Source organism: Pezoporus occidentalis, unplaced genomic scaffold (genome assembly GCF_034315485.1).
Source record: "Pezoporus occidentalis ecotype Australia unplaced genomic scaffold, CSIRO_AGI_Poc_V1 ctg13, whole genome shotgun sequence".
Lineage (NCBI taxonomy): Eukaryota > Metazoa > Chordata > Aves > Psittaciformes > Psittacidae > Pezoporus > Pezoporus occidentalis.
The window spans coordinates 4,810,271-5,386,986 of record NW_026913103.1 but is presented as its reverse complement, the minus strand read 5'-3'; the positions used below and the strand labels follow the sequence as shown (position 1 = coordinate 5,386,986).

Genomic DNA, 576,716 nt, shown 5'->3' with positions numbered 1-576,716 from the left:
GGGGGGGCGAGTTATCGGTCGGCTGGTGGTGAGATGATGTATTCTCTTCCCTTGTTATTTCCTTTATCATTATTATCATTGGTGGTAGCAGTAGTGATTTGTGTTATACCTTAGTTACTAAACTGTTCTTATCTCAACCCGTGGGAGTTGCATTCTTTTCGATTCTCCTCTCCATCCCTCCGAGAGCAGGGGGAGGGCAAGAAAGGGGGGGAAGTGAGCGAACGAATTACCTGACTGGGTTTAAACCGCGACAACTTCTGAAGGTTAGTGTGACATTTAGCTGACCACAGTAGGCACATGGGAGCCAAAGATGCTACGCCAAGATAAGTATATGAAGGAATCCAGAAAAATACCCCACTAAAATAAATGTTTTCTCACTAATAATATCACATAAAAGTAGCAAACTTAACAAAAAGGTCTGTGGTTGGCACAGTGCAGTGAGCTACTTCAGAAAATCCTACTCTGATTATGTTCACTCCTGAAGCATGGCAGAGCAATCCTTTCTCCCATAGCAGTGTGTCCTCCTTCCTAATGCTTCAGGTATTTTTCTTCATCCTCAGAGTCCCAGAATGAAGGGAGGGGAGCAAAGGATTTCTTTGTTTGCAACCATGATAATTTGTTCTCAGACTCCAGCGTTTCCTTGGAAAGGTTAACAGTTTCACAGAGATGATGACTCTGTTCACAAAATTAAATTACAAAAAAGGTTAAAATAAAGGTGAGTCAACACCATATGTTACTTAAGACTAATTCCACTGGCCGCTATTGTATTAAAAGACAGAGCTCTCATTTCTTTCAGTTGCTCTGATATGTTACATCATTCCCAGGACCTGATCACTCTGTTACATTGTGAAATGTGTCTGAGAAGAGCATGAAGATCCGAAACTCCATTATATATTCAGAATGCGTAACTCCAGCAACATCAAAACTATGCTAAACCACAGCACGTAGCTCTAGGGGTACCATTCAGTCTCGGAAACACAGACCATAACTCTCTTCTGCTGCTTCTCTGCAACCCTTGCTTTCTGAAAGTGGTCATAATGATTCTATTGTTGTGATTTTGAGCTCTATCTGAATAAAGATTAAGATCATATTTCATCCCTGTTCATGAATGACTTTTACAGTGGAATAAAACATATCTCTACATCCACCGAACAACGCATGCAAGGCAATAAATCTCCTGGTTATAAAAGAAGCAGGGACAGCCCTACACACATTCAGGAGCAAGCCAGCAGAAGGTACTGATGGAACTGATCAAACACTGTGCAATGGAAAGTGACGTTCTGGGCAGAGAACCTAGGGATTATGTTGGGGTGCTTCAAAAGGCTCTCTCCTGCAGGCAGCCCAAATAAGCACACAGGAGCTATGCTCCAAATGGGCCACAAGTTAGAGAGCATCTCCAACATGCAGTGTTGCAGCATGTAGCTGAAGCAACAGCTACATCCTTAGATAAGGTGAGTAGATATGATATTAGGGTAAAAAGTGAACGTAAGTTTCATTTTTCAAAATTACACAGAAAAGTGTAACCAAATTCTGTTGGTTGATGAGAAGCTCAATATGACATGGCAATGTGCACTTGAAGCCCCAAAACCCAAACATATCCTGGGCTGCATCAAAAGAAGTGTGACCAGCAGGTCAAAGCCATGTTGGACAGGGCTTTGGGCAACCTGGCAGCATGGTCCAGTGGAAGGTGTCCTGCCTATCCTAAGGAGGTTGAAACTAGGTGATACTTAAGGTTCCTTCTAACCAAAACCATGCAATGATTCTGTATGCTTGTTGCCCAGAAATGTTTCTTCAAATCCAGTGATACCAAAACCAAAATCTGGACAGTCACAAAAAACCTCTGCCAGGTGTGCCATGTTCAACTCCCATACACTGGGAGACACGGAGTACAAAAGGATACCAATAGAGTCATTAACACAAAATTGTCTTTTTCCACCTCCCTTCCCTGTACAGGCTGTCCTGTGGACTATCACACCACAAACAAATAGTCCAAAACCTAAATGTTCAGCCTAGACTAAACATTTGTCCTTTTCCTAGCCAAAGGCTGTTGATATTACATGTTTCTCTGCAACCACTACCTTGAAAGTAAACTCATAAAGCTTTCACATATACCTGTAGAAGTGAGTCCCACTCTAAAATGCCAGCATAAAACACTTCAGTGTTAACAGTAGCTTCACTTACCTATGCTTCAGATCGTGCTGGTTAAAAAAAGCCTATAAATAACACCTGTTTAGGAGTACCAGATCAGGCCTCAGATTTGTTACAAGCTATTGCAGGCAACATACCAAATAACTAACTTCATAAAAAAAGAAAGAAGTTTTATCTTTAGGGACTTAAAATCTTGTTTTGCACTACTGAGTGCTTTAATGCTTCAATTGCCTCACTTCTCAAGGTCATACATTTCCTCCAGAATGCTAGCCCAGTTTTCTTCTGAAATGGCAATGCTTCTTAAGTTTGTGGCATCAGTAGCTGGTACGAGCTCATCTGGTATTCTGTATGAAAACCTTAGTCTGCAATTATTCTGTGAACCTCCAACTTCTCTTTCTAAAGAAAACCTGATATTTTTTTCTTACAGCAATTGGATCAAGCATTCTACTGAGACTGAAGCAAATTAAAAATAACTAATTTTTTTTTTACTAGAAAATTGATTTTTTCTAATGTCTTAACTATGACAGACGATGCTCTGGAGAGAAAAGAGGAAAATGTTCAGATACCCAAAATATTTTGGCATTTTCTTATGAAGTTATTTTAAAAAATTGTTTTATTTTGTATTGAATACTGTAACATAACACTTTGTCAAAAATCACAGTATATTTGTTAAAATAAAATATTTTTATCAACTAATTTTTTTGGACATTATGAAATTTGGAAATCTATTTCAGGCTCTCTTTTCAATATAGCAAGTGAACCAGTGCCTCTCTGCTCAACAGTGCTGAGCATACCCCCCTCTTCACAGGACAAGGTCAAGGAAGCAGTAAGCAAAGACAGCTGTAAGATCCATGTGATTCCTAGCCATCAGTTACAGTTGTGAGGAGTTGCATCTGACTGCTTATACACATTTTAAGAGAGAACAATCTGTCAAAATAGTGCGAGAACAACAAAGGGTGCAGAGATCAACAGAGAAGCTGATGCAGGTGAAAAGCAGCACAAAAGTGGTATAATTATTCGTGTAGAGAGATTTGGTCTGACATTGTGATATATCTGTGAAAACCTTATGCCACTGTTATTCATGCCAGAAGAGTTATGTAGCTTCCAGAACACAATAATTAAAGCAAGACAGGATTCCATAAAAATCAAACCAAAAAACTGTATAGTGGTATAGGGAAGATTATGCCCCCAACCGCCATTTCCCCTGCTTGCTTGCATGCATTTTAAAACTAGTCTTTTTTTCTATATGTCTCCATCTGAACCATGCTGTGCTAAGCTTAAATGCCGTGACATGATAATTACCCTGAGAAGATAAAATATATGTGTATAAAAATACTCAATAATTTCATACAGAATAGAAACAAGATTTCTGCGTCTGCACTCAGCAACTACAATCCCTTTAAGGATGAATGCAGAAATACCACTGGTGTCATGATTTTTTATAGACTTAAAGACATATGCATGTGTACTTGTTAGATGTTTCTAAAGGCTTTTTTCAGACTATGGCTGTCTGTCTTCCTGGCATTAGCAGTCTTAGCTGCCAGCTTTTTCCCACTGAGCAGTAATAAGAACGTCCTGCAGCCAAGGCCCACAGATTGCTGCCAAAAGACAAATGGCTATATTCTAAGCAATTCTTCAGGATTACACTTCATTCATTACACTATAACTCATTAATAATTTAAAAAAATCCTTTTATAGCAGTTTCTCTGCAAATTCAACGAAACATAAAATACACATTTATATAGTGAGCCAAATGAATTATTTGGGCCAGGATTCATCCCAACTTACTTCAACTAGAAGCCAAGTCACTCTGGTCTCCCTTTATATTAAAATAATAGAAAACACTGGAATAGAAAATAGCTGGGCCTCAGGTGGGCCCAAGAGAGTTCTAAGTCAGGACCGGGTGGTGTACCTTTCTCCATTAGCTGCATTTCAAACGGAAAGTGACTGTGCCTAAGACACAGTGTGAATCCAGCCTTCAGTGTCAATTCTGCAGTCTGTTTAGAAGCAAAATTTCTCTGAAATTATTTAGGTGTCTTATCGGACTTATAACCAGTCATAAACTTCAGAAATACTCTTTGAATACTGGAAGTTAAACACATTTGTAAGTGGTTTGGTTAAGTAGCAAGCTCCTCTGGAAGTGGCTACTCTAAGCTATCAGGCTCCACAAACCCTGACTGCTTGGTTTGGTTCATTGTTGCCTGCCTCAACTTACCATGCTAGGACCTCAGTTTAATTCTGGGGTGCAGAACTGAGTAACACTACCTGCTAATGATGACATTTTGCTTTTGCTCCCCTTCATTAGGGACTGTAGCAATAGGACAAGGGGTAATGAATTCAAACTAAAGTAGGGGAAGTTCGGGTTAGATATAAGGAAGTTCTTTACTGTGAGGGTGGCAAGGCACTGGAATGGGTTGCCCAAGGAAGTTGTGAATGCTCCATCCTTGGCAGTGTTTAAGGCCAGGTTGGACGCAGCCTTGTGTGACATGGTCTAGTGTGAGGTGTCCCTGCTCATGGCAGGGGTTTTGGAACTTGATGATCTTAAGGTCCTTTTCCAACCCTAGCTATTCTATGATTCTATGATTCTAGAACACTTACAAGAAAGTTAAGTAACGGAACATTCTTAATCCATGTAAAAGCCAGGATGTATAGGGCAGTTTAGCTTTCTGACCTATGGATTTCCCCTCTCTGCCTCTTCTGCTCTTCAGGTTTGCACTTAGCTTCGGTTGCTTCCCAGATAGTATCACAGTCTGAAAAGGGACACTCATTAGTACCTGACTTCTTTCACTTCTACTCTCGAGACGAGGCACAAACTGTTCTAAATTGCTCTCTCCTTCAAGTAGCAAAACCAGAGGCAAATAACTTCAAAAAAATCATAACACAGCATATAAATTTTCTGTGTTAATGGGTAACAAACAAAAAGGACTTTCAATAGGTAATGAATACTCAGTATTATTTAATCAAAAGCAATGCATTTTTAATTACGATAGTTATGTGATTCTTTAAAAGCAGAAAATTATTGTAGAAATAGGGCAAAAATGACGTGTGAAGTCCAAAATAAAACCCTTTTCTACTCTTGTATGGATCTTTAAAACAACCTATATAGACCTTCTGCAGCATTTATGAGTGGGCTTTCACTGGGCTGAATATAAATCTACTACAGTATTGCTGCTTATATTTGTTTTGAATTTCAGCAAGATGCACAATTCTTCTGCTGTGCCTGAATTTATTCCTTCTTGGATCCTTGGCAATAAATGTCTCTTTGCACACCCTCAAAGCAGGAAAAAAAAAAAAAATCATTAATGGCAAAAGACAATCAGCTTCATTTTTGAAGGCTGCCATTTATGACACATCTCTAGATTTGGGGAACTATTAAAAAAAATCTGAAAGATAGAATAAAAGACACTTCTCTCAAAATGAGAAGTTGGATGAATGACAAGTAACAAACTGAGTGTCAGGTATTCATATAATTTCAAGTAATGACATGTCCCAGGTTGTTTGGATTTATGCACCTGATTGCAAGGAAGTAAATTTTCAGGTGCTAGTTATGTAAGACATTTCATATTTAAATATACAGACAACTTTCACATGTAAAGAAATTCCATGAAAAGCTGAAATTCCATGAAAGTGAGGTTTTCATAGCCAAAATCCACTAGATTCAACTAGTGAACTCAACTACTTAGAGCTCTAAACATAAGAAAAAACAGCTAAGTATTGCATAATAGTAGTTAGACATGAGACTCATCTGATGAAATATCTACCATATTTATGTCTGCAATGCCTGATGCTTCCTTTGCAAACAGGCTCTTCCAAAGAATGATTGATTTTATTTCACCTAAAATACATCAGGTGAAATGGGTTTTAAAGCACATTTCTCTCTGCTGACTATAAACAGGCTTTATAACAACTAGCACAAATGAAGATGTCTACAGTAGTGGGTAGGATGAATGCCATGGTAGGCTACTACAGCAACCAATTCTCTACCAACAGCAGGGAATAATGACAGATTATCCTTCTAGAAGCATTCGGGGATTATATGAACAAAGGTGTGGTTCACTGCTTTATTGAATTTCTTTTATAAGGCACATGATCTTTTTGTCTTACCAGGCTCAAAAAAAAAGAGGTTAAAGTTTTTTTTGCACAGGTTAAAGATTTTTTTTGTATGCTTCTGACATACAATATCTTACCTCTCAGGAATTTTCTACTCAGGAATTTTTCTACTGAGGGTACTTAATATTAAATATTAATAATGATTTTTTCTTTCATTTTTGTCTGAACTGCAGTGTAGATATGTAAAGCTATATAGAAATACTTTAAAACTCTAAATATAAAAAGGATGCTGCAGATTTTTGGTAATACAATGAAAAAAATATGAAACTGTTATCTATGTCTTCATGGGCCTAGCCATAAGCCTGGATAAAAAAAACGCACTCTGTCCTGAATACTTCATCACTATGAAAGATGTAGCATTGATGTTGCAAGGAAAAAGCTTCTGATGCAAAACCAGTGACCTGACAAAATTGTTAACAGAAAGTATACCTTAATGATTCAATAGCAATAAGTATCCTTCATAAACAATTTAAAAAGAAGCCTATAACAGCATTAAAACCCAAATGAGATTTCCATTCATGAGACCTTCCTTCTAAGGGCTCAGAAGATGCAAGAAAAACTTGCTGAATCTCTAGGTTGGATAAAATTTGTTGCCTACCCTGCCACAATGCAAGAAAAAACACCCACCAGATTTCTGAATGGCTTGATTTTATAGAATTAGTTTCCATAATACAAATGTTAGCATGAGCTACCTGTTCTGGCACAAAGAGGGACACCCCAAAATACTGGATGTTTTGGGCTTTTCTGCTCATTTTTCCCCAAGTAAAATTACTGGTCAGATCCCTTCCATCCCTGCATAGTCATCCTTTGAAACTATTGAAAAAAACATTGAGTCCTAAACTCAAGACTGTTGTATTAAGGGTAGGTGAAAGACTGAGGACAATTACAATAAAGAAGAAATAGCAAGTTTAGCTAAAAGGTCAGTGTAAAATTTAGAAAAACATCATTTCAATTAAACAAATTGTCTGAATGCCAAGATGAACAGAAAGAGTCAGTGGAGATTTATTCAACAGCAGGAAAGTCAAAATAATTCAGTAAGCAAGAAAAGGGAACAGGTGAGCGCTGAGGAAATTTTCCACATTAGCATGATAAAGATACTTTAAGAAGTGGTTATGTCTACAGTGTAAACTTAACTCGGGCATGACATTGGGTCTGTCTTTATCTCATCACCATTAACAGAACTGTACTTTCAGCAAGTTTTCAGTCAATGCCAAGTTTGGAGGAGTTGTCTGGAGGCCAGGGCTGCTGTTCAGGGTACACCTCATGGGCTGTGGGCTGATGGGAACTTCTTGAAAGTCAAGAAAGGTAAATACAAAGCCCTGTGCCTGTCATGTCCTAACTCCATGCAACAGTACAGGTTGGGGGCCAAGTAACTAAAAAAGCAAATGGGCAGTAAAAGGCCCTGGTAGTGTTGAGGGTAAGTTCAACATAAACCAGCAATATGCGCATACAGGAAACATCAAGAGCTGCCTGGGCTGCATTAGCAAAAGCGCAGCCAGCCGCTGAGAGAGAAGAGTCTGCTTTTCTCTCTGCTCTGGTAAAGCATGCTAAGATGCTGAGTCCAGCTGTGGATTCCCCAGTGCTAGAGAGAAAGTGAGACACCAGACCTATGGAAGTGCCTGAGGAGAGGGGACTATAGTACAGGACATAAGAGGAGAGGCTGAGCAATCTGGGTTTTTTTTTCAGCTGGGAGAAGAGAAGGCTCAGAAAGTTCTTACAACTGTCTGCAAGTACCTAAACAGAGGGTGTAGTGTGGCCAGAGCCAGACTCTTCTCAGAGGTGTGCAGTGGAGGTACAAAAGGCAATAAACACAAGCAGGAACATGGGAAATTCCAATTTGATACGCAGGGGGGAAAACATTTCCATGAGAGTGACCAAATAGGGGTGCTGGTTGCTCAGAAAGGCTGTGGAGGTGCTCAGAGCTTGACTGGGCATAGCCCTGAGCACCTGCTCTAACTGAAACTCCTTTGAGCAGGGGGTTGGATCAGAAGATCTCTGGAGGCCCCTTCCAATCTAAATGATCTTCAAACCCTTAAGTATGGTTACAGCAATTTCTACTAGTGTCTCCAAATCCCTGGTATCCTTTGGATAAAGGTAAGGCTAGTGTGGGAGATCACGTTGGAGGTTAAATGAGGTTAAGCACAACATAAGACTTTGTCTTATAAGACCAGGGCCTTTCTTCTTCTATTCCTGCACAAAATCAAACACTTTATTTAAAGAATTTGTGTCTTTTTTTCTTTTTTTTTTTTTTTAACAAAGTGGAATAGATGTTTTATATGGCACTGACATTGGTTCTGATGCACCAGTTTCAACCTGAAAAATAAATCTAGATCCATATCAGAAAATTTACTGTGCCAGAGCATAAGGTTTACCACCTATCTCACATGTGTGGGTAGCCCAAAGCTACTGGTAAAACATGAAAGTGCTAAAATTAATAAAGCTGAACTGGAAGGAGACAAATTTAGAGCAGAAATACATAAGAAGTAGGAAAATCTCACTACGTGGTTGCACAAATCAATACAAGGCACATGGTGCCAAATAATAACCACTGAAAATGTTCTGTAATGCAATGCTGGTCTGCGTAATTCATCACTGTGTATAAATCTGAGATAAAAATCTTAACAAGATGAAATCTTAAAAAAAAAGAAATCCTGGAATCCTGGATAACAATATCCAGAGTTTTGGTAAATATACAACAAATTTTGTACAATGTATGAATCCTCACACTGAGACTTCCAGCTAATAAACTTGCAATATGTAAAATGCAATGCCTATTGGAAAGTTTCTTCCACTTTCAGATGTAGCTGACGTTTAGCTATACCCTGATCCTGTCTCCGTGACAGTTCCCATTTACCAAAGAAGACAAAACTGAGAGCAGAGCACACTGGGAAGCAGATGATTCCTATCATTTGGTTGCATATTTACATCCAAAATGAACCAACTAATTCTTGGGAAGGAAAAAATACCATGCAGCATGGTAGCTGTGGGAGAGATTTTTGGATGGAATTAGAAAGCTCACAGACACATAGCAGAAGCTGAAGCTTTGGGCATTGATGGTAAAGGAAAAACTTAGCAATATCTGTCTGCCTAAACCAGTGGAAATGTATAACCATTTACTAGATCTTCCTCTAGGCTGTGAGCATTGTCATCCAATACTACAGTGACCCCCAGATTCTTTTAGGAATTCTTGGTAGAGTGAGGAATGGTCACAGATTTGAAGTTATAATTAGAGCTTTATTGTCACATAAAAAATGAGATATCAGCATGGCTTGTTGTTATCTCTGATTTCTAGCAGCTAACATAGTTTATTGTTACACAGAATTTTTAGCAATTATCATAGCTTTCAGTTAAGCAAAATTTCTAGTAATCATCATAGCCTTTGTACTATCTAGAATCTTCAATTACCTAGTCACTGCAGATTGGATCAAATTCTTAATAATCAGTTTACGATGCAAGAAAAAAATACTTCTTACTTGGAGCCCATTAAAATGCTGACACATGGAAGAAAAGCTTGTAAAGGTATCTCTTGAAGACATAAAAATGTCTAATGTAAAAAGATTCTCTCAGTTTATCTAAGGGTATCTACAATTTGTAGGTAAAGTGGCATACTTTTCTAAATCCGTTATCAGTGCTACATTTAGCATTAGTAAAAATGAACACCCCAAAGATATTGTTTAAAGTGTTTTGAAGCAAACAAAACTATGCTTTCCTCTACACCCTAATTTTACTTCCATTTCTGACAGCAGCAAACCACACATGGTGACGCAGTAATCTACTTGAACAAAATATTGCAAATCCATATCATGGGTAATGTTCTGCACACCTGTTAAGCCCTGAAGTTTGGTCACCATACACTCTTGATAAATACTGTATTTGAAATGTCTGGATAAGATTCATTCCATCTCTATTTGTTCACAGAACTGGAATAAACCAGGGGTTTATAAGGTTAGGAAGAGAAGGAAAGAAAGTAATTTTTATGTTATTTAATTGGTGAGTTACATAAAAGTGGGAGATTGACAGTTCTAAATACATTCTGAGTGAGTTCACAATGATGCACGCAACGTATCTAATCATTTCAACAAATGCTGTTGATGCCACATCAGTACCTCCTAAGAAAAATTATTTTTAATCCTCTGAATATTCATATAGATCACATATAGGTAAGCCAACACAATCATAGGAAATCCATGCATCTGTTGTTTGTTAAAAGCAGGCAACTGTTTACAATATCAAAAGTCATTGCAAGCCTAATTCAAGGTATTGATAATACAGATGTGAAATATGATGTCCTGCAACTATAGAATGCCAGTCTGCCTTTTTTCTGCCAGGAAAGAAATAACTTACCATCTGCTATCTTATATCTGAATTTAATTTGCATTGTGATTTGTATTATTGCGTTATTAATCAAATGCCTATCCAGCATGTGATTTTCAGAAGGTGAAGGTTGCTATAAATACCCACAAATCAAAGATTTCACTAGGTGAATATTTCCATTTTTTCTGGGGAAAAAAAAAAAAAAGCCCTAAATTAAACCCAGGAGGTTTTCTAAGTATTTTCAGGTATATTCTTGTCCCATGTATTTTACCATTCCATAATTTTTTATTATGAATTCGTGTTTTTATTCTGAAACAATGCAAGATTTAAACACAGCAGATTATCTTTAAAAAATAACGCTCCCCTAATAATTCCGGATGGTTTATTTAGAGAGACAAATTCTCTATGACACACAGAATATCAAAGAAGATTACACACTCCTGACTGCATTTAAGTTCTCCTATTGCTGTATAATGGTGATTAAATATATATTGAATTGTAGTCATCTGCTTCAAAAGCCTGATAAAAGCACATTGCTTCAATACCAAAGTCATTAAGTTGAGAATATTTAACTTTCCCCACTTTTCATTTAAACACTATAAAAAAAGTCAAAGAAAATAAAGTTATATTGGTCTTTAATTAACCTAAGGAGCCTAAATATTAGGAAAAAAAAACTCAAATAAATTCTGAATTAATTTCTATATCTAACCTTTCAGATTGGATATAAGGAAGAAGTTCTTTACTGTGAGGGTGGTGAGGCACTAGAATGGGTTGCCCAAAGACATTTTAAATGCTGCATCCCTGGCAGTGTTCAAGGCCAGATTAGACAGAGCCTTGGGCAACATGGTCTAGTGTGAGGCACCCCTGCCCATGGCAGGGGGTTGGAACTAAATGATCTTAAAGTCTTTTCCAGTCCTAACTATTCTATAATTCTATAAATTTATGATTCTATGAAGTAGAAGCAATTAGACTTACAATATGAGATTTACATATCTGTATGAAAACATTCAAGACTGTTCTCGGTTTTGGGCCCTTACTACTAGAAAGACACTCAGGTGCAGGAGCACATCCAAAGAAGGACAGCAAAGCTGGCAAAAGGTCTAGAGCGCAGGTCTTATGAGGAACAGCTGAGGCAACTGGGGTTGTTTAGTCTGAAAAAAAGGAGGTTCAGGTGAGGACGTATCACTCTTTACAACTATCTGAAAGGAGCTTATGGCAAGGTGGGTCTTGGTCTCTCCTCGCAAGTAGCAAGCAATAGAACGAGAGAAAACGGCCTCAAGTTGCACCAGGGGAGATTTAGCTTGGATATTAGGAACAATTTCTTCACCAAAAGGGCTGTCAAACATTAGAACAAGCTACCAAGGGAAGTGGTGGAGTCACCATCCCTGGAGGTATTTAAAAGTCATGTAGATGTGATGCTTAGGGACATGGTTTAGTGGTGGACTTGGCAGTGCTAGGTTCATGGCTGGACTTGATCTTAAAGGTCTTTTCTAACCTAACCAATTCTATGATACTATCTCTTCCTAATGCAGCTGTGCAACTCTGCCACAATGAGTTCTGGGCGCAGAGATCCAGCATGGGATAGCAAGACAGATGGTGGCATCTCTCACTATGCAATCAGGGCACTCTGGAGCACAGGGGAGCCTTATCTTCACAGTTCTACTCATCCATTTTATATTCAGCAATAAGCTGATAAAATACAGCAGAAGTAGAAATGAAGGTTCTAAGCAAGGGTTGATGCCATAGAACCATATTATAAGAGGGGGTGACCCCATCATTTCCTCCCTAACACACATACAGCCTCTAAGTACTCCAGAATCTTTACAATTAAAAGGTAAGCACCAAGGGTGCAGCTTCTGAGTTAAGCAATAACACGCATTTCATACCACAACTTTCGACTTGAATTCAAGCACATAAACCCTTTCTTGTGTTTAGTCCCTTTCTTTCTCCTCTGTATCCCCAGGGGTGAGAACACAGCCAGCTGTGGCAGTGTATACCCTATCTTGAAGAAAGAAGATCAAGAAGAGTTCCTCTCTGCAGTAAAGTCGTACTCCTGGAAGTACTGCCCCATACCTCAGCTGTATTCAGTCATATGCTGGCAAAATTACATTCAGCACTATTCATATTCTCAGTAGCTGAGAAGCTACATGGGACACAAATATTTATAATGCAAGTTTTATAAGGCCTCTATCTTTTGCCTTAAAAGCTCCCCTCTTTCTGACATAACAACAACAGAATGAACACAAACACATCATTAGAGTAATGGTTGCTGACCTGATTTCAGGTGGGATAGAGCTAATTTTCTTCTTACCAGCTGGTGCAGTGCTGTGTTTCTGCTTTAGTCTGAGAACAACGCTTATAACACACCAATGTTTTAGTTGTTGCTAAGTAGCTCTTACTCTGATCGAGGTCTTTTCAGTCTCTCATGCTCTGCCACTGAGGAAAGGCACAAGAAGCCTGGAGGAAGCAGAGACAAGACACCTGACCCAAACTAGCTAGAGGTGTCTTCCATACCATAGAATGTTTATGCTCAGTATATAAACTGGGGTGACCGCTGCTTGGGGATGAGCTGGGTATTGGTCAGCAGGTGGTGAACAATTGTACTGTGCATCACTTGGTTTCAGGTTGGTAGCTTTTTTCTATATACCTTGGACTTATTCCTCTATCTATATATCTCCTTTTCATGATGATGATTATTATATTTTACTTCATTTCAAATATTAAACTGTTCTTACCTCAATCCATGGGTTTTACCTTTTTCCTATTCTTCTCCCCATCTCTCCTGGAGAGGGGGATGGAGTGAGCAAACAGCTGCATGGTACTTACCTGCTCACTGGGGTTAAACCACAACACTGCTGAGAGTAAAAAATGTTAGTTGGTTAGTTGCTCAGAAAATAAGGCTATTAATAATCCCTTGCTAGAACTTATTCTGTCAAAGAGGAGATCACAGTCATGGTGAATGGAAGCAGATGGTCAGGATTACAAACCTGTGGGAAGGAAAGGGAAGTAATCTATTTGTAAGTTAAGTGAAGGACAGAGAGAGAGAGGAAAAGATTTAGTTGTATGCACAAAGAATTCAGTGACAGGTGTGTAACTCAAGTTCATCCCTGTAGGGGATTTCTGACACAAACCGAGAGAGGAATTGCATTGATGGTGTCACTTTACAGTGTTTATCACTTGGTTAATTTCTATAACTGCATGATATGTTTTGTTAGTAGTGCAGTACATTTGCTGTAAGCATTCTTTGTTTCAGGGTTACAGGTGTAGAAAATACCAAGTTAAGTAAGTGTAACTTCTTATTTATACTGGTATATGTGAGAGTTAAATACAGCCTAAGGAAAACATACTATTATTCAAATCAGAAGACAGTCATTGGCTGCATTTCAAGCACTGAAGCATTGAGGATCACAGTAAGTCAGCAGCAGCAATCAAGTTATATTTTCCAATTAACTACTTCAGTAAACATGGTGTAAGTTAGTGACTGGAGACGTAAGGGTTCAGTGAACAAGTTTCTATAAAAAAAATTAAGTTATTAAAATTAAATAGAATGGTCTTAGCTGGGAATGAGCCTTGAGGCGGCATTAAGGCTAAGATAAACAGTTCTTAAAGTCTTAAGGAGATATTTTAAATTTAGCTGTAGTGCAATCAGGACTGTAAAAATCACTTAAATAAACCATCACTTCATAACTTATGTAGGACATGAAAAGCCTGATTTAAACAGGACTACGAGGCTCTGGCTGTACCAGTATTTCAGCCACAGCTGAGACTGAGTCCTGGACCCTGCAATGTGATCCCTTCTGCTATTCAAATTAATAGAATAGTCTCTGGTCATTTTGAGGCCAAACCAAATTATTTTCTATTGCAAACAATCCCTATGCTTAGTTGAAAGGTTAACACAGGCTGGGGACCACTCAAAACATTGTCTTTTCTGAGAGGCTTCTAATGGTTGCTGACTTAGACACCAGCTATTCTGTTCCAGCTGGACTTGGTGCTGTAGGACAGGTCTTGCCACAGCTCAGTGTGAATACAGATGCAGCCTTTATGCACTGGCAATCACGTATTTCAGTGCCTCACATGAAAACAGTCTTGATGACTCACTGGTTCATCAGTTTTTAAGACAGTTTTTATAATCTGCATAGTTCACTGGCTGGAAGGATTAAAACCAAACAAACAGAAACCTCCTCAGATAAAATATTAATACCTGAAAAACTAACAGGCCACACAGAGTGCCTTAGGATTTGCTCTATCAATGGCATTCTCCTTTCAATGGTTTTGCAGAAGATTTTTCAATACATCTTAGTACCTACAGTGAGTGCAGAGGAAAAAAAAATTTCAACAGAGAGAAGCCATAACATTTCAAGAATAGTCAATTTTCCAATTCTTTTCCACAGTCAAAAATAATGTGCTGATTTATTTTTTTATACACTGTGGCTTTATTTTTCTTTCACTCATGTGAGAACACAATCAAAACTTACATTCAGAATGAGCATGTCAAGTATGCAAATAAAATATTACACCAGTTTCTGACATCTGCTTACTGCAACACCATTAAATTGGTGTTCATTTATTAAAGACACAGTAAGATTTTACTGTGTGCTTAAATTATACTAACTATAATGTTAAAGGATAGGAGTTTATATATGATAGACACTTTAAGTCTCATTCCCTATTATAGCATGCATCATATGTACAGTATGTATTGTATGATCACACACAAATATATATATATATAAAATAAACATAATAATTTCCAGAATCTTATGCAGCACTGTTGTTGGTTATTTTGCTTCTACCTTTTTAAATTTTGGAAAAAAGTTCTCAAGCCACATTTTTCACATAATTTGAAATATTGGTATAAACTTTAGTCTAAAATTGGGTGAAATGGTTTAGTGTGAAGTGTCCCTGCCCATGGCAGGGGGGTTGGAACTAGATGATCTTAAGGTCCTTTCCAACCCTAACTATTCTATGATTCTATGACTCTAATTATGTATAGTTTATATCAGGTGTTTTGCTGGTAACAATGCTTTCAGTTTAAACAGTTTTCTTTTTTTGTGTGTGTGTTTATGTTGCACTGTATTCACAAAGAGTAGTATGATAACTACTGTATTCACAAAGATCAACGATACAAACTTTTGGACAGCTTTTTGCAAAGTGAAACAGGAGAAGGCTTTTTTAAACTCCTCATGCTAGATAGGATCTTTGTTCCTTGCTCTCTTGTAGCCATTTTCTTTATCCAGACTTTCTCTTGTTTATAGCATTATACATGAGATCTTACAAAGCTGAGTGAAGTGATTGATACTCTTATTGTTCAGAAATTTTGTCTTACAATTGCTTTGGCTTTTCTATAGTTTTGTTTTATATCTTAACCAGTCATCAGTATCCAATAACACTATTGTACTTTTCATTAGTTCCTTAATTTTAACACAAATTTTTATTAAGCCCTGTCATGATCATCATGCAACTTTTTTTCCCTTCTATTCCTACAACTAATATGCCTATGATGATTGAGTTCCCTACTGTAAAAACAGTAATCATCAACATATTATTATTTTTTGCACCTGGATGTTAAGAAAAACTTTTGATGTGTAGAAAGATGAGTCCTTGAAAAATGCCAAGCAATAAGCTCTGCCCTAGTCAGTAATCTCTTTATTCAATAAGGAGTATTCTTGCAATTGCCATTTCCCATATGAAAAATTCCTCAATGTCTTAAACTTCTTTCCCGAGTTGGGATAAAAAGAAAATATGTATAGGACTGCATAAAATTTGCCACTGAAGTACCAAGAAATTAGACCTATTGAATTCTCTTTGCCTAGCAATCAGCTTTCCGGGAAATTTTTAAAAACTGCATAACAAGGACAAAATATTATTGACCAGTAAATAGGCCAGAAAACTTGAGAAACAACTTCTACACAAAATTTCTATAGCAGCTAATTCTGACTGCAACAATAGCACCTTGGGGACATAGAGGCTAGCAAGGTTTCATATGGCCCTGGAGCACCTAAAATGAGTTCTATTTATATACATGATGCCTTACTGCCCAGATTTAGTAGTATTAAGCTGGAAAGAAGAACACTCCTTGCTAACAGTGCAATTATACCACACAAAAAAAGAATTTCGCTTTTAAATGAAATAATTTTAAATAAAAAGAGAGGAAAGAAGGAAGGAAGGAAGGAAGGGACAAAACATATATCTGAGCAAGCCAGTCTTTCATTCTAATGGATCATTTCAGTTTCTGTGCAAATGGTAATAATACTTCATGGTGATTTGGCCTTGAGAAATCTTCATTGCAATCATCATCAGCTTCATTACAATCATACTAAATCATAAAAAGACTTATTTGAAAACTGTCAAGGTTGATCTCAAAAGCTTTTCTGGTCATCAAGAAAGATAATAAGATATTGCATGCCAACACTTTTCATCACAGTACTCAAAGTACTTTACAAAGCAGATCATGAGCTCGCTGCCTTTATATTGTTCAAGAAATGTGAATAGGAAGTGACTAAGTGGATGTCTGTGGCAGTCAAAGTTCTAGAGTGCAGCCTGAAAGACAAGACTGCAAGTCTTTCCTTCATCCACTGTTCTTCAGTTAACTACTGTAGGCATTCATCTGCTGCATTCATAAGCCTACTAACCTGAATCATGTGATTTACTGGAAATGAGAAACCCATTTTCAACTGAAAGATACATATAGTCTGTATGTAAAAACTCTCAGAAATAGAGTAACAGGCTTCTCCCCCTTTCATAATAGAAAATATTAAAATGGACAGTTTCTAGAACTGAAACTCAAACATATTTCTGGGTTTCAGCAATTCATTTTCCTTACAATCATCACCTCAGCTGTTGCAGGTCTCAGTAAGGAGTTCACTAATTGAATTTTCTTGGATATACTAGGTAACTCATGGCTGAATGAGTTTTGCAAGAAGGGCCTTTCATTGCATCACCACAAAGCTGAATTTGGAGACAAGTACCGACCCAGTATGGTGGCTTCTTCAGTGGTTTTGAGTTCAGAGGTTTACATTAAGGCTATGTTCCAAGAGCAATCCCTTACACTGGCCTCACTTATAAAGTGACACATAATGATCCCTGGCACAGTCAAATTCATTGAGGTAGATGTAGGTTGACTCCTTCCATGTTTGACTGCTCTTCAGTTTCCCAAACCATAGGCACAGAAGCCAGGACTGTGACTGTGAAAACCAAGGCAGAAGCAGCTCTGAATACTTTGACCTTTTCCATACCATACTTCATTATGTTGTCTCTCCTTTCAAAAGGCACATATTCTCTCTAAAACTCCTTTTGCATTAGGAAACTTGTAAAATCCCTTCTTTTTACCCATTATACCTAGGTAGCTTTACCTCCAGGTGGGCTTTGGTCTTTCTCCTTTGTCCCATAATGTTTGAAAAATGCTTTTAGACACTTCTTTTGTTGTCTACTCTTGTTTCAACTTTTTATGTCCTCTTCTTACATTTCATCCTCTGATATGATCTTTTTCATATTGATGCATGATAATACTTTGATTGTATGCTAAATGCATCAACGGAAATAAGCAGAAGAATGACATACTAGACGATAAAAAACTTCAGACTTGACCAGCACTCATTTTAATGAGACTAGAATTCATATTATTATTATTTATAGCAACTCTTTAAACATCAGGTGAAATCAAAATGCCCAAGTGACAAATGTCTACCTCAGTCACTGTCTGTTAGATGTAAGGCAAGTGGTTGGAATAAGAATGAGCCAGTAGACCTGAGGAGCTTTGATGGATTTTTAAAGTATAACAAAGAGTACACAAATTCAGTTGAATCGACCTACAAGATCATTCTTCAACAAAGGCTGAAGCAGTAACAAATGCAAATATTAACATACAAGCATGTTTGCACAATTTCCCAATATGCAGACAGTTACGGTGCCAGATTTTTTATCTGACTACATTTATAAGCTGAATCATAGGGCTCAAGATTGTAGTAGTCATAGGATTTAGCAGTATTCTCTGTGCTCATAATCTTTCTGATGTTTATTTATAGTGTTGTTATCAAATAATAAGGTAACACACTCCAAGTCAGATGTGGTCATTCAGATAATGTCTCACTAGATGGCTCCCCTTGTCAGCTGGAAAAAACAGACTTCCTGGGGTGTTCACATTTAGATGAAAAAGTGAAGAGTTGGTCCTCTGTCCTAGACTGGTCTGAAGGAAACATTCATAACAAATTATGTCCACAAGAATCATCATTGCAATAGACTGCTTTTGGATGTGATGGCTCAGCACTGCAAATATTAGCTATGTTGGGCAAAACGGTCATTGGCAAACAGCAGGAAAACACTGAGATCCGATGAAAAGATTTTTGAAAATCAACAGTGTATCATCTGCCTTTTATTTCAAAGATATTGAATAATGCTAGTGCATGTTTCAAGAGGTACTGGAGAAGCAATCTTCTCACAAAAAGTAACACTGAAACTGACTTGAATAGATGTCACTGCACCTGTGCTAAAGATGGGGAGTTTTGCACACTTCCACAATTATTTAATTTTAGTTTGTTTCAGCTATGGTTTTGATTGAATTGAGTTGCATTTCTCTCCCACAAATATAAAACCAGACATCTTTTACTCAGTATGTTTACTTAGGTACACCACTTCCTTGGTTTGCCTTGGATGTAGTGGCACTTCAGTACTTCTTGTATGCCAGATCTCCAGATCCAGGAATAAGTTTATGTACTGAGATGCTCACATAACTTGTGATTCATGTGATCCTGTGAGATGGTGCATGGCAAGCATGTTGGAAGTGGTCCTATACTGTCCATTGGGCAGATCAGGAAGCCAGCACCAGTAGACAGGAGATGAAAACCTGCCTGGTCCAGACCACAAGAGGAATTTGCAGTGTGCCATGGTAGCCTCTATCCTCTGGATCTGGGACTCCAAGTCAGTTATAGGATATAATGAATTTGTGTTCACTCAACCAGGCAATGCTTCAGCCTTGAACGGAAGCAATAAAGGCTGAATTCCTAGTAATCTTCTTGTTTCTTTCTGTGTGTCAGCTGTTATCCACTTCTGTAGCTGTTAGCCCCACTCTCTACATTCCCTGTCTTCCTATTCATGTCTAAACCCCTGGCATGGTGCTCATACAGGCCAGCTACATATGACAGCTGTTTCCTAAACCTGACTATCAGATGGGGCCTTTGGATAGGATAAGTTGTGGAAAAAACACTTTTAAATTTTTTTATTTTTTATATTAATGTAATCATTTTTAATTACTTTAAATTTATTTCAAACTAAATTAATTTTAAATAATTAAATCATTAAAATTAATTTAAACATTTAAGTTAATATTTAAAAAATATTAATTTGGTCCCTGGTAGGACAGCCTGTATGCAAGCACAGAAACACTATTTGGATGAGTAACAGTTCCAAATTATTAGTCTATTCTTTTCCTAGGCTGACTAGAGTGCTGTCAGATCCTTTCATGAGAAGAAAAATATGTTTCTTTACTTAATACAGCATTTACTGTTTAGAGTGGCAGCTTCATGCACCAGTAGTTTCCCGAGTGAAGCAGCAAATCTTTCATTTAAAAAGTCTTGCCTGCAGAAAGGTCAGAAGTTTGTCACTTGTCTTTAAACTGGTTTTTGTTGGTTTTTCTTTTTTGTGCGTTTTTGTTTTTTTTTTTAATTTTTAAACATTTAATTCAGTTTAATTTTATTTCAGAAAGGAATGTAACTTCTATGGGAAGCAACTGTAAAAGCTCAGATATTAGAAAACCTCACACAGAACTGCAGCACACCCACAGTCCTTATCAGCATCAACTTGTGTCATGCTGAGCAATTGTAACGTGTAATTACTTAAGACTTTGAAAAATAAATCAAAATTGGCATAAATCTATGTAAAAGAGTCAAGAAATGATGACTGAAAAATGTGTCCTGAAATGGTTTTAGCCTGGATCCTTTATATGACTCAGCAGGCCTTGCTAAAGGAAAGAAAAGAGGTAGCAGGTGGATGTGAGCAAAATGGATAGCTCATCAAAACTGGAAACGGAGCAGGTTTCACTCCAGGATGCATCAGCAGTCTGCTTAATTGCACTCAGGTTGTGTCTTTCTTTTAGAAAATTTTAGAAATATCAGACCTCATTGGTGGCAGCACTGGGCTTCTTCACAGTAGTAAGAAATGGGCAAATATAACAACCTGAAGTGATTTCAGCTCATGCTGGCGCAACACATTACACAGTTAGGAAAATTGGTCTGGACATCAGACAAGTAATACCACATCAACATGGCTAGAAATTGACTCTCACAGCACTAACAACATGGCATTTGGTTCCTGCCTATTGTTTTTAGTGCAGATTGTCATCACTTCTTTGTCATTGTTCCAAAACTTAGCATAGTCCCCTCATTTTTACAGTTAGAAAACGAAGCTATTTGACTAGTGAAATATAGAACAGGTTTAAGAGAATGTGAGAAAAACTGGTGTCATTAAAGGGACGTTAATAAGTCACCTTACTACCCTGCTAATTACTTGCTTAAATCCAGTCATCACCCATCTCTCTACTCTTTCACATGAAATAAAGGTAACCCTTTTCTACCTTTGTTGCCATACATCAAATGGTGGTCCACCAGGATACAATCAGAAGTCCTCACCACCCCGAAGAAACAACCACTCAACACTTAATAAAATGGTGTCGTCTTTGGCTGTACATTTATTAGACAACCATTTGGAGTTTATAAACTGCAAGATATGAGCCTTTCAAAGCTTTAAGTGAGGCAGTAATGGAAAAGAAAATAGCAAAGGGAATAAACATAATCTAGGTTTTTTGCATACCTTCTGACACAGCTTCTGCTGCCTGGGAGGAAGTCAAGCATGGAAGTCAAGCATGCTTTATGTTTCAAATCACTTGTTATAGTATTTTTCTCTATGGGCCATATCAGCTTTGTCCTTAAAATCTTGGTGAAAACTTCTCTTAGCTTCTGTCGGTTCTCCTTCCTGGATGTAATGCACTCTACTTTCAGCAACGTTTAACTAGAAAGAATCCAGTTTTGACTTTAAAGGGTTCCTACATCCTAGATTGCTCTTCATTCCAGAACTAGTATCAGCAGATGAGCTCAAATAATGTATTTTACTTTAAGATTTTTTTCGTGGTTTTCCCCTGATTCACCATCCTTACCTGATGACTTCTCCCAGTGCTGTTTAACAGAGGAATTTCTGGCAGCTCTCTGGTGCGGTGGAAATATGAAAAGGACTGCCTTTTCACCATTCAGCTGCCATGCTGCTGAAGTGCTAAAGCTTATATTCCATCTCTCACTAGTTGAAGGGTACTTTTCATGGCAGAATGTACTTTATGCGACCACTCCAAAGCTTTTCCTTGTGTGGTAAATGTAAGATTCTTTACATTTGACTCCTACAACATCTTTGCACCACTACTGGAGAAGCTTTACCATAGCAGCTGGTAAAAGGACCCAGGTCCTCTCTGATATGATTCAGCTTTCTCAGAATATCTGAGAGACCCTGGCAAGGAGGTCCACTTGAGTGTCTGCTGTAGGTAGCCTCCTTTTCTAAAGAAAGAGCTGCTCGCTTTTGAGACAATCACCAGCAAAGCAGGATTTCCTCTTCACTTGAAGACCTGGTATGATTTCCATATGTAGGACTGCTTGAATCTTAACTAGGCTTCCTGCCTTTCTGGGATATGTACTTCCATAGGGAATTCAAAGGGATTTCTTGTAGCGATACTATTTACATAGGTCAGTACAATCCTATGCAATAAATTCTTCTGCTTTTTACTGCCCCAAGTGATAATGCTGCTGTATTTTCAGGCAGTTTACAAGCCATAGGAACGATTTACAACAAATACCATTTAGTTTTGAAGAATACATAACCTGGAGGAGGTGTAGCAAGAGAAAAGCCTCAGGGCCAGGAAAATGCTTAGTAGTTTTATTTAGCATTCCATTATTATCAAACCTACAACACAACAGAGTGCCATATTAAAAAAAAAATATATCTAAAAGCTTTCACTAGGCTTCAGCTGAACCATTTCCCAGTTGCACTCCAGGAGCAAATATGCTGTCAAGGTCAATTAGTCTCATTTAAAAAAGTTATGAGAACTAATCAGAAAGTTCTAAAACACGTTATAGGAAACATACACATAAGATAGGGATGAAGACTGGAACTGCATTCATTAAAAAGCCATAAAAGCAAAAACCATACTCACTTCTAAGTGAATTCAATCAAAATGAGCATCAGTAAAGAAGAAAAATCAAATCCCCATAATGCTTATAAAATGGATCTTGTGAAGATACAAAGGAAAGTGATAATGCAATATTTAGGGCAATTCACCTAGATCCTTTTACAAAGAAACAGAGGCTGAGATCATGCTATAGAAAAATCAAATTAGCAGTGTAGAAAATATTTAAGTTGCCCAGTGTAGAGGTGTATTCATATGCATGTCTATTTTAGTTTGCAGTGTTACTCTTTTACAATTTATTTTCCCTCATTTTTTTCTAGTCTTTCTTTAATCAGTTCTATTTTGAATTTTAAAATTTTTGTAAACAAAAAGATGTTTAGTATTTGTGTCAGTCTGTTAGCACTCATGCCAGCATATGAGATTATGAATTTACCCTTATTGCCTTCAATAATTTTTACATCATTCAGTACAAAAAAAGAATATAAAGACAAGATTAACAGAAATTGCAATCACATACATACGCCCCCAAAGAAAACCAGGAATTTTACTTATGAACTTCTCAGGTTTATGGGCCATAGAAATTATTTGTTAGGGATTTATATAAGATTTAGATTGTAGCAATACTTTTCTATCAAACATGAGAGAGGCAGAAGATAATATGTATGTCATGTAACAATATTCCCCACATTGAGGAAAAAAACAGTGCTGCTAAGAACTGCAGGTTCTCTCTTTTCCCGTACTGGCAATCTTAGTATGCACTTTCCAATGAGGAAAAGCACAAGGCTTATCTTTTTATGTCTTTATTACTCAAAGTCTTCTCCGAAATATACATTTTGGAAGTGTTCGTATCTTGAACCTCTTTGTGTCTTCTCAGCTTTCTCTGTACTGTTTGTTATATTTCAGATACAGATAACATTTCTAACTATATATGCATACACAAGAATGTATTTAGTAATTCAATCATTTTCTTTCTCTGCTGAATATCTTCTGAACTTATTTTTTTATTAATTGTTCCCTCTTCTTCAGGGTTGAGTAATGTTCCCTTTGTCTACTCTACTGATGTTCTTTCCTTCAAAACAGAAAGTGAATTTCCTGAGAATATAAAAATCCTACTACTTTTAAGCTTAAAGAGTAAAACACTGGCCCAAATGAAATCAACTGAACTTGACTCTTGCTGGCTTCGCTAGTACTGGGAGCATGAGAAGTTAGCTATCACATACTTAGTGCCAGAAACATCTGAAATCAGACAAAACCAATTTGACTAACTTGGTGTTTCTTTTCTTATATAGCATAAATGCAGCTGCAATTCTTATTCATGTCTTCGATGAATATACTTCTAGTATAAATATTTTATCAGATCCAAAATTATACTTGTAAGAAGGTTTGGATATGCACTGATATACAAGGTCTATAAACAAATTTATTTTTTAAATATGCATTTATAAACAAATCAAAACAACTCATTTATTACAGTACCTACATTATCTTTTGCTGATATATAAAAATCTTCATCAGATAGGTTTTTTCCTTTCCTGACATACTAATTGTACTGCCAAGTAGCCCTGGACTCTAGTTAAAACAGAGAGGGAGGCCCAAAACATCACCAATGTGCTGCCAGTTCCTCAGTGTCACTAAATTCTTGAAAGCATTTTCTGTTCTGGAAGACCTTGACAGCTGATTTACAGAAGTGGACTAGAAAGGCTAAGTAGTCTTGAGGAAAAAAAAAAACAAAACAAAAAAAAATTCATCAGTCAATGACTTAGTAGGAATTGCTAGTGAAATCAGAGGATTTGACATTATTTTCATTCCACCATTTAAACTTTAAGATGATGTGTCTTTACCTTCTGTACCAGTTTTAGTGTTCTTTAATATAAGCGTTAAGTGATTTAAAATGTGACAAGGGAGAATATCAAGGCAGCTGAGTTTGTGATGAGATAAAATAGTTCAGTTTGAATCAGGAAACAAAGTGAAAAGCCTTCAAAAAACCTGAACAGGTGAAGTGAATCATAATGACAAATGACTGTCCATACCAATGAAAAGCAAATGCTAGGGGTGAAATAAAGAAATATTTTAACCACATTTTGGGTTTTAAAGTAATGATTGCAGGTCAGAAAGTAGTCATTGAACATTAGTTAATTAAGATTTCCATCCAGTGTGTAGCAGAAATCAGACAAAAAGGAAATATTTAATAATGTAAATAGAAGAATGGGGTAAAAAAATAATTCCAAAATTGTTATAATACAATAATAGCAAAGCGTGGCTCACCCTCAATTGGATTGTCATCACCTAGCCTCAAAGTTAATGGAGCAGAACAGAGTTTTTTGCACACAGGGCAAAAACAAAAAGGGTTACATGACTGAATATTTAAATGAAAATTCTGACTCTTTTCACTAATGAGAGAAAATACAAAATTGCAAAACCATGATTCCTACACAGAAGATCTATCAAAAATTTCTATTTTCCCTGTTTAGAATGCAAGAACAACAGCTACTGATAGGAATGAAAAGGTGGCTAGGAAATATAAAATCAATACAAAAATCATTTTCTATACAATGTGCAATCATGCTCTGAAATTCATTGTCAGTTGATATTACTGAAAACATAAATTTAGCAAGGCTAAAATAGTATTGGAAAGTTGTATGAATAACACCAATATCAGATGTGTAGTAGTAAATCCATCTTTACAAGAAATGTTTTAGAGGGAGCATAAACTCTATACCTCCATGATTTAAGGCATAAAAATTACTTCCTACTAGTATTTAATAGGAAACACTGATTGATGGTAGGTTCTTGCAGAATCCCTTTTTCTATTGAAAAAGCTCTTCAAAGTAGAACATTGGGCTAGAAAGACCTCTGCTTTAAGCAATTTTTAAGTTAACATCACACTTCTTACTATAGGTAAAGGGTTTTCTTCCGGTAGACTAGAAATGGCAAACATAGCCTGTACAATGAGGTAGGCTATTTTCCTGCAACGACAGTAAATATGCATTTGAGGGGCCTGCTATTATCTCATGTCATCCTACTGTTTGATGACATAGATGAAGAGCTGATTGAAGTCCCCATAATCCAGGAAGAAATAGTTAGTGACCTCCTGTTCCACTTAGACATACATGGGGCCAGATGAGTTCCACCCAAGAGTGCTAAGGACCTGACAGATGAGCTCACCAAGCCATTTTCCATCATTTATCAATAGTCCTGTTCTAGTAGGCAGGTCCCAGAGGACTGTTGGTTGGCCATTGTGACACCTATCTGCAAAAAAGGCAGGAAGGAAGATGAAGACCCTGGAAACTATAGGCCTGTCAGCCTTGGGAAGGTGACAGAGCAGATCATCCTGATGTGATCACACAACAGGTGAAGGAAAACAGAGGGATCAGGCCCAGTCAGTGTGGGTTCATGAAGAGTACGTCCTGCTTGACCAACCTTATCTCCTTCTATGACAAGGTGACCCACCTGTTTATGAGGAAAAGCCTGTGGACACTGTCTATTTGGACTTTAGTATTGAACACTGTCTCCCATAGAATTCTTCTGGAAAAATGACTGTTCATGGCCTGGATAGGTGTATTCTTCGCTCCTTTAGAAACTGGCTGGATGGTAGAGCCTGAAGAGCAATGGTAAATGGTTCCACTAATGCTGTTCCCCAGGGCTCAGTAGCGGGGCCAGTCTTGTTTAATATCTTCCAACCTAGCTGATTCCATGGTTCTATGGTGCAAATACGTAATCCCAGTCACTTTCGTTTGCAGCCTCCCTCAGTGCTGCATACCATACCTCTTGTAAAAGAAGAAAGTCTGTTGATATCAGAATAAGTATAGTTCTGCAAATTCTGTGACTTCTACTAGCCTAGCAAGAAAAGTAACAACTAAAAATAGTGCTGGCCAGCTGGTCACCTAGGAAATTTTTATTTATGCTTTGCATACTAAAGGTAACAAATAGTAAATAGTTGAGTTTTATGAATCTCCTGGTCTGTCCTAGAGGTGAAGTAGCTGGAAAGACACTGGTGTGTCATCAAGGCAGGCATATTCCCTCAACTGCATTTTCAGGCAGAAGCACTCCCTCAGAGAAGAGTTGAGTGAAGCTGGGATCCAGAGCTAAAGTTACCACTATGTGTAAGTCAACATTGTATCTTTAGAGTTTTAAAGGCACTACAGAAACGTTATTCTGCCAGAATTAACATTTCTAAGGGGAAAGATGAAGATCAACCATTGACCAAAAAGAGTTAGAAAATAATTTCTGTGCCTAAGCATATGTCACTTCTAAGCAGTGTGCATCTGTGCACATATATATTATTTACACTGTAAAATACAATGTAATTCTTAAAAAAGGTCCAAGAAAATTAATTTTCTCCTATCTGTTTTATATTTGTATAAACATGTGTATATCCGCTCTTAGGCAATAAAGTTTTTGACATGCTATACTGTTGCTACTACCATGAGTTGGTTCTTTTGTCTGTCTAAATCTGCAAATTTTTTGTTCTAGTTCCACTGTAAATAATATACAGCACAAAGTTTCAACTCAAGAGGAGCAGTAGGCCATCTTCTCATTACTTGTCATATAGGATTCATAAATCTAGAAAAGAAATAATCTCCACTGTCAGTCTGCCATTCAATGCTGGTTTCATGAGGAAAAAAGTGAAAAAAAAATTATGCTTGTTTTGAATAAAACCTAAATTCTAAAAATAAATTCCTATTACACTTGTATTCTGCAGCAAACAAGATGATAGAAAAGAAGCAATCCAGAAAAGCAAACAAGAAAAGCATTGTCAACTTTTCTGATTTTAGTTCCATATACTTAATGATTTTGTATTAAACTGATTAAATAAGCAATTTCAATAGAAACTCAGCTTTCACTTTCAATATCCTTTTTAAGTGCCTTTCTCACGCTTTTGGCCATGGTGAAAAGCTAAAAGACTAAGTCAAAAGATACATAAACAAACATCCTCTTCAAATTAACTACTACTGTTTAGAAACATCTTTAAAGATAATCTGCTATTTTTTTTTAATCAGTTACATAGGTTTTGTACGCTCAAAGGAGATACCCTTTGAAAAAGTGTGCAGTCCTTAACTTCAAAGTACAAGTAGGTAGTTCATAAAAACAAAACAGACTAATTTTTTCATAAATTTCATAGGACAAAAATTTTCATAAAGTAATTCTATTACTCCTACTCTCAGAAGGCAAAGCAAGCTGAATTGGAGCTGTCCCTCGGCTTTCCCCCTAATGTATTACAAAGCTTTGGACTATACCTAAGATGTGCAGAGTTAGCCTTCAAATCTCTATGGCTAGACTATAAACATGAAAAGCATAATGAGAGCTTGCGAGGATGAAGAGGTTATTTCAAGGTATGGTACTGCAGCAAGAAGTGCCATCTGCTGTCCTAAGGATACAAATTCCTTCTCCCCTGTCCTCTACAGCAGTCAGTGCAGCACACCCAACTGCAAACCCATGGCAGCACATTGACCATGGACACTCTCAGCATCAACAAGGCAGCTGCCCTCCTAGGTAACATGCTTAGTCAAAAGGCTGATTCCCAGTCAAGTCTGCAAGCAGTTAAAAAGCACATCTAATTGTAAACCTGTAAAGTTTTTATTTAAACTTAGAAGTTTGCAAGCAACTCATCTGAATGAACTCACTTCCATAAAAAGGTTAAAAACTAATCTGGCAAGTGGAACAAGTCAGAAGTTTATGCTTTGAACAATAATGAAAGCAATCACACAGATAGAATTGAGCATCCATTATGTATTTACAGGAACACAACAGAGTTCTTTTGCCAGTGAAATAATGTGAGCATGAAGCCTCCTTAGGAAAAACAAGTTTTGTACTGTCAAAAAACCTAAGCAGGCAGTAAGAATTTCAGCTTGTCTGCATCGTTTACCCTTCCCGTACAGCAGATAACACCAAGAACATTAAAACTTCAGACCTAAAGAATAATTCACCAACAGGCTTATGCTGTACTCTAATTTTCTGAGTATACAATACATCTGCCTTGATCAAAACCAGCTCCACGAAGCTCACCAGCAAAAACAAGACAAGGAGGAATAGCTATCTTCATTAATTGCCACATTGTGGTACTTCAAGTAAGAAGGAAGAAAAACTAATAATTCAGAAAATTATTCAAAGTTACGTTACATTCAAAGTACAGTCCAAATATGCACAATTAATGATGTTTTTCCCATGGTACATTATAAGTTTATGTTGTAGATGAATCCTTTCCTACTCCTAGATGACTTTCTAGCGTGGCCTTAAATCACATACCCTCTCTGCCACACCATTTACTTAAACAATCAGCAGCATGTTTAGATGTGATTTATCTGGCAAAGAAATAGTGTTTGCTTTACATAAACATTATGAAAACATAAGCAGTTTTCAATGATCCAGCCCCATATCATCAATGCACACCACTGGCCACTGCGGCACAGCCTGAAAAGTGCAGAACAGCCAAGTTTAATTCATTGTGATTATTAAATGCCTTAAAGCAATTCTTAGAGAAAGGAACCATTTCTAATATGAAGATATATTCAGTTGGAAGTGTTATACACATGAAAGGAACTAATCTGTACTGTATGAATATATAGACTGTTTTCAAAAATTTGCTTCTAAATATTCTCTTAGAATTACTTTTTCTAAATTTATTAATTCCTAGATCTAGTTTTAGAAATCAATGTATCAGATGCACTTTGACACTAAGATGGTCATCTTCACTCAATGGGCTGTCTTTTACTATACACCACAGATCTGTATTTTGCATTTTATTTGTGACTTTTCATAAGAGCAATGAAACCTCAAATGCATATAGATGGCAGAATACAAATTGGTCTAAAACCAAAGTTTATAAAATAATTACATTAAGATTTAAATCTGGATTATTTAGTTTGCCATATGTATTAAAGACTGAAGAAATCATGTCAAATTCAAATGCCTAATAGACAATTGGTGCTACCAGAAGAAACAGAAACATCATTCTCTCTTTTGAACAAGTCAAACAGTGTCTAAAACATAGGAAGTTTTCTGCATTGACCTTTACATACTGATCACAATATTTTTTAAGGTAACTTAGATTAATGCCTGCTGATTTTTTCACTGTAACCTATTTGCTTTACCAGTTACTACACACTTAGGAAGAGAGAACACAGTTTAAAATACTTGCACCAGAAAACAAAAATAAAAAACATGGTATGAACCTAAGTACGTCAATTCTAGGAAAATACTATTATTAAAATTATATTAATTCTGTTCCTTCCCTTCCTCTCGACTGTTTCCTAAAGGAATTTTTCAGACGCATTTAAGCAAACAATAACAGTAGTAAGTCTAAAACTGTTGATAAAATTCAACAAGACTTTTGAAGAAAAATGGTTGAGGGATGCGTAGCTCCCATTCTATGTTACTTGACAATTTCCAGTAAAGTTCTTTGGAAAGAAAAAAATATCACAAAGATCTAACAGATTCCTATGAAAAGTATATAGCAATAAACAAGGTTCACACATAATATACATAATGTTCTCAATATTCATAATACAAACAACATTGCTTTACATTCCATAATATGTAGAACTCGCAGAGACAACCTCAGAGGCTGTCCTAAAGAAATACCAACTTCTGACATCCACCTGTGGCATTCATTTTATGCTATTCTTTCTCCCACAGAAATAAATCAGTTTGCTCTGATTTGGTCACAAATGGCATCAGGGACTGCACAATACCATGACAAACAGATCCCACACACAAGTAAGCAGGGAAGTTGGCTTATTGCCTCTTGTCCCTTCATGTGGTCCCACAGAGACTGGCTCTGGCTTCTTTGCTGTCTCTCAACAGGAATTTATTCACAATGATAACAGTACCCCTCCACACACTCCTCAAACCTTCTTTACAGTATATTGCTGGATCATGGTCAACTTGCTGTCCACCAGGACTCCCAGGGACTTTTCTATGAAGCTACTTTCCAGCTGGGTGGTCCCCAGGATACATTGGTGTTCCCACCCAAGTGCAGGACTTTGCATTTTCCTTTGTTGAACTACATGAGGCTCTTTCTAGTCAGTTTCTCCAGCCTTTTGAGGTCCCTCTGAACTCACTCTGCTAATCCTCCCAGTATTGTACCATCTGCAAACTTGCTGAGGATTTCATCATCCAGGTAATTAAGATGTTAATTTGGTGGCCAATTTGGTGGCCTTCTATGATGGGGCTACAGAACTGATGGACAGGGGTAGAGCAGTTGATGTCATCTACCTGGACTTGTGTAAAGCTTTCGACACTGTCCCACACAACATCTTTGTTTCTAAATTGAAGAGACATCAATTTGATAGGTGGATCATTTGGTGAATAAAGAACTGGCTGGATGGCCACACGCAGAGAGTTGCGGTCAATGGCTCAATGTCCGGTGGAGACCAGTAACGAGGGGTGTCCCTCAGGGATCGGTGTTGGGACCGGTCTTGTTTAACATCTTTGTCACTGACATGGACAGTGGGATTGAGTGCACCCTCAGCAAGTTTGCCAATGACACCAAGCTGTGTGGTTCAGTTCATACCCTGGAGGAAAGGAATGACATCCAGAGGGACCCTGACATGCTTGTGAGGTGGGCTGATGCCAGCCTCATGAAGTTTAACCATGACAAGTGCAAGGTCCTACACTTGGGTCGGAGCAATCCCAGGCACAGCTGCAGGTTGGGCAGAGAAGAGATTCAGAGTAGTCCTGCGGAAAAGGACGTGGGGGTGTTAGTCGATGAGAAAATGAACATGAGCCGGCTTCAGTGTGCGCTCACAGCCCCAAAAGCTGACAGTATCCTGGGCTGCATCAAAATCCTGACCAGCAGGTCAAAGGAGGTGATCCTGCCCCTCTACTCAGCTCTTGTGAGACCTCACCTGGAGTATTGTGTACAGTTCTGGTGTCCTCAGCATAAAAAGGACATGGAACTGTTGGAACAAGAATAGAGGAGGCCATGAGGATGATCACGGACTGGAGCACCTCCCGTATGAAGATAGGCTGAGAAAGTTGGGGCTGTTCAGCCTGGAGAAGAGAAGGCTGTGTGGAGACCTCATGGCATCCTTCCAATATTTGAAGGGGGCCTATAGGGGTGCTGGGGATGGACTCTTCATTAGGGACTGTAGTGACAGGACAAGGGGTAATGGGTTGAAACTTAAACAGGGGAAGTTTAGATTGAAGGAATTTCTTTACTGTAAGGGTGGTGAGGCACTGGAATGGGTTGCCCAAGGAAGTTGTGAATGCTCCACCCCTCGCGGTGTTCAAGGCCAGGTTGGACAAAGCCTTGGGTGGCATGGTTTCATGTAAGGTGTCCCTGTCCATGGCAGGGGGGTTGGAACTAGATGATCTTAAGGTCCTTTCCAACCCTAACTATTCGATGATTCTGTTCTATGTTAAAGAGTACTGGTGCAAGTTTCAAACCCGGTGGTTTGAAACCCAGCCACTAGTGGTTGGCCTTCATCTGGATTTCATGCTGCTGATCACAATACTCTGAGCCTGGCAGTTAAATCAACTTTCAGTCTACCTTTCAGTCCATTTATCTTATCCGTACTTCTGATGTGCATGTCCTCTCACAGTTCTCCAGATGTACCACCTGAACATTTTTGATGACCACAGAAGCTTGATTATCCAACAGTGCTTACAACTAACACTTCAATTTGTTATTTCACTTACCTTGCTACAGTTACTAGGAGCTTTTCATCAGCATTATATGTGTTTTGTCCACATAAATTTGATTACCATTATGAAGTTAAATATACCATTTTTCAGGACACAAATACTGATTGCTTTATGCTGTCAATTAAGTCACTGTTGGACTAGAAGGGTTTTTTGATAGCATTTTGTTAAAAGCTATGCATCTGTGACTGTCACTGGTGTGCAAACGATAGAAGAGAACCTACTTTAGTATTTTCATTATTTTCTGTGCTGATAACCAACCTCATTGCTACCTCATCATTTTTTTCTATCACTATGGATTTTTTGCCATCTATTCAAAACATTTTAACACTGAGGATCCTCTTTAATACCGACTACTAATTTTCCTCTCACTTACTTTACTTACCCATGAATATACATTCATTTAAATGAACTAATTCATGTATTGCTCTATTGTAAGAGTGAAACTGATTCCTTTTATACAGGTTCATACCTAATGGTCAATACTTTGATTCTATTTTTATTGCTTATTAGAGACATCATGTTAAAGATCACCTTTCGGGCTGTAGCTTATAAATATTCATTAGGATATTACTAATCACATGGTATTTTTTAACAGTTATTTTAAAACAATGTCATTCCTCTGAAGATCTAGATTTTAAATTCAAAGTAGTTTATGAATTATTGGCTACATAAAGGAACACAAATTTCCACATGCTAACAGTATTTAAGGCAGTGCTTGATACACTACAGTAATTCAATGAAAGTTAACAATAAATTCCACTGTATTCACAGATAATTAACTATTTTATTACAGAAGAAATATTGACAAAGCCTAGTACTATTGGTTTCCACAAAAAATATTCAATATTTTTAGACACAAATACATTTTTTTCTCCTGAGTTACCAAAGTTATCTTGAACTAACATTAATTATTGTTCTCACTTTCAGTCAGAAAGAATGTAAATTTTCCACTCCTTTTCCAAGTTGTGGTGATTTTCTGGATAACAGCCAGGATCTAAAATAAGTTATATTGCAGTGGAAGAGTATTTCGCATTGCTGCATTCTCAGTTACTCAATCTCTTTCACCATATTAGTTTCACTGCCAGAGGTATACTAGTTTCACAACATAAGGTAGATAAAGGAAAAATATGTCTAAACACATAAGCCAAGTGGCCACAGCCTATAGGGCTTCTTATAAAAAAAAAAAAAAATATATTTTTTTTTAAATTGCCCACGTCTTAAATCCCTCCTTTTCATGTTTTATAGTTCAATACCAAACTAGAATTGTGTCAATGTTACCGGTCAAACAATTTCTTCTCTGAACAACAGTTCCAAGTGTTGTAAGTCACATGGAATCAGTTCTGTTTATAAATGCTTTTCTCAGGGAGAATCACAAGGATGGGGAAATATGTGTGAGAGCAAGAGGATGGGGCAGGGTGTAGGTGTGTGTGACAAGGAGTTTCATAGGGTTTCTTTCATTTTTTTAGCAGTGGCCTTCAGTTCATATTTCACAGTTCCTGTCAGACAATTGTCTATTTCAGAAATGGGGAAAAGGTGACAATGTTTCTGTTTTCCAATTCAGTGGGTCTTGAGGTTCAGAGGAAGCAGTCAGGAAAGAATAAGGTTGCAGGTCTAGAGCTTAGCTGTAAAGCTGCACTTTTACCATCACTTCCCATTCCAAATTCCATTTGTTTTTTGTTAACAGTCAGTAGAACTAATGCCAGGGCTCTGAATTGTTTTTTACTGATCTGCAAGCATAAAAAGCCCTGCAGTTTTCACTGTTGTCCATTCAGTTGCAAGAAATGGGAAGCGGTAGCTGTGCCAGAGTGTTTTATTAAGAAATCTACATAAAACAATTTAAAGGCTTACCTCAAGTCCTCAAGGCAGCAAACACAGGGGAGTTACATTTAAATTTCTGTTTTATTTGGCAAAGAAATCAGCCACTGTGCAGTGTATTCTATAAAATTAGTCAAGCTTAATATGTACTGGTTAGCAATCTGCTCCCAACTCAGTACAAAGATACACTGAGCCTTAATGCATAAGTGCAACATGTTCTCTGTGAACATTTTTCTATTCACATAGGGACCAACAGTTTTCATCTGATTTCCTGCATAAAACTCACATTTTATATTTGGGATGAAAACACAATTATCACATCCACCTTGCTCATCTTGCATGCTTTATCTGTATCCATTGCACCCAGAATCTTACTGGCTATGGAATTTTACTGCCAGCTGCAAGCATCATAGATGGTAGATTTACATTAAGGAGGCACTATTAAAAAAGAAAAAAAAAAAGAGAGAAAGGAAAAGAAAATGTAATTTGACTTGAAGCAACCTCAAGCCAGAGCTATAGAAAACAACAGATCAGAATCAGAAAGAGAAGGCAAATCATCTTGCAGTGTCTGGATTTGAATGACTGTGCATTACCATAGAAAGTCTGTGCAAATGTTAGTGTGATATATGAATAGTTACTATGCCCAGAATAAATGAAATAGGCAGAGTATGACACACATAAGTAAAGCAGTAAAGCAGTGCCTAATGTGACAGACAAGAAATGGTGCATTTGGACTGAGATAATTGTTTTGGAGTGTAGCCTTTTCACAGCAAGATCATACTCTTAGTGTCTATGGCTTGGGTAGATTTCACCCAATTTATGGTGTTGAACATTTGGGTGGCAGTTCTAAACTAAGCATCTAGGACAAAATTCAGATTAAGATTAACATCTCAACATTTAAGCATCCACATGTAGGTGTCTACAGGTGCTCTAGGAATTTATATGTACCTTGTGTAGGACTTGATTCATTTGCCACTAGCCTGGCATCTGGCCTTCTGCTTCTACTCCAGAGGGTGCAGTTCCTCATAGGATGGTTGTTATGTGTGACCACCTTTTGTGGACATGCTGGGTCAACTCGGTGTTTACTTCCTCCTACCTATTTCTTCAGCTGTCTGCCTACCTGCTCCTCGGATCTAATTTGAACACAGCCTCACAGAATAAGATCAGCTCAGATTTCTGAATATATTGCTAAATTGTAAGTAAAAACTGTGAGAGTGTGCATAGACCACAACTGAAGACAAGAACACAAACAGGAAAATATAAAGAAGCTTTAGTGAAACAGCTGGAAGTCAGAAGATGACGACTCAGAACCAACCAGGATCAGCCCATTCAGAGAACAAGAGAAGCTTATTCTTCCCTTCTTGACTTATGATTCCTGGTCAGCAAAGACTCTTTGTTATCTTAATAGGGATGAAGAGCATAGTAATACTTACCTTAGGAATTAATCAGTCTCAACTATCTGTTTCACAAATTCAACAATAAAAAACCTGCTTTACATTTTCAAGTGGTGATACCTAACATGCATTAAACTTACTTGAAGAAGTTGACACACTGTGGGAGATATACAAAGCATACAAAACAGCTCTAGAACCCTGTGTGTTCAGGCTAATGTATGGACATACAGGGAAACCTCAGTGCAGCCAATGAAGATACTCTGCAGCTGATATTCTGCTGAATGTTGGGTGGATCTCCACTGACTACAGAAGGAGCTTAGACACACAGCAGCATGTAGATGCTTAATTTCAAGTGTCTTTGTCTCACGTGGCTATCATGTCCCAGGCAGATTTAGAGAGTCAGGGCCTTTATTTACCTCTCCTTTTTCAACTCTAACTTCTGGTCTCTAGTTGTATTCCCGGCGCTATCCTGTTAGTGCAAGTGCTACAAGGCAAAGGGAAAGGAAGTGAAGCCCATTGCATGGGCTAAAGCTACAAACTTTGGCTACAGCAAAGTGGGGCAACATCATTGTCTTTACACTGGTTCATGTTTGGGGGCAGTCCACCCCCACCACATGGCTTCAGACTACTCTAGCCAGGGCCTTTGCCACACCTTCACCCATTCCAGGCTCAACCCCATCCTCATCTCTGTCCAGAAGACTTACTGACTTTTCATGTGTATCTGCTTGCAGGTATTGTAAAAAAAAAAAAAAAAAAGAAGAAACAAAAAAAAACCACCAAAAAATGCCACTAAATTCTGGTAATTTAAGGCATCTTGACAGAAATAAAAGAAAAATTATAATCCTTAGCTTTGTGGATGACTAATATATTTTGGCTTTTTTACTTTGCAGTAGGATTTTCCATAAGTCTTCATGCAAGCTCTTTGTTATCTAGCCATTATTTAATTCTTACCCCAGAAAATCTGATAATTTTCTTAAGAGATGGGTTTTATTCCCTGCAGGCAATAAAAATAGTGACTTTTTAAAAAGTGTTTTTCTATATACTATTGTGGTTTTCTTACTGAATAATTTTCTCTTACCTGCTATCTCATCTGAGCATATTGGCAATTATCTTCCTATATTACTGCTTTCTATAATTTATTTTTCAATTTGATTTCTGGACAAAAGCCACTCTTTATGCCTGAGAAATGCATTTTTTTATGATCAGTATTACCCATCTTTTTAACAGCCTCTATCTGCAAACCTTTTTTTTTATCAACTAAAGCCTATACTGAGAGAGAAACTAACATCTAATAATAATAGTTTCCTTCTTTTTTTTTTTTTACTTTAACTTGTCTCTAAATCTCCTCCACTTTCTCTGTCAGAAATGTTCCAGTTTCTTCAGAGATCTAATATCATAACTCTCTTTTTCTTTTCCATCTTCCCTCCTTCCCACTTATAACTTGTAATTTGATCTGTAATAGTTTTGAAAAAACCCTCAACAGTCTGATTTTAGCAATTTTCTGTCATCCGGTGTTTCACTAAGTAGTTATGCAGAAGTGAGATCCAAATACTAACAAACTTGTAAAAAATCAGATTCAGATAGTTCTGCATTATGTTATAGAGAAATCTCCAAAAATCCACTGCAACATAGAACTCAAGTCAACACACCTTCAGGAAGAGCAGCATTCTTTCCTAAACTGAAAAAAAGTAGTTACAGGAAGAATTAACATTTCTGGGCACAGAAAATACTTATCAGAAACAAAGCCAGGTTTCATAATCATTGTCAAATCTACAGCTGACACCAATGTTATCATCTGCTTTGTATATATTATTCACTCTGCAGTTCTGCTGAGAACCAAGATACTCTCTCAACACCATCAGCTTATCTGGCCCTTGCTGCCAGCCCTGTGAGGCTTAGAGGACTTCTTGCTGAAAATGTTCAAATGATTCTGTATAGGAGATGACTCCAGCCCTTACTTGGAGTCATTTTAACCTGCGTTCTGAATGTCTTTTTCCTGAATATAATTCCCTGCTAGGCTTATTATCTACTTGGTTGCTGACTTGTTCTTCAGGGACACTTTTGTTCTCTGTGTTGGCACAGCACACCCAGTGGCAGGGGTGAGACTCACTGGGATTGTGGTGTTAACATCTCAGAGTCAGAGGCATCTCATCATTTGCACTAAGCAAAGCTAAGGTGCTTGTTTCGAGATTTTGACCCTAAAGTCAACAAATGCACTGGGTGCAGACCTCCCCCAACACACTGCGGCTGAGATGATCAGCTAACAGAGTAAGTCCATTGCAAGGCACTGAGCTTTTAAAATAAAAAGGGTATTTGGTTTGTCTAGGAAAGGGTATCTCTCAACACAAATATCAGTGAAATATCAAAGAAATATCAATGCTTGATAGGCATTAAGATGGAACAAAAGGATGACAGGACAAAACTCTTCTGTGTTGTTCAAAGACAGCAGCTTGAGGGCATGAACACTGCAAGACACATTGTTACTGAAAGGGACATGCATCTACAGTGGGCTCAGCATCAGCTCCTACTTGAAGGCCTACTACATGTCTCACATATCTCTTCACTACATGAATTCCAGACTATCTGAAAAGACAGCACAGGGTAATCATATACCTTTTCAATTGCTATGACATTTACAGTAAATTTGATGGGAATCTGTCTTCTGCTATGATCAACCATTCTTCCTTCTTTGAGATTATTAGAGACTTTTATTGGTGCAACTATTACAATTTTCCTGAGAAGATCCCCAAGGTTCCTAAACTGGTAATTTAAAAAATATTCTTAAAGATACACTTTATGATCAGTCATCTGAATGACACTTCAAGGACCATAAACTATCCCTTTTTAGAGATGAAAAAAGCATACAGCATATGCTAGGAATTTTTGCAAAAAAAAAAGAAAATTGTCATTATTTTTTTATGAATTATCTATTTCCACAACATAATTTCTATAGTGTGAATATATTTCCCATATAAGAAGCATTTTCAAATATTTGTCTTTGTTGATGGAGAAGTCTTGACAAGAGGAGATATTTTTTCCCCTCTGTGTATTAAAAAAGGAAAATATCAGCGCTGACTTGTAAGTCCTTGTTTGCTATTCAGACTGCAAAAACAATAAGAAAGGCACACCATTATGAAAATCAAGTTACAATAGTGAAAAAATAAATTCAATATAGACTAAAAGAACAAATACAATGCCTTTGACAGAGCCTTTGACTTTTGGGAAACAGAAAGTTTGTATTCAGAAGAAAACCACAAGACGACTGTGCTTAATTCCTGAAACAGAGATGAATTGAGCACAAATTATAATGTCAAAGAAAGAGAGAATAAAGAGACCATTAGTCAACTTGAAGAAACAAAGGTTCTGTCCAACTAAATGTGCAGATGCAAATATGAGTTGAGTGGCATGAGAATCCAGTAGTGGGGATTTTTGTTATAATGGTGCAATATAAATGACCAAGTAGAGAGGATCTGGAAATATAGCAAGGAAATTGCTGTATTTTCATGTATTAAAGATATTATTTTTATGTGTTCAGGAAATTTTTATGGAGTGAAGAAATAATTTCAGACATGATGCTGCAGACATATGTCGTGGTTTAAACCCAGTCAGGTAACTTGTTCACTCACTCCCAGTGAGTGGTGCCGAGCTGACAACAATCGAGGTCCGTCCCTCCCCCCCCCACCGGGGCTCTCCCCTTCCCCGCTCCGGGAGGAATGGGGAGGAGGATCGAAAGAGTGCAACTCCTACGGGTTGAGACAAGAACAGTCCAGCAACCAGTGTACAACACAAATCACCACCGCTACTATCAACGACAACAATGATAAGGGAAAATAACAAGGGAAGAGAATACGATACCACCGGCCAAGAAACGAATCCCACCCGGAAGCCCGTGTCCTTCCGGGTAACTCCCAGTTACCCCCCACCCCGGCCATGACGTGCTGTGGTATGGAATACCTCCCCGGCTAGCCCGGGTCAGGCGCCCCGTCTCTGCTTCCTCACAGCTTCCCCTCCTCCCTGGCAGAGCATGAGCCTCACAGAGTCCTTGGTCAGGGTAAACATCACTTAGCAACAACTGAAAACATCGGCTTCACCAACACTGTTCTCAGGCTGGAAGTCAAAACACAGCACTGCACCAGCTACCACAAAGGAAAAAAAAAACATGACTGCTACTGCTGAACCCAGGACAACATATTACTAGATTAATCCAGAAAAAGACTACTAGTTTTCTTTTTAATATTTCTTTTGCCAACAGGGATAATTAAAAAAAAATGTACTTACAGGAAAATAATCTTGGCCAGACCCTGAACTGGTATCGAAGAGTAAATCTGGAGTAAGCTGGTTGCCCTTGAGAATATAACTCCAGATTTATGCTGCTATGCCTAACAGTTCAATATGGCCCCCTGCTTTAGTAACTAGTAAACCCCTTCTGTTCTGTTTTTTTTTCCATTTGCCCTTATAATCTGGTGTATGACGTCCAGAAACTTGCTAGTTATTTTAATGGTTTAGATGATGATCTATGTTATAACTGAATGCATTGAAAAAGGGACACTTTTCATACAAAGAAAACAAAAACTTTTCTAAGTCAAAGATTTAATTGTTACACTTTTCTGCAAAATGAACTCTCCAAGAAAAGTGCAACAAAAGCTAGTGAAAACTGGTAATAATTTTTTCTCAAGGTTCACATTTGTGAAATATTTTTATCACCTTCTGTTTCAAAGAACACTTTGCTAGCTTGATATTTTAAATCAAAACCTTGACTTCAAAACGACTCTCCAAATACTTGAAATTCTCTATACTGGAGAGGTATGGGTTTAATTGTGAGCTCTGCAGCTTTACAGGCAGCCTCATCCTGAATGTGTAGCCAGCATCCAGCTTGTTGTACCTGCCACCAGAATACAAATAACAAATAAACATAGCAGAAAGTGTATAGGAATTGATTCTTTATTACTGAGTAATTCCTCCAAAACTCAATATTTTAATACTGAACACAGCCCATCCATGACATCAAGAAGAGTGAATTTTTATGCTAACGTATTCATTAGTTCTGGAACTACTCTAGCCCTAAAAATCAAATTAATAATATCCATCAAGAGACATGATATAATTGCACATATCAATAAAAAGGGAGGAGGTGATTTCTCCTTACTATCTGAGAGGGTTAAAAATATAGGTTATGGTTGACAATGTCCTCCTAAAAGCAAGAACAACACCATAGCAACAGTTGCTGTTGTTTAGTTATAATGTTTAATTTTCAGTACAAAAAATACTGAAAAATTAGGAAAAATAATACTATGAACGCTTTAAAAAATAGCAGTATTACATATCTAACTGGTTCATCATTGATTAAGCTCTACAAATCTGCGGAAAGAGATGCTAAAACATTACATTTATATTTCTAAAGATACACCAACTGCAAAACCTACAAATCCTAATAGATACATTGTAGTGAATCACATTAACTATGTAAGGTTATAAAGGAAGTCTGACTCTTTTATAGGCTTCCCTGCAGGACCTACCCCTTAAGGAAGACAAAGTCTGAATGACTCCACTATGCTGAATAGGGATGTGAAAAGCAAACTTGCTTTTTGCCAGCTTATTCCAGAGTTTTGGAGTATGTATTTCCATGTTTTTTTAATAAGAGGCACTCAGGTAGGACTGCAGCACTTAAAATACCCTGTCTTATAGCTAGGAACAGATAATAATATCTATTTTTAGCTAGACCTGTGATTTATACAAACACAACAATAGTTATGACACAAACAGTGGGATGCTCTACCTTTTTGGAAACCTTCACAGAGGGATGCACAGGGGAAACAGGTAGCTGTGTCCCTTCCTCACTGTGCAAGTCTACCAGTATCAACTATCCATTCATAGCATCCATTCATTTCTCAAAAAGGACTTTTTCTTTTATCCTTCTGCTTCTAGTTTCTGTCTGACAAAAGCCAGTCTAAGACAGGAAATCTGCCAAATCCTCTAGGAGTTATGCAACTTTGGAGTGGACAAGACTGGTAAACCAACATGGAACTAGCTCAGAGAAAAGAGAAAATTAAAAAAACCCACCTGTTTTTCTCTCAGACTAGTGAGTCAGTCATATTCAAACTACTTTTGTGGGATGACTAATGTCAGAGTAAGTAGCCCGTACTAGAAGAGAATGAGATTGTTCAGCCTCTGTGCAGACTTCTGTCAATTTAATCTGCCCAGGAAACCTAAATGTCTTCATCCTTGCAGACCTTTGGGGAAAAATGAGCTCAACTGCCATGTCCAAGTGTTATAAAAAAGTAACCTTTCTGTAATCAAAGTAATCTAATACTTCATGAACTGACATGTCTCCGTAGGAAACTACATCAGCCATTGCCCTGCTCGTTCTTGTCCTTCAGGTGGATGAAGGTGTCCTTTGGAACAGTGGCAAGAGAACACACATTGTATTTTTCTGTGAGATCTGAGCAGCTTTTTTGGTGAGAGAACATAATTTTCTTCAAAGCAGGTTATTATACAGATTATTATATCTATATATAGATATAAAAGCAAAGCAAAAATCCAACATCTTCAGAATACCTAAACTGTTTGCAAATTTGGGTTGAATTTCACATTAGATTTTTTAAATGTCCAAATAATTAACTTTACTATAACTAAAGTTACTTGTTTCTCTGTATTCAAAATATTTTCTTTAGTAACATAGAAGAAAAAAAAAAAAAAAAAGCAAAAACCCACTAAGGAATCAGAAATGTATTAACCCAAATTATAGGAGGCAGATGCATTATTTTTCTTTTTCCTGAGAGCACCTGAAGCCATATCTCCTCAAAAAATGACCTAGCTACAACATTGTAAGGTATTCTAGAAAGATTTGCTCATAGTCTCTCCCACTGATTCCGTTTCATTTTGCATGGACTACTTAAATATTCATTAAGCCAGTGAGAAGGAAAATGACTCAATATTAAAGCACTTTCCTGGAAGGTGACAAATCTTGGCTCTAATCCATGTTTTGCTTCAGAGCAGAAGTTGGAATTAAGGTCTCTTTTTTTCAGAAATCTATCATAAGAAATTTATATCTATTCTTTTTTTTTAGTTGTCTTAGAGAACATTTAGCCTCTCTTCTGAGAGTCAGTGGAAGGTATTGCACACACAATACAGAATAAAGTGGTATTTATCCTGGAAAGTTAAAACTTAAATCTCCGCAGGAAGGGCCTGGTGTGAACATGAGATGAAGTGGACAAATTCATCAGCTAGAGGGCATGCTACCACAGTGCAGCCGTGTGTTTTTGCCTGTCCCATTTCCAACTTCACAATTATACCTATATACTCTGCCTTGAGCCTTATGTCAGAGTTCAGCCCTACAGAAGAAAACAATAAGCATTGTTCTGGTGGCAGGTAGGAGAAAAAGAGGACAGATTTTAACACTGTAGCTTCAATCTCCAGTGCCACCAAAAAAAAAAAAAAATTAAAAAAAAAAAAAATCCCAGACTTAAATTTTATCTCACAGAGTCTGGATTTCTGGGGAATCGAGTGGTAGAAGCAGACCACAGGAAAAAAGCCCCCTGTAGGTCCAAGCCCTATCAAGTGGTGAAATTGTTAATAATCTATGTTTACGTTGATCTGTGGTAAATGTTAATATAGTAGTGCTGTTAAAAACCGTCTGCTTGCCTCAGCAACTGTGATGGCAAAACCAAGACACCACTCTGGTACGCATATGTTAGTCAGAGGCTACTGAAGAATAAAGAGGAGATTACTTGCCATGGCTACCATGCCCCTGAAAGCAAAATAAACACTTCAGAAAAAGAGATACCAGTATTTCTGCACACATAGAAAATGAGATCTTCTGCTTTTCCTTCAAGATCTTCTTTCAGGAGAAGGATAAAACTACAGTATCTTACACAGGAATGCATTATCATAGATGTTAATATTCTAAAATATCACCTATTTCATTTGTTTAAGCTGCAAATAGTACACTTGGGTTACTATTTTAAATGTCCCACATACTCCTGGCTGAAAATTAAAGATCCCTTAGAAACTTTTAAAACAAGCAAACAAACAAACAAACAGACAGACAAACCCCAGGGCATTATTCTTTGAAACACTATTATTTATCTGGAGCAACAGTGAGCATGTAAGAGCATTCAGCCTGAAATACCAAGTTACAGCATGAGACCTGGGAGTAGGAAGTCTCATGTTCTCTCCCTTGCCTCGGTGCAGAAATGAGAAAGGCAAGAAGTCACCCAATGTCGCCAGAGGGCGCTCTGCAAGCCTGGCCTCCCCGCAGAGAAGATGGGAAAGTGAGGTCAGTCGTGCAGAAAACAGGGAACACCATCAGACCCACAGCGCCCGGAGGGAACTGCCCTGCACAAACTCAGAAGCACCCATCCCAGCCAGGCGGTACAGTCTTCCTGATGGCTTGTCATTCCCAACTCTCAACCTCCATCCTCCAGCACCATAACATTTTCTGCCCTTTAAAAACGTGTACGAGATCTCCAGCTTGAGATCTCTGCCTGTGTGCTGAGTACTATAGAGTCCTTACAATGAGAACCAGCAGGAGAAAGGACAACGATTAGACTGTTTTCTGAATCTGTGTATATGTAGAAGAAAATGTTTGCCTTTCACTAGTATAGAATTTTTTCCTTTCTTTGTTAACATTTTCCACTTGCTGTTTGTAACCTGGCAGTAGTTTTTATTTCTTTGGTTTGTTTTTTGAAGGGAAAAAAAAAGGAAGGATTTTTGTATTATGCATTTTGACATCTTTTTTTATATGCTCAAGAATAGCCCCTCTGGAATGTAAGACTTGAATTCCTCCTCTCATGTTTCTTTTGAAGTATACTCAGACTTCTCTGTAAATTGGCATTTTAATTACCATATTATTGACATATGATAAAAGGATTCCTTATAAAAAGTAACTGCTGACTCAGTTGTAAGTTCAGAAACAGCAGATCTCATGAAATTTTCCTTCTATCTGTTTACTGCATGTGAGCAACATGGACAGATTGATTCTATGTTGTCTGTGCAATAAGCCCAAAGACCCTGGAATGCAGATCTAAATAAGCACAAAGCCCCTGGAATGCAATTGCACAGCAGAGCGCCTCTTCCTACATTAAGTGTAAAATGTATGCCTTAAATGGCTATGCTCATCCTCATGGGTTACTTAGAGTTTATTATTTTTTTAAGCTTAAAAAGATAATTTTGTCCTCAGCCAACAGATCCCGTGGAAAAGGAGTGTTACAGCAATTTCAGACTTTCTGGTGCTAACAGGAACTCTCAGCTGAAACCTTCTGACCTCTATTAATGAGTTGGAAAAGGATGAGTTGCATTTCCACTGCTCTGATATTATACCACTGAGGTTCCATTGACGCTGAATCTTGCTGAGGGTTCAAAAGTGTCCAGCTGCCAGTTGGAACTCTCCTAAGTGTATATCATAAGAGCAAAGTTGCACAAAAGTTGCCTTAGAACCTGAATGTGTTGCAGTGAGTTCCAAATATAAATTAAATTCAAGGAAATTTTAAATAATTTATCTAAATAGGAAAATAACATCTGGTTTTACAATTCATCTTTAGAAAAAAGGTTGAGGGGAAAAGGACATGCCAAATTATAATTACAGCTACAGAAATTGATATCAATTAAATATAATCCCAGTATCCTCCTGGTACTACATAAAACAAACTTTAGGTATTCATAAAGTTCATAAAGTGTTCACAAAGTAAGCTGAAGATTGGTGAATTAATATAGGCAGAGTATTAGTTCAAAAAACAGGACCGTTGACAACCATGTGTACAGTGGCAGAAGACCCGCTGCCTATCATACTTATGGGTCTTTTCCAACCTGGTTGATTTTATGATTCTATGATTCTATATTCAAAAGCAGACTGCTGTTTCTGAGTTATAAGCCACCTGAGAAGCTAGCCACCAGACAGAAAACTCATAAAAAATAATAATTTTGTCAAAGAGCAGTGAAACATAACAATTTATTTTGTTCTCTAGCTTGTGCAGTTCACAGTTCTGAAGTTATCTACAAGGTTTTGAAGTCCATCACCTACACAAAATAGACGTCTGCAATCATTTGAATATTTTTCTCACCATTTATATGTCCAAATATAAACATAATATCATACATTAATCTATATGTATCCACACAAATAAAAAGAGATTTGGGCTTTGTTTTGTCAAAGCCAGTAATTCACTGCTGACTAAACAGCATGTGGATATGCAGAGATGAATAGGGTTTTATTTATTTATTTGTTGCTTGCTTATAATACGGAGGGTAGTAAACAAAGCACGTAACTATTTGTTAAAAACACTCTCCAAATATTGACTTCTCAATTTTATTTTCTGTTGGGGTGCGCAAACAACAGAGGGAAGGTGTCTTGGCCAGCTCCATTAGCCAATGAGAATGCCACATGCTATTAAGTCTACCATCCTGAGATTAGGAAGAAGCAGCAACTCTAACAGCAGCAGCTTCAAACAGCAGTGCCCATGGCATTCTTAAGCACAACCTCAGCTGCAGCATCTCCAACCAGGATGTCTGTGGGGAGACCTGGTCTGGGTAACACCTGAAGGTGTGATTGGAGCTGGTAAAAGGGAGGCTCTGTGACTTCCTTTATCCTTCAAAGGTCAAAAATACTATCAACAAAGCAGAGACAGCTGCAAGGTTCAGAAGAATAGCATCTGTATTAATACTTTTTTAATATTAACCACTTACAAGGTTTAGAAGTAAACACTTCATCACATTTTGACTCAGTTTTTTTACTGTCGCTGTAACTGAGATACTAAAGCTAAGGTTGCCTGGTTGCTAACGTCAGTAGTAGTCATGGTAGCAGTGAGTTTCCATTCAGGAAGTGAGCCCACGTCAGAGTTCAAGTTCCTAAACAGAACAGTGCAGAGATGCTTGAATTACTAATGCTTCATTATCAAGTAATTACAACCAATGAATAGATATTCAACTGTGCCTAAACCCTAAATTTGTTTCTGAAATGGCAATTCCAAGGTTATATTTTTATTTTTTTTTTATATCTAGTTACTAAGATCTGTCCTAGCTTCTAGGTAGCTCCTGATACTACAAAAATGAGACCACTTTTTTGCATGCTTCAGTTTCATCAGCATTATAGTCTTCAAATTTTCAACATTTATATACAGGCTTATGGCATTAAACTGGAATATATAAAGTAAATTCAGTGTGCAAAACATTTGAAGTGACTCATTCTCCCTGATTAACACTAATAAGGATTCATCTCTCTCTAAGTTTCAGGCATTGTCCTTCATAAAGATGTGGACCAACTAAGCAGAATCCTTAGGAGAGCATGAAGAAGTCAGGAAATCATGATATATAAAGGTTGAAGGATCATTTAAATTAAAGTGTACTGAAGAGGCATACAGCATTGTTCAAATATATAGAAGGCTGCTGAAAGGAGAAATAAAGTAACTGACTGTGCCAGTGGTGTATAATGCAAGAAATAACTGGTTTGAATTATCAGGAAGATTTAGATTAGATAAGTTTTTCTGATGTTAAGTGTAGTGTAGCACTGGAATATATCAGCCTGGGGAAGATGTTGAGATTCTGGCACAGAAGATGCTTGGGAACTGCTTAGGCAAACATCTGACAAGAATGATCAAGACCTAGTTACCCTTGCTATAGAGCAAGAGAATGCTTGTTCTCTTGAAGAAGAGAACACTGGGGTTCTCTTGAAGTCCTTGCTGATCCTATGCTGTGGCGTCCATACAGATTAAAGTATTCCTCTGCACAGCAAGTCTGGGAGGAAACTCAGCCTTAGCTGCCATGATTAAATTCAGTTGTGATTATTATATGTAATTTATGGGTTACTGGCTCTGCTCAAAGACATAGCTTGAAAACAAATGTGCAGCTTTTCTGTATTGATCAAGTTGTGTGATCATGATCAATAGGAAAAAAGCGTAGTATTCATCTGCCAATCTATTTTGTATTTTAGAGTTTGTGTTTCATATCATCTCATTTTTGACATCTGAAAGTTAGATATCTGGCGTAAGGCTCCTCCTTTAAGGTGCAAGACATCTCTTCAGGCAAATTCACCCTATTCTTACTGCCTCAATTAAACGTGGTTTCTTTACGATGTGTGTGTCTCTCACCAATACAGGAAGCCTCAACAACTAGACAACAGTTTCTGTAGATTGCCAAGATAAGCCCTGAAGTAACTGAATTTTGAAAGGAATAATCCTGGTGTGGAAAGGGCAATCTGCATTTCAGTTCTTATTGCAGTACTGATTAAATAGCACCAGTGTAAATGCTCAAATCTATTTCAGAGGTCATGTTGAGAAGGTACTGCTTCTTCTATATATCTAGGTATATTTACAATATTTTGCAATTTGACATGGGCTGTTTGAAATGAGTGATGAAGTGATGAGCCAGTACGTTCATATCAGCCAGACTGATGAAACAGGGGCTTTGAGAAGGCAGACATGCAAACCAGTTTCTCCCCAAAACAAATATTCAAATCCTTCTTCTACTGTGGGGCTGGATTAGAAAGACTGACCATTCTGCCATGACACTCCATTGCCTGCTGCAGTATGTAATACTTCAGTGTGCTTTCTACTAAAGCACAAACATCTGATTTCAGCAAGGTTTACAAAGTTCTTTTAAATTGCTGCCAGTATTTCATAACAACATTTTTTAATCCAACTATTTGTTTAAAAAAAAAAAAAAAAGAAAAACTCCATATGGTAGCCCTTATGAATTATCTGGGATATTTTGAGCTCAATACCACTAAGGCGGTTTCTAATTAATCTGTACGAATAAGGAAGACATATCCTTATATTTGTTAGGTTTTTATTACAGAGCTATAATATTTTTAACCTTACTTTATTAGTAATCTTACTTTGAAGCAGAACGCATAATTTTTAAAATTAAATTGGTACAAGCTATGTTTTGTGGTGTGGTTATTATGTAAATCAAATTTCATTGTGTGAGAATGAGCACACACACATGCACAAATCATTCTTTCCTAAGTTATAACTGATATACATGCAATATGCAATTAACATAATTGCTTTCCCTAGTGCATGGATAAATAAGATGCATTTCTTAATTTTTCATGCAGCTTTGGAAAGTTATCATAAATGTTGTTAAATAAAATTTAGGTTTGGCTTGCATGCTCTAATATCCTTCATGACATAAGCTCTAACACAACACAGCAGGAAGCTGCAGCTGATAGGCAAAGATTTGCCCAGTGCCTGATGTATTAATTAACAACATTTTAAGTGTGCCCTTGTCATTAAATACAATGTTAAATGAAGGTCCTGCCCAACATAAAGTTAGCATGGAGGAAAACAGATAATTTTACTGTGCCAAAAGGGTCAGTTGGAACAGTTTGTTCTCAACTCAGATGGCATTCCAGTAATGCATGTATCTCTGAATAAAGTATTTATTTTCTTCATAGAGACTGAAGATATTCAAAACCTGACTGGACAAGTGCTAAGCAACCTGCTCTTTTTAACCCTGCTTTGAGCTGGAGGGACAGCCATCTCCAGAGGTGATTTCCTACCCCAGGCATACTGTGGTTCTGCCATTCTGTGAATGGGCAGGTGAACCAAGAAAACACAGAAAGTGACTTCAATGTAGTAATGTGTGTAAACCTGGAAAGTTGTTTCCTTTGGAACAAGTTCATTAGTTTGGTTAAACACTCAGCAGTATCACCCCAAATCACATTTTTGCAGATAGACTAGCTGTTCCAGAAGGGACTAAATCACAGATTAAAAAACCCAACAGCCCTGAGACAATGCTGCATAACTCAATAAAATGAATACATATAACTGAGCAAAATGGAAGTAGCATTCTTTTCTAGTTTTACTATCTGAAAATTTGGCATCTATTATAGCCCAGCCCTTCAAGCTACCTTTAGAGGATGATATCTTTACTGATTTAAAAAGGACCTTAGGACACTGATGATTTACTTAAAATGGGCACTTAACATTTAGATACCAAAGATTATGGAAAAGGAACCTCATAATAAAAAAATAAGTGAGACATTGAGTGAACAAGAATCTCAAGTGAATGCTAGGATTGTGGTGTTAGTTGCAGAGAAGCTGATAAAACATATATCTTAAAATATATTTTATATTATTACTATAATAATAGCCATTTTACTATATAATATCATCATATAATAATATCACATAATAATTATGTAATTATACTTATAATTATATATTATATATATAATTTTTTATATTAAAATATATTTTCATGTGTTCAAATCCACACAGATTTATCACATCTTTATATATACTTGTCTAAATTTGAATAATCCTACTTCACCAGGCATTATTTTAAACTCAGACCAAGGCCCTGCTTTGAGAATACATGGTAATAGTTGCCCAGGATAGTATTTCTGCAGTGTTGGATATGAGTTTTCACCATCTTGTTTTTGTACATTTCTATTTATGTTCACATTTGTTCAGAACAGCAACACAGTCTGCATGCTCTCAGGCAGAAAAAAGCAGACATAGATGAGCATGTGCCAGTTGCTGGGAAGGCTTTGGAGTTATCAGCTAGAATTTGCTGTGAGAGCATCCTTCCAGCACACACCACTCTATAACATTTCTCAAGACACAGCAAAGTGTATCCTGCCTTGTGTGTTCAGCCATTTCTGTTGAACAGAAGAAATGCATCACACTCCTTATCCCTTTCCTCCCTCATCTACCATTTCTTTTAAATGATGGTGCCTTTTCTCCCTCCTGTCATTCTTTCCAACTGGCAGGTCCTTCGTCTATTGCCAGCCTTGAGAACATTACCCTATGAAACCCAAAAACCTTTTCTGAGGAGAGACAGCAACACTGGTAGGCCTGAATCATTCAGAACCTGGGGAACAGGGAAGAATTTACATGCATTTGGATATGCTGTTTCAAAAAATTACTACCTTGTTAGTAAGCAGAGCATAAGTAGCAAAATCAAAAATGTATTTTGTTTCCTTCATTTCCATGCGCTGTTCACAGCAACAGTGACTTCTAGCTCCAGAGGAAGCAATGCCATGCAGTTTGAGAAGAGTACTTGTAAAAAGGGATGTAACACCTGTGGCCATGGTGCACAGAGGACCTCAGGGAGAGCATGCTAAAAAACCTTGAATCAGTTTTAACACTGAAAAAGACACAGAGACATCAGAGCTTCCATAACTCCCCTGGGTAAGGCTTGAGAAGTTTTAAGAGCAGTGGTTAGAAGCAATTATTTGGACCTCCAGTTCCTACCTCTACTTCCCTTGAGCATTACATTGATTGTAAGGAGAGTCCTCAGGGATCAAGTTCTGTGTGTCAAGAGTACAACATAACCCTGCTGCACTGCAGCAGCCAGCAAGTAGAGAACACAACATAATCGATGGACAAACAAACAAAATGTAAAAGAAAGTTTTGTTTGGGTGATAAAATACAACATTTGGGTAATTCTCCAGGGAGCTCTGTGGGTCACAGTCTAACAAAAGGGGGAAAGTCAGTCTCACTTTTTTTATTTTTTTCCCTAATGCTCTGTAGTAGCCTCACAGCAGGAACAGAAAGCAGACTCCAGTTCTTCTAGAAACCAGTCCTAAAAACAGTCCTTTAGCTGGCACCCAGTAGTTACTGGGCTGCAGAATGTCAGCTGCAGCAGCTGGGCACTAACTGGAGAATAAGATAATAAAGGATTTGTGGTGGTTTGCCATCATTCACCACTATAAGAGACACAACATTTTTTTTTTTGTTGGAAGCCATCAAAACTTAACAAAATCTTCCTCAAACCGCAGACTTTTCCCATAGGGTGTGCAGGCAAAGAATCTAGTCGTACACCCAGTTTGACACCTAATACACTAGAAGCGAATTTCATGCACAGTAAGTTTCGATCATGGTTTCAGAAGACATGCACAGAGTACTACCATTTAGAATGCAAAGTTAGTGCTGATTTTTCTCCTGTCTCCAGGATGCAGTCTGTGCACAGGTTGTCACAAACAGAAACCCCTCAAGGGAGATTGTGAGCTTACACTATCTATGCAAACATGGATGCTTTCAGTGGTGGGAGAGAGAGTAGAGAAGGGACAGAATCAAACTAGTAATATGCTGTAGATTCCTTCATTCACTGTGACACAGTAAAAATTGTTCCAGGGAAAAAAATGGTGAGGACATAAAAATGAAAGTCATTCTGTGCAGGATTTCTGAGCTTGTAAATCTCCTAACATTAATTCTACTTCATTCTCAAAGTAAAATGAATCACCATGGCAAAAAAGGAATTAAATCTTACTAGAGTATTATCCTGCCATGTACAGTGAATCAATGTCCATTACATGTGGCATTCCTTCCCTCTGGTAGGGAATGGCTGCAATAGTACTGACTGTCTCACAGAATGGCAGAGCTTCCCACCACCTGGTAAACTCACCACTATATCACTGCAGCCACAGTGTGCTCACCAGAGATTTGAACTACTCCTCATTGCTGCATGGAAACATAGTTAACTGCTCATGCCATTGATAACTTCCCCCCGCTACTTCCAGCTCAGGCTTTCCACTTTCTTAGAAATGGCCATGTTTTCCTTCAGTGAAAAAAATGTATTTCAATTTCTTAACAAATGCATCTACAAAAATCAGGACAAGTGGGAGAATGTTTTCAAGTGGAAGATGCTATTAAAGTGAATGTGCTGATGAAAAACCTTTTTTTTTGTAAAATTAACCTGTTCAAGACAAAACATCCCAGTTAGTTTTCCCTCTAGCCTGACCGCTGTTCCAGGGCTCAGCAAATTCACCTGCCCTGGGGCTTTTCTCTTGCAATGTTGCTGGACTGCACAATATTGACATCTACAATTTCTAATAGGTCAGCAGTTGTGGGGTTTTTTAATTCATTTACATAAAGTTTTTGCCACCACTTTTTCTTTTTTTGCATGCAAACAAACAGAGCAAATCCACTAATGAGCTCCAGTTCTGGACTACATGCTTAAAATATAATAAGCCCCATTCACAATTTTTCCATCCTGCATTTTCTTTATATAAATATTCAAATTATGAGCACACAGTTCACAATTACTTAATTGCTTGTAACAAAATTTAAGTGTATATTTTGCAATTAGTGCTACATAGTAAGAATATAATCAAAGGCATAGTTGATTATCATTTGAAATTTCAAGTGAGGGAAAAAACGATAGTGTGGTGTTTGTATTGCAATTTGATTCCATTTCAGAAAGAAACAGTGTAAAGTGTTATTTCTAAACAATAGGGTACATATTGAAACTATCTTTGAATGTAAGCTGTGTGCATTTACCATTGGCCACTCTTCTATCCAAAACTGACACATTTTGAGGATAGCTTTTGTTTTCCTCAAGTAACAAAACTGTTGTATGTTGCGTCAACCTTTAATTTTTTAAATGTATAAAAACTGATTTTAGAATATTATGCACTTTGCATTTGCACAACCTTCCTCTCTACTTCATATTTGCTGTATTTGTTTGTTAGCTTTGCAAAATACCTGGGTATATTTAAGTGGTTTGAAGTGTTTGGTGATTTGGAGGTCATTGTAATTTTCAGCATCTACCTGGAGGCATTTGAAAAAGGCTGACTTTTAGGAGTTCCGAAACTCAATCATCTGAAGCATACTTATGGTTATAAATACAAAGTCACAAGTCACTTAGCAAATTTAGAAAAAATTACCATATCTGGCTATTTCGTGTTCATACAAAACACAATTTGGTGAACAACATAGACTGAAAATAAAAATAATTTGGAAGGCAAAGGGTTGGACCTATGTTACAATGGAAATCTAAGGTATATCACTAGGATTTCAGCTTGGTGTCCGTCCACTATTTAGTGTTTTATTCTATTTATGTAACGATGATTTGGCTTCAGATGGGAAGGGTTGTTACTCTCACTCGAGCTTTTAAGCAGATTGAAACTCAGATCTCAAAAGTGAGTCTCAAAACAGCCAGATTCCATCTGCTTTAGCACAGAAGTCCTTTGTGGACTTCTGGCTCGAACATTTATAATGCAAAATCTGCATTATCTGTTCATTCCAACTGTAGACCAGCTTACACGGGAACAGTAAACTCACACAACATGTTTCAATCTGAAAGACAGTATGACAAGAAGCCGATTCCATATGGTGTTGAGCCAAATTGCAGATGTTCCCCAAATGCTATGTGGAATGAGTGAAAATGGCAGGTTATTATAAAAACACTGAAGCCAAGTTGGAGAGGGGGAGAAAAAAACAGGTCTTTGTGACATTTGTAACTTATGGCCAAAATTGAAGTGTGTGCTGGGTAATGCACGATGTGATCACATTAATTTTTAATTTTATGTTAATTTTCTGAAGATCTTAACCTTTATACATCTCAATGATTTTTTAGGCAGATGAGCTAGTATGACTAGTTCTCAGAAAATGATAATATTTCATTTAAAGTTCTATGGGTAGGCATATTAGTCTGTTAGTTAAGAAAAGTGAAATAATAATCCTACCTTTTTTGTAAAGTACAAACTTCAAAGAAGGTTTAAGCATGGGAAAAACAACACCAGATTTCAAGTAAGAAAAAACAGATGCCTAATAAGTTGATAAGTATTTTAAAGCAATTAATTAGTTCTGAGCAATGAATATTTTTAAAGTGTTGAAATCCATTCAAAATCTATTTGCAAACATGAATAAGCAAAACTCTAATATGCTCTTCAATAGAAACAGTTCAGAGTTCTCACAGAAACCATTTCAATATATAATAGGCAATCAGTTTTTCTCATAAAGTGTGTTGCTAATCATGTTTCTATCCTGCTGAGCTTATGGTGAGCATAAGTTTATAATGCTCTTTTCATGTGTCCTGCAAATGGGACCTTGCCTGATTTTCATGACTGAGGTAAAGCCTATACATTCTCAGAAAAGCAAAAGGATTTTGCCTCCCTCATTCAAAAACAATCTTAAGAAAGAGGTTCTTTAGGTCTATACACAAAGTAAGGTAAAATCCAGGACAGTTAAATATACTATAATCCACTTTCAAATTCAAATTATTATTTTAGAAAAATATAAGTAAAGTTACATTTTCACAACTTCTGCTGTTGAATTGCAATGACTAAAGGGTTTTAGATATGAATATAAATTCAATTTTATCCAATGATAATATAATGATTGTGACAATGGAGAATGTGCTAGACAATTCATTAATAAATTTGGAAATATGGCTTAAATTAATATTGAAAAATTGTTGTTAAGTTCAAACTTATTTCAGCCTCCTCTGTTCAAATTTTCTGAAAGCTCATGTATTTCACCAGAACAAACTTTCCTCTCTACAGAGAAATTTCTAAAACAGCTACCAGTAACACGGATCCTCAGGGTTCATCTTGCCTTTAGTCCATGTTTGTGTCTTTGGTGTTCATATAAGGAAAATATCAAAAAGATTCTGAGATCTTACATTTAATAAAAGATAGAAGTCTTTTTCTTCAGTTTTTAAAGTCTCTCAACATAAAACATAGCCAAGCTATTTCACTAAATTGTTCTAATAGTTGTTGGATTTTACATATGTCAGTAAATGTTCATTAAACATGGTGAAGTGCATTTGTTTAGAGGGTTGGAGAGATAATTGCACACTTTAAACACAAACTGCAAACACAGTGGTAACTATTTACCTTCATGGGTTTCCAGTCAGTGATGGTGAGAGTATGTATTTTGCTGGTAATTGTATGTTACCTGGAGTTTTCTTTGGTTAATGTAAGGCTTGGGGACATTGCTGGGAGCTTTTTTGTCCCCAGTTCATATCCTGAGATTCTTAATAATAATCTATGGCAATCCTTTCCAAATATGTATATGCTTTTTTTCAGACTGGGGGAGGATGGTAGATGCCAAAGGACAAAGGATTCTCCATGGCATTTGTGTTAAAAATAAGATTTGCAGTTTCTTCTAATTATACAGTTTATAAAAAGCTCTAGTTGCAGTACTTAATGTTTGGCTTCATTTGCACATAGATGTCCCTCATCCCTGCTGCTGAATACAGAGTATTCATACTTTCTTCTTTCACAAATGTAAATTCCAAATTAGGGTGTATGTTATTATCTGCACATAGGAAATTAATATTCAGCACGGTTTTCCAGATTTTGGGGAGCTAGCAAGATCCCTACTGAGTTGTGTGGGCTGAAGTGGCATATTTAGCCAATTGGAGGGAAATATAAAAGGCCGAACACACCAACGCACTCTGATTCTTTCCGGCACAAGAGACTATTATATGCAATACGTATTTGTGAATGCCCAAAGCATATTTAAAAGAAAAAGGTTTTCCTCTTCTATTTTAAAAGATGAGCTGAATTTTGTGTCCTTAAAAGCATACCAAGTCTGAATTTGTTCAGTGAGTTTCTGAGAGTACAGAATTTTACACTTGAGTAAGTGGGGTGAAGAACAAGGTTCGGTTGTGCAAATCTTATCTAGAGACATTTTATTTACAATACCATGAAGCTTCTGACACAACCCAAGGACTTAAGGACTTTTCTATGTGTCTGAAATTGTAGCTGTGAAAGTCCATACAGTTATATTCAGGCAACGGACTTCAGCCCAAGGTGTCCCAGGAGCTTAAAGTACAGTGTATGAAAAGACTGATTTTGAAGACAAGAGTTGATAAACTCTTATGTAAAAAAAGCCACATTAAATATCTTTGGTCATGTATTTATTGTCATGTTAGCCTTGATCCATGTTTACAATGTCCACCTGTTGCTTCTCATTCAGGATCGCCTCTGTCACAAACCAATACTTTCTGTGTATATCTGAATATTTCCTATTTGTTCCAGCTTCGTGTTTGCCCAAAATGATCCTCCTTGGACATAAAGTCTACAACTACTAAAACTGGTTGTTTCCCCCAAACTATTCTTCACCAGGAAAGCTAAGGAACAATCAGGTTCCTAAAGCCAGGTGGCCTAGCATTAAAACCAGCTAAATTACTGTGTTCTCAAATTAAAAACTGAATTATCTTATTAACTCTTCTGTCACTTATTAACTCAGTGATCACTGGGTTGCTCACAAAAGAGTTAAGTCCCAATTTCTTTATGTGAGAATTTTAGACCATTTTAGAAAAACAACTCACTGAATGTGTAAGAAGAGTGACACTGGCAGTCACATAAGTCTACAGAAAATTGGAAGTCCATAGGAAGAGAAAGTGCTAAAACAAAACCAAATTCTCAGTAATTCATGAGGTCAAATTCCTTGACATGGTTAGGTTTGGTATTTAATAACTTCTAGATCAGTGAAAAAGAAATCCTGATGTTTTCAGAAACTAGCACCAACTATTTTTAAGTAAGTATTCAGCTGTAATGCCTCCATCTGAAACAAGTACAGAAAAGTGACATTCTCTAGGAAAAAAAGGCACAATATGCTGCAACTGGAAACATCCCCAAAAAGCTGAATGTTCCAAATAAAAGAGGAAATATTCTGTGACAACCTTTCAGAAGTGCCATTACATCAATTCAATCTGCCTGAAGGCAACTGCAAGCAATGATGTTTCTATCTGTATGCTTTGTTTCCCTGCTTTAATGCAGTTAAACACAGGAGGTTCCTACAGCAGCTGGCAAGGCAGCCTTGATACACAGACCAACCTTTAATAAAAATAGGTATATCTAAGTACAGCAGTGTCGTGGTTTAAACCCAGTCAGGTAACTCGTTCGCTCACTTCACCCCCTTTCTTGCCCTCCCCCTGCTCTCGGAGGGACGGAGAGGAGAATCAAAAAGAATGCAACTCCCACAGGTTGAGATAAGAACAGTTTAGTAACTAAGGTATAACACAAATCACTACTGCTACCACCAATGATAATAATGATAAAGGAAATAACAAGGGAAGAGAATACATCATCTCACCACCAGCCGACCGATAACTAGCCCCCCCAGCCCGACCAAGCTCCGACCGATACCTCCTCCAACCCTGCCGTCTCCCAGCCCTTCCGGCTAACTCCCAGTCACATCCTGGGCATGACGTGCTGTGGTATGGAATACCTCTTTGGTCAGTTTGGGTCAGGTGTCCTGTCTCTGCTTCCTCCTGGCTCCCCCTCCTCCCTGGCAGAGCATGAGGCTCACAAAGTCCTTGGCCAAACCAAAACATCGCTTGTTATCAGCTCTGTTCCCGAGCTGAAAGTCAAAACACTGCACTGCACCAGCTACCAAGAAGGGGAAAAATGACTGCTACTGCTGAACCCAGGACATTATCCACCCCTTATTCCATACCATTCACGTCATGCTCAGATCCCACATTTTCAATATACCATCACTCTTATCTCAGTGCACTCTTATCTTAGTGCATGGACCAGTCCCTATAAAGCTGCTGAGTCCATCTGGTCCATGATGTCAGGCTCCATCTCTTGTAACAGTCTTCCAGAGCAGGAGAGACTGTGTGCAGTGTTCACAGTCGTGAATAACCTGGGCAATAATGTCCATTGCTAAGTCCACCCCTCGATCATGAGTCCATCTCTGTGTTGCATCTCTGCTCTGATGGCCTGAAGTGCATTGGGCCCACCAGGCTCAAAATAATTCACTGTCCCCTTCAGCAGTTTCTGCAGCTTGTTGCTGGGGACTCCATACAGCTGCCTTCCATCTCCGATGCTTCCAAAGCACTGGAGGGGCCCAGTGGACTAGATACTTGCCCATACTGTCCCACACACCCTGCCACTCATGACTGTCCAGCCTTGGAGAAAACCTTTTGGTCCCCCTACATCGTCGTCTAACCCCAGACAAGACCCAAACCTGACTCTGCTTAACTTTTGAGATCAGACAAAATGGTTGTGGGTAGAACACAGTCTGTGTGTGTGCCAACATGCTGATCCCCATCACAATCAGCAGGCAGGTCCCAAGGATGCCCAAAGGCCATTCAAAACCTTCAGAACTCTCAGTTGATGCTGCTGTACTTGTCACTGGGGCTGGTGTAGCTGCTGTGCTTGCCGGCTCTCCCACCGCCAGCTTCTCTTTTCCTGAGTCCAGCTCTTCCTCCTCGGCCTTGCTAGGAAATGCTGCCTGGTCTCCTGCATCCTCCTGGGGCTCGGCGGGCGGCTGCCGGGAAATGCTCTCGGCCGTCGCGGGGCTGGGCTCGGCCGCGGGGCTGGGCTCCTCCGCGGGGCTCGGCTCCTCCGCCGCCTTCTCCCTCTGCTCGGCAGCCCCTTCCTTCCTCTCCTCGACCGCCCCGACCTCCTCCACCGGCAGCCGTCCCCTCGCGGCCTCCGGCCCCGCTCCCGCCGCCGCTTGGTCCCCGGGGCCGCTCTCCCGGGCCGGTTCGGCTGCCGCCGGCTCCCGGGGCCGCTCCCCCTCGGCTCCCCGCATCCTCGCGAAGATGGAGAGTAGGGTGAGGGCCAGGACGGTGAAGAGCAGCCGGACGGCCAGGTACAAGTCCACGGCCACGTCCGTCCCGCCCTGCTGCTGGAGCCCGCCCGTATTACAAGCCATTGCCATAAAGCACAGTGAGACAAGAACCTTAGCCCAAGCCCCATACTTGACAAACACTATCACAGCAAATACCGGCTCTACGTAAGTTACAACATTCTGAAGCTGTGAGATCAACAAGAACAACTCTGAGAGCCAATAAATCAGCATTGTGACGAGTGACTATTAATCCAGTCAAATCTGTCGTTATCTCAACCCCTCGATGCCCCACGTTGGGCGCCAAAAAGAACTGCCGTGGTTTAAACCCAGTCAGGTAACTCGTTCGCTCACTTCACCCCCTTTCTTGCCCTCCCCCTGCTCTCGGAGGGACGGAGAGGAGAATCAAAAAGAATGCAACTCCCACAGGTTGAGATAAGAACAGTTTAGTAACTAAGGTATAACACAAATCACTACTGCTACCACCAATGATAATAATGATAAAGGAAATAACAAGGGAAGAGAATACATCATCTCACCACCAGCCGACCGATAACTAGCCCCCCCCCAGCCCGACCAAGCTCCGACCGATACCTCCTCCAACCCTGCCGTCTCCCAGCCCTCCCGGCTAACTCCCAGTCACATCCTGGGCATGACGTGCTGTGGTATGGAATACCTCTTTGGCTAACTTGGGTCAGGTGTCCTGTCTCTGCTTCCTCCTGGCTCCCCCTCCTCCCTGGCAGAGCATGAGGCTCACAAAGTCCTTGGCCAAACCAAAACATCGCTTGTTATCAGCTCTGTTCCCGAGCTGAAAGTCAAAACACTGCACTGCACCAGCTACCAAGAAGGGGAAAAATGACTGCTACTGCTGAACCCAGGACAAGCAGGAACTTTTAGAGTTCCTAGAATGATTTGGTGATAGGAAATTTCTCTTTCCCTTGAAGATAGTTGGATGATATTAGAAGATATGCATCAACTGGAACTGGGATTAAAGTAAATTTAATAGATGAGGAATGGGTCCTATTATATTTCCTGTTAATTTTTAAGGAAGGGAAATTTAACTAAATTACTACGTTTTATTTTTCATTACAGCCCTCAAACTGAGGAAAATAAATATTTTCCTCAAACTGCAGAAAGACTCTTATGTAATAGGAGGGGGAAATATTAACATAGAGATAAAAAACCTAAAGGACATACTTGTTTGGGTTTTGTTTTGTTTAATTATTGTGTGCTATTTATTCAGCCATTTCTAGCACTATTTTGTTGGGAAAATGTAGTGATGTTTTAGAATCGTAAAATTATAGAATTTTTTAGGTTGTAAAAGACCTTTAAGATCATCAGGTTCAACCATGAACCTAAGGCTGGCAAATCCACCACTAAACCAGGTTCTAAAGCATCACATCGACATGTCTTTTAAATTCCTCCAGGGATAGTGACTCTACCACTTGGCTGGGCAGACTGTTCTAATGCCTGGCAACCCTTTTGGTGAAGAAATTTTTCCTTATACTCAAGCTAAACCTCCCTTGGTGAAACTTAAGACCATTTCCTCTTGTCCTATCACTTGTTACTTGGAAGAAGAGACCGACACTTACTTGGCTACAACCTCCTTACAGGCAGTTGCAGATGACTACAACTGTCTGTAGTATATCTTTTTTCCCTTTTCTCCCTCAGCCTTTTCTTCAGGCTAAACAACCCCAGTTCCATCAGCCTTTCACTGAACTAGCACAAGCAAGTGCTTAAGGAAATCTTCTTGAGGTTCCTTGTGCTAGCCTAACAAACAGGTGATGGGCAGACAGGAAAAAGAAAAGTGGAATATGAGATCTCTCTGTATCCATGACTTCTGTAATTTTCAATCAGGTGTTCTTCTCTATCAGAAACACAGACACAAGAGACTCATTCTCCCTTTCCAATTGATCTGAAATAATGGTAAACATTGAATAGTGACTGTTCCTGGCTGAAGTCTTACTGATAAATTCAAGCATATGGTAGAAGAATGAGGTTGGTAGCCGTGGTCTTGCTTGAAAAATATCAGGACAGGCTTTTCTCTGCATGATATTTTTGTGTTGTGAAACACTCCTTACTAAGACCCAGTCAAAACACTTCACTAGATGAAAAATCTAGTGCCTGAAACCGGTCTATTTCCAAACACCTAGTAGAAGCAGTGAGTGAAAGGTGGCGTAAAGTACACAAATTTGCAACTGCACATTACTCACAGAATTCATCCCAAGCTAAAAGAGGGAAACTCATAATTAGCAGACACAATGCTTGGACTTTTACGTAGAAATAATGAAACAATATATAAAATGGTAGGAACATAAAATAAAGGCCAAAAACATGTAATATACTTCTTCTAGAAGTTAGAACACAAGGAATGAGAAAAAGGGTAAACACAAGGCTGGACAGCTACTGGAAATAACCATGTCTAAGCAAACAGCGATGCTAAAGGTCATTCTGAGTATGACATTTGGCTAAACTCAAAACAAAGAGCTAATGGAGTAGCAATAGTTGTCACAGACCTTTTAGTCTATAAAAGGCTTTTCAAAAATTATTGCTATTGTTTAAATGGGTTCTTGTGTCAGCTTTAAGGTTTCTAATGTACCAATCATGCTTTGAAGTCAGTTGTTAGACAGCACCAAGGCCCTACAAAGACCTTTTCTATAACTGACTTTACACATAAAGCATATTAGGCAAGCCAATCCAGTACCTTGAAGCAAAATCTGGATGCCATCTACTACACAGACAGATATGGGAAGAAAGATATGGATCTCCTGTAGGGTAATAGCATCTATCGGTTTCATACAGGCCTCTCAGGTACCCTACAACTGCTAAAATGACACTGCATACAAATTTTTAAGCACTTATATTTCTTGATCACACTCAGGTCTTTTCGCATTCGTTCTCCACTGTAAAACCCATTTCAAAGCAAAACTTTTGTTTTAGTTCCAGGATTTTCTCTACATTAATAAGGTTTTCCTTTACACTGTAGAACAAAAGACACATAAAGCAAAGCAAAAATGAAAGTTACTACAATCCAAGAAACTGGGCTCTCACTGATAATGCTCTAGCAATGCTCAGCTTAGACTACATGACTCTGATCTAAGGAAGCAGTGAGATCAGTTGGACAAATACAGTGCTGCATGTATTTTTAAAAATTAAACTAAAAATAAACCAGGAAACTTTAGCAATAAAGAAAAATTCCAAAACAGGATAGAGACACAGAATTTACTTACTTATTTCTGGTGGTGACACAGAAAACCTATGACTGATTCCTTCTGTGATAAGGGCAAGACACAGTGTAGACAGTCGACAATAAAAAAATTATATCACCCATTTGAGAAGTGTCAACTCAATGTCCTTGTTCAAAGAAGCCCTTAATCACCTAATTAATTAATGTCCCATTGATTTCAAGATCCTTTATGTTAAGGTGGTGGGTTATTGCTTTGCTGATTCATTAGATGTTAAAGTAGCTTCAGTCAATACTTGGGTACCCTTCACCACAGACATACAATAAATAGCCAAGGCTTTTATCATGGGCACCTAATTATCACAGGCAGCTCATCTGCAACACAGATCCATGACATTCCTGCCATGAACAGCATGACACATGGAGTGACTCTCTACAGACTCTTTTGCTCAAGCAAGTACACCAGCAGCACTCCAGTTTCCCATGAGGTGCATTTACTTGAGCACAATGCCAAGCTTATGGTGGCTCCTCATGTTTGTCTGAAGCATGATGCAGAGATGCCTGAGTGACTTTTCAGGGGCAGCTTGCAGGGCAGTGCAATAACACAGCCCATGTAGAGGCTCTGCAGTGCAGCCTGCAGAGCTGACTACTGCAGGAACGTGTTTTAATAAATGTTTTGCAGCTGAACTATCTAACTTCTGTTTGTTATTTATATCATAGAATCATGCAGGCTGGGAAGAATCTCTAGATAGAGCAAGTCCAACCCTTAAACTGAACCCTGGGCAAGCTGATCTGTGTAGCTGGATGTGCTTTCAAGTCACTCAGTGCACATCTATTTCAGTTATCTTACATTAAATATGTAGTAATAGATTACTTATTAGTTCAGGATCCAGTCTTATTTGTGATTCAAAGACATCCTATTCTATATAAATCTAAACCGAAATTTCTTACCCTAAACACACTGAGTCATCGTTGTACTGCCAGAGAACTCTGTTAGAATCCTTCATGTGAAATTTATTTATGGAGCAATACACACTCATCATAAGAACAAGACTTCAAACCATTGCAGAGCCACATAGGTTGCTATAGCCTCCATATGTAGGCAGACCCTGGCTTACACAGTTCCGCATGCAAAGCTATACACAAGAGTCAAGTACAATGTACAGACATTACAATGTACATAGAGTATCCATGAGATAATACAAATACGTTTAGAGGAAAATGAGATAAGAAATCTGGTAGCACTTAAACACAGCATAGAAAGCAGTTAATCTGCACAAAACCAGCAACACGAAACAAAACCTTAGATTCAGTTAACAGTGGGTTTTTTTTGATTTTTTTTTAATTCAGTTAATGCAAGAGCTTTTAAAATGGATGTGGTCCTGAGTTTCTGGATGATACCAGTACATATACAAATAAAATATCTAATAGAATCTGATTTGCATGAAACTGTATTCTTTTAGTTATTTATGCTAACCCCAACATGTTCTGGAAATCAAAATGAGTTTTAGAAAAAACATTCTAGCCACAAATTTAGAAGACCAAACACTATTTGGATGAGCTTGAGAAGGCTATGACAATCTGAGAAACTTATCAATCAATACAAGGAATCAGTTTATCGATTGATTGCAGGTTGACACTCTTCAGCCTACAGAGAGAAGCATACTACCTCTTCCTCCAGATACTAAATGTCTGTGAACAAGCAAAGAATGACACTACTTTCACCCAGATATCTTTGTAATAGAGTTGTCATTTCAGTTCACTTGTTCATTTTTCCCATTAAAATAGCTGCCAATGTTTCTGAAAATCATATGGTGTCAGCTGACACCAAAAGCACTGAAAACTCTGAAACGATCCCTTAGATTCATCCTGTCAGCTGAATAAGTAATTTCATTTCAAGCCAAAATGGTCCAAAGAAATTAAGAATCATTTTCTCAGCTGTCCAATGTCTTTCAAGCATCATTATTTTCTCACAACAGAAACACTACCGCAGACTGAAAGTATTGCTGGGGCCTCATTTTGTTTTATGCAGTTGCTTCCATAAATGAACATTTTTCAGGGAATAGGAGGGAATATCACTGGCCCCAGTGACACTCAAGAACAAGTTGATCAACCATGTGATAGCACCAATGGTAACACTGGTTCTGACGTGGCCTGAGGCTTCCTGTGGGCTCACTGGTGTTGTTACCTGCCTCAGCAGGCTGCATGAAGCAACCTTGTAAGCTGTCTGCAGGCACTTCTCTTGGGAGCACTTTTTAATAACAGTGTAGGCACATCCATCAAGACCTTTGAAAAATTTGTATGTTAATCTCCTGCCTTCATAATGTGCTTGTAAGATAGGCGTATTTAACCCTCTTTCACATTCCTATGTTCTGGGTAGTCTACGCATAGAAGAGCATCTTATTCTAACTACCATCTGGCATAGTTTCTAGCTTAGCTTAAGTAACAGAGCTTCATGTGTGGGCTTAAAGGTTCCCAGGTTCAGCGCTGAAATGCTTTTATCAGAGAGGTTGTTTTAGTTCTATTTTAGTTTGGGTCTGTCCAAAAGCATAGTAGAGACATTACTTTCAATAAGATATGAATCACACCCATGCCTAAAATACAGTGATTTTTAGTGGCAAACATGAAGTTCTGTTTCTTGAGCACTCCAGCAGAAGACTGAGATTAAAGCACTACACTACTGTTCTACCTGGACTAACTACACAGGGATGGTTCTTACTTACTGCACACTGCAACCCTCATTGAATGGAAAAGGGAGATGTGCAGTGCAGCTGAAAAATAGATGCTATAATATTTCATACTGCCAGGCTATAATTGATTCAGGGCAATGGGGAGAAACAAAACCTCAGGACTCCATTTTTCCCCACCAGTAAATCAGCAGCTGATTTTGCCAGTAAATTACCCAAGTATATGCATAATACAGTAGTGTTCAAAAAGAATATGTTAAAGACAATATAGCTACAGCTTAAGGTAGGAAAAGCAATATAAAGTGCAGATATAAGCCAAAAGGAAAAAATGGACATTCTTTGTATTAATTAGCTAAAGCTAAGTAAAGTGATGTTTAATCAGTAAACAAGCATTCCAACTTGATCTTTTTCCAGTAGGTCATTAATATTAAAGATGAGAGGATTTTAATCCTGCAGTTTTGTACAATATCAAAAACATGACAGGCTTTTTAACTGCCTTGAGAAATATTACACTCATCATGGTGAATAAAACCAAAACTTTGAACAAGAAAATTTACTCTTATTCTGAAATTGGTTCAGTGACTTTATCAATTATATTTTCCCAATTGGGCCAGACTCCAAATGCATCTCATTCTTTACCCTTCAGGATAGAAACTTATACACACAGGCCTACCTAAGGATCGTGTTCAGGCAGAGACACACGAGTTAGATCTAGTTCCTTTCATGTTCTCTGTCACTGGTGCCTTTCTCAAACATAATTTTTGAGACTTGCCATGCTTGTTTCCTCATCTTTCTTAGCATAATCTTTCTTTTTTAACAGAGATCTCTCTGTTAAAAAACACTCTATTTTTATCGTGAGGGTGTATAGGGACCCTGACCCTGAATACAGCTCCAGCATGCTGGGCTAAAGACATAGCATAAAACAATCCAGGTCATAAAAACTTGGAACCTAAACAAAAAGGTGGGGCCGGGAAGAGGCAATGCTATAAGTGCAGTTGTGGGCAAGGAACTAAAACACAGAGAGATTAAGGCCATTGTTCAGCAAAACCCTTAAGCATGAGTAATCCCACACCTGCTCCGGATGGCATTATTGGCAAAAGGAATGTCTACAGCCCTTTGTTTCTTGTGCTGAACAAATTTGGGAAGCTTCTTTCAGGGAAGAGAATGTCAGTGTAACATATCTTGCAAATACAGCTCTAATCAGAGAATCATTAGGAGCTATAGGCCTGTTTTACAGGAAACAAAACTATCTTACACTGAGAAGCAGACCAAATTATGAAATGGACTTTGTTGCTAAGAGGTGACAGATTAAGTTTTCATGTTGAGTAGAAAAAATACTAGAGTTTAAACTGGACCTAATGAATTTAAGTTACTTTTACCTACATTTGTTGGTTTTCCTATGGAGATACATATTGCAATGCCTTCGTATTGGTTACTTGAGGTCATTTTCCACTAACAAGCCCCACAAATTTACAAAAAGTCTATTGTGCATTCAGCATTTCTGAACAGTTTCTAAGACAGAAGCATAAAAAATAACCATTACCCCAAGTAATGGGATCCCATGCACTGTCCCAAGACCATTTAATCACAACAGCTACTGGACAAGTAACATTTAAGTTCACTGAAGTCATGTAGGGGGCTTATTTTTTCTTTGCTTATCTCACCTTTTTTTTTTTTCAGACAAGATAAGCTGTCCAGGAGGCTACATTACCCCTCATCTTTTGTCACAGCTGTTGAAGCAAAGCTTAGATTCAATGAACTGATAAAATAGATGGTAGATAGAGATTTTGTTACTAAGTGAAACTTGTTCAACTTCACTGCCAGGGTGACAACGAAGGAGAAAAAACTGAGAAAGAACTGGAGAAATAAGAACAAGTTACACAGACTGTGCTACCAAAGAAAACCAAGAACCATGCCAAGAGCAGGTTTCAGTAAGTTGCCATAGCTTTATGTACTATCCCTTTAAGTCTGCAAGGGAAGTAACGCAGTCAGAAATCCTCCTGTAGGATATGAAGCCTGTCATCTTCTTAACAACAGTGAATGAGCCATTTAAAGAGGCTTTCATGCACAGTGCACTTTGCAGAGAATCTCCTCACCAGCAAACATTGCACATAGTGGTAAAAGCTCACTTTGACTAACTCAAAGAGCAAAGTTTCCCATTAGGCTTGCCCAATAATGCCTGTAAATCATGTGATTAATCCATTTGGGAGTCCGCCTCTGAGCTTCATTTGTGTATGCATGCATTACATTATTATTATTGACCCTTGTGCATATTGTTTAGCATCATCCATTAGCGATGTTGTCAGACACTTCCCACTGTAACACCTTGTTTACTATTTTTTTTAAGCTTGCAAAGCTAAATGGGCAGAAATTTTCCAGGCCAGATATCTGCCTGAAATCACACTTTAATTGTGAAATTCCAGACAAATAGTTCAGCTAGGAACCCATCCAGAAGAAAATATGGTTTTGTTCAAATATTAAAAGCATTTATCCTTTCTTACAGAAGTTCTACTGGCCCCTGGCTCTGCAAAAGTACCATGACATCTGGCAGGGCTGAGCTTTTCCATCAAGAATATGCCTTTTGACACCATGGTCAAAATCACCCCATATGGCTTCTTTCAAAGCCTTTGCAAAGTCAGGGTTTGCATGGGGAAGTCCAACCGAAACTTTCCAACATTTCTGAGATTTGAAAGCTAAAGTCTCTGAAGACTTGTCTTTATAAAGAGTGCTTGAGCCCCGTGCTACTCCAGCTGCACCTGCTGCTGACCAGAGTGACAAGGTAGTCCTTTCCCTTTCCACTCTGCTCCTGAGAGAAATGGCAGAAGCTAGAACAAAGGTTTCCAGGCAGGAGCAAAGCACATGGAAGGGAAAAGGAAGAAAAACAAAGAGAAACAAAGATTTTGCTGGAAAGCCATCTGAAAGATCCCTGGAGTTGCAAGAAAAATAGATCCTCAGTGTTCAGGCAAAGGAGACCTTTTACTTATGTTGCAAATAAATCCAAACAGAAACAATTCCTGAATTTTTGCTAAACAGGAGTGAAAATAGGAAGCAACTTTTGCTTCAGCACTAGTTCCTTCCTTCTTGGAAGTTCTATTTTCTACAGAATATCTACTCTAAACTTTCAATTTAGTTGGAAGGACAAAGGTTGCTATTGCTTACCAGCTTAATCAGTTCATAAGATCTGAAAATCAGTTTGAAATACTGTCAGATTTTTGTGAAGCTTTATGAAATTAATAATACAATTATTTAGAAAATATGAATATTACATATATTACAGAAGCAGCCATCACTTCCTGTAGCTTTTCTTCTTGACATCCTCTTTTTGCTCTTCCACATGAAACTGCTTTTGTTACAGAGGTAATTTTCTAGCATATCATAAATAACCATATTTAAATCCTACACTCATCCAAGCAGCAGCTCCTCCTAAAAAGGCAGGGGCTCTGGGATTCGAGTGCAAATCCAATTTACTTCAGTCTTCAGTGGCCACTGCTTATAAAACTGAACACAATTTGTCACAACTGGCAACTTCTGCTGAAAAGAAACTTGCAAGTTCCCCAGTACAATAAAGTATACAGCTGCTGTCAAACTCTGCTTTCTGCAGGGGTGGGGGATGGAGAGAACAGTCATATTTTTCTAATTTCTTTTCCAGGACCTAGGCATACATATATTATCCTTCTTAAAGTTTACTGTGAAACATGGCCAATTAGAAAACCCCACTAGTTTTAATGCTGTTAGACACCATGCTATTCAGGGTTTGCTTGAGAGTCTTGGAAGCTTTAAGATAGATACTCAATTCTTGTGTTACTGAATAAATTAGGATGGATGAATATACCAGAAAAAGTATTTGATGAACATTTTTTTTTTCCACAAAATAATTTACAAAACTGTCTTACTCCAAAGATGACTGTAAACTAACTCAGGTATATGTGATGCTAGAACACTTGCACAAAATCAGCTTACATACTAGTAAATAAAATGGGCTGGTGACCATCCTCTGGTGCTGAGACTGGTTGGTACAACATTACTGGTACCTTGCAACTAAATTTTCCCCAACCCAACATATTGTGGTTTCATCTACATAAATAATTAGCAGCACTACACTGCTCCAGAAGAGCCTGGATAGTCTTTGTGAAGAGAGTGGACAAAAGCCAAGCCCATACCAAGGAGCATGCTAACAACTTATTTATAAGGACACTAATGGTATAACATAAATATCTACCTCCTCTTTGTATAAACACAAGCAAAGGTCCCCATCCATGTTCTGGTTTGCTGAATAATCTATACTGTTAATACTGTGATCTCTTTTCTAATGCAAGAGCCAGCCTTCTTCCATTAGGCACCACCAGAGGTGATGTTCTCACTAGTTACTCCCCAGAAAGACATGTACTTTAAATGACGAGGGTGACTTGGGTTATCAACACTGGTCCTGATGTTTCAAGACATGGCACATAAGCCACCACTGGTTTTAGAAACACAATATTAACGTTAGGAAGCCTTTCAAAATACATTTGTTTTTATTATTTATTGATAATTATATTATATATTATTATATAAGGAGTTCTCAAGAATTATTTCCAAGGGAATAAACCAGCAAGAAAATTCCCAATTCTCTGCCATGGCTTCTTCACAAAAAGTGTAATAAAACTAACTATAACAGCGTACATAGGTTAGGATATTCCCCATGGTTTTATTCCTACATGCTTTGGATTGGTCATGTTATTCCAGCCTCTATTCACCTGCTGCTTTACATGTTTGGCAGTGTCTTGGCATGAATTGAACTTACTACTTCTTTTCCTTTTTTTTCCTTTCCTATTTAACTTTCACTAGAATTAAAATGTGCCCTGACACAGACTTACCTCGCCTCTCTAAAGCCTTTAGGTAACCATATTCAAATCACTTTTTGTTTCCCTTAAGCTTGGTTTGCCTTTTATTTCTTGATCAGGCAGAAAATTATATGAGAATCTTTTCTTCTGCTAAGAAACATGGTATATTCTCATTTAATACATTTATTGTTGACATATGTCGACAGCATATTCAAAATCTAAAAATAATTTTGAAGTACTCTTCCTTTTTTTCTATTTTTATGTCTATAATGAACTTCTTGTGATTATTTCTAGACATTTCTCTCTAACCTTAAGAGAGGGAATGCTACAGAAAACAGACAACAATTGTGTCCTTTAAATACATATTGATGCATTGAAGACAAAAATCACTGTTATTTATTTCAGATATTTGCTTTTCATTATTTCATTTTCTGCCACTTTCCCCACTTATCAGAGAATCATCTATAAAACAGCACTTTGGAGTTCCCCAAAGGAATTCATACATATTTCATCTCTGCAGAAGTTGTCTAACATACCCCTCATATATGAAAATTCCTAACTAGAAGTCCAGCAAGAGAATGGAATAAAACTGTTAAAGACTGTTAAGAAATCAAATATATGTGAAATTCATTCCAAAATTTGAGCAACGGTACTAGGACTTGAAAAATCTGAATACCCACTTGAGTATTGTACTATTAGACATTCCCAGGAAGAAAAAAATGCCACCGCTTTATTGTTCTTCTAGCCTGCTCACTATCTCCTGTCACATCCAGGAGATTCCCTCCTCAGAAGTTCACAGTAAACTAAAAGAACAAATCTCTTCTCAGAGGGAGAAATATGTTTGTAGTTTATCTAAGGGTGCTTGACAATGGCATATTCACACTTTATTAGGATGTGGGTTTAGGTAAGTTTATTGTCTTTGGTAGATCATAAAATTACAAGCTTTCTAATTTATATGTAATCTAAGGTATCTTAATAGCTAAATTAAAGTGGGTAGGACAAATAAAGCCACATATCTCTACATGTGTTGATGAGCCTGCAGCTTTAACAGCAATCGATGATGCTTATTCTTGCTTTTTTATATGACTTATGAACAGCTGGGGCCCATACAAAGACTTTAGGAAGGTAAAATTCATACCAGCATTCAAGAGGGAATGAAGAGAAAGCATCATATAATACACATATCTTTTTCTCTTAGTGGAATAATGGAGAAGTTATGGAGATCAATTACCAGTAAACAAGCAAAAAACTGAACCATGTTTCTTAAAATGGGCAAAGTGATGATGAATAAATCTCACCAGCAAATATGTTTAGTTCTCATGATAAAATTAAGTGGCCACTTACTTCTACGTGTAGTATTTGTCTGCTGATCAAAGTAAGGCCAGGGTATTAGGGAGCAAATATTGATAAGTAGATTGAAAGGATTTGATTGTTACGTAAAGTATTGATACTGGATCAAAGCACTTTTTACACCATACTACTTCATTTTAGCTGAAATTTTTATTTGCTTTAATAGCAATAGATAGCAGATTTTAAACTTGCAAAAGGCAAAAGGTTATTGGAAAGTAACTGTGGATCTGAATGTTCACAATGTACATAGAAATGTCTCATAATCAGTGCTGAATCCAGCCTACTGCAGATTTTTTAGTAACAATATAGCAGGTGATGAAATCATGCCTTTATTGTTTTGTAGACTAATTTGCCAGGACACACAGATGGTACATGGAGGTGAAAGTACTTTGGTAAAAATTTTTCTCTTTACATACTTTTCATAAAAGATTTGACATGTTGTTTTCTGCTCTGTGAATTTCAACCTTTAAAACTCTGAACATGAATACTGCTTGCTTGTAATTTCTTCTTTTTTAAAAAATGTAATCAAGTCTTGATCATTTACACTTAAGTAATCATTTATTATTAGTACTGTGAAGAAATAATTTTCATCTGAATAATAATTGGGAACAAAGTTCTTGCCTGAAGAACTTGCCTTTTTTACTTTCTAGAAAATCCCTAATGCTGACAGCATAAGCCCTCCTGAATATGTTGGCCAGATTAATGTCCTCCCTCATAACAAGTATTTTTTCCTGCTTCTTGTTTAAATGATTGATCTTTCTGTTTTCCAGTCTGTGCTTTACCTATTAACACATTGATCTATGTACTTCTGAGATTATTTGCTTTAGAGTTGTCTGCAATTCTGAAACAGACAACGCTGTTTTGACATTAAATGCTTCTACCCTTTTCTGTCTTGCCTATTTGTTTATAAAGTCCTTCCCAGAAAAGGTTTATATACTCTATGCAATATTTCAGAGGATTTAGTGATAGCAAAGAGTATCCATTTTATGCTAACAAAATAGGAATTCCCAGCTTTTTTGATTATTAAATATTTCTAATATTTATGAGCAAGCAAATAAAATTTTTCTTCCCTTCAGGTCCACCAAAACCTTGACTTACCTGTGACATCTTGACTTTGTTCCCCTTCTCTCATAGGACATAGATGACAGCTCCATGAAGTCCTTTATGTCATGTACCATTAAGTTATTTGCTTTCAGAGTCTTCTTTCTTCCATACACTTGAACCTAACCTAATGTAAGTAGGTTTCTAACTGCTTATCTATAGGTCTAATTTTTTCTCTTCACAAATTTTATTTCAGTGGATGCACTACTATCAAACAAGGGACTGAGAACATTAAAGCCATTTGTTTGCTTCTAAATGGACAGAGGTTTGTATTCATATCCTAGACACAGACAGAACCAGAGGTGAGCTAAATTTAGTCAGAAAAAAAAATTATTTTGCACCTTGGTCTGCCGTGGTGAGTCTAAACAGTTATCATTTTCAAAACAAGCGTATAATGAAAGTATTTGTATTCCTTCTCTGCAACAGTGTCACTGGGTTTGGTTTCCAGATGCATTGTGAAGCTATGGTCTCTGATGTGAACCACAGTGCAGCTGCAAAATCATCTTTCAGACAGTTTAGAATGCAGCAGCATTAATTGCTGGTGTGTTAAATGGGCCGTTGCTTTACAGTACAGGAAGGGGCTCAAAGTAAAATAAATTAGATGGTATAGAGAGGAATTAAGATACTTAAAAGGGATCCTCTGAACACTGAACAATTATGGCCATCTGATAAATTGTAAAGCACAAATAGACTTGCAACAGCAAGATAGAAGCTGGTGTTTGGTGGTAGAACACTGAACAGCAGAAAAGAAAATACTATCATTGCTGCAACACACTTCCTAACACTGCATTATATATTAATTAAAGTTAACATTGCTTGACTTCAACTCACAACTAAGGAAATGTTTCCTGGCAAAAAATCCCTCTTGTTTTCAGAGAGGCGTGTTCATATCTTTCCTGACACTGTGCAATGAACATAGGCTGGAGCTGACGATATTTGTTGTGGATTTTTTACCATCATACAGTTTACCCTTCTGCAAGGCATAATTACCATCTGCATTTCCATATGCAGAGGTCTAACGATTGAGGCTCTGTTGTTCAAATAATGCACAAACACACAAGAATGGCTTCCAACTCCAGGTGCTTACAATGTAAATAGCTTGAAAGCTCTGGGTTTCCCCTGCCTTGTCAGCAGTGCTGCAATACAGGCTCACACTTAGGACACACCTTGGCTTCAGGTGGTTGTACCTTCTATACCCTCAAAGTAGGACGAGGCTAAATTTCAAGTCAGTACAACTCTCTTGACCATTCCCACTCTTTTTCTTCTTGCCTGACTCACATTTCTCTACCTGTAAGCCTTCTGTTTTGGTCCAGTTTCAAATCAACGTGTAAACCAACACATAGACGGGAGGGCCAGAGAGTCACTCACATGTGACCATGAGCAGCAAACTAAAATAACAAAAGGATACACCTATAGAGGCAGAAAATAGCTGCCCCTATTGTCTTTTACTGTGCACTATTAAAGTGGGTGTGGTGTTGGGATGAGACAAGGACCCTGCTGATGTATATCCCTAAAAAGTGAGAAAAGCACTGAAGTCTCTTGCCAAAGAAGCCTGTTCCAGGTTATTCAAGGTGGCCTTAAAAACAGAACTGAGGCACAGCCACCCTTCCTGCCCCACTGACTGCAGCCCAGAAGACCCAGAGAGCCTGGCTCAATTGGTAAACTTCTGGCTTTTCAGGAGAGGCTATATTTTGTGGTTTAGCTGTACCATTCTATAAACAGGGCAGTCATTAATAAGATTAATAGGCTTCTTAAGGAAGACAAACTCTGACACCCAGGGGAATAAAAGAAATTAAGACATATGATAAAAATAGACAGGTAATAGGGAGGAATTCTCCCAGGGATGTAAAGTTGCAAGCAGCATTGAAAATAAGAGACATCTACCTATTTTTGTTTGTTTGTTTTTCATGTTGGCATATAGTAGATAATGCACAACTAGCAGGGACTGAGAAAATAGGATAGGTAGTTATAGTAAACCTCACTATTTTAAAAGAATATGAGCTGAAGGACAAAACAAGAGAAAAAGAAATATTCTTTACAAGTAAATCTGCTTGCTTGACTAAGGATTTTATGTCAGAAGAGGAATGAATCATTCATCAGATTCATTGCTTTTCAAATATGACATCTTTTTGATAACCATGAACATTTGAAAACTTTATCACCTTTCTCTGACAATTTTTGCTGCTCCTGAATACTCCTGGATGTGTCTTTGCCTCTCAGATAATTTTTCTGTTCTTAATGATATTTAGGTGTCCGTCTTTCTTCCTGTCCTGACATAGCCTTTTTCTTCCACAATTCACCAGATATTTAATATTTCACATACTGATATTTAATATACTGATTTGTTTTTATTTCTGTGATAAAGAATATTTGAAAAAGAGCAGTAAGAAAGAAATTGTGCTTCTAGCTCACCCATTCATGTTTTCATTTAATAATGCATCTGCTTGCTTTATGTAACAAAGAAATTGAAGAAGGAAGGCTCTTGTAGCATCTAGGATTATCTGCTAATTGGTTTGCCTCCCAGTATCCTACTGTTAATCAGAACATTTGCACTCACTCTACCCATCCTATGTGTGTTTTGGTTTGTTTTTTTAAATAAAATTTTTACTATACAGGGAGAAGACCAAAATCCTCTCTCTTTGAAAAGATATTGCTACTATTCTAGAAGGACTGGATTTAATTCTGTGCTGCAAGGTCAAAACTACAGTAGAAAGAATCATCTTCATTATTAAGTAGTATCTTTGGGCAAGAAAATAATTAAATCCAGAAGTTAAATGTCAAGATGATATTTAGTTAGGGAAATGTCTTTCACAGTTTTAAGAGAAACATACTATATTTTTAAGTTGCATGCAGTAAACTATGTTGGAAAAAAATAGGATACAAATTTACAATAAGCACAGAAAGTAGGATTGAAATATATGCATGTGCAAAGCACCCAAACTCATGAAAAAATATATATTAAGAAAGACACCAAAAAACAGTACAAATTTTTTTGTTTGTGTTTATTTGATTTTGCAATCTGAAAAGTATGTTGCATGGTAACATGAATCTTATTTACTAGGTTTGATGAACAACTGAAGTAATGGCATGAGATAACTGTAAGAGGCACCCAAGATGTAACATGACAAACATAGAAGTATTTACATATGCAGTCAACAAAAACTCAGCTTACCTCCAGCTAATGTTATTTTATTAGCACAGAAGTATCTGAAAACATGACTTGGTCATTCTAAGAGAAAAGAAAAATTGTATGTGAATTTTGAAGGATAATGATAGCAGTTAACCTATTGGATAATCATTTAAGAAAACATTGCTGGGTCATTTTTGTCAGTGCAGCTGCTCTGTTCCTACAACTCCTGCAATTAGCCTGCCCCTGATCCCTTTCCATTGGTTAGTTTCTTGACACCGCAAGATACCATAGTCCAGCATATACGTCTTTTAGTTATGAGTAGATTAAACAGTCATCTAAAACCCCAAATATATAAGCTTACATCACAACCTTTGCTGCCATTTGGAATGCAGAATTGCTGTGCATAGTTACTAGTAATTATTTCAGATACGTCAATTTGTGAAAAATTAATATAATTTTCTCTGTGGCTCTGCTATTTCTCATTTTGCCTCTTGCAAGACTGTTTTTATGTATAAAGACAGTTTATTTCTGTGTCTGAGGGACTTCATAAACTGTTGTCACAGACAATTTTAATTACTTTAACAACATAAAAACAAGATTAATACAGCGCAGCAGGCAGAAATGTTATCTTAACCTTTGAGCTAGTCTTGACAACAGTTAATGTCAGCATGCAGCTGGAGAAGGACCAAGCTTTGGTGCTTTTATTCACTCTTAGAAAATACTGGGAGAGTCTTAATGAAGGTGAATGGTGTGTGCCATCTAATACACAGGGCTGAATGCACTCCGTATTGCTTCACTTTCATAAGCAAACTTGATGGCTGTATTTCCTAGAAAATCACAAGTCAAATAATCATAGTCATCAGCAATGACAGCACACCAGACCACAGACATCACCTTGCTGGAAAGAACAGGCCTTGTACTTATGGCAATACTTGCTTTTGTGACTACAAAAGTCACTTCAAAGCCCTCCAACACAGGTGTATGTGCCACCATTGAGGTATGTCAGGGTCTCAATCCCTTCCTGGAAAGGAAAAGGCACACTCTCCATGAGAAGACTAGGTACCACAGTCAAAGACCACTGAAAAGTTTCTGATCTCCTAGTCTTACAGGTAAGGTGAGAGTTTGGAAGGGGAAAAGGATAAATGTAGTATCTTAGTATCAAGGAAATATGATAGGACAAGGAAGAATGTCTTTAAACTGAAAAAGGGAGGATTTAGATTAGATGTAAGGAAGAATTACTTCACTATGAGGGTGGTGAGGCACTGGAACAGGTTGCCCAGAGAAGCTGTGGCTGCCCCATCCCTGGAAGTGTTCAAGGCCAGGTTGGATGAGTCTTTGAGCAGGCTGGTCTAGTGGAAGGTGTCCTTGCCAGTGGCAAGGGGATTGGAACTGGATGACCTCTAAGGTCTCCCAACCCAAATCATTTCATGATTCTGTGATATAGGAATGGGCAGCACTTTCACATAAAAAGGCTTAGCTATCCAAACTGAGAGAAGGTTCAGAGAAAACATAGTACAACTCCTTCTTTAGGATCCAAGAGGCTGCAACATTTAATAAAGATTGGACCTTAAACCCACCAATCTCTCACCCCTGGATTACACATTACCACACCTTTTAGGGGAATACCCAATTCCCATATCCATTTCCAATGCTTACTGTAAAAACAGTGCAGCTTCTACTTGTAAATTAATATTTGCTTAAGTATTAAAAAAAAATGCACAAACCCCAGAACAAATATGGCAACGTTAAGCTCCATGAGGTTTACTTTGTCCCTTTAATAAAGTTAACTTGTAGCTCCTGTTGCTCTGCTGTCGTGGTTTAAGCCCAGCCTGTCAATTCAGCCACACAGCCCTCACTCACACCCCCAGCTTCCTCCTCCCACCCCCAGAGGGATGGGGAGGAGAATCAAAAGAATGTAACTCCCATGGGCTGAGATAAGAACAGTCCAGTAACTCAGGTATAACACAAACCACTGCTCCTACCACCAATGATAATAATGATAACAGAAAATAACAAGGGAAGAGAATACAACCAACCGCTTGCTCACCACCCACTGACTGATACCCAGCCAGACCCAAGCAGTGATCTAGCCCTTCCAGGGGTAACTGCCCCCAGTTTATATAGTGGGCATGACATGCTGTGGTATGGAATACCTCTTAGGCTAGTTTGGGTCAGGTGTCCTGTCTCTGCTTCCTCCCGGCTTCCCCTCATCCCTGGCAGAGCATGAGACTCAGAAAGTCCTTGGTCAGAGTAAACATTACTGAGCAGCAACTAAAAACATCGGTGTTATCAGCTCTGTTCCCAGGCTGAAAGTCAAAAACACAGCACTGAACCAGGTACTAAGAAGGAGAAAAATGACTGCTACTGATGAACCCAGGACATCTACACGCCTGTTTGAAGTAATTTCATCATTGCTGGAGTAATTTCCTAAATGAAAACTACGCCATGCATTCTTACAAGTGTGAACATGTCAACATATTTCTGTGAAATTTACATTTCTAATGCAAATCACCGTAGTATCTAGAAATTTTATGAAAAGCAAAAAGACTCACACTGACTCATCTTAAATATGTACAATATTCCCAAAACAAAAATAAATTTTACATATAAAATTTTCTTAAAATCAATATAAAAATACAAAGATATAGATGTCTTTATACAGATATCTTCTATAGAATAGAAGATACAGAAATATGTATACACTTCCTACCTGAAAGCAAGAGGATTTTCATCAGTTTCTAGGATTTCCTGATTTTGCAGAGGATCCTTGCTAACTTGCAATCCATTATGGGGAAGCCCCATATGTGTGCTAACATGCTGCTGTGCCTACTCTCAACTACCTCCCAAATGAGAGGAAGTTCTGTGTTTTCTTGTGGATATTTAACTGGAGAATTTGCCTCTGTCATTAACCATGGTTAATTTGAATGACAGACGTGTCTAAAAGGACTTTTATTTCCTTAATACTTTTTTCTTAGTAATTTGTTTTTCACTTCATGTCACCTGTAACCAAAGACACAGTTTAGTTTCAGAAGGGAAAAAAAAAGAAAAAAGCACTGGTCAGGTAATTTAAAATAATAACCTTCAGCTTTTATGCACTTTTTTATTCATAAATCTTAACACATCATCTTTATTAGATGATCGTTTTCACTGGCAGACACAGTTCTTTTGTGGCATTACAGCAAGTTGTGCTGTGTTAGGCTTTTGTTTAGTAGGGTCACCTCCTAGATGAGAAATGCTGAATTCCCTATCCCTGGCAGTGATCAAGACCAGGCTGGACTGGGGTTTTGAGCAAGCTGATCTAATGAAAGGTGTCTCTGGCCGTGGCAGGGGTGTTGGACTAGATGAACTTTTAGGTCCCTTCCAATCCAAACCATTCTATGTTTCTATACTTCAGACAAAATTTATTCACTGTCTGCTCTCAAGGATTCCAGGTTTTAGAGTACATTTTACTAGTATCATGCCTGTAGTACTCTGAGAAAGTCAAATATGATTAGCTTCTCCTTAAACCAAGAGGGTGGAGACTTCAGTTAAATAATTCAAAATCCATTCAAAGAGGCATTCAGGTTTGCTGTCTCATCTTAAACCAGCATTTACATTCTTTTTTGATTGGACTTTCAGTACAGAATTTGGCAGCTTCATCCCCACTGACAATGTCTGGCTGTACAAGGTCTAGGTTAATCATTAAATACCCATTGTAAATGAAAAGAAGCATGTGCCCAATGGCTTCATGACAGCAACTGGGACAGACATAAACTACTTAAAATACTCCCACAAGAATAAGAGCCATTTGTTTTCGGGTTTTCATCAACTTTTTTTCTTTCAGGCAATTTTTTAAAAGATGCTGTAAGCTCAAGTCACCTATTGAAAAGTTCTAAATTGCCTTAAGCAGGAAGATTTATCAGGCTCATGATTGACAGGTGGTAACAAGTCTCAAAGGATTTATTGACCATGAGAGCCTTTGGTCTCGAAGAGCTTATTATAGTTATATCTAACATGCCAAGGGTACAGACTGCAAAGCATGTAAATCTTTGAAGATTTTAATAAAAGAAAAAAGAAGGTCCTGAATTTGACCACTGAATGAATTAGACTGGACAACACTGCAAAGCAATGGGGAAAGAAGGACATAACGCACATTGTGCAGTGTTCATTGTTCCAGTGTTCAGCTTGGAACATTTTGCCTTTGCAGATGAATCTACAGATGGGTTTTAAGTGATGAAGAGCACTCAAAAATTTATCACAGGAGAGGAGCCACAGAGACATATAAGGAGGTGTCCCTCTAATCCTGGCTCTTCCAGGCAGTAGATTCTTGATGTTTCTCAGACCTGAACTCCCTCCTGAAAAAAGACATCTAAATAATTTCTTCAAAAAGTGAGCCAGTTCTTTCATTCAAAGCTGTGTTTCCTTTTACCAGGTTGATTTTGTTCAGCTTCAGTTCTCTACTGATCTCAAGCAGATTTGGTCAAGTATTTCCAGTCTTTGAGGAGGGTGCAGTAATTTCAGAATGTGGGGGTCGTAATTTAAGCCAAGCCGGCAACCCAGAACCACACAGCTGCTCGCTCACTTCCCAAAACCTTCCTCCCCCCATCTCCCAGAGAGATGGGGAGGAAAATCAAAAGAATGTAACTCCCACGGGTTGAGATAAGAACAGTCCAGTAACTAAGGTATAGGACAAAACCACTGCTGCTACCACCAATAATAATAGTGATAAGGGAAATAACAAGTGGAGAGAATACAACCACTCACCACCCGCTGACTGATACCCAGCCTGACCCAAGCAGTGATCTAGCCCTTTGTCCTGGACACCCTTCCAGGTAATTGCCCCCAGTTTATATAGTGGACATGATGTGCTGTGGTATGGAATACCTCTTAGGCTAGCCTGGGTCAGGTGTCCTGTCTCTGCTTCCTCTCGGCTTCCCCTCCTCCCTGGCAGAGCATGAGACTCAGAAAGTCCTTGGTCGTAAACATTACTGAGCAACAACTAAAAACATCGGTGTTATCAGCTCTGTTCCCAGGCCAAAAGTCAAAAACACAGCACTGCCCCAGCTACTAGGAGGAGAATGACTGCTACTGCTGAACCCAGAACAGTGGGGAATATCTGGTTGTTGACACTTGAAAACTCTTTCCTCCCTCACAGTAAGGAAATGATTAAATGCTACTACCCCAACGATTCACACAGAAGGCTCCCATCATGAGACTGATCAATGAAAGGAGATGTAAGTAATTCTGGGAAAAATCAAATACATTGCTTTGTAGGTGGACATCTCACCTAACTTCAGCTTTGTGAAAGTCATACTGTTATTTGAAAAGTAAAGATTACTAATATGACACAGTACAATTTACCAGCAGTACAGTGTTCTTTAAACCTCACTAAATCCTTTGAATGTGAAAGACAATTTGCTTTGGTCTTCTGTAAGCAATTGGAAATACCAGACAGTGGACATATGAAAGTGAATCATCTTTCCTTTTTCTTCCCCCACCTTATCAAAGACACATCTTTATGATTTTAATGCACTCCCACACTGTAATTTCCTATAGGCCACAAACAAGAGATAGGAGGTAGTCATCAACTCTTTGCATCTGCAGCAGTGAATCCTAGTCAATATCCCAGTACAAAACCCATTAATTCTTAGCAAAGAGTAAATTCAAAGTTGGCTAGAGAAGTAAAAAGGGGTGTTAGTACTACTATATTTTCTACAAGTATTACACTGATTTCTTTTTTTTGCTAGTTCTCCCCAACCAAGTAGCATAGAAACTGTCCATGACTGATGAAAAGACATAAACTGAAAATAAAACATTTTTTTTTTTTTTTAACTGAAAGAAGCAAAATCCCTGCAGATTTTTTTTTTTCCTCTGTGTGCTGGTATCTAAGCAGAAATATACAGGCAGAAAATCTTAATTATGTATGACTGTTTCAATCCTGCTAAAGGTCTTTGCTGCTTCCAAGGCAGTGATTTCTGTTAAAAGCCAGTGACTGAATTAGAAGCCACAGGCCATGTAAATTGCTTATCTATTGATTAGTCAGTGGAAAGTGCAGAATTGCAAAGAGTGAATCAGTTTTGCATGGAGGCACCTTGAGTTTAACAATAAATGTCGTATGTAATTTGGGACTAAAAGTGAGTGGTTGCCTTTAGATACAATCTGACAGCTCAAATACGTTTGTCAAACCAGAGGGAACCTAATAATAACAACTTATTCAGGCAAATGTGACATTATCCAGCACGGAAATATGCTGGAAGTGGTTCCCTTTCTATCTACAGAGAAATATTTTCAGTACTTCCCTGATAGTCACTGGCAACAATGTGGCAAACCTCTTCTTTCTTCAGATTTCTGTTTCATTCTGGGTTTGGTTTTTTATGTGTAAAATTATATTCCATGCATGATATGATGAAATAGTTCTTATTTTTCAGTTGAAATATGCAGAATATTACGGTACTTCTTACTATGTAGATAGGTATTGTGTGACTCTAAAGCAGTCAAAGTTAAGGCCTTGATGAGTATTCTTGTCACCTTTTCTCTTACACAGGCTTCTCTTATAAATGTTTCCAGTTTAATGGCTGATCAAAGTAATAATGTTATTAATTAATTTTAATTTATTACAAATTAAAAACTCCTGCCACTCAGTGTTGATTCCTGGGCCTTTCCTGTCACCTCTGTCAAAAAATATAAATGTTGCATTTTACTGATGAACATTAAGGTACCATTCGTGCTATCCCTACAGTGCCCCTGTTCCACAAATCATGTTGAGCTGTACAATGTGTCTTATCCACCCTTGGAAATCTAAGTTAAAACACAGTTAATTTGTGTCTAGCTTCAGCGGCAGTTGTGACAACTAAAAGGCTGAGAAATACCACATATAACTCAATACGGTAGATAGTGTTGCACATTTTGGTAATTCACTGGGCACTATTCTTTAAAAAAAAAAAATCATTGAAAATCTAGATGAGCATTTTCTGCATGACCTCAGGCACATCTCAAATATATATGCCTTGATTTCCTCCAGTAGAAGAACACTGCTTATGGCAGTGAAAATTATGGCTGTTGCATGGTTGCCCTAATTCAGGTTTCTAAAGTGAGCAACAAATGGCCAGGTTGTGGAAAATACTTTACAAATAAAAATAATCACTGTTGATACCTAGAAATCTTCATGACACTATTGCATGCTTTAGTAACAGGTTTTTAATTTCAGCGTTGTTCAAGCTTGATTTATCTCCCTCCATTTTAAACTGAGGGATAACCAATTGAAAATGCCTATTTATCAGCCTGGTGCTGCTTGCTGCTTGCTGGTTGCTCTCAGCAAGAGAACTTCCACAACAGAGACTCATGCAACAAGTTACTTTCAGGTCTTTGCTATTTGCCCTGGTGACCCTTCACTTTCCCATCTGTCCTACCAGGTGCTGCTGGAACCACCCATAATCCTTCTGCAAAGACTGTCCTTGCCCCTCTGGTGGAGATGGTAAAAGGAAGATACAGGGCGAGGGGAAACAAAGTCACTGTGATATGGCTTGTGCAGGTCAGAGACAAAGTGACTGAGTTTCCTAAAATGTGCAACCAAAACAGCACATGTAGAACTTGTGTCTTTTCAAAGCCTCAAATTTGACAGGGAGAAACTGGAATTATGGCTTAGTCCTGCTACATATCCAGGACTACAGTGCCTTACAGCACCAGGTATTTTCCTCTTGTGCTCAGAGGCCTCTAATTCCAGCATCTGTGAACTTGGTTTGGAGGACATCAGTCCTACAACCTGCAGTCGGTAAGAGCTGTGGCCACTACTCTGCCACTCCTCAGATTGGTTTTGTTACTACAAAAGGGCAAAATAAAGTTTGCCTTAAGAGCAGGATTAAGAGTTCTCTCTCTGATCTTCGGCCAAAGGCAGAGATTTCAGTAGCAGCAGTGGAAGAAAATGAACTCATGGAGGAGTCCAGTGGCTAGATTTGTGCAGGCTCAAATCACTGACCATCAGCAGCCAGCTGACAAATAAGAAGCTACCTGGATCCATCTCAAGTGGAAAGGCAATTCAGCAGCAAGGACAGGTATAATAAAAGAATTTCTTTAGGCTGATGTAGATCACCACCATCATTCTTTCTTGCTTTTGTTTCCATCCAAATGAATTCTAGCCATTTCAAGCATACTGATTTGATTTCTCTCTGGATTTTATTTTATCTCCTTGCATTCCGATGGGTTCATAATGCAATAACTCTGAAATGAGTGCTAGGTGGGAAATAATTATTCATCTAATTATTTGTTTGCCTTTGATATAATAGCATTCTAGAATTTGCTTTGGAACACCACATTTCTCAGGAGTTATTAGCAGTTATTTTAAGATTGTAATCTAGCAGCCACCCAGATGGGCTGGGCTAATAAAACCTGAACAAGTTTTGAAATAATGAATAACCATTTCCATTTGTCCTGGGTTCAGCAGTACCAGTCATTTTTTCTCCTTCTTAGCAGCTGGTGCAGCACTGTGTTTTGACTTTCGGCCTGGGAATAGAGCTGATAACACCGATGTTTTTAGTTGTTGCTAAGTCATGTTTACTCTGACCAAGGACTTTGTGAGCCTCATGCTCTGCCAGGGAGGAGGGGAGGCTGGGAGGAAGCAGAGACAGGACACCTGAGCCAAACTGACCAAAGAGGTATTCCATACCACAGCACGTCATGTCCAGGGAGGTAACTGGGAGTTACCCGGAAGGTCATGGGCTCTCTTTTGGAGTCAGGCTCATTTTGGCAGGTGGTATCGTATTCTCTTCCCTTGTTATTTTCTGTTATCATTATTATCATTGGTGGTAGCAGTAGTGATTTGTGTCATACTAAACTGTTCTTATCTCAACCTGTGGGAGTTGCATTCTTTTGATTCTCCTTCCCATCCTTCCGGGAGCAGGGGGAGGGCAAAAAGGGGGGGGGGGGGGAGGAGTGAGAGGGCGACTGCATGATTTATGACTGACTTTGTTTAAACCACGACATCATTGAATAAATGTGAAACAAAATGGGCAGCTCTTGCTGTCCTTTCCTCCCTAGTAAATAAGTAAATAAGACCATTCTTTATCTAAATAAAAAGGAAAAATGCTCCCAAATACCTGTCACTACAGAAGCTACAGAAACTTTTACTTTACCTACAACCTTTCAGTTGCAGTCTTCCCAAAACAGCTACAGAGGAACATCATGCCATTCCTATGCAATCCCAAAGAGCAACTTCCAGCAGCTTCACAGCAAAGCTAGGAGAAAGGTGATAACGCCTACTGTTTTGGAGTCATGACCAAAATGAAAAGCAGGGTCCATCTTACATGGTTTTCTAATTCTTCCAGCAAGAAACAGAAAATCACTTAAAATCCAAAATGATGACACTGCATTGAATTGTTGCAGGGATAAGCCATCATTACTGTACTTGCTGGGGTGTGAGGAAACCCACATTGGACCCTACTTCTCATTGCCTGCTTTGGCAAGGAGATCTCAGTCCCATTGTGTCATATCAGACATGAATGTCCTAATATTGAGATGAACAGGTGTGCAGTACAGAGATTCTTACCAGAAATATTGGCATGGTTGGGTTTTTTTTAGCTGGTAATTATTTTGCTGTGACAGGAGAGTATTGCTCTAAAGATGCCCCTCTTAAACCATTTCACTTTTTTTTCCATGGTGCTTAACACTTTGTTTGCTCCAGAAGAGAGGGAAGGCGCCCAGATCTCCTCAGAAGATCCTCACACACTCTGCTCAAGACAGAAAACAGACTGTGACCGTATACAGTAAGCAGTACTCAAAATCTAATTGATAAGAAAGATCCACATCTGGTTTTAAACCCAAAGAACACAGTTCTTTCTTTATACAATAACATGGATAATGGAAACTGTAACAATTTAAAAGTGGATAAAAACATTCAATAAACTTGTAAAACTTTGTGCAAGAAAATAGGTAGCAAAAATGGTAATTTTGTTTGGCAAAACCTGAGTATACATTTTTGGCCAGGTGCTAAAGTTTCAGACATAAGTTTAAAATAACTTAAAACAGCTATTTAACTTGGACTAAGTCAGAAATATATTCATTTCATTTTCTTCAGTACAAGAGATCATTGTTTTAAAATGACTGCAATTGCTTTTCATTACGCAGATAATAATCTTCAGTAAGTGGAAAAGCTTTTGTGGACCACTGGTAAAAATCATGTAAGAAAATGTTGCATACAAAACCTTTATAATTGGTATATAAAAGTAATAAAATAAGAGGGTAAAACTGTAAGAAGGTAAAATTGTTCTGCTCTCATCTGAGAAAGATAAATGTGTATGGGAGAAACACATGCAGTACCTTTGGGGATATTCTACTGTATCAGTCTAGGAGTCAATTCTGGCAAGACCTTGTTATTCACAGTTTAGTATTTTTGTTAACATGAACATTTTTATTGCTGTTCCTCCTAGAAAATCATTGTGGACCTTAACTGCTTAAAGGACACTTCATGACGTGCTGGAAACAGAGGATCATATTCTCCCTGTTGTAATGAGGAAGTCGGTTTAATATCTGCCTTCAGTATGAGCAAAGATCTTTACACTTTTCTTAATTATTATTTTTCTTTATTTACTATTATTTGTTTTGTATGCAAACATATTCTGTTTGGAGGTGGAAGTAATTTCTTCTACAACACAAACTGGTATATTTGCAAAAAAAATAAGAGTATTTCGGGCTCACAAGCCCCCCTTAAAGTGTTCATCGCAATAAAATTGAGGGTTGCACATGCAGTTATGTTGACATAAAAAACAAAATATAAAAGTAGTAAAATAAAAGTATAATAAAAAATAACTATAGTAATAAAAAGTAAATTATAAAAGTTGAAAAAGCAAAACTATCAATATATTGCTTTTTAAAATGCTTCTTACTCCAAAGGATTATCCACTAATATTTAAATAAAAATAAAAAAAGAAAAACAACTAAATTCAAACTTCATGGCCCTTCTATAGCATAAACTGACTGGACCTTTCCACAACTCTAAGAACACAAAAGAACTCCAAAAGGAAAGCTGAAGTAGTTGGTTCTCTTTGCAGTGACAAATGTGTTTAAGAAGGGTCTCACATGGACTTGTAAACCTTTTTTAAAAAAAAAAAAAAAAAAGTATTTAATTTTATTTTTAAAACATCCTATAAACTATTATCATCTTAAAGAGAAATTGTTTTATTTAAGGATTTTCTTCAGAGAAAAAAAATGTTTTCACACAAGCAACAAGAAAGAAATGTACACTTAGTATTTTAACAATGATAAAATACTTTCACAATGAAACAAGTTACAAATTCTTGTCTGCACCCATTCATTTAAATCAATGTCAGCTAGCAAAAAATCCAATCGGTACTATGGCTCATACAAAGGCAATAACAGTGCCAGATGAGACCTATAGCCTTCACATGAATAAAACAGATAATATTTGAAGACAAACAGCTGTTGTTTTGCCTAAAGCTATTTACAAATTCTTTTAGAACTCTTTTTAATATTAAAAGCCCTGTCTCCAGATATACTGGCATCACAGTCCATGCACAACTACTGCAGAGAGAGCAAAAGGTCACTGAAGGTCTTGCCTGTGTCAGGGCAGAAGCCAAGACTACTTCACAGAGACTAGAATAACAGATATCACTAAAACCTACCAAGGATCTTCTTGCTTTAGAACTGCATTGAATGCTGCAATCTGCATGACTGTATCTTGAGATGTTACCTAAATCAAGCTTCCCTTTTAGGCATGAACATTAATCAGTACTGTAGTTCTGAGCAGCAGCTCTGCAAAACATGCCACATTTCATCATGGATCTAAAAAAACACCCCACTTAAGTACATGCTTGGGTGTCATGATTTTAGGAAGATATTCTAGCAAATATTTAAGTACATGCACAAAATGTAAACAGACAGCTAAAGGTTTCAGTATTTTCAGTAGAACAGAGAAAACGTGGACCTCTAGTCAACAAGGTCTAATCTGAAGAATTTAAAGGTTCTTCTAGGGACTACTGGGTAAATGACATGAGAATAATCTGACTTGAACAGTGAAGACAATTTGTCTTTGTTCATTAGATAGAGGAGTAATGAGCCTGTTATGTGTCATTTCGTTAGGACTGAAAGGTGTTTTGACTAGTAGTATAAAGTAAATTAATTTGATACTTTAAAATTATATTTATGAGACAAGATGTTTTGACTTTGAAAGAATTCAGTTGTAAGAATAAAGTTAACTTTTTTTTCCATAAATACAAAACTGTCTATGATAAATCAACAGAATATCATGCCCTGCTTTATCACTGAGTCATAATAGCCATGTGTCATAATTTAACAAGTATATAGGCATGCTGGTATGAAAACAAAAAGGGTTTAAGAATCAACATTTGGAGGTGTTCCCCAAAGTGACAACATGATGAACTTCATTCAACCTTTCTTTCTGAGATTTTTAACAAGCTCAATCTTATAACTGACTTTGGTTTAGCAATGGAAGGAATATGTTTTATTTAGTGTGGTTTAGACTGGATTTTTTTGTTGTTGTTTTTGCTGTGCAAACACACAGGTCCCTAAAAGGGATCTCAGGTAAGGTGTAGATCTACAATTATTCCAAGCTGGAGAATTGCTGAGTTACTTTGGCTTGCTTGCTGCTAGCCTAGGAAGGATAGACAACAGTCTCTAAGATGCAGAACCAGGGGAGTTTCTCTTCAAAGCCAAAAGGCAGGATTGCTTGGAAGAGAAGACCTGCAGAGAATGCCTGTATCAAGATATCAATATCTGATGCAGCTGTCATGAGAGGACTCTCAGAGCTGTGGCTGACATGGGGTGAGGCACTCTGCTACGCACTCAAGAGCATCTAGTGCAAGTTTTCTTTGGTCTAAATGAAGGAACTTGAAAGGCAAGTGTCAGAAAATGGTGTCTCCAGTGCTTATCTTGTTAGCCCTTTTTTTTGACACTATCAAAATCCAGCTGCCAGATTTTCACTCTCCCACTGACCAGAAAGGAAAACTTCCTCCTATGAAACAATTAACAACAAGCACTAACTTTGCTTGAAGTTACCCACTTTGGCTACCATTCACCTCTCTGTAACAGAAATATTCTTCTGGGATAGTGCTGAAGTTTCTTTGATATGAATCAAATTATGAGAAAAAAGACTCATACAAAGATTTAAACAAGGACACCAATAGTTATATTTTTTTGCACCATCCACTACTTTTGAAAGGACTCATTATTCTTCCACTAACTTATTCTGATTCAATGACATACTGCAATTAATTTACAGTAGGCTTTGTTATGCTTATTATTCTCAGAGAAATATTTAAATTATATTCTTTTCTTTATAGGTTCCAAGAGCAGGCTAATAAGGTGCATACCTCTATTGGGAAATCGGAGAGTCATTAAAGATCCACTGATTAAAAGAATATTAAAATAAAAAATCTTCTTACTGTTGAATCAATAACTTAGATTCTTTTTAAAGGTAGCTTTCTGGTTTTGGTATAGTGAGAGGATTCAGAATTCTGATACACAATTTTCCAAATACAGGATGATTTTATCAGCTTGGCATGCTGCTAGGGAAGTAACACATACTGTGCTGCACATTAACAGAAGGAAAGAATGCAACAGAATGCAAGAAGAACTTCTTTAGATAGATAAAAATACAACTTAAGAACCTATAGAAAATCACGTTTGAGTAATCAGATAACATTTTGCCAAAATGCAAACTCCACTGAAGAACATTTTACCTTTAGAAAGAGTGTCCCCCTTCCCCGTCTGTAGCAGTGAACTGCTTTTCCTAAAAATAAAAACAACAAAAAACAAACAAAACAAACAAAAAATAAACAACAACAACAACAACAAAAAGGAATTTTACTAAATTTTCCTTTCAGCATTATATAAAAATTGAAACAGCTGTTCAACCAGGAGAAAAAAAATGCTTATTTTCTCTGCTGGCCAACCCAAATGCATAAGATCAAAATCCAAGGAAAAAATACAAAAACTGTAAGGAGCTCCTGATTTTGGAACTGAATTTGAATCTCAAAGGACAAAACAACTCTTTTATGTCATAGACAGCAAAGGAGGGTTGTGATTTAGGATAGCATCTTCTATAAAGTCTTAAAATTGGACATCTCTTAACCTTTTTTAAAAGGGTCAAGACTAATGTGAAAATGGGAAATTATGTATTTCTGTGATGAAGAAGAGAATATACACTCCACATTTTCAACCACACCTCCGATAAACAGTGGTGAGAAATTCTTGTGACCATCTGACTCAGAGGTAAAAATGATGGGGGTAAACTATCCTATCCATCACCTGTCTTTCCTCAGTGACAATAGGAGTTATAATGCCAAGATGGTAGACAAAAATCTTAGCTTTCAGAGAGCTAAGCTAGGTGAAACTAATTTTTCCTAAACAATGTGAAGCATGTGCTTCCTATTTCTAGGTTTATCTGTTAAACTGTGAGAAATCACAGCAACCAATCAAAAATCAGAGATAATTCATTATAAGCTGTAATTATGTAGCACTGGGGGAGTAAGTGTACAAAAGGTTTTAAATCTCTAATTAAAAAGGAAATAGGAAATAAAAAATGAAAAGTGACTGAATGTGCATAGTAATAAATGCAAGCTAAATTATGCTGCAGTGACAGCTCAGACAAAAGACTCCTTTTTCAGTTAAAAAAAAAAAGATTTCATATTTAAAATGAATTCTTGAATACTAAGAATAACTGAAACTTGAATACTAAGTTTGTAGAGGAAAACTAATATAAGATATCTAAGATAATAGTGAAATGCCCACAGCTGTTACATTATTTTCTCCAGTCCAACACCTTCAAAATATTGTGACTCCTCCATCTGACAGAAGTTTACTCACCTTGCAAATTCATGAGGGGAAAGATCCTTAGAAGAATTTCAAGGATTTTCAGTTGCAAAAGCTCAACTTATTTCTATTTTTAATGTAGCATTCCTGCTTCATGTACATAATGAACAGCATTCAGGGGAAGGAGCAACATAATCTACTGTGTTGTCATAGAATAACAGAACCATAGAACAGTTTGGTTTGGAAGGGACCTCCAAAGGTCAACTAGTCCAATCCCCCTGCATTGAGCAAAGACATCTTCAATTAGATCTGGTTGCCCAGAACCAAATCCAGCATGGGCTTGAATGTCTTCAGGGATAGCACATCTACCACCTCTCTGGGCAACCTGTTGCAGGATTTCAGAAATGTTTATGACTTATGATTTCCAGCAGCACCTGAAATTGATGTTAAGAAATTTAACCTAAACCAACAAATTTCAAGTCCTAGGAGCTACAACAGGGAGACTAATTTAATAGAATGTACTCTTTTGGATGAAGTCACTTGTAAAACAGATATGTTCCGTTTAAGGAGTGCTGCCAATATGATTTTTTTTGAAGCACTCAAATTTTATGTGATGAACCATAAAGCTACTGAGAAAATATATATTTTGTATTTTATGGGAGTTTGATTAGTGTGCAAGTAAATAATATATATGCATACATTATCAAAAAAGCAAAGTCAAGCATATGAAAATGTGTTTCCAGTCTTAATTTCAGCTGTTTTTTATATATATATATAGCTATATATATATATATCTCTGTGTGTCTATGTATATGTATATATAAATAATATCTTTTAAAGATACTTGAATATAACAGAGCCCTGGACAGAGCCTTCACTAACATGGTTTAGTGTGAGGTATCCCTGCCCATGGCAGGAGGTTTAGAATTAGATGATCTTAAGGTCCTTTCCAACCCTAACTATTCTATGATTCTATAAATATATTGCAATACACACATACATGTACTAAAGGAAAAAAAAAATGTTTTTGTTGATCAAATGTCTCATCACCATAATTTTTTGAGAGAAGCATTACCTACTTGGGAATTATGCAGACAGTCACAGAAAGAATTAAAAATACATTTAATACAGTATTTTACATATTTCGGGAGGGGGGGGAAGCTATTCTGAGATGTTGGAACATTTGGAGAGAAAATGGTGTATGAAAATCATGAAGCTTTTCAAAATGAAAAAGGTTTGAGGAAGAGAAAGAGAAGATACATTTAAGATGGTCCTTTAAAATAAAAAACAACAAACCAAAACGCAACTCAAACAACTGATGTTTTCCTATCACAAACAACCCTGCTTTAGTGTTCTATCTTTCAGACTTTTACAGAACCAGAAGCTGAGTTGCATGGCTCTACTAGACATCCAGGAATTTCTACTCTCAGGAGATATGAACTCCACATTTATTTTTTTTTGCTTTGAAGGTCTAATAAATATAAGATTCTCAGTCATCATTTGTGCATAATTGAACAACAGCCTCCTGTACTCAGACCAGCTTGTTTTGGAAGTAAAACCCCTCAGCTGAGAAACAATATGATTTTTAAAAGATAGAATGTCTATTTAAAGCTGCTTAAAGACTTGAAGCATTAAAATTTTCCTAGCCAAGGTAGGTTCATAGAAAGAAGAATGATGAAGTAGATAAAATATTAGTGGCATAACTATTGCAGTTAATGATCTGACCCTGCAATTTATGATACATTTATTACTCTTGCCAGCAGTCACTGTCTCTGTAATAGAAATAAGTAAGTGACCAGGCCAAAATCATAACAAGCCATTAATCTGTGTTCAGGGATTAATTGAATGAACAGACAGTTTTAAGATAAGGACCAAAAAAAAAAAAAAAGTGGATGAACTGCAATGTAAAAAAGATAGTTCTGACAAGACTAAAAAGAGAACAGATCAACTGAACCTGCTAGCACAGGAAAAGTCAGTCTGAACAGCTGATCTTTCTTTCATACTTAAAAGAAATACCTGGATCTCAAGGACACACTGTGGTGGGTTGATGCTGACTGAGCACCAAATGCCTACCAAAGCTACTCTATCATTCCTGCTCCTCACCTGGACAGGGGAGAGAAAATATAAAGAAAGACTCCTGGGTGGAAAGAAGGGCAGGGAGAGATCATTCACAATTAATGTCATGGGCAAAACAGACTTCACTTAGGGAAAAGTATTCTAATTTATTATAGATCAAAATTAGAGTAGGATAATAAAAAATAAAACCAAACCTTAAACCACCTTCCCTCATCCCTCCTTTCTTCCTGGGCTTAATTTCACTCCCTATTTCTCTACTTCTGCCTTCAAATACTCCTCCAACTTCTTTTATATTATTTGTTTAGAATACAGTAAGTTTAATCCTATCTTTCTGGAGTACTCCAGAATTTTCCCATACATCTATGCCCATTTTTTTCTCATAGGAGGCCAGTGAACATGAAAACAATAGGAGCTTTGGAAAAAGAGGCAGCTTGGGAAGAGACGTCACATACAACACTGCTACAAAGCTGCTAGGACTCTTAAGAAATGAGGTAATAGAGTGGACAGGAGTCAGCTGGGGGAAAGAAAGGCTCAATATAACCTGTAAGAGCAGAAAATATATATTCAGCATAGCTGCCATCATGGAAAGTAAGCACTTTCTTGGCAAGAAATGAGCCTGAATTTCAGCTTCTCTCTTAAAACTCCATTTGCTTTTCCTGCTCCCTGTTGTAGGACCTCAGGAACTCTAAAAAATGCAGTGTCTTTTGAGTAATACGACAAAATTCAACGTTAAGTTTGTTCAAGTTATTTTAATTCTCTTGCTGTGATTTCTGTCCATATGCACAATTCCTGCTGCTGCAGAATATAAATTGATATTTACCATTCATATCTGTAAGCAGATTTATATTTAACATTTTGTATTTAGCAGAAAGAAATACAGACACTAACACAGTTCACTTGGAATATGTTCCTGCTACAGAAATGACATTATTCATTGACCAACGACTTTTGCTCGGAATTTGTTTCCTCACAAAGCAACTATCACTGTCTCATGCCATGCAAGAGTGCTTCAGCCTGAAACATTAGCTGCTAGCATCCTGACAGCAAAACACACAATGCTGTCATGCCATTTTAAAAAACACTTATCTGGTTAAGCAACAATCTCCAGAGAGGCCTTCTTAAAGCTAAGTATTCTATAAGGAAACACAACTTTTAAGAACAAAATAAAAACAGGAGAATATGCAGTCTATATGCAGTATTTAGTTCCTTAAGGTTTACCAGTTCCTGCAACATCATGCTCAACTGCATCAAGTTGCTGTAAAGGTGTGTGAAAAACTCCCCATTTCCTTCCTCTGCAGAGTTTTCAACTATTTAGATTTCCTAACCTTCAAACTCACTTCAGATTACAGCTTGGAAGTAAGCCACTGTTTATTATATGCTCTTTCACATATTGCTGTTTTTCTTCTTCTCTTTCCAATATACTGTTATTAAGACAGACTAACACATTTCATAAAAGAAAATGCAATAACTATGTTCAATAACTTTACTTCAGAGCCTATGCCATAAACCCATTAAAAAGCAGCTTTACATTGTATAGCACATCATACATTCACTTTCTGTTTCACTCCTTTTACAAAGAATAATTTTTACATGTAAGGAGGATGGTGGATCAAAGCCTTATACCCCTTCAGTATGAAAACTTGTATTTGTCACCATTGTCCCTTTTTAAGCTTTCCAAACTGCTGTGCTTCTAAACAAAAGGTGCCACAAGATGAGCATATTCTCCAGAGGGCAAACTTTAGGCTCAGCTATTTCCACTACTCAGCCACTGAAAGGCTTATACGTGTATGCAATCACCAGCATGAGAATATCTGACAAATGGAATTGTAGATAGGAGAATAAAATGGGAAATAATAAATGAGAAAGCACAAGATAAATTTATTCTTGAAAACTCAAGTGTGCTAGTACAGGAAGAGTATTGTGTTCAGTTTAGTCCAAGATAGGCCATTTACAGATTGAATGAGTTTCAAAACTGCATTCCCAAAGGAAGTTTTTTTAGTATTGGGAAGACTGTGCATATGTCAGGATTCTATCTGATCCTTTTAATACTCAGGGGAAGAAATGCATCAGTGGATAAGGCAAGTAGATTATATAGCAGATAACAATTTGGTGAAGACAGATTTTTTCATGACAGTTAATGTAACACATCTGCAAGAGATATTACCCATGAAAGTCCATACACTGATAGAATGTCTCATAAAAGGGGGGCGGGAAGAGTGGGGAAAGATATTTCTCTAGCTTTTTTTTAGCATGTTATTTTATTTATCATCTTATTATTACATTTAGTTTTCATAAATAACTCATCTGCCTCACTTTTATTACTGAAGGCCAAATGGAATTGAAAAGAAAGCCTTATTAAATACAAAAACTAAAAGGAATCCATTGAAGAAACTGTCCAACCTGCCTTCCCAGTGCTACATCAGACAGATATTGTGGCTTGCAAATTTATATGATGTTAGGCATTAGGATGTTGTTTTAATGATATCTTTATTATGTCACGAAATCATAAGGTAGGTGGTTATATGAATAATGAAATCTGAATCCATTGAAGATGTCCAGTTTTATATGGCATATTTATTCTAAATGTATATGTTTATATGTATATTTGCAACCAATTACACCACTTGCTTCAGCTAGTCCTGCCATTTGTCACCAGGGTTCTAATTTGGCCTTTATCTATCTGCACATTTCCAAAATATTAGCTGCCAGATGAAAATCTCAATTTTCTTATTGTAAAATTCACTATTTAATATTGCAAATGCTGGTACACAGAAGATGGAAAAGAAGTACCTACAGATCATGTGGACTGTGAGAAACATTTGTATGCAGACACATGCAAACACGTAGCTTTTCTGTCCATCCTTCTGAAGTCATGATTTTCTTATGCACCTTCGTGTTACATCCTAGCAATTAAACAGACTTTAATGAACAAAATCTAGAGGCCCTCTCCATTAGCACTTGAATGAGAACACATCAAAACAGCAAAATCCTATCTTTGCACCTGGTAGATAATGTGTTCTTTTTCAGGCACACACAGTCTTTGCCTCAAATGAAACAGTCTTTTTGTATGCAGAGAGCATTCAAAGCCAGGTGCATTGACAAGAACACATTATTTTCAATCACAGAGCCCAAGCACAATCCCACGCCCTTAGCTCATATTCTATCACAGTACAGCAGCTATCTCTTCACAAGAACAGTTCTCATCCTGCATCACAACTTAACAGCAATTCCAGAACAAAAGCATATGAAGTGTTATTACAGACCTGAAAGCTTTCTGGATAGAAGGAGCATGTACAGCAAAGGATGCTCCTTACATTGTTATTCCTAAAATACAGCAGCTACATATTTTGCAGTTTTGACTTGTGAACGCTGGTGGATTTAACTTAGTGGCTAAAGATGTTCCTGCCACAAGATATCCACCCATATATGTTCCTTGATTGCTGTTGCTATTCAGGAAGTTGGAATAGCCCCAAACCCACTGCAGCATAGTCATGTAAACTAACATTTTCAGTTACCTTAGTACGCTTGACTGCAAATGATTCAGCCCAGGAATCGGTTCATGTATGCTTCAGCTAGTCCTGCCATTTGTAGCAGCAAGATTTGTTACAGAGCAAATAATAGAAAGCACCAGCTGCCTCAGACACACAACTTTAATCCATTTTCTCTGCATTTCATTAATATCTCAATAATAGATATAAATTCTCCCTTACTGCTGTAAACAACAGTGAAGATGTGTAAGAGATGAACAAATGCTGAGTTCTGTATATATGCAGTCTGAAAATAACACGAAAAGCGTCAGAGTGCCAACTAACAGTGTATACAGCTGCTATGCACAGTAATCTGTTCCACAAGTTGTATTTTTTTGAAAACCATACAATTTGTAAAGACAACAGCAAGATCGAAGAACAAAATGGGAGACCATGTGCTGAAACTCATTTACACTGAGAAAGATTCTGAATTCATAGCAAATGAGCTAATTCAGCATCAACATTCAGCACAGATAAGAAAATAAGTGTGATTCCTGGATGTTTAGGACAGCAAATACTAAGCTTACTGAAGAGCTGCTATTTGTCTCTGTAAAGAGTATTAGTGAGACCATTAGTGGAATATTATGTCGTGCTGTGCAGTGCATACTTTAAAATTACTTGGTAAGAAGTTAAAAGGGATTCAAAAGGACTTTGAAATAACTTGTAATATGGAAAGTCCATCTGTGAAAGCATTAATAAGCTCTAATTAGTTTATCAATAAGATGTTACTTGAACAGCATCTACAAATACATGTATCTGAAAGATACCTGGTTTATAGGTCCTTAAAACAACAATTTTACAAACATCCATTAACCAGAAAACAATGTAAGATAAATTCAGGCTAAGATTTCTTTTGCCACTCTGAGCCTAAAGGGTATTAGGAGGGAGGTGGGTTCTCAGACATTTTGTCTTTTTTAAATCTTTTTTTTTCTTTGTTTCTTTTTTCAACTTACGCAGTATTCATGCCATATCTGCTGTATCTTATGCAGAAATTATATGCAGCCTGGGGACTGTCACTAAATTAACATAATGGTCCCTTTTGCTCTTAAAATTCAGGAAGTTCTGGGTATTCCTCAAATTGTATGGTTGAAATAATATATTTTTTTTAAGCAAGAGAGTCCCCAGGAAAAATATGTTTACTTTCCTATATGTTTCTCAAGTGGATGTCATCTAGAACAGTACCTAACTGTATTTCAAACTCTATTCATAACCTATTTGTCATATTCAGTACTCAAAGATTAGTTCCTAAAGACTTTCAAGAGACACGTAAACTGAGCATCAGGAATACCAAAGACAATCACAGACAACAGCAAGACCTGAAGCACATGGTGTAGACTGACTTCCAGCAGACTGTTTCTAATTAATCTCTTGCTTATAATACTCTAAACAATGCCTCTGCTTTGACCATCCTAGAATAAAATCTTCCACTATTCTGTATAGCTTGATTTTCAAAGTTTTGCACTTGCTCTTGTGAAGTCTCCCCTGTACACAGTAACAGCTGTCAACAGCTGGACAGCCATCCCTTCATGTCTGGGATGCTTACAAAAGTTTGAGAACATTTAGGCTGCCAACTCTAAAGTAAAAAAAAATTCCTTTCTAGGTGAGCAGTTTTAACCTAATGTAATATATTCCCCATTTTTGATACCTCCATTTTACCCTATGGTTAAATCATATACAAGGACTGCAGTTTTGCCTTTACTCTGCACAGGCTTGGGCCAATAGAGTCCTAGGACATACATAGGTCCAGCTACCAATAAATAAAAAAAAATAAATACATTTAACTGACAAAAGCCTTGAAGTTTACAATATTTTTGTATCTTTGAAAACACTGAACTGTGGATAGAAAGTGTAATTCACTAGCTTATGTTTACTGTTGCTGCTGTCCCCATCTGGAAGGTGTCCTTATGGTGCAGACATGAGTCTTTTAGGACTGAAGTCTCACTTCAGTTCTTGAAAGTGAGTTCAGCTAAGTGCATCCTGTCATGGTTTAAACCCAGCCAGTAATTCAGCACCATGCAGCCACTTGCTCATGTCCTCCTTCCCCCCACACCAGGCAGAATGGAGGGGAGAATCGAAAGTAAAACCCACAGGTTGAGGTAAGAACAGTTTGATAACTAAAATCAAGTACAATATGTTATTACTACTACTGATAGAATGGAAATAACAAGAGAGATAGCAAACTAAAGGGGAAAAAAAATAAAAAAGAAAAGCAAACAACAAAACACAAGCGATGCAAAATACAATTACTTGACACCTGCTGACTGACCAGCCCAACCCAAGCAGCAATCAATCCCTTCCTAGTAGCTCCCCCCAGTTTATATACTGGGCATAACGTGCTGTCATATGGAATACCCCTTTGGCTAGTTTGGGTCAGGTGTCCTGTGTCTGCTTCCTCCCAGCTTCCCCTCCTCCCTGGCAGAGCATGAGGCTGAGAAAGTCCTTAGCCAGAGTAAACATTACTGAGCAACAACTAAAAACGTTGGTGTTATCACCACTGTTTTCAGACTAAAGCCAAAATACAGCACTGAATCAACTGCTAGGAAGAAAATTAACTCTATCCAGCCAACACCAGGACAGATATACAAAATCAGACTGCTTCAGAAATGAATATGAAGTTATTGCACAGTGTTTTTAAGCAAGTTCATTGAGTGCAAGCATCGATTTGTTTACTTCACAGTCACTTCTTTCACAAATACTTTTCTTATCCTGGCAGCATCATCTGCATCTGCTTCATATTAATTTGTTTGATTTTTCAACACTGTATAGCTATATTGCTGCTCATACAGTCTTAAGTCAGCTGCTACCCTTCTTTACAAGTCTCATGCTCCCCTCTGCCAGTGGCCATTCACATTCCTTCTGTTGACCTCTCTCAAAATCTCTCTTCCATTGTTTGTCACCTGATTCCTATATGCAGAAACACCTTTTTAAATATGTATATACATAAAACTTCCGCTACCCTCTATAATCTCTCCTCTTTACCTGGTATTTTTCCTACAGTCTCCCCAGAAATAGTTTTCTGATTTACTACAAACTGAGGAGTGCTGCCTTGCTCTTCCCTGATTCATCGCACATAGCTGAACAAATCTTGTAGTAATCACTTTTTAACATCTGTAAGATCATGTCCAATTCACTGATGTTTCTAAAGTTAATTTGTCAAGACGTGTACCATATGTAAATAACCATATGATATTGTTTCCATTACTTTCTTTTATTCTTACCTTGCATCTCATATGATTTGTTATTCTTGTTGCAGGGTGTCACAATTACACAGTAAGTCTCTGTAGATATCTCTGCTTACTCCACAATACATCGTGCCCACTTTTGACTGCTACAGAGATGATTTAAGCAATGAAAGTTTTGTATGAATAACATGAAAAGAATTTTGTTAATTATAAGGTGCACTTTAAGAAAGCAGAAATCCCAGAGGAAAAAAAGAAACTAGAATAGTTCACTGCAGTGGGAGAGCACTATGAAGCAGTAACAAAAAGATAGGTGGTTAATATCAAAAAAAATATTAGCCATTGATGATATAAAATATTATTTGGTAATGTTCTCATATACAAGTGCATCTTCATTTTAAACAAGTGAGCTATCACAAATTATACACAGCTGTGCTGTCAAGAAAAGGTAGCTCAACAACCAGGACAAAGTTGAAGTGGAATCTGACACAGAATGTGCAAAAATGAACAAACCAAAGCTCTTAAATATATATATATTGCAATTAGCCCTGCCTGTTGAAGTACAAGAGATACTGCATTGAGTCTTCTAGTTTCAGAAAGCATTAAGAAAACTAATGTGTGACAGAACATGTTAAACTATTTCCTATGTAAGGGGACATACTTTGACACCCAAAATTTACCACTGACCTTTTCAAAAAGTGCTTATGCACATAAAATTACATTTTCATTTACATGAAAAGCTAATGTGGAAAGTTTACATCTAGTGGTCCTTGTTGATTAGACACCTTCTTTTTACCCCTTGCATTAAATTTGTTAATCATGACATGTATTACCAATGCCATTCCCTTTTCATGGTTACAAGCCTTCAGAACTCTTCTTCAGGTTACACAGTGCTGTAGCTTTGATAGATAATTGAGGTGAGCATGTCCCTCTTCTTCTGTCTTCTGACCATGCCCCCACTCTCATAGAAACTTAGTTACAAATGCTAAAACAAACATCAACACACTTGTGCTTTGTTCTAACATTTTGTTTAACCAGACTTGATCTTGATAAGCACACTTTTAAGACTGCAGGCTGCATAAGAGAGGTGCATTAATCAAGCCTGATAACAAAAGAGATTTAATATCAGTCTTGCTTTGCAAAAACAGGAGGCTCTTTAGACTTCCTGTTTACATGCCATGTGGAGCATTCAGCAAAATGGGGCTGATTCGATGAAGGAAGGTTCTTTTAAGATGAACTGAAAGGAATAAGATGCTTTAGAGGGAAAACAACAGTCTTCATTCTGTTGCAGATGTCTGTGCAAATCTGGCTTTACTAACCTGCTAGTGCTACAAAAGTGCATGCATAAGAAAAGAGAAATTTACATGTGGCTGTCTTGGGGAGGAGGCAAAAGCAATCTTTCTGAGTTCAGTTAAAATAAACAAAGGCAAAATTATTATATATTAGTGATATATATATATATACTGAATTTATAAATAACATTATATCTCATGAGGTCTTCATCTTATTAATTAATTTCTGGTAAAAGATTTAGAGCCAAATTTTGAGAACCAACACCCTCCAGATCTTAAGTTTATGTTCAGAAGGATAATTTCTGACATTAAATGTGTCTGGCATCATATGTGTCTTTTTCTATCTTATCCTAGTATATTGAAAGTCAAAATCCTGTTGTTTGTGCACACATCAATTATGTTAATCTGTGGATGGTGGCACAAAGTCAAAACCTGATTTTAAAACTTGTTCTGGAAATACTTTACCTAAGCTTTTCTGTAAAAAGAGAAAAAAAAACAAAAAACAAAAAACAAACCAAAGGGTAAACAAACAAAAAGCAAAATACGTTCCTGCTACTTAGCACAGCCTAGATGAAATTACATTCATATATAATTCATTTAAGCTCCAATATTAAACAGGTTAAAACATTTTCATTTAATGGGTTTCAGTCCTATGAATCCTTCAGTATAATAGTTAAAAATTGAATAATCTTGCATTATTTGTAACTATGGTGGAGATATGTGTTTTGGTTAGTGCAATTATAATGGAACTTCCCTGACCTGCAAATGTACTTTATGAAATTACCAAGTATTGTTATAGATGGATGTGCTGGGAAATGCTTGTTTTGCCCAGGACAGCACAAATTAGAATGAATGAAGCAGCACTGTTCTTCTCAAGCTGCATCTCCATATTTCTCTTCCTGCTAATTCTGAAATCGAGAGTATTCTAGACTACCTGCTGTACTATCTACTCGTTCTATAGAGTATACTACCTGCTGTACTATCTACTCGTTCTATAGATAAATTCATTTCCCATACATATTTTAAATCTATGATTCTCTCTCTTCAAATGATTTTCCATTTTAATGACAATTAAAAAAAAATGTGGAAAAAATATGTATTTGGATTCAAAATGTAAACCTTTGTTTTCTTCAACAGAGCAAAAAAGAGCAGGATTTTTTTTTGTTTGTTTTTATTTCAAGATGAATTAAGATTCTCTTTTCCCCCATTTTTTAATAACTAACAGTTAATGGGAAACACTGAGAAGATATTCACAGAAATGATGGGGAAGATCTGGTTGGTTTTTTTTTTTCAAGCAAGCCAAAACAGGGCCTTTCAGTCAGATGTGAGACTCATGTTCAAGCACATACCTGTTCTTTCTGACAGAACTTGGACCTTTATATACCAGGAGAGTATCTTTATCAACAGATTCCAGTATATTTCTCTGTAAATTGTTCTCAATCCCTCTTCTTGACACCAACACTTCTTATAGAAAACTGCCATATATAATGCATTAGAAAGGGAATAAGAAGTGTTCTACAGATGACAAATATCTTACTTGCAAAACCCAGTTTTCAGTCAATGCCTCAACTAAGATGCATTTTCTGCAAGTGGAATAGCAGGAGAGACCACTAGAGAAAGCATGCTTGCAATTTGCTGTGGAAAATTTAGACTAAAAGAGGCTACAAAACAATCTTTGGTTAAAAAGTGCTGCCTCCTTCTTATAGTTCTGAAATATTAATTCTTAGAAACAAACAGAAAAATCCAGTTCAAAAATCACAAACAGTTTTCCACTAAAGTAATTTTTAGTATCTTAAGTGAATAAAATCACCTTAAATTATCTATATCATTGATCCAAAGGCCACCTAGATATTTCTGAGAAAACATTGTTATTTTGACAGTTGAAGCAAAACACTTGCAAATATGGATTTTAAGACACATCTATTTCACTGTTTCAGATAGCAAGTTGGCTCATACCTAAAAATATTACTGTTGTTAGTTGAAGTTTGCACTTGAAAAACTTGTAAGGGTTTGCAGATGCCTGTCTTATGTTCAGCTATAATTTTTCCTCTTCTTGATTGTTTTTCGTAGCAGACTTGTATTAAACCAAATGAAAACAAACAAGAAACACTCCCACGGCTTGGTAATTCACCACACTCAAAATATTACAGTGTGTCTCCATATCAACTGGATAACCAACAGAGACTATAGAATAAGATAAATAATAATAATAATAAAAATAATAATAAAGATAATCACTTCTATTTTCCTGTTGAAGTATGGAAGGAGCTGATATATTGACTAGAATGAAAATATATATATATATATATATATATATATATATCAGAAAATATTTTAAGTATCAAACTGAACCCCTAGTTAGATCACACAATAAACTTCAGATGATAAAATATTTCAACTGACAAAAGGGGCTGTGAATACAGAATAACCCAAAGCAGTGCATTCCATGAAAGAGCCCAAGCCTCTCTGTATGGCAAAACAACACAGGCAGACACAGTGAAATGATTTTAGCTACTGGTCCCAAAAGAGAACAGGGGTATCCCAGTAACACTTGGTTAAACAAATGAACTGTGCTTCATAAGCAAATAATGATGCTTAGCATAAGTACTCCACTGCTGAGAGATGGCTGCATTGCCTCCAACTCTAGTTTGTTGGGAAGGAGTCTAGTGAGTACTAATTCAGGGTTGTCTCTATTGGGCTCTACTGCATGACATGAGCATGCTCCGAAGAGCTGAGGGACACAGCTCCCAGTGACTTTCAGTGGAACTGCCATAGCCCACCCTTGTTTTGTAAGTGGCTGTGACTTAAAAGTGAATATTTTTGCATTGGTGCTGTTAGGTGGAGCACCTGAGATATACACACTCATTTTAATAAAGAATGCTTCCCAAAGAGCTGGAGCAAGTATCAAGAAAGGAAAACATAAGCAGTACCTGTTGAAATTATCTTAGGAATCATTCCAGAGTGCCCAAAAAGCAAGGCAACTCATCGAGATGTTAGCAAGACAGGCAGCTGGCAAGCCCACAGCATTTCCACAGCAACAGCCAGAGCAGATCAGCTGCCAACTGATCAAATGTTGTAGCTGATGAGACACATTTTTCCTTGTATTTAGCTCCACTACTAAAACATACTTTTTTGCTCACAAAAATAGAGTATGCAATGAAAAACTGATGTGAAAAAGAAATTTAGAGGCAAAATCATATATTCAATGTTAAAATGGCAAAGCTACATGGCATATTCTAAGAATGCACAGAGATCTGAACTGTAGCTCGTGACCTCTGCCTTAAAAGGGACATAGTATATGAATAAACTCAAATCTTCAAAAATCCCTTTATTCTACAGAAAGGCTTTACATATTATCCACACATTGCTCTGCAGAAGTATTTTCAGGCAGAGGCCATGGGAGCTCACCTGTGCAGATCAGATTATAAATCCAAAAGGAAACTCTGACAGGATCATCTCTTGGGCTTCAAACCACCTTATAAGACATCTCTTCATCCATAAGAGAGTGTATGCTTTAAGGTATAAAGTCCGAACTCCTGTGATAAAAGCAGCTTGTACCCTACCTACCAAGCCAAAGTCCAAACTACTGGTTCTTCTGGCAAAGCCACCACCACTGCTTGAAGGCAAGGGCTTAACTGAAAGGTGACAACTCATGGTCTAAGTATGTTGTTCTAAAACCAGGTCCCTGAACTCTACACTGGCTCCTGGCCACTGAGTTGCATAAACCTTTCACAAGGCATAAAAATGGAATATTTGCACACTGTTAATTATAAATACTAAACTATTTATACCAGCTGTTGGTGTTTGCAATAATTTAAACACTTCAGTGGCTCACTAGGCATTTATTTCTAAGCCTCTAGGACATGTAGTAAGGGAAAGAAAACAGAAATACTATAAAACACTAAACTGGTCTCTCGAAGCGATGAAATTCAAATGGCCGCTCAAGCATTTTAATGCTGATTCGGTTTTGTGGGCTATGATCAGGTACTAAGTAAGGAAGTTAGCTAGAACTATGATGTCTTCATAAAAGCATTATATGACAGTTTGACTAGAACATTAGTTGAGAATATCTCTTTCCCAAACCTTTTATTAAAAATCTCAGTGTTCAGAGGCCACAAATTGAAAGTCTTATTCAAAGTTTGTTTAAAGACAATTCAGGAGAGAGGGACTTAACCTCACAAGCACTTGAATGTGCAGCATAAGGCAAGATACAAGACTCTTCAGCATAGCATCTGAAGAGGTAAAGAATATGAAATAAAAACTCTGTTTGATTGAAATAAAAGATAATTAGAATTTCCTTGAATAGCAGGCTTCCCTGACAATACTGGCTTAATTAGGCTGTAAGCTAGCTCTGTCACTGACCACTACTAAGACACTTCCCTCCCATTCCCTGTAACACTGGTCCTTCCCTCCCCAGTGCAACCTGCAGGCTGTAAATCACACCAGCTACTGTGTTAGTGGTTTCATGATGTAAACAAACAGGGAATAGATGTTCAAGCTCTTCTTTTTGTAGACAGGAGACAGCCTCCTGCTTAAATTGCATTAAGGTTATGTTAGTGATCTTAATTCAAACCCCATTTAAATCACAGAGATCCCTAATCCGAAAGCCTGGGGTTTGCTGGTTTGGTTTCTTTTTTCTATTGTACCTAAGAGAATTTCTTCTCTTGCTCCGTCTACAATTTTCACATCAGAACTTCTTCTCTGAAGTTCTCAAAGTTCATATCTTTGGAAAATACAGCCTTCTGGAATGGTCCAATCTGTCACCTTATTGCTTAATCATATTTTTAATGGTATTTTCAGCTCTTCAAGATTTCGATGTCTACAGAATCTAAAAAGGCAGTTCTCAATTCAAGAGGCTTTTCTTTTTTTCAAGGTCAAGTACAACCTGATCCCCTTATTTCTTTCCTTTCAACACTCAAGAGATGCCATCTTAAGGAAAAGAGCAAGTTACATAAGGAAGGACAAAGGAGCCTGAGGTAGTCTGACCTGGGTTCAGCAGTAGCAGTCATTTTTCCCCTTCTTGGTAGCTGGTGCAGTGCAGTGTTTTGACTTTCAGCTCGAGAGCAGAGCTGATAACAAGGATATTTTGGTTTGGCCAAGGACTTTGTGAGCCTCATGCTCTGCCAGGGAGGAGGGGAAGCCAGGAGGAAGCAGAGACAGGACACCTGACCCAAACTGACCAAAGAGGTATTCCATACCACAGCACGTCATGCCCAGGATGTAACTGGGAGTTAGCCGGAAGGGCTGGGAGACTGCAGGGTTGTAGGTGTTATCGGTCAGAGCTTGGTCGGTCTGGGGTGGGGCGAGTTATCGGTCGGCTGGTGGTGAGATGATGTATTCTCTTCCCTTGTTATTTCCTTTATCATTATTATCATTGGTGGTAGCAGTAGTGATTTGTGTTATACCTTAGTTACTAAACTGTTCTTATCTCAACCCGTGGGAGTTGCATTCTTTTCGAAGATAGCCATTGTTTGTGTTGCTTGTAAAATATACAGAATAACCATTGTTTAAATCTTTGGCTATCTGGGTTGTCAAAGCCTGATCTGGAAGACAGCGGGTGTGTGTGAAAGGAATAGCTTCTGCAAGGCTGATTCTCAAATCACAAATATCTGGAAAGATAGTGATATGTTGGAACAAATTCAAAAAGAGAAACAAAGAGTTGGGGCAAATATTATCCTCGTCACAGAACAAAGATGACAAAGTCACCTGATTAATCACAAGCAGGTTCCTATCTTCTTGATGCAAACTAAACAAATGTTGTCTTGAGTTACAAAAACTACAAAAATAGCAAAATTACAAAATAATGGCGCACAAAATAATCTGTTAAAAGAACATTATTAAAGTTGCCATGATGGAATTCAGACTTAGGAAGTGACAGAACTGTCTACAGGCATCATCATTCACCTCTCATCTTCCCCAGGAATATATTATCTGCTGCAACATTTTGTTGCATAATCATATTCTAATCAACATTTAGACTCGTAAAATGGGCTCACATCTCTTTCTTTCTCACTACAAGCTCTATACCTTCCAGCACAACACTGGACTTTCCTCTTGTCCTGTAACTTTGCATTAGGCTTCCCCAGGTGCATGGATCTGAGGCAGTCTGTATGCAGCCCATGGATGAAGCACAGGGAGAGGACTTGTGCCTGGTGAGTAATGTGCCACCCAGTGCTTTACCACTGTGGTCCACTTTGTGTCATGGTGTCCAGATGTATTGGATTGAGTACACTGAGAGGGGGAAAAAAGTGAGATGTACATCATCTCTTCAGGTGCAGAACCTGTCTGACTTGATTTACAGAATGGACTGTGCTCAGCTAATGGCTTGCCTATTTTCTGCACACTCTTCAAACCTGTTTATATAATATAGGCAGTATGATTAACTTATTCACTACTCTTCCTACAGAGGTCCTCAGTAGAATTTTGGAGAACTCTGTGGGCATTCAACCATCTTCCCAAAGCACATCTGTGAAAGAGACTAGTGGCATTAACATTGTATGGCTGAACTTGAAGCGGATGATAAAGTCGTAGTTTTTCTCATACCGTTTCCAGGCCTGCCTCACTCAGAAGATCCTGAAGTAATTACCCTGTTGTATGAATTGGTTTCTGATGTACTTGGCAAGCCTGGTTCATCCTCTGACTCTTCCACTCTAATTCCTGTTCTCATCATTATGCTTTTGAACAGCTGACTCCCAGTTTCCCATTTATTTCCCCTTCTCCTATCCTAACAGCAGGATCTCCATCATTCTTCATCCAGCTACCACAGCAAATTCCAGTATTCTGTTTTCTTCTTTTCTTCTTCCAATTCCTTTTTTCTTTGTTTTCCTTTTTTCTCCCAACTGCTTTTTTTGTTTGTTTTCTTTTCTTCTACCAACTGCTTTCTCCAGTTCTGGGCAGGTGAATAAGAGATGATTCTTAACATTTTAAAGAATTGCCAGGAACTGCTGCCTTAGCTGGATAAGCTAGGTAACTTGTGAATTTGTGACTACCATCTTAGCTGAACTCTTCAGATATACTGCAGCAAGAGAAAACCTACTTTGCTTTTTGTTGGGGTTGTGCAGGGCTAGATGCAGAGAATCTGGGAGGACTCTGTGAAATGAAGGATTTACAAACTACTGTAGGGTAGCCAGAAGCTACCAATTTCTAGATTCCCAGAAGTCCCTATTATAACCGAATTCTAAAAATTTAAGAGGAAGCTTTGATGTAAACATATGTATTGTGCTAGTTATAATGCTTGCAGTACAAGTAACTCTTACCCAAATAAGGCATTTAAATTAATTCTTCTGATGAGCAAGGGGGATCCTCTGCTTATTTGTCTAGTGTGGGTGAAGCGACCTGTGTGTGTGTGTGGAAGGGTTTGGGGAGCTGTTTGTTTGGTTTAATGAGTATAATTTCTGTATTGAATTTTCAAGCATGCCTGAAATTTCAAGCAGACCATTATTTCTGTACTGAGCCTCATGGAAATATGCCCTTACAGATCTTAAAGAGAAGCTCATTATGTAGTTTGAGATATTTCTCCCTTCTACTTTTCCATAGAATGAAATAATAGTAATAATAATAATAATAATAATAAAAAATCCCACAGCAAAACTTGTAACTTTAAAAAATAGTATTCATCAAATATGTAAAAATAGTATGATGAAGACTCAAGTCCCTGATCAGCTTTCTAACCTTCCCAATTCGCCCAGCTACGGCCAGTCCAGTAAAAAGAAATAAATCCTTGATCCATATCTTAGGCCAGATATTATTTCTTTGACATATTTCTGTCTCTGCCACAAAGGCTTGAAAGATTTTTAAATCTTTTTGTTTTACCAGGGCCAGAAGATTCAAATGCAAAAAAAAAGAAATTTTACTCCAATAGTTAATTAATGATAAAAAGCACCATATTCGTACTGTGTATTCGAATAATAATAATTAGAAAAACTTCTGTTCTTTGTCTGTTAGGTTTGAAAGTTCCCTACTGCCCAATATCTGCTCCCTTTTTTCCTGTAGACTGTAGTCAAATAAATTCTTAACTTTTCCTTCAGACAGAAATAATTTCCTTAAATGTATGAGTGTAATCCCTTTTTCCAGATACAAAATAATTTCTCTGTTTCTTTCCTAAATATATACCAATTTTTCAACTCATTTTCAAGTGTGAATTCCAGTGCTAGACTTTAAAGCCAGAACTTTGCCAAATATGGGCAAAATGTTATGTGAAGGCCAATCTTCTATATTGCCAAACTAGAAAAGAAAATCTGCCACCACTGAAGTGTTTATGAAAGTCAGCCAAAGCCCAAGTGAAACAGAATGGTACAAACTGCATGGTTTAAAACCTTTCTGAGAAAGGGGTCTTAAAAGTGCCTGATATGATTCTAGATGAGCATGATTCTGGACTGAATGATTCTGCCAGCAAAGGGAGACTACAAGCAAAACTGAGGTCACTTATAGATACCTTTTGTGTACATTGATATTGGGTTGAGCCTGCTTCTCCCTCTTGAAAATGGTTATAAGCCAATCCGTGGAAACACAGGAGGTGACTGGGATTTACTGTGAGCTTTGTCATCATAGTAACCATACCCAAACCCTGAAATCCTTTAGCCCAGTTCATGATTTCATAGACCTTGCCTTTCAGAGGCATTGACTCTAGATCAGGTCAGACTGGACTAAGTTATGAATGGTGTGCAGACTTGTAGCTGTGCTATTAATATCACCTGCCTATGTTTTTTCTTTTCACTTTTCTAACCCTTTTTTTTCTTTGGCATATTTCTGTCTTAATTCAAGAATCTATTGTCTTAGCAGACCAGGAATATCTCTTTTGAAATATCTTTTGAGTCCATGGTTAGTGAAGGACTAGAAGTAATACTCAGCAAAACGTGACCAGCACAAATTTGTTCAGCTTTGGAGTGTGCTATTGTAGCAGTCTTCCAGCAATGAAGTTAAGAGTCATTATCATCCTCAAAACTACCAAAACCAAGTCAGCCAGGTGGGTTTGTCTTCTAGAAGTACTCACTAGATGAAGGAATAAAGAGGTTTATATAAATAAAGCTTGTATTTCACAGCTGTTGCTGAAGTTGACATACATTTCAAGTGCTATAACATCCATCCTAGATGTATTAACATTGAATACTGGTCATCTACCATAAACCCTAAAAAAAGTTTTTAAAAGAGAAACCTCCTACCCCTTATGTGCATTTACCACTTTACTGGCAGACTAGCCACTTTTTGACTCTCCAGCTTGAAATGAGAAAGGGGAAACTGGCTTCATATCCCAGTGAACAGAGAAGTGTGCAGACTTGTCCTCATTCCCCCACAAGGGGGTCATCAAGAAGGGATGTGATGTAAATTCACCTATATACACATCAGAAGACCCCAATAAAACTCTACTGGATCTCACACAAGGCCTATACTTTCTAGGATTACAATAAAAAAGTTAGAGTTTGTTTACCATTTATAATTCAAATTGTTTATAATTCAGATGTGTTACTAATAACATATTTCACATAAAAATGGCAGGAAACTACAGTCAGAAAAGACTATGTTGAGGCTTTTTGATAATTACCCATGAAACTTTCCAATTTCTCTTCTGTTTTTTTCCCTTTTAACAGGAGGTACTTGATAAATGCCTAAAAGCCAAAACTGTAACAATCAGCAGACATAGTCTTTCTCTTCACAGTCTTATCATTTTACTCAAATGTGTTTTCTTTTGTCTTTGGAACAACCTTTCAGTCAAAAGCTGCACAAAATCAATGGGATTATTTTCTTTTAAAGCACCATTTCTTGTTTCACGTTGAAACCTTAATAACTTCAAAGCAACTCATCCTTCCCAGGGGAGGAGAACTTGTCAGCATCTGAAATCTACTACATGAGCTCTATGCTGTATGAACTAGATCAGACAACCACTATACAACATAATGCAGTATAAATCTGTATTACATTAACTTGGTTTAAGTGAAATTCTGCCAGGTTACCCTGAGATAATCAGAAAGTCAGGGAAACCTCACCCAATACAGGAAAAATAAGATGAACGAATGGATAGCAGTATTGTCCAGCTGGAGGGTTCTACCTGAGAACTAACGCAATAAGCACAAAAGTGTTAATAAGTCTTGTTAAATTAGTCAGCCGGATCTCAGCCCTATCCTAAGAACAGATCCCATGACTCCACTTTTGCTGTAACCTCCATATCCCCCACCTCATTCCAAAACCAGTATTCTCCTAACCTTCTTAGCTGACCGAGAGCCAACCTCCACTCCCTCTCTGTTCCATACCCCTAATTGTTCAGGCTCAGCTCATATGCTTTCAAATAGGTGCCTATGATGACTGCACAATCATTACAGCCCTTACATAACTGCTTCTGCTTCATCTGCAGGAGAAGTCACTCACATCCTTCAAGCCCTCAGCAGGACCCTGAACCACTGAATCAGCTGTTTCCAGTCAGCAGAGAGTATGCTGGAGTACTTCTAGAAGTATCAGTGATTGGTAACAGCCTGCACTATACAGGATGCAAGGGAGGAAAAAACATCTTTTTTGGAAGACTTCTTTAGCTCAGACCATTACCACATAGCTGCACTGGCAAAGCAATTGGTGCTGAGAGTTATGGCACAAGAACTGGTTTGAAGGACAAAAAGCAAGACCAAAGCTTCATCAGCCGGTTTTGCTGCCATAGACAAATGGAAACACCCACCTAGTGTGCTCAGATGTTGTCCTGGAGAGCAAGGCAGGCTCGTCAAGGACGAAGCAAGGGCAGGAGAGGTTCACAGCCTGGGCAATTCTATGTCCCCCCCACACCCAGGCTTGTCCTCTCATTTTTGGAAGGGGGCATTCACAGCAAAGACATTTGGCTCTCAGTGTGCTATGTCCTTTCCATTCCAAGGAAAGTGCCTTGCAGAGACAGAAGCATTTTGAAATGGAAAAGCCTGTCCTGAGGCTGGCCAGTTTCTAAAACTATGCAGCCATGCCTTTTTATATACCCAAAAAGAAAATCCTGACAGAAAGATTTGTTCTAGCAGAAGCTGTTTTGTGAGGAAGAACAGGGAAGCTCCATTTCATGCACTCTTCCTTCTTTTGTTTTTTTTCCCAGGTACACTGACAAGAAATTAATCTCATCTCAAAGTTTAAAGGACTTAATTCCATATTCTTTTGTCTCTGTTAAAAGAAGCAGGAGGCAAATTTGAATACAATGTGAATTTCAATTATTTCAATTACCACCCCCTGCCTAAATGAAGTCTGTTCTTTCAAAGTCATGTGCAATTTTACACTCATTTGCTCTTAAAATAACATTAATTATAATAGTTTCACTGGATTATAAAAAAAAATACATGAATAAATTAAGCAATTACTTAAAGATGCTAAAATGTTGCATACATGTTTAATTTATAAATTAATTATTTACCTTACATAATTAGTCATGCAACCAAGTCTAAACAAGTACCTCACGAATGTAACATGAGATTTTGATCCCTGTTTTGCACATATTGCAAGAATTATATTAATAAGGGATCCCATTCTGGAGGCCATTTCACAGAACAGAATAGATGAATCTTAGGTTGTTGATACTTACAAAAAGCAGAGTAAAGTGGTATAATTTACAAGGGAAACTATCATGCTATCATTTTGGTGCTTTTTCTGGGATGGGGATGATAGGTGTTGATGGGACTTCTTCTCTGTGTGCTAGAGCGTGGATCAATGAAACGAAAGAATAAAGAGGGAAAAAAAGAAATAAAAACAAAGCAAAGGAGAAGGTAAAAGAATGAAATACTGTTGCACAGTCAGAAAAAGAGTGAAGTGACAATGAAGCTGGCAATGGTGCTTAACCCAGAGACTCAGGCCATCTACTGCAAAAACCCTGCAACAAAAGAAATAGATAAAGGCCCACAAAGGAAGGAAGGCAAGTCTTTGTGACATTTGCTGTGGGAAAAAAAAAGTATTTGTCAGTCTGTCAGGATTTTATTTCAGTTGTTTGAAATAGTAGCGAATAACAGCCTTACAATGGACAAAATACATTGGTGTTGTAAGTATTCAGAAGTGAAGTGAGTTTTAGTTACAGACTACCCTGTTCTGTGGTGGTTGCTACCAAATTTAGTCAGAACAGAAAATGAACTGACACAAAGGGGTACATTTCTGAAAGATCCAATTTAAATCATAATCATATTTTGTGTCTAACCCTAGAAAAATGTTTCTGCATCCAGAAAAGGAGGCAGGTGTTGTATTTTTTGGTTAAATAAGCAGGAAGTAATTTAATTTCTCCTTAGACTGCCAGATTCCATTCAACCTTACCTGTGGAAATCACCCTTGATGTATCCAGAGAGAAATGGAACAAAACATGTAAAATCCCAGCATGAACAATCTGCATATCAAAACTTTTTTTCCTCAGACTTCAGCCAGAGAAACTACTGTGGGCATTGACAACAAAACAATGCAAATAACTTTAAATTTCTCTGCCCTTTCTACTGTGCTCCACAGCACAAACTGACATCACTGCATTCCTGGGTTCAGTGTCAAAGACACCCCCACTTACTTTCAGAGTTCTTCTGTGAAACATACATATTGGCTTCCCAAGACATATATGTACTTAAGGTGCATACTGATTCTGCATTATTAGCCTGTAAGACTGAGTCAGAAAAACAGAAAAGACTATGATTCATTTATTTTCTTTTGTTTTACAAAACCATATTATTTGTCCTATTTAGATCTAAGGATGGAGTTTGTAATGAGTCTGCAGGGGGTGCTGTATATTAAAAATATAATTTTTTTGTTCATTGTTCATTTCCCTCTGCTTAATCAGATATTAGCAGAAATAGACATGATTCCCCGAAACAAGGAAAGGTCACTTTGTGAAAAAATCTTTCATGTTTTTCCATGATTTTTCTTTTTTACACAGATAAGATTCATTCTTCATAGTGATACAGTTTCCCTTAAAGTCATAGAATATAGTTTAAGTAGCTTTAATGTTTAAAAGGATTTTTCACAAATGGTAAAAAATTATAGAAACTGATAAGAGCTTTATTCACTTTTTTTTAATGATTCTAGTCCATGATAAGTCACAGCTCTGAAACTGTAGACTGTGGACCCAATTCTGTTGATGCTTTTCAAGATTTATCAGTTCTGCTGTCACTGGAAACACTCGTGGAATTTGCTGGTGAGTGAAGGATGGACAGGAGTCTTCCTTCTGCTACATTGTCACCATCTAAGTAACAGTGAATACAACAATTAACAGGATAAAGGAGGCTCAGATCTGAAATAGTTCCCCTGGAAAATGGTCTTGTTGCCTCTTTCAGAGGACAGAACACATAGAATCTCGGGCCAGAGAAAGGAAAGAGCTAGATAAGCTATCTGAAGAGCCCAACATTCATAGAGGTATATCCTTTGTCCTTTTTAACCCATCATCCAGTGGCGAATTCCCTGATATACTAATTTCAAAATCATCTCCTTGGCTACCTACATGAACAGCAGCACAAAAGCTACATAGGTAACTCTAATTCTCACTTGAATGCATGTACTTCCAAGGATACCCACTATTTGTCCCTCCCCAGAATTACATGACAGGAATGGTGACAAAATAAAGCTGACTGTTATCATCATATTTCAATAGGGTATTTCTCCAGGGGAACATAGGTTGGCCTAACCTCTAACGCTCACTAGCAGACATGGAGCAGAAGGAGACATTTCCCAACAAGTATTCTTGGAGAATACCACTAACAAAAGGAATGGCAGACAAACTGTCCAGTCCTCCCTGAGAAGAAAACGGCACGGTCTGAGGCTAAAACTGGAGCCCAACCTAAGAGAAACTGAATGCCCATTTAGTGTGTACACAGAATGTGATGGACTTTAAAAGAGAGAATGGAGCATTGGTCAGGGAGCTCCTGACCTGCTGGATGGGACATCTGAGGTACATATCTAGCAGATGCCTACAGATCATATAAGAAGACACTTGACCCAAGATTAGGGCATAACTGAAGGCAGAGAGAGTGCAAGCAATGTTTTGTGCTTCTTCTCCACTATGTCAACCACAATACCTCATAATATCCTCAATAGTAAAAAAGCTGGACAGTCTTGACACAGGTCCCATGATCACCTGTGGAGGGCCTGTGTTGCTGACATAATCACTGCTGTCTGAATAATTGTACAATTTGGAGATAAAGCAACTAATAACTGGTCTAATGTGTAGAGCACATTATGAACATTCAGAACAGAAGTCAATACGGATGTCATTCAGCACAACCCAGATCAGCAGCAGATAATTTAAAACAAAATTGAAACTGATCACTGTTGAAGATGGACCAACTATGTTCTGCATACTAAATCTATTGTTTGAAGTTTTCATGCAGAAAATTGAGTACAAAGTCTCATTTCCAGGTCTCTGGAGAAGTCTAACCAATAGGCAGTTCTGTAAAATGGTAGGCACCACGTTTGTGTTGTTAGAGAGCACTGACATAGAGCACAGTGATAATATTCATTCAAGAAGCACTGTGGTAGCATTGGCTGCCACTGCTGCCACTCACTTCTTAAGTTTTGAAGAAGATGAGCCATGAGGTTCAGAGAGAAGGAAATCAGAGCCATATATTTAAGTTGTATCTGCATACATCTAGCTCAATGTGTGGCTTTCTGAGACTGCCCTAAAAGAACCCCAATTTCTTTACTGCTTAAATAGGGAACCTAGCCACCTGTTGATGCTGCTGGGCTAAAACCCTAGCACTGAAATATTTAGAAGTAACTTCAGCAGGCATAAGGGTTTTCATGCATAGCAGTATTTTCCTCAATACTTATCAAAATATAAGCACTTCTTTTCATTCCAGAGGTGATCATCAGCTGAGGAATAACCAAATACTAGGAAAATGAGACAAAGAAAAGAAATACATACTATTTTTATGACTCTTCCTGTAACCTAGCAGATGCTTTGAGAATGGCCCATTATGGCATGTTGCAGGAAAGAGCACTACTTTAAGGATGAGATATTTTAGTTGCCTTGCTACTTAGAATTTTTTAGTAGACAACAAAAGCTTTCTTAAGAAGGAAAAAAAAAACCCAGCATAAATAATATACATACATGTGTATTATATATGTGTATTATTATGTAAATGAAAATAATGCACATATATTAGCTGTCGTTTGAAAAGCCTTCATACTTCTTAACCTAGCCCAGAACAGGATCTAAGAAAGAAAAGTTATACAGTCAGAAACATCTTACAGAAGCATTACAGAAAAGAAGACTCTACATATGTCTGTCTATTGCAATACAAAGCAGTTAAGAGTGCAAGCTTAGCAACAGCTTCCTGGCAATTGTACTCACTGGTACAATCAACTTTCTTTGGGTAGGAAAAAAAAAAAAACAAACTGTAATGTTTGTCACTGACTCCTTTTACATAAGCATCTAGTTTCACATGTTTCTTCCAGTTTCTTTCTGTCTTTGCTATTGCAGTTTTCAGCATCCCCTCCAAGGCAAAGGAAAATCAGACTAAACTATAATTAAAGGACAATACTGAACTACTGTTGGTTGGCAGATTGGAAAAAATAAGAAGAAACCAAGAATATGTTAAAAATATTCTGCAGATGTTTTCTGTTTCCACAGCTAAATGATTCTCAGCTAAATGAAATTGTAAATACAGTTCTGCAGAGTACATGAAAACAATGTAAATATTCCTCACTATAACTATTTATAGATATTATGTCTTTCTACCAATATTTTACTTCAGCCATCCTTTGTGTTTACAGCAGTGAAGTCTTTGAAAGAAGCAGCTGTATGGATAGATGTATGCTAAAGAGATCTTGCCATCAAAGCCTCATGGGTTGTGAATTAGGCAAAAATCACGTTTGAGCACAGAATTAAGTAAAATGCTGCTTAGCCAAACACACTCTCTCTGCCCATAAGCAAGTGATTATGCTTAGAGAAAAAATACAAGAAAGAAGGTGACTAAAGATTGATCATTTCCCCAGTGGATTCCCCAGCTTCCTAAAAAAAAAAAAAAAAGCATTTTGAAGGATTTCTTCAATCAGAAGTTGTAGACAGACTTATCATGTTTAACAGCTGCTTCATAAATTCATCCATTATTAAAACCCGAATAGTCTTTTGGACTCTACAGTATCCCAAATGCAATAAATAACAAAGCTTAATTAAGTTTAATCAGCAGCTCTTCTTTTTATTTGTTTTAAACATGATGCCTGATCATTTCACCGAATATTCCTTCCTGGTATTTGAAATAAAGAACTACTCCTAGGTATTATTTTTACAAGCCGTGAGACCTCCAACCATTTTGTTATCCTGTATTACTCCTTTTCTTCTATTTCTAGGATGAGCAGAGCTTCATTCAGCACATGCAGATGGAGTATACCCTGTTACAACAAGCCCAAGTTGGCAAAAATTTAGTTTCAGCCGTGCTACTAAGCAGCAATTTTCAATTCTAGCCTTCAGTACAACTGAGCTGAAGTATGCATTTCACATATAAATTGCTTAAGTAACAGATTTTAAGACAATGAACTGTACAATGAAATAATAGACTGTCATGGTTTAAACCCAGCCACACACCTCGTTCACTCACTCCCCCCCTTCCTCCCTCCCCCTACTCCTGGAGGGACGGAGAGGAGAATCAAAAAAAATGCAACTTCCACAGGCTGAGATAAGAACAGTTTAGTAACTAAGGTATAACACAAATCACTACTGCTACCACCAATGATAATAATGATAAAGGAAATAACAAGGGAAGAGAATACAACAACTGGCCACCAGCCGACCAATAACTCACCCCCCCCAACCCCCCCCAGCCTGACCAAGCACCAACCAATACATCCTCCAACCCGCAGTCCCAGCCCTTCTGGATAAATCCCAGTTACATCCTGGGCATGACGTGCTGTGGTATGGAATACCTCTTTGGTCAGTTTGGGTCAGGTGTCCTGTCTCTGCTTCCTCCCGGCTTCCCCTCCTCCCTGGCAGAGCATGAGGCTCAAAAAGTCCTTGGTCAGTCTAAACATTTGAGCAGTAACTAAAAACATCGGTGTTATCAGCACTGTCCCCAGGCCGAAAGTCAAAAACACAGCACTGCCCCAGCTACTAAGAAGGAGAAGCTACTGCTGAAAGAGAAGCTACTGCTGAACCCAGGACATAGACACTGAATTTCAGTTCTCCTCCTATCTTCAAGTTATAGAATCATACTTTTGATTTTTAGGGTTCTTATATTATCTATTAATTTCAGAATAAGGTTTTTGTGTTTGCTTATTTTCCAGTAATTATCTTTTTCTGGTTAATCCTGCAATGCCCTTAATCAATCCAAGTTGAGAAATTACAGTCTCTCATAGTAATAGATTGAAATATTATAAAAAAGAATTTGCCTTTCAAGCAGTAGCAAAAGAAGTTCTGTTAAGTTATATCTAGGAAGAAAGATTTCTAATTCAAATACACATTTTTTGAATAAAAACAAGTGGAACACAGCAAAAAAAATTGTTTTTTCTGTCAATTTTTATTTCTTGCAATGAAATTATTTTTCTACTGCATAAAATTAATCAGAATTTTTTTTAAATTCTAAATAGTATGTTAAACACTTGACCTTTAATACAAATGTGTCAATTAGCTGTTTATGTCTGTACCATACTAAATAATAGCTTCACTGATTAAGAAATTTAATAAAACTTCAATAGCAAGCCACTGATCTAAACAAACTAGAAGCTGATCTTTTATGAAATGATATTGGTATGTGCCTCTGTATTTTCTGAACAAAGTTAAACATATTCAAACAGTGCTTTCAAACGATGTTGTATTAAATACCATGTTGAACTCCTATTATTTTCTGGCAGGTCCATTTAAGTTCAGAATGCATTTGTATCTATCAGATAATAATATCACTGTTTGTACTGTGAACCCTGACAAAAAGCAGTTTGCACATGAAAAGCAGAAAGCCCTCCAGATTGATCCTTTTTATCTGGAGTTACAATTTGCAAGCTATTCTGAGTGCAAGGACTTGAAAAAATAAATACAAGAAAGTGCCAGCTTAAGAAAGCACTGAGAACCTCCTCCCTTCTTAACATCTTTTTTATATCTCTGGATATAAATAACAGCTGTAGAGAAATAAAACTATGCTTTTACAGTCTTGAGATGATAAAATGTGATTCTGTCAATTCCTATGGTGTAATTAGGTGACTGAGATCAATACATTTATTTTTCTTTTTCAAGTAGCTTACATGATTATACAAATGCCTGATGTATGGCTTCAGTCACTTTACCACACAAAATTTCAATATGAATGCCTTCTAGAATGTCCATGATTATTACAAAATCAAATATACTTTGTAGTTGTGTCATTTATTAAACATTTGAAAATAATTCCTTCACATCTAATACAGATTAAGTATTACCAAGTTAAAAAATCATGTCCTAATGAAAAAAGAAATTCTATAAAATTTTCCTTTAACTAACAGATTATCCTTTAACTAACAGCCTATCCTTTTTATTTCAGAAGTAGCTATATCCCAGAAAGAGTACCTCAGGGAAGAGGTGGCTTCACAAAGATGGCCACAGAAAGGCTCAATCAAAAGGCATACAATGACAAATTCAATATTACTAAGAGAAATAGGAGGTAGTCTGAACTGGAAGATGGCAGCCAACAGTGCTAAGTAAATATGAAACAAAACCTAAAGCTTATTCTACAAAGAGAAAGCTGTAAAACTATTTTTCCTATAAAAATACAACCATTAATAGTCAAAACAGTTACTCTGAATTTCAAATATAAAATTAAGCTGGGTTTGCAGAGTTTTCACCAATTTATTTGTCTCCCTTAGGCAGTGGTAAGCCCAAGGCCATAGCAGAGCAGAGAACACATTGTCACTATTACTGTGTGATACTGACTTCAGAAAAGGACCTTAACTAGATAGTGACTTGGGTTCTTTTTGTGCTAGCAAAGGGAAAAATTATTATTATAGTTAAGACTATTTTCCCAAAGATCTAGGGATTGATGTAGTTATCTACCTTGGTTGAATGCCTAGGCTTTCAGCTTCGTGTGATGAAAAGTGTGACATGCAGGATCTGTTCCCCTCTAGGCTTATGTACTCACCTTTATAGGCAAAGGTAAGCCTCATCTGCTACTAAACGAACCAGTTCCGTTTGTGTTCAGTACTTGTGTAACCACATGCAGCGTACTCTGACCAGTTTGGTGCTCTCAGGGTACAAGAAAAACATTAACACACTGGAGTGAGTCCAGTGAGAGCCACTCCGGGGCCAGAGCACAAGATGTACGAAAAACTGGCTGAAAGAAATGGGCTTGAACAGCCTTAGGAACAGAAGACACAGGGGAGATTTCATAGCTGTCATCAGCTATGTAATAGGCAGGTATACAGAGGACAGATAGCTAAATTCTTCTCAGAGGTTAACAGTTTTTACTGAGCCACTCTGATAACAAAGGCAGAGTTTACTGAAGGCTGATAAAAAGTTAGGAGGGTGAATTTACCCAGTGTGCTATGTTCTTTCATTGTGGTGACATCTATATATTGTGGCTACATGTCTAAATGTGGCTTACACCTCTCTCTGCACTGGCAAGATAGCATGGGTCTGCATAGAGTCACATGGTGATGACTCTTGAAATTAAATGACACTAATACAAAATAAATTGGCATTATAAGTGGTGAGGGAAATAAAACACAACTTGGAGTCGTTGTACAGATTTTTCCTACATACTATTAGTAAAAACACAGAGGGCTTACTTTCAACTTTACTGTTCTACTTTCCAGACGAAATACTTCCAGGTGCAAAACTGTTCAGTCCTTTAGTTGCAGCTTATATCAGCCTGTCAAATCTTTATGCATTCAGCAGGATGAATAATTCCAGTATTATGATTCCAGCATGCTAGCACAGTTTTCTGAGCGCTGGTCATATATTTGAACTGCAATATGAAGTCTTTCTCATATCAGTCAAAGGAATTTGCTTATAAAATATCGAAATTTTTCCTTCTTTTATAAAGAAATCTTTAATTGATTTGTAGTAGCCATATCAATTTAAAATGTCAGCTAACAGGCCTACAAAACTGTTGTAGCTTGCTGCTGTTATTTTGGTTTAGCTAAGTGGACGGAGCAAGCAGTTATTAGCACTTCAAGAAACTTCAGTCTCTCCCTGGTACTTGAATTTGTGGCAGATGCCAATGCAGGTGAAATTCTGCCGGTCTTGAAGTATCTTTTAGTTTGCCTGATGGAGCTCTTCCACTGATGATTTGATGCAGTCAGCTCTTCCTCTAGTTTAGTCAGACACTCTGGTTTACATTTGCTATTTGATAGGAAGTGTAAGGGAAGTTAAGTAACACCAAAAAGGTTTGTGCTTTGCCTTCAAAAACACTTATCAGTAACAATACAACATTCAGTAATTCTCCAGCAGCTCCTTCAATATTAATAGACTTATGCTTGGCTCAGAAAAGCAAGGAAGTGTAACTCTCCTGATTGACAGCTCCATTTATACCCAAATTTTGCCACTAATCACAGTGCTGCAGATATCAATTTATCAGATTTTAAGAACACATTGGTTGTTTCCTCACAGCATCTAAGAAGTATATTTAAAATCATACTTTGAAAATTTTCCTAGAGGTACTTTAGTAAATATGGAAAACATTTGACTCTTCTCATTCTGTATTAGTTCATGTTCATACTGGAGTATGCAATAGATCAGGCAAGTTCTCTAAACATTCAAGAACTCTGAAGATCTAATGGGTATATAAATGTGAACAGGTCACTGTGTGCATTTAAAATCATATTCTTAGACTTGATACGTTCATATCCAAACTAAGGTAAAAGGGCTATATACATGATTAAATTTGACATCTTTAAAATAAAGTACGAAATGGTATCATCTGCTAAAGACAAGTTATTATATCCCCCTTCTGAAAATACTGCGATGTGCACTGTGCATTCTTCAAACTAGTTTGCACTGTTTATGTGGGAGAGCACAATTAAATCTGTATTTCACATTCAGAAATCTTAAAAACTTTTTACTTTGAAAAGCATAAGAATGACTTCAGCATTTATTTAAATTCTGTTCAAGCTCCATAGCCATAACAAAGAACTTTTCCTCTTCTGTCATTTGAGAATATGATCTAGTTCCACAGTTCAGCTGCTGAAGCTTTTAATACGTATTAATCATGAAAAAAAAGTATACATCTCTTCACCAACCTGTAAGGGAAATAATGATCCTGATTTGTCTCTCACTTGCGTAAGTACTAATAGCTACCAAGTGACTGAAGTTTAATAATTTATTTATCCAACATATCTAAGAACAAAGGTCTGATGAAAGGAAGCACACATTATGTATATTGATCTGCAGCAATATAAAAAAAAATTGTCTAATATAAATTCTTAGAAAAGCAGAATTACTACATAGGTTCTGCAGGCATTCTTCAGAGCACATCCTAGCATTGTAACAGAATGGCTCCGGGTGAATGAGTGAGTGCCATAAGAAGTGTCTACTAAGTCAGTCTCAAACTAAAAATCATTTTAGTGTAAAAATATTCAAATTAGAAATCCAATGAGTATCATTTTTCTCTTGAGGGAAAAGGCCTCATGATTTGGCTTTTTGGCAGTATGTTATGACTTTTGTACTGCCTGTGAGTCACAATTGCATTCCTATGCAAGATTAAGTACATTGTCAAAACTCCATAATTAACATTTATAGTAGAAAAAACTTATCAAAACAGTAACTCAAATAATCAATAAAGTCACCGAAAAAGAATGATGGGAAAGACACTATTTTGCATATCTTTTAACATTGACTCCATACAGCTGCCTTCCATCTCCGATGCTTCCAAAGCACTGGAGGGGCCCAGTGGGCTAGATACTTGCCCATACTGTCCCACACACCCTGCCACTCATGACTGTCCAGCCTTGGAGAAAACCTCTTGGTCCTCCCATATCGTCTTCTAACCCCAGAGAAGACCCAAACCCTACTCTGCTTAAATTTCGGGATCAGACAAAATGGTTGTGGGTAGAACACAGTCTGTGTGTGTGCCAACATGCTGATCCCCATCACAATCAGCAAGCAGGTCCCAAGGATACCCAAAGGCCATTCAAAACCTTCAGAACTCTCAGTTGATGCTGCTGTACTTGTCACTGGGGCTGGTGTAGCTGCTGTGCTTGCCGGCGCTCCCACCACCAGCTTCTCTTTTCCTGAGTCCAGCTCTTCCTCCTCTGCCTTGCTGGGAAATGCTGCGTGGTCTCCTGCATCCTCCTGGGGCTCGGCGGGCGGCTTCCAGGGGATGCTCTCGGCCGTCGCAGGGCTGGGCTGCTCCTCGGGGCTCGGCTCCTCCACGGGGCTCGGCTCCTCCGCCGCCTTCTCCCTCTGCTCTGCAGCCGCCTCCTTCCTCTCCTCGACCGCCCCGACCTCCTCCACCGGCAGCCGTCCCCTCGCGGCCTCCGGCCCCGCTCCCGCCGCCGCTTGGTCCCCGGGGCCGCTCTCTCGGGCCGGTTCGGCTGCCGCCGGCTGCCGGGGCCGCTCCCCCTCGGCTCCCCGCGGCCTCACGAAGACGGAGGCGAGGGCCAGGACGGTGAAGAGCAGCCGGACGGCCAGGTACAAGTGCACGGCCACGTCCGTCCCGCCCTGCTGCTGAAGCCCGCCCGTATTACAAGTCATTGCCATAAAGCACAGTGAGACAAGAACCTTAGCCCAAGCCCCACACTTGATAAACACTTCCCTTGAGGAAGTGCTTGGTTAAGACTATAAAGTTCTCCAGCTCAATCAGGCTCCAGGAGATTCGTTTTAAAATAGCAACAACAACATGAATAAAATCTAGCAAACATATTTTACTTCAGCAAAGTTTCACACAATTACTTGTACCTATCAATTCAACAGAAAAAGTAAAAAAGGCTGAAGGGGTATTGTATTGCTGTTTACAACTACCCACTGCAAGGGTATAGAAGGGACAAAAGCAGACCCTTCTCAGAAGTTAACAGTAAGGAATGAAAGACAACAGGCAAAAGCTCCAGTGAGGGACACTCCAATAAGATACTCGGAAAAAAAAAAACACCATGAAGGTGATCAAGTACAAGAAAAGATTGCTTAGAGATTGAGGAGCCTCCATCCTTGGCGATATCCAAACTCAACTGGTCCAAGTCTAGTGCAACCGCCTCAGATTGGATCTGTTTTGATGGGAGAGCTGGATCAAATTACCTTCGGAGACCTCTTAACACCCACATCGTTCCATGACTCTGTTCATATATGTGTCAGAGTTACAGTACTAAAGATTTTCAAATACCACAATAGAGAATCTAATATTAAAAGTGATACACTTCCATACAGCAGTAATCACTGCACATACGTAAAGGTTTGTAAAAGCAGAACAGATAGTGCTTATTCATTAAAACTTTCATTGCAGTGAGAAAAAAAAAAACACAATTTACTTAACCATTGTGCTAAGTAATTCATATTTATAGCTATAGATACAGCTATGTCCTGAAAGAAGTGTATTTATTATATTTATACTAATTGGTATATTTTAAGAACATACTCTATCCCTAAAGTGCTACAAACATTCAAAACAGATTTATATTTTTCATGATAAGTGACTTACAAAGAAAAGAGTTAAACAGAGCTCATGCGGTATCTTACAGCTCTTTCACCGCAGTCATGTGTATAATTTATGAGGTTTAGAAAGTTTGTGGAGACTTACTACTACTTACTCTATTTTTATATTTTGATGCTAAATATTTGCCACTGTAAAATGGTGAGAGATAGACAAATCAAAAAAAAAAATATCTGGCTTGATCCATTTTGCCTGTTTATAACTTTACTGTGGTTTTATGAAGATGTTAGAATCATAGAATCATAGAATGGTTTGGGTTGGAAAGGACTTTACAATCATCCAGTTCCAAGCCCCTTGTCATGGGCAAAGACGTCTGTTAAAAAAAAATAATATATATTTATATATATACTCTGTTTGTGCTTTTTTATTTTGAACACAATAGTTTTATAATGTAATCAAATTTCTTCTTTTAATACAAATCTTGGATGTAAGTTTTCAGAGGGGAGATTCAGGCTAGATATATGGAAGAATTTTTTATTACAGTGAGGGTGGTAAAATGCTGGAACAGTTTGCCCAGAAGGTAGTAGATGCCCCATCCCTGGAAACATTCAAGTCAGTTTAGACAGGGCTCTGAGCAACCTGATCTAGTTGAAGATGTCTCAGCTCCCTGCAGGGTGGTTGGGCTAGATGACCTTTGAAGGTCCCTTCCAAAGACAAAACAGACTCCTCCACCTAAGCAGTGCAGTGTCCCTTATATGACACACAGTAATAAACATTATTTATGAGTGGTACTAGAACAATTAGCTGTATTAAAAAAAAAAAAGAAAGAAAAAAGAGAGAGAGATCTGAAACTCTCAAAGTAATTCTCAGTAAGATTGTTCAGGAGAGATAATAATTTCAGAATTCTTCCAAATTTTTTCATAGTCATGGTGTTTAATGCTCTACTAGCTCATAGAAATGGTAGAGGTTAATCAGTCACATAAACAGTCTTAAAGTTTAATTTGTATACACAGAGAAAAGTACTTTCTTGAATTTTATTTTCAGCAGGTGCCTTGTTACAGATACTAGGATTTTATGAATGATTTATATCATTTGGGAGCTACAATAGGTGCAGGATGAGCAGAAAACTTGTTTCGCAGGAATTTCAGACAGTGGATTAACATTTTGAATTCATCAATATTCATGGTGTATCTGTAAGCATTAAAAAATTTTGCTGCCTTAAATGCTAATGTGATGTAATAATAATGCTTTGCACCTATTATATCAGCTCCCAACTAGAGGTCTCCAGATAGTTATCAGGCATCCATAAATTAAACCTCAAAAAAATTATTGTTACATCAGATTATTTTGCTGCAGAGGAAACGGGAAAAGAATGGTTCCATGTCTTGCTAAAGGTTATTCAAGAAATATTGTGGCAGAAGGATGATAGAACCAAACAGTATTTTCAGCAAGTTATATGAAAACTTTACATAAATTCAGGGTAATTTCTCTTCTGTTGGTGGTATTCTCCAATCCTGTCTTTGTTTTAACTGAGGTGTCAACAGGAATAGTTAGGTCTATATATCTGGGCGGCTCTGTATTCAGACCCCAGTGAGGAGTTCCTGTTATTTCTTCTAATACTGACTACATTGTATACATCAGCCATGAATTATGTTTACCATCTTACTGCTCCTAATTTCCTCGGGGGTTACCCTAAAGGTTATCTATAGAGTCACAGACAAACATGACAAATCTGAATAGTGATATTTTCTTGTGGCCAATATATCTTCATGTATTTTTATATAAATACATTGAGACAAACTGTATTCTAATGTAAAATGGCATGTCTCCTTTGATGTCAAAGAAACAACACATTTACTACTGTGTAGAATTAAACCTTTTAAAATTTTAGTCAGGGAAAGAGTACATTGCTGCCATCAATTCAACCCTTCTCAGCAGAAAAGTATTATTAATATATTGGATAGTTTCCTTTTTTTTAATAACATTCATTTTTGTCTTTTAATTATCAACCACATAGACAAACTGATAATTCTGAACCACAGCATAAATATACTTCCGTAATATTTCTGCTCTCTGTGTCTATAGCTCAGTGTTTGCAAAGCTTCTAGTAATTGTAAGGGACAAGCTTGAAAAAAGTGCACAAATTGGATCAGTGCAGGTAAAATCAAACAATCTCTCTGAATCTATATGTAAGGTTCCTATTCTAGTCTTACATAAACAAACTGAAAACAGCCCTTACCTTTTCTACAAATAAGCTATCATTCGTGCTCTAAGAACACTGAAAAGATTATACAGATTATTCCTGAAAATCCATTTTGTAAGAGAAAGACACATACAGAGAGAACGTACAAAGGCAGGAATTTGCTTTCCTTCTTGAGGAGAGAATTTTTTAATGAAAAAAAATTGTATGGAGAAACAACAACGATGATTTAAAAGCAACAGGAGGCCTGTAAAGTATGAGAAGACACCCCAGAGTCCACTGAAATTTCCAACCCAGAGAAAATCTGTCAGAGATTTTTTTTTTTCTTGGTGGCCAATGAGAGTTATATAAATCTTAGAAAGATATTAAAGTTAAGTAGGCAATGACAGGCAAACTTAATAATATCAGAGTTACATGAAATCTTTCATAACAGTTCCCACTAACTGAAGAGTCATCTCTTGATGAAAACAGACCTGACCAGACAGAAATTTCTTTGCTAGAGCTTTTATTTAGATCATTAACCTTGACTTGAAGTTGTCTTGTCTGGTATTTAAAGTCCTCAAGAAAATTTCTTCTCCTGCACAAGAGAGGAAATCTATACTGAGTCAGCTAAGTGTCTGCATTTACCTTTTGAAGTTATAGGTAAGGTTAGCAACTATGCTCAAGTTAGTCCCCCAGTTTGGAAATATCTGTGAATAAGTACTTCTCTTACTATCATAAAAGCTCACTTTTTAAACATGTTTACCCTCCCAATACTGCCTTGAGACAGAAAAGTTTTGTGTAAATGAGTTAGACAGATCAACAAAGCTCCAGATCACCAAAGGCTATTAAGCCTCTAACTCCCCTTGAGTACAGCCTTGGGGATCTGACTCAAGGACTTTGCTGAAGGTCACAAAGATGCCTGTAGATGAGCACAGAATTCAATCCAACTTTCTAAATTCCAAGAATAATGTTCAAATAACACTTCCTTGAATCCCTATGCCTTAAGTAGATTACTGAAATAATTTTCCTATGAGAAATTTATGTTTTTTTACATACAGATACATCCTGTCATTTTAAAGCTACACACTGTTTGGTGGCAATAACATGGAGGATGGAGGCTGTTGGTTTCAAATTGTTTCAGTTAGCTTTATTTAATACTGCGTCGGTCACGATTATCTCAGTTACAGACTCATTCAGGGTTTTCATTCAGAAAACATTCAGGGGTTTTTGGATTATATAATGCAAGATTTGCATATATGTGTTGTAATTTTCTGAACACTAGCTTTATCTGCACCCGCCCCAGCCTTTCCTGTATAAGCTTATTTCTTGTGTGCTCAGTTAACTTTAGTATGTGCAGTTGCAGTCTCTGATTCAGTCAGTAGATGGCCCTGTGCACTGTGAAGGATTCTGTGTCAGGTGTAGTCCCTGGTAAACTGTAGAACTGAACTGGATCAGTTCTGGGAAGTCAGCTTGTAGTATTTATGCTTGTTACTATACTGTCAACAGACCTTCTCTCTAAGAAGGCTTGCTGTTTACCATTTTGAAGATGTAATCCAAGTGATTACATATCCAGAAACATCAATTGGCTAATCCTAGTTAATTAGCAGAGTTCCTTTTATTCAGTAGGACCAGATGCTGTCAACTGCCCTTTAAGTCAGCCCCTTCAGTTTGTCCAGTTTAGATGAATAGCTTTGCCAATGAGAACTAAAGGCCTGTTTAACTTGCTCATGTACCATGAGTGTCTTTGCATCTTTCTTTCTTTCTTCACTTAAGCTTGTGCTTTTGTACAGCTTTCTGGCTTTTGCTCTCTACCCATCCTCCTCGTGCAATGTACAGTCTCCTGAATAAGTCCGTGGGTCCTGATGAGATCCATCCTCTGGTCCTGAAGGAGCTGGCAAATGAAGTTGCAAAGCCACTGGCCATCATATTTGAGAAGTCATCACAGTCAGGTGAAGTTCCCAATGACTGGAAAAAGGGAAATATAACCCCCATTTTCAAGAAGGGGAAAATGGATGACCCAGGGAATTACAGACCAGTCAGTCTCATCTCTGTGCCTGGCAAAATCTTGGAGCAGATTCTCCTGGAAGGCATGCTAAGGCACGTGGAAATCAACAAGGTGCTTGGTGACAGCCAGCATGGCTTCACTAAGGGGAAATCCTGCCTGACCAATTTGGTGGCCTTCTATGATGGGGCTACAGAACTGATGGACAGGGGTAGAGCAGTTGATGTCATCTACCTGGACTTGTGTAAAGCGTTCGACACTGTCCCACACGACATCCTTGTCTCTAAATTGAAGAGACATCAATTTGATAGATGCACCACTCGGTGGATAAAGAACTGGCTGGATGGCCGCATGCAAAGAGTTGTGGTCAATGGCTCAGTGTCCAGCTGGAGACCAGTAATGAGTGGTGTCCCTCAGGGATCGGTGTTGGGACTGGTCTTGTTCAACATCTTTGTTGCTGACATGGACAGTGGGATTGAGTGCGCCCTCAGCAAGTTTGCCGATGACACCAAGCTGTGTGGTTCAGTTGATACGCTGGAGGGAAGGAATGACATCCAGAGGGACCTCAACAAGCTTGTGAGGTGGGCTGATGCCAACCTCATGAAGTTTAACCATGCCAAGTGCAAGGTCCTACCCCTGGGTCGGAGCAATCCCAGGCACAGCTACAGGTCGGGCAGAAAAGAGATTCAGAGCAGCCCTGTGGAGAAGGACTTGGGGGTGTTGGTTGATGAGAAAATGAACATGAGCTGGCTTCAGTGTGCGCTCGCAGTCCAGAAAGCCAACCGTATCCTGGGCTGCAGCAAAAGGAGCGTGACCAGCAGGTTGAAGGAGGTGATCCTGCCCCTCTACTCTGCTCTTGTGAGACCTCACCTGGAGTATTGTGTGCAGTTCTGGTGTCCTCAGCATAAAAAGGACATGGAACTGTTGGAACAAGTCCAGAGGAGGGCCACGAGGATGATCAGGGGACTGGAGCACCTCCCATATGAAGACAGGCTGAGGAAGTTGGGGCTGTTCAGCCTGGAGAAGAGAAGGCTGCGTGGAGACCTCATAGCAGCCTTCCAGTATCTGAAGGGGGTCTATAGGGATGCTGGAGAGGGACTGTTCATTAGGAACTGTAGTGATAGGACAAGGGGTAATGGGTTGAAACTTAAACAAGGGAAGTTTAGATTGGATATGAGGAGGAAGTTCTTTATTGTGAGGGTGGTGAGGCACTGGAATGGGTTGCCCAGGGAGGTTGTGAATGCTCCATCCCTGGCAGTGTTCAAGACCAAGTTGGACAAGGCCTTGGGTGATATGATTTAGCGTAAGGTGTCCCTGCCCACGGCAGGGGGGTTGGAAAGAGATGATCTTAAGGTCCTTTCCAACCCTAACTATTCTATGATTCTATGATTCCATGATTCTATGATTCTAATGGAGTAGATTCTGTGGGGACAAACCCTGCTGATTTTCTCATAAGTTTGCAGTTCCTTATTAGATTGGAATCCTGGACTCAGCAATTTAATAAGCAGTTCCCCTCATATTCACCACAAATTAGTTAAGAAGCCTTAAAAAATAAACAATAAATTGTAAAACACAAACATGGTTATGAAATACTACACACTGATTCCCTTGAGACCGTAACAATTTCAACAGGAACACTGACTGCACAATTAAAGCAGAACAGGCCAGTTTGTATCATATCAAAAGAATGAATATTATCTGCCATATCAACAGGAGGAATGCATTTTTGCCGCGCACTCAAACAACAGTGGAATTTTCAGCACTTAATGTCAGTATCAAAGTATCAATTCTGCATTTATGGACATGAAATAAGCCTTGCAAGAAAAAGGGAGAAAAGATGCTTTTCTACCCTATCACTTAGCAAACTGAACGGGTGTTACACAATATTTTCATATTCCCTAATGTTTCAGTAGCTGTCATGTAAATTTCACAAAGCCCTTTTATATTACAAAGTGGAAAATATATTCAGAAGCATCAGAATTTCCTGATATTAAATATTTCTGTAATGAAGTCTCTGTAAATGTAACAAAAGCAACAACTGTAGCAATTACTCTAATTATTTTTCTATAGCACTGAAATAAATGATTGCATTTTGATGGAAATTTTATCTCTGCGATTTATCAAAGATGTGTATTCTTCCTATTTCCATTATATTGCTTTCTGTATTATGAACGTGTAGGACTGTGCAGGTTTCTCTACCCTCAACAAGAGTCTCAGCAAAAAGATTTTTAGTGAACTTTTTACTTGCTGATCTTTTCACTATTTTTATATTCAGTATAAAATGACATAAATGAGGTATATATTTTTAAAGATGTTCTGACAAAGTGTGTGTCATGATACATTCCCATCCTAAATTTGTACCAACCTTTTTAAAAGCCAGATGCATTTAAATTCTTATGTAAAAAAAAAAATTAAGCTGTCTATGAAACTACAACGTACTTTTAGAATACAGTCACAACCCAAAACAAATCCAAATCCAAAATTCAAAACAAATCGCCAGTTTGGCTTGGTATATTATTTATAGCATGTCTTTGCCACTCATTTAGGATTTTAACATTTGTGCCCCTATAAATTGTGGCTGACAATTTAAGGAGATTAATACATTTATTACGTTGAAATAGGAATCTATCAACATAAGAAAAGTATATATTGAGGGCTTCAGTCATACAAACACATGCATGTGTGCTACACTGCTTACAGTGAAATTGTGTACTTTAAGTCAGTTATATAATATTTTGTAGAGCTGAAGCCAAAAAGATGATGGAATAAGCCCTTTATTAAGAATACACTTCGGACATTTAGTTACAGGACCCTTCAGGATATAGATCTCCATCTGTTGTTTGTTAATGGGAATTAGAATAAAGCTAATTTAAGAGCTTAAAGGCTATGGACTTTCACTAAAAGAGCACAAATCCAGTCTAATAAGATGGTTACGAGAAGAATCAGTAATGAAAATGTAAGATACTTATCTGATGTTGCTGGCTCTGTGCAATTTTCTGGAAGCAGAAGCTCTCTTCCTGTTCAGCAGAAACCCTACCTTTAGTCTCTGCAAGTTTTCAGTAGAACTCTGCATTCATATTTGAATTCTATAGAAGAAAATTATTAAATCCCATATGGGACTTTACAGTTACTCTTGCAAAACACTTAAGCTGATAACTATTCTACAGCACACAATTCCTTGTGGAAAGTAATGTAATTTAACCAATGCGATACATTTAAGCATCTAGCTTAATATAAAACAATTTAAATGTCTGTGACATTAACCACTTTTCTGCAATAAAGCAAAATATAATTTGAAAACGTTTCTCCTCCATTGTAAATAAAGACCCAATTTTGAAGTAATGATGATCTATTACAGAGACCTTTCTGTACATTTTGGTAGGCTTGATAACATTGAATGAAGGGCTATGCATCTCTGTTTTATGCTTCTCAGCCAGCCTAGCAGTGGTAGCCAAAAGGCTGTGTTACAAACAAGTGTTAGTTCTGCCAGATAAATCACTTACACCCCTAGATCTAGGTATATGAAATTAACATTTTCCTCACAGTGAATTTCATTTTTATCCAGTCTGTTCCTGTGAAATGTGCAGCACACACGGCTTCAATACAGCTTGAACAAATTAGATAGTGAGATGTTTTATTCACCGATTTTGCTCATTTATTTACTTCACTGTGAAATTTGCTGGGTAAGCAGTGATTCCAAGATACAACACGAAATCAATGTCAAAAATCTTGCTGAGGGAATTCTGATGTACTTGAAATTCTTTTACCATGTTAGTTAGTCTATGTTACCTTTCTTATCAAGAGTATTTTTGTCACTTGTGATAAGGCTTTTGTTACGACATTAGAAAAAATAATACTGATAAGAGGCTATTACAGATGATGAAAATTTGTTCAGAGTGCCGTATTATAGTAGAACAGAAGCCCATTTCTTAAGTCAAAAAAATACATTATAAAAGAACATGGAGTACACTAGCTGCCTTACACAGCTGATGCAATGATAGTGGTCCTATTCATAGATTTCTAACATATTTGAAAGGTTGGATCTCAGTCCATGTCTCCCGTCTTGCCTGGTTTAGCAAAGTTATAGAATATTTAGAAAAAAATTCTCTCTCTTTCCTGGGTGTTTATCTGTAGCACTATATTCCATTCTTTTAAACATTGCTATTTCTCACATTATTATTGTTTGCTACTAATGTTTCTCCTCTACTTTTCCCTTATGATCCATTTTGTTTCATTGTGATATCTACATTCCATCCTTTCTTTACAGTTTTGGTTTGTTGGGGATTTTACACTTACTTTCACATTATGCTTCTGGATGAAATCCTGGTCACCATGAGGGATTTTTCCTAATCATAGTGGGATTTTTTCTAATCACTTCCATAACACTAAGAACTCAGTCTTTTAATCTATGCAAATTAAATTCTCTTTTCTGACCTTCATGTGTCTTCTTGCCTAACTTGTTTGGAGATTTTACTAACTTAGGCAAGATGCATTTTATAGTACAGAGTTTAAAAGATGTAATGTTTCTCAGAAGTGGCCATTAATCTCTCCATATCCTAATATGGTGATAGACTTTCTGGGAAAGGGAATAATTCACACAAATCCATTTAATGGTATAAACTGTGTCTCACCTCTGTGCTGCAGGAGTAAATTGGGCAGATGTCCGACCCCAAATCCAGACAGCATCAATCTCAGTACTACAGTCCTGAAGATATCAGTATGGGAAACTGCCCTACTTGACACTAGAAAGCCTGAGTGTCAACAGTTTTTACTGCATGCTACCCTTATATCTCTGACCTGAAACCCTAACCTGATACTCAGATCAACCACAGACATCCCAATGAGATCATTCAAAAGACAAACAAGCAAAAACATTGCTTCTTACTGTCTATTGTTCCATTTTAAAATCAGCTGTCTAGATTATCTTACTACTCCTAAGACACAATGATAATTCAGGAATTTCAGCTTGGCGAAGAATTCTCTTGCACTGTTCTTGAAAAATTGTTAGGTTTCCCAATAGTTAAATCTCTCCAGCTAAGAACAGAGAGCCAATTTCAACATTAAGATATGTAGACATGTTTGCTTTGGATGAAAATGAGAATCAGGTAAAAATATATGAAAAGAAAAATTGGGATAAATAGGAATTCAACATTATATTACGTGAAAGCAGAACAGAATGTTGTGTTCACTTTGTTACTGTAGTCTAGATAAGCATACACTTATCACTTTCCCAGGGTAAATCAAATGCACTATAGAAAGGATTCCTGCAAAGTAGGGCTATTTGACTGATGAATTCCTCAAAGGTATTTGAGCAAATGACCCATATGGACAGCCCACAGATTATCTTCAGAGAATACTTAAGTCCCAAGAATGCAAGAGATTCTTCATGTATGATAAGTGCACTTACCCACGTGGAAAATGAAGGACAAGACATCTGCTAAAACCCTGCATGGGCTCCCCATAAGAGATGCTGACATCTGAACGTTCCACATGTTCAATGTTTCAAATAGGGACTAGCATGCTTGTTTTAAACTAGACAATTCAGTCACTGCCAAATAAAAAGTAATATGGAGCTTTGCACTGCCTGACAGCTTAATTTTTTCTTGCCCTGGTTTTACAGGCAATAGTGAGTGTGTTCTGTTGTGCCTGTTGTGCCTCCACTGCTAGCTACACATAAGCACAGATGAACTTCAGGTATTGCTACACAAGTTTAAAAAAGTTCTTAAAACTGCTCATTCAGTCTGAAACCAGAGGCTTCTGTGGTAAATGGAAGAAATACAGGGCAGTGGCCTCCCTCCAAATACACTACCTTTCATCCCAAGCTATTCAAGACACTTGAGAGAGTAAGTTGGAGCTGCCAACCAGTGCAGCATGACCCCGTGTCCTCACGTGTGACAACAGGTCAATGAGACCTGTTTTAAAGTGCTGGTTTATAAAATGCTCCTGGAACCTTTTCATGGGAGCTGTCACCCAGGAAAACATCTGAGCCTTAAAAAAGCTTCCAGCCTGATGGAAGGTGGTCTGTTTCACAAGCAGGACCTGTTTGCAGAAGCAGGATCCCAAACACACAGCAATAAAATGGCTGTTACTAGCACCCTGAAGGTAGGGCAACAGCAGCCCCTGATGACCTTCAAATTTAGTGTGATAGTAGCACTTATTATGTATTACCACAGTGCTTATGAAAGCAAGGCTTGTACCATACACACACAGCATCCCTACTCCACAACAGCTTCTTATCTAAACAGACAAGAAGATAAAAGCTAGAGAGAAGGATTAAATATACAAACAGAGCAAAAGGAGTAGTAGCCTGCAAATTTCATGTCAATTCAGCTACTTTTATTTATTTGTCCTTTGGGCAAACTTTAATTAGTAAGGGATTAGTTGACAGAAAGACAAAGGACAGGGGATGTTAAAGATAAGCATGAAAGAGATAACGCAATGGCCAGAGGGAATGAGGAGAGGCACACAGAACGTTGGAGTGAGACTGAGTCCGTTACAAAGGAAACTCAGTGTTGCAAAAGGTGGCTGCACAGCGCAGAGGAGAGGTATTTATAATCAGGACTGTAAAAACAGTCTGACATCCCTGGTGTTAAATGTATAGGATAGAGGTACTCTCTTGTCTTGCCTCTAACAAATTCATAGTAAAGAGGTAGCTCTGAATGGGTAATAAGTATACTCAGCCAGACTACAGGGTGTCTTGCATAGATGTTATACAGAAAGTTTTGGGGGGTTAACTTCTTCTGTGCCAAAATCAGCTTTGAGCTGGCTCTTCCAAAACCATTTGTTTGTCTGATAATCTCTGTGGCACAAAAAGCTGATGCATCTCAGACAGCTGAGGAGTCGCAGGGACCTCCAGTCCACTGCCCAGTTGTCTCAGGGCTGATGGGAGGAATCCACATAACACATCCTCTTCCATCAGCATTAAGCAGAGCACAAAGCCCAGTTGACAACAGGGCCAGGTTTCTGGAGCCTACTTTGGCTCCAGGAAAGGTTTCATTTTACTGTGGCATGGAGAATCTGGGGGCCACTGTAAGAAACTGAACGTAGCAGTGAAGAAAGAGGAGTTAGAATGAGAAAGATGGATGAGAAGAAGCTAAATAAACCCTTATGTTAACCTTCAGGTTAACACAATCCAATGTAGGGGATGGAAAGAAGGCACAGCGCTGTTGTTTATTTTTTCCTAGGAAAAAAGGTAAGCTATTTAACCTTTTAAAATGATAATTCTATTGTGACTTTTGAGGGCAGGAGCTAACTATACACTGAGATACCCATCACTGAAATGCAGAGGGAAGGAAGGAGGAACTGCCAGTGGAGGGTGGTATTGTATAAGATAAAATAAGCAGCTTTTCCCTTCTTTGGAGTTACCAACCAGGGGTAGCTAATAAACACCACAACAATCCTCCACTCCACACTTAACTTTCAAAATAACACACAGTAATGGGCTGGAAAGCAACTTCAGTTCAAGGACCTTGGAGAAGATGAGAAAACTGTGGAAAGAAGCAGAATGAAATGCGGAGATGGGATGCAATTGGGAGATTGGAAAGAAGACAAAGCAGAAATGGAGAGGATGGAAAATCTGGTGAAAGAGATGAGACAAGAACCCACATGGTCACCATAGCAGAGGATCAAAAAATGGTGCTTGGGTAAATAACAACATGTTTGAGAATGTGATTTTTAAAAATGGAGCAGAAGATGAGAGGAAGATTAAGTATTTAGGGTTCACTCTGTACTGAAGGGGAAGGAACAGCAGGATTTGCATCTGATACAGCTTCTCCCTTCCTGTCATCCATATACATCATCAGTGCTGTGCAGAGGATAACTGTACCCTAACTGAAGGATGCAGATTATAAAGGATGCAGGTTATAAATTAGAAGAAACTTAACCACAATTGATCCTATTTATACTGTGAAAATATTTCTGAAATCCTACCCTTATATTTTAATCAATCCTGTGTATTCTTTTTCTGGAAATAGAACATCTTTAACCGAGCATTTGCACAGTGTGACTTGAATTGTTGGAGCCTAGTTTAGGAATCACAGTAAGAATGATAATTAGAAAATAAAACCCTGAACAAGATATTAAGGTCATTTCTAACAATACACACAAAGAAACTTTTTCCACATCACAGAATTCTGTTCCAGAAATTCTAGAACAAATTCTAGAGGGGTTTTTTTCCTCACTCAGTCTTAAGATTTCTGTCTTTAAAATCTTATTTCAGCTTTCTAGACTTGATAAACTCCTAACTGTACATGGAATAATTCTACTTGTTCTGTGTGGGTTATGCTCTACAATCTTTGTGTGTAAATATATTTGTTACATCAAAGAATCCCACTGAAAACTCTGTTTGGAGTTGAATGTGGCTTATACAGGCCCTACAAAAGGCAGAAATGGTGTTCAAATAAATCCGAAAAATAGTTACTTGCCCTTTTATGGGGATTTGTTTCTGTTCAGTCACTATGAGAGTATTGTAGAAACACAGAACGGCTGAAGCAGGAAGGGTCTCTGGACATCACCTACTGCAATCTTAGAGCAAGTCCAGGACCAGCTAGATCTGGTCTTACTGTGGTCTGAGCTGGTCTTGAGATTGCTCAGGGCTGTGTCCAGTTGAGTTTTGAGTATTTCCAAGAACCATATCACTTTTCTGGAGAGCACTGTCCCAGTGTTGAATCACCCTTATCTATAAAAAAAATAAAAAATAAAAAATCTGTTCACATGGAATTTCTTGTAATCCAGTTTGTGCCCATTACCCCCCTAATCCTTTCACTGGGCAACACCAAGAAGTCTGATTCTGCCTCTTTACTCCCTCACATCAAATATTTAAAAATATTAAGATTCGTCCCTGACTCTTCTCTTTTGAAAGCTAAATGATCTCAGCCCTATTCAGCATGCAGAGTAACACATGTATAATACATTTGGTCTTGTAGAATAGTACAGTGAAACTGCAAACAATTCCAGAAATACAAATCTGCAAAAAGGCAAAATAAATGGGAGAGGCAATTGGAATCTTTATAGAAAGGCAAGGTCTCAACCTTACTAAATAATACATGACAACATCTCAGGCTGCTTAATGAAAGTGAAAAAGCAATTTTTAAACATAGGAACTTTACAATTACCACTTTTGGAAACAACAACATGTCTGTCTTCACAGGAAATAGTCAAAACATATTCAAATATTTTCTGGCTAAGAACTCATCTAAATTTTATTTCCCTTAAAGTTTATCAACACCAAAATATAAAGATCAGAAAGGGCAACTGAGCAATACAAACAAGACCTATAAGATGCTTTGAAAGAACTGGAGCAAATATTTCTAAACCCTTAGAATGCATCAGGTGTATTTCCAAAACTATAGCTATAAGATGTGGAAGATGCCCCAACTGGCATAGAGGCCTTTGGAAAGAATGTAAAATAATAACAATAAAACTTTATTTAACAGTCTAAAACAATGTGGCTAGCAATACAAGGAACAAAACGTGATCTGAATAGTGGCAATGGTACACTGCTAATGTTATACTGAATAAACCATGAACAAGTTTGATGGTGGTAACTACAGCAGTTAACTTTCTGAGATTCCATGGAGGGATCCAGAAGCAACAGTACTGGGAAAACAAGCTTCTACACATACACAGAATCCATTATGTAAAAATGACAAGTATGATATTGTCAGCTGGATAGAGTAGAGATGGGAATTTATCAAAAGCACAAATCAAGCTTGTTAGATGAGAGGCCAAGTTGACATATAACCTGCTTCTTAAAGCATCTTTGAAAGAAGACGTTTTTCAAAGCGTTTCTCAGAGTTCAAACACAGTAGGCTCATTACTGAAAGTAACTGAAGCAGAGACCAATAATAAGGATAACAGCAGTCTTCACATCACTTAAAAAATTCTCTGAGCCTTCACAGGTCTAGTTAAATGCAACCTCCACACTAATTCTTCCAATTTTCCTACATTTTGTTAAGAAAATATTGGAATTTAGATTTTACTCTTGCTGAAACTACATTATCACAGCCATTAACTTTGTTAATGACAGTTATTGTCACACACACAGATCAGGAAGTTCCAGGGTATGGTCAGGTCCATAAGAGTCCTGCTGACGCTCACCTGTCCCACACCAAAAAAAAAAAGCAACACACACTCCTCCTGAAAAAATGAGTCAGAAGCAGTAAAGTATAAAAAAATTACGTAGTTTCCACCATAATTTCCATACACTTACACATATTTTTATCTTTCCAAGTAGGTTCTTAATTTCTCTCTTTTCAACAGCTTCAGCACCACATAACACTGGAGCACAAATTAGGGCTTTTTGCAAGACTTTTCCTTGAGCCAAAAACTCTTGCCTACCGGGTCAGCCGTCTGCACAGGAAATATGGTCATTTCATACTTCATTTTCCTGTGGTAAACCTAGAAAGTAAAACACTGATACAGAAATGTAGTCACTGTGCATGACAAGGAATAACTGAAAGAAAAACTGTGAAAGAAAAAACTGAACAGCATTAGGCTAAGCAATAAAGAGTAACTATTTGCTTGTGCCAACTCTCTCAAAGAAGGAAAATCTAAACTTCTGTAGAGATACAAGCACACCGAATACTTTATATATCTCCCTTCTTGCCTTCTCACTCACTACTAAACATGTTCTCCCATTACTATAAGAAGAAACTGACCTACCAGCTTCTTCTATGTTCATGCTTCTGACTGGAAAACACGTATTGTAAAAGACCACACTCTGCAGGCTTGCTTCCATTAGATAACTCTATCAGTTAAATCTAGAAAGATCCTTTCTGAGCATCAAGAGAAAAACAATTTGTCGAGCATAGGAAGGAACATGTCTCAGCTTATTACATGGCTCCCCATGATGTAAGCTTAAGCACCTAAAATAATAGAAAGTTGTGTTTTGGGACATAAGCAAGTGCATGAGGTCAGGTGGGGCATTTTCCTCATAATTATGTTGAATTACTCTGTTAATACCACTCTTTTTTCCACACCCTTATCTCTCTTATCACACTAAACAGCATCTAAATACATTAATTAACAGTGTACAGTATCAAAAGTTTTAGAAGAAAACACAGATGATTGGGTCAAGCAGTCATTAGAGATGCATCTGTGACTCATCATGTAAATGCATGCACCTAATTTTTTTCCCATTCTAAATTATAAGGGTTTTAGGACTTCATAACTGCAAAATAACAGCAAAAGAGCAAAGCTTTTTAAAGGCCCTAGAGAATCTTGAAAATACCTTTCAACTGAAGAAGAGGTCTAGGTTTATGTTCATGAAAAGGGACAACTGCATTATCACCTGCTTCAATTCTGTGTTCAGACCAGAATTCCACAATGTTTGCTGCAACTGTAGAACAGAGCATCAGGCTCCTTGTTTTGGAGAAGACAGATAACTATGCAGCACCATTCAGTCTGAGCAGGAGTTGTTAAAACTACTGGGTAGACTTGACTTTAATGGCAGGTTAGTCTGTACCGCAGCTCAGTGCTTAACAGTAGTCATGTGGGGTCAGATTAAAGACCCAGTTAATCTAGTAATTTATCTATATTTATGGCAAATAAATAGGTAGGGAAATAATACAAGGAATAGGTAAGGAAAAGTGATCCAGTTCTTAGCTTGCCTTCACAGTGTTTGACTATTGGTGATTAACAGACTGTGTGCAACAGGATCAGCATGTATATCCCATTCCTCGATGATCTAGTGCTCCTGACTTTGTCAGATTCCTTCTGATTCTTATATAAAGGAAATAAATTTTCATAAAATGCAGAATTAAATTGTGAAATTTATTGTCCCAGCAAGCTGCAGATAAAAATATAAAAGACACCCAAATAGAAATGTAGTGCATTATCCCAGTGCTGTCACTATGGCCACCAGCAAAATGAGTTATATGGCAGCCTTCCAGGATATACTGGCTGAGTTTTGTTTTGAAGGTAAAATGTAAGAATTTCCAGAAGACATGGGTTAGACAAAATTTGGTTTGAAACACAAGAGAACATTTGCAAGCACAACATGTGGACACTGATCAGTTCCTTCAGGGAGAAAATTTTTTGCTTAGTTTCAAACTGGCTTTCCCTGATGTGATCATATTTGTTCCCTGCTACTAAAAAGAGACACCAGAAAGAGGAATTGTCTACAAAATATAAATAAAAATGGAAGAAAAAAAGGGTTTATTTTACTGTCTTGAGAGCTATGTGTCTGGGTTTTTTTATTTAATTGACTGAGTAAATATAAACCTTGCATTAGTTCAGTGGTGGCTGCACAGCAATAGAGGGCAAAATACAAATACTGCCCAACTGGAAAAGGGCAAAGAGCAAAAAGACATGCTCTTCATGACAAGCTATTTAAATCCACTACAGGATGCCTATATTTGATATGTACACCAGAACATCAAAAATAATATACTGTTCTTAAAATTTAAAATAATAATTTGTGAAGTATTTTGTTTATATTTTAATGCATGAGAAAGGCAAGGAAAAAAACCCATTCTTCCTTACATGTATTACCTTGTTTGCTCCTACAGAAATTTTTCTCTCTCTCCCAGGGTCATCCCCTCCATTTGCAGATATGGAGGCTGAGATACAGGGCTTGGTTTGTCCAGGCTCAGCAGCAAAGAAGGGAGCAGAAAAACCCGGGTTTCCTCACTTTTAATCAGAAGTCTAAAGCTATGCCGGCTGCATGCTGCCTGCCAGGTGCTAATCTGGCTCCTACGGAAATAAAGAGTGCCGGAGAAAGACTTGTATTGTACCTTGTAATTATATATCTTCCTTTCCTCAGGGCTGGACAGGCCTCTTAGGTAAACACAACATGGAAAGTACAAGGAAAACAGTTGGCTAGACCAGTAGGAGAAATTACTTGAGACAGCTAAAACCAGAAGTCAAACAGGTGTTACAGACTGACTCTGATGGTATAGAATCTGACTCACTTGTATGGGTAAAATGAGTTGGCTGGTTTTTATACACATATAGGGTACCTAAAATTGAGCACTATGCATAGCAACTTTTAGATCATAGTTATGAGATGAAAGCCCCAGCCCTACCAACAATTTACATCAAAATTCTTCTAAGCAGAGTCCTTGACAGCCTAAACTGTGATTTTTCTTCAAGCAAAGGAAACAGCTTTAGTTGTATTTAAATGGCACATTGGTTTATTGTTCTAGGTATGTGCAGCAATTCACTGAGGTGACCATTAACAGCTCTGATTTAATCCATTTACAAGCACTTATCCTGGATGAATGTATATTTTAGCATACAGTTTCATCCTTTCCATGTCTTGGTAGTGTATTTATAATGCACTATTGAATTTCAGTAGAATTTTTTTAATCGTCTCTTTAAGAATATATATTATTGATGACAGCACATGAACTAGAAGAAATACTTTTAGATTAATTAACAGTGACCTGTAATTAAGCACTACAGTACTTGGAGATGGAGTGGTCCCTAGAGAATATTGCTTTAGCTTTAATGAGTGTTTATCATTCTTGTTTGCTTCCCTTGTGGCAGTTATCAAGGTTATTTACAGAGTTTCTTAAATGCATATACCTAGAAGGCATTGCCTTAACAGAAAAGAGCTTAAAATAGTCATGACTTAAGCGTCATCTCAAAGTGTGCAGACTCCTGCCCTACAAATTTTTAGTCACAGTTTACCTATGGAGCTCAGTATTTTCCTTAAGCCATACCTGACACTAAACACTGTGGTGTGTTCGGGATTGCTCATGTTCCTTTGTCTTTGAAAGGTACGAGTATGTTTTATTAAATGTTTGTCTCTTCCGGTACATGAAAGACTCAAAAACATGTTTTTAAATGAAAGGTTGGTGAAGGATTTTTGATTCCTGGCTCTTGCGTCACTGACAAGTCTCTGCAGAGTAATTAAGTAAATATTGCACATTTTCAAAATGCAGTCTGATGCTTTTATTTTTTTTTTATTTTTAAATTTATAATAGAATTAAAGGATCACATTCCTATCAAATTTCATGGGAAATTTGGAACCTAAGGTGATCTGAGGAAATAATCTGATTTATGCCAATCCTGCACTTTCAGATGTCACCTGAAACAGCATATCCCACCTGAGAAAAATTCCCCACATTTCCAGCTGTTGCAGGTTGAGAGCTGAAACAACTAAAATTAGATAACAGGGGAAACTTCACCTTTCGACAGTAACATGCTTACGAAAGCTTACACGGTTTGTAGAGGTACTTATATGATTACAGTATACAGCATATGATTATGATACATAAAATATAAAAAACAAATATTGCTACTGCTAAAGAATAATCCTTAGGTATTATTTGAATTATCTCCAGTGGAAATCCTGATTATCTCCGCCATTACTTTGCATTGTGTTGCTGGCAAGGTATTGTTAATTAGTTTTATTTGAACAATAAAACAAGATGCATGAAGCAATAAACATAAAGCATTAATATAAGCACTGATCATGAGAAGATTGTGAAAATAAAATTTGGAAAAAAAAAAGCAGATCTTATTTGGTCCCAGACCTATCTCTGAACTATCTGGTCTTAGCAGTTAAAATTAGGCAATCTTGGGAAGGGAGGAAGGTTACAATTGTTTAAATCCTAAGTAAAAATAGAATACTGACTGGGTTCAAATGAAGGTTGTTCTGAAAGTAACTTGCACTTACAGATTCTTGCTGCCAGTCTAGATACTTCCTATGTTAAAGCACAGTTCACAAAAATCTCAAAGGGGTACAGACCATTACAAGTGCCCACATGGTAACTTTTCTAGATGCAATACAGCAAAAAAATGTCCTGGAAAATAAAAAGTAAGTCTGGAATTCTTACACGTGCCAAATATTTAACCAGAATAGTTATTTGGGAGACTGGAACAAAGCTGTTTGAAAAGTGTATTCACTCGCTGCCAGTTCTTGTCCTGATTATAGCTGTGCGGTTGAAACAGCATTTCCTACCACCGTTTCTTATTCTTCCTCCCTGAAACATCTTCCCTCCCCCATTTCCAGTGTGGCATCAGATTGTGCCAGCCCTGAATATTGCTGCAATTTACTGCTGAATCATCATTGCCCTGCTGTCATAGATCATCATCATCACTGCCCCAACAGGAACATTGCAACGGCAACCTTTTGGTATGAGAAAGGAGAGCAGCTTCCAAGACACATGCAGTAGAAAAAGCTGAGTATAGTATGTTCTTTCAGAAAAGGCTGTCTTCCTCTTCAAAGGAAGTTCCCTGGGGTCTATGATCACTCTTTTGGAAACTGTACAATTATTTCCTGCCATGATTTCGCCTCTGCTCACATGCAGTACCTCCAGAATGCCCAAAGGATCAATGCTCAAAGGCAATGAGCAGTAGAAGAGACTTCCGTTGTTTATCATGGTGCCACTGAAGTCTTCTGGGGTTGACAGATGCTGCTCCAGAAGGTTAATAAGATGAAGAAAGCTCTTCTAGCCGGACCGTAAGAGGGATTATGTCTGAGGAGCAGATAAACAGATTATTCCAGAAACAGACACTGCTTTTTTTTAAGACTTCGTCACTCTTGTCTTACCCCTCCAGCTCCCCAGGCTAAGTGTGCGTGTTGCAGGGGTTTGCCCAGCTCCAGCATTCTGGCACCTGTTGCACTCTTTGCTTAGTTGCAAGTCAATGCAGTACGAGGCTGGGATACCTGAAAAAAAAAAAAAAGGGAAGATTTGTGGGAACTTTATTTAGTTCTTTAAGGAAAAGAAAATTATTTTAATTGACTTAAATATTTTGATTTCCTGCATTATTGATCTTGAAAACTGTGAATGATCAGTAGACAGCATGCATTTGAAAATTGGATTAATATTTTTGATCATTTGCCTTGCTCTTCAAGTTCAGGGAAGCAGAGGTAAGTTCATCTATTAAATGCTTATATGAATTTACATTGTTTCTGTTGAAAAAAAAAGTAAGTTGAAATATCAGGTTATTTTCATATTACAAAATTGTTTGTTTGGAATTTGGTATTTCAACAATTCAGCTAGAGAAAACACAGTTACTGACACTGCTATAAAGTTGGAAAAGAAACACTAGCAAGGGTTCTTATGTGTGTTTCCCAGGCTTTACAATCTCTGTATGAGATGCCATTTAGTTTTCATTTATCTGCACATGTTCTGTTATGAAAAAATATAATTTCAGAAACAATTGTAGGGAAGAGGTATAATAGCTAAAAAATGTCTCAGTGCTGAAATTGTTAAAGATGGTCTGTTATCCTTGAAACAAAGTATATCTTTGTATTTACTAGCCATTGTCAGAAACATCTGAAACTTTTATATATATACAAATTCTGGAGGAATCAAACATACTGGCAAATATAGAAAAAATGCAATACCATTAAGGATTACTGTAGCTATAATTGTAAAATTATTTGTAAGAAAACAAATATAGACAACTCCTGTACTTAGCACAACAGCTAACTGCTGCTCCTTTTAAAAACAGTAAAAAGTTCACAGTAATTTTAAGCCTTCTTTAACAACAAAAAAAGTATGATGGTGTGAGTTTTCCCTGTTCAGTTCCATATTCAATACATTTAGAGCCTTGGGGAACATATTTAATTTTGGGAGAGGTTTCTTACTAACTTTTCCATCTATGCTTTGATATTTACATAATTGAATTAAAAGTCAACATTACAGCTGCTTTATGCTTGCCCAAGTCAATGACCTCCTATTTATGTCAATCTCACTCATTAATTAAATGCAAAGAATGTGAAGTGATAAAAGGGAAGTCTCCTCAATGGCATTTAAATATTTGTTAAAGAGATGGTGTGAAACAAAACAGGATCTGCTGTCAATAATACATGGAAATTTTTATTTACACTTTTTTTTTTTTTGATCCTGTTTTTCTTTGCACCGATTTTCTTTAAAGAAAAAATAAAGAACGCAGTTCTTTTATCTCCCTGAAATGATGTAAATCTTCCCTAGTGGTCAATTACAGTGCTGAAAAACTCCTTGGGAAAAAGTCCTGTGTTAATTAACGCTAGGTTTATATTCTGTTGCTCTTTGAGTTTACTTTTTAATTCCATTTAAATAGTGTCGTTTAACAATTAATGGTATTTTGGAAATGTGACAAAAAGTGAGAGAATGAGTGACAGTTCATATGTGACAAGAAGAAAAGTTATATCAAAGTGCACTACTTTTGCATTTAAGTTGCGTATTCTATGATGGAAAGAGCTAGAATGAATTCCAGGTAATTTGTGCATGCTTCATGGCATCATTACAGTCCGCATTTATAATTACGATCTGAGAATGCGACAATGTAAAAAGTGGGGTCACACAGTTTCAACCATTGTACAGTGTGACTCTATGTTACAACTTATTTCCCATAAGAGACTTCAGCAAAATCCTGGGAGGCTATACAGAACTGTGTGTTATCTTCCTAAGAGTTGTAGTAGAAGATTTGGTGCATAGAATGTTTTCAACTCTAAGGAAACAATGACCAATAATAAGCGTCATGTAACATCTTGCTTACATAGCAGTGTTGTGATTTGCTCATTTTTCATAGCTTTGAGAGTAAAAAGATTTTTTTTTTCATACATGCATGTAAATGATATACATAAATGTGAAATAATTACCTTTTATTGTCACATAGTCATAACATATATAAAATTTTAAAATTATGTTTTCCCAAGTATATGCACACACATCTCAAAAGACTTAATGCTTATATTTAACTTCTTTACTAGAGCAAGGATGCTGCCATTTGGAGGCTGTCCAGAAGCACCTCCAATTCCACAGTAAACAAACAGGAAACTGCAGGAAACAAAGTCTTTAAAGAGAGAGTGTTTACCCTTGGCCATGACTAGTGCCAGAATCCAGGATATTACTTCAGGACTTGAACTCACGTCTTTGCTACTGTCCTGACACAAATCGTCTCTAAAATGGGAAAGAAAAGTGAGGGGATAAGACCTTTGCAATAGCAAAAACTCTATGCACAAAATAAGACACTAGAGCAATTTTTAACTGTTGAATTCTAAACCACTGAAAACCCAGACCAACTAGCAAAGTACAGGGAAACTCTGAACTCCCCAAAACATACACTGTTGCTGAGTAGATCTTAGCAATTTATACTGAAAATTTAAGGGAGCCAGAGACTGTCCAAGGCTGTTTAGTGTTATTTTTTATTCAGCAAGCAAATATCTGCTATTTACTCAGCCATCCTTGAGGACACAAAGGCTTTGTGTGTGCTCTATGAAATCATTTTAATGCATTCTGACTTGCTCAGCTGTTCCAGTTCAACACTAAGTGCTGAAGATGTTCATTACTATAATTGCACTTGAAAAAAAGGTTAAGCAAATTTTTGCCAAAGGGAAAGGGAAGTCAAAGAATATAAGGCTTCAAAAATTAAAGAAAAAAAAAAAGAAGACATCTGCTTTTTGAACTAAGATAATTTTCTACTTTCATCCATAAAATAAGAACTACTAAGTTAAAGTTATCTTTCCTGGTTGTGAAAATTAAACTGTGAAAAGTAAACTTTTATTCCTTTTCTAAAAATGTAGCACTGCATTATATGTGGGATTTAATCTTATCTATTTTCTGGCTAAAAGCCAAACTTGAATAAAAATACTAGAATATTGTTGCTGAACCTTAAAGATTAATTCCAGCTATAATCACATCCATACCATAGTGATTAGTGAACTGTGTGTGAATGAACAGTTAGATATGTGGGATTTTTTCTCTGAAAACAGCTGTGGTCAAAATGATCACTATTAATAGTAACAGGGTTTTCCCCTTTACAGGGAATTAATTTACAAGCTGCAATAAAGTAACTTTGCCTAGAGTCTTAACCTGCTAGAAATGCAGACTACTGTTTATTGCATTCTTAATTTCTCAACTAATTGTCCTAGTGGCTTCAGCAGTGCACTAAATGATATGGCAAAGAATCATCAGATGCAGCACACACACTGTCATATTCCCAGAAGGAAAACTGTATGCATTTTGGTGCTTTTAAATATTTTAAATAAATTTTTTCCTCTATGCTTTTCTACCTCTGTCCTATTCTGAATCCCTCTGTGATTAAAATGAGTCTTCTGTTCACAATAAAATCACAAAATCCTTCCACCTTTATCAGAAATTAAGTGCACTATCCTGCACATTCCATGTGCTTTGCACTTTGGGATTCCAGCTGCATTGCAAACAATTGCTTCCCCTCAGAAATGAGTGATATTGAACAACACTTCCTAAAAAGAAATATCTATTGACCTGTCTGCTTGTCTATACGTATATACTGGCATACAGTCACTATCAGCTGCTATTTACTGGACAGACACTTCAGAATAGTAGCACATCTTGAAACATAAGATTAACAATCACTTGGGAGTACGCTGACACCTGATAGAGTGTAGGTATGTTTATATACCCTTACATAATTGCAGCACACCTTATCATTTTCTGCAAGCATGCCAGCAGTATAAACCTTATAATATATCTGACAGAGTAACACTGTCATCCTCATTTCACGAAAGAAAGAAGACCTCAGGTGTAACACAGAAACTGAAGCCCTGACCTGTAGGAAGCATTGCAGTCATAGAAGACAACAGCAGTTGGTTCCTATGCTAAGACAGTTGGTTTTAGAAGCAGCAGGCTGATTCTCAAAGCAGCTGCCTAGTCACATAGATGTCTGCAAAGCAGAAAGACCCAGACTCATCTCTACAAAGCTAATTGTACTTAGACCGCCATGTTTATCTTTTCAGTGATGAGGTTCTATTGGCTTATGAATTTCTACTTCTGTGCAGACCCAAAATTACCTTCTTATGGGTTCCTCTGAATCTTTCAGTACTCTCTCAGACTTCACCTAATTGAATATTAAGTCTTGGTGACCCTGCTACCTGAAATACCAGCTTTAGTGGGTATGCTCCAGGTACATATTTCATACATATGATTCAACAGAGACCATAGAAGCCCCAGCAGTTTCAGGTAAGAAGCAATAAGGCACTCAGCTTTCATTTTGTGATTTTATGGTTACAGCACAAAATGAAGACAGTTCTAATCAAGTTCTTTTTCCTTTCCTCTTCCTCAAAAATTGATCAATCTCATCTAGCCCAGAAACTGGCCATGCTTGGAGCAAGAAATTGGACAAGGTGACCTCCAGGTGTCCTCCCAACCTAACTTGGTCTATGCAACTTGACACATAACTAAGTAAGGTTAAGTCCAAGGCATTCTCTGTCAAAATGAGATGAAGAAAATTAGCCAGAGAGTGCAGACTGTATTGCAGGATGAGTGCTCCAAACTATGAGTAAATTTGAACAGTTCCAACCACACAAGTTAATGCAAAGAGATGGCACTATGGGTTCTCACTCCTAAAGATTTCTCATATGCCAATCATCCTAATTGTCATCATATTTGAATGCAGTTACCTCAATAAGCCTATTCTATACTGCAGCATTTTGACTCACACCATCAAAATTGTTGAAATGTTCATATATACAGCAAAATCTCACTGGAACTTGAACTTGTGTTGTCTCACTGACTTTCTCAAAGTATCAAGATTCCAGATCTTCATTAAGACGGATTAAAAAATGGCCAGCAGAGGTGCACAAGTGCTTCATCATGGCAGATTGGACACATCCCTCAAAAAACTATGCTAAAAGAATAAAGCATTTTTTTGTATCCTTTGATGTAAACCATATCAGATAATAGAACGGCATTTCAGGTCAAATGTTTCTAAGATGGCCAAGGAAATATGAATAGATACATTTCATATGTCGACATTAAAACCAGTCATTCTTCAATGCTGTTTCTAGCCTGGGTCATGGACCTTCAGAGACTGTTACAGGATTTAGATGTTGGCATGAAACCATAGATGGCCCTTGGTATTCTTTATGAATTCCAGTAGCAGAAGTTAGTAGAGCTGATGAATAACAAGGAAGATTCTTGACCAGAATTTGCACTTATCTGTCTGAAAGAGATACTAAGTTAAGAGCAACTAAATTCTTCATCTTCCAATAATTCTTTAAACATAAATGTTTAAAGGAGTATTATCACGCATTCCCACCAAGAAGCAGGATTTATGAAAACCAGCCACTTACTCAAAATCTCAAGAAAAACCCCTTGGTATAGGTCTAATTCAAAACAGGAACACAGTCCTTAAAAGGCTGACGATTACAGAACTTACCTTTTAACCAGGAGCCAGGAGCTCTTCTCTTGTATCATAGAGAGCTTGACCATGGCTTGTGAACAAGTGCAGGTGACGTTTTGTCATGCTAAATCCAAGCAAGAGAAACAAGGATCAGATGTATTTTGTCTTCAGTACAAGTTCCCACTGTACAGGCAGTGCCTAGCACCTCCCTGACATGTAAGACAATGCCATGTCTTGCACAACACAATATATTAGTAGGTACATGAAAGGTTCTGTAGTGTGTAGACACCATCTTTGTGGTATTCATGCAGGAAGTCTTCTAGTGAACATTGGTCAGCTGAACATGGTCTTCCCAGCTGTGTCCTGGAGCTGGCCCCCATAGCTTTTTCTTTGGCACAGTCAGATACCCAGGCTTCATTCCATGGGTAATGTTGCTATTTAGTGACATTTAAGAATGTCATTCACACAAGCCAACATACCAAACAGGACTACAAACCTTATCATTGTCAATATTCATTTGAGGAATTAAAATTAATTACTTTTAATATAAATGCCTTAGGCTTCTTCCTCTCTTTTAGGAACATGGGCATTCTTCCCTGGCCGCTGTTCATCTTCTTCTGAAGCTAGGTATCAATGTCAGCTCCTTATCTGTCAGCAAAACATCCCCACAGTAGTGGATACTTTTTTTCCCCAGCAGTTCACTGGCTATGTACACTAAACATGGAGAAGTGAGATCCGAACATAGTTCTCTGCTGTGCCTCAGCTACCACACTTAGTTCACAAGTAAGACCTATTACCCACCAGAATGCAATAACTGCTGGGGCAGAGTCCCCTCAATAATTCCTCTCAAAGTTCTTCCAATGTGTATATCAAGTAGTTAAAGGGTATATTGGACCCCAATATAAGTACAGGCAAGACATGTAACCTTGTGTTTAAGAGCACTGATCTCTCAGAGACAAGACATGAGCGGATTAATTATTAGTATTAATTTTTCTAATATGGGATTCCATACTTTCCAGTTCTTTAAGTTGTGAGACTTCATGGTTGTGAAAACAAACTTGGAAATGCAAACACAGTCAGATCTATAGTGTCTGGCAAAGCAGCCCTTGACATCAGCAAGAGTATAAGGGCTGGGCCTTTAGTTCCGCATCTGCATGGGAGGATAAAACTTGTTGCATGTTTCTCTAGGAGAAGATGGGTGCTGCTCCTAGTACTCATGGAGGATTTAGGCTGCATTTGGTGATAAAGTCATGCCATATTTTAATCTGTCCCTGTTCATCTAAGCGCCTTCAACATCAGTTTTGTTCTGATGTCACTTTGAATTTTGCCGCTGAAACCTCTAATTATCATATTTTAAATTCTTCTCTTTGTATACAACGACATCTTAACTTCCTAAGGTCAAATGAAACCAAATGTGTACTTCCAAGTTAATGCTGTAGGTAAATGTTGCTACACTGAGATTGCGGAAAAAAAAAAACCCAAAACCCAGAATAAAATTGGAGGCTGCTCAAAACTGATACTATCAACAGCTACTAATGAATAAAGCTGTGTAGAAAAGCATCTTCTACAGTTATACAAAAAAATAGTATGAATACAATTTTCTTGCTCCTGTGTTTATAAAAGGAAAATAAACCCAACAACGAAACACTGGCCAATTATTTGAATGGCTTTAAAGTCTTTTTTTCTAGAATGCAGGTAAATATTGATGTAATTTCCCTTTTCACAATGCAGATTATTGAAACCACATAGGAACTGTCTCTTTTTAAATCTGTTTCTCCTGACTTGGTTTTATTTTTTTTTTAGTGAGGATATAAATGTAATAATTTAATGATTAATTTAATGAGGGTATAAATTTAATAAAACCACAGGGGTGAGGCCTGGCCTAATTCTAATGATTTTAGATTTTTAATTTGAGAGATCAATACCATTTACCTGTCTGAAAACAAAACCCGAGAAACGATACCCTGTGCTTGAGAGACCTGTATGAACATCAAAGCACTTTGATTAGGCCCTGTATGAATAAGAATGCTTGGGAAATTTTGGGAATATTTGGGAAATTACTTTGCCATATTTTGAAAATCTTTTGCTGTATTTGTCTAAGTTCAGGCCCAGAAGTCAGGAACTCCAAATTTTAATAATGGCTGACAGTGACCCTGTAGATCACCTTGGTAAAACAATAGCAACTTTTTTCCTCAAGTATGCCACCTAGAAAATGGGGTGAATGATGAAAATTCTTTCATGTGAGAATAAAGTACAGTTACAGCTTTGTTTAGGACACCTTAGAGACTAAGATAAATTGCAGTAAATTGTTATAGGACTCTTACAGTTATCTGCCCTTCTGCCCTAGAACTGTCAAAGCAAACTAAAAATCTCAGACATACTTTTGAAAGGTAAAGCTGAGACAGTCACCTTTGTGAAACAACAGAATTAAAAAGTCAAATTGGACAGGGTAAACACTAAATATATTAATGGCATACTGTTCTCTTGATAAAAGAGAACAAGAACAAAATCACGAAAATTACTTAAGTAAAACAGCCCAGTATTATTGGATTTTTCTTTTTTTTTTACATGATCTGTAAAATTTGCACCACTCCAGTTTACTCAGTTACTGTGTTGCATGGTAAAAAGGGATCAGCTAATATTAATAGGTTCAATTTCATAATAGCACAAGTCTTTTTCGATATTTTTTCCCCAACCCATGACACTGAAAACAAAGCATCTGAAAAGTTGCAGATGGATGCATACTACAGGAAATGATGTGGCTGAGCCCTCTGGCAGTCTTAAGTAAAGAATTCTCAGTTCAGAATTTACACAGGTGCAAGGGAAAGCACAGGACTGAAGAATTATGAACAAATATTGTTCATACCAGAAGACAGGTTTTATATTCACATTCAGCAAATATTACAAAGTTTTGGACATTCATGTAGAGAGAGGGGCTGATTTCTCCAGTTCAAATTTTGCTTAAGTTAGTAAAAAGGTGATTTCAAGAATCAGTGTTACCAAAAGTTTACTCTAGCAAGTGAAATTTATTAACCACAAGATATAAATTAAATTAAACCTATTACAATAAGTATCCGTAACCAACAGATCCCTCACACACACACACACACACACACAAATTAAAAAAAAAATATGGAAATTGAAATGAAAGAATGAAAAGAGAAAGAAATTATACCTACCCTGAACGGGCTAGCAGAACAGTGACAGCTGGAAGCAGAGAATGCATGGTTACCTTCTCAGATTAAAAAGCCCAACAGTAAACCTGTCATATCAGAGTTTGGAATCATTGCTACAATCATTTGAGAAGAATCTCCTTTGTCAGTGTTATGAATAGTGCAATTCTTAATTCAAGTTAAAAACTTAGGGGTAAGTCCTGGGGAAGAAGCAAATCCTTCAAGAAAGGCCTCTACACACAAATGCTGGCAAAGTGCTTAGTGACAAAATCCTCTGCCCCAGTTGGTCAGACTGCCTGGGCAGCTGATCCTTTACAGTTAATATATCTTGTAAAAGGTAACAGACTCACAGCTGCCTACTTTCCATAGAAATTTTTGGCATTTTCTCCTAGAGGATTTCAGAAATCTGCTTTGAGTTTTCAATGGCATTTGGATCTTTCTCTCGCACCCCATGTATCATTCAAATAATTAATGTCTAACTGATCCGATGTTTGGCCACTTGTGGTTTCTGATGAACCCAGAGCCCTGTTTTCACAGGGGAAATTCCTTTTATGCAATCTGTATTTATGGTTCATGATCTGACATTACTGTGGAAAAATTACTTCCAGTTCATTTAACAGCAAACACTATATGACTGCATTATTTGAAATTACCTTGCAACAACTAAACAGTTGGTGCAGAGGTTGCTGCCTCCAACATGCTTTACAAAGCATTAACAACCACCTGTTGCTTTCATTGTATAACCCCATCTTCATATAATATTTATCATAATCAAGCAGTCAACTTTTTTCCATACTAGAGTACCAACTATCTCATAATAAATATATGATTTCTACACAGTAAGGATTAAGTGTTCATTTTGAAGTTAAATAAGAACTGAAACATATATATATATACATACACATATGAACACCGACATATGGTAGAGCTTTTCTCATTCTTTACTCCAAGAGCTATCCTTTTTCTAACAGTGTGCCTTTCATGCCTTTCAATTATTTTTCTCGTCATCTGCCCACTTTTCTTTAAACATTTAACACAGTTCCAGATTACCAAGATAATGTGTTTTCACATTCTTTATTTTCTCTTGATTTGCCTAAGAACATGATTAGTGTGTTATATGCAGCATTACATTCCTTCTTTTCCAGCAAACTAATAATTTATTTTTATAGTATTACAGCCACAGTAAGCCCTGTTATTTCCCTTTATTCTTCTTTAACAAGTTTTTAAACCATTCTTCAAAGCAATTTTTTCAATTCATCATTCAGATACACATATTCAGTGTCTTTCTTTCATTTTCTCCCTTAAAGTTTTCCAATTATCTGCAAATTTTACACTTTCCTTTCAAAACAGATCTTTCAAAATATCTTTTATTCTGTTTATGTTATTTCTTTATTTTTATTCTGTAATAACTGCATCGAATGTATGAAAATGCAACCCAACAAAAGAATTTCCAAATTAACTTTAACGTTTTTATTAATATGTATGCAAAATTTTGGAAGACAATTTCAGATACTAATTGCTTGTTACATGATCCTGCAAAATGCCATATTCCAGCTCATTTAAATGTGTACCTGAGATGCTACTTTTATCATCAAAATTTTTACATTAAATTTAGCTGCTATGTCACGTAATACCACATCACAAGCACTTTGGAAGTGAACAAACTAAGTCCTGAATTTTTATGTGCCTTTTAAGATGGGGGTTCCTATGCTTGAGGCCATTTTGACACCCTAGAAACTTTTGTAACTGAATAGCTCCATCAGTAAAACTTAAGCCTAGATCTCCAATTCCCCCTCACTGTTTTCACTTTTTTCTACTGTAGCTGTTCCACTTTACCAAAAATAGTTAGAGATTTATTGAGATACACCACCAATCATTAAGTGGCAAAGAAATATAATTGCAGTCTGCTCTGATTAATATTCTAGTCTATGTGGGGGAAGGAGAGAGAAGCACACTGTGGAGCAAAAAAAGGGAGACTGGAAACAGCATTTTCTTTCAATAAAACTTCTGTTCAGCTCTTGGAAATAAAAGTGTTTCAGGGTCCAGTTCTTGGGATGGGTTCAAGTCCATGAACCTGATGTGAAGGGAGATGTGCTTTGAAGCCCAAAGGAAAGATATCTTAAAAGGGTGCAGATTTAAGGTACAACTATTTCTCATTTTACTTACCTGCTAGCATAGACACCTTTTTATACTGTAAGCTGACACAGATATGTTTCACTGTCCCCAAGCTCCAGACTGTTAGTTATCACTGTACTGTAAATTTCCCTACAAGGTGACATGCTCACAGATGAGATGCTGCAGCATTAAGTTCAAGCACTTAACTATACTTTGTGGATCTAACCCAAAGTCACTTCAGAAAACAAAATTTAGGGCTTTTGAAAAATTTTACCCTGTGTGTCCTGGAATCATGTATTGAGATATAAGGAAATCAGATACCAGGTCTCTTGAGTTCCAGTTCCCCCGTGTGATCACAGGGCATTTCTCTTCAGCGTAGTAATTCAGTCAAGTCACTGACACCAATGAAACGTAACAAAAAGAACTCTCAGGTTCTTGCCAGTTTCCAGACATGGTCTTGCATTGGATACCTACTGCCTATGCAATGTATGTTTATGTACATGCTCGCTTTTCTTCTTTTCCAGAAATCCCTAATAAACTAAACCGTGGTGAAGCCAAACATCTTGCAGAGGCCTCAGGGTCAGAAAAAACAGAAAGAACAACAAAGAGATCCAGAATATCAACCATAAGGCGGATATTTGACATGGCAAAGCACCGAACAAAGAGGTCATCCTTTTTCTCAACTGGTGTGAAAGTTTGCCCACAAGAATCAGTGAAGCAGATTTTGGCAAGTCACCAAGCTTACTATAGATTAAGAGGTAAGATCATGATTGCAGTATATACTTCTTTCGTGAAAATATTTCTTTTTAATTGAAGAAACAATTTTCCAGAATCTTGTTCTCTTGCTCCAGGCAAGGTACGTGCTATTTGCTTTATGCTTTATTTTTACACAGACAATCAAATGTTTCCTGTACATCAGCATCATTCAAGGCAGACAGTTACCAGAACAGAACAAACAATGCACTCAAAAGACTAATGAACTTAGTGTAACTGCATAGTGTTCTAGCATGGCACAACATGAAGACCAAATTGTACTTGCATTACTGTGTAAAGATGTACCAGCTTTCTCAAAAGTGCAGCAGGTATCATCATTGCTACTCAGAATTAACCCCACGAGCTCAAGACAAGTGATGAAACTATTCATCAGTCACTGCATAAAAAAGTTGGTGGATATGTAGTTAATATTAAGTCTGTGGCAGTGTTGGTATGATACAAACACTGAGATAATTGCCAGGAGTTCAAAGACCTCAGTCTTCATTTTAAAATGCCTAGAATGTTTTTCTGCACTTTCTCAATTAATTCACTCCCTCTCTAGCCCTTTCTTTACCTCTCTTGATTGTAGAAAGCCTATAGAACTACCAGTCCAATTCAGCCTCTAGAGAGCACAGTGAAAATAGGTCCATGTTTTTCATGATTCCCCTCTTCCTCCCTCTACCTCTCCCAGTCTTTCATTCTGTGGTGGTTCAAATTTGTATTAGAAAAATGCATATTTCTGTGCTTTAGATAGATGGTCCAATGCTAATTCTAAAATCCAGTCAGCACTTCTAGGATGCAAGTATCTAAGGTAACATCTCTCTAAATCAACTAGCATATTCCTTAAATCAACTTTGCTTACCTATTTGATCTCTATGTTGGACTTCAACCAATGCAAGTTACATGTATCTAACTTGCCTGCTCCTCAGTTCTCTTTCAGGGAACCAGCTAGTTCCCGCTGATATAAAACCCAGATGCAGAACTTCAAAAATTTTTATCCATGATCCACTTGCTATAGGCAGAATAGACAAACTACACCAATGTCTTTATCAATTCCTATAGATACAAACACATTTGGTGTCCATTGTGGGAATGAATTCCAACTCAATTAGACGGAATTCTGAAATGTGTTAAAGAGACTGATCCAAGAAGCCTTTCTTAAATAGTAATCAATCTTCAAAGTTTCTAAAACTCACTGGTCACATCCCCGAAAGTAAGTTATCCTGGGAAAGGCTGGTATCATTGACCTTAACTCAAAGAACTGCAACTAGGACATTTTCATTTAAAAACTGATGATGACAATACTACCACCTTTCTGGAGAGCAACCCATCAGATGGAATATTGGGATCTCTGAGTCTTGTAGTGCAAGCAGGTTTAAACTTATGCCTCTTCTTTCTCAGCAGTGTCTTACACTCACAAAATTCTCTGCATAGGCATCATCCAGTTCTGAAGCTGAAGCTGGAGTACTTCCCCAAAAGTATAAAAGAGAACAGATGACTGCAGCTGAATAATTTTTCTGCTCATTCAGAAAAAGGTGTTTCTGCTCCCCTGACTATCTGCACATTTTCAATTACAATGTCTTTTGTTAAAAACTCAAAAACAAAAAAAATCATTCCTTCAAGAAAAGATCCAAACCCAAGCCTTCTGTCCTCCCAGCTGAGCATGTCAATTTACCTGGTGAAAGTGGTAAATGAAAAAAGGTAAAAGTGACAATGTGGTGGTGCAAGCATTATCCTTGAAACTGTAATGACAGTACAAGCCTTCATGAAAAGATAATCTGGTAGACACAATGGGGTCTCATAGCATATACCTATCCATGGAACAATAATTTTGTACCTTTAGGTCCGTTCTTTTCTGTATCTAAAGTCTAGGAGACCACTTCCACCCCTCCATTTAGAATTGTAATGGCAGTATAGATCATACCTGCCCTCATTTCATTGCTTCCTAAGAAAAAGTACAAGTTTTTTTCCTAACTTTTTTTACATATACATATTCCATGCTTTCAGGAATGAGCACACAACACAAAGCGGCACAGACACTTGCTACTTGATACCCTGAGCCTAATGTGACCCTATACCAATAAGACACCGTAGCTTAAGTCACCATGAAGACAGTCCCTCATGCATGGAATCGTCTGTGACACCTCCTCAGCTCTCCAGGTGTCATGTTTACTAAACTCTGGTAACTGGATTACTTTTCATCAAATAGTATATATTTATTCACCAGTTCGTGCTCAGAAGAACAGATAACAGAGTTGTAAGAAAAAGATGATAGAACACAGCTTAGGTGCTTGCTGATAATGAGCAAGTCTCTTCAAAAGACAGCGTATTCCTTTTTAATAGTCTAACCACATCTGCTCCACATGCAGCTGCTCTACTGGGAGGGCAGGTTGTTTCTGAGGTATTATTGAGGTGCCCTGACACAGCTAGGTGAGTTCACCCCTACAGCAAGCTTAGAAAATACCTAGAAAAACTGATTATACTAATTTCAGACACACCAATATGAAATACAGATAATTATCTCACTCTAAGGCAAAGCAGGTATCAAGTACTGAAAATAAATGTCCCTTCTCACAGTAATGAGCTTTGCAAAGTGCTAAAGGCAACAGCTTTTAAATTGCTAGCAAGCTTTTTTTAAAATTTTACTTCTAATGCTTGAAAATAGCATTCTACAAAAGTATTTAACTTTAAACAACATTTTGGATAAATGTTCCTTCATCTTGAATGTAAATTATATTTTCACAAAGCCAAAAGTATAGCTGGCTTTGTTGACTCTAATACCAGAGCAATCAGCAAGCAGTGACAGAGGCAGTCATCACCCATGAATGGGAAGGTATAGCAACAGCTGAGATAAACTGAACTGGTTCTGTTCAAAAGACATTGGTTCTAGCAGGCACAGAGCCATGTTGGTTATCCTACACAACTGAGTTCAGACACTGTACAGTATCTGTGAATCCACCACACACAGATTGCAGAGGACAGCCTGTGTGTGGTATGTTAACCTACCAAAGCCACTCTATCATTCTCCTCCTCAATTGGACAGGGGACAAAACACATAATGAAAGACTCATGGGTCAAGATAAAGACAAGGAGAGATCATTCACTGATTACTGTCACAGGCAAAACACACTCAGCTTGAGGAAAACTTGATCAAATCAGAATAGGATAAAGAGAAATAAAAACCAAATCTTAAAAACACATCCCCACCCCCACCCCTCCCTTCTTCCTAGGCTTAACTTCACTCCTGATTTCTCAACCTCCTTCCCCCCAGCACAGAGGGACAGGAAATGCTGGTTACTGAAAGGGAATCTGAGCTCCAGCACCTGCAGCATCTCCTCTCCTCCTCCTTCTTGGTGTCTGCAGAGCTGTTGCTCTCATCTAGTCTCACTCTCCAGTCTTCTCCAGCTGTAACTGCTGAAGCCCAAATATTTTGTGTGTGGAGTGGTATCTAACTATAACCCAATATATATTAGCATAGTTAGTCAGGTAGGCAGTGGCTGTCTAGAGGAGGAAACAGTTCATCCTCTGGGATCTTTTCAACTTACAAAGAAGAGGAAACTTCAGCAAGATGTTTTCAAAAGTTTATTCAGAAGCATAGGCCCACATGACCATCCACCTTTGTGACTCTCAAAACCTCACTTCTGCAAACATATGCAAGACCTGCATTTCCAGAATCATCAATGGAAAGTAAACCTTTATGAACTAGCTGCTGCTGCTGCTTTCTCCTCTCCCTCACATATTCATGCATGTCTCAGTGCTAGAGAGCAAGGTCTTTGCAGCAGGAACTTATCTTTTGCAATTTTTCCCTTAAATGCCTGACAGAGTTCCGACTGCTAGAAAAATAGATCAAAAAACTAGACGCCAAGCCAAAATAGGTATTCTCATGTATTTTGGAACATACTGCATCTGAACTTCACAGCTTTCTTGCAGAAGGAGTGAGCCAATTGAATATGTAAAAATCTCCATTATTATATTATGTGTTTCACATAATCAGTTTGCATCCAATAAATTAAGTTCCCTTAAACCCATTCCTGAATATCATCTTTTTAAAGTCTTCCCCTCTGTCTTACTCTCTATATTCATTCTCATTCCCCAAATGATACAGAACACTACTGTTCACTCTGCAACCGAAGTACATGTTAATCTTGTGTGATGTAGCCTGGCATTTTACCAAGTGATTCATCACCATGGAGGAAATATCTAACATTGAACAAATAACTGTGTATAGTAGTGTAAAGAGGAAGAAAAACATGTTCTTTCTTTTCAAAGGAATTTTACTTTTAATAATGGATATTAAGTAATTCAATTTTTCCACAGGTGTTTAAAGAAACATAAAATTATGTACCTGCTGTAGAACACACTTAAGATTTTGAAACACTGAATTACTTTGAAAATCTAGAATATAATGAAATCATTTTAGCCTGTAGCATTTTTCCATTAAGAAATTTTTTATCTGTGTAGGAAATACAAAAATTTTAAATATGTTCTGCTTATCTTTTCTAACATAGTTAACATAATAACGCACAAATTTTTTTAATACAATTAAAACTGTGATTATTCAAGTATAATGACTGCTAGATTACTAGAATATCCAGTATGCATCCTTGGATATATGTACTTTTGAGATGAAGAAGGTGTGCTCTGTGTTTGCCCCTTCTTCAACATGATGATGATTCTATGATTCTATGATGATATCAAGCCAAATTAATCTTTCAAAATGAGAGAAATCAGCAATTGTTAATTTAAAGATAGCTACTCCTTCAGCGTAAAGCCAAGAGCAAGGTCATACACTTGGGTCGGGGCAATCTCAGGCACAGCTACAGGTTGGGCAGAGAAGAGATTCAGAGCAGCCCTGTGGAGAAGGACTTGGGGGTGTTGGTCGATGAAAAAATGAACATGAGCCGGCTTCAGTGTGCGCTCGCAGCCCAGAAAGCCAACCGTATCCTGGGCTGCATCAAAAGGAGCGTGACCAGCAGGTCAAGGAGGTGATCCTGCCCCTCTACTCTGCTCTTGTGAGACCTCACCTGGAGTATTGTGTGCAGTTCTGGTGTCCTCAACATAAAAAGGACACGGAACTGTTGGAACAAGTCCAGAGAAGGGCCACGAGGATGATCAGGGGACTGGAGCACCTCCCGTATGAAGACAGGCTGAAGAAGTTGGGGCTGTTCAGCCTGGAGAAGAGAAGGCTGCGTGGAGACCTCATAGCAGCCTTCCAGTATCTGAAGGGGGCCTATAGGGATGCTGGAGAGGGACTCTTCATTAGGAACTGTAGTTATAGGACAAGGGGTAACGGGTTCAAACTTAAACAGGGGAAGTTTAGATTAGATGTAAGGAAGAAATTCGTTACTGTAAGGGTGGTGAGGCACTGGAATGGGCTGCCCAGGGAGGTTGTGAATGCTCCATCCCTGGCAGTGTTCAAGGCCAGGTTGGACAGAGCCTTGGGTGATATGATTTAGTGGTAGGTGGCTAGGTGTCCCTGCCCATGGCAGGGGGGTTGGAACTTGATGATCTTAAGGTCCTTTCGAACCCTAACTATTCTATGATTCTATGACTGCCAACTCAGAAATGTTTAAAAGACCTAGAAGTCTAAAAATACCTAGAAGCTAGACTTTTTTACTAACTGCAATAAAATGTGTAAATCCCAAATCACTTTAAAAAGGCTTTCAAGTTTACTTTTTGTTACAAAGCATCCATCTCCAGCCTCTTTCTTCTTACTCAGTCTGCCAGGAAGCTGTGTGGGAAGCCTTTCGTATTTTTTTTGACCGGATTCCTGATACTTCTGAATATCAGAACTGGGTTACTGCCTGCCAGAGGGAAACTTTCTGCATATTTGACATTGGCAAAAACTTCAGCAACTCCCAAGAGCACCTGGAAATAATCCAACGGGTAAGGATTACTGACATTTGTTTAGAAACTGTGGGAAACTCCCAAGTCCCTCCCCATCTGCTTATATAAAAGCAAAGTAATGTTCAGGAAGAGGAGGGGGCATGTATTAAAAGGAAAACTTAAAAGTACAATAACCAAAAGAGCTAACGGGATTCTGCTCAATGGTTGGATACACCAACTAGTAAAATGTTGTTTTTCTTAATCTTTTTGCAGCGAGTAAAACATAGAACCTTCCAGGAAAGGTAAGTAGCACAAGCAGAACCTTGCTACTTCATGTTACTGCCTTTTGTGAAAAAGATACGTGTAGATGTGCGTGGATGTGAACAGATACACAGATAGCACTGTGATGTATTTGGTGTGTGCTGTGAGAGCTGTGTTGTATACTGTAGGTATCATGGTATACAGTGACTGAATAACAAATAATGAAGGTGGACAAATGTCTGAGTTGCCTGTTCACCTTGAGACCCTACAGAATGTCGTCTTTGACTAACGTGAGCATGAAACAGCGATAGCGCAAGGGCTATGCATTCGACTAGTGTTGGTTGGGAGCGTGACAAAAGATTACCCAGAACATCTATCATTTTGAAAAGGAAATTCAGCCTTTAATCAAAGTTTATCTGGAGGTTACATTGAGCAGTAATATAAAAACACTATGCCTTCACTTTATCTTTGCCCTACATTTTTATGTATCAGCATAGTGTTAAATAAGGTGATGCTTTATTCCATAAATTCTTGTAAAAAGAAAAAAGTGCTCCTGGCAATGCTCAGAAATCTGAGAATGGCAGGATTAAAGTTGCAATACTGAATTCTGTCACTTTGCATATAAATACTACGGTACAGCCAGACAAATCATTGTCCACAGGTTCTCTGATTTATATATTTTTTTTCCTTTGACTTTTCTTAGATTTTAGGGTGCAGCAAATAATCATTCCTGCTCCTTAATTACACTGTCTCATGATCACAGAAGATTTTTGTATGTTTGTTCATCATGACATGGGAGCTTTGAGCATTATTCTTTCTCAGAAATATATTTTTAATAATGTAGGGCCTAATTAAACTTCCCAGAACTCCAAAGGGAGGTCTTTTCATTCAGTCTAGTGCAAACACCAGCAGCAAAGCAGTAACCAAAGTGACTGATCTCAATTCTTGTGCTCTTTGTGTACAGTACGGTTTTCCCTAGACACAGTTCAGAAAGTGAAGTAAATTCTATGAAATTACTGATATTCTAATTGGAAATACATGCAAACATGATTAAGCACTGTTGAACTTCATCTTTAGTACTCTGTGATTTGGGAAACATTTTGTATCTTCTGTAGATGCCATGTAAAGAAATCAGTCTTCAGTTAAAGACATAACACATAATTAGTTAACATTGTGAAAACTCAACAAATATTTTAGTTCTCACCACACAAGGTATCCAGAGGATGTGGTAAATACAGTTTTTTCATGTTCTTTATGTTATTAAACAGCCAGCTTGGTCCTGTATAGAAATGCAGCCCAGCTATCTTTTCTGTCTATGCTACAAGCTTCACATTGTCTCAGTTAACACAATATATTATCTGCAGTACCCTTAGTTCCTTCACTCCTATTAGTTTTCACAAACCCACCACTAGTGCACTGCCTTAATAATAGCTATTTCTATAGAAATCATAATTCTGTCCTCATGTATTTACACGATTGGGCTTTTTTTTTCATGCTGTGGGGTTTTTATCACACTACTTAGAACCTGAAACAGCCGAAATCCTTCACCCACCAATTTCACAAAAAAAAAATAGCAAAACATGAAAAGATTCTTATCTAAGACTCCAAAAGCTAAAAAATGAATGACATAATGAATGATTCCAAAAGTTAAAAATGAATGACATTTTGGTTTTAGAGCAGAAATTATTCTATAGACTTACCTCCACTAAAATTTAACACATTTATTATAAAATGTATTTATGTATACATACCACCTCTGCTTTTCAGGCAAATGAACAGTTTCAGTTACACAATTTATTCATCAGCGCATGACTATAAAGCTTGCAACAGAAAATTATATCAACAATACAAAACCAAAGCCTGTGATGTGAGGCAGAAAATCTGTACATAACACCCACTATATTCTTGAGTTTTCAGCTGCCTACCATGGAGACCATGGCAGGCACTAATCCATGAATATTACATCTAGATCCAATCATAAACATTCCTAAAATTCAAAATAATCTTCATCCAGGAATCTGATTTGAAATTATCATTAGTTGGAAGCATTCTTATGATAGTATAATGCAGGCTGACAATAGAAAATGGGAAGTTTAGATTAGATGTAAGGAAGAAATTCTTTACTGTAAGGGTGGTGAGGCACTGGAATGGGCTGCCCAGGGAGGTTGTGAATGCTCCATCCCTGGCAGTGTTCAAGGCCAGGTTGGACAGAGCCTTGGGTAACATCGTTTAGTGTGAGGTGTCCCTGCCCATGGCAGGAGGGTTGGAACTAGATGATCTTAAGGTCCTTTCCAACCCTAGCTATTCTATGACTCTATGAAAAATGGGTCACACATCCTCTCCTCACACCAAACCATATGAGACACGCTTGAAACCATGAGATGTCCATTAGTTCTAAAACTAGAGCCCTCATTAAACTATCTTAATAGGAAGAGATACAGCAAAGGAAACAGTCGTTGGTTTAGATAATGTATAAGAAGTCCTGATTCCATTTTAGTCAGCTGTCAATCTTTCATAAACTTCAAAGGGAGAAAAAGTAGACCCTGTGCAATGATTTAATCTTTGTGACACCATCCCTCTAACTGCTGGCAAAAATCAGTCATGAAAACTTATAAGCACACTTCTGACAGGACTGGTAATCCTTGGTAGAGGAATATATCAAATCAGTATTTTTATTTACTGTAAAATCAAATATCATATTGAAAAAAAGGAAAGGAAATATATAAAATGTTAAACATAAAATATGATCTGCTGTTCCATTGCCTGTTTAATGAGCTTATCAAATATTCCATCAGAAATAAATTCTCTCATTTAAAGTACACTTAATATAGGGGTTATTTCCTTTTTGTTTTTTTAAACCTTTGCAATTGCTAGTACAGCATGCTGATCTTTAAATCATTCCTTTCTATTTGATTGATAGGAAAGATGAAATATCCACAGAGAAAACAGGTGGCAAAAAGCTAGAAGACATTCCTTCCATTCCTACAGGTAAAATCAATTCTGCTTGCTGTGTGCCTGCCCATTAAATAGACTTGCTAAAACCGGTGATTCACAGATCTTAGAAGGCTGTAATTTAACAAATGCAGTAGAAGCATGACAAGTACAGTAAAGTACAATGACATGCTTTAGCAAAATAAGCTATAAGAAGCAATTTTTTATTTGTTTACACCATGTCTGCTGATCAGATGCAGCATTCCAAGTTTGTTTCAGTCTTTAAATGCATCCATTTTCCTAGTTTCACCTGTAGAGAATAGAACTAATTTTGCTTCAGTTATGAAATAACATTTAAAGTGTCAGCTGCCACACTGTTAGCCAAAACAAACAAGTCAAAAAGCCACAATGATATCAAGACATTCATTTGAGCAGATTATTCCAAATAGACCTACCAAAACTGTTGTGTGCTATAGTTCTTTAAAATAATATTAGAAATTTATGCAATGGTAAAATTCTGCAAATATAAGTGGTTTGGTTCAAGGACAAAACATCCTGCATGCATATTTTTGAGGGGAAAATATGACAGAATCTTATTAAAAATGACAGCATAGTAATTTTGTCCCTAGATGGAAAATTCTGTCAAAGATTCTTGTTGCTTTAAATTGAGCCTTTAAGAAAGGTGGCTATCACAGAGACGAAGATCTCAATTGGCAAAATTGAGCTTAGACATTTGGTGATTTCGTGGTTTAAACCAAACCAGACAACTCGTTCACTCACTTCCCCTCCCTTCTTTCCCTCCCCCTACTCCTGGAGCGACTGAGAGGGGAATCGAAAAGAATGCAACTCCCACAGGTTGAGATAAGAACAGTTTAGTAACTAAGGTATAACACAAATCGCTACTGCTACCACCAATAATAACAACGATAAAGGAAATAACAAGGGAAGAGAATACATCACCTCACCACCAGCCAACCGATAACTCACCCCCCCCAGCCCAACCAAGCTCTGACCGATACCTCCTCCAACCCTGCAGTCTCCCAGCCCTTCCGGCTAACTCCCAGTTAACCCCCAGGCATGACGTGCTGTGGTATGGAATACCTCTTTGGTCAGTTTGGGTCAGGTGTCCTGTCTCTGCTTCCTCCTGGCTTCCCCTCCTCCCTGGCAGAGCATGAGGCTCACAAAGTCCTTGGCCAAACCAAAACATCCTTGTTATCAGCTCTGTTCCCAGGCTGAAAGTCAAAACACTGCACTGCACCAGCTACCAAGGAGAAAAATGACTGCTACTGCTGAACACAGGACAGGTGACATACAACACAATATGACAGTAAATTATCAAACTTAATTCACACTATTTCATTGATGTCCATGCCATTTTTGCCTTTAGTCACACACATACAATGCTATTGATGTTTTGACCTGGAAAGAAAGGCTATTTACTGTATAAAAAGCAGCAGTTTTACCCATGCCATAAGTCATGAGCACCTTCCACTAGTAGAGTCTTCTGCTCAAACACGTCCTCCTTAAGGAAAGCTTCTTAGTGAGTTGACACCTGACCAACAGAGAAAGATAATAATTTTTGCTGTGCAAACCCGTTCTTGCCTGATTTCATTTTTAATCCCCCCAGGCTTCCCTGGCACATCCATGACTCCATATGTAACTGCACCTAATGGCACGCTGCTCAACGAAATTGTTAATGACACGAAGATTCCTATGAAGGTGAGAGTAGCCCATTTTGCTATTCCACTTCTCACTTACCTCTTGGTTTTGAGCTCAGCTAGAAGAAAAGAGGAGGAAATCTTATAAACACTTAGCACTTATAAATCCTGACTGCTCCCCTCTATTACTGCTAATGGGACTAGAGGTTTTTATTAGCATCCATTCTGTACTGGAACAGCGTGTTATGTTTCTTGTATACACGGTAGAAAGCATAAAAGTACTGCAACAGCTTTTATGCAAGGCCTTCATTCTTTTAATAAAAGGCCCATTGCCTATTTTGCACCATTTTATGACCTTGATGCTCATTAAATAATGTAAACACTAATGGCTTCTGAGCTTTTTATAACACAGAAGATGGTACAGGACCTACTTGCCAGGCACCCAGCTGCCAAACAGTAGACATCCACAGAAATCTCCTCACAAGAGCCGTGCAGCAAATATCTTTTCATCTAAATGTTTGTAGAAGCAAACACAGGTTGTGTCTGAGGCAGAGAAAGGGATGATAGGAAGGGCTGTTATTTTCCCTCTCCTAATTGCTGCACCTGGTGGTGACAAAGAGGTGGCCCTGGTCTCAGCACAGCTGTGTTGCTTCAGGGAACCTTCTAGAACCTTCCCCTAGAGAAAGACCAAGGTCTTGCCAGGACATGAGGGTGGACGTTCTTGCTGAGGAGCCACAGGAGGAAGTTTGCCCCTTGTGTTTACCCTGGGCTTTGCTCTGAGCCTTTTTTCAATTTCTAGATATTTTATCTGCTAAAGCAGCTCCTTGAAGAGTTGCTCCAGGGTTGGTTTTTTTCTTTTGTACATACTGGCTGAAGGAAGAGGCTCATGTCACCTCTTCCCGCTTGGATGATCTCAAAGTCTTGGTGCTGCTTCTGCCACGAATTTGAGGGCAGAAATGCTGCTCAAAGCCTCATCCATTGCACCCCTGGCAAATCTCCACTGTTCTCCATCCTGCCTCTGCAAGCTTCTCAGCTCTGGCACAGGAACTGCACTGGAGTCATCCCATATAAATGCTATTTTTACTGTTCAAAATGATTACAACCTCAGAATTTAAAACAGCAATATAAAGCTAATATTCTCAACTGTGTGTTACCCACCTGTATTATAGTTGTTGGAGCAAAAGAACAGGTAGAATATAAGGGAAAAAATGGTTTTAAAATTACTTATTTATGATATTTCAGATGTACTGGGAGATTGGGATTAACCAGTTCCCCCATGTTGTTGGTCTCCTCGTTCTTCCTTGGCCAAGTCCTTTGTGATCAGCTCCCTAAAAGCTGGCTCCTCAAAAGCTATAGGGGTGCTATATAATTAATATAGATATATAATCTTCTGTTTATATGATAGAACATTACAGAATTCTCTTTCTGTAACTGATGAGCTGTATTTTTATGTATGAAGTTATTTTGTGGATATGTTCAAAAGGTAACCCTTCCACTTATTAAATACTGGGGAAAAAATACACCTAGTTTCATTTCTTTCTTTTAATTCCTCTCCACTCTTCTTCCAGGAGCTGGGAACAAATACAGTCCCAGAACTGCCTGTGGAGCAAATGGTAGAATTCAGTGTCACTCTCACTGACCAGGAGTACACAGCTGAACTTAATGATCCCAACTCCCCACAGTACAGACAACTAGCTGCAAAATTTCAGCTACAGGTAAGGAGGCTGGGTGAATGCCAATATGTTGGCTTTCTACCTTGGCTGAGATTCATATTCTGAAAATACCTTCACCATGAAACAGAATCTACTGCCCTCACTTGAAATAGATAATTACTGTTGTCTTAAGACCTTCACTTTTCCTTCATGTTTAGTCAACTTCTCCTCCCATTTAGGCCATCTGTTCAGCCACAAAGCTATCAAGTCTTTGTCAGCAGTAGGGACTCAGATAACTGATGAACAGAATAACTTTAGGAATATCATTTGGGTTTAATCAGAAATTCATGGACAGTACTTTGTTATAATTTAATTTCTACAATAAACCTACTGAGAAATGTAATATAAATGTTAAAAGTAATTAGCTACTGTTGTCTGAACTGTTCTTCAAAGGACTTCCAGTCATTTTGTTCTTCATTACCAGAGTTTCTGTAAGAACTGGAACATCTGTGGTGTTTTCATATAATTAATAATATTGACTGCTCAGCTATCAATTTAATAGATAGCAGTTAATGACTTGAGGTTTCTAAAAGATTGTCTTAGTAAAATTAACTACATCTTCTTATTTGTTTCATGAGCATTCCTTAGTGTAAGCTATTTAAATATCCTGCTTCAGTTTCAGATATGCATAGAAAAATGTTGAAGAACGTTTTGGCAGAGCTGATAAAAAGTTCCTTCTCTGGAGATTTCCAGATTATCCTTCCACAGAACTGCCTGCCGATTTTGTTTACTACACATATAATGATGTAATTTCATAATCGGGCTTTTAAGTTACCTCATTAAATGGAGGGGGAGAAATGCAAAGTTTCTTGACTGTTCAATTATTTTCCACTGTCATCGGATTTTGTCTGCCACTTTAAAGGATCCAAAGCAGTTCTTGACATTCAATGTGGAATAGAAAATTATTTGTGTTCCAGTAACATGAAATACACCCGATGTGCTTTCCTCCAAAGATAGGCCATGGAGGAGGCAGAGGGCAATCTTGATACAAGACAGTTTTATGAATGCAATCAAAAGGTGAGAAAGAGGAGATCAGATTCACAATTAAAACCTTTCCAGCTACATGAGCTACTGTACAAATTCCAGAGAAGGCTTTGTGAAGGTTGATGCTGTTGAGTTCCAAGCTCAGTTTATAATTAATTCCAGGATGCAGCAAGAAGAGTTACAGCAGACATTAGAGTGCAAATATTCAGAAGTACATCTGTATACTGCAATACACATTTAAAATAACCTAGAGAATGGAATGCAGATTCAGATGTATTACACTACTCAGTAAATTGAGATTAATTTGGGAAAAGCAGGAAATAGGAAGCCACATATATGCATACAGTTTTTAAAAAGGCATCAAATTCATTGTGATATTAAGAGAAGCAAGAAGAGACTGTCAGCTAGCAGAATATGCCTAAAAAGATATTCATTTACCTAAACATGGATATCTGGTGCCATTTAAGATGCTTCAGGTTGTCCAATACATCTGCAAGGGCCTCTCATATATGACAGAGCTGGACTCTTTAGAACAGCAACTGAGCAGAAGACATCATTAAGGCATCTAAAATGACAGTGCTTGTCTAAATTTAGGGAAATTGATTGCATTCTAGTGATTGAGGCCCTTAATCTCTGTTATTTTAAGAGAGCATTAGTCACATGAACATTATAAATCTTCCCACAGTCTAATTGCTACTTCTGCACCACTTTTACTAAGTCAGACCAAGCTCAGAATGAGCTATTTACCTCTATTCCTTTCCTGCTGTCCTCTTCCAAGAGATGGACAAGGGGAGGGTAGATGGCAGACCTATATTCTGTGCTAGCCACCGTAGTCTCTTCTGTTGGCTGTGATAAAAAAGACATCTAGGTTTATATGGTGTGGTTCATACCTGTTATTGTGTTAACACACTGATCTTCTGCTACTTCTTCACTTAACCTAAGTAAGAGATGCAAAGAAATGTGTGGGTTTGACCAGCCATTCCCCACCTGCTCTGACAAATGCTCATGCATGAATGGGTGAGTTTTAAATGTATGCTGGGTTTGTACAGAATAATACAGTCAAGGAAGAGGAAAGATCACCACATTAGCTCATGCACTTTTTAAGTGATATGCTGAATTAAAAGGACCTGATTCCTCAAAAGGCTTTTCACTTCTTTTCAAGTGCTGAATTCCCCTAAACCCACAGGCTTTGCTTGCAGATGAAAGGCTTAGGTGATGTGTTTGTTGCCTGGTACTTAACAGGACCAGAAAGTGAAACAGAAAGGAGCTGTGGAACTATGTTTAAAAAAAAATCCTGTTCCTTTCACATAGTAGATCAACATAAAATGTTTCATTAGACTTAGCTGCATAAATGTTGCTGCAGTTAGAAAAGAGACAAGACTAGACCAACCTGCTGGGTCTCAAAACATTGTTAATTTTGAGGTGCTGATAAAAACATTTATTACCTTAAACTCTAAAAAATGTATACTCAACATTTTCTGCTCATTGTTTATTCTTCACACCGTCTTTTCTATTCAAATCATGTAACTGCACATTTTTTGCATCATAATTAAAAATATACAAAGTTATTCTATTTATACAAGACAGTTATAACTGCTTAATTTAGGAATGATCTGACAAATAATCTAAATCCACCTGCATTTGGTTACTATTTCTAAATAATTAACTATTTACAGTTAAGGTGACTTGAAACACAAAATTATTCATAGACCAAAACTGCTGAAAATGAGAAAAATATTTGATTCATTTTATTTGACTTGCTTTATTATGGACTAGATTATCACTTATTTACATAACTACATTACTAAAAAAGATGTATTTCATACTTAATTTTGCCTATTAACAGGTAATACAGGAAGTATATACAAATGAAATACTGTGTTTGCGTTCAGCAATGATGATACCACAGAGGGCAATAGTTGAGACTGTTTCCCAAAGCTCTTTCTGAAATATGGAAAATATTGTCCAGATAGTCCACCTTTGCTTGCTTTTTACCAGTAGAACTTACAATGTATTAATGATTTTATTATTTTCTATAGATGCAAAAAATATTTGAGAAACTTCCAGGATTCAAAGAAATCCACGTGTTAGGATTTAAGTAAGTAAGAAAATGTGACTCATTTTTCTATTGGCTATGAGGATTCTCCTCCTCCTTCTATCCTTCCAACGTGGATAGACATAGAATAGTGGTGGGTGTATTGCTATAGACGAAAAATAGTTTTCTAGAAACAACACAGAGACAATGTGGAGAGAAATGCAAACATATTCCAAGTGAGACTATGAGGTTTTGAATTACTAAGTAGAGCTAGTTTTAATTCCCTGACAGGTAAAGTAATCAATAAATCCTTTGAAATTATTTGCTAAAAATATTGTATTAAGGACTTTCTTAAATGGCAAAACAAAAAGAGCTAGGAGTATGATTATTAAGGTGGCTATTTTTTTTTTGTATGCATATCCTGTGCCCTTCATAGATCTCAGTGAAGGTGCCTTGGCAAGAGAAGGTTGCAGGAGGATCCATGCTTACACACATAAAAACTTTTTCTATAGGTGTTTCCCAGGTGTCTCAAACAATTAAAATGGTTTCATATTTTAATAACTTTGTGTTCTATCTTTTCATTTTTTTTACTTTTAGCTTCCTTGTATATTTACTGAGAATACAAGCTACTGTGCATTTTTTTCAGTAGAGAATCTACAGGGAAAGTGAGAGGAATCAAAACCTAGGTATTTTATATGAGCATGCTTCTAAACATATAGAAGCATAACCATAGATAAGAGCACATTATGTAAACAATCAAGGGAAAAATGAATTACTAACAGTAAGAGATAACAAAAATTAAAAGCAGGAAAAAAAGACATAAATTCACATGGGCTTCTGGCACAGCATCAGGAACATTCAGTGCTTCTAGTACTATTTAACGTATGTTGAAGAACTTTCATATTGCAATCCAATTTTAGGCAAGGGCATACATCTTCCTAACTTTTCTCTCTTCAAAATTGCTGGAGGAAAGGACAGAGTAAAGCAAAATAAAGTAAAAATTAGTTGCCTACATTTTTATTATGAGGTAACAAAACAAAAAACTTGCTACTGCAGAACAAGCAGAGAAAATATCTAGTAATAACTTATAGTTACATATTGCAATAAATAACCTCCTGGAATCATAGAATCATAGAATAGTTAGGGTTGAAAAGGACCTTAAGATCCTTTAGTTCTAACCCCCCTGTTATGAGCAGGCACACCTCATACTAGACCATGTTGCCCAAAGGCTCTGTCCAACCTATCCTTGAACACTGCCAGGGATGGAGCATTTACCGCTTCTTTGGGCAACCTATTCCAGTGTCTCGCCACTTCAAGTTGTGACTTCAGGAGATCAGAGATCCATTTCTGTTTAGTATCTTGGATTAGGAGCTGATATGAATGTACATTCATCAGTGTGGAAGACCAGGATTGTTTCCCATCATCTAGTAATTTAGTTAGCTTCTGAGAGTTTCAGATCAGCAAAGACAGGTGATGGTGTCCATTCTCCCTTAGCCATATTACTATATATATTTTAGCAGTATTTCCCCCAAGACAATGCAGAAGGGCAACATGAGAGATAGGCTAGAGAATTCATCATGGAAAATAATGGCATTATATAATGGAAAGTCATCATAGACATGCATTCTGGAGGTTATTAGGTCAAGTTACCCCTGTGACTAGGATCTGAGTAGGCATCATAGCAACAGTAGTAGTTGCTACTATTGTCACAGGTATTCATTGCCACCATAGAGATACAGATTAACAATGGCAGTGCTCAAATTGCACCATTTATAGTGGGAAATATGAAAGTAGATATTTCAAACTATCAAGGTAAATCAAAAATCCTGTTTCCCCATTCAGAGCATGGAGATCCCTGTTGTTTGGAAGATAAACAAGGAAATGATGGAGAATAGGCTGTCATTTTCACAGAGATAAAAATTATAGACGACACATAGAAGATAAATTGTCAAAAGAAGTTTTTTGATATACAACTGATTGATTTCCTAGTATACGTGAATTTATCTTTTTTCTTTCTTTTGCAATCCTTTATTATGCCCTTCGTTATGTGTTGAAATGAAGACAGAAGAAGGAGAAAGATGGGTAATTTGTAATTCATAATTAAGATTAATCATTTTATAGACTATTAAATGTCAATAGATACATCAATAAATGTTTTTTATCTTGATGTAACAAACTGAATTGACTGTGTTCTGCTTACATACACAGTCTGTGATATAAAGCAGCAGGGATAACTTTTACCTTAATCTGAAATGTTCATGTAATCAAATTTTGCCAGGATCCCTCTGAAAGAAAGAAAAGTGTTTTACCTAAGAAAATTAACATACAGATGATTAAAGATCTCTATCAGTAATATACTGAAAGTGAAAAGAATAAATAGGGAAACTTGATATTTACATTTTCATTTTTGATCTGCTGCTTCCTAGTATTCCCAGATACGCATTATCTTCAGTAAGTATGTAAAATTTGATTTGTTATCTGCATTAGCAGTGCAGATAGAATGGCAAAGAGACCAGTTACTAGCTTGATAAAATGCAGGGAGTTCTTGACTGGTAATACAAACAGCTACAGAGCCTGTTGTTGCTTAAAAGTGCTGCTGGGGAATAATTTGTCTAGCAGTTCCCAGAATTTTTAACTTGCAGTTTAAAAGGAAGAATTGTCTAATGCTTTTCCTGAATTCTTGCAATGTAGTACAAATGTAAATACATAGCACATACTACATAATGTGAGATTCCTCTCTCTATAGTATTTGATATTATAAAAGGCAACATAGTGGAGTACAAATGTTTTGCAATGTACTCTTTTTTTCATTTTAATTAGGTGAGTTTAGCATTTATGTAAATTGATTTATTAATAATGGTGAAAGTTTGAGACTTCTGTTAAACAAGGACCTCTAGAGAGAAGCTGTATCCATTAATTTGGACTTGGAAAACAAACTGCCATTGTGAAAAAGTGATTTGCTTGCCATATTAACTAACTTTCTTGTCCTTCAAAAAAAGAGTAAAAAAAAAAGCCCCAGATGTGATAAGGTTTTTGCTTATCTGTAGTTTTATGAACTGCCTAATCCCTTTCCTGCATAATTAATAGGTGATTATGGCTTCTAGTGAAACCAGTATGCATTTATGATTGTTTGAACCAATAATCTGTAACTTCAAGTTACCTTAGTATTTCTGCAGGTCCCTGAGTGATCAGGTTAAACTGGATTATGTTAGAACACTTTTATAATTTTCTTCACTATTGGAATTTTAATTAAAAATTATGCATAGAAAAAATAAAGATTTAGGCATTACAAAAGTAATTTGAAGATGACAGTCTCATTAGGAAGAAATATATCTGCATTATTTGTGCAGAGTGTAATATGTTCTGGTTATATATATTTTTGTTGGTTTGTTTGTAAAATCAATTCTCAGCCAGTAACTGATTTTGCTGCACTGGGCATTTTGCATCTTCCTCTTGCAGGTCAAGCAGCACTATAGCACGATATGTGGTAAACTTTGAGAGAGATGGCTCAGAAATCAGAAGCACAGTAGGTGACATCTCAACTATTGGATCTAATAAGGTTGAAAATGAAAACATTCCACTTTCTCCAAAGGAAGAGAGGGAGATATCAGCAACTAAACTCACAGTAACAGACCTCCAGCAACTGGTTGCCATAGCACTCCACGAAGACCAGTCCCTGCCAGTGGACCTTGGAACACTTCAGTTTACTGATGGTCAGTAGGCAGGCAGTGCCAGCCACAAGTTTCACCTTTTCAAACTGATGCAATTTCAATAAGGTCTCCTTTGCTCTCTAACAGGTAGTTTTCATTTGCTGTATCTCATTCTCCTAAGTGTTGCAGTGTCCCAAGAATGCACAGATCTAAGTTAAACTTGATAGCAAAATGTCTTTATAATTATACAGCCTAACTTCCAATCATATTGGAGAATCCACTTTTCTTGCTTGTTTGTTTAGAAAAGCTGGATATTTTGCATACTAAGAAAAATAAGGGAGGGGTGGAGAGTGCAAAATACTATGTATATTCACAGTATCATTTTAATTTCCCGGTCTCCTTGATGAGGTAAGAAGTGAGGGCTTCCTCTAATATAAATTTAGCTTTCTGAAAGGTAAGTCTTGACTGTAAGGAAGCCATCTAGCCTCCTAGTGAAATCAGAGCGACAGACACCTTAAGGAGTATTTGATCTCAAGCAAAAATCGGTGGTGTGAAACATACTATAAACTGCATTTTGCTCTCTGAAACACAGAAGAAGTGTAGCTGGCTGTGAAGACCTCCAGCAGAAAATTTAAAGGTTTCATCCTGTTCAGTAATCCACCTAATAAATATCCCCATTTAGTGCATCAGTGATCTTTCTCAAAGCTAGCATAGCCCTAGTTTTGGGGAGGTGGGTTAAAAATGGGGAAAATAATTTAAAATATTTTTACATATGTGAATTTACCAAATCTTAAACCACACACCAAATTGCAAAGTGTTCCATTTACAAACAACATTTTCTTGCAAAAAAATATATATATTTTAATGAACTAATACTTTCAGTAAGAACAAAATCTCATCGTTTAATGTAGATTAAAAGGCACAAGGAGAGGGGGAAAAAAGAGTGGCTATAGAACACTTTAATAACAACGATATTAATCAACTTTCCTGCACTAGTTATTTTTAATAACCAGTTTTAGAAAACAGCTTGCATGTAACTATGTTTAAAGAGCTTCTCTGAGAGGGTGAATGGAACCACCAGGCACTAAAGGCAAAACTTTGAGTGCAGCAATGGTGTGGACTTTGGGTAAAACTGAAAAGAATTTATGCTTAATGAACAACACAATATAATGAGTCATCCTAGTCCAAATGGATTTAACCAAGTGCTTCACACTTCAGCTGATTTTGAGTATCCATCCATGGTTCAGCTACCTGCAGACCTATCCCGTTTATTCTAAATAAAGGAGTACAAAGAATGATGTATATGAAGTTCTTGGTTTCCTCATAATTTCCTCATAAATTCCTCAAAATTCATAATTTTTCCTCATAATTAAATGGAAATTTATGCCTTTTTCTTCTTAGCATGGATTTTTAAAAGTATTTTTTTTTATGGAGGACAGTTTTAATACTGTTTTTTACTGAGTTCATTTTGATCAGTTTTCAGGGTGCCACCTCTGAGATATTGCGCACTATTTAATTTAGTGCCTTTTTTTTTTTCCCCCAGAATCTATTGGACCATCTAGTGATTTTGATAATGATATCCAGGCCATGGTCACTATTCCTCTGGCAGGCCCTGATTTGGTAAGTTAATACTGGTTGGTATGTTTATTTATTTATTTCTCCATGAATTGAGGAAAAGCATTACATTCATAGACCCATAGAATAGTTAGGGTTGGAAAGGACCTTAAGATCATCTGGTTCCAACCCCCCTGCCATGGGCAGGGACGCCTCACACTAAACCATGTCACCCAAGGCTCTGTCCAACCTGGTCTTGAACACGAACACCACCAGGGATGGAGCATTCACAACTTCCCTGGGCAACCCATTCCAGGGCCTCACCACCCTAACAGTAAAGTACTTCTTCCTTATATCCAACCTGAACTTCCCCTGTTTTAGTTTGAAACCGTTACCCCTTGTCCTATCACTACGGTCCCTAATGAAGAGTCCATCCCCAGCATCCCTATAGCCCCCCCTTCAGGTACTCGAAGGCTGCTAATTAAACAGTGTTAAAATATGCATAAATATATAGAAAAAGGATCTTTTGCTAAAATACATACCTGCCTTTTATAATGCTGTAAAGATGAATGTTGTCTTGCTATACTTCAATGGAGGTATTGTTTAGAGCATTTGCAGGTGAAAATTACTGCTTGATTATCTTTTGCTGTTGTAATTACTAAATTTACACTATCTCACCAGTTCAGTAGTACATTTCAGTGACAGAAAGAGAGCAATTGATAGGGACAGTGAAAGCCATCTTTCTTTGACCATTTTTTAAATTACAGGAAATGTGATTAGGATCACATGCCAAACATTTTCATACATCCCATGACTTCATGCTGAGTTAGCTGTTTGCAAGTTCCTGTGGCTAAAGATTATTGGTGGTTTTAGCAGTGAAAGTTAAACATAATAATGAAAGCTGCTTTTTATAAACATTTTCAGGAGGACTCCATGAGCGTGGAACTCCCACTGGGCTACCCTAGCCCAGCAACAGTGGGCCAAACTGGAGACATCCTGTTCAATGAATTTACAACTGGAATCCCGGTGCGAAGTGGAGACATCAGTGATCCTGAATACTTCAACAATTTTGTTTCATCTGAACCTGTGTTCCCTACCAAACCTTCCAGAGAGCCATTTCGGGAGAAATCTACTCCAGACACAGAAGATATCTCTGCTGACCACCAAAGTTTCACAGTGCCTTTCAGTGCTCTGGGTAGCACTGGTAGTCCTTCAAAACCAGAGGATTCCTATTTGCCTCCTCCAGCAGATGATTCTGCTAGCAGTGACTTAATCACTGATGGCTATGAGTCTCCAGTGGAGCAGGCCACCACACTGGCAGTTTATACCACAAGTAGCTTTATCCCACCTAGTCTTCTGCAAGAAAGAGCTGAAGCTGCAGATACAACAGGATCACCTTTCAAGGAAGCTGACCAAGACAGTCTGTCTGGACAAGGTAAGACACAAAAGATTTTTCTATAAAAGAGAGTAGAAGAGATCCAGTTGTTAATACACAAAAAGTTCTCAAATAAGTACAGTAATCATTCCTTTCAGCTGTGACAGAATTTTTTTCTGGACCGTCAAAAGTAAAAAATTTACATTTCTGATGCTTACTTGAAAAAAAATCCTAAGGTACCTGACTTCAGGCTTGTCAAAGAAAAAAACAAACAAGCAAACAAAAACCCCAACAGCAATTCAGCAACAAATGCCTAAAGATGAGGCATGCCTTGTACAGGATATTATGGCAAAAATTCTTGTAGTCCTACTGATAAAAGCATATCATACCTTCAAAAAACAGCATAGCATACCTATAAATAACATTCATTATAACCATGGAAAAGTCTTACATTTGCAGGAGGAAAAAAGTTATAGGCATTTTTCATTGTGTTTACTCATTGGGTTAAGGATTTGATGTCATAAAACCCACATAAAGTTGTATATTTATTTTGCAATTTGCTAAATAGCTGAAAAACCTTGTATCCTAACAGCTCCAAATGACTGAAGAGAAGCAGAGTCTCACCAAAAATGAGAGCAATTTTTGGTGAAGATACTAGTTTTATTCATTGTCTTCAGATCTAAAATTGTAAAGAATTTCCTTATTGTAATTTATTACAGTTACTGCCTTACTGTTTTTCACTGGATGGGAGGAAGGATATTGGAGATGGACCTCTCCCTGGTCCCACGGTTCAAGCTTGCTTGAGTGTTTCCGAGTGAGAGTGTAGGCCCACAGTCCATTTGAGGCTTGCATAGGCTCTGATACATCAGTTCAAAATGAAGGTTACATTCTGTGTTATTAAATGATCCTCAGAGTTAATACATTAAATAGTTTAGTGAGTTTCAATGTCATCAGGCAAATATCAGACCAAAGGAAATTTAAGCGAGTATACAAATGGAAAGTTCACCACTTACCTACTAATACAAATTTCTTCAATCTTTCTCATATAATTTGAAATGCAGTAAAAAAACTACATCAAGGGTTTTCTTTTTCCTAAAGCCATTATTGCCTGTGCCCACACAGCATGGAATTGTTTGTTTAAAGATGTGTGGATCTTCTATAACTGCATATTTGCTCCTGTAAACACCTGGTACTGACCCTTTAAACACTATTTTAAGAAATTATTTGTTGCATATTTGGGGGGAACCTGTCAATCTGAGAAACAGAACAAACTGACTAGAACTGTAAAAAATAACTTCCCTAAAATAAGGCCCACTGCCTTGTTCCTCCTCGCTGAACACAAGTTATGTCTAAAACAAGCACTACAACACAAGAATTCCTTCATTATCTCTGCAGCTGAGTAGCAGGAAAAAAATAATTGTTCCCTGTCTAAAAGGAAGGGACACCTTATTAGCAGTGACACAAAGCTGGAGTTATTATATGCATTTAAAGCCTTGCAGTACACAGAACATACTGCAAGCTTAACAGAAGAGAGAGGTTAAAAATCTACTTACTAAGTTTAGAGAAGAGTAAATAATGTATACTTTTAAAAATTCCTTTATAGTTTTTTTGTTGTTGTTGTTGTTTTTGTTTTTTATTTGGCAGTTCTGAGTACAGCATTCCCTGTGTTGTTATTTTTTTCTTTCCCTAAATGTTGCATATTTCATAGGAGCTGATAGAATGTGACCTGGAAATTCAGGACTTGACAACATTTATGAAAAAGGTCTTATTAATGTCAACGGTGTTGGTGATATTAATTTTAACATGGCAAGCAAAATTCCTCACTATTAGGCACAGAATATTTCGCACATTGTGCCTGGCTGCATTTCATAGCTGTGTTTCTTAGCATTTTTGAAACACAAACAAACAAACAAAAAACAAGAAACCCAAACTTTTAACTGTTGCAGGAACTACTTAGCTCTGTATGAGCTTGGACAGAGGATTAAGGTCTGAACAGCTGCCTTCACTTCTACTACATTAATTCCCAGCCATTTTCTCACCTTTCAGTCCAGAAAGTGGAGCAAATTTTCTTCATCACATGTTTAGAACTTTAAATTCACTCTACCATGAAAGGAAGACATGGCTACAAGAAATAACATGATCTGATATTCTTTTAGGTCTCCCCATCAGCTATGTTTCACAGATGGACTTTATTGCATCGGTTATCATGTGTGCAACTGTAGGCTGAACATTACTACAGACTCATGGACGCTGAATGTCTGTAACCTACACCAACTACTTTAATTATGCCTATGTGAGGTCACTGATCAAAGCAATAAAAAAAATTCTTTCACAGCTCCTTAAAAGATAATCAGACTCAGCTTTACACAAACAAATAGATGCAAAGTTCAGCGTACAACATGCAGGAAAAGGAAAGTGAAAAAACAGGTGAGGGATGAAGAGTCAAACTAACAAGAAGTATCCTTCTAAGACATGCAGGATGGGATTTGTCAGGCTTGGGAAACCAGTGGGAGGAATGAGCCAGAAGCAGCTGTGAAGCTTCTTTCATGTGGGTCTGTGCTTGTTCAGGACAGTCATGCTGTCTGTGGTGCAGGCAAAGAGCAGGCCAGTGAGGATTAAACAGCCATGATGGCCAAATAGTGATGGCATTTACTCTGCTCCTCAAAGTAGCCCAAAACTACTAGGAAGATGCTTTAAAGTAAGCCTAACCTTTGAATATCAAATTCTGTCTGAGATTTTACAATAGAATTCAGAGACAAACCCTCTTACTGAAAAATTCTGGAATGCGTGGATCGGATGTCATGGTTTAAACATTTGACTACTCAGAAGGTTTGCTATAGCTCCTGCAAAATCTCATCTCTTTCCATTTTTCATTTAAAATCACTGCAAAACCTCTGCTTTTTTCTACTCTCTGAGAGGATACCTCTTCAGTGTTCTCTAGCATTCATCTTTCTTCATACTTTTCCCCCTCTGGAGTTATCAGTATGTCTTCAGTATGGTTAAATTTCTTTTATGCCTCTGTGGTCTTCTTGTGACTCTACCTAAAACAGTATGACCATTCAGAAAGGAAGACACTTGTGTAATGTATTAGACAGATTGTTATTTCAAAAAGCAGTAACATTTCATCAGTAAAACAAATGCAAACAAATATATAAAGTGATAAAAGAGTTCATGAAGTCTGCAACAACAATAAATGATATAGTTCTATTTCCTAAACAGTAAAGAGAATTTGAATTTGAATTTGTTTTAACTGTAGTTACTAACAAATATACAACACAGGTAAATCTCCTGACCATCATGGAGGACACATTATTTCTGGAGCAGTTATTCCAGAAGCATAGGACAAAATAAAGGTAGAGGTAATACACTTCAGCTACTCTGTTTTACTAAATCTCAGTCTCACAAGCCTGGATCATTCTCAAGCTTTCCAGAAAGACTCTAAGAGAAGACTCTGCAGGATGTGTCACAGAGGTGTTTTTTTTACTGTGAGAAACTGACTGATAAGGAGTAGACAGGGATCACATTTCTGTATGTGCAACTGATAAAAGCCTCATTAATTTTGGTAATTACCCTCATATATTCACACAGCCTTGTGTCATGTCTTCCTACTGCCAGCACTTAATTCAGTTGTGCTCTCCTCACTCACTACTGTTTCTAAGCAATCTAGAAAAACTGTTTTCTGGATGTCTGGGAATTCTTTCTGCATCTGGTTCATCTCCAGCTGCCAAAGCACCATCTGTACATAGCATAGTTTTCTGTTTGGCATAACCAGCATTGTGATGGAAAAGAAAGTCCCATTACTTCTTTCAAGAGCCACTCCAGATGTTCCCAGGATTGGAATTCACCCATCCTTTGTGACAGGAAGACTCAGCAGTTTTTCCACGTCTATGGTTATACAAGGTAAAGAACTCCTCTGTCTCCTTGCATGTTTTTCTGCTTTTCTTATGTTTTCTTTGATCTTAAACTAACAAGATTTTCTTAACATTCTCCCTCAACAGCTTTTCTCTGTGCCCTTTCACTTGTTGCTTGCCGCTTCAGATGCGCAAAGAATGCTTTTCACAAAGGTGCTGCTTCAGTTCGATGACTGGAGAAGTAAACAGGTAGGTGTAGCTATGTCATTTTCTCAAGCATTATGTATGATATTAGCCTAAAAGTTGTCTGTGAATTGAAGATGAGGCTGAATGCAAAAGTTTCAGTAGGCCCATATTAAGATATGTCAGATTTAAGAAAATGTGCATAGTGTCTTCCTTGTTGTGATAAAGCTGGAATAGCACACTCAGAATACTACAGGTATCCTGAAGAGTCCTAAACATATTGGAGTAAGTGATTAGTGTACGGAAAAGATGTAATGACAGCCTACTGCTCAACTATCACCACGCTGGGTACAGCAGGAACAATATGAGTAGAACAAAACCTTCATCACATCTTCAAAACACAAACATGCTAAAATGAAATGTCTAATCCAAGCAAAAATATACAACAGAAACAGCGCTAAATACTTTCCCAATTTAACACATCACTTGTTTAAATTATTAAGCTATCCAATCACTTCAGTTTTAATTTGAAGTTAAGCTCTGCTTCCTTCAAATATGATTTCTTATACATCTCCAAATACAAGATATAAATGTGTAAACATTAACCAAAACAAATGAAATGAAACTTTATATGCAATTGGTAATTCCAATGAGTCATTGAAATTACTGTGTGAAGTACAGAAAACAATTTATATTTCTGGCAAGAAAATCTGTTGATCCAGAGGCAAATTTGAGCTACCTGTATAATGAAAAAATGTAACACCTCACACCTCATTCTCCACCTAAGTGTTCTGGCACTTGTTCACTTCTACTTTTTATTTTTAAGTCCCTTCCGCAGACACAGACACACATTGCTATCCCATTGTTTCCACAAGGCCCAGAGTCTCATATTCTACACACACACCTGGGGCTTTTCTCATACAGTCATCACTGCATATTGCTAGTCAACGCTACTGTTTCTGCAGTTAGGTTCTCATGAACCTCATGTGTCATTTTAGACTCCCAATGCTAATGATCCTTCAGTACTTGTTTCCTGAATGCTTTCACTTCTATAATTAGCATTTCCCTGAGGATTGTTCCCTTCTGGGTTCATGTTTTTTCTCTCCAAACTAATCATCTCCCTCCCTCCTATTTCACCGTAATACTGGTGACTTAAAACCTATTCATTTAAGTAAGCTTTACATTGGTTGTAGGTAGCCCTCCACCATGAGTGAGATGTAACATATGTAATACAAGCTTTCATATATTTCAGTTTCAGATCCCATCTTGTGTTAAAACCAACCTTTCTGACAGTGTTCAGAGATTAGATCTAAAGTGGAAAAACAGGAAAGTTCTCTTGCCTGTTTCCTATGAAAACAGGAGCAACCACAAAGGCTCAAGACTCAGAGGAGAGGAGGGAAGGTGTGCTTGCCATGTGATAACGTTGAAAACCTGACAAGCCTACAAACCACCCATAATTCTTCTTCATCTTTGTCATTGTGCATGAAGAAGCTCTCCCTCCAGGAGCAGCACGTAGCTGTTGCTGCATGTGATCTATTTGCACTTTGTTCCAGAAAACTAATTTTCTTTAGAACTTCAGGGCTAGAAACTTCTTTGAGGAAGTTTACTGTCTTCAGACATGATTACAGTAATTCTAATCCTCCAATAAAAATTGAATATAAAAAGGCCAGAAATAAGTTCAGAATTTGAAAATCCAGTATCACAAATAAATTTAATATATTAATGCCTCGAATAAAATTACATAAAAACCTGTGACCAATAGAGTAGTAAAATAATAAAAAATACTTTAAAACAAATAATACAGACTTTTGAGCTGGGGGAGGAAGATTACCCTTTGCCAGGTCATAAATGAATGAAACTAATTAAGTTTACATGCAATGTAGTCCTGTTGGAACAAACATCAGAGTGGCACTGCTGAGAGTAACATGCCTTAAATAATACATTTCCCTCACTCATTAATAATCCTTAGTCTTCCTAGAAAAGCTGGATTTGAGAAATAACGTATTATGATCAAACGGTATTAAATATTTTATTTTCTATAATTATTACAGTTCTCATTTTGGGGGATTCCATTTCCTTCCAGATTAAGAAACTCTACCTGAGCTCAGCTTGGAATCTTTACTAGTCAGTTCCTTGTTAGCAGATAACTCATGCCACCTGTATTAGACTAGCATAGGCAAGTTGTAACTTAGGTGCTCTGAATCACGTCTCTAGATGGAGTGATGTATCTCTATCTGGAGAGAGGGCTTGGCCTTGCTTTTCTCAACCGTACCTGAGATGACTCACATAATTGGCACTGATGCCAATATCTATTTAAGGTGTTTGTTCTGCAGTTTGAAAGATGTTACAGTATTTAAAACCAACAAACAAAAATACATAAAAACCTTAAAAGGAGACAGATTTGTAATAATGTTTATACTAAATATAATAGAGTTTGCATTTGTGAAAATCTAGAATGTGCAAAACTCTTGCCAGGATAGATCTCATATATTTTCATATTGCAATTAAAAAAAAAAGGGGGGGGGGGAAGTGGGAAAATAAGTTCTGACTTCTGCTTTACGATAAAATGCATTCTTTCCAACAAGTTCTTAATGTTGTTTTGTCAGTGCAACTTTACAGAAAGGTATGTAGAGGACAGGACTAAAGACAATTTAAAGCAGTGATATCCAAGTGTAAATTAGAATGATGTAGAAATTTCACTTTCATTTTGTAGAATGGTAAGATCATTGTCTGCATTAGTAAGAACATGATTAAACGAACCCTGAATGCAAAAGATTCCTTTCTTGTTCATTTTATGTTTAGGTTTCCTTTCCAGTCTTCCCCATTTGGTGGATTTCTTTTTCTTTCTAAGTTGAAGTGTTGTAGAATATAATACTTGTGGAATTGTGGTGCCGATAACAGATAACTGAGTTTACAGTCAAAATTTTATTTATGGCCAAACATTCCTCTAATAACCATTTTTAATGCCATGTAATTTGGAATGATGGGCTTTCAAGCAGCGTAGCCTATATGATACTGCAAAGCTCCAATAATAAATTAAAAAAAAAGTAGTGTGGCTTGAGGAGAATGAATGCCTGGAAGCATCAGCACAGATCTTAAAGTGCTTATCTGATTACAAGATTTCAAGAGAGTCACATTTTTTAACTTTCTAATGTCATGTTTGTCTTTTCTGTTTTTAGGTCCTTGGGTCAACAAATCACTTGAATTTATATCATGTGACTTCTATTTTGTTTTTACTGGTTTGCAAACTAATAAATTTCAGTATCACAAAACCGTCTTATGGTCCCATCACCTACAGAACTGTGCTCTTTATTTTTTCCTGTCACACAGTGGAGAAAAATAAAAAAGAGGGCAGGGATTTGGAGGGTACTTTCACGTCTGAAGGATAGGTATTGTAACCTGTCACATTTTGTTTCTAATTATTCTAAAGTCAAATGAATCAAAAATAATATTCCAGGTTCTCCATTTATGGTGCTCCAAAATCACTACAGTAGCATGGCAAGACTATTTACAATGTTTAGATGGTTACTTCTTTATGTTTCTAGGTTTAGGTTATTTTCAGGCAGATTTCATTAGTTTAAACTCATGAAATAAATTTCTCAAATTTAACTGTAGAATAATCAACAATAGGAATAAAAGCTGTTAATCCTTATGAAGCTATTGTCTTAAGTGAGATACTTCTTATTCAGCTTTGATTCCACTGCTATGTAGATGTGTATTAATATTTGCAAATTCAATGCTTCTCAATTTTCTTCTCTAATTCACTAATGTGAACAACAATGAAGTCCAGACTTCTCAGTTTAGCTTCATGTCTTAGTTGTTTAAGATATATTTTAATAGAAATTTAGTATGGTAGCAAACTGCGCAGAATTTCAATGCAGAATAGCCTATAATACTAAATAACAGTCCCAGCGGTCTCTGGCATATTTACATGTTTAAACTGTAAATGTACTTATTAATTTCCTTCCTTCACAAGAGTATAATACACCAGTTGAATCATTTCTTTAGCAGGGACTTTAATTAGAAAACTGACTTTTAGGGCACTTGAGCACTAGTATGTCATTTTGTCTAACAATCTCAGCAGATGAGGTAAAAGTTCTTACATGGTAAAAGTGATTTGTCATGTTATGGAAATAAACTACCACTGACCTACTGTCCATACAAGGTATCTTATTATACACCTGTCTGTACAGTTTTCTTGTAAAAAGCAGGAATACAACCTTATAATCTCACTATAATTACAAGGGTGAATACTGTTAACTACCTAAAGCAGTCAATATGGAATTACTGACTTTTCTTCTGCTATAGTCAGAGAAGTGCTGAGGCAAATGAATGTTTCTGAGTCTTAACTGAGAGGCAGAACCGTCACCACAATCAGGTGCAGCAGCTGTTGAATTCAGGGAAGAAATTGTGGTGGGATGGTGGTTGAGACCCAGGTTTAACAGATTATTGTTGATTGTTTTCCAATTTTCTGCAGATACTTCCATCGCATAGTTTCAGTGCAAAATGAAATCAAACACTGCTACTCATAGTCCTGGGGATGCTTTAAGCACCTGCTATTCCTATCTTGTTTAAAGTATTTGCGTGTTTTTGAAATGCTGAATCCTCTAGAACTGCTGAAACAGGAGAATGCCAAGGACAGTTGTTAAAGCTTAATAGTCAAGTCTCTCAGTACATGAATTTGACACAGGTCTAAAATAAGCTTTCCCTACTAATTGCATATGTATTGTATTTCCACCTGTTGTGCTTAAGTGACTGCTTTGAACCTGAAAAATCTAAAAAACTCATATATTAACTATTTAGTTCATTATTTCAAAGCTTTAAAGAAATAGGCTTACTCAAAAAACATGCAAACAATGAGAAAACTGTTAGCAGATAGATAATTGACGTAAAGAAAGGCCTTAACAGAACAGATAATGACAAGGTGAATTATTATTTTTCAGCCATGCATTGGCCAGTGCATGTGAAAGTTAGAGAGAAAAATAATTTGTAATTGCACAGAAAACTGATATTTCAGAGGGCTTTTACAGGTACAGTGTCTAAGCATGAAACTGCTAAAGGCAGATGTGTTACTGACTGACTTCCATGAAAGTGAAGGGAGCTTGCATTTCCCAAGGAGACATGGACCAACAAAAATATTAACCCTAATTTCATAAAGGGAATTCTTCCTTTGCACGGAAAACTTTGTGTGAGTTGAGTAAGACCAGCTAATTTACACCAGTGAAAAGCTTATGGGCAGTCAGACTGTTGTGAGACGCATCATTCTGCTTCTCTCAGGAAGAATTAGCTGCACTGAGAGAAAAGTTGCAGGAGATTAGAAGCAGTCAGGGCTTGGCTTTGTCCTTAACGATTTACTCTAAATCTTTATGAATCTTTGAGGGACAAGTGAAAAATTCTTTGCTTTTCATTTCTTCAGTCATTGCAGGAGTGTATAACATTACTGACCTGCAAAAAAAAAAAAAAAAAAGGAATTGATAAGGATGCTGATGCGAGATGAGGGCCATATCATAACTCTGTGTTATTTGGAGCAAACACTCCAAATCAAACACACAGTCTGGTGCTCCTGCCAAATTACTCAGCTAAGCATGAGTCAGTTAAAGAGGCTACCCAGTTTCACCAAACAGAAGGTGATCCTTGATGCCAGTGTGCAAAGCCCAGCTAAAGCACCCTTGGAAGATCCTAAGAGAATAGCAAGCTGTAGTTGCTCAACACCCTGAATTCACAGTATTTTATCTTTTCAGGTATTCATTTTGCAAATTTTATGTTATCCTCTTAGTTTTCACAGTGTCAGGTAGAACTGAAATGTTCTGAGAATAATGAGAGAAGATTATTATTACTAAGTAGTATTTTATCCTCTTGTGACAGCATGTCAGAATGACATTCATTGCACCTTTGGTGGTGAGAACATGATGGTGAAGCACAGCTGCAAGATAAGAAAGTTTTCAGAATAAACTGAGGTGTTCTTATTTAAGTTACACAGAGCACTACACAGAAGTACAGCTAGAGCTGCAGCTATCAGGCTGTCCTGCGAAAAAGCAGGCTCCTCAAAAAGTGTCAGCAAGGATGCTAAGGAAGAAAGGTTGAAAAATATAAGAAATTTTAGGACTGGAGATGGAGAAGAGATGGAATTCACTCCCAGTGCAGTGAGATTCACTGGAGTCAGTGGAGAAAGGGGTCTGTTGGTTTCACTGGACACTGAACCTGGCTTATGGGGAGCTCATATTGACAGACAGAATGACAGCCGTAGATCAGTCTGGCTCTTCTGCCTTGGTTTTACAGTTAAAAAGACAGAGTTAATAACGATGTGCTGCAAGACATTTGTTGTGACATGCTGGCTTTATGAGATTCTTAATTCTCTTAATCTTCATTGTGTCCTAGTTAAAAATGAAAGACCTCAAACACAAATTCAGCACTTCATCTATTTATTTGTACACAACAGTCCCGCATTCAGGGATTTGTGGCATTTCAGGCACCAACAAAATATGTAGATTTGAATACAGCTGCTTGATGTACCAGTCCATCTGGTATTTATATCAGCATAGCTGCCCATAAGGAGATTCTCACCCTGCATTATGGACCAGTCTCTTCATTGCACACTTTTTCCCTTGTTAGTTATTTCCTTCAGCCAGCATATATTCAAATATACATATGCACATTGCACTACTGTAACCTTCATATACAGAACAATATTTGTCAGTGGACTGGAAAATTTTCTATTGCCAATAGGAAATGTCAATGCTTATTAGGCTCATGAGTGAAATGAAATACCAGGACCTCTCAATACATAATCTTCTGGGTCTGCTTATTAACACAAACCCATTAGAAAAATGTTTCATGACAATTTGACCTTTCCCCAACAATAACTCCTTATTCATGGTCAATTATAAAAGGTTTCCTCACTTTAAAAAAATGTAAGAGGACCAACTAATTAGATACCTGAAATGAAATAAAGCTGTTGAAATAGCAGATGATTCTTTCTGGTAAGTCAAACCTATGTATTTTACTCCCTCATCTGGGAATAAATGCCTGCATGCAGCACTCTTTTTAGAAAGATTTAATATAGCAATGCACCCAGGAAATTGCCTCTTAATTCAGTGTTTATACGTCTTTGCCAACAGCAGTTTAACTTCAGATATTAAACTCTCTTCAGTACAATATTGTCCATGTAATATGAAAAAGACATCTGGAGAGTTCAGTGAACATCTCTTTCGGAGGGTCAGTGGTGGCTAAGAGTTCAAATTGAGTTTTTCATTGCTGACAGCCGTTTTTAATTCCATTCTATTGTTTAACCTTAATGTAACATGGTTACTTTTGAGGTATATTTGAATTCAGTAAGTTGCAAGTCTTGCAACAGTAACACGATACACATTAGAAAACGTGTAACCAACAGAAGGGGACAATAACCCCTGCGCTCAAGGCTGGTGCTGTGCTTCACTAAGCACTCAGAAGCCTTTTAGGGGAGCCCATTTACTTTCACATTGCAAGAGTCTAACACCACCTCTGTGGTCGGTCACTGTCTTATATATCTCAGCTGGAGAAACAGTGACTGATAAGAAATGGCAGCATGTGAACACAAGTGATACATGCACTGAGATCATCTTGGTATACTCCCAAGGTGTTTTAAGTTACTTTGCTTATAATAAGAGGATGCCAGAAGACCTTTATAATCTATGCATAGACTATCTCTCTATATGTATAGATATACACACACACACACACATATACACAGCTATTTGCCAAATGCGTAATATATATGTTTATTCTGCTTTAAACTTGCTGCAATTTCAAAGCCATTCCAGTACTTTTTTCTCCTGTAGTTACCTTTTTCTAAAATACAATATGCCTGACAAATACTATCAGTCATGACCATGTGTATGCTGTCATGCTGAGAGAAGGTTGCTCTAGAGCTGCAGGCTCATCCCATCAGTAGATCGTCCTGCATTAATACCTCAAGCACTAATGCTAAGAAATCTGTCCTGAGTTCCCTTAACTAACAAGTGACTCTCACTCCCTATCATCAGCATAACAAGTAACAGCAAGAGCTTTGTAAACAGAGAACATCGCTAGGCTTTTCTTCTCTAATCTGTCCATATCCTTGATTACACAAGAAACACGAGGACATGACAAGAGAAAAGCACCTCAAGTTCTTGAAGAAGCATTAGGGCATCAAGCTCTGGTGCAGCATTTGGTGTTTTATGCAGCATGAACAACAACACAGCAATTTGCTATTCTTTTCTGGGTGCTTTCTAGGGCTGGAGGGACTAGGACTGTAGGCCTTGTATTACACTGTCAGCACTGCAAATTACGTATTGCAACAAATAAAAGGAGAACGCACAACTGTGCTACTTTAAATGGGAATTTGCCATACACACATTGTGATCCTGTTCCAGATCAGCACAGTCTGGCCCTGCAGTAGGGGAGAATGCACCACTTGGTCTTTTTCTGCATCTCATCCCACAGATGCTTCATATTAGCAGTGTACTTCAGCATCTTCTCCAGAATCACCAGTGCTCTAGGCTCTTTATTTTGTACATAAGCATACAAAATTTAACACATTTTGTGTCATGAACAGCCACTGGGGATGTGGTAAGGGGATGGGAGGGGCTCATAATGTGGAAGGTAAGAAGTTCACTGCTGATAAATATGAATTAGAGCTCAGCCCTACATATCAAACTCAAAATAGGTGAAATATAGTCTCTTATCAAGTGGGAATTTTTATCAGCTAAATCATTCTGGTTTCCAAATATTCTGCCAGTTAAAGTGAGTCTCCTGGGGGAAGACGTTTTCATGCAAGCAACTGACTATAAAAATTTGCCTTGTCCCATATGGGAAAGAGGTACTCAATATTGACAGAGACGAGTGATCTTCAATAACTTGCCATCAGCCAGCTAGTGTTAAAGGCAAAATAGGTACCCCCTGTGGGATTCCATTGCTTTGCAGGTGTCTCCCCTAAAACCTGGTCTCTGGAGAGTCTTGGCTGCACTCAGTGCCTACTGATTTGTTCTGATGAGCCAAATCATAACAAAATGTTTGTCCATCAGCAGCAGCTGCCCAGGACAGTTTGGGAACTCTCTTTGATGACTACCCTACTTTGAGCTGCAAGATAACAGGGGAATCCTGCAAGAACATGAAACAGGAGCTAATAACCTGGTCTTCAAAAGAGAGGCAACATCTTGCAAGGCAGTTGCAATATTTTATGCATCCAGAAAGCAGTGAAGTGGAAGTTGTCCTTTCCCTGATTACCCCTGTCAGAGTAGTGCATATCGTGTTTCTAGAATGCTTTTTTATGTGTAGCTATGAGAACATGCACTGCTGCTAAGATTAAAATTTGCTCTAGCAAGAATTTACCTTATACTCCTCAGCAGCTTGGCATCTATTACTCAATACCTATCAAAAACAGGTATTAATATACAAATAAACTCATCTGAAAGAACAACATAACAGAATAACATTTGCACTAGTTACTGATGTGTGACTGCATAAATAGAAGCAGCTGTAGTAACTTCCAGCCTGCTTTACCTGAGGAGTTCTGCTTCAGAATATTGTTTCTAGAAGTTCACTTCCCCACAGAACAGACAAAAAAAGTCTAGTTCTTCCATTAGCTGGGGCAAAACACTTGTAAGGAAGAGAAAACCTTAGAACTAAGAGTAGGAGGAGCAACTCTCCAGTAACACCTTGTCAGTGGTATTCCAGAGTAAAATGCTCTGAGCTTTCTCCAGGGCCTGAACCATGCTGCCCTGCTCAGAGTTTCGAACTACCACACAATGGAAAGTGTTTCCCATTTTCAAAAAACTTCAATAGTCCTTGTTATACATCAGAGAACATCAGAGAAATCACCTTACAGTAGTGCCACAAGGGAGCTGAAGAGATTGATTTACATAACAGACTATGTAAGCAGAAAAGCAGGCATCACACATAAATTTGCTGTGTATGTTCTGAAGTCAACACAAATATACAGGCACTTCAAAAGATGCAGAATATTTGGATGGTTTTCTTCAAGTGAGATAAATATCTCACTATTGACTAAAAAGGGAAAAAGGGAACAAAAATATTGGCTTAGAGGATGCATCTCATTCTTAGATACGTTCTAGAAGAGAGTTCAATACCACCTGAAGGTGTATCCTTAAGACTCCTGAGCAGGAATTCGAAGTAGAACCAAAAAGTAAATCTAGCTCTCTCACAATCTACTCTAATAGTATAACCACTGGTCAGTCTATTATGTGTTTTACTTAATATATTACTATTGATACTATTATTTATAAAGATTTATTTTATATTTATATTTATATTATACTGTTTATTGTTTTCATATTAACTTATTTTATTAGCATGTGTTTTATTTCTTTATACTTCTGTCACTGAATCACCATATATATATACACACACTATAACACACATAATGAAACAAACAATAAAGAGGATAAAAATATATATAACATCTCTTAACATAGGCTTATGCAAAGTGGAAACTAGATGGGAGAAAATTCTTTTCAAGCATTTAATTCTAGTAAAACCACATACCAAGCCTTAGAAGGATTCCTTGATGTTTCAAGAAGTGTGGTCAGCTTAGCAGAATGGGGCTATATAGAAAATAATCCACATTAGACCAAGGTATTGTACCTTCAGGGAGAAAGGAAAGAGTTTGTGTGTGCTGTTAAATTGACACAGTTCTGCTCTCTTCAGTTTGCATCTGAAGAGACTGCACTGTTTTTCATAACAGAGATTACTGTTTATGACTGCTGGCAAGTAATAGCTTCAACCTCTTGCAGAAGGGAACAAAATGACTCCAGCATACAAGTGATCTGAGCAGACAGCTCAAAGATACGATCTACTCTTTCAGACAATATAAACTGACAGTGTGAGTAGGTACCTTCAAAACAAGAATGTGCTTTGGAGAGGTTCAGGAAATACTTACCAAGTGTGATTATTATTATTTAAACAGAGCACCCACAGAAATCTCATTACTCAATCCACCTCATGTGGATGAGTTGTTTTATTCCAGTAATCTTTCCTTGGTGATGGAAATACCATTTTCATGTTTAGGTAGTGTTAATACTTGTTTTTTTAAAATGCTTCAGTAGAATACAATAAACATGTTGTTTCCATGCTTGATGTTTGTTATGCTTGCTTTTCAAGTAGGTATTTCTTTTCCCCATTTTTCTGCAGCAGTTAAGATCATGGATGAACCAGAATCATCAGGTGATGACATTTTAGTGCCAGCCAGCACTTACGAAACTTTGCCTTTCCTTATTGGTTCAAGTGATCCCTCTACCACGCAGCCTGAAGACGTTATTACAGCTGTGCTACCATCAGATCAAACAGCACTGCTGCCTTCAGCAACCAGCCCATCCTACAGCCTCTCAGAGATCATCGAACAGTCCCTTGAGGTACCGGACTCCACAGTGCCCGGGACAGGAGTGCAGGATATTGCTGCAGAGTTAGATCACATTGGTGTGATGAGCACAGCCACACTGGATGAAGTGGAGCATGGCAGCGGTTATATCCCAGTGCTGACAACTGAGCCTGCAGAAGCCACCCCAGCTCCTACGCTGAAATATGTAACTACCAGCTCCATGACAACCGCAGCCAAAGGCAAAGAGCTAGTGGTTTTCTTCAGCCTGAGGGTAACCAACATGCACTTTTCTGATGACCTCTTCGATAGGAGCTCGACAGAATACAAAGCGCTCGAACAACAGTTCATGCAATTGGTGGGTGAAAATCAACTTGAACAACATATTGCAATAGTCAGGCACAGTTTAAAGAAATATACTGAAGAGCAGAGTACTTTGATAATACCAGACCCTGCTACAGTTCAGCCTGATAAAGCTGTATTTTGAAAGGCTCCATAAGCCTAGGATGACCTCAGGGTATGAAGAAAGTTCATGAAGTCAGTCATGAAATTTTCTACTTGTTCAAGAGACTCCAGATATATGGGTGGCATGTAATTTATTTGTCTTTTCCTTAGCTTCACATTAACAGTATAGCCTTGCTGATTACATCTAAGGGTTGTGTCTACATGCTGCGTTTAAAAACAGGCCTTTTAAAACATATCATAGCTTAGCAGGGGGAATGGGATTAGACCTGGATTTTCTCTATGGGTACAATAGGGCAGCAGGTCAGCTCAGTAATGCACCTACTATGTTATACACTAACCTGCCTGGATTGAATGTTTGAAAATAATTAAAGTTGGCTTTTGAGTGAGGTGATTTTTTTCTCTTCCAGATGAATAAACTCCCTAGATGCTATGCATTTTATTACAGGGAAAATTGCTGTCCATCCACCCCAATATATTATTGAAAAAGACACAAAAGTCAGAAGACAGTGCTAAAAGAAAAGTGGATTTGGTGGTACAGTTTAACAATTGCATTAAATTCAGACAAATAAACGCATGATGTGTTCACTCAATAATGAAAAGTTACTATAAGATAAATAACTAGTGGGTAGACATTAACATGAAGTTAAAATAAAAGGCGATTTTCTGTTTTGCAGCTACTTCCATACCTTCAGTCCAACCTGACAGGTTTTAAGCAACTGGAAATACTTAACTTCAGGAATGGAAGTGTGATTGTGAATAGCAAAATGAAATTTGCCAGGACAGTGCCATACAATATCACAGAAGCAGTACATTGCGTTTTGGAAGATTTCTGTGATGCTGCAGCCCAGCGCCTCAATTTGGAGATTGACAGCTATTCCCTGGATATTGAGCCAGGTAAGACTGTGGTAATAATGTATGTGCAAAATCGAAACCAAGCAGATAATCTTTTTCAGATTGTTACAGCTTCAGAAGCATCACTGTTTTGGAAATAACAGTATTAACAACAGCATCCCAGTGATCAGGAGTAATAAGAAAAAAAAAACAAATTATCTACAGGCATATTTTCATACTATAATGAAATGCCTAGGTGGAGGTGTTGGTCTGTCCATATACATCAACTGCTTTTCAGAGCCAAACATAGTGAACTAAAAATTCTCTAGAATAAGAGCTGGGCAAAGGCAGGTATGAAGAACAGTCATGTGCAGCTTACAGAAGTGACTTATGGAAATGTTGCACTTGAGTATTTAAACATAATTTCTGATGATTTTTGCAATGTTGTAAGCAAACCATACTTTAGAGAGTCATTAAATCTGCTTTTGAAGACTACAAGACAGAAGGAGATAATTTCTAGGAGTAACTGGATTGTACAAATGGTCACTGTCCAGAGCATGACTATTATTTGTAGCACTCCATAGAGTTGTAATTCCTGGTTTAGTACCTTTCAAATAAGTCTGTAGTCTTTCTTAGACACTAGGAAGCCTGAAACACATCTGGACACTTGTAATGTCAGAAACTTAGAGTTTCACAAACTATATTGTTTTATAAATTTGAAGTCTGGATCTATTTTCAGAGTCTGGTAATAATTTCAAGGGCTGAATTTAATTTTATGGGCATAGAGAAGAACTATACCAATACCTTAGCATGCGGATGCCTCTAGCAGTTTTGGTTAATCTGTCTTTTTATGTACAGATCTCTGACTACTCCAGAGCAAAAATCCATTTACAGTTCATGTGGGCAGTTTCTAATTATTTTCATTTTACCTATCTCCTTGTGGCCACAAAGAGCATAGGTAGTGTGTGGTAAAGAAAGTTAACAAGGCACAGTATTCAAACTTTCTAATATGCCCATGATAAATGGATGTTTTGCTGAATAAAGTATTAAATGAGTTCACTAGAAAGAGTGAACTTCGGGGTTCCACGTGTTCTCTGCTTTGGTAGTGAATATTCAATAAATAAATGTTAGAATTAGAAAGCTTCTAAAATGCAAACACAGAAAAAAAATTCTGTCACCTTCATCCACATCAACTGCTTTACTGAAACGATATTTCAACATTAAATCCAGAATATGATCTCACACTGAGTTTGCTGGGAGTACTGTTATTTCAAGGTTTACGAGCAGTAGTAAAATATCAAAATAGAATAAATTAGGTTTAGAAAGCCAGTATATTCCCATACAGGTGTTTCAAAGACCTACTGCCTTTTACTTTAGAAAACAAAGAAATAAACCAAAGAACAAACAAACAAACCAACCCCAACCTGCTGAGTAAATTAAGGTAATTTAAGCAAATTACTAGTTCTTGTGAAAGTAAGAGCCATCTAGTGGTAATAACGTTATACTAAATGGAAACACTGATGGGAACTGACAGTTCAAAACATGTATCAAGACTCTGCATCTGCAAAGGGCTGACAGCACTGGTCATAAGTAATGCCATAAAGAATAATATAGCGGGCTTTTAAAAATACCTGCATGCACTATTTTTGTAATCTAAACAAAGTGAAAACACAGAAGAGATGACAAGGTATGCCAGGTAAGTAGCCCAATGCTTTGTTAAGGAAAACAAAACATTAGCATGAAAAAATGACCCTGTAACCCAGTGCAATAATCACACCAAGGTCTACTTGTCAAATGGAAATGAACTGAGACCTTTCAGCTTCTGAAAACTGCAGGACTGTAGCATGCAACCCTGGGTAATGCTTTGACAGAGCCCATGTCTCCGTATTAGCAGTATCAACCTTTATTTCCAATACTATAAAGGTAAACTGACCATTGACACTGGGGAGAGACTTACAAGAAACCTGCAATTAATACAGCTGTCACTGTTTTAATTAAGTCCTTAATCATACAAACTCTTTTATTAACCATTTTTCCTTTGTAAGAGTTCTGGTTTTGGTTGAAGTGTAATTCTGTGTGGGGTAAGAAAAGCATCTGTAAGAGTTAATATCCCCTTTTCTGTTTCATTAGAAACTAAATTATGTAATATCCAAAATCCAGTACAAAACCAAAACAAAATACTTGAAATTTTTCTTCCCCCCTAATATAAACAAGGGAATAAATTTATTTTGTAAGTTATTGTGTTACTTTGATGCCCATTTGTTAGAGTTCACATGTACATACTTTTACAGCATGCACTTTCTCTAGACAGTGTTTCTAGGTTGCAGTCCTCACAGTATTGTGCAATATTAAATAATCAAGTTCCTTTCCCTTGTCATGTCCTAAATTATGTGTTTAAGATCATAAGAGCTGAAAGTATTTCTAACACATAGGCAAAGCTGTAGCATAGTATCCATGAGCATAAAACTAGCACTTACAGTAAACTAATAATAAAAATATCTTAATGTGAAAATTCTTGTCAGTGAGATGAAAATAAAATCACAGCTTAATATTGATGGAGTAAACAAATTGTAAGTAAACATAAGCTTGGATGCCCGCTGTGTCACCTACAGAAAGAACAGTGTGTGTCCTTTTATGCTAGGCTACATTCGATTACCATGCACAAGTAGGAGGCCAGTAAACGTGAATGAATAGTCTTCTCTAGCTGCCTCAAAGCCTGCCAAGTTTCTTTGGGGTAATGCATTAACGATTCATCCACCCGTTACAGCTGATCAGGCAGACCCGTGCAAATTCATGGCATGTGACAAGTTTTCCGAATGCATAATGAATGAGTGGACCAAAGAGGCCGACTGCCTCTGTAAACCTGGTTACGCAAGTCAAGACGGATTACCCTGCCGGAGCCTGTGTGAGCTAGAACCGCAACTTTGCATCAACGGGGGGAAATGTGAGTTAGTTCCGGGAAGAGGAGCTGTCTGCAGGTAAATAAATAGTACTTAACTTGAATTCTGTTAACAGACCTGGTATATCTGTTGCATGAACAAGTAGGGCTGAATATACACTTTTCAACAGCAAATCAAAATAAGCCAAGGGTAATAAGCCAAGATCTCAACATTCAGACACTTTGAGCTACATTGCACTTCCCTTCTTCAGTATAAATAGCCCAGCTCTGGACAAATCCTTTTATTCCTATTAGTATGCACAGCACATCACAATCTAGGTTTTTTTTAGAGATGTTTTAGAAATTCATTAGGAATTCAGCAACACTGGCAGAGATGACACATACGAAGCCGTGCATTCTTTTCTGATTTTGAAATACGTCTTGGAAAAATGAAATAACACATTCACATTGCTATTGATTACACAGCAGTATTTCAAGAAACTACATTTTTCTAAGACATATTAAAAAGGAAATCAATATTCTTACAAGCACACCTATAAACCCTGTTCTGATTTCAGACCATCCAATAAAGCATGTGAAGGCTGAGGCAGCTTTCAGGGCTTTCTGGGAAAGACTTGAAGATTAGCAGCTCCTCCTAACTGCAAATATACCCTAGGATTACACGTTCCATAATGATTTTTACATGAAATGATGTTAAGCCAATATTGAGAGCTACCACAGTACTTGAAAATATTAATTCTCTTTTCAAAGCATCAGGTTTCATCTCATTGTAAAGATAGGACTCCCCAGAGCAAGCTGTGAAACTGTTTAACTCGACTACACAGTGGTAGACAAGTACTGTATGACACATGTATAAGCAAGAGAGAAGTTAAAATTCTTGCACTTGTTTATTCTCTCCTAATATTGGCACTACCAGGTTAATGATACATGTTTAAGTAAGTGTGCTTGGGGTTAACATCAAAACTACTGAGCAAATTATTCATATATTTTCACTGCAGCAACATAACTGCCACAATTCATTTTATGCAGTGGGCATCACAGAAACTATAATAGATTACACTGAACTCACCACAGTTATTGCTAAATTCCTGACTTGCAGAGTCACATTAATGCAGCTGCAGTATTTGGTATTAGAATCAGCCTTTGAGCTAACAAGGTCCTATGCAAAACTTTACTGAAGTAGCAAGGTCTATAAAGCCTACTCCTCCAAGACCCATACACTAAGGAAAGTAATACCCTTCCCTTTCAGAAAAACCCTGACTTGATGTACAGTAATAACCAAACCCTCATTTAGAAGGATAAAAGTATTAAATATATATATATAATATATTAAATATAATAAATAAAACATTTTGTGAATTAGAGCAAGTTACAACTTCCCACCAGTCACAGACTGACAGCTTGTGCAAATTTGTACAGTCTGCAAAGAGAAAATTACAGCCTATTATTTGCTTTAGTCAAGCACTTGTACTTCTTTTGAATTTATTCAGAACCACAGTAGTTTTTCCACTAACTGGAAGCCCTGTGCTCTCATGTAAAATACGGGTATCTTCTCCTTTACTTTAAAGGGACTTATTTGTAGTAGAACTCTTATTTCAGATTAAGATCACCAATAAACAGAATATAAGCCTCAAAAATGTGTTTAGACATTCCCCCAAAACACACTTAACTTCTACAGTTCTAAACTGCAAATGTTATTTCAACTTCACCTGTGGGGATAGACATTTGTCAGAGATGTTTCAAATGCAGAATTTCCTTAAAAATTGTAGGCTGCCAAAGAGTGTATCAGTGTCTTTTTATTTAGCACTCACTCTCATGGATCTAAGAATATTATCTTTCCTTTGTTAACACATTATTTGATACAGAAACATAATCATATTGGGAATACTGTGATTATATTTAATTGCAGATTTTCCTTTGTTTTCATTTGAGGTACTCTGTATGTTATGCCTTCAAGTTCTGCACATTTTTCTCTTCCTCTCCCTATTTTAGATGCCCTGTACGTAGACATGAGCTTTACCAAGGACAGCGCTGTGCAAAATTTGCTCCAGAACCCACACAACCCTTCATTTTTAAACCTCTCCTTGGCTTACTAAGCCTCGTTTTTCTTGTCATCATTTTAATTATTAAGTTAAGAAGAAAAAGCAAACGAAACTCTAATTTGCAGTAAGATGCTCACAATCTTTTTCTTCACATTTCAAAATATTCATTTTTTTTTTTCTTTTGCAATTTAAACTCTTGCCTAAACAAAACTGTTCTGCATTGTAGAAGTCCTACTCTCAACAGCTGCAGTTCAGAAAATGCTATAAGGATTAATCCTGCTTTTGAGCACAATGAACCCATAACTACCTTTTGTCACACGGCTTGCAGTGTAAGTGCTTGTCTCAGTTCCTCAGAGATTATTGATCATGAAGCATTACACGAACTCGAAAACACAATACAGCCTGGAGGTAAAATGCATGAAAGTGCTTTTTTCACCCCGCAGCAAACAGCCCCACCTCAAATAACAGGTCCATTTTCATGTATTAACTCTACAACTGACTCAAATCCAATTCTAATCTCTTGCTTGGTAATTTCAGGACTAAAAATACTTATTAATTTACTTGCTTTCCACTTTTACTGCTGCATAGGTTTTGTAACAGGACTGTAGAACTGCTTTCCTTACAGCTCTCTTGCATGGCTTTGGTGGCCCAGCTTATTGGAGTGCTGTTTGAGATTTAGTGAAATAATTAATCTCGTGTTTCTGTTTGTTTTGTTTTGTTTTGTTTTAAACTGCTGTAGGTCACCAGATGAGGTTACAAAGCCAAGACTGACAAGTTAGTCTCTGAAATTCTTCATTTCCAGCATCAGCCAGATAAAACCAAGGTTTGTGACCATTTTCAAGAGCTTTCAAAATCTGTTCAGCTTCCTGTTTATCAATGTTACCAGGAAGCCTCATTATACTAATTCCATACAGCGGTTTTGGATGCTTGATATGACCACAACAATCCCTTCTTATGTGCTTTTATGCAACAAAGTTCCTTTCCATAAACCCACTTGATGATGTGGCATTCACTGATCCACATAAAGGAAGAATGAGTATCTAAAATAACAAACCAAGACAAAATGCAATTCAAAGGGGAGGTTTCAAATAGCAATAACTTATCATCTGAAGGTAACTTTTGCCTGTTTAAGCTACACAGAGTTTTAAAAAGAGGGAATTCTAATTTGAGCATAATACTGCTCATATCTCAAACATTCATTTTGCAGCATGAAACCTCTTGTATCTTTGAGGTCAGGGAGGAGAGATGGGGGAAGCTGGGTCAAGAAATTCTCTAAAACTTGCCAGCCTGTCTCTTAAACCTGCTGTATCTGAGTATGCTCTCTCAAAGACAGAAAGGTTTGACTTCACCATTTTCATTTATGAATCACAGCCCAGTTACAGCAAAACGGTTTCACGACAGCTGTTAGTACCCCTCATTACTGAGAGGAGTATCAGTACAGGATTACGCTGGCACTAGCTATAGGCTATGGGAGACCCCATACACAGGTAATGTGAACTCTTGGCTTGAGCCAGTTGATATGGAAATGAAGGAACAAGTAGTGATACCATGTGGAAAGATTCAGTTTCACTGATCTTCATCATACCCAGGTCTGGTCTCTCAGGTTCTTCAGGTCACGGTTACAGACTGAGCTGATGAGGTGGGGACTGGAACACAGAGATAGAGATGGACAAGTCAGCAGGAAGCAGCAGTTTGGCTAATGAATTGACTTCACTGCTGACAAAAAAAGCACGGACGATTGCAATTTGTACTTTATATTCCTCTTAAAAGAAATGTGACTGTGGGTAATTGTAAAGCAACTTTCACACCAGCTGAACTACTTAAAATTACTACTTACAAAAGCATTAAATATTTTATGAAAGGAATAAAATGGCTCATCTGTGGGAGAAAACCAGGCCTGTGTCATCTAGACTCTATTTGAAATGTCTGAAGTATATTGACAAAGCTCTTTGCAAGATCTAGTAAGGAAATTAATGAGAAGTGAGGCAATCACAAAATAGAAATGGGTATTTTAAAAAATTGGTGGTTTTGGCCATTTTTCATCGTTACTTAAGTTAAAAACAGGTGTTTACATCAGAGTCCTTATGTTGAACATAATTCTGATGATGTGAAAAAATTCAGTAGAGGAAGAAAAACATATGTGCAACACAGCTTTCATTAACTGAAACAAAGAGCACCACTGCCATATCACAATAGAGACAACTCCTTAAAACCAGAACAGAGCTCTTGAATTCAGTTTTCAGGAGGATGTGGATATCTACAACTCTTAAGCTAAACTGAAAATTCCAGTCTTTAATTCTGGTTTGCAATGTGTACTGACAGCAGTGACAGCTTTTTAGGACATATCTACGATAAATGCAGCTCTGTATTTATAAAGGCATATGGGAAAATAAGCATAACATTCCAGCAGAAGCCAAAATAACCTTCAGTTTCTTCCTAAGCATGAAAAATGTTTCCAGTTTAATTACAGGGTCACTACGTGGAAAACTACTGAAAAACTTGGTTATTGGAGGGAGTTTATTTGGTTGGATTTTTACCTAATTGGTCATCCAGGGACTAACAGGCATGTTTCATGTCCAGGTGAAGAACTTGCTCTTCCTTTTCTCTAAGATCAGTAGAAAACACAAGTTAAACAGCTGAAAACCACAGCTGTCTCTACACATGGAGAGGTGTCTGGGAATTTGGTGCATTTAATTCCACCAACAGAATAATATGAGGTATAAAACGACCGCGAGTCATCTTTCTTTGGGCCAAAGAAGAACATGACAATGAGCTACTCAAGTGAATCAGTTCACTGAGACTGAGACATAAGGCCAAGAAGTCCACATCCAGTTGGCCTGATATATTTGGAAGTCAAAGATGCTAAAGCTCTCAAAAATCCTGCCGACCTGACTTTCTGCTGACTACCTCACCTCACATGTGCTCTCTACTTCTTTGAAGTGAAAGCCAAAGACACAACCTCATTCAAAATACAGCTTTTCTCTTGCAGTATCCGATGTCCCTGTTAGTGACTGTGCTGGACCTTCTCTGTTCAGTGACAAAGGTGCTGAAAAATAGAGCACCTTGCTTTACAGCTGTAAGGGTCTTAGGTCCAACTCTCTGTAAAGTCTATTACTGTTCAGTTGGTCTAACAGATGCTTTTGTATAAACATTTACTTGTGCTTGTACACAGCACGGGCAAGTAGGCTTCCTTCTCACGGCATTATCTGGCAAAATTCAGTAACAGATCTACCACTTGAAAGGAAAAAGCACCTCATCTAAAGAGTTTTCACAAACTTTTCTAGGCTTGTGACAGAACTGTGCTCCAACAGATACCACAGAAAAATCAGGTTTAACAACCTTAGATAAAATCTCAGAGGACCAAGAAGTATTTGACATGATATAGCCCAGCAGCTTTGGAAATAAAGCACCGGCAGAATAGTTTGTTTCATAATGCTGAATCTAATTGGCATGGACAAAGACCACTTCATTGATTTAATTCAGATGAAGTTTAAAAGTCATTATAGATTCTGCCCAAGAAATACATAAAATACCTCATTCTTTGCTTATCAAAACCAGTAACTGACACATAGCACGGTCCTCTGGAAAACTGACAGCCACCAAGAAAGATGACTGAAATGACATTTGAGGTGAAGCCAATGACTGCCATTTGTTTCACCCTCATGTCAGTCACTCGGATCATCGAACAAATTGGAATTTTGGATTACAGTAATACCACAACACAAGTTAGCCTGTTAGATCTCCCCCACCAGTATCGGAGACCTAGTGTTTCATTACCAGAATACACGGTAAAGATGACCTCAAGTGCAGTACAGAGCTGGAAGTGCTAAGCTCTTTGTTTGAGAACACCAGGTGTTAGGTTCTACCAGTTTCCAGTCTGCATGGCACAGTTGCCACCTTGACATTTAAAAAGACACACAGAAACCAAAAATCCTAAAGCTTATTTTCCCCCAGGTCTGCTGTAACTGTGACTCTTGCAGGTACTTCAGATAGAGCTTCCTTTGCAGCACGCTGCATTCTCGTTACTTTACAGTCAAAAATATGTTCTTCAGATTCAGGTATCAGTGGCACTTGTTTGTTTTTTCATAAAAAAACACAGCATGGTTCCATCAGGGAGGAAAACCAGTAATTTTATTCTGAGCTCAGTGGTACGTAGTGGTATGTTTTAGTATGTAAAAAGTAACTTCAGGATTAATTCAATTCTCCTGACCACGAACTAGAGATTATCTCAACTGACTTTAGTGAGACCCTGCCTACTACTTGCAAATAAATAATACATCTTCAAATCAAAAAATGCTTTTCAAATGTCTTATAAGAGTTTCTCTTACAGGTATTAAAGAAAAGAAGGTCTGCATGATTCAAGCCTGGACTTCAGGTTGACTATGCATATGAAAATAATTCAAGGATTCCTAAAGACGCAACATTTTAGCTCTAAAATCAGTACACATTTTTTAAAAAGTTTTATTAAAGATGACCCAATTGACCAGCTATTTGATCACGTCTCAGCTTTGCCTAGTCAGAAGTCACCAGTGTTAAGACACCAACATTCAGCCTCCACTGCTTGCACATCTTATTGGTGTTTTTATGTAAGAGCCAAGTGCTAGAAACAGGTTTTGCAGAGAAGTTGTTTCTTTCAGTACTGTATGTCACAACCATTCTGGCAAAACTGGATGAAACTTTACATGTCTATGCCCTTTTCTTATCCTCCCTTACATACACCAACGTAAAAGGCAAACACAGAACCAAGAGCTGGGTGAACCAAACACCAACCCAAGGCCACATGAAAAGTGCTTGGGAACTACTTCACTCTGTCTCTCTACAGCACTCACACCGCAAATCACACAGAAGTTGGGATTAATTTTTTAATGGCTTCTAGGAACATCAGGTTCCTGTTTTTCTGTAAAAACGAATTATTTATCCATACATAGATACATACACACTTCACTGTTTAATTTCTGGTGACAGTTAAACTGCCAGCTTATCCTAATACGTCAAACTTTTTGCTGAGGCATGACACCAGCAGTTTCACCTTTTCAGAACATGAGATTCCTATTCAAAAGTACCCTCCCAGGAGCACGTAGGTTACAGAACCGTACATGAGCATGCATGCTTTGAACTTGGTATACATAGGAATGATTTTGAAAGGTTACTCTTAGTTTTTTTAGAAGGAATCTAAGCAGACAATGTGTGGCCATTAAGTATTTTATAGGCTTAGTAATTTATGCTCTATGGATGCGCAATCCTGATTCACGTACAAGTATTATTTTACCTAGAATATCTTTTTCTTGAGTATATCTGTATTTATGTCATACCAGTGTTGTACAATACCCAGCCAATACTTGCTGCTTGGTGCATACCAGAAGTTGTACTTACAGCTCAAACTGAGCTTCTACAAAGTTCATGATTAAGCTGAATGCTAGCTCCTCATTCAGATGGGAAACTTTCATGCATCCAGAACAGCAGCTGATTTTAGTGACAATTCTTTCTGCTTCATACCACACAGATACCACAGCCGAGACTGATCTTTGGTTTACCGTATTATCTATGCTCAAAAGAACTGTGCGATTCCAAACAATTAACTGCAAAGATCTGCCTGCAAAACCACCACAGCTGGTGACTGTGTATAAATGAAGGCAATGCATCAAGAATACAAGGTTGAGTTTTTGAAACCCAAGATGTGGTTTTACACAGTTATGCTAGAATAAAATTCTACAAATACTTCTGGCAGCGCACTGGATGTCATCCCTGCCAACAAACACTAGCTTTTCACTCTTGCTCACCTAAGTTAAGAATGCATTAAGAATGCTGAAAGCATTCGATTTTTTTTCACCACAAATGTATTTTTGTATGTGTTTAGTGTATTTCAATTTGTACTAGTTATCACCAGTCAGATTAAAAAATTAGTCATTTTAAAAGGTGTATTTTAATAATGATTATTCATGACCGTATTTATCACTCTCAACTATTAATTACCAAATATATTTGCTGGATGTATGCCTTTTGTATTTCAATAAAATATAATAAAACTATTTACTTGAACATTTCACAGGGAATTGAACTGGTATCTAATCTCACACTGAAACACATCACATTACCTTAAAACTACATGTATGTAAAGCTACAGCTGAAAGCTGTAGAGAAAGGGAAACAAAATTATATCTTCCCAGGTATCAAAGTCTGAATAAAAGATAAAGCTCTTCCTGCCACACACAATCTCAACGTATAAGTGGTTTCACGCAGCATGGCAAGTGATAAATACATTGGAAGTGATAGCAACAAAGGTTACAAAAACAGTAATGAAAGCTAGAAGACACTTGTTTCAACAAATACTGAGAAATGAGGGAGCAAAACCATAGTTTTTTTAATACCAGAGTGTTATTTTAGAGGAACACTTACCTTCGAAGGTACACACAAAATCTCTACTGCAGTAGCTTTAAGTACCGCAAATTTCCGATAGAAAGGCAGCATGCAGCTCCAGCCCAGAAATCCTATTATCCTATTCGTAAATTAATTTACCATTAACTTATTAGGCTTTAAATCTTTAAAGACAAAACGGCAAGAGAGATACAACTGATATTTCAACATGGAATGAATTTATTTATTTTATTTTTTTTTTAATTTTCAGTACAGGATTAGGAGGTCATTTAAATACTTTAAATAAAGATTTTGGAGAAAACCCCGAAGAATTCAACTAGGTGAAGAAAAACAATCTCATCAGTGGATGAAAGACAAGTATTTAATGACCTGGTGACCTTGAAGACACATTCTCTAGGAAATTCCTATTCCTGAGTCACCTAATCAGGGAGGAGTCTCACATGCTAACTTTCTACCTTTCCTGTGTTTTGGGGAGTGTTTCATGCAGAAGATCTCAGCTATGGTGGGCAACTTCACTGAGGCAGGATGAATTATTATTTTTCCTTTTAATCAAACACACACAGAACCAAGCCAACATGTTTACCTCATCCCTGCACTTTAAAATGACAAATTAAATGTTTTGGTACAACCACAGATCAGAAGGGCATTAGGAACACTATAATTCTACAGATCAGCCCTCTCCCCACACCTTTTATTTCCTCTCCAAATCAACCAGCAGCATAATTATCTGACACTGTAGACAGGACTATAGAAACTACCTGTAAGCAGCTCAATATTGCCTGATGTGTAAAAAAAAAAAAAAACAATAAAAATCTGAAATGAATTGAAAATTAATTCTGCTGCACAAAAAGATCAGTAAAACTTGAGGCAGATCCTGCTTTTAGTGCAGAGAAAAAAAAGAAATAAAACAAAACCCAACAAATAAACTGGACTACCCTGATTTTTGGAATGCATCTTCTGCCTGTCTAAGGCATACTGCAGGAGCAATGCAGAGAGGTGGGAACATCTCATCTGGGAACATCTCATTTGAGGTCACCCAGCCACCAGTTCCTCTTCCACTATTTCAAAGTCAATTTAATTTCCCTGATAGCTGATATTTGTTTGCCGTTTAGTTAACAGAATTTCTTGCATACCCCATTCTGAAAAACAGATTTTCTTTCTGATGCCAGTCAAGGAAATCCTGGCATAATCAAAGGAACAGACTGGGAAAAATCAGTTAACAGTCTTATTTATTTGAAGTTCCCCACGAGTGTGTTTACACATATATATACACTAAAATATTTAAGCATATATATGTGCATGTACATACACACATACTTACCATGTTCAGTCTCATATGATCTGTTTCATATATATATAAACTGAGACTGAATATGTTAAGTCAAGAAGCTAAATCCAGATAGAAATAATTACAGGGCAGGGCACCTCCACCCTATCAGTTCAGTGATTTTTCTTCCTTGTACCTCATTAACAATCATAGCTTCTTGCAGTGCCAAGTTTCTGGATACTGGCAGTCCTGAAACCAAGTTCCAATTCAGTAACACATTAAAGCAGTAATCTTAATTTCATAAGCAGCACCTTTAGACTCATGCAACATTGTACAGGTTTGTACACAACTTGCTAGCCAGCAGTCTGATGCGCTTCTCCTTTCATCTTCCAGGCAAAATCACTGCTTCAGTTAAGAATTTGGGTAAAACGAAAACATTTTCTTGTTTGAAACCACATGACTGATGAGTGAAGCGGGTAGGTAGGGGAAGCTGAGATTCCCTGACATGGTGGACCCATAAACATTGCTCAAGTATCTCCACACGTATGACAGTAAGGGGTGCATTTATAACAGAAAGCAGACTGTGGCATGCAACCACGATCTGAGTTTGGAAAAGATATATGCATTGGGAGCCTTCTCTGTGCTTCAGAGAAATTTATTAATTTAGTTTTTAAATGCATAAATATACTTAAGTTTCCAAGAGGTTTCAAACTGAACAAACAGCGAGGAAATTATTCTACAGTGCAAGCAAACTTTGTCAATTCATAGAAAAACAGCTCATTTTGACATCAGGTTGAATAGTAATTGGACATCAAGCTACTTATGTTTTGAGTTCCTATCAGAGAGATAATAAATAATCAAGTTTAATTTGTTGAAATAATGGCCAGCATGGTGACATAATGTTTGCATAAGTGAACAAGATGCATTTTAAAACTGTATGAAATTAATAATTCCCACCCAAAAAACCTCCCATAACAAACTGCTTAATAAGGGAACTGTTGCAAGCTATGAAACCTGACAAAGGAGATTAAGATAAAGCTCAGTGTCTGAATCAATACAATATTGCAGTATACTAAAAATTGTAGCTATTTCATCAGCACATAGTATTAAGATGATGCATTATGTTATTGGAACAAAGTTTTATACAACCTATAGAAGATACAGACCTTGAGCATCTCATTACAACTAAAATAAACAGGATCTCTGAGGCTCAGGCCTCTTTATTCAGGTAAGTTATACTGCCACCAAAAAAGCTGAACATATTTCCCTTATGTTATCCTGAATCTTATATGCCTTCAGATACAAGTCTTGGACAGTTTTGCATAATATATTGAAATTACACTACCTGGATAAACAAACCGTCCAAGAATTCCTAATCAAAATTTGGTCAGGAAAAGAAAAGTACAAGGAAATTTGTACTGAAACAGAAAAAAAGAAAAAGAAACTAAGAGAGAAGTGGTATAAACCCTAATGAGCAGTACATTCTTTGAGTACCTCCAATATTACACAATATTGACATATATGAATGCTCTTCTCAGAATGTACAGAAACCCATTTCTCTTAAACCAAGACAGAGAACACATTAAATAGGAATTTATGGGTCTCAAATTTAGGAGGATTTCCTGTCATTTTCTGGAAAAAGTCAGTAAAACAGACACTAACCAGTTTTCAAATCAGGACATAAAATGTCTCAGACTATATAAAAGTATACTCCAACTTCTCCAGAACAGAAGTCAAAGCTAAGGCCTCACGATTCCAGTTATTAGAAACAGCATATCCTCTTTACTAGGCCACCACTTGAAGCTGATGACTCAGTGTTTTAAAGAGGGATTTTACAAAAAGGTGGTAGCAATATGTACCCAAGTGTTAAGAGTTATAACAGAAACTGTTAAAGAAAATGCAACATATAACAAACCACAACAAGCTACACTGACTGAAGTTTCTTCAAGGTCCTCAAACGTAGTAAAAGTCACTACAGAAATTAAAACGTCATAAAGTACAAATTAACAAACCTCATGATTAATAAAATCTGTTCACTTTATATTAAACATCTCTAATATGATTATAGAATGTGTTTATGTCCTCTGTCGTGCAGAGGAACTCTTCCCTTTGAATCACAGGCAAGGGTTCTCCTCTCAAACGCTACTGGGCAAAATGATCATTTATTTCAACAGGTTCTGCAGCATAGCTGTAGCATATGTAGGACGAGCTTGTCGGCTTTCAATGGCATTCTGAAGATACTGGATACCTCCACAGCGCTCCCAAATCTCTTCAAATTGTCTCGGCAAAATTTCAGCACCTCGCTTTCGAGTTAAGCCAGTCTCTTCAAGATTAAGCTCACACATATCCATATCATCCTTACCTGAAATGATGAAGGGAAAAGAAAAAGGTTTTACATCATTCTAACAACCCATTAACAAAGACTGATTAGATCTTTCTTAATTAGATTTCCTCTCTCAAGTTCTGCATTGTTAACAGACTGCAGAGCTTATGAGGAAATCAGTTCGCAGAGAGAGATTTTCTTGGTTTCATTTTGTTGTGACACACAGAGCAGAAAAGCACATCAGAAAAAAACTAGTATCATATGCTGCAACTGACAAAATTGTGCTTAAAAAGCGAGCAAAAAGGAACAAAGGAAAGAAGCAGAGATCAGCATGTTTATATATATTCTCCCGAAATCCACTGCAGGATGACAACTGCATTTGTTTCACACTTTTGAGTTTTACACAGTTTTAAAGTAAATTTCTGTTCTTATTTTGTTTAAAAGAGGCAAAGGAACTAAAAACTTGAGACTTTTGATCAAGTGGACAGTATTTTTATTCTGTCAGCCTCCCAGGCTAAACAAACAGTATTTACCAAATGGGACTGACACAAGGAATTCAATGAAATAAGGAATGTAGCTCACTCACTATATTTTAATCTTATTTTTAATAGGCGATCCATTGCATGTGATATTCACGACAGCAGAGCTACTTTTAGGTAGGGGCTTTGACACTGAACAGGCACAGTTGCTATATGGAATTCTATTAAAAATAATTAGCAGAAAACAAAGGAAGTTTTGTTGCTAGCAAAGCATCACTTTGAAGCTAAACAAATTGGTTATGGCCTTTTCCTCAGTTTCTAAGTTAAATACAAAACCTCAAAACACAGAACAATAAACATCATTTCTCCAGTGTTTTCTCCCCTTCTATTATCCTCCAGAACAGGAAGATGCATTTCATTACCAGATTAATCTCTACCTATCCATTGCTGCATTTAGTTTCTATTTTAGATGTTTAAGATTAACAAGTTAGATCCCCATCTAGGCAGCATAAATGTGGCAAAAGCTTCAATTTGCTATCAGCACCATACTAAACAAACTGGAAAGGCAATATATCACACCCACAACTTGTTTTGATACAAACTGCTGTAATTTTCCAAAGCTGACTAAAAAACCAATGCAATGATAGGGAGAACTTTCACAGATGAATTGTGATGTTTATCTTCACACGGTCTCCTGTGAATAATCTGAGGACACCTAAGAAAAAAGCGATTCACATTTGGATTCCCAGATAAAGTACATGTACAAGTAAAACACATGATCAGTTACATCTCCAAGGGATATTTTGTAACATTAGCCACTAGTAACAGCAGTCCCTAATCCTCACATTCTGCCTATACTAGAACTGCTGATGTAAAAATGAGGATACAATGTGAAAAACCTGTATCATCAGCCTCTTCTTCTAAAGTTGCCAGCTCTGAACCTTTCCAACCTCTGAATTTTGCTTTCAATACCAACCTGCTACAAGAAGAATGGGTGCCTTGTCAGGATGGAGTTCCATTTGTCGAGCAATCCACGGCCCATCAAAATGTGCGTACCACCAACCCTTCTTCTTGTTCTGGGGATCTTTGTATTGGTCTGCGGGACGGATGAAGGGAATACGGAAGTAACGCTGCTGCCTGTTCATTTCAATCTCCTGTTGTCTGCCTGGTAGCTGGGTGGTTGGATTCTGTTGAGCTATTGTACAAAAAAAAAAAAAACAAAACAAAAACCAAAAAACAAGCAAACAAAAAAAATAATTAGAAAACAAGAAAACTGAATTACGACTTGCCTGGTTAATCTGCAAAGCAAGAAAAAAAAACAAACCTCCAAAACCAAACCAAACCCTTCAAAACCTGAGAGATTCTCTGAATACAAGGTCATATGAAGTGTCACTGAGTCAAAAGACTACTCCCATCTCATATAATGTGCATTCTTCTAATCACTTTAACTACCATACCGGTAAGGAAAGGCTCCCGTTAACTACTGTGTCTATTATGTTGCTCTGTAGGTTGCTCAGTGGCATTGCGTATGTTTAGACAAAACAAAGTGAGTAAAATAACACATTCTGCTTTAAATCAATATTTAAACTTAAATTTCACATATAAAATTTCTTACTAACCAGAAACATTCAGTCCATCTCTTTGCAAAACAAGGTCACAGAGCAAGGAAGCATTTTCAGTTACAAAAACACAAAGCACCACTTGAAGGCTTTTGACAGTCAACATAGAAGGGTGTTATAATACTGTTAAAAATCACTGATTTATTAGTAGAAATGCTGACAACAAATACTGCTTATTATAAAGCTGCCTCCCAACATACCTTTCTTCCTAGATTTCTGTGTCCTACACTCCAGCATTCAAATTACTCCCTGATCACTTCCTTTTTTAAAGAAATTTGTGATCAACAGACCAAACTTCTAGAGACAGTTATACAGAAGCTTCTTACATATTTTTGGTAAATGTTTCCCATGTGCATTTTTGCACTCCCTCAGAGTCCCACACATTTCAAACTTAGAAACTTTCTTTTGGACAAAAGCAAATACTTTATGTTAACCCATCAATTGATCAATCATCTTAACGTTATATATATACTACCATAAACAGGTTTAAATAGTAAATGCTTTTACAAGCAAGATCCTTTCCTTTAATAACTGCCTCCTTCAAAAATTTATTACTGATCTTGTTTTAGAAATACCCTGTTCAAGAAATTCTGAGTATGAATCTCTGCCTCCTCTACAAAGAAAAAAAAACAGTATTAACAGTTCCATATTTCAGCTTAAAGGCATAACTGAAAGTTAATTCCTTTTTTCATCCATTGCCTATTAAACAGCCAAGCTAATTTTTGAGCTAAAATCTAATAAACTAAAAATGACTATCACTTCTAATAATGCATTTTTTACAGTTATGAACAAGACTAACAGACAGGGAGACATACCTTACAGTTTATTAGAAATTAATTCTACTTTCTGCAAATTGTCTGAACTTTCACTTTTTGCACTGCAATGGTTATTGCTAAGGCCTGTTTCTACACCTATGGATACCTAAATCCAAGAAGAAATCTAGAGGATAGGAATGCTAAGCAGCCAATATGGCTTCTACTTTTAAGTACTATGGAACTGCAGTGCTTTATTCAAAAGAAACCACCACCTGCATGTTAGTCTCTGTGCTAGAAAAATAGCTGTTATTTTGATTCCAGAGTTTTGCTACAACAAAGTCATGTGCAGACAGTAAAAAAATGCCAGAACAAGCAAAGTATTTCCTGGAAAGGGGGGTGGGGGGCCAGGAGGGAAGGAAGAAAGAAAGAAAAAACTAGGAGGGCATACCTTAAAGCAACGTACATAAACAGGTTATTTCTTCTTCCTTCCCATGGCTACTCAGACAGGTAGGATCTCATGAAGATGAGTACATTCAGAAATTACTAGAGTAACATGCAATTGCCAACAGTTGAATAACATCACCAAATTGCTAAAGAGACTGGGTTTTGGTTTTGTTTTTTTAACGATTAAATTTTATGCATATGTGTAGCAAAACACTGGATTAATTAATGTTAGTATAAAGCTCTCAAGTCTTCCTATTCTTCAAAGTTAGCTTAAATAACCATCTTCCCACTTACGTGAATTGGTCAAAAATGGTGCAAAATCTGTGAACAAATATTACATGTTGAACAAAACTTTAAAGTGCTGATCCTTTATAAGTTATTGGTTCATTACCTCAATATTTTTTACCAATGTTGGTGATAGACAAATGGAAATCCTACTTACAAAATGACAGATGTTGAGCTAAGTATTTTATTCATTTTTTGCTCACAGACATATATAAAATGTCTCCTTTTCTCAAGTTTCAGAGATATCCAACTGATTCTATTTCCATCAGGATTTAATTTTGGAATTGATTACTTCAATGATTTGCAATGCCTGTTATGAAACCTCAGTTGTATAGATGCTAAACACAGGTTGCTGTGACAAATCTGCTAGTTAATTAACGTACTCCTTTTAATTTTTGACATTTCCGCTAGGAAAAAATTTCCAGACCTCCATTAATACCAAATCTGCCTATTCCAGTTATAAAACACAAACCAATGTTTAGCTTCTATAATGAATGTATGAACTTAATTAAGGAATACCTGTAAAATCGTATTACATCAGTGAAAAGACAGTAGGAAAAAACTGTATCACTTGAAGCACATATTCACTGACACCGGAAAGACTTTTAGCTTAAACAGCTAAGAAATCAGAGTTCCTTTCTACTCCCTTCTTACTTTCCACTCCCTTAGATCACTGTAATGCATAGATGTGAAAAGTACATGTAGTATAATTATTTGCAATAGGAAGAATTACTTCGGACATTAATGGGAATCTCTTCTAAGGTCACTCTCACTGACTTTCTTCTGAACTGCAATGTTTCTTTAGGAATACAAAGCTGTATTTCAAGAAAAGCAATGCAATGAAAAGCACTGAAAATCATGCTGTAAATGTCTGTGATAAGAACATGAATATTCCAAGCTTTGTTTACACAAATCCAAAGATTAGGTGCTCTTTAATACTCCCCATTGGCAATACTGTGCACGAGTATTTATTTTACCCATTTAACTCCAGACAGAACTTACAAACTCAAATTCAGAGCAACTTACCACTTTGCACAAGTGCTTCAAATGCCCTTTCCTGCTGTTTCAGTCATAAATTTTCTTTAAAACAATGTTATTAGGCACAGCCACAAGGACCTGAGCATGTAACTCAGTAAATTAATCAAGCGGAAAGAGACACCTCTGTGTAAGGACTAACACTGAGAGTAACTAGGGCACCTGTGCCCCTTGGGGTCTGTACCCCTCATGTCCTGGGACAATGCTCTAATCCTAGGCTAACGGGACTTTGGGCAGAGCATCTTCTGCCCTTTTTTCCCTTTTCTGAGCCTCTCCCGTTAACTGTGTGGCCATGAACAAAAGAATCGTAAAAAGAAGAGAGCAGGAAAGAATCAACTAAATTATTATATCCATTTGCTATGATTCCATTAATTCCTCAGATTCCTTTTATAACAGACAATCACTGGACTTTAAGGGTGGGTGGCAGGAAGAGAGTAACAATTCACTCTGCAAATATTGCTCCAGAAACCAACCACCTAATTTTCAGGTCTGCAAGCGTTAAATATGGTAACTCCAACACCACCTTGTTGAATTTGAAAGGCACTCAAATTAGTACATGAAATCAGGCTTACAGATATTGCAATTTTTGTTTCTGGGATGACAACACACATAAAATTTTAAAAAAGAGAACGGAACCTAAAGTACGTGAGGCTTACAGTACTGTAAATGAGGAAATTATTAGCACCTTTTAAAAGTATCTGCATCTATGTCTATATACCTATACCTTGTGAAAGAATAAAGTAATGAGAAAAAAATGTTATCCCCAACACTTCTGCTTGTGTCAGGACCCTAAATATAACAGCGTACTACATAACAGAACAATTCCTTCCAATCTTACTTTTCAGAGCATAAAAAAAAAAAAAAAAAAGAAAAAAGAAAACCAAACAACAACAACAAAAAAAACCAACCCATGCAGTTCTGTTAAACGGACTATTTGAAAACAGTCACAAGTGGTGTTCCCCAGGGCTCAGTACTGGAGCCATTTCTGCTTAGTATCTTTTTTTAGTGATCTAGATGAGGGGATCAAGTGCACCCTCAGTAAATTTGCAGAGAACAGCAAGCTGGGCAGGAGTGTTGATCTGCTTCAGGGTAGGAAGGGTCTACAAGGGAATCTGGACAGGCTGGATGGATGGGTGCAAGGCAGGTGTCAGTCTCTTCTCCCAAGTAACAAGTGATAGGACAAGAGGAAATGGACTCAAGTTGTGCCAGGGGAGATTTAGATTGGATATTAGGAAAAATGCCTTCAGTGAAAGGGTTGTCAGGCAATGAAATAGGGTGCCCAGGGAAGTATGGAGTCACCAGGCCTGGAGATATTTAAATGACATGGAGATGTAGCACTTATGGACATGGTTTAGGGCTGTACTTGGTAGTGCTAGGTTTGCAAGTTGGATTCAATGATCTTAAAGGTCTATTCGAACCTAAACAATTCTAAGATTGTAACTATTTTTAGAACCTCTATTCTACCCTTCATTATAATTCTGTGTACTAAACTCTAACTACTCTCAGAAAGCAGCATTTTTAATTACAGAGTTCAGAACAACCTTAAAAACAAGTCTCAAAAGTCTCAAAATGCAAACCACAGTTTCATAAATGGAAAATTATCATTTAGGAAAAATTCCAGGAACGTCAATAACAAATCAAGAATTATTTTTAACAGACATGAGATGGTATGAGAAAAGGTTTTAGGGAGAGCTATTCAGTACCTCTGGGTCTCCTGAAAGTACTCTACTTTCTGCAAAGTATTTGTCAGTTCCCATCTTTTCAAATATTTACCTTAAATCAATATAAAAATACTCTTTAAAGAAACCCAAGAATTTCCTTCAACTTAGCAAACCCAAAAGTCATTCTAGAAATATTTTCTTTGGAGTATTGTCACCAAAATTATTAGAAACACAAAATTGTTTTCCCTTACCATAGTCTGTAACTGATTTGGGAGCACGCTGTTCTGCTTCTGCATTACGTTTCCTATTCTTGGATTTCCAAGCATGATACACCTTTAGCCTTCTGTGAAACTCTTCTCTGCAAGCTGCCAGCAGTTCAATATCTGTCTCAAAAATAAGAAGTGAACAGAAAAGTGAGAAAAATTGGAAAAATAATTTATGAAATGATTTTCTATATTGAGGTGAAGAACTTTAGAGCACGTTTTAATACTAGTATGTTGTATAATAAATCCTTATTCTCTGCAGCAACAGGACCTGTATTTTATGGCCCAGAAAGTCCCTTTAGTGCTATATATCATTTTCACCTTTAGAGCAATGGCAGTCCCCAAAGTAGCTGTTCTACTGTGAGATATGGAGCAGTGAAATATTACAAATAAAATTTTCACTTCATTAAATTTTCCTGTTGACTTTATCACAAGTCAAACAGTTCAGAACCAGATAAAATTTCACTGCTGAACTTTATGTCTGTAACTGAGAAAAAGAAAAAAAAAATGGCAATGTGACTGCTCAGATCTAGGTTCTTCTTCCACTTTTTTAGACATATTTTAGTTTTTCTGAATTTCATGAAACTAAGAGACTGAACAATTGGAAAGCTTTTTCATTAATATCTGAAGAGTATCCAAACTGGCTTCACTAGGGGTGAAAACAAATTAGCATTAGTATTACTGTACCACCTATTCAGCTAAAAACATTGCTCCAGTCTTTCAGATGTAAAAAACATAGATGCAGAGTCAGAATTTGGAGCTAACTTCAGGTTTTAAATAAAAATAAAGAGAATGGCTTTGTTTCCATTTTCTACATCCATGGAGAAATTCTCAATTATCTTAAATCGGAAATTAACCAACTGCTTTCTATCAGAGGAGGGAATATTTAATAAAGTAATAATTACTGTGTTTCTATCTTCTTAACATTGGGGGAAAAGTAATAAATGTCCCAACTGTTAACTTCCCAAATTAAGTTACACATTCTGAAAATTATATAATGATGTGAACATCTAAGACAGAAAATATCCTGTGCTTTACATGTCATTCGCTTCTTTGTGATTTGGTGACAGCAAGAAGTGATAGCAAAATATTTCTTAGAACACACATATTCTTGCTAAAGCACAATAACATTCACTTTGTGGAAATACATAAAACTGAGACAATTTAATTAAAAAATTAGAATGCGTATCTCATGGCCCAAGCAGTTTAACATCACAAATATGCAATCACTAAAAGAGGTAACAAAGGAAATTCTGTTTCCTCAATATGGAAATACGTTAGTTTGCTGTTCCCTTTAGGGTAACAGAACTTTGTAAAATTAATTTAACATTCATTCAAACCTGAATAAATTCCCAAGCAAGATTTTATCTCTGTCATAGGAAGAAAGTAACAATTTTCATATTAACTACAACTTGACTTCTCAAATCAGGTAAAAAAACCCAAACCAAACAAAACCAAACTTACCACAGGATGTGTTGATTGTATCACGAAGCTCTGCATACTTCCACTTACTGAGATCATGCTTCTTAGTACCAGCAGCAGCTTTCGTAGCTTGAACTGAAGGACCCCTGCAATTTTTTTTAAAAATATAAATGCATTTTTTAAAGTATGAAACAGGAACTTTTACAACAGGATGAACAGATCCCACAATCAACACTGCAACGTGCTTATTACAATGAAAACCAGCAGTAGAGAGACCGAATTAAAAAGCAAAGTACCATATTATTTTCAAGATGTCCAAATGATTAAGTGAAAGCACCTTTTACATCCAAAATCATATAATAACCTGATTTGTTGCCTAGACATTAAAAGGAGTTCTCATAAATAATTACCCCTTATGTGTGAAAAGATACATATTCTATTTATGTGTACATCACCCCATGCTGGTGTACATTTTTCTTAGCACTAGTCAAAATGCAGAATACAGGCAACAAAGAGTAGCCATATATATATTTTTAGTTCCACTCATAAAAATAGATGAGGGAAAGTATTTCTAGAGTAGACAAGAAGTAAGAAAAGGTGTTTCTTCTGCTGTTTAAAACTGGACTAGGACAAAATCCTTGTTACAAGACCATAAAAAATATTCCATGTCTTTGACTCAAGTCTAAGTTGAGAGAAGAAATCAAATTAATTCTGTATTAATTATAAATTAGCTGCCTGACAAAGGCAGTATTTATTCACAGGAGGAGGGGGGAGAAGGAAAGAGGAAATCATCAAGAGGTACCAAGGCAAAAAAAAAGACCAAAAGAACTCTCAGAACTCAGAAACTCTCAGAAGAAAGGCCGACCAGTACAAAAAGAATCATCCAGAAACAGTGATTTTCAAAGACAAAAAGTATTCATCTTGCAGGTAGTATGCAAAGTCAACAGCAAATGGAAATGAGAAATCATTACTAAAATCTCCGTCATCTTAATATGTATAAGGTTATCCATATAATAAACAAACAAACAAACAAACATTACCTGTATGCATATAAAGATAAACCAGATTTTTTTTCTTATAACTTTCTTTTTTTCTTTAAAAATTGTAAGGATGAGAAGTAAAAGAACTCTCCCTTAGAAGGGGCAAACTTCCCATGATTGTTTGGATATAAACAAAGTTCAAAACACCTCAACATTCAGTTCAGAAGGAATTCAAGAACAGCCACATGATTTTACCAATCTCTGCATAATGCCCATGACTAAGAACATGAGGCAAACTGAATTATCTTTCAGGATCTCAGAAGATTTGTTCAGAATAAACCAGATATTTAACAGGGTAGCAAAATACTTGATGCAGTATGTCACATTAAAAATTCACAGGAGAGAAAACCAGGAGAAACTGGGCCTTTTCATTTAAAGTCTGTGCACAGCACAGTATTTTCATGGGACTATTACCATATTACAGTATTTAAAATCCAGTTAATATAATTTTGAAGTTTATTTTTCCATAAATGTCTTATGAAGTTTGATGTTGTTTATTTTCCCTATTTAGTTAACAGCTCCATGTAAATGTAGCAGTTTTGAAAGCAGTTAGCAAATGCAATTAAAGTTTCATAGAATAAAACAATCTGTTTAACCAAATGTTCTTTTTAATAGTAACTGAACCATCTCTTCAAATGTAATTAAAAATACACAATCTTAATGTTTATTGCAGCATCAGCTTAATTATGACTACTCATACTACTAATCTGACTCAACACACAGCTTCCAGTTATGGTGTCTGAGAAGTCTGACACAAAATTACCTCTTTGACTTTTAATCAGTACATAGATGAGGGACACGAACTTTTCCTCACCCTAAGCACTACTTGTAAGTGTTAAACAAATCATTACAGTCTCCTTCAAAACACATATTTTAATATTTTGTTAGCATTGGCATACCTGAACGACATTAAAAGATTGCTGATAAATATAACTTCCATTGCCTGGTCTCTAACCTTCTTGAACCTAATTTGACAAATCCTATGGATTTTCCTTATTTAGCAACACTACCCACCACTCTAAGAGTTTGCTACATAATTTAGAGCAGCAGAACTAGGCTGTAAAATCTCTGGTTAAACTTGTAATCTTTAAGAATGCTAATCCAATTGAACAGCTTAGTCTTTCCATTCCAGTGTTACTGTGCACTCTGCAGATTATTCTTCTGTTTTCTACATGACTTTAAGCATAACATTCTGGCAGTAAGAGCAGCATCATACTTGACAACCAGTCTTCACTGTTCAGTCTTTCACCACTCAATCTGACAAAAGTTATGTATCATAAACAGTATTTTCAGACTTAAAAAAAAATTGTCAGTCTCAAGTCAAGAGTTCCAAGTGTATGAAAAGTGATAATGAATATGAAAAAAAAAAAAAGTTCAACAAGCATGCAGTAAGAAGTATTGTATTTAGAATTCAACCCAAACACAGAGCCTCTGTGTTTTGGCCCAAAGTTCTGTGATACTTTGCACACTAAGAATTGACCATTGTTATTGGAACTATATAAATATATGCAATATAAACTAGCCATCTAAATTCACATGCAAATTTAATTACACACAACATTGTTTATTCCTATTCTTAAAATACCACTGCAAGAAATAAATTGGTTAACAGCTGCATTCCCAATTTTCAATGCAACAACTAGAAAATCCATCAATCACGCGAGACTGATCACTTTCAGACTACATATACACAGCATAGTACCTTGCTTAATAACAGATTCACTTTTTAAAACTAAACAATTTTACTTCTTATGTAAGCTTCAGAAAATGAATGTCAAAAGGTTATTTCTGTCCTCAAGCTGTACAAAATCATTTCTAATTACTCACTGATATGGAGGATATTATAACAATTTATTTTAACAGAGAATTAGTATTCTAACAGAAACTAGCATGAGACTGTTCCAGAAGAATTTATTCAGCTCAAAATCTCCATTCTCCCTTCCTCCCGCATTGTGTGTAAAATGTTGCATTAGCATTCAAGAAATCTCAGAAGGGGATTTTGTTTAGATGTCTTAAGAGGGGTTTTAATATGCTTTTGACATGCTAATTTTCAAAACTGCTTTTATTTGAAGGAAATTGTAACTTGAAGATCACCTTATTAACAGCACTAACAGTTACATTATCATTAAATAACCTCATTAACTCAGTGGTGAATCTGTAGAAACACTCCTTTGAAAGATGTGGAGCCTAGTTTGCTATTATAATTATATGAAAGGTGAAAAGAGAACAGAGCACAAAATACCAGGGTATGTGAACTATTCTTATTCTTTTTTCTATATATTATCAATTAAAATAGCAGAAAAATAATTGCTGAAAAAGGTGTTGATAGAGGAGATTTATCTGAAAGAAATAATTGTTAATCTGCTTAGCACTTAAAACGCCCCAGATTCCAGTAATTTTCATTCCATAATAATTCAACCCATTTCATGTGTGTGATTTCTTTTTATAAATGATTGATTCATTTGCTGTTGTCTTCTCACCTACCTAGACAATATTTCTGACATTTCTGTGGCCATTTGTTCCCTATAAGAAAATTGATAAATAAGCATAAACCAAGCATACTGATATAAAAACAGCCTTTTTAACTTTGAAAGTCTCTTGCCAACTAAACTGAAGCTAATTCAAGGGTATAAAACAAAAGGCTATGTATTTTAAATCCCTTTCCATTCTAATATGCATGCATACATACAGTCCTGATCCTGCATAGAGAAATAAATCACACAGGGCAGGGAAAAACGGACGGAATGGGAAAATGTTTACACTAATTACATAATAGTCTTTAAATTGATATTATTAGGTATATTAGATTATTAAGTTGTTTATTAGACATCAGCAAAGTAGTGGATATAAGGTATTAAAAATCAATCTGACGATTATTATGGGGTATTAGTAAATAAGAGGACAATATCAATTTTATTTGAATTAATTAGTATTGCTTTTTTTCCTATTAAGGAATTCAAATAGAAAAAAATGCCATACGCAGTCATTTGCAGTTTTGTTCCATCAGCTCTGTAAATAAAAGATATTTGTGTTAGATAGACTACTTCATAGTTACCTTTCTAATAATGTGAAAAAGTAAAAGGTGGGTCATAGCATTTCTTGCTCTCTCTCATCAAAGATTTTTAGACATGCTACTGTTGTACGTTATGCCTGGATAAGCACATTATAAGAAAAAACAGCAATTCTCTTGTAGGTACTCTGGTAACAGGACAAATGGTTTCTTCACGCAAGCTGTGAAAAGAGAGTGAGTTCGACTGCCTTACTGAAGACCAACATGCACACACATGCAGCACTGAATATGGTACAAACTAGAATTTATTTGGATTGCTCCATGCAAGGCACGGAACAGATATACTGACACCACCTTCACTGAGGCTACCTTATTTTGGTGCTGTATGCTATACTATATGCTTCAATAAGACACATAATTAAAAAATATTGTAGTTGAAAACAGATGGTTATTATTTAACTAATTTTTTATTTAAGTGCTAAGCACTTCTGTTATTTCACCCCTATGTATGGTAACATGCTTTCAAATTACGGATAAGTAATACAATTGGATGAAGTTAGGAGAAGTCCAGTGTATCCAGAACAGAATAAGCACAAATAAAAAATAGTCTATCCACTGCCACAACAAACAACTCTTCTTCTTTGACAGCCAATGAGTATATTTTTCAGAGAAACTACTCATGAATCCTTAAATATCTATGAAAACTAATGGTGAATGGAGCAAGGTATTAAGGAGAAAAGAAATGAAGCAGGGGCTACTCATTTTTAAATATGACAACAAGCAAGTATGACATTGTTCCCTAAAAATGAGCAAAATACAAGAGTTCCTTCAAAGTGGCACATCAAATTCACCTTGTTCTTACTATTTGCACTACACAGGTAGTTCAGCACAATGGAAAAATACCCCTTTATTCATGCCAACATAAATATAAGCAGGAAGTTATAATTTGCAAAATTGTGTGAAAACACTGCAGAACCAGTTACACTGCATTAATTCAATATGGAGTGATACCTGCTTTATCTAACAAAAGCAAAATTTAACAGAAAAGACAAATATACATACATAAAACTCACAGTGATTTCAGTGTATCATATGGTAACACACCTGTTTTGAATACAGAAGATGGCAGAATATAACATTTTTAGACTCTAATGAAATTTTAATTTACATCAGTTAAAATAAGTCCTGAAAATTTATATAAATTATGATGTGTTTTTTTCAAACCAATAAATAGTTTTAATTTCAGAGAATTCCCCCAGTTTCTATCTTTTAGCCAATTCCTACAGTTAAGTGGAAATCTACCCCTGGATTTCCATAAAAGGCATTGGAGTCTGGAGAATGTTTTCATTTGTTTTTAAACAAACCAAAACAAAAATCAAATCAAAGCAGAAATTAAAAGCACTTTCTTCAATTTTTGGACATGCTTAAACCTCTTTGAAGTAGACTGCAGAAACCGAAGTGAAAAAATTTGCTAATGGCTAAAAAACCCCTCATAATAAGCTGAAAAATCTCTCTCTTGCTTTTTCTAGATTTATATATTATCTTGTTCAAGAAAGTATTTACATCACTATGTTAACATATTTATACCATTCTGCACTTTCCAATCATTCAGAAAAGTATCTTCATGCTCCTACTGCTACCTACACAGTGAAGAGAAACTGGCAATCATAAATATCAGGATGGCGAGTTCATTACCATTCTGGGACTATACAAGAAAAACAAATACCAGAATCATCCATGAGCAGTTGGAAACACTGTGGAGATCAGAGCTGATTGAAAAGTTACTGAATTGTCCAAGTACTTCCTTCCTATTGCCTCCCTTCTTTTGTATTTAAGAGAATTCTGCCAGGTTGGTGCACTAGAGTGACTTTGAGTTTACCTTTAAAGTATTGTACCACTATCCAAACAGGTGAAGTATGAAAAATCTCCAGAACGCTTCTGTGAAGCAATTGGACATCTAACTGAGTATATCTAAATCTTATCTGAGACAATATGACAGCTATTTTATAAATGAGGACAAAAGCACAGCAATTTTAGTGTGTCTAAAAACCAATATTATACATAACAAAAAAATTACCCAGCTATCTCACAAAGACACACAGTTATTTAAAAAGTATGTATCTAGATAAAATTTGAGTAACAAAGACAACAAAGGTGGGAGCTTGAAATTTCATGGACTCACTTGGGATTTTCTTACACCCCTTCTTTCAACAAGAACAAACTGGGCAGACTAGCACTAATGAAGTCACCAATTATGTGATCATGTTTATAGGTCTCCTGACACAATTTGACCAATAAGTACCATTTTTATTGAAACTTCTAAGTTGTTTCTAAAGCATCATCCTTTACATGTGAAGAGCTCTTGCTCTTCAGGCAACATGGATCCATATACCAAAAGCCAAGCACTTCTTATGACAAAAATTCACACAAAAGTGTAAAAATTTAATTTTCAAACCCATCTATGTTAAATATATTAATTATACCTTAAAAACCAATACAACTACTACTATAACAGAAAGGGTATAATTTATACTTACCACTGAAGAAATTCCATTCAGTAGTTTAAATGAGTCATAGAAATCATAATTTAAATTGGCTATCATCCTTGCCAGAGCTCAAAAAGAGAACTGCGGTCATATTCACAAGCACCTACTAAATTACTGATGTAGCAAGATGCAAAATGGAGACAGTTTTTGAGCAAAAGCAAATTTTACAAGAGACAGAAACACTTAATTCCATACCTGCGCAATCCTAAATCAAGCTGAGCCTCATCATTGATGAGTTCTGCCTCACTCTGGGCAATTCTCATTGCAAGTTCATGATCACGACGTTCCTGTTCAAGCACTGCCTGGTGCTGCGTTTCCTCTTCTCGTTCTCTAGCTAGCTGAGCTTCAATTTCAGCCTGTTTCATAAAAAATACACCTTTAAACTTATCCAATCAAAATAATTAGATGATTTTAAGATCCCTTCCAACCCAAACAATTCTATGAAAATGCTATGTAAGCAAATTATTAGAAAAATATGCCAAGTGGTATATTTATAACTTCCAAAACATGCAAATTTATGGAACTGAAAAAGTATCAGCATTCTGAAGTAGCAGCAGTCCCAAGAAAAACAAAACAGCTACAGCCTGCATCTTGGTTTTTCTATAGTTTATCAAATAATTATTGTCCACCACTCATATTTTGTTTTTAAATTATAGTGCCAATCAGTTATTCCTTATTTAAAAACATGAAACTATTATGAATATCAGAGTTAAAAAGTTTTTAGGTTGATTCAAACTCATGATACACAGCAATACGGTTATTCCTCCATAATACTAACACAATACTCCCTTAATATTCTGCACTTGGCTTTATAGGACTTTGCAATAGGCATTGCTTTGCATATTGATCCGCGGTTCCTTTTGAAAAGGGATCAAGTAAAACACTGGAAAACTCTGTTTGAGGTTTTGAATTTAAGCAAATGGTCAAAGTCCAACCCATGGCAATGCAGAAGCAATACAGATACACTGCTTCTGCAGAGTAAAACTGTAATTGCAGTTTATCAAAGGGTCCTGCACACACAGTAAGTGAAATGCAGCCATCCAAATCATATTTCTGAAAGTCAGACACCTCAAGGCTTAGCAGTACCTTTCTTGGTGCCCAAAAGCCAACAAAGAAGACAAAGTTATTTCCCACTCATCACTGAGAATTTGCACCACTAACGCAATGTAGTAATATAAGTGACTTTATCCCATGAATCCCATTTTAGATTAGCTGACAGTAACAACCACCAGAATGACAGATAATGAGTAAATAACTGAATGTAAAAGAAAGGTAATCTAGTAGGGTATTTCTATCTGCTTTGTATTCAAACAGCATTTCTAAGTAAAAGTGTAAATTACATTCTGCATTGCAGATATTCACATCTCAGAAACAAAGAAACATAAAGATGGTCCCTAGAATGCCGGCAGACCAAGTTTTAAAACCTCCTGGCCATAGGCCATCTTACTTTCTCAGTGGACAAAGTTTAATTGATTTAAATTGCCCCTGAATGCAAACTTATCTTATGAATTTCTCAGAAGACACTAGGCACATGCGCAATGGTCTCTAAGCAATGATTTAAAGACTAAGCAAATAGAAGCTTACTCTTTTTTACGTTTAACTTCTGCAAGCTGGTAGCACTGTTAAAGCACAGAGCTAATAAGGCAGGAAAGAGTAATTTTTCATCAGTCAAGCTATAATTTCTCTGCTAGTTCTAGTGAACTGCTTATCCAGAATGAGGGGATAGAAAAAGAGTATGCAGATGCAAGGAGGATAAGCAGTGCTAGGCTAACTCCAGGGTTAACAAGATAACAGCAGAAAAGTTCTGCTTCTGATTAATCACGGTCAAGGCTTAAAAGAGTCTGAAAATATCAGTGACCACAGCTCTGTGCTTGCTACAACTGCCTCTACAGGAAAGATTTTTTTCTCTCTACAACTGCTCTCCTAGCTGACCCAGGCAATCTCAAACACAACAGAAACACAAGTGTAAAGGGGACAAACAGCCTCAGAGTGAGAGTTCATGATGTGATCAGTAAGAAGTGTCAGGAATCAAGGGGTAGGCTGTGAAGGAGCAGGGGTTAAACTGCATGTATTTATTCTACATGAAAGTAGCCACAGGGGCTACTAGAGACAGTCCTGTATCCTCTCACTATTACTAATATTCTGAAAGTGGTTATGGTTAAGCTGGTACATGACACAGCCCGAGGTCCAAGCACGATTTCTACTAAGGGAGTCCCAGACTTGCCTGACATAGAACATTGGCAAAAATTTCGAAGGCTAAGCTAGGGTTCTCCATTGTAGCGTATTTTTAACTTTAAAATAACTTTAAAAACCCTTTAAAAGCAAATGCACCTCTAGTCAGAAGACCAGAACTTGCGTGTGAATTAGAAATAGGTGATCTGTGATGCCCTAATCATAATTTGTTCTTTACATTTATTACTAAAGCAATGCTGCTAAACGATTCTCAGACACATATTTAGAAACTGAAGCTGTTAAGACTCAGTGGAGGTCCTAAGCTGTGAAAAAGATTTTTCTGAAAAATTAATTAGAAAACAAACAAACAAAACCCCACAAAAACAAAACAGCACAACCGCCACACAGCTAAAACATTAACCTGAATACGCTTTTCTTCCTCTTCCCTCTTTTTCCTCTCTTCCTCGTCCTGCTTTCTCTTTGCCTCAATCTCAGATTTCCTATTACAAAAGAGAAGGAGGAAATGAAAATATGTTATTATGATGCAAGTGAACAAGACATAGGAAAGGATCTCCCAGAAAACTGAAGGGTAATCCAGAAGTCAGTACAGTCCTGATGACAGGACACTATACTGAAAGTCAAGAAACTAAGTTTATCTGTATTTGCAGCTGCATCGTATCATTTCTTCCATACTCTATTATGACTACACTTATAAATCACTGGGAAAGGAAATGTTTTGACATTGCATAGCACACCAGGAGTACAATGCCAGCAACTCTTTTAAGCATAGGACTGTGAAAAATGACCTCATTAAAATGCCTTTCCTATTTTCTTCTTATTCCATAACCAGCAACTTATTCAACACTCACAGGCGTCTTTCTTCTTCCTCCTTCCTTCGTTGTTTTTCTTCCTCTTCACGTCTCTTTCTTTCTTTTTCCATTTCTTCCTGGATGCGTCGTAGCCTCTCTGCTTCCTCCTCTTGCTGCTTCTTCTTTTGCAGTGCACTCAGAAGCTGCTCTGAGCTTCTCACTAGAGCATCATATTCTTTCTGTATCTGTTCCCTAGTCATTATAGTGGTCTGCAAAATTAAAATAAGAAGAGGGGATTATATTCTTTTACATTTCCACTTCACTTTTAAAACATGCATATTGAAAAAAAAATAAGTGAGAGCATTGAGCAGTACAATTAAATTACATATGCTCTTTAGGCTGGGGGAGCTTGAGCACTAGCTTTCCCTTTCTTCCTGAAATCCTGGAGATCCATTACTCCCCTTATTCTCCTCTCTCATATAAAACCATACAAATTAATCTCCATTTTACCTCTGAAATTAAGCATGAATTCTCTTTAAAAAATGCCTTTTTTTTTTTTTTTTGAACCATGCAGTTTTAAGTAACAGAAATTAATTATCACCATTATCATCATTAAGGGCTTCCTACGTGCATTGTGTTTCATGTTGTTAGCTGCTAGAGTGGCTATTTACAGCTCTGCCTTTTATGTCATAGCACAGAATAGTCTTTCTTACTATGTGTGCTTGCATGCAGAAAAAGTATTGGACTGTGCTGTGAATAACTTCTTAAAAAAAGTTATTAATAGCAAATAACAGGTTGAAAATACAACAATAACCTTTGCTACATGTGTAGCAAACCTCATTCATAGCTACAATTTAATTTTACGATTCACATTAAGGTATACTAATAAAACTACAATATGGGATGTTTGCTGACCTTTCGTGATGGTACGTCATGCAGATGATCATATTATCTTGTCTTAATTATTATCTTAAGAGATCTCTAAGTTGACAGGTTAACTCTATCATCTTTTCAACTGCGATTTTAAATAGGTGTCGTGGTTTAAACCCAGTCAAGTAACTTGTTCACTCACTTCCCCCCCTTTCTTGCCCTCCCCCTGCTCTCGGAGGGACGGAGAGGAAAATCGAAAAGAATGCAGCTCCCACGGGTTGAGATAAGAACAGTTTAGTAACTAAGGTATAACACAGATCACTACTGCTACCACCAGTAATAACAATGATAAAGGAAATAACAAGGGAAGAGAATACATCATCTCACCACCAGCCGACCGATAACTCGCCCCCCCAGCCCGACCAAGCTCTGACCAATACCTCCTCCAACCCCGCAGTCTCCCAGCCCTTCTGGCTCACTCCCAGTTACATCCTGGGCATGACGTGCTGTGGTATGGAATACCTCTTTGGTCAGTTTGGGTCAGGTGTCCTGTCTCTGCTTCCTCCCAGCTTCCCCTCCTCCCTGGCAGAGCATGAGGCTCACAAAGTCCTTGGCCAAACCAAAACATCGCTTGTTATCAGCTCTGTTCCCGAGCTGAAAGTCAAAACATTGCACTGCACCAGCTACCAAGAAGGGGAAAAATGACTGCTACTGCTGAACCCAGGACATTATCCACCCCTTATTCCATACCATTCACGTCATGCTCAGATCCCACATTTTCAATATACCATCACTCTTATCTCGGTGCACTCTTAACTTAGTGCATGGACCAGTCCCTATAAAGCTGCTGCGTCCATCTGGTCCATGATGTCAGGCTCCATCTCTTGTAACAGTCTTCCAGAGCAGGAGAGACTGTGTTGCAGTGTTCACACTCGTGAATAACCTGGGCAATAGTGTCCATTGCTAAGTCCACCCCTCGATCATGAGTCCATCTCTATGTTGCATCTCTGCTCTGATGGCCTGAAGTGCCATAGGCTGACCAGGCTCAAAATAATTCACTGTCCCCTTAAGCAGTTTCTGCAGCTTGTTGCTGGGGACTCCATGCAGCTGCCTTCCATCTCCGACGCTTCCAAAGCACTGGAGGGGCCCAGTGGACTAGATACTTGCCCATACTGTCCCACACACCCTGCCACTCCTGGCTGTCCAGCCTTGGGGAAAACCTCTTGGTCCCCCCATATCCTTGTCTAACCCCAGACAAGACCCAAACCTGACTCTGCTTAACTTTTGAGATCAGACAAAATGGTCGTGGGTAGAACACAGCCTGTGTGTGTGCCAACATGCTGATCCCCATCACAATCAGCAGGCAGGTACCAAGGACACCCAAAGGCCATTCAAAACCTTCAGAACTCTCAACTGATGCTGCTGTACTTGTCACTGGGGCTGGTGTAGCTGCTGTACTTGTCACTGGGGCTGGTGTAGCTGCTGTGCTTGCCGGCTCTCCCACCGCCAGCTTCTCTTTTCCTGAGTCCAGCTCTTCCTCCTCTGCCTTGCTGGGAAATGCTGCGTGGTCTCCTGCATCCTCCTGGGGCTCGGCGGGCGGCTTCCGGGAAACGCTCTCGGCCGTCGCAGGGCTGGGCTCTTCCGCGGGGCTCGGCTCCTCCGCGGGGCTGGGCTCGGCCGCGGGGCTCGGCTCTTCCGCGGGGCTCGGCTCCTCCACCGCCGTCTCCCGCTGCTCGGCAGCCGCTTCCTTCTGCTCCTCGACCGCCCCGACCTCCTCCACCGGCAGCCGTCCCCTCGCGGCCTCCGGCCCCGCTCCCGCCGCCGCTTGGTGCCCGGGGCCGCTCTCCCGGGCCGCTTCAGCAGCCGCCGGCTCCCGGGGCCGCTCCCCCTCGGCTCCCCGCAGCCTCACGAAGATGGAGAGTAGGGTGAGGGCCAGGACGGTGAAGAGCAGCCGGACGGCCAGGTACAAGTCCACGGCCACGTCCGTCCCGCCCTGCTGCTGGAGCCCGCCCGTATTACAAGCCATTGCCATAAAGCACAGTGAGACAAGAACCTTAGCCCAAGCCCCATACTTGATAAACACTATCACAGCAAATACCGGCTCTACGTAAGTTACAACATTCTGAAGCTGTGAGATCAAGCAAAACAACTCTGAGACCCAATAAATCAGCATTGTGATGAGGACTATTAATCCGGTCAGATCTGTCGTTATCTCAACCCTTCGTGCCCCACGTTGGGCGCCAAAAACGAACTGTCGTGGTTTAAACCCAGTCAAGTAACTTGTTCACTCACTTCCCCCCCCTTTCTTGCCCTCCCCCTGCTCTCGGAGGGACGGAGAGGAAAATCGAAAAGAATGCAGCTCCCACGGGTTGAGATAAGAACAGTTTAGTAACTAAGGTATAACACAGATCACTACTGCTACCACCAGTAATAACAATGATAAAGGAAATAACAAGGGAAGAGAATACATCATCTCACCACCAGCCGACCGATAACTCGCCCCCCCAGCCCGACCAAGCTCTGACCAATACCTCCTCCAACCCCGCAGTCTCCCAGCCCTTCTGGCTCACTCCCAGTTACATCCTGGGCATGACGTGCTGTGGTATGGAATACCTCTTTGGTCAGTTTGGGTCAGGTGTCCTGTCTCTGCTTCCTCCCAGCTTCCCCTCCTCCCTGGCAGAGCATGAGGCTCACAAAGTCCTTGGCCAAACCAAAACATCGCTTGTTATCAGCTCTGTTCCCGAGCTGAAAGTCAAAACATTGCACTGCACCAGCTACCAAGAAGGGGAAAAATGACTGCTACTGCTGAACCCAGGACAATAGGAAAGTCTTAATATGGTACACTAGGAAAGCTATAATTTTGCATGAAACAGAAATTCAACACATCAGTTTTTTTCTAACATTTGCAAACCCCAGCATGCTCTCATTTTGTCTGTGTGCTTCTGTGGTAAGAAATAGAGAACTATAGATCCTGAAGCATAATCAGCAAGCTGAATTCTCTTTACTATCAAGTCTGAAGAAAACTCATAAGTGGAATATAAACCTCTTCACTCTGTGATAAATGCTTGCATGTTTCAGTCCTGATTAATTTAAACCATTGCTAATATGAATTATTCCAATAATAAAAGCAACAAGCAAATTATTAACAACACTTTTCTCACAATAACAACATGCATTTTTGCTTTACATTTCCTAGTGCCAATTTTGAAAGACAGACAATAATATCAAAGTCTAAATGTATGCACCCAGATTCAGGACTCACTTCAGTTACACTCACAAGTAATTTTAAAGAGGATTTACCAACTGCCTCAAAAAATTAAGACCTCTATATTAAAATGTCTTTTCTATTAAGAAAAATACATTGGTCTTTAACTTAATCTAAAGTTTTTAAAAGATTCCAGTAATAAGAAACTATTTCTCTGTTTATTATCATACCTTAATTTTGGTCATTGATGCATCAATAGAATACTCCAGCTCCTTGATCTGCTTGCTCGTCTCTGCCTTGCCCTCCTTCAGAGCACTTACTACTTCATTAAATTTATCAAGTCTTTTCTTCAGTGTACGCACTTTTATAAGGCCATCAATGCTGTGAAGGTAAGACAGTTTATTTCTATCTTGAGATGTTTTTACAAAGTAATATTTTTAAAGTTCCAGTAATCACTCACATTAAAGAGGTAGATAGGGGATACAAGTTATGCCTTCTGATAAAACCCACTTTTTTTGAAATTCAAAAGTTATCACATGAAGTCACCAAGCGACGGAGATTTTTGCAAACAATATTTAAAACTGATTAGCAGACAGCAACTCAAAATGTAAAAAGGCAGGTTTTTTGAGACTTCATGAGGGGTTGGGTTTTTTTGGTTGTTGTTTTGGGATGCTTTTTCAATAACAAATCACTAGTATCCATTAGAGGATTTTGACTGGAGTGGATAAAGGTTGAGTTGTTCCACTTATGCAAATAATGGGACTGCATCACATAAAACTTAACTACATGAACCTAGTCATTAGTCCCACAGGTGCGGGTGCTAGACGGAGAAGTCTGGGGACGAGTCCAAGAAAACATGGAGCTTTTTTTAAGAACCAATGCTGAAGGCCACACATACAAGTTACAACACTGCAGAGACATCTTCTTAGAAAGAAATCACTGAACTGTAATTCAGGAAAACAAGGCACGAAAAGTAGAAACTAAATCAAATCATTAAAGATGAGTACAGAACAGCTTAAAAATACAGGGCCATGGTCAGAAATGACAAGGTACAAAATGAAATACACTTATCAAAGTTTGCAAAAGAAAACATTTTATAAGACTAGAGAGTTGGATCTCTATCAAAGAAGAAAAAGATGTCAGCAGAATATAATGACTGAAGTGCTTTTTCTGCCAGTATTCCATGCAGTCACATTTAAGCTAATGGAAATATTTAATTTCAAGAGAAGAGAAGACAGACGGAACACATAATTATTTTTAAGATGAAAAAGAAAGGGTGCCTATAAAGGAAGGTGTGAATGGGAAAAGGACAAGAAATAATGAGCTTAAGTTTCATTTAGGGAGGCTTAACTAAGGATTTCTAATAACTAGGCTATCACTGAAGGTCTTTATGAACAAAGAGCTAAACAAATATCTCTTAGGAGGTTCAGATTTAATCTATACACCTTTTGAAAGAGAAGAGGAACACAGAACCTCCTAAAGTCTCTCAGTCATACTTAGCATCATTCTATGAATTCAGATATATTTAGTTAAGCATAGTAGATCTCCTCTTTACATTCACAACAAAATATTATTAAGAATCCATTTTCTTCAACCAAGGAACATTCTCTTACCGTGGTTTATGCTTTCTCTTGCACAGCCACATACGAATAGTCTTTTGTATCTTAATGCAGGCACCGGCTCGATACTTTATCTTATTTTTTACTGCAAACAGAAAAAAAACATACTGAGACTCAACGGCTTCTACAATTTAACACAACTCCTTATTACTCACACACTCGATGGCTCAAAACTATGCAGACAACATGTGCTTGAGAGCTAGGTCTATACCACAATACTTAGGACACAGCAGACAACAGAATTCACAATCCTTAGCCAAGGCATGGGGACTCTCACCCAAAACAAACAGGAAGAATTCAGCATGTGCACACTAGCACACATGCACGCACACACACACACACCCCCTTCTAGATTCACAGACATCAGAAACCTCAGTGAAAAGTCACTGGACCTACTGAGCAGGAAGTGCTCAACATAAAGTCTAAGTACTGTGCTAAAGGGTAATCAAGTAGCCAGTATCTGCTAGAGATAATAAAGTGCCTGCAACTTTGCTGAGGATTTCTCTGCAATACTGAAATTAAAGAATACAAAACAAAACCTCCAGCTGTTTCTCCAATAGTGTCTTCATCTTAAAACTCAAATGGCTGAGACCAGGAGAGCGGTTAAACAGAATAATGTCAAGGTACAGGTACTAGCATGTGTGCCAAGTAGCTCAGAATTGCAACAATAAATTTTTTACATGTCTACTAGATGAAGCATAGATGCCTAAAGATCAATGGTGCCTTCTGTTATCAGCTGAGCATGTTTTGTGAACACAGTGGTTTTTAACTACTGGACTTAGATGATCACAAAGATGCACTCTACTTTTTGTGTACCTATTTCAACTTTATTCTGGATATAAAATTAGCTTCTAATTTCCTATAAAACACTAAAAAAAAAAAAAGCAAGGGACATCATAACAATATATTATTTTCCTGGGTTGCTACTATTTGGACACAATGACAGACTTTCTGTCCTATCTTTCTGACTAAATGGCATAAATTTCTAGGTCAAAAAATTATTTTAGTGTTACAATTTCTGATGTCTGAAACCTATATGAAAAGAACTTATAATTTCTATTTGCCCTAGTATAAAGAGCAACAAATAGTATCCAATCAGTGATGGATACAGATGTCACAACTGTGCTGGTCCAAACACACAGCCAAAAGGCATGAGGCCTTTATGCTTTTCTTTCCCATATTAATGTATACTTTCCACCCTCCATGTTATTATATAGATCCCTGACATCCTGCATCAGACCTTACCCCACCTCCCAGATAACTTTATTGAAGCACCCCACAAGCACCAGTCTCTATTCCACACCGCCTTATTCCTACTCTGCACAGTAAACTGGGAAGGCCAAGCACTTAGGAACTGTGTATCAATAGTGATAGGCACTTATTTGCTCATCACCAGTAATTGCTGGAGCAGAGAATGTTTGCCCCATAATTCAGGTCAGTGCTTTCAAACATGCAGTTTCTGTCTGAAGATGACAACCTCTGTGCAGGCACTTCCCAGAACTACGTGACTCCATGTTAGCTGAGAGTCGAACTACTGTTCTTTCCTGCTGATGCAGCAGTCTCTCCCCTGCAAGACCTGTGGCAGATAGTTATTTCTGTGCAATTGCCCAGACTTCATCAAGCACTGAAGCAGACTGGACTCAGGAGATTGCTGGTGGGCTGGATGTCCCACTTTGAAAAACCCCTGCTCTAAGTCCCACTGTATGTCCCTAACATAAAGCATTTAAAAAATAACAATAAAACCAAATCTCACTAAACTTGAAGTCAATTGCTCAGACTTTAGTATGTAACCATCTGCTTACCCATCCTTGGTCATATTTCAAGGTGATAATAATTTCTTAGCTAGATTTTTTTACATTTTGATTTAATAAAACATGAAATACGCACATTTAATCACTGATAGAGAACACCACTGAACTTTCTTCCAACGACTGCAAATGAGCCAGCGATTTACTCGCTTCACGAGCTCTGCTAAGTGATCTGGATCAGACTTCATTATCTGATCAAACTCTGCAAACTAAAGAATAAAAAAAAAAAAGTTTTACAGAGCAGGAGAACAGAGAGAATTAGACATTATTAAAGAGCATGTTGAGTGTATGCAATCATTATATCAGTTTCAATTACTTCAAGTAAGCAGGTACATCTAGCATTGGTTTATTCTTTGATGATAACAGAAATTACTACAGGGTTTTTTTGTTTAATTGATGTGCAACACTTTGCATTTTGAATAATCCAACAATTTATTAACCACTAAAAGTATTTCTTGCCACAATTCTCTCTATATCCTGAATACCTATTCTGGCCTTCCACAACTTTGAGACATGTATCTGAGAAAAAATAAAGCCCTGAAAACACTTCTTAATTTTCAACCTTTGTATATGAATCCAACTACAGGCAACCTTTTCTGAAAATCTTGCGCTATTACTTTTCTGTTATTATGGCAGGAAGAACATTCTTCTGGGACTACAATAATTCTCCTTTCCAGTCACAACAGCTCCCTACTTCATCTTTCTCTGCATAGCAACAGCAATGCTCAAAATCACAGCAAGAGTTTTCAGCTATGAATAGATTTTACTGGAAAATACTTTTTCTTTGCTCTGACTAGCTCTTTTTAATAGTCAACATAAGTCTTAAGTGACTGGTAGCACATCTGGGAATACAAATATTGCATTAGGAATTGAGCAGCATTAGCAACAAGACTATGAAACAAACTAAATCAGTATTAATACTGGCTTTTTTCATAGAAAATGAACACTATTTACAAAAAACCTTGGGCAACCTTATTTAAGTTGGCCACACTTTTAGCAATGCTCTGAGCAATGTCACCTTCAGAGGTCCCTTCCAACTGAAATTATACTAAGACTTATATTCATGAAGTCCAAGAGAAACATTACCTTGCCAGGTCTAAAAAACACCTTGGTTAGCCCAAATTTGTAATCATTTTCATTCAGTCCCAAGGCTTTAAATAGTGCCTGAAACACCAAAAACAGTCAGGATTATATTTTGCCACCACTCCTCACCCTCCCCCGATACATTTTCTGTCCTGGATATTATAGGTGAAGAATTTGTTTCTTACCTTGCAAAACAGCCTAGGATCCAGTCGAGCCAATTTTTCAGGCAAGTATTTCTTGTACATATTATATAGTTCATGAAATGAAGCTCGTGAAGGGAAACCACCTTGCATCAAATCCAGAACTGACACCATTCCTAAATTCATAGAAACACATGCGCAAAAGCTGGTATCAGTAAAATGCAAAGGAAGCAGTGACTTTTATTATAACCAATAGTTTATGATGTAAGCCTTAAATATTGTTCAGAGATTAAATCACAAAGCTCAGATGGGACTTGATCTAGACTCTAATGATCATGTGATCATTCACAAAAGGTTAATACTGAACAGATAAGAAAAGCCCATATGATCTTCTTTCTATTGGAGAGGTAACACCCAATCTAATATTTCTCCTAAATATTTTTTCTTTTTAGCAGAATTGACATTTTTATTTTTAAAATAAAATGAAAAACAAGCAAATAATGCCCAACCGGGCTTTTCTTTCCATCATGTCAATGATATTTGTGAGATGTGGTGCAAATGCAATATCAAATACATATGCAGTGCTTGCTTTAGTGTGTTTGCACTGCTAGGTATCAGCTGCTAAGATGTAATTTTAATGGTGTTAACCCGCAGAAACCTACTACTAGGGATGTTAATGCAATTTTAATTGCTGAAAAATTGTTAAGCTTTTGTGACGATAACGTGACACGTTAAACACACGGGTTGGTCAAACCATCAGCTGCAGAACCTGGAAGTATCTTGACTTCAAAAAGAAAAAACATTAAGCGCAAAAATTAAGCATAAAAATACAGAAAAGCAGAAAAATAGTACTATTCAACTCTATCATAATATTTAATAGATCAAAGAAAACAGGTATGTTTCAATTATTAGGTATTTCAGCTATAACTGACTGCCCCTAAATGCACACGTTTCTAACACTTCACTTGCCACAGTGATTTAAAGGGATTCTATTGTTCTGGACTGTACTGCTGCCCTACTGACTTTGTGGGCAACATGAAGAGAAGGGGTTCAACTCCGCCTTGGGAAATCTAAATTTATGCACCAATATATGGCTATATGGCTTCTTACACAGGCACTTTGTGGCTAAACTCTCATTATAATCAATGGAAAAGCAACCAATGGAAATTACACCAACTCTTCTTGTGAAGAAGAGACATTATGGCTGTTCAGATGAATTATTTCTAGGGCTCTACTGACCGAGAGCTAACTTACTAAGAACTAAAGTTACCAAGAATCTAAATAACTGTTCATAAGACATAAATAAGCTACCTTCAAGAAATCAACTGTTCAAACTAGGAAATTATTGCTTCCATCTCACATATTTCAAACTTAGGTCAATCTATAATACCCAAAGTAATAAACAGAAGAAAAACATTACCTGAACACTGAAGCTGAGAAAGAATCTGTCCTCCTTCAAAATGGTGATTTGTCATCTTTAAATTAGGTTTGATACAGCGAATAAAGCTAGACCCCTATTACCAAAACAAGAATTTAGAAGAATCTACACATTTTAAACCTTCTGAAATAGCAATTCATCATTTAAGAACTGGGGGGGAGAATGAGATACAAAATAATAGTATTTTAATAGAGAATTGCTGACGTTCTTTTTCTCTCATATATCAGTTTTGCACCCTAGCACTGGTCTTGATGTAACTGATCTCAGTGTTCAAGCTATTAATTGGACCCTCAACTTTAGAGTTTTCACTCAACTGTTCTCCTTAACACTAGCACAATCTAATTACAATTTAGCAGTCTAGATTCCACTACCCTCATTCCCTTCTACAGGCACAAAACCTAAATGCCTCAGTCTTCCCAAGTTCACGTTAGTGAACATCCTGCCAGCTCCCTGACACTGGGATCACACCAGACGAACCTGACCTTCCTTTCTCCTAATTTTTACTTTTTATAATTTCTTTTGGCACAGCTTCTCTCTCCCTTCATGTTGTTCTAGTCTGCTCCTCTTTTAGCACCATGTGTGCTACCTCTACAATTTTGACCATTGCTTTGTCTGATCATTTCACATTCATTAAGGATGATATTTTTGCAAAACACCACCCAATTATTCAGATTTTCTTGCAATAGGTGGCTGTTAAAGGTAACTTATATACTAAAACTAAATTGGCACTTAGAAAACTGGTTTGCAGTGCCTTCTCTCTTTTTCCATCTTTCAGCTGAAAGACAGCACGTGCCAAGGGAGCTTGTCTTAAAAATACACCCTCAGTCACAGGTTAGCTAAATTCAGAGTACAGCAAGCCTGGCCACATACTTTTTTTCCTAGATTGGGTCTCAGTTACAGAGTGTTCTGTGTTAAAGAGATCATCTTTCTTTCAGACCAGCCTTACGAATACAGTAAAATCTTAGTTTCCACTACACTCCAGCACCTGTACCATTTGTTTCCCATGTTTCCCCCCCACACTTTCTTTTTTTTTGACAGGGCATAACCTTTTATCTAAATTTATTAGAATATGCAATCAAGAACAAGAAGAATGTGTTCCTACAACTCCAAATTCTGAAAAAAAAATGGGCATGTTGAACTACATTCCACAAACTCTCAAATTACATCTGCTAAATTAGCAAATATTCATTATGGGAATCTGGGTTTTTTTGACCATATGTGCATTTACAACCTAACACAAAAGTGAAATGAAACACTTTATTTTTAATGGCTTTACTGAATCTGAAAACAGTTAATAGTAAATTATCATCATGTTACTTCTACATAACATCTCTAAACCTTCTGCAAATTAGTTAGTCATCAGTGATAAGCAGTGAATGGAAGGAAGTAAAAGTGACAAAAAAGGAGACTGCAGCCCACACAGATTTCATATTGTTTACCCAAATTGTGTAAATTTCATTCTACAACTTTTTTAAAGGGGGAGAGGGAGAATGGGTGAAGAGGGGGGAAGGGGAAGGGAAGAGGGATAAGTAACTCAATAAACATCACCAGCACAGGAAGATGTTTCAGAAGCGTCATATAACATCAAACGCTAAAGCAATTACTTATCACATTTATTGTAAGCCATGTTGTTTAGATAATCTATTATGACATTATTTCAGAAAATTATTAGCCTGTATCTGCATATATACTTACAGTACTGTGAAGCTTCTCAAGAAGCAAATTTAATTGTGTCTGCAAAAGAAAATAGGTATTTCAAGAGGCTTACTACAACAATTACAGAAACATGCACACAGAACAGTGGTACAGCATTACTGCATGCATGTTCATTGTTAATATATCAGACAGAACTGATAAACGTTCACAAATTTTAACAGACAAAATCATGCAACAGTTCATGAATGGTCTTGCGGGAATTGACTGTGTTTTAACAGTGCAACAATACTGTATGGACTAGTTACTTACCACGAAATAGTTATAAAAAAAGTGCAAGCCCATGTGTGAAATTAAAGGAAATAATTCCTATACAATACAATTATAAAGAAACTGAGACTGATCAGCAATAATTAAAAGAAAAACAGACTTAAAATTTATTGAAGCCCAAATTTAATCTATAACAAGCACATATTTGTATGTTAAGTAATTAACATAAAAAGCAGGTATGTTCAGAGTTTTCTTGGGTTTTTCTGAAGCTAAGACAACATTTATGTGAATGAACCTGCATAATATATTTTTATTCCAAACTTCCAAATTTTTAATACTGTTGATGACAATAGATTATAATTTTAAAATCACATTTACCAAAGTTTCATTTAAACATACAATCATGATAAAAGACCACAGTCATATAATTATCTGGGGGCAAGTCTACAGGATTTCCAGGGACTTAATACTACCAGAGAAAACAAGTTTCAGTTGCTATTGAATGTAACTGTTAGGGACTTAAAATATTCCAGAACCACATCAGGAAAACGTCTATACTTTTACTTTACAGATGTGTCTGCTTCACCCCATTGATTACTGCTGTGCCAGCCTTTCTAGTTACCAGCAAGCTTTAAATATATATAGACTGAAGTAAGACAAAATTCTGTATGTCCTAACATATTCCTCATTTTCCATACTGGAACCAAAATTGAAAGAATCTGACTTTTGACTGACATTTTTAACCAGATCTTTCAATTACTTTGAATCCAAGAAACCAGATTTGTATGGGCCATATGCATCACCTACAGCTGCCAGACATCCTTCCAGTGGATAAAATCGGTTTATTTAAAGTATCATGGTTAGAAAAAGAGGAGTGCCACAAGAGGCATGACAAACACTAATAACCTCCTGCTCAGTTCTCACTTACACGTACTGTTTATATTTTTACTTGAATATAATCTTCATGTTTTCTTGAATTAAAAATACTTAATTTTGAAAGGGACAGCCTGATTTCCATCAAAAAAAAAAAACAACAAACCACATTTCTGCTAGAGGCAAAATACCCCTTCCTTATACTCTGTGATTTGACAAGAAATAAGCCAGTCATTCTTAGGTAAATTTCACTAATTAAATGATCATATGAATAAAACATTCTGCTAAAACTACTGCTCTTTGAATTATCAAGATTTAGTCCATCATTACCATAGTAAGATAAAATCATCCCAAAGATTCTTGAGTAGATCTGATTAACTACTTAATCATTATTCCCTCAAATCATTCATGAGAATTTTAATTAGTTATAAGGAAGGGATGTGTGAAGGATTTCATAAAGAGAAGTCTCTGCAACATCATCTAATAATTTATGCAATTAGAAGAATTTGAGACAGACTGATATAGTGGTAAACAAAAATTCTTATTCTTAAAGGGATGAAATTTCTAATAAGATAACAGAACTCATTTTGATTTCATCTGAAGTGAAACAGTGAAATTTTCAAGGCTATTAGTGTTCATCAGCAGCACGTGTTGTGTCTGGGAAGGTAATACTAAATGCATTACTGGAAGTAACACATACATTCAAAATGCCATGAAGCTTGAAAACATTGAAAGAATTAGATTGATGGGCCAGATCCAAAGAGGACTTCAGTCATGCTCGAAGTGAAGAGGTGAACATCCAAAGTCCAAAAGGCAATCCAAAACATTCCCCACTCAATTGCTGCTTAACTTAAAAAAAGTCTCCCTTTTCATTTCAGCCCTCCTTGGACTATGGTATCATTCACATGTCTACATCTACTGTACGTGGGGTGCTAAATATAAGAGGAACCCAGATGTAAGAAAGTAGAAACTATACCACAGAAACCACAATTGGTTTCATTTTGAAAATTCAATAATAAAAAACAACGGATCCTAGCTTCACCCACAAAAGACTCATGGTGCACGGTTTGCTCAGGAGATGGCTTATTTTTATGTAACTCCATTGTTCAGTCTGCATTCTGATCACATATTTTATATTAAACCAATTGCTACAGTCTAATTCTACAACTGCTATATAATAAAAAGGAGGATGAAATAATCATCAGAGCAAAACTCAAGAGAGCAGGCTGTCCAATTCCCAGTTAAATACCAAAACCCACTACAAGCAGGCTCTGCCTCTGGCTCCTAGTATTCCTGGCCCCATGAAAATTTTACTTCTGGCTACACAGCAACCCATCTGCAGAAAGGTCTAAAGAGAATTCTCTTTGGCAGAGTGAGCAATAACTTGGTGCTACAGGAAATACAACAGACATAAAACACTGAATAAAGTACAGACCTTAAGCAGAATCCTGTTTCTACACAAAAAGCAAGTGCTGCTATCATATACTTCCCATTCTTCAACCCCTGCGTTATTAGAAAAGAGTTCTAAACAGTAGCCACAAGATACAATTATGCAAGTAGGAATTTATCTTGCCATCCTGATTCAGCAGTTAACCTTGACATGGAGCAGAAATGCTTCTCCGCATAGAGTAAGCAGCGCCCCACTTCAGAGGAAATTCTGGACTGTCTAAGATCTGCTCTCCACACAGTCTGCGAAAGAAGTCTAGCTAGGAACATAATGCGGGGTTTTGGGTGCCCTAGGTAAGGTAGCATACCAAAAATGGTGCAGCACTTGACTTGAAAGGATACAAATCCTTCATTGGATCTGGCCCAGATGTGTTGAGAAGAGCTCTTGCTGGAATTGCAGCAGCTCTACCAACAGTAAATCCATGAGATTGAAAAATTTACCTGCAGCCCATGCTTGTGCCTGCTTTTCATCTCTTAATTCCCCTATAGTTCTCTTTCTAGCCATCCTGAGCTGGAATAGTCCAGCTAAAATAAAGCTGATGAATGAGAAAATGATGCAGAAAACATTTGGAGAAGACAAGGTTTGAAGGTCAGCTTTACAACAAGCAGAAGAAAGGAAAAAATGAGGAGAAGCATCAGATTCAGGTATTGAGAAAGGAAACATTCAGCACAATGAACATCCTTCTGTGAAAGCCATGACTACCTTTATGCTTACAAGAGGAAAAACAGTAGTTAGGTTAGGTACTGAATTTTGAGAAGGCAAACTGTAGCCAATCAATATATCTTCTAGAATGCACAATTAAGGAGGAAGAAAGAATAACTTTTCTCACATTTAGAACTGCTTAAAGTCCACAAAATCTAAATTTAGATCTCAAGATTTGAGATCTTCCTTGTGGATTCGCAAAATTCCCACTGAAAAACTACTGTATAATCTCTGTAAGGACTATTATGAAACATCTTTCTAACAGAAAGACATAGCATGTAGCTCAAATATACTGGTTTCTTATAATTCAATAGAAAAAAACATCCATTTAACGGAATTTTCTTTATTTGAATCTCAAGTTACCACTAGTTCTCCCAGCCTTAGGTTCTGATTATGTCAGTTAACTTAAAACTAGCAAATACTACAAGAAGATTAAGATCATTTGCTATAACTGTTACCTTGAATTTGTTTCCTACACTGATGAAACTAAGTTTCCCAGCTTTTTGTCTGGGATCCTTGTTGTTGTTGGTGTTAGATTCAAACAGCTGTCGAACAAACTTGTCCTTGGATTCACATATAAGAGATTCAAGGGACATGTGCAAAGCATCGTTGTTTTTTTCCACAAATTGCATCTGAAAAGACAACCCAAGAAATAACAGCACGTTTGCTTCACTGCCCCAGTTACTTAAGTTTTAAAGAAAACTAAAAGAAACTAGCTAAATATGAGATTAAAAAATCGGCAAGAATATGTGGGGTAAATATTCATACATTAGTTCAAACAACTTTTCAACTGGGCACACAAGACACTTTGGCAGAGAGAGAATATATATTCTTAAATTTGAAGGATGTTGGAATCATGAAACCCAAGGTAAGGTTTAGTGCCTTTTAAGAGATGAGTTGTGTTTTTGTCAATGATTATCCTCCTTGTTTCCATTTCCAGCACTCAGCATATCATCGCTTGGGAGTTGTGAGAAGCTTAATTCTTCACTGCTTGTAATATCACTTAAGATCTGTTGTGAAATGAGGATTAACATGCACACTTTAATTGGTGCATTTACACAATTTGGAAAGTGAAATGAAAAATGGATAGTACTATGATTATTTTAGAACAGTTGATTTCATAAAAGATATTGTCCTTTCCTACAAACCTTACCTCTCATGTTTATTTTGAATTGGCTTACCTAATTTTAGAAGTTAAAAAAATGTTACACAGACATTCTGAGATCAAGACACTACTATGCAATTCCACACTAACAGAATTCTCAATAGCTTTTGAAGCAACTTTAATAGTTACTTTGGTAATTATGAACAGAAGAGGACAAGGCTAATTTGAAGAAAATACGAATTTGTCAGGTATCACATGAAAGGATTTAACAGGGATGAGAATCAAAAAACACAGGCCTCTAAAATTTCCTTGGACTATGAAAACACCAGATCGGACTCTGAATGCAGCCAGCTGAATGTCCTCACCACAAATCAAATTGTGAGAATTGCCTCAAATGCATTGAGAAAGAGAAACAACAGGTGAGGTACAAGGTAGCTATAGTCGAAAAGTTTTAAGATCCAGGCTAAGAAAGTTCCTCTGCGGAAAGGAATAAATTAAGTCAAGCATATTAGCATAGCTTCTGGACCAAAGCTACCTCATATCTGATTCACTCTGACAGCACAGCTTATGTGCTCGTATCTGGCTTCTCTGTTCCTGAAGACACTCCAAGGTAGTATTAACATATCATGATGAGATACACAGTTAAATATAGAGCACCAGGAAAAACGTGTTCCAATTTTATTGATTATTTTGACACTGACTCACTCAGTGACCTCAGAAAAATGAGGTAGGTTACACAAAGACTTCAATTTTCTTATCTGTAAAATGACCCTACAGGATGTGCCTACTTCTAACAGCACAGCAATCATTATAATTCTTGGAGTGCTTTGAAGCACATATGAAGAAGTATGCATTTTTAAATGACAAAAAAGCCATCTCTGGAAGTAGCTTTGCTCTTACACACTGGAGTAACAGACCAGAACAACAAAATAATTATGGATCTTCTGTTTATCCTAAAACCTGGTATTTTTAAAGTAAGAGTTCAGATATTGGCTTCAGGTGTTTCAATGTTTTTGAATATATCTGTATTTTGAGGATGGCAACTTCAGGTATTTTGTCAGACTGTTAATTTGAAAGTTAAAAGAAACAGTCAATTCTGTCACATACAAAATTAGTTTCAAATCTAAGACATCAACTTTGGAATTTCTCTTCTGTGAAATTAAATTTTATTATTTAACTGAAAAATACAAAAATACTACAAAGCATAACAGAAATAGTTTTGCGAAAGTAAACTTACAGTCTCGTAGCATACTGCTCCTGCAAAATGCCGGATAATAAAGCCTTCATCATCTCTGATATTTCTGTGAACAGCCAATTTAGACTTTCTAGGAATCTGCAATTTAAAAATTGAATTACAAAGAAGAATTACACTGGAGAATGAGAAAAAGTTGATTCTTAAAACATCACCACAACTTTGTCAGGAGCACTAGGTTTTAAAAATGCCACTTCCTGCAGTACAATTATGTTGACCACTGACCTTCCCATTCAACACAAGATACTCAAAAACCTGCTTTCATTTTCATTCTCATTCACACCCTTAAGATACCTCACATTCAAAACAAAGGTCACCAGGATTGTTAACATTAGGTTTTGATTTTCTTTCTGCCTTTAACCAACGATTTCAACACCATTCATTTCACAGCTGATGAACAGCCTTGTCATATGAACAGGATTAGACGGAAATTGAAATTATATGTTTAGATGCTATATTTTAAAAGACAACCACCTACCTGATCATACACATAGAGACAAAAATGTTTCATTGCACAGCAATCTAGTTAAGCAAGATTAAGTGGGAATTTAACGAAAGATAAATGGAAGACAATTTTATATAGCTCCTTTTGCTTGCATTTTTCAGCAGGGAACAGAGTTTTGTTTTGTTTGGGTTTTTTTATTTTGCATTTCAACAGAAGTAATGTAAATTGCAATAATTTGTATGACTACTCCACAAGGCGCTGTATGTTGAAGAATTAACAACAAAAGGTTTTGCTTGTTTTCCTTATTTTCATCTGTGAAGTGCTAGCTAGACACTCCATGTGAGTCACATATTCTCTAAAGCAAGCAATTTTTGAAAGGAACAACAAAACAGTTCATAGTAGATATGAAATAATCTAAATTAAAATGTGGCTTTATTTCCTTTTCATGCATTACATGTTAATAAGCTCCAAGTATCAGTGAAGAATATGGCTTTAGCTTCAGCAGGAAATAAGAATTGCTACTTAAGCAAGACTTAAGCCTTCAGTGAACTTTTTAACAAACTAATAACTAAACTTGGCTTTAACAAAAGGATATGGATTGTGCAAACTGGTCTGGTATGAGATTTCTTAGGAAAGGTTTTCATTAACTTGGAAGTGTTACTTTCAACTGTTCCAAGAACTATTTTATTAAAACAAGACAGCAAAAATAAACCTACAGAGAGCCTGAAATGGTCCTTGTGTTTTTGGTGCACAACTGAAGTAAAATGCTGGTCGCTTGGTTGGGGAAGACGATTTTCTTCATCCAGAATATCCAGTACACCTATTAATTTTGCTTCAATCAAATCTATCAATAAAACAAAATATATTTACAAAATTTGTATATATAAATTCATATCAGAACTGAACATTACAAATTTAAAATACTACTTATTCAATTCTGTATAAAGGTATCTAGAGAGAGCTGTGAACACAAAACACAGAAAGTAATTTCAAATTAATTCTACATATCCGAATTGTTGATTTAATCTATGTCCTATACATACCAAGTTCTAAGTCTAACACAAGCAATGTTGGGGAAAAAAAAGGCATGGATTGTTTTGTTTTTACTCTTGGTCTCAAGTTTAATTTAGTCATCTAACTCCCAAAAGGTGCCAAAATATTTCTAATGGTTGTGTGGTATAACTATAGGTCTTTATGTGGTAATTGGTTATCCCACATCCTAAAACAATAAGCATTACAAGGCAAATACTTCCATTCACAACAAGACCCAGGAAGAAGAATTAAATGCATTTAAGAAAAGCAGATCAGACTTTAGCATACAGTAGTGGCTTCACAACTTTTTACAAGTAACTTTTCACATACATATACAAAAGCCCTTGAAAGCTCACATAAAAATTCATGCCCTTGAAAATATTAGACACAAGAATTTTGCAGCTTTTAAAACTTTTTTGTATTATCTATGAAACTGTTATTGTAAGAGGAATTTTTACTACCCAGTTTTCTTCTGTGGGAAGGAAGAAATAATACTTGTACTGCAGCAAGGCCTGCGAACTCTCACCACAGACTTTAAACAGTATGAGGCTATATATAAAGCACAGAGACAGCTTCAAAGCAAAGAATTTATACTCATAAAATCTGAATAAGCTAATTTAGCTACAGACAATATTTTTCGCCAGACACCCTTACATGCTTCTTTATTTACCCTATTTAGGGGTTCCACTTAGTTTTCTAGGAAAATGCACAGGAAATTCAGAAGTCCTAGCTGCAGTTAACACACACTGTAGGACAACATGGCTCTATTACTAACCAGAACTAGAATGTTATACAAAGCTGGAAGAATTCACAAGGTTGCAAGTCATTATAAGCATCAAGTTACTAGTACTATGTATATCTTGCTTTTTCTCCTTGAAGCTTTTTCCTCCATGACACTAATGAATAGCTCAACATTTCAAGAAGTACATACCTATACAGTCCTGATTATCTACATAGCGCACTTCATTAACCCCCAGGCCTTCCTTTTGGTAAAGTTCTTGCTCCTAAGAAAGGAAAAAAAAAAGTAATTGAAAAGATAAAGCACCATTCAACATATGGATGCTTCATTTTAATGGATGGTAAAAAAGAAGAGGAAAAAAGACTGTTGCTTTTTAAAGAGCTGTATTATTTTCTGACACAACTAGATGTCACACAGTAGGAAAGCTGTCAGCTGATTTTTTTTTAATCTAAGCATAATGTGCAGTCATACTGAAAGCAGTGCTACTTTAGGTATCTCCCTACTTAAAAAAATAAAGCCTCAAATATAAAATTAAACTTACCTCTTTCAGAATCCTTTCATTAAAAAACTGCTGCAGTTTTTCATTACAGTAGTTAATACAGAATTGCTCAAAACTGTTGTGTTCAAAGTATTCTGAAAAACAGAAAATAAACTTCTATGATAAACCAGTGTTCCAAGAACTTACAGTAAAGAATAAATAAGAGAAGCTTCACAGTACTAGTACTTGAAGATGTATTCAGATCCACATCACTTTTCTTTCAGTAAAACACAAGCTTTCACAGATTTTCAAGTTGTGAATAAAACAGATATAAAAATACTGCAACAGATCATATTTCCAAGACAAATAACAGCTTTATCTGGCAGCAAACCAAAGCAAGATGCTATCATACAGTAAAACTGTACAAATACATCCTCACCCATCCATGCTACAACAGGCTTGCATAGCATACCATAGCTCTAGAGACCCGAAAACCAAAATTTCCTTGGTTCATTCTTTATGGACCACCTTAGCAGGGTGAGAGCACACCATAAAACATGCCCTAATCTGAAAACATACCCCTAAAACTGGACAAAAGCTTTCCAGGAATGACCAATGCCCACCACTTTCTTGGAGCAACCAGAAGCCCAAAGTCCAAATCTGTAACAGCACTATCCACCCTCCGGGAAACAGTATCTTAATTTGGAGACTTCATTTGGCTGTTAGTATCCAGTGATCTTCTCAGGACGGAACGGGGAAAGAGCACGCACATACAATATGTTTCCTAATTCTACTAGCTAGCCACAGTTCCAAATTATTAGTCCTTCAAAATCTGCGTGTATGTAGACATTACAGGAATCTGAAACCATTACAAAGATGCTTAGTTTCACACTAACGCTTGTTAGTGTTATTAGGTCACCAGGAGAAGCTCTAGACCTCCTCTACTTTCTTGGGTCTCTGGAAAGCGAAACTTTAACTGCTCTCTTGATCTTTTCTTAAGTCCCTGTAACTTATCCCCCCCACAACCACCAAAAAAAACCACTCCCACTCTCCATTGCAAAATTTATCACTGAATCTTTGGTGGCATTAAAAGACAACAAGAAATTAATTTGTATTTTTTATACTTACCAAAACCAGCTATATCTAGAACTCCAATGAAGAAAGAAGAAGTCTCAAATGGAAAACACTGGTTTACCCTATTCACTACATGGTCAAACAGATGACTATACACCGTTTTAGCCAAGGCATCACGAGCGTTGTTTGCTTGTTCCACTTTCAAGGGTACCCTAAAAGCCAAAAATACAGATCTTATTTTTCAGAATTCCTTACTCTGTGTCGTGGTTTAAACCCAGTCAGGTAACTTGTTCACTCACTCCCCCCTTCTTTCCCTCCCCCTACTCCCAGAGGGACGGAAAGGGGAATCAAAAAGAATGCAACTCCCACGGGTTGAGATAAGAACAGTTTAGTAACTAAGGTATGACACAAATCACTACTGCTACCACCAATAATAACAATGATAAAGGAAATAACAAGGGAAGAGAATACATCACCTCACCACCAGCCAACCGATAACTCACCCCCCCCCCAGCCTGACCAAGCACCAACCCATACCTCCTCCAACCCTGCAGTCTCCCAGCCCTTCTGGCTAACTCCCAGTTACATCCTGGGCATGATGTGCTGTGGTATGGAATACCTCTTTGGTCAGCTTGGATCAGGTGTCCTGTCTCTGCTACCTCCCAGCTTCCCCTCCTCCCTGGCAGAGCATGAGGCTCACAAAGTCCTTGGTCAGGGTAAACATCATTGTTATCAGCTCTGTTCCCGAGCTGAAAGTCAAAACACTGCACTGCACCAGCTACCAAGAAGGAGAAAAATGACTGCTACTGCTGAACCCAGGACACTCTGAAATACTGAGCTTGAACCCTAAACTTAAAAAGTCTAATTTTTGTATATATATAAAAAAAAAAAAAATAAAAAATAACACCACCACCACCCCCCCCCCCACCAAAAACAAAAAGGAAAAATAAAACCTGAGCTGTAGGCCTAGGTAGGAAACAATCTTGCCAAGTTAACCTAACTATCCTACTTATACACATAAAAAAGAATTTTTCACTATCCTCAGCAGAGGCAGAATGCAGATGTTTTCATACTTGTTTATTAGATAATTAGAAACTATATTGACAATTATCAGAGAAAGATACTTAAAAGTATATACAGCTCCATCTACAAAAAACACTTCAGCTATTTATTTCTGAGGTGCCTCGTTACAATAAAACCTATAGTTCAATTTTGCTCTGACATCTTTGTCCCTGTGCTTTCATAAGGGCTGTAACTAAGGTTATAAGGCTGTAAGTTAATCACCAATATGTTAAAAAACATAGATAAGGGAGTGTGAAAGTTAGATGCAATTCCAAAATAAGGACTCTTTTAAAAGACTGGAAAGAGAGGCCTTTTAAGAGATGATAATTTATTCTCTCTCTCTTACTCATAAACCTTTACTCTGCATTGTGATTATTTATTACAAGTCTATATCCCAGTTTAGCAGTCAAAAAAAAAAAAAAAAAACAAACACCCCCTCCATCAAAAAAACACACACACACACACACACACAAAAAAACAACAAGAATAAAAAAAACAAACCCACACACCAAACAACAAAAAACCCCACCACCCAACCCCTACAAGTTTTCTCATTTTTACCCTTCCAATTCTCTCCCCCATCCCGCTGGGGAGAAATGAGAGTGCAGCTGAGTGAGGCTTAGCTGCCAGCTGGGGTTAAACCATGACAACAGCTTACTGATACTGCATCATTTCCTTCACTTCCCAGAATTCACAAGCACTAAACTAAGTCATATTTATTATTTCTTTATTTTTCAAGGATGGTACTTCTGATAGAGAAACATGAGACTGATGGATTTCTATTGTGACTTGTGTTAAGTCAGGGAATCAGACTCCGTTCACTAAGGACGCCTGCAGCTACATTACATTTGATAGTAATTAGCTTTAACACACAATCTTGTCTTCCGATAAGTATCTCCTGACTTATCTTAAGGTAACAAGTACTGACAGAAATCTTATCTTATAAATAGAAAGAAGGTACCTTTACATTCCATTCTGATACGTTTAAGAGATCAGAATACTAATTCCCACACGTCAGCTGCAGGCCTATTACATAATACAATACACTAAAATCATTCATGCTTTCCATTTACTTTTTTTTTTCCTAACAACGCAGCAAACAGTCATACTTCTAGAGAACGTATTTATCAAACAGCCCTGTTCTTCAAAAATATCATATTCTGCCATTATTAAGGAGGACTCCAGAGGCTGCACAAAACCTTATTGTTAAATTTCATAGTATGCAGCAGAAATCTACAGAAAGTAAATGTATCCCTGCAATGCATTTTGCACAGCTGAAAGTACAGAATCACAAAATAATGCTGAAATCGCATTGGGCCAGGAAATACAAAATAGTCCTGTTACAGGAGTGACATTCAGAACAAGTAACTTCCTTCTCATGAACTTGCTCCCAACTCAGCTCCTCCTTTCCTGTGGTCTGCACACTAACAAAGGAATCTCTTTTGTCTTCCTGACTGACCAGGAAAAAAATACATTTTCCTATCTCCGTTTCACCTTCTCCCTTCATCAGCTACATGTAAGGAATAGGGAAGAAATTTTACTAAATTCTGAGCCATTTGGTAAGGTTGCAATAAAAACAAAACAACAAAAAAAACCCTCAACTTGTTTGGTTTTCATACTAACTTATTCATCGTGTTTTCCAGCAATCCAAGGAATCTGAGGCCTAAGGGAAAGCATTCTCGTGGGCTAGATTTATCCTGTGGACAATTCTGCGCAGTACCCAAACATTTTCTAGAACACATAAACTGCAATTAAAATAGGCACAATTTGCCCATGGTTGACAACAATTAAGGGAGAGAAAGCAGCTGAAGTGACACCCATCAATTACTGTCATCCAGTAGTTACTGCTTCACAAATAAAATGGCCTGGATGAATTAACCGTACCTAGTGAAAGGCCTACATAACTAAAGAATATAAGCAGCACATTTGTAATTTGAGAAAAGTTCCGAAATCTGTAGAAAAACCTCTTCTTTTTAACACAGTACTTTTCCAACAGAGGCTTTGGTACCACTATCCAAAAAAATTGCATTTTGGTAGAAAATGTACTCCAAAAGGAGCTGGAAGATCAGGAGTGATGTAAGTTAAATTTTGCACACTGTAAAATAATTTATGATGACGGAAACCTTTTTGAAAGTCTTCTTGGAAATGGAGAAACTGAGCAAAAGAGGAGTACAGCGCATTTACAGTCTAAGAGGTGTACTGGATTTTGAATACTAACACATAATTTCTGTATGTAAACATACTTCACATGGATGGCAAAAACATCAGCCAACATTATGCTCTTTCTGGGAGACTAACAGGGACAGATAAACACAGTGCAGCTGTCAAGTGTCCCTGGTAGTCCACTGCACATTAGTATCTAATAAAAGTCAAAGAGACAGTATTTAACATCACCCTCCTACTGTTCCTTGTTGGCTCCATTGTGCCCAGCAGAACAAAACCTTTGTTATACTCTAAGCAGTGATTTCAGCTGAGCTATTCATTCACTGTGACCTGCTAGGACTCACATGATCTACTTGCACACAAAAGGTCCCTAAGAAAGAGAGCAAAATGAGTAGCTCTTTGGGTTGATGGAACAAAATAAAACAATGTACTTGTCAAAACCCTAATATTGATGGCAATCAAATAATTTAGAAACTATTGCTACTGTGGAAAACCTGGTGGCTCTTTAATAAACATCTAAAACATTATAATCCACTTTCCTTGCACATGCAGTAAGGCACACGAGAAAAAGATATTTGTGTACTTGTTAGCATATGTTTGCATTTAGCTGCACAAGTTTAGAAAAGGCTAGATAAAGAGGCTTAATGCATTAATCCTTTGAGATAGTGGAAGGAGTCCTCTGAATTAATTTTTGCTATTCACAAAATAAAACATTGGGGAAAAATGAAGTAGTTCCACAGGAACATAGCTTCTTGTGCTTGCAGACTTTTGAAACAGTACACTGCTAGCAATGCCCCAGGCTTTTCAGGATAAATATGCTGAACAGAAAAATCTTTACAGTCTTAACCCAAACTGAATTTGAAGCTGTATCAAAAAATGAATTTGTTCTTAAGAAACCTTCCTTGACAGGGTTACTTGAGATGTGGTGAAAGGGAAGCCATATATTATGAAAAACCTTTGCTTTAGTGCTTGCTGTGTGCCATCAAACATTCTCAAAGGGAAACTATACAGAAACACTTTGTATGTTATGTGTACAACAGACAAAACTAATCTGCTCTCAGAGGATGAGTCAACAGTTCACTGAAAGCATTTCCAGTGGGGTGCCATCTGAATCTGACATGGATATGATTTGTTCAACCCCCTTCTTCTTCCCATTAACACTTTCACTTAAAAGGAATACGAAAGTAAGGGTATTTGCAAAAAATGGTCTGGTAATACCGAACTAAGAAAGCAGAAAATCTTGGTAACAACATCAGCATACAAAATTATTTTCACAAATTGAAAACACAATCTAAAAATCCACAAGATAAATTTTGGTAAAGGTGTGTGATGGTATACGTAGGAGAATTCAAAAATGCAAATACAAGATGAAGATTAACCAGGTAAGCAGTGAGCTGTCAGAGAAAATGGATCACAAGTTGAATTAGGTAAAAAACGTCACTAACTTTCAAAACCTTCAATTGTCATACTGCCCTGTGTTAATATGAGCACCATCTGTACTGTATTATATATCATTTTCTACTCTTAATGTTGCCCATAATACTGCTAAAATTTATCCTGGATGAATACATTAATGATTTTGTGGTCAATTTAGACACGGTCTGGAAGACAGCAAACAGTAAAATCTGGAAAATACTGGCCACTGGAGGCACTATGACCTGCAAGACCCATGTCCTCCTACACATTAAAAATTGTTATAAGGCAAAAATTACTTGTAACTTTCTGTATCAGTTAATAAAGCAGCAAGAAGATAGTGACCAAGAGTCCTCAATTTCTAATAACTGAGGGGGAGAAGAGGAATTTATAACCACTTCCCAGTAATACATTATTGGATATTCTGAAGAGATCTAAATCTTGAGCTTTTAACTGAAAGCAGAATAACCGCTCCCCAGTCATTACTTACTATTTGTCCCGGCATTATAACTCTTTCCATGGTAGTCACTATGAAGTTCTAACTCTTGAACATCCCTTCTTTCAAAGTACAGAAATAAATAGACCACCAAAAAGCTACTTGTTTTCTCTACTAGAAATACACCCCAAAGATCAGCTATTTGGTAATAATGTCTTACTGGAACAACTACCTATACCCATGCTAAACTTAAGACTCCTGAATATGAATTAATTCAGAAGAGCTTCTGTGTTTCCTAAAAAAAAAAAAAAAAAACCATGATGGTAAAACAGCACAGACTGTCACTGATGGCTTACTGTGCTCCAGTTTTGGCCAGGAAGATCAGTTTCACCCTGCAGATTAGGAAGCAAACACTGAACAGTATTCCCATTAAAGCTATTGTATTTTAATTTATCTTTATTGGTTAGAATTAGGTAGAGTTCAAGATTACTTTTCCTTCACAGAATGAGTTCTTGACCACTGGAAACCTTCATTACTCAAATCCATTACATCACTTGAGAACTAAAAATGCTGATGCTCTCAAGTTCTCAAAGGTCCACTTTTCACCTCAGAAGTCCGACATAACTTAAGCATGCATTAACTAACACCTGACACCTTACTGGCCACAGTGACATAAAAAGGTTAAATCAATCATCTATTACTTTGTTTCAGTCCACAAGTTTATGATGTATTATCAAATACTTCATACTACAAGACATAAATTATAGTAATACATTTCAAAAGACATAAAATATGGGAAGAATTTATATATTCCACATTAATGCAGATAATTTTAACTTTCAAATATTAAACTTCTGGTATAATATGCATAAAGCTGTATTTCTGATTCACTAAAACAATCTGGTTGTTTCCACAAGTCAATAGGAAGTGCCTGTGCATTCTTCCAATGACTGACGTGAATGCCAATCGGCTTCTTTATTAAAAGACTAATGCATTCAGCTAAACATTGACAATTACTTTCAACATCCTTCAAACTGTTTAGCCCAAGTTCAGTTTTTGATGCGGTGTTTTCTTTACCTCCAGAAAATACACAACATAGAAACCTAAATGTTAAAAGACACAATTCAGTTGCATGCAGCTTAGCTGGTATCCCTGACAGCTTGCATGCTAGTGGGAGAAATCTCAAGAAGAAAAAATTGTGGTGGAAGTTAGAGGTTTCTCACTAGAACATAGGAAACATCTCCACATACAGAAAGAAAACACTACCCTAATTCTGTGCCTAGGCAGTTACCCTGATAATAGCTTCTTGACAAAATGAAAGGAATAATCACAATTTTTTAAGGTCATATTTACTTCAATAGTGATGCACTCATAAAAGCTACAGAAAAAAACAAACAAAAAAACCCAAACAAAACAAACAAAAAAACCCTTTCCCTTAAATTCATCCTGTTCACTACTCTTATTACAAGAAAGATTCATCCAAGTATCTTCTGAAATACTTCAGGCACAGCACTAACAATCCTTGACCTAGTGTACCTGTTAGATCTTCTAGCATATCTAATTTTCAATGTGAGCTACGGATTTAACAGGCTGATTGCTATGTTGGCCACACAGTGCACTCACTGGAACGTGAGGGACTTCATAAAATGTGATAGCGACTTATTCAAAGCTGTTTTTTTCTTGAAAATGAAACACACTTTAGTCAGTCATTGTACACCTGCCACTCTTCCCAACGAAAATGAAGATAATACTCCAATAAACTAAAACCAAGCAAGCCCAGGCATCTAAAAACATGCATTTGGACCAACTGCTTTGGGAAAATAAAAACAAATAATTAAGAAAAACCCAAAAAAGCTGTGTTAATAATTAGCCACCTCTAAATTATCGTTTGCGTGACGGAAAAGGATAGCACGTTGTTGCCGTTTTGAAGGGACGAAGGACGTGAGTCTGCTGCAGACTCGGATTTTTGTAGCACCATGGGGTTTGTATTTTTGTAAACCACTAAGTAAGCGACATGAACAGCTGCACTTGCGCTGACTGCAACTCGGTTAGTACTCGTCAAGAGGGAGTCTGAGCGCGTTTTTCCCGCTGGTACGGGAGGGGACGAGCCCCGTCGCAGGGGGCAGACCAGATCGCGGTGCGCTGTGGCGCGAAGCGAAGTCTAACAGATGGGAGAGGAGCTGGGCCGGTTGCACGGCCCCCGGCCCCGAACCGCACTTGCTGCAGACGCCCCTGTGAGCACTCCAAGGCAAACCCCCGCGTACGCGCGTCTCCCCCCGCCATCCCGGGGCCGCAGGGAAGGAAGAGAGGGGCGGCGCGCAGCACTCACTTGATGACCGTTCCTTTGGCGCCCCCTGCCGTGGTGAGCATGACGCGCGTGGTTAGGCTGCCGCGCAGGTCCTCCCGGTCGAGCCCCAGCAGCGCAGCGCAGCACTCCAGCGCCGGCTCGCTCCGCGGCCCCACCGTGCAGCCCCCTGCGAGCAACAAGCACAACCCAGCTCCGCTACGCCGCCGGCACACCAGCACCGCCAGGCGCTGACCGAGGCGGGCAGGCCCTGGCGCGCTCGTCTGCTGTAAAGCCTACTCGCTAGGGTCAGTTCAACAGCTGCCATTTGGGCCGTTTTATAGGAAATTCTAGGGAAAAAACACTGAACTGGTGATGATCTTGTCATGGCGACTAGAAGTAACATCAATTTTAAAGGAATTAAAGATTGCCTCTGGAAATTAATTCCTGTATTAAATGTGAAGAGCCAGTTCTCAAAACCAAGAACCCCCAAAGCCAAAATAACAACCCAAACAACAACAAAGTAAAAAAAAAAAAAGTCAAAAAAAAAGCCAAATGAAAAAAAAAACCACCCCAAAACTATGTTCTAAGCATGAGCTGTTCAAAAGCTAAACTGCTTGTAAATGAAAGAACTACCCCAAATGCTAAAATGCTAATAAATACCTAGCAACTAACTGCAGCAATGTAACCGTCTGCATCTAGGTGTTCCTGCAATCCCCCAGACTTCCTTGCACTGCAACAGAAGCGCCTGGCGCAGCAGACTCCCAACACTTAACATTTTCAGATACTGGTATGTCCATTTTCCCAGGTAAACAGCAGGGAGGTGTGCTATCTTCTGCCTGGCACCACGGCCTCAGTGCCAGAGCTTGTCCAGCTACTACAGGTTTGTAACTCTCCAACTGAAGCACTCAAAACACTTCAGCAAAATCTAACACTTAATTACATGTGCCATGATTACGTTTCCTGTTGTTCTCAGTAAAATTTATTTCTACAGGTAAGTAAAGAGACCAAAAGGGATAGACAAAAAACTTAAACACTATGTGAAATCCTTAGCTCTACAATGACACTAAGAAAAAAAAAATAAAAAGAAAAGGTAAAAGGAGTCCTTAAAAGATTGAGGCTTTTGTGGCTTGATTTTGGAAGCTCTGAAACACCATTTGTCCTGTAGTAACCAGCTTTTGTTTGGTGTTTCCCAGGTTTTTGAAGCAGCAACAGGACTTCAGAGGGTCTCTGCTAAGAGACACACTGCCTGGAGCTGTGCACCCTGTGTGTACACATACAGTGTGAGAGCAGAATACAGCCTGTATTTGCAATGAACATTTCAGAAGTTCAGTAACTTATTCCAGGGGGAAAAGGTTTGAAATTCCAAATTCAGAGAAAATAAGTTTTCTGGTATCCTCTTTCTCTTCTCTAAACCCTGACTTTCCTCACTCTCTGTGGTTCTTCCTCGTTTGTTTGCTTCCTGAAACTGTCTCTGCACTCACATTTGCACCCTCCTCACTCTGTCCCACCCTGTCAATCCCAAAATCCCAAATCACAGCTCAAAACAGGGAGCTCCCTGTCAGCTTACTGCTGAGCCCTGTGAAGCCACTGCTCTTCTCTACTCCGATGTTTTCCCAGGTTCAGTCACATTAATCATGTTCATACAAAGAAGATGGAGACATCATGAACTGATACTGGGAAGGTTCTGATTTGACCAAAGTGGGGAAAAAAACCCAAACCAGCAAACAAAAAAAAACCCCAAACAAACAATAAAACAACCCTCACCTCTGTGACAACCCTTCTCTGTGAACTAACCAGTCTGAATTCTGTATCGGCACTACTTTGTTGAGGACAAATTGGACTAGAGAGCTCCTACAATCTCTTCTGAGCAGAGTGTCTGTACAGTTCTGTGGTGACTGTGCTTGGGGGTAGGAGCCTGTGAATCAGGCTCGATTTACCATTCAAAAACCAGCTATACATACTTGAAGCAGGAGTAAGAAGAACCAATTTCACTGTATCTGTGTATCTTGAAGATAAATATCTACATACATATCTTTTCTACTATAGTTAGATTTGTAGTATATTCAGAACGCGAGTTTTTTCAGTCTTTCAGGAACCTGTGGACAGCAGTTCTTAACTTAGAGATGCTGATTTCAGTACTGAGGTAAAAACAACTGTTTCAAAAGTACTCATTCCCCCTCTCAGCTTTCCTGCACATTCTACTATTAAGTCTCAGTTACGCTTATACCAACATATCTTTATATCAAATTCCGCACTGAAAAATTTCTTGAACAATTTCAGTGAGAGCCTGTTTACTTTCAAAGCATGTAAAGAATTACAATTTTAAAATAAACAGGTAAACCTGACTTCAAAATGGAGTGAATTAAGACTAAATTACCCTTGAACACAAGGCAATTTTCTAAAGCAGTAATTCACGTGGAAGGGAATCATCGATAAACAAGAGACATTTTCAGTATTTTTACAGAAAACCGATTTGTTTTTTCTAACCTGAAGTGCTCCCAGCTTCCTCAAAATCAATATTTCCAAGGTGAAGGACACCAGCCACTACTCTAAAAAGATCAAGTTTTTCTGCATCATCCAGTCCAATCTTTTTCATTGCTGTGCACATTCTGTTGAAATCTCCATGATCATCTAAGAGTGGATCCTTCAAGGAACCCGCTTTGAGATACTATAAAATAACAAGATAAGCAAAAATTTCAGTAAGTGATTTTAAAGTAAATGCAATTATTACCAGTCAAGAAAAAAAAAACATAACAAAAGGCAGGGAAAAGCATGCTAAACTACGTAGAAAAATATTAGAGCTCTTCATTGCAAGAACCCTAATTTGTTTTAATTTGCTGACACTTTGAAGCATGATCTTCAAACTTCAAAGAAAGCTTCAGCCTATCTTCAGAAAGCAAAAGTTGGAGAATGTTACAGCTAAGGATGGGAATACAGGACTGTACAGGAATACAGCAGTGGAAAGGAAGATTCCAGCTAGGGAGCTATCTAAACATTTATACAAAGGAGTGCTTCTAGCCTCTAGCAGTTGAAAGAAGACTGACGTCCTTGTGATAGTATGACAGAACATCTAAAAGGCCATGGGAAAGGAGTATAGGACAAACCAGAACTGGAAGAATTATCCCTATCCTAAACAGACTTATTTAGAGAAATATACTTGCAAATGTTTGCTGGTGATTAAGAAACAGAAAAGTTGTTTGCAGTGCTCTATGGGTTAGAAGAATACCAGCTACTTTTAAAACACCAATTTAACATTTTGTTGATTTTCCCAATTTAAATACATCAAAAGCCATTTTAACTATTAATGGGTTTAAATAGTAGCTAGTAACACATCTGCATGCAATCAAGAGTAACTGAACATGCACAGACTGAGCTACATTTTTAGTTACTTTAAAATGTTTTCAACTAAAAAGGATCATTAACTAAATAGAAGCCTCCTAATGTCAAATAAGCTAACACAATTTTCATCAAAACACCACATGCATCTGAAAAATTCACTTCACACAATACTTAGACACATCAGTAAAATTAAACTACATCTCAATTATGTAAAATGATCACCTCATCTTCCTGATAAGGAAAACACAAAAATAATTTTGAGTATTAATTTACTATTCCTTTTATTAAAATAAACAATTATTTTTCATAAAATGACAGAGAAAACACTAAGTTTCTGATTTAAAAACCTGAACAATGCAATATATTTCCTGTTTAAGTGGCTAGAATAAGTTTAAATATCACTGGAATTTAATCCTTTATTGAGCCTTCAAATTCACGTGGCTGTGAATTTGAAGGGATTATGTAGTATGGCCTCATATAGTAGTTCCACTACTTAATGTCTAAAACATATTTTCAGAATTACTCTGTCAGTATGTTTTAGTTTAGACAATTATTTCAAATCAAGTCCTTTACAGAGCACACTTTATGACAAAACACCCGCCTATAAATCATATCAGTAACAGAAGATTGCACAGTTCATCTTCCAGGAGCAAGAATAAGTGAATATTGATATTTTATGCCTACACAAATGATCAACTTTACAACAGATCTTCATTTAAGGCAAATTAGGTAAACTGAGGCAAAAAGGAAAAAGAGTAGGAAAAAAAGAATAGGGAAAAAAGATAGGAAAAGCCTCACGCTTGCAGGCCCTTGTTCTCATGGGTGACCACCCTGACATCTGTTGGAAGGACGGTACGGCCCGGCACAAGCAATCCAGGAGGTTCATCAATTGTGTAGAAGACAACTTCCTTCTGTAAGTAATAGAGGAGCCGACAAGGAGAGGTGCCGTGCTTGACCTCGCGCTCACCAACAGGGAAGGGCTTATTGGAAATGTGACGCTCCAGGGCAGCCTTGGATGCAGCGATCATGAGATGCTCAAATTTGAGATCCTCAGGACAGTGAGAAGAGCGTGCAGCAAGCTCACTGCCCTGGACTTCAAAAGAGCAGACTTTGGCCTCTTCAGGAACCTGCTTCGGAAGGTTCCATGGGATACAGCCCTAGAGGGCAGGGGGCCCAAGATGTTGGTTGATATTCAAGGATCACCTGCTACAAGCTCAGGAGTGTTGCATCACAACTAGAAGGAAGTGCAGCAGGAGGGCCAGGAGGCTTATAATAAGTGGAAGAAAGGACAGGTGGCCTGGGAAGAGTACAGGGATGTTGTCCGGGAAGCTAGGGACCAGGTTAGGAAAGCTAAGGCCCAGTTAGAATTAAACTTAGCTAGAGGTATTAAAGATAACAGGAAGGGATTCTACAAGTACATAGCAAATAAAAAACACTAGGGAGAATATAGGCCCCCTCAGGAAGCTGTCAGGAGAAGGCTGAGGTTCTGAATGACTTCTTTGCCTCTGTCTTCACTGGCAAAGGCTCTGACCAAACCACCCAAGATTTGGAAGGCAGATGCAGGGACTGTGAGAATGAAGACCTTGGGCCCACTGTAGGAGAGGAACTGGTTTGAGACCATCTTAAAACTCTGAATGTGCACAAGTCCGTGGGTCCTGATGAGATCCATCCGTGGGTCCTAAAGCAGCTGGTGAATGAAGTTGCTAAGCCACTGGCTATCATATTTGAGAAATCATCACAGTCAGGTGAAGTTCCCGATGACTGGAAAAAGGGAAATATAACCCCCATTTTCAAGAAGGGGAAAATGGATGACCCAGGGAATTACAGACCAGTCAGTCTCACCTCTGTGCCTGGCAAAATCTTGGAGCAGATTCTCCTGGAAGGCATGCTAAGGCACATGAAAAACAACAATGTGCTTGGTGACAGCCAACATGGCTTCACTAAGGGAAAATTCTGCCTGACCAATTTGGTGGCCTTCTATGATGGGGCTACAGAACTGATGGACAGGGGTAGAGCAGCTGATGTCATCTACCTGGACTTGTGTAAAGCGTTCAACACTGTCCCACACGACATCCTTGTCTCTAAATTGGAGAGACATCAATTTGATGGATGGAACACTTGGTGGATAAAGAACTGGCTGGATGGCAGCACACAAAGAGTTGTGGTCAATGGCTCAGTGTCCGGCTGGAGACCAGTAACGAGTGGTGCCCCTCAGCGATCACTGTTGGCACCGGTGTTGTTTAACATCTTTGTCGCTGACATGGACAGTGGGATTGAGTGCGCCCTCAGCAAGTTTGCCGATGACACCAAGCTGTGTGGTTCAGTTGATACGCTGGAGGGAAGGAATGCCATCCAGAGGGACCTCAACATGCTTGTGAGGTGGGCTGATGCCAACCTCATGAAGTTTAACCATGACAAGTGCAAGGTCCTACACCTGGGTCAGAGCAATCCCAGGCACAGCTACAGGTTGGGCAGAAAAGAGATTCAGAGCAGCCCTGCGGAGAAGGACTTGGGAGTGCTCGTTGATGAGAAAATGAACATGAGCTGGCTTCAATGTGCGCTCGCAGCCCAGAAAGCCAACCGTATCCTGGGCTGCATCAAAAGGAGTGTGACCAGCAGGTCGAAGGAGGTGATCCTGCCCCTCTACTCTGCTCTTGTGAGAACTCACTTGGAGTATTGTGTGCAGTTCTGGTGTCCTCAACATAAAAAGGACATGGAACTGTTGGAACAAGTCCAGAGGAGGGCCATGAAGATGATCAGGGGACTGGAGCACCTCCCGTATGAAGACAGGCTGAGGAAGTTGGGGCTGTTCAGCCTGGAGAAGAGAAGGCTGCGTGGAGACCTCATAGCAGCCTTCCAGTATCTGAAGGGGGCCTATAGGGATGCTAGAGAGGGACTCTTCATTAAAGACTGTAGTGATAGGACAAGGGGTAATGGGTTAAAACTTAAACAGGGGAAGTTTAGATTGGATATAAGAAGGAAATTCTTTCCTGTTAGGGTGGTGAGGCACTGGAGTGGGCTGCCCAGGGAGGTTGTGAATGCTCCATCCCTGGCAGTGTTCAAGACCACGTTGGGCGAGGCCTTGGGTGATATGGTTTAGCATAAGGTGTCCCTGCCCACAGCAGGGGGGCTGGAACTAGATGATCTTAAGGTCCTTTCCAACCCTAACGATTCTATGATTCTAAAAATCTCCCAGCCAATGGGAAGAAATGACAAGAAATAAATATCTACCAGCTTTGTGCCTCATGGTAATACCAAATCAGCATTTCTGTTAAGTCACTCTCCACCATCCCTGATTATAGAAATAAGCCTACATTCAGGCAAAAGAAACTGGCATTAAATGCTCAGCATTACAACATACACACACTATAAATCCAGAAGTAGACATTACAACATTGACTTGAGCTATACTGTGTCTCATAGCTAGGCGTGAACTACATACAAGCTCAACTCCAATTTCTCAAAGGTAAAAGAGATGGCATGGTTGTTTTGGGAGAGAAGCTCTTGAGTAAAGCTATCTTTGTATTTTTCTACATGTATATGCAGCTTGCCCTGCTAATGAATCAGAAGTAAAGATCTGATTCAGATCTGAAGTATATTCCAGCTATACAAGTCAGAAATTCATACTTTAGGTATGAAGAGATGAAAATTACATTAGAGAACAGAGCAGAAGTTTAATGAAGTGTTTGAACAACTTCCAATTCACGCATACTATTAATTCAGATCAAATTCTTTAGTGTTGTCATGTGAACGCTCAAAGGATTAAATTATACAAATTCTGGTAATTACAAATGATACGAATTCTGGTAATTACAGTTTTTCAAAATGTAAAGAGAGATGGAGCAAGAGGGAAGAAATGTTTTAATGTTTCACAGTTTCTTTCAGGAAATGCCATGCTCTGCTGTAAGTAACAATTCATAGCCAAGGGACAACAAAAAACAATAAAGAATGCAGTGTACTGCAAAGGGGTATAGACTTATGCTGGAAGTGAGGCTACATTGTTTTATAAAACAGTTTGGAGCATCACTTAAAAAATCCAGACAGTAAAAATAGCTCTGCAAAAAAAACTACTACTTATAGAATCATAGAATAGTTATGGTTGGAAAGGACCGAAGGATCATCTAGTTCCAACACCCCTGCCATGGGTAGGGACACCTCTTACTAAACCTTGTTGCCCAAGGCTCTGTCCAACCTGGCCTTCTTAGCAGTAGCAAGATTTAAAAGGAAAATTACAAAGTCATGGATAGGTTTTTGTTTTGCACAGAAGACAAGCTGCATCATTAAGTGTTATCATAATATAACAATAAAAATGAAACAATTTTATAATCTGTTCCATTTGGGATTTTAAATTGTTAAAATATATTGCTAGGACTGAACTCCAAAACCAGAGTTCTGAATATACCAGCATTGACAATACCCATTTAGACTTATAAGGATGTGTAAAATGAACATTTCTTTCCACACTGTAAAACCGTAATCATTATTTTCAACTCTATCTGCATTACATAATAATATAACTAACTGAAAATACAAACGTACCTCAGGACTCTTGCGATTTTGCAAAATCTGCTTGTCTGTTTCTTTGTTAGCAAAGTATCTGGTACAGCCTCGATTTAAATACTGTAACAACAAAAAAAGTGGAAATGTATACTTAGGAGTAAGGAAAACATGCTTTTACTTAAGGCTTGATCTACGTAGCTTGATTTAATCATATGATACCAACAACACAGTAGGTATTCAGAATCCATTCCTTTAAAATGAATTTATTTACGTCTACAAAATTACCAAAGTGCAACAGTAACAACATTCTATTGAAAGCTTTTTAATTTTGGCAACTAAAATACTTTTTGATACAGTGGGATATTCAATGTTTTACTCAACTAAACCTGTGAATGGAAAAGACAGCCAAAATTAAAAACAAGAAAATAAATTTTCTGACCTATGTGTAGTATCAAACTTCACTCAATTTTTTCCTCACCAGTAAAATATTTCTCTAGGTAGTAAGACACATAGTGTATTAAAAAGCTTGAATAGTATTAAAAGCTTATAACATGGTACAAGCTGAAGCCTCATTCAGAAGCTGGCTTCTGATATCCATCTCATGTTGTATAGTAAAGGGAATAGACCAGGCATTCAGATAATGACTAACTCTTCCAACCAAATGGGACTGCCAGCTTTTTCCTTCTGATTCGTTCAGCTCAAAGTAAGAGCTCTGTCTAAAAGCTTGACAGAGTTCTTTGTCTAAAGGAAGTGAACTGATTCTTTGCTCTAGCCCCTGAACAAAGAAAATGTTTTCAACTAGGTGAACACAGATAATTCTACACTTTGATTAAAATTTCTATACAAAATTCTAAAAAAGTAATACAGCAATTCTAACAGCCAAAGAAAACTAGGTGACACATTTTATATTAAAGTGACAAGAAACACTGTTCAAAGTTAGCATTGTGCTTAATAAAATATTGAAACGTTTTCTTTATCAACCAATAAGAATGCAAAGCACAGCATATTTTAAACACAGTGTATCCCTGTATTACAGTACTAGAAACACTACTGCAGAAACTGGAGATGGAAAATGAACTTTTCAATAGGAGTGTGTGGAAACATACCTGACAGGCTGACAATGTGAACTACTACAGTATTCAGTAATAGCCAGTGTAGGAGACATTTAATCACCAGATAATGGCTTTCATTTGAAAGCTAAAAACTCAAGTATATTTACATACTAAATGTAGGAGAAATTGTATTTTTGAAGCACACGAATGCACAGCTTGAGATTACCATATACTACACCTAACAAACCATTATTCTTTTTTTCCCTTTTTTTTTACTGTGAAGTACAACACCCCCATATAACATCAGTGATCCAAATATAAGACACACTGATTTCTCTCAGATTAATGAGAATTACCTTAAATTTGAGATGGTCCTATTTTCAAGTGAGTTTAGTGAAGATAAACAGGGCATGAAGTAAAACATGCTTGAATCTTGATAAGTGAAAAGGCACAAGACAGGTGGCACAAAACGGCCAATGCAAAACTGCAACTTTAGGGATGGGGTTTTTAAATAACCAATTTAAGAGTATGTTTTTTTTTCTCAACGAAGTTCTTGTCCAAAAAAAAAAAAAATCAGCATCACTATCAAAATCCTGAACAATCATCAAATCTTTCCTAGTCTAATATCTCCATGTATTATTAGAAGCTTAAAAGAAGGCATTTATGTGAAATTTGAGAGACATGCAGTCAATAGAAAAATGTGGTAAAAAAGTGGCACAGGTTGATCATTCAGACCCATTTCATGATAGATCCTGGAGCAACAAATAAGAATGAAGAAGACGGAAAAAAAATTATCTTGACAAAAGTAATACAAATTTAGGAAGAAAATTAAACCTTTTACAGGTCTTTTTTCCAAAATTCTTCTATAAAGCACTACTTTGCAAAAATTTAGTGCAATATAACTAATACATTTTAAGTATACTTACACTCATTTATATACCTACAACGATGAAAATGATCCTAAGGGTATTTTAATTGAAGATAATGTAGTTTAACTTGGGTAGGGGGAGGGAAGAAGTGTCAAAATTTTTAAATGTAACATGCAGGATGGCCCTTTCACATGAGCTCAGGATTGAAATACTAACTGATAGTATAGCAATAAACATTCTTAATGGAAATGAAAGTACCTGCTGCAAAACTTAGACGCAAACAAAGTATGTCACAGTGTGGTAAGGCTGATATGACTGTAAATTATAAATGAAAAAGGCAAGCAAGTGCCTACTGTAAAGGCACTCAGGCTGTCCAGTACTATAACTGCACCAGCCTGATTTTCCGCAGGTTGCAATTCTGACCGTGACATCTACAACCTTGTGTGCTCACATGAGTGGAACTTTTGATTAAAAATGTCCCCAAGAGTGGGAACATGGCATAGTCAGTTCCAGAATTAAAAACCTATTAACTACAAGAAAGAAGTCTTAATAGAAAAATGGCTGCACAATAAAAAATATAATTTGAAAATTTGTTCAAGATTTTAGCTTTAAATCATAGATGCAGATATTGTACAGAATAACTGCACAGTAAAGAAGAAAGTTTTGAAAATTAGTTCCATATTACATTAAAATAAAATAAAAAAATTCCCAACCCTTTAAGTATTGTGTTGTGTGTTTCAAAAGTAAAGCCTTCCTCCTAGAGAAGAGAAGCATTTCTTAATAAGCATCAGATCAACTCACAACTGAGTACAAAGAGATGAACTATAAGAAGATACAAACTAAATATTTAAAGAAGTAATATGAGATTTATGAAGACCCCTAGGAACACCACTGAGGAAGTAAGGAAACTTACCCAAAAACATTGCCAGTGTCTTTTACAGAGCAAGATCATCCAGACATAACAGTACAGATGTATGATGTGCACAATATGCAGTTCTGTGCCTGCTTCCTGGTTTATTAGTAATCAGAGATTGACTTGGCCAAGCCAAGAGGTAGCAGCAACCTGTTTTGTGACCACTGTACACCCACCTTCCCCACAAAGAATGCACTGATTCAGGTCTTTCCTATGCAACCCCTGCTTTGCACAAAACTAGTAAGAACTTTGTATCTTTAAGGCTTCCAGCCCTCTGCTGAATTCTGATGAAACTAATTACAAAAGATCTTAGGGAAAGTAACAGAAAAGTACAGTCCAAGTTTTATTTAGAAAATCAAGCAGGAGAATACACCAACAAAGAAAACAACCAAGGTATTCTTTGTTAGCCGTGCTCCTCACCTCATTTAAGATAAAAGAAGTGTAAAAAGGTGACAGTTGATTAAAAGAAGTCCTTGTAATTCCACATTGTTGTGTTACAAAACAATTCCAAACCCACAGCAGGGATTTGGTCTATTTTAGAAATACACAAAATTCTCTTCTGTGAGATTCCAAGCCAAGCAGAAGCCAAGAAAGCAGTGAGAAATGGAGACAAATGACAGAACACAAGCAAACTGACCAGCATTTATCAGTAGGATTTGATCTGCCAATGTTTTTTCTTTTTAATACAAGTCAACAAAGCCCATTGCAGTATCTGTAGATACTTACAATTCAAGTGTGATTGTCAAAAGGAAAAGAAAACAAAAACCTAACAATAGGTTAGCAGGAAGGAATGATTGAAGGCTAGTCTTCACCTTACAAGAAACATCGGTGATGACAGTGTAAAGTGTGAAAAAGCTTAGAAGGACTCTGAAAGAGAAGGGACAATCAGGAAAACAATGAGAAACAGCTGTATCAGTAAAGCTGCACTGGTTGTATAGGGGTTCAATAATATTCTTTCCTCAAGATTAAAAAAAAAATAAAAAAGCAATTATTGAGATATAACATGCTAAGAAATTAAAAGAGAATTTAAAAATAAGGGAAATGGGGTTGGAGCCGCTCAGGGAAACAGTCAACGAAACAGAGAACACAAAAAAACACTGCCAAGAAGGAAAAGAAAGCAAAAGGAAACATCACATTATTTGATCATTTTAGAAAACAATTCTGTGAAATCTGAACATAGAGTAGGGGAGGGGAAAGAAGGAAAGCTGGAACAAGTTAAACTGAAGTAGTAAAAAAGGTGGAAAAATGGTAGGAAAGGAATGCAAGAACTGAACTTAATGGTAGGAGGGAAAGCCAGCCTTTCTGTGGGATTGGGATATCTACTAGAAACCTAACACAGGGTCAGGGTTTATCAGGAAAAACCTCATGGCCTCAGAAAAGGGCAGAAACCCCTAAAAATAAAGCATAGGGAGAAGAAGGGAAGGAAGTAAACAAATCAGTAGTAGTAAGAACAGGCTAACTGGATTGAATTTAAAAAGTCCATACTATCCAAGAGCTTGTCTTCAACCATGACCTCTGCTTCACCCAAGGTTTTCACCGTTTCTTTCCGAGTTGGGATGACAAAACTCTGTATGCTATTTGCAAACACGGATATACATTGCAGCATAACTATTTCATTCTCCCTTCATTTCCTAACTAAAATTCTACTCTGCTTTTCCCTGGCATTGAACATTAACTTAACATTTTTTTAAAAAACTATGCACAATGATTCAAGTCTTATTTTCCTACTGTTTAAGTTCTCTTTCATTTAGGTATATTTAGGAGTATTACATTCAGCACAGATTTTATTTGCATCTTATTAGCTCGTATGCAATATGAGCAGCTTTACAAACACTGACTCCTCATACTCACCCTAAAGTTGTCAGGAGAGCTTAGATACAGTTTTTCCCTAATGTCTTCTGGAGCACCAGCACAAAGCCTGTAAAAGATATGATAATTCCTCTCCTCTTTGCCTTGCACACAGATCCTAGATTTTTCCAGAAGGTAATGCGATACAAATCCACCAACCACCGAATTCTAGGAGGAAAAAAAATATTTTTCTGATTATCTGAATATTTTTTTCAATTATTTGAGATTCAGAAGTTTTAAATTTACATTTGTCTGATCATAGGTTACTAAAACACTGCTCCAAAGAAGATTAAAATATATCTACACCTAATACATATTAAGCTTAATAAAGGAAACCATTGCCTCCAGCATAATTTCTCCTCCAGCTCATATATTGTTACTCATACATTCCTCTTAAAAGAAGGGTCTGCTTCACCCAAACAAGCAGAAATCCTTGGCAGAATTCCAGTAGCTCCTGCAGAGCATTGCTACAGCCACCCTTGTTCTGGCCAGCAATAAGCACCATTACCAATTAGAACCTTCTCTAGTTGCATTTCACCAACACTGTTGCAAAGGAGAATGAAGGGTTAAAATTGAAGATGACATATTTGGACAGCATCTTAGGCAGACTAATTATGAGCAAACATTTTATTTCAAACACTTGCTCTTCTTTTCCGAGATGGAAGTCTGACACAGATTTTGAAATCCATTTATCTGGCCTGTGATAAAATTCCCTGCACCTAGACAAATCTTAATAGCAAGGATATTCCTGAGCTTATGGCCATTACAGCAACTAAGAAGGACTTTTCATTGATGAGAAAATGAACATGAGCTGGCTTCAGTGGAGACCTCATAGCAGCCTTCCAGTGTCTGAAGGGGGGGGCTGTAAGAATGCTGGGGAGAGACTCTTCATTAGGGACTGTAGTGATAGGACAGTAACGGGTCAAAACTTAAACAGGGGAAGTTTAGATTAGATATAAGGAAGAAGTTCTTTACTGTAAGGGTGGTGAGGCACTGGAATGGGTTGCCCAGGGAAGTTGTGAATCCTCCATCCCTGGCGGTGCTCAAGGCCAGGTTGTACAGAGCCTTGGGTGACATGGTTTAGTGTGAGGTGTCCCTGCAGTGGGGTTGGAACTAGATGATCTTAAGGTCCTTTCCAACCCTAACTATTTTATGATTCTATGACTTACTGACTGACAAATTTGATGCCCCAGTCTGTACTCATATTGCTTTGAGAAATCAGACCTAATAAGGTCACCACAAAGTGAAGTCTTGTGAAGCATGAAGTCTAGTAAAAAAGGGTCTCAAGTAAACAGGCTGATCTTACACTGGAAAGCTGAAACAAGCTTTTAAACAGTTTCTGAAGATACTGGGAATGCTATTTACTTCAGCTGAAGTAACATAAGCTTATTAACATGAACTGGATGAACAGATAGTCCCTCTACCCTTAAAAGGATTATCTAAACTTCCAAAGATTGGAAGTTTGGTTACAAAACCACGTGATGACAACTTAGGAAAAGACCAGATAATGAGCTCAGAGTCTGCAGCAAGGGAATGCAATAATTTGTTCATGTCATCAATCAGAAAGGTTAGGAGGCTTGTACATAATCTATACAAAGATTGTCAACAAAAGTCTTCAACTTGGACATGCTGGAGAGCCATACACTCATACTTAGTTGTGGAATGTGTGTATACATACACTATCCAAACAAAACTACTCCCAAACAAAGAAAATTTTTCATAAGCTACACAGTGAATAGCACTTCTGACAAAAAACTGTTCCATTACTTCTGTCACATATATAATACTAATGTGAGGTCCCAGAATTTCATACAAATACATAAAAACATCAAGAATTTATTCAGCATATTAAAACATTATAATATTACTATATTTGCTTATATTTAATATGCAGTTTACACTTATTTGTGCATTAAAGGAACGCATAAATACGTAACAGCAATTAAGTTTTTCTTTAGATACACCTTTTTGCAAATGAAGGGAACAATTTTATTCTCTTGTGGATGAAGTAATTTTGCTGCTGACTTGACCCACTGTTTTCCAGTAGTGACACAGTACTATGTGGCTTTGGTTTTCCTTTCAACATGATAGAGTGCAAAATAAATCTATTAAGTAGGACAGCTATTTGCTGCAAGATTAATATCTGTTCAGCCTCCTCAGTCTAATGTTTCCATTTTATGGCAAAAAGTCATCCCTGGTTATCTGTAACAAAATTCCAGTACCTTTTCATTGAAGTGAATTTCAACAAATTTCCCAAAACGACTGCTGTTGTTGTTGCGAACAGTCTTTGCATTTCCAAAGGCTTCTAATAGGGGATTTGCTGTTTAAAAAAAATGAAAATTCAGAGTTTTGAAATGTTAACATTTGATCAATAAACTACCAAAAAGAAAGAGAGAACAAATATATACTAATTATTCAGTGAACTTACTGAGGAAAAGGTTTGAAAATTAAAGGAAAAATACCACCTACTAGGAATGATCAATTTCATAAACTGTACTGGGTATACTGTGGTGGAACTTACCATGAAGTACTTAAATATCACATAACACTGCAAAATATTTGAATCGATACTGTAAGAAATTCAGAGACAAACACTAAATATAATTCAGTGATATTCTTCTACAGCAAGTAGGTAAATAATTGATACATAAACTGTATGAGACAACACACAATTTGACACTTCCCAATGAGTTGTTAGTCATAAAATCTTAACTACCCACTTATCCTGCAGACAAAAATGCCACTTAAATGTCATGCATCCGACATGTCAGATTGATTGGGGAATTAAAAAGAAAAAAAAAACAAACCAAAACGTATTAGAAGAGTGCACTGATTTCACAAAACTTTAAAATGCCCTTTTAAATTAGGTCAGTTAAGTGACTGACTGATTATATTTTTTACTGGCTGCTTTTTTCAAGTGCCTTAAAGCCCATATAGAAGGAGTGTCAGCAATCTCATGCATTATATATACATATATATACACACACACGTATAAACATCATTTGCAGTTTAAGCAGTTTGAAAATGCTTAGTAGTTATGAAACACAAGGCCTCTGAAAGACTGCATTCTGATAGCTCTGAAGATCAGGGAAAACTGATTTAATGAATCATGCTAAAGATAAACCGTTGAAAATATCTGCAAGATTTTTTATGGCTTCTAACTAAAAGATATGCATTGGAAACTAAGCGAGCAAGAAACTCAGATTTAAAACTCCAACATCACCATCTAAAAATCTGCCCCTACAAAACCCAAAGAATGAAAGAATAGCTACAGTGGTTGGATAAAGCATAGATGATAATCAAATATTTAGTACGACAACATCAGCATTAACCTTTTCTTTTTGGCTACATTTTGGTTTTTTTTTAATATTTAAACTTATGAAAATGCAAATCTGACTTTCAAAACCGAATTCTTAATATATCTTTCATAACTATTCACATATTTTACGTAATATTAACAGTTTTAAAGGAAAGATTATGAATAAAAACAAACTGCAAGAGGTCTTTCAGAAAGGTTAAAGGTTTCTCTAGTAACACATACTCCGTAAGCATGCTCATTAAAATTGTGCCTAAAAAACTTCAAAATTCATGCAGCAGATGCTGTTTCAGATTAAAAAACCCAAACTCTTCTAAGAATACCTACAATTACCAGTTAATTTTATGGCATACTGCATCTGGCATTATCCATCTCTTGGCCGCTTTATGAGTTCCTTTAGTACACAGTAGATTCCACTAAGGAATTGGTTTAAGCAAACCTACAGTAACAAGATATTAAAGCCCAAAGTACTTCTCTTGAATAATCCAGTGGCTCAAATTTGAAAAGAGAAAAATTTAAAGAAAAAGTAAATATTTTTGGTTTAATAAAAAGACACAGAGTAATGAAATTGCAAAATAAATCTATCATATGCTATAGAAGACTAAATCTGACATATGAAGCATTATTAGTTTGGCTGAGGGTTGTTTGATTTTGAGAGATACATTTTTTCTCCAAAAGTTATTTTCTGTGCAATTAAGTAGTGCCTGCAACATTAAAGAGGCTCAACTGGATTGTCCACACAGTATCTTTGGACCTTGTTTGGGAGTCTACTATAAAGATAGTCACAATGAAAGAGTTAATCCACATTATGTGCTTTCTGAAAAAAAAAAAAAAATGTAACATAAAAACCACCCAGAACCATAACTGAAAGGAACTTCCATGTTTATTTGATTTTGGTAAGTTTATGGTGAGGAGGAGGAATTACTGGTACTAACAGATAGTAGTGAGACTCCTGGTATTAACAGATAGTAATGAGAATAGTCTTTTCCTTGCAGATTTCATACAGCTTAAAATCCAATCTTGGGTACATGTGTGTGAAGTTCAACTCAAACACACACTTAAAACATTTTCTAGACCGAGGACTGTATGACACTGTACTAAATAAAAATAAAGTGAATCATAAATAAAAATGTTTTCAGAATTTAGGATCAAGGTAAAGTACACAGTATTAAATTATGCCCTATGAAGTCTGACTGCATTCCTGTCCTAGCTTTTATTTAGTTAAGCTGATCTTGAAAATTTCAAATTTGGAAAAAAAAAAAGAACACATTGGAACCTTTAATTCAATGATGGAAAATTCAATACCTTCTACAATTCTGTCATCAATATCTTGGCCAGTACCATAGGATTCTGTCAAATACCTGTAAAGCAAGATAAAAATATTATCATTCATGTGTCATGTTACTGCAATTCAACAGTTCAGCACGGCTGTGTACCATACTTACTAAAGGGAAAACATACAGCCTGTAAGTTCCAAATACCTGTATCTTTGACAATAAATGCAGCCTGACTTTTCTTTTTTGTTAAAACAGAAATATTCTTGCAGACTTCAGATTTTTTTTTTAATACTTCAAGGCACCTTAGGAAGTTCTTTTAGACATGTATATGGAAATTACACTCTTATTCAAATATAATGAAACTGTTACTGTACTATTTGTATTAATTAAAAATCTTAGTAAACACATAAGGTTTCATGTGTATTTCCTGAATTAAAGACTGTTTTCATGCATACAGTTTCTGCATTTGTCACTATTAGTGTTATTAAAAATCCCACATAGAGACAGTGAGATAGGAAACTGCAAGTGCATAATTAAGGCAAGATTTGATTTAGCAATTGAAAAAAAAGAATTTGAAAATAAATCCACAACGTTCTTGCTCCAGAGTTGCAGCCTTTTTTTATTTTTTATTGTTTTCCGTGCACACAGGGCATGCTTCTGGAAATTTGGGACAAGTTAAAAACAGTTCTTGAAAATGGGGCCTTCAAAAAAACCCCAGCATTTCAGGAGAACTAACAGAGCTGTATTAGTAGCTTTTGCTTTCTGATTATACAAGGGAAACACCTTTCTGCTTTTAAAACTCACTGTTTTGTACCTGGACTCTATGGGAGCAGCTGGTGGGGAAAAGCAACAGCAATGATGTTTGCTGCTCTGAACTTCCTTTGCTGAAAAGCAGAATAACCTCCTTTGAGAGCATTCATCAAGAGATATTCTCCCAATGCCTGCCATCATTTCTTACTCTTAGCAGGACCAAAGTTAGGATGTCCCCTGTAAAAATCATTACCAGCACCTTGCAGTAGTTGTTACAGCTATCTATTAAAGGTTGCACAGGGGCAGAAAAGAGCAGTATAAAGAACAGACAGTCATGACAACTCTTGATGGGATCTGGAAGATAATACTGCTACTGTACATAAATACTAGAGAACACATGATGTCAGGGAAAAGGGAATTAAAGATTTATGCAGGGAAACAAGGACAAGCAGGGGAAGAGAGTATATCTGCACTGCCTGCACTGTGCTTCCCTGGATAATCAGGCCACCTATGATATACATCAATTTAATGGAGAAGTGCTCTTCAGCTGCAGTGTTCCAATGTGACTTAAAGCATTTAAACTATAATGTAAATATGGTCAAAAACGTTAAGAATCATGTAAGAGGAAGCAAGGCTGATACGTATCAGCAATATGGCCTCTATGTAGCTTGATATGCTTGATTTAGTATCAGTCATACATGAACATCAATAAATAAATAAACCCCATTATTCGGTCTTATTTGAGCAAAGTATATTAAAGAATCCCTGCAGTCATCTCAAAATCAAGAGTTAAAAGCCCTGGATACTCAAGCAAACTAAAAAAAACTAAAGCAGTGAAAACAGAGAAATGCACATTTATGGCAAAACCAACAGTGTCTTTCAAGATACAGTCAAAATGCCTAGTTACGTTTTTATCTACCACAGTACCAGATGTGCAATACCAAAATGACTGCATCATAAACCATAATAACTGCGTGGTGTCACTACAACTGAGCTAGGGTTTCTGTGAGTATGCAGTCATTTCCATATATTATCCTGTCAGCATTTAAATTTAACCAAATTAATTTCTTGTATTAAAGTGCACACAGAAGTATATATTTACCTTACTGACTTGTGTCTGAAGCCTACTGATTACCTTACAATTCACCCTGTGTGTCAACCAAATGCATCAACACAAGAGATTCACAGAGTAACTTTTGTCCAAAAGCACGAACCTCAAAACAAATTTTGTATTTTCTGTCTTGCCAGCTCCTGATTCCCCAGAGACTATGATGGACTGACTCATCTTCAGCACTTTCATGTCACGGAATGCTTTATCAGCTTAAAAAGAAGGGCATGTTAAACGTGACAAAAAAATACTTTGTAGAATTGCAAGCATAAAGTTAGGCTACAATGCAAAAGTGAAAATGTAACATTTTCAGGAATAGAAAGTAAACCTTTAAAATTTATTAGAATCTGCTTCCCCTTATATTATAGTTGCTCACCCTCCAACACCGTAACAGATGTAAGAGCTTAAAAGTCTTTCAAAACAAAGACGTACTGAACTATGTCCAGGAGAAAATAAAACAAAAATATCCACCGAGAACAAAATCTCTTGAATTACATGTATTTACAGAACAGTAACCAGTCTTACTTTAATATGCTTTTTAAAGGGAAACTTTCAGTTGTACTTCATAATAAGTAACATCTGAGACAAGGAAACTAGAAAAATGTGGGTTTCTTGTTATGCAAAAGGTACTAAAACCCCAGCTGTTTATACTTTTGATTACAAAACAAAATGCAACACAGTGAGAAGGCTTTTAACAAGTCAAGTGTTGATTTGTAGTTTACAATTTTTTTTCTTCTTAATTTGTGACTGAAATCAGGTTTAACATTTAAATGGACTTTCTGCCTAGAACACTAGCATATAAAACGATACAGTGCATGTCCTCTGGCAACATAATAAAAGGCAAAGGAAATCACTACACTAAAAGACTGTACCAATCATAATTAAGTCATTCTGCACTTGTGCATTCTGAATTTCTTTTTATTTTTTTTTTTAATGGTTGTAAATTAGATTTAAGCTGCTTAGACATAAAACACTGCAGGTGCAGAATAATCATAGCAGTGTTGCCGGGGCTGCTAATTTCAAAGTTCTTTAAACTGCATATCAAGGATAAGAAGATCTGCAATTTTAGCATTCAGTGTTTTTATTTTATGATACCTTAAAGTAAATTAATTGCTGTTATAGGTGGCAATTTATAGATAACTGCAAAGTATTTAATGTTTGTTTTGTAAAAGACAAATACAGGCTCAATACATACCAATAGCAAAAACATGTGGTGGCAATGTTCCAAGTGATCTACCCTGGTACTTTTTAATCGTGTCTGAAGAATAAAACTTAGGTATATCAAAATATGGATTCACTGCAATAAGAATGTTGGCTACATAGGTCTGTGAAGAAAAGAATTAACAGCAAACTATTAGTTAGTATCCAAGCAAGCAGTTAACAGCAATTTTCTGTTACTGTTGAAGACTTCAGCCTAAGTACAACAATTACATTTACAATTCACCCCAGCTAATGCAAATACAAGCAGGGATATATTTTCAGAGTTCCTTTAATTATCTTCTCAGGACTTCTACAAAATTCTCTCTGGAAAATTTCCTAACTACTGAGCTGTGGATTATGTCCTGAATTTGACCTTTCCCCCAATCTCCTTTTAAATTATTTCCTATTGTGTGAGTTACTGGATGAAGGATAGGACAACACAGCCTCCTCTTCAAAAGTGAATAAACTAAGCTCCTGGCTAGCATAACACACTCTTCCCCAGTGAGGAGGATAACTTTTCAGTATCTGATGGAAGCAGCTCAGCAGGAAGGACTAACAAGATCCTGCCTGGGAACACGCTAAAGCCAAGCAATAAAAGCATTCAGCCGAGAGAAAATCAGCTACGGCTGCTTCCACAGCCTGAAAGACAGAATGCAAATGTGCTCTCTCACAGAAAGAATTTGAGAACAGTCTCAAACCAAGACTGCTTTTTAAATTTACATAGCATAAAGAAGACTAAAGGGCGGTTTTAGGTATATGGAAAACCAAACAAAACCCAGCTTTCACAGCTTTGTTATAATGGCCAGATCACATACAAGGAAGTAGAGATATCAGAATCACAGAAAAAAAAAAAAGCAGATTTGCAGGAAAATATCAGATAAAGATAAAAAAATAAGATAAACCTTCAGCTTGAATAACTTATTTGGTTTGTTGTTACTGAACATATCCCTGAAATACAGACACTATTGTGATATGTTGATAGAAGGCTGGATCACACACAATACATGAATTTTCTTTGATGTTTCTATTTTCAGCACTTATTTCACTGAAGGAAAACATTTCTTTAAGAGCTGCAAGTACTAATATTAGTTTTCCTTTTAGTAACAAGACCAATATTGCTCACCAGAATTGAACAAAAAGAAAAATAAAAAATAAATTGTTGACTCAATCTATATCTTAAAGCTACAATGAAAAAGTAGTTAAAATATAAATGACCTTTATTTTTTGTTTCTTCAGAAGATACACCCACTCATGATAACTTATTTGTAGTTCTGCTTTACAATAAAAAAGGGTTTTATGAACCTAAACACTATCCTACCTTATAACCAATTAGATTTAGAATTTTACTTCTTTTTTTGTTTTTTTTTTAAATTAATATTTTTCCAGAACAGCATTCAACTGGCCATTTTTATTCATTTATTTTTAAGCTGGTGCTTGATCTTGAGCCATAAGGTATTTATAGTGATGTAAAGTTAACTGCAACAAAGAAAAACAACTGCTTTATATTTATATAAAAGGCTTCAACTCCAATTCATTTTAGAGCAGTGTGCTAACATAAAAGTTGATTATTTCAACACACTTGAAAATACGTAGAACTGTTTCGCATTATCAGTAGATAGCTTTCTGTAAGGAAAAAAAAAATTGAGAAAAAAGACAACCCTTATCTTTCTTGTATTTCACAGCTATCAGTGTCTGGGCAGATGGCAAGGACAAAATGTAATTTAGTCAGAATTCATTAAGTACAATTAGGCAATTTGATAGCAATATAAAAGATTAAGATGGACATCTGAGCTAGGAGGTGTCAAAGATGGCACCTGTTTGCTTCGTTCAAAAATAATGAAGAAAGAAAACCATCTTTGTTAACAGCTACTCTACTGGCAAAGTAAGTTACCTGCAGGAACAGACATTTGTGATACAATGCTGTGCTGTGGTAGCACATAAAGTTATGCAGAGAAAAAGACCATTGCTCTGCCTGGTAAAAACTAGCTAACATTAATGTGTGCTAAATGTAAAAAAAAAAAAAAAAAAGAAAACAAATAATCCTGAAGCCTCCTAACTTTCCACTGTTACCATTTCTGTTTAGTTATAGGAAAAAATGGAATTGAAAACACTGGTTTTGTTGATTTTTTGAAAGAACATGTATCATTAGGTTGGTTGTTATGATACGTAATACTTACGTAAATTCTGTCCTTACTGTATCGCACTTTGATATTGTGAAGGAGAGTGGCCTCATTTAAATACATAAGGGAACCTGCAAGCAGAAGACAATCATATACCATTAAGAACTCAGGACTACCTTCGTGCGCAGCTGAAAAAAAAAAATCAAATCTTAGGATTAAGGAGAATTTTACTTTCCCTCTCTTCAGTTACAGTTTAATCCTATCATTTCTTTATTCTGTCTTGAGGCAAAACTTCTGATTCAATATACTCTTTAAAAACGATAGACCTGCTCTATGCTGTACAACTGGAGTTACAGAAAGTTGCTGAACAAAGAGTCAGACTCTAGGAGTCTCAACACAAGCCTTGCTCAGCGTAAGTTCCCTTTTACCAACCTTGCAGATGAATATGGTGCGTCACCTTACACTCCAGTGAGAAACTACAGAAACCAGTGCCTACCAAAATCCTTAATGCTGGCTGTTTCCTTTCTTCCAGCTCCCCACTCCAATCTCAGCCACAGTGTTCCCATGATAATGCCACCTGACATTCGGAGTAACTGCTGGCTCCTGTAGAGGTGGCCATAAGGCATGACTGCAACACCAGACACCAAACAACCTTTTCTGTTTCAATTCTAGATTTTGTTTCTAGTGGGCCACCTCAAAGAAACTTCTGGAGGGGCAAAAGTTAACACAAAACCTAGCTTTATTTTCCTCCTTAGCTCATTAATATAAAATAATTGAACCAGCTCTGCTGAAATGTTACAAGCAGGCAGCTCAAGGTAGTGAGTGGGTACCCACAGAAAGCTTCAGATCATACTGGTTCACATTCTGGCAAAGCTGGTCCTTGTTTTCAGCTATAAAGGACCAGAAAGTGTCAGCAGCCTTCATTACAGAGGCCATTCCCAGTTCCCATATCAAAAACATCAATAAAACAGCTGAGGGTACTACTTACTGCACAGCCTCCATTTTCAAAAATGCTAAATCCCCTAGTAGTGTGCAACGCTACTCTGTATAGTTACAACTGTCTGACTACCATACTGGTAAACCTTACAGTATTAGTGCCACTTAAAAAGTTGTATACATCTGGTAACTGGTGATGGAGAAGGCACTGTGCCTGTAGTAATAACTGCTGGCCTGCGCCTCATATGAAGGCCGCATATGTGCCTCTCATCTGTAATGACCAAAAGATTTTTTTTCTCAAGTTGGACCAATGCCTTTTCTTGAGGGCTCCAGCAGAGAAAAACATGTTCCAACTTATTTACACGTATGTGCAAGAAGGACCACCACTTCTTGTGACCTGAAGTCAACGTTGCCCTAAAAGGACACATGAAGCTCAGTATGCAGCTCTTAACATCTCCTTCAGCACTCCTCCTGCTGAACCAAAAGATACTGGCAAAGGATAAGGTGAGCTTCTCAAGAGCATCTGTTTTTGTTTTCAACCTTCTATCCTTCATCCCACAGCAGACCAAGGAGTGGCTGTGGCTCTGCCTCCTACCACCTGCACCAGACCAGCCTGAAGCAAAGGAAGGTTCAGCAACCATTTGCAGCCTGCCTTTGGCTTGTAGCTCCACTGAAGAGCCCTTTATTCTCTCACATGACTAAATGAGTTTTGCTTCTAATAGCTGGAATCATTCACTCTTCTCAAAAGACTTTGCAGCTTCTGGATTGCTTTGAAGAAAACATCTTCCTCCACAAAATACCTTGCATGCACATCCCAGTGTTGGCAGAGGCATACAAGGCACACTTTAGCTTTACCACTAAGCAAATCTCCCCTTGTATCACAACAGCCTTGTAATTGAGCCTGTGCACGATACCCTGCTGAAGCAGCAGGCTGGCACCGATCACCATGGCTGTTCTACTGCCACCTCAGCAAACCTACTTTTCCCCCTAACCTCATGGTACACAAGGCAACAGAGCCCAGGCACCCAGAACTGCACTGCACTGCAGAATTTCTCCTCCTCCCCTCCCCAGGTACACTCAGTCCATGCAGATGAGAAAATGGTTCTGGGACCACAAATTTCCTCCACAGACCTCTTTCCACCTTCACCTCTCTTAATGAGGTCATCCCAAGAGAAAAAGACATTAAAAGGAAATGGGCCAGAAACAGAAACTCCTGATTGCTCTAATGAAAAAAAATCTCCTCCCCTTGTGTATACCCTGGGGGCAACAGGATGTTAACTTGTGAAGTTTGTTAATTTTTCAAGTCATCTGGATTCTCAATACTGAGTTGAGAAACTACTATATAGTAATTGTCTACACACACTTCAGAAACAGTCATCTCCCTTGACTCTATCTTCCTAAGAACCTCTCAGGGTTTTGCAGGATGTTTTAGAGGAAACAGTCATCAGTTAAGCACCCTAATAAAAACTTGATAATTAACTAAAGGACAGAGGACTCCAGGTTTCAGTGCTTCCCCAGAATTCTCTTTGCAAGTCCTTAAAGAAGTTACATCTGCAGACTTGCTGCATAATGGGAGCTTGCTACTCAAGGAACGTCGCTGCCTTCACTGAAGAGATGTAAACTAAGGCTTATGTCAGCAGCTTTGAAATGAATCTTCTTCAGAATAAATCCTTTAAAGAGGCATCCATATCCAGAGCCAAAGAAGTCACCAGAGAGAGAATTCTGAATATTCATATGGCTCATGCCTAATTATAACCTAAATGCAATATGTATGTGCATTTTATAGTCCATATACTTACTTATACACACACACAGAGTTCATAGGAGCAAAGTCACTAAAAGCTAGAAAATATCAATGTCAAATTTACTCATATTGGCTCATCTCTGCATGATGAAGCCAATGAAGCAGGGTTTGTATGGAAAATAATGTTATAAGGCTCTGATTCTCTAAAATGAACTTTAAGATTCTTATCTGATACCCTGTCCCCTTCTTTTTTTTTTTTTTTAAATTGTTTCACCCCAAACATAAAACTAAAAAAAATCTTTTTTCTTGGCCATAAAAAAATTTAAATTCCACATATGGTGACAATCCCCAAAACTGAGTGGGGCTTGGGGAAAGCAGAAGTAGAGTGTGAATCACACACACACACAAAAAAAAAAAAAACCCACAACCCAAAACAGGTAGTAAATGCCTTGTCTCTGTACTACTTGCAATATCCACTGAAAATTTGCATTTGAGAAAGGCTAGATTCTCAAAAAGGTGCCTCTTGCAGCTAGCGCACGTGGAATATGGAAGACTAAGGGTGCAAAAAAAGCAGTACTTCAGCAAATTACTTCCCAGAAGGGAGTTAATCGCTAATGCATAGGTTGGAATGCTAAGTATATTATTAACTAGTCTTTCAGGATTTTTCAGAGCAGTATTACAAAGAAAGACTGAGAGCACTCAGTATTTATTAAGTTTTTTCTTAAAGATCAGTGATGATCAGCACAAATGCTCTCTTAGAGAGAAGGAAAATGAACTTTAGCACATCCTGGAGATAAACCTCAACTGTTAGAAAGATCTCAAAATAATGTTTCATACAGAAAAGATTACTGGACAAAGCATTTTTGAGTTTTTTTATTTTGCTCAGCAAGCCAAAGAAGACATTTTCTCTGATAGGAAGTGTTTTGATTTAATTGAATTTTGCTGGAATCTCAAATCATATCCATAAATCTTATTCCAAATTTGAATTTCTGACTAGGACACTGAGGTGCTAGGACATGTCAGGACATGTAGAATCACTGTGACAGATGCACAGATTAAATACATTTGCCTAGCAATCATGCACAGAGAGTACAGATACCAGCTTTGAAAAGTTTCAACCCATATAATGTTTGTAAAAATATAAGCAACTGGAAACAAGGCTACCAGCTTGGTTCCTCCTGTAACGACACCACACCATCTAAGTCAGATCATAAGCCCCACGTTTCATGTTCCTTATGGAGCAGCTGTAACAGCTATATTTCCTGTCACGGGATATAAATACTAACCCTTATTCCAAAACAGGAATTGTGGTTAAATAACCTAAACAACTTTCAAAGTCCTAGCATCTATTTTAAATGAAGAACAATAGAAAATACTTTTGCCTACCATTTACAAAGGCAGATCTTTTCACCAACCAGCAAACACCATAGGAAGTATTTAAAAGCATTCCTTCATCAGCTTCTCAAGACAGGAAAATCTCTGTGATTTGTTCACACAGAGCAACGTCAGCAAAGTATGTAACAGTTCTCTAAAAGCTGATGCTAGACCTTACTTGGTACTCTCTCTCCTCTCTACAGATCTGAATACTGTGTATTTGTGTCCACACATCTAACTATAAAATATTTAAATAAAAGCCCTGCAGATCAACACTGAAGTTTATTACACAAGTTCACATCAAAACTTGTTCTCCAGTAGTACTCTGATTCACTATAATCTCTTTCCTTTCCCAGTGGCCCCAACGGGTCCAGATTCCCATGTCCAGTTTTGGGAAGGTTATCTTAAAATTAATTTTCAATTACCTGTACTTCCATTGGAATGCTATCTGAGAAACGGGTAACATGCAGGAAAATGTTGCACATGCTGTACAATACAACTGCTGATAAAGCAACTAATTCTTTTGCTGCATTATAAAAGATAAATTTAACCCTCATAATGCTGAATGCAGTTGATCCTGATGCAGTTAGGTGAATATCTGAGATATATCTGAAGTCAAGTAACAGTTGTAAGTGGGAATAATGCAACTATGAATTCCTCTAAAGTGTCCGTCTGAAAACCAAAAACCACAATAAATGATATTTAAAATGGGCTTACTTTAAGAACTTTAAAGGACTAGTAGAGGTCATAAATAAATTCAAGCAAAGAAGCAAAATGACAGCTACAAGGAAGAAACAGGAAGCTTGTAAGGAAACAATATACTCCTCTATGCAGATTTTTTTTTTTTTATTCCAAATGCATAATTTATTTTAAAATCCATAACTTACAATTATCTTCTACATCCTTCGTGCTGTCCTCTTCCGCAGGAAACACTTGATTGATAGCAGCCTGGAAAGTCTGTTAGATGAAAAATATTAACATTGTCAGAATTCCATAAAAATAGAAGCAGTTCCAAGATATCTGGATACAATGATAAAAGTGAGTGCACTGTGACTGTGTGTGATTTAAAATGAAGTTGCCAGCTTTACAGTTCAGCATTGGAAATTTTACTGAGTTACTAGATGGAGATAGGAGCTGCTGCATTTACATGGCTACACTACATTATAAAAATGTAGTCACTGTAATACATATTTTATTGCATTAATATCTGATGCTAAATTCCAAATTTTATATTGTAATATTGTGTAGTATAAAAAAATAAGGATAAAAAAAAGTACTGGAAAGGGAACAGCATTGTAAAAGACAGTTTCCTCAGTTCTCCAAAGCAGCACAAAGAATTAAAACCAAATTACACAGTCAAAAGACTCTGCTGTCATTATCATATGCTGTTTTAAAACACTCCTACTTATAATATAGAAGTTCAATACACAGTATCCTCCGTATCAGTAAATACTGTAGCTTGGGTTGTTGCTTGCTGGGGTTTTTTTTCTTCAGTAAATCAATACTAACATAACCGAAAGCCTTCCTTCAGCCCTTGTATTCCAGTTACACAAAACAGCCATTTATCAAGTGTTCAGATCCAACTGGAAAAAATCATAACAAAAGCAACATTGTTTCTTCTTTATTCTCCAGAAATCATAATTTATATTGTTGTAAAAAGGAAGGAAAAACATCCTAGCATACACACGCATTATAGCATCTGCACAAAAACACCTATTGTAAGAGGTATGTGTTTAATTATACTTTTTTGTTTACTGTAGTAATAGCTTGTTTGAGTTACCTATGAATGAACAAAAACCCTGTTGTACCAATCAAACACAACAGCCGCCATGCTGCCACAGGCACAGTCTCCTTTTCCCCCATGGAAAAAGAGACAAGAAGTCTAGTCGAATATTTGAAAAGGCAACCAACTGGATCTGAGTAACGACCTTAATAAACAAACACATTTGCTTGTTTAACACTGTGCTTGGCAAAACAGCCCCAAGAGAAACATCTCACATGGAAGTTTAGGAGAAAGACAGCAACTTGCTTCATCTTTTACTTCACTACCACAGACACAGTATGTGAGCTCTCTTTGAAGTGGGAAAGGTTAAAAATGTCTCAGAGCAGAACCAGTTGATGCCAGTAGGAAAACAATATCCCTTCCCTACAACGTTATCATGAAGTATAAAATTCATAGCCATAATAAATTGTATTTTGTTATCCCCTTATCAGAATCTAATGAAGAAAAATATGCACAAAAAGCTTTCCTCAGGGAAATGGAGCTGTTTGATTTCACTGGAATATCTGAACACCCATCAGACCAGCCTCCTCTGAAATATCCTTTATCGGAGACTGGCGGAGACAGGGAGGAACTGAACATCTTTATCTACCTCAGAAAGTAGCCAGCTGCTATTCAGAGTTTTAGCAGAGCAGAGAGCCCCCTGCCCTTTCCTCCCTCTCACAATATTACAGTTAGAACATACTATCATAATAATTTTCTCTGCAATTTTCTCAACAATAAGTGTGTATCTCATTGGGTAAAGATATATTTGAACACAAGTTTCCCTTGTAATCAGTTCCTTGTGCATGAAACAGTAGAAAAGTTTAAAAAGAGTATGACTGACTTCAGGAAAATCTAACTTCACTTCTCATCTGCTGATGTGTAAACCAAATTTAACCACTAACAAAGGCACAATTATTTTTTTTTTCCACAGGAGAGAACAAACACAATACCCAGCTATTCTGTAAGACTCTTCACAAATCTTGGATCTTTTTAACATTTCATGGATTTAAAGTCAGCCATACCAGATCTATCCCAGAAGAGGAAGGAAGAGGTTTTTCAATGTGCTCACCACTCAGCCTTCTGATTCAAGACAGATTTCAATGAAAAAAATGAGAATTCACCCTGGTTTCTCCTCCTTCATGTCTTACACTCAGTGTGAATTGTATGTTAATTTCTAGAATATTTCAGAAGTGATTAAATAAGCAATATGAAGGTGGCTTATCTGAAAGCTGATGTTTTTTCTGTTGGACTTTCCTAGATCAGAACATGAAGCCCAGTTTCAATTACGTCAGCAAAGAATTTCATTCCTGTGTGTCACAGTTGGACTACTGCTTTATGTAAGGTGATTATCTGTTATGTAGGCAAGTATGATAGCTAGATGTGCAGAGCTCCAAGTATTGCCAATTACTATTAAAATCTAATATAATAAATAGCAAATTGGGCAAGGTAAGCCAGGTCTATCATTAAAAAGTATCCAAAAAATTCTTTACTAAGTTGTCCCTTTTCAGGCATTTATTACAAGGAGGAAACACTTCAGGCATTTGGTGGAAGACTTCTGCATTAAGACACAGCTTAGGACAAATTTATTCTAAGAAAATGGAGACATTATTAATGTTATGAGACAATAAAGTGGACTCAGGAGGCAAAAGACTGGGTTTAGGGTTTTTGGTATGGGTTGGGTTTTGGTTTTTTTTTCCCTCTTTGTAATGAAGCAGCCCTTGAAATCCCATGGCAATCTTAACTATTCTCCCAGAAAGCAGATGAGTGAAAAATGATATCTTTCCATTCAAGAAGGATCTTCTTTCTACCATGTAATCCAATATGTGTAACCATGCCTCCCTTTATACCTTCCAGATACAGACAGAAGACATTCTTATTCTCAGCTGTATTTCACAGACCAACCTCAAGCAGTACAAAACATTGTCTAAGACAGACAAGAACGTGTCTCATTTGTGCAAGCAAGCTGCCCTAACTGCTAAACCCCCCCCCAACAAACAGCAAACCCAGCCCTTAGTTTGAAACACTGAACTTTGGACATTCTGATCCTTACTTTGAAAGTACATGTATTCATTTATACTTAGCCTGGAAAAATACCTTTCTGGTTATTCACAGCATACCAGAGCAGGTGCCCCATAAAGCCCTACCATGACCCTTCAGAACCGGAGCAGAGCCACACCATGACGCTCATTTGAGGGCAGGAGGGGTGACAGTAAGCACACTTTCCCCATGACTGCCAGAAACTCATTACTGCTGCTGGTTTAGGAAATGCTGCCCTTCACTCCTCAGTGCCATGAGGGTCTCAGGATGGCATTTTAGGGTGCAAGTCCCTTTGAGGCATCTCTTACCCATAGCTTTACTTAGATTTGCTACCTCCAGGAAAACAAGTAAATACACTGTTTGTCAGTTTCGCTGCCTCTACCTTCTCCCTGCTACAGCATCAAGCAACAAAACAAAATAAGGTATGTGCAACAGGATCTGAGGTTAGGATTTCCAGTAAATTCAGGAAAGTACACTCCAAGTAGAAGTGTAAGCTAATTGAGTTTAACTGACTGCCTTTCTACCCACATCCTCTCTTTTACACTGTGTGACTGCTGGTAGGGCACAGGCCAGGGCTGCCAGCCCCGTGGGTCCTAGGTGGGACCACGCTCATTAGCGAACCACTCTCCAGTTTCTCTGTTTTCTTTCCCGTCCTGGCACTTATCAGCCTTGCAAGCCAATGATCTAGTTTTCACGGAGTCACTCCTGCCATGCAACCTCTGCTCTGATAACACGTTCTTGCAGCTTGGATTACCCTTCTTTGTACAGTGCAAGCTGGGTGACTCAGATCCTCACCTCTCTTCAGACAGCCAGCTTTTGCAAGGAAATGTAAACGCTGTTGTTAACTCTGTGGTACCCAAAACTGCTATTGCTGTTTAGAAGTAAATCAGCATGTGGGACAATTTGACACAGTCTGGACTCCGTAACTTGGTTTCATAATACAAAGCAATCTACGGCCACACTGGCCTCCTGCCTTCCATCCTCCTGCCACTGCTTGCTGCCATCCTGAAAACTTTCCACTTCTTTTTAAAGTGGATCCGTTCTCTGACCCCATGTGCTGTGTCACATACAGCTCAGCAGGCAGAACTGACAGGGTGCTACTCTGCAACACCAGAGCTAGCTATGGGTGGGGAAAGCAGGGAAGATTGTAGGACATCAGGAAAGTGCTGCCTTGCAGCATTTTTTGCAATTATTAACAACATACTTTAATTAACCATTAAGTGGTATAAAAGGCAATAATCAAACATATGCATACACATTTCCTTTCCTACCTGTGATCTCTGGTAAACTACCAGCACCTACAGAGAATACGTATGACATGTTAATGACCCAGATTAAAAAATAATAATAAGTTACACTGCCCGGATATGTTTACAAGATCAGTTTACTCCTCTCCTCCTTGTAATTAGCATGGCCAACTCTTGGAGCTGCTGGATCACTCCTTCTTACTGAAGAGTCTGAACTATCTTTTTATGTAAACAAAGTTGATAATCATGGGTAATAATGCTGACTACTTCAAAATAATGTTCTAAGTGCATAAAAACAGAGCCATCTTAAAAAGAAAACAAGCAATAAGAAACATTTCACTATTAAAAAAAAAATCAATGACACCTTGAAAAGGCTGAGAAAGTAATTAAGAAAATGTTTTACTTCACCTCTATTAATATAATGAAGTTTGATAATTAGAAATATAGGACTGTAATCTCTATGGTATTTAAACTGTGAAGTGTTTGTTCCCTTGGATGAGGGAACATTAAGTCCTTAATTGATCTGCTTAATTCAAGAAAACAGCCAATAGCAGAATAACAAACTTTCTAAACAAAAGAGATTGTTCATTGTGAACCATAAAGCAAAATATTTGTATTTTAATATTTATTTTTTTTTAATATGCTCTCTGAAATGAACATATGTCAGAAATAAAGAGTGACTCAGGAATCTGCTTATTTCCTGTTTCAGTTTCAATATGCAGACTTTTGCTCTTTATCACATCAGAATCACTTGGGAATATAAACAGAAATAGAAGTGGGGGTCAAAATCACTGAAGCAGTTAAAGACTACTGAGCCATAGCTTTGTAATATTTAATATTTGTGTCTGTGTAATTTTGCTCTTCCCCAAACTGAAGAATGCATACTGCTGATACTAAACCTGCAGACTTTCTCTCCGATGCACAAAAATCAGACATTACAATTACTTTGTATTTCTAAGGAAAGCAAAATCAACTTCCTCTCCAAGATGCAGAAAAAAATAGAAGTCCTCCGCTGAAAGGAAGGACTGCTCCATAACCTTTTGACCTGTGACAAGATATTCTCTACTACTGCTGACATAAAAAACAGAGGTTAACAAAAAATGTTTTGTCTTTTCCATACCTGAAGATACAGAAAGGAAAAAACACGTTAGGAAGGCCATATACCACGTATTCACAAAGACCAGAATCACAACTTTTACAACAGTGTCTGCTCTTATTCCAGCTAGTAAAAATAAGGATGCTGACCATCTGAACTAAGATAATTGATAGATTCAAGGTGGTTCCAGTAAAAGCTTAAATTTAATTATGTCATACTGAAAGATGTCATGATAAATGAAGTAGTTGGAAAATGCTAATTAGAATTATGACTTCATTTTAAAAGTGACATTTACTTTGCCTTCAATTTGATGAAGCAATTCCATAGGACCTTTGTTTGACATTATGTTACTTGTTAAGGCACTTGAAGTTAAAGATTTCATCTCTCAGTCTTCATCATCTAACAGTAAAGAGTCTAATCTAAAACAGAGCCTAGCACACTCCTGCAGGACACTCTGTGTGGGAAAAGACAAAAACTAATCTCAACAGTAGACTCTTAACCAGACTCTAGCTGAGAAGAAAGTTTATAATACTGAATCAAATGGCTGTGTAGATTCAATCCTCCTCTCTTTCATGAGCACATGCAGATAACTGACAGAAAGCATGCACTTCTTAGTGGAATGTTTCATTTGCAATGCAAGCTAAAGCTGAAGACCCTTGGCCAGACTTAGAACAGAAAACTGATCTTCCATTCTTTTAGGCTGCATATAATTGTAGATACTGGCAAAGACATGGCCTAAAGGCAAAATAGTTTTTGTAAGGTTTTTCTCTGTTTCTTTGGTTGCAAGACACTTACCTTGCCTTTCTGGTTCAAAGGTTCAATAGTTAAGTTGTCAGTGCCAATGTCCACAATCATCCCCATCTGAAACCCATCAGTTGGGTGTGGAGCCCAAACGGGCTTCCCATCCTCCATTGTGCGATCTATCCAGTATTTCCTGTAAGAAAAAAAAATAATAATAAAAGAAACTGTATACAAATTTAGTAAGCTATCAGGATTCACCACACAGGCTTTAGTTTATGATGTTTATTCCTATTAGTCAGTGTGGAAGGAACCTGCCTATAGAATAGAGCCAGCTTGTCAGGACAAGACTCTTCCAGCCTTTTTCCAACCTGAAATGCTTTGCTTACAGAGAATACCCTCAGACTTGGAAAGTATGGAGAAGATTCAAGAACAGACAAATCTGGTGGGGGTGCCCAGGGAGACCCTCAAATTTGGGGAAAAGACTGCTCTCTGCAGCTTATTTCCTGTTTTCCCTGATTTGTGAGCCAAAAGGGGATCTACCTCATGATCAAATTAGAAATACAAGACCGATTCAAAGCTAGGGCTATACTCAGGAGTGTGTATATACACATATGTATATACGCCCGTACAGACACACACATATATATGTACATGCAGTGGGGTCATATGACTAATAGATATTTCTCTGTACGTGATTTGGTGTGCAAATACTTGACTTTCTAAAGGGCACATGTCAAGGCACATGAGCAGAAATGCAGTCTCTTGTCATCTGAGACAAATGAACGTGCTCACTCTTTTCATGTGCCTGGGCATATGGCTTTTAAATAACCCACAAATATATTCACTCACAATTGATTTATCATACTTTGAGAGACTGATCTCTGATACTGTAACATTACAACTCCGCCTCTTAAGGAACACCAACTTTACCGTCTATAAAAATACAGAAATTGTTTCAGAGGAACCTATGATATACAAATGAAATAGATGCAAAGACCAAGACATTCAAACCTTAGGTTCCTCAAGTTATGCAGCTAAATAAGCTCCCAATTAAGAGGTATTTGATTGCATGCAATGTGCATTGAGCTGACCAGGAAAGTTGCCAGGATTGGCACACTCTGAATGGCTAATGGTGCCATTTTAAATATACTGAATTAGTCCTTTTTGGGTTGTTGTTTGTTTTTTTTTTAAACCTATTTTATAATCCTTGCCCTAATAAGAATAGAGAGTCCACACAGCTTGAAAGGCTCATGTCTCCTTGGCCATTTCTTACTCCTTTCCAAAACTCATTCACATACTAAACTGGTATGCTTCAGTGATTCCAAAAATTAGTAAAAAGTATCTCATTTTACTAAGGTGTAAGTTACCTCTCTTAGCATGAACAAAATGAGCCTGCCAAAGCAGCAAAGAAAACACTGGCAGCAAACTCCAAGAGTCTGTAAGCTACGAAACATTGCACATTTTTCTTCTTCCCACATCTAAAGGAAAAAGGAGCTCCAAAATTTCTCACTACTAACGAAGACTCCAACCTCTTTGCCATAAGCAGCAGCAAGGAAAGAGTCATCGACCCATCAGAAAGCTGTACAACCAAGAGCAAAAAAGGACACTCTTGAACCATAGAGGGGATGTCAGGACATGCTGTACATGACCTGCTTTTTGCTTCCTGCAAGGAGTTGTAGAAAACTGAAGAGAAGGAAAAGCCTTGCTGTGACTGCTTTGAGAATGCTGCTCTTCTTAGCATCTTTTCAAGGAATAAGACCACTTACTGTTAACTTTAATGCAAAGTAACAGCAGATTAAAATTAATTCTAAAGCAAAGACTCAGAATGCAAAGTCAAATTTTTTTTAAATGAAGTAGCATTGAAAAAACTAGCTATAGAGCACTGAATTTAGCACTGATGTCTCCTTTTGTGTTTAAATCTACTCAAACGGATTCCAACCCCCCCCCCTCCAACGCAGTTCAGGATCTAAGAAGCTCATGAAGATTTTAACAAATGTTTCTAGTGTATTCTAGTCATGTAATTCATGCTATTTAAACATTATATTCAACACAAGAAAGCTTCTGGCTTACTTTTCCCCCATAAACAGAGCATATTAACTTCTTTTAACTACTCATAGAAAGTTTATGTTCTAAAACCTCAAGTGTCAAATTCCCTTCTATTTACTTCACACATTTTGCCACATCCCACAAACTCTACAAAACACCATCATCTTCATCATGTGTCACCAGCATCATATGATAAATGCTGTAAAACAACATCTGTATTCACTCACAATTGGCTGTTGGCCATTTTGTCCTTACCTTAGAATCCTGTAAATCAGATCTAGTATACACTACAGTTCTAGGGTTTAATTTTGGCTTGGTGGGTTTTTTTCAGCCAGATCTGACCTCTGAGTACAACTGCCATCGTGGGCACAGTTGCTAAACAGCTGAATTTATTTCTGGGTATACCCAGGCCTTCATTTCTTCACAAGCCTATCATTTGCTGTTAAAATGCAAGTTCAAATTAGTACTTAAGTGATATGTCACACAACCACTAAAAACAAGGCTCTCTTTTTACATCCTGAGTAGCATGGCCAGGGCTCTGGATGTAACTCTGCTGCACAAGAAACAAACCCTGGAATCAGTGCCAAAACTTCTGCCAATAGTTAGAATCCAACCTCCCAGTTAGCAGCCGAAGGCTTCTGCTTTGCTCACTGACGTGGGCTTTTGCATTCTTACATAGTCTTAAGAGCACTTCATGCTTTATGAAAAAATTATTCTCGGGGAGCATCACAAGGTTAAAAAAAAAAAAGAAGTCCTCTTCAAGGACAGAGCAGTGACTGAATTCAGCCACCACCAGGAAATGCATGTTTAAGAAAAATACCTGAGGCTTTGCAAGTGTCTAAAAAGCCACTGGGTGAAAGCATCTAAATACAAGTGTAGTAGTTATTCCTTTTAATAAATACAGTCCTCTGCCCGAGAAGTGACACAAAACCAGCTGTAACATTTTGATTTTGGCACCACTCCATCTCTGTCAGACTCCGACAGGCAGCACATTAAAATTGGATACTGAAACACAGCAGATCGTATCTGCTCTATTATCTACCCCTCCATCTGATGTATATGCCACTGCCCTTGAGAGAGATGCACAAAGTCTATTCCTGAACAAACTCTTCAATAGTCAGTTTCTAGCCCAGCATTTTAAGGTGAACAGAAACAAAACAAGTTGAAAGTTCAACTACCTGACACAGAATCATAGAATAGAACAACTCCCACAATGAGTGGGAACAAGCTGACTTTTTTTTTTTTTTCCCCATGTACATCCATCTAAATCCAGTCTACATGAAGCCAACTTCACTACACTGTTAAAGAGCTCACTGTTTCTGAAAGCAAAAAGATTTAAATCCAGGCTAAAAGCACCAAGGCAACAAATTTAAGAACACCAGCAAACGCAACAAACCACCTGTATAATTCTTCCAAATAAAGGAGGCCAAAAGGAGCCATCTTCCACATTTGTATATATGTACTCAATACATATTAAAGTAGCTGATTATAATTTGCTAGGTCATTTTGGTCTCCACAACTAAGACTTCTCCAACATGAGGGAGAGAATTCACAAAGGCTACACTTATAACCGGGAAGCCAGCTGCCATTTTCTACTTCTAGAGTCAGTAGAAAAGGAGACCAAGAGCCCCATACTGAAGTTTGTCTCTCTGTTGAGCAGGAGAGGGACAGTAATAAAATAAGGCTTTGTCTGAAGTCAGTAAATTTAAGAGCTATTTCTTCAAATGTCAGACTTTATATTTTCATAATTGGCAAGCAGTAATAAACCTTGCCTTAATCACCAGTGAAAGTACTCAACGCATTCAGCACTGGCTAAACAGTAGCAACCAGCAGTTCAAACAACTTGCAAGACAAAACTGTACTGCACTCCCCAGACTACAACAGTGAGAAAAACATAAGCCAGTGCTTCTCTTTTTCTGCACTGTTATTCTCTCTTTTGGAGAATGTTTAATAACATTGTTTCTCAAAAAAATTACCTACATATCACATTGAGCATATGCAACAACTAATAATTCCTGAGTTGAAAGCTGCCACATGACCATTCCATTTACATTTCCTGATTTTGAAAGAATGTAAAACAACTGCATTTTGATTTTGTAGAGTATTCAAAAGGAATTCAAACACTACTATCTGGCAAAAGAATTCTAGGAAGGCAAAATACAGTAATGCGATTTTAAACTTGTTACCTGAGACCAGAGGTAGGCATTTGCATGATCTGATCCTATTTACTACCTTCTGAAGTTTACTATACGAAGACACTGTACTGATTGCTGAATTAAGTAATTAAAATAAATAAAAAATTAAATTTCATTAAACAACTGACAGTATCTCATTACATTCGCTAAATCAAAATTCATTAAACAACTGACAGTATCCCATTAGGTTGGCTAAATCCAAGGGAAATAAACTAGTCAGAATGGGTATATTAGGTAATTATCACAGTGAAAATATAATTACATAACTTTATATTTTAAAAAATCTACTTATTGGGTGTTTAAGAGCTGCTCAAAATTCTGCAGATTACACTGGGCACATGCTAATGCTTTGGGAAAGGTCCTGTAAAAATACAGGACAGAGAAGACAGAGGAAAACATCAGTACACAGTGGTAGCTTACTGTCAATAAAGTTATTTTTTTTTTTCAATCTAGTTGATTGTTTGACCGAAATTTGAACAAATCAAAGCTCAGGCGGCATTCAGCACTCTCCTGCAAGGGACATAATATTTCAAAGGAACTGCAGATACACTACAGCGATTTTGTTTGTTTTAGCTAAATGCAACAGTCACAACTGCATTATTTTACTGAATATTCAACCCATTTACTTTTTATTTCTTATTTCATTTTTCAATGTACTAGAAAACTTCTCTGCACTAAGACACTTTATTTAGTTTAGCCATACCAAACTGCAGTTTCTCATACACACCACACAGCAAGGTAAATGTGGCAAGCAGAGACTTCTGCCAACTCAGGAAGGAAGAAAATAGGCTAGAATACAGCCCAGCAAAAAGGTATCTTCAAAACCAATTTGCCTTGAAAATGCTAATGCTGACTTGTTGATTGCCAATACATTTTGTAGATGTATGCAGGTGAAATAAAGAGTAGGAGTTCACACATTTGAATATTACTAGATAAAAACGTCTTTTAAAGCTACATGCTCTAAATGCCAGAGACAATTTGAGTTGATTAAATCATTTTCATGGCATGCACATTTTCTTGTATATTTGCATGTATCAACATGTTTTCAATACTTAGCAGCTAGAAACTGATTTCTGTAGTACTTCTATAAGAATCACTCTTTCACATTTGTATTCACTTCGTATTAATTTAGCATTCACATAGGAAATGTCTACTCTGATGTGTTTACTACTCAAAATGTTTTTGAAAAGGCAATCCCATCCCTCATGCTTAAAGCAGAGGAGAAATATTTTCTTTTTCCACATTACATGTGTCAATCCCCAATGACAAAAAACCTGTTCTGGACCTTGGTAAAGCAACCCTGCAACACTCTGCATCATTTCTCAAATACCTTTGCCTGGAACACCCACTCTGCAGGTAGAACAAATTTTAAGGAACAGAAAAGGGTGTGTGGTAGGGACAGGATTAGCAAAAGACCTGTACAGCTTACTCTAAACCATGCCACCTTCCTGTGTCCTAATTGCTGCTCAAGCCAATTCAGCCCAACTACACTTCCAGCTTTGCTCCCTGGTCCTGCCTCCTCCCCTCCCAGCCACCTTGTGAAATACTGATACAGGTCAGGAGATGGTCTGAGGTAGAGCAAGTACTTTGAAAGAAACACACAACTACTTTGTCTGCAAATATTTATATGGCTGTTACATTCAAAGAAGCTCCTAAAAAGAACAAATTTGTAAAATCAATTAATGGTAAAAATTATCTTCACAGCAATTGATTTTTCATGCTTTTTCAAATGCATTATGTTTAACCAATTATCACTTTTGTATGTATATGCACTTTTCACACAAACATGTAGCCTATTAGAAAAGGATGACATCAAAACAAAACCACCTATCATAGGAAGCTCATCTAACATAATTTGTAGTTTAACTGAACAGATTTCTAAAAGGCCAAGTGCCTTTCAGCTTTTGTTCACTAAGTGCCAAGAGCTTCAGTACTGCCTAAGAAACAAAAATAAATACTGTGTGGCCAAGGAAATCTGCTATTGGAGACTACAATGAAGCTCCAAGAAATCCAAAAGAAGGAGGCTTTCGGCAATTACAACACAGTAAATCTGCAGGTATGGCAGAAGAAATGAGTCCACAACAGGGGCTGGAAAAAGAGGACCACTTGTTGCATGCTGTCAAACACTCTCACAAACTGTACTATGTGGGAAGACGATGAGGAGTAGAGAAGATGGAATGTCGAATGAGACTTTGCAAAGGAAGACAGCGACATGTATTTTGTGTGAACTAGCATATTGACATTGGTTCATATTAAATCCTGAGGTAAACATGACCACACCTGTACCTGACATGATGTACTTCCATGAACAAGGACCAATGCATATATGAAGAAGAAGAAAGAAAAAGTTAATTTCTATAAAGCTGAAAGAATAAACTGAAGGGAACAAGCAGCTTCCATCTGTCATCAATGAAGACAGATGCAGCTCCCAGCATTGCTAGCTGTAGTGTGCAAGCACTTGCTTAGATCTTTGACAGAAAAAGCCATCTTCATTTTACATGAAATTCTGTTTGGGGACCCTATAAAAATGTTAACAGTGGTTCCAGCTTCAAGAATTTCAAATCTTCCAGACAGCAACATCTTACTTTTACCAGGCCTAACCAAAAGCACTAGCTGCAAAAACCTTGGTGCAAAGTTTCCCCATCTGCCAAACAACAGGGCCTTCAGGAGCAAGTGCTTGTGGAGGAAGCTTCCGAGTGGACTCTGCCCAACTTGGCTTACTATTTCTTGGAACTGCATCCCTCACCAGACCCTGCGAGCATTGAAAGTCTTTGTTGCACGTGACATAACTGTGCTCCACTTGCACTGTGCTACCTGCACTCTTAATGGCAAGTACTGAGTGGTTCTGTTGATATGTGACATATGCAGCAATATCCTACTGGTGGAACACTTCAAAATGAGAACAAAACACACACAAAACCCCCTCAGTATCATGAAGGCTATGCTGAAACAGCTCTTACTTGCAGCAATGTAACATTCTAGTTAATTTTTTAATAACATTCTTGCTAGCTTTAAAATTCAACGACTTTTAAAATTCTGCCAGTATTTGTTAAGTCCCAACTGCCGTTATACAAGACTGAGATGAATTTTGTGCAACTTGTAAGCTTGTACAGCTTTAACCATAGAGGCTGTGACCTTTTCACTATGATATTGGGAAGTTAAATTTGATTCATACTAGGATCAACAAGGTCTGATGATTTCTTCTGTGACTCCTGCTCTTCTGCCAGCTTTTTAAGCTACTGTTCTTTCAAGAACATTGGTCTTATTTTAGCTCCGACTAACAAAAATGCAGAGGTTTCTGTCCCAATTCTTGTTAATTAAAGTAACCTGAGTGGAACTTCCTGCCAAACCAAGGAATAAGTATGCCAAGGGGATCTGCACAAGCAATACCTAAGCCAGTAATAGCAGCAAGCAGAAAAGACGAAAAGTAGCAAAACCCAAAACACAATGTTGAATTTCAGCAAGAACCCATACACACACAAAAAAGCTGAAGTTACAATTAAAGAAAGAACTCCTCAGTTATGGTCTGGACACTACTTCAGAAGCAGTGCAAAACAGAAATGAAGACCAGAAAAAAAAAAAAACAAAAAACAGAAGAAACCCAGTATGGCTAAGAGACAGTTTGAAAGAGGCTGTTGAAACTAACTGAACTCTTTCAGATTGTGCAAATCAGCCCTGGTGAAACCAGCGAGCAGAAAAAAAAGTACAAGGCGTAACTCAGCAAACAGATAAAGGAACCAAAGCAAAATCAAAGGTGTCTTAAGCCGTCTCATGATAAAATATAAAGAACACACAGAAGCAGACACTCTGTCTTGCAGATTTAACTGGAGTAGTTCAAGCTGATGAGGTGAACTCTGGAGTTAACTACTCCTACAGCTGAGAGACCACACCGTGTGACCACTTCAATCATATTCAATGATTTAAAGGCAGGTAAACTTCAGACCCCTTAAGCCAGCACTTTAACATACACCCTTCTGTACTACCTTTTCCAAGTGTAAACATCGGAAAGAACAAGTACTTCTTGAAGGTTGAGGATGACTCTCTCTAAGCTAATGAAATTTAAATTCTCCTACAGTTATGTCATTTTCCAGCCTCCCCCACCCATTCATCTTGTACGACTCAAACTCTCCTACTGCAAATTAGAGTGCCCCACTTCCCCACCCAATGCACACTATTGCCAAGCTATTGCTCATCTTCAGGTGACCTAATACAAGAACATATATGTTTATTCTCTCTTAAGACTATGCACCCATCAGTTTCTCTTTGGGCTTTTTATACAAGATAAAAACTATAAATGAGCCTCAAGCCTGCAAAACACAAGGAACCTCTGCTCCAGCACAAAAGGTAGAAAATTAGATTACACAAATAAATAGAAAAAATAAAATACTAAGATAAGAAAGTGCTTTCTTTGATATACTTACAAGAAATGCTATCACTTACAAATACTGGTTTGGTATGTAAATACCTGGTCATTAACTGCCATAATCTGAATCGCAGGAGCTGTACATTTTCAGTTATCAGGACCCCAGAATTTTAGTACTCTGTAGACCATCATAAATTGTCAGCTAAAAGCTCAATTTAGTGTACCCAAAGGGGCTTGTACCAGTTAAAACAAACATATACTGCATTTTAAATCAGCTTTTGCCAAGCTGATTCAGAAAGAGGCTGAGGTAGACCGAATCCCAGCAATATATTCTAATCCTATGAACACAGATAAAGCCAACGAAGTTCATGCCGTCACAAGAAAATCGAAGGCGGACATAGTCTACAGTGAGGCATCTCTGCCCTTGGCAGGGGGTTTGGAACTACATGATCTTAAGGTCCTTTCCAACCCAAACCATTCTATGATTCTGTGATTCCTAACCATCAATTTAAAGGAAAGAGAGAAAGAAACAAACAAAGCCCCAACTTTTAAGAGCTTCTGAATTTTTGGTAGCTCACCAGGAAATTCAAGAACTCTCCTCAACTAATTTTTCAGGAAAATACCTGAAGAAGAAATCCTACACTAACCAGTGACAATACCATGCATTTTGCGCTTCAGCAAGAGTCATGCTCAGCCCCTGAAGCTCAGGCAATCCTACAATTCCAACAGAGAAAGTCAAGCACTAACTTGTAACTTTAAGCCTATCAGTAACTTGGCTGCATTTGTGAATCTTTAGAAATACTCCGGGGACAGTCGGGGGTAACCATCACATAACTCTGGCCACTTCCCTGAACCCATTTGTCTTGTTGAATTCTGAATTTCACCTATATAACCCTCTCGCTGCAGGGTAATAAAAAAAAACTAAGTAAAAAGTAAATACAGAGATAAGCAAGAATGAAACCTGCACTGGGTTCTATCAGTTTGATAAATACATATGCATATAAGTACAAGAACAGTGAGACACATTTGTGTGATGATTTGTTTTAGAAGTCCAGCAATCAAAAACATTGCAAAACACCACTTCCCACTACGTATCAGAGTGAAAATGGACTGATATTTTAGAAAAATACGAATACATAGTCAGGATCCAAGTCAACTCAAATAAACTAAGCATTGAGGAAGGCAGCATCAAAGACTGGGGAAAGGTCTGTAGGAAACCTCAGATGATTGACCTCAGACCACTGAAGAGAGGCTAGACTAGAAAAAAATACAATTGTACTTTCTGTCTTACTACCAGAAAAATAAATAGCAAGTAAATCAGAGGTTTCCAAATAGTACCGACTTTGATTTGGCCACTTGATTAAAGGAGAAAATACTAGAAACTAATGACAATGAGCATTTGCAGATTAATGGGTATAATCCAGGAACTGTCTATTGCCATCCTTCTTTCTACAGAAATCGTAATTCTTTCAGAGACAGAATTAGTTCCTGAAAACTTTTACATGACATTTCTCTGTATCAGTTTGTACTTCTTACAAAAAGTAAGGGTGTAATTTACAGGCAATGGGCTAAAAAAAAAGACTATCCTCTACAGATCACAGTGAACTCAGGATAAATTCCTCCTTCAGAAACACGTAACTACAAAAGTAAGACTCTTGCCTGTATCTATTCAATCTTGTCAAAAAAATAAAAAAATAAAAAAAACTATTGCCACGTTCATAAATGTCGTTGATAAAGTAATTCTGATGGACGAGACTGAAAGCCTTCACTTAACATAAAAGCCATTTAAGGCAGTCTTAACAGCAAAGAACAAAAAAGCTACCCAGAGGAAGTAATACAGGACACATTTTGTTAGCAAATCCATTGGTTTTCTTGGGAAGGTGATTATAATAGTCCTGTTACTATGATGCAGGAAAACAGTAATTACACAGAAGGACAGTAATTGCAAAGACAGCATTTACACTTATCTTAATCTCCAAAAAAAAAGACCAGGAATGTATGTTTTCAGTATAAAATCCATCTAAAATCCATAAAAATTATCAGAGGGTTGGAGCACCTCTCGTATGAAGACAGGCTGAGAGAGTTGGGTTTTTCATCCTAAAGAGAAGAGAAGAAGAGAAGGCTCTGGGAAACCTTACTGTGGCCTTTCCACATATAAAAGGGGCTTAGAAGAAAGACAGACAGACTTTCTACCAAGGCTTATAGTAACAGGACAAAGGAAACAGTTTAAACTGAAGGAGGGGAGATTTAGATTATACATTATATGTATATATATATATATATATATATATACATATATATTTAGATATAGGAAGAAATTCTCTACTGTGAGGGCAGTGAGGCACTGTAACAGGTTGCCCAAAGAAGTTATGGATGCTCCATCCCTGGAAAAATCCAAGGCCAGGTTTAACGGGATTTTGAGCAACCTGATCTAGTAACAGAAATCCCTGTCCATGGCAGAGGGGGTGGGCTAGATATCTTTAAGGTCCCTTCCAACCCAAACAATTCTGTGATGCTAAAAAAAAAAACAAACCTTTAATTCTTGTACTATTCCAGAAAAACTCATATTTTACCAGAAGGGAAAGTGCTGTAAAGGCTAGAAATCTGAACAGCAACAAATCAGACAAAATCCGCTATTAGCACTGACAGGATCTCAGCAGCAGGGAAAGCTGCAGACCGTAACAACTTCCACATTAGCCACATCCTGACCACACATCTCAACCCTCTCATTTTTCTGGTAAGACAGTAGCTCCCTGCAAGGTTTGAGAAAGTTTTGGGCTTTCCTCAGCCTTGGTACTGTCACGGAGACTAGGGACTCTGGACCACAGCTAAACTTTGCTCAAATTTTGCCATAGCCCAAGACAAATATACTGCTGCCATACATGCTGTTTTTCTCACCACTGATTCAGTGTCTCAGGGAGCTGCAGACAGTGATGATGCAGCTCCCATAGCTCCGTACTTTTATGGACCACAGGTCCATAAGAAATCCAGGTCAACAGGCTCAGTTCTTGTCCCGAAAATGGTTAGAAGAGCTAAGGCAGAAGACCGAGATAAAAGTCCAAGTATTTTACTGACTCATTTTAAAACCTCGTACATCTTCTGAACACTAATCCCCATTCCTGCCACATATAAAATGCTATTTATTAATTTAACAGGAATTCTGCTTGAAAGATTCTGTTAAAGACAACAACGACTAAAAAAATACCAACCAGCATTACCACTAAAACCATTATTAATTTTCTTTCCAAGTGCTACCAGATCTATACAACAGACCAGGCTTGGCCAAACCCATCTTTCAGAGAAATCTGGGGTAGCTTTAAGGCTTTCAATAGCAAATCTCAAGGTGCAGGCAGTACAGTGAACTCACTGGCTCTTCACATGCAAGAGAGCCATCCCTGAGGCTGGGAACTGTACTAAGGCACAGCAACCGCAAGCATATGCAGTCTCCATAAATCTGATATGAAATAAACTGAAAAGAATTCATGAAGAATCAAGACTACCAAGACCAGCCCTTAAGCATAACTATGAATTCTGGGCACAAGCTCATGCAGAGGACAAACCACCACAGTCACATGCAAAGAACAGCCTATTTATTTTGGCAAGGAGGCCAGCAGCAGAGTCAAGGAAAGCTTTTAGTCAGGTTGTAAATTTAGCCACAAAATGAGGCCCAGGTGTTTTTAAATTCAAAACTTCCTGAGCGATTACAACTAGAAAAAAAACTCTGGGAGAATGAGCACTATCTTGGTGCCACTGCTACTTCCCAGTTGGACTCAACAGCTCAAAGATGAGAGCATTCTTCCATAGCACTTGGCCCTTCATTTCAGAATATGCAAAATATTTCATACAACAAGCATACCTCCAGAGGTCAGGAAACTTGTCTAAGAAACAACACCAGGTCACCAAGTCCTGACACCACACGCTTAGGTCAACTGTAATAGTGTCAGTCTAGACGTCCAAGACATACCCCGTCCACCTGATGATAATCTGATGGACAGACACTTTAAAAGGCATGGTGCATCTCAGGTTCTCTAATAAATAAAAAGATACTGCAATTATCATGAGCTCTTTTTCCTTTTCTTCCTACAATTACACCAATATTTGTTTCCATTTAACTTTCTTTTCTTTTACAAATAGCCCAAAATTTAACACTGCAGTGGGGCTAGGATCATATTACACTGATCTTCATCTCAGGAACAAAATAAAAAATGGAAACACCAATATTCTTTTCTACTCTAAATAACACATTTCTTCCATTTTGTTGCTTTTTAGTCCTTTTGGCAATATTCTGAATTCAGCTGTAGGGTAAAACATCTTAAAGTATTATTCTTTCAAAATCAAAGGTGTCTTATGGAAGTCCTGTATTTTAGATATTTCTGGCTTGGATTTTTTGTTTTTCTTTTTTTCACTAATTATAAAGATGTGAATAATATCAATGAAAGAACTTCAGAAATGGGAGAGTACATTATTTACAAATTTTTTTTTGTGTCATTATTTGTCCAGACATAAATCTGAGATAAGTTTTAAACTAAATGGATACATTTATGTTAGCAAGTAATACAGTACACAGGAGCAAATTTGTACAGTGAAACAGCAGCTCCGAAGGGCCAGTGTCCATGCTATGCACATTTTGAGGGTTTTACTAGTTCTAGTCTGTACCAAGTATCACAGTCCTCCAGACTGGATTTGAATCCATGGCTGGAGAGTATCAGGTGTTTTTCCTAAGGAGTATCTTCCACTCCCTTTCCATCCAAATGGGACTCAGTTTGGTGCCTGGACCTGTGGGGCAGTTAAGTGTAGACAACTAGGAGGTTCCCCACAAGAGCAAGGTCCCAAGATGAACTAAAACCCCAATGGAGACAAACCTCTACTCATTCTTCATCCAGCTGCCGATGGTTCTTGGCACGGGAAAAGACAGAAATTGTAGTCTGGTGTTCTAAACATAGTCATGGGCCAAGATAGCGCATTTTTGCCCTTTTTTATCTGCACTTTATCTTCAATTTATTGCCATTTTAATCTAAGCTTTATACTTTCATACTAAGCATTAGTGATCACATAACATATGGCTACCAATCATACAGTGCTACTAAATCAGCAAAAAAGGCCTTAAAACAATGCAAAGTTTCTCATAACTTTTTTTTAAAATAACATCAGCTAAGTTATTCTTCCTTCTTTCCTCCCAAAGGACAGACAACTGCTACTACAACATGAAAATTTTGCCTTAAACCTTCAAAGTTTAATACTTGAAATGTATGCTTCTTTAAAAACCAGAGTTCAAACACCAGCTAAACCAAGTTTCCCACTTCAGAGCCTATATAAGAGTAGTAATCTTGCTCTCTAAAAACAAAGCATGATTGAAACTATCTTTAGTTGCCTCTACATTGTCCCAAGATGATCTAGCAGCCCCCAGCCTGTGAGCTTTCCCTGGCCCACCCACAGGCACTGCACTGAAATGAACACCCGAAAAGCAGCCCTCTCCTTGGCTGCAGGTAGACAACTGTTGTTAATCAAGAAACAAAACTTAAAGTATTGCTTATACACTCAGCTGGTAACTTGCCACCAACTCCCCATCAGATGATGCTGTGGACTGGAAGCATGGAAGCAACAGGAATGTGATTAAGCCATGTTCCTGCATGTTTTGACATAACCCTGTTCAGCAGTCCCAAACAAAGGCTTGCACTTGTTCAACCTACAAATAACTTTAATCATCATGTTTTGTCTAAAACTGGGGTATGGATTCCTCTCTCTGGAGGAGATTAATCTTCCTGCTCCTTGTCCGACAGATGAGATTTGATTTAGGGCTTTAAGCCAAAAAGCACCGCTAACATTTGTAGTTGTGCAAACCTAATCATATATCAAAATTTCTGCTCTTGTTCCAACACCACATTCTAAAAAGTAAACTTTTCTTCCATTTATGGGCAATATATAAAATTTAAATTCAAATTGTTTTAAAAACACACTGAAGGACACTATTAAAAATACCCTCAAGGAGACCATACAAGGTTCTAACACAAGTTTAAAGTTTCCAAATACAAGATCAGTGCAGTGTTACTCTCCTCCACAAAGCACAGCTATCTCTATCAAAAAAGCCAAGTAAAATATTCTTTCTTCCAGGACAACTCAGCACCCTTACTCACTGTGCAATGATCCACTCACATTCAAATAGGAAACTGTCAAGGGGTATCAAGGACATTTTGTGACTTAATGAAGAGCTTCCCACCCAAAAAAAAAAAAAAACAAAACCAAAAATCAAGCCACCAAAAGAGCAGGTGAGGTAACTGAACAGCTCTCTGCCCCAAGGGCAAAAGTCACATTCCCCATTTCTTGGTCCCCTCCTCCCAGCTCAGCTAGTACCAGCCCCAGTGCCTGCAAGCCAGCTCACTGCACTGCAACAGCAGAAAAACATCTCTGCCGAAGTGCAGGGTTTAATCCACTTAAATAATTCTTCCAATTCCAAAAGAAGATGGGTGAGCTCCACTGCTCACACAAGACAGAAGTAGATGATAGTATATCCACAACAAGGCGGAGATGAGAGCAGAAAACTCTTCCTTGAGGCAACGAGTTGTTATCATGGCTCTCCCCATCTCTGAAAATGTGCAAAGGATGCAGTCTAAGAAACAATACAGACCAAATATCTGCTTTTTCTAAGGCACAAAAATGAGTTCTCTTGTAATTCAAAGTTAAGGCAGACTCATTTTATTTAACATACAATTCTTAGACGTAAAGGTTTCTCTTTACTAAAAGCAAAGTATTAGATGCAGAAATATGAAAAATAACTGAAACAGCAGAGCTTCTAGAATTGATCAGCAGCATTTCTTTGAGCTATCCGAAGTCAAGGATTGTTTATGACATGTTCTCCAACTGTAAAAGTAGTGCACTTTATGTGGATCACAGATATTTGACTAATATTACCTTTATAATTTAAGTAACACTTTTCTAGAATAGTTATTTTTAACTGCTGCTTTGGCAGCCCCCAAAAGGGGATTAAGAAAAATTAATATTCAAAAAAACCCCACAGATGTGACATTTCTGACAGAATCCAGGTGCTCAGCAGAAACTTCAGGGGCTCAGAAATCAAAAATACTATATCATTTCTACAAGGTAATGAGCAAACCTGACATCACAGTTGACATGAGAGGTTCAAACCATGTATCAGCTACACTTCTACACATACAAAGTGCAGTCAATAGGCTCGATATCAAGACTATCCAGAAAGGCAATCAAATGGAATTGCCTAAATGAGTGAGAAGGACCCGATGTAGCTGAAGCAGAACCATACTGAACAGCCATTTCCACTTATTAATTTTAAGTTCTTGAAGTAATTTCTAACTTTCTCAATAGCACTCCCAAGAAACAGGCACAACCCAATTTAATATTTTATTATATATCCTGCTATACATCACTAGGATTCACTCAGAAGACACAAGAGAAAAAACAAATTTAATTAGATCAATTTAGATTAGTTGTTATAAAATCCAAGGGTTTTGTTATTTGGCACATTTAAACCTATTATCCAGTTAATCAATTAGAGAAGAAGATAATGTGAAATAGTTCTTAAGCATGCTTCAAAGATACTTAAATCTTCTGTTTTTAATTTTCATTCAAACACCTTCTGTGATCAACAGCATCTTCCTCCAATTCTAGTCCAATCTAACCAACAGTTTCAAGACCTTCCCACTAAAAAGTACATTATTACTAATTTCTAACCTTGAAGACACATGCACTTTTGTTTTTCCAAGGCCAAGGCAAAACATTTTCTTCTGACGCATCTTTACAACTTTCCTCTATATGCTACAGTTACAATTACAGCCACACAAAAATTCCATGTAGTTTTAAACAAATCCTTTGTCAAATGAAAAACTGTAGGGATAACAGAATCACAGATTAAACGTATAAAATATTTACATGGAAACCAGGCTATAGGATTCTTCAGTCTAGCAGAAAAAGCTTCAATACAGAGTCACTGGAAACAGAGGCCACACAGACTAGAAACAGGCACTATTTTAAACACAACCATCAATCATTTTGAAATTCTTTCACAGAATTACTTTTAACCAGTAAAACAGATTTTAAATTAGGACAAGATTTTTTTTACTAGATTTTTTGTCTTCCAAGTTCAATATTTCCCAGTCTGATTTGCAAGACATGCTACCCACTCTGTGAAGGAGCTGCCTTTTTTACCTTTTTTCATTACATACACGAACAGAACCAAAGATAAGTGCTAGCACCTTCTGCCAGAACACTTGAGAGTCAATTCCTGGCTGGTTTCCACACTTGCAGGTATTTCAAGTACTCAAAAATGCCAACAATGTCAATCAAAATGCCTATGAGATTGTTAAAAAAGTCACACACAAAGTCCTGATGATAAAAACATTTAATTAATGCATTTATCATTAGAAGCAAGACCTTCAATGCTGACTGCCAAACAGTAAATCAGAAAATAGTCCCTCGTTTTCTTCATGGAAAACTAACATGTTACCAACTTTGAAAGGGTAAGAAATACAATTCTAAACCAAACAAGTTGATCAAAGATGCAAAACAGGCTGTGTGCTATTGAAGGAAAGACTGTGGGATCACCTGAAACTCATCATCAATTGACCTACAACAAAACAACCCGATGACTCCCTTGCCCAGGTACTTTACAAAGTATCCTCTTCAGCTTTCAAATCTGTGATCTGTAATGCTCCAACTCAAGTTCACTCAAGCACTCTATCTGGGACTCCAGTCTGGAGGTCTTCAGCACTTTCCGTATTAGAGCAAATATATTCTTTATTGCAGATTCACATAGGCCATATATCTTCTTGGTAAATTCATCCAAAATTTGAGCTCCATAGGGGCTTAAATGACAACAGATCAGGAAATCTACAAGGAAGTCAGATACAACCAATTCAAATAGTTCCTTGTGAAAAGAAATATTTCAAATCTGCTTTCATGATGGGTATGTCTTCAAACTGTTGAAAGACCTGAGCACCCTCTTGAAGGCACAGGGGGATTAATACTGAACTCACAGATTTCCTGTATTTTCTCTCTGCAGTAAAGATCTTCCCCAGGGAAGATGTTTTGCTTTTGAATTATTCATGGGAAGTAGAAAACTAAAAGCTGATAAGTATAGCTGTCTTACGACACCATATGATTAGAGATATAAGGTCATCTTAGAAAAAATTTCAAAACACAATGTAAAAGAAATAATTACGTGTAAAATCTGACTAAAATGAAGAACCTGGAGGGTTAATTCAAATCAGGCACTTCCTCTGGAATCCAGAAAAGCTCAATTCCACTGTTTGGTGCAGAGACAGAGCAATAAATGCATGGGTTTCAGTAACATTCCAGAGATCTATGTGAAGTCTTAAGAACTCGAGAATAACTGCATACAAAAGTGTAAGATGATTGTACAAAGCAGACAAACTGACACAACTCACAACCCACTGAGCTAAAAAAAGCAAAAACAAAACAAAATAACACAGTCAACGCACAGACCCATTTTGAAAATGCCTCAGCAGATGAATCAGTACCCACGTCACACCATGTTAGTGGAGACTCCACCTCTCTTTATGAAGATGCACGTTCTACCTTCCACAATAGCATACGTGTCTTCAATTACAGGGACGTACATGTTACCTTTTACTGATTGAAAGACACAAGGTTTGAAGAATTAGCTTATTATTTCTATTAATAAATAGAGGATATTTAAAAGAAACATTCTACTATAGTTCAGAAGACTGAGAGCACATTTTTTGCCACAGTATCCCCCCAAAACCAAAAGCAGTTTACTTACTATACAAAAAGTAAATTAATCATATTTACCATCAACCTGACATTGCATTTCAGGATCAGTACTTTGTCAAAAGGAAATTCACAACTTCGGGAGTTTCTGTTTTATTTGGGTAAAAAGTAAAAAGAACTTGCTAGCTATAACAGTTTACCCTAACAAACTTAAAAATGAAAACAAAACAAACACACACATGTTTCTTGAATAACTCCCAATAACTTGGAAACAAGAGAAACAAAAATTAATCAAATGCTTCTGTACAGCCAGCAATAGCCATTTTCTATACTTATTTCACAGACAGGGGTGAGCCACAGTGACTAACCTCCCAGTGTTATGGCCTGTAAAGACAAACCTAATTTTGTTAAAAGAAAAAAACCACTGGTTTGTTAAGAGATAATACATATATATATATATTTTTAGAAGTTATGAGTTAGCAAGATTTGCTGATCTTCACGTTTAAGTGCACAGCAGAGAAGCACAAATATATTTCACAGGTTATCAAAAAAGTATTTGTTTTTTTCAGCTTCTGTTCTATAAAACCCAAGTTTTACTGGATGTTGCAATTTAACCAGCTTCTTCACACACCCAGAAGCCTGTGCTGTTGATGATCCTCCTCTGGTACCAAAGCTTTTGCCATTATTCTGCAAATATATACAGAGTGTGCTCTGTAATTACAGCACATGAAACCCCCATACATGAGGTGTGGCTTTAGAGGCAAATCCTGAGCCACCCAGGAAGTGCTATAATAACTATGGCAGCCTTCCTGTAAGCCTGCTGTGGGTCTCTTGAACTAGTTTTATACTGAAAAACATAAGGGAAGGAACTAATTTTTCACCTGGCCTTCTGTTCAACTGTAGCAGTGCAATAAAAGATAGGCCTTGACTGCAGTGAATGATTTTCATCATCTTTGACACTTGGTTTCTCCCCTTTCCCTAAGCATCCCACAGTTTGTATCTTCCCCCTCCTCAAAATGTTTTGGGTGGGGTTTTTTTGCCCTCTAGAAAGAAACTGTAAAGTTTCTCTTTACTTTCTATAAAGAAACACACATTTATTGTTAAAACTGTCAGCTATCAGCTAGTCAAAAACCGCAGAAATGGCAGGATCACTGAAGAGCAAACATGGCAGCAGAAACGGCTAATCCTCGAAAACCACCACTAATGCTATTCCAGGTAAGAAAAATTCCTTGAAATGCTCTGTACTGATTTTGGTGAGCTTTCCATCCACCAGTGGAGTTGTGCCAGTCCTGCACTGTGCCGTGCCTCTGAACACAGCTAGCCAGCAAGGCTCTGCCTAGATGGTCAAACACATCTTCTCAGACTCCTCTGTTCAGCAGGTCTGTAGCCCAGCAGCCACTGTTGGGATAGCGCTTTCCCTACATCGCATGGCTACTTCTGCTTACACCACACCCCACTGGTTATCACCAGCATTGATAATTTTGTATCTCTGGTAGTTATCTTCTCAAACCTTCCTAGTCTAAACTGCCTCATATTTTACACATTAAATTGCACCTAAAATAAGTTTGTAAAGTACATCTTCATCTCAGTGCAACAGTATTCCCCCCACTTAATATTTTTCCTGAAACAGCAAAACAGATTGCTGCTTTGGTCTAGGAATCTACTGAATCCACACGCATTTTGGGTGGCAAAAGGCATAGGGTTTTCTTAGCTAGCGTGCTCTTAGCATGATGATGAGGTGCTTCTGCTGACCCAGACAAGATCAATGCAATACCATCTGGTGCAAGGACCACTATGAGTAGCCAAAGTTCCCAGCCAAAGTTCCCAGTCACTGTGAGTAGCTCAGCTGTTCCCAGCAGAGCAGGAACCCGCAATGGACAGCAACAACAAAAATTACTGCTTCCTGCTGATTCACATGGGCAGCAAGCACATTCTACTGCAGGGCTTCCTAGGCCATGCTGAGCACAGATCAGCAAATGTGTCCTCCACATCACCCTTCCAGCCTCAGGCTAATGAGCAGGGTTAATTTTAAGTCAACAGCTTCCAAGCAGCTACAGCCATCTGCAATCCAGTGCTTACTGGTATGACATTGGTCATCCTCAACAAGGAAAGGCAGAGTAGAGAAAAATGTGGATTTTGATTAAAACTCTCTTTCCAATCCTTAAATCCTGCTACCTCCAGATGTTCTGCCCTACATCTCTCCACCACCCTTCTCACAAAACACCAAGCCTGGCTGCCAAGCAAAACAAAAACCAACATCTCTTTCATCCTTAAAAAACCACACTGATGCAGCCAGTTTTACTGGCTCTATTGTACAAACTCCATTTGCAATCTGCCTTGGTATATACAGTCCACAAAGAGCATGTGAAGCTGGCATGCTCATTTGTAGAACTGACGCCATGCAAATCCTTCCCATTTCCAGCAAGCTGTGAAATACAAAGGGCAGGATATCCTGGAAGTAGCAACATAACAAAAAAAAAAATAAAAAGAAAACACACACACAAAAAGAAAAGGTTCTTTAAAAAAGACAGGTGTCCTGGGAATGAGTTACACAAGGCAGGGCTTCTTTAAGGGTAGCAGCTGATCCTGAAAGAAGCAGTCTGATTCAAAGTGAGCCACCCACAAATACCTGCACTTGAAGCACCAAGGATCCAGACCACACCTCAGCTGCAGCCTGGATCCCAGAATGATCCAGACAGATGAACGATGGGCAAGACACAATACAACCCAGGAACCCAATTCAGGTGACATGCTAACAACATACACTGGAGCATTCACTACATTTTATGCTCTGATGAAATCCAAATGAACACAATCACATGCATCTGGGTCAAAATTTGACTGCCATTACATCCAGTACTGCAAAGAAGCGATATCAGTTATCACCGAACCAAGATCTTCATCCTTGCATACATGTATGACCTGCTATAGCCTGAAGCACCCAAGCTCCACACCAAGCCATTCACATCCCAGCTGGCTGGGGGCCCTTGGAGGACAGCCCCAGTACCTGAAAAAGGGGAAATCCCCCCTCAACTACAAGATCTTCAAAAAAAACCTTCATTCTTCTCCCATGTTTTCTTCTTGATAGTACTGAAATATATGTGAAGACCTTGACAGAAGTACAATAATAGAGAAGGCACTAGGTACTAGTACAAGCTTCTAACTTATATCAAAAATTCAGCAGAGTACAAATACCTGCAGCAGATATTTAAGGGAAGTGGTGTTGTTGCAGGAAAAAAAACTATCCTTCTTTTTGAGTAACAGTAATTTGAAGACTAAGGCATGAGCTTCAAAACACAGCCCCCACTCCAACCACCAAACTTTATTTAAATGCTTTCTAATTCAGTAGGCTAATTCCTCACAACATAAAACCATTTTTCCTGCCACATGGCTACTATTTCACAGTCAACTTCTTTCCCCTGTATTTTCAAGTATGCAAGTTACACAGATTTTCCTCAAGCAAAGGCTTGAAACCAGTCAAATGAAATACTTCTTAAAAATCCTGTATTTATCACAGAGATGTGCTTACCTCATTGTCAGACTGGAGGCTACCGGTTAGAGTTTTGTGGGTTTGCTTGCCTGTCCACCACAAAGGTAGGCCATGAATTTAAAATGGAGCAGCAGATCAAACAAAACACAACAAAGCCACGTGAACTTCATACACAGCTGTATCTTGCCTGTTGAAATTTCTCCATGAAGTATGTAAAGTGGAGGCAATAACATATCCTTTTGAGAAAGCTCCTATCTTACCTGGATCCTCTCAAAACCCCTTGGCCATTTCCAACAAGCTGACCGATGGAAATGAGAGGCTACTAGAGAGAACACGCCAAATCCTAGGAAAACATGAACCAATTAGCTTTCATTAATTACACCTCAGCACACCTTCAGAGGTCATTCCAAAGCCTTCACCTGTCTTTGGGTGAAATGCTTAACCCAAATTGTAAGACCTCATGATCTTCTTACACCCACGGCAGGCACACCCAGGGTCAGTGCCCAGGCACGTATGGGCATCAGGCAGCATCCTTCAGTTGAGGGGGAAAACACATCTTTAAAACCCAGACAAGGCAGGGTAGGAAGGACAACCCCTGATGCTAAGCAGTTTTGCCTTCAAGCAGTGAAACCTGCATTTTGATTCCACTATGATCTTCAAGTGTTTCCTCTTCAACCTGCTGGAGACCTTTTGCCCTTTCAGCTTTTCCAGCCTTTCCCACCTTGGCATCATCATTCCCCCTTCACATGTTCCTCCAGAAGGAGTTCACTTCAAACTAGTCTCCTGGTAGTTTCCCTCTCCTACCTTCTCCCTAGGGCTAAAGCAGCAGAGTCACTCAGCAAACACATCAGCAACATAAAGTGGCCTTTGTTCGCCCTCTTCCCCTCCCACAGGGATTCATAAAGAAACCAGGATTAATACACAAAACAACTCATCTGACTGCTACAGCTGAACCCAGAACAAACCACACAAATTTCCACTTCCATCTGATGTACTCAAGCAGTCAGCACTTACTACTTACATGAATTCACAATTTTGTAAAAAAGAAAAAAAAAGAAAGAAAATCAGGAAATAATAGAACTGCATTTTTTTGAGGGGATAAAAAAATATTTCTCCTTCTGCAGAGCTCAGTACTCAGTAACTGATCTAGGACCATAACAGAAGGGTCTGCAACAGAAGCTGTGAAGGGCATTTTAAAGAGTCTATGAACCAGCTTCATTTCTTAAAATTCCTGCTAGGCCAACTGCTACATGAACAGACACATAACTCTATCAAGAGAAATAAAGAAGGTTAACTCCCACACTTGTCAACACAAAAGTACTTTTAGTTCCAAGTTAAAAGAAATCTGACATATTTTCAAAATAGTAATATTTTCAAAAATACAGGAATGTATGAAAAATTGGGCAAGGCTGCAAGGATTTAAATTGAAAGAGAATAATCCATAAGAGAATACGGTTAACATATTACTTATGTTAATCATTGCTTTTTTTTGGTGTTGAACATATGTAAGTTAGCATGTAACATAGAAATACCCATAGCATCAGATGCCGTATCACTGAAAGACCATAATTTCATTTACAATAGGAAAGAGTGTTACAGCCCCAAGAAAAGCAGCTACTTACCCACTGCACTGCAAAAAACATGTTCTGTGAGTGTTGACCTTTTGAGCAGACATGATTTGTACAGCGTACAGGCTAAGAAACTTCATGTTTAAATTTTAGTAAGAAACAATCTTTTTCTTTGAAAGGATGTAGAACTTCAAAGCAAAATATAAAACATCTAAAATTTGTTTCAGATTACCATCAGAATGATACAAAACGTATTTGAAAAACATCCTTGCCCTAAACAAAGCTTAAAATTTGTTCTTTTATACATGATCTAAAATACCCTGAGGTATTTTTTTCAAAAGCCCATAATGCATCTCCAAACATACAAAGAAAAATTTATTTTAATATATGATGTTCATGCAGTGAACCAAACACTAACTCAAGGTCCATATAATCTGAGATTGAATGTCTGATCATAACTAATTTCAGATGCTTGAGAAGATGCAAGAGTACTGTAATGGGATGACAACTGAAGGTGAAGATCATCACACCATTTCTGAGCCCTCTGTTTCTTCTGTGCACCTACAGTTAGCTTTGTTCCCAACAGCTCCAGTTAAAGACAAGCCCATTTATTTTTGTTTCCCTAGAACTTTGGAATTTGAAGCAATGCCCTTAACCGTAGCCACAGGAAGATCGGTAACTGAGATCTATAAAAACTGTTAAAGTCTGAGAAATTATCCCAGAAAAGAGCAAAAGGGCAATAAAGTGATGATGCAACATGCACATGTATTCCCACAAATAAATACACAGCTGCCAAGTCTGTTTTGGGATTAAAAATAAAATAAAATAAAATAGTAAATAAATAAAAATAAATTAAAATAAGCCTTAGCAGCATGGTCATCAAAAGGCAGGCCAACAAGCCTGAGAAGGAGAAACTGCATCGTCCCTGTAGTGTCCACATAACTAGCACTCCCTGCAGTAGAGCAGGGATAATAGAATATATGCAGAATGCCATTCATGTACCCAAGCACCTGCCAAAAAGGCTCCCTGCATGAACATAGCAAAGGCTTTAAAGCAATCAGCAAACACTGCAAAAATAGCAACTTACTGAGAACCCATAAAACAAGACAAAAGATTTATCTCATTAGTTTTCCTATCATTGTAAAGGGTCTCAGGTAAAGGTAAAAAAAAGGAAAGTAAAGGGCCTCCCCACCCCCAAAACCACCACATGTTCTAAAGCCAAGTGTTCGTATCTTTACAGAGTAATAAAAGACAATGTTATCTCAGAGCCCTCTGAAGTTGGTGACCTTTTAAAATCCTTTCTGAGGATTCAGTCATCCTACTGCTATGACTGAAATTCCCTACATAGACTCTTTAGGTCCACATTTCACTCTGCCACAGGGCTACTGGAGACACTTGTGTACTTTTTGGTAAAGGCAACGGAGGGTTGCACAGGTTTAAGAGACTGCAAAAGATGCTGTAGTTCGCTGAGAGGGTGAGCTGAAGGGGTAACAGCTTACCATCCTGAGAAGGGAAAACCCCTCATCTGCCTCCCCTCCTTCCTGCTTCTCCCTATGTGCTCCTGCTGCCCTGCAGCTGAAACACAATGTCTCTCTGCAGCAGGATACGGAGAAAAGCAATGTGGCTTTCCACAGAGGCAGCAGTTTCCACCGAGGTGTGGAAGATCCCAGTGACCATCAGTGCTGCTGGGAAGGGAGCAGAGGGAAAGGCACAGCCATGGAAAGATTTCCCCCTTTCAGAAGCCAGCAAGCCATCACCTCAGCCCCACAACTAACAAAACTGCAGACCTAGGGAATCATTAAAATTTAAATTATTAAAAATATTTGTCAGGTTCTTCATTCATTCCTGAATGCTTTGATCCCTGTCCTGGAAACTCTGCAGTAGGTAAGCAGGGCCAGCTGCAAACAGTGCTCACCCAGCTGAGAAAAAGGAAGACACAGCAAAATAACCTTTGTCAGGAAGGATTTTGTAAGAGATTTGTATGGCTATCACCTCCACACTGTAAAGGGGGTTGATGCACTGCACTTGAATAAATCAGGAAAGAGTGAAATACAGGTGGGAACTCAGAAGAGGGTGTCCTCATCCCACCACAGGCACGGCCTCCCTCATGGATCATGCAGCTTCTTCTTCTGAAATATGGCTACCACAGTACCACCTTTTAGTCAGGCTGCTTTGGATGTGGGCACTAAGAACAAACCTGAGATGACCAAAACCTTGCTGAGAGTCATAGTAACAAGGATAGTACAGCAGACGAGAGGGATGGAGCTCTGGACCATTCAAATCACAAGCTGCACTTGCTCAAAATCTGAAATGTAGCAAGACTCACACAACTTGAGATCAGGCCTGAAGGATCCACAGAAACTTAGACATAATTCGGAAAGTTGCTGCTACCAGTATAGCTAGACATCTTCCTGATGCCTGAAAGAGCTTTGTAAACCACTGACTTTGTTACATTTCCTACTTCTCTTTCTCTCCTCCAATTTCAAATCAGTCTGCTAAATCTTGTTAATTACAAAGAAAACAAATTTGTTGATGAAACTAAATAATTATCCACTGCATAAATAATACTCTTAATTTAACTGTCTGATTAACTACCATTGCAAAAGAAATCTAGTTTTCTCTTGTTACAAATGGCCCTTTGTTGAGTGTTTACAAATCCAGGGTTCATTCAGACTTCCTCCTGAAGACTCTGAGAATTTCTCTACTGATTTTTCCGAGAGCAGACCAAATGCCAAAAGATGCAGGTAAAAATGTGGCCACCCTAGCTCTAGCAGTGCTCATGACTCCTCCATTCATCACTGCCAGGGCAGGATCCCAGTCTGGAGACTACTCCTGTTTGCCTTTCTCACCAAGAGATCAGTTGAGAGCAGCAGTACTGCAGACTGCACATATGAAAAGTGAAGTTTAACTCCAGATGCCTCATCCATCTCTCACTCCCTGGAGGAAGCAGTAACTGCCCTTCATCCACCCACTTGAAGAGTGGGGAGAAGCATTCTGCTGACAAGGAAAGACCTCTGGCTTGGCAGAAGTGCTTCAGGAGTCAGGTAAACCCTCGATATGACCTGCAGAGTAGCCATGGCAGCACAGATACCAACCCTTGCTAACCAAGCATTTGTACATGCGTGCTACTGACAGTAGCTGCAATGGAGCTTGCAGAGCTCCAGCATGCCTACAGGAGCTGCAGCCAGCACAGTGACAGCAAGGTAAATACTGCCTGGCTACAACTCACCCTGCAACTCACTCCCTTTCCACTGGGAAAAAAATAATGTGCTGCTGTTCAGCATTCCCAAACCACCTTCACAAGGCTGTGCTAAGCGGTCCACAAGTGGAAACAGGCTTTGCCTTTGAGATACAGCACCAAGACCGAAACCAAACCAGCCCTCCTCCTCAGCCCCAGCTGCCTTTGCTCTGATTTTACATGTTGTTCAATGAGAAAAAAAGCAAGAACTCAGTTTGGCTAAGTTAACTGTTTTTTTTACTGGTATTCTAAGATAACTGCTTATTGAAAGACAGAATTAGTATGATCTTTCCAATAAAATACATACTATTAATTAGGTATGGTCATTACTTAGAGAAATCATTCTACCAGAGATGAAAGAGCCCACAGATTTATCTGTCTTGCCATCAAAACCTTAGGGAAAAACATGAAGGCTGCTGCTACTTCACATTTAGCATCACCAAACTGGTTTGATATTGTTGTTTTGTTGTTTTTTTTTCGGGGGGGGGGGGAGGAGGGGAAGTGTTCATTCAGACTTCACTTCAAAAAACGTATTTTTCCTATGTGTTATTTATATTATTATAGCATATATATCAATACTTCAGAAACATAAGTCTCAGTCACCAGTATTTACTACAAATGTAATACCGCTGCTCCAAGAAACAGCAAAGCAAAAACCTAAATAGATGGCATGCGATGTTAAAGTGTTATGTCATTTTTATCTGCCCACGCATACTTTAAAAAACAGATTCAAAATGAGGGTACCTAAAGAAACAAAGGTACCTTAACAAGTACCTAACAAGTCTGCTTTATGTCTCTTGAATCGGCTGACAGTTCTTTAAAAGTGTTTCAGAACAGAAGATACTGTAACATTTCGATACAGATTATGAAGCCACATACAGTATATATTACAGTGGATAATGAATACCTCAGGCTTTATCCCTCTGATTTTCCTGGTTTAAATCACAGTATGATCCTACACCTACATTTCCTATGGGATTACAGGCTATGCTCCTAAACCACAACATTTTGCTGTTGAATGCGACAGTTTACCTCAACACTATTTTAAAACTAAATGCGTTAAGCTGTAACATCAGACGACCAGCAGTAACTGAAAGATTCTAGGTCTTTCTCACAGAAGCTGCATTTCTTTTGAGCATTAACATTACTTTTCTACATAAACCCAGGCCAGAATACAACAGCACCTAAGAATTAATCAAGTTCAATCCCCTGCATGAGAACAAATAAAACAGTTGCAAGTAAAGTCTTTAATATATCCTTAACACAAGTCCTATTTGACTTTCAAAAATTTCTCATAAAGCAGATTGCACAACCTCAGCTCGTTCCAGTTTTCCCTAAAGCATAACAGATTTTAAGAACTACATTAAATCTTTTATACAAACTAGTTTCACCTCCTTCAATACAGTCACTGACAGAAGAACACAGACCACTTCTCACTAATTTTAAGACTGTAGCATCTTCCTGTGCCACCATCTCATCCTCTTTCTGCTGGAATTGAGCTTGTCTAGCCTTTGTAGAATACACTTTCCAAACATGTGTGGTCTTTGTAGATGATGATTTCCAAACCCTTCCTAAACCTTGATGATTATTTCTGCCAGACTGAGATGTTTGAGCCATTTATTAAAGGGCTGTGGCCAAAACTGAACACATTATTCTGTTAATTTAGGCTTCATTAGTACAAAAAGTTCATCATTTAACTTCAACAGTGCTGCATCCCACTGCTTGTCATGATCCCCTATAAGCCTCAGATCTCCTTCTGTGGCACTGCTGCCACAGTGAAGTTGACTTTACCTACCTGCATTATGGGATCACCTTCTTGAAAATAGTATCTCGTATTTGAACACAGCCACTGAATAGATCTAAAACCTCATCTTCCAAAACAGAGCATGAAAAATAAGGTCCAAAACCCCTCCTTCAGACTTTCTGATAATTCTGTTTATCAAAGACATCAATGATAACGCCAAGTACAAAGGTGCCAGAACTGCCCCAGCACCACTTAAGCTGACGCCCCAGTTTGATAATGACTCATAATCACTCTGTAAGAATAAGCACCCAGAGTTGCTATCTCCAGACCTGGTCCCTTTGGCTTGGCTGTTCTCAAATGCTTCAGATGAATAATAATCCTAAGAGCAGCCCTACTGGGTTAGGCAGCAGGTCTGTTGTCTTCAGTATGCTGCCTGCAGCAGTCAACGCCTGAAATCAATATAAAAAAATCAGTAAATACTTGACAGCACTTTCCCAGTATGTTCTCCCAGGCTCCACATACAGCCCAGTGACTCCCTGAGCTACAAGAGGTATTCCATATGTGTCAGCCTTAGTGGATTTTCCTCCCATTGTCCAGCTGCTTTTCAACTCCTTGTAAACTTTAAATATCCACATACTTCAGAAAGGATTTCCAAAGCTTAACTAACTACACATTGGATCAAAAGCAAAACACACCCCTTTTGTTCAATTTGAACATGCCAGTTTAACCTCATGCTTTCACGTTTTGCACTGAAAGTGACAATTAAAAGTTAGTCCCTACTCAACTTGCGACATCACTCATGATGCTGTCAAAATTTCTAAAACCTCAAAGCTTTCCTCTGACCAGCACTATCAAATACCAAGAGAATATGAAGGTCAGACTGGGTCACAAAGCCTTCTCAACCCCTGCAGACCAGGCACAAGGAAGCACTACTTTACCTTGCTTACAAAAACATTATGGCTAATGGGTCAGAATACTGACTCAGCATCAAAACAAAGCACATGGCGATCCCAGGTCCTGAAGGACACAGTACTTAGTGCAGATTGTACATGAACACCCACTCGGGCTAGAAACAAGGAGATGGGGAAATTAGTTTATCTTGCAATTTCTGCAAGCTAATACTGACATGGTTTTAATTTAGAAAGCTGTAAAGCCTTGCAGCAAACTTTACGGCCTTTATGTTCACATCACTGGTTTTATAGTTACACAGTCGAAGGCATAACTGTACCATTACTAAACAGCTTGCTAAACTGTACCATTACTAAACTGACATGCCTTAAAAACGTATCCACTAAAAATACAAGTCAAGCTAAATCCCAATTTCTACATTAGTAAAAACAACATTCAAAGGTTTCTAACTTGAGCTCTGACAATTTCAATATTTACTTTGCTACCCCAACAACAGTGGTATTTTGCTTTTGCAGTTATTTCATAAACCGTACACTTCACAGTTAACTTGTACAGTAGCACAGTTTTATGATATTTTAAACAAATTCTGCAAGAAGACATTTGCTTATACTTTTAAATTTGCAAAAGGATAATTTCAATCCTAAAATCATTTCTACCATTATCAGGCTTTTCACCCCAGCATTTCCCTCTGTCTTGAAGAACAAAACTGCAGATGACCTTAAATCATGAGTTCCTCCCCACCGTGTTAATTTGTCACATTTGCAATGGAAGGAAGACTCAGCCCCATGGCCAACCTTTGTACTCCGATGGCTGCAAACTCAGTTCATAGGCCGCTCTGCAGCCCAGCGATGCCAACTGAACTGTAAGAAATCAGACTGCCTCAAAGGTCTTTTCCTTCAAGGAGGAAGAGCAAGTCAAAACTACTTCTCTCCACCTTTGTAAAAAAGGGCTGACAATCGGCAATATTCGGATGAAGTAACAGGTAACAATCATCCTTCTCTACAACCTGTAATCTACTAGTTTAGTTATCTCAATCTCACAGGCCTCTCGTGGCATTAGGATTTAATAGTTAGGAATCTGAGGGATGAGTATTAGGCAAGCATCAACAATAAATATGCTGCACTGCAAGTTGTATTAAAGCAATGGCTCATGAAGGGGGGGAATCTTCTTAAGTTTTCCTATTCAAGTAGCGAATGCAAGTTACAGGAATCAGGTATCAGGTTTTGGTAGGACATCACATTTATGCACTCTGCTCTACAAAAGTGCAGCCTGCAAAAGTACGTCAATAAGAAATCCTCCAAGACAAGATGGTTTTCAATCACACTCAGATCACATTGTGTTCGGCCAGTCAAGGCTGTAAAAAACCCTCTTCTGTGACAAGGGCACTATTACCAGTGCAGAAATGTTTTGGAAACGAGAAGAGCTCAGCTGTAGCTCACCAGAGAGTGCTTCTTACAGAGCATGAGGCTCACAAAAAAAAAAAAAAAACAAAAAAAAAAATGGAGATGAAAGGAATTCCCATGACAGTTCACTTAAGGAAGTACAGGGAAATCGCTGCGGAGGGTGACTGCCCCTCACGGGGACGTGCGGCTGCGGCACACCCACCCCACGGACCGGCCAGTCCCGCTCCCCCCCGCTCCCCCGGAGCTACCGGGTCTTCCGGAGCCTGCAGACCCCGACGCCGGCGCCAGGAGGGCGGCGGTAATACGCTCCCGCCGTTACTGTTACTGAGACGTGCAAGGTGGGAAACACCGCACGTCCCCTCCCCGCAGCGCTCGCCCCCAGCCCCGAGCAGCACTTACAGAGGGAACCGCGGAGGCAGCCAGCGATGGCTACCACAGGATCTGCTGCCCGAAAGCCCTGCTCCCCGCCACAGAGCCTCTGGCGAGCTCCCCACCGGCGAATCCGGTCGCACCTGCCGGCGGGCCGGGCCGCGCTGCCCCGGCGCCTGGCGGGAGGTGCCGGCGGGGCAGTGCGCCGCGGCCTGGAGGGAGAGGGGCGCGGAGAGCCAGCAGGGGAAGGCAAGGGGGGGGCCAAAGGCCTGCCGCGACACCCGGCGCTGCGTCCTTACCTCCTGCTGTTACTGCGCTGAGCGCCCGACTGCCAGCCCTGCCGCCGCCGCTACTGCTGCGCGGCTCTGCGCCGCCCCCCGCCGCCCGGCACGGCCCGGCCCGGCTCAGCCGCCCGGGACGTCACGGCCACAGGGGCAGGCCGAGGGCGGGGGCTGCGGGGGCTGAGGCGGCCCGAGGCGGGGGAGGCGGCGGCGGCGGTGGCGGAGGTACTCGCGGAGGTCGGCCCGGACCCGGCGGCCTTCCCTCCTCACCGGCGTTGCCTGACAGGGAGCCCGGCTTCGCGCCTGCCCTGGGACTCCCTGCAGCTGTCACGGGCAGCGCAGGGTAGGGCCTGGCCTGGTGCTCCTCGGGCAGCCGGACACAGTTGCAGCGGTGCTGTTCCGGGGCTGGCGTGGGGGCTTGGCTGTGGGGCATGCCTCGTGGTTGTTGTGCTGGGAGAGGATGGGTTTCTTCCTTATTTCTTACCAATGCAGTTACATAGAGGGTCAGGTTTTGGGTTACCTTTGACTTCATCAGCCATTACCCCATAGAGAAAGGTATGGAGATGGTGATGGCCCTCCTGCTGCAGCAAACCTCAGAAGTCAGAGATTGTTTAACCCCTGTTCTCCTCCCCTGAGCTCTCCCAGGCCATTGTCTGGGGTGTCCCTGCCCTGACAACCTCATCCACAGGGGCCTACACCGACAGGTTTTGCACGGCTGTAAGCGGCCATGGTTGTGTCTGACGCTCAATGGTGGAACAGCACCCACCTGCCCGAGCCCCGTTCCCTGTAGCTTCTGCAGGGCTGCACAGGTGCCACCCTACATGGCAGCTCTGCGGGATTTCCCTGGCACCTGCCTACACCCGACTGTTCATCCCCGTGGTGGCTGGTGTGGCTCAGGGAGAGCAGCCCAACTGGATGCATTGCATCATGTTCAGCCATGGTGTCACAGCACCGATGGCACCCACAGCCGCCCCTCCCTGACCCCTTGTGCTGCAGTTTGCGTCCCTCAGCTTTACGAGCATTCATTCCAAGCATCGCCAGCTGGTTTGTCAGCTTCCCTGTAAACCCTTTGCTTTCTTTGCACAATGCTTCACAAGTGACACAATGTCACTGATTGTATGCGCAAAGCCTCTTTGCTCTCCACCTGATAGCCGTAAAATTCTTCTGTGTTTTGCTGACAAAGGGAAACAAACCAGGCCATACTTCAAAATCTCGTGTTTTCCTTTATCTTGCAGCCCTAGCTACCTTTCTTTAGCAGGGTGTGCTTCACTGCACTCTTTTTGAGCATTTGGACAACACAGGGACATTGTGAGTACAGCTGCTAGCTGATAAATAATTTAAACAAAATTGTTCCAGCCATATCAACCTCTGTAAATACAACAGCCATAACAATGCCTTGGCCTTTTTTAGGCAATAGGGAAAACCCAGGGGGTTCTCTAGGTAAAGGTTCTGTCCGGGATCAGTGTGGATGTACACAGGGAAAGGAAAATGGGAGTACACCAAGTGCCTGAGTAATCCTGCATCCTGGGCAGAGCATGGGTGGAGTTAAATCCTGTGTCCTGATTAACATTCCCACAGCTCCTGAAATGTGCCGTGAGCTTGCATTGGTTTTTGAAACATTCCTCAGGCCTGCAAAGCAGCAAGGTGAATGCAACAGATCCATCTTTGCTTGAGGTAATTTAGGAATGTTTAACAGTTTGGACAAATCAAAACACTGTATAACTTCTAGAGAATGGGAGTTTGCCTTTGGCATTACCTTTCAGAGCAGGGCTTTGTTTGTTCAGCCTTACTTTTATTTGTAAAAGACAGATAAGGATAATAGTTATCTAGGAAAAAGGAAAAAAAGACTGGAGAATTAAATGCACACTTAAATTTGCTGACTGGTTGAACCCCCCTCTATTAACAGAACAGAATATCCAATGCCAGGAAACAGCCACCAAAGTGTTTTCAGTGTAAACTAGCTGGTGGGCTCCTCAGTGCCATGGAAGCCGAGCAGTGCCAAGTGCTATCTGACATGCCACTCCCTCATCAGGAGAAGCGCATCTCCATTCTCTCTTTTCTCCCTGGAAAATCTAAAAAAAGCCAGAGACACAGCAGTGTCTGTTCTGTAAATCCTCTGGGAAAATACAGGAAAACTCACAAGTAAAATTAGAATGTAAGAACTTCAAAATAAACAAAAGGGGGTGGGGGAGGTGGAAAGAGAAAAACAGGCAAAATGTATTGACTGCACCCTTTGCCTGTGTATTAGGTGGCAAGAAGCATTTCCAGTTTAGTTCCAAGGAAAGCTGAACAAACCTCTGTAATTTCACACTAACCAGGACTTTTCACAACACCGGGAACAGTGTGGAGAAGACAACCAATTTTTACTTAATAGCTGTATACAGGAGAACCACAGTTGGAGGCTGGGAGGGAGAGCTGAGTGCCTTTGGCATCCCTCTGTTCCTCCTGCACCCCAGTGTGTCAGGCAAGGAGCATCTGTTGGCAATTTGCAATGCACAGATGAGGTCTGCCAGCATTGTTTTCACTCAGGGGCAGGTTCTACCATCAGACCACGCTCTGTGCTGTACCTGTCAGACCATGAGGGTATGCGATGAACAAGAAATACTATGAATGGGAAATATTTATTAGTGCTGTGTTAAATGTGCCAATGCATTATTCCTTACAGCCTACCAGGTATCCCGTGAGAGCGCCAAAGGGAGAAAGATCACCAAGACAAGGAAGCACGACATTCTAACAGGACTATCGACATACACACACACACACCTCTGCTGTAGCCCTGCTGCAAAGAACTGATGACATTCTACATGTCCAAGGTGTCTTCCTTCACTCAGGAAGTAAAACTGAATATTTTAATATGAGTTCAGGTTGTTACAGGTCATAGTAAACAGTTTCTGTCATTAAAGTTGTCACATATTTTAAAAATATGTGTTAATTGCACGAGCAACTGCATTTGTCAGAGGCTGATGACTGGTAGTTTGGAAGGGTGAGCAGGTAAAGGGCCCCAGGTGACTTCTCAGAAAACTCTGGGAGGTTATTATGTATGTTTTCATCTCAGGATACAATGTCCTGGCTATTTACATTTCTGTGCAAGTAGATTCTTATGTGTAATTCAGTCGATTAAAATTTAGACCGTTCAATACAAATATAAAAAAGGTAAAGGCTCTCACACTGGTTCTCAGGTGGTTAGTACGATGGGTGTTCAGTTTCTCTCCCCACACTTAATTATGAAAATTAAATGCAAAAATCAGGTTTGATATCAACAACAAGCCTTCACTTTATGCATCTTTTCAGACAAAACACTTGTGTTTACATCATGTTGGTATTAGCTGTTTCCCCATGGATTACACGTAGCTATAACTGTTTTACACATCGCAAGTAATGGGTAAAGTTCTGCGTATAAAAATGTCCATGGGCATTGACTTAAGTCAGCCACTGACTTAACAAGGCCAGAAGTTCATTTACTTCACATTGCTTTGTTGGCACACTCTAAATACGTATGAATGTGATGTCATTACACTGTCTCTGTGTCATGTGGTTGTGTTAAAATAACTCACAGCTTGTCAGCATCACCTCCTAGAGTTCCCTGACTCTTGAGTATTTCAGTTTAGTGCCTTGATACTCCCCAACATGATTTTACAGTTTTGCAATTAATTTCTGAGAACAACTAAACCCAAACTCACTGGGTTTAAAACTGTTTGGAAATTACCCCTGCAGAGTTTCCAAACGTAGCCATCGTAGCTGCCAATATAGTCGTGCCAGCACAATTTATGTCTTACTTGTCTGAATAAAGAATAGCTTGCTCATATGTTTGGAAAAGAACAATTCTAACTGGCTCAAGGTTTAGCAGCTTATGTTCAGAGACAGAGAAAGAACAGGAACATTTGCTGGGACTTTAGCAGTAGTTGCTTACCAACTCCAACATGACGTTCCTTTCAGGATCAACCTTTGTTTTCTTTCCAAGGAGGCTTACTCTAGATAAGCACCACTTATTTCCTTATCATGTGAATTATGTACTGGAAATTGGAGTGCAAGTCGTTTTATCTGCATCCTTTCACTTAGTATTATGTGCACACACAATTCTCTGATTTTGACATCTGTGAAATTATCCTTGTATTTTTTCCTTCCTCTTTCTCTCCAGTAGACTTTACATGAATGCCAGTTTTGACTACATGTAATTTTTGTAATATTCTGACTTTTCCACAGGCCTTCTGTATTTCAACAGTTTTGTTTGAGTTAGAAAAAATCAGACATTATGTTTTAAAGCAAGAGCTCCTATTTAAATTCTTCCTGTTTCATTACAATTGGTAAATAGTTTCCTTTTTCATGTTATCAGACAAGATGTTAATGGTTTTGCCTTTCCCCCCTAACGATGTGTGACCGTGACCCATTCTGAAACTGCCATTTTGACTGGGAGAGGGTCTCTTGGGGTATCCCCCATTTTTTAATTTCCTTTCCTTAAAGGATAATTTAATTAAGCAAATAGATTATTTTGAATTGTGGGTAGCTCCAAAGAAATAGACTTGTGTAAATAACAGCATGAAAGGAGGTAAAAGGAATACTGAACTTGTCAATTTATAATCCTGCTGAAGTCCATTTCTTTTGTTTTACTTTTGTGAGCAGATTCATTCTCTGAACCCAAATGGTGAGGGCAGGAAAATGAGATTACAACTACTAGAATAGCTGGAAGATATTCCTGTAGTCATCCCAATATTTGAAGACAGATAGATTTCATTCCTGGTGCAACACGCCCCATGTCTCTAGGGAAAGGATTTGCTTTTGTTTCTGCTGAAGCTTCTCTCTGGCAAAGACAACACAGGCCCACTCTCATGCATATTAAAAGTAGAATGGGCCCCACTGGTTTAGATATTTCATCTGGAGAAGGAATGAGAACCCAGTACAAGCCACGCAGATAATACACAATGGAAAAAAAAACCTATGGTAATTAAGTTTTGCTCCTTGCCTTCACACCCCCCCCCCCCCCCCCCCCAGCCACGCACTGTGATCACCTTTTTGGTGAGAAACAGCTATTGTCAATAAAATAACTGCAGGGTCATCTGAAAAATGAAAGTAGCCTGCAGTAAATAGGTAGCTTGTGGGTGCTGATGGCTTCTCACGCTTCTTAGAGAAGTGGAGGCATTTTTTAGTGAATTCTGTGAGGATATTAATCAATTTTTAAACCTTTCTCTAAAGGCCACTGCTCACCTAGAATGTTCCTTGATGATCATGTCCTGTTAAACATACTGTGAGGACTGCTTTTCTATTCTGTTTCAGACATTTCATTTTAGACATTTTTAGCTTCAGCTTTTGAGCCAATCTCGGGAAAGAAGTTAAGAGGAATGAGTGATCCCCTTCAAAGGCTGACACACCTTTGGGCAGGGACCAGAGGAGGTCTGGTAGTAATCTAATTCACGAAATATGCAGCTCTCCTACACTTTCACATTGATGTAAGAAGCAAGTTAAAAATATATAGTCTTGATTAAAGGCAGTGTGAGGAACACACTGCTAGGCTGAAAAGGAAGATTTCTAATGCTGCTAAAACAAGAATGAAATCCTGCAAAGCTCTTGCAGGCACCTCTCTCCTGTCTAGCCCTCCCATATCACTGTGGGGTTATTATCCAGAACAGAAACAGTTCAATTTACATTGATGGTTGATCAAATCCACTCTCAAAGATGCAGATTCTGTCACTGATACCCATCTGGGCAAACCACTCAATGAACTTGCCTGGGGACCATTGCTGTATGAAGGAAGGGTAATACTTTGCCAGAAACATAGGCTGCCAAAGTGGCACCGTGTTCAATTTCCTTTGTAGTGCAGTTACACGTGCACTTGAACACTGTCAAAAGCACAGACAAACTAAACTTGCCTCCTCATACCCTCCCCATACATGACAAACTTAGATGACATCAAACCTCACACTGAGTGCTTTCCTGCTGGTGAGTAGCCCCTGACTTGGGATTTACACCTACCCTTAAATTCCACCGCCAGCTCTTCAGCCCTTGTGGCAGGACTTTAAGTACAAGATAAGGCAATCCTCAGTGAGAAGGCAAATACCCAGTGCAGCATGGTATGCTCTCCTGGTGTGCGTATTTGGCTCTGGGAGTGCCAAATTGCCCATTCTGACTCAGTTACTAAATCTGCTAATAATGCAAATCACTTATCTGTTCACAGTTCTAGTAATGCGAACCAGGTGGGAAAGACTAAAGATAGCCTGTTAGTTTAGTTAATTCCTTGTGAAACCACATATCTGAAACAGATGCAGAATGACATCTCAGATGTTGATATTCAATGAAAATACTAGTAAATGGGGGTGTTTTCTTGGCATAAATAATCAAACCTCATGGATTCAGAATGCTCTTCTTAGCAATATCAAGTTCTCAGACAAATGAGGATAAACTTTGTGGGTAAAATTAAGTTTGGAATCAAAATACATTTCCTCCCCTGAACTCAGGGGATTTCTGACTATATAAATAGTAATTTAGTGTCACATTGGCTGAAAAATGGGAGGACTGTGAATAGTTTGGTATACACAGGACACAAACTGGAGCATGTCATATGAACAAAAAGCAGAAATCATTAATACATCACAGAAGTTAATATGCTTGATAGGTCCTACTTTAAAGCACATTTAGCTTGGATGTTTCCCCAGAATAGCTGCAGCCAAGTCATATTTCTGTTCTAAAGGTAAAGTCACCAGTTCCTGATACCAGTAGTTCTGACACTTTCTAACCTTTTATAAATGATTTTTACAAGACTCCAAGGTTGCCTGTATAATTAATGTTTATAAAGTTATTACCTGAAAACTTCTCTGATGAACAAAATACCCAAATTATTCTAGAAAAACAGCAGGTATCAAAAATTGCTGTGTTTTTCTTTCAGTAGCTTGTAACGCCTTCACTAACCTTTAGCTGCTCAGTTAAAATGGTCCAAATAAGGCGTGTGCTGTAAATTGACTGCTGGCTAAAATGTTTCTGCTCATGACCTTAAAGAATAGTTAACACTGATCAAGTGCTGCAAGAAAGTTTCCCACAGACTTGTAGCATAGATTTCAACTCAACAAGCAATTTGCCTTGTATGCCAGAGATGTGCCCTTGCCATCAGTCTTTCAATGCCACCAAATTTAGCCAAGTTGCAAGCTTCTGATGAGTGTTACTAATGGGCTGGCCTCAACCCCTGTGGCTTCACTCTCAGTCAGCACACCTGTAACTGCAGCACTCCCACTGCAGTGCTGCCCAGGATTTGCTTTGCAGCTGCCTACACCTCCCAGGTTTGTCTCACCAAGCACAGGAATCAAGAGCAAGCTTACACAAACACAGAGTGGTTGGGGTGGGCAGGAACCTCTGGAGGTCATCTGGTCCACCCCCTGCTCCAGCAGAGCCACCCAGAGCCAGTTACCCAGCACCATATCCGGATGGCTTTTGAGTTATTTCCAAGGAAGGAGATTGCACAGGCTCACTGGGCGCAATAAAAGCATTTGAAATAGACAATGTCCCTGTGAAAAAGGGGATGTCCTTTGACTCAGAGGACTTACTTGCTTCACACAGGTAACTGAGAAACAGGGATGCAAATTAGACCCAGAGATCAGGGTGACTGCTGCATCTGAGTTCATTAATTATATGTGAAAGCCTGAGAAGAATTGAGACTAGAATGAAAAGCTCACAAAAATGACTGGGCAGTAAGGTGTGAGCAAAAAAGGACTAAGAAATTCAGTCAGGGAGCACTATCTTGGCACAACAAAGGCCTGGTTTCCCTGGGCAAAAAAAAAGAAGCTGTATCACTTCCTAATTAAATATTGTACCATAAGCTGTCCATACAAACACATTCAGCACATTCATCCAGGCAAGCATTGCTTCTGGAACCTAAATATCCATTTGCAGTGTAAGGAGTCACTGCAGAGTTTGTCTGAAGTCTGAAAACTTCAGTGGTCTTGTAGGATGGGAGGAGGCTGTGCAACTTCTCACGGCCTTTTTCTGCCCTTTTGTAACACGGACACATACTATGACAATGTTGTTTACAAAACAGTTTAGGTTTCAGAACCAAGGAACGTTTAAGTAAGAAACATATTCCATTTGTTTGCATTCCAGTGCAACTTATGTCCTGTTTAGTGTAATTTTCTGTGAGAAAATTGTCATGCTTTTAATATTGCTCCTTTGGGACGAGCCTGTCTGATCTTTTATTACCAAACCAACACACTGTCTTGCATATTACTGACGTATAGTATGAAATAAATTTCCAGGCTTGAAGCTACAGAATATGCAGTTTGCTAGAGCTAAAATAGTTTGTTTTCAGCCTGATGCATAAATAATGCACTCATCCTAGAGCTTCAAATTCCCAAGTATTTCCTGAGAGTTCCTATGGGGCTGGAGCATCTCTCCTATGAAAAAAGGCTAAGAGAGTTGGAATTGTTCAGCCTGGAGAACAGAGGGCTCCGGTGACACCTTAGAGCAGCTTCCACTGCCTAAAGGGGCCTAAAAGAAATCTGGAGAGGGGCTCTTTACAAGGGAGTGCAGGGACAGGGCAAGGGGGAATGGCTTTAAACTGACAGAGAGGAGATTTAGGTTAGATATTAGGAAGAAGCTCTTTACTGTGAGGGTGGTGAGGCACTGGAACAGGTTGCCCAGAGAAGCTGCTGCTGGCTCCATCCCTGGCAGTGTTCAAGGCCAGGCTGGACAGGGCTTTGAGCAACCTGGTCTAGTGGAAGGTGTCCCTGGCCATGACAGGAGGGTTGGAACTGGATGAGCTTTAAGGTCCCTTCCAACCCAAACCATTCTGTGATTCTGTGATCACTGTTGTAGGTTTGGTCCAACAGTTGCTAGTGTCCCGATCCATGCTACCACTGCATTCCTCCTTAAGTACATGAAAGGTAAGGGAAACACAATGGTAATTTTCAAAAATTTGAGTTAGGAAGAACAAACCTGATGTAAACAGGCAGTGTCACAGAGTTTGATTTAAAAACTGTTGTATTTAGTAGACAACAGGCAAGGAGGCTTGTAGTAACAGTTTGCACACCACTGCTGTGAGTTGGCATCAGTATATTTAGTACGTATATATTTAGCTGTCATCAGTATACGTGCAAAAGTAAACCAAGTTCCTGAACTTTCAAATATGGTTAAACAGATACAGTTTTGTGTAAACAGCTGATAAATTTCACCAAGTTAAACCACAGGGGAAATCTAACATGCTTGAATTTCTGGGTTAAAGACCAGAGCCGAAGCAGACTCTGAACCCAGGAAGCTCCCACTGGCTGGAGCAGGGTGCTCCCCCTTAAGTGGACTCCTTACTGCCTACAGGGGGAAAAGTACTCAGCTGAAACAAACCAGTCTGGCTCCCATTAACCTTACAGGTATTGAGACAGCTTATATACCATAAAAGAGAATCTCATCCTGAATATGGACTTTTAAAAATACTATCTATCTACATCTATGATAGTGGGCAAATGGACACATATACTCCCTGGCTTTGACTCTTCTGTTAAAGTAAACCATTAATTTTTAAAGCACATCCAGCTTTTTGTTTGTGGGTTATGTTTTGGGTTTTTTGTTTGTTTTGGGGTTTTGTTGTTTTGTTTTTGGTGGTGGTTTTTTTTTTCCTTTTCCCTGCTGCTGTTTTTCTTATACACAAGACTCTTTTGTTTAAAAGTGTTCTTCCCTCCCCTAAGTTAGTTACCATTGCACACGGATGATTACTTTGGGTAAAGTCATACCCAAAGAGCTCTCAAGAGAATCTGATCACAAAACCCAACAAAATCAGGAGGCATGAAAAAGACAAAAAAAAGGGCAGGCAAGGTTCTTGTTCACTACAATATGGATACCTTATAACCTTCTGTTCGTATATATTCATAAATGAATGTACCTCATGTATCTTTTTAAATGTTTTCCATCACAAATAGTGCTGTTTACTCTCCTCCAGGAACATCAACTATAAGCCACACAGGAAAAAGCCAAGGTAAAAACTAAAAGGAAAATGGGACCCAGAGACCCAGCAAAGTAGCAGCCTGGCTGTTTGAATCTAGGTTGCGGCTTGCAGTTAACTTGCACAGCTGAATAAAGAATCCCCTAGCTGTGGTGTACATTACCAACTTTCCTTTTGTAACGGCAGCCTTGTGCAAGTCCACATGCAAATTTGATAAAAGTAAGCAAAATCTAGCCTGTCAGAAAACTGCAAGAGGCCACAACAGAGGGAACAGTCACTTCCCAGATTACATCCTCACTTGACCAGACTGGAGCCTAAGAAACAGACATCTTCCATCACATCTTTGGGCAGGTGTGATTGACTTCAGCAGAAACAAGTTGATATAAAAATATGGCGGTGAAAGATAAGGGAAATAGCTGCTACCTCACCCCTTATGTTTCAAAGTTGTACTTTGTAACATCAGTTCCCCTTTGATTTCCAGAGGCAGATGGGAAGTCAGAACACTTGGGGCAGAGAAGCACCTTTGTGAACACAAGTCACTGCACAGAGGCTCTTCAGGGGTACTGAGTATGCAGAACTTAAGACAGGCTGTTATAAAAAGTGCCATACCAAAATGAAATAAAATCTTTCATCCAGACTCCAGCACCTCTCATCCTTGTGACCCCAAGAATGTGGACTCCAAAGAACAAGCCCCTTTACAGCAGCTACTTCTGTTCATATATGCTAGACCACAAGTATCATATTATCAGTGAAGGGCAGTATAAAGCTTTAACCACTGAGCAATGAAAATACATTCTATTGAAAAATCTGAGTAAAAAATTACAGTAAATTCGTAAAGAAACTGCTGCAGTTTGTTCATCAGGGAAGTCTAGTAGTTCACTCCAATTTCCAGAGGAACTACATTAAGAGAAATTAAAAATCATCATGCAATAGCTTCTTGTTCTGTTTTACTCATTTGCTAGGCTATACATGACCAACAAAAAAAAGAGGGAAAACCCCCAACAACAGCATGGTTTTCTCATCATGGGGTAGTTTGCTTGACTTTTCAACTCTACTGACTGTTTTGGAAGTTAAGATTCGACCTCAAAAAATCAACATCACAGTTCTTATGTTTGAACTCCCTGGTCTTTACAGAGTGTGTTCAGTTCCTTACGCAAGAAAAACAAGAACGTCACAAGGGACTACTTAGATGTCTCTTCTGCTTTTGCAGCTATCCACCAGAAGTACATGCATTTTTTATGCTACGTGACCTAAAACTTTAATAAGAATTCTTAACTGTTATTCTACCCGACGTGAAAAACAATCCAAAGAGATACATTTAATTAGGCAGCCATCTGATAGCTTACACTGCAGAATGCAGTCACGCTACTCTTAAAGCATCTGTAATCTTAAAAAGCTTATAAAGGAACATACAACTTGCACTTGCCTCAGTGCGTGTGTTGCCATATAATTATTAAACAAACACCTCTAGTCCCCCCCCCCCCACTAACTTCCACTGAATAAATGTGATTCAGAAAGCTCACTGGTGAAACTCCTTGGTTAAGACTGCAAAGCACTGTAGTGTAGCTGACCACTACATTAAGGACAAATACCTTACAAGCACGCAGCAGTGAGCTTTTTAAACTTTTCAGTAAGGTTTTAAATAACTCATTCTTAATTCTGTGCATTTTTTTCTATTAATGTCACATTTTATTAAAAAAATAAATTTCCTATATTTAACATATTAGCTTGCTGTATGTGACTGAAGATTTCGAGACCTTTAACATTAAATGATAATAAATCAAACACTTTCTTCACAGCTTTGAAAAAGTGGAGGGAGGAAGAAGGAGGACAGGAAAGAGGAAGGAAATGCAGGAAGCACCAGGCATTCCTAGCAAGAGAACCTTCTACAGCATCAAATTATGAACTGGCATTACAAATGTTAGAAAAAGTAAAACAAGCTATGATATTGATCAAATCTGCATATATCCCATATAATTAGAACACACCATTGGGAAAGACTAGACTTGGAAGGAATACATTCTATTTGCAATTGTCTCTGCTTGGCATTTCCAAGAAATTCTTTTCCTTCCCTCTCTACAAGCCATAGCTGATTTACTTGCATTTGCATAAACTACTATTCCAGCAAGTCAGTTGCACTAAAGTCAGGTATACCAGAGCCTGTAGGGAAACCACCTGAAACTATTTTATCACAGATTTTCCCCAACAACAGCAACCATACTGGATAAATTTGATGGAGGAAACAACTCGGAGGTGTGCACGTCACATATTTAATTTGTAATCCGGAAGACTGCCCCCACATACTTGCAATTAGAAACCCGTGTAGGTGCTATCTCTAACGTAATGTATGTGGTGCTTACATATTATCCACGGGGCCCAGGGTCTATGCAAGAGGAAAGAGATGCAGGAACCAACAACTCCCCTAAATCCCACAGGTTATCTGTACAAAAGCTGAGCAGCCCATGCAATCTATGTGCAATCACTCTGCCTTGGGGAGTGAGCCCCCTTGTAAACAGAGGGTTTCACACAGACAGCTGTCTATGCAGGAATGCCCTGGTAGTAACATCCTTAGCAGCCATGTTTTCAGGGTTTAGTGAGAATGAAAACTCACGGAGAACCTGTATACGGGGTTAGACTTGATCTTGTGTATAAAAATTGGTCTTTGGGGACACGAAGAGTTCAGCTAATGAATTCTCTGCTGCTTCTCTGTGGGAGAAGGGAATGACAAATGATGTTGCCAGTAGGAAAATCAGGAGAGAAAATACTGTCTGCAAGGAGGGGCAGAAGGTCTGTCTTTCTCCCCCCAAGACATTTCTTCCTGGGGAGAGACAGTTTCTGGTTCCTTTCAAAGATATCTGTATTAGAAGACTGTGTATGTATACCTCCTTGCACAAACCATCTTTTCCTTTCCTCATTTGAATACCAAAGCCTTTCTTTAACAAGGCAAAAAGGCTGTTTGCAGTTTAAGCAACGATGGCATTTCAGATTGTTGTAAAAATCAAAATATGCTGGAAATATCCAAACAAATCCCAACATTAGTCTGATGCTACCTAAAGCCAAGAACAAACAATCAAGCAATGAACACTGGTATTCTGTTGTGTTTTTTTTTTTTTGCGTGGATATTACAAAAAATAGTAATCGTACACTTTTTTCTTTTTAAATGTTCATTACTTAGATAAAGCACATATGAATGTAACATTCAGAATCATAACATAGAAAATGTAATGTGGGCAACTTGCTATTCCAAGTACACTTACCAAAATACAACTTTATAATGAAGAAAGTCTCAAAATACACCTGTACAACAATTGGGATCCACAAAATATGGTTTAATAGTATCACTCAAGATCACTTCATTGAAATCACTGTTATAATACTGTTTGAATAGTTATCTCTGGTCAAAGAGCATTCTCCCCCTTTCCCTAGCCCATCCCACTGAAGCGAGGGTGGAATTATTTTCATTGCAAGGCGTATCTTTTAAACCCCAAATCTGAAGCAGTCCTATTAACTATTATACTGCCTACACTTAAGATACTGGGAGGATGGGGATCACCCTCTCTGAGGCCATGGTACATTGAGACACCCACATTATTGTTTGTAGCGCAAGCAGAATAATCTTGTAAAGGGCAACTAAATAGGGTCAAAATATGAATTATCTCACTACCAAATAATTTCCTATGTGTTACTTAAGCCTGTGACATTACAACTTTACTGAAAAATAAAAAATTACCCATTTTATCCTATAAATATTTTCTTTATTTGCTTTATGTTTAGAAGTTGCTATTTAAGTTCTATTAACAGAAATACATAACAAAAGCTCCCTAACAAGTGGAAAAAAAGTAATTACAAATGCTGAAAAAGTTGGCCTCATTAACATATGTACAGACTCGCTTACTTAATACACATCTTTGTGGAAATTAAATCATTTTATGACACACATTTATACAAGCATTAAACATTCCCAAGAGACTCTGAGCAGAGAATACGCCAAATCTTTAGTCTGGGCAGACAAAAATGTATGTTTCAGTTTTGATTGTGGAGCAAACATGCAACAGATACAACACTCAGTCTGAGCTGCTGTTGGTAAGTTGTTCTGTTTTTTCCTGCAAAGATCTTTCCATTGAACTTGCGTCCTTTTGTCCCTTCTTTTCCTTGTTCTGCTGTTCCTGCAGCTTCAGAATTATTTTTCGTATTTCTTCTCTTTTGGTTTTCATTCTTGGGCGTGGAAACCAGTCTGTTAAGTTCATTGGTAGCTCAAAACTCAGAATAGGATTCTGAAAAGAAAGGTCATTTGGATATTACAGTAAGAAGTTACAATCTAGAAGACTGGAGAAAACTGTAGCACATTCTTCCTCACCTCATTCTATCAGCATGGAACAAAATTTCTATGATTTGTGTACTCTGTACATGTACAATTAAGGTAAAACCAATCAAGCTATCTAGAGTTGATTAGGAATCAATGATTAAATTTTCCTATTCTTATAAATAACCTTTAAGACCATAACCAACTGGTAAAGTCAGTTTAACATTTCACCCTAAAAAGCAAGGTCTGTGAAAAGCCTCTGGCTACCACCAGCCCTTTCTGTACTTGCATTTGGTTTTCTTGACAGAGATTATTAATTCAAAGAATTAAGAGAATTATTATTATGAGTTATTATCTATGCCACTTCTGTGACACCGTACAACAATTTCACCCTAAACATACAACAGTTTGTGGAATAGTGTTTTCTCTCAAAGAAATCCCTCTCTTTGTGTATTCCAGTTTATATCGAGTGAATTACATTCATCCACTGAGTTAACACTAACAAGACTACTTGGGGAAAAAAACTAGTGACATTCTGCATGGGAACAAATCAATAAATGCCATATACTGTACTAGCAGCATCATTTTACCTCCAAACAGAACATTAGCTAGATAAAATAGCAACAAAGTAACCCCTACGTTGAACTGACTTTGCCAATGAAGCTACTTAACACCAGCAGTAAGTAGACTTCGGAAGCATGCCACTAAAGATGCAGAAAAAGGATGCAGAAAACCATGGGTAAAAACCATGAAATAGGTCAGACGAAGGAGAAAGAACACATTAGTGCGGTAACACAACAGTTTACATTAATCTGAACACGCCCTTGACTGGGGCTTTTTGTTGCTGTTCATTGTGGGGAAGAAGAGCAGGGACACGGGGCAGAAGCCAGCTGTGCACTTTGTGCTGGGCTGCCAGGTCTGTCCCCCGGAACTGACAATGCCCGTCCCCGCAAACCCCGGCTGCTGCCGCCGGGGCTCGCCGCTCTGCCGCCGGCCCTGCCCCTCCGCGTACTTGAGGCGGCAGCACTGCGGCCCCTGGCGGCGGAAGCCGCCCCCAGCAGCCCTCCTGACCCGGCTCCCCCACAAATTGCTGCCAGGAAACTGGGGGGGCTCCTTTGGCAGGGCAGAGGTGTCCCACCTGGGCCCAAAGGCAAAGCTGAACAGGCATGGTGTTGAAGGAGTGCTGGCAACTACTTGCTATGATAGCTGACAGGTATACTCCTTGTTACACTGCCTACCCTGTCATGGATTCATGGTTTTAAAAAATACACATCATGATTTTAACCATTATTACTAAAACCAAGGTATTTAAAATAAATCGACAAACAAGAATAAGATGTGCCTAAATAGTCCACAAACATCAAATTAAGCACCCCTCCCCACACGCTCCCATTCAGTTTGCACAGCTGCTGGAAACAATGAGACTTTGCGCAAGTTTTGAAATACATTAGCAGCTGAACTTACTAGTTCAGTAACAGCATGGCAGTGAAGTACCATGTAGCCAGTATGGCTTTTCCCTCCCCACCAGTGTTAGTGCTGTGAATACCCCATGATCTGCTACCTGACGCATCTAAATGCCATCCCTATGCGCTGACAGGCGATGCTGCTGCATACTGCAAGATCGGACAGGACGAGAGATTTGGCCTGACATAATTCAGCAATACATTTGCAAGAAGGAAGGGGATGGAAGGGGTTAAGATTATTAAAACCTGGTTGCTCTTCATATCTCCCAAGTACAAAAGAGGAAGGAGGATGGTTCTAATCTCTCAAGGACTCACTGGTAAAGCAAAAGCTTTTGGTTTTGACCTGCACGAACGCACTCTGCTGAAGCCTTTCTGCCCTCATATGAAGTATGAGCATGGGGAGGGTGGAGGAACAGAGAAGAAACAGACACTTCCCCAGGAAAGGTTCAGTAACAGGACAGTTTAGTGGTCTCAAGAACCATGGACTTAAACAGTTTGTGTCCAATACAGGCAACATCTCACTTGACTGTCACTTCTCCTTCCCCTAGACCTGACGGTGTCAACACCTCTATCACTTGTGAAAGATCGAGACAGTTAAAGTCATTAAGTGTTTAACCAAATTCTCCAGTGGATTAAAGATCTGACATTTAGCTGTAATGATTCCATTTGCATGTTTTCTTGCAAGTTAAAGAAAAACTACTTGTATCATATTAATGAACTGACTCAGAATTACGGTTCTTAGGGAGAAAAGAACCAGCTTTTTGTCCTGCATCTTTAGGTTAGATTTAGAACTCAAATTTGAACTCAGGTTCTTACTGGGTTATTTTAAAGACTATGGACAGTAAGAACACAAACAAAAGACTCTATATGTATTTTCTTATTCTCTTAGAAAAAAAGCCTATTTCAAATTGGCTTCCAATTGCTGATACATATATAAAACTAAAAAGGATAATCAGTTTATTTCCCCAAAAATATTATGTATGTTCATGTATACACTAGTGTATAATGCATAATCTAATAAATAGCTATAACAGCTACACTAGGAGCCTTTTATAGCTGTTATAATTCAGTAGTTCACCACAAAAAACAACAAAACAAAACAAAACAATCCAGAAAACCCACCCCCAATAGTTATACAAACAGGGATACATCACATACCTCAAAAAAGCTCTCCACATACTGCAGTATGTACACCCCACAGTCACTGAAATTGTTTTGTTGTGGCACTTTTGGGTTGGAACCTTTCATGACATCTTTGGAAAAACTTCTTTTGTTGCCTTTTCTGACTTCCCATTCCACCTCTAAATATCTATGATAAAAGACCATGCCAATCAAAACTCTCTTCTTGAAGAATTTTGCAGAAAACCAACCCCCAAACCCAGACATGAAACTTACTCCCGTAGTATTTTCACAACATTTGACCGGGAAGGCCCTCTCAGGGAGTCCATAAGCAAAATGCAGGGCCTAAGAGAGAACACAACTTTTAAGTACACGGTATTTTACAGCAGTTTGGAAAGCACAATGTTACACAACTAGCTATGAAACAGTGGGGTGACCTTGAACAAAAGTAGGTCAATACTATAAAGTTTCACCAGCACTGCTATAATCCCCTAACTGGGATAGCTAAATGTAAGACTGTCTAGATTCAACCATACACTGAGCATACTGTCAGACTGAAAGCATACGTTACAGGCAAAAACTAGTTGCTTAAAACCCTCTGAGATGTCTAGTACTCTTCTAGATGCACAAGGTACCTGGGACACTGGCAAGAGACTAGAAAGTAAGTGCTAGAACCCAAAAACATCCTTCTGGAGTAGCAGCTGGAGGGCAGATGGGCACTAGGTGTTGCACATTTAAGAAATTATTCCAGCCAATGAATCTGAAATCTACCTTGTAGTTACGCACAAAACACACATTTTGAAAAACTTTCAAAAATAACATATCCATAAACAAACATTTTCTAGACTACCAAGTTTGCCTGAAGACTTCTGTCCACTACAGACGCTTACATCCTGTCCCTTGACCTAGAGGACACCACCTCTGCAGCAGCTATAAACAGAACAGTCATATCAGCTGCCTTATATGGCACAGCTGGATTTATACATCAAAGCTAACTCATACCAGAGTTCAGAATCTCAGCATTAGGTGCAAGATGTATTTTGAGGGATAAATAGGATGTAAATCAATTTTCACAAAGCTCTGCTTTCTCCTTTCTAATACACAGACACTTTTGATACTTAAGTGCCAAATATCTTATGAAATTCCATGTTTGGATTAAAATACTGTCTGGGGGAAGTATTATGTACGGATAATCTATCAACAGAATGAGACAAATTTAGCCAAGCTATAATCAGCAGCTCATAAATATTCTTAAAACTCACAACACAGATGTATTTTTATCCCTTCATAAAAATGCATTAACAGTAAGTCATACACATTCCATACCATGTATAAATATGTAATTTTATTCTTATGGTGCACTGTAAGCATGCATTGTGAAAGCCTTTCTCTTTCTAGTTACCCTTACACACACAAAGAAGAAAATGGATAAATAAATTGTGAAAAAATACAAAGGAGACAGTCAGACAGCAATACGAGTAACAGTATTTCAGGATATGGAATCATGTATTTCTGTCACACCAAAATGCAAGCAACTGCAGCCAATAATTATGAAGTTTCTGGGTTTCAAACATAAAAAGTAAAAAAAAGGGTTTCAAGTCCAAAACAGTTAAAAAGGTAAAAAAGTAACTGAATTTAGTACTGTGGAACAATCTTATTAGAAAAAAAAATTAATTCTACAGACAGAAACAATAAACAGCTAGAACACATTTTGATAGGAAATGGGGGTGGTTAAAAATTATTTCTGTTTTCCTGTACTCATTTTGAGTACTGACTAAGGTTTTCTTCAGCATTAATTTAGTTAAGACATTAATCTGCTTTTTGATACAGAAAGCTACATTTGAATATGCTTCTGCACCTTCTTTTTGTAGGAATCTACATGCAAGCTATCGAAGAACAGCCTTATTTGAAGAAACAATTTTCACCTGCCTTGAAGCAGTAGAAGCTTAACAGAAACCCTGAATGCCTCCATACCAGTAGCAGTTTCATTCACTAAATTTTCTGCTCACTGAAGATGATACTACTAAGTATAAAATTCTCTCTCAAACACTAATAACATGCTGATTAAAGTGTTTGAACACTGATGTGTGACCATTTCCCATAATTACCATCTTTGACAATTTCATAAACTTTTATATGAAATCTCCATTTTAATGGTTTTAATACTTACTGTTTGCAGATGGTAGGCTTCAGGTGCCATTGTCCCATTTCTGAATTGCAATTATCATCCAGAAGGCCACCATCGTCACTACTGTCTTCCTACAGAAGGAACATGTTTTACAGGTGTTTAAAAGCTAGTACTGTTTTTCAAACAGATGCAAAAGAAATTATTGCTATACTTACCATTCTTATTCAAGACCAATAACACAAATTTAATAAAGTGGTAGCTTTAATCTGAAACCATTCATAGTTTGTAAAGGTTGCATTACTAACTTTTAGGCACATGGTTTCTCAAATCCTTGCTGGAATAACACAGAGTGAATGGTGCTATTTATTTAACAACCACTGAAACTAGAAAAAAACCCTGCAACTGACATTTTCAAATCATTGCTGGCTTAGAAGAGATGCATCTCCATTATTCGGTTATAATCCAAATTATACTTTCCCCTGCCAATGACTACTAGGAACCTGCTTGGCAGTTTTATGTATATTACATTCTAGAACAAAGGAGACAAAATCTGCAACGAACTCAGAATTAAAATCTGATCTGTACTCCAGAATGAACCAACTTGGTTTTCAGGGTGAGGGAAATTAAACCACTGTGAAATTACATATCATGGGTTGCAAAAACAGTCATGCCACAAACCTGGGAATATCCTTGACCTTTCAATTTCAATATTGATTGCTATGAAGGATATAGAAGTTATATAAACAAAGCCAGTAAGTCATTGTATCTAAAAGCATCCCAATGATCCAGTTTCTTTCCCTTCTATTTTCACTATTACTCCTGCAGACCATTGTGTTACAGGGAATAAGATGCTTCCCAAAAATGGGAACAGCTGCATCAGCATAATTTGTGACATTTTTGGTGAGAATTGTGTACACATACTAACATGAAGGATCCTACAACTGAAATCCTCATGCTATGCCATGAAGATGTTCTCCTATTAGAAACTGCTGCCCATTCAGGGAACTCTAATTGCTACAGAATAGACAGAAAGGCAGTTCCATCAGGTGAGAACCACAGAATGTTCAGGCAAGTGGCATGACAGAAGAGGTGGGTGGAGTCTGTATGAAAAACATCTTTAGATTTCAACATGAACTGGAGCTTTTATGCGTGTGCAGACATATACATACTATTTGGAAGCCATTACAAATAGCTGCAGACTTTGGAAAATATTTTTTTGTTCTGGACTCAAAGGTGAAAAATAGGTAATTCCTAGACAGTGTATCTGATAGTCTCCGATTCTTTATTTTGGACAACTTGGAGTCATACACCTGGAACATGAACAGGAAGGCCAATTAGGAGGAATAAATGTGTAACTCCTAGCTTGCTCACGTTGAACTTACACTGTAGAAGCAACAGGGCTGTGGTATAATACCCTCAAACCCCGTAGTGAACCAGTAAAGGGCATTTTAATGATCAGTTGTTCCACAGGTCTAAAACTTCTTCCAATCTGAATAAGAACACTACTTGATTACAAATCCATGCTGTTTAAATTTGATTAGAAGCATCAATGAAACAAAACAGCAAAGTAGCACCTACTTATAAAGGTGTCTGTTTATGTCCAGGAAATAGCAGCTGAAAGAAGAGTAACTTGTTCTTGGGTCTGGTAGGTAAACATGGGAGTGGAAGAGACGAAAGGTAGGAATGTGTTGACTTTCAGAGTTTCCACTAAAATCATTGTCTAATGTTGTCACTATGTAAAAGACTCACAAAATATTAAATGTGGGATTAGTACAGCAGTTTCCTACTATACAAGTTTAATGAATGAATGTACAATCCTTTCCTGCCAGCTAATTTGCAAACTGTCTATGCAGCCAGTGCTTTGGATTTGACACTTGTAAAGATAACTAGTTTTAGACACATTTACAATGTGGACACAGCTTTAAGCTGCCCATTCAAACTACAAACCAACAATTTACATTTCCAAAATAAAATTGCTGAATTCTTTACCTGATTATCTTGGTCTTCAGAAAAATCTATAAGCTCATCTTCATTTAGTTTACTGCCATCAGCTGAATCTTCACTATAGTTTAGCCTGATTTTGTGCAATCCATCTGTATCAATCACAGACAGCAGTATATTTAATCAAATATTATGTCATCATTGAAGACCAAACTCATGTTCAATACCTAAGATTTCTCCAGGATTGCTCACAATAACTGTGATAATGCTGACATATAATATTTTATTCATGCATATGAACAGAAGTGAAAAGTTTCTTCAAAGTAACACAGCAGAAACTGTTCCTTATTCTGTGAAATGAGTAAAAATATTCTAAAGACAGACTAAGAACTATCATGAAATTACCCTATAGTTCCATGAAGCCTGTAAAACAGTATAAAAAGCTACTGACATCAAAAGCGGCAGTCTCATTTGGATCCTCATATAAGCACTTATTCCCATTCCTTCTTTCCCATGGTTCTTCCACGACATCAAACATATCCACACACAATAGACCACACTGAGAAAGACAGTCACAAGCTTATTTTTTACTTGAATCATTTCCTTGATCAGATTCACTGTGCAGTGATATGAAGACTTGTGCTGGTAAGAGGAAAAGGCAGCTTGAGAATGCACTGCCAGGGAGGGTAGAATGCAGGATCAGCTCTCCTGAGAGCAGCAGCTTAGAAATGCTTGTGAAACTTCACTGTTTGCTACATAAAAAAAGTATCTGTAAATTCACTCCCTATTCTCTCTACATATTTAGTCACCTGGGAAACCGCAGCAGAAGATACAAAGATTATTGAATGTTACAGCTATACCTGTGAAAGAAGCAGATACATAAGGCTACAGGCTCACTAGTCTTAGTATACTACCATGCAAAATTTCAGAACAGATTTTTGAGGCGAAAAATTGAAAAATATGTGGAAATAAGTGAAAAATAACTCATGCCAGCAAACCCCAAAATCTTAGTAAGAAAACTTTTCTTAAAGGGCTCTATAATATAGCTAAACAATCACTAAAATAAAAAGTGTTGGTTAGTGTCACTGGAGGATATATTTCTTATTAAGGAAAACCAGGATTTCTGTAAGAACAGTAAATAGGGCAATGAATTAGCTAATGGAAAAAATGGCAAAGACCTGCTTTTGAAAACGCTTCAACAGAGAACTTAAACACTTTGGAAAGAGGTTGCCAGTGGAATTCCACAGGGACAAACTTGGGAATTAGCCTTACTCCGTATCTTTGAAAAGACCTTAGCAGAAGAAATAGGCCATACACTAATGTGACTTAGCACTACTCAACTGGACAGCCACTCTGTCTGCTTTAGCACAGGAAAAGGTGGCCTCTTGGCCACTGACTATACTATCAAAGAGGCATCTGCTACCTTTGAGATACCCTAGGGTATCAAGGACATACCTATAGGTTTGGCAGGGTCAAGAATCAAAACCCACACCCTTCTGGAGCAACAGCTGAAGGCTGGGCAGAAAACCCAAGGCTTATATCCCCATCTTCCATTTGACTGAAATGAAAGTTTAAGACGCCCATCTAAACTTAGATGCCTAAACATTTACTAGTGTCAGTCTCAAACTGAATCTCACCCTTAAATCATAACAGTGACCTATACAAATGTCTACATTAATAAAAGGGTACACCATCTGCAATAGTTGAGCAAAGCAGTCCGAGTGGTTTAGTTGGTAACTGAATGACCATCAGCCACCAATACAATCTCTATCTGAATAGGATCCAAACCTTGCAGCGAACAGAGAAAACAATCTTTTCCTATTTCCTTCATCTGCCTTTAAAAGTACGTTAGTTCACTTTGATACAAATGCTGCTCAAGAGCGCTGAAATCAGCCTCCAAAGCAGTAATGCATGAAGAAAGCCTCTCTAAATGTAACATGGAGGTCATGTAAGTGATTTTTTTTATTTTTCTTTTTACTCTTTGTACATACCTTCTCTAAGGACATTAAAGAACCTAATGGTGTTGAAGCAAAACCTCAAATGCTGGAACACACTGTAAGCAAGGTTGCTGAAGCAATCTTAATTCAACTACTCCATGCACATACATTATGGGGATCCACAGTCAACTACTTTTCTTTCCTTAACAATTACAGCCTTAAGTGATGCAAAGTGGTCTACAAAATTATTTGTGTGAAAAAAGGTCACACAACTGAAAACTTAATCTGATTTAGGAAAACAGTTTTTCATCTCCAGCCTTTTGCCATGGAAGTTATGTCAACAACCACAAAACCGCTTAATACGCAATGGCTATAAATTACTTATATTGCAAGCACTCGAACCTCAGCACATACTGAACTTTCAAAGTACGAAGTTTACACAAACGTAGAAGTGGTAGCAGATGTGAAATCTCAATTTTTTTAATTAAAATGTGCATATTTTTACAATTACATACCCATAGATTGGCTAGCAGTTGTGAATTCACCCTGTATACCATTCGCGTCCAGAGTCCTATGGTCTAGTTTATGGCATGCTGATTCCACAGTGTTAGGTTCTTCCACATCACTGTCTATTTGATTTATTTTTTTGAAAGCACTTTTTCCCCTACAAGGACTTCTTCTACAACACGAAGACTCACTGTCCTCTGTTTCAGTGTTTGGGTCAATTAAAGCTGTATTAAACTTTTTGGTCAACATCTTCTTTGCCGTGGACTTGGAAGGTGAGTTTTGTGCATCTAATTCATTTGGCAAAGGAGATGGTGTGTTGCTCTCTCCATCTGAAGACGGAGATTTTAGCTGTGTTGCAGCATTTTCATGATAGTGGGGATTTGGTTCATATTTGGGTTTTTCTAAACCAGGAAAACAGATGACAGCCAAAAACCAGTGGGCACTGAAAAGGAAAAAATACATTAAAAAATAATTAATACATTAATGCTCATGGTTAAATCTGGAGTCCGTAATAAATAAACAAAATACTGAGTGTCCCCTATGTGCACACACACACAAAACACCAAACCTCCCATAGTTATCAAGGGTAGATTGTAATAGCTGTTCACTTTTCTGGGCAGGTTTTACTCAAGCCTTCAGAAACTTTTCTAAAGGTAAGATCATTCCTTTCAATCAGTCACCAACTCATTAATATGATGCAGTTAGTTTATTTCAATTTGCTCATACTATTTGCATTCTTTTCCTTCTTTTAATTAAAGCTTATTTCATCTTTAACATTATCACTGCATGAGACAGAGATTGTAGAGTTCATTTTTTATGGCTCTATAAAGTTTTCCGGTAGTTCAGCACTAGCAACAGTAGTCAGATCTAATGGTATCGCTGCATTGCCCATATTCTTTTGCCTATGAGATCCTCCAATTGTGTATCACAATTTTTTAAAGAAATCTTGTCAACAGTGAACTAAAAAGGGGAAGAAAGAGTATTTGTAATAGCATCACCACAACTCTGTTGTCCTCCCTTTGTTGTCCCTTTGAGTGACCCTTTCAAAGAACTGACGTTCTAACCCTTTCAGGACCAAAACCAGTTATTTCCCCCAAAACAAAGTAAGTTTTGCTCCAGTTTCCTTTTTATCTCCTATTCCCTCTTCAGACTTCACTGACTTGCCACTCCATCAGAAATGGAGCAGTAGCAAATTCAGGGACTGAGGCACTGCAAATAGATACTGACTGACCCGATTTAGAAATTTTCTGAAGGTTTTCTGATTCCCTATAGATTCCCTACAGCAAATAGCAAAACACAACCTCACTATGTATTATGCAGGTGGTTTAGGAAAAAAAAGAAAAACAGTATTTAAAAATGCATGTCTAACAGACATTAAAAATTAGACAATTACAAAGCCTCAATTCTACTGAAATTCAAAGGCAGTTAAAGTGGCCTCTGAAAGCAGAATATGAAGTATGCAACAAGCTTTAAAGCAACAAAAATTTAGGTGACAGACACCTCAAAATTATCGCACTTAAAGCTTCGGAGGAGAGGGATGACAAGGATGAAGCCTGCAGTGGACAGGGAGAATTATCTTACAACTGAGTCATTTTTACTACCTAAGGGCTGGCTGACTTCCCATGGCTATACAGAGGTCATAGCATCTCAAAATCCAAAGTCCATACTTGTAAACAGCTTTCTAAAGGACTTACTTTCAACTTTACAACAGATCTCTGGTCACTTATCTCATAACTGCCTCTCTACAGCTAGCCTCAGAATTCAGACAGGGAGGAGAAATTTTCCTCCCACTGTACAATGGCATAGTATCTAGACACATTTCATTGAAGACAGTCTAATTTAAAAAACCCCAAAGTTCTTTGAATTACTGAAAGACCTGTTAGGCATGCCTATGATATGTCAGCTACAGTTCTCTTGTCTCTCCGTCCTTTACTCATGTTTTTATTGTATATATTTTAAATGCAGCAGTTTAACATTCCTAAATATTAAGGACAGCTTAGATTCTATTCATGAAACATGGAAATGTGTTTGTGACAACTTGCTCTGATCTTAAAGAAAGCAAACACCATTAAACTCCTTAACAACTATTAGAATGCTATCTGTCTGCTTCCTGACCCAAGAAACTTATCAGGACAAATGGATATAAAGAAAAAGAATCAAGCTCTAAATATAGGGCAGTAGAATTTTCAATTGCATTTTCTTCCAATATAGGTTTCATATAACTAAGGAATGTTTTCACGTAAACCATACAGATCTCATCAGAACAAAAAGTAAGGGCTAAAAAAGGTAAATCCAAAAATTATCAGCAATAACTACTTAGAAGAATGAACTTCAGAGAACAAGGTAAAACTGATTCTCTGAACTGGTTCAGAAGAAGTACTCAGAGAAGTTCATTTTTTCTCAGTCTTTATTCTGTCTGATACTTCTTAGACGACAACAATGAACTTAAAGGTTCATAACTGTTTTTTTTTAATCACCTGGAAAAGTATGTTTATTCTCTTAATTTTTAGTTTCAATTCACACTATTACTTTCAGTTTCAGAATGAGGAGGGCTTAAAGCGTTACTGACTGTGACAGAAAAGTTCATTTACTTACGCTTCATTAAGGGGAACAAAAATGAAATCTTTCTCAAAAATGTCAACATGTCGTGTCCATGTTTTTACTCGCCCATGTCGTTTTTGTTGTATTCTGCAAGAAAAACACATGATTTGTAGGCTGGCTTATTTTAAGTGAAAGACTACTTTTCCAGATATTTTCACCTTAACAGCTTCTTAAGATTTTCATTTATTTTATGTCTGTTATAGGTCTGGATGCTTCCTAGAGTTCTGTTGGTAGCACAATATTGTCTATAAGGATTTTACCTCTGTAAAGCACCTCTTCTTGTAGTCTTCCCTCTACTTAGCTCTTAGTTAAACTGACTTATCAACAGACTTACGAAAGGTTTGAAGTTTCATGAATATTTCTCCTTTCCCTTTGATTAAGGCGTTTATAGAAGAAAGAACTGAACACATGTATTCTATCAGCATCTTCTTTTTTCAGTTTTTCAAGTACCAAATATCTAGTTAGTAAAAATAAAAAAGCAAAAGAAAAAAAATCATGGAGGTGAATTCCATCAAAGTATTCTCCCAAAAGTAAAAAGGACTTCCAACAGTGCTACCTCCCCACCACACTGTTACAGCCTTTCACAAAAGAGATAAAAGAGTATTAGAGCTAACTAACCACAGGAATTAATTAAGGCAAAATCTGTTCCAAATATTTCAAGATATTAAGTTCTCTGTTCAATCAAATTGTTTTGCTGCTGTTGTATTTGTTTTTAGATCATGGCAGCAAGATAAATTTTCAATTAATATATTACATAAAGAATACATATAAAATCTAGGAAAGATTCATAGTCTGTAACAGCCACTAAATCTCCAAACACTCCCAGAGTGATGCACTGATCTTCTTTTTACTTCTAAAATATTTTAGTAGACTGAAAATTATACGCATGTGCTTTATGTGTAGCATAAACACAGCTGCACATAACAACATAATATACTTCTAGTAGCTGTAGCATCAGTGACACAAAAAAAAAAAAATGTATGTATTATGTTAATCAGAACAAATGAAATTCCACGAAATACAAATACTCAGGAAAAAAACAAGTGAACTTAAAAAATGTCTTTTTTTCCAGTTAAAATTCCTCTTCAGATGCTAAGAAATTTTAAAGAACCTTTCTTCCAAGTGAGAACAATGTCACTGTCAAGCAGGATAGCAGAGGAATCAAAATTTCTAGCAAAGATACAAAACAACCTTTTAAATTAGAGCTATATATACTTGGAGACCAAGTATTATCAACTGACTTATGAATTTTTAGTGTAGGAATTTTTCAGGTTTCAAAGACAACAAAAAAATTATTTGAAATAAAACTTACTTTAAATAAAAATCAATAATAACATCATTTAAAAACTCTCCTTCATTTAGACAATGGAGGTCTTCATTGGTCACAGAAATACCACCTTTAGCTGGAGGAGGTGGATAAACTATCAACCTGAAAAGAAAAAAACAAAATATAATCAATAATGACAGGCTGAAAAAAACCTCAGAGAATCAATACAGGGAAAGATAAACATCTTACTTTTCAATAGGACCAATAAATACTGTGTGTGGTTCTCCAATTTCTTCATCATCATCAAAATATGGTAATTGTTTATTTCGCTGCTGCATTTTGGATTCAGAAGCAACCTTAACAGAATAAAGTGAAAATCAATTTGCACAGTGTGCTCAAATTTACGAAAAAGGTAGTAAAGCTTTAAGAAGTCCAGCAGTGTAATACCCACTGCTTTTGTGAAGACTTCAAGTGTTTGTTGTTTTTTTTCCTTTCCTAATTAATTTCTTACATTTAGGTCTGTTCTTATTTCTTGCAGAGTCACAAATCTTTCAAATTCTTTAAGAGGAAGTTTTGTTTAAAGAAAGCACTGATTAAATTTAACTACAACATTGCAACTTAATTTCTTGTTTAAAATATTACCATTCTACAAGTAGATTAATTTGGAAACATTGTAGTAAAGATTTCTCATCTCTTCGTAATTTTAAATTGCAACACTTCTTGTGGACCACACTAAAAAGTATTGTGAATGCACAGAGTATTTCCCATAGTTTCATAACCCACCATGATGCAGTCTGAAAATCCTCATATAAAAGCCAGCAGAAATTGTTGATAATTTTGGGGTGCTCTGGGGACTAGCACACTAACTTTAGTGTATTTGTAACCCAAATAATATAATGACTTTGACAAAAATATAATTACATTTTTTATTTTGTTTTCTCTGTGAGATGGGCTTCCTTTGGAATTGTCTTCCAAGCACTTGGTAAAAGCAACAAGCCTGCCATTGGCCTCTTCAAAGGAAATTTTCACAAAGAAGTCAGAAATATTATTTCTAATACCAATGTCAGTAATAATTTTTTCAAATATTGAATTTGCATGAGGATCAAGACCAGTTTCAAAAATCAAAATTATATACTGCTCTTCTTGACCTACAAAAAAGCAGAGAAAATTATTTAGAAAAAAAATACGTTGCAAGAATGAACAGATTTCAAAGGCTCATGTGCCAACACCCACATACACTGTCGACAATATATGCAAGCAGTAATACCGATAGAAGAATTAACTATGAAGCCCTTCTACCTACATTTTTTCTTTATTCTTTATTTAATGTTATCTTATTTTTTCTTATTATAGTTCTACTGTTTTTCTATAATCCTACTGTTTCAATACAATTCCAGAAATTATGTATTCAGCATAATTTCCTCTCTATATACAGAAACACCATGCCCTAATTTCTCCCAGGTCAATGCTAAAAAGTCTAGAGCAGCTCTCTCTCTCAAAAAAAACAAACCAAAAAACAATCCATTTGTGATTGATATATATCCATCTGTGGAAATTTATTAGAAAAGGAGAACTGTATTAAGAACCTACAGGGGCTTTCATGGTCTGGCATTCATTTACTTAACCCCTTCAATGTCTACATGTTATTTAAAATATTTCTGCCTGGTTATCTCCTACTTTCAAATAGATGCGATTACAAAAGGGAAAGAAAAAAGGGAGAACTAAGACAACATATGCTAAATAAAACAAAAGCAGCATATGAGACCCCATGATTCAGGTAGATTCATGGTCTGCCTTGATCCTAGAAGGTGACATTATTGCCTTTTGAAAATCTTACATATTAAAGTCACAGCATATAAGCCCAGAGGTCCCTAGCCTTTTAGCTAACACAGTCTACAAGAATAATTTTTACATGTATATACAGCACTGACATCTACATGTCAGGTGTTTCAGACAATAGAGTTTGTGAGAAACACTGACAGATTGAAAGAGATACTGCTTTAACCTGGGGCAGCTAGCAAGTAGGACACAAAACTTAAAACCACTGCTTAGAGACTAAATGGAATAGAATACTGAAGAGGGGAAAAAAAGTACATTTTTGAGATGACTGTTTCCAGACTTAAATGGGAAAATAAGCATGACGTTTTTTGAAAAAGTGCATATAAACCAGGTAACGCATATTAGAGGCATCAAGTTCTAATAAAACTACTCTTACTGATTCTAGGCACATGTTTTGGTTACAGAAGTACGAAAACCTGTAATGGAAATTTCATGAAAGAAAGTTCTTTTTCTCTGATCAGATTTCTGTTACCATAGAAACAGAAATCTCTTAAGGATCTCAAATCCACTAGCAACCAGTTTCACTTCTAAGAAGTACGCATCTGAAGAAAGAAAGGAACTGAAAATGTCACAGTAATCAAAATCTTCATCTCCTTAAACAGGTAAAGTGATCTCACCATCTAGAAGAGCAAAGCCCTTCTTTCAGGTCCTGTAACAAACAATCAAAAACCTCTCTGCCTGTGGTGAACATTCTATGAGCAGAATACCATATTCTCTCATGCTTACTCTTGGTAGCCCTAATAAATCTGGCATTTTTTTTTGGTACAGTGGCTTCAACAGGTCACAGTATCCCTTTACCAAAAATTGGAAAATGTGCGTCAGATTGATCAGCTATTGTGTAAATATCACCTATTCACACAATCTGAAAAATAAACAAGCAGTAAATTGCACTAGGAGGATTTAGACAGTTAGACACAGGAACAGGATTCAGGCTGCAAACCCCAGTCTCACATAGCTGGCTAACTCAGAGCAGCAGGGACCTGTTTTTCTGTAAGACAAGAGTTTCAGACATATGCATAACCATTTCCTTTTGGTTATTTTTAACTCAGCACGCTAACTGTCCCATAAAGTAATTCTTCAGTAGCATATTTCCCAATTCACCACCTACAGAATTTAGGTGGATAACTGGGTTTAGAGAGGTCCTATTTTGGGAACACAAACACAATTGCTTACACAGCTATGGATTCAGGCTTACAGTAATTTCACTGCTCACAAAGCAAATGGCAAGTCTTACCACAAAGTACTCCTAAGCATGAAGTACAATAAAGCAGTTGGGTATAAAACTAGGTCAGCACCACAGCCTCAGAGGAAAAAGCTAGGGAGAGAAAGGCTGAGAGACATGAAGGAAGGATTTCTCTACCCAGACAACTCAGGAGGCTTTTTTCACTTGTGAACACCTGTGTTCATTTGGGGTCTAATGCCTACTCCCAGGGTTGTCTCTAGCTTCCCAGCATGCTAATTACTTTGTAATTACAATACTCCTTACAGCTCATACTTTTTATGGGAAGTGGATGAGCTTATTAAAATAGTATTATGTCTTGGAAGCACACAATTCTGAGATTGTTGAAAGCATTCTTCCTCCATTTGAATGCAACATGTATCTATGAAGCTGAGTGCAAGTATAAATAACCACAAAATTTAACCTAAAGAAAAGCCTATTTAAGGGGAAGAGGACTATGCTAATTTAGAAAAAAATAGTGCACATATTAAGATGCTAGACCCTTGAGGAAAACTATGCTGAAATTAATGTTAAGATTCCTGAAGACAATCTACTTAGTTTCCAGGCAGGCATTAGTTTACATCACAAAATCACTACAAGTATATGGGGAAAAACAACAAATCAGCTCACACAGTTTCTACTTAAACTCAGGCCTGTAAGCAGAATAGCACAGAAAGCAGATGGAAGTATAACCCAAAACTGTCCTATAAACATAAAGGCCCAAAAGCTAAAGAGACTTGCTTTCACATTCAGCACAAATATTAGTGGAAAAAAGCCATACTAAACCGACTTAACTGTTGTAACTAGCACATGTCTGGGCAGACAGAAGACTATACAGTTTTGCCAAGCTGTTCTGAACTGTACTCATCAGCCTGGGAAGGTGATAGTCTGGGAAAACATGACACCTGCCCCTGCCAATGATGTCAATTTTAGTGTTTTGTTCACTGTCATGATGTAAAACATTAAAAGGTAATTTAAAGAAAACAGTAGACTAAAATTGTTTTACTTACTGTCTCCTTTACATTCGTACCAGACATTATCTTTACTCATTTTCAGTTGTTCTCTCAGGCTACTACAGGTTGATGGTACTGTTTGTAAGAAAACTACTGGTAATTTTCGTACACTACACCATTCACATTTGGTAAGTTCTGAAGTTTTCAGGTTAATTTCTCGGATATCACTTTCTGATTCTAGAAGAAAATAATGACATATTAAATTATAGTAAAAATAGATAGGTTTGCTTTGCAATTTCTCCTCTGATTTTAACAAGGAACCAGTATGCGCTCATTAACTTTATAAAAAGTATTCTAATATATGAAATTAACCCATATTCAGGAAGCGATGCCTGTTAATACCTTAAAAGACAGACTGAACTCCTCCACTCTCACCTGTCAGGAAAGTAATCAGAAACAAAGTGTCTTCTTCTCACAAACTTTAATCCAGTTTTAATTCCACAGAAAAAACATGATTTCCAGTGATTTAAATTCACAACTATCGCTGTGTTTGTTTTGTAGTTTGTAAAGTTTGTAAAACTTTCTTTGTACACTTACCTTTGATCAAGCTCCCTTATCAAAAATAACTTCAAAATTAAAAGAATGATGAATGAACATTAGAAAAATTATTAATGGTAATCAGTTAAAGCTTTATTTAGTGGCAGCCTCCACCACAGAGGCTATATAGGAGCCATACCATCAACAGGATAGAAAACAGGAGCCAACATAAAGTCCTTCTAATAAAAAAAAAAATCAAAAAAAAAAAAAAAAAATCAATGCAACATGTCTGCCTTCTCCTCCTTTCCCTGTAAAAGGCAAGAGACACTGTAGGGAATTCCTGAAAATACTTAGGCTTTTATTCAGTTAAATTTGTAAATGTATCTTGGTCAGACAGATGGTGAGTGAAAATTAGTAGAACTAGTACCACCCAATCCGCATCACCCTGAGCATAACTGCAGAACACCATACGATAATAAATAAATAAATAAATAAATGTCTATACTCTACATCCTCCCTTCTGTTGGCTACTGAATTCACCCGTGGCTCCCACAAAAGGAGTCTGCTGCTTGTACAGCCAAGGAAAATAGTTAAACAGTTACCAAAAGCAAGTATTCACTGGCTGCAGACTGGAAGTGGTGGCCACCAGGGCTTCTGCACAGCAAAGCAGCCCTCCTTTCTTCCAAACCTCATATACCTCTGGTCCCACTAACTGGGGAAGAAGCAGCCCAGCTCTAAGTCAGGCTGCAGCAACAGCATACTCCCTTCAAACCCACTGGGCAGCAGAAATATGGTACATTATCTAACTAGCCCGTCGCCTTGCCCTGATTTCTCCTTTCTCTCCTTAAGGACTTATATAAAAGAGAACGAAGTTAGTAACTAAATGAAAATCCATAGATGGTAATTCATTTATGAGTCTTTCTTTCCCTCTTTTTTGCTTAAAACAAAAAAACAAAATAGTTTTCCAAAGCTAGGCTGTAATACCTCAGCATGTACCGTAATACTTCAATTTTCAATCACAGAATACCAGGTTGGAAGGGACCTCAAGTATCATCTGCTCAGAACTTTCTTGGCAACAACAGTGTAGACTACATGGCTGAGCACTCCGTCCAGCTGAATCTTAAAAGTGTTCAAAGTTGGGGAATCCACCACTTCCCTGTGGAGATTATTCCAATGGCTGATTGTACTCATTGTGAAAATTCTTCCTCTCGTGTCCAGTCAGAATCTCTCCAGGAGTAACTTGTGCCATTATCCCATGTCTTTTCCATGTGACTCCTTGTAAAAAGGAAGTTCCATCTTCTTTGTACCAACCCTTCACTGGAACACGGTGATACGGTCTCCTCTGAGACTATTTAGGATGAACAAACCCAGGTCTCTCAGCCTTTCCTCACATGTCAGGCTTCCCATCCTTTGACCATTTTTGTGGCCCTTCTCTGGACCCTCTCCAGCTTCTCCACATTTTTTTTGTATAGTGGGGACCAAAACTGAACACAGTGTTCCAGGTGTGGCCTGAAAATCACTATGTAGAGTTGGATAATAATATCTTTATCTCCGCTGGTGATGCACCTGTTGATGCAACCCAGCATCCTGATACAGCTGCATCCTGTTTACTCATATGGAGCTTGCTGTCTTGTCAGGACCCCAAAGTCTCAGTCAACAGATCTGCTCCCCAGCTGGGTAGATCCCACCCTGTGCTGCACACCTAGATTACATTTTCCCAGCTGTGCACGACCTAATATTTGTCCTTGCTGAACTTCATAAGGTTCTTGTTAGCCCACTCTTCCAGTCTATCCAGGTAATCCTGCAGGGTGGCTCTCCTTTCCAAAGTGTCTACTTCCCCACAGTTTGGCATCATTAGCAAACTTTGACAGGGTACACTTAATGCCATCTTCCAGATCACTTATGAAGATACTAAGAAGCACTGGGCCCAATATTGATCCCTGAGGGACACCACTTGTGACAGGTAGGCAGTTTGTAAAGGAGCTATTTACCGCGAACTTCTGGGTATGGCCTGTCAGCCAGTTTTCTCCTTCCTAAATGAAAGCACTTAATTCATTTTACCTAATTTCTCACTTTCAGAGGCAGACCATAGTAATGACAATCCCAACTTAAACTGAGATTCAACCTATTTAACTGAAGCATACAGGTCCTTCTAACTGTGTCTAGATAGAGAACATTGCCAAAACATGACTTAGTTGGTCTCCTTGTGACTGTTTACACTGAGACGAAGCATACTGCATTTCCTGTGTGAGGAAGACTGTCTACTCTTCAGATGAAAATTTAAATTATATTTATATTGCATGAAGACAAGCATAACATATTTTACCATAAATGCCTTAACCTGTGAACAATATTTCCTATAACACTGACATAAGACAGACAATAGGACTTATTAATTAAAGGCAACAAGAACAGTTTTTTTTACATATTAGAAAGCTGTTTCCTTGAAACACCAGTTGGGAGTTGCAGAAAACTGAGAAGAAATGTGAAGAAAATTTTGAGAACTTGACATATATTTGTACATGTAAAAACAGGCTCAAGACAGGACAGTACTGCTGTTTCTACAGCTGTCCAAAGCATTTGCCTTTCCATGAAAAAGCATGACCACTGTAATAGTCCTAAAGAAAAAACAGTAGGTGTCATTTTTATTTTGAGACCCTTACTTGTATTTAAGCAAATCATACTACGATTATGAAGTTCACCGAAATGGAGCTAGCGGGGAATACACCCATCTTCCTCCAGATGCAAAACTCAAAAAAACCCTAAATAGCAAATGTTCCAATAAATGCAGAAACACAGCATTTAACGAGCTGCCATTTTTATGCTATTGAGTGATCAAGTCCCATGGAAATAATTTCACCCTGAAGCTGTTCTGACTAAAAATTGACAGGTATTTACTACAAATTTTAATAAGCTTTTTAGTGGTTTGGGGTGTTTTTTTTTTAATACATTTAATACATGAAAAGTGGTAGTTTCTATGCATCTCTATTTTAGATGTGACAGAAACTTAAACACTTCAGTTACCAAAGGATACGCTTATCTTTACAGGTTGTCAGACACCTTTATGCATATAAGAATGCCAAAATGCAATAGTACTCTTTTACAAATACCAAAATATAAAATTCAATAGGACTGCATCTTCATGAAAATTTAAGATTAACAAAAGGAGGCAAAGCTTGTTTTCAGGCTCAAAGCAAAATCCTACAAAAGAAAACAAAGGAAATGGAGCAACAGTTGTAAGCTCGCCATTTCCTAAACTATGTCACTGCATTTCTTTCAGTAACATGAAATATACTAAGTTTAGGCCAGAGAAGAAAAAATTTGCAAGGGAGATACAGACAGGAAAGGTCTAACACAGCTGAGTGGCTTTTACAGCCTACTTATGCATCTCAAATGAAAGAACTAAGAAAGTGTTAAAGAGATAACACCTTTTATAGGAAGTTACTCTTGCCTCTTGCTTTTGTTAATTATTTTCAAGAAAACCTTTGCAAACCATCACCAGAATACCTACAGCTCTTCAACTACAATGAAGGGGAAGAACTAATAACCCAGTTGCAAGCACGCCACAAACTGCTAATTCCTGCTATCTGTGAATTTCTTTCTGTCAGTAGAAGGCAGAGATGATGCAAAATCATTTTGGTTTTTATTCACCAGGCAGTTCAGGTCAAATTTACACTCGGCCTTTTTCCCACCCCTCCCCCATCCCCTACTTATTTGGGTACAGGCACCCAGTATATTATGTACATGACAAAGGCAGAACTGACATTTCATTATGATTCAACTTGATAATTCCTTTCACTTGATAATTCCTTTTTAATAAATTTCTTCATTCAGCATACATATAATGAGTATTAACATGAAATGAAAGATATGCTCACCTTCTTGACTTTCTAGGCGTATTTTGATATAATCCAGGCAAAACTGTGGAAGACAACACAACAGTAAGATTTCACACCTTCTCCAAACCAGAACTGACTTAATACCTTTTAGCTGTTAGCAAACATACTTCATTTGACTAAGTACTTAAGTAATGAAAAAATTAAAATAAAAATGTAAAATATAATTTACAAAAAAAAAGTGTACATTTTAGCACAACTCCATGAAGCAAGTAAATCTTTACTAACTATTCAGTGTCTCTTTCAGTCATAGTAACTGTGGAAACCTAAGATTTAAGTAATCCATTTTCAAAAAGGTTTAAAATACTCTGAGAAATGCCACAAATTATAAGGAGAAAAAAAAAAAAAAACCCTCAGAAGAGAATGTCACCTATCAGTATCAGTATTTAACCAAATCAAGCAATAGGGTTTTGCAAAGGTGGAAAGAATGATCAATACCTCTCTGCTATTTATGTGATTACTCAAGCAAGAAGTATGCATTTTATCTTGCTTACTGCATACAGCTAACATTCAATGTCTCCTTGAAAGTGCCCATGTATCTTAGAAGGCTAACAAAAAAATATTGTTCTACAGAAGTAAAATTATTCACTTGCAGACATGTTTATTCCTGTAGCTGTTATCTTCAACGTTTTTAACAAATGCACACTCATCCATAAGCCCCTCCCCAAGCATGTAAACAGGGTTTTCAAGAGATTTGAAAGCATGATGTGTATATTGAACACCAGAACTAGATCATATGCATTAGTACATAACAGTATTTGGGGATTCTTTAGGAATCACAGCCCCTGAAGTTAGAGAAACTTACTACTCTGGGAAAAGGCAAAATATGTTATTCAAGTATGAAAATAACAATGCCCATCAAAACCTGAACCTAATTTTCCAAATAACAAGTTTACTTACAATCACAGGTTCCACTACCATTCTTCGTAGCGTTCCTATTCGTATACTTCGACAGTTCAAAATGACACTTTCACAGGAATTTTGATAACTCAGTGGTACAGTCTCAGTTAGAATCTCTTGAGAAATAACTTTACGACGTTTTATTGGAGTGTTAGACACAATGTTCCCAAACTGAAAAGCAATTGTCAAGGTTTCAGTATGTCTCACTAAGATTTATTGCTAAAACAATCCTGTTAAAAACGAGTGACTTAATTTTCAGTACCTTCCTGCTGGTAAACAGAATTATTTACTATAACATCCCCCTCAACCATATACAAAAGGCAAAAAAATTCCTAAGACTTTTTGAAACACCTGAAGATGTTATTATTGCTCGATTCAAGAAAAAAAAAAAGAAGCAAGCTGGCACTTGTTAATAATTCCAAATCACAAACAGCGCTTCTAAAATTGCCAAAACCAATTTAGTTTTTGTCATTTTGAAGCACCATGCAGCCTGACAAAACAAGGTTATTTTTAATATAATTTGTTTATATACATACAAAAACCACCAATGCTGTAAAAGTACCACAATGATGGTGGTTTTATTTTTTCTTTCAGTTTTTATTAGTCTAAGGTTTTGGTGACTGAAAACATCGAGTAATTACTGAAGTACAGTGCATCACATTATCAGGAGAGCAATCTTCAAGGAACTTAAATAAATAAGCCCAATGAAAATCCTTACAGCAACTCTACAGAACTATTGAGATGTTTTTAGGACAAATTCCAGGGCCAGAAGACTAAATGCTGAAAGGAGGCCACATGGAGTTTGGCTCTAGTTCAAGAAAGTCTCTAGATACTGACTGAAGCTCTACTTTCAATGAAGTCTCCTGTTTACCAACAGAACAGTATTTTAAAAAAGTATTAAAATGAAAGCAAGCTGGCTGATAGCTGTCAGATTAATATATTTCTTGTACTGCTTATATTGTTCTGTTTTGTTGGAATGATTTTCTATACACTAGTCTTTTCTTTAGTATTTATGTTGTTTCATACAGATGTCCATTAACAAACATTCTTTTGGATTGCAAAAGATAAACTCCCACAGAAAAAAACATTTTAAGGTATCCAATATTTCTATTAAGACTAAATCTTGACAATTGTGCTGAAGGCCCTAATCACTATGGCCTATCTTGGCTATAATGCAAAATACACTTTCTGATGTTTCATCTAACGATAGAGGAGAAGGGAGAGATTCTAAAACCCTGCAAATTAAAATACTTTCCTAAGACTCTTGTTGAAGACAGCTTTTCATTTTTGTCTGCTGGACTAGCTAAATATTATTAAAAGCTCAAAACTCATGTCACTGTAAACCAGAAAACATTAAAGTGTTTCCACATTAAAAATGTCTCATCAGTAAAGAATTAATACATATTTTGAGAGAAAAACAAAAGGCTTCTTAAAGCCTTAAAAAAAAAGACCAAAAACCAAAAAAAAAAACCCAAAACAAAAATCCAAACCAAACCAAAAAAAACAAACACAAAAAAAAAAAATACAAAAAAAACCTGTTTTCCAAAGCAAACTCTTGCCTATTTTTGACTACAATATGCAGTTAATTTCCAATTTTACAACCGGTTCTTGAAGACTAGTGAACAGGAACATATGGATATACACAAGAAATCATTTTACGATTCTATGAAACATTTGGGAGAGTTTCAGAAGTCGTAGACACCAGTGCCTTCATAGTGTAACATGTTCAATTAATCCAGCATATAAAGTCAGAACAACTGAAGTTCAAAAGTAATTATCATCCAAGCTTTACTGCAGGCTAGAGGTTCAAAAGCTTTATATTGCTAGTGGTAACCAATTATACACCACATTATAAACATCCATAACGGCATCAATTACAGCACTAGAATGTTGGCTTCTGAATCTCAATATAGTATGAAAGTTTTGGCATCATTACTTTAGCATTCTAACTCAGGAAACACAAAGGATTTCAGACAGCATGTGGAAATCTGATTAAATGCTCTTATTAAACCAAACTTGCAATAGTGAAACTGAACAGGTGACCAAAAAATGGTTTTAATCAGCACTATTAATTCAATACCAGTTGCCACAGGGAATTTATTCTTCATAATGCCTCACTATTGAAGGTGGATAAGACTTTAACATACTGTGAAAGCTGTCCCCTTTGATGGCACCTAAGCGTCTTTGTTTATTCAATTCTTGCAGTGGTACTCAACTAAAAAGCAAAAGTCCCACAATGAAATCCCAAAAATAAGTTATAATAATTGGGACTTTTGTCAAAGTATTTTGATTTTAAAGGGCCACTACTGTTCCCAGTGTCTCTTTTCGTGTTTAACTTTGTATGTCCAAAGTCTTACCAGGCAACAGCCTGACATTCTTCTGCAAACTATGTAGGCCCTTGAGTTTCACAGAGATACCCCACCCCATCTGAAAGAGTATACAATCAACACAGAAGCATTTATGTTAAAATTAAGAACGTCTGTAAGAATACAATGGATGTATTTTCATGTTTCCAGTATTACGTAAGCAGAGATTACTACTTGATGAGCTACTAAATAATACAAGCATTCAAATATAGTCAACTTCTGACAACGCAAAACAAGGCTTTACATTTTCCATTTATGATTTGAGTTTTGTTTTGTTTAAACAAAGCATTAAATAGTACCTGATCTTTCATTCTTGCTTTTCTTGGTAGTGTGACTGCAATTTCTGAATCTGTTGTTATACTACCTATTCTCTGTTCTATTCCACAACTGTTTTCCTTTAATGCTGCTTCCACCTTGCCTGTAGAAGGAGCTGGGGAGGAGCGGGCTGAATCTGCAGGACGAGGTGAAATGCTTTCCATTCTCCTAGTGCTGCCACTATCCTCCTCCTCATCATCATCACTAGACAAAACAACTAAACAGAAAATATTAAATTCTCAACCACTACATTTTTCTGTAACAGATATTTCAAGAAATACCTTAAAAGTAATTTACGTAATTGTCCTGCAGTGCCACAAAAAGTCCACATTTATCATTATATTATGCTTTTATTACTGTTTATTTGGAATCTACTCACAGGTGCTCTCTCCCTCATTTTTTATTTCTCACAACTAACTATACAAGAAATGGATATCATTAATTTGCCTCTAGACACAGAAGCAAAGCCATACATTTCTTGGTGCAATCAAGCATTGACAGCAAATAATACAACTTCAGAGAAACTGACAAGAAAAATTATGAATGAAATTATTCAGATCAGTAAGACAACATGGTCTAGTAAACTAAGCATGGAACTAGAAACATAAGTTCCCAAATTCCAGTTCTTTCCTGCTTATAAATTAATTTGAGTTTACACAGAGAAAGCAGAAAAAATGACATTTTACAAATTATGAAAGAGGGAAAAATACAAAATAAAGACTCAAAGACTGCCCCTTTGAGAGAATGAATGATAGAATTCTGCTGAGAATGCTTTCTTAAAACTTATAAAGTGTAAATCTTTTTTAAACAAAAGAGACTCATAAAATATTTTTTCTTTTCCTCAATGTAGATCTTCCTCAGAAAGTACCCCAGTATATAAAAAAGAAATTACAAACAGCTCTGTCCGACTTCCCAAGAACACATCCACAAAACAATTCCACCTAAAATCAGTAACATAAACCTGAAAGGACAGTTCCTTCATTACACAACATTTAGGGTTTCCAGTTTATGACTACAGTCATAGAAAGATACTTACTTGGATCATTTAGTTCAGATGGCCTTGTACTCCTCTGTCTTAAGCTTCCTGTAATTTTAGGATTTTTTGTCCCAGTTATAAGACCAACTTTTCCATTCTGCCGCAACATAGAATGTCCTACAACTTCGCTACTCAGTAGAATATCTGTTGGACCCTTCCCAACAGTAGAACTATAAAACTTCTTTGTGCTGAACCCTGTACCTGAAGATTTTTGCCCTGTTGAATTCTGATGTATTGAAGAACGTGATAAAGGTCCCACAGATTCGCTTAATGACACAGTTTGTCTGGAGACTCTTTGCAGAGAAGCACTTTCACAATGTCGGCATTTGGTCTGCTTTTCATTCGCCCGTCCACAATTTGGACAATTAGTAGAATAATCGATTTGTTCCAAAAGCTAGAGAAAAACACACACAGAATCAGTAACTGGGTAAGGACAGTGATAACATTTTCAAATTTTGCATTTAATTTCTGTTCATAATGAAGACTGACAACACTATATTAGCATTTAAGAGAATGAAAAATGTTCTAACAGGAACAAATGTAATTTGTGACAGTTTTTTAAAAGTTACTAATGTTGGACAACTCAAATTTTCCTTCTTGCCTTTTGTCTTTTCATATGTGAAAGGTTGCACACTGTTCAGATACACATATCCACCAGCAGGAAGGTCCAGTTACATCATTTCTGTAAAAACAGTTTCATTTGACAAAAATAACCAAAGAATCCATACAGCAATGCTAAAGAGGACTAGAAGCAATGTCCCAGGTCATGAAGTTAATTTATCCTCCCAGGACAACAGCCTGGCAAAGCATGTAGAAAAATCACTCCTCTAAGAAAAAAAACCAAAAAAGCCAGGAGGGTGGGTGTGTGGAAATGAGAAATCCATTGCTCTACAGTTTTCTCAGAAAAGAAAACTGGATACAAGGAGGAGTTCCCCAGACTTTCAAGAGCAAAGCAGGGGCCACAATGGAAAATATGGACAATGTATCCTACCATGGCAAAGGCATGATTTTCCAAAACACAGCCATCACCCCCAGCCATGAACAAACAGTTATCCAATAACGAGGACTTCCTTTGGTGTGGGATCTTCAACCATTTAGGAAAACCCCAAACAAATGTAAAGTCATATAAGGAGTACATATTTTTTTTGCAGTTTAATAAAAGCTACACATACCATAGCAAAGCAGATGCAAAAAAAAGCCCCAAAGCCCCAGTGTATAAAATGTATCAGACCTTCAGCCTTTAAAACCTGAGCGAGGAGATAAGATTGTAACATGAAAACCACTGTTGTGCCTCAGTGCTCAGTTACAGGATGTAGTTTTTACAAAAATAATGCATTGAGGAATTTCAATCAGACACTAAAAATATTCAACAGAAGCTACCAATTGTACCCGAAGGATCTTAAGTACAGAATAAATGCACCCCTCTATTTCAACCACACGCACGAAACTTAAAACCAACTTCCTTTCCACGGTTTCAGAGCCTACGTCTTGATGGTAGGGGTAGCAGTGTTTAATTAAGAGGCGCATATTCTTTTTTTAGACTTTTTTTAACATAAATGACTACTTAAATAGATCAGTTCTACCTAAATGTGAATGCCATATAACTTGTATCATACAGAATTTTTTTAAACTCTGAAACCTATAAAACACAAGCACTATATGCTCTATAAAAATACTGTGCCCTACATCTAAATTGTTTCAGAATCCAAAGCTTTTGTTGATTTTCAGGTTTTATTTTAGTAAGCACATATGATGAAGAAAATCCTCTTTCCTTTAAAAATTATGTACACTTTTAGCAATTAAAAAGTGCAACCTGTTATAGCCTAATAAGATGAAAACCATTTGCACATTGCCTGGCAAGCAGCTGGTTATGTTTGTGATTCCTCTGGTACAAAACCACAGCCAACACTTTCCAATTGTTCAGAGGTTCCATAAACCTCCAATCTTCTGCACACTTAGACAACTCACAGCTCATGAAAATGCATACGGTTCCTGACAAAAAAAAAGAGTTGTGCTAGTGAATTCAGTCACAGCAAGATCTGTTCTATATCCAGAAGGTGTATCCTCAAACTACACAGTCTTATGGGATCATAACTACCCCATGGGACTGAAGTAAAGGTTCATCTAGCCCTGTGCTGCACTTTCAGCATTGGCCATCGGTAGATGGCTGGGTGCACAGCAAATACAGTAAGGACATATCCTCCTTATTTCATTTAATTACCAACTTAAACATTTCCTGAGTCAGTGGCTGAATTGAAATAAACCCCTTTAATGATGATGCAGCCTCACAAATATTATCAATCCCTTCTCAAAATCTCATAATACATTGTGCGAAAAATATGGGGGGGTTACTTTCCTTCAGCTTACTGATGAACAGCTTTACCATAGGCACTCAGCTCTAGGGTCTCAGAAAAAGTAACTGGTTTCTATTCCGGGCTGCTGGCGTTCTCAACTTTACAGATTTCTAAGATATGCATGGGAAAAAGTAGCAGATGTAATTGTTAAATACTGCTTACAAATGCAGTCTGTCTGACGGCTTTGCAAATAAAATCATGCCCCTGGAACAATGTAATCTAGTCTGATACTTTTTTAATCAGGGAGACAGAGAACAGCTTGTTGTAGCAATGTGGTCAGCTACATGCCATCTAGCTCAAGGACACGAAGCTGCTGACGCTTCTACATGCAACTGTGGCCTCATTTTCCACGTTTATCATCAAGGAAGTAGTTCTGGCCTTGCATTAGTAAGGAGTGTGCTCAAAGCACACCTTGCTCCAACATGTAAACAAGAGTTTTCAAGTTAGAGCTAGGAGTTACTGCAAATGGCCTACACTGATCAAAATCCAGCCAGCAAATGATGGGGCTGCCCCCCTTCCTCTCATGCTAATTCACACGAATTATAAAGAAGACATAAAGATGACATTTGTTAGATCTTCAGACTCTTGTTTTTAGTTTTGGTGGTTTTTTATTGCTCCATTTATTTTTAAATTGTTTTCTTCAATTCTCATTTCAATCTAGAAGATTGATTTCTTGTTTTGTCCCTTACCAGACAGAAGTTAGGCTGTGCAGAATATTTTGCTTTTTCAAACAAACATAAATGGAGTTATCAATGTAATGCTTAATACAAACTCCACAGAACTATAATGTCTGTTGCTTCTAACTGCTTTGTTATATCATTACTTACCTTATATAGTTCATATCTATATAGAGATCATATTGTTGTGGTTTATGATCAAAACTTCAGCTACTAGAATTTCCAAATAACATCATATTAATTAACTAAATATGTAATTGAAATGCGTAAGAGTACCACTAAGTGTTTTATCCTAACAAAGAAATACAATCAGACTTGGTTTCTAATACACAGGAGCAAACACAAGCTGATCATATACAATAATCAAAGATCTACTTTTTTTTTTTTTTTTTCTAACCAAGATCTCCTTACAGGAAGCTTTGCTTTTGTAGACATGAAGTGTGACCTGTGTGTAGGCATTATGAATCTTCCATAGTAACCTGGGAAGATGGTAACAAATACAGAAAGCCTTATAGGAATTTTCAGAATATCCTACATCTGATGTTCAAAAAAGTTCCAGACAAAACATCCTGGTTGGTTGCATCCAGACCAGGGAATGCCATTTGGATACCTGTGCTACTTTCACTGGGAAGGAAAGCAGCTTAGGAAGAAGTACTTGCATCTCTGCAGTACCTCTACCTTTATTGTTAACAGTACAGAAAATCTTGACACTAAAAATGACAAAGACACCAACATGTGTCAAAGTGTAAAATCACTTCTCTATTTCAGACAGGAAACCAAAATTACCAGTTGCTGGTTTACCAATCAGCCAATCAATTTAAACACAGGCTCTTTTGCTTTCCAGTGCAGCATGTTTGTTTAAAATCAGAAAAAAAGTATTTTGTAGCTAGTATCAGTATACACACTTAAATATCTCCATCACATTTCACATGTTTTTAAAAACCTAATTTACATGTTTTTAAAATCTAACCCACCTTTAACTGAGTTAAGCATTTTTTTGTAGCAGAAGATAGAGTGAAGTCAGATTGATATGAATTGCAGTGACGTTTCTGTTGCACCTTTCTCTTAATTTCAGGTTCTGATTCTGATTCCGACTCTTCTCTGTTTTCCATTATACTTTCTAGGAGGGGAAAAAAAAATGCAAAAATGTTAACAAGAAATGCTTACTTATATACTGTTAAAATTATGATCAATTTAATTTTTAACATATACTAACTTGAATTACAAATAAACACATTTTTAAACATCCAACAAACCACACTGCTTCAAGTGTCTCACAATATTGTTGTATGAATTAAAAAAAAATCCCTGATGTTGGTTTATTAATACTATTTCAGTTTCTCTTGGTGACAATTTGTAGCTCAGTATCTTTGGAGGAGACTTTGGAATTTAAAATCTACATCTGCTACTGAAAGCAGAAGGGGATCCGATGGATTATGCTGGTGGTAATTTCCACTGAAGGACTGCTGGTGGATGCACTTAGAATAACTGAAAATGTTGTGTGCAGTTAAGATTTATTCCTTCAACACAGAGACTCAGCAGTACAGTGAACTATACCGCCATATTGTTTTATATTGGGGCATTCATTTAAATACTTGAAGAGGACAGGAACCCAGAAACTCATAAATTAACAATGTACAGAGTGAGATTTTCTACTTAACATTAATCTGAACAGGCACAGAAGCATAACTGGCCAATGCAGACGGCTAAAGTAGCTGAAAAGCAGGTTTACAGATTCTATCTGTACCCGCACTGACAAAGCCCAACCAAACACAGTAATGTTTCTCTTCCAATTTCACAATTTCCATACCTCAAAGCAAACAGTATTTTCTCCCGTCTCCCCATCAACAGTCCCCAACCAATGATACAAAAGCATACTTCAGTAGAGGTACAGAGCAGGGCTAACTCCAACTCTTCTGCTCACTAACTCGGTGCATGAATATACTTGATACCAAGTGTTATTAACCATGAATGGTACATTTTGCACATACTAACAGTGCTACAGGAGTTCCTCGTCCATAATTCAAGAACAAGCTGGGGGCTTGGGCTTACATTAGATGATCTCCAGAGGTCTGTTCCATCTCCAGCAATTCTTTGATTCTGAATTTCCCAATTTAGTTGTTTCTAAAATAACTGAAGCTAACTTAAAATTCATTATAACATGACTGAATAGGTTGCAGAAATAAGTCAAAAAGGGCAAAATCCTCCTTCATGCACAAAATTGTATAAGTCCATATAAGGATACAAATAGGTATACTAAAGGTTACACAAAGTTTGGTAACACACAGTCCCGAAGCAAAAAAACCCCATAACCTATTCTGCTTAAAAGAAATGAGAGCTCTAAACATAACTTACCCACTCTCTGAGACAAATAGGTATACTAAAGGTTACACAAAGTTTGGTAACACACAGTCCCAAAGCAAAAAAAAACCATAACCTATTCTGCTTAAAAGAAATGAGCGCTCTAAACATAACTTACCCACTCTCTGAGACCGTGGTAACCTAATGTGGTCTGCTTCTACCTTCTGAAGCTGAGGGGGGTATTCTTTTCTGGAAAATGAATTAGACAGTTGTTCTTTTGACAGACACCATTAAAATTCAGCAACAATTATACATGGACAAAATAAACCTGAAATGTATCTTGAAAGCTACGAATAACTTCTCCTCTTACATGCTATTTGTACACTTAAGTATGACCAGAACCTTAGGAACAGCTACTGTAAAGGTTTTAGAAGTGTTTCTGATCTAAATCCCTTTTGATTGTAATCTAGTTCAGGAATCTCTCACTTTCAGACCCAAGTCTTCAAAGGTTAAAGCCTGCATCTCCTCTTCCTCACTCATTAAGCACAAGATAGATACTTTTAAAATACAAAAATAGAAACAACTATTATTTTAATATTAAAGTGGATTCCACAAGTTCCACAATTAAAAAAAAAAACAGGAAGAGAAGATGCAAAACAGAGGAAAGAGACCTGATGTCAAAAACTGTTGTGGCCAAAAATGTAAAAGAACATGGGAGAAGGGATAGTTTCTGTATATTTGTTTTGAAAATATAAAAACATAGACAAACTAGTGGATGACAAAAGTTTTGTTGGTATAATTTGGGTAATATACATACCACATTTTTTTGTGCAAATTAATGCAATATAAAACATTATAGTAAGATTTGAGTCTCCTGAAATTAAGTTTACGAACAAGTGTGTCAAATTGGCTGTTACCAAATTAAGACTCCTGAAGCTCATTGCATCTCAGCTACTGTTTGTGGCAATTCTCTCTTAGCTCTCTTACCCTGCTCTGCAGCTCAACATTATGGTTTCTGTTATAACAGAAGATGGCACACATCTGAAACACAGAAGGCCTTGCCAGCAACTTCAGCAGAAACTGTTTCCACTGGCAAGTTAAGCCAGAACAATGGGCTGCAAATGGGTCACACACATCCCATACTGCTACTTCTGATTTACAAGCACATTAATCAACAGCAAGGGGGTAAAGCAAACAGCTGAAGGCAGTAACATCTCAAACTAAGAGCTAAATTTTGATGACCCACCTGACAAAAATTTGGCTCTGACTGAAGCAAACTTCAGCAGTAGGCATGAGTTTTTATTTCTTTCAGCACAGCATTTCCCAATATATCAAATTATAAACTCCTTGAGTTTTCTGCATCCACAGGTACTATTTCTCAGGGTTTTCCCTGTTCTTTCAAACAAGATTAACCTACAGTGCTCTTTGGGATACTTCACCTAAACACAAACAATTTTTACTGTCTTGAGAGGCTGCAGCATGAAGGAAAATTCGTGCAGAAAGAAAGACTGAGAAATAAGCGCGGTCAGATTGCAACACAGAATGTAGAGACCTCACAGTACTTAACCCTGAGTGCCCACAAACATGTCACAGATGACAGATTAAGTAATTTATTTGTTACTGATTGTGTCAAATGTGTTTCTGAAACAACCCTGCTCCCAAAAAAAGATATTTTTTTGTAACGTGTGCATACACAAATAGCTGAACCAAAATCAGAGGCTTAACATGAATATTTGTTAAAAAAGTATGACTTTGGAACATTTTCTTTAAAAAAAAATAAATCACAAGGGATTACTTTAAGGGCAGAATTTGTGGAAATGTAAGGCAGAGCTCAGATTAAGCCCTACATAGTGAGAAGCTATTACTATCAAAACCAATGATAATGACATTCTAAAGGGTAGAAAAAACCCTGTAACACCATTATAGGAGATTTAAAAATATATAAACTTTGCAGTAAGGATGTGTGAGCCGTTTTCTGACATGTTATAATTATCTCTCAGTAGTATTTAATAACATTGTCTTGTTTTGAACATAACCACTGTTTGAAAAAGTATTTTCTGTAAAACATTTTAAATAGAAAACATTTAATCAATATTTATGATAAAAAATATTGCAACTACTTGACATTTAATTGAAAGCAACGAAATCAGTATGGAGATTTAGAATACTAAAGTATCTTTTAAAAATTAGTTTGACAATTGAAGGTCTCTGGACATCTTAAAGTTATTATTTTGCTCCTAAAAATCGTACAGGCTTGTGTTACATTTTTAACACGCAACATGTATTTATTGTTTTAAGATGGTAATTTGCTTACCATATATAACTAAAGAATTTTTTGACAATAAATCAGAATACAGTAGCCTTATTTACCCTTGTCTGAATTTTGTATTATCAATATGGAGTTATTGATACTAAATGGCAAAACACTTGCAAGAATACACAAGTGCTAGCATAAAGTGAGTTTCTTCTCCCACAATATGCTTTCACTTGTGTGCTCACAATGAACCAGTAACACCCAAACCTATGTTACAAAAAACAGCTCCAAGTCAACTGAGGATTTCCAACACAGTTTAACTTGGTCAGCAATTCAAGGTCAAGTTTGAAGTTGCTCTGAGTTAGAAACAAAAGCAAAGACAACTTTTAAGATTACTTAAATGGAGATTTCATCTGAAAAAATGCTTTCCTGGAGATAGGGACAGCCCTCCCACAAAAGGGCAGCAACCTGAAGCACCTCCTACTAGTTTCCTATCCTGAAAAACCCACACAAAACCATAAAGAGCCCAGAGCAGAGCCCAGCACCACAAAGTTTTTACAGATGACAAAATGAAGGCTCCCCTCTCGGCACAATGTTCATTGACATTTGAACAGCTGCAGATCCATTAATACCTTCTACTTTACTAAGTACGTAGTACACTGAGTGGTTTAATTGTGAGTGCAGAAATGGGATGTAATGGAAACTCTAGTTGTTTTTTTCTTAAATCAAACATGACACCTATCTTTAAAGACTATTTGGAAAAGAAAAAAAAAATCTTATCAGAGAATTAAAAAAAAACATACAGAACTTCCAAACAAATGCCTTCTTGCTGTTAAATCTGTTTCAAAATAAATAAATGCGGGATCAAACAGCCAGACAAATTTAGATGCAAGACTATCTGCATACTGTGTTTAATAGAAAAAAAACACAAGAAATACAATACTGATCTTTGTTCTTATCGTCCTACCAAATATTAAAAATACACCTTTTTTTTTTTTTTCCTGTTAGGTTTCCCAGCAATATTTATGCAATTTAGATTTTGCTTGAAGAACAAGGTTTCGTGCTCTGAGATTAAATCATTTTAGGCATCTCATCTCATCCATTATAAGCAGTTCTGCTTTTAATACCTTAAGTACAAGGGAGGTGGACCAGTATTTGATAAAAGCAATCTCAAGAAGTAGCAAAGCATCAAACAGCAAAACATTAATTACAGTACCAAGACAGGTCAGGCTCTTCCTCCAGCAGACATGACAAAAATACTGAGGCAGTCTGGACTGCGGAGAATCCTGAACTTTTGACAAATCTTAACAGCTAAATGGTATGGCATTCTTCATTAAACATGTTTTGCCCAAACAAAATAGTGTCACTGATTTAGTATCTTCAGCACATATTGAAAATTATTGCCTTATTCCTATACTGATGGAATTGGACCTTAATTATATTCACAATGGGCTGGTACACAGACCTCTGTGACACTCTCCAGCCAAAGTGAAATTTTCATCTTAAAAGTTATTCTCTAACAAAAAAGAGAAAAGGGGGGGTGGGGGGTGTGTGCTGAGGGGTTGTGAACACGACACAGAGGGATGATAATTTCTGTCTATGCCAGAAAGGAATGAATGTGAAGAAAAAACTGCATCTGGGAATTTAGGCTACAGTGCTGTCTTAGAACAGAGCTTTCAAAACTACCCACAATCTGGTTCCATCACTTTGAGAGAGGCTGTCTTACTCAGCTTTCCCTCAGTCTGCCTCATTCAGCTTTCCCTCACTCTGCCTCTGTATACTACTATTTGGAAGTATAACACCACAGCCAAGCTGCTGGTTTCTCCATCACTACACAAAAACAGAGTAAAGCATGGTAAGACAGGAAGCACCAAGCTGCTGAGTTTTTCCTTCAGCATGCCTTGTAGGAAAAGCACAGTACAACAGTCAAAAGCTAAAAGAGAGAAGCAGCAGCACAGAGATTTGGGGTTGTAGTACACAGATAAGTAGCCCCATCTGGCCCAGAAAGTCAGGAGCTGCAACTGCACTTACCATGATGGCAACAATTAAAACTAAATTTAGGACCTTCTGCCTAAATCACATTCCCCCACTAGGACAGCAACAAAAAGGAGGGAAGGGAAAAAAAGAACATATCCAGTAGTACTGGACTAAAAAGCAACAGGTGTTCCCAAGGGAAAATAAAGATCATCAGCATGGAACTCAGCCCTATCCTTTCATGACATTCGCTTCCAAATTAAAAACAGAAACTGCTGAATGGACAACTAATAACTTAAATGCAGCACAAGTTTGAATGGGAAGAAGTACTTAAACTTAAAGCCCACACAGCAAAAACATGATCAAATCCCTTCTTAGAGAGCCAATGGTAACTGGTGAATATATCAGATTTCTTTTAACAAATAACAAAAGGCAGTAAAACAGAAAGGCTCAATTTTACTACTTAATCTAGAAAACCTTGAATTCACAAAGAACAGATCTACATGATATTTCTGTGTTATTTATATCCTTATTGGTTAAACATTATATACACTGTTTAAACAATTTAACATGATACCTAGTACATACTATCAAAACCACCTACATAGACACAATATTTATAAAACCTCAATGAATTCATTACTATCAACATTTCCACTAATATGCAAGTTTAAATTACATAGGAAGAAAACCAAATATATTTCCTATTGCTAATGAAATATTAACAGCAATAAAACAGATGCAAAATATGAGAGAAATGAGCCTGAAATGAGCAATGAAAAACCAGTATGCCTGGTTTTGCTATACATTTTCTGTTAACTGCTTTAACACATACAATTCATGAACAGAAAGTACACAGTAACCCAATAAAAACTTTCAATGCTATTCAAACCAAGCTAAGATGATAGACTGAAAGCTGTTAAGGACCCTAATGGGACATGCTTCAGAACCATTCTATTGCACAAAGAATATGAAAAGAATTAGCAAATTCTTAAATTGTGGAGAAAGTTAAAATTTATCTATTTTCACACTGGTTAAATAAACAGGTAAATTACCAGCGGAAATGTACCCAAAGTTCATGTTAACATACCATTTAGAGATGCATGTAAAGATCCTTGTTTGGTAAAAGGGAGTAAGCAAATCACAAAAACAGAACAAAAACAACCAACCCCTATCACACATGAGCAGATATGACTGACTGGATTGAATATTCTTTAATTAGAATTATAAATCACTCATCAGTTAATTTTCTTAATGCTCATTGCCATGCTCATTTCATCAACAGTAAGCTTACCTTTCCTTTCGATCCAGATTGCTTAAAATATGAAAAAAGAAAAAAAAACATAAGATGCAAAGCCCCACATATTGCACATCACTAAATTCAAAAGTTATTCAATATAAACTATAACTTTCACTGTCTCTTGCGCTCACTTGTTTTCAAATAAGCATTACTATTTTTCATAGCATTTTTGTAACAGTAGTTACAAACACAAAACCAAATGTTACTTCACAGACAGCAATGGTCCAAATACTACACTGTCTTGCCTATTTTTCAACATGTAAAATTTGATTAATTTCAAATTCAATCTGGCAATCTCACATAATTTACTGCAATGCAGAACCTGACATGACAGAATCCTAATACTTGAATTAAGATCAAGCCTCAATTTCAACCCCTGATCACCATGCAAGACATGATAAAAATATTTAAGTGTTTCAAGTAAGAGAAAAAAAAAACAAACAGAAAGCACTACTTAAAACAGTTAGGAGACCACATGCAATCAGCTACTAGACAGAGAAGGATAACAGAAGCAACCGGCCTCCTGCAGAGGCTTTGGCTAAGAAGAGCCTCCAAATATATTAAAGAATTAGGGCTACTAGTTTCAGAAGCGTCCCCATTAACATCAGTGCACAGAGCTGATACTCATAACTCAGGTCCTTTGTATACCCAGCCTGAGATAAAAATAGATCTAACTAAGCACAGCACAAAGGCAACTTGAGAACACCGTCGTTATCTCTCCTGCCTTTTCGAAAATCGCAATACAGAATGCTGTGAGCTTTTAATGTATGTGGCTGGTCCTCCCAAATATCAAAAACCTAAAAAACTTCTGTCTTATATGCATTACACTAACAGTATCCTAAAAAAGAACAAATTCAAACTGTTTCCTGTTTTACTGCAGTCAAATTAAACAGCGTAATGATATTACAGGGTAATATAAATTCATTCTCCTTTCCTTTTCACAAACAGAACACTCACAAGAATAGGGCAAACCCTTTGTTACCCAAAGGAACAATACTGAAAGTAGACCACATAAGAAGGTAATCCTGATAGTCCTACAGACTGCAGTATAAAAACATATTTAATCTCCATAGTGCTCTGGGAAGAAAGTAAAAGGAATTCAAAACTGAATGTGACCACTGCAACTTCGATGGAGATGAGGGTGATCAGCTAATGCTGCATGAAAATAGCAAAAAATTGCTTCCAACTGGAGCTAGCCTTTACAAACAAAAACCAGTGTTTTTTTGCAGGTCACATCTGAGTTTATAAATCCACTCTGATCCAAACCATGTCCAGATGGAGCCAGATCCAGTATCTTTGTATCCTTGGCAGAGTTAATATGTAACTTGGATTAACTGTTTACAGGTGCTGTAAAGAGTCACACTGTTAAGAACTGTAAATTTTAATGTTAAGAAAACTAACAGCAGGAAAAAATTCCAGAATGCCCGATACCATACATTTTCGCTACATTAGACGCCTCACTTGCTTGTTTTAAAATCCCACATTAATATAATGCATTTTAAAAGATTCTTACATCTCAGAAACGTTAAGAAATTAGAATCCTGGACAGACCCAGGAATTATAACAAGCAGTGTCCCTACAAATTGCTTCATGTGGCTCATGTATAAGGTGTCTTAACCATGTACATACATGCCGTTCCAGTGCCAAGTCTTAGAGAACAGTAAATCAACATAAGAAAAAACTATGCATGCATTAAATGAAGCAAAATAGTCTGAACCAACTACAATACTAGGCTAAGCCATAACTGAAAATCCATTTTATCAGAAGTGAACAAATTTTAACGTCACCCCCAGATTGCATCAGAAAACCATGAATAATATTTATCAAAATGTCATTTTGAAATGCCAGATTTTGTTTACCGGAAGCTTATATTTTACATATGAGTACAACAGATACTCAGACAAAATTTAATAATTAACATGCATGTGCAAAAGGTTGAAGAGCTGAGAAATACAGGACACATCACAAGCTCCAAATTCAACTTGATAGAGATTATGACTGAGTTTCATAATTAGTCTGCCCTGCGTGACACCATCCCCACACAAAGAGCCCAGTATAAATAACAGAATCTGTAATGGCAGCGCCAGAGAGTCAATCTGCTCAGAGCTAATTTAATCATGGTTTTATTTTCAGTTACCCATTCAATAATCCACTACAGATTTAGGAACAATATATTAGGTTAGTTAAAACTATTTTCCCCATGTTGTTCCTGATCACCATACCTTAAAACAATTTTATAAATGCAATCAATGTAAAATAACACATCTTCCTGCTGCTTGTAAATTCATATAGAAAAAAAACCTCAACACCTTAGAACTCATTTTCCATGCTACCAGCTTTACTTTGTCTTGTGTCTAATTGTCTAATCTTACTTATCTTGATATATACCTAAAATTTTACTCATGGTCTGCATCCCACATTTCCTGCATATAGTCCTTTCTGAGAAGACATAACCAGAATTTACTTTTAAACCCACTGCTGCATAATAAGCCAATCGTATCCTGGGCTGCATCAAAAGGAGCATGACCAGCAGGTCGAAGGAGGTGATCCTGCCCCTCTGCTCTGCTCTCGTGAGAACTCACTTGAAGTACTGTGTGCAGTTCTGGTGTCCTCAACATAAAAAGGACACGGAACTGTTGGAACAAGTCCAGAGAAGGGCCACAAGGATGATCAGGGGACTAGAGCACCTCCCGTATGAAGACAGGCTGAGGAAGTTGGGGCTGTTCAGCCTGGAGAAGAGAAGGCTGCGTGGAGACCTCATAGCAGCCTTCCAGTATCTGAAGGGGGCCTATAGGGATGCTGGAGAGGGACTCTTCATTAGAGACTGTAGCAACAGAACAAGGGGTAACGGGTTAAAACTTAAACAGGGGAAGTTTAGGCTGGATATAAGAAGGAATTCTTTCCTGTGAGGGTGGTGAGGCACTGGAGTGGGCTGCCCAGGGAGGCTGTGAATGCTCCATCCCTGGCAGTGTTCAAGGCCAGGTTGGACGAGGCCTTGGGTGATATGATTTAGTGTAAGGTGAAGGATCTTAAGGTCCTTTCCAACCCTAACGATTCTATGATTCTATGAATGTCAGTAAAAATTAGCAAACAGAGAAAAAATCACGCATAACTACAACCAGAAAAATACATACCCACTTCATATACACTGGAATTTTGTGTTATGAACAGTTTTCATTAGTCCTATTTTACTTATTTTTTCCTAACAACTATTGTCTTCTCATTAATAAATCTGTATTTTCCATACCAAGTAGCCCTGAGATTCCCCCTTCTTTTTTTTTTAATTAAAAAAAAACAAACCCAACAGTATTACAGGAGACCTATTCTGTTAATTTTCAAACCTCTACCTCAGAAACAGATTTAGAAGCCTTTAAAAAGTAGTCAATTGAGTCAACTGGCAAAAGATACTGGAATTAAATATCCTTTGCACAGTTCCGCTGTAAAGCTCACCCTCAGTCAATTAGATCATGCTGGTTCTGACATCCTCCAGTAGCAAAGCATTGCTTGGAATTGTTATGACTATTTCCTGCCTTTGAAACTCCATAAATATTCTTAGTTAATTGCCTGTTGTTAATGTAAATGAACTACAATAACAACCCTAAAAGAAAACATATTTAGAAATATTCAGGATGACTAATATCCAATTATTTCAAGCAGTATTCAGCTTACCTGTATTATGCATTAGTGCTTCTTCTGCCTGTCACATGGAGTTGCTGCTTCTGGGTTTTGTTTGCACATTACATTGTAGGCTTACAAAGAAGCAAGTCCCATGGGTGAGACAGGCAAACAGGCAAGTCTAGCATACCCTCAAAATTAAGACTCTCCAGAGCAGACTCTTTTGCACGCTGAAGAAGCCTACAGCACTTAACTACACAAGATGAATCCATGTTGACCAGCTGTTTCAAAGAACCATCTCACAACAAAACTTAATCAAATGCACTAACATTATTAGGGTCAACATTCAGAGATGCAGTAAAGAGCAGTCTTGCTTTATTTTGCTCACTTCAAACCATTTTAGTTAGCACTACAGATCAAGATTTTATCCCTTACAATTACCAAATTAAAAAAATATGTTAAAAAAAGAAAATGAAAGAGTATGAATGCTTGCAGATGCCCCATGCTTTTCTCAATCAACACTGAAAAAAAAATATTCTGAAAAAGACTGTACGTAAGAAGAAAAGAGCACATCTGGTTCAGTCCAAACTACACTGGCAAGGTAAACCTCTTCTTTCAGTTTAATTTGTGGGAAAAGCTCTGCGAAGCCTCCTTAGTCATCCCTGCCTTGCAGCGATGGGAAGAAATGCAAAGAACAGGGAGATCCCTACTACTGCATCTGCTATTACTAAGGGAAAGAAAATGTACATGCTATTTTTCTGTTTACAGATGACAGTCCAGTTTGAAATAGAAGGATGCAACAACAGTGTAGGTTCTCAGGGATAGGACTGCAACATTCATTTTTTAGTCTGTTTCTTCAATGCCTGACTACCCTAATACATACTTGAATCACTTCATCCAAATTAGTATATGGGCTTTGTTTTTCAGAAGATAGCAAATCAAAGTGAGGGAAGTGGGACGAAAAAGAGGATAATGCCTACATATGATCCCACCTCAAAAGTCTACACTAAAAAAGCAGAGAGGAAAAAAGAGGGCAGAAGGAGGCTACAAAATGCTGACACAATGAAGCACTCGTGGCCTGGTAGAAATCCATGAAATTCATAGAGAGCTCTGAATGGACAAAATCTGAAAGAAAATTCCTTAAAGCTAACGCTCATGTATTTTTGACTCACAATGAGCGTGAAAAGCCTGTAAAAAAATATAAACCCCTGCACTTTATAGAAATCTGATGTAGTTTTAAGTTTTCAAATCAATTAACTCAGCATAGCTGAGTAAGATTCCCCAGTCAGTCATTCTAACAACTATTTATATAAATGAAAAACCCTGCTTCTGTTAGAAGTTCCAGTTTATATGTTTCATGCTGTATTTACAGACTGCATATGATCAACAGATCTATAACTTAATCTTTAGATGGATCTTATACAAACTGGAGTTGCTGTGAATTAGTATTTGAAGATCATATTGTCAGTTATGTGAATTTCTACTGCCTACTACATCTGTCCACTTTAAAGTATTTTCTAAACATATTTATATTAGCAGGTGCTCTCCTACTGAATATGTGCCACAGTGTGCCTTAAAATAAGTAAATTCTGAGATTAAATAACAGTAGATCCTAAACGGTCTTATGAAACTTCAGTAATTAAGATCAAAGTTTGTGATCAAGAACACATCCTGTAACTACTCATGTTTCCTTAAAACACTTTATAGCATAAGGAAAACTATTACACGCAAAACCAAAAAAGATTTCTGACACTAGGAATATCTGGAGAAACAAATGTACTTAGCCTTACCTTTGGGCTGCTGTTTTTACTACCGCTGTCTGTGCATGTGCATGGTGAAAACGTCTACCATGTACCACAGTTACAGGACAAGACACGTTCTGAGCATTTTCACTGCAAACATACAGAAAAATGGTTTAAGAAAAAGACAAAAGAAATCTGATGCATTTGTACATGGTCTTAACTAAAAGTTTTGGTGTTTTACTTTTATAACAGCAGCCATACAAACCCAAATATCAACAAAGTATTTCTGAATCAGTAATTCAACTTGTTATGGTCTTTTGATAGGCATAAAAGCATTCAATCCTAGGCTAAAATAGACAAATAAGAATATACACAATTCAATTATGATCCCCCCCCAAAGAAAAGATAAAGATTTTTTTTAATTTTATCACCATCTAATACACTGTGAACCAGTTCTCCTTTTCCTCCTGTCACTTCAAAAAGACACTGCCTTTTTAAATTATTACTTATATAGGATTAATAAAATGATATATAATGCATATTTTATATATTATGTAAAATATATATTGTATCTTATATGTAATTTTATTCATACTTTATGGGTAATTAAATTACAATTTATACTTCCAAATTTCATTTTATTAAGACATGGTATTAACTTCATTAATACGACAAAGGGCATAGGTGAAGAGATTGCACATTCTGGAATTTCCCTCTTCTAGCTACTCAAACTGGAGAGAAACCACAGCAAATTTATGATTGTAAGATGGCTCATAACGGAAACACATCTCAAAAAGAAAAAAAAAAGTTACGGATTCTTGGGTCCTCAAATATCTGAGGAGGACTATGCAGAGAGATAGCATATTCACCAGTCTTTTTTATAATTTCTTTGGTTTCTTCATTTCTTGCCTTTTGACACTTTAATCTCATTACTATGTAAAACAAGTAATTCTGGAGAGAAGATTACTTACCATTATCCTCTCTAATAAAACCTGATATAAAGATATGGTAGACCAATAATACGGTACTCCTTGGAAGATTATTAGACCCTAAAAATGATCCCCCACACTTCTGTGACCAGACATACAATACCACATTTGAAATGTTCAGAAAGCAGGCAACTTTTTACGGAGAGCATCTTGACAATGTTTCAAATTATGGAAATACAGTGTTTAAATTTTGCTTGTAAAATTGCTTGGAAATTATAGTTGCACTAAATAAAATTATGTGAAAAAGCATTCTTAATAGTATTTTTCAGAAATATTATTCCACAGAAGTTTTGCTTTTATTCTGTCATGAACAATGAAAAAAAAGAAGTACCAAAATTCTCCCGAAAGATGTCAACCAATTCTTAATCCTTCCTTTACATTCCCCCAAAAGATAAAAGTGAGCAAACTGCTAGCCTGCCAGTTAATTTTTTTTCTTTTTGACTTTAGCACTACAAACCCTTTTGGAAGCCTTATATTGAGTATCATAAGTCAATATTAGAGCTTTCAGAGTATTTCTGACTGGTCATAAGATGACTGTTATGATCTGACATAGCTTAACCATGAACATAATAGAACAAGATTATCAAAACCAACCAAATGGTAAAACTCTATCCTAGAATACAAAGTTTAGAAACATCATATATGTTCTAACAGTTTGATTTCCTCAAAACTAAACCAATAGCATCCAGTTCTCACACCAACCTCTTGAAAGTAAACACACTCATCCTACACTACTTCTAAGTCAAGACTATGCAACTGCAGCTGGTCAGTCATCATCTAGACTATCTGCAGTCAACTTTCTGTTTAGTGCTGTCACCTGAGAAATAAAAAGCTGACAGCTATTTGTCCTAAATACTTCAGGGTATCCTCTCTGGCTTCCAATTTAATGTCTTTGAAAGAGACTTTTTCTTAGAAAAGAAAACACAAGCAGAGTGCAGGAATGCCTTCTCAACTGCTGAAGACTTGAGTTTAAATAAGCAACTAAGTCTATAAACACACCTATCTCACGTTTTATCATTTTACGTGTTGAATCTGAGCTTTGTCAAGTTACCATGATTGGGAAACTCTAAGTCTTGTGCCCCTGAACACAAAAAAATGTTAGACAGTGCTCTGCTTTCTGCCTCATGCTCAAGTAGTTAGAAATTCCAGTAGGTACTGGAATAGAATATCGTAGCCTGGTGGGTGACCACATTTGAGTCAAAGCTGACCGTTCTAGATGGCACAATTAAATGGTTCACATGGCGTCAGATACACTTCCAAGTAGGACAACCGTAAAATACAATCTGCTCTATAATCCTGTTCTTTGAATACAACATACCCAGTACAGACAGAACCAACAGAAAATTGAATCAAGTCCTAGAAAGTTGCAAAATGGGCACATCCAAACTGAAATCTGGGTTTGCAAGTTTCAGCACAGTTTCAAGAAAATTGACATAAAACACCAAAACCAGGGTGATATAATGGTCAGAAAATTCCTTGAAAGAACAAGTGTTTGAGAAGTCTCAAAGACCTCACAATATATTAACAATATACCTCTCTCCTTGACATGACCTCAGAAACCACAGCATCATTTAAAGTCTAGGCTCCAAGGATAAAAAGGTTACACCATCACATTCTATCAGCTGATCCTAGGAACTTCCTAACACCAGATTCAAAAGGCAAAGCATAGAGTAACCTTACGCTGGTATTTTCAGGAACATAAAACACAACTACAGACTACATTAATTCTGCCATTCCTTACGTAATTTTTTTCACAAAATATTACAAAACAAAAAATCTATAAGGGAGTTAATAATGTGAGAAATTTTGATACAAGTTATTGAAAACCAGAAAGAAAAAAGCAATTTAAAGAACAACTGATTAAAACAAAACCCAACAACAAAACTATTACAGTTAAGTTAGTTTCATACTGGATTTGCTTAACCAGATAAGGGATGACAATTTTTGGCCTGGTTTAAATTTTTTTACATTCAAGTGTATACGTACAGGGAAAATTTCTTCTCACTGTCCTTGCATATCGCTTCTTCCTATCACTCATTTCTTGAATTTCAGGGAATACTGTACCACAGTACAGTAGCAGTACAGTAGCAACAACTAAAAACATAGGTGTTACCAGCTTTGTTCCCAGGCTGAAAGTCAAAAACACAGCACTGCACCAGCTACTAAGACTGAGAAAAATGACAGCTACTGCTGAACCCAGGACATACAGTAATAATAATTCGAGTCAAGCCCCACTGATCTGAAGAGTTTTTAACCCCTATGCCACAGACAAAGTAGAAAGAGACTTCAACTTCATGATAAAAATCACCATGAACAGCTCACGAATCTCAAGTATCCGATCATCTTGTACTTCATCTAGTAACTGATGGACCACCAGTCCAGATAGGAAATTCTGAATTTGTTCCCTGTACCCCCAGATCAAAGATGAGAATAGCAGGAGAGAGGACACATCACACAGTACTTTAAGGATTTATTTTCTCAAGTGATTTAGTGCTAAGACGGTCCCATTAACCTATAACAGGCCCAACTACATCTGTCGTACAAACTTTTCCTTCCAGCAAAGGTAATCAAACTGAGTGCATTTTAGCAATATGAAACACTCCCAGAGGAAGTTACACAAATGTACCACTTTTTATTACATAATAAGTAAAGAGATTAGTCTGTTACAAGCTAGGAACAGTAGTAACAAGCACGTACAGCACTGAATGCTTAAACACTGTTCCTGTCAGCTTTAAAGGCAAGCGGCAATCTCAAGCTATTTTGTAGGAGTACATGTATTTCTGAATCCTTTAAAGGAACACTCCATGACTCCTAAATCAAAGGGTATCTTGCAGTAAGGAAATGCACACCGAGTTAATCTTAGCAATTCACAGTCATGGAAAGAAGAAATTCTTGATGGGGATATTAGAAATATTTTTCTACCTGTTAGCACTGTATACAGCACATGCAGACAACACTGGTAAGGCATTGACAAGTATGCCAGTGACTGCTCTAACTCTATTTTAATAATCTTCTGCTATTTTAGTAATGTGTTATTTAACAGTTTGGAAGAGCAAAAACCTTAACAATCTAGTTTTCTATCTCTGCTCAGAAGCACAGAACAGCATAGCTTATTAAAATGCACAGCACATAATGTAAATATACTACAAGTTCTGTTCATTTAGCATTGATTTGTATCAATGATCAAATAAATAAGCAAACATAAAACTAAAAGCAGTACCTCAGTTTCTTATTATTTCCCATCATGTTGAGGCCGATTGAGTTCCCTTTAAGAAGTCTCAAGCCTCCAGCTTTGCCTCGCCTTGCATACGTTTTTAAGGAATCACCACTGGTGCCGACAGCTCCAGGCCGACAACGAAGTGACTGTAACAAAAGAATTCATGCGTATTAAAATACTTGTGTAAAAGGAAAAGATTACTTACAAAATATTTACATATTACTTTGGCTTCATTTTCAGACTGCTTTTGTACCAAATTTAATGTAAAATATATCCTGTCTACACCCTTACTCACTAGGATTCCTTACTTAACAAAATATGACTATTTTCAAAGTATTATGAAGCACCTTACAGTTGTAAGCTATTTCAGCATACATTAAAATAAAACACAAAAAAGCACATGAGTTTTGCCTATGTATTTTCTCCTTTTATATAGATACACACATACATGTATATATACATATAAAATTAGGAATCCCACAGTAAGCACTCATGGGATGCAATGATTAAAATTTGTGATTAAAACATATAATCCCTTTATGATAAGTGTCTAAACTTATAACTACTTATTCACACTCATATTTTCAGAATACTATTCAAACACAAGATTTATAGGAGTAAGAGGAACGAAAGCATTATGGGTAGGCAGACAGACAGCCTGGGCATATGTTGCTAAATCAACTCAGAAACTTTCATTTTGCAATACCGCACAGATGACTATGCAACATTGTTTAATAACCTAGAAAGCTTTAAAGATACATTTTTACCAGAAGATGAACAAAGTACTTGCCTTTCTTTCGTCACTGGCACTGAAAGGTCCATCACTGTCATCTATGCTGAGCAGATTTGCCTCGCTACACAGGAGTGGGAGAGAAAAGTAAATACTTTGTAATGCAACGGAGCACCAGCAACATATTTGAACACAAAGGGCTTTATTTTTTTCCTTCCCTCTTTAAATTTAAATGCATCACATACACATCATATATATATATGCCTGTAACACCAGGAACATATAAGCAGGCAACACAGTGACCCAGAATATGATGCAGACTTTACCTTAAGTGTACATCAAATTATTTCACAAAAAGCAAAACTGAAAGGATGTTATTATTTCAAAATAGAGAATACTGTTGAATCTTCAATATTGTTATGGCAATGTCATTGACATCATGAAAGATTCTATACAACCCCATGTATAAACTGAGTCACATACTAAATTAAACTATACAATACAGTCTAAGTTTGTGCATATCAAGTGCGCATATCAAACATGTGGTTTAAAACTGCAAATTTCATAGTGTTTTAGGAGAAGAACTTATGTATAACTAAATTTTATCCCATAGCAATTACTGCAAAAATATGTCTTCCTAAAAATAGCGTATTCAGTTTGGCTCAACTGCTCATTAAAATGTGTATCTTTAGTACTTCTGTGTCTATAATCTTCAACTATTATAATGGGGAGGAAGCTACAAAAAAAAAGAAACCCACCCCATGATAACTGTGAAAACATACTCTTTTCAGTAATGGGCCATTATCCCCAAATAATCTCCAGTATCTAAATTAAAACCCTAAGAATACATTTTATAATGACAGCAGCTACATTAGGCTAATGCATTCTTGCTCCCAGAAGCAACCTGCAGATAATCCCTTCTCATCAGTCCTGATAAGGTTAGTCCTCTCTTGGCTGCAACAAAATAATACAACTTTTGGCCAACTTGTAATTGCATAGGTTTGGGGGCTTTAATTCAGGTCATTTAGACAGAAACTAGTTATACAAGCAGTTATGCCAGGATTTCCAAGGGAACAGCTACACAAGAGAAAAAAACATTGAGGTGATGGTGGAAATGTTTCTTAGCTACACATGCAACAAGTTGATTGCAATACACATAGTGATTTTACGTCTTAATATATTAAGTAACCATTCATGACACACACCCACCCCAATTTCCTAAAAACATCTTCCAGGCACAAGATTTCCCTTAACACAACAATAATTCCTCCACCTGATGCAATACAAATATCCCTACATAAAAAATAAAAAAAAAAAAAAAGAAAGAAAAAATAAAAACAAAAAAAAAGGAAAAAACAAATGTTCGTGGCTCATAGGGTAAGAACTGCAGACCCTGAAAATTCAGGAGATAAGATTGTGTGCACAGTCAGCCTTGATACTGGAAGAATGATGTAAATGTCAAGAGGTAGCCAGTGGCACTGTCGTATTTTCTTTGCATTTACAGAGATATGTGATGGTAAAACAAACATGTAGTGGATCATCACTAATTTCCAATATAAAGTGCCAAAAAGACAAAATAGTTGTACTTCTATACAAACTATATACATGGATATTAAAATTTTAAAATACTCTTAATTTTTCAACCTCTCTTTCAGGATAGATTATCTTTTCCAGGGAGGCTCACTGATTTTTCTTAACCCTTCATCTGAAGACACTGAGTTTTAACAATTTCAGAAATTTTCCACATCGTACAGAAATAAACAAAACCCTGCAGCACAGACCTGAACAGCAATCTTACTGCACCTGCAGCTCTGGCATTTACTTACTGTGTTGACCTAGCCAGACCATTTAATCTCTAGATATGTTTTCCTTCTTCAGCTCCAGCTTGTATAAAAATCATGATGATTTTCAAAATGCCCTTGTACAGTGGCTATACTTTTAGGGCTTCCAGATGCCACAATATTGCAGCCATTTTAAAAAAGGGTGTTTGAATGGGTGAGAGAAAAGAGAAAGTAACAAACTGCAAATGAACATAACACTAAAAAAAATCCTTTAATCAAACTCAACCAGAGTAACACTTATGATACAATTAAGATGACATGACCAGAAAAATATTTGGGAATTGGATGTTTTTAAAGAACCAGTATTTTTCATTTTAAGGAATGCAAAGTATAAGTACCAGTACCAGAAAGCCTGTTTTTTTAGAGAGCTGAATACACAGCAACTGAGTAATGTCTATTTGCTCATGTATCACATGCCTACAGTTGCCTGCTTAAAAGATGCAATTTACACAGACAGGGGAAAAAAACCACTATCCCACACTCCCACATAACCAGACAATAACATGTTAACACTACAGAAATGAAATCTCAATGACCTTGCTGGGAGAACTCCATGCCTCCATACTTTGTCACTCTCAACCAGGGAGCCAGGTAGAGAGATTTTCACATTAGAATGACAATTTCTAACTTTCAAACACTTTAATTAAAATTTTGTAACAAATGAAAAGTTAAAGCCTTTACTAAAATTAAAAGAAAAAAAAAAAAAAGAGATAAAAAAAATTAGGCAAACAGAGTTCTTTCCAAAGGAGAGTTTTTAACTGTGCATTCAAATTTAGGCATTGAAAAAGGAAAAAGAAAAAAAAAATAATAATCCTGATTAGTATCTCTAATCACTTACCATTTATTTAATGTTTTAAAAATTAAAAACTGTGCAATAGCCAGACGCTTCAATTTAATAGACCATGGGTTTACTACTATCTACAGGCAACCCAGATTTTAAACCTCTCTCGATCACTGAAGTTACACTCCATTGAGCTCCAACCATATTTCAAACAACCGATTCACTCACATTTCAAACATAATTAGAATTTTTCTGAAAACTCTTACACATAAAAACAAGAGGCTAACATATTTCTCCTCTAAGTGCACTGTGTACACTCTTGACTTTAAATTACATGGTGGTAGGCAGCCCTTTAAAAGTAGTGCTGGTATCAGAGACACAAGAGAAGTAGTGGTATTATTCAAGTCATGTACAATGCCATGCTGTTACAAATAACCTTAACTGAAACTGCTAAAAATCAAGAACTCAGGATTTGAACAAAAAGGTTTTATCAATTTAAAAGCTGCAGTGCTTTTCTAACAGGTCCATAAAGAAGCAAAAAACATCTATAGAAATATAGGATTTTTAAAAAAAGGAATAAAAAGGAAGAAATTACTGGAAAAAAAAGATATACAGAAATTAAAAAAATAAAGAAAAATCACAGTTTTTACAGTCAGGAATACAAGGAAAACAGCACATTATCCCCTAATTAAAAGGTAATTAAAAAAAAAATCCAAAAAAAACCCCCACCAAAAACCAAACAAACCTTTTGAAGGAAAAATCTTGTTAAGAAAGAACATCACAGTACAAATATTTATTTACTACCCATTTATTTGTACTCACTTCCTGATAAAGCTATTAGTGAACAAATCTCAGGGGAAGGCCTAAGCCTGGATTCCTAAAAAAAACAGTACAACAACCAGCACACTGGGCCCATCAGTTTACAAAACCACTGTGTGACACATAGAAGTGTATTTCAGAGACATTTACCCAGATCTTAAAAATGAAGGAAATATAAATTCTTATATTATTTTGGCCATGTTTGCATAAATCTGTCATCCTTTCATGTCTTCTACTACATAAGATAAACTTCATCTCCATCATTTATTCTGTGATGGTTTATAAAAGTTTCAGTGTGTTCCATTGACCAACTGGGTTTTTCACTATTGCTCTACATAAAAGCTCCTCTCCCGTGGGATCTCCAAGTACAAAGCAAGAAAAGTCTTAAGACACTTGCTATCATGTTGACTGCACTCCTAAATAGATCAAATTTTGTAAATCATCAAAAATGTTACTTTTTCAAGTGGACTAAAGATTATCTGCAGGTATTTACTTTAGGATAAGATACTAGTCCATTACCATTTTAAATGTCCGTAACTCTAACCATGTCAAGTATCAACTATAGCAGCATTTTAAAATGCATATATTGTGTTGGGTGATCCTTAATTTTTCCAATCATCTCCAGTTTACAAATGTTCTTTACTCTTTTTATGTTCATTACTGGAAACCTTACCATTACAACACAGCTCACCTGATTCCCCAAATAAGTTACCTATTCTGAAAATTGCTTTGGCAGAAGGTTATTGGCCACATATTTTGTGTTCATCTCACTTAGGAAAGATAATCCAAGCAGACATCCAGTATTGACCAACAATATTATCAAAGGGCTCATGGAGTAACACATGAATACAGCTAACTCTTTTAAGTGCTGGAACATTAATGTTATTCTTGGACCAGCTCAAAACAAACTTACTGTGTGTCTGCCATTAAGAGGGCAAAATGCAGTGATAAGGTCGGACACTAAAATGCTAGTGCCTCAACAACAACTAGGTGCACCCAGATACTTGCTTCAGATTTACAGCATCCTCCACACAGAAATGCAGTCAGTTACAAGCACTGCAGCACTCCATAGGGAATGACAGTTTTTTAAAAATTGCCAGAATATATCATTATAGGATACTCAAAATACTGTGGGGATGCAAAACTTTATGCTGGAACAATTCTATGAAGTAAAGCTGCTTATCTTTGAAACATTCTGCTAAGGATAAAGGGAATTTAGAAAGAAAAGGACAATTTTACTCTAAGCTTACAAAGCCATTAAGAGAAAAAAGAAAAAAAAAATAGGAAAAGGTGTATATAAATACATGGGTAGATATAAATACATGGGTAGCTTAAAACATATATAGATGTTTGAAGGGAGTGAGAAGTTGCCTTAAATGGTAGCAAACGAGGCAGGTTTTCCAGTTTAAATCCATTTTAAATTACTCTTATCTATATTTCCAGACAAAATTCTGCATAATTCACAGGTATAAAACCAAATTCATGATGTGAGGAGGCAACAAAATTTCAATACTTACTATAGGAAAAATGTTTATTGTACAGAATATTTGAAAAGAATGAAAAATCACCCAGAAATACATTCCATAATCAGTTTTTCAAACTTTTTTTTTTTTTTGTAACAACACTACACTACATATATATCATTCTGTGATCTTAAGTCAACATCAGCTGGAGATGGAAAACAGCAGTAAATTACTAGCAGAGAAAAGCTGCTATGCTCACAAATGTGAGTTACTTTTATTTCTTAAGTAAAATGCAAATGTTGTGTTGTATGTACTGCCACCACACTTAAAACATATTACTGTGCACCAAAAATGGATATAAAATTTCTAAAAATAAAGTTTAATTTTATAAAACTAAAATGCCCTTAGAGAACCTTTTAAAAAGTGCTTTAACTTCTGATACAGTTCTGTTTTGACAGAAGTTCTTAATGCTTACCTCACACTTCAGTGAACTCCTGAACTCATTTTTTAATGACTAAAATATCACATTTCCTAATGTTTTAATAAGATTAAAGCATAGCCTGCTGCTGCAGCCTAAGTGGTTATATGTCTACTTTCCCATCTCCCTTCCAACGCACAGTATTTGGCAGAAAATTACAAGATGCAAATTCATGTAATTATTTTGATTCTTTACACAGGATTCCATTTCTCCTTACTAGAAAACCACAGCATCCTTTCTAAACTTTCAGGTCCTATCATCCAAATATGTAAAAACAACAAATAAATGCAACACACATTCTTCATGCATGAAACTTGTTCTTCTAACTGGTCATTAGTCTTGTTCGAAATAAATACATTAGTAATAATAAAATATCACAAGGACAAAGTATGTATTCAAACTACACATGATAGGGTTTAAGTTTTAGTCAAAATCCAAACATATTCAGTAAAGAAAAAAATGACCAGGGAACAAAACCAGCCTTAATTCTACCCAGTGAGATAAGCACAAGAGAGAAATACCTAGTCTTTTAAGCTGAATTTAACTTGTGTAGGCCTACAGGTACTGAAGTACCTTAACCATAACTGTGAGGTACTGAGTAGCAGTACCATTAGAGGAAAAGTTGAATCTGACACCTTACTTTTTCATTTCCTTACTTCATATGTTGACATATTTCTTGCCTGTGTTCCTTAGACTCACACAGTAGCTCCAAAGACAATTGCAACACTTCTGAAATGTACTATTGTAAGCCCCATGTTGACAATTAAATTTACATTAAAATGCAATTTAAAGTAATATTTAAAATAATTTAAAATAATCACTTCTTTGAAACCATTTTTCTTTATCACTGAAATTTTAAGATACTATAGATTATTTATTAATAAGTTACAAAAATTATTTCTTTATAAATACACACTTATACTTTCAATAGCCTAGATAAAAGCATCCTTACTCTTTCTCTGCATCTCCTTCACTTTCTTCTTCATGATCAAAGCTCCAATTATTTTTAAAACCTCCATCTCTCTTGGATTGTGATCTATCCAAAGCTGAAATGAGAACAAGTTAAGATAAGTCTAGATTTCAAGCTGAGTTATTAATCAACACAAACTAGAGGAGTAAACCAGATGCATTTTCCCCAAGTATTTATTTTGTTGATGCTAATGTTTAACCATCATTTAACAAAGTAACTTGTTTTCCTAAATAAATACAGGTATCTGTCAACATCTTGATTACTAATGCAACAAGTTGGAAAGCTATTAAAAATTACGATGCAAAGTAGTTTTACAAGAATTTCAACTGCTTTGCTGACACCTGGAAGTTTGAGTTCCTTCTCTGATGTGAACTATACGTCACATACAGAAAAGGTCCTAAAATTTATTATTTGTCTAATACCCAAATACACGCTTAATTTTTCCATATAAAAACAACTGTTCTGAGCTGCCCCAAGTACAATTTCAACATAATATGCTTTTTTTTAATTCAACATCTGACACTAACTGAAATTTCAGCATTGGCATCGATAAAGTAGAAACTACAGTCACATCACATCAAATTTATCTACAGCAATATCCAACAGTATGGAGATTTTCATATAATATGACAGCATGGGGGTATTCTTAAGTGAAGGAGGTCCAGAGCACGGAGACAGCACTCATTAAAACAAGGCGCTGTTCACTCCAGATCTTAATTACTGCAACTAAGAGCTGTCTCACACAAATTCTACATGACAAACTATGCAGCAGCTTTGATTTTGTGTAATTTAAATGTCTTTTCTTACTATGTTTTTCTTCACAAAGTTAGAAACGCATTTAGAAATAATGAATGCAACTTTATGTTTTGATAGAAAAGAAAAAAAAAAAATCACAACTAACAGATGTCTAGGGTAAAGTACAGACAAGGCACACAGAACTATTTATTGCATATTCAACCTCTGTATCAAGGACTTCCCGAGCCATGGGTAATATTTTTGTGTTTAACAGCCTTTGCTAGCTCTTTTTGCCTCCCCACTTTTTTTAATCAAGCCTACTTTAGAGAATCAACATCTTGCAGCAGATAGTACCTCAGCTCCATTATACATTATATGAGTAAGTATTTCCTTCTGTTTGACCTGATTCAATCTGGCATTTTTTGCTCCTACTTAGTGCTTTACTCCTCCAGTTTTTTTACTTTGGAAGAGAGTAATAAGTAATCCTTCCCTATTCACTCATGACTGCCTAGATCTCCGATGTGTTCTTTCATGGTCATCCTTTTCCCAGGCAGAAAAAGAATCTTCCTACCACAGGAAAGCTGTTTCATGCCTTTAAATCACTCTCAATGCTTCTCTCTGAAGCTCTTCTAGTCTACTGTACCTCTTTGAAATGAGGATACCAACACTGTAAGAAATACTCAAGATGTATATGTGCCATGATTTTCTACAGAAGCAGCGGCATGTTGTTTCTGTTTTATTCTTTATTCCTTTTCTAGTAACACTTGACACTGAATTTGCTGTTGTCAGTGGTACGGAGAACTGCACTGATCTTTATATACCAGATAATATCATCTTCCACTCATGACTGGCACAAACCAGTTCAAAGCCAATTGTTTTCTACAAAAATTCTCTTTCCTACTTCTCATTCACTTGGACTAATTGGCGTTCACCTACAGTGGATTTCATATATAATTTTTAACCCACACAACCCAAAACCTGAGCATCTGCAATTTTCGTTAAATACCTAGCCATTATACTAATGCAAGTAAAGTCTGCAACATCTACAAACTTTATCACCTTGGTATCAAACCCTTTTCCTTCTATCTGTACACCAATGTTAACACAGAACCTTGTGGAATTCAATCGGTTGGTTACACCTTCTATTAACAAAACAAACCATTTTTGCCTTCTCTTTCCATCCGTTACCAGTTGTTCCTCAGAAAACTTTCAATTTTATCCAGAGGTGACTAGCTTCTCCAAAAGCCTTTGGTAAAGGCCTTTACAAAGGGAACAATGAAATTAATTCTGATCTTCATTATCATTTCTATGATTTTGGGTTGTGTGGTCACAAAGCTCACTCATGTAAAGTTCCTCAAATACCTCCACTGCATTTTAAAAGAGCTGGTATCATACTAGCTACTTTCTTTACCTGTAGCAGAAAGATGATTCTAACCAGCAAGTAACATGCTACAGCCATTAGCTCCTTCATCCCCGAGTTCCTCTTGCAGCACTTGGATGAACGTCACTTGATCCTGCTGCCTTGTACATTGTTTGCTCGATGTACTACAGTTTTTCCACTGATGTTTCATTTTGAGGCATAAACTATCACATTCCTTCTTTAGAAATATTCTGGCATGAAGACATCTGTACATATTGTTAAAGTGAGTGTAAGCAATTCTGTTTTCAGCTATAACCTTATATTCTCCAAAGACACCTTTTACGTCTGGGTTGTCTACTGAGCCTACAGATACCCCAGAAACTTTTCTGCTGATTTTGAAAAATACTTAACAATAGTTTTTTATGGCTGCTGGGAATTATTCCACACACACACCCTTTTTTTTTTTCCTGCCTCATTATGATTATAGGTTAACTACACAACCTTTTTCATTATTCTGTATTTTCATCATTCAGACAAATGACGAAAATACAGAATACAGCTTCAGGAAGGATGATGTTTTAATTCAGAGATTTCACCTTGCTCTGCTATTTAGCCATGCCAACATCTGGGAGGCCTTTTAAAGTCTATTTAAATAAGCAGCATGCATATACAGTAAGACTCCAATATGGTGTCTTTAACTAACTCCCAAGCAGTCTGCAAATATTTTACACCCCAGCTCCATCTTTTAGCTCCTTTTCAAAAAGTCCTTTTTTGAATAAAGCTTTTCTGTGTTGAACGGTTTGTCCACCAATAGAGACCAGCTCAGTTGCCATGGAAGAGGAGTCTCAGAATCCCAGCTCTGCTCACTCAGCTCTGGATCAATTTTCTTTCTCGCATTCATGGTTCTACCAAAAAAATTGCAAATCTAGAACTATACCATCATGTTAGCAGGACTGCTCACCTGAGTTACTTGATCTGAATGGTCACGTGGGATCTGATTCTATACAGATTTCTTTTTTTAACAAGGAAAGCAAGTATCTGTCACATAGGCAAAGTTCCTCACTATTTTGTAGCAGCACATTTGGAATCCTTGTGTTTTAGCTTTTACTATGTATACTATCACAGCCATTGTAATCAGCAAGACACATTCACATCCAGAAGGTGAAGATATTCAAATAAGCAGAACTGGCCCAAAATAGCAGCCAACAACCAGTCTAAGTCCCCTTCCTGAGAAGGGCACCCCAAGAAAGGCAGCATGCTGGAGCAGGTTTCACTAACAATGACAAATCATTTTTCTTCCCATTACAAGCTCCCTTTGGTGAGTTTATACCAAGGCAAACAAGCAATTCTGAGCCCAAGAAACTAGATGGAATTTTAAATAAACAACTTAAACAGGTATACATCTAAGATATTTCACTGCTTTTTTAAACAACTGTGATAAGTTGTATGTAATTTTCTAAAAGCCAATGAAATCAAATCCTGAATAATGTGTATTTTACTTTTTATGAGAACTTTTATAACATTATTAACCACATCCTGAAGGCAGCATTTTAAAAATCCTCATACAGTCTTTTTGAATAAAACACAAATAACAAATTTTGGATTACAAAAAAGTACGCAGGAAGCAGATTAACACCTTTATGTTACTGTGTGTGGACACTTTTTTAAACTTCTTTCACAGTAGCTTCTGTCATTCAATAGTATCATTAAGCAATTCCCAAATGGGAGGAAAAAAGGTCACAGTGAATCTCCACTGAAGAAGAAAAGTTGTGCATTTACAAAAGAAAAAAACAAAACAAAAAGAAAACCACAAAAAACACAAAAAACCCAACCAAAAAAGCCCCCACTAAACAAAAAAAATAAATCAAAACACCACCACTGAAGTGACTGAAGTGAGGAGTGACATACAAAGTATTTAGTAAACTGCTGTGTCCAACATAAGATACCATCTTAGAACATATTTTTGTGTGTCTTTTACCTCATGCTCTAAGGCAAACCATTCCATATGAATCTATACTACAGATGAATAGAAAAACATACCTATTCCTTTATTGATTTGGATGTGATGCTGTACTGGGTTTGCATGTCAAAGTTTTGGTAGTGGTGGTTAAGGAGGAGTGCGGCAGCGGTGGCTTCTCTGAGAAGATGCCAGAAGCTGACCCCCCATCAGTGCTGGACAGAGCCAATTCCAGTCAGCTCCAAAATGGGCTCACTGCTGGCCAAGGCTGAGCTCACCAGCAACACTGGTAGCACCACCGGGAAAACGTATTTAAGGGAGAAAAAACTGCTGTGAAACAGCAGTCAGGAGACAGAAGTGAGAATATGTGAGAGAAACAGCTCTGCAGACACCAAGGTCAGTGCAGAAGGGGGGAAGGAGGTGCACCAGAGCAGAGATTCCCCTGCAGCCCATGGTGCAGGCCACGGTGTGGCAGGCTGTCCCCTGCAGCCCATGGAGGTCCATGGCAAAGCAGATATCCACCTGCAACCCATATGGAGGACTCTGTACAGGAGGAGGGGCATACCTAAAGGAAGCTGTGACCCCATGGGAAGCCCACACTGGAGCAGGCTCCAGGCAGAACCTGTGCCCTTGTGAAGAGAGGTGCCCACGCTGCAGCAGGTTTTCTGCAGGACTTCTGATCCTGCAGAGGACCCATGCTGGAGCAGTCTGCTCCTGAAGGGACCCATGCTGAAGCAGGGCAAGAGTGTTGCTTAGACCATGACGATAACTGCTGAGTAATCTCCCTGTCCTTATCTCAAGCAAGGACTTCTGTCTCATTTACTCTCCCCTGTCCAGTTGAGGAGAGTGATAGGATAGCTTGGTGATTACTGGGTGACCAGCCAGGGTCAACCTCACACAGATGCCAGACGCCTTTACTGGCCACACAAAGACCAACTTTTCTAGGATAGCAACTTTTTCAGGTACATCACTGGATTGCCAGAACAACTCCTCACCACCCTCGCAATACAACAGTAGAGATGATAAGGTTTCTATTGCAACACACAGAAGCTTTTACAAGTCTTTCATCTGTTGAGATGACATCTCTTTGTGTGTGTCCAAGAACAATCCTAAACGTGAAACCTAAATCAAATAGAGGTTTGTTACAGGACTAAGGTGTTTTTCCAGAAGCTTACATTCTTTTTCCCAGTTAGATGGCACAGAAATAATACAAGCCTCATCTTAGAAATGCTTAGACCATCACAACTGCAATCAACTTACCAGATACTACAGCATTCACACAAAAAATGCAAATTAATTTAAATGTGCTCAAATAATTGCCTTCATCCAGACTCATATTTAAATAAATTAAAAAGAATGCTTTTAAGTTTTCTAATCTCTTGTTCATTTACAGTCATCACAACAACAGAGACATGGTGGGACAGCTCGTATGACTGGAATATAGTCATGGAGGGCTATGTCCTTTCCAGGAAAGACAGGCCAGCCAGGAGGGGTGGTGGGGTTGCTCTTTATGTGCGGGAGCAACTACAATGCACCGAGTTCTGTCCAGGGACAGATGACGAGCGAGTTGAGAGTCTGTGGGTGAGAATTAAGGGGCAGGCTGGCAGGGGCAATACTGTTGTGGGTGTCTGTTACAGACCACCAGATCAGGGTGAGGAAGTCGACGAGGCCTTCTAAAGGCAGCTGAGAGCGGCCTCACCGTCACAGGCCGTGGTCGTCGTGGGGGATTTTAACTTCCCTGATGTTTGCTGGAAGGACCACTCGGCAACCCAGCTGCAGTCCAGGAGGTTCCTCCAGTGTATGGATGATAACTTCCTCCTGCAAATGGTGGATGAGCCGACCAGGAGAGGAGCGCTGCTGGATCTCATCCTCACTAACAAGGAGGGTCTGGTTGAAGCAGTAAGGGTTGAGGGCTGCCTTGGTTGCAGCGACCACGAGATGGTGGAGTTCAGGATCTTGTGTGGTAGGACTAGGAGAATACCAAGTAGAATTGCAACCCTGGACTTTAGCAGGGCAAACTTTGGCCTTTTCAAGCAATTGCTAGGGGAAATCCCATGGGCAAGGCTGCTTGAAGGTAAAGGGGCCCAAGATAGTTGGTTGACATTCAAGGACTGCTTTTTCCGTGCTCAAGATCGTAGGAAGTCAAGGAAGAGGGCCAAGAGACCTGTGTGGCTAAATAGGGAATTGCTGGGTATGCTCAAGTGGAAGAGGAGAGTTTACAGGTCGTGGAAGGAGGGGCTGGCCACTTGGGAGGAATATAAGGCTGCTGCTAGAGGATGCAGGAAGACAGCTAGGAGGACTAAGGCACCCTTAGAATTAAACCTGGCGAGAAGGGTCAAGGCCAGCAAAAAGAGCTTTTTCAAATACATGGCAGACAAAACTAACACCAGAGGCAATGTAGGCCCACTGATGAACGGGATGACAGAAGATACAGAGATGGCAGAGTTACTGAATGCCTTCTTTGTCTCTGTCTACTCTGCTGCAGGCAGTCCTGAAGAGCCCTGTACCCCTGAGACCTCAGATGAAGTCAGGTCAATGGAGCGGTCTGCCTTAGTCGATGAGGAATGGGTTAGAGATCAGTTGAGCAATCTGGACATCCATAAATCCATGGGTCCAGATGGGATGCACCCGCGGCTGCTGAGGGAACTGGCGGAAGTCATTGCTAGACCGCTCTCCATCATCTTTACCAAGTCTTGGGAAACGGGAGAGGTGCCTGAGGACTGGAGGAAAGCAAATGTCACCCCAGTCTTCAAAAAGGGCAAGAAGGAGGACCCGGGTAACTATAGACCGGTCAGCCTCACCTCCATCCCTGGGAAAGTGATGGAACACCTTATCCTTGGTGCCATCTTAAGGCATATCAAGGATAAGAGGGTTATGAGGGGCAGCCAACATGGCTTCACCAGGGGGAAACCATGTTTGACCAATCTCTTAGCCTTTTATGAGGAAATAACACGGTAGATGGATGATGGCAGAGCGGTGGATGTGGTCTACCTTGACTTCAGCAAAGCATTTGACACAGTCTCCCACAGCATCCTCACAGCTAAATTGAGGAAGTGTGGTCTGGATGATCAGGTAGTGAGGTGGACTGCGAACTGGCTGAAGGAGAGAAGCCAGAGAGTTGTAGTCTATGGGGCAGAGTCTAGTTGGAGGCCTGTAACTAGCGGAGTGCCTCAAGGGTCAGTACTGGGACTGGTATTATTTAATATATTCATCAACGATTTAGATGAGGGAATTGAGTGTACTATCAGCAAGTTTGCTGATGACACTAAGCTGGGAGGAGTGGCTGACACGCCAGAAGGTTGTGCTGCCATTCAGCGAGACCTGGACAGGCTGGAGAGTTGGGCAGGGAGTAACTTGATGAAATATAACAAGGGGAAGTGTAGAGTCCTGCATCTGGGCAGGAACAACCCCAGGTTCCAGTACAGGTTGGGAAACGACCTGTTAGAGAGCAGTGTAGGGGAGAGGGACCTGGGGGTCCTAGTGGACGACAGGATGACCATGAGCCAACACTGTGCCCTTGTGGCTAAGAAGGCCAATGGCATCCTGGGGTGTATTAGAAGGGCGGTGGTTAGTAGGTCGAGAGAGGTCCTCCTTCCCCTCTACTCTGCCCTGGTGAGACCCCATCTGGAATACTGTGTCCAGTTCTGGGCCCCTCAGTTCAAGAAGGACAGGGAGCTGCTGGAGAGAGTCCAGCGAAGGGCAACTAAGATGATTAAGGGAGTGGAGCATCTCCCTTATGAGGAAAGACTGAGGGAGCTGGGTCTCTATAGTTTGGAGAAGAGGAGACTGAGGGGTGACCTTATTAGTGTCTACAAATATATAAAGGGGGAGTGTCACGAGGATGGAGCCAGGCTCTACTCAGTGGCAAACAATGATAGGATAAGGGGTAATGGGTGCAAACTGGAACACAAGAGGTTCCACTTAAACTTGAGAAGAAACTTCTTCTCAGTGAGGGTGACGGAACACTGGAACAGGCTGCCCAGGGAGGTTGTGGAGTCTCCTTCCCTGGAGACATTCAAAACCCACCTGGACACATTCCTGTGTAACATTATCTAGGTGTTCCTGCTACGGCAGGGGGATTGGACTAGATGATCTTTCGAGGTCCCTTCCAATCTCTAGCATACTGTGATACTGTGATACTGTGTGTGATATATTCCTAAGAGAATACAAGTACACATAGAATCATTGAACAGTTAGGGTTGGAAAGGACCTTAAGATCATCTAGTTTCAACCCCCCTGCCATGGGCAGGGACACCTCACACTAAACCATGTCACCCAGGCTTTGTCCAACCTGGCCTTGAACACCACCAGGGATGGAGCACGCACGACCTCCTCGGGCAACCCATTCCAGTGCCTCACCACCCTTACAGTAAAGAATTTCCTCCTTATATCCAATCTAAACTTCCCCTGTTTAAGTTTTAACCTGTCACCCCTTGTCCTATCACTACAGTCCCTAATGAAGAGTCCCTCTCCAGCATCCCTATAGGCCCCCTTCAGATATTGGAAGGCTGCTATGAAGTCTCCAAGCAGCTTTCTCTTCTCCAGGCTGAACAGCCCCAACTTTCTCAGCCTGTCTTCATACGGGAGGTGTTCCAGTCCCCTGATCATCCTCATGGTCCTCCTCTGGACTTGTTCCAACAGTTCCATGTCCTTTTTATGTTGAGGACACCAGAACTGCACATAATACTCCAACTGAGGTCTCACAAGAGCAGAGTAGAGGAGCAGAATCACCTCCTTTGAGCTGCTGGTCATGCTCCTTTTGTTGCAGCCCAGGATACGGATGGCTTTCCAGTCTGCAAGTGTGCACTGAAGCCGGCTCATGTTATGTTTCTTCTTCATAGAAGTCTGACAGAGAAATTTTTTTTTCTGATTGTTTTACTTTCCCCATTGTTTCATTATTCTTTCAGACAGGCTTCTTCAGGCATCTACACAAAATAGCTTTCTATCTTTCAACTTTGATATCGTCAGTTGTGGTACATCAATGTATAACCACAGTTGAGACTGCATTTTCACATTCTGAGGCAGCACTATGTAAAAGGGTTTACTCACCCCTCATACTTCCTAAAAGCTGGGGTTTCTTGTTCTGCCCTGCACCCCTCCTATGTCAGCACAGCTGTTTCTTCACTAAGAGCAAACCTGGGAAATAAAACTAATTCAGGCAAAAATAACTTTAGCTGCAGGGAAGGGGCAAAGTTATTTTTCAACTCTATCAGTTCCCCCCTCTGCTTGACCACACTACGACAGCACAGCTGTGACAGCAGAGCAGAGGAAAGGGGCAGCCAGGAAATGAGAGTGTTTTAGGCACCAAAGAAAACTGCATGGAACCATAGCCTAACCTTCATTTGTAAGTACAGATTTAAGAGATCTATTGCTTAAAAGATGCTTTAACTTTCCTCTCCCTAAATTAGCTGCAGAAGCAAAAAACTGTCAAAGCCACTTCTAATAACAGGCAGCAAACATAAATGGTTAGTGAGATATTCCATGAAGACAGAGTTCAGTAGTAAAGTTCTATGATATCAATGTAACAAAGTATGGACAATCTTTCACACATGGAGGTAATTTAATTTCTCAGACTGCTAATAAAAAACCCCTACCCTTTCAAGAATGTGATAATAACAGAAAAACAATGACGAATACAGGGCATCCATTCCTGAACAAAAAATTTGCAAAGAAAAAGCATTTATAAGAGATCTGTAGTTCAAAGGTAGAAAAACTGCATGTTCTGATAAATGACTGGGGGTTTTCTTCAGGACTTTAATGCATACTGGGTTGCTTATAGTGCAGAATATCATGTACAATGATTGGACTCAAAACCACCAAACTGCCTAAGTTTGCTCATTTGCTGAACTGTGCTTAACCTTTGCTAAGTATTACCAAGTAACAGAGGAGGATAAAGCTTTGAAGTATGTTAAACATTTTCTTCGCTATGTCTTCGAAAGTTTTTCTGATAAGATTGTGGTAGCAACCACATAATGAACAACCAGTGTTTTATGACCTTTTCTACTGATTCTCCCAACAGAGATGTAGAGATATCACCCAAGGATGCTGCACTTATGACAGCATCAGAAACCAGTGCAGAAGTACTTAACGAAGGCTTCTTTATTTACACCAGCAGCAAAAGGAATGCTACAGAAAACATGGACCCACTGCTCAGGAACCTAGTCATAAAAGACATGGAAAACACTGGACTTTTTTTTTTTCTTTTGGTACTCCAGTTTTCACTCTTAAATTCTGCCCCCTGACCTCCCAGTTCCCCAAGTCTACCAGCACAGTATGTGGGAATGCACATCACCCATTGTCAAGGAACATATTATTAAGGAACCCTTAAGCCAGTTGTACAAGCAGAAGTCCATAGGATCAGTCAGGATGTATCTTATGGTGTTGAGAAAACTTGCCAATGTTACTGCTGGGCCCCTCTACATTATCTTTGAAGAGTCATGGCATGAGAAAGGTTTCCAATGACCAGAAAAATATACCTATCTTCAAGCTGAGCAACATGATGACCTGGTGAACTACAGGCTAGTCTGCTTCATCTCAACACCTGATAAAGTCATGGATCAAGTCTTCAAGGAATCCATTCCCACCTACATGATGACAAGAAAGTGAACAGCCAGCATGGATTTACCAAGGGCAAACCTGACTAACCCAAATGCATTCTACAGTGAGATAACTGGCTGTGTAGGTAAAGGGAGAGCAATGGATGTTGCGAGGCATTTTACATGGTCTCTCACAGGGTTCTTATAGCCAGACTAGAGAGACATGGACTGAGTAAATGAATGAGAATGTGAAAAGAAAACCAGCTGGACCACCGGGGTCAAAGGGTTATGACTATCAGTACAAATCCAGCTGCTGGCATCCCATAGTGATCAGTACAGGAGCCAGTACTGTTTAATGTCTTCGTCAATAATTTGGATGCTGGAACCAAGTGCACTCAACAAGTTTGTAGATGATGCCAAATTTGGGGAAGCAGTTGATAGACTGGAAGCCAGGGTTACAATTCAGAAGGATGGAACAGGCAAGCGAAATGGGTTGACAAGAGCCTTACGTAGTTAAACAACCACAAATGCAAAGTCCTACATCTTGACCAAATAAGCAAACTGATCTAGCTGGGCTTGGTTGGGACAGAAGGTTCCAACCCACGTGATTTCAACCAGCAGTCAGGTAAAACCAGTGACTACTTGTAGGTACAAAGCATCACTTAAGGCAACTGCACCATCATCGCAAACACTCCCAAAATGAAGTACCTCAGTCACTTCCCTTTTCTCTCTGCTACCCATTCAAACTTTCCACACAAGGGTCCAACAATAAACAAGAAGGAAAAAAAAAAAAAGAGAAAAAAGAATTAAAAAGGTTTGGGTTTTTTTCCTGCTCTTTAGCACAATGAATTTATTTCTCTACTTATATAAGGACTCTATTGCTAGACTGGAGACATACTAAAAAATTCAGAAAGTAAGGAGAAAGTTTAAGGGTTTTTATATGAAATATAAATATAGGAGAGTTATCTTCCTATTTTATAAGGAAAAATGGAAGACGGATAGGCTAGGATAGGCTAGGGGCAACTTCTGAATTGACAGTTTCCTCTCAAAATGTGAAAAAGTATATAAAGCTAACAAGCCATTTCAAGGAAGATGACATGCAAAAAAGAACACCAGAACACAATTTCTGTGGCAAATCAGTATGTGATGTTAATCACATATGATCTCTAATTCTAAACAGTGGAAGAGTTTTATAATATAAGCAAAACACAGCAGGAAACCTTACAGGATATTATGCATCTGATTTACACACTTCTGATTTTAGACTCAGCTATACACCATGGGATCCACCTTCATAAAGAAAAGCTAAACCTGTGCAACTGAAAATACAGCAACACTAAACAATCTATTTTTATAAAGTGCCTAAAGGCAGGGTAAGATTAATAACCTAGCCTAAGTACCTGGAAAATCAGCAACCAACACTTAGGCTTCCAGGTTTGCGGCAATAACTGGAATGCCAGGTTGAAATAAAGCACTGTATTTACATACCAAAGGGAAGAAGGAACAAAAAATAAGAATTTGTATTATTTAACACTTTCTGCAAACTTTTAAAACTATGTCACATATATTATCCCCTTTATATAAAACCATAAGGAAATTAAAGTCCAGAATGGTTCCATGACTTCTACAAGAAAATAACTTGCAAATGTAGGAAAAAAGAAACAACGTTAAAATGTAATTAAAGCCACAAAAAGCAAGACACTTAGCTGACGTTGCCAGCTGTTCAAAATCCAGCTGAAATGGACAGCAAAAAAGTACATATAAAGAAAACTTCAATTAAAAAAACTCAATAATTTGCCCAAATGAAAAAGGCACATCTCAGAAAAATCTGAGTAGGGAAAGGATGAAAGTAATATGAAAGAGTCGATTAAATTTTAAGTTGTGAGAAAATTTCACATTCTTTTCTCTAAAGGCCAAAGATCTGCTTTTTTCCCCCCATTCTTAGTGACATTGGCAAGCTTTCATACCTAAATGAGAGAGCAGTCAGCTGGATTAGACTGCTGATATGGCTGAAAAGTAACGCAGACTAGTTCCACCAAAACTTCCCCCTGAGGATTAGTTTTCTGCCAATTTAGTTCCTTCAGCCAACTCACCATGAAGTCAGAGAAGTGCTGGTGTTGACTCAAGCAAAGCTGTGAGCAAGTGCAGTGTCTCTGGGAGGGGCAGCAGGACTGTCACTCAGAGCAGTTAGGGGGGCCTGGCTGTGTTGTAAATTGCTGGCACAATTACTTGCATGGCCGTTCAATATGGCCCCACACGTGGGAACTCTAAGAGTTAGAAAATGACCTTGCAAGAAAATAATGTCTGGCTGGAAAAAAAGAAAAAAAACCCAAACCAAACAAAAAAAAACAACCAACCAACCAAACAAAAAACCAAACAAAAAAAACTAACCAAACAACAACAAAAAAAAACAAACAAAAACCATCAAAACCCCACAAGCAAAACAGAAACCAGAGAAATGCAACACAAATAAGCAACAGCCTCCTGCTTATACCAGATACACTATATACTTCAATTTCCTCTGCAAGTAGAGATCACCAATGCAACGAGACATGATGTAATACAACTATGTTACTGCATTAAAACTACAGTATTCTTTGTAATGGAAGTATAGAAGTTCACTAGATGTAACAATGAGTTTAAGAAACACTGACAACTATTAACTAAACTGCAGTATACTAAAATTTACTAAGTGGGATTTATTTTTAAAAAGCTAAAAAATAACTTTAACATCCCTGGAAAAACAAACATTTTTCTTAGTAATTACTTGTAAAGGCAGTGAAGAAGAGCTATCAATCAATGTTTAATATAACAAAATAACAGGTCAGCCTGTTGACTGCTAATAGTTACAAACCTACTGTTCAAGAAATAACACTCAAAAGACAGCTGAAGCAAAACATCCAACTTAAGACACCAGCCTCCAACTAGAGATGAGTTTCAGCCACCTTCACTCAAAGATTAAATTATCCTTACCTTGATCTATCAGTTCTTTCGATCACAGTGCACACCGTAAGACTTGCTTCCAAGTAAGGAACAGTGCCTTTTCCATCTAACAAAAGCTTTGCTGGATGACAAAGAACTTCTTTACTACATTGATAATAGGTTGGGGGTTTTTTGGTGGTATTCAACAGGTAAACATTTAGCTATATATAAAATATATTTGCCTAATGGCAGAACTGGTAATGTCAGTTAAAGGTTTAGTGCCCCACTGTGCCAGGTAGATCCATCATCATAACCTGGACCAGAGCAGTCCAACAGAATAAACTTTTTAAAGTTTATTTGTAGTTGTAAAGGATCCTTACATTACTTCTTGAGCAGTAAGGCTTGCTAAAAATACAGTTACAAGGAACTCTAGTAAATGTTTCTAGAAGTGACCCTCAGAAATTACAAAGGCAATTGTAAATATGAAAGCTAACATCTACTTCATAGTTCAAATTCTCATCTAATAGGCTCTTGAATAATCTTTATGTTAGACTGTTGTATTAAATTGTTATCAGGATATTCACAGTTTGCTAAATGAGCCCTAAAAATCAGACATGCCAAACAAATACAACACTATAACCTACACCATTAATAAAAGTATTTCAGAAAAATGAATTTTAGTGCACATGAAACAACTGTATGGCACTGGACAAAAATATTCTCATGAAAATATTTGTGCAGCGGTTTCTTACACACATATACTTCAAAGATTACATAATATTAATCGTGTCATGTAGTATTATGTTTTACTACACCAGCAAAATATTACTGGTATGTATCTTTCCTAAACCAGCCTTGTGGCAAGTCTTATTTAAAAAAAAATTAAAATATAAAAAGCTCCAAACAAACAACAGGGAGACTTTGCTCCAGCTTATATGGTCTAAAAACAAACAAAACTCAGGAAGTCTTTGTACAGTTTCTGGATCATAACTGTTCTTTATTTACCAGCACTGAAGATTCAGTCAGAGAAAGATATCACGAAGTCAGCAGCTTTCGCTCCAAATTATTCTTTCATAGGAATTACAGGGACACTCATTCAGAAATGTTTCCTTCTCTCATGCAGTGCTTGCAGTGCTTACCCATTAACAAAAACTTTTTGAAGGCCTGATGACCAACCCAGGAATAACCACAGCTTTTTAATTTATTCCCTCCTGTCTCCAGCCTGAAAACTTGTTCTGCACAGAAGTTAACCTGTTATTTAAAATAACTGCATTTCCCTGGGAAGAGTAAAGCTGCTGTTACACAAAATTATTTATCCTAAAGTTTAAGTTACATATTACAACTTAACCTGATTTAACAAGTCACCAGTGAGAGATGAAAGTAGAAATACCCTTTTTTCACATGCAGTCTGTCCGCCCTCCTCAGTACAAGCCATTGTCCAGCCTCTCCCACTTACGGTTCAGTGAGCAAATTCAACAGAGGTTTGGCAAAGAGCCAGTATGAGAAAACTGTACACAACTTCAACCTCTCTGGCAATAAACTGGTCTCAGGGGTGGTAGGACAGTACAAGACATGCCACAAGACAGCAATTTGAGGAGGAGGGAAAGGTGGGGGAGCATCGGGAGGAGAGAAGCAGGCATCTCTCCCCCACCTGCAGCCTCAGTCCAGCACAGCTGCAATATGTAGCTCGCTCTGACCAGTCAATGATGTTCTGTTATTCCCTATCCCCAAAACAATTAATAATTTTAAGTCTTGCAAAGAGAAACAGTAAATAGTTGCCATTCAGCTTTGCATCCAAAATGGAGTTGCTTCATGATGAGATAAAAGCAGCAATGTCACAGTTGGCTGCTTTAGGGAATTCACACACCCAATTTATTATTATCCTGTACAGGACAATAGCATCACACCTTAATCATTTTACTGTTTTTCAGTTTATTTTGAAAGCTTTATTTTCCAATTTGCTATCCATGCTGCAAATTGCTACTGTACACTAACCACACATCAGTACTCTTGCATTTGCTACAATCCTTTTAATAATCAACTATCCTCATATATTAGAACATAATTCCTTCTACAGATTATTTAAAGTTATTTAAACAACAGCATTGCCAAAATGCTAATTCCTTAACTCACAGCAGACATTAAACCATAAATCAAAATAAAACATCTTCTCACAAGTTATTTACTTTTAATCATCCCTGTTAGCTACAGTACCCAAATAACCATTAGCCATTCTGTATTCTGATTTATACTAGACTGTAATTTAGAGACTGAATTCCATTTGGCACAATCCCCAGGTCTGTGCATGTAGACTACACCATAGAAGAAAATTAAATAAGTTTTCAGTACTTTTATGACATTCTGTTGAAAGTACTCAAAAGACATCTCAAAAATACGCCTATCTACTAACAAACTACTAAGCTCTACTTATACCATGTTAGCAGTTCTCAAAGAAAGCTTCCAATCTAAATATGTGTCACTGAATTAGGCAGTGATTTAATTATTAAAAATACACTGTTTGATTTTAACCCACTATTTAACAACTGGTTATCTTTCCCACATTTCCTAAAGGAAATTTTGTGGCCTCAGCAGCAAAATGAAAAACATTTTTTTTCATCTTATATTTGTGAAGGATCAAGGCAATAAAGATTGCTAGGTAATTATTTCTGTGTCACGATATCCATCAACACAGGCTGCTGAGCACCCACTATGGAAGTGCCATTTACTACTACGAACACAACATTCATATGCAACTGACTTGGCCAACGTAAGACACCAAATTTTACTTCACCTGAAAATATTATACACACTAGGCTGCTGAACACCGTAAAAGGAAGTTTAATAACGCATGCTTTAAAAAACTGTGTAAGATCAAATTACCACCAGGTTTAATTCTACGTATACAGTGAATAAGAATAGTAAACTTTTTACTAGTGTCTTAGTTTTCTTAAATGTAAGCACAAAGTAATCAAGTACAGAGCATTAGACAAATTTCAACCTATGTAAGAATATCTCAACCTCAAAAACCCTCTAAATTGAAACCAAATAGGTGCTAAAACATGAGCCAAAAGAAATTAACTTTCCAAATTACTTCCCCAAATGGAAGTTCCTTTTAGTTCAGAACAACCAAGCTAAGAGAAAAACTACATTTGCTGGTTAACCTGTAAAAAGAATTTGTTGCCTTTATTTCTCCAACCTCCCCCACCACAACAGCTCCATTTTTGTTTATCTTGTTTTCTCAGTCTCCTGCAGCTATTCTGTACACTCTTCTACTCCTTTCTGCAAGGTACACACTGTCCTGTGTACTTAGCGCTCTGGCTGTCCTGATCCCAGACTACTCTGTCACTCTATGAACTCACATGTTAGAAGCAAACCAAGCCATACTGAAGCAGCACTGAAACCTTTACTTCAGGAACCCTGATTTTGACTTCCCTGTTTTATGGAAGTAAGCGTCTCAAAATTCCTAGATGTTTACCTGTGAGATCTCTACTTCTCTGCAAACAAAAGGTTTAATAGCTATTAGTGGGAAGAGAGGAGACAAAATTATGCGATATGACCTAAAACCCCCTCATATTCTTATAAAGCAGTATTTAAAAGTGGTGAGTTTGGTGATCAATCTCACATCATAGGGCCTGCTACAACATAACACACCTTGAAACCCCTTAGTTCTCTACACAAAGAGACACAACTAAAACTCCATAGAAAGTCTGACTCTGCACTGCAATTCATGCAGTCTTACAAAAACAACAGTAATAAAAGCCAAAGTTGTTGAAACCATTACAATAAATAGTCTATCACATTTTATCCTTGTACATAAAACAAGAAGCAAAAGACTAAAATACCCAAATAGGATCATCATAAAAGTATCTGTGCAAACAGACATTTGCAAAATACTGGTTTATGCTTGCTATCAAGCCACATATTGCTGTAATTACTTGTGTTATTACTATTACTTTTGTATTTCTACTTACATAAAGAAGAGGGTAAGGATCTCTTTTAGGAACATTCTCTCCCCCCCCCCCCCCCCAAACCTCAGGAGAATTTCTGTACTTTTTCTGAGGAAAGACTAGTGTTTTACTACCAAATCCAAGTGCCAGAAAATAACCAATGAAGCATCCCATACAAGACAGTTACTCTTACACCTGAAGGTTCTATGTCCCGCTTCGTGCAAAAATATTACAGTAGTAGCTATTTAGGAAAAACTACCAAATAATAAATGCCTCCATAATGAAAACCAGAATAGTGCACACAGATGCTTTCGAATGGAGATAGATGAGGACAAACCTGGGCTCCTAGAATCCTAAATCTTGAAATTAAAAAAAAGGTGATGATGCGGAAGAGGACTTGGACACAGGCTATTATTTAAGAATGTGCTACCAAGCATATTACAACATGTGTTTTAGAGCATTAACAGATAAGTTAATTTTTAGCATTTTTCTACATGTCTTAAGAAGTAGCCTGGCTTACTCAAAAGTCAGACAGGCACATATAAAAAGTAAGACAATAAGAAAATAGTTTCACTTTGAGAAATAGTTCTCAGCAAGTAGATTTTGGTCCTAAAATATAATCTGTCATTGAAGTTAATAAGGTTTCTTAGTCTTAAAACTATTGGAAAGGACATCTGAACAAAGGTCTGAAAAGACACATAGGCAGTGTTGGAAAGAAATTCTGAATGGGTCAGAGACTGGGAGACATAAGCAAACATAGAAAATTCACAAATTTCTCACTCTGCGATCAAAAAATACTCTAAAGAAAAAAAAGACGAAAGGAACAGAACACATCAACATTTACGGGACTGACACAAACCAAAGAATAATTCGACATCATAGAGCAGGAGTTTAGATTATGATAAAGGCACAGAATAAGTGAATGATACCTGAAATATCCCTTCCCCTCATTTTCAAGCTAATACTCATCTCCACTAGGCCATAAACAAAGCAGCAGACTGCTTCAGGAACAGTTACAACAATTAATAATTAAATTTCACTGTTAAGAGAAAAATGAAGAGTCACAGAAGACAGAAAATCCTCAAGTGTTCTACCTGAATATAAACTCCTCTCTGCCCTCCTAACTTGTATTACTCCTGTCAGTGATTTCTCAATATGATCAAAAGAGGGGGAGGGGAAGGAAGAAAAAGGCAGGAAAGGCTGATGACTTCAAATGGCAGCTCTGTGTCTATACACTAAGATATAAATTCTGCGTGTTTCTGTACCACTCCAGAATCTCAGCTACCTTTAAGAAAATACACAACCCTACAACCCTTACTTTGTGAAGACAATTCTTTACATGTGAGCTGAATGAAAAACAAAGTCTTCTAAAGTCCTCTGACAGACAACTGTGAAGTTTCTGTTGCTGCTGTTAATAGGAAGTCCACATAGTTTTCTCTACGGTTATTAGGAAACTTGTAGCCAAGAAAATGGGATGAAAATTGAGCAAATTCCTGTCATGACTAAACTGAAATCTCTCAGCAGCTCTGAAGGTAGGGATTGGCAACATTCCTTAGGAAAGAGATCCTCAGAAAGAAAATTCAGTACTGGTTCTCAGTATCACTACTGTAACCACCAGGAGACTGAAGAGGAAAAAAAAAAAAAAAAAAAGGGCAGGAAGGAACAAAATGTTCCTCCTTTCATCAGGAAAATAGATGCATATAGGAATACTTTAAAGTTTGCCTGTTATCAACTGCACAAACATGGGGAAGCTTTAAATGAAAGGCTGGAAAAGAGAAAATTACAACTTCATTGCAACTCAGCAATATCCAAGGAGGCAGAATATAACACAAGTTCTCACAATTATTCTCCAGCGGGAATGATTAGGAGTCGTCTCCATTCCCACATGCTAAATATCCCCCTATTTTAAATCCAAAAAGATTTGCCTGTCACTGTTTTCTTATTTTAGGTGTGACTATCAGTTGAAAAACACAGGAATTCCTTCAAGTGGGAATCACTAAATTTCTACTCCTCCAAGTCAGGAAAGAATTTGCATGCCACAGGGCTATTTGTTACTGTGAAGTTCTGCATATTTTGCCTATAACTTAGAAACCTTACTTTAGGAAAGTAAATTCAGAACAGTTTTACTAATTCCATGTGCAAACTAGCTTAAATAACAAAAATAAGGCACTTTCCACACTTCTAAAGTCTAACAGTCCTGACATTTCATGAAAAGTAAACACACAGACCATGTATATCGCTGTATACAACATAACAACTACTAGCAGTGCTCCAGAATGGTAACAAATGCAGCTTCAAAAAAAAGAAAAAAAAAAAAAGTCAAACATTATAGTTCTAAGAATCTTTTTCACATTTTCCATTGAACAGTCTATACAACACAGATAAATAATGATGATACATTAGATATGCAAAACTGGACAAAGAAAAACATGTACCAGTATGAATCACTGTATTCAACAACAGCATTACCAGAAAGGCAACAGATAAATCACTCATGGAACACCCTTCCAGAAAGACCGTTTCATTTTTACTGGAGAAGAAAATAATAAAAATATTAAAAGGAAGCACTTTAACAGCAGAACGACAGCCACATTTCTTCATAGTAACGTCTGTTGCACTAAATGAGCATCTTACTAGACATGTGGAATCAAAAAAAAAAATTCTGAACAACCATCACACTTAAAAGCAATTTATTTAATTTACCTGCATGTTTAAGTCTGACTGATACTCAGCATAAGCATGATAGGATCAGAAGTTTCTGTGTACACATATGTATACACACATACACATATAGGTACATATTTCAACAGCACTGTTTCCATTAGACTGAGTTTAATCAGTGATGGATTTAACATCTATTTGGCACATAATCAGTTTTATGCTTTAACACCAGGGATGGACATAAGAGTCCCCCCCCTTCCTCTTTACCAGCCTTTAATATAACACTTCCAAAAACATCAAGTAAACAATTTTTGATTGTTGCTTACATAGACTTCAACAGAATTAATGAAATATACACAGACCACTTATAGATGTAACTATAGGTTCATGGATTAATCATCATCTTGCAGTAGAAGTTGCCATATTTCCTACTCTATACACTTTTATCCCTGCTTTTGTCCACGTTACACTTGTTTCACAATTCTGGCACTCTTGCGCTTGTCTCACCTTTGGATAATGGTGGTTCTACCATCGTTAGGTGCATCTAATGTGCTCTCAGCTCCAGATTACAGATTGCCAAAAAACCCTATAAATATATACATATTCTGTGACTTTACATTTTCCTATAAAGTCAACATCCCTAATAAGCACATCTCATCCCTCTCAACATCAGAAAGCCTTCTTTTTCCTTTGTTTCAAATCAGTACAAAGTTTACCAGCTCTTACTAGATCTGGTATAGTACTATCATCCCATTTGGACTCAGGCCATCCTCAGAATTTTTTTGTCACCATCCACATTAGTTTTGCTTCACACATGCATGCGCACTCACACGCTATCACATCATCAGTCCTAAAATTAACATGCCCCCAAATACTGAGGAAACACAAAACCAGCTGATAACTCAATTCACCAGCCGTGGAATATCAAAGCTTCTAATGGGTACACTACCCAGTGTTGTATTGGTCCTGCTCTTGGAAAGACATCTCCTACGTAGAAAACATGTGGGTGATGTGTATGAAATCTGTCTTTTCTTAGCCACCTGTCCAACCAGCAAATAGCCAAGGTGTACAAAAGAAGACAGTGACTAGTCATCATCACCTTGACACTTTTAGTTGTCTGAGCAAAGCTCACTGTATTCTGTGGAGAGAGTTCAGGAAAAAACAGTGTCTGCATTTCACCACTTTAAAGGTAATAGGGAAGTAACATAATAGCCATTATTAAGCAGAAAGAGTTTCTAAACATCAGAATTTCAGATTAATTACTCAAAACAACAAGCAGTATTTTTGTTCATACAGTACCTCTATTCCAGAACATCTAGTAATAAAAAACAAAGCCCAACATACTGCAGCAGGAGAAAATCTGCAAGAGGTGTGTGCTCTGTGTAATAAAGGTACTGCAAAATCTCCAATGCTAAACTTATCCCCGACTTGAAAAACTCTGCTTATGAGGAATAATGTATTTCATTAACATGTATTTTTCTTTGTTATCATCATGGTACTTTAGCAGAATTTAACAGACTATTGGCCTATGCCATCAAGATATGTGCTTATAGCAATGTTGTAAGATTACAATAGCAGATTTATTTTTTTTCTTATTGGTGAAACTGAAGTCTCAACAGTTAGAGGCATTCAAATTTCAGGAGACTTTCTGCATTATAATTAATAGCTTTATAGTGACAAAAAACAAGCAAACAAACAAACCAACCACCTAACCCATACATCAAAAAAATTACTCAAGGCTTTATACACGCTAAAGGTTTCTTTCACTTGCTATGGACAGATTCATCATCAGCCTCGTATCGTAAATGTAAGGATGATACCCCTCCCAGAATTAACCTCAGTCCCAAACATTTAAAATAGTATTTTAGAAGCACACGAGCCTCATTATATGGTAGGGTGAAAGGGTACGGGCTAGGCCGGGGCCTGAGACCAAGCTAAAGGCAAGGCAGTGCAGCGGGGAGGCGGCACAGCAATCCTGGCCTCCCCTCCTCACCTAGAGCTAACCTTGCTCGGCCGCCCACCAGCCCACCGACAGAAGATCCCTCCCGCTGCAAAACCGGCCCTGCTGCACCAAGCTCAGGCTACTCTCAGACCTCTGCCCCTACAAAGAAACCACTGCACTTCCAAAGCCTCGGTAGAAATAAAAGAAAAGGAATAAGGCATAGACTCGCCCTCACTAACCCCTCCCTCAAAAGTAGGTCTCTTTTCACCAAATCAAACCACCCCTTGACGGCACCCACCCTTCCCCCACTACGAAGCCACCTCTCATTGTCGTCGTCCCCCGAAGGGGACCCATTCCTCCCCCTCTACCCCTCAGATGCACACACGCACGCCTCTCCCATTCCCCGGTCTGTACTGTGCCCCTTACTGGTTGCCAGAAGGGAAATGCAGCCCATGGGCCGCATTCCCCCCCTTCTCAGCCATATACTCACCTTCCAGAAACAAGCTGTCTCTGCAGCCGCCGCCACTGCTGCCACCGGCCATCTTCCTGCTGCCGAGCCTCGCTCCCTCACTCACTCCATCGCCCAGAGAGACGGCGGGGCCTGGCCCTTCCCCCGGCCTGCGCGCTCCGCCGCCCACCCCCACTGCGGAAGGCTGGGTGACCCGCAGCGGCGGCGGCGCCTCCGAGGCCCGGCCCTCTCCCGCTCCGAGTCCGCGCGCACGGCGGCCCGGGCCGCGCTGCTTTCCGGGCCCCGTGCAGGAGGAAGCAGAGGAAGCGCACCCGCTCCTCCCTCACCGAGCCCGCCACCAGCAGTCCCCCGAGCGGTTGCCGGCTGGGTCTGGCCCAGCAGCCGCTGATGGCGCCCGGCGGGGGAGGCGGGCCTGGCAGGCTCTCCGCCGGCGGTACCTCAGAGCACACGGGGAGGATAAGGGAATGGTGCGCGTCGAGCTGCCGCCACTCTCCTCCATGAACGGCGCGGCGGGACCTCACCGGCACACCCCTGCCGGGACCCCCGGCTCGCCCGGCCCGGCACCCGCGCTTCGCCGGCGGCCCCTAGACGATAAAATGGCCGCAGTAAGGCTGCGCCCTGTAATGCCTCGGGCTCTCCCGCTCCCCCCTTGATCAGCTCGGAGGCGGCAGCTTTTGGGAGGTGAGGAGGTGGATCGGTTTGAGTAAAATGAATGGACTTTCAGGAGCGTGGAAGCCCATGGCGCAGCTCTGGAGCCCGCTCGCCTGTCACCGTGCTCACGCTTGGGTTAGAGGCCACGCAGGTCTTAACGAGTTCTTACAAATCATGAAAGCTGTGGCCTAATCAAGGCGTATTTAAATGCAAAACTGGATTCTGCAAAACGAACAGCGTTGCCAAGCCAACTATACAGAAATTGCAAGTCATGCTCTCAGGTGTATTTGAATTTAAAAGCATGTGAGGTTTTACATTTTAAAAAGACTTCTTGTGAAGCCAAAGTATGAAAAATACGTTCCTTTAAAATCTGGGAGGTAAACTGTGAAGTCTTGAAGTAGGGAAAAGTAGATCCTCCTTTCTTGAATGGGTTCCTTCCTCTGGAATTCTCCTGACCCGATTTTTACTGTAGAACTGGGGAATTTTTATGTCTAATTTAAAGTAGTTAGTTCCCAAAAATTACTAATGCTTGAAAAATGAGCTCCCAAAGATGCTTGAACTTGAAAGTTTGTAGGCTAAAGTCCTAAATTAGGTAAGTTCAAGTACCTAATGCATATGGAAATTAAAAACTGAATTTTCTGTATTGACACCAACCATAGTCATAAGCCAGAGTATTTAAAAATACTGTAAGTAGGAATGCTCAGTTTTTACACAAGCAAGAGGTACACAGAAGCGGATAAGAATGCAGAACTGGCCTGGAAGAAAATACAATGAGATGTCAGGCTGCTCCCCAAATGCTACCTCACACCACCAGAACTGAGTGATTAGAAAGAATTCCAAAAGCTGGAACAGTGCTGGCCAACATGCCCTGATCTTCAGAATCTCCTTAGAAAAAAAAAGACTTCTGAATAAAATATTTAATTTTAATAAAATTAAAAGAAGACAAAAATAGGTAAAATTGGTGCAAGCTAATTATACAGAAACCAGAAGACTTCGGCAGAAATGCTTAATAGAAACCTAAATTAAAAAAAAAAAACCTAAACAACAAAATCTTAACAGCAACATAAACCAGCCCACAAACAAAAACCCCCAGAAAAATGGAAATCTAGAATCTAATTTTCAAGAAGTATCCTGTTATGTCTCAGAAGAACATTGTCTAGATGGAGGGTTTACTGCAGAGGTTACAGCATTAATTCACAAAACCAAGTTCTTATGCACAGTTGAGACCAGACTGCTTCATGTCTACTCAGTTATTCACTGTTTTTTTTTTAAAAATGATTGAGTTTTTTGAATAAATGTTTGATACACAGTAGTGTGCTTTTGTTGATCCAAGTCAAGACATCAAATATAGCTTATTTTTAGTGAGCTGAGGCACAGTGTAGATTATGATACCTTCTAAAGTAGAAATGGCAGGTAAAGAAGTTACCAATATTTATCTAGATGCATGGTTGATTTTAGACTTTTTGATTGGTAATCTAACATCTACTTTTCTACGGAGAAGAGCTGCCCCAAAATTACATCTGACTGCAGTAGTATTTTTCCTTTATTTTGAAGCTCTTGAAGGATGCAAGAGAATAGCATGTAGTCAAATCTTTTGTTCATCTGTTTTTCATAAAGCTTTCATTAGTAGTGTATTCTCAGCCTTAGAGTGGCTTAAACTTAGAACGAGAGGATTTTCTTCATGTTTAAGAAGTATCTGAGTCATCAATGACAAAGAGAAAATCAGCATACCCCCTTCCTGTTGGGGGAAGTCGTACAGAATTTACTGAGTTTTCTTCCTGTTCTCAGCCAAACTGTTAATTGTATTCACAGAGTAAGTTCCCAGGGATGAAATGCATCAGATCATTACTGCCTGTCTTTTAGCAGCCACTACAAGTTGACTAGTCCCACTATGTTCACAGGACATAGTCTAAGATCCTGAATTTTACAAACGCTTGCATGTGCACAGCTCTGTTGGCTCAGCACTGCATAAAGTGAAAAGCTAATTAATTCATTGGGCAATGATGAAGTCTTTTTGTTTCACCTTAGAAATCTATTTTTTTTCCCTCTCTTCCCAGAATGAAAAAATTGTTATTAATGACTATGGCTTAGATTATTCAATACTGAAATTATGGGGGAAAAAAAAACATTTTTTTTTCTTTGTATTTACAATTCCTTCCAATTATTTCTTGTTTCCTCTAGGTTTTTTAAGGTTTGTCAACAAAATGGGGGTGGCTACTCCATAGAAATTCCCGTTTCCTTGCAAAAGCAATAAAATGAAATTGGGATTGCACTTTTGCAATTTCTGTAACTGTGGTAGTGTACATATTTTTTTTTACTGCTATGTAAATTGCATATGTTTACGTTTAAGGGAATTTATAGGCATCTTGACTTTTTTTTTGTTATTTACAAGCCCTGAACCCATTCCATAGACTATTAATCTGTTCTTTTAACAGTCCCACCTTTCAGAAAATAATGGTTGTGGACTAAGTATTTTTCACTGTTTCCCACTGGTGTTCTTAGAACTGTCCCATGAATGCATTAATGATGCACAATCTATGTATGTCCTTTGTTAAAAAAAACCAAACCAAAAACCAATTTTGTTGCTGTCCTGATGACCTGATGCCTGTTTTTTGCTGTGCATTTTAAAGCCAAGTCAAATTTATTTCTTGTGCTTGCAATGTCACCTTCTTGCTATTAAAGCTAATGTTTTAATTTCGGGCCAGGGGCACCTTATTTTATCCCAAGGTAGCTCACATACTACAGTTAATTCTTTGGTAACATCCCAAATGGAAAAGTACCATTCATTTATGTGCTAGGACTTACAGGGACACATCAGGATGTAGAAAAGTTTTATATTAAGTTTTGGTATCAAAGACAGCTTGCCAAGTAGGTAGCAGATAACTACAGACTGCTTAAGATCACTGCGACTTTGTCTAAAATTTTTCCTAATTCCTTCCTTGAAGGAGACCTGCTTTTTAAATCTGGTCAGCCTACCTCAAAATGCAGTACTGGGTGTTGGAGAATAACCATAATAAACAAATAGCCTATTAGGTTTCCTGCTACTGTAATAAATTCATTGCTGTGACTGCCTCGCTGCACTGTCTCACTGCATTATAACCATTCAAAGAGAAACAATTTTGCTTTAAATCTGCAACCTCTTGTTGGGCAGTGAGGTCAAGCAACTGTGTTGGGCTAAAAAACTTATGACTCATTAAGTATCAAAATGAGATTTATTGATATAAAGGGTGATGTGTTAGCATTGTTAGCCACAACACAGCATTAGATATTGTTTTTGGAAATAAAACATTTTTTTGTGCAGGGTCTGGGCTACACCTGACCATTTTTTGGTGTGCAGCCCAGAACCATTACATCAGTGACCTCTCCTAAATAGAAGCATAATTATGATCCTAAGAAAAAGGAAAACTATAAAAGAGAGTAATTTAAAATATGTGCATGGAATCATACTAAAGAAGAAATGAAAAATTATAAATCAAATATAAAATATTCCATCTGAAAAAACTTGGACAATCTTTTATATTTTTAATTTTCCTTAGTAATGTACATCGGGTAATTTATTACACATTTTGGGGCAAAATTGATCTTTAACTAAAGAAAAGCAAAACTGTTGATAGTTTTGTAAGTGTTAGAAGGGGAGGACATAAAAGGCTTAAGAGAATACATCAGATCCATGATTCTGTGAATGTACTTCCCAGTGTATGTTCAAAATTTCTGTATAAAAGATACTTAATTTAACTGTTGCTTTGTTTCACTGATATTTTGATGCACTTTATAATAGTTGCTGTAAGTTTCCTGAAGTAACTGATGGTAATCTGAAATAAACTTTTCTTTTTCTCTTAATATTTTTATGGTGATTCTGTAATGGAAATATATTTTTATATACAGACTGATGAAATACATTTATCAATTGCAGTCCAAGCTTTATGATTAGGCAACAGTGTTGTTTATCTTTCAGCATAGCTTTTTTCATAATTTCAGTAATAAGAGCAGAAGTTCCAACTGATTTAAAGGAGGAAAAATAGAAAATGTATTTGCCAACATAAATAGTATAGCATAATCACAATAGTCTTTCATCTGCTAACAGAATATAACGAATGCCTCTACAGCAAGAAAAACTAAAATCAAAGACTGTGTAATCAGAAAAATAAAAAGTAACAGATATTTTTACTGCAATAAAAATAAAAGCGCAGCAAGACTCAGACTGTTGCTTAAGGCATGTCAGGCATCCAAAAACATCCAGCATACAAAACATACTATGCATATATGTACAGGGTCAGACCCTGTCTCTAATCTCATGCTTTTCAGATCAATGGAAAATATGCCTAAATCAACTTCTAAAGTATTTTTAACACATTTAATAGATATTGAAACTTTTTTGGTATGAAGTTACACAGAAATCTCTCTCACAATCACATGGAAAGAAATTCATGTTCTTAATTGCCAGATAGCAAAACTTGAGGATGGTCTTTATAATGGTCTCAAACCATTAGAAAAGGAAACTGTTTTGCAGCTGACATCCTTACAGATACTTTGTAATAATCATTAGAATCAAGATCTTTATGTTGGTAGAGTTGTCTAATTTAAAGAAACACATAAAATAAATGGAAAATACCTAATTGAAATTGTTTCTAAAAGGTGATACATCTTAGAGGAGGATCACCTTTTCTCTGCCTGTCTGCTTCATTAGATAACCTATTTGTCTAAAGCTTTAAGAATACTTGGGTTTCAGAGCAATTAAGGCAATCTTTTATCAAAAGTTATTACATGTTTCCTGTAGGAAAATTTTGTATATATCCACTCATGGTTATAAAAATAAATTATACCAAGGGCATGCAAACCAGCAGATATTAACCCATGTGCACACAGGCAAAAATACACACTAAAGCAAAGAAAGGTCAGGTTTATGTACAAGGGATTTTAGCATAATCATAATGAAAGCAGAGGCAAAAAATCACTACATCCTACCTGTAGACAGTGTGCATGACTTACTCCCCAACTGCTCATGCTGCTGGCACAGGCATTGTTTGTTTCTTTAAAATTCCCCTTCTAATCAGAACTTCCTAAACCTCTTTCTCAATATACAAAGGAGATTAAAGATCTAGATGTGCTTCTGTCTGTGTACTTCAGTTGTTAAGTACAGTGGTGTACTCAGTGTCATCTGTGAAGTGGAACCAGTAGGAACATATGTAGGAATGACCGTACTACAGAGAAGAGAATCTACCCAATACAGGCTTTGAAAGATGTGAAGGACACGTTTCATTTGTCCTTCTGCATAGAGGTAAGTTGTAAAGATGTAAAATGTCATTGGCATATGATCTAAAAATCTCATTTTAAGGTTGGTCTTCAGTCACCACAGTGCATTAGAAAGCTGGGAGTTTTTCCATATTAACGTAAATAATCTTCTCTAGAAATAAGTTTCTTCTACCTGAGTTAGAGTTCACTTTGCACTTTTGAGTAACTTTTCTATACTGGGATATTGCTGATGTGTTTCTCTGTCTTTTCTACAGTTCCTTCAGTCTTCCTTCATTTCTTATTTTTAATCTCTCTGGAGTCTCTTTAACTTGTCTGTATTTTAAAGTGGGATATTCAAAACAGGACGCAGTACTAATGTAGGTCTCTCCAAAGCTGAATAAAGCAAAATGACTCTCTTCTGCTTCTGACATACTACAGTTCCCTTTAATAGATCCTAAAATATTTGTCAAAAAAATCATAGTTGGATCATGGTCATTTTGTAATCCTACATTAATCGCAGGTCCTTTTCTGTACTGTTGTTCCCTAGCCATGAGCTATCTCTCATTTTGGATTAGTTCAGTTGATTCCTCCTTCTGAAGTGTATGATTTTTTACTTGTCTTCATTGCATACCATCTTGCTGGTTTTAAATAACTTATTTTCATTTATCCAGATCCCTGTGAACTCTAATCCTGTCCTTAATGTCAGAAGACTGGAATATGATTCCCAAAGATGTGTAAGAAGACTTTCATATCTGTGTAAAAGTCCAAAGTTCTTTGCTCTTCTCCGTCTTTTTCCTCTTTTCTACAAGATGAGGAATGTCATTCTGAGATACTGTTTCCTCTGCTAGAAGGATGTGGATGTCCACTGCTATTTTTGAAGATGTCACTTACATTCTTTAATGGAGGTGTATCCTAACAGCACCAATCCACATGAAATACAATAATTGTCAAATGGTGGCATGTGTATTTAGAAGGCTCAAAGCAAGATGAAGTTTTCTTCAGAATTGTGTGGATAGCCAAACTATGATTAGTAAGATTCCTATGAAATAAGAGGTAAGAAATACTCATGGAGTAGAGCCTCAGCCCTGATAGTCTGTAGAAAACTTCGGGATAAGCAGTAAGAGCCCTGAGAGAGAGGAGGCTAAAGAAATGAGAGTTGTCTTGTATTATACTATATAAGGACATCTCAGTGGGAGGGGATGTTTTAACTCATAGTGATTTGTGAGTTCTGCAGGATTTGTTAACAAGCTGTCCCAGTTTATAAAGTGGCCTATCATAAGCATGTGTTGTAACTTTAAAGATTCTCTAAGTCTTTATGCTCTTTGATAAATGACGGTGTTACGTATTCTCTCTTTGATTCATTCCAGGCATATATAATCCTTATCGTTAGCTGCATGTATAAAAAATGAGATTAATCTGGTTGTCATTGGTGTATTATTCCTAATGGGTACCATCAGGTCATAGTCTCTTTCAAGCATTCACATGTAGCTGTTAAAAGAAGGAGGCCAAGAGGCCAGGAGACAATGGGGTCAGGGAATAGCTGCTACCACTCCAAGTCCTGTCAGAAATCATTACAGCCCCTATAATAACACACTCATGTCACATAAAAATGTCTGTAGCATTGCTGTTGATTTTGTCAAAAGCTAAGGAGATGTTAACTGCTCTGAGCATAACCAGGGTATGATTGGCCTGCAGATTTTTACAGGAGTGGGTTAGACTGGTTTTAATGCTTTACTCCTTTTTCTGTGAAAAATTCTTGAGAGTCACTTTGGTAGTTACTTGTCTTTTCTGGGAGCATGAGGTCTACAGGAATTTTTAAGCATATTGTGAACATATGTAAGCATATTACTCAGACTAGTGCTCAGAAAAAAGATACTCTTCCTTTTAATATTATGAAGACATTAATCTCCATTTCTTCTTTTCAGAAAACTCTGTAATTTGTGATTAAATTTGCTTGCTTTAATATATCAAATTCTGTAAATTTCTCTAAAAGGTACTTAGATCACAAGCACCGTTTTATTTAATTTTAAACAAAACAAAGATAGAAGCCATGAAAACTGATCAGTTCTCTGTCAGTTTGAAGATATATGTACTTTGACTAAGGTTGCTAAACGATGTGAAATTTTAGCAGCCTGTTTAAATTACGGTTACCATATGAGGACATTTGAAGTGGAGCTGACCTATTATTAATGTCTGGCCTGTTTGCTTCCTTGTAGTATTGAAGCTAAATGTATTGATTTTCAGCATAGAAAAGTTTTGAAGTGCTGTATCAGTTTTCATCATAAAAATTCCAGACTCTGTACCACCCACAAGGATGAATAAAGATTGTAATCATTCTATGGAAAAATTCAGCAAGTGAAATAGAATCTTCTTAAGAATATATTGCATAATTTCAGGGAAGGAAAACTAAATCTTATTCATTACTCATCAGTAGTTTTCCAATTGCCATTGAAATCATCAGCATTACACTTGAAATATATTGGGAAGAAATTCAGTGCTGTAGAAGGTTTCCTTTATTACTGCTTGAAACTTTGATCCTTTCATACAGCAGAAAATTCAAGGATGCCTTCAAGCAATATATATGCTATTTATATTAAACTGTATTAAAGTGTTTTTGTGGTTTCTGATTTACAATGTTTTCATAGTTTTGAGGTATTTTGAGTTCTGCTACTGTCCTCATCAGCTTATTTAATAGCAACACAGCAGCTACCATCTTCTCTTCCACCCCAGACACACTCAACCTTGTTTTCAGTCTCTATCCAATACTGTCTCACTTCTCCTTGTGACTCCTGCACTAAATGCAGTCCTTCAGCTTCTTGTCTGTCAGTGTTCAAGTTCTTCCCCTCTTTCTCTCTGGCGCTTTCCTTTTATTCAGTTTCTGTTTTCAGTTTCTTTCCTCCTACTCTTTCAGTAACAAAATCCATCACGTGCTTCCAACAGAGATTCTGCAACCCTTTTCTTCCACAGTTGCCACCCCATTCCTGCCTTTTGTTTTGGTTCCCTCCCACTGCTGCTTTTACTATATTAGTTAGGTTACATGATCCATATTCAGTAAGTGAGGATACAGATAGATAGCTGAAATTTAGCTAGATGAATAGAAAGAAAATCTTATCCCTATTTCTCGAGTCTATTTTCTTCTAGTACCGTAATTCAGTGTGGTGATAAACAGCATTCTTCTTTTCTTGTATTAGCTAGCACGTTTTAAAAATGTTGCATACATACATGTAAGACTGAAATAACAATCCAACATTAGTGCAAGAACCTCAAGAAAAATATAATTAATGCAACACAATGTTTGAGATTTTAAGCCCAACAAAAGCCAGACCATTTAGAGCTAAGGTTCCCATAGCAACCTTACTCTGTCTCCTCCTGTGTCTGTGCGATAGGTCCTGTTTTTTACATGACCACATATTGCTATAGAACATGCTGTATTATTCCATAAATAGAACATCAGTTTAATAGGTGATTTAACTACACAAGGACTTAACAAAATTTTGTACGTGTTTCAAAGGAAATTGCATCAGTGTGGCTTGCAGAGGTACTGTACATGTATGAATACTAGAAGAAATTTTCATGTAAGCTTCAACATGATGTTATAACATCATTAACATCCTGCAAGTGAATTTTTGGCATGTTTTTAGTTTCCCAATTATCTGTTTCCTTGTATATATACAAAATATAAAGGCTAAATAATTATGGGAGGAAAATTGTTAGTACTTCTTAAAAGTAATACCAGAAGACTCTTCAATTTTAAGTGATTATTTTCCAGAGTAGGGAGCTATGTAAAAGCATATGGAAACTCAAAAGAGGAAGGCTTTTGTCAGACTTGGGGCCTGAAATCATCCCATTTAACTGTAAGCACTTAAGTAAATGGAGAAGTTATATGTACCTTATAATTTCTGTACAATTTAGGAAGGCAGAAGAGCATCTCCAGAGCAAGATTTAGTTCTCCGGAGATGTGTTTTCCCTTTTGCCTATCTTACTCTACTGAATATGTGGTAGGTCGGGAGAAACCAGTCAAGATTCCTTCCTAGCCCAGTTTAATGCTTAAAGTAGGATAAATCCAAGCTGCATTGTCTGAGAAAAAAGAATTAGATTTTCAGACAATTCTGAGTACTTTATGTGCCTTATGGGTTAGACACAGGAATCTCCCCAGACTACAATGATGTCCGATCAATGTTTAAGTACATGACTTCACCTTCACTTTGCAATACTGATGTGGCCTGGGTTAGATAGGACAACACAGACCACCTCTTTTGAGTAGGTATAGAACAGCACTGTGATTCGTCTGGGTTTACACTGACTGCAGAAAGACAAATTATACCTTATTTGACCAAATATTAAAATGATGCAGACAATATTACTTAACTTATACATAAAGAATGCTGGAAGAACTTCATTTTTTGTGTGTATTTAAACCAGCAGAATGAGTTAACATTGGTTCAGCATTTTACATTCTTCAGCTGTGACATTTTTCATAGAGGACTGTCTCAGAGAACCTGGAGATATATTTTTACAGACATTGGATAAGGTACCTCAGCACCCAACTCATGAGTTTTGATTTCTACTTCTGGATGCTGGGTTAGGCACTGCAGCTCAAAAGTAATTAAACCATAAGTTTTTGTTGGATCTAGATCAAGGTGACAAAAGTTGAGATCCCTGGTAATATATCCATACCCTTGAAATGTATGTTTGGAATTGAAAGTGTTTTGCATTGACACTGATACAAAACTCTGGCAAACCAGATGTCAACCAGTTAATTTGGAAAGGATTTTAAAACAAGACTAATACAATGAAGAAAACCAAGGAATAACACAAAGAAGTACTCCTGACAAAAAGGACATGCCATCCACTTCCTCAGCTGGGCTGCAGAATACGTTTTCCATATTCAGTATATTTGTAATAATGACCTACAGAGAATACCTGGTGAATGTTCTGACAGTTGTTAGAAGCTAAGCAAGTAGATCCTGCTGGTATTCAACCACTGCTAGCTCTAAAGAAATCTGACACTCATCAATTAGATGACTGGCAGATTCCCGAAGTATCTGCTTTCCCATAATAATATATAGAGAACAATGAGGCAATGTATCCAAATGAAAGTGGGTAGCACTCTGAAATATTGAACAGCTCCCCAGAGAAATAATAATGAGGAACGATTCAACTATTATCATCTTTCTCACAGGGATATTACAGGGCAGTAATTGTATTGTGCTGTGCTGGATTAAACTTTGTTGGAACTAGCACATTTAATTGTAAACCTTCATTTAAGATAGAGAAAGTTAAGGTTTATTTTTTTTTTCACCCAAACAAAAAGCAAATGCATGAGACCCTAGAGGTCTGAACGCTCTAAATGAAAAACTTTCATCTAGATACAGTTCATGGAGGCAAAGTGGGGAAATAGCTGAAAATATGTAAACAACAAATAGAAACATAATGGGGAAAAAAGCTTGAGAGTTTGAAGAATAAGAGTGTGTGACTGCTGTTAGATGTCAAGGCTTGTATGTCAGAGCTAAATGGTTTCTGATGCTATGAATAGGGGAACTCTTTAAGTTTAAATCCTGTTATGCCCAGGGAAGTAGGGCCTTGCAAATTCTCTTAAGTACAAGCAGTAGCAACAAGAATATTTGACCTCCTTACCAATTTGTCCTTAGTTGATACAGTTCACAGCTCTCTAGTGGGTCAATATACCTTTAACCTATGTTACAAAGTTCAGAGACAACAGCATTATTATTTCTTCTTTTAAGACAGAAGTTACTTCAGCTTCTCACTCATTAGGAGAGCAGCATCCAACCACCAACACTGGCCAGCATGTGAGGAATGCCATACACTTGGAGTAACTATCCTGAGACAAGAATCTTGGTAGCCCTGAGGGTCCACTGGCAAAAGTGTTGTTTTCTCACCAGGTTTTAAATTGGTTATTTTTAAAAAACTTGTTCACACATGGTTACTTACGGGCCTGTAGCGACTGCCTGGAGGAAGCGGATTTTGAAACAGGGCAGCAAAACATCTTTCCTACGTTGCCAAGGGAAGGGCCCACGTGTCGGAGAGGACGGGAAAGCTTTGACGTGCGGGAAAAACCGAAACAGTTTCTGGTACAGAGCCAAATTCACCTGTCGCGGCAGTCTCCAGTGGAGGTTCCCTGGGGCAGCTCCCTCTGCCGGAGCCCAAAGGAACGTCTGTAGCCGCCCTCGCAGTTGCCGGGATCCGCCCAACGGTCGCTCCAACTGCTGCCACCAACCGTGGCCTCAGCGGCAGGGCAGGGCAGGGCAGGGCCCGGCCCGGCCCAACTCCTGCAAGGCATAGCCTCGCCTCATGAAGTAAATGCGGCTAGTGGAGCCGTCCCCCAAAGAAGGGTTTCTGACGCATTTGTGTCTATGTAATGAGCAGCTACACTTAAATACACCCACTGCGTTACCGATTACAGTTCCAGTGAACATAAGCATTATTTTCAACTGGAAAAGTCACAAGCCTTTTCTTTTATTTTTTTTTTTTTTTTTTTCATGCAGTGGGTCAAACTGGTGCTGTTTTGCTCCAGCTGTTTGTTATAACCTTCATAAACATCTGCATTATTCACCATGTACCATATTTGTAAGTATACTGGTCGTAACACTTAGGTTAATATAAATATATTAGTCTTGCAACACTGAGGTTGAGATATATATATATGATACCAGCACTGCAACTAATAAATGTAATAATTCAATTTCTATAAAACAGTAGTAACCCATAAGCAAAAACTGTACTAAACTGTATGTTGAATTACCCATAATCTATGTGTATATGTAAGAACAGTCTGCCACCAAGGGTAAGCACAAAGAGATAAAGTTAGTTTTATCATCAACATTTGCCTTTCTTGGGTCATGAAGGTTTTCTTGATGCTTTTACACTTCACATGTATCATCTGCAAGATGTTTGCGAGACATAATGCCATGGGAAGTGTCAACATGTAAGAAACCAGAGAACCATTTTGAAACAGTGTAATGGCATTCTGATATAGGTCTCTCTCTGGTTTAAGAAATAACCACCACTACTGCCTTAAGTTAGAAAACTTAAATGAGCTCACAAACTGTAAACTTGTATTTCAGAGGTAAAAATTTGTGAACATCTCTCTGCAGCAGAGATAGGGTTAGTTTGCTAGAGATCTGCTATCTACTGATTGTCTTTGACATGCCTAATTCTTAATTGGAACTTCTGGTTTAATAATTGCTATTGTATTTACAGCAATATCATAACTTGTTTTCTTATAGATCCAAACAACAAAGACTAGCAATGAGGTAGCAGTGCTACAAGGTGCACTAACCTGGCTGCATGCGATAAATTAACAGACTACTACTCTTTTGTTTTGATGCACCATTAACAAAGTTAACCAGCAGTCAGGTGGAGAGAGGAAAACCCATTTTTACTCTTGTTCAATTTTCAACTGATCACTTACACAAGATCTTGAAAGAAGTTGATAAAGGTAATTCATTCAGGTTTTAGACAGAAGCTGTTGAATAGCAGCCTTTTCAATTATGGAAGCAAGGAATCTGAAGTGCTGAAAATAGTAGAGCTCAAGCTGAGAGGAGAAAGATACTGAGGATGAGGCTACATGAGGGGGAACAAATTGCTCCAAATCAAGCTTTTAAGTCCATCAGCAGGATCAGCTGGTGAATGTTTTGGAGAATTTGTCAATTTCCTTGAGCAATTAAATATGAAATCAGAAAATTAGCCCTTGGTCTTAGCTTGTGCTTTAGGAAACAGCTACATAATACAGATAATGCTGACTGATTATTTAAAACATGTGGATGAAGCAGGTATTATTATGAACAAAAATATCTCACGTATATATAATCTCAAATAACCTAACCTCAAATGTAAGAATTCTTTTATAAATGCTGTTACAAAAATAAATTTCTGTTACAGGCCCATGAAAAGTTAATGTTTGAACTATTCACTGTTTCTAATGCCTTACAATTCTCCTAATGAGTTAAGAAACAGTTATCCTTATTTAAAGGTACATAGACGCAGACAGTGGGATTCATCTTTCTTGTCTTTAGATGAATGTAGAACTATAGTCTCCATCTGAGATAGAGGTCTGGCATTCTCTTATGTTTAATGGAGAGAAATAGGCATTTTTAAGGTATGACTCATTTGAGATATTTTTAAATATCTACATTAGAATGAGGTGAATTGCTCTCTCAAATATGCTGTTTCTTCCCAGTAACTATAAAGGGTATCTAGATGTCTAGCTTAGACGTAGATTTCTATAGTATAGAAGTCCCTTTTGATTTGATGAATTGTATCTTGAGAGACTTACCAGAAAGTACATGCTAGCTATTTGAGTTCCACAATCACACATACATCGCTACTCTTAAAGAGGAAAGTACTGGATAATGTTACATTTCAATGCCCTGTCCATGCATCCCAAGATTTTTTATTTCTTTCTGATTTTTCTTGTACATACTAGCTATATGAGTTCCAGAATCACACATACATCCCTACGCTTAAAGAGGAAAGTACTGGATAATGTTACATTTCAATGCCATGTCCATGTGTCTCAAGATTATTTTTTTTTATTTCTTTCTGATTTTTCTTGTCTTCTTTAATGCTTCTGGATCCCAGTTTATGTTCAGAATGTCCCTACATGTTGTGCTGTGAGTAGACACAGTCTTTCTGTGCTGGTGCTGAATGCAACCTCACACTGCAAGCGTTCTGAGCCAGCCAAGGGTGCGTGCACTCTGTGCCTGGCCCTGCCTAATTAACCATGCCACATAGCAAGCTTGTTAGCTCTGGCATTGTGTGACATTTACCACATTCACGCATCTCTTGATCAGCACAGAACATAGGCAGGGTGATCTGGGGCCTGTCAGAAGTAACTGAGTAGACAGAGCTGCAGAAGTGTTATAACCCTTCCATCTGCTTTTTCATAGCTGTGTAGTCTGCTTGTCATCTGATTATGATTATGATTATGTAATAATCACAGAGAAGATTGTTGCACATAAGTAAAATAAAAAAGATCTAATGATGTCTTGGAACTGGTGAATTATAGCTTCTTTCCTCTGTGTGACCTGATTGAGTAGACACCTCTAAAGATTACCCAGTCTTCTAAACAGAAAGAACCAAAATTCAGTGTTGCACTGGTGTAAATGACACATAACTAGCAAGAACTATTTTTAAACTTGCAGTCAGAGTAGTTAACATCAGAGGATGTTCTATCCTGAACAAAGAAATGATGTACAGTCATTGGGGTGTAGGTAAGACTGAGATTCTCCAGTAAGATCTCCTTTACTAAAATTATGTGTTAATCTCTTCAGGAAATTCAAGCAACAGTTTCACCTTGTGCAGTCTGCATCTGTAATCATTGCATCCACAGTATTATTCTCACTTTTTCTTAGCTTCATCACTTAATGTGGAAACAGCTATATGACACTTTTCCCTTAACTGTTGTGTTACCTCCTTGGAACAGGGAACTTTAGAGAAAATTCTTTTTTATCCTGTCTCACACAGATGTCATTTTACTTGTGCAAGCAGCACCTTTAATCAGTTTAGTTAGGACTTCTCTCTTCTGTCATTTCTGGAATGAAAATTTCTTCACAACTTTTTCATCTCATATAATTAGGTTGTTATGGCAATTTTTGATGAATATAAATACTGGTGTTAAGCAAGCATAGGAATTTATAGACCTCTTGTCCATGCTTCAAAGTAAAGTGTAACACTGTCCTTCCACAAGTCATTTACAAAGTAAATTAAAGAATTATGTTGATTTTCATTCTCTTATGAAGTTGAAACTGAATAATTACTCTTTTTAAGTTTTTGAAGGAGTGTTCTAATTAGTGAGTTGAAGAACAGAACCTCTAAATGTCAATAGTTAGGCAGTCTTGGCTTTGTAAACTACATATGTGTGATAATAAAAGAGCAGGTATCCTTTAAAATTATTTTGTCACTTTTTCAAATCATACTTTTAAAACTATACTTTTAGTCAGATGGATTGCAGTTGAAAATATTTCATCTTTATGAAGCTAGTCTTGACCAGACTGTGTGCCATTAACATACCTGTTGTTTACAAAACAATAAAGAACCCCTGTCTTGACAGTCTTAATCTTAAAATCTTAAAAATTAGGCTAAACTAACTATGAAAGTATGAGCATTTCACTCTTCAGAGGAATTTACAAATATTGTAAAGTACCCTGCCATATCAATGAACACAAGGCGAGACAAGGAATCACAATGTTGGGGTAAAAGTAGTCCAAATTGGTAGAAGACATCAAGAGGTATAGCAGTATTTTAAAACAGACCTCTTCCATGACTGGCATTTAGTTAATGCATTGTAGTGGACTTCTAGAGGACTGCATTTAGTGATGCTGTATTCTCCCAACAGTATCAAGAAGCTGTCATACAGGCAGCCCTTTGATTTACGTTTCACTTACTGAACTATCAATTCATTTTTTAGTGTAAGGACTCCAGATTTTATTGATGTAACATTTTTTCTTAGTCTGTCACAAGGGGGCAGATTAGTACTGTTGAAGTTTATAGTGTTTTTTTTCCCAGCCGTCAGCAGTAGCAATCTGCGTGAGAAGACACGTGCAGACTTATCATTTGAGAAATTTTGAAATACACTGATGCCTGCAGTTTGAGTTTCTTATCAATATTCAATAATGAGGTTTTTATTTGACTGTTTCAATCACAGAATGAGCATTTGTTCTAGGGGATTGTAACTTTTTAATGCAAGAAATAAATTTAAATATAACAGTGGATTTTGCATTTACTTATCTCACAACTCACATGTTGTTCAGTCAGCCACTGTAAATGGTTAGCTATTGTCACTTTTGTAACTTCTGTAGCTTATAAATGCAAATGAGACAGATTTGATTTCTAACTCTTTCACAGATTCTGGTAATCATGTGATAACATTCTGTAGTACTCCTTAAAAAAAAAAAAATTAAAAAAATTATGAAGGCAAATTAAACCAGTAGAAATTTAGTTTCATCAATACACCCCTTTCCTAAAAAGCAATCATTTTTTCTCCTTTATTCTTCAAACAGTATATTTTTACCTGAAACTGCGTCCCTCCTTGTTTATTTGCTACAAGCATAACTCAGCAGTCCACCCAGTTGAAGCATCTGTAAAAGCAACCCACCTTTAGAACTATCAGGCCTCTTATGTAAGACAAGACACATGAAAAAACTGAAACTAACATCTTAGTTTTAGCAGAGTTGCAATAAATCTTCACTAGGAGATGGCAAGAAATTTTTGCTGAAATAAAATGTCTCAAACCAAATTAAAATAAACTGAGCCTGAACATGAATCACATATTGGATAGGGCTTTGAGCAGCCTGTGCAGTGAGAGGTGTCTCTGCCTTGTCCTAGGGCAATGGGGTTTGGAACAAGATGATCTTTAAGGTCCTTTCCAACCCAAACCATTCAGTGATTCTGTGCTACAGAAAATTTCATCTCAGATGTCTAAAGAATGAGAAAACTATAGGAAAGAGATTCTATCTAGTAATTTTCCATACTATATATATGTGTACATATATTTGTGTATAAATATATATGTATGTATCATGATAAAAGCTCTGTCGAAGGAAATGGCATTTGACTGAAATATTTGATGTTTAAATTAATGTTAAAAGTTAAATAAATGTTAAAAATTAAAAATTTTGATGCCAAACTCAAATACAAAATATTTTAATTGATTATATATTTTCATATGTATATATAAATGAATTTTCAGATGCCAGGCTTTGTTACAAATAAGCAAATGCTTTAGATAATCTGTTCTCAGTCTGCAGGTTATACATATGTGGGATGAAGTACAAAGTGGTGATTGTTCCATGATCTAAAGACAGGCATTTAAAAGCCTCGCTGTTGAAATTTTTGCTCTGTTTTTAAAAGAAAAGATGTCAACTTGCCTTTGCTTTTTTCTATGTCAAAACAGTGTTGTTTAAATTTCTATAATTACTGTGTATACTTCTTGTGATTTTAAGTGTCCCATGGTAGTAGTTAATGAGGGAAACAGAAATGTATTTATCATGCCAAATATTTATTCCATGCTGCCATTACTCCTACTAGTAAATCTGGTGTATACTGACCTTGTTCATTGTACCCAGGACATTATGTAAGGGAAAAATATGCATAATGTTGTTGTGGACAGTACATCCCACGCTTAAATAGAATCAAAGTACTCTTTAAGACATTTTCTAGTATCTAACCAGTGACACAGACTAGATGGCAAACATTTAGTGTACTGTGTTTGCAAATTTTAACTGAGCTCTCTAAGAAATCTCACTGGATGTGAATGGGCTTTTTACTCTTTATGCACTTTAAAACATCATTCAGGATGTGTATCTGATCTTTTCTCTTTGATTTTGAATTCAGGAACAAAGTAGAATGTCCAGAAACTTTTGGAAAACGGTGACAAAGGTGATGGTAAGAAAGTGTTGGTTTTTAATTCAGTTTTATGTTACAATATTCCTAGAAGAAAAATGTTGGAAAATTAATTTTTGATCTTAAGTCAGTGGATTAAGTCAATGGGTTCTATTGCTTAATATCTTTTTGACTCCATAGCAAACACAGTATGGAAGAAAACCTCAAGTAATTTATGCTGTTGTTAAAGGTTATGTTGTTTGACTTAGATTTTTTTGTGATATATACTTATATATACATATGCATATATGTAAGGTGTATGATAGTAAGATATTTAGCAAGTTTATTATGGTTAGAAAATTTAGTTTCTGATTTTTGGGAAGGTATTTTTGTCACTGTTTTACTGATCTCATGACAAAAATTTACGTATTTCCACAAGAAGGCAGAGGGCATACAACTGAATGGGAACTATAGTGTTTAAAAAAGTCATTAACAAACTGAAAAGAGCACCATGTGCTTTACATGCTACTCAGTCTTTCAGTGAAAATAATTAGAACTACACCATCTTTAAATGAAAGCTTAGACTGACAAGGGCTGCTTAGGAAGCATCATGTAACAAAGCATCAAAACTGCTCACTCTGTGATCTCTTTGGAGACCACAGGGTGCAAGTGGAAAAAGGAGAATAGTTTCTGAGAATGGTTCATTTTATCCACCTACATTTGTATTATGATCTAAGACCAAAAGAGTTGACAACTTCTTAAGAATGGGCAGTGAGAGACAGTTGTAGCTCATGTATTCATGAAAAAATGGACAGTACGTCTTTACTAGTAAATTAAGCTGATCCAAACTGTGGGCCTGAGCATTGACACATGACCATTCTTTAAATTATCAGAGCAGAACCTGCAACCATTTGTTGTTTGTGCCAGCCAACATTTTCCTATATGTTGCCTGGGGAAGATGCAAGTTAGCACAGGCCAAGGTCTACTCACAAAAGTAGGCAGTCTGGAAGGGGGTAAAGTAGAGCCATGTGGCCTCATTGTTATTTGCTCATATAGGTGTAGCGAGAGATGGTGAAGCCAGAAACTTAGTCTTCTGTTAGTGAGGCTGGTAAAATGGAGACATTTAAAGGCTGGTAGAAAATGATTTCTTTCTAAAGGAGTTGTATAAAGGATCCAGTAGAATAAGAACCCCTGTGCTTCACTGTGCTTCTCAAGTGGCTGTGTACCACGTGGCCCATTGAGCACTGACTCGACCTGAGACCTTTGTAAGTGGTGCATGTTAAATGTGATGAGTTATAAATATATAACCACATTGTTAGGTTTTGCTATGCACCTTGTGTTTTCCTAATAGCTGAAATATATTTGCATCAGTCGTGAGAATGTGTGCCGTGTATTTGTCCTGAGACTCAAAATAACTAGTTAGGTATTGTGCTTGTTATAGTTGATAATAATACAGTTTGAAATCTAAATGGATTATAATAAGTTTTGAAGTCTTTAAATTTAGAGGATCAGTTTATTTTAAGCACCAAAGTCATAATTATGATGGTTTCGGTCACAAGTCTCACAGTTAGACACCCTAAGTGACTAACAAGCTGAATTTAGCATTTTCAAAAGAACTGAAGCCCTATACCACTAGATGGCATTATGTAGTCATTTAGGAGCTATGGAAAGGCGCCCTGTTCTAATAACCCCTGCAGATAATGTGAAAACTGGTGTTACTGCACCACAACAAATCTTTTTGTTTTCGGGTAGAAACGCCTCAAACAAATAAAAACATCTCATGCAGCTTTCAATGGTGTCTCTTTAAAGGCAGAACATAAGATACGATATTTAAATAATTGGTTTGTAACAGCATGCCAGTAATTGCTAGCTTATTAAAACTCAGACTAGCAGTATATAGACACTTAGAGTGATCACTGGAAAATGCAATAATATTAAAAATGAGGACAGATGACAAAGGCACTGTGAGTGCAATGCACTCACACAGTGTAAGGTTTCTTCTGCAGTTCCTCCGTTTGTTATCTAGCCCTGACTTACAGATGGGTCCTAGTTAAAACCCTGAAGATGAATAACTCCAAACCCTGATGATGTTCAACACTCATTTCCAGTTAGGAATTTTGCAAATGTTCCCCATGTTTAGAATGGGACTAACTCCTGGAACCAATTATTCATGAACTTTAGTATGCTTGAAATCTAGTCTCAGATCCAAAATTTGCAGCCTCAGTGTATCTCTACCAAGAGTACTGCAGCCCCTGGGACTTCTTTAACAAAGCCTATTCAGTTTACCATTTGCTATGATGGTTTCATAATGAGAGAAAATATCCATGAGAAACTAGTTTTCAAATGCAGACAATGCCTGTAGCCCAAAGGCTTGTGTTATTAGTAATGGCCCAAACTCTCACCACTTCTCTACAGGCATATAGCTCTTGTTGATTCACCTTTATAATTTAGGGCAAATTTAGTCATTAAATTTCTATGAATATTTATAAAAATTCAAACATTACCTATCTGTAAGTCTTGTTTATACATTGTTTTAGTTAAAGTTCCTAAAAAATTTTCTTATTTGTGACCTGTGTTAATTTTCCTGTTGGTAATGATATCAGCAGGGAGTGGGGAGTCTTCAGAGCTGTTCATGGTGGGAAACCTCAATTTATGGCACTAGTATCTTCCAGATTCAGGCAGCTGCCAAAGTTTGCAGGCCGCTCTTTTAGTAAATGTCTGAGTAGGCAAGCTCTTCACTGAAGACCCTTTCCGTCCTCTATACTTGTAATATTTGTCATTAGGATATGTGAGCATAAGATATAAAAACAGATGCTAGTTTGAGTTTTATTATTTTTAGGATTAACCTAATAAACTCTTATTCAAATACAGGTATAATAAACATAATCTGTTCTTTCACCAGTTACACTCATTCACTCTACACTGGATAGTAGAGTAACAGAGCATCTACTATATAGTATACTGGGACATATCTCTACAAATACAGCCAACTAATATAGCATGGTAATAGTGTCTGCTACCAGCCTAAGTCTGCCTAAGGCAGTTTAGTTATTTTCTGGTGCTTTTTTTTCATTGTTTTGTTTGTTTGTTTTTGTTTTCTATTATTATTTTGCATACAGTGAGTATGATGTAGTGGTCTTTATAAAGATCTGATATAAATAAGGCTTGGATCAGGCTCATTAAACTTTCCTGGGATAACAAGGATGCTTTCAAGAGATTTTGGTTTTTTTATGCTATGCCCTTCCTTGTTTATACTGGCTTCAGCTGATGTTAGAATGACCACAGAAGTAGTTTACATCAAGCTCAAGTTCAAGTAGAAAAGTTGGGTTGAAACTAGGAGGAAAATATTATTAGCTTAGCTATGCATTTATTCCCAAGGTAAGTATATTTCTTGACGCTTAGTTAGTAGGTCTCACTAGTCTTCTCTATCTGTGGCTGATTTTCTGGCTAGACAGAAGGGCTGAAGAAAAAATGGAAAACATAAGGCTGCTCAATGTAATGAAGATAGAGAACAGAAAATTAGTCTTTTAAAATAGCTGCATAATGAGAGCTTCAGATTTGTGCAGGAAATGCAATTTTTCACCAGGGGTACAGACAGATACCCGAGATCTCAAATCAGTAGTTAGGATGGTAAGTGTAAGAGTCATATCAGCTAGTTTCACATGTGAGGGACATCTGATTTAACCTCAGCATCTTCTGATCAGTGGAGGAAAAGAAACACTTCTAGGGAGTGATTTCACTGACTCTATTAGTAGAAGGGGAGCTACTGTTTGGAAATGCTTGTTTATCTCAACAGCCCAGGGAGACTGGGCAACTAGCTCAAAAGCATTCATGAATGCCAGAGCTTTGTATGTTAGTACAGCTGAATCCCAAGCTGATCATAATGTATATGATCTGTGCTATGGATATCATAATATAATGATGAGGGGGACTCTCTGTTCACATCAGAACATGGGAAAAAGAGCCTTTTGCCCCTACTTGCCTCTCCTTCCTGTAAAAATTCCTCTGGTTTTAGATGCAAAACTTTCAAACCAATTATTGTTTGGTACCAAATGTGGAGTTTTTAAGCTGCAATTTGTTGACATCTTTCTACTTATCATATAATACATAGTTATCTCAAGCTCACTATGGTTGTGTTTTCCTTCCATTTAATGTGAAGTTCATTGGCCAAAGTTACAGAAACATCCCTGAAGTTTTGTTAGATGGGAATACCTAATCTGAAGTGTCTTCTCCTCAGGTACCGGATTTCTCACAGCCGCACTCCTTATATGAAGAGCAATTGTGGGATTTCTTATTCTGACCAGTAATAAAACGACGCATTTCTGTGTAATCACTATTTGCATCTTAAATTAGTCTCAGAGATGCGGGATAGAGTTTGAGCAACGTTTTCATATTACAATGCACTTAAAAGTTGCAATTTGCAGTTTGTTAAACTGACAGAGCTAGAAAAGTAACAAAAGTTAATCAGGGAACTGCTGTGTGGGGTTTTTAACAGAGAGTGCATTGCTGTTTTACCATGTGTGCCAAAGAAAGAATGAGAAGCTTTAGAAGCTGTTGGGCAGTCCAGCGAATCTGTATCTCTGTGGTTCCATTGTTTGCAAAGGTCAGGTGAAGGCTGACTTAATTTTGTCGGTAGCTGAACAGAAGACAAACCTGTTTACATACCAGAGGAATTAATTTCTTGATTGTGGTGAAGTCAAAGAAGAGGAATTTGGGAGGGTATGCTCATTAGTGTTTTTTCAGAACATTTCAGTGCTCCTCCTTTTCCTTTTATGTTTTTTAACTCATCTATTTTTATTTTACTCAAACAGTATAGAAAACAAAAATCTATTGTCTTTGTTTCTGAGGTTGTTCTTTATAAATTGGGTTTTCTATAGTGCTTATTCTGTTGTAATGTGGTAATTTTGTAATATTTATAAAATTATAATTTGTAAAGATAATGATATTGAAGAATTATTGAAAACATGAGAAAATATTCTCTGCCTTCCTTTGTACTTAGTTATGCATCGAAGAAACCAGAAGGAAGATCTGGGATGTCAGAAATATTTATATAAAAGAATAGGGAGATGTTCATATTTAGTTCTATAAATGGTTTTAAAGCATATATGACTCATATCTGTTTGGACTAGATTTTGTTCTTTGTGGAATCTCTCAAAAGTACGGATCTTAGTATTTGTGGAATAACCTATTTTTCCACTCATTCTTGTAATGTGTCCAGGAAAATATCTGGGATAGAATAAAAGGACACACAATAGCTAGGATTGAAGAAAAAAAACAGGGAATCAGTGGCAACAAAAAAAGAGTGATTAAACAGTCAAAGGTTATTCACTAAAACCCCTCCAGCTTATGTCCATGACCTGAAGACAGTAGTGTAAGGACTTCTTCTCACAGTGCCTCTGAGCCTCTACAGGTTTTGATGAAGAAAGATCTCAAAGTAAGGAGATACTGCTCTTTGCTGGGAAATGCAGTGATGCACTCTAGGGTACAGTTTTTTCCTAGGGGTGACTAGTCCTGCCTGTGTCCTTACAAGCACAGTGGAGGCTCTCTCTTGCTCTTGTGTAGGCAGTGCTACTTTTAACTTCTAACCCTGGCTATCCTTTGCTTTTCTGTGAGCCTGCTATGCTCAGCTATTGTTAACTTCTTTATATCTAAGAGGAAAATGGTGTAGCAGGGAGCTGGTGAGGAGCCCCATCCTAATAAAACTCATATGTAGCTCTCATTCTGTACCAAAGCTACCGCTGGCATCCTGATGATTTGAGATCAGTAGTTTGATTGCCGAGAAGTGTCATATAGATTACCATCTACACTTAAATGCAGTGTTTGCCCAGGTTTGCTTTGTCCCACCAGTTCTAGGTATTTACGGGGTGTGGAAGGCCTGTGATGTGCTGCTGTACTGTGCATGTCCCACTTACTTACAGCTCCAGTGACTGTCTCTGTGCTGCTGCCTTGTGCACTCTGTTATTCCTAAGACCTACTCCAAACATGCTGTTAGCAGATACAAACCAGTTATTTTCTGTATTTTTCTTTGTCTGTTTTTCTGTACTTCCTGAAGAATTGCAGAGAATATTTCCTTTTCAGTTTGAACACATTGTTTATACTGATCTAAGAGTGACAAGATCTGGAAAGCTTCTATGTGTGGAAACAGATGGAAAGCAAGCACTCTGCCAGCCCGTCACCTTTACTGTGCACGGGCGGAGGCTGGCCTCTCCTTTCTTTTAGTCCCTTCCCAAAAGAAAATGTTTCGAAGACACACTGTTTGTGCAATATTTGGCCTTTTAGAAATGAACGTTGTCCTCAGATGGGTTTCAGCATCTTGAGTTGATGTCTTTCTCTCAGGCCTGAGTGAAGCTAGAGTGTTTACAGTAATCTGTGTTCACAGGAAGCTACTTTATACTTCAGTGCAATAGTTAGATCAGTTCTATTATCAGCCCAGAAAACTTTTAAAATCCCTTACTATTTTACTTCAATTTCTCATCATATTTCTCTTTTGATGTTACAGTAATCTATGAGCATGTCCTTTGCTTTAATGAGTGCTAAAGTTCATTTAGATGTTTGAGGCAAAACAGCTTATTCTATGTCTTTGTATGTCCTCCTATACACACACACATATATATATATGTGAAAAAAATCAAATCCCCATGTTTGCAGATAAAGGTCTACCTTGGTGGCCGGCTCTTGCTCTGTGTGATGACAGCTGTATTTTCTTTTGAATGGTAGAAATAAACCTCAGTGTAGGTAAAGGTTTGAAACTCATACTCCTACTAAAGAGTTTATTATTATTGGATTTGGAGAGGCTTACATTTAACAATGTCTATCAGCTGGCAGTTTAGGTCAAACTGATTTCATAAAACACTTGTCTATGTCTAATTAAGGTTTATAAATTGGCCTCATCACTGAAACTTCTATACTCCTGCTACAATACATTGGGTGCACTAACTGTCTATCCCACCATTTTACTGGTTTCTTACCTGCATGTTTCAATTTCCTTTCTGGATGGATTATTTGCTTGGCTGTTTCTGAAGAGCTTTTTCTCTCAGATTTGTCAGCTTATTCCTTAAGATGCAATTCGTACTAATATTTCAGATAAAGATTACAGAGTTCTTCATCAGATTTTGTTCCTTTGACTAGCAAGCAATTATTTTGTGTTTGTTTGTTTGTGTTTTTTTGTCTTATAGAGCACTACAGCTGTATGCGACAAACCAGCCATACCCTTCAGATACAGCAGAACTAATCTTTTCTTCAGGTGCTCAGGTGCTGCTTCAGTACTTTGTTACTCTCTGTTATGAATTATTTGTTTCACTTCTTTTGCAATGCTTTTCTGATTTGTCTTGTTTTTAACTTAAAATGGTCATGTTGTTCTATTCTGTTTAATTCCCCGCTATTTCACTATGGTCTGGAGGGTAATATCTATTTTATTTCTTTTTATCTATTACTTGTTTTCTGAAGATTAAACTAATCTTACTGATGGTGCCCTAGAAATTCATTATTTGCTGGAAATTTTTTATATCACATCCTTTCATACATGCAACACTAAAAAGTGAGCAATACCAAAGCACTTAGTGGATGATCTGGAGGGCATCCTTCTGACAGAGGTATAGACGAATAGTTTGAGATTCATGAGTGTCTTCTTGAGTTTGCAGAAGGATTTACTTAGACCTAAGGGAGAAAGAAAATCTGCTTAATACGAAGGACTTCTGGGGAATACATGACAAAATAAACTAAGCCTCAGTTTTTAAAGGTATATATCATAGAATCATAGAATAGAAACATAGAATAGTTAGGGTTGGAAAGGACCTTAAGATCATGTAGTTCCAACCCCCTGCCGTGGGCAGGGACACCTTAGGCTAATTCATATCCCCCAAGGCCTCGTCCAGCGTGGTCTTGAACACTGCCAGGGATGGAGCATTCACAACCTCCCTGGGCAACCTGTTCCAGTGCCTCACCACCCTAACAGGAAAGAATTTCCTTCTTATATCCAATTTAAACTTCCCCTGTTTAAGTTTTAACTCGTTACCCCTTGTCCTATCACTACAGTCTCTAATGAAGAGTCCCTCTCCAGCATCCCTATAGGCCCCCTTCAGATACTGGAAGGCTGCTATGAGGTCTCCACGCAGCCTTCTCTTCTCCAGGCTGAACAGCCCCAGCTTCCTCAGCCTGTCTTCATAAAGGAGGTGCTCCAGTCCTCTGATCATCCTTGTGGCCCTTCTCTGGACTTGTTCCAACAGTTCCAAGTCCTTTTTATGTTGAGGACACCAGAACTGTACACAATACTCCAGGTGAGGTTGGCTTTCTGGGCTTCAAGTGCACACTGAAGCCGGCCCATGTTCATTTTCTCATCAACGAGCACCCCCAAGTTCTTCTCCACAGGGCTGCTCTGAATCTCTGCCCAACCTGTAGCTGTGCCTGGGATTGCTCCAACCCAGGTGTGGGACCTTGCACTTGGCATGGTTAAACTTCATGAGGTTGGCATCAGCCCACCTCACAAGCGTGTTGAGGTCCCTCTGGATGGCATTCCTTCCCTCCATGGTATCAGCTGAACCACACAGCTTGGTGTCATCAGCAAACTTGCTGAGGGCGCACTCGATCCCACTGTCCATGTGTCCTGGGTTCAGCAGTAGCAGTCATTTTCCCCCTTCTTGGTAGCTGGTGCAGTGCAATGTTTTGACTTTCAGCTCGGGAACGGAGCTGATAACAAGCAATGTTTTGGTTTGGCCAAGGACTTTGTGAGCCTCATGCTCTGCCAGGGAGGAGGGGAAGCCAGGAGGAAGCAGAGACAGGACACCTGACCCAAACTGACCAAAGAAGTATTCCATACCACAGCACGTCATGCCCAGGATGGAACTGGGAGTTAGCCGGAAGGGCTGGGAGACTGCAGGGTTGGAGGAGGTATCGGTCAGAGCTTGGTCGGGCTGGGGGGGCGAGTTATCGGTTGGCTGGTGGTGAGATGATGTATTCTCTTCCCTTGTTATTTCCTTTATCATTAGTATCATTGGTGGTAGCAGTAGGGATTTGTGTTATACCTTAGTTACTAAACTGTTCGTATCTCAACCCGTGGGAGTTGCATTCTTTTTGATTCTCCTCTCCGTCCCTCCGAGAGCAGGGGGAGGGCAAGGCGTGAGCGAACGAATTACCTGACTGGGTTTAAACCACGACACCATGTCAGCAACAAAGATGTTAAACAAGACCGGTCCCAACACCGATCCCTGAGGAACACCACTCATTACTGGTCTCCAGCCAGACATGGAGCCATTGACCACAACTCTTTGCGTGCAGCCATCCAGCCAGTTCTTTATCCACCGAGTGTTCCATCCATCAAATTGATGTCTCTCCAATTTAGAGACAAGGATGTCGTGTGGGACAGTGTCGAACGCTTTACACAAGTCCAGGTAGATGACATCAGCTGCTCTACCCCTGTCCTTCAGTTCCGTAGCCCCATCACAGAAGGCCACGAAATTGGTCAGGCAGGATTTGCCCTTAGTGAAGCCATGCTGGCTGTCACCAAGCACCTTGTTGTTTTTCATGTGCCTTAGCATGCCTTCCAGGAGAATCTGCTCCAAGCTTTTGCCAGGCACAGAGGTGAGACTGACTGGTCTGTAATTCCCCGGGTCATCCATTTTCCCCTTCTTGAAAATGGGGGTTATATTTCCCTTTTTCCAATCATTGGGAACTTCACCTGACTGCCATGATTTCTCAAATATGATGGACAGTGGCTTCGCAACTTCATTCGCCAGCTCCTTTAGGACCCGCAGATGGATCTCATCAGGTCCCATGGACTTGTGCACATTCAGATTTTTAAGATGGTCTCAAACCAGATCCTCTCCTACAGTGGGCCCAAGGTCTTCATTCTCACAGTCCCTGCATCTGCCTTCCAAGATTTGGGTGGTGGGGTCAGAGCATTTGCCAGTGAAGACCGAGGCAAAGAAGTCATTCAGAACCTCAGCTTTCTCCAAATCCAGGGTAGCCAGCTCTCCCGAAAGCTTCCTGAGGGGGCCTACATTCTCCCTAGTCTTTTTTTTTATTTTCTATGTACCTGTAGAATCCCTTCCTGTTATCTTTAATACCTCTAGCTAAGTTTAATTCTAACTGGGCCTTAGCTTTCCTAACCTGGTCCCTAGCTTCCCGGACAACATCCCTGTACTCTTCCCATGCCACCTGTCCTTGCTTCCACTTATTATAAGCCTCTTTTTTCATTTGAATTTTCCTCAGCAGCTCCTTATCCGTCCAAGGAGGTCTCCTGGCCCTCCTGCTGCACTTCCTTCTGGTTGGGATGCAACACTCCTGAGCTTGTAGCAGGTGATCCTTGAATATCAACCAACAGTCTTGGGCCCCTCTGCCCTCTAGGGCTGTATCCCATGGAACCTTCCGAAGCAGGTTCCTGAAGAGGCCAAAGTCTGCTCTTTTGAAGTCCAGGGCAGTGAGCTTGCTGCACGCTCTTCTCACTGTCCTGAGGATCTCAAATTCGAGCATCTCATGATCGCTGCATCCAAGGCTGCCCTGGAGAGTCACATTTCCAACGAGCCCTTCCCTGTTGGTGAGCACGAGGTCAAGCATGGCACCTCTCCTTGTCGGCTCCTCTATTACTTACAGAAGGAAGTTGTCTTCTACACAATCGAGTAACCTCCTGGATTGCTTGTGCCGGCCCGTACCGTCCTTCCAACAGATGTCAGGGTGGTTGAAGTCACCCATGAGAACAAGGGCATGCAAGCGTGAGGCTTTTCCTATCTATGGAGTGCTTCATCCGCAGGTTGTCCTTGATCAGGCAGTCTGTAACAGATCCCCACAGTAATGTCTCCCATAGCTATATTCCACAAACTCTCTGTGGACTGCTCACCTGTCCCCAGACAGTTCCATACTCTCCAGCCTATCCCTAACATAAAGGGCAACTCCCCCTCCCCGCCTGCCAGGCCTGTCTTTCCTAAAGATCCTGTAACCTTCCATTCCAACACTCCAGTCATAAGAGCCATCCCACCATGTTTCTGTGATGCCTGTTATATCATACTCCCCTAGATGTGCACACATCTCTAATTCCTCTTGTTTGTTCTCCATGCGACGGCCATTCGTATAGAGGGATCTGAGCCGAGCTCCAACTGAAGCCTGCTCATTGGCTGGAGCAGCTGGGATATCTCTACAGTGCTCCGAGCATTTATTATAGGTGCTGGCAACTGACTGGGTGTGTTGGAATGGAATGATGCCCCCTCCCCAACACATCTACTTTAAAGCCTCCTTGACCAGTCTGGCAAGCCTCCTACCAAAACTGCTCTTTCCCTTCCTTATCATCAGACCAGCTGCACCAGCCCCCACTAGACCTGGCCTACAAGCTTGGGTCCCGTGTTCAAGACACCCAAACCCCTACTATGACACCACCCTTTTAACCAGTTATTAACCCGGCTAATCCTCCTAGCTTTTTTTAGGTCCTCACCTGCATCCTGGAGAATTGATGAAAAGACTACCTGAGCTCCAGATCCCCTAACCACCTCTCCCAGGGCTCTGCAGTCCTTCTTTATGTTTCCCAGGCTACTACTATCTATATCCCTAGCACCCACATGTATCACCAGGTGTGGGTAATAGTCCATGGGACTTACTAGAGCAGGCAGCCTCTCTGCCACATCCCTGATCCGTGCCCCTGGTAGGCAACACACCTCCCTTGAGACGGGGTCTGGACGGCAGACAAGTGCTTCTGTCCCTTTCAGTGTAGAGTTCCCTACTACTACGACCCGCCGCTTTTTCCTAGCAGCACCAGTAGAGATCTTTACCAGGGCATCAGCTGGCTGTTTCTGGCTCGAGTGTGTTTCCTCATTAGCCCCTGCAGGACAGCAAAGCGGTTCTGCGTGGGGACAGGGGATTTAGGGGGAAGCCCCTTGCTTTTGGTTGTCCTTTTCCTTCTTTTTTTTGTTGTTTCTTTTTTGTCACTAATTTCCAGCTTCCTGGGTTAACAGCCTCCTTCTTTCCTTCATGAGGTAGAGGTGAAGCTCGAGGCCCCTGCACAGTTTGGGCCAGGAGCAAGCATTCCTGCTTCCTCTCAGCTTCCCTGACATCTTGCAGCGTATTGACAGCATCCCGCAGCTCAGCCACCTGCTGCAGGAGGACCTCCACCAGGGAGCACCGAGTGCAGCCCTGCCCATTGTGCACCTTTCCCTCACCAGACCAGTGCAGGCACTCTCTGCACCCCGAGCTCTGTACTGCAGCCTCCCCTCTCATTGGCTCTGTCTGGGTGCCTACACTGGCCACAGCTGGGGCAGCCAGAGCAGAGCTCCCAGACCGGGCCCTGATCATACGACGAGTGCTCACCATCCCGCTCGCCTGCCTGCGCGAACTGCCACGCAAACTGCCTCAACCCGCTAAATATGTAGGAGGGAAGCACAAAACACTTAAAAATCTTGGCATCCTGCCTCTGTAAAAGGAGGAATGTGAGGGTAATATTTGCCAAAAAGAGATGTTTCTGGTTAAAGGAATCTTAGGCTTAATAGAGATTCTAGGAATACAACAGAAGTAGCACAGAGTGCATCAGCATTGAATATTAATTGAATCATGTATTTTCTCAGTATCTCTTAAAAGCGTAGTTCAATAGATTCCTTGGACTTCTCTTAGCTCGTTAAACTCTGACTTTTGAGGGCAGCTAGATACTGTGCCCTTCAATGTTGGAAGACATGTAGCTCTTAAATAACCAAGAAAGCAATATCAGTGTGAAGAACCAGCAGTACAACTTGCTGCCTGGCCTTGTTTTATTCAGCTAACTATGAAGACTTAGGTCTTGACACAATGGAGTCTAGAAAACATAAAAATAATCAGAACTTCATGAATTTCTGGAGAAAATGAAAAATCTGGTATATTTACTTTTTTGTTGAACCTAAACTTTATTTATATCTTAAAAATATGTTATATAAATTAGCACACGAAAAATACTACTGAATACACTCATGAAAATAATACAAATTATTACTCTGGAAAGATGATAAATATAAGATGCGGAATTGTGCTTCAGTTTAGATTCTTCTTACCTTGCTTGGACTGTCCAAACATGAGTTAGATGAAATTACTCACTTTGGCTATAGAGGAAGCATAAACAACCAGCTCAGATAGTATACCTAACTCCATGGCAAATTTAGGTGAGATAGTCTGCTCTGTTGCAATGTTCATTTTGTGTATTGACTCCATCTTTGGCAGTATTCAGAAGCTGTCTGGGCATGGTGCTCAAGATCACTTTGCTTGAGCAGAAGGATTGGATAAGATGACCTCCAGAGGTCCCTCCCAATCTCAACCATTGTCTGATTCTGTGACATCTTTTAAAAAAAAGATGACATTGTAAGTAGAAAGTAGCAATATTGTTAATTTGTAAAAAGAAAAATGCCCTAATAAACTAAATAGTATGATATAGTTTCCTTACAAATTTCTTTAGCCAGCACTAAGTCTGGCTTCTCTGCTCAGCTTTCTTTATGCTGTTCAGCTTTTGAGTACTGAAAGAATGGATACTTAGGAATTAGCTGAATATAGATCTGCTTAAATTATCAAGGTAATGAAAAAGAAGAAAACATACATGGCTATCAGTGGTGATTGTTGCTTGCATTTGGCTTCATATGTTGCTCATTCTCTTGAGGTTGCCTATACCATGAAGGCCAATAGTTTAAAGGGTGCAGAATGTTTAAAATACTTTCTCTCTCGCCCTTTCATTTTCTAGGAGGAGCTGCGTTGCGAGGAGGCATTCTGCAGAGCTATTGCCACTGCAGGTTCAGTTTCCTCTCTGTAACCCCTCTCTTGATTTCTGCACTGTGCAGTAATGCATTTCCATGTTACCTAGGGTTTCCCCATCTCACCTCCCATCTCTGTTTTGGTTTCTTTAAAAATCTGCATTCTTATTTACAAGGACTAATAGGAAACTCAAGTAGTTTCTTCTAATTTTGGGGGTGTTGGTTGATGAGAAAATGAACATGAGCAGGCAGTGTGCGCTTGCAGCCCAGAAAGCCAGCCGTATCCTGGGCTGCATCAAAAGGAGTGTGACCAGCAGGTCGAAGGAGGTGATCCTGCCCCTTTGCTCTCGTGAGACCTCACCTGGAGTATTGTGTGCAGTTCTCGTGTCCTCAACATAAAAAGGACATGGAACTGTTGGAACAAGTCCAGAGAAGGGCCACAAGGATGATCAGAGGACTGGAGCACCTCCCATGTGAAGACAGGCTGAGAAAGTTGGGGCTGTGCTGTTCAGCCTGGAGAAGAGAAGGCTGCGTGGAGACCTCATAGCAGCCTTCCAGTGTCTGAAGGGGGCCTGTAAGGATGCTGGGGAGGGACTCTTCATTAGGGACTGTAGTGATAGGACAAGGGGTAATGGGTTAAAACTTAAACAGGGGAAGTTTAGATTGGATATAAGGAGGAAATTCTTTCCTGTTAGGGTGGTGAGGCACTGGAACAGGTTGCCCAAAGAGGTTGTGAATGCTCCATCCCTGGCAGTGTTCAAGACCAGGTTGGACGAGGCCTTGGGTGATATGGTTTAGTGTGAAGTGTCCCTGCCCATGGCGGGGGGTTTGGAACTAGATGATCTTAAGGTCCTTTCCAACCCTAACTATTCTATGATTCTATGATTCTAACTTTGAGGATTTTCCTCTCAGTAATTTCTGTTAGTAGACAGGTATTGAACACCGCTCTGTAGTGAGATTATTAGACATCCATTGTAGGTTTTGTTTCAGATGGATTTTCTAGACAATTCTATAGTCACTATCTATGGAAGAAAAGGGGTTATATTTCTCAGTTTGCTCTTTAGCGCTGTGAGAATATGTTTTAAATCAGTCACGTATTGGTGTGATCCTAGTCTCCTTTTCCTACTTCAGTGCTAAATTCTCCCATGGGTGACATTCTAGCATGGTGCTTTATAGTCAGAGCGAAGGTGACAGATTTTGTATTCAGGCCAAACATGTTATAGGTTAATCTTTTTCTGTTATTCCAACTACTGACTTAATGGTAATAACAGGAGTAGCAATTTTGTTTTCTTTACAGAGAATGTTTTCTAACAGATATGTATAAAAATACAAAAAACAGTTTTAATGCCAAAGTATACAGGAAGTTTTTATGCTAATATGGAAAAGTTAGGGCAAGGCTGTTCTTAAAGCAATAAATCCTTTTTTTTTTTTTTAATTTTCCTATTTTCATTCTTTCTTGTTACTGTTAAAAATCTGATATCCAAATTCTCCTGCCCTTTCAACAGTCAATAAAAAGGGAAGAACAAGTCTCTTCTAACGTGCCCCAGTAAACTGTGGCTTTGGAGAACTGTTCTAAACATCACTGCTTAAAACCAAGGCATTTTTAAAAGAGTCTTATTTTTGACTGTCAATCACTGGTAAGCATGTTTCTTCATGCAAGTAAATGGAACACCAATTTAACTGAGCCCTCTTCATTATTGTTTACCAAATTCTTAAATAATAGGAAGTAGAAAGCAGACTCCTATGCCCCACATCTGTGAAAGTGAAACCACAGTGTGTAAATTATAGCAAATATTCAGAGATATCTGGAGGGCCTATTGTTTGCTGAACAGTTTGACAGAAGTAAGCTATTTTGCATATATCCTCTTTTTCTTTAAAGTGGCATGGTTTTGATATTTCATGGAAATTATAATCTTGAATTTCAAAACCCTGCTTCTGGCCCCTTGCAAAGATGTTCCCCAAGCATGGATTTGTGCCTGGATCTAAATATCTTATCCCTTCCCTCTTGTTCTGCTCAATTCACACAAATTATGCTTGCAAATGCTGTGGCTGTTTTTGAGAGGTGTATGTGTACAGTTTGGTCATCAGACAGGAGACAGTTCTGCATTAAAAAGTTAGTTGGACTGTTATTTACATCTGCAGTACATCTGTGGCTCCTCTCTGGGGTATCTTGTCCTGAGGCTTCCAGGAAGACAAAATTAGTAAAGAAGAGAAGATTGAGAGGGTATCTCATTAATGCATATAAATATCTCAAAGGCAGGTGCCAGGAGGATGGTGCCAGACTCTTTTCAGTGGTGCCCAGTGACAGGAGGAAGAGCAGTGGCCATAAACTAAAACACAAGAAGTTTCACCTCAACATGAGAAAACTTCTTTATGTTGAGGGTGACAGAGCACTGGCACAGGCTGCCCAGGGGGGTCATGAAATACCCCTCTCTAGAGACATTCAAAACCTGCCTGGATGTGTTTCTGTGTAACCTGCTCTAGGTGGCCCAGCCTTAGACAGGAGTGTTGGACTGGATGGTCTCCAGAGGTCCCTTCCAACCCTAATGATTCTGTGATTCTGTGAAAGTAGGGTATAACCAGTCAGAACTTGAACTGAAATGTGGAAAAAATGGCACTGAGTTGATGACGGAAACCAGCATCTTATGAGAAATGCAACTGCAGCCTGGGGATGTTCAGGAGAAGAAGCCTGCTTCTAGCCCTCATGAAATCAAGCAAGGAAGCAAAGGATTGTGCGGAATTAGGTGCAAAGGCTACAGCCCCCTCTCTGCATCCTTTCCCACCATCTACTGTGAATTAACCCTAGTGTATAGATAAGTGGCACTGTGCTCTTGCAAATGTCAAATCAAAACCAGAGCTTCACCTCCTATAGACATCAAATAGTACATGACACTGTTTGCAAGAACAGTGCTCTTGGTGCCTTAGGTCCTTAGGTGTCACAGCGTTAATAATACAGATGTTCTGTATTAGTTTAGAGAAAATATTCTACTATTTCTGGTCTACTTATCTATTGCGTAATATTCTCAGTTTATGAAGACTGCCACATTTCACCTCACTCCTGCATTTCATTTGAAGATAGTCCATTTGTATGGAGGGGAGAGATCTGGTAAAGAGCACATCTACAGCAGAGGGGTTCTTACCAACTTCTGACAATATCTAGACAGTTACATAATTACAATAATGGAATTGATATTTGATGATTGATTGAGTATTTGCTAATTGCACTTTTCTTGCAAGCTGTTGGACTAATGAAGACAAGACAGCAGAAAGAATTGAAGACATTTTAAAGGTAAATGGCCAGACCCTCCACTGGTATAAAATAAATGTTGATCTACTGACTGCAATTAAGCTACAGTTTTCTGTTTCACAGCTTGTTAGACTTTCTGAAAAAATTGAGGTACTGAGCTTGTTGAACACAATTAACCTGAGCTACAAGGAGAAGAATGTTTTTTTTTGGTCTTATTCCATTAAAAGTGGAAGTGAAGTCTGTGTTTGATTGACATAAGAGCAAATGTGTATAATATTCTTTGCATATGCAAATTACCTCCCTGCAGCTGATAGATTCATGTTCCCTTCCAGGTTTTTGTATAGGACTATATTAATTCAATGCAACATATCATGGCACTATTCATAAAACATATTCTATATGTCCTTTCAAGGAAACTCTTAAGCATTAAAATAGTACTATATTTTTGTCTGTATTTACTCATATTTATCTGATCAATGATCTAGTGTCACAGGATTAGACCTGTAGAATGCTTGCATATTTGCTTGATTATTTTTTAACAACTGTAGGTAATCTGAGTGGGTTCTTTCATAATATACAAATATCTGCGAAGGGACAGTGAGAAGCTTATTATAGTCCCTTGGAAGTCTAATAATGATTTTTAATTACCTACTTAATGAGAAGTGGTCCAGGGACATCTACACTACTTCCAATGCAGACACAAAACCCAGGAAAAACACATCTAGCTAGTTTTTCTCTGCAGGGTTGTTAGTCTCTACAGGAACATTATTAGAATTGAACAAATTGAGAAAAGTTGAAGGCCACTGACTAGCCGTCTCATGGGCTAGAAGCTAAGGTCAGCCAACATCAAAGTGGTAATAAACTGCAGTTGCTGTTTGCTTGAAACAGTAAGTAATTAACTGTTGGACTGCATTATACATTGCTGTGGCAAATTATCTATATTTTATTTATATAATCTTTCTAAAAGATGTGCTTTAATTCACTACAACTTGCTGTTTTGCATGAGAAAATTCCACAGCCTTTCCTGTGTAGGAGGCTGTATTAGAGTATAAAAATAGTTTATTCTGCCCTAAAAGCAATTAATCCATATTCAGCTCATTTTTATCATAGTCTTCGAGCAAGTTGCATACCACTCCTGGGGTGTGGCAGCGAAGCAAATAAGATGATTTACTTTATTTGCAGAGGTATGAGTTGGCACTTTCCTCGACTCATGCTTCACGCTGTCTCCATTTGACCCAACTGTGACAGCCAGGTTCTGGGTCTTTGAACTGAAAAGTGTCCAAACATGATTCTAGTTATCACTATTTTTTCTTTTTTTGTAGACAGTGTTGTGCCCCTCTAATTCTGATGGGCCATCTGATGCTCTTGATGTGGCTATGTATTCTAGCTGTCTCAAATCATCTTTGAATTGCACCTCACTTCATTTGCAGAAGATGTAAGAAATGTCAGTTTTTGGTTTTTGTTTGTTTGTTTTTTTTTTGTACAGTGGAGAAATATGAAATTTAAAATAACTGAAATGGCCAAATCTTTTAATATATTTCTTTCATTAAAATTACAAAGGCGGGGGGGGGGGAGAAGCCAAAAATGCTTGTTGAAGAAAGAATATAGATGAAGACAGAATATAGAGGATCTAAATAAAAGACACACTATTTTTATTTCACTGATAAAGCTTGCAAAACTGTTACAAAAAGACTATAAAACTCCTGTACTCCTGTAAGTGTTCCTGGAGATTTGTGACTGTGGCAATGATCTTCAGGCATGAATTTTTTTATTTATTTTTTTATACATCTGACATGTTTACCGCTAGTAAAATTAAGATTAATGGCGTATCTTTTGCAGATGTCAAAAAAGGGAGTAAACAGTGTAAGAAAAATGTAAATGCCAGTGTTAATTATGCAATTGACTTTTTAATTCTACATGGTTTTCTTAGGAAAATAATTTATGTATCTGGGAAAATATTGGAACATTGGAAATATGTGGAACATCACAAAGTCTTTTTAGTTTCATTAATTTGGCAAGATTATTAAATAGACAACTAAACTGAATCTATGAGCTAGATGGCAGAAATGTGTATTTTCTTTGGTTCTAAAATAGTGGGTGCTTGAGCTGAAGATACAGCAGAGCTAAAGTCCAAAAAACAATATCGGGTTTTATGAGGTGCAGCCAAGATCAAATTCATCAAAACACGATCAAACACCCTCTCTTCCAACATACTTTAAGGCAGCACACTTACAGTTATACTGTAAGCCAAAACAAAGATAAAAGCAGTAGTGCAATCTCAAATAATATACCTGTTCTGGAAGTGAGCAATAAGTATTATGGAAGTAGGCTGTCAAAAGACTATGGTGCGCCAGCCTTCAAGCAAATGAAAAATTGATATTTTAGAAATGAAAATACTTATGACTTGCTTCAGTGTATTTTAAGGAGCAACTAAATGAAGTCAGTGATTCCTCACACAGAAATATACACATAGTAGTGCTCCTCAGGACATACAGTCAAGAAACACAAAACTCATTTAGATAGATTTGTTTCTAATACATTGGTCCAGTTAATTTTGATGTAAAATATTTAAAAAAGACAAAGGTAGAAGGTTTTATCTCTGGATGCCTCTATGACTTAAGAGAATGAGATATACACTACAGTGATGGATAGTCGAGACAAAAGTTATATAGTAACACTATTGTATGTATTCCAGAAAAAACTTACTTACAGGCACACATTTTAAAGTCAAGAGGAACCAGTACAGTCAGAAGAAGCAATCTGTTTTGATCTTCTCTGTAGAAAAACATGGATTTTCTGCCAGCAGTTTCTGCCTCAAGCCTGGAACTTCTCTAGAGCAGCTCAGGTCATAAAAGTTTTTCTTCCATTTTCTAGTAAAGTACAGAGAAACATGATAGCGTGAACAATGACAATCCCTCTTCAGTATTTGTGACTGACATTATCTCCAAAAGTGATGACAGGTCCTGCTGCTGCTGCTGTTCACTCTCAAGTGCCACATTTTGTCCCCTTTTGCATTACTCTGGCATTTGGAGTTTTGATTGAAATAAGGCTGAGAGCTTTAGCTTCCATTAAAATCTTTCTTAGAAGCATTGCCTTCAGACTTCAGTATCCTGGTTGACTAATTAAGACATAACGTAAGTATCAGAAATTATAAGAAACTCACTTTTTAGACTTAGTTGTAAGATGTCACTAGGATTTAGGATGATACCTTATATTGACATTAGGATGTAATGTAGGATGCCAAACAAAAAAGTCTCTTTTGTAGTTCTGTTTTTTTTTCCTGTTCTCCATCCTCCACAGCCTATGTATTTATAACCATTTTTTTCGTCATTTGGTAGGGAATACTTAGATGTGAACCATTTTCATACCGCACAAATTTAAAAGTTTTACATTTCCAGTAATGCAGATTAGTTACACTCTTTCCTATGCTAGAGGTGCTTATATTTTCTTTGATTCACTTGCAAAATCTTCCATTTCCCCCAAGTTTTTGCTGAAATTCCTACTGTGTTACAGGATTAATATCTATGGTGCACAGCTGGGGAGTAAGGTTGCAAGTGTACAAGAATTAGCGGACTCGCATCAGCAGGTCACTACTGAAACCCACCCACAAGGGCTGGCAGCAGAGATTGCCTCCTAAGAACTTGTATTGTTTTGCCCTCAGTGAATGTGTCACTAACTAATGGGAGAGAAATGCTGAGAATCATTTGTTTTTTCTGAGCTTTATGAGCAAAGTAAATTGTTTTGTTTGCCTGATTTATTATAGTTTAATGGATAAAGTAATATTAATATTGCATTCTGAGCAAGAAGTTAAGGCCAGGATAGTCAAACTGTTACTCATTTGATTGGAGTACCTCAATTTTATATGATGGGACAAAATTAGATGTTCTTTTTAGAACGTAGATATATGTAACTCACTTCAGTGAGTTAGTTTGTTTGAACATCAGTTCAAAGTGTAAGCATGTAACACCAAACTTTCTGCCAATATATTATGTCTCTACAATAATCTTCCAAATAGTTGTTTCTGTAAAACAGAAGTGTTTCTATTTTTATATATTCTTGTTATTTTGTCCAAGTCAAATATTGAAATGGACAACACAAAATTAGTGATTATTTCTTGGTCTCCAAAATAAAATATATTTGACATGATGGAAGTGTTTGGGGCACTTACAAATGTGTCATCAATGTCTAAATATCAGTTGTTTGACATAATACCTAATACTTAAATAATTTTCTCCTTATGAGCTCCTTGAGAATTAAAGTGTTTTTTCATTGTTCCTTCCTTGTTTAGACAATGACACAGATCAAGAAGTCATTCCAAAGACAGGATCACAGCACCAGGCTACCACTGATTCTACAGCTGCTTCCTGTAAGGGCTTGTACTCATCCACTGGTATCTCATGTAGTTGTGGCCAAATAGGTTCCTGCATGTTGAAATTGCCACAAAGAGCATGGTACCTTTTCGCTGCTGCCCGTCCTACTATTTGCACAGTGACCCTGAATCACTGAAGGGTACTGTTATGATTTGCTTGGATCTTCTTCTGCTCTGAGAATTTGGGGTGTCTCCACATATAAGTGTTGAAAAATTTCTTAGCATCTTTCTACTTTTTTAGTTCCCTTTCTTCTTTCTTTCTTTCCTTCCTCATCATCTAACCCTAGATGAATATTGCAAATCATCACCAGGGAAAAACTTCCTAAAGGAGGCCCATTCTGCATTTCACTCTAAATCACAGCGCAAATGAGAACAGAATTGTCAGGATAAGGAATTTTCATTGCCAGAGATGTTTACGGGGTTGCTCTGCCATGAGGCTATAGAACTTTGCTCTGGAGTCTGAGATCTGCAGCATCTTTGGAGAATCTTGGTATCGTGGTTTTGTGGGCTGAAAGCTGCCCAATGTTACTATTGGTCTGTTGATTAAGAGACTTATGGCTTAGAATTAGGAACAGTAATTAGATCCAGAAGCAAGTGTGGATACATCAGAATGTATACAACCCTTAAGTATTGTGTTCCTAATAGTCATATAAAACAATCTGTGATTTGCGTGGCTTTTCTATTCTTCAGTGACAGAGAGAGTAGGAATGACTCTAGGAAGCTCTTGGTCTGGGAGGAAAAGGTTGTCTTTGGAATACTTTCCAGCTTAAACCTTTGAAATACTTTAAAAACTTTCCAGCTTAAACCTTTCATTAATTTCTCCGTGTCATCTTAATATATTTGAACTCTAAAAAATCATGCTGCAAAAAGTTCTCCCCACATGTAATTTTTCCTCAAGTGAAGTGCATACCTTTCAAATTATAAACTTCCTACTTGTCCTAGGAAAATCCTCACTGTATAAATAATTGAACTCATCTGCTGTGAACACAAGTATTCTTTCTCTAGCAGTCTGAAATATATGCCTAAAAACATATCTTGTACTTAGTGTTTTAAATAGTAATTACTCCTGTGAAGTCACTGGAAGCCCTTAAAAGGATTTGACAGTTTCCCCACAATCTTTCAGTGAATGTAGTAGCTGGGCTGTGCAATGCTACATCCACTGATAATTCAGCAGCTGAGGAACTCGGCAAAGCCTGCTCCAAACTTCTCAGCTGTTGACAGGCTTGACTTGCTGAGAACACTGGTTAAATATAGCACAAGCGAGCTGAGCTCAACAAAGTCATTGCTGTAACGCTGTGTGAAGAGACCAGAAGAGGGGAAATACAATCTGAGAACTAAACTGCCAAAGCCTAACACCACCTAGCAACAGTTGAAAAAACTTTCAAACAAAAGTCTGGGTGAGACACAGACAGAGTATACCTCCTACTTCTGCCTGGAATTTCTGCGAGAAGCAGCTCCGGTCTTCTGTTCTCTAAACCATTTCCTTCATTACTTTAGCTGCTGGTAGACCTACAGAAGTGGGAAAAGTTTCTCTCTTTGTGTTCTGCTGGGCTGGATCAGTCTGCTACTGTGGTAGTGCTGTGGGACGAGCTACTGTGATCTTGTGGTGTGAAGGATATTACTAGGTTTGTGTTGCTGACAGGTAAGACTTAATTAACCACTCCAATGCATTCTTTTAGAAAGAAGTTATTTTCTTTTCTAGTGACTATTGCTTCTTTCCTTTTATGAACAATCTTCTGCATAGTTTGGAAGCGTCAGTAGATAAAAGCTGGGATAACAGGTTTAGATTTTTACTTTAGACTTTCATTACAGAAAAACTTTGCTTAAATAACTTTTGCAGTTCTTAGAATGAGCATAAACAAATGCCTAGTAATAATATGAAAAAGTGTGTATAGAATTTGACATGTATCTTGCTTACATCTGCTTACATGCTGACAGAAAACCAACATTCAAGAATAGAATACATCTCATCCCTTACCAGTGATAGCCTAGCAGCTATTAAAAGTGACAGCCTGTGCAAGTAGTAAGGGGAAATAGCTATGCACTTTCACTAACTGAATTAACTGAATACTTTGTGACCCAGTGCATTTGTACTTTTTGTTTCCTTACTAACTTTTAGCATACAGGCACACCTAATGCCTTTCATACTGTCCTTTTGACATGAGCTCCTGGTTCTTCCTCTTGTACTTATTTATATAGAAGAAATATGTATCTCTGCTCAATTGATTAGTTGTATAATGCAACTGTCCTAAAGACTGACCTTATGTTTATTGTAGCCAAGTGCACTTGAGCTAGATCACTGTTGTTAAAGTATTTGTTTCTTTTAGCAAAATAAATAAGAAACCAGTGCTCAGACGTTTTACACTGACAACAGAATGGAAGCCTGTTTGTCTGTTGGCAATGCGTATCTGATAGTCCCATAATGATCATGTAATTTAAGGGAGTAATTGCTTAGTATGATTCGCTTTGTCTAAACTGACAAAAGCTGTTTGGTCAATTGAAGAATGAATACCCCCCATCCCACCCTCCCCCTGCAGTCCTTTAAAGCCAGTTTCTTCAAACAAAAGAAAATTAGTATGCATGAATTTTTAAAAGTTGTATTGATTATGAATTCACATGCAATATGAATTCAGTTATGAAGGCAAAGATTTAAAGAATGCACTTAACCCATACAAAAATCCTGTTCACAGGTTTATGTCATATTGTTTCAGATGAAAAATATTTGTCCTAAAGAACGAATGGACTGAGTGAGTCTTTGCTGACTGTCTGTGGTTTTTGACACTTAATCTGTGGACTCTGTGACTGCCTCAGGGAGATGAGAAGGTCTTGCTTGCTAAATAATTCTAGTTTCATCTCTGCATACTATACAAATGACGTCAATACCACATCTTAGCAGTGGCATACTTACAGATTTGATGAAATTAAAATACTCTGAAGCAACTTTGACTTGATGGCTAAGAATGTAACTGCCTGTGAAACAATGAGATAAATGGAGTATTAGGATGGAGGGAAATTCTTAAAAGTAAAAATAATATAGTTTACATTTTATTTCATAGCAAGAGGCACACTACTTAAGCACTAAATGGGAATACTTTTTGTTGGCCATGATTTAATGTGATAATCATTACTATGGAATTACTACAGCACTGTGTTATTCCATATCTAAATCTCAAAAGGAAGCTTTAGTATTACTTTTTAATATAGACATATCTGGAGAAAGTTGTTTGTTTTTTTTTTTTGTTTGTTTTTAAGAAAGCTATAGAGTGAGAAATAAAACTGAAACAATATGATTTGTACAGGTTTTGTCATCTTGACATTAGTGTGAATATTACCACTTCTTTTGACCGAGTTAATTGGCAAATAATAACGTTTGGGGAAAAAGCTATTTTGACCTTCTGACTATGTAGGGGTGACAAAACGTGGAAAATGCTATGCTAATTATCAACTGCTTTTTGCTTTTAGTTGTTGCTCAGCATAATATATGACTTTATAATTTTACTTTTCTTCCACAATTTACTTTGAGCAAAGTTTTTAAAAGAAAAGGTAAATTAGCCTGATAACTGTCAAATAAAGTGATTTTCAAACAGTCTGATAGCAACTTCCAACTCTAACACATTGAGTTGTGGTTTTACATACATCTGTCTTCCTTTCTACTTTAAAATGGAGGACGAGGCTAAAATTACTCTTCTCAACAGGTGTCCACAAAGAGGCACTGGGATTTTCCAATCAAATCTGCGGAATATGTAATGTGTCTATTCCACAGACAGTTTCATATTTTAAGAGTAGCCAACTCTACTAATGACCAGTGAAACCAAGCTCAATTTTATATCAAATCAAAAAGTAATTTAGGTTTTGGTGATATATCCCATTGTAGAGATTTTCTTGGAAGACAAGTAGACATAGGATACCCATTTATTTTCCTTATTAGATATTATTCTGATTTTATTTATATTCCCATAACTTTGGAATGAATGGTGCTTTTCATGGTGCTAAAGACTGTGTATTCCTCCCGATCTGAATCCACTTCCAGATTCTGGCTGTGGCTCATAGTTTCACCTTCATTGGGTCAATATTACAATTTAGGGCTGCTTCTAGCCGATATAGCAACGGCTAAAGTTATTGTCTTAACTGTTTTGTTATCACTTCAGTCTTTTAAACTCATTATAGAACATGTGGTTCATTTTAGCACCAAATTCAAAGACTTGAAATTAATCTTCAAAACTCATCTTCACTTGTGCCCTGATTTTCCCAAACTCCTCCTACTCATATCTGATAGAGTAATACCTTTGGCTCTGGTGTTAAATGGTCCATCCGCTACACTACTGGCTTTATCAAACTTGACATTGACCTAATGACATGAGTTTTCTATAGTGCCTTTCACTGTAGCGCTTGGCACTAATGTTATGGAAAGACTAAACTTGTCTACTAACAGAGCTGTGTTGATCAGTGTAGGGTTCTGACAATACGGTTGTGCCCATGAAGCAGCTTATGGAGTAAGCATAATTGCGTTGGGAAATGTTTACTTCTACCTGTTTTCCTCTGGGATACAAGTTCACCAGTGTAGCTGTTTCCATACTGACACAGGTATATCAGTAAAACTCCTCCTGATACAGGATCTTTCTGTTGGCACAGATTCAACACATTTTTAATTTAAGGCTTTAGGTAATCTCATCTAAAACAGTTGATGTGTCCCCCAGGCATAAATTAAGAATGTGCCTCAGAGCTGTGCTGGGTCAGAGGCCAGGTTTATGCCACTGAATACAGAATGAGATTTCCTTTGAGTTTAAAAAGATCAGGTCTTCAATAATTAACATATAAATTTACAGTCCCCTCAAGAGTATTTAACAAAATGCATCATCTGTATTGCTGTCCAAATATTTTTTTTCCAAAGAGACATTTTACTTTTTCTCTAATTTCCTGTTTCTTCCTGTCTCAAAGTTTGTTGTTAGACTTTGACATACTATTTTAATATATAAACTGAATTTGGGGGCAGGGATTTTGTAGTTCTACATGTCTAAAATGCCATTTTGAGATATAGAGCTATAAAATTTGTGAGGAAGCCAGATGACACAAGACAAAGAAGAAGGAACTCCATATATTCATACTTCTTATTTCACAAAAAAAAATATTTAGTGTGCAAAACCTAAGATAAGAACTGAAATCTAGACAGATAAAATAGTGTATGTGATAAAAAAATGTGAATATATTGTATGGAAAAGTTTAAATGCTTCTTTACAAGAAACACAAACACCTATACTTTTCAGAATCATCTTATTCTGGTGCTTTTCATTTTTAGCCTTTTCACTTTTCATTTCTCAATGTTTTCTACTAAAGGTTGTTTCCTAATACAGAATACAGGGGATTATTTGGGGAATACAGGCTTTTCTTGATATTGGAAGATATTGAATAACTGAGGAAACAATATTTCATAAAGAATTAGTGATACTAGAAAAATAAGGCATTTGTAACACAGTCCTAGTTATTCTTTGAGTATGGTGTCCAAAGAACAGGAACAATTGTGCCTATTGCCTGTTCAGGAGAGATAGTGGGAGTCTCTAGTCACGTTGAAGATTGCATGGTGCCTAATGTATTTGTGAAAATTGCACCTTTCTGGATACTTGATTAGCTTTTTCCTTTTATTTTTGGGTCTTTCCACCTACCCCTCCAGCTTCTGCAGATAGTCTGCATTTTCTGTATTTTTATTCTTACCATCATAGCAAACTAAGTGCTAATATCAATGCAAACATGAAGTCTTCCTAAACTGGGACAGCTTGGGTTTTGTGGTTTGTTTGGTTTTTTTTTAATTCAAGATGGCTTTGCCCTATCATTCTCATTCTGCTTTGGCTGGACTGTATCACTATATCTCTGAATATTTTCCACAAGTAAAGCATAAAATTCTAGCTGTAAAGATGATATGTGAGATTACATACATTGTGGTCTCCTCCAAAATGCTTTGCACGCTTCATAAATACAGCGCAGGAGTCAATTCCTACATTTAAAAACATATATCCTAAAAGCACAATTGCATTTTTATTTCGGAATCATTGTTCTGCAGATACACAGCTGTTAAATGCATAGTTTATCCTGGGCTGTTTAGTGAGTAGTGTTCCAAGGCAATGGAATGGCATTGCTCCTCCCTCCAGTTAGTAAATCCCCCCTCCAGTTAATTGCTGTGTGTGGTATTATAAAACTGAGGGGAAAATTAAGAATTCCAGCATCCAGTTCCTTAATTGTGCAGCTCTATGACAGCTGAAACTTAGGCAGAAATGTGCATATGTATGTGCACGTGTGCATGCCTTTTGTAAGAAAAGAAATGCTTTTTGGCATTACAGAATACATTGCTGAAGGAGTGGGACAAACTCATCTGAAGTACAGGGAAATAGGCTGGAGCTTGTACTTTTTCCCTTAAATGGGCAACCCATCTAGTTGCTCTTAGCTGACACAAGCAAAGGGGTGTGCGGATCTAAAAGATTGCTGTACATTGTCCAAATGTGTTTCATTTCAAAGCTGATAAAATGGCAATTAAAATCTTCATTATCTATGATGTGGCCAGACTCGTTCAGATCTAAACCAGTGGGATTTCAGAGGAAAAACCTAGATGAATTTGTAATAAACTTTTTCATTTTTATTTGTATACTTTCAGAGCTCTTTAATGCAGTAAGGGTTGATTTCTTTGCTTTTCCTTTTTGGGGAAATGGCATCAAAGGGTATAACGTTTTGTGATTTATGCTGTTCAAAAGTTTGTTCCAGTACATATGTAAAAGTAATATTTTGGGAGTTAATCCTATTTTCTGTGTGAAGTCCACAGTATTTAGCAGGTTGTAGGCTTAGGTGGGGGGAGGTAACTAACTAACTAGTGTGTCATGAGAGTGGATAGTAAGAGCCACAGCTTCACTAACAAACTTTAAAAAAAAAAAAAAAGAGGAGAAAAAGTGGATTCTATTCTAATAAAAGAAAAGGAATTTTTAGAAACTGCTTTCAAGGCCGCTGTTATTAAAAAAGAAAAATAATTGAAAATGAAAGCCTGTGCGTCCTTGGGACAAGAATTTTCATTAGAGTTTATCAGACTGCTTGCATTTTTCAGAAAATATAAAGCAAATGAACGCAACAGAAAGCAGGAGTCTGCTAACATCAGTGTAATCAAACTGCTGCCAACTTGCCTTGTTTATCTAAGAGATCTCTGTGAAAATAAGGTCTTTCCCACACATGCATGAGTCATAGGATGTAATGGGGCTAAGCAGACTTGCTTCAGCTTTCTAATGTGTGCATATCTAAACTAACCTGTTTTAGTGCCTGCTCCTGTAACTAAATGAGAACTAGCTTGACAACAGGAAGGGAGAAGTGGTGGTGAGTTCATGGTGCTATTTCAGTGCAATAACCTGAATGCTAAGGAAACGATGCAATTTCCATTTATTAGGAAAACTGCAGTTACTGTGACAACAAATATGCACTAAAGAAAAACATATACAATTTATTCTGAAGTTCAGGTTTGTGAACGTAATAGGTAGGATAGTCATAAAACCTCACACTGTCAAGTTATGTGACTCAAAGAATATTCTTACTTTAAAAATATATAATCCAGGTTGTTGAAAAAATATCCATTTAAAAGCCATAGGCAAGGACATAAATGAAAGGGTGGCAAAGCACATGTGATTAACTATGACTGCTTTGGTGTAGAGCTGACTAATATTTTTTTAAATTAGGCATATATTTCTCATGCTAAAGCTATTCAATTCCTATGTCTGTCATTCATACTTATCCCCAAAATTTCACTTGTCCCACCATCTGTAATTACAAAACCTCTTGGATCTAACTTTTAAAGTAAAGAGTACAGTAGTTCTTCTATAGTGTTTCATTTCTCCTACTTTTTTTTTTTTTTTTCCTACAAGGACTTCTGTAATAAAAAGAAACACAACTAATATTCCAGTAGATAAGGATTTCAGTTCTTCAATCTGATAAAATTCTTTAGAGGAAAAATAAACATTCCAATGTTTGACTCTGGGCAGGAGTCAGAAGGAAGGGAACGATGCCATGCTAGATGTCCTCAAGCATGTCAAACATACCAGAGAACAAGATGTCCCTTCTGCATGGAGGGACACACATGGCAACAGAGCTCCTGAGTGCCAGAGGAGCCACGTTATGAGGCAGCTGGCTATGGCAACTACTGCCACTAGCCAGAGGCTAGAATCTAAGTCAAAAGAAGCATCACTTTGCAAATAGTAAAAGGCAGGGTCACAGTGGTATGTTCTCTGAATGAGAGGTGCCACTTATGATGTTACAGAACCAGAATTAAAAGTGGAAGGAACTGACGGAAACCATCCTTTCTCATTCAAAGAGGGCTAACTCCAGAATCTCATCAGGTTGCTCAGGGCCTTGATTATTTACAGTTATCTTGAATATTTTTAATCTGTAGTTGTTTTAAGGTCTCACATTCTATTTGGACCACAAAGTTTTGAACATGGCTGGCTGAGGAATATTTTGCCAGTGATGATAATCACTGTATCAAAATCTGTATGCTGAATAGAAGTTGGCAGGAGCAACAACTGATAGTAGTATAAATCACAGGCCTTTGGCTCTTCTAAAATTGCAAAAGAAGCAATATTGGTAGGAGGGTTTTGTTCAGTTTTATTATGTTTGAGGTGTTATATCTAAACTAAGCATAATAAGAACCAAAAATTTTGTATAAAATTTTCCACCCTAGTTCACTCCAGCTTTTAGTATGGACACCTTCCTCCTCCCTACCACATTGTGTTTGAAAGCCAAGCATTTAGAATTAGAATGCCATTAAGGTGCCATCTCTTTGAAAAAGGATTCTGAAAATAAAAGGTTAAGTATATGCTATCTTTATCTTTCTAGGAAGTCCAATAAGATGAAAAACTAGCATTGAGATTGTAAGTAATAAGCAAACAAGGAAAGAAAACAGAGATGCTGGTTTTGAGGAAGGGAACCCTGCAGACTGCTTCCACTGCTGAGTTCACTATTCTTCCTGAGCATCTCTTTTCAATTGTATCCTAATCAGGAACAGAGAATGATGCACATATGGCAAACAGGATTCCTAGATGGAGTTCTGGTTGAACCAACCTGAGACTAGCTCTTTTGGTTTAGAAAAGCCCTTGGTTGTGCAAGCATCTGAATTTACGTGGTGGTGATTACCATAGCATGAAACAAGGGCAAGGTGGTGGCCTTGTGGCACTCAAAGGGATGTGGCAGGCAATCTTTCCATATATAATTTCTCATACCTAGTAAGAATAAACTCTTAAGACAGGTATTCTTCTCTTTAGATATCTCAGCAAGTAATGTTACTAGAACTGGATGATGTAACTAAAATTTTGCCATCTTCAAAGGCTGAGGAATTCTCACAGCGTGGGAGTATGGAGGTCTCAGATCCCATTGTACTTGTCTAAAGCAAATTTGGTGCTTGCTACAGAGAGGAATTTAAGGAGCTAATCCCTTGCATGCATACAGGTTATACAAAGAATTGATTCAGCAGGAGGACAGGAAGCTTAGTGTTTTAAAGCTAGGGGCCTCTAAACCATGGGTTAATCAGATAACAGGATCTTTAACTACCCTGCCTTGAATCCATTTGTGGAGTGGTTTTAAAAGAACTGATTTTCCTGCTTTCAGAGAGTGTGTTCTTAAACCCCAAATTATTTTGGAACAGCTTTTTATTAGAAAGATGGAGGGTGTACAATGTAAGTACCTTTGGTACAGAATTTGATCTATTTGTAAATGGAAATACACAACAGGATTGCTGTGGTACTTGGGGGCCCATGAGGACCTGTTCAGAGCCCTCTCTGTGACAGTGACACAGCTGCCTGGCTCCAAGAAAACAATTTCCCTGCAGTGATACTAGTTTCTAGCCCTTGTATCACTACCAGCCTCACAACCCTTGTCATCACAGGTCTCTGAGAACTAAGTGCTAGAGAAATATGTGATGTTAACTATAGGCAATGTAATGAGTTTCTCCTTAGCTTAGATAGCACAAAGGAAACGTAGGAACATATCAGAAATAAACTGAATAATCTGTGTAAGTGTTGAGTGAATACTCTGAACACAACAGTTTGTAAGTTGGTTAACAAATAAGTAGGGCAGGAACAATTCTACAGGCTACTACAGTCTACTCAAAAAATCCCTCCAAGTCAGCAAGTATATGAAAAAATGAGGCAAGCATAACTTCACACAAGGAAGGTTGATTTAGATGCCTCCAGCATTAGTTGTATAAACAACTAAATCACACTACAGGGAATAGGCTGTAAGAGTGGCAGCACATCTGATAGATTGCTTATTAATCAGGAGCACTTTGCTAAATTCAGGCTCCCTCTCCAAAATATTCATGCCATATTTGAATTTTGTTGTTTATGCCTTTCAAATAATGTTAGCTTAAACTGTGAAATGCTAAGTATCATACCAGGAGAGAGGAAGGCTGGTTAAATGGCTTGCTTTCACAGCAGTGGCTCCTTGTGTGACTCTCAGCAAGTTATTTACTTCTACACTTTTAATAACACCTGGGATGTTACAAGAATAAATATAGTAGTGACTGACACCCTGAGATGTTGCAGTATTGAACATCATGTCAACAGCTTTGAATAAGGAGACTTAAATAGCCCTCCTTGGAAACTAGATTCTGTTGGGAGAAGTAGGAATAGAAGTTAAATTAGTCTGAATGACAAGAATATGTATTTTTAGAGGAGCTCCCCAGAGGGAAGCAGATTTGTGCCCTGAGTTGTGAATAGCAAGAAATCAGCTGTACTGGTAAAAGCACAGCAGAAAAAGGGAAGAGGAGGACCAGGAAGCTGCAGGAACAAAACTATACCAAAATAGAAACCAAACTAATATCAATACTAAGATGTTTCAGAAAAACAAGACCATTTCCTCCAGTTCAGTTGCACCAGAAGTAATTCATAGGGCAGAGTTGGCACTGTCAGCTTGTGAACTTGTTGTTATGGGAGTGCCCAGGAGAAGCTGAACTGGTACAGGGAGGAGACATCTGGGGAAAAAAACAGCTTGGAGGAAAAAGGACCTTTGAGGGAAGGGGTGGGCAGGTGACTAATTTGGGTGATTGCCCAAATTAGCCTGTTATGGGACACCTGTGGGGCTGACGGAAGGCCACATTAACTCCACATATTGGCTGGAGGAATATAGAGCACCTTGAAACCAGAAATGTCCTGCAGTGCTGCCTGTCTGCTGCAGGCTCAGCAAATAACCAGGGTCTCCGGTCCTGCCTACTTTGTTAAAGCAATGGCAGCAACTCAGGTAGCTGTTCTTGGCAACTGAGATTTTTGATAAGGGCTTACCCTCGGCAATTGGGTTGCCATTGCATGAGTCTCACCTTTAATTAAGAACAGAGAAAATCATTAAAAAACAGTCCTGATGGCTTCAGGAGAATTGACATTTATGAGCTTTAGATGATCTGATGCCATGAGGAGAGGCTGTCAAATCCCCTGACATGCAGCTTTGGAAAATTATCTCAAGATTTTGAATGTGTGTGATTGGCAATACCAGTAGACAGAAGGGACAGCGAGTCTGAGAGCAGGGCAGAATCCCACACTCATGAATGCGCCACAGAACAGAAGAGGCAGGACAAGGCTTGCAGCCACAGCTGCTGAAACACTACTGAAGGCAATGCAGGTCTACCACATCATGCCCTACCATGGTGTAATGGCAGTGGCAATGGTGAAGGCAGGTCCAAGGCTAGTCCAGATCAAAGTAGGAGGTCTGGAAATTATTTTTTACTTTACTTGAAAGCCTTTCCATGGGAGGAAAGAATGGGGTAATAAATGACCCTTCCTTGGATTTCGTGAAAAGGAGGTCAGGTCTTTATTTTGAGAGCTTCCCCTGATAAAAGGTGTGAAATGTGGAAGTCCAAGCAGCCACTCATGTACCTGGATGACACTCCTCTGCATGTCCTTCTCTGCTGAGAGGCAGTGAAAGCTGTAGTCCTCCCCTGGGGCACGATGCAGGGAATGGTTGAGGGAAGATAAGGAAAACAAACCTACCAAAAAAGGGTGAGGGAGAGTGAAAAATTGAAGTCTCCTGCAGTGGTTGTGTTAAGCTGCAAAAAGGGGGGTGGAAAAGAAACCAGTGGCACGCTTTTGCGTGATCTCAACTAGTTTTAGGAAACCACTTAATTTCACTTGAAAAATAGGGACCTACAGTGAGAACATTTTGAAGTCTTAAAAATTGTTAGAGAGTTGCATAAGTACCATAGTTCTGTACTGAAAGAGCAGCATTTGAGCAACTGATTTAGCATTGTGGAGAGTGGAGCACCCATTCTCTTACAAAGCCATGCCATTCTTTTGTAGCATCTTTTTTTTTTTTTTTTTTTAATTTAAGGGCTTTGTTTCTGGGGAGGGTGGTTTTTGTGTTCTGTTTTTTTTGTTTGTTTGTTTAGGGTTTTTTGTGTGCGTTATGTGGTTGGGGTTTTTTTTTTCATTTTTTTCTTTTTTTTTTTTTAGAGTGAACAAAGTTAAACCCCCAGGGGTTTGGACCTACTGTCTCAAGGCTGAACTTAATATCTAATCTCTATGCTCCCCTGAACAGCTTACTTCATTCTTGTTTTCGTGGTGTGAAAACAGGGGATTCTGAGAAACAGACAGCTAGTGACTGCATTTCAGGGTGGTCATTTGGTTGCTTCTTGAATCAGGCAGCTTGAAATGCTTGAAAACAACTCAGTGTATCTCCCCCAGAGGATACATATATATCACATCTCTGATGTGTCTAAGCTCCCTTGGCCTCTGTCCAAGAACATCCAGATTTCCTGACTCATGGCAATGTACCCTGTCTGGTTGTACTTCATTAACAGCAGCTCAAAAATCAGACCAGTATTCTGCTATTGCATAAGTTTTTCCAAGCAGTAAACAATAACACCCCGCCACAAGCTTTATTACATTTATCTTGGAATTCAGGAACCAAAAGAGGCTGATGCTTATTATTTTCCTTAATAGCAACACAAAAAGACTGCAAGATATTATTCTTTAATAAATATTTCCTGGATAGCTTAGTATCTTATTAATTAAATTGTCTGAAAAGGAAGAATAAATGCTACAGTAACAATAATAAACCAATATTTTTTTTCCAACTGATAAACATGGTTAGATTTTTTATTATCATACCAGTTTTATTTTTTATATCAGCACTTATTCACTAAATGGGTGAGGGTGTAATTAAAACTACAGAAGAGGAAAATAGCAGGAAAAGTTACATTTTGTACGAGTAGTGCCATACCTTTCAGTAAGTGCTATTCTAAATAGCTTTTCTTTACTTGCATCTCAAGTATTTGTTTAAACCATTTTAAAAGCAGTAACATTATCAACTGGCTCAAAGCAAGTTTGAAAATAAACAGTCCATGGCTATTACTGGGGTTCATTAAAAGAAAACTCAGTCTGATTCTAAAATCTATTTGGAGATACAACTGCTCCACTCCCCTGCTTGTGGCATGATGCAGCTGCTCTTTCTTTAATATTTTTGCTGACAGCTACAGCTGACAGATAACATTTCAGTTCACCCCAACATCAACCCTATCTCAAGGCTCCCTTACTTAGATTGAAAATGCTGCCTTATTCATGGCTGTACCTGCATCACAGTGCAATTCTGTAACTATGCAATTATTCATACTGGCCATTTGTAGTGGAGTGGCAGAAATAGGGCTGTAGTCCAGTCATGTGTCGGGGGAGTACATTAGCCATCTCACAGTTGCTAATGGCATAACAGCAGCTCCTCTCCACTATCATATCCTCTCCATGCTGTAAGAAAATAGGCACCTGAATCTGGGAATAAAAATAATATTGCATATGTAGCTGTGCAATATGTCGGTTGATATTTTACATTAGTTATCACCTTATATCTTGTGTGGAAGACAACTTCCTTCTGCATGTAATAGAGGAGCCGACAAGGAGAGGTGCCATGCTTGACCTTGTGCTCACCAACAGGGAAAGGCTGGTAGGAAATGTGACACTTCAGGGCAACCTTGGTTGTAGCGATCATGAGATGGTCTAATTTGAGATCCTCAGGACAGTGAGAAAAGCGTGCAGCAAGCTCACTGCCCTGGACTTCAAGAGAGCAGACTTTGGCCTCTTCAGGAACCTGCTTAGTAAGGTTCCATGGGATGCAGCCCTAGAGGGCAGGGGGGCCCAAGACTCTGGGTTGATATTCAAGGATCACCTGCTGCAAGCTCAGGAGTGTTGCATCCCAGCTAGAAGGAAGTGCAGCAGGAGGGCCAGGAGACCTCCTTGGACGGATAAGGAGCTGCTGAGGAAGATTTGAGGGAAATAAAAGGCTTATAAAAGGTGGAAGCAAGGACAGGCAGCCTGGGAAGAGTACAGGGATGTTGTCCGGGAAGCTAGGGACCAGGTTAGGAAAGCTAAGGCCCAGTTAGAATTAAACTTGTTTAGGGATGTGAAGGATAACAGGAAGGGATTCTATAGGTACATTGCGGATAAAAGACAGACTAGGGACAACGTGGGCCCCATCAGGAAGCTCTCAGGAGAACTGGCTACACAGGATTTGGAGAAGGCTGAGGTTCTGAGTGACTTTTTTGCCTCAGTCATCACTGGCAGATGCTCTGATCACCCCACCCAAGACTTGGAAGGCAGATGCAGGGACTGTGAGAATGAAGACCTTGCGCCCACTGTAGGAGAGGATCTGGTTTGAGATCATCTTAAGAACCTGAATGTACACAACTCCATGGGACCTGATGAAATCAATCCATGGGTACTAAAGCAGCTGGCGAATGAAGTTGCGAAGCCACTGTCCATCATATTTGAAAAGTCATGGCAGTCAGGTGAAGTTCCCAATGACTGGAAAAAGGGAAATATAACCCCCATTTTCAAGAAGGGGAATTACAGACCAGTCAGTCTCACCTCTGTGCCTGGCAAAAGCTTGGAGCAGATTCTCCTGGAAGGCATGCTAAGGCACATGAAAATCAACAAGGTGCTTGGTGACAGCCAGCATGGCTTCACTAAGGGCAAATCCTGCATGACCAATTTGGTGGCCTTCTATGATGGGCCTACAGAACTGACGGACAGGGGTAGAGCAGCTGATGTCATCTACCTGGACTTGTGTAAAGCGTTCGACACTGTCCCACACGACATCCTTGTCTCTAAATTGGAGAGACATCAATTTGATGGATGGACCACTTGGTGGATAAAGAACTGGCTGGATGGCCACACGCAAAGAGTTGTGGTCAATGGCTCCATGTCCGGCTGGAGACCAGTAACGAGTGGTGTTCCTCAGGGATCGGTGTTGGGACCGGTCTTGTTTAACATCTTTGTTGCTGACATGGACAGTGGGATCGAGTGCGCCCTCAGCAAGTTTGCTGATGACACCAAGGTGTGTGGTTCAGCTGATACCCTGGAGGGAAGGAATGCCATCCAGAGGGACCTCAACATGCTTGTGAGGTGGGCTGATGCCAACCTCATGAAGTTTAACCATGCCAAGTGCAAGGTCCTACACCTGGGTCGGAGCAATCCCAGGCACAGCTACAGGTTGGGCAGAGAAGAGATTCAGAGCAACCCTGTGGAGAAGGACTTGGGAGTGTTGGTTGATGAGAAAATAAGCATGAGCCGGCTTCAGTGTGCACTCAACAGCCCAGAAAGCCAACCGTATCCTGGGCTGCATCAAAAGGAGCGTGACCAGCAGGTCAAAGGAGGTGATCCTGCCCCTCTACTCTGCTCTTGTGAGACCTCACCTGGAGTATTGTGTGCGGTTCTGGTGTCCTCAGCATAAAAAGGACATGGAACTGTTGGAACAAGTCCAGAGGAGGGCCACGAGGATGATCAGGGGACTGGAGCACCTCCCGTATGAAGATAAGCTGAAAAAGTTGGGGCTGTTCAGCCTGGAGAAGAGAAGGCTGTGTGGAGACCCCATAGCAGCCTTCCAGTATCTGAAGGGAGCCTATAGGGATGCTGGGGAGGGACTCTTCATTAGGGACTGTAGTGATAGGACAAGAGGTAACGAGTTAAAACTTAAACAAGGGAAGTTTAGATTGGATATAAGGAGGAAGTTCTTTACTGTGAGGGTGATGAGGCACTGGAATGGGTTGGCCAAAGAAGTTGTGAATGCTCCATCCCTGGCAGTGTTCAAGACCAGGTTGGACAGAGCCTTGGGTGACATGGTTTAGTGTGAGATGTCCCTGCCCATGGCAGTGGGGTTGGAACTAGATGTTCTTAAGGTCCTTTCCAACCCTAACTGTTCAATGATTCTATGATTCTATCTTTGTTTTCGTTATATTTTTTACCATGGTCAATACAAAAATAAACAAACAAACCTTATCCATCTTATTGTATAATCCCCTAGCAAACAGACTTTGATTTCTTGGTTCATAAGCGTTTTCTTGTAATAATTACTCAGTAATTCTGTGGTGATTCACCTTCAAAAGGAAATTTTCACAAAGGCAGCACTGTTTTCGTCCAAGAGAAAAAACAAAAACAGTTACAATGCTCCCAGTTCTGTCCCTGAACCTCTGAAACTGCAAGAGAGAAAAAGGTGGAGAACAGGATTCAGAAGCAGCCAGCATGTAACAGAGACCCAAAATAAAATTGGGAAGAGGCATTGCTCAGTTAGTCCTTCAAATGAATTCTCAGGAAAAATAATTATGATTAAGACTATACCTGTATATGTACTTTTTTGATTGATGACTGAATCTAAAAAAAATATTTAAAAAAAAAGGAAGGAATGCTTTGCTATCTTTTTTCAGGATTTGCATTATGCACATTAGGTTTTGATGGGATTAAATATTTTACCAGACTGCAAAATACTGTTTTTATTATGGGGCTGTTCTAGCAAAATTTAAAGAACAGCAAGACAAGTGGGAGTTTGGAACCATGAAAAAGACCCAAAACAACCCAGAAAGGAAAAGGTTAGAATACTTTATTGTTACAGTATAGGCATTAAAGCACAGTCTTCTGCCTCCCAGGAAGATACTTTAAATACAAGGTATTCTGAGATGACTGCTTTACTCTTGGGGGGGGGGGGGGGGGGGATGGGTGAAGTCTACTTTACATTAAATGCTTTAGATATTCACTGGAGCAGGAGCTGACACTTGGAAAGACCTGAAGTTACATGCAAAGTCACAGAGTTCTTGCTTCCTGTGCCTCAAAATTCTCTTATTTTTTGTTCAAATACCTATTTTGAATCATGCAGACAATTTGAGCAACGTTTTTTCCTGTATAGTAAGATGTTAAAACACTACTGGGCTTTGACAGGCAGCTGGGACACGTGTAAAAAAGAGGGCAGAGAAACTGTTTTCTCATCATTTTTCTGCTTCACTCGGATAGCACCTCTGACTTCTTGTGATCTTATGGGAAAAAGAGATCTAAGAAATGGCAAAAGGAGCTGTTTCTGCAGTTCATACATTCCATTTTCATTTTTTGTTTCTCTGAAACCTTACACAGAATGTGACCCAGATCTGCTTCAGAGCAGTCAAACCCCTGCTTCTAGGTGGGATTCATCGTTTACTGAAATAAACTGCCCAGCACAATTTCAGCTGCAGGCTTTAATCAGAGCCTTCTGCTTCCAGTCCTTCTGTGGTGGGAACAGGGGACAAAGCCTTGGCAGCAGAACGGATGTGTAACTGTAACACTAGGGGCTGAGAGAATCTGAGTCTTTAGAGACTGTGCAGGTGTCCCAGCCTTTCTCTGGGACACAAGAACTGATTTAATGCTGGAGAATATTTATATTAACCTCATCTTCCCATTTCTCTGCATAGAGAGAACGTAACTAAGCACAAAGCCATTACTGAAAAAAAATTCCAAACAACAAAACCCTGCAAGTACAAATAATAATATGGTGTCACTGTATTATGAAGAAAGCAATGAACCTAGGTTTTCTGTGAGCCCAGTGATAATACTAGATTATGTAGCCTTTGAGAGTTTATGAAATACCTAGTGTAGGTACTGTTGTGTTTTAATTTTGTATTATTTTGTCTCCTTTGATACAGCAGCCACTTCCCCGGGCTTCTCAAGGATAGCAAAAACTTTGCAATTCTGTCATGCCATTCAGTGAAATCATCTGGAGTGTGACTCTAAGGAGTAACATTTCATCTGTATAACCCTAAAATCAAAACAGTGTCTATATGGAAACAAGCCTGCCTTAAACAGCTTGCATTAAAACTTGTTTGTAGTAAATAGGTCAAAATTCCCAAGAACATCGTAGAAAATTCTGGGAGAGTGTCACATAGATTCATCTTAAAAATGCTCTCATAGATCATTGCAGCAGGAAAACATAAATTGCAGACATTGTGTTATTTTTATATATTTTCATAGCGCTTCCAAAAAAGGATATTTGCAGATCAAATAAAGGAAAAAAAAAGAGCAACCAAGTTTGGCTGAAACTATTATAAGGAGTATTTAGAAATTTCTTAGGGCATCTTTGAGAAGGTGCTCACTGATCATGACCATCTCTTTTTTTTTCATATACTCTCTAAGAAACCATGAAATCCACTGAGAATAAGATAGTGAGAGTCTTCTTTACTGAGGAAAATATGTGACTTTATTTCATTAAATCTGTTTTTTATTTTTAGCATCTTTAAAGATGCCTGGTTTTGAACACAGAGGGGAGTGAATGGGTTTGTTGTTAAGCAGTCTTATCAACATAGGTACATTCTGAGTCTCATCAGTTCAAGTCTTAGAAAAAGAAGTAGTTGATCTAAGTCAACTACTTCAGTAGCTTTCTCTTAAATTTTGTGAGATTTTCCTGAAAGTCACGAAAAAAATGGGAAAAATCAAGACGTTGTATCCAGATACTTTTGTGAGCTCTGTTAGTAGAGGCATTTGAAGGATTTCTATTAGTCTCAAGTTTTGTGATCGTGTTAGGAAAATTTAGCTAATCAACTATGAAGTAGCAATAGATGCAAATGGGAAGTATAAATGTGAGCAGATATTAAACGCTATATTAAAAGTATGCCAATTGACTTATAAATGTGATGGTAAGTTACGACATATAAGAGAAGACATACTACAGAGCAAGCTGATAGCAAGACCCCTATGTAATTTTGCCTGACATTTTTCATTAAAAAATCTAGTCTGTATGAAGCCCAGTTGTTTACAGGTTTGCTAAACTTCAGTTGTTCAGGCTGGATATCTGGCTGAGTCTGAATTGGCTTTGGAAGTTTTAACTAGAATGCTTTCAGCATTTCCAAGAATGAAATGAGAGAAAACTGTTGTTTGCCCATGTAATAACAATCCCATAACCAGTTTGCTGAAGAGCTTTAATATCTCCATGTTCCAGAGTGGTCTACTGAAATTCAGTCAGGAAACTGTTCTGTGGCAGTGAACTGACTTTAGCCATCCCTGTGAAAGTTATGCCAGGCTAAGAGCCACTGGAAAAAGCATTTCAGCACGGGTACCTAATAGAGATTTGTAACTAAGTTGTCAGAATAGCCCACATATGCTGATGCTGTCCCCTTTCCTCACATCTCGTGTTTGAAGCTGGGTTATGCACATGCCATTTCCAAAGAGTACTTCTGTCTCAGGGTTACAGGTCAAGCAATACTCTTCCCACAGTTACTTCTTCATCTCATGCTACAGTACTATAGCACAGGAAACTAGGTGAAGGCTCTTGTTTTATCTGTTTCAACAACACTTCTTTGGCAAAACCCATGCCACAGCGGCAAAGAGTCGTGTTAACAGCATGATTGTTCTTGCTGCTAGGAAGGCACACTGGAAAGGAATAGCACTATCACAAGCCCTTGTATGAAACCTTTGTACCTGTTAGGCAGGATCTCTTTGCCAGTGATAGGTATTGTCAATCACCTTATGCTATGGGATTATCCTCTTCAGGAAGGCAGAGGATAATCAACAAGCACACTTGTCCAGTGTGAGTATGTTTTTATTGGGAATTTATCTGGATCTTCCACTGATTCATTTGGAATCAGAATGATCTCATTTCTTGTATCTCTGTGGTCTGAGTTTTGTATTCTGTTTGGCATTTACCATTGACTGCCAGGTGAGCTGGACTTCTCTTTGGGTCCCAGTGTTCTTCCAGCTGGGAGTTTTGGAATTGATCATCTTTGATCCCTCTATAACAGCTGTAACAGTTCAGAGTCCAACCTCACCCATGTGCGTGGCACTACATTTTCCTGCACTACAGTGCGTGGCACTACATTTTCCTTATTTCTTCCCTTTGGATTTTGGCACGGGGCAGGTTCCTGAGGCAATTTGCTCTTTTGTAGAAACAGCTATGGCAGCCACTCTTCCCATATTTTTGCCATGCTCACTGTTCCTCTTCTCTCTGCTGCACTCCCCCTCAGGAATTCCTTCCATATGACTGTGCCATCTGTCTGAGTGCTTCTCATTTGCTTGCATTCCTCTGAAAAATCAGGGTTTTGCAGTTCTACTGTGGTTTGGTAGAGCAACAATACGTGTTTCCGCTTCTCACAGTTTTATCCTTTTTGAAAGTGATATGGTAACAGGCATACAGAAAGTGTTAAAAAAACTATGGGTGCTACTTTGGCTATATCTGTTGTCAGGAAATTAGACAATGCCAATGCTGGTTCTCTGAACCTCAGTCCAGTTGTCAAAAGCCAGTCATACCTACGTTATTGAACTTCCTTAGCCTTAAAACCAGGCTGGCTATGTTCAGGCTACCACCCCTTGGCTAAGCTGGTCACCAGCCAGGATTAATTCCTGAACCATTCCAGGAAGACCACTTGTTAGTCTGTACCAAAAGTCTGACCAAATCCTGGCACTGTTTAATCTACTAGTTTAGACACAATCTTCATGTTATTCTCATCTGAACACATCAAATGCCTGGGATCATCACATAAAACCCTTTCTGCTTTATAAAGATATATTTTATTATTATTGAATCAGACTTCTCTAAGATTACAGATAGAGTGACTGCTTTCCAAGCATATTTTGAACTTCCAATGCTGGAAAATTCTAGCACTGGAAAAAAGAGTTGGTGGCACGTGTTTAGACTGATTTTTTTGAATTTATTCTTTGGACATTATTTTAGTATCTCCTCTGCATGCACTTTTGTTTACTTTCTCTTGTTCTGCTTCAAATGTCTGTTTCCTTGTTCCCTTTTCATTAGATGATAAAAAAAAAACCCAAACAGACAATTTTAATAGAGCTTGGGGACCAATGTTTTCACCTGAACTATTGTAGTTAATGAGCACAGCAGATGATACTTTGGTCAGATGAGTCAAAACTAATAATACTTCACTGGGTCTTAGTTCCTCACGGACAAACAGTGCTTAGCACTACAGGCACAATTGTGCAGGGGATTTCACAGGACTATCTCCTTCTCAAAAGGAAATATGTGAGTAAGGAAAAAATGCCAGAAAAAAAAAAAAAGCTTATTTTAACCATATGTGGTTTTGGAGGACTGTCTCTTATTGAACAGCAGTTCAATGAGTAACATAAAAAACTCATATAGGCAATTCTAAGCTCTGTCAGAGAAGAGAATATGGATTTCTGGATGCATCAATGACTAAACTGTAAACAGCCAACCAACCAACCAGAAACTCAAGTAACTACTTTGAACCCTTGGCTTCAGCAGAATGGAGCACACAACTTTTATGCAGTGGGAACATCAGGGCATACAGAGTTCTGTGGAGAAGTAGAGCATCGTGGGTTGCAGCAGCTCTTAAGGATTTGATGCTGCCTGAATCCCTCAGCCCTCCCCTCCTATGAAAGGACAGTGGTGGTGCCTTAGAGCCCCAAGTATTGTTCCTCCTGTTAGAGAAGCAGAACCTCCTAAAGTGATAGCATGAAGTAAAAAAGACCACCCCTCTTCTTGCAATATTTTCTAATGCTCATGCACAATGCATGTTTTGTTAAAATTATAAATTATCACTATTATAAAGCAAACCAAAGGGACTTTTACCTGCCAACACCCCTGTTCAAATCCTTCTCCAAGAGCTGATGAAATCATCTGACATAAAGCAGAGCAGGGGCTGCATTCTTTACAGAGCCTTGAGTGATGCATATTTTACCAACTCATCCATGAGAAAGGGATACTTGAACAAAATGGCTAAGTAAAAGAAGAGATCATTTTAAAAATATGCTTATGTGGAATTTTAGTTGTGACATGCATCATAAACATTGCTAATGATTGCAGATATCAGACTATTCTGCAATTAAGAAGCAATTCAATACGTAGCTCTGAAAACGTAATTTATGTTTCCAGTACTTTTATCTTAAATAGTCTTCTGGCTTAGAAAAAACTAGATGCGGATTTTTTGAAAACTTACAACTCCTGCACTATGAAAAGTTTCTGAGGAACAACTGTTACATCTATAAGCATAAATCTCTCAATATAAGTAAGATTAAGATCCTTGCTCTTCAAGATCAAGATACCTTTAAGTTTAGGTGCTTGAGACATTACTGAAAGCTTTAAAACATTGCTGAAGAGAGTGCTGTGACATCTGAGCCATGGCATGCAACTCATTCACATGCCCACTGACAAACAACATGCTCTGCCCTTCTTTCTGTCCGTGGGAAGAGTTGATTTTGGATTTAATTTAAGGGTGAGGCAAGTGCTTTTGAGATAACATTTTGCAGTTCCCTGCTGTTCTGTTCTTATTTGCAGGCCCATTAAATACTGTTTTGCAAGAAAAGCTTTCTTGACATGAACTGCTCAGTAATGACAACAATTTTTTGTTGTTTAAGACTAACATAAGCTAGTTCTAGAGGACCTGCTGGGAGATACGATTTTCATGTACTTCAGCTGAGGATACAGTTAGCTTGTGTTGTTGCAGGGTATGAATCACAGTTTTTCCTCTAAAAATAGAAGTTTTTTGCATTCAGATGATAAAAGAAGCATAACATTTACATTTAAAACAATTCAATAAAGGCATTCTCAATGAGATAACAGTATGCTTTTTGTGTCAGACCTACAGTGGGATAAAAAAGCCTGCTTTCAAGGGCCCCTGCCAAGACACAGTAATTTAAAATAGGTGAGCATCAAATCCTTCTGTCTCTATGTCCTGTCCTAAGCAACTGGATGAAAAGAGAGAAGTTAGCAATAAGAAATTAGCAATACACCGCTGACTAGTTTTTCCAAGGTGAGGTTTAAGCCTTGCACTCTCTCTGTGCCAACCCCTGTTGTTCAGTCAGCTGCAGGGAGGGAACTCCACAGCATAATTTGTGGCAGCTGGGGACTGCATTTGTGCTCTGCCCCAGGCATGCAGACAAACCAACCAACACAAAACCAGTGGCCAAAAGCAGCTAGCAGGAGAGAGCAAGTGCAGGTCAAGGATTTGAAACTTCCCCTAAGGACTCTCCCTCCCTCGAGCTATTTTCAATTCAAGAGATGGCCCTAATGTGATGTGGTTTATCTGGTTAGCAACCATAAGCATTTCTTTCAAGTATCTCTACTGTCTCCCTCCAACCCATGTTAACTTCTGCATCCACAGACAAGGCAGATCTGCCACAGTTCTGCAGATGTGCTGTTCATTGTGTGAAAAACCAGCCTGTTCTGTTTGTTGGTGGAGACTCCTTCAAAGCCTGCGTAAAGCAAGAGTAACCAGCCAAAGACAGCAGGTGCCAGGACATCACAGTAGTGTAGACAAATCTTCTACTAGAACTCCATGGGTTTGAAAGATGTCAGTCACCCACCTTTTCCTGGGGCCCCTCCCCAGACACAGCCTGGAATGGAGGCAGTCAACACAGGATCCCTGTTGGAGTCCAGCTCCCCGAGCTGCAGACAAGCAAGGAAAGGTGAAGGCAAATGTTCTCTGCTGCCATAAGGCACAGAAATGATCTGATAACTGTATGATTCTTGAGAGCAGGTTTGTCTCTCTCAGCAAATGAATAAAAAACCTGCATATGAAATTGTTGCCCAGGGGTCTAGATCTAGAATTAGTATCATAGAATCATAGAATAGTTAGGGTTGGAAAGGACCTTAAGATCATCTAGTTCCAACCCCCCTGCCATGGGTAAGGACACCTCACACTAAACCATGTCACCCAAGGCCTCATCCAACCTGGTCTTGAACACTGCCAGGGATGGAGCATTCACAACCCCCCTGGGGAACCTATTCCAGTGCCTCACTACCCTAACAGGAAAGAATTTCCAAGTATCCCTAGACTATTTCTCCCTAATATTTCAGAGGAGCACAGAAACCAGCAGGCCACAGGGAGGCTGTACTATACTTATACCATTCATAACAGAGACTTAAAACTTACAGTGCTGGACATTCCTTAGTGAAGCCATCCCTTGTACCTGATAAACAAACCTGAACAAACTAATGTGGCTCATTAAGATTTTCTCAGAATTACTGTTGTGTGAATTCAGAATCTAGTGTCAGAAGGTATATAACTTTTCTTTTTAATATGGAACAAGTTTTCTCTTAAAAATAGTGAGGACATTTCCCCCCATGTATGAAAAATGTTTCAGAATATCAGCCTTCTGAAAAATCATCAGTCTCCAATTATGCATGACCAGTTTGTGTCTGAAAGAGGTCAGAACACATGGACAGTTTCTGTTCAAATCAAGATCTATTTTTTGCTGGAGAGAAAAGTAGCAGTTTAAGGAGGAAACAAGACTGTTTTGATGTATATACATCATGTATATTTCTGAGGTAAGGATTCTGACTGAATCCTTAAAATTATATAATCATGTCATGGTCTAACCCCAGGCAGCAGCTAAGCTCCACACAACCTCTTCCTCACTCTAACACCCACTCCCTCAGTGGGATGTAAGGAATAATAAGAATAGAGAAAAATCATTGGTTAAGATAAAGGCAATTTAACAGGTAAAGCAAAAGCTGCACACACAAACAAAGCAAAACAAGGAATTCATTCACCACTTCCTATGGGCGGGCTGATGTTCAGCCATCTCCAGGAAAGCAGGGCTCCATCATGTGTAATGGTTACTTGGGAAAACAGATGCCATCACTCCATACATCCCCCCCCCCCCCTTCTTCCTTCCCCAGTGTTATATCCTGAGCATGACACCATATAATATGGAATATCTCTCGAGTCAGCTGGGGTCAGCTGTCCTAGCTGTGTCCCCTCCCAGCTTCATGTGCACCCCCAGACTACTCGCTGGTGGGGTGGTGCGAGAAGCAGAAAAGGCCTTGACTCTGCGTAAGCTCTGCTCAGCAATAGCTAAAACACTCCAGAACTATCAACACTCTTTCCAGCACAAATCCAAAACACAGCCCCATACTAGCTACTATGATTAAGATATAAAGCCAAAGCCAGCACAAATGAGAATAGTAACAGAGGATGTGATGAAAATCACTAGCATCATCAGAGTCAAAAGTGAAACTGTGATTGCTTAGTTGAGAGAAAAAAGTGTAATGGAGGCATGAAGGAAGGATGTTGAATAAGAAGGCTCTAGAGAGGATGGTTGCTCCTTCCCAGTACATGAGTGAACGTGCATACAGTAAAAGGAAAAGGCAACAATATCAAAATGAAAAATGCATGCAAAGCTACAATGTAGACAAACACGTGTATAAATGAGTTCTTGATTTTCAATGTTTCATTCAAGCCAGAAGTTTAGAATGCTTTCAGAAGTATTTTTATTCAAGGTAGAAAAAGGCATTAGAAGCCAATAATTCAGTCCTAACCCATCCATTAACTGATGACAATGGAGAGATGTTTTCTATTCTACTAGATCCTTTCTTCCTGAGCATCTAAAACTGAATCTGAAAAACTGTAATTATCACTGTTCACAAGAAACTGGTGAGAGCTTTAACATCACCAGTTAAGAAAGGCAAGTGCTAATAACAAAACCAGCAAAACCAGTATTATGTTTATGAAGCCAGTTTAGGTGGGAGCAGAGTGAATCAGATTAAAATACTATTAATTGCCATAAGATATAATCTTATAGTAGTATTTTGGGCATCTTCATAGTAAAAGTTGCCTTCTCTGTGCTAGGACACTTTATATGAAGATTCTGTGCTGGTACTTCTGTCAAAATTTCAAATAGGAGCTACAGAAAAATGAAGATATGCATAGTTCCATCATGGCCATAGTTTTGTCCCATTCAAGGGGGTTTCTGTATGTGTACGTGTATGTGTATGTGTATGTGTATGTGTATGTGTATGTGTATGTGTATGTGTATGTCTATGTCTATGTCTATGTGTCTGTGTATGTGTATGCATTCAGAAATAAATACTTTTTATAAATGATGGATTTTCATGTAAATACTGTGTTTGGTGAAAGTTTTTTTGCCAAACGTTTTTTTTACCCAGGTTTTCTGCTTTGTACAAGTTCATGGGTTTCTACTTCAAGCTCAGCATAAGCAATCTTTTAAGTATGAAAAAAAATGAGTTCTATTAAGTATCTCCAAAACCAGATGGCTCTATTTTTAACAAAAAGTCTTTCCTCTCACATGTAGAACCCATGCTATAACCAAAGTAAATGAGAAACAATCATAATTCTGTTCCTTTGGCTACATCTTTTGGACACCCTCCAACATAAAATGCATTAGCACACAAATGTACTTGTCCTTAATTAATTTATAGCTTAGAGCAGACTACCATAAATAACAGTTGAACTTCAGCTGCAAAGGTTTTAAAGTTCTGAATAAAATATTGTATAAAATTTGTAATAAACCTTAAACAGTGCTAGAGGACAAATAGAACTAACTATCAATAATCTTAGGAATTTCAGTGATGGATAACTGAACATAAAAGATGTTTATTTTGTAATACATTTGGGTTATATTGAATTTATTGTCATTGTGGGAAAGAAAATTATTAAAGTTTTACCACTACCCTGAACAAATACACTTACTAAACTGAATTATTTTGTTGGGAGGTTTGATTTTGTTTTGTTTTTAAATAGCTTGAAGCATATAAAGTATATTGGCATATCTTATTCTGGTTGAAGGTTACAGAATCTATATGATATACTGTAGCTTTATACAGCAATACAGGACTGGAATGAGTCATCAGTTCTACTGTCCTAATATTGCAAGAATCCCATTTTATAATCCCCTTCATAAACTTCTCAAGTTCCGCTAGTGGAGTTAGAATTTTTACTGCTGTTACTCCAATTGGAAAATTGTCCCCAAATCTCATTTGTCCAAGTGAGAACTTTTTTCTGGTTTCTAGCATAGATTAAATTCTGGTCGACCTGTGCCTATGGGTTCCCTTGCCAACATTGTAATTTACTTTTAAGTGGTTCCCCCATCTCTGATGTTTGCCTCCATGATATATTTATAAGCAGCAACTGGACCCCTTAACAGCCTTACTTTGCTAAGCTAGACAAGCCACGCTCTTCATTCTGCCTTCTCATATGATAGGTTCTCTATTCCCCTGGTCATCCTAGAAGTCCATCTTTGTACCTGAACAAGTCTGAGGTAATATGCTACAAATGATAATGTACAAGAGTCTTGTATAATAGCATAATAAAAGAAACTGTAGCAGAGTAATAATTTCAGGCTTGCAAGGATATGCTGTGCCAAATATTTAAGAGATTGAGTAAAGCTTTTGAAATCTTCTAAGGGGATCTTTATCAGAAATAATGAGGCTTTTTCCTAAGTTGTTGATTGAAATTGCAGTATGAAAGGTTTTAGGGTTTTAATCAAGAGCTGGGAAATCGAAGAAATTATGATTTGGTTAAGACCTTCAGCCAGCATAGTGTGCAGTTGATTAGATTTATGACAGTAATCATCAAAGAAATGGGTCTGGCAATTTGAAAGTTTTTTTAACAATGACAGAAAATTCCTATGAACACTCTACCATGTGATGAGTCTTTCCTGGAGAAGCCACAGTTGTGTTCACATAGAATCATAGAATTATAGAATGGGCTAGGTTTGAAAGGACCTTAAGATCATCTAGCATTTCCTTGTATTTTAATGGCAGAGTTCAGGGGGTTGGTTCCCTGGAGTTAGCTTTGCAGAATGCTCCTGTCAGTGTGAGCCACTGGAAAGCAAAAGAGACTGGGGAACAACCAATCCCACTGCCGCCTAGGACTGGTCAAAACCGGTATCCCCTGGTCTCCTATGCCACACCTTCTTGGAAAACTCCAGGCAACTCTTGACTTCCAGCTGTTAAGATTATGACAGAAGTCTTTTGGGGGCTGTTTCATTTCTAAACCTTACTGAGTAGATAGTATAATCAAGTTTCAAGGGGAGCTTCATACAAAAACTTTTTTCCAGTCATGCTGAGTCTGCATCCCAGCGCTTGGAGTCATGATCACTGGAGCGCAGGCTGCCTTTGTTAGTGTGGAGGAGAAACATTGCTGCACTGGAGGGAGGCATATGTTTTTTTACAATCCTTCTTTTCTCAGGAATAAACATATTGAATTCTTTTTTAGCTTATCTTTGTGCTGTAGCATAAGGAAAAAAGAACTACAGTAGTTATGCTGTAGGAAAAGAGAAGCACAAATTTAAGCTGATACATGTATATACGAAGATCAATGAAAATGAAAAGCTTTTATGGTGCAAGCTATTTCTTAAGCAAGAGAACAGGGAATTCCAACTGTGATTACAAGCAATTAAATACGCAATTAAGGAAATACATGTCAGGGCACTGCATGGGTGGCTGCTCCCTGGGGGCCGGAAGAAGGATTTATCTCCATGAAGACTAGTGAGCTAGGGGCAGCCCCACCCTTAAGCATCAGACACTTCCCTGGGGATTGGACAAGGTCAGGATGGGTCATGGGCACAAAAATGGGTCCAGCTCAGTAAGGCCCATGGCCAAGCAGGTCAGGGCTGTGGGGAGATGGAGACTGGCCCTGCTGGGAGAGGAGCTGATGGTCCCACAGGGGCTGACATGGGGTCCTGGGCCCTCTGGGCTCTGTCAGTAAATTGAATGGAACTGTAATTCTAACAAACATTTCTGACAGTAATAGTCATCATCAAAGAGTTGATTTGATAATGAAAACTGTCTCATGCTGCGTGCCCTTCTAGTGGCCTGTGGGTCATGGGAAGTAGGTGCCCCTTTAAGCCTCCTGAAGCCTTCTCCTGTGATGCTGGTGGGGCATGAGGTGCTTGCCAAACTCACCTTCAGTTTGTGTCCTATTCTGACTAATTGTGCGTAGCCAGACTTTCACAGTGCCCACCAGACTGTCTGTCCAGAAGGACTTGCTCTTCATTGCGCCATCCCCAGTGTGACAGCTGGAGCTTAGAGGTTCAAGGGGGTGAGAAAAACAGCTTCAAAATCTCTCTGCTTTCCCTGGCTGTTCCTTTGAGGCTCCTGGCTTGTAGATCTGTGGGAATACAGGGACTTTCACCAAAGCTGTTGTTAGGGTATCTTGGCCAACATGCCAAAGAAAACTTTAGCTTTCCTTCTGATAAGTTTGGTTCCCTGATCCACAGTGGAATGGCGGAAAAGGGGCATGTGTATGTGAAAAAAGAAATCTGAGATGCTTTCTCCAAAAAAATTCTACAGAGAATCAATAGCTTCATATTACTGTGCTGAGAGTAAAAAACAAAAATGATTCTATTTAGTGTATGTGATTAAAACTCTCAACAACCAGCATCGAAAAAGCAGCCCAGGAGGCATCCTGCTGTGCAAAGGGCTGTGATATTACTGTAAGTTAAGCCCTGCTAAGTTAAAGATGCTAGCGAGGCAAAGCCTGCAAGCTGTTACTTTAATTAGCCTAACGAGTGGTTAGAAGTGTTTTTTATATGCCTGTGTGATGGGTGTGAGAGAAATAGAAGCTTTATTCAAGTCAGTGGCAAAGTCTCAGGGGCTTACACAATGTCATATCATGGAGAGTATTTTAATGTATTTGAATTGAATACAGTGATATAGATAGAGTGTTTCTTTTGCTCACCATATTTAGTGTAGCATCACTTAGTTAAAATGGAGAATAAGACACATGTATGCATAAATATTATTTCAAGATACTTTAAAGTTTAATGAAGAAAAAGGTCGTCCAGAGTAGTGTAAAACATCTACCTATCCTGCTGCTTGGTAAAGCACCAGAGGATCTAAATTACTCAATTCTGAAAAGTGTTTCAGCATATCTCCTCTTGGGAAGATTTAGATGTAGTTACTGCATTTGTAAGGTGACTTTAAAACAATAGTGGAGAGAAAGTGTTCTGAAGGGCCTATTCTTAAACCATGTTTCCTGTGGACAAGGTTTCTGCAAATTATGAGCACTGACACTTTTTTTTTTTTTCATTCCGTACATAGATTTTAATCTTGTTTAGACTGATGAAAATCCAGAGTAACTTCTTTAAAATCAGAAGAGTCAAGACAGATTAAATCAGAATTTGACTCGTCAAGCCTTGACCTACCTTTTTTGTAATCTTATTAATTAATATGAGCTGGTATTGTCAGAAAACTATACTTTCTTATATTTTGTGAATCATTGAAAATTAAGGTCTTCTTTGCAAACACATGGCTTACTTTCTTTTATTAGCTCTAAATAGTCGCACATTAGCTTTTTAAAGACAATAATCTTGATCCTTCCTCTGTTAAAATTAATGATAAAAATCTCACTGACTTTTTAGAAGGAAAACCTTTTTGTAGGATGAAGAATTAATTCCTGTAAATCCTATGTGTCTCATACAAATTATCTCTCCTTTGCTGCTTGTGAACTGTCATGCCAGACACGATTCAGAGCTTGTGGGTATAACAGTGTGATAACCTGAATTCTTGCACTTGTAGGAAATGTTTTCTATTATTAATAAGTAAATTAATAAATGGATAATTGCTCAGTTTTCTCCTAGAACTAGCTGCTCAAGACTGAAGTTTCCTAAACAAGTTTTAAAGAAAATCAAAGTGTTTATAAATAAAATAAGATGGTTTTTTTTTTTCCCCCTTATAAGGTCAAGTTTTACTTCCTGTGTTTGCACCGATTTACCTGTGATTACAGCTGCTTAAGATTCCATTGTTGTGTCTATCCTTGTATTGTTCATCATGCAATAAATTTTATTATTTCAATCCAGAGCAAGGACAAAAAAAAAAATAAAAATCTGCACATACCAAGTCGGTATTTACTACTTTGAAAGAAATCACATACAGTTTGTCAAGAAATAATGGGGAAGTTTGCCATACACTGTTCTGTTATTAACTTAGACACCCTAGTAGTCAAGCTTTATTCCTTAAATGGTAACGTACCTAGTGGGACTACATTGTTATTAGGAGAACTATATAAATGATTTAAATAACAGTCAGTGTATAGAGTTGAACAAAATTATTACCGTTTTCTTTAAAAATATCACAGCTTTCCAGAACACCATGTTCTACCTGACCGAATGTTTTGCCATGGTCTCTCAGTCCTCAGAAGGTCTTTGGCACTGCCAGCCCTGCCGCTGGGCCTGCCTGGACACATAGCTGCTCAGATGCATTGGCTCTGTTCTTTCCATGCTAGCTGTCTCTGAAGTCGGTTTGACCTACCAAACTGCTTATACCATAACCGTGCTGCTCAGTTGAGGAAGTCAGGGCAGAATTCAGGAAATACACAAGATGGATTCAAATTCTGTTAATTTATGCAAACTAATCAAATGCATGAATAAGCTTTTATCAACATGAGACCTTGCCTTCTTTCAGTTCCCCATATACCTTGAAACATACCCAGCTTTTCAATAAGCAACGCTCCAGTTCCCTCCATGTCTGGTATTATCTCCATAGTATGTGGATTTTTGCCATGTGCCCAGCCTACCCTTGTTTTCTTTGGGGTCTCTGAAAGAAACTGCTCTGCAGGTCTTGCTGTTGTGCTGTGGATTGCCCAGCTTGACCAGCCAAGGGAGTCTCACATTTTCACTGAGCAGCCAGAAGTCAGCAGACTCCATGCAGTTTGACTAACAGATGGGCCAAGCTGGACATATTACTTCTCTGCTGTCATTTCATCATTTCATTGCACTGCATGGCATTGCATATATTCTGCAAAACTAATCTACTAAATGAGGAACCCAGCATATTACCCACCAGCTTTTTGATTCCCTTGTATGGCTGCTTTTCTGAATGGAGGGGCTTATTTGGTGTTGATTGCTAAATTAAAGCAGAAAGCTGCTACCTTTAGTACCAGCTCTTAGGAGGCAGCAAGAGCAAGAGGTTTTGCCACATGGGCTGGTATACTGTATCATACCTGAAAACATGTCACCTAACATATTCTGCATTCTTCAGGTTACCATGCTCTATCATGTCTTTGGAGACACATGGGTAAAGTCGATGGGAATAACTAAGCTAAAAAAAAATAAAAAATAAAAAGAAATAAGACTTTTCAAACCACTTTAAGTCTGGAAGTTGTTTTCTAGCTAACCTGGCTAGCAGGCAGAGCAAGCAGAACATGCTGCTTCTCTCTTTGTCCTTGCATGCAGCCCCTGAGCCGTATCTTTTCTCTAGGGAGCAGCAGGGACCTCAGTCAGCCCCAGGTGGGAGCAGCAGAGTGATGGCACAGGAATACCTCCATCCTCGACTCCCTCCTCCCCACTCCGGACCTAGATTCTAGCGAAGTCCCTGCTCTGGAAGCATCCCTCGACACAGGTATTACTCCACACCATGGGCTGTCTGGCTGATACACGGGAGCTTTCAGGTGAAGCTGTGCTACTAAATTAATAACATTCAGGAGGTGCTGTTGCAATAGCATGGCTGGAAAGCAGCACTTGAGCTTCCTGCAGTTGTCAGCTCCAGGAGGAGGCTAATATTACGTATGTCATCTCTTGTCTTTCAAAGGCTCATCTGAATTGCAGGGCTGTCAAAGTCCCCAGGGACTGTTGAGGATTACCAAGGACATCCTGAAAGTACCTTATTTCCCCTGATTTTTGTTTTTGCTTAATGAGTTAGTAATAAGCATCCCGAGTTAACAAGTTAGCGTAATGAGGAACTCTTCAGCAGGCACTGCTGACTTTTATGACCATACTGAATGTCTCACAATATTCATGTGGGATTTTGCCTGTCTTTTAAAAGCCCCATTGCCATCACATTTGTTATATAGTAACAGTTTTTAAAACGCCTCATGGTGCTGGAACATACTTTGAAATTGTAAACCCAGCTCAAAAACTGGAAGGCAATCACTAACTGATTTTATAAAAATTTCACAACTTTAATCCCAATATCATATCGTATTTTAAGTGTCTGACTCATTTTGAATGCTTGGGATTGTCTATACTAATTATGGTCCCAGAAGGTCTAGCTCAACATTAAGAAAGCAACTCCATTTGTAGTCAAGGATTGCAAGCACAATCTTCCTGGAACTGGAAGTTGTACATTGTGCAAATTTTATGGCTTGTATAGCTTTTCTATTTTTAGTTGGTTGAAACCTGCAATACATCACATAATCCTCCTTAAATTGTCATTGCTAATTTCCATTAACTTGGCATAAATAAGTTTTTATTTCTTAAATTTGTATAGTTACTATTTTGCCTAACAATGTTACACAAACAAAACTGCATTTTTCCCTGATACAAAGTCGATGTGACTACAAAATCCTAATGATGAGTTTCTGGTTATGGAATGTTTAAAGCAAATTAGAAAAAAAAAACCACAGTATTTTTTATTTAAAAATACACATGCGTTATGAAGTCCTATAATTGTTCCATTACTTCAACAAACCATTTATTTACTCCTCCACCTTTATAGGCGTTTGGAAAAGTTTCTCTGAGGTTTGAGAAAGCGTAATAAAATTGTGCTGTCATCTTTTTTGAAGATACAATGGGAAGAATAACTCTGGGTTTTTTCCTCTCTAGAAATTCATCTTCAAGAGAGGTCAGTCAGTGACAAATATTTATACAGAACTCTCCAGCCTTGTTCTTGCTTACTTAAATAGAGATAATGTCATGAAATTGTTTGCACAACATTACCTCATACCCTGGCTGAGCAAAGGGCAGGGGAGCTAAGCCTGCTTGGCACACCTGTTCATGGTGTCTGTGCTATAATGCTAAATGCTGCATTCTGACAATGCTTTTATTTTCCAGGCTTTCCTATCCCTTTAATTATAATCCTTCTTTGTCTTCAACACATGCTTATTTCAACAAGTCTGAGGTTTGTCGAATACTTGGTGTTTGCCACTTTCTGTGGGGTGTGGCCAGATGATTTCTAGCGCTGGGAAGGCTGGTGCTATAGCTGAGGCATGCTACCACGCTGGCATGTGCTTCCAAGCATTTTCTGTGCAAGCTTTTGGTTTTCCTTTATGCCAAAAAGTGATAACATTTGTACCAGTATTTACAACCATAATCAAGATTTTTTTGCAAGCATGACAGCTACCTTAGGTCAAGCACATGGCAGATGCCCAGCTGTACAGAGATTCTCTAAATATGGCCATTTCCTAGCAGCTCAGTTTTGCAGTCCTAGAAGCAACTGACAAATTGGTGACTGATTTTTAATTTTGCATTTAATTTATGTTGTTTGTTTTGCATACAGTCAATGATGCTGTGTGGGATGAATTTAAAAGGTATAGTAGGATACCAGATTTTGAAATCAACTTCGATTAATGAGTTACAGAACTTAATATGGAGGCAGATGGGTTTTCTGGGTTTCAACTGAATGTGATAATTTCTCTAAGATGATAATATACAAATCCTAAAGCATTGTGCTGTTAAAAGCAAATCTGAAAGTGTAACTGAATAGAAATGGACATGAACTGATGAATTTAATTTCGTTTCCTAGCTGATAAATATTAATAAACAAAAGTAGGCGTTTCTCAAATTACATTTGGTTTAATAGAGTCTCTCAGGTTTACAGATATAAAATACTCTTCATAATTCAGTAAAGAAATATCTATTCAACGGGAGGACTTTGCCCTGACTTTTCTGAAAGGTTCTCAGTATATATACAGCGAAGGCTCAGCTGGTTAGTCAGAGCTTGCTTTTTCTGGACAGCTGTGCTTACCAGTCAGCTACTGGGAGCTCTGGATAGCTGCCCTTTAACTTTCAGTTGGGTAGGTCTGAAAAAAACTCGTTCACGTCCTAAATCCCTGCAGTGCACATGTGGACAAATACAGAAAAGAAAACGCTCTTATCTGTGGTCTGTGCACTGAATATTAAGAGAAAAGAGGTGGTAGTGAAAGTTCACTTAAACATTGTCACTAGGGATAGAAACTTGAGTGAGGTTTATTCTCACTGGGCGTAAAATAGTATATGAAATGGGAAATGAGCATATGAGAATACTTTCTGTCACGTCTTGTTTCTTAAGATAACTAAATATAGCACCTTAATATGGCAAGAGGTGAATTTGCATCCTTATGAGAAGAAAGCTGGTTTATCTTCCATTTCCCAAACCACAAGTGAGAAGCTAAAAAGCAACAACAATACCATTTTGAGCAAATCAGAGGAAAAACTACCCTTCTGACCATAACTAGCATTTACACCTAAAAAAGCAGCTGCCTGGGCAGTCCAGGGTCCAGCCTGCTGCCCACAGAGCGAAGACACAATGGGAGCTACCAACAGTGATCATAGCAGGTCCTTGCCAAGGCCATGGGTTCACCTCATATGTACAGGAGAAGCAGCCCGAAGCAATTTCTCAGTCATCTAAACTTCCTTGAAGGCAGCTGAAAAATATTTAAGTAAACAAATAAGTAATGTTGAGACATCACATAACGGCTGGGTCAGACAGTTTTTCATTAAATAGAGACAGTAATTTCTCTATTTATATGCTGCTTTCTTACCTGGTTTCTTACTTGATTTACCAACCATATACCATTTGCATATGCCTCCCCACTTTTTTTGAGTGGTGACCAAACTTTTTGGAATTATTGTAAAAAGTCAAATCAGTCTAAATTTGTATTGAGAGACCCAGTGATGCCTTAATATTTAAAGGAACACACCAATTCATTTTGGCAACACTGAGACCCACATTGCTTTCCTGTCACCTACATCCTCATAAGAAATAGAAACTTGAAAATTTTATTATTTTTTTTTCCAGATTTACCTTAATTATTAAAAATTAATCTCTAGTTTCACTTGCTCTAACTAAAAGAAAGCTAATACAGATCCATTGTTTATTACTTTCCTTAAATTAGTTGTTTTGGGCAATAATGGCCAAATTCCCCACTTTTCCTCCCAAGAAACTGTTCAGCACAAATTAATTGTGGCTGGAGAGTCAAACGAGCTCATTTCCCAGTTAGGTATCTCAGTAACAGTGACCTTTTGACTCTTTTCAGTACTTTTTGGAAACACTGTGTTCTCTGCTCGTCCTGGCCAGAAATGTCCCTGCAGCAGTGGTCTGTGTCCTGTAGAAAATCCACCCCAGCAGCGTAAGCCACTTGAGGTTACGACTTCATTAAAACAAAGTTGGCAGAGTTGGTTAATAGCAGGGACTGTGAGGGGTGGATACAGTCCCACATCCTCTGTCATGTCCTTACATTTGCCACCGAGTGTGGCGCTGTGTCAGGTGCTGATAATGAGGTGCCAGATGCCTGCTGTTGCTTCCCCACCCAAGAGCAGAATCAGCCTTTGTGATGATGTGTTTATGGATCCAGGGCCAGTTTATCAGTTATTTTACTGATGTGCCCAAATTAAGGGCACAACCTCTTTAGAAAGGCCAGTGTTGGCTCAGAGGGGCAAAACTGAGACCTCCCAGCACATCAGAAGGACAGGATGCAGTGGTGTCCTCCAGCTATGTCCTCTCACAGGAAGGCTGTAGCAATACCACCCTCTGCACAGCACCTTTTTCCATGGAAAGAAAATCAGGAGGTGCTTCCCCTGATAGACAGGAGCCATGGTGGGTTTCAGCAGTGGTCACTAGAGCTGCATGACTGAGGATGAGGGCAGGCCTGAAGTCGTAACATAACCTCAGAGAGCCTGGGCCCCATTTCAAAGATGCTGCAGATTATGGATGAAACCTAAGCTCCTATCTCAGTCACACAAGTGAGATACTTAAAGCTGAACAGTATGAATTTGTGCCAGTGCAGATGATTTAACTTCATGTAGCCTTGTAAAACACCCACTCCATTTGTAGGAAATCTTTTTGATATCTTTCCATGGCTCTGAACTGAAATTACTTTCTAAAAAAAGCAGCTAAGATTTTTTTACTTTGTCCTAGTGGAAAACAAACAAAAAAAAAGAAAAAAAAAAAAGAAAATTCATCCTTTTTTAAAAACTCAAGTAAGGTGGGGTGTTTGGCTAGTTGCAACAAGACAAACACAATTCACTTAGGTTTTATCCCTGTTGAAACTGGATTTCAAGGAGTCACAGACATTACAGCAACTTGAATCTGACAGCGGGTAATTCCAGTTAATGCAAGACCAAGCCCATGCAAAGATATCTATTTGCTTCTTCCTTCTCTTTTCTTTCCCTGCTCAAAGTAACTATGCTATGTTTTCATCTTAGCCTGACTTTTTGCTCTGAACTAAAAAGCCATGTGAAGATTTGAGCAGATTAACACTGACAGGCTGCTCAAAAAAAAGATCAAAACCAGCTAAACCTGTACATGCAGGGTAACTTTTTAACTTCATTCTTTTCAGGTGAAGAAATTGTCTAGGGATTTTGAAACCAAGACATTAGAAGAGGCACATAAATATGGTTTATATAAATGAAAGCTGTTAAAGTGGATGAGGACATTTTCAATGCCCAGGTGAGGTATCTGAAGTTTTTGCGTGGCTTCCTGTCAGCATGAGGCACTGGTATTATTTAAATCAGTTAGGCTGACATTTACTTCTTTACTTTCTTTGCCACAAATTCTGAAGTCAGTGGAAAGCCTGCATGATTACTGGGAAATAATGACAGTCACTGGGGCTGGCACTGACAGGAATGAAGTAAGACTCTCCTTTACTTTTACCTCTTTACAAACAGTAATGACAAGTTAAGGCTGGGGCTTTGAATAATGCAGGGGGGGCATTCTGAGGCCTTGAAGAGTTAGTCCTCTTATCAGTGACAGGAAGCAGAAGAGCTCAAAGTTTGTGCCATGGAGCCCAGCAACTGCCAGGAGAAGCCTAATGTGAAGTGGGGATGTTGTGCTCTGCTTCAGCTGCCCTGTTTCTTCCTGATCTCTGCTGAACTGCACTATTTCCAGACTATTCTTCAATAAAAATACACCTCTAAATAAGCAGAAGTTGCCTTGACCTAACTTACATGAAAAAATACGGATCATTTCTGTTTTCCCACCGCCCTCCGCTTATTTTCTCTCTGCAGACTGTGTATTTATGGTGAGTTGCACTTTCCCTTTGCACGGCTGATTAGTTTTCCATTTCCTTTGTTTGTAAAGGAGCAGGCTGTGGAAAGGAAAGGCTATAAATTAAACAGTGCCGGGGCATGAGCATGGATATTGGAAGGTGAATGTCTGTACTCTTACTAAGCCTTTGGAGTGGTCCCTGGCACACTTTTGGCCAGCCCACTTAACACCTTCCCGAATCATTTGAGAGCATGTTTCAAGCCTCAGCATGGGCTAGGGGGAATTCCCAGTGGGCAGTGTGGATGCAGCCAGCATGTTATGGATGCTAAAAGGGCTTAAAAGCCTGAAGGATTTTCCAGGACAGCTGGCCTCACAGTCAGAGCGGAGTCCTGGACATGGTTAATCTCCAGGATATATGTAGCCACAGAATTCCTTTTCTTTTTTTTTTTCCCTCCAACGGGAAAAATGTTATTGTAAAGCCACCAAAATTGATAGTGAAACTCAAAGGCAGGTTAGTATCAGAGACTACTTTTAACTTCTTGTTTTGAAACCATTTAAACTTCACAGAGGAGGAACCTTCTGTGAGGTGGAAGGCAGCCTAGCCTAACGGAGGGGGTTAAATTCACCTCTCACCAAATGACCAGGCATTCATGTGCAAGCTGGTACTGTGTGTCTATCAACAACTGAAACTTCCTACAAAGGAGTCACTGAGAGAGATTTGGAACTTGTTCCCTGCTTTGGTTGACAGCTGAAATTTGAGATGCTGCAGATGTGTTTTTACACTGTTGTCTCTTGGAGACAATATTTGTAGAAGATACAGGTCCTTTGTATGATTTTTTTTTCCCCTTGCAAAATCTGTGAGGGTATCTACATAGGGATTATATTTTTATTTTTTTTTTGCTGTTTGCATAAAACAAGGATAAGTCAGTGAGTTGTAAAATTTAGGTACATTTGTTTACTGGTTTCAGCAAAATCAGAGCTGTGCAAGTCATGGCTGGTGAAGATTACAAGACTTATGATTCACATCTGGTCAGCAAGAGACAGCAAAATACTTCCCTTGACCCAAAGCTTGAATTTTGGTTTTGGGACATTGAGCTTTTTGTCTTGTCTCACATGTGTTAAAATACAAGTTAATTTTGAAAGAAAAAATAATTTTAAAGTGAAAAGTTGAAAGAGATTTTGTAGAAAGCTAATAAGAGTTAGTTTCCTCGTTTCCTAACTGCATTCCTTATTTGTCCCATGTTTCATTCCTAGTTTAAAGTAGGATTGCAAGGACCACAGAATGACTTTTTACTTTCCATGTGTGTTCCCTTAGCGATATAACAGGTTTAGGTATTTTGGTTGGTCATTCTGAGGATAAGGCCAAGGGACTCAAGAGCAAGATCTGTAATCAGCCTGCTCCTGCCTATTGCTGCTTTCAGCAGTTTCCTGCTATCTTAGAAGCAGAAAATGCATTATAGGAGCAGTGGTCTTTAGAAACTACTTATGAGAGATATAGCGTGGTTCATAAGCCCACAGTATATTTGATCTTGCAGGTTATCAGCTTGGTTCTATGGTGTTAACAAAAAGAAATGACTAATGCTTGCCTAACACCAAAGATCTGCAGGAGTGAAAAATGTTTGGAAGGCCAGCTAATCTGCACCACCTCTCTAACCATTTTCCAGGCATGTTCCCGGCTGTCAGGTGATAAAACAAATGTGTAGTGAGAAAACTAATGGTGATGTTGTTAGCTTTATCTTTATGTGAAGTTCACAGTTTGATTTTCAATTACAATGGCATAACTCAAAGGGGCAGAAAGCTGTAAAACAAAATGTGAACAATCATGACAGGGCACAGTGTTCATCCAGCAAGGAGTGGATCTGTCAGCGTCCACCAGCTGGGTGCAAGGTACGCAGGGCCAGGAAGCAGTGGCATTTCTTTCCTCCAAGGATCGGTGCTTTTCCTTCAAACTGGGAGTACTCCTGGGCACAGGACACTCCAGTGGGCTGGAAACATGCCGGGAAGAGTGATGAGTAGGAATCAGCTTACTCCCATGTGTCCCAGCTCAGATGAAGTGTGCTAGAAAGGCTGCCTCACAGGCAGTTAGCACTCTTGCCACCTACCTTCCTCCTGGGCAGTCCCTTTCAGCCACATGGCCACTCCGGAGAATACATCCTCATCATACCTAGCGGCATGTTTGTCTAGTGGTGTCAGCTACTTGAGCTGTCTCTTCTCCATGACTCCTGTTTGTACTTTCTAGCAGCTGGGAAGCACAGTAATCAAAACATGGGTAGAGTGATATATAAAAGTTTATTTTTTTTGACTGAATGATGATCTAATAGCTTATCATTCCTCATGCCTCATGCATCCAAGATGTTTTTCCAGATGAAGCCTGGGAAACATGAATCTTGTGAAGCAAGTCTATGTTACTCCTTAGTTGGTCAGCATGCATTACTCAAATAAAAGTATTCCAACTGAAACCACAAGTTTTCCTGAAAATGACAAAATTAATGGAATTACACCAGCATAAACTCTGCTCTTTGTAAATCTATGCTATAAGTTAGTCAGAGAAGAGTTTATCTTGGAATTAAGAAAGTGGTGTTAAAGCAGTATAAATCTGTGTTAGTGATGACTGGGTTTCCTTTCTTAGTTTTGTGAAATCCTTTTCTACTTTCACACAGATTATACTTATTCAGAATGGCACCTGGATATGGAATTTTCAGAAATCTTTTTCTTCTTGAAAATACATTTATGCTTATTCGTCTTATTTCCGTTTTCAAGGAAAAGAACTGTTGTTGACATAATCCTTGGTGCACATGATCCATGTGTTACTATGCTCCATTGTTACAAGAATCAATTTTAGAAGCCATAAAATAAATCTTTGATAAAGCAAAAAGGCTGTGCTGATTTTCATGCTGTACCTGAACAACTGTGTCTGCTATAACTTTGCTACTTTTCTACACTACTTGCAAGCAGAATGAAAAGTTCTATTCACCAAAATCGATGAGGGAATAATGAGATAGCAGTGACTTGATAGAAGAAAATAATCTGTGTCTTGCATCTTAAACAGTCACTGCATTTTTTGCCAGGTGCCCATTACAAGGACAAATTGTCCTTCTTTCTCAGTAATTAAAAAGACTCAAGTTTCTTTCACTGTTGAGGCTCCATGTTAGGGTATGACAAAACAAGGGAGGTACTGTGACATCCAGCTGCCATGAGACAGTTTCTCCTTCCTGCATGCACTCCTCTAAGCAATGCTATGGCCTCTCCTCCTCACTTGAGTGCATGCAGCGGAAGCAGCCCAGGGACCAGCGCAGTGTGCTGCATCTGGGAAAGGGCTTACAGGGTGGGAGAGAGCTCACACAGTAGCACTCACAATGAAAGTGGTGCGAATCCTGATATGAAGGCAGCATCAACAGGATGATATGAACATTTCTTCTTCAGTGCGTGAGGCACAGCATGTGTGCTTGGGCATTGCTCCTCCTAACACCTGTTATGGCAAATGATTTTCCAGGGCAACAAGCACACCGGGTGAAAAGATGAAGGCAGTAGTGGTGTTATGTAGCTTGACTAGCCACAAGTCCTCTCCTAGTCTGCATAAGAATTACAGCCTTATAGCTCATTTATTCAAACTGTTCACCGAGTAGAGAATTGTCCTGATCCATAAAGTATCCATATTTCTGTGCCAGTTCTCCAGCAACAAGGACAAGCAGCTAACATATGCTCCCACAAAAGAACATGGGTAATGTATAATACTGTCAGAAGGAACAAAGACCTTTACTTGTTTGCTATTGCACATAAGTCTTGATGCATAATTGGGCAAGAGACTGGGGGAGGGTTAGAGAGAACAATGCATTAATGCTTTAGGGGTGAATGTTTAGAAATTCAGGAAACTCCAGAATTGGTAAGGGTAGATATTTGTTCCATTCTTCATTGTATTAGTCATTTGGTTTCACACTCTCCTCTGACTAGCATGACTGAAACAAACACTGGAGTCATCTGCAAAAGCAAAATCAAGAATGAGGTCTGCGTTCCCTTAACGTGGCGTTTTTCAGCTATCACATAGTCTGGAGTATGACACATGTCTGCTTCATGCAGCATCCAAGTCCAGCTGGGCATCATTGAGCAGCACTTGCCTCTGCACAATGACGCCATCAGTTCCTACCTGGTCCTACGATAACCTCTCGGTACTACGATTCCTTTTTATTTCTTCAGGTCAGACAAACCAATTGTAACCAACATTCACAGAGTCCAGGAAAACAGCCTGGAGTAAGTAATAATAAGGAATAACTTCATAATAAACCTAATAATTTAATCAGTCTCTAAGGTGTGAAAAGTTGCATCTCTACCTGTTTGTCCTGTGAAAGCCACAGGACTGAGGCTATGTAGCCTTAGTTAGGGCTACCTGAATCCCTTGAGGCTAAAGTCATCCATCCCCATCTAGGGTGGTCCTTGCTGAAGACTTTTAAACCAACAAGGTCAATTTGGTGTCCCTATTTTCCTCTCTTTCTGACGTATGAGAGGGTGTCTTCTTTCACTGTACTTTTGTTTGGTGCTTTTTCTTGGTACTCTCTACTTGTAGATACAGACTGATAAGACTTTAAAAAATTTGCAGCTCTCTTCCTCATTTATGAGGTGTTTAAGATCTGATGGAGGTTTTATATTATTTGGTCTCCATTTTGCGTATATTTAAAATATTTTTCACTCCTGGTCATATACGCTGATTGCTAACCACTGGGCAGAGATGTGGCTTGCTCGGTGCCTGAGCTCTCAGCAAGTTCCTCCGTGTACCAGGCACTTCTGCACAGTCCTTTGCTCCACTCCAAATGCCTGCGCAGTGTAGCCTCTGAAAGATACACTACCCAAAGCCACAGCTGAGAAATAATTCAGTTTTGGCTCACTAATAACCCAATTGCACTGACCCTACAATACATTGCTAGCCTGTCAGAAACCCAGCATTTTCATGTGATGTCTTAATCAGTTAGATCTGCAACTGAACTCCAGACTACAAATTTATAGCCAAAGGCAACAACCATATCATGGTTGTAAATCAACTTTTGTGTGTGTTTGTGCATATTATAGTATTATTATTATTGTTCTTTTTTTTTTAAAGGAAAGCATTACAGAGCCAAAATCAGTATGTTCATTTAGCAGGAGGGACTACACATTAAGTTCAAAGAACACTTTTGCACTATCTGATTCTAATAGAGCCTAATCTAACCTGTCATTTCAAGAGCTATAGGGAGAACAAATTGCTGTTGACAGGGGAAGGGTTTGGACCAGTATGCAGCCTGTCCTCTCTTGACATCCTACTCAGCAAATTCCTTACAGATTTCCTCCTGATGTCAGTAAAACTGACATAAAGGTTATTTCATGAAATCTTGTATGGATTGCTAACTTGTGAAAACCAAAGGACCTATGCCCAGAAAAGCAATACAGACCTAAGTAAATAATCATAGCATTTGTCTTTTGTGCTTAAAGCTTAACAAATGAGTGAAACAGAAGAGAGGCTAAAGTGTTCCCACGCCAAGTACCAATGCTGTGAGCACATATTGAAATAAGTAGCCAATAAATGTCGAAATCAAGGTGACTGATCATATAAAGACTTCTTATTTGACTGGAGACTGTTTCCAGTTTAATATGCAGTATGGTGAGGGGTGGGGGAAAACCAAACCCAACAACAAAAACCAACAGTAGATTTAAATATTAAATGCTAAAGCCATTATAAACCATACCAGCTATTTCTTCAGGGAACACAATCCCTTCCACAGATCAGGAATGCTGTAAGAGATATAGACTTGATCAGTGCAGACAGCAGAGGTCATTTGTTACCAATATTAGACTGGCAGTGTCCCCATAATAGATTTTGGAACTCTGGTGAAACAACAGATAGGCAAGGTTTGGGGATTTTGGTATTTACATACTGAAATGACTTCATGCAACTGGCCAGAAACTTTTCTTCTTTATTATGATGCCATCAGAAATACAGATGAATGTCCAAAATGATAATGCTAAGCACTCCTTTCCAGCACACAGTGTTTCAGCCAAGATCACTGGTATGTTCTGGCTAGTTCACGCTGCTCTAATTAAAACTCAGTCATCCTTACAGCTGTTTTGTATTCCTAGAGCACTTCACAACAGCTGGATCATGCCGTTGATTTTGGCCCTTAAAATCCTTGGAAATTACTGTGTGAATAGCAAAACTTTGTCCCTTTCTGTCATCATTTAAGCTTGAGTTCACCTGCATCTCTGGCTTCAGCACACACCACCTTTGCATTTGGATAGCATGTTGGAAAAGTATCAACATCATAACTGAAGACAGAGTAGGTGTTGGTGTTACACTAATTTTGGCAGGCTTTTACTCAAAGAAAGGCTGTCAGGGGCAATGTCCTTGAGAGTGACAGGCTGTCTGTCACACTTCCAGTGATGTAAGACTTGATGCAAAATAAACCTACAAGTTCTAAAGAAATGTTTTAAAAGGCCAAGTTTGACTTCCTTTAGTGACAATAATATTCTAATTTACTAGCTGATACAAAACTCTGGGTGATTTGGTTAGGCTGCTCTGTTGCTGTATGAATGAATTTTTTAAAAATAAATTTGCATCTGTCCTTTATAAACCTACATTGATTTACATCAGGTAAAGACACACTTTAAATATGAAGTCCATATTTCTCTGTTAGCGTGCTTATAAACCTACAGTCAACTATTCAGCCTTTATATGGCTTCATGAATTGTTATCTCAGCTCCCATGGGGATAGATGGATAGATGGATCAAAATGGCTGTCTTGAGGTACGGTGTAGCAGAGTGACACACCACCTTTCGTGTAGTCTAGCATTTCCAGCTAAGTACATCTGTTTGATTAGACAATGCTTGAGGTGTATGATATGTCTCAGGTAGTCATGAGTTAAATTTAAAATTAATTGTACACCTTCGTGTCTTAACAGTTACGTCATCTTACTACAGAGAAATCACTAATAGAGCATGTTACAAAGCAGAATACACTGTCATGTAATAATCTGTTTTCAACTGGAAACATATGTAGGAAAGACAGTTTGCAGTATTTATTCTTAAAACATGTAGGATGTTCTAGAGCCATGAAGCCATTCACCATAAACCATGAAAAACACGTTTGGTTTAGAGATGAGAGTAGCTGGAGGCTGTGACCCACAGAGACTCAGAAGGAAACACTTCGAAAATAGAGACAGATTGAATCCCGAGTGCTCTATCCTGAAAGGAAGCATGGTTGGAAAGTTTAAAACCCATTAAAGCTAAACAAATTGAAAAGCCCTATCTGAAAGGAAACATAGTGCAATGTTTATTTTTCCATTACAAACCTGAGACCTAAAAGATTTCCTGAGGTTCGCAGGTATTGTTCATGCTTATAATGGAAATCTGTTTTTAGAAAGCATAATTCATGTGTTTAATCCAAACTGCTTTATGAAAAACATACTGCATAAGCATTAAGGAAGTTAAAGGCCATTGTATACCTGTATCACATATTGTTTGGATAGGAGCAGACCTACAATGCAAGGAATCTCATCATGAAACTCTCCCACTTGAAAACATAGGGTCTAATTCTCCCCCCATTTATACTGCTGGATGAATTCCACTGAATTAATGAAGTTAAGACATGAGTAACCAATAATAATAAAAAGACAATTTTCCTGCTGAGTGTGAAACTACCAAAATGCAAGGCTAATGTGAGCAAGAGGTGTATAACAGTGGTCTGAGTCAAATAAGTAGCAAGCCGTAGCAGGCCCAGTGTAACATTATCCAAGCTGATTAGGCAATGTATTTTAGGTTTTACCCTGTCACTAGTGAATTGCTGATCCGAGATCCTTATCAGAAAAGTGTGTGATGTTAGTGATGTTGAGAAGCATCTGTTTGACTAATGAACAAACTGCAAACTAAATCCAGAGATGAATTTTAGTAAGAGGAAAGATTTGGGAGCAGAATAATATTATTCATTAAAACTACTGATAGAAAAACTGAGCAAGTTTCATGCACACAGACCCTTCAGCTTTCTTCAGTCTGTTTGTTCAAATTGTAGTTGATGTAAAGCAAGATACTGCTCTCTGCAGATCCTGCTTTCTAGTATTAGACTATCTTGGGTAAAATGGATTTAAGTAAAAAGTTAAGGTACTAAAATATATGGTCATATACAAAAGTAAATTGAAGTAAGGCAAGAGTAAATTCCTGATGATTTCCCTTGTCTGTTATACAAGAATTTCAAGTAGGATGAAGAATATCTGATTTGTAGGAGACCAATTTACCTTTTACATCTCAGCTTGGCCCTGAATCAAGCCTAAATTCACTATTGCCTTTGTATTGTTTATAACAAATATCTTTTGTCATAATTTACAAATTATGATTGTTAGATCATGTTAGATTACAAATAACAATCTACAGTTAAACACTAAAAATAAACACTTCATCTTCAAAGAAAGGTGACAAAAAAGGATAGCAACACGACAGGGTAGCAATATATGGCCATGTATAAACGTGTCTGAGTATCCTATGCACATCTGTTTGATGATGGTAAGTAATGAAATACACACTGATGAACCCATCCTGTCTTCCATGCCATTGCTAGTCAGTGACACAGGATGAGACCTTACAGGGTAAATTGGATTTTAAGGGCTAGCAACCTCTCTGGCCAATTTGCATGGTCAAGGGGAAATAAAGGAGAGAGATATTCACAGGAGAAGACAAGAGACAGGCAAATTAAGCTAATTTTAGTGCAATGTGTTCTGTGGATAACAACTTGAGAAGGATTGATGGGTAAGAAAGAGAAGAACTGTGAAAAGATTTGAAGATAAAGGCAAGTGGTTTAATTTGATATTGCTGTATGGCATTCAGCAGAAGGAATCAGAGAAGACTGTTTTTTGATGAGGATGGCACACAGGAGGGATGATTTTCACAGTTTTGTGTGACACCAAGGCTATGTTACTTGTAAACTAAACAGAGCCAGGGCCCTCATTCTGTCCCCTGAGGTCAAATAGCACAATCCAGCCATGCTCCTACTGCTAAACTCTCTTCCAGAGCAGGGTGACTGCATCTGTACCTGGTCTGAGTTACTTCCTGAATTGTGCCCAGGAATTATTTGGGAGAGTGGTAGTTTCCCTGGACCAGAAGTGTGCAACAGAGTGTGCTATAAATTTAGCAATACTGTACGTCAAGTGGCAGAGATTGGGAACATTTGCTGTCACTGTTTAATTTCCTATGATAGACATAGTCTAAGAGTGTGGTGTAGATGCTTAAGGGATGTGAGCATTCAGTAACCATGACCTGACATTTTTGAGAATCTCCTAGAAGGACTGTAATGTTCCTCTTAGCAGTTTCATTCTCTCTATGCTCATTTTTCAAACTTCTTTTAAACTTTCCTTTATGACACTTACTGTCTAATAATCTTATGCAGTATTTAGCTGAAGATGGAGTTTAACACTTGTTTTACTCTGTATTCCTAATTTTTCTTGGTTACTTGGAATAAAACCATTGCTTTACTCAGAGAAACTACCAAGTGACCTTTTTTGTCATGCATTGTCACTCCATTCTTGTAGAGAATTTATACTCAAGGGGTACGCTTTTCTAAAATTTAATTAAATTCCTGTCTCTCAAACAAACCTCATGTTAAAATAAGATCTGCTTAACAACCTGCTTTGTTTAGTGAAGAATTGTGAATGAGCAAAATGTTGACTGAAAGAAAGGAAACCCTAGAAAATGATCTTTATAACTTTCCTGCATCACTTTTAACATTTAAGCTCATATCAGCATCTTGGCATGCTTACTTTGTTACCTTTACTTTGCAACTCTCTTAAATTTATAATGAATGTCCTGGATTCCCTGGCTGCCACACACAGAGTTGTTGAAATGGTTGAACTTTCTGCCTCTGTCTTTTGAGCATGACAGAATTTTTCAGTTTTTAGAAGATTGTTGTTCTTCCAAAAGGCAGTATTTCCACTGCGGCTTTTTGTAAGTAAATGCATCTCTATGTTTGTTTCTTTCTAGGTAGGGATGAGATCCCGAAACCAAGGTGGAGAAAGCTCATCTAATGGGCACTTCTCCAGTTCCAAGCCTGTCATCAGCCATGCAGAGAATGAAAAACTTCAGGAGGATGCCAAGAAAAAGAACAAACCTCATCGGAAGGAAGATGAGGTCATGGTTTCAGCAACTGTCAAACGACACTCAAAATCACCTGGACCTACTGAACGAAAGAACAAGAAGTCCATAGAGCTTTCTAAAGAGGACTTGATAAAACTCCTCAGTATAATGGAAGGAGAATTGCAGGTAAAGTAAACGTATTTTAAACTATATTTTCTTGGTACCTATTTATTTTTAGGTTGTCCAAAAAGCACAGGGCTCAGCTGACAGGGACATGCAAATTTAAGGCAAAGGACCATAAGCTGTTTAATAGAAGAGTTATAGTTTTAAGTACTGCTTTATTTAACATCTCTATCTGCAGCTACCAGAGCAAAATAAATGCCCACCAGAACTGATGAAGAAAGGGGAATCTGGATGTGTTGAACACTTAAAGAGAGGCAGAAAACAACCACAGGGGAATCATTTCGGGGTGGGGGAAAGGCAAGCGAGTATAGTGAGTATAATTGCAATCATTAATGAAAATATTCAGGAGACAGAACTGCAAGTCACCAATTCTGAAAAAAGTCTTAAGATGGTCCCTGGACTTTCTGCATATACAGGGTTCAGTCAAAGCTCTGCCTCCAGCATCTGGCCTCCAGCGCTCTACACATTCCCTTCCTTGCAAAGACAAATTAGTTTTGTTTCTTGTACTTGTTACTGTCTTATCTGATTACAAGAAGCAACTGTTTTGTTCATTTCTTTGGTATATGAGTCAACTGAGTTGCACCATTATCACAACTCTGAGATTTCATCTCATTAAGAATCATTACATATCACTCTTCCTGTGCATAATTCACCTTCAGTTTGTCAGAAAGTACTTTCAAGTTTCATTAAATATGCATTCAAGATAATTTTTTTTTCACAAAGGCAAAGGACAGTTGTTTTGCAGTGAAAAACTGCAAGAAAAAGGAAGAATTATTGAATGCAATTTTGAAAAGAGAAAAATTTTATCATTACAAAACAGTATCCATTTTTATAGTGCTTCATTTGACTTCATATAAACCCTTGTATATGTAATTTCCTAAAAGAGGGAGTTAGCTTGCAGCTTCAGTGGTGAATAGAGCCAAAACTCATTAGAAATTTATCATGTTCATGTAGTTTAGAAAGATTTACCCTGAAGTCACCTTTGTGGTCTGGAAAGGGGAGGTGAAGAAAATCCCTAATGTTTCCTGGGTGGCAATAAATGTGCTCTTTATTCTTATCTCTGAGTAATTCTCCTGTTCAATACACTGAAATGTGACTATTTACCATAGTCTTTGGAGGGGAGTTACACAATGTATAAAATCTGCCCATGTTCTCATTATCCCTATGGGAATGATGAGGATAGCTGCCATCTGCATTGTAATGTGGGATGAAACTCCTCACCAAGATGATACTCACATTTTCTGGGACAATACTCTTAAGGATATTCATACAGACAGACCCACAGAGAATTTTAGGCATGTCTAAAGCTTCCCAGAATCACAGGAGGATTATAAAGACAACCATGCTGGTAGCCATAGAGTGTGTCTGTTCTGCTCCTTATTACCAGGCAGGGAAGAGAATCACTATTCTTTTTAATCTCTATAAGTTTTTCATTTCACTTCAAAAGAACCCATTTTAGTTATTTGCCTGTTACCTATGTTGAACCGTTACTGAAGCAAGCAAGCTATGGCACTTTGGCTTGAGATGAGAGCCTGGCTTTGACACTACAAACAAAGATGAGCCAAGGAAGACTCCAGCCAAAGCAAATACTCTGATATTACCTCCTGGCTGTCACAGTGACCTAATGCACTGAGTCATTTCATGGCTTTTCATTTTCAGATCAGTTTGGACATTTCTGGTGCCTGGCTGGCGTTTTGTTGGACTGACAAATCTGTCTGTGGGTTTATCTTGAAGCCATTTCAATACTGGCAAGGCAAATATTATATAGGCATATGTAAGAAGACTTCGTTTTGAGAATAGCAGCAGGCTGTACCTGTAGGGAGATCCAATATTTTTTGAAATTGAAAAAAAGGTAAAATACCATGACTGTTTACACAGCAGCAATGAGCAGGGGAGATCTTATGCCTGCATTACCAAATGCAGGGCAGGATGACGCTGCCTTGTAAACCCCAACCAGTAAGCTCAGCCACAGGAAGTAATTTGGTCATGACAACCACAGCATTAGCAGGGTAAACTAGTTATGTATACATATGCTTCATGTGCTTAGTTCACTGACGACATAGCAAAGATAGACTCAAGCCACATTGCTGTTGATATCAATTCTGAGTCCTTACTTTGGGGCTTTTTGAATGTGAATGTGCCAGTTAACCATAGAGACATGCCTTGGCAGCTATGTTTATATCTTCTTTTTTTTACTTTTCTTTATTTTGGGGATTTTTTAAATTATAATGACCTCAGGTAGCTTGCCTGTGCTTTAGCTTTTAAGGCCAAGTTGGACTCGGCCCTGCCTGTCATCAGATTTACTGGAAGAGCCCCGTGCACTTACTGAATATAGAGAAGGAAAGGTTTTCTTAAATGGCTGAGGTCACCGTAGCCTAGGCCTTATTTCGTAAGAAAACAAAAAGGGAGAAAAAGTATACAGAAGCTGTGGTGATGAAAACGTATCCCAATATATATGGCAGGAGAGCTCTTAAGCACAACCTCTCTGAAAGAGAGCGGGAAACAAATGAACTGATGACAAGGATTGATTTTAAAGACCTTATAGCTCAGTAGAGTGTCTTTTTGCTTGTGAGAGCTCACTGCTCATATAAAAAAAAAAGTGATTACATGGTCTTTAAACACAAATTGAATTTATAGGGACTAAAAATCCATTAAGGATTTCTTCCTATACCGGGGGGGGGGGGGGGTGTGTGTGGAATCTAATTTTTAAATACTGCAAAACTGATTTGAAAAGAAAACCTCAGAGGCCAGTAGAATAAATTGGACCATGAAGGCGTGGCATTAATTTGCCAGTGATTTTAGTTAATTCAGCATGAGTATTACTAATTACAGAGCAATACAGGCAGTGTGAATCTTTACAGTGATGATGATATGAACCTACCTGTTGTTCACAGATTTTTGTCCAGTGGCCTATGGCTTTGTCCTAGCAAGAATATATTCCCTGTGCACTTTCTGAGCAGCAGCCATTAATCTCCAGCAATATCAACACTGATTTTCAACATTTCCTGATGAGGGGCTGAAAAGAAAATGAAGAGCAGTATTCTTACATGTTTACCATTCACTCTTCTATTGCATGTATGGAACAAAAATCACCACAATAATGAAAATAGATTTATGAAGTCAGCATCCCACTACAAATCATTGGGGTTTTCAAGAAAAATAATATGAGTGCTCACACAAAGGGTCAGAACTATAGCTCCCCAGGAAGGATGTGTCCCCTTGCCTGGCACCAGGCACCCCATGGCCAATGGCAAGATGTGCTCCCCTTATATCATGGTCTTAGCTTGAAGCTAACACTTCTTATCATGTCCAGTTTGATTTGGTCTCTCTGATGAGGTTGCTTGTGAAAAGATCCTTCCAGGACTGCCAGCCTGGGGCTAGTAGTTTAATTGCATTTGTGCCACTGACTACCAAACTGCAGGTTTCACTGGTGATTTCATCCGCTGCAGGAAGGGTTGTTGTAGGGCAGGTAAAGGGGGCTGGTTGCTGGTGACTGAAACAGGACAGTCATGGGGGAAAGAGCTCTCTCAGCCAGAGCCAGGAGGAGCTCACCTTCAGGTGGCCTGTAAGACTTTCACTTGACCTGGGTGTATCAGGGAAGGGTTAGCAGAGGTGAGTGAGGTCTGTGTGTTTTGTTCTCTCTGGTAAAGTCCTTATGAAACACTTAGATAACAGTGGCTGTACATTCTGCCACAAAAGAAATTCTCTCTCTCAGCAAACTCAATTACAAGGTATCCACATGGGTATAGGTGATATACTACCAATTGCATTCTAACATTTCTAAAGGTATTTTAGTATTTTACCATCTGTCTTTCTATCAGAAGGCTAAGTTCTGTAAACATAAAGGAAAGGAAAATTCTTTACTGTTTCCATTTTTCTGCTTTCCTCTTTTTTTCCTTTTTATATAGCTACATATTTTATTAATGCATTTTATTCTATAGTCATTCTATTATATTATTTTTCTTACTATCTAACTTTCCCTCTTTCTTTAGCTTTCCTCCCTCCTTCTTTATTTCTCTGTTTGTGACCTTTTTCCTTATTCTTTTGTTACTTCCAAACTCAGGCTTTCATTATTCTCATACTGCAGCTGCATTGACTGAACCATATTCCTAAGAATCCTGGACATAAAATTGTAGAAGATCTGCTGTAAATGAAGTCCCTAAATTCTTTAGGCAACCATTTCATTTAATCTTTGTCATTAATTTATCAAGCTGTGTTTTAAGATTAGGTGGCTTGTTTACCTTGCAACTCTTATTTGAAAACAGTTCCAGAACTGAAAAATTTAACATTTAGCAAAATTTCTCTTTTAATTTCTAGTGCAATTGTAATTGAGTGAAACCTTTATGACATTGTACTATACACCAGTCATGCTTCAAAAAGCCTGCTTCTCTCCCTACTGTTTAATACCTGATATATTTGTAGACAGCAGTCTTGCACCCTCTGAGCCTTTGTGGTGCTGTGCTAGCCATGCCACATCCTTTTAATTTCTTCTAGCAAAGTAGGCTTTCCATGTCTTTGTCACCCTTTGATCACTACCAGTTACACCCTGGGTTTCTTAAAGTCTGTGGCTGGAACTGCACATAGTGCAGTAGGAGAGAACTCACTGGTGCCTTGTATGTTGGGTTTAAAGTTTTCCTTTCTCTGCTGACATGGCTTTACTTGGCCTTCCCATCACTTGTCAGATTTCTATAAGTCAGAGAGTTTGACTGTGTCGCTGAGGCTGTGATGTGTTTTTCTCTCTCTCTTCCTCCTCTTGCTGCAACATCTAAACTTTCATGTAATGCCTTAAACTGCTTTTGTTTCAAACTTGACTTCCTGAGATGTTGAAACAACATTGTGATAGCCATCTAGGCATTGCGTGGTTAAAAACACGGTACAAAAACCTGTATTTTTTCCTTCAGTGCATTTCTTAACATTCTTGCATGAATATTATTAAATACTGAGCTGCCTGAAAGCTCAAGTGAGGAATATGGGTTAGATAAGTGGGTGCAAAGAGAACGTGTTTCTTTTGGGTATATTAATGTATAATTATAATATAATATTATTAAGGTAAGAAGAGAAAGTTGGGACTAGATGCCTTGGCACCTGAGGAAAGAGTACATAACAGAGTGAAGAGAAAGATTTTTCAGATGGTCATTAGCAAAATCTCAGTTTGGGAAGCTGAAGAAGAGACAGAGTGGAAAGCATTGGTAAAGCCAGAGAACAGAGCATGTAGAGTAGCCTTGATAAATGTTTATAACTGCAAAGTCTTGTTAATTAAAGTGGTTTAGAATTTTCTGCTCATATCATACAGATGAAATTCAAATTCCCTGAGAGAAAAATCTTGGCATGTACAGTGCTACAGGAAAAAAGAGAAGATAGGGTTAATGTGAGGAGGGAGAGGTGACTTAAGGAGAATGGAATGAGAAGAAAGAGGTTGGGCAATAGAAGAAAAGAGTGTAAGGAAAAGGGGAATACAACAGGGATAAAGGGAGCCAAGATAGAGACATGGAAAAGGGATATAGAAAAGGCAAGACAATGAAGAGAAGGATGGTGTCCACACTGTAGCAAAATGAGAGCCTAAAAAGACCCTAAAAATGTCTGGCATATCAGTACAATGAATTAAAACCTTCTCTCCCCTCTGACTGAACCCTTGTTTTTGCTTTTTTCTGGTGAAGCAAGCTTTTGCAGGACAAAAAAATGAAGATAGGATAGACTTCAGACCACAAATGCCCTCTTTTATTTTCACTGAATAATTTATATCCAGAGCTGAATTTTGTCCAGAATAGTATGGTGGGTTTTTTTTCTGTAATTTGCAATCATTGCTATGCAAAGTGCAGGAGATACTATGGGAGGTAAGCAGGGCTTGTCTAGCTAGCCCCAGAATCATGAATTTTAAAACAGAGCCCTGCTGTTTTATGAAAGAGAAAAAAAAAAAAAGATAAAGTAGTATTTTGAAATGTAGTTAAATTGTGCTATTTAGGCAATTTCCCGATCCCTCTGAAATTAAGGGCAGAGGTACTATCAATGATAGCAATGATAACCATGTCTTCGGTAATAAAATTGCTTTAGAATTATGTTTTTCAAAGTAATTATCCTCAGTAAGATATCACTGACACTGGACAGCTGTAGGCTGAAAACCTCTTTCACAAAGACATTTTAAAATCCTTCTCTGTTAATGAGTGAGCTGTACCTAACAGAACTGTATCTATCATACTATTTAGGCTTGGAGGGTCAACAAGAGAGGAACAATTGGCTGATTTCTCAGATCCACTGAACATCTTGTCTAGAGAGGAAGGAAGAGTATGAGCAACTTGGTTTTTTTTCCCCCAGATTCTTGGTCTTCTGTCCAAAACAGAACAGTAAGGATTAACTCCTACCAACTTTCAAGTTTTGGTCTTATTCCCACTGGGATCAGTGTCTTTAACTGATTCTCCTTTGCAATTTTTTAAAATAATTTAGTCAACTGATGTAATTCTACTCTCTTTAAGAAATCATTATTTACTTAACAGAAAGTGTGTACTCAGAGCAACAGTAATGAGCAAGCTTGTCTTTTCTCATTTTCTTGAGAGAAAGCTTACTCTGTGGGAGAGGACATGGCAAACCCTTTTGTAATGCTAAATGCTAGATGCATGGACTCTCTGGCTTTAAAATATCTGGGATTCTTGGGAAAGCTTGCAATGAGCATATGTCTTATGTGTCATAATGCTGCCCAGTACTCTGAGTCACCAGTTGTTAATTTAATACTGCAGTTGTAGCTGACTCTGGTTTTATTAACTTTGCCGCCCCAGTTTCATTTATTAAGTTTGTGTCTCCTGTCCTCCAACTGAGGATCAAATAAGCTCTTGAGAGCAAAACAGATTATTTTCCATCCAAAATGAGCTTCAATAAAAGCAAATATAAGTATTTATATAATAACTGTGAGAGCATGGCTATCTGAGAATGTCTTGTTTCTAGGGTTAAAGGCTCCACCTATTGGTTGACTAAAATGAAAGAAATGTAGCACTTTCACAGAGAAAAGTGCTGGCCCTACTGAACATCCTGTGTCTTGCACATGTTTATGAAGTTGCTGTAGAGTTCAGTGTACAATTTTGCATGATGTCCAAAATAAAATGAGCTCAGTGACTTATTTCTTAGGGCTGTGCACATGCGGCACCCAAAATGACACACTGCTGAGAATAAAGGGAAATCCTTTCCCAAGACAGGAATGGTTTGTATTTTGCAAGTCTTTCTTATCCTGGAAAGGATTGTTTTTCTTTGCAAAAAATCAGCATAAATTCTTCCATGGCAGCAAAATGAGTGGAACTGACTAACCCAAGTACAGTTGCATGGTAACTTCCAGGCATTTGTCACTTTCAAGTATAAACAAGTCAGAAACAGACGTATTGATGCGGTCAGCTTCATAATGAAAACCCGTTTTCCCAGTATTGATTCAGGCAGTCTCAGCATTTCAGGCAAAATGGCATTTTGATGGGCTTCAGAGTCATTCTGGGAATGCAATGGGAGGATGGAGAGAGGGGAGAATGTTCAAGCGGGGTTCAGGATGGAAAGGTGAAGGACAGACACAGGGGAGGATCAGAGGGATTTCAAAGACATTGGAGGCTATGAAGGCATCATGGGCACTGCCAGGAGCTCTCACTCTGCACCTTTTGTTGCCCACACTCTCTATGTCATTTCACTCTAAGAGTCTGAGCCACTTCCCTCGTTTCCTCTGACAACTATTCAAATAATTTGCTACGCTGGTGAGTGCTTGCTGTAGCACAGTCCTACTGTTCTTGCCCATTCAGCAGTCATCAGAAACTTGAATGCACATCCATGTACCACAAAGCACTGAAAAACAGCTTGTTGAAGTCAACAAAATGTTTGGACAAGGGAAAGTTGTATATACAGTTTATTACACATGTATACACACTTAGGTCTGTTGGTACCCCACTCTGAGTTATGCTCATGTCTCCACAGAGGAGGCAGAAAGATTTCCTCTGAACTTCATCATCCTGACAGCTATGGCCCCCCTGGCACCATCTTGTCTCTTGTTCCATCCTGCTCCACACATGCTCATTCCTGTCAGAAGGGACCTAGATCACAACAGAAAAAAAATACCTTGGCTGGTTTATTCCTCTTGGAGAGGTAGTGCTTACACCAGCAGCTTCAAGTGCCTCCCTGAAGTTCAGGTCAGAGCCTCTAATTTCAGATGCTTCAGTTCCTTATACAGGCAATGAAGCACTTTGAAAGAGCAACTTGAGTTACATGTGTAGCGAAGATACTTTTTAGTTTCCAATGGATTTCAACAAATTGGATGATAGCACAGAAGTACATAAATGTGGAGGAAATGAATGTAATGAATAGAGGGAAATGAATAGGAGAGCAACTGCATTGATATCAGAGTGCTATATTTTTTGTAATATTCATCACATTAGTACCTAGATCTTATATATGCTTATGAATTATATCTCACAGCATTCCTGGAAAGTATTATTTCCATTATGGAATGGAAACTGGAATATGGTGCGGTTAATTTTATGCATGAAGCATGAGAATGAGGTCAATGAACAGAACATGGATCTCTTGAGTTTCAGTCCAGACTGGTTAACATAGATTGTATGATTGCAGCCCTGAACTGCAAACACAGTCATTCCTGTGCTATTGTTAATGATTCACCTTGCTCAGGTGTCCAAGAAGGTGTTTTAGCAGATGTTCCTTCCTCTCCCTGCTGGCTAGTTGGATCAATCTGTGGTCTCTGCTGCCAGGCTTCAGCTCAGGTGCAGTCTATTATACTGTAATGTTGGCTGAGATGTTTGCCATACGACTGGATATGGCAAACCCAAACCAATGGGTTTAGCCATTGTGATGCATTGCTAAAACATGTGGAACATATTCCAACATGCAGATTCACGTGTATAACTGACAGGGACCCCTCATATTGGTGTCTGTGCTGACTGGATCATGGCACTGTAATTCTATATGTTGTAGTAACTGCCCCATGGTTCAATAGTATCGAGCAAAGCACTCTTTCAGTGTGAAAAGACAAGACAGCATACCCCAGACCCTAATAATTCTGAAAACATCAAGCAGTGTGGAGTTAATACTTCTTGGGGGCCTTGCCATGGGAATTTTCTGGCTATGGCCCAGACTACAGATAATTAATTATGTCAGTGAAAGACTCTGGTGGCCTGTTTTCTTCAGAAAAAAAAGTGACATCATCCATGGAGCTCTCTGGCAATAAAGCAGAACAAAGCTGTGTGGGCAGGAAATAACAGACAGATGTCTTCTAGTGTTCATTTGATCTATTTTGAAGCTTGCTGTAAGAAGTAATACATTGCTCGGTGCTGCTTCTCCTCAGCTCTGTAATCTTTGGGGTGGACTTTTTTAAACAGAAAAGTCCAAACTAACCTCTGATGTAGCTCTTTTGGAGCTACTTCAGAGGGTTTGTGTAGTGGATGAGCTGGTCTATCATGTGTGTCTCCTCCAGTATTGATTTTAGAAGGACTTTCTACGTTATCAATGTAAGATAATGCACAACAAAGTGAAATAAATATACTGTATAGCTCCAAAATCTTCATACAAGGCCAGAAAGTTCTACCCAGTGTGGAGAAGATAGAACAATTCTGTTTCATTTCCCCATGGTCATAAGTGAACACTTACATTTCTGGATATATTTCACTAAACTTTTGTATAAAACAAAACGAAACCAAACCCACTGATGGTCACTTTTCATCGCTGAAGGCAGCTCCTTACCTCCAAATTAAATCATGTACATATGCCTCAGTCCAGAAATGCTAAAAGAAATTCATGTAAGTAAACTCCACAGTTTCAAGAATTAGGAAACTAAGCTAAGATGAAAGGAAAGAAAAAGTTTTGCTGTTTGTCTTCCTTGAAAGAAAAGCTACGTATACATGTCATAAACCAGCATTTTGCATAGCTGGAATAACTGAGTGATATAAACAAGGCTACTTCAGATATCTGGTGTAGGAGAGAAAAATATTTATTGAGGTTTTAGCAAAAAGGAGCTTTGTACATGCTCTATGAAGTGGAGCATCTAACTTCCCAGCTTCAAAGCATGCTTTGTACACTGAGTACATCTGAGCTGGAAGATAAATTACTAACCAATCCTCAAATATAGGGATAGTTTGAGGAATCAGGCCTTTAACAAAAGTGTCATTCCAGTAGGCAGGGGTCATTTTATTGTTTTCTCTATTCGTATTCATAGTATCAAGACACAAAATGAAGAAGGTGTACTTTCCTTTTAATAATTTGAATTCCTTCCTAAAGTAAGAAAGGAAGTGAAGTCACTGAGTTTAAATAGGGATTAGTGGATTAGTGTTAGGAAAGTTTTGCAGATACAGGTTTTTGAGTACAGTTGCCTGAAGAGGCTTTTTCATTTAAGTGAACTAAATGAATGCACAATATTCACTTTCTGGGGTGTCTAATGGGAATTTTCAGAAATAAATCTATTTCTGCCCTGCAGTGACACAGCAAGAGCTTGTTCTGGATCGTGCAGTGTGAGAACATCCTCCTGATCCCCCTCAGAAGGATGCCTTGAGTGTGATGTTTCTTAGCTCTAGGTGAAATGTTTGTGAAGTCTACTGGAATTTAGGAAATCAGCCACTGGTAAGACCACAACATTACATGGAGAACCTGTGACATTATCTAGTTTCTGATGCAGTACAGAGCAGCTGTTGCACTATAAATAACCTGAACTGTGTGCAATGCAAGTAACAACACAAGTAGAAGTGAAGGTTCTTCTCTGTGGTTTGATAGTTATTTCTTGCCATTAATCACTGGCAAGAAAAATATGACTTCATAAACATTAAATCTCCATTATGTGCAGGCATAACAAAGTGTCATGATAACTGAAAAATAAATAGTCAAAAGCTGGGAATACCAGATCTTCCAAATATTACGTGTATTCCTTGTAAATACCTTTCCTGCTCCCAAATTTTCAAAACTTTTTCTATCAATTGAGGGGAATGTCATCATGTTATTGAAATATTTATATTGCTCTGAAGTAGTTAGATATGTTGTAGGTGGCTCCAGACATGAAGCTATGAAGGAAATAATTACTGGTAGCCAATTTTGAGAGAGGCACACTGAATTTGTGGGAAGGCAACTTAAAAACAAAATACAGAATAGCTGAAGGCAAAGGATCTTGAGGTGGGTTTTACCCTCAGCTGACAGTGATTACTTTGACTTCATTCATCCCATCTTGAATACAACTGAATTTTTTTTTGATTTACTAGATGCCTTATATGAAACGAGTTTGATCAGCTCAGTCCCATTTCCCAGGTGACAAATTGCCTGTGGCAAAAATCCCCTGTTTAGTGGCTGCTGAATTTTGCTAGCAGTCTCATGGAAGAGGCCAAAGACTGTGGGAATGGGGAGAGAAGGCTGTAGTAAATTGGCAGGGCAGGGCACGAGGAGGAAGCACGTCCAAATGCCGGGCTTGTGTAACAGTCTTCCCATTGACCAAGAATTTGGTTGCTAGGCTGCCAGTCTCCTTTTACAAGCAGCAGAGTCATGCTATTGTTTCCTAAATGGTTTCAATTTTATGCAGGGACCTCTTTACATCCTTTCTATATAATTTAAATATTTTACTAGGCACGTAGTAAAGCAAGATTTGGAACTCAGACCCCTGTTCTGCTCAAGCTAGCGAGGAAAAGAAAACCCTTCTCTTTTGTTCTTCCAGAAAGTGTTTCAGGGTAGTCCTGCAAAGGGTGGACTCACATCAGCCTTCCAGCTGGGCAGCTAGCATGCTTTCCTGAGGGAAGGGGGGCATTGTCTCATATTCCCCAGATAGAAACATAGACCCCAGCATCTTAAAAAAGTGTACTAATCAGTAAGTAGCATAAAGGAGGAAAAGAAGAGTGGGCAAAGATGTGTGGAACTGCAGTGCTCCACAGCACTTCAGCCCCTCCATGGACATACTCAAGATCTGAGGTCATCAGCCTTTAGATTTTGGCACCTCCAGTAAGTATAAAACAAGGCTCAGGTACAGTTCAACTTTGCAGTTCTTCTATTAGCAAGGAGAACTGAAGGAGTTAACTGAGTACAGTGTCCACTTCTAGTCCCCACAATTCAACAGAGATGCAGACAAGCTGGAGAAGGTCCAAAGGAAGGACATGAAGATGATCAAAAGGCTTCAGAATCTATCTCATGAGGAAAGACTGAAGGAATTAGGTCTTTTCTTCCTGGAAAAGAGAAGGTTTGGGGGGGATCTTATTGGTACTTAAAGGGCAGCTACAAAGGATAAAGGTTCTCTCTCCAGAAGGGGCATCATCGAGAAGACAAGGGGCAATGGCTATAGGTTGCACTGGGAGAAGTTTCTCTTAAAAAAAGAAATATTTTTTTTACAGTGAGAACAATCACTGCAACAACGTTCCCCATGGGTGTGGTAGAGTCCCCATCATTTGAAGTTTTCAAGATACAATTGGACATGCTGCTAGATGATCTCATCTAGGCTCCCTTTCCCATGAAAGGTTGGACCAGATGATCTTCTGAAGTCTCTTCCAACCTGAGCTGTTCTGTGGTTCTGTGAGACTGATGAACAGGGAGTCTCTAAACAGGCTTCGCTCCTGGAGAATATGAATGTGGAAAAATATCTCCCAACATATGTACCCTTCTGTGTTTCTTGCCTTGAGAGTATTACTAGGAGGTAGTTTGTCCTCTTCATTAATCTGTTGTCCTGGCTCCTACTGTTTAGAGAATCAACTAGTTGGGGACACTATTCACAGAAAAGTAGGTTTATTTTCAAGAATCCACAATCTGAACAGTATAGATAATTAGCTTGAAGTCTTCTGTAGGACAATTTAAGTAATGAAAAAACAATAGAAGCAAATATATGTATTTACTAAGTTCTGTATCTTGACTTTAAAGAGCTTCTCTGACTAATTGCAGTCTTTTGGACTTACGCAAATGAGTTTCATTGTGTTACAAGCTGTTGCAATATGTGGTCTTCTCACGCTTGAATACTCTCCCTCATCAGAGCATCAACAAAACAAGACAAAAAGGACTTGAGAGATGGCTTTCCTGTGCCAAACACCATGTTCCCTCTACCAGAACAGCTAACAACTTTGTTCTGGGATTTATGTACAAGTTTACTTCCAATTTGAAATCTCTTCCTTGTGTTTGTCTCCTAGCTTATGATTTATGCCAAAAAATATTGTGTTTTGAGACAAGAGAGGCACCTACAATAGTGTCCATCAGTAGAAACAGCTTGCCAGTATGGTTCCTTCTTCTCAGCTAGGACCTCTCACTTTGAGCCTCTTGTACCTTTTTCAAGGTATGTGTGTTTAAGTAGCCCAAGTGCTCCTCTATGGGATTATTCTGATTTGTTTTCTGACAATGGTCTGTATCCCACAGTTTAATATAGTGATAGTTGTTCACCCTACATTGAAAGAGAACATTTCAACATGAGTTCTCTTCTAGTTGTTGAAGTGGAAAATTAACCATTTGGAGAAAACGTAAGTTATACAGGCCTGCTGTTTCAGCTCTTTCCCTCTGTATTATCCTGAAGAGTTTCAGAGAGGCTAACTGGAGTTTGCAAATCCCGAGGCTGATGGGAGTTCAGGATGTCGCCAGGCCCCTCTCTGATCTAGGCTGGCTGCGCTTCGGAATCTTCCTATGCTGGGGCTTGTTGATGACCAATAAAAGCAAATTTGTCTCCAGTTTATTATTAGCATGAGGCCCTCTTTTTGCTCCAATGCTTCCTAGCAACCTGAGTGTCTGTTTGTTAGTTTGCCTTTCACAAACTGTTATCATAAATCCATTGAAACAAGAGTACTTGGTGAATTAGCTGACACCCTTGTAAAGGTAAAGATAGGAGCCATGGTCAAGCCAAGAAAAGGCAGAAGGCACCTTGCCATGCTAGCATGATCCAGATCCCAAGTGCCTGCAGGGCATGGGGTGCCCAAGAAGGGGCATGTAAGTGGGGATCTGCCTGTGCTCTCGGGATGGTGCCACCCAGCGTGTCCCTGGGCTGATTACCCTCCCCTGGGGCTGCAGTGAGGGCTTTTCAGGGCTGACAGCCCTGCCCTGTCCCCTGGAGTTACCTGTGTCACTGCTTCCTCTTGAAGCAATAAGCAGAGTTTCCTTCAAAGCTCTGAACAGATCTTTGGCACTTTTTTCCTGCTTGGAGTGCCAGTTCCTGCTTTCAGCATCGCTCACTCCCCTGGCTCAACTACCACTGCTTCTTGGGGGACTCAAACCTACATTCCAGAAACCTTTCTTAGCTGACAAGTTATAAGCTGTTTCAGGGACTCTCATTCTCTCCTGCTAAAGTTGCTACGTTTTAATCATCAATGATTAAAGACTAAGAGCCTGGAAGTACACACGGCAGTGCACAGCTGAACAGGGGTTTGGGTGCTCACTGGGAAGCCGCATGTTTGGTTCCTCTGTCAGCTATTACTGTATTAAATAACCATTGCAGGGATGAGAGTCTAGATCTTTTACTCTCTCGAGCCATAGTGTTAAATCACCCAGTCCAAACTGTCTTTGGTGTCTCTGCCTGGCCCTGTCAATGTTTAATTATGCCATCTGGGGCCTGACAGGCCCAGCTTTGACAGGAGAGACTGAACTCATCCTCCCCTCCCAGATAGCCTAGGGTCCAACGTGTGCCCGTCCCTGAGGAAAGGGGCATCTGGGACCAGGAGCTTTCTGTGCTAAGGACCAAAATGAATCAAGGTTTCAGAAGGCTTGGTTACGGCCCTTGGTGCAGAGGGTAGAAGGGGGCTGCCCCCTTATCCTACTGTTTTTTGGTGCTCCTTTGCACATGGTGCTCCTTTGTGTACTCCTTTGAGGTACACAGTGGGACACCAAATTCATTCATTAGGGCAGGATGCAGATATGGCCCCAAAACTGTCTGTTCCTAAAAGGACTTAAGATAATGTGTCGTAAAACCTGGGTATTTATAAATTCCCCCCAAACTCCCATACTGTCCTGTTAGGCTTTTTAAGGGCTTTTTCTTCAATATAGGAGCATTAGTCTCATAGTAACAAAGACCTATATTAACTGTTATTTTTACAGAGATGTAAAAAACGATATATTTCTGAACCTCTAAAACTTTCCTAAAATAACACTATTTCTGTACTGAGAGTGGTGTATTCCCAGGACATGATGTAGTGAGGTGTACATGCTCTTTTGGCACTCTTTGGGACTATCTCACATAATTCACTTGTAGTTTTGACATGCATGAGTGATGCACCTTTCCCATGTTCATGTTGAAACAACATTAATATCATTCCAGCATGTATTGTGCATCTTGCACACATGTGCAAAGCTTTTATTTAAGACTGCAAAATGTTGTACAGAGTAAGCCCCTGCAGCTAGCTTTTTATAATAGGGCTAGTTCTCAATTGGATGGCATGGTCTTTGTCTCAAGTTCAGATTTTTTATTTGCATGTTGCTTTATTTTATTTAAAATATATATATATATTGTTATTTGCTGAAATTATGTACTTGCTCATTTTAAAAGCAGATGATTTTGTAGAGTTGCAATGCCTCTGTGGTACTGGGTAAAGATTTAAGACTTACTACATGGATAATACAGAGTGCCATTATGAATATTATGGGAGCATATGAAGCATTGGTCAGTTCATAAATCCTAAACAGTTATTGTTTACATAGGGGTACTCTATGTAATGGATTTTTGCTAAAATATTCATAAAACCTTCCTTAGATCTTAATTTGCTTCCCAAGCTCACATGGGTTGAGTGTCAGAAGGGAAGGTGAGAGAAAAATTGTTGTCTGTACTTCTCTACCCCTCATCCCTTTGGGCTTGTAAGAGAGATGCTTTCCAGGGAAACCTCGGAGCAACTCTGTGTCCACTGAAAACTTGTACCTTTTACAGCCCCTCCCTGGATCCTGGCCTTGTAAACCTGCCTAGAAGGACAAGCAAGTGCCCTGCCCTCATTTTATGAATGTCTTAACAGATGTTGGCAAGTGTCATCAGAAACAGAGCTCAGGATTAAATGTTTGTCTGCAGCATAGCCCTAAAATGCCCCTTATTCATAGCCAGGTGGCCTTGCAGAGCACTCTCATCATGCTTGGATGCGTGACCATGCTGCCTGAAACTGGGGGCTCTCACCCAGGACAGGGACCAGGAGCTGAGAGCTGCACTCTGCTCAGTCACAGGAGCACTGCTGCTCCCAGGTATGCTCCCTGCTCCACTGTCAGCAGCCCTCCTATGCTTCTGGGAAGGTTTGCTCAGCCTATTTGGGTCTGCTGCCAGTTATCCTGGTTAGCCAGGGTCAGCAACCTTTCTAGGGTTTTCTTTAAACAAACAAGTTAGAAAACCTCATTCTAAAAGTTACCTGAAGAGACATTAGTCACAAAGTCAGGTAGGGAATGGCTGATTAGAGGCTGTCTGAGAAATATTAATTCAGCTCACTTGTGCTGCTTGTTCTACTCAGCTCCTTACCCCAGTCAGGGGACAGCATGGGAGGTGAGTAAGATGAAGTATATGAAGAGTATGGATGTTCCCTGGATATAGTTGCAACCCACATAAAAATTTATAGCATTCAAATGTAATGGCAGGCAGGAATAGAATAATTTATGCCTACAAGGATGGCACTGGGATTGCACAGGACATGTTTACTGTGATGTCTCCCAAAGTTTTCATATTGGCATTGGCAGCCTGGCATTTTTCTAATTTATTTTATTATTGTGCATGCAGTCTGTACATACGAAATGCCCCTGTTTCCATTGTTGGATAATAGGTTGGCTTATGGTAGTGATTTGCAATGTTACAGGCAAGAGAGGATGTGATCCACATGCTGAAGACAGAGAAAACCAAACCTGAAGTTTTAGAAGCTCATTATGGATCTGCAGCTCCAGAGAACGTGCTCCGAGTGCTACACAGGGACGCCATCCTCGCCCAGGAAAAGTCGATAGGGGAAGATGTCTATGAGAAACCAATTTCAGAGGTAATAACTTCTTGATTTTTGTCATTATGAAGAAGGAATCCTAACTGGAAGTGAGACTTCACATCTTTTGGATTTGTGCAAAGCATGCAAGAGGATAAGACAGCATTTGTACAAATGACGAGAAAACAGAGAAAAGTTGAATATTCTTGTTCACTCAACAGCAGCATAAACTGGAAGCAAAGTCACTGGGTTTGATGACAGAAAATAAAGAGCTTGTATGCTTCTTAGGGCTGGTGCTGTTAAGCAAGAACAAAATCAGCAGGTATTACATTTCTGTTTTTTAAATTCCTTCAATTATAGGCTCTAACCTCTACTGCTCACAGCACTGGTAAGCACTCATTGATTTTCTTGGCATACTAGACCACTATCATGTGGGTAGCTAGCAGAGATTGACCATATTTATGGGATCATAAATCTGTGATCCTTTTATGTCACTTACTTAAGCTGTAGTACTGCAAAATCAGTTCAGCCTCTATAAGAGAACTGTGGGACTTGATCCCTTGCTTTAAAATCTAAGTAGTAAATGAATGTAGGATAGACCTGGGAATGTCTGAGGCCAGCATGAGTGCCAAAATAAGCAGCCACTGCTCATGTTTATAAATTAATAACGGTCCAGGGCATGGAGAAAGAGCATGCAATAACATACAGTATAATATACTGTAGTGCCTACCTAAATCTTCATAGTTCCTCCTACTAGAACACTTAATTTTTTCACGGCGAATTGCATCTACCATGGGGTGTCTTTATACTGTGTATTCTCATTGAAGTGTCTTCTGTAATTTTGGGGATGGTAGTAAATAAGGAAAGCAAACATCATTTTGGAGCATGCAGGAAATACTGTTGAACAAGATTAAAAGAGTTTAACAGTGTTCTGTCTAAAGAAGCTGATCATTTGACAGGAACCTCAGTGGAAAACTTTTGTCATATGTAGGTCCACTGGGGTTACGTTTGAGCTAAAATAGGACAATGATAAAATTTCGTAAGTGCAAAAGATCTGCTCTCAGAGTAGTTCAAGGCTGAACCCAGCCTGGCTCCTTTATAAAATGCAATGACTGACTTTGCAATAGTCAGCTTCTGGAGGGCAAGTCACTGTGGCCCTCCAGTTCTTATCTCTGTTCGCAGAGACACCCTGTGAAACAGCAACTGCACAGTGCAGCTGGGGCTAAGGAAGATGCAGTTCTCACAGGGTAAGGGCTGGGCGTGACAGGGCAGGGGTCAGGCAAGCAGAGAAGTGCCAGGGCTGAAGGCTGTTTCAGCAGGGAGGAGGATGGAGTTTGTCATCTGCTCCCAATAAAGAGTGAAAGAAGCAACATGAATAGCCATAGTGGCTCTGCAGTGCCCTGGCAACTTCTTAAACACACCTCCCTGGAGAAATTTCTGTCAAAAACAGGCTCTGGGGAAAACTCTAAGGCTTACCATGAATTGTATTTGGTAATATAAAACTGAATCTAAATAGTTTAAGACTTTGTATCTCAGCAGTCCTACAGGTACATTGAAGGTGCATAACTCAAATTTCAGTCTCGAGCTTATGCCTTACGCTCCGCATGTAGGTGTCTTAGTCCTCATCTAAGTACATGAACTCGGGCTCTGCCCCGGAATTTGCTATAGCTTTTCCTGTGTGAAATGAGGAAAGTGTGCACATCACTTTGCTAGAGAGGAAATTGTGCACTGGAACAATATTATTTGTTTACCCTAAAACTAGGTGAAGTTCTATCCTTTGTGTATCTGAGAACTGTGCAAATGTTCATTGCACACATGCTGTCCAAAGAAATCACTACTTTTACAGGACAGTTACTCTTATTTCTAGTCACTGCTTTATGTAAAGGCCAAGACATAAAATTATGGGACTTGCATTTACCAAACACAGCATTGTTGGTTAATAAATCAGATGAAGTAAGCAAGGAGACTTAAAACAGTATATTCCCCTTTCCTACATCCAGCTGGACAGACTTGAAGAAAAGCAGAGAGAGACATATCGGCGCATGCTGGAGCAGCTCCTGTTGGCAGAAAAGTGCCATCGCCGCACAGTTTATGAGCTAGAAAATGAGAAACATAAACATACAGATTACATGAACAAGAGCGATGACTTTACCAACCTCTTGGAACAAGAGCGGGAGAGGTGAGTATCCAAGACGGTGCAAAGAGTATCCCTCGTATTTGAGAGCTTGTTCAGCAGTGACATGGTCTGATATTTTCTGTGTTTAAATGACACTAAACTCATGTGTAAACTATCTGTAAATGTTGGTGCACTTATGTTACTAGTAAGTACATTACTGTGCAAATCTAGAGTTGGAGGAATACCACCAAGTGTTCGTCTAGGGTGCGCTTGAATTAAGAAACAAATTTGTTTTGAATTACTCATGCCCGTTTTGGGTTCACCTTCAGGTAGCTTTTGATCAGATGTTATTTATGTTGGCTGCGTTTGAGGCTGGCATGCTTAGCTAAGTGCTGCATTTCATGAAGGACAGGGCACTGTTTGTCACAGCAGGAGGACAGTAAGGAAAACCACAACACACATTAGGATACTGGCACACAAGTGGTAGGGATTTTGCCATGCCCTTCACATTTAGGCTTGCAAAGTCACAAGCCATTTGCATTATTTTTCATATTTTTGGAGTCACATGCCTCAGGCAAGTTCTGTGTTCCCCTGGAAGAAATTATTTTTATGTCTTATAAAACATGCCCAGCCTGCAATGGACTTTCTGCAGTGTTTATCTCACAGGCTTATGTACTCCAGGCTTTTTTCTTCCAGTGTTTGTACTCCTTGTGGGAGTAACTTGTTCTCTGAGGCTCTAAGAAAACAAAAAGCACCTATCATAGGTGAAGAATGAGCACTTGCTAACAGCCTCAGTTTTTCAATGTGGAATTTTCATGCTCATACCAAACTGCTTGAAATCAATCCACAACTTTTTAAAAAAAGCTCTCAGAAAAATACGTAAGGCAAGTTCAAAGAAGAAATGCTTTTGAGGAAACCACAGTCTGGTGGTGGCAGGCATTTGCAAAAAGCCAGGAGCTAAATTGTTTTGTGTATTTCCTGAGCGCAGTTCAGTGCCAGCTTTGAGTAGGTGGCACATAAGCTACAGTGACTGTATTTCCTGGTTTAATAGCTGCTGGTTTTCTGTCTCTGCATTTTCCTGGGTTGATTGGAAAACTTTAAAGGACAAAATTGTTTCTGGATCTTAGCAATTTGAATCGTTTAGCAGAAAAATAAAAAAAATAAAATAATTGTTCTATTTCCAAGGAGCAATTTCACATCTGATTCTCATAGATGTCATTTTTTCTCTATGCAGAATATCCATGCAGGTGTGGACATTCAGGCAATAAATGCTACAAAAGTAAAAGTGGTATTAAAATACCATTTACATTTGTCTTTATATTTTATATTCACTTTAATTTGACAATTATTGCTGTCCTATTATTCCAGCTCAATTCATGGAGGCTGCTATGTACCCTCAGATCATAACCTGTTTTGAACAGACTTCCTTCAATGAATTAATTGAAAAGCTTTTTGTCTCACATTACTACCACTGAAATATCAAGTCCCATCTCTGTGGGTATTTTCTGATACTCTTCCTGCTCTCTCGTTTCTTTTAAACTTCAGGTTTTCTTCATTCTATATTTTTTGTAAAAACAGCAATAAAAAAAGAAGTATTTGAATTTGAACTTCTATTGAAAGCAGATCTTTCAGAGCAACTAAATCCCCTGGCTTTAGTTGCCAATGCCTCTGTACTGGTGGCTGCAGGGGAAGAATTGCAGGCCTGAAGCCCTTTGGATTTATGTTGAGTGACACGAGAAACCTGATGTTTGCTATTTAAACCACTCTGTTTGTCTAAGGCACTAATAAGAAAATTCATTTCAAGTTTAGTAGTGACCAAGCAGGGAGAACATGGCATGCAGGCAAGCACAGAAAACCACTCATGCATGTCTGTCCCTCTTCAAGGTCCTCCTTCCAGGTCACTGGCAAAACAGATTAGCAAAGTCAGGATGGTTTGGAAACCACACATTAGTGTATAGTCTTAAATGATCTCAATGCCTCATCTTTGTTTGCTAAGTGCACATGAAACTGAGGCTGCACCCACATCTTTGTAGGTATTAAAAAGTGGAAGTAGTATTGCTTGAGAGCTATATTCATGGCAAAAGAGAAGGTGATGGGATGACTTCTCAGGAAAGCCCCGCAGTGGTAATCAGCAATAGATTTTTGTCAAAAAGAAGGAGTTTGTACTGGAAAGATTAAGTTACAGTAGCTTAAAACATACAAAAAGCCCCTCTAATATTCACTTAATCTGCATATTGGGACAGAAAAGTGACCTGCCCAAAGGCATTTCTTAAGGATCCTGCATAAGCATTCTTATTTTATAAGTACCACTATATATAATCTATTTTACTGTGGTGCTTTGAGGCTTGGGGCTTATTTTGTTAAGAGCTGAACAGCCATGTAGTCTCCATGAAAAAAAAAAAAGGGACACCAAGGTGAACTTTGCCTGTCAGCCCCTCTGCTGCACTTGCAGTTATAGTGTTAATGAGTCAGGGTGAGCCTGAGGAAGAGCAGTCCTATGGGACAGCCATCTCATAGCAGTCTGGTATAAGGAGAGCAGGAATAATTTCTATCCTGGACTCAATGTGATTTCTTTCCTCACAGTATTTTACCAGTCTTTCCTGATCACACCAACTTTTACAGGCCACATTTGCTCTTGCTGCTCTGTGAAAGTCTCAACAAGATAAAAAAAGAAATTCTTTAAGAGCAGAAATATGCGTCAGTTCTAACATATTTCTAGCACTCTCTTAACGTATTTACTCTGGAATATTGTTTTTTTACATACACTTTCATGCGTTATCTCTAATCCATCCACAACAGCATGATATGAAGGCAAATAGTCCTTGTGAAGGAGCAAGTATTAGGTCAGCCTTGCACAGGAAGGAATTAACAGGAAAACATGATTTACCAGGAATAGTTGTGCATGAAAGAAAAGATAAAATTGTACACAGGATATTCAAAATGTAGGCACCTAGGAGGGGTAAATGGAGAAAACTGGCTGTTGATGTTGGCTCTGCAACACCAAGTGCAACTAAGCTGCAGAAAGGTTGTGGAAAAGGTTGGCATGTTACAGCAAGAGAGTAGCAACAACTGTTTGCCAGACGGAGATGAAAGAAATTTGGTACTTTTAGTGGAAGGTGCTTCTACAGACATGGTGGCTGTGCAAAATTCCATATGGTATGTTGTAATAATATCTAAAAATGGGAATGTTTTGAAAATTAGGGACATTTTCTATTTTTATCTTTTGACCAACATTCCCATATTCCACACTTGCCCATCTCAGCTGCTGTTCCTATAACATTAAGTTTTCCTTGGGCATCTCCTACCCTGGAAATGCAAAAGCAGCCATCTTTCTGGAGCCTTCTGAAGAGGCTGCGAAACAAGGAGAAGAGCTGGAGGCCCCTGGGCCCCTTCAGAGACTGTTGGTGGCAGATGATGGGGTAAGGAGTCTCTGGTTTGGCAGGTGGAGAATGAGGGTCTGACTGGAGTTGCACTGGAAACTGATCTTCAGAGTCAAGCACAAACTTCCTTATTTGATTAGCTGGACTTTTTCCTCTGGTGGGAAAGGGGAGAGATCTGTGTAGTCTCTGCACTGCTTCCATCTCTTAATTGACCTAGGAGATGAGGCTTAAAATCATGACATTTTTAGAGGTGTTAATCTCTGAAAAAAAATTGCATTGTACTCTTCTTCTAATCCTGTTTGTTGACAGCACATTTTGCTGCTATTAAAAGCACTGGAAAGCTCCCATTGGTTTTAATGGTTCAGAAACAGCCTTGTGGTGAGAACCACTGAGCCAGTCCTCCAGGACAGAGGGCAGAAATAGCCTGAAAGCCTTCAAAAATGGGGGGAGGAGGGAGTTTCTTTCATATGCATGGGACGTGGTTTGCTGAACAGAGGGTGTGATGTGGCAGAAAGGCTTTGATGGAGCTCCCTAAGGGAGATTTGTGCAACTGCTTCGTGAGTAATTTGATCATTTCCAGCACAATCCCTGGGACTGCTGAGATTTGTTTACCTCACCACAAAACGCATCAGAAAATATACACCTAGTATCTAATGGAAGTGTTTTCTGAAAGCATTGATATTATGTTTAGTCACATCTTATTGTAAGACTTTATTCAGTGAAGTGATGAGGATTTAAAATTGGCTTTTTCCTTGCTTCAAATTATTCTTTACAACCACAGTGACAGCGTTCCCAGTGCACTGAAGCATTTCACATTTTCCTCAAAGGCAAGACTGGGGATTCAGTCTGTACTTCCTAAGCAGTGCCCTGCTAAATCTGGTTTTAGTTAAACCCTCTTTTTGAAGTACATGGCCATAATTAGATCTGCTTAGAGGAGACAGCAGGACTGTGACCCCAGATCTTTCCTCCACAAAGTTTCCTTTCAGTCTTTGAGTAAAATTGTCTCCTCTCTGACTCCCCCATCGCAGCACCCCCAGCAAGGAATGCACTGGCAAGTCCCTCGGAGGTCTGTGATAATACATTCCTCTCGGCTTTGGTCATCCTGGCACCAAGATGCTCTTGGCTGCTCTGCTGGTGATGTAATTCTGGGCCCACATCACCTGCAAAGGAAACTGATCTGTGAGCAATAAAGCACACAGCCTTCTTGAAACAAAAATGGGAGTGTTGATGTTAGCAAGTTTTTAAAATCTTTTTTCCCCCCCTTTTTGCATTTCTGCTTTTATTTCCAAAGCTCCTCTTCTCCCTTTTCCCACAAAATGGCAGTACCAAGCATTTCACTGGGAAGTGCTTGATTTGTTTCCCTTTATTTCATGGACCCAAGCAAGTGTGAAGGCTGGAGTGAGACATAGCTTGGAGATTTTGTGTATGTTACCTTTCCAGTTTGCAATCTCTCTTGATTTTTTATGAAGACTGTAAAATAAAGAAGCTGGCAGGAAGACAGAAGGGCAGAGTATCTATCAATTACTTCTTTAGAGAACAGTCAAGCCAAAAGTATGAAGTGTTCAGGGCTAATAAATCTCTGTGATTTACCAGTTTAAGGCAAATTCTGTGGTGAGAATAGCCCCATACAGAGATCTTGGGGTTAGGTGTCTGATGCAAACATATAGCACAGATTTTAGCCTGCAACTGTGTAATCTGCTGGTGATTCTTTTAAAGTCTGGAAATTAAGTTACTTTACAGAAAGTTTTTGCCTTTTTTTTTTTTTTTCTTTTAAGAGTTCTTAGCCATATTTGTACTCTGGGTTTTTTCTCATATGGAGACTGTTTCTCTGTCCTGGTTTCCAAACTGTGACCCCAAAAAAGGAAAATCCAGCCCAATGGGACTGTGGGAATTCACTACTGCCTACAGTAGTTACTCCTCTTACTGAACATTACTGGCTAAAGTAGAGCACTGAGTCACTGTCTACATTTCAGTAAGTGCATCTCTAAACTTTTAATCTTATAATGTAGAAGACAACAGTACAGGTTTTATTCTTTTCTTGTAGGCTGACACACTCTCTGTATGGTTTGGAAACACTGGCTATTTTCTGTCAACATAATACATTCACAGGATCACAGATCACAAACTCTGTGGTAGTCTATTAAAAGAAATAAATGAAAAAACCTGGAAATGACAAATACAATTTCTGCACAGTTAAGTAAATCTGAAGGTCATCCATTTTGCAGGTGCTGTTTAACAGCTTTAGCTGACTGGAAGGCAGCAATGGCTCAGAGTTTATGTTTTAACTAATGAATCTGGTCCCTAGATGCAACAAAATGGCTCCAAAGGTAATTTAAAAATGAGAGGACAAACAGCCACATCTGACTGTGGAGAAGCAATATGAAAAGTACTGCAAGTTTTACAGAATGTGAAGCTTGCCACGAGCTGGGACTAATCCAAATCCATCTCTTGACACTTGGATAGTCCTCAAAACTGTCCAGTCTTTCAGTCACTTCTGGGATTACATAAAATGGCATCATGTGTTGTTTCAGCTATTCTTCCAAAACTCTTTCTAAGTAGGCATCAGGTTCACAGCCCTTGAGAGAGAATTATTATACAAAACTATATGTAATTCATTATTCCCAGCAAGTCTGCTTGCTAAAATCATCAATTCAAATGCTTCCAGGGTCAGGCGGGGGGAAAAAATGACTTCATTCAAAATCTACTCACGAACCCAAACTCTGTCCAGGGTGCAATAGGTAACAATTTTAACGTTTAAGAGCCCTTTGGCATGTTTCAGAGTTATTATACTACTGAAATAAATATCAGTTCACAGCTCTACTGAGGCCATCTTTTTAAGTTGTCATTTTTTAGGCAAAGAAAACAAGAACTGAATCAGGGTCATGTAGGGAAAATTGCTTCCTCATTCAGAAAGATTAGAAACAGGTTTCAGTTGAAGTGCCAGGTTTCAGTGAATTTCTTAAAAAATTAGAGAGATGCCACTTATTTACATGTATAAATCTGTGCTAATAAGCACTCAAGCTTGAATATCTTGGATATTTGCTTTATGTTTACATGGAAGTTTACCTGTATGGAGGTGAAAAGAATGATTAGCGAAGAATATGATTTATTATTTTGATTAATGTCTTACAAGTATTCAAGACCTGTTCTATATGGTCAGATAACTTCCACTAAATTGTGTGAAGAACGTCAAGATTTCATCTGTCTAGGGAGGCTATTCTGACTCATTAGCCCTACACAGAAGCTTTTCTAACCCTAAACAGATGTAATTATCTATCTTTTATCATCTGAATATCAGGCTGTTCCTGCATGACTTGTTTTAAAATGATGCATAGCTTTCAACATTTTTTCATTTTGCAAGTTACTGGGTGGGATACAAACCTGGTTTCCAAAAACAGTAGAGGCAAAACAGTGTCCATACTGGTGAAAGGCAGGTGGGTGGTGTGGAGCGTAGGGCACTGCTGCCTGCAGTTGTTGCAGAATTCACGCTGTGGGCCCTGCTAGTCCTACAACAGAGAAGAGTGTGTCCCAGTCTGACTGGCTCTTGTCATTATCTGACAGACCAAGTGCTGCTGTTGGTCCAACTTGCTTTTGGTGGCAAGCACAATTGCTTTGTGTCCATCATTAACACACTGAACTCTCTACATCCAGCTTCTTCAGGTCTTAAGAAATAACTGATCTGTAAAAACGCCAACCTGATGCTGGATTTTATAAGCACAAAGATGGCATTGTTGCAATTCCTTTGAAGTCAGTAGAGCTCTTCTTGATTAATAGGATTAATGAGAATCAGGGATAAAATTCTGAAAATGTTAAAACAGTGTGTGCATTGTATCTGTAGAAGTGTACCTAGGCATATATAAATGTATTACATACAGCAATTTCTTAAGCTCCTGCATAAGAGTTTGGTCTCCAGAAAAATAATTTATCAACAATATTTATTTCCTGTTTGATTCTATTTTCATATAACTTCTATATGCCAGGATGCATAAACCCTGCAGTTATTCAGAGGGCAACACAGACAGGACAGAAAGAAATTTTAAGGCAAGCAGAGACAAGAAGAGCACATTCTAATTCACACTTAGTGTATGAAATTGGCCTAGTTTCTCCTTGCTTGTTCTCCATCTGAGTACATATATTTTCCCTGTCCTTTTCTTCAGCTGTTCAAATATGCAACAGGCTGGTGGTTATGATATTACCTTGGAAAAGGGTAGTACAAGCTGAAATGGCTTCAGGCTGAGGAGAGAAATAAAACCACGTATGCAACTTCCTGGGCAAGTAATGCACATTGCAGGCGCTGGTGCAAGATGCAGTCCCCTTGCAAGTCTCCCTTTGGATGGAAGCATCTACGGCTCCCTTTCTTGTATGATGCCTGTGGTCAGTCTGTGTCTCCATGGTCCTCAGATGAAGCCCCTCACCGTTACATGTGTAAAGACATGTATCTCATGAGGCCCAAATAACCTCAGATGGAGAGTGATGTTCGTCTCAGGCAAGATGATAGGACTTCCAAGGATGTGCAACATGCAAAATACAAGATCTGCAAGATACAGTTCTTCCCAAAAATCAGATTTATATGTATGTTGGTTTTTCTATCTTTCTCTTTTACAATTCTTCATTAATTGAAATCCACAAATCTATGTGAGTCTTTATTTTTTTGTATCCTGTTATAAGCAACAAGTAGGAGGTTAAAACACCAGGCTCAAATCCTGGGAGAGTCTATCTCCCGGGTGAGTGCTGTGGGGTGTACAGTGGGGACAGTCTCTTCTATAATTGCCTCTCAATAGACACAAATCTTCTAATGCAAGCAGCAAAGATAAGAATTCACAGTTGTGGTGGGTTTTGTTGTTTGTTTGTTAGGGGAGAAGAGGTGTCCATTTATGTTGCATCTCTGGAAAACTAAAGAACTAGCAAAGGTGAAGTTGTGATATGGCTATGGTGGGTAGGTGTGTTTTCCTTTGTGTTCAGGGCAAGAGCTGAGGCTTCTGGCATGAAAATTAACAGAAATACCTTCATAGACTTTCAGACTGACAGTTGGGACATAGTGTATTAGACTGTGGTGCGACTGCCAAGATTACTCAGTGCTGATGTTAAAATCTATCAGTATCTTTTTAGTTCAGAAAATCAGCTGCTAACTGCTCTTTTACAGCATTTGATAATTTTACTAGGGATTCATTATTTACCAAGTTACTGAATATGGTGTTCATAGGAAGTCATACCTAAAAATCAAGAAGGAATCTTCATGAGATTATTTACTTTTCTGTGCTTCTATAGGTGTGGATTGTTTTATCCTTGTGTCACGCTGTGACTGAGGTGGCCAAGTATGATATAAGCCAGTGCACACATAGCCTGTATTTCTAAGAAAATCTGAGACCCTGCATTGAGGAAAATGGAGTTCTAATATTGACTCCACTTGAGCAGACTCTTTTTCTCAAGCTGCACTGCTGTTGTAAGCTGTGTGAGCTTTTCCATGCTTGACTAACCCCATGCATGCAATTATATGAATGATGCTGCTTCCTAAATCCAGATTTTAAAACACTTCACTCTTATTTTTTTAACACTCTCCCATGTTTGAATCCCTGTCATGGTGACTCCAGACACCATCACTTGCGTTGCTTGGTGCTAAGACAAAGCAGCAATTCTACAGAGCCTGTTTTCTCTTGGTTTTTTTCCTGCCCACTTGCTTTATTCACTCCACCAAATACATTTTTTTCACTGGCGTAGCAAATGGGAAGCAGTGAGGTGGATGTTTAGTTTTAGGTGTAGGACTCAGGTGCCTATTGATCCCAGTCAGTCACTGGATCACCTTGCTTTAAGGAGGAGTCAGTAAGAAGCACAAAAGGAAAGGAAGTCCAGAAAAGCTCATGAGGAGTTAAAGCAGTGGGGCAAGAACTGAACTCATAGAACTGGAAGGTAAAGGACAAAGAATAGCAAAGAGGCATGTTTAAGTCAGGGGATGGCAGACGTGAGAAAAAGAATATGGGAAGTATCTAAATTATGAGATTAATAAGAACAGAGGGAGTGGTGAGGGAACTAGCTGTTGGCAAAAGCAGAGAGCTGTAGAGCCTTCCAGTTGGATGGCAGAGAGAAGGAAGATGGCAGATGAAGATGGAAGATAGCCTGAGCTGCAAGCAAAGACATATATAAAAATACAGCAAAAATGAAGCAGAAGCCATCATATTGATGATGTTGCTTGATGCAATATAGCACAGGCTCTGGGACTTCCCAGAACTTGTTTGCACCAACAGATGATACACTTTAGGAAAGAAAGTAATTCTGCCTTAATTTTCAGTTTCCAGTTAGGGAATATTTAGCAGTGTTCTTTATGAGTTACTTATTGACACACCTAAAAATGTGACTTTTATCTCTAGATGGAGTATTTCTGTTCTCTAAATCCACACTCAGAGAAGTCAGGTGTGGGGGAGGCCGCAGGAGGTGCAACAACAGAGAGCCAGCTGCCAACAGACAAGCAACATATGGATGAAAGTCAGTCAGGCTTAATTCATGTCCCAGACCCATCATGAGCAAAAGAGGCCAAGACACTGCTAAAAGACCCAAGTATCTCCTGGTAAGCTGAGAAAAAACACGGCTCTCCCTGCTCTCAAAGCCTCAAGTTCACTCTTCCACATCATTTTTCGACATGAACATCTAGCAAATCGAAAGTGAGCAATTTAGAAAAGCAAGCGTGGAGACCAGATAGGTGAAGATAGTATTAGCGGATGCTCTAATAAAGCATAGATACGTGAAGCAAGCAATGCTAAAACTGGCAGGTCCACAGGGGGCAGCAAGGAACCGTTCTGCCGTGTGCACTTGCTTCTCTGAGGTCCTGGACACCTCTTCCTAGGGCTCCAGAGATGCTTTGGTCAAAGGGCCACAGGCTGTTTCTATTACACTGTTGGTGCTTGTTCACAAAGCAATGATCTAATCATACTTTAAAAGAGTATCCTTGACATAGACAGGTTCTACTTCAGCTGTAATCACTTTTCCTTCAGGGAGTCCCACCAGTACTGGAGATACTGAGCTTTCCCAGATATCAGAAGGATACACACAAATGTTAAGGAAAAAAAAAACAAAAACCCAAACAGAAGGGGGGGAAAAAAGTGGAAAGGAAAACAAAGCCAGAAATGCTTTTGTTAAACTTCTGAATCATGTTTCCACAAAAGACAGCAGATCCTAACAGGGCGATTTTCATGCTGCAAAGAGAAAAAGCATTTAAAATCTAGGGAGCATGACTTATTTAGAAAGATCTGAGGAGTAATAACAAAGCCTGTGTGCAAATGTGTGTGTGTGCTTGCACCATTTCTTTAACAGCTGCATGAACAACCTGTTTTAAATAAGACCAAAGGTGAACAAAGCCAGTTGTCAGTGCAGCTCACCAAATGAAGTTTTTTAGTGTGCATGACGTATGCCATATAAAATGTATTGCCTGAGATATAACAGCACAGAGTCCAACTTGAAGTCTTTTTCTCAGGCCTTTCCTACAAAATCATGTTTCAAGAATTTACTGTATTTATCCCCATTACTTATTTGTCTCCAAAAGGCCTGATGGATCACCTTGGTCACTAGATCTCCAGCAGCAAGTTAAAATCAGCCTTTCCCCTCTCCCAGTATTCAAAGTTTTCATGTTCAAGATGCTACTGAATGCATTAATATCTGTTATGCTCAGAGTATGCAGCTGGCTAAGTAGAAAATAGAGGACAGGTCTGACTTACCAAATGAGTTTGACTTAGGAAGGAAGAAACCCACCAAAATAATGATGGAAAATTTGCAGTGCTTTAGAGGTGTTTTGAACAAAAAAACCAAGTCTGGCAAACAGCACAGCATACTTTTTCATATATGTAAGTAAACACAAAATTGGGAGAAGTTTTGTGCTGCACAAACAGAAATATCTGGGCTTTTCATAACATCTTAGAGAAGTTGGAAACAGCTGCAAGCGCTGCCTTCACTCTAAATGTTACATGTGCTTCTTCACTGAAGATAAGAGCCAGCAGAGAGTGGGGCAGCCTGCTGGGAAGGTTACAAAGCCTTCTTTACAGAGAATTTTATAATCAGGCAATCATCTGTTAGAAGTCCCTGAGATCAACAAGAAGAATCCACTGCTGTGCAGAGGTTAGTGATTTATTAAAGAGAGCAACTTATTGAATAAATGTGTAGTGTATTAGCACATCATTAAGTAGTTAAACCAATTCCATCCTTTGCTTCCCAGTTACTCTTCTCTATAGCTGACAACTGTGACAGATACACAGCACAATCTCTGACTTTCAGAGATGAGCTGGAATTTGGTATTCCTATCTATTCTCTCCCCTGCTTTTATTTCTTGGTGTTTTTCTTATCTGGTCTTACAAAGTTGCAAGTGCTGCTTTACTCAGGAATGTGTTTCTTGGAATACTTCATCACAATGAAAGCATAAACAGAAAGATTCATGAAATTCTGGGGAGCAAGTTAGATCTTCCCAGCTTTTGATGTGACTTAAAAGTGAAGGCACTTTTGAGAAATAATGATACATGGAGTACCTTTACCATAGAATCACACAACGGTTTGGGTTGGAAGGGACCTTTTAAAGATCATCCCGTTCCAACCCACATGCCATGGGCAGGGACACCTTCCACAGGCAGGGACACCTTCCACTAGACCAGGTTGCTCAAAGCCCCGTCCAGCCTGGCCTTGAACACTGCCAGGGATGGGGCAGCTTCTCTGGGCAACCTGTGCCAGTGTCTCACAACCTTCATAGTGAAGATTCTTTTCCTAAATCTCCCCTCTTTCAGTTTGAAGCCATTCCCTCTTGTCCTGTCACTACATGCCCTTGCAAAAAGTCCCTCTCCAGATTTCCTGTAGGCCCCTTTTAGGTACTGCAAGGCTGCTATAAGGTCTCTCCGGGTCTTCTCTTCTCCAAGCTGAAGAAGCTCAACTCTTTCAGCCTGTCTTCACAAGGAGAGGCTCTCCAGTCCTCTGATCACCTTCATGGACCCCCTCTGGAATCACTCAAACAGGTCCACATCCTTCTTTCATTGGGGGCCCCAGAGCTGGATACAGTACTGTGATGGGATCTCATAAGAGTGGAATAGAGGGGGAGAATCACCTCCCTTGGCCTGCTGATCATGCTGAGCGTTTGGACTTCATGAGACAGTGATCATTTCTGGCCTGGAAACCCATTGTCCCCTCCATTCCTCATGTCATATCTTTACAAAGCTGACTGCTATAAACTCACAGTTCCTTTCCTAATAGAAGAATTAGGATCCTCTTGACATCCCTGAAATTTCTGCTGAGATGAGACCATGTGTGGCTTGCAGCTCCAGCCTGGCCCAAGCATGGCATCACAGACAAAAAAAGAGCCACAGCAGATATGAGGAGACATCTAGGAGGGTTGTGGACTTGAGAAAGGTGGGGGTTAGAAATAGAGTACAGAGATGAGAAGGAGCCTGGGACCAAACGGTGGGTGCAGTGGGACTGGATGAGTTGTGCAACAAGCGGGATGGGGTGTGTAACCAGATGCCCATGGGATGGGGTGTTTTACCAGAGACAGCACTGCCAGTGAGGCAGAGCCTTGCTCCCAGCTGCTTGTCTCAAACCTGTCAGCAGAGAGTTTCCAGCCTTGCCTGCAAAGTGCTGTATGCCTTTTTAGTATCAAACTGCCTTAAGGCTACCAACCTGCTGTTGCTATCAATTATTTTGTTGACTCAGAGTACAGACTTTTATGCAGGCAATCTGAAGGATCTGAACTCTTCTTGCAATCTCACTAAGTGCCTGTGCCACACCATTAAATTTTGATAGTGGATATTTGTTCTAGTGTTTGCCACTGTGTGTGCAATTTCCTCTTTTTTAAAGAATATGTTCTGTTCTACCAGAACAGTTCCTAGGATCGCAAAGGACACAGTAAGTAAAGAAGTGGAGTAAGCAGAACATTTGTCTGCTCAATGCATGCGATCATTTGTAATTGCACAATCAGGCACAAGTTTTGTACAGAAACCTCTGACACTGGAAAACCAGAAACATATTGAGATGCATCAGTTTTGCTCACAGGAAGCAACAATTTCTCTGTAGGACCCCAACTTCATGTTTTGGAAAGTATTTAGTAAATGAGGTAGGGGAATATAAAAAGGGAGAGAATGATTAAGGCTAGTATACGTTTCCCTGGAAAATGTGACTCTACCCATTGAGTTTGTGTGGCGGATTTCCTACATGGCACTAGTTAAATCATGTGAAGCTTATTTACATGGGTTGTGAATGGTTTTTACTCTAAGTCAGATTCTTGTTTTGGGAAGCTTGTTGGAGATCTGGGCTCTGACATGAAGGAGTCTGAAGCATGCACTTACTGGGCTGGAGGCAAAGGGGGCTGTGACCTGAGCACCTGCAACATCCACCCTGCAGTGCTCTGAAAAGCACATCCTGTACACCCCAGAGCAGGTGTCCCAGCCAATCCCTAGTCCCTTTGTGTTTCTATCTTCTACCCAGAAATGAATAATTCTGTTCTCAGCAGAGTCTTAAGAGCATGTGGTAAACAGGGCCTTGAATACAGAGCATAAAATTAATCACCAAGCTCCTGCTTTTCAAATGAGCACTGTCCAGGCTGTATGGTGAATGAGGTGAGAGTCGTAAGGGAAAATAACACAAAATTAGGTGCCCTCTCAAGATATAAACACACACTGGTCCATTTTTATGTGTAATATTTGACATGATATGCTTTCAGTGGTTTTGGGTATCGAAAGCTTCTTAAGAAAAGAGGAAGACGAATGGGAAGGCAAAGAGAGGGGAGAAAGGGAAGGGGAAAGAATAGATGAAGGAGAAGGAGAAAGAAAAACGGAAGGGAAAAGGTAAAGTGGGTTCTCATTCGCCTTGCAAAGACTTGGAAAAGTGACTGTGGGCAATCTAGGGAATCATTAGGCAAATAGGAGGAGTTCCTAAATTCTTTTATGTTGGTTTGGGAACAAAAGGGCTAACTTACAACTTCTTTAAAAAGGGAGCTAGCAGAGTGGTGCTTTTCAGACCTCACACAGACCTTCAGTTAGCCTTGCTACTATGCATGAATTTTCAAAACCAAATATGCGTGTATATTAAATCCACGGGGGATTTTCTTCATGTAGTCATGCTGTTACCAACTGATCTTAAGATCAGCCAGTGCTTACCGACAGTGGTACTGTCACTTCAAACACCAGGAAGACAACAGAAAAGCATTGTGAACTTCTCTTGAGTCAGAGGAACGAACTGGCAACTCGGGCTGGAGAGCATCGCTTTTGTGCATCCTAGCTTGGCTACGCGACAGCAATTCACATGCGTTCTCGGCGATCATATTCTTATTCCTTAATCGTTAACCTACACACTGTAAACCCGGAGGGGTCTGTCAATAATCAACTCCTGGGAAGCGACACTAAAACAAGGCACTGTCAGAACCGAGCAACAGAGCCACTTCAACCCCTTCCACCCCTCTGCCCCGCCGAGCCGCAGCGGCGGCTCCACCCCTTCCCTCTGCCCCGGGAGGGAGCTCACAATGCCGCGCCGACGGCACGGCCCCCCCCGACCCCGGCACAGCCACCCCGGACCGGCACCGACCCCGCGGCGGGGCGCAGCAGTCACCTTGCGGGGCGGGGGGACACGGCAGCTGCGTGAGGCGCCTTCCGTACGGCAGAGGGTGAGCTGGAGCGGGCCCTTTCCATTGGGTTTGGGGCTTTTTCTTTTTTGTAGCTTTTTTAAAAAAAGGTCTAATTATAAGGTAAGATAACTCCGTTTTTTTGTGGTTTTATTATTATTATTATTAATCTGAGCAGTGCTAATTGCTCCCGTACATGCGCACTGCACCGGTTAACCGAGAGTGCTGGACACAAGGTTGGAGTGAGGTCTGGGGGGGGAACGGGATGCCCGGGGCAGCCCTGCTCCCGCCGCGCTAAGGAGGCGGGAGGCTCCTAGCTGGTGTTAGTGAGTGTTTGGCTGGAGCCTGGGAGCTGCTCCCGGTGGGGTTGTGCTGCGGGACTGCCGCGCCCGGACAGCGCGTCCAGGGGTCAGGGAAGGATAGCCGCAGCTCGGAGACAGGTTTGGCAGATTCCATCGCTCGGCTGAGTGCTACTGCTTCCTTTCCTCACAGATGCCGTTTGCATGCATTCTGCTCATCCCCCTTCCCCTCCCCTGACCTGCGAAATTAACGTGGATATCATAATCGGGGGCTGGGAAAAAAAATGACTGTCCAGTTACAATACTATTTTTTAGCCTGAACTGGTTTTGGTCTTTTGTTCTTAAAGGACTTTGGTGCTTTTCATATGTGAATAAGGTATTGGAAAGGTGGCGGGACACTGAATCTAGTAGGTGTTCTTATTACAAAATAAGGCCTTTAGACACTGCTCAGTTGAAGTAAGACAGTTTCAACACAACTGAACTATTTCAGCACACTGGATTTTAGTTTTTACAAAATCAGAGTAAGAAACAAAAGGACGAGGAAAAATGGTCATAGAAGACAAGCAATGTGTTCTCCTAAATAAAGGAAACATTTCATTTCTTTAAGTGTAATTTGGGAACTGTCACGTAGTTTTTGAAGTAGCAACAATATTAATTTGCTTTTGATATAATCCACTACAAGCACTTCTCAGAAGTTAATTCAAGCAGTGAAGAATATGCAGGTTTGTACTCTTCAGCTTTATATAGCTGGTAGCCACAAAAAATTTGTCTTTAGAGTTACTAGAACCAATAACTGATTGTTTTTACAAGTTTTCATTTGTTTTCAGAGTTGACCCTGTCATAAACTGAACAGCAACTCGGGAAGTTCTGTAGCAGGGTCAGTCAAATATTTGTCTCTGTTCCTTGCCTTTCATGGATAGAAAGGAGAAAGTAACACAGATGTGCTTTATTCTTTTTCTTGCTATGGGGTCTGATCTAATTTACATCTTTTCTCCCTCAGTTGAGATGGATATGAGGGGAGGACTACAGCTGATGATTTGAAAGTGTTACCTAATTTTGAATTGCCCAGCTTGAGTGTTAGCCCTGATGGTTTTGCTTTCTAGAGAACCTGACCACCTTTTGTCTTTCTTTGATTTTAGCTGAAATACTAAGTGCTCAGAATCAGTGAAATTCAGCCTCTGGGTATCTCAGCCTGGCCCCAAACACAGAAGCACTCAGAAGTAGCCCTGGCATGCAGAAGATTTCCCGGTGGCTGTAGAAATAATCTTCAAAATCAGCTGTTGTACATTAACAGGAAAAAAATGAAGAGGGAACTCCTTTATTAAGTTAACCACCTCTTGCTGGTTTTCATTGTCCCAGGGGTCTAGCAAACAGCCTCTCACATCACTTAATGGGCAGCAGCTTTCTAGCTACCACTAGGAAGTTACCCAGTCTCTTGACTACATTTGCAGTAGCAAACTCTCTAGGGCTGAAGTGGAAAGATGAGCTTGTGTAGGCATTTACTTTTCCAGTGCTTCCTTGGGATTGCTGTGTGAATGGCAGAAATGCTGTTAGGGCCTTGGGAGGAAGCAGCCTTTATCAGTCAGCTCATCTTTAGAGTAACCAAGTCCTCCTTAAGGCACTTCTCTTAATACCCATTTACTGGCCATCCACAGACTAGAGTAGAAGTCATTACATCTCATTACAATGCACATTTCAGAGTTTAAATGACAAAATAAGGTACTACAGGAGCTACAGTAGATCTGTGGTGGCTCTGTGTGACAGCAGAAATGAGGAACCCTGTGGACCTCCAGGCTGTGTATGAACTCAGTGAAAAGGTCCTCCAAACACCCTTCCTGTTTTCCTTTTTCCCATCCTCTCCCTTTTATCTACTGCTCCTCCCGCTGCCCCTGTCCTGATGGCAGGGGGAATAGCTTTCCACCTCCCTCCAGACTGCCCTCCATATTAGCTCCTCCTTTGAGTGCTGCTTTAATCACCATGAGACACCTTGGGAAGCATGCATGGCTTAGGCTGTTTGCAAAGCAGGGAGCTAAACAAAGCCAATACAGCTGATGCCAAAATGTTCACGCATATGCAAACTGCAGAGGCAGCTCATGTCCTTTCAGGCCATCCTCTGGCTTGCCTTACCAGGGTTTTCTCGCACAGCTGAAAGCCCATTTCTACACTAGAGATGAGAAGCGTCTTATTAGTATTTATGATGTCTCACCTTGATGGAAGTACAGATAGAAAGGGCAATGCAAACACTATTATAATTTTTCAATAAATGTGTTGGGGGCTTTTCTCTTTAACATGCGCTGCTTAAAACTTTCTGAGGTGAATACTTTATTGAGGGGAGAGGAGCGTTTTTGGAAATCACTGAGCATCTTTCCCCTGATAACTGAAACTCCGTCATATTTTCTTGAAATATTGTAAGCCCCTTTGGAGAATGGCTTCTCATATCAGCTATCAGTCTGATAGCTGTGGTTTTAATAGTTCCTATTTTGATACATTTATTGTATTTCAAATGTAGTCATGAACTTTATGATCCTTTAGGAGGCAAGAAAATATTTACTGACAACTATTTGTAATTTCTTTTGTAATGTAAACAAGAACTAATGCTTAATTTAGGTAAGGTCTTGCTGCTACTACTGCTTTTACCATTTCCAGATAAAATAAATCCCATCTAAAATCCAGTAATGTCCATTGGAGCTCTCCAGGTATGAAACCATTGCAACGTCTTTCAAAGCACAAAAGCATTATTCTCCAGCTGTAAGTTATAATTCATGTTGAAGTCTTGCTTTGGTCTGAGAAGAGACATTATGAAAATAGTACTGTGCATCTCCATGGCTGAATTTGACATATGCAGAAATTGAATGGGAAGCACAGTGCATGTGGTTAGTGAAGGCTGTAGCTTTATTGATTCAATTAACTGATCAGCCTTATAGGGACTGTTAAACCACTCTGATGGCTAACCAGCAGACTCCAGCAAGAAGCCCTTCAAGTGCTCTGCACTTTTCATTGGAAGGAGCAGGTACAGCCATCCGTGTTCTTTGTCACGTCCTTCAGGGTGGACTCAGGGACTCACCACAGCAGACCAAAGCCCTGCCTGTGTTGGATACGTCTTTCCAACATACCCAATGTGCTGTTTTACAAACTGTGTCTACGCTGTAACTCAGAACAGCCTCTTATAAATACATTGATGCAATAACTGGACTTCCTGGCAGCTGGCACGTAGCTGAGGGCATGGGGCACAGTATGGTATTGGTCAGGTTTGCCTTAAGTCAAAATTGCCTCCACACCTGTAGGAGTGATTAGCCTTGAGCAAGGCAGGCAGCACAGGAACATAACCATAATAAAAGAAATAAAGCCACATTTCTGGAGGGATAGGGATCAGCAGCTGTCAGCATCCTGTCATGCATCTGATGATCAATCTGAAGCTCAGAGAAGGGAAGGGGAAGCAGAAAGATGTTGTGCACTGAAATGGTTCGGCACCAAACCCAAAGGAAGGAGGACAGGGAGGGTCTGGCTGCTGCCCATTCATTCCCATCTTCCTCTTTGCTGGCAGCTTCCAGCACACCATTCATGAAGGGTGGCTGGGGGTGTTTGTTTTTGACTGAGGCAGTTAACAGTTTGCACATACCCACACCTAAGGGTTTGCTATTTTATTGATCCAGTATACTGCCACGGCGAGTGTGGTCGTTATGAATGCTGGACAGTTGTAGGGCACCTGTTCTTCAAATCCTGTGGGGAGGACACATAGCAAGGAGAGGTAGAGACTGCACAGACTCTCATGGCAGCAGAAGACCATGTATTCAGGGAATGAATTGGGCTGCATGTTTTGACATGTTATGTGTAGTAACACATGGGAAAAAGAGGTGCTGCGCAGACCTCAGCAGGAGCAGGCGGTACAGCCCTCTCTCCACAGGGAACTGAAACAGATATGCTTTCCTCCTGTGGTCCATATGCCAGGCCCTTGGGACTCTTCTTGACGAATGCAGATTACCCAGTTGTGTCTGAATATTTCTTCCCATATCTAAAAAAAAACAACCCCAAACAAGCCAAGGGTGCAGTTGCTCTGGATAACACACTGTGCTGTGAGTCTGAGGTGCTTTTTGTACTGCATTGGAGCCTGTGCAGGTCTGCAAGACTTACCAAACATTAGCAGCAGCAGCAGTCAGATGAGAAGCCTGACAATAAATCAGTTGTGAGCATCAAGAGCGGACATCACCCTACAGTCCCTGAAATTCCAGTTTAACCACTGAGGTATGAGAGTTGTACAAAGATGGAAAAGCATGGGCAAGCTTAAACTCAGCTTTATTTTAGTGTTTAAAAGTAGCACCAAAAAGGTGTGCATTTTGTTTATTACTTTGGCATCTACCCAGATTTGAATGCTGCTTTCCTATCTATCCCTCACAGAGCCAGATTTTAGCAGCAGTTTTCCTGGACATGGCAAACAGAAATATTGTCAAGTATCTCCTGTGAAAGTTCACTTGTCGAATCTAGGACAGTCTAGTTTCACCATGTGAAAGCTGAGGCAGGATAAAATGCTGCAAGGTGCTTCCTGCCTTGTTTGGCACAGACACATTAGCCAATTCACCTCCTTGTATAGGCACAATTGCAGTGCTTTATTTTTTGCTTTTCCCAGAGAGGCCAGGCCAGTTATTCCCCTGGCCTCTCTGGGGAATAACTTACCTAGTTATTCCTCCCCCTTACCTAGCTAGCTCTCCTGCTAGGTAAGACAAGGCAACAAAAGTGCTGATACGCTCTCTTCACTTGCTCAGTCTCATCCCTGGCATTCCTTTGTCTTAGTTTAACAGATATTTGTTTTTTTTTTCACAGTCTTTCTTGGCAGTATTCACCAGTAGACTCTCAGGTAATCATGGGGGAATGTGTGGCCAGTGAATTATTTCTCACTCTGCTTAGCAGCCTGACTGGCAAGTACCACCTGCAGCAGCCGCGGTGTGAAAATCACATAAGTCCTTTATGAACAGCCTAAGAATTCAAAATCATAGGCAGTTTTCAGAGCATCTCTAGATAGGCTGTCAAGTGGCAAAAGTGGTAAAAAGAAAACAAAATGCTGTCTTTGGGCTTGTTGTTTGTTTTTTTTTTTAATTTATAGGGGTCACCTTAAAAGTTTCCTGTGGGACAAGGGAGGCTGGAAACATTCTCTGTTTTGAAGATCTCATATTCTTGCATATATATATATATATATATATATGTTCATGACTTTGTGAGATGGGTCATTTAGAGCACCACCAGGTTAGGGCACATTATTCTGCTGTGGTAAATAATATTTTGTGGAAGGGTGCATACTATGTCTTTAAAAATGTAGCCTGGGGGAATTAAGGGAGAGTTCTTGGCAGAAGCTCTTGTGTGAAGCAGTGTGATAGAGCAGCCAGGGAACATACTGCATGCTAATAAAGTTCCTTCATCAGTGTGAAAAGTGCACGCTCTGTGAGTGGCAGCGCGTCTTTTTTTACCTTTTGACACTCTAGCTTGACCCATAATGAGACATCCACCAGCACGACCTTTCAGGGCTTTCCAAAGAGCTGCCAAAGCTACAGAGGTTTTTTTGAGAATAATCTGTGACCCAGCAAGGTTGGCTACAAGTTTTGTTTGTTTTTCTCTCTCCTGCTGGTTCCTACTATTCTCTTACTGCCACATCCTATCCGACTCTTGTTTTCAAATGCATTCTTCAGCCTTCTCCTTCCCTACCTACTGCATCCTGTGTTCTGCTTTCTGACTTCCTTCTCTTTTCTTACAGCTTTTCTTTCCAGTTCCTGTTCATTCTGTTCCCCAGGAGCAAGGAGTAAAACATTAACAGTTGCATATTAACCAAGTTAATATGGCTGTTGTTACGAGTTTAGAGGTCAGGTGAGGGTTCCGGGAGACATCCTTTGTGTACAGCTTTGTGCCTCGGAGCTCTTTGCACCACTTTGTTGCTGGGGCAGCAGAGAGGAATGTATATCTGTGCTTCACCCACCACCAGTTAGTCCAGCGTTTAAGATAAAAATACTTATAAAAGTGCTCAAAAGCTTCAGACATAGGGTTAGCAAAACAAGTGGATTTGAATCATCACGTTGTGATAAGTGATACGGGACTTGAAGATACTTCATCAGTGGTTTGAAAAACATGTCATTGCACAGTAAATTTAGCATGCACACCCATGTCTTTTCTAAGTTGTATTGCTACTTTTGCAATAAGGCTCTTACATTAGTAGCTATATCCCTGTGTTATCTGTATCTCCCGATCAGTTGAGGATCACCATCCTTGTAAATCTGTGCTTACAACATGTGCAGGGACTTCCTGCACTGATGTCAACATATCCTGAATGTAAGTCACAGATATAAATTACTTATATTACTAATACTTTATCCATTGAAATGTTGCATGAGTAAGGCTGGAAAACGTAGGTCTTCATTATCTTTATGAGGATACACCTAATTTGTGTATTGTGAGCTTTTATACTGTCTGAAAATCAGCTCTACAGACCATATAAAGAAGAGCATTTTCCATCTGAGGTTAGTTATAGTGAAAGATTTGATTAGTCTGATCCTTGCAGTCCATGAAATCTGCTATTGTAAATGGAAATGTGCCTGGAAGAAGAAACCTTTTAACATAATAGTCACTGTGCTGGCAAATTTGTCTTCCTGCTAATTTCTTATGCCTGTGATGCCCAGATGGTTATTAGTTGTGTGCTAATGTAATCTTCTGTCCTGCTGGTTTATTTATAACCAGGCTCGATCCATTTCTTTATGACTGCATATTGCAATCAGTTTTTATTTTCTGTCTTATTTTACACGACTTTTGTGTATGCAAGACATCAGGAGGAATCCACCTTGTAAAACAAGTTTGGTATAAAATGGATTGGTAAGTAGATACACCTGTCCTGTTAAGATGTGATAAACCTTTACCAACATCATCCTAACAGAAATAAATGCAAAGGAATTGAAAACTGATGTATTTGTTTTCTAGCAATGTATAAAATGTCACTGCTTTTCAGATTTCTAGATAATTTTATATAGTTTCAGTTAACTTCTGTAATTTAAAATACTTGGTTTGGGAAAGTAAGTGTAGCAAGTAGTTATTTCTTGAAAGACTACTAGGTTATTAATGGGGGAAAAAAGAAAATGAAGGTGATTTAAAAAATGGAAAAATACACCTATATATATCTATATATATATTTGTTTCTCTTCTTCTGTTTCAGGTTGAAGAAACTTCTTGAGCAAGAGAAGATCTATCAAGCCCGGAAGGAGAAGGAATATACAAAGAGACTCAATAAACTAAGGGAAGAACTAGTCAAGCTCAAGTCATTTGCACTCATGCTGGTGGATGAAAGACAAATGCATATTGAACAACTTGGTCAACAAAGCCAGAAAATACAAGACTTAACCCAAAAACTAAAGGAAGAAGAAGAAAAGCTTAAAACTATTAGCACAAAAACAAAAGAAGATGGACAAAAACTGATGAAGTTAGAGGCAGAACTTGAACACAAAACTTCATCATTTTCTCAAGAACATGAGGAGATGACTGCTAAACTGGCTTATCAAGAGTCACATAATAGACAGCTAAGGCTTAAGCTAGTGGGGTTGACTCGCAGAATAGAGGAGCTAGAAGAAACTAACAAAAATCTTCAAAAAGCTGAGGAGGAACTTCAAGAACTAAGAGATAAAATAGCGAAAGGGGAATGTGGGAACTCTAGCTTAATGGCAGAAGTGGAAAACCTCCGCAAGCGTGTGCTTGAAATGGAGGGGAAAGATGAAGAGATCACAAAAACTGAATCCCAATGTAAAGAGCTGAAAAATAAACTGCAAGAGGAAGAGCACCATAGCAAAGAACTGAAACTTGAAGTGGAAAAATTACAGAAAAGAATGTCAGAACTAGAGAAGCTGGAAGAGGCTTTCAGTAAAAGCAAGTTTGAATGCACCCAGCTACACTTAAACTTGGAGAAAGAAAAGAATTTGACTAAGGATTTGATAAATGAATTGGAAGTGGTGAAGACTCGAGTGAAAGACCTTGAGGCATCAGAGAGCAAGTTGGAAAAGGCTGAAATAAGCTTAAAAGATGACCTCACAAAGCTGAAGTCATTTACTGTAATGTTGGTTGATGAACGAAAAAATATGATGGAAAAAATAAAGCAGGAGGAAAAAAAGGTTGAGGTTCTAACCAAGAATTTTAAAGTTGAGCAAGGGAAAGTTATGGATGTAACAGAGAAGCTGATAGAAGAAAGTAAGAAATTTTTGAAACTGAAATCTGAAATGGAGGAAAAAGTGTCTAGTTTGACAAAGGAAAGGGATGAGGTAATGAGCAGACTGAGAGGTGAAGAAGAAAAATCCTCTGAACTAAGCTGTAGAGTTGACCTGTTAAAGAAAAGAGTTGATGGTATGGAGGAAGTAGAAAGAGAAATTACAAGAGGTCGAACCAGGAAAGGACCAGAGCATGGTTGTCATGAGGACAACAAGATTAAAGAACTTACCATTGAAATTGAAAGACTGAAAAACCGTCTCAAGCAATTGGAAGTGGTTGAAGGAGATTTGATGAAGACAGAAGATGAGTACGATCAGCTAGAGCAGAAGTTTAGGACTGAGCAGGATAAAGCTAACTTTCTTTCTCAACAGCTGGAAGAGATGAAACTTCAGATTGCTAAAACCAAAGCAATAGAAAAAGGTGAAGCAGTGAGCCAAGAGGCAGAGCTGAGGCACAGGTTTCGTCTGGAAGAGGCCAAAAGCAGAGATTTGAAAGCAGAAGTTCAAGCTCTTAAGGAAAAAATCCATGAGCTGATGAACAAAGAAGACCAGCTTTCTCAGCTCCAAGTCGATTATTCAGTTCTGCAGCAAAGGTTTATGGAAGAAGAAAATAAAAACAAGAGCATGGGTCAGGAAGTTCTGAACCTAACAAGAGAGCTGGAGCTTTCTAAGCGTTATAGCCGTGCTCTGAGGCCCAGCATAAATGGACGAAGAATGGTTGACGTCCCTGTGACGTCCACTGGCGTGCAAACAGATGCTGTAAGCAGTGAAGCAGCAGAAGAAGAAACTCCGGCAGTGTTTATAAGGAAATCCTTCCAGGAGGAGAACCACATCATGAGCAACCTGCGGCAGGTAGGTCTGAAAAAACCCATGGAGCGTTCTTCAGTGCTCGAGAGATATCCTCCAGCAGCAAATGAACTTGCAATGAGGAAATCTTGGATACCATGGATGAGAAAGAGGGAAACTGGGGCTCAGGCAACTCCTGATAAAGGGGTCCGAACTCACGGTCAAGCGCATCCTGGGGAGGTTGTCCTTTCACCAAAGCAGGGCCAACCTCTTCACATTCGGGTGACACCAGACCATGAGAACAGCACGGCTACTTTGGAGATAACCAGTCCAACCTCAGAGGAATTTTTTTCAAGTACCACTGTCATTCCTACTTTGGGAAATCAGAAGCCACGAATAACCATCATTCCCTCTCCAAATGTTATGCCACAAAAAGGAAAAGGCAGTGAAAGTCCACTGGGCCGAGATCGTTCTATGTCTCCAGTCACTATAACAACATTCACCAGGGAAAAGTCTCCAGAGGGAGGGAGAGCACCGTTTGCTGACAGACCCACATCACCAATTCAGATTATGACAGTATCAACATCCGCAGCACCAGCAGAGATCTCTGTCTCTCCTCAGTCACAAGATATGACCATGGGGAGGGCTGTCTTCAAAGTTACACCTGAAAAACAAACCGTCCCAACTCCAATCCGCAAGTACAATGCCAACGCCAACATCATTACAACAGAAGACAATAAAATCCACATCCACTTAGGTTCCCAGTTTAAACGCTCTCCCAGTGCTGCGCCTGATGGTGTGAGTCCTGTGATAACAGTCAGACCAGTGAACATAGCAGAGAAAGAAGTTGTGACCGGTACCGTCCTTCGATCACCCCGGAACAATGTGTCCTCGCGACCTGCAGCAAGCAAGGTGACAAGTACTATCACTATAACGCCTATTACAACATCTTCAACCCGAGGAACACAATCAGTGGTAAGCAGCATAGTCTTGTGATACAGTCTTCATGGTAAGGAAAAGGGCAACCATAGGTTGGGTTTGAAACCCCAGCAGGAAAAAAAAAGGGGGGGGGAACTCTTGACTTCCCTATATTTGTTTCAGATACGAGCTCAACTATAAAATCAGAATTTGCCCAATTCATATATTTTTGTACCAGTGTTGGACAGTGCATTATCACTGGCATTATACTTTTGGCATTATCTCCCAAAGGGGTAACTTCCAAAGGAAATCCCTTCAAAGTTCCCTTAAAGTTATTTTCATAATGGCAACCCTGTAAAATTGATCATGTAAAATTGCAAGTGAGAGATAGAGAGGGACAAAGAACGACGGAGATGACAGAGCAGGAAACTGTACTTTTATTTTTGGTGACTGCAATTTCTGACTTCTGAAAATGGTCTCTGGCCCAGCCGGCAAGCCTTTAGAGTCTGATCATGCAGACTGGTATTTCTTTGCTATAATCCCATTCTAGTTGTAATTAAATTAGTAAATGCTGTAATACTGAACTCCAAAGGAATAAATAGGCAGACATGGTCTCACTGCTTACAGCTCCAAGCCTCTTTCCACCACTGAATAGTAGGGCTGTTTCTGTTCCTCTGAAATTCTCAACTTCTGTAAGTGCTGTATTACAATAGTGCTTCCTCTGAAGGAATATTTTTTGCTGTATTCTCTCTGTGCTTCTGTGGTGGTACCCTGGCTTCTTTTTCATACTAAAATAGTCCTCCCCCCAGGTTTATTACAGGACATTGATTTGCATTGCTTTAGTTAAAAATACCCTGGGAAAGAAGAATTTAACCAAAACAGAAAACCAGCAGTACTGTATTAGTCCAAAAGATTATTTAGCTGGAAAGAGCCTGCAACAGATGCTTAGAGGAAGGTTATTTTAAGTGGGTAAACACACAGTAATGTTTCCTTCAGTGTCTGTTCCCAGTTTTTGGCAATAGGTGGGTATTTCTTTCTGAACCAGGGCCTGTAGCCACATCTTTGTGTTTAATAGACTGTGGCGGCATTTTCTTCTGTTTATTCTTCTAATTGCTTTTTGAACTCATTATACTGTTGTTTCCACAGCATCAAGGGGCAGTGAATTCAGCTGATGGCTCTGGGAAAAACGCTCTTTTGTTTGATACCTTCTATGCAATACCTTCATTGGTTACAGCCTCTTTCTTGTATCTTGACAAACACTGAATAGTCATCCCCTGTTCATTTGCCCGTGCCGCTCAGGAGTCTGCAGACCCTTACAACACTCGTCTTTAGCCATTTCTTTCAAAGCTGAAATGTCAAAGTGTATTTAAGATATATTTCCACACTTCTGGAGAGAGGCTGCCATTCCTATTTAAGCCCTCTGACTTAAGAAAACTTGCATTCGTCATACGGATCTATTTGGGATTGCACATGCACGCTCTCTCTCTCCCCACATACATAATGTATTGTAGATACTTTACAGTGTTTTCCTATGTATTAGAGGCAACTGTTCATTTTTTTAAGTCTTGAATCAGTTCATTGACAAACTCCTTTGTCTCTCAGAAGCTTGGAAAACTTTGAGTTCCTCATTCTTTTTTACTAGATGTCTATCTCTACTGTGATGATGCACTGAACCGTGGCAGACAAAACTTTTCTGTTTTGTTTTCATCTGGCTAAAAAGTGGCTTCTTTCTTCACTTCATTCCCCCTGATTTGGAATGTAAGGAAATACTTCAACCATAAGATTTACTTTATCTTATGCTTCCCTTTGTTTTTCAAGATCCCTAGTTAGATGAGCAAGGAACTTTGAACAAGCCTTAATATGCCTTGTCCTCCCTAACCCCCTGAAAAAAACAGAAGTTGTATATTCACCATCTGTTTTGCAAATGACTTTGCAAATGACTTTGCAAACACATTTCAGTATCCCTAGTCAGAAGAAACAAACTGTGATCATTTACTCAGTAATCTTATGTTGTGGTTTAAGCCCAGGTGGTAACTCAGAACCATGCAGCCACTCACTCAGGACACCTTAGAACCCAGGACACCTTAGAAGAAACCAAGATTGATATAATTTTGAGAATTAAGTTCATAAACTGAAAAAAAGCAATCTGATCCACAGCTGCTTTGTTAGCTCACTGGTTTTATTTTTTTCCTTAACTCTCCTCATCCATGATGCTTTGTACAATGTCCTAATGCAGTGCCAAGCTACACAGGGGAATATAATTCTGAAATTCCTTGCCCTCATCTGTTGCTATAACAGATTTGCAGTCACTGTTTTCATATTTGAAAACATTTAACTCTTCTTCCAATCTGAATTTATAAAGTCTTTCAGTACTGCAAGTGAATTTAATTCTAAGGTGCCTACATGGTACTTCTGAAGGTTCGGACTGAACTGTGCTGTCTCCCTGCACAAAACCAGAGACTGTGGTTTTGTGATAGACTATCATGATTTTTGAATCCCATGAATCCCATGGATTAAAAGGTGTTAGAATAAAACAAACACAACCCTTTGCTGGTAACTTCCTTCTGTATGTTAGCCTATGGATTTGGGTAATTAACACAGAAGTGGAAAAAATGTGGTTTGGTCCTCCTTAGCTTGGTAGAGTCAAACCCACTCCCAGGAAAATATTGGACTACCCTAGCAGACCAAGCAGATGATTTTATTTTGTTTATTACAGACGGACTGCAGCATAACCACAAATTAAAGACTATGAGACCAGAGGATATGCAGACCAAAATGAGCCTGAAACTGTAGCCTGGTTGTTAGTCTTGCCTGAGCACATTAGCCCAAGTCCTTGTTCCCAGGACAGTTCATATTGTTACAGTAAAAGCCCCACAGAATAAAAACAAATATTATGGGGGGGGGGGGGAGAAACCCACACTGTGATGTCTGTATCCTGGTTTTTGATTTAGACCTTATCTTTAGCTGTAGGATTTTGGATCTTTGACTACCAGGATGGGTGTCAGTCCTGTAATCAATTCAAATCTGTGCATGCCACTTCCTGCAAGCCTGACATCCAGCACCAGTTATTTATCCTGCCAGGGTAAATAGTGAATCCCATGACATGCAAATCTGGAGGGAACAGAGGGAATCCCAGCTGCAGCAGAGCCAGCATAGTGGCACAGCACCAACCCTGCTGCAGAGTGTCCTGTGATTGAATCAGGAAGGCATGGCTGAAAGGCTGTTGGGGGCCAGAGCTAACTGGGCACAGGCTAACACAGCTATAAGACTACTTTCATTTCAGCAGCATTTAGTTTGAGAGCAGCATCTAAATTTAGTTTGTTGTAGGTGTCCCACATCTGCTCTAAGCTTTTGTTGGAGTTACTAACAATCCAGGGCTCAGCTCACTTGCCGGTATAGAGGTGCATGGTGCATGCCCTATGGCAGCTGAGACATGTGCTGAGGCTGGTAGATATTACATGGACCCGTACCTTTCTGCAGTGGATGCTGACATGATACCTCAGATGGCACAAGATGCCTCAGTGCAGGAAACTGAGTCAGTCCCTAGTCATCAGTCCCCTTGTAAGCACTGAGCCCTGTGTGCTGGCTCAGCTGAGACCTGCTTGCTTCAGTGTGAGCTGGATTGCCCACTGGGCTCCACTGATGGTATAGACTGGATCTCAAGTCCCACACTTTCAGGATTCAGTTGCCTAAACACACTTGTTTAGTGTCATTTTAAGTGCTGTCAAGTAGACTGCCTAACTTCCAGCTGCTTTATCAGAGGTTGCATGTCTCCTTGGATCCTGTCTGAACTACCAGCCCCTGTAGCTTGAGTAGACCAGGGCATCTCAAACTGCACTAGTTATCTGTGTCAGCCACTGAACTGAACCACTTCTATCCAGTGCAAGCTAGTTCCTAATCTGACGGGAACAAGTACTGAACCTTTGTTATTAGAATCTTCCAAAAGTGAATGTGTGCATGAAAGCACTTTTTTTGTGTAGCAATAAAATGCACTAAGCAGGATCTGTTATGAACTACTAACAAACATGCTAAATGTGCTGTACACTCAGACTGCTTTTCTTCCATCAATGGCACTGTCCAATCTTACTTCAAACTCTCAGCTTGACATACCTGCCAGTGTCTGCAGCGAGTGCTAATTATTGACATAACCAGCTTAGCGGCTGCGTGTATTTATCTTGTGCCCAGTAATGTATTTGCTAACCTTGCTCTGGCCCCCTGTGCTGTTCCAGCACCATGTTCTGCCAGCTCAGAGCCAGCCAGCATCACTCTTCATCCCGCCGGGCTGTGTCTCTGTGCCGGCTGCATACGACTTGGTTTCTGGTTGGAGCCACATTCCTGTATCAGCCAGAAGACAGCAGCCTACACACAAACAGGGCCGGAGGGAATTGTTTAGAGCTTGGTTCTTGGAAGAAATGACCAAGAGGCAGACGGTCGTGTGGGCTCTCTGCCACAGACACTACAGACACGCACCAGAGAGTGTCCTTTGCTTGCTTACCCTGTCCCTCTTGCCAAAGGCTCGCTGAAGAGCCACCTTTGTGCCATTTCACTTAGCAAACACAAAGTGCTTTTGCAGCTGCAGCTGCGTGTGAAGCAGGCATTAGCGTCCATATGCTCAGCATGTTAGTATGCCGTAAGGAAGGCTAAGAAATTTAAAGCAAGATAGAGCTCTTTTCAAAGCGTGTTTGAGTGATTTAGGCTTGAAATTAGTAACATGAAAGCACCCAAATCCTTAGTTAATAATTTACATGTGAATAAAGCTGAAGACATGCTTGAGATTCCAGCTACTTCATTTGATTGCCTCATGTTTACACACTGTGGAACTCTTTCAGGGAGTACAAGATGTTTGTCATTTGGGTTCCCTGGGATGTTGACATATTTTCCAAGGCTGATGGAATGCATTTGCATGTTTTGCCCTACAGAATTGTATGGGCCTAACTTGTTTTGACATCTACATGTGAGTTCCATATTAGCCTTCAGACTGCTATTGTAAATGTTGCTTTTAGTTATTGAAAATGGCTTCCTTCCTGCCAGGCAGACAGCATTCAAGTTTTCCAATTGTGATTTTTTTTGTGTGTGTGTACACATAGGGTTTTTGAAACTGTTCTTAGAAGATTAAGGAATGGTTTTCCTTTGAATACTCAGGATGCAGACAGAATGCTCTGATGCTACTGGCTGGAAATCCTTCAACAGAGAAAAATGCTGCTTCGTGGAACACTTTAGAGAGCATTTTTAAGTAAATGTGCAAATACATGTTGTTGCATTCGACACAATCCCATAATTCAATCTATTTCAGCAGTTTAGCAGTTTTATTTTGCTTACATGCCATAGGTTGCAGAATTCGGTCATTTAGCAGATGCGTCTAGCTAGGTTTCCAGGATCTTATAAGAAGTGTTTTCTTTTGTGAGATCAAGTTTTTGTCCATTATCTGCACAGAAAAAAGCCACATAAGAAATTCAGCTGAGACACTGAAGTTGTCACCATTAATATTTGTGTCTGTGTTGCACACTGCAAAAGATAAAACACATTCTCCTTTCAGAATTGTCATGGTTATAAGTATTTTCTTTAGGTCATGGCCCATAAGGGGTAGCCTTGCAAGAGTATATACAAGATTACCTGACCAATGGAGAGAAAATAGCAGCTGGCCCTGCTTTTTTTGTCCTATCCAGGTGCTCCTTGTGCATTTATGCAGTGGGATTCGGTTGCCTAAATGTGTGCACTGATTGCATTTTCAATCTATAGGATAGCCAGCCTGGCCTCCAGCTGGTGCTCCAGAAGAGCACAGATTGCTAATAGGAGCTGTGTTGCGTCTGCCAGCCCCATGCTTGGCTCCTCAAACACTTGGGCCATTTTTAGTTTTTTTTAAATGTATTCTGAATTCCTCAGTTTAAAGCAAAGTCTAATTTTGTCTGTAATGCTGAGAAATCTTGCCCCAGCTCTGGAAACACAGCTGTTACTCTGAGTTCAGCATTAGCCTCATGTGGCTATACTGTTTTAAGGGCCCATGCGAGTTGCTGTGCAAGATGCTAATACAGTACCTGCGTGACAGCTAAGCCAGTGTAGCCTCTTCAGTACTCTAAGGCTGTCTTGCTCTGCGTCACGATGTGGAATCAGAGTGTTGCAGGGATTTCCATCCCTGTGACATTGATACAAAACACCCAACCTCAGCTCTGGGAAACTCATTTGATCCTGACTGTACCTTTGCCCCTACTCTACCAGTATGTGCTACACCCAGGTTCCAAATGTGAACATTAATTTGCTAATAGGTGTGATCTGGGACATCACTGTTGCTGGAGATGTAAAGGAAGAACCAATGAAAAGTATAAGATGAGCATATATGAGAAGAAGTAGTGCTCTATTCATGTCATTTCTGTCTGTTTCTCTCCTTTGCAGACTGGACAGGATGGGTCATCCCCGAGACCTACACCGACCCGCATTCCTGTGTCAAAAGGTATGAAAGCAGGAAAGCCAGTAGTGGCAGCCCCAGGAGCAGGAAATGTGACAAAATTCGAGCCTCGTGCCGAGACTCAGTCTATGAAAATAGAACTGAAGAAATCTTCAGCCAGCAGCTCTGCCTCCCTGGGCGGGGGTCAGGGCTGATGGCGGTGGCTCAGGGGGTATGTTCTGCAGGTTTTACTGCTACCATGGAAGTCAGCCCCCTGTCTGTGTAGTTGCTCACGTTTGCCTGTACTAATGAAGTTGTCACTTCCAACAAACTAATAAGTGTGTGCAGTGACTACTTAAGTAACAACATCCTTCTGTTTTCTTACTGAAATTTAAAAAAGAAAATTTAAAAGTAATCATAAGGCAGTTGGACACCAGCAAGATTTTCAGCCTAAGAAGTGAGAATGAGGCAACTGCACTAGATCAGTAACCTTGCTCAGGAATTCTTAATGATAGACTTGGGCACTTTTTAATGGATCAAAGGAAATTTGGTCACTTTTACTAGATTGTCTTCCACCTTAACAAATCACTTCCCATTTTTGCTACTGCATGGGGCACTTGCCTTCCTGCCTGTGATCACATTGCTGAGATGCCACATTGCCTGGGGAAGCAATGCCAGGAGACAGCGCACTTGAGGTCCTGTTTTAATGAAAGCTAGTACCTCAGGGGTGGGAGGGAGGGGAAGAGTGAAAGGATGGGCAATGTGTGACCAGCCTTCTCTGTAGGAGTCTCCATCCAAATCAGTGTTTTTCAGTGGTGAGCTGCTTTCTGAAGGCAGTTACAAAATTCAAGGGGGTAGGGAGGTTGCACAATGTTCAGCAGCAGCCATGCTAAACAGCAGCTGTTTCTTCCAGAGGGGGTTAATACTTGTGAACAGTACTTACAATCAGGTGCCTGACTTACACACACTGGGATACTGCCAGCTCAGGGGTCTGATGAAGTCAACTGAGCCAAAAGGTGTTTGGTCTCTAGAAAAAGCTTGAGAAAACACTCATCTGGCTAAAATCAATACAGTTCATTTGTGTCTGCTCCAAAGACCACTAAAGGCTATGAAGCAAGTCACTCCGTTGACTTCACTGGGTGTTCAGTTTTCCTGGCTGGGTGAACTTATGCTATTTTTAAACCTTAGTTGCCAAGCATCCTTACGTCTTAGAGGGCAAGTCAGCACAGACTGCTGTTGGCAGAAGTTGCTATCTACAGGCACAGCTCAGGTACAGACAGTGAAAGAGAGAAGGTTTGGTATGGAAGTTGCTCTCAATTCTCAGTTTGAAATATTTTGTCTTAGATACAGACTGCCTCACAATATCATGGTAATTCATTGTTTTTCCTTCCCTCTTTGTGATTTCCTCATTTACATGTTTGCATTTTTAAGCATGTATTAAGGAATTGTTCCAGCATGGAAATGGTGTGGATGCAGATGATTGTTATGATTGTTTATTTAATAACAGTAAAGTTATGAAAGGGTATTTCCAGTAAGTGATCTGTTTCCACAGAAGAAAGTCACAACCAAAAGGAATTGAGTCAAGCAGATTGATAAAGGAGAGTTTTAAACGTGCATAATACCTCAGCCACTACTGCAAGCTCTAAAGGACCCAGTGGCTAGGAATAGCTTTCAGAAGGCAAGGCAGGAAGACCACCAATAAATAATAAATACAATTCACAGAAAAGAAAATGCACCAGTGGGTGAAATATTAAATGGATTTCGTCTGGGAGAAGAGATTCGATGGAAGAATCTGCTATGGAAGGTCAACAAAATTATAGTCAATCCAAGTGTTGTTTAGTCTTCAGTCTGCACTTTGCATTGCTTTCCAGTTTAAGATCCAGATATGGCCATTATCCCAGCATAAACGTGGCATTTCATTATTCACATGAAGGGCGCTTTCTCTGTGTTGTAAAAGCCGCTGCTGCATCAGAAAAGAAGTAGTTTTCAGTTTTTACATGTGTAGCACAAGCAATACCTGTTAATGTTTTGGTTCCTATGACATCTGAAAATCAGATTCGTATTAGTAGCATTTTTCATAACACTCAATTCCCAGTATTTCAGGTAAAAATTGGAAACTGGAACTAGCAACCAATGGCACTTGCTATGCTAGAAGTACGTCAGGTCCTCTCAACTAATCCTTTTATGTGTTAGCACTTAAAAGCTTCAATATTATTTGTCAGTAAATTGTTGCCAAGATCTTACTGTTCTTATTGTAATGTAGACTTTTTAGCAGATGTTTGAAGGAAACACATTAAGAGCTTTTTCTTCCGGATATTTACTCTAAATACTGGCACTGAAGCAAGTCTTCAGGTCAAAACAGACATTTAAATAATACTGTGAACATGAGCCCCAAGCTAATGTGGCTTGATACAGTGATGAACTACAGCTGCCTTACGCCTTCCTTTTCAGATCCTTGCTTCAAAGAAATGCAGTTCCTTAGTTAACTGTTGTTATATCCAAGGCAATATCCTACATGTGCCTGTGGCTGAAAAATTTGTTTGTGTTGCTTGAGATCTAAGAAACTAATTCACCTGAAGAAACAAGCCAGCCTTAGCAGTACCTGAAATCCAGGACACACAGATCAGCACAACTGAACCCGAACTGCAGGCACAAGCTGGGGATTACTCTTGCAGAGTCAGTAGGATTTTGTGAGACGGACATGATAAATTCCAGATGGGTCAGACCACGGGTCCTGTTATTTTTCCTGGGGGCAGCACAATGAAAAGGAGCTTTTGCTCCATAGCAGGATCCTAAAGAGTTGGAATCAGGCAACTGGTTTAAACATTAGCTAAAAATAGGTATTTAGTTGTACTCATAATTTTTAACACCTGTTTTAATTGACCTGAGATTCTTGTTTCTTAAAGGTAGAAGAAAGGTAAGGTGAAGCAAAAAGAAAGCCTATAGTTCAGATGTCTTAAAAGTTGAAGTGTAACTGCCTTTTTTAAACTGAAGACAGTTATGTTTAGTGGCTATAGTTTCTCCATTCAGTAGGTCAGCTCCAGAAGGCAATTTAGATGGCCATGTCTAAATACAGTACCTAAGCCCCAGAGGCATCCTGAAGATCTTCCTGAAGTTCTTCCACTGCCCTTGTCTAGTCAGTGTTCCAGTTGTGACATAACTAGCACTGAAGCCTCTGAACCTGACTGAGATCCATAATCTAGGTATTTCCTCTTAAGGGCTTTAAGTCAAGCCCCAGTTTCATGGTCAGTTAAAGTCAGGATGTAACCACACACTGCAGTCAAAAGCTGTAGTCCTTTCTTTGTCACCTCCAGCCAAGAAACTTCTTACTTCCATGTAGCTGTCCTTTGAGCTGGCACAAGTGTTTGAACTTAACTGAGGAACTGATCTGAACTAAAAGGAATCTGGCAAAAAAGGCATAAAGGCTTTAACATAGCTTAGTTCCAGGTGCTTGGGCCAGAAAAAGAAAGAAGGAAGGTGCAGGAAACAAGGGACTGATTTAAAGTGCCTGTGGTATCATGAATGCCTCCTAGTAGATCAAGTATTACACAAATGCTTATTTCAAGAAGCTTTTGACTGAAGCCTTTCTTCAAAGGTAGGAGGCTGGTCCCCCTTCTCACCATTATCTGAGGAGACTCAAACCCACATCAGCTCCAGCCAGGTTCACCAATGGCACTGACAGTTGAGAGGGAAGAAGGTGGCATTCTCATTCCCTCCTATAAAGGCCGTGCTGCTCTGCATGGAGGGCTTCCATATTCACTGAGCAGGAACAAGAGAGTGGTTGAGCAGTCAGGATATTGAACTAGAAGGAGGGAGGCCCCTGGATTCTGGTCTCTGTTCCAAAGGCTGCCTTTGAGCCTGGCCTTTTCAGAAAAGAAGGCTTATAAGATGAAGTGTCTGGGTTCATCCATCCCTCCATCTGTCCTTTGCTGATGAATGAGATTGAACGCATAAACCAATTTCAGCAAAACCTGACAAAGTAATAGAGGTCTCCACAATAAGTTCTTCCAGTTTAATGAAAAGGGTGACAGAGAAGAGGAACAAGACCTTAGCAGTGCCCCACCGCGTGGAAGAATGTAGCATGAGCTCACCTTCATTCTTCAAATGAACAACATCAAAGCATGAGCACAAGAGAGTGATGTCAGAAATAGCACAAGGAAAGCTTTGTTCAGACCTCAGATTTTACTAGGCACCAAAAAACTGAACTCTGATACACCAATCTATAAGAAAATATTAGGACTTTTATTTACAGGGCTTCTCGTGTATTCTACATTACAGGAGTACAATGCAGAAACCACACCTTCATCTGAATGACTCATCGTCATGCTTTTTCTTTCCTACCTTTTCCCCTGTATTTTAATGAAATGGAACAGTAGCAAATTTCAGTAGCAAAACTTAAGTAGCAACTTAAGAGTAATGCTGATAGAGTGCTTCATCAGGAACTGAGCTGGCTGAGAACGAACCTTTGTATTTTTGACTAGTTATATAGTTGTATAGTTGACTGTGTGGCCATACAGGCAGTCGTGATAACTCAAGCCCAACAGTGGGAACATATGGCTTGGGACACCAGTAAGGTGAAGGGGAGAGCAGGGAGAATGCCAACCTACTCATGAGAAGCGCATGTGGACTGAGAAGGTGCACCCTCAGTTCTCCAGATGATCTCTGTGATTTTGTGTGACATGGTCTAGTATGTTGTCCCTGCCCGTGGCAGGGGGGTTGGAACGAGATGACCTTAAGGTCCTTTCCAACCCTATTCTATAAGTCTATGATTTTAAATCTAGTTCCTAATAAGAAACTTAGTAGTTTTCTGCTTCGTTACCTAGATTAGATCTTGTCACCTGAATTACTGTTACATACAAGTGTTGCTAACGTAGTCATTAGCAGAGCAATACATTTAAGTAAGTGTGACTGAAAATGAGGGAGCATAGAACTTCAACCCGACTGCCTGGGGGATTCCTCTCAGATCAGTATATGTGCTAAGTAAATAACAGCAGTTGCACAGAGATTTTGATTTATTTTGCCCATCTTTTTTCCTTTCATGACATCCATTAGTGTGATTTTTTCACAAAACAGATAAACACTTTGTGGCTCATCAGAACATGCCCATACAGTATGCATGTCACCCTATTTAAACCTCAAACCACTTACAGGTCGTAGTAATTAGCATCATGTGAGTCATCTCTGGAGTCCCATTAGTATGATGATTCATGCCACCTGGGTGCCAAGTCATATGTTACTGCCTGAAATATGTGACACGTGCTAAAATGTGCTCAATATTTACATGAATATTCAGTAATTCTGATCAGATCTGGAAAAGCATGTCTTTAAAGAGAGTAAGCTACTGTCCTGCTGGGTTTCACGTGCTTGGCACAGTCTGGACAATTTTCAGACCAATTATATATTCTTATCACACATCAGTGGCAGATTTCATTGAGTCACCTTGAAACCTGTATTTTGCTGGCAGGGCTTTCTGTGAGCTCATCTTTCTAACTAGTTTTCATTTAGGAAAATGTTTTGATCCCCTGTGTCACTGGGAGTTACCCTTTCCCCCTTAATTTTGCCTGAGCTCTCTGGCAAAACTATTTGCAACATTTCTCATTGTAGATGTTAACTTCACTTTGAATGTTGGCTTTTTGGAAGATGCAGTCAGGGTTAACTGTTCTCAGATGCAGAGCTATCAGCTCTTGAGAGTCAGATATGAATGGTTCTTCACTTAAAAACTCTTCAGGATTTAAAAAACAGAAATACTGATGTAAAATTCTTTTTGTTGCTTGGGCATGCTTTGTCTGTGGTACATACATTTTTGTATTATCTGGTATTATTTGTTTGTATATACTGTAAGAAGAAATTAAACTTTGTATGTTAAAATGTCAGTTGATGTGCTTCATTATATGAACTGGTATTTTTCATAGGCCAGCTGTCAGTGATGTGTTTCCTGGAGAAGTTCTGATTTACATCAGTGGGACTGAAAGCAGAATTAGCAGTTTTACATTTTCTTTTCCTGTCATTAAAATAAATTGTTCTGTTTAGAGTAAATTCATAGCTCCTTGAAATATTGATAACTATAACCCTAGGAAAATATATGTAATTATATCCTAGAGATCTACTAATATTCCTACAGAGGCTGGTCAAACAGAACTCTGACAAAATCTGTCCTACTGTAATTTTAGTTTAAGAACTGCTCAGACCCCTTTTAGTAACTGGAGTGTGTGTGTGCATGTGTGTATAATACATATATTTTTACATATATAAGCATTTCAAATACAAACCGCCAATAGACAAAGTAAGAGTGTACATACATGTGTGAGAAATGAATGAACAAATGAATACCAGAGGTAGAAATTACTTGATTTTTCCATTATTTCTCCTACTGTTTTCTCTATCATTGCTATTCCTGGTCTGTAGGAAGATGACTGATTCAGCAGCCTGCTGTAGTTTTGCTGTTCATTCAGTGACTGAGCCTTTACAAGGAGCATGATATTTTTCTGTTATTACCCATTTAGTTAGAATTTTGTATCTAAACTATTAATATGTAATGTGTGTAGTGAATATTAAGGAAAAAATTGTTTCATATAGAGTTTGTGTGACTCCCACTGAAGTTAATGGGAGAGTTCACCTGAGGTTACAATCTGATGTTATATAAATGCAGCTTTTTACATCATATTCTGCAAGTGCTTGGAGTTAGAGAACAGCACTGGTTCTAAGGTAAAATCCTACTGTAGATCCCTCACATTCATTGCTCAGATTTGGTAGAACTGGTACACATATCTTCTTGAAAATCATTTGTTATTGATAAATTATAGGGAAAATAAATACTTTCTATTTGGGGAAGTCTATTATTCCATTTGCCTCAACATACTTTCCTCAATGTTGCCTTAATCCTGCTTTTCTGAGTCACCATGTAAGAAAAGCAGCAGTGGAATCTGCCATCTAGTGGCACAGTTCTGGCATTAAGAGTACACGGAAAATTATTTTTTTGGGGTGGGTTTTTTTTTTTTTTTCCCTTCTTACAATGTAACTTACTCAAACATCTTGCAAATATTAGTTAGGGAACGGGAAAAGGCAGAAGTCAAATGTGAAAGGGAATAATGATACAATTAGTGTAATTTCCTGGGTCGTGTAAATCATGACAAATCTTCAGACTATTAAGAGAGGAAAGAATCTTAAAACTATTTTCAATTAAGAAAATAAGTATGTCTAAAAATGTATAACTGCATGTTTCTAGTTAATATTGGTAGAGTTACATTATTTGCAATGCATAAATAACACCTTTGGAGAGAAAAATGTCATTGATAGCTAAATTCTTGTATTAAAAAGTTGACTGTAAGCACAGTGTATATAGATAGATGAAGAAAGGTCATTAGTATTTTGGCAGAGCTCAGAGATTAATCAGGATGAGGGATCTCCTGTGTTACACACAAGGCAAAGTTAAACCCAGACTTTCAAAGACCATGCCAACACTTAGTATTGCATACTGCGGCTGAATTTTATCCCCATTCAAGTCAGTTGCAAAATTCAGGCAGATTTGCTGAATAAAGCCAGCATAGGTTTCTAACACAAATTTAGATGGGAAACAACCCCATACCTCTTCCTCATCCTCATTTCAAAATTGCCAGCAGGTTTATGATGGGTTTGATTAGAGAGGACAGAAGAGACCCATATCCAGGTCTTCTTCGGGTGTGGGACCGGAACCTGTGTCCCCCTGTGGTTTAATCTATTCAACTGTATTATTATTTTTCCCTATGGACAACCAAATGATGGTCTTGACATTGAAGTGGAAGCCCAGGCCCCCTAAGCCCTAGCCTGGTACTAATTTAGTTTCTCTTTGTAGCATTAGCCAGGAGAGTTTTATCAACCAGTGATGTGCGAGTAAGTCTGTTAGACTTGCCTAGAAGAAAAATGCTTTGCAATGCCATTGTGTTCTTTAAAGTAACTTGTAAAGTATTTGCAGTTTCATAAAATCAAGTGTTTTGCTCTCTTTTCTTCTAGAGAGTGTCATCATTCACCAGTTGCGCATGAACTCTAGATGAGTTACTGCCCCCGCTCTATGCTCTCTGTGTGCACTACCCTCTTTGCCAGTTGGATGGAACACTGTAGAAGCCCTCTGCCATCAACACCAGGGTCACTTGTGCTACTGATTATTCGTGGAAGTATTTATTGCTTCCATTAGATTTTATATATTGTTTCTTGGTAGAGCTTTAAGAATGAAGGGCCTTGCTGGTATTTTGAAAGTACATAGTCAAAAAGAAAGAAGCAGTCTTTCTGCCAGCTGAATTTCACTTTTATTTGCAAAGCCTAAGGCACATGCTTGATTTTGTTTGATGTTTGCCATATAATTTATTTTTATAATACACTTTGTAAAGTAACTGTCCCAAAGTTGCAATTCCTGTTGTTCATGGCGCATTTATTTGTAGAATACACTGTCAAATTCACAATTTGATATTTTTGTAATAAAGACTATGTAAAGAAAGAAAAATTTAACTTCAGCGATGTTTTGTGTATTCAGCACATTTGGATTTGCCACCATGAGATTCTGTGAGACTAAATACTCTGAAGCCTGCTGTATGGAATTTGTACTATTGCAGAATATTTCTTGCACTGTGTGATGGTTTGGCATAAAATTAAGTATTAAAGTCCAATGCCTTGAAATGCAACCAGATTTACTCATTTTAAACAATGTAAGCCAGTTTTTAAAGCTGTGATTTTTTTTTTTCTATATAATGTATGTTTTTATTTCTGCCTGTACCAAAAAAGTTAATTTTCACTACACTGTAACTAATAAATTTTCACAACTATGCAAATGTAATCAAGTGTTTGTATTTTACCTCTGATTTCTTAAGAGTGACAGTACTCATATATGTATTTTTTATAGGGACAAAATGTATGGCTTTGGAAGTTCTTTTTTCTGACTCATATCTCACTGTGGTATCAGTGATGTACATAGTTAAATTGATTCAGATGTTAAGATATGGAGATGAGTCTATCACCAAGGACTTAATGACTTCATGGTTTCTAACCTTGTCCTTTCACTGCACTGGCAGAGATAAACATCTCTGGTTTGATTGTATGTTCAGAATATTTAGTCCTGAACTAGTATGACTGTAGAAATGAGGTGCTATGCACTCTGGCTTACACTGAAGGGCATATTTTACACAGGTGGATGCAGCTTTTCAAATAGCATCCAGAGAGTTCTGTGGCAGCTATACTTAAAATGATTTTTGAATGAATTATATATAAAGCTGGATACAACCGAGAGAGGGTCTTTTTTCCTTATACATTTCATAATTGATGATTTTTAATCTAAGTCATTGGCACATACTTAAACTACTGAAGATTTTTGAATTGCAGAAGTTACTGGGAGAAACTACTTTTTGGAAGGGAAAACAGTATTGTTTGCAGGAGATCCACTTTGAGATGCCAGAGAAAGTGCATTAACTTGGTGTCCCACTGAGATGACTAGGTCAGTTCATCTTTGAAGCTGTAGTATCGCACTGCTGTGTAGTCAATTCGATCTTCATGGGAGCCATAGGACCTGCTTTTCCTTCTAGACATAAGTTCTGCAGCAAATGCTGACATCGTAGAGAAGCAGGATATTCTGGGACCTGTATAAACTTTCTTGGACTTGATCTGCATTACAAAGAGCTTGCTAATTGAGCTATACTGAGTAATGGAAACAAATGCTGCTTATCCCTGCGAAAACAGTCGTTTTGTTGGTATAGCTTATACTTTACCTGGTACACCCAGTTTTTTAAGTAGTGGTCTTTTTCTTTACAGCACACAATGTATGCCAATAACATAACTATGTCTGTAGATCATATTTTAGAGCGAGCCAAGAATTACAGCTCTCAGAGAGTAATACAGCTGAGGTGAATAAAGTTTAGTATATGACACATTTCAATTTACTGTGCAGTAGAACGAACATTGTAATGACCCAGATCTTCTATTTTCAAAGCAATACTTGGAAATCAAAACCTGTCCATGTAAGAACTACATTAAGTTCACCTGGAATGAAACTGCCGACTATTTGAAAGTGAAAGTGATATGCCTGCAATAAACTTCAGTCTTTAAATATCAGTAAGATATAAATAAAATCTTACTCTGAAATTGAGTCTAGATTTAAAAGGTCCCAATGAATGTAGAAAATATTTTTCCTTTTCTAGATTTTAATATAAAGCTAACTTCCGTATGAGTGTAAGTTGTTTCCTTTTGGTTTATTTATGGTTTTGCAAATACACTAAGTTTTTAAGCTTTACAAAATAAAGGTTTTTTTAAAGCATAAATACAGTCATGGTGCATTTGAAATAATAATCCTGATCTGACACCTGGCAAGCAGCTAAAGTATTTCATAGAAATGCCTGGAGGGTAAAACTCAGGTGTGCAAAGGGTGCTTTAACAGGTGTATTTCACCTTCAATACAATTATGTTCCTGGTGAATTTTTTACATTACCTGATTTGGGTATGAATCTGAAGCAAGTAAGTAAAGAAAGTGCATTAGCCACATAATTAGCCTGTATTTTGGGCACACTTGGTCAGAAGTCTGTTAATATAGACTAAAGATGTGATTAATTTCTACAGGTATGGTCATTTGAAAGCAATTAATCAGGAAGTGCTTTCAGATGAAGATAATGTAGAGGCTATCTTGGGCTATAGATATCAACAGCTTTTAAGCAGTGGAAAACAAGTACAAGATCAACTTTTCTCTTAAAGATCTCTTACTGTCTAAAGAGGATTGAAAGACCTCTGGGTATAGTATATAGTATTATTATTAGAATAATATATATTGTATACTATATATTATATAGTATACACCTTAGTATAATTATATCTGATAAAAGACAATGTTTCAATCTATTAAAAAAATCTCAAATACTTTGATTCCTAAAGAAAAACTCTACAGCCAGTGAGTTTCCCTTTTGCTTCACTGTGAAACATAACTGGACCGGAGGAGACAAAAAGCGTTTCATAGAACCATCTCTAGTGTAGAAAAACAGATAAAAAATTGAGGTTACTGCCCTGACTATTACACCTCCTACTGTGAATTGATGGGTTTTACCTCTTCTTCTGAACAGTAACATTCAAGTTGAAAACTTCGTATTTAATGCTTTAAGTTTTGTAGATTTGCTCCCTGAATTAATCTATTTGGCTGTTAATGCATTTTATTTGCCTTCCCTGTTCTAAATATTGGTGGGTTTACCCGCATCAGTTCCTATAACTAAAGGTGGCAACTGAAAACCAAAGATAATAAAGAAAAGGCTGATAACAGTAACAAGAGGCTTAGCTAGTGGGAGACAGGTAAAAGAAGGGCCCACAAGATAATGGAAAAGATTAATTAGGAATGAGATACAGCTTTAGCACAGATTCCACAAGGAATACGATTATTTTTTTAACCCTATACAATTATTTAGGCACCAAACCAGTCCTTAAATTTTAATGCCCAGACTTCCTACGCTGCATAGGGTCTCCAGAAAAAGGCGGCACTGCCACAAGTGACTGCTCCCCCCAGTGGTCTTTGATGAAACTTTCGGTTCCTCGAGAACTGAAGGCCATCTATTTAGGGAAAGTGTTCCCACAGGCAGCTAAAAAGTCTCAGACTGGGTTACACGCTTACAAAGTTAGCTAATTAAATAGCTTGGGCTGTTTGTTGGTGGTTTTTTTTTTTTCATAAAATCAAGGCAGTACATAAATACTGGCTAAAAGTGCATTTTGGCTATAATCTGCATAATAAAAAGGCTACAGAGTCCTCACAAAACAAACTTTAAAGCAAAGGAGATAATAAAGTGAGAAACATGGACTTTGAATGTTGCATTGGCTTGAGCAGTAAATAATGAACTAATAAATAATCGTCTTGAGCCTGACAAAACAGGTATTCTGGGGTACAAATGCACACTACTGTCGTGGTTTAAACCCTAGCCAGACAGCTTGTTCACTCACTCCCAGTGAGTGGTGCCAGGGTGGAAGCAACCGAGGGCCCTCCACCCCCCGGGGCTCTCCCCTTCCCCGCTCCTGGAGGAACGGGGAGGAGGATCGAAAGAGTGTAATTCCCACGGGTTGAGACAAGAACAGTCCAGCAACCAATGTACAACACAAATCACCACCGCTACTATCAACGACAACAATGATAAGAGAAAATAACAAGGGAAGAGAATACAATACCACCCGCTGAGAAAGGAGTCCGACCCAGAAGACCCGTGTCCTTCCGGGTAACCCCAGTTACATACACCCCCCCCCCCCCCCCAGGCATGACGTGCTGTGGTATGGAATACCTCTTTGGCTAGCTTGGGCTAGGTGTCCTGTCTCTGCTTCCTCCCAGCTTCGCCTCCTCCCTGGCAGAGCATGAGCCTCACAAAGTCAGGGTAAACATTACTTAGCAACAACTGAAAACATCGGTATTATCAGCACTGTTCCCAGGCTGAAAGTCGAAACACAGCACTGCACCAGCTACTAAGAAGAAAAATTGATTGCTACTGCTAAACCCAGGACAACTGCTTTCCACATAGTAACTATTTAATGAACTGAAGCAGGATTAGCTCCCAAGGGAAATAAAAAGCAACAACTCTAACAGCAGCATCCATATGTGCATCCACTGCACTCCACTCACATACCTCCTGACAACAGAGCAGGAAGACAGTGCAAAAATCTCCCTATAGTGATGGCTACTATGTGCAACTTACATTAAGATAAGCTCTCACAACCTTGCTGTGTTACTACACCTCCACACTGGCGCTGGTACTGTTCCTATTTATGAGAGCAGGAAGCTGAAGTTAACGTCGCCGTCTTCGACCCTATGGGTGCTGCCTTTTCCTAGCAGCCCTCTTCAGACGCTGTGGGAAGGCTGGAGACGAGGAGGGCTCCCCCTGACACACACCGTGGGGGTCACAAGGCTGCAGGCTTTTAGGCTCAGAGGTGGTTGCCGCAGCCGGCCGGGCTGGCCTATCTGCTGCCCTGGGACACACGGACACCCCAAGGCCGCGGCGGCCCCCCCCCAGCGCGGGCTGAACCGCGTCACAGGGCACCGCGCCGCCAGGAGGGGGCAGTGAAGGGCTCCCGCCACCGCCAGCTCACCCAGCGCTACTACGCATGCGCGCCCTCTCCGCGCACCGGGGGTGGCGGAGCGAGCGGAAGCGCGCACGCGCAGCTCGCCTTCACCGGAGCAGGGGTGCTCCGCTTTGTGCGCATGCGCGCGGGTTCTTCGCGGCTCTACGGGGAGGGTGGGTGCGTGTCGTCATCTGCGCGCTTGCCGTCTGCGTCCTGCCCTCCCTCCCTCCCTCCCTCCGCCTGGCCCGTCGTGGCAGAGCGCGCAGGCGCCGTGCCCTCCGGTCACGTGCAGGGCCGGTCGCCGGCGGCAGCGCGAGGCGGTTGTTCGGGCTCGCGCTATGGCCGTGAACTACAGCGCAAAGGAGGAGGCGGACGGGCACCCCTCGGGCGGCGTCGGGATGCCGGGGGGCGGCGCGGGGGCCGGCGGCGGCGCCGTGAAGACCCGCAAGCCCGACAACACGGCGTTCAAGCAGCAGCGGCTGCCCGCCTGGCAGCCCATCCTGACCGCGGGCACGGTGCTGCCGGCGTTCTTCATCATCGGCCTCATCTTCATCCCCATCGGCATCGGCATCTTCGTCACCTCCAACAACATCCGCGAGTACGAGGTGCGCGGAGGCGGGCGGTGGGGGCCCGGGCCTGGCTGTGCGTACGTTAGGCCGGGTCCGGCCGGGCGAGAGGTGTTTGGGACGTCTTCCCGATGGCGGTATGCGCCTCCTTGCGAAATCCGCCGCCGTCTCTTCCTGCAGGTGCTCGGCGGGACGTGGAGGTGGCTTCTGTGAGGAGCGGACACCTCGCCCTGGCTGTTCCGGTTCAATTTAACGTCTGTTCTCCTTACCAATCCATCCGTTAATTACGCAAGCAGGCACTGAGCTTATAGGGTATCTGCTTTCCGCACAGAGTGTAGCTTTGCTCGTGCTCCTGAGTGAACTTCCAGGGAGCTTAAGGCTGGTATTTAAACAGCACAGCCCAATGCAAGGTTTGTTCTCAGCAGTACAGGAAACATGTATGTGCATCGTCCTTGGAATAGCTTGTGTCAATGAGTTGTGTAGCTGTAGATGTTCCAGAGTAATTGTAGTTTGAGGGCAAAGCTTTGTCCTGAAATACCTGGTGAAGGTATTGCTATAGTTCTTACGTGTGCTAGTGATTTAATGTTTTAGATGCACCACAGGAGACCGTGGTGTCTGGATTAAATTTAGCAAAGATCACAGTGTGGCTTTTTATAATTATACTTAGAAAGACTGGATCATTTACATCTGATAATTAACCACACCACTGCTGGAAAACTGGTTGAGTATTAGCTGAAAACTAAGCTGTACATCACAGTTAGGTCCATTTGATAACAGAATCATTTAGTGTGGTAAAGAAACAACCCAGATATCTTAGGGACAGCCTTGAAAAGCACATTGGCAGTTATGATTAGTTTCAGTTAGCTAATGCGACCAAGATTGATTGTTGGGGGGAGGGAAGCGTTGTTCGATGGACTGCTATATGGGAGAATATGAATTCTTGTGGATCAAATCATCTAGTTAATCAGCATAAGCTGTCACTTTTGTGTACGTAGTGTTCAAGGCAGTGGCTTGGCTAGTGGTATCCATGTGGCAGTGAAGCCCCATTAACTACGTTAACTAAAGAAGCTCTGGGGCAGGCAATGAATGGTATTATATATTCATATTTCTGTTAAAATGTGAACAATGTTAAACGAATTTAAGGTTCCCTTTCCTACTATATTAAGAACTAAAATTACAGTCAAGGTGAAAAGAAGTGTAAAAACCAAAGCTGGGGTGTATTTTACAGTGTTCAAATATTGTATGTAAGCATATTTTTGAAAAGCAGTTGCTTCTTGAGGGTAAGCAGAAGATCTGAAATTTGATACAAGTACCAAGTTGTCCTGGTCATGTAGACTTTTAAACTGCCAGGTTACAGTCATATTTAAAGTAAGTACAATCACATGTTTTTAACAGGATTCTCAAGGGAGAGAAGTAAAAAAAATAATCTTTGCTAACAGTGTTTTTTGGGTTTTTTTTTTTGGGTTTTTTTTTTTACATAATTGCATTTAAAATAGCCATTTCTAGTAAAGTGATACAAAGTCTTAGTTTACAAACTAATGTTTGTATGGTAAATACAGTTGGATCAATATATCACCCTTGTTTTTTCATTATAACTGGCTCTTCCTTTATCTATAAGAACAGGAAATACGTCAGTTTCATGAGTCCAAAACCAAGTGACTTCTTGTGCCTATATTGCTAATATATTATACACTACATTTATATTACTGTATACTGCATCTGTGTATGGGATTTTTATACAGCATGTTGCTAAGCATCTCGTTGATGTACTCCTGAAAAGCTCCAGTAGGAGGCGGAAACTGGATGTTCCCACCTAACATGCATTACAAGAATCTGTAGGTGACATGGGAGAGTCACTGATGCTCCGCTATGCAATGGGTTGCATGTGTAAAGCAACAGTAGTAGTTTGTATTTGGAAACCTGTTGGCAGGTGCTGACCTTCCACCTTCCTCCTTTTCTAATTTCAAGGTATTCAAGTTTAGAAAGGGTTTATTTTGTTTGTTTTACTGAGTGGGTTCACTCTTGTATCACCCACCTCACATGAAGCTCTCCCAAGCCATACCGTGACTTTTTTGTGAGGACAGGAGGAACAGAGTGCTTAACTTTTGAGAGTATGATCAGACAGTCAGGGTATGCAGGTAAGAATGGGGAAACTTGGGTTCTGTTTTCTGATCCTCATGCATGTTTTGTCAAGTGTTATAATTCAGAAATCCAGAGATTGTCATTCTAAAGCCAGCTGAATTTTGGAGGAAAAAAAAAAAAGGCTTTACACTTGCAGCAATAAAATATAGATTAAGCATTTTAAAGACCAGTGTTTGGGCCCTAAACACCAGTGAGGGATACAGATTAAGACACTACGTCACCTGTACCCTGTTGGTACACTGGATTGTTAGTAACCTCCAAATGTTATTCATAAGTAGCTGTAAATTTAGCTCTGGGAGACAAGACATCTAGAATCTGGGTGCAGTGACTAAGCTCTTTTAAAAATGTAGTTGGGGAGGAAGCAAAGGTATTTACACCTACTTTCTAGACAATAGCATAGTTGTTAAGTGTGTGTCTGTACATAGATATTTGCCTGTAAACTTACTGTATTGGAACTGAATAAGAATTATGCCCCTGAAATACATATTTATGTGCAGTTCAAATCACCCTTTCCTGGAACTAGATATTGTAGCCATCAGGATCTCTGTGAACTGTACTGTTCTTGTGCAGGTGCAAGGACTGAACAGCAAAATGTAGCTTTTTCCATTGATTTCCTTTATAAACTGTCTTGAATTCAAACGTGGAGGATTTCCAAAGGCTTAAGTGAATTATAGGGGGTTTGTGCTGTTTTTTCTCCTGCATTTTCTCACTGTTTGAAAAGGCATAAACAGCCATTTTTGTTGTTCTCTCATGAAAATTAGTTCATTTGGGTTGGAAATGAGTATTGCTGTGTAGATGTGTCATTCTGTCCTGTTAAAGGGGAAGGGTGGGAGTTCTGTATTTCCTTTCTTCAGGAAAAAAAAAAGCCTTTTAATAAGTTTTTGTTTTGTTTTTAGATAAGTTGGCATTTATCACATATTGTTAATATGTGACAAAAATTGAGGAATATCCAGAACATTAACTGTGTGGGAAAGAGATCTTTGTGCTGTGACTGCTGCTGTGAAATGTGTAATCGTAGTTAAAAGGCCAGATGGACTTTAAGGCATGAGCAGGAATGAAGAACTGAAAGGAAGCAGATGACTGCATACTCTTTCAGTGTTGAGTGTGGTTTAGGTAGCCCCATTTCAAAAAACGATACAAAACTTAATAGAGGACCAGAATTACTGGATGCCTTTTATACAAGAAGCCAGAGTAGGATAAATACGTGAAATCTATAAAATTGTAAATGATTTGGAGAATATATATATGTATATGCAATAGTTATTATATCTATACTGCAAACATGTAAATAGACTGAGAAAGCAGCTGCCTGAAAAGCCACTGGTGCTGGATAACTTGGATATACCCAGTGTCCTCAGGTGAAGGGTTGTTGGGAAGGGCTCTTTCTGCATGAGTTTGTCATACTCAGGGACAGAACGCTGGGTCGGGTGGGTGTCTGCTGTGGACCCCAAAGTCAGTACTTGGTATCTCAAGGTCCTGGTTTTGTTGTCTTGTCAAGAGATGAAGACAGGTACCCCTATCCTTTTAAATAAACACTATCTTGAATGTAACCTGTAAATGTGGATGCAGAAAAAAAAAACACTTGTTGGCAGTTACTGTGTGGGAAAGCTCTTGGGTAGCATTGAAGCTGGTTGCAGCGGTTAAAAGTGTGGTTCTGTGTCAGTATACATCAATTTTATGCTCCACAGAATTTAGTCAATCATATTTTTAAAACTGAAGTCTTTAGATTTTTTTTCCAACCTTGGAGTATTTGAGTTTGTTCTTGATCTAAAACTTCTCCGCGCACTGGAGAACTAGCTCAGGAAACAGGTTAAAGTTCTTTTTAAATGAAGTGCTTGCTTAAGCTTATTGTATCAGCAAAAAAAGCTGTACTGAGCCTTGAACAAATGAGCTCCGTTGTTGAGAGCAGTGGTGGTGGGTTGGTCTGCTGTAGCTACACAAAGCTGTTCAGGATTGCTGCTCTTTCTAGATCAGCATAAACTCAATACCTTGCTCAGCAAAGGAGGCAGAGATTATGTGATCCTCTCTCTCTCTGCCAGCTAATAGCTTCTGAAGCTGACTCGTTTGAGCTAGGCTCTTTAGGGTGTCCGTCTCATCTGTCAGAAGTCTGGCAGCAGAACAGATGCTAATAAAGGTGCTGAGGGAAGAGTTGCAGCTTAATAGATACTGAAGACATGGCAGGAAGAGAGACCTTGGAAAAGATCCAGAGGAAAATAAGCTTCAGTTGTTCCCTGAACCTTGAAACTGCATGTTTGTTTTTGCTAATGTTAATACTAGGACAGATCAAAAATCACTGCAATTCTTGGTGCATTTCGCTGCAAGCATAAATTGGGGCAATCGATTTGCAGCAGCTTTCCATAAAACTATATAGGTGGTGTAGTTTAAATGATAGTGCTGTTAAAGAGCTTGTTGCCTTAACTTGGTATGTGTTGAAGCGACCCGAGTCTAAATTCTAAATAGGAAGTTCATAGTAAATACAGAAATACATATAGGGTAAGCCCACGGCCAGGAATATGTCATGCATACTGCCCATGTAGCCTGTATGTACAGGCTTCAAATAATGGCTTTTTTTGAACTACACTCTATAAGATTATATTGTATAAACCAGATTAACAGGCATCATCTTTCTTGTCCATCTAATATTTTACCATCCCTGGCAAAATAGTATTAGTGTCTTAATCTTCCCTATTTAAGACAGTTCTTGGATATAAAGTGATTTTTTTGTTTGTTTATGGTTGGTTTTTTTTTTGTTTGGTTTGGGTTTTTTTTACTCTTAGATTGCTAAAAATGGTCAGCAAAGCAAGTTTTCTAATGCAGACTTTTTCTATTAAAATACCTAGACTTTAAAAATTTTAAGCTCTGTGGAGACCATGTAGAAGCTCAGATCTGCTTGACATATTGTGTGTGTGTGTGTGTGTGTGTGTTTGTGTGTTCGGAAGCATAATGTTGTCTGGAGCATCTGCTGCTTGTGTTTTGGCATGTGTGTTTTGTTTTTCCACAGCAGTAATGGCCTACCTCAGAGTTAAATTTTTTGAGGCTGAAATAGAATGTGTAGGTATCATCACAAAATCTTTCAGCTTGGAAGGGACCTCTGGAGATCATCAAATAGGCCTGAATGGGCTTTTGGTGTTAGGGTATAAGGTTGCAAAACAACTGCCACATCAACTCATTTTTCTTTCCTTTCCCATTGTAAAGTAATGACTTTTTTTTTTTTCCTTTTTTTTTTTTTTTTTCTATTACAGATTGACTATACAGGAACAGAGCCTTCCAGTCCCTGCAACAAATGTCTAAATGTGTCCTGGGACAGCACCCCACCTTGTACTTGCACTATCAATTTCACACTGGAACATTCATTTGAGGTATGCTACCCTGTATGCAAAGTGAAATTAGAACAGTTTGTATGGGTTATTTCCTAATTGGTAGGAAAGCTGTATCACTCTTAAGTCTTCTTTTTTTTTTTTTTTCCTATTTTAAAGGGTTCTTTCTAGTTTTCCTATGAATGTGGATCTGATTTTTGTGTGCCTTTTCAGTAGTATGGCTTGAGATGGTTTTTAGTGCCTCTGTTTATATGGAAATGTGCAACATTCCATTTAATGTTTGCGTTTTACACATTTAGATTTATCATATATGCCATACAGCTGGTGAGTAGATCAGTTATTCCTGCACAATTTAACAAAAAATCAATCCAAGAACTGGAAATACTGCAAGTGCTTTCTGAGGAATCCGAGGCACATAATGGGGTACATGTGCTTAACATTGGACAACACTGGTGTTGGGTGCTGCTGAAAACCATTCTGATAATTAATGGCATGTTTAGACTGTTTGACTTCATGATGCCAGCTCATGTTAGGATAGCACTCTTACGTACTCAGTGTGAAAAAAGGATTGAGGCTCCTACTTAATGAATGTTGCTGTAAAGTAAACACAGAGTTTAATAGGTTAAAATACAAGCTTTGTGTGAATGATAACCCCATCTTACTTCTTGTAGAGCAATGTATTCATGTATTACGGACTTTCCAACTTCTATCAAAACCATCGTCGTTATGTGAAATCTCGAGATGACAGCCAGCTAAATGGAGATAACAGTTCACTACTTGTAGGTATTCGCGCATGGATATTAGTAAGCAACTAACTTCTGACTGTTGCTTAAATAGCCATATAGCAGTATTTGAGGCATTCTGTTGCATAACAGAAGATCAGCCATGGGGAATTTGTATTTTACTTACAGAAAAATGTGTGTAACATATTGTAAAATTTCATGTTTGTAATTTCATTATGCAAACAGCAGTGCAGTGCTCCAGTCACTGCTCAAATTTGAATAGTTTTAAGCTGTCTTGCCTTCAGTCAGTAGTATCTGTCTGTATCCATTCTGTCTGAAATTTCTGCTTTCAGTAGAAAATATCCGGTTGCCCAACAGTTGGTTTGAATATTGCAGCTAAATGCACCCATTCTGTAGACTCTGGTTCAATACTGAATGTCAGCGATATTGGAAATTATCAGTACTGTGCGTTCTGTTCAGGGTGCTGTGTAATGTTTAGGGCCAGACCTTTCCTTTTCCTGATTTTTATGAAGAGTGGAAATACAGCTGCATTCTTGCTCCAGCAAGAATGATTCTCCCTTTTTACCAGTAAATTTTAAAAAAAGTGGAGAGTTTCAAGAAGCTGCATGACTGACATGAGGTTGGGAGAGTGAGCTTTTAATGCGGAAAAGTATTTGGCATGCTGTTGGAGTCCTTGCAGCCTTTTGTTTTCTATGTTACGCTTGGTTTCTTTTTATAGTCTTATTTTTCTATAACACTGATGCATACTTAAAACACCCTGCCTTTAATAAGAGAATACTTGAGTACTGCATTTTGGAAAATTGTTTCTATTAAAAGATAAAAGGAAAAAAAATTCTAATAGCTTCCAAGAAAAGCCTTATTTTTAGTATGACCATGATGGGATTCTGACATTATTCATGTTTTATTTAGATTCTATTCCTGTTTGTAAAAGAAAAATCAATCATGCTAACTAGTATTGAATGCTGTAGTATTTGTAAACAGCCTGACTTGTGAAAAGAGTATTTTGTGGTACACTTAAGATGTGTACATTATAGAGGTACTACAGTAAAGAGCAGGTTAGTTGGTTAAACTAACACAGACTCATCTGCCTTTTTTCATTTTAACTAACTTTCAGAATCCCAGTAAGGAATGTGAGCCTTACCGCACAAATGAGGACAAACCCATTGCTCCTTGTGGAGCTATTGCCAACAGTATGTTTAATGGTATGGTAACACTTTCAAGTTATCACTTAGATGGTTTTGTGATCTAATGTATGTTTTATGTTGTAATGCAAGTTTTTTGGAGTAAAGACATGTTGGGCTTTTTTGTTTCGAATCAACAGATTTTCATTCATAGAATTAAATAAATATCTTGTACTGCTATTGCTTTTTCCAAAATTTCTATGGGAACTAATTTAATCTGATAGCACACAAAAGATGGAAATACCTGTTCTGAGAAGCTGTTACTGCTATGAGTAGAAACATAGATAAAATATATGGATAATACACTACTGTCTCAGATAGGTTGGTTATTATAGAAGAGCTTGTACTTGTGGCAGGCAGGTAATAGCCTTGTCCACTTCTTTTTGCTTTGCTCTCCTGGAAGTAATACTTTAACTGCCTGTCAGGATCATCTGTCTAATGGAGGTTTCCTCAGCTGGTTTTCTAATTTGATTTTCTCTTTAGATACATTGGAATTGTACCGCATTGATAATGACACAAGGACTCCTATTACTTTGATTAAAAAAGGCATTGCGTGGTGGACAGATAAAAATGTAAAGTTCAGGAATCCTACAGGAGATGGAAATAACTTAACTGCGCTTTTCCAAGGTAAAAAACAAAACAAAACAAAAACAAAACACCAAACATTTTAAGAATAACGGAACTCTTCAAACACATTTTGAGTCCAGTGAGTTTTACCTCACTGACAGCATTGTACTGAATTGTGTTCATAAATATTATGGTTCTCTGAAGAAATCCAAGCTAAGGACTGCTCTGCTATCTATAAAGGTTGTCTTTAAATATTAAAAGCTGCAAATTTCACATGGAAGTGTCAAAGTGTTTTTTACCTCTACTGTAAATTTTCATTTTAATTTTTTTTTTTTCCTCCTTGAATACTGAGAGAAGAGCCCAGTATCTGCACTGCTGTTGTGATTTAACTCCAGCTGGCAGCTAATCACCACACAGTTGCTCACTAACAGTGGTGACTCTGCCCAGTGAGATGGGGGAGAATAGGAAAAGTAAAAGCTTGTAGGTAAAAATCTCAAAATAACACTCCCTCCTCCCCCCCCCAACCCCCCAAACATACTAAAACCTTAGCCCCCACCCCCAAAAAAACCCCAACTATTGAATAGAGAGGAAAATACAAGAAAAAACAAGTGATGCAAAAGTAAACAATTGCTTACCTCCAACTGAGTCCCAAAGCAATGGCAGCCCCTGCTTACCTCTATCTGCCCAGTTTTGTTTCTGAACACAATGCCATACGGTGTGTTATATCCCTTTTGGGGTCAACTGTCCTGGCTCTGTCCCCTGCCAACTCCTTTTGCACCCCGAGCCTACTTGCTGTTGTGAGGGAGCAGCAAAGGCCTTGAGGCTGTGTAAACACTTAGTAAATTAAAAACAGCAATAAATTAAACATCAGCATGTTACCAACCCTGTTGTCATCACAAATCCAAAACACGGCAGGATGCAAGCTACTGTGAAGAAGATCTAACTTTGCTCAAGCCAAAACCAGCACAACTGCAATAATGCTTGGATTTAACTTGAAATCTTGCAGTTTTTTAATCCAACTCCTCATACAGAGATTCCATTTAAATGTTTCTACTACTAGATTGTGCAAAGTTTTCTAAAACCAACCAATCAAACAAAAATAACAACCCCCAAACCAAACCCCAACACCCAACAAAAACCCAAACCACAAAACTGATTCCTTTTTATGATTAGAAGTGATTGATACATGTCTCATTTGTTAGGTTAAATACAGTTTGGTACATTAAAGTTTTCTTTAGCTACAAATGTCTGAAAATAATCATCCTCGGGGCTCTAAGGGGTGTGTGTGTGTGTGTGTGTGTTTATACAGCGTATACAATAATTTCAGGCTTAACATGATGTGGTTTGTTGCTTAGTCATGGCCAAATTGCATGTTACTAATGCAGTGCTACCCTTGGAAAAGCAGATACCTTACCCTAATATACTGTAGAATTGTATTTCCAATAAAATTAGCAAAAGTGTTAGTATGGCATAATCTAAAATATTGTACATAATTTTATTTGCTCATGGTCCAGGAAGTGGTGGTCAAACTCTTTAACAAGTGAGCAGAGGAGCTGTCATCACAATGGAGAACTATCTCACTAAGTAATGTTTTGGACAAGACAACGCTATATAAATGCGTGGGGAAGGCAAATTTGTTTAAAGAAGTGGACAGTGCTGTCATGAGAGTAAATTAAGCTATTTATTTAAATTAAACTATTTAAGCTGCATATAAAAAGTTCTTAAACAGCCCCAGTGTCTTGAAATAGCACTGAGTTAACCTGTTTATACTGTTTAAAAGCTAGTATGTGTTTTTGTAATACCTGAATGAATTTTGATGAGCCAGTGTGTTACTTAGTCCTGTATTTGAAATACCTCAGTGTTGGTTTGTTGGGTTTTTTTTGTTTCTTTCATCCTAGGCACGACAAAACCTGTAAACTGGCCCAAGCCAGTGTATATGCTGGACTCTGAGCCTGACAACAACGGCTTTATCAATGAAGACTTCATTGTGTGGATGCGTACTGCTGCTCTGCCAACATTTCGCAAGCTGTATCGTCTCATTGAAAGAAAGAACAACTTACAGCCTACCTTACAGGCTGGAAAATACTCTCTGGATATTGCATACAGTATCCTTTGAAAAACTTCTGACAGTGGCTGAGGGCCTTAGCTGGATTACACAGGCATATACTTGTGCAAGTTCAATATGAACTAGCCTCTTTTCTTTTAAAAAATGGTATTGAGCAGTGGTTGAAAATTGGTAGTGAGAATATGGTAGACTATTACTATCTTCTAGTTCTGTGCGAGTTCTTTTAGAATTAGTAGCTTCCTAATGAGAGAGGGAAATCTGATTGCTTGGGTGCTGTAAAGGAATTAAGAGAAGCGTAGGAAAAATGAAAGAACAGAGGTAGCTGGTAGGCTAGAAATTTGAGAATTTTACCTTCAAGGTGTCATGACAATGTGTAATCAAGGGCAGACTGACTTTGGAAGTCAGAAAAATGGCAGAGCTATGGATCAGGTGGAGGTTCCTCGTTCTATTTTGGACAAACTAAAGACTAGGTGGGAGTGTGGGGGACCAACGAAGGGTTGTCATAGTTACCCAGTTCTTAAAATTCAAAAGCACTTAATGATCATTTTTAAATAGCTACTGCAATGTTCTCCTTTGCTGCAAACCTCTGGGGAGTGCATATAAAACTGAATGAACATAAAGAAAAAGTTTGCATAAAAATATATTCAGGAACTAAAATTTAGATTTTCCTCAATTTGGTGAATCTGCTTTCAAAACCCTACATAATTGTACATTTACTCTTCCCTTAAAAAGGAGTAACGTCATCTAACATGGCATTTTTCTTGGAGTAGCTGACAGTGCCCAGATTAGTCTTCACCTAAAACAACAGCTAAATGTATCCTATTTTCACTTCCAATATTCAAAGGCAGCGGTTTATATTTGTAACCTGAGTGAAATGATCCAAGATTTTAATGTACCTGACCACATAAAGCTAGAATTGGAAATGTGCTGCTTGTTTTCCTTAATGTTTTTCAGATTATCCTGTACACAGTTTTGATGGACGAAAAAGAATGATCTTAAGCACCATCTCGTGGATGGGAGGGAAAAATCCCTTTCTGGGAATTGCTTACATCACTGTTGGGTCCATATGCTTCTTCTTAGGAGTTGTATTGTTGATCATCCATCACAAATACGGAAATCGAAACACTAGCGCAGACATTCCCAATTAATCTTGCATTCTGAAAACAAATGTACTGCATGAGCATCAAGGCCAGTCCAGAACGGACCCAGTTTTTGAAAGATAAATGTTTGCTTCTGTCACTTCTTGACTGGGTGCATAATTTTTATCTAAAGCTCCCCTTTCCCACACTGTGGATTAACTCTTGAAAATGATGGGTATACAATTGGCTGTCTTGATTGTATCTCTGCCTGTGTCAGAAACAGCTTTTCTGATACTTGCCTCTAACTGGGCAGGCCACATGATGCATATAGCTCCTGTTCCCTTGATGCATCTGCTGCTTGTTCATGTGCTGCGTAATGTTGACATGATTCAGTGCATTTAGATTGTGTGGAGAAGGACTGTTCTGAGATACTGTAAGTTGAATTTCCAGAATTCAGGTGTCAGTGCTGTTGAAAGAAAGTAAAGTCTTAAATGTTTTTTCAGTTTACTGTCTTGTGTGCATGGGCTCTTATATTTCTTGCTGAGATTTTAATATATTTGTATAAGTTAAGTATTCCCGTGTCCCACGCACCTCTGTTACATTAAATCCTTTAAGAGCTGTGTAAATTTCAGCATCCTAGATTCTTTGTTTATTTACAATGTATGTGCCTGGCCAGTAAACTAGCATCCTATGAACATACCAGAAAACTTACTTGTTAATTATTTGTGTGAGTCCCTTTTAAAGATTGTTCTAAATTGGGAAATGCTTGATGCTGGTACAGTCTGCTTTTTTCTAATTTTCTTTGCTTTAGGTCATATCCAGTACTAGTTTACCTGTTATGCTTGCTGGTTCTGCTTTTTATAAGCAGGACCAAGCATTAATAAGAATCTAAAATGTCTTTTCTGTTCACAAATTTGAGTGAATCTCTCTTACTGGAGGAGTTTCCTAATTTTCTTGAGGCATATGTATTCTGAGCAGGTGTTGCTGCAAAGGAATTGTCATATACTGTATTTGGAGTGAACACAAGGGTTTTTGCAGTGTTAAGATTCAGAAGTTGAGATGGCAGTAACCTCTTCTGACTGAAATGCAGGTTGAGCTTGCTGTGAATCCTAATTAAAATACAGCAGTTAGAAACACGTGTAGGTTAGTGTCTTAAATTACAGAAGGGTTTGGTTTAAGTTAACTGTAACCTGTAAAATACTACTTTTTGGTGACCTTTTTTTTAGATGATACACAGAAACTGTATATGGTAGAGATCACTTTATATGCAACTAGCTTGATAAAGTATTGAGTATATTAAAAAAAGACCTAATAAATTCTGCAAGCCATTTAATAAGAGATTTTATTTTGTTCTTGAATGTACATTTATTTTCATCTGGATGAAAAGACATTCTTTTTGAATTCAGTTTGAGTGAGCTGTATTTCTGAGATTGCATAATTGTTGCAAGGAGTTTTTATTCATGGTCCAATAGTTTGATCTATGAATACCACTATGAATTTATCAGAAACAGATGACCTTTTTTACTGAATTACTTGTGTAATCTTTTTAAGCTAACAGTTCAGGTGTGCAAGTCTGTACAAACTATGGAACGAGGAAGTGTTTTCCATGTGCCAGCTTTCTGTAGCCCCATATAATTGTTTGAATAGTACAGTGTGGCAGCACAGGGCTTTCAGACAGTCAACTTTAAGATATTAAACTATTTTGATTTTTAAACTTTTGTGTTTGTCACTTGAAATGCAAACGTGTTCTGCTTCATTCATAATCTTTTTTTTCTTTCAAGTTTGAAATGCTGCTTTTTGAGCTGTGCTCAGAATTAAAACCATTTACCCAAACAGCACAAACACAAAACCCCCCAACACCCCAGGCTGTACCACATATTGAATATTTGCACTGAACAGCCTTCTAAAGTTCTCACTTCCAAAGTAGGAAAAAACTTCTGAACATCTAAGCCAAGTTTATTCCTGCTCTTTTCTTAACAATGTGGTAAATTTATGGAAGAGGCTGCTTCTAGCAGTGTGAAAATGGAAATTTCTGAGGTAGAAAGGTCAGTTGCAAAAAAATTTTTGTTTGCTTCTTTTGTTGTGTGTTTGGTTTTTTGGTGGGGTTTTTGTTTGTGTTTTGTGGGTCCGGCTTTTGTTGGTTGGTTGGTTTGGTTTTTCACTTTTCTTCAAATCAGCACAAGTATTTTCATGTAAAAATACCCTACATTCTAGCTTATGGAATCTGTTCCAGTCATCGTATTGCCTTCTGTGCCTAAATGTGAAGTCTAATCTTGCTTGTCAGTTTCAGTTAAGACCAAAGTCCATTATGAAATGGCCTGATAAGCATGTCCTTAGGTGACATGAGTCTCAAATAAGAAACTGCCTTTCCTGTAAGCCTCTCATTCCAAACATGCTGAGCCTGTGTTTGAAAATGAAGTAATACTGTCCATCATTTGAATTACAAAATTTGCTGCTAGAAAGTCAGAAATTGGAAAATTATCTTTCTCATTTCCTGTTGGAAATGAAATAAAGGAATAGAAGTGTAAGTCAATAATTACTAAAGCTCAAAAAGTAAAAGTAAAATTGGAAGTATGTGGAGTTTTTTCTCACTGGACCCTGATTTTGGCTACAGGTGACAGAAACAGTTCAAGCAAACTGGACTTGGGAGTTAATGTGCAAGTTTAATTGAATTTGTACCTGAGGATTGTGCCCAGATTTTGTGAAATGGTGAGATGTTTTAAGTGGAGTTAGAGGGCCGGGAATATAATTAGTGACCTCACTGATTCTATTATGAAACTAGGAAAGATTGGACTGTGACATTTGTGGAAGAATCGAAAATACTATTGTTTCTAGGCTTGCCTGGTAAGGCTTGGGTTTATGTGGTTGAAGTTAGTGTTTGCTTCACAACAAATGCTTGTCAGCATCAAATCTTTGTGCTGTCAGCAAGTTCTCCTAATGCAATTTTAGTGTATTATAAAAATTGGAAAATGCTTATACCAAGATAGAATACAGCGTGTTTTCTCTCTTCATACACAATGTAGCTTTTAACTGGGTTAGCCAATTATTTTGTTTGCAAGAAAATTAAAACAGTGGGCAAGCAAGACTGAGGAGGAGGTGGCTTAAAAAAATGGTCATTTTCAGCTGTCGTGCTGCACCAGGGGCTTCCACTTCCACAACTGAGTTGAATGTTAGCTGTTTGTGTGATCTCTAGCAGGGTTTACATACCCTTCTACTACTGATTTAAGAGGTGAAACATTTTTTCGTGATAAATGCTTTTTAACATACAGATTAGCAGCCTTGTTTTGAGTCTAGCTTAAACAAAATTGTTTAACAGTGAGTTTTCATTAACAGTTGTATTATTCTGCGATACAATACATGCGCAGGTTACTCTATCCAGTTAGGAAAAAGTCTGAGTTTCCTTCTAATGAAATACCCTCAGCCAGAGGCAGCAGGATGCCATCTCTCTTTCCCTCAAGTTTTCATTGCTTCATAAATTAGCCAACACTGAAGACACCAGCTGTGCTTTCTCTGAGCAGCCATCTTTTAGCTTTGATTGGCACGTAACCCAAATGCCAAGCTGTAAGTATGGCCTTTCTTGTTGTAAAGTGTATCTTGACAGGCAATAGTAGTGAAGCTCAGGTTCAGACCTGTCTGGAAATGGCCCATGCAGCAGAAATTAAGCAATAATCATTTATCTGGGGATTATGATCCTTTCACCAGTATCTAAATATAACTGTGTATAAAAATGAGAATGCAAATATTATATGTAGTTACAAGAGGAAAGACTGTAAGAGGAATGAATGGAAATCCATCTTGCAGTAGTAGTTACGGATTCTAAGTATTATTCTGTAATAGCACTGGTGAGTGGTTGAAAACTATTTGTTAAATAATGCATCCAATTTCGTCTGTTACAACACATCGTATTTCTCCATGACTGCTTTCTAAATGGTATTTTTAATAATTCCAAGTCAGCTAAGACTATACTTATTAATACTTCATCTTTGCATTTTCACTTTCTTTCTGGGGCAGCCCTTCAGGCTGAGAAGTGCTGTGCTTTGAGATACGATCCTTGTTATTTCCATCCTAGATTGGGCACTAATTTGCAGTGTTTGTCACACATTATTCATTATGAGGTTTGGCACCAGTGCAAAAACAGTGTAACGCCAAGAGCTGAGTGCACTGCAGCTGCCGCAAAGCCAGGAAGCGGTGTTCCTGACAGCGTTGTATTTCAGCGTATAGTTAAAAGCATGAGAAGATGCAATTATAGGGCTAGATCTGCAATGCAGGGAAAACCACAGGCTCCTCACAGCGCTTTTCTGAAGGGCAAATGGAGTCTTCCTTCAAAAGTGAATAGGCTTGTGTTTCCTACAAATCTGGTGTTGATTCACTGCAATTATATATTGTAAAGCATGGAAATGAGGTTGGGTTTTCTTTTTTCATTTCTGAAGTACTCGGTGTCCCCGCCACTGAGGGAGTTTAAGGCAGTGAGCAGATACATATTTTAGGGTTCTTTTGTGTGTGTGTGTGTGTGTGTGTGTGTAGTGGCTGAATGAGGGGTGCCACATCTGTCCCAAGGGTGTAGGACACACCTGGCTGGGTCAGGCTCTGTCTGGCTCTGTGTCCTGC

The 576,716-nt window shown here is 38.3% G+C and overlaps 5 protein-coding genes and 2 long non-coding RNA genes across 24 annotated transcripts; 5 read left to right on the top strand and 2 right to left on the bottom strand.

Annotated features, from left to right (window-relative positions):
• The first annotated feature begins 142,801 nt into the window (after positions 1–142,801).
• On the top strand, positions 142,802–204,323 carry IMPG1 (interphotoreceptor matrix proteoglycan 1). Of its 4 annotated transcripts, none has more exons than XM_062608221.1 (19): positions 142,802–143,407; positions 154,442–154,675; positions 160,390–160,556; positions 160,770–160,798; positions 163,678–163,745; positions 165,316–165,407; positions 166,915–167,061; positions 170,082–170,140; positions 172,139–172,159; positions 173,537–173,790; positions 175,271–175,347; positions 176,206–176,716; positions 191,857–192,398; positions 193,180–193,399; positions 196,104–196,314; positions 198,228–198,401; positions 198,504–198,685; positions 199,017–199,100; positions 202,608–204,323. In XM_062608221.1, the coding sequence occupies exons 1-18, from the start codon at positions 143,341–143,343 to the stop codon at positions 199,046–199,048; spliced, it is 3,087 nt and encodes a 1,028-aa protein (XP_062464205.1). In that variant the 5' UTR covers positions 142,802–143,340; the 3' UTR covers positions 199,049–199,100; positions 202,608–204,323. The 4 variants fall into 4 exon arrangements, with proteins under 4 accessions (XP_062464205.1, XP_062464206.1, XP_062464207.1 ...); XM_062608222.1 differs by having other exon boundaries at positions 142,803–143,407; positions 198,504–198,606; XM_062608223.1 differs by lacking the exon at positions 198,504–198,685 and having other exon boundaries at positions 142,805–143,407.
• On the top strand, positions 180,390–183,963 carry LOC134158377 (uncharacterized). Its single transcript, XR_009962741.1, has 3 exons — positions 180,390–180,556; positions 180,655–180,756; positions 183,870–183,963. It is a non-coding gene; the product is annotated as an uncharacterized LOC134158377 (long non-coding RNA).
• A 525-nt stretch (positions 204,324–204,848) lies between the features above and the next one.
• On the bottom strand, positions 204,849–318,974 carry MYO6 (myosin VI). Of its 4 annotated transcripts, XM_062608226.1 has the most exons (35): positions 318,953–318,974; positions 287,663–287,801; positions 281,610–281,679; positions 276,726–276,799; positions 274,544–274,673; positions 273,455–273,560; positions 271,519–271,574; positions 269,120–269,217; positions 266,901–267,065; positions 262,255–262,335; positions 256,864–257,044; positions 254,419–254,563; positions 247,070–247,227; positions 246,005–246,096; positions 245,656–245,728; positions 244,409–244,536; positions 243,233–243,328; positions 241,349–241,522; positions 237,641–237,679; positions 235,928–236,021; positions 234,553–234,683; positions 234,371–234,448; positions 233,364–233,493; positions 231,471–231,561; positions 230,088–230,238; positions 225,843–226,051; positions 225,395–225,473; positions 222,997–223,157; positions 220,225–220,254; positions 219,730–219,768; positions 216,248–216,351; positions 214,772–214,903; positions 211,834–211,860; positions 209,698–209,916; positions 204,849–208,281 (listed from the first exon to the last, which is right to left on the bottom strand). In XM_062608226.1, the coding sequence occupies exons 2-35, from the start codon at positions 287,777–287,779 to the stop codon at positions 208,082–208,084; spliced, it is 3,858 nt and encodes a 1,285-aa protein (XP_062464210.1). In that variant the 5' UTR covers positions 287,780–287,801; positions 318,953–318,974; the 3' UTR covers positions 204,849–208,081. The 4 variants fall into 4 exon arrangements, with proteins under 4 accessions (XP_062464210.1, XP_062464209.1, XP_062464211.1 ...); XM_062608225.1 differs by lacking the exons at positions 211,834–211,860; positions 318,953–318,974; XM_062608227.1 differs by lacking the exons at positions 219,730–219,768; positions 220,225–220,254; positions 318,953–318,974.
• Positions 318,529–329,307, top strand: LOC134158380 (uncharacterized). The gene is made up of 3 exons (XR_009962742.1): positions 318,529–318,622; positions 323,138–323,238; positions 329,031–329,307. It is a non-coding gene; the product is annotated as an uncharacterized LOC134158380 (long non-coding RNA).
• A 1,203-nt stretch (positions 329,308–330,510) lies between these two features.
• SENP6 (SUMO specific peptidase 6) lies at positions 330,511–409,757 on the bottom strand. Of its 6 annotated transcripts, none has more exons than XM_062608234.1 (24): positions 409,227–409,757; positions 386,659–386,752; positions 380,385–380,448; positions 379,598–379,740; positions 375,437–375,538; positions 370,026–370,046; positions 364,682–364,752; positions 363,177–363,322; positions 359,172–359,565; positions 358,120–358,352; positions 355,455–355,625; positions 354,537–354,579; positions 350,179–350,358; positions 347,032–347,258; positions 346,360–346,466; positions 346,156–346,272; positions 345,178–345,300; positions 344,838–344,930; positions 342,251–342,684; positions 339,847–339,950; positions 337,900–337,988; positions 336,006–336,074; positions 335,769–335,919; positions 330,511–333,118 (listed from the first exon to the last, which is right to left on the bottom strand). In XM_062608234.1, exons 1-24 carry the CDS (start codon positions 409,276–409,278, stop codon positions 332,909–332,911), a joined length of 3,438 nt encoding a protein of 1,145 aa, XP_062464218.1. In that variant the 5' UTR covers positions 409,279–409,757; the 3' UTR covers positions 330,511–332,908. The 6 variants fall into 6 exon arrangements, with proteins under 6 accessions (XP_062464218.1, XP_062464213.1, XP_062464217.1 ...); XM_062608229.1 differs by lacking the exon at positions 380,385–380,448 and adding an exon at positions 339,027–339,167; XM_062608233.1 differs by lacking the exons at positions 350,179–350,358; positions 380,385–380,448 and adding an exon at positions 339,027–339,167.
• Positions 409,758–427,472: 17,715 nt separating this feature from the next.
• On the top strand, positions 427,473–556,219 carry FILIP1 (filamin A interacting protein 1). Of its 7 annotated transcripts, XM_062608215.1 has the most exons (8): positions 449,904–450,373; positions 480,928–481,068; positions 496,619–496,897; positions 513,616–513,789; positions 515,730–515,908; positions 538,289–541,088; positions 547,422–547,645; positions 555,403–556,219. In XM_062608215.1, exons 3-7 carry the CDS (start codon positions 496,625–496,627, stop codon positions 547,626–547,628), a joined length of 3,633 nt encoding a protein of 1,210 aa, XP_062464199.1. In that variant the 5' UTR covers positions 449,904–450,373; positions 480,928–481,068; positions 496,619–496,624; the 3' UTR covers positions 547,629–547,645; positions 555,403–556,219. The 7 variants fall into 7 exon arrangements, with proteins under 7 accessions (XP_062464197.1, XP_062464201.1, XP_062464199.1 ...); XM_062608213.1 differs by lacking the exons at positions 449,904–450,373; positions 480,928–481,068 and adding an exon at positions 427,473–427,493; XM_062608217.1 differs by lacking the exons at positions 449,904–450,373; positions 480,928–481,068 and adding an exon at positions 427,474–427,493 and having other exon boundaries at positions 547,422–547,479.
• Positions 556,220–560,701: 4,482 nt separating this feature from the next.
• Positions 560,702–573,446, top strand: TMEM30A (transmembrane protein 30A). The gene is made up of 7 exons (XM_062608220.1): positions 560,702–561,053; positions 566,399–566,515; positions 567,145–567,252; positions 568,331–568,418; positions 568,881–569,024; positions 570,863–571,069; positions 571,984–573,446. The coding sequence occupies exons 1-7, from the start codon at positions 560,787–560,789 to the stop codon at positions 572,175–572,177; spliced, it is 1,125 nt and encodes a 374-aa protein (XP_062464204.1). The 5' UTR covers positions 560,702–560,786; the 3' UTR covers positions 572,178–573,446.
• The last annotated feature ends 3,270 nt before the right edge of the window (positions 573,447–576,716 follow it).

What these genes read in the sequence shown, in the direction of transcription:
- FILIP1 (XM_062608213.1), top strand. An exon ending in ATGAGAAACCAATTTCAGAG is followed by an intron (nt 513,790 to 515,729) that starts GTAATAACTTCT and finishes TCCTACATCCAG; the next exon opens with CTGGACAGACTTGAAGAAAA. An exon ending in TTGGAACAAGAGCGGGAGAG is followed by an intron (nt 515,909 to 538,288) that starts GTGAGTATCCAA and finishes CTTCTGTTTCAG; the next exon opens with GTTGAAGAAACTTCTTGAGC.
- TMEM30A (XM_062608220.1), top strand. Translation starts at nt 560,787, where the DNA reads ATGGCCGTGAACTACAGCGCAAAGGAGGAGGCGGACGGGCACCCCTCG. An exon ending in TGCCAACAGTATGTTTAATG is followed by an intron (nt 568,419 to 568,880) that starts GTATGGTAACAC and finishes TTTTCTCTTTAG; the next exon opens with ATACATTGGAATTGTACCGC. An exon ending in CTTAACTGCGCTTTTCCAAG is followed by an intron (nt 569,025 to 570,862) that starts GTAAAAAACAAA and finishes CTTTCATCCTAG; the next exon opens with GCACGACAAAACCTGTAAAC.
- MYO6 (XM_062608226.1), bottom strand. Translation starts at nt 287,779, where the DNA reads ATGGAGGATGGGAAGCCCGTTTGGGCTCCACACCCAACTGATGGGTTT. An exon ending in GGAAGCTGGGAGCACTTCAG is followed by an intron (nt 254,564 to 256,863) that starts GTTAGAAAAAAC and finishes TGTTGCTCGCAG; the next exon opens with GGGGCTGCACGGTGGGGCCG. An exon ending in AAGAGAAAGCATAAACCACG is followed by an intron (nt 230,239 to 231,470) that starts GTAAGAGAATGT and finishes TTACCTTCACAG; the next exon opens with CATTGATGGCCTTATAAAAG.
- IMPG1 (XM_062608221.1), top strand. Translation starts at nt 143,341, where the DNA reads ATGCATTTGAAAATTGGATTAATATTTTTGATCATTTGCCTTGCTCTT. An exon ending in CATAGAACCTTCCAGGAAAG is followed by an intron (nt 160,799 to 163,677) that starts GTAAGTAGCACA and finishes TTTGATTGATAG; the next exon opens with GAAAGATGAAATATCCACAG. An exon ending in CTGCAAAATTTCAGCTACAG is followed by an intron (nt 167,062 to 170,081) that starts GTAAGGAGGCTG and finishes TATTTTCTATAG; the next exon opens with ATGCAAAAAATATTTGAGAA.
- SENP6 (XM_062608234.1), bottom strand. Translation starts at nt 409,278, where the DNA reads ATGGCCGGTGGCAGCAGTGGCGGCGGCTGCAGAGACAGCTTGTTTCTG. An exon ending in GTGCCAGTGACGAAAGAAAG is followed by an intron (nt 379,741 to 380,384) that starts GCAAGTACTTTG and finishes CTTTTGTTACAG; the next exon opens with TCACTTCGTTGTCGGCCTGG. An exon ending in ATCTGAACTAAATGATCCAA is followed by an intron (nt 358,353 to 359,171) that starts GTAAGTATCTTT and finishes TTTTCTGTTTAG; the next exon opens with TTGTTTTGTCTAGTGATGAT.